The 576,716-nt window shown below is 41.2% G+C and overlaps 2 protein-coding genes across 2 annotated transcripts; both read right to left on the bottom strand.

Annotated features, from left to right (window-relative positions):
• Window positions 1–110,063: 110,063 nt before the first annotated feature.
• ENH1 (rubredoxin family protein) lies at window positions 110,064–113,667 on the bottom strand. The gene is made up of 7 exons (XM_087686555.1): window positions 113,429–113,667; window positions 112,827–112,925; window positions 112,602–112,706; window positions 112,033–112,199; window positions 111,760–111,841; window positions 110,671–110,739; window positions 110,064–110,591 (listed from the first exon to the last, which is right to left on the bottom strand). Exons 1-7 carry the CDS (start codon window positions 113,540–113,542, stop codon window positions 110,421–110,423), a joined length of 807 nt encoding a protein of 268 aa, XP_087542681.1. The 5' UTR covers window positions 113,543–113,667; the 3' UTR covers window positions 110,064–110,420.
• A 107,454-nt stretch (window positions 113,668–221,121) lies between these two features.
• LOC148030256 (uncharacterized) lies at window positions 221,122–224,232 on the bottom strand. Its single transcript, XM_087686554.1, has 2 exons — window positions 222,554–224,232; window positions 221,122–221,779 (listed from the first exon to the last, which is right to left on the bottom strand). Exons 1-2 carry the CDS (start codon window positions 223,782–223,784, stop codon window positions 221,700–221,702), a joined length of 1,311 nt encoding a protein of 436 aa, XP_087542680.1. The 5' UTR covers window positions 223,785–224,232; the 3' UTR covers window positions 221,122–221,699.
• Between the last annotated feature and the right edge of the window lie 352,484 nt (window positions 224,233–576,716).

Below are 576,716 nucleotides of genomic sequence, written 5' to 3'. Positions count from 1 at the left end.
ACGGCAATGGCAAACAAGCAAACCAATCGAGGGACCAGCCAGGGTCAAAGAGGTGTGGGAAGGGGAGACACCCCGACCAGTCTTCATTGCCAATGACTTGGCTGAGAACGAGGAAGCGAATCTGGTTGCTCTCTTGCGAGAGTATGTGGACATGTTCGCATGGTCCTTGGAAGAGCTTAAAGGGGTAAATCCGAGTGTAGTGACTCATAATATACGCATGACACCAAATGCAATGCCGATGAAGCAGCGACCGTACCCAATGAATCCTAAGCACACTCATGCTGTCAAGGAAGAAATTGATAAGCTGATGAAAGCAGGATTCATTTACGAAATTGAGCACACGGACTGGGTATCACCCATAGTCATTGTGATGAAAAAAATGAAAAAATTAGAGTGTGGGTCAATTATAAAAAGGTGAACGATGCTATCAAAAGGGATAATTATCCATTGCCATACACCGAGCACATGCTCGAAAGAGTGGCAGGCAAGGAGGCCTACAGTTTTTTGGACGGCTTCTCGGGATACAACCAGGTGCAAGTGCATCCTGTTGACAAGCATAAGATTGCCTTCGCCACCGAGTGGGGCATCTTTGCGTACATAGTCATGCCTTTTGAGTTGACAAATGCCCCTGTCACCTTCCAACGTCTCATGTGCACCACCATATTTAAGGACATGCTTTGCAAGGAGTTAGAAGTCTTTGTCGATGACCTCTACGTTCATTCGACCTAGATGGAACACTTGAACAAACTCCAAGTAGTCTTTGACCGATGTCACCTATATCGTCTCTCCTTGAACCCCTTGAAATGCCAGTTTTGGGTAAAGCATGGGTGCATCCTCGGCCATGTTGTGTCAAAGAACGGAATTGCCACTAACTTCTCAAAGGTCAGGGCTATTGTCGACCTTCCACCCCCAACCAACTACAAGGGAGTTCAATGCTTCTTAGGCCATATGGGATACTATCGACAGTTTGTATTGAATTATGCATTGATAGCAAGACCTTTATACAAGCTGCTGATTGTCTTCGAATGGACTGAAGCATGCCAACACACATATGAAGAGTTGAAGAGGGCTCTAACCACAGCGCCAATTCTACGAGCCCTGGATTGGACCATAACATTCCATGTGCATATCAATGCTTCTACAAATTGCGGTGGGGGCAGTGTTGTGCCAATGTGGCAAGCACAACCTAGATTATCCAGTGAGCTTTGCTAGTAGACAACTCACGAAGACGGAAATGAATTACTCAACAATGGAAAGAGAGGGCTTGGCCATGGTGTTTGCTGTAAAGAAGTTCCGGCATTATCTATTGGCTACATCCTTTACCTTCTTTGTAGACCATCAAGCCTTGCTATACCTAGTGAACAAACCTTGCACTACAGGATGCATAGCTCGGTGGCTCCTCCTACTTTTGGAGTTAGAATTCTCCGTGGTTGTACGAAAGGGAAAACAACACTACATGGCCGATCATATGTCACGCATCCCCACAGGGGAATCTGCTGGAGAAGGAATTACCGATGAATTACTAGATGCCCACCTCTTTAACCTCTCCAGCGGGAGGGATTTATTCAAGGCCAATCTAACACCATATTGGGCACATGACATAGTCCAACTGCTTGAGCACGGACTACCTAAACGACCAATAGAGAAGGCAAGACTGAGGCGACTTGTTCTCAAAATCCAACCCTACCAGTTGATAGCAGGCTAGCTATATCGCTTAGGGCAAGATGGATTGCTATGCAGATGCATGTGCAAACATGAGATGCATGACATGCTCTCGGAGGCACACAATGGGATTGCTGGTGGACACTTTTGCAGAGACACAATGGCCCGCAAGGTGTTGTAGTCTCAAATTTGGTGGCCAATGCTGTTTCATGATGCTGCACGATTTTTTAAGCATTGTGATGAATGTCAGTGGATGAAGGTTCCAACTCGCAAGGATCAGATGGAGTTGACCCCAATCATTGCATGACAACCCTTCGAAAAATGGGTGATTGACTTCATGGGACCTATCAGCCCTGCTGCAGAGTATTCTCAGGTCAAATACATCATTGTTGCCATAGACTACCTAACGAAGTGGGGAGAGGCGAGAGCAACCCGAAAGAACGACGCTCGAACAACTGCCAAGTTCTTGTGGGAGAAGGTGATCTCACCATTTGGATGCCCCATCGAACTAGTGAGTGACTAGGGGACACACTTCATCAATGAAGTGATAACTCATCTCCTATCCACCTCCCTAATTATCCATTGGAAATCCTCTCCATACTACCCTCAAGCAAATGGCCATGAAGAATCCACAAATAAGATTCTTGTCAACATCCTAACCAAGGTAGTCTTGGCCTCACGCAGCGACAGGGATAACAAGCTGATGGCGGCCTTGTGGGCTTACCATACAGCCTACAAAATGGTCGTCGGACACAGACCCCATTTAGGCTGACCTACGGAACCGAAGCAATTCTCCCCGTAGAATTCTTTGTGCCTAGCCTACGAATTGCGCTTCAGGAGTGATGGGAAGGAAAGGAAGCATGGACACAATGCCTAGTAGAGCTCGAACACCTCTCGGAGACTCGTCTTCTAGCCACCCATGCACTCATATGCAAGAAGGCACGATGCAAGAGCTAGTTTGACAAGCATGTCAAGCAATGCGACTTCGAGCAAGGCGACCTAGTGCTCCTATACTCAGTCAAGGGACACAAGCAAAAAATGAAGTTTCGGGGTCTTGGACCTTTCAGGGTCCGTGCGATCAGCCAAACGGGCAACGTCGAGCTCGAGACTCTAACTGACGAAGGAATAGGCTTCTTCAATGGCAGCCGAGTCAAGAAATACTATCCCCCCATGCATCCTTTACATGAACCACCAATGTTGGAACCACCAGTCAACGTCTCGAGTAGCCACCATCACCGAAATTGATGATGCGGATGGGAAAATCGTGGAACTTGCATACCTGCACATCACGGTCACTACCAAGCGAACATGCATCTTCAATGCCTTAATTGGCAAGGGAGTGGACTTCAACGTCTTGACTCATGATCATTGGAACCAACTTGGAAAACCGCCACTACAACCCACTAACTCTAGGTTAAATCCATATGGGGGCCACTCCTATGACTCCTCGGCAAGTGCAGGGACGCCATTTCTATCGAGACTGAAATTGTACCAATGATCTTCTATGCGCTGCCAAAGACCAAGGACGCAGGCACAGAGACGTTGCTAGGGCGAACCTTCAAGAAGCAAACTCATTGCCATGTCGATTATGAGTTGCAGTGCATTCACCTCGCCATAGGCAACATCCGCATGATACACCTTTCAGCAAGGGTTGCACAATGGAACAGTTTGCACAACCACTGATAGAATTATTAGCATCCGAATCTAAGGAGAAGGGTAGTTCCCGGCCACCACCCACCACCTCTCAAGAACCACTACTCGTGGTAACAAAAGCTAAGGCTCAACAGCCTAGTTTCCAATGGAGGTCTAAACCCTCACCAAGTACCTGGAAAAATTCGCACAAGAACCCAACCACAAAAAGTGTGTAGAATTTCTCAGGTCTTGCGACCCCGACAACGAGTGTGACACCTTCACAATAGGAAGGGGACAAAATGCCAAATAGGTGTGCAGGTTCGCTTAACCCCCACCTTGGTGGAGAAGGCGGGGGACTAGAGCCGAAAATAGAAAAGAAGTAGAAGAGAGATGTGTACGCCATGCTGAAGATGAGAAAGGAAAACGTGCTGACAAATGACAGCATCAGTATCCAGGATATCCCTGATGCGAAAACCAGATTGTAGGCAAAACTGGTACACGCGCTCTTCTCCACCCAGCTCTACAATGCATTGATGCACCGAATCAGTGTGCTTGTGCTGGAGAACGTAGCTGCTCATACCCTACATGAAGTCGATTGGAACAGCTATGTGTGCAAAACTATTGACCATGCGGCTAAAGCACTGGCCTTAGGAAGCACGCCTGCAGGAGGAGAGTCTCCATCTTCTAGGACCATAGAAAGAAAAAAGACCTCGTCCAAGGCCTCGTTCATCGCCTATGGAAGCATTTTAACTGAGCTTATCTAGGAGGCAGTGAAAGAGATGCAGGATGCAGAAGAAGGGGAAGGGGAAACGCCCGATAAGTCACTCCCCATCAGGACCAAGAGAGGTCCAGCGAGGACTGAGACTAATAAGGAAGGACAGGGGCAAGAAGAGCAATCAAACAAAAAGCAGGTCAAGGAACCCAAGAAGAAGATAGCGTAGAAGAAAAAGAAACTGGATGAAGGCCGCAAGAAGGAGAAAGAGGATTTGGAAAAAGCAAAATGACAGTCCCTTAATAAGGAGGCCGAGGAGAGGGAGAAGAAGAGGAAACAGGAAGAGAAAGAAACAACAAAACAAGTCAAGAGGGCTAAAAAGGCATCAAAACAGAAGGCTGAGAAGAGAAAAAGAGAAGAGCAGGAAGAAAAGGAGAAAGTGGAGGAAGAGTATAGGAAGGCCAAAAAAGAAAGGCAAAGAAGAGCTGCGGAGGAAGAAGAGGAATTAAGAAGGAAGGAGGAGGAGGACTTGGCCGAAGCCACACGCCGGTCCATTGAACAACAGTGCATGGCTGATGATCCAAGAGCTTGGAGCCAGCTGAGGGAAAGGCAAAGGCTCTAGCACGTAGGTACTAGAAGTTGTGCCGCCCACTATCCTGGAAGGCAAAGGCAAGGCCCTCCTCCATCCTATCCCCACCCTCATAGCACCCTCCATCGAACCAACTATCCTCACCCCTAGGAGCACAAATAGAAGACCAGCAGGGGGAGGAGGTTGACATTGAATTCGTCATAAGGAGAACCAGCGAAGAGATAATCCCACAACCCCCCTCGTCGCATGATCAAGAATAGCAACAGATTGACCCGCCCTCGAACAGATAAACCATGCTCAGGGAGCAAAGGAGAAAATTAGTTGAAGAAACCAGGAGGCAGTTAAGAGCCAAACCAGTCGTGCGGCCGTTTGCACCCCTCCCAACGTGCCCCAATGACCTCTCTGCGGGATTCCACGTGGAGCTGATGATTTGGAAACGGCAAGAAAACGAAAAGGACCTTTTCATCTTCAGCTTCCTCATGCCTAACAGCCTGAGGAGGGTCCTACCAATTAAGGTAATGGAGGAGGTGATCGCGACTGAAGGCCGACTAGGCCAAAAATGGCTGGAAGAAAGAGAAAAGACCCCCACTCTATGGGGCATGGAGGAAGTAGAGTTTTGGCAAGACAAGGTGTTCAAAATACCACATATTGTACAGGGCTACAACTGCCAACCTCTTTGGAGGAGGCGAGTGTGCGATATTAGCATGCTCACCTAGATGGCGTTTTGCAACACCCTACCCTATGAGAGGAATGACCCCACATTCATGGTGTATTCTCGTAGGGTAGGTGTGGATTTTGTTGCCACCCTCCATGGGCGGCATGATTTCCCCATCATCTACAACTCCAACGCCGCCTCCTTCGAGCATGCTCTCCTTTTTGAATTAGGAAGCCTAAATGATTCCATGATGCGCTTTCTCGCAGACTTCTCCTCCTGTCCCGATCGTGCCTTTATAACTACCTATAATTACCTTAGGCTACTTAAGCTATTACTAAAGTAGGACCCGACCCCACAAGAGCGTGGCTTGCCTCCCCTCTTTTTTGACCCCAATGCTATTGAGAGCTATACCATGGCACACCTAATGATGAGAGCTAGCCTTCTTCCCTCCTTTTTCCTAGCTCTCCTAGAAGATATGAACGACAGCTAGTTTACTAAGTGCAACCATCCCTTTCTCTCCACCACCTCCCTCCACGTCCACATGAACCTCAAAGGGTACATGCATGTCACAATGAATGACAACTAGACCATCTCCATGCACGTCCAAATCACCTAATAACTTTTGCACTCATACCACCTCACATGCTGCTATAGCAGCACCTCTATACTCAGCCTCTATACTCGATAAAACAACTATAGGTTGCTTTTTGTTGCTCCATGTAACTGCTGCACTACCAAGGGAAAACATGAATCCACTTGTAGATCTTCTATCTGACATGCTACCAGCCCAATCTGCATCTGTGTATCCAAAGACTTGTACGTCCTTACCTGCCTCATAAAAAATTCCATAATGTAAAATGGACTTCACATACCTCAATATACTTCTAACTACATCCAAATGAGGCTTTCTAGGCATCTACATAAACTGATTGACAAGGCCAATAGCATAGCTCAAGTCTGGCCTTGTGATAGTCATGTAAATCAAACTCCCTACTATCCTCTTGAACATAGTAGGGTCTTCTATTTCATCCCCAACATCAGCGCTCGACTTCACATTTTATTCCAATAGTACTGAAAGAGGCTTATATGCTGTCATACCATACTTGGATAACATATCCAAGCCATACTACCTTTGGGATAACCATATACCATCATCACATCTGATCACCTCAATACCAAGAAAGTATCTCAGCTCACCCAAATCTTTCATCTCAAACTTCTTCTTCAAGAAGTCCTTAACTTCAACAATCCCATTGTCACTGTCACCTGTAATAATCAAGTCATCCACATAGATGAATATGATGACCAACCCTGCATCTCCCTTTCTCACATAAAGTGAGTGATCAGCATCAGAAATACAAAATCCAATATTGACAAGATACTCTCCAATCTTGTCAGACCATGCACCTATATGTGAGATGCTCTAAATCCTCATAACCTGCTGACTGCTCCATGTACACTTCTTCTTGCAATGCACCATGAAAGAAGGAATTCTTAACATCCATTTGCTGCAAACTCCAACGTTTGGTTGCTGCCAAGGCAATCATACACCTAACAGTTGGCATCCTAGCAATTGGACTGAATGTCTCTTCATAATCTATGCCATATATTTGAGCATAGCCTTTTGCAACCAGCCTAGCCTTATACTTGCTAACTGAACCATCTGCATTATTTTTGACTTTGTAAATCCACTTACAACCAATAGCTTTCTTACCCTTAGGTAAGGGTACCAAATCCCAAGTCTTATTGGCTTCTAATGCAGCCATCTCCTCATCCTTTGCTGCATCCCAATGAGCATGACCAACAACATCCTCAAAACAAGTGGGCTCAACATCCTCAACTAGTTTCACCATATAAGCATAATGGTGAGCTGCATAACCTTCAAAACCAAATCTTTTAATAGGGTATCTGACTCTGCTAGATCTGCGTACCACCGGATCACTCAATGGAGTCTTTAATTACTATGAGCTCTCTGTACACCTGGTGTCTTGACTGAAGGAATACCAAGCTCATCATCCAAGCTCTCCGAACCACTAGAATCTCCATCCAATCCCAAATGATTGGTAGATGCATCATTACCATCCAGCACTTTCTTCTTTCCTTTGTCCTTCCCTGCAACACTTATAGATCCACCTGAAGATGTGGGGCTGCTCCTTAGTCTCCCAGACCAAGGGCTCAATGTAGGTGTAGTACCAGATGATAATTTTGGTCCACTAAGACTCCGTGATTCTTGTTTATCTTTTTGCACATAGCTGTCCTAATCATTATCATCATCCAAAACATCACCAGCATGTGTATGCCAATTTCCCATCTCATCAAAGATAACAACTCTGCTCACTCTAAACTCACCTGTGATAGGGTTATAATAGTGGTACCCTTTCTACTCTAAAGAGTATCCAATAAAAACACATTTTTCTACCTTTGGATCAAGCTTCTTCCATAGCTCATCTAGCACATGAACGTATGCAACACAGCCAAATACCTTCAAGTGCGATAGATCAGGCTTCTTGCCAGTAAAGCATTCTTCAGGAGTCATCCCATGAACTGCAGTTGTGGGAGTTATGTTCGTAATGTAAACAATAGTATGGACAGCCTCAGACCAAAAATCTTTGGGCATATTCTTTTCAGTCATTAATGCCCGTGCAACTTCTGCAATATGCTTGTTTTTCCTTTCTGTAACACCATTTTGCTGTGGGGTATACCTACAAGTAAATTGCCTCTTTATCCCATGAGTCCTCAAGAAGCCACTGAACTCATTAGAGAGGTACTCTCCCCCTCCATCTGATCTCAAGCACTTTACTTTTAAGCCTGTTTCTATTTCAACGGCTGCCTTAAAAGATTTGAAGTGCTCAAACACATCACTTTTTTCCTTCATGAAGTATACCCATAACTTCCTTGAACAGTCATCAACAAATGTGACAAAGTATTTGCTACACCAAGAGATACATTCTGTGTAGGCCCCCAAACATTTGTATGCACTACATCAAGTATTTTTCTACTCCTCTATCATGTGAGAAGGGTACTTGTCTTGCCTACTTACCAAACAGGCATGCTTCAAAGACTTTATGCAATTCTGCAACTCTAAAAGAAGGCAACCATGTAACCAATCCTCTGGACTGCATTAATTTCAGCCTTTGCACATTTGCATGTCCAATACGTTTATGCCATATTTCAATATCTGCAACTACTATTTTTCCTTTAGCATACATAGCAGCATCCATTGCAGGAATTCTAGCGTCTAAAGTGAACATTCGGCCAACTCTACTTCCTTTTGCGACCAACCTACACTTATCATTAAAGTCTTCTACAAAACAACCTTTTTCATTGAATCGAACGAGCTTCAGGAGATCTAACACTTGGAGATTGATTTTGAATAGTCTTAGATAAGGATTTTGTTTATCTTCTCAAGTTCTATCAACACATAGTACTTTGCTTCGTTGAGCTTTATCTTGTGTACGTCTTGTCTATTCTTTTTCTTCTCTTCCATCTCCTATTCTCTACTTCTTCTTTGATCCTTGGTGGATACAACCTTTCAACTAAAACCAATCTGACATTGGTGAACCTGACGTGAAAGGTTGTCAGAAGAAAAGAAAATGTGGGAGAACCTTCAAGCAAAATTTCTAGTGCTCTTTTGCAGCAGAGCTAGTGCAGAATATGAACATTGTTTATGTAGGCACAACAACAACAATAGGTGATACATGCTTCTATTCAAATGGAAATTGTTGTGATGAATGCCCTACAAGGTAGTAGAGCGTGAGATGAAGTTATTTAATGGCAGGAATGTTTTTGCATATTTGCATACCTATACTCAAAATATGGACTTCTTTAGGGTGGCTCAACTTGCATGGAGCCAATATTTTATATGGATTGATCTCCCAAAATTAGCTGAAAAGCCACTTACTTTTTTGCATGTCACTTTATTCTAGAAGTTTTCTACACCTTTTTAGAATATTTATAAAAACAATATCAAAAATATAAAAAATAGAATAAACTTGTCAAAAAATCTTCTATTTTGAAACTAACCATACTATGGATACTAACACTTTAATGATTAAGATGATATTGACTCTCTAGATTCATAAGAAAGTTGAATGATGATGCACTCTAGGTTTTTTCACAATGATTTTGCATAGTAGCAATAGGAAAATGGTGACTAAGGAGGGGGTAGGGTGTGCATAGGACAGGGTGAAGAGAAAGGGGCCAAGGGGGAAAGCAAGGTTGGGTAGGTGTCCAAGGTAGGTGACCAATGGAGAGGTGGTAGGTAATGGGGTAAAAAATGGGGGCTCAGAGGATAGAAGACAGGTAGGGGGTCAAAAATGGGGGGTGAGGGTTAGGACCAAAGGAGATGGGAGGGTAAGATGGGTGGGGGGGAGTCAAAAATTGGGGGTTGGAAGGGTAGGACCAAAGGGGGTGGAAGGGTAAGATGGGTGCGAGGAGTAGGGGAGCAAGGGGAGGAGTAGACAGGGGGAATAGGGGAGTGGGAAGGGTAGGCAGGGTGAGTAGGAGAGTAGGCGAGGTAGGTGGGGTAGGCGAGGGGAGCAGGTTTGCTAGGTGGGGAGAGTGGGCGAGGTAGGAGGCCATGAGGAGGGAGGCCCACTGCAATGGGGGGTGGCAATGGCATGGAGGAAGGGGAGGAGATGGTGGCCCCAGTGGGGGGGGAGGAAAGGAGAAGAGTGGGAGAAGAGAAGAGGGAAGAGAGAGGAAAGAGAAAGATGGAGAGAGGAAGAGCAGGAGGATGGCAGGAAGAGAGAGAGAAGGGGGAAGGAGAGAGAAGAAAGAGAGAAAATATAAGAAGAAGAGAGAGAGAGAAAGAGACAGAGAGAAAGAGAGAGAGAGAAAGAGAGAGAGAGAGAGAGAGAGAGAAGGGGGTGGGGGTGGTAATTGTTAAGGGAGGGTTTTTTTTGTTTTAAGATAATCATAAGAATAATAACCGCCCCCATCCTGTCGAGAGAGGTTTTTTTTGTTTTAAGATAATCATCAGAATAGTAACCACCCCCATCCCCCCATCCAACACACCATCTACAGTGGGAGTAAAAACTTTTGCCGTGAAGGGATCATGAGGCTAAAATAGCTCGAGTTGATCCAAGCAGGATGCCATCTCAATGAGAAAAAAGCACATTCACATTAAAAAATTAAAAAAAAACACGTAAAAATAAACCCGTAAACACGTAAAAATAAATAGTACCCAATCCATGCATTAGAAACACAAGTTGTAAAAAGAAAAGTATCCGAGAAGAAGGGAAGATCAGGGCTATCATGTCAAATTTTAGTTCCAATGTGAGAAAGACATGTTCGCATGGAAACATGTCCAATGCGTGAAATCCCAACCAATCTAGCATAGGTGCAAGCAGGCAGGCCAAGGAGCCTTGCACTGCAGTGCACAGACAAAGATGTGTAATGTGTTAATGGCAAAGGCCCATCCCATGTGTACATAGGGAAATGGAAACTTACCTAATGCTAGTGTTATAATGTCCCTTAAATCTCATCTCTCAGTAGTTGTTGATGAATGAAAAAATCGTTCAATCTCACCCCCCCTCTATCTTGCGCTTAATTAATAAAAATAGGAGGGCAACCCAATTCCTGATAGCCATTGATGTAATCCTCACTGCCACTTGTGTGAAGGTTGTATGCCTTGTGTACAATTTATGGTGGAATAGTGCACCCCGCCTTGTGCTAGCATATAGTGTAAGAAGGAAGGACAAAGAGTCTTATAGTATCGTACATAGAAACAAATCATGCTTTGTGCATTGAGAGACCCAACCCATGTGTGCAACGCTCCATTCACACATTGCACCTCTCATTTTAATTTAAAGGGCAAGGATTGGTCACTCACCCCACCCTCTATCTCACACTCGGTTGAGAGATTCAGAAGGTAGCCCATACTCACATCCCCATCCGGTTAGGATGAAAGCTCACATCACTCAATGAGTTGTTGATAAAGATCATCATTGGCTTGTTGATAATATCAAACAATGTTTGATGAGAATCGGGCATACCCATGAAGGTAGCCGACTATTTAAGAACTTGTTGTGACTATAGAAGGTTAAATCTGCACTGGAGGAAGGTGGCTTTGGAATTGGATCTTCAAAGTTCAATTGCGGAATTAGTTTATTTGGATTGCGGGGTATTACCACCTTTTCCACACCCAGTTTCTCCTCCAAGGGTGTTTGCCATCTTTTCTTGGAGGGAGGCTATTATGATAGGAAATTTCTTCCTTTTCTCCCATAAAAGTTTTTTTTTGTTTTCCTTATTTTGGTTTTTTTCTTTTTCCCTACTCTCAAGGGTCTTTTCACCTTTTCTCAAAGAGTAGGTCGGCATGGCAGGGACCAAAGTCCTTTTCTCCTATAATCTATTTTTCATTGTGTTTTTTTTCTTTTTTTGAAAGAAAAATGATAGAAGACCATAAATCAGGACCAACCTTACCACATCCATTGGATTGAATAGGAGGGTAATGACATAGGGGCGGGGAGGTGGAATTGAGGGGACAGAAGGCATCACCCACCTCAATAGTATCAAAATGAAGACTATCAATAATAATAGCATCAGAGGAGGCAAGAGTGAGTAACGTCCCGATGGGAGAATGAGTGCTAGCTATGACTCTTAAGATTCCAAGGGAGGAAAGTACTTCTTTAGTTGATAGACATTGATAGGAAGGGATCTTCAGAGATGCCCATAGCTTGCAGAGTTGGAAGAGCCATTAGGGTTGACTACTAGGACTTTGTAGGGGCATCCAGTGTTGTTGGACCTTTCCTAGAACTTGCCAAATCTTGAATCATAGGTGAGGACTAGGTCACCTCCCATGAATTCTTTGAGCCTGATGAAGCTGTCATAGAAAGCCTTTTGTTGAGCTTGTGTGGCTTCCAATAAGGCCATCCATTGTATTTCATCCTGACATTCCAAGTGTAGGACTTGGCATTTCAATGATTCATTATCTCCTAAGTGCTTAGTGATAGCCACATGCAAAGAGGGTATCTCTAACTTAACAAGGAAGAATGCTCATGTGCTCTACGCCAGCTAGAAAGGTGTGTGTCTTGTAGCAGTTTTATGAAAAGTTTTATATGCCTAGAGAGCCTTTGTAAGTCAATCATCCCAATCATGGTGATGTACAACAATTATCCTTGATAGGATTGAACAAAGGATGTGGTTGGTAACTTTAACTTGGTCGTTGGCTCTAGGATAGTAGGGTGTAGACTTGCGATGGCAGATCTTGTAAAGCTCGATCAACTCTTCCATAATCTTGTTCAAGAAGTGAGTGCCTCTATCATTGATCAGCTCTAAGGGATAGCCAAAGCAAGTGATGATATTCTCCTATAGAAACAGGGCCACGATGTTGCCATTATCTCATTTTGTTTGAGACTCGGATAAGTTACTCATGAATATATGTGTGCATCATGTGGATTCAAAATAAGGTATTTTTAAAATACCATTTTTATACATTTTTACATATAGAAGGGTGTAATATAAAAGGATTATTTACATATCGAATAGAAAAGGGTTATGTTTTATTCAGAAAAAACTCACAAATAAGGATATTTATAAATAGGCCTTGAATGCACATGATGCAAAGGATATACATATAGTAACTTCCTCGAGGTTTGAGAGCTTTGGCTTCACACCACTTTGTCACATAGTCCATACATACCAAGATGTATTAATTCTACTTTTTTCTTGTTAGTAGATCAATTGGGCCTACAAAATTGATATCCTACTTCTCAAACAACTTTAGGAAAAGGATGGGCTATTGCAATGGCATGGCATTGGATTTGGTAGGCTTTTCCATCCCCCTAGCAAGCATCACAACATTTGTAGTAGTCATAGGCATCTATATGCAATGTAGGCCACCAATATCCTGTGAATAGAGCCTTTTTGGCTATCACTCCTCTTGCAAAGTGTCCCCCACAAGGCTCATCATGACATACTTTTAACACGATCCCGATCTCATCTCTTGCAATACATCTCCGCAACACTTCATCTTTGCCTCTCTTATATAAAGTGCTACCTAGCAGAGTGTGGGGGATTGATTCCAACAAAAGCTTCCTCTTCTCTCTGCTAGAGATGCTAGGGGATACTATTGTCTCATATTTTGTGGCCAAGAGGTTGGTGATATCTACATACCATGGGTTTACTGTTTCAATCATAAATAAGGAAGCATCAAGGAGGTCCATATCATCCTATGTTGCTTCTTCATCTTGAGGGATTCATGATAGATGATCGGCCCATAAATGGGAGCAACATTCTTGGTAACCACTTCAAAGTCGAACTCTTGGAATAGAAGGAGCCACTTCATCATTCAGCCTTTCACATATGCCTTATTCATCATGAAGGATAGTGCCTCATGGTCCACATAAAATTTGAAGTGTATTGATAATAGGAGTATCAAAATTTCTCCAAGGCAAACACATTGTGAGACATTCTAACTCTATCACTCTCTAGTTCCTTTCTCGATCAGTTGCTTTTTGGCTTGCATATAGTAGATGGGTTGATGGAGCTTCCAGAAGCCTTTTTTACATAAAACTATGCCTAATCCTTCAATAGATGCACCAGTGTACACATGAAATTCCCTCGTCCAATTAGGAGGTTACAAGATGGGTGCTTCAATTAGACACTACTTTAAGGTATTGAAAGCTTCTTCACAATTCATGGTCTAAATAAACTCTACATAATTTTTTAGGAGCTTTTGCAAAGGGGTGTCCTTTGTTGCAAAGTGTACAATAAACCACATATAGTAGCCCACGTGCCAAGAAATCCCCTCAACTGTTTGAGGTTGTGTGGCACAATTGAGCTGCAATCTTCTCAATCTTGGCACGGTCTGTTGCTATCCCTTGTGCAGAGACAATGTGGCCCCAGAAGAACTCCAGAAGGAGACTCCAAAGATGCATTTTTCGGGATTGAGGAAGATCCCATACTCCCCAAAGCACTACTCCAAGTGTCCCCAATGCTCACAAATTAGGCTATAGATACAAAAATCACCTAGGTATACCTCAATGAAATCATGCAAGTGATTTTGAAATGTAGCCATCATCACTCTTTGAAAGATAGTAGGGCATTCCAAAGCCCAAACAGCATCACCCTATAAGTATAGGTCCCTTATTCTAAAGGTTGTTTTGGATTGATCTTCTTTAAATGCTATCTGGACTTAGTTGTATCCACTGAATCCATCCAATAAGGAATAGAGTTCATGTCCTGCCACTATATTTAACAATTGGTTTGTGAAAGGAATAGGAAAATTATCATTCTTTGTCTTGGAATTCAGCTTTTGGAAGCCCACACATATTCGCAAATTCCCATTCTTCTTGGGTACTACCATAATGGGTGAAACCCATTCACTATTGGCCACTAGATAGATGAGCTCAACTTCAAGGAGCTTCAGCAACTCGGCTTTCACCAAGACTTAGTAATTTGGATTCATGCACCTCTATCTTTGCCTCACCAACTCAACATTAGGCTTGAGACTGAGGCTTGAGACCGATGTGATGCTGACACATCGTGGGATCAATCCCTTTTAGATCCTTATACAACCATGCAAACATGTCCAAGTTCTCTTTTAGTAGGTCATGCAGGACCAATAGCTCCTCTTCTAGAAGATTGGTACCCACCTTCAAGTGATGTTCAATACCATCTATATCCACAAAAGTTAATTTCTTTTCACCTTCCACCTCGTGGATGAAGGTCATGTGGATTGCTTATGGGTATATATCCAAGTCCTTCAAGGAAGTGGGCTCCTAATATGATGCTCCACTGGAAGTGACTTCATATTTCCATGGGGACTCAACTAGCTCTTTGGGATGCTAAAATGGTATCATTGTTGTTTTCAATTTTGCAAGAGAGTTGATTACCTCTTGATTTGATGACTCGTCTTCTAAAGATGCCTCCAAGAACGTCACATAATAAGAACCATCTGAGTTTTGTTTGGGCTACCATAGACTGGTGTTTATTGGCAAGGTCCATCATCATCATCCTTTCTTGAGAAGGGTAAATTAGGACAAAAAGAACCACTTCTAAAGGAGAGCTTATTCTGCTTAGTCCGTTTTCTATGGAGTTTTTTCATATGATGGGACCCATTGACCAGTTTAAAGGATACTAAAGTCATTCTGTCCAATAGCATGGAATCTTCGGCTTCAACCACATCTAGGACTTCATCCTCATTTATATCTTCTTCTAGTTGTATAGCTTCCTCCATGACGCTTTCATCATCTTCATCTTGACTTTTATCGTCATCTTCTTTAGACTCTAGTTTCACCTCTGTAGGGCTCTCTAGGAGAAAACAAACTCTCTGTTATATCTTTTGCTTCTGCTTTTGCCTTTTTCTTTGCTTCTGACTCTGGCTCCTGATTCTAGCTCTTCTATGGCCATGTACCAAGGAGAACAATACATCCATGCCTCTATCTTACTATCAGAAGTAGTTTTGAAAGTCATTCCTGGTTCATAGCTAGTAGGTATTCACCCTTTGACAAGATGTTTGCTTCTTTTGGGAGTTGGCTTACATTCCCTATTGTAAGAGGTTGTGCCTCTATTTTCTTGGGAAAGATCTTTTTGATAGCTTTTTCATTTGCTAATGTACCATCTGTAACTTCATTGTAGGAGTCTGTTAAGTCTTCAATGGAGGTGGATCCATTACCTTTTTGTGAGCCATACAACTTCACTACTACCTTGTTTGGTCTTTTGCCTAGGGTCAGGGTTCCCTTGAACCAATCCATTCGTGCTCTTGCTTCAAAGAGCCATGATCTTCCCAACAATAGAGGATATGAAGTCCCATAGGAATTTGGTTTTACCACCAGATAGGTCGGCCAATTGTCTCATCCTATTAGAGTTGTCTTCAAATATGGGAGAATGTCCAAGGCTTAATTCTACTTTGGTTTGCCAATCTAATAAGCCACTATGTAGGCAGCATGCCTTTAAACCCTAGATCCTTTATTATCACATCTGTCATTATATTCACTAATGAGCCACCACCAATGAATGCAGCTGCAATAAAACATCCTTCAATCCAAACACCAATCTCTGGGGTACTAGGATCTAGGAAGGCATTAGCCACATCCACTTCATTTACAAGCTTTGAGGCTTTATTGAACTTAGTGGAAACTGTGAAGTAATCCTTAGGCACATCTTCTTATCAGTATACTTTTAAATTTATTTTGGTAGTTGGGGGATAGCATTAGTAACTATCAAAATGTTAGATTTGGTTTGAAGGTGTCTAGGTCTTTGACCAAGTCATACTCTTTGATAAGACCCATGGGCTTCTCCAACCGGCTAGGGAATGGAACAACACCCACTTTTATCATTTTTCTTTCTTCTAGAAGCAGCAATATTTACACTTTTTCAATTATTAGGGGTACTTCTACCTTCTCTATCTCTTGGACTTTTGGTCCTACTTCTGTAATTGTCTATGTATCCTTCTATGACATTGGACTACTCCATACTACACTATTCTATTCTGTACTATTCTGTTTCTCCTTTGGCAGATTGAACTTCACAGTTTTGATAGAGGGAATGTTCTCTTTTGGAATTGTGGAGTCCCTCATCTTGGCACTATTATTGTAGCAACTTCCAATTCCACCAAGTTGGAGGCAAGTTTTTGGGTCTTCTATTGGTTATTAATAGTGCTGGCTTTCACCAGAGCTAGATTGGGACACTCTTTTGTAGTGTGGCCTTCTCCTTTACATCGACTACTTAAGGGCTTGTAGTCCATGGATCTTCTAGGGTTTTGACAATTTGGTGAGATATGTCCCTTTTCTCCACATCTGTACACTCCACTTCTGATCTCTAGCCATCACCAAATTGTGTCCTCTTCTATAACTTTAAGAGGGGATCCTCCTTGGATCGAAATTAGAACCAAACTCTCTAGGCTTGGATCCAATGTCTGGGTTATTATCTTGGATTCCAACAAGTTGAATCTTGCCTCTTCATCTTTCTTTCTTCTTTCACGCATCTCTTTTAGAGAGAGAATATATTTTATGTGTGGTTCTTCCTTAAATAGTACAAACAAAAGGCTCCATGGATAGTTAGTTTTTGGGTACATTTAGTGGCTAAATGTATTTCTTGATGGCACTTTTCGCACCATGTATTTGATTACATCACATCTCTTCCACCTATTACAGTATTGCCCCCTTAAAAGAGAAAAATCCATTTGGTAGGAAGTGTAAACAAACAAAAGTGATCTAGTTTTTTTGGAACTTAGGCTTAAGCTTGTTTAGGCTTTTAGGAATGAAGAGACACATGAAAAAAGCGTTGTTTTTTCGACGCCCCTTCCATGATTAAAATAATCCATTTTCTGATCAGCAACCTCATGAGGATTGCTTCTGGCTGTGATCTCCATCATTTCTTCGCTCTTCATCACTTTAGAAATGATTGAATTTGGTGCATTATTCAGCAAGATCTCATTCTAGTCTTTCTCTCTCCTCTCTTCTCTTTCCCCCTTGTGGACTCTTCTTATGGATCAATGTAAAAGAGAGGGAGATGGGATGAGGGTCAAATGATGAAGCAGGAGTGAAAGGACACGTGAATCAGAGTTGGACAAATCGTCAACGGCCGTGGAAGAGAGTTAGCGGGCCTCCAACATCGAAAAGCACGTGTCATAATGAGCAGTTTTATGAAAAAAATGTAGATTTTACCGTTTTATGATGGAAATGGTTAGTAATGCTTGGATTTAATTGCCAATTCTCTATTTGATTAGTCATCTTGAAATAATCATGAAAAAATCAGTCGTATAATAATTGTATGCAAAACACACACAACCCGAGACTAGACATTTTTAGGGAAAATATGTAGTTTTTGGATTTTGGTGTGCATTTGTCGTTCCCATGGAATATAATATGCTAAAATTTTTATTTTCTATAAGAGTATTGAGTCTACATTTGAAAATCAATAATTATATGTAATTTTCTATAAATAAATAGAAAAAATAAAGAAAAATAAGAAAATTTAGGTCTTTTGTGTTATAAAAATAAGAAAAATAAGATTAATATGTGTGAATATGATGGAGCTAGAGCATGAGTCTTAGCCTAAGTTCAGCTTCATTTCTATGTTAGAGGGAGTTTTTACCACTTTCAATTTAAGAAAATACATTAAAGACTATGCCTACACCTATCAACACATGCAAAATCTTAAAAGGTAGGGGGTTGTTGAGGGTTGAAGTGCGTTAAATTCTAATTTTTGATGCTGCATATCATATAGAGTTTGTGGTTATTTAAAATTTAAAGAAACTAGTAGCATGAGGAAACTCAGTGCTAACCCTAAGCAACGATCACTCACGTAGAAAAGAAAATCATGAAAATAATTGTCTTCGCACTTTCATGTTGCTGATTTTCAATGAATATTTATTTGAGCACGATGGTCATATTCACTTTTGCATTGATGCACCTCATGGTATCATATCCTGGATGCATAGCACATGTTTTGTGTTGAGTAATGACCTGATGTTGAGAGTGTGAAGTATCTAAGCCATAGGGCTAGATATTCAGTTCCTTGGGAGTTATTTGGTGAGGTTTATATATCATCTCCTAGATCGATTTATCAAAAGAGTGGACTTTGTTTCAAAAGTTTTTTTTGTTCATGGCGCATCTTGGGACCAATCCCGGAGGTGTAGGAGAGCCGTAATGGAGCTGTGGTAATCAACCGAGGGGTACTCCTTGTGTGTATGATATGTGGTGTATAACATCAGTGTGCTTAGGGACTCCCTTTGAGGAGTGGGGAGAAGAGTTATTCATTGGACTAAGAAAAACGTACAATTGCAAAGTCTTAGACACTCCTAGCCGCAAGGCCGTGTGGGGTGGTTTTAGGTGAGTAGTGAGCCACGGCTGGTGCCTTAGAGCTAGTGTGGGGCCAGTTTTAGGTCCTGAGACAGGTGGTGCATTTGTTAGGAGCCGTTAATAAGTGGCAGTTTTGCGAATCTTGATCAATAGGGACCAATTTATTAGTGTATGCCAAAAGGCAGTGAGTTAGATTCAAAAGACCATCAAGCCAAACTTCAAAAGCAAGAAAGAGCTAAAACAGTTAGACGGCGGACCGAAATTATTAGAAGATATTCTCAGCAAAGGAGTGGTCAGATATCCTTACAAGGGTGGGGTCTTAGTAATCCTAGCTCGATGTATAGTCTCTTAAGAAGGAGGAATTCTAGTACTTTCCCCCTTCCAATCAGTCCGTCCACTTTGAGTGAAGTAATAGTTCCTATCATTCAAACTCCTTTAGTGAATCTGATTATTACCATGGTGCCAGCCATTGCAATCCCCGCAGGAGCGTTTAACTTGTCAGCCTTAAGGTTTCCTCTACCCATTTTCAATGGGTTAGCAGAGGAAGATACAAAACTTCTTATTAACTTTTGTCATCATTAGTGGGATATTATCAAAGATTTATCAATGCACTAACAGAAAGAGAGTTGCCATTGATGAACCTTCTATCTTTTAACTATCTATTTGAGTGGAATGAAGTTTGTCAAGTATCCTTTAAGAATGTGAAACATGAACTAGTGAAAGAGCCAATGCTTAAAGCACCTAGAGAAGGTGAAGTTTTTTATATCCTCTCAGCAGCCACAATGCATAGTATCAACTGCTGTTTAGCCCAAATTTGGAAGAAAAAATGGTATCATCCAATTGTCTTTGCTAGTGGAAAATGTGGGATATCTAAAGTTAAGTATACTTACATGTTGTGCCTTGGAATGGTCTTTGTGGCAAAGAGATTTAGGCATTATATTCTCTATGAGAAGGTAGTATTTTTTACGAAGGCGAAAGGCCTTAGATTGTTGCTGAACAAGTTGTAGCCGCCTAATCGTTTAGCAAAGTGGTTAATCACTTTGCAAGAGTTCAATTATGAGACTGGGAGTAAGCCACCGAAGTTGCAGTGTATGGTGGAATGTCTTGTGGATTTCAGGGAGCCAAAGGAAATTCTAGCTAAAGGAAGTGGTTAAAGGGTTATTTAAGATTGATACAACTTTCATCCCTTCTTGGTATGTATCTATAACTCATTATTTATCTACGAGAGGATTTGGGGCTACTTTATCGAAGTCTGAAAAGAGGAAGATCAAGCAACAAGCATTACACTTTTCGATTATAGTGGGTGTTTTGTATTATAGGAGAGGAGTAGATGTAATCTGTCACCATGTGTAGTACCTCATGAGGTACCGTTCATTCTTGAGGAGTGCTATGATTTAGTATATGTGGGTGTTGGGACCTAAAACGGCCTCGACACTAGCTAAAGGCACTAGCCAGGCCTCTCTAACACTCACAAGACAACCCCCCATGGCCTCACGACCAGGAGTGTCCAAGGGACACACTGCCCTAATCACTACTATATATATTGTGTTTGTAGTGGAACAATAAAGGAGGCACCCCTCCGGCTAGATGCTATGGCCCCATTGTAGCTCTCCTACACCTTGGGGATTGGCCCCAAGATGCACTGCTCTAACGTAAAGCATATACAAACACACTCTGCTCTTATATATTTCTAACGTTCTAGGATAGAAAATTTCCTCACTTGACAATTTTCCAAAGATTCGATCATCTAGCCTACAGCTTGGGTTTTCTCACAACTCAGCAATAGGTCATGTGTTTGGCAATCAATTGCTATGCATCCAGGAGTTACCATGTGATATGCATAATGAAATTGTGGATGACACACCTCGTGCTCAAGCATTTTATGATTAAAAAAACCAACCACGTGAGGTGCAAAAAAAATCCTTTAATGATTTCCAAGCTACTCATAATTGCAGCGTTGCTAGAGACTAGCACCGAGTTTCCTCGTGCTACTAGTCTCTCTTAAATTTAAACAGTGATTGGTCTATATGCTATGCATGATCAAATAAATCAGAATTTAAAATATTATAAGCAACCACTCACTTTTACAACCCCTCTTCCCTCCTACTGTTTAGGTTTTAAATTTGTTAGATAGGTGTAACGTTCATTTTTATGTAGTTTTTCATGTAAAAATTGATAAAAACCATACTCTAACATAGAAACAAGGCTAACATGAGGCTTATCCCTCATGCTCCAGCCTTTTGTACGTTCACGAATATAAAATATATTTTTTTCCTAAATTTTTAGTTGCAAAAACTACTTTTTTCCTTATTTTTTCTCATTTATTTGTTCATAAAAATGTGGTATTTTCTTATTTATGTGTCTTGGCTGATCATATTGACTAAACACCAGTTTTTGTTAGTTTTTTATCCCATATAAACCTTATTCCCCAACTCTAAATGGAAGAAACTCTCATTTACGATGCATTTCAGGTTTTAAATTATTAATTACGACTATGTACAACTATGGGTTCTGCATTTTATCATGTAAAGCCCTCAAACATACTTCAAATATAATTCATACAAATTTCCTTTCCATGCGCATATCATTAAAGCCATGAAACATCAAAATAATAAAATTTTCTTTGTAAAAATTGAGCACACCGCTTATTTGCATGTTGCGTGGTTTTTTAAATGGTTTTGGGGCAGCCATCAGACCCATCCTCAATTCCCCAACAATGCTGGACATTGCCTCTCAGCATCCCTTTGATCTTGGAGAAATTGTCAGACAAGCATTCTTCATCCCCCTTCCTTCTTAATTCTCTGCGTGTGATCATACTCTTAGAGGAGGGAGGAGGAGGAGAGAGAAAGACTGATTTCTATTCTTTGCGACTGGGCAAACATTGCACGAACTAAGACGGGCGTCAAGAGGCAAAAAATTACTGAAGCTCATCGATGATCTCTGTCGAGGGGTTCTTCACAAGCCTATCATGGCCCTTTTCAAGAATTCGTCGCCTTGAGGGGGGGGAGGGGGGAAGGGGGCACATTTTTTCTAGCACCGATTTGAAACGGCACCCTCACCCCCCCTCCCCCTTAAACACATTTTTTAAAAATTTAGCTAGGGGGCCCCAAGGCCCCCCCCCCCCCCCCAAAAAGCCCATGCCCAAAGTTTTAAAACTTTGGCCCTTTTTCCCCTTCTTCTTTCTGGCTTGCGCATCTTCACTGTTCGGCCTCCATTTCAAGTTGTGAAAAATCTTGCCAGTTCGTCTTGAGGTCTCGAACTATCAATCACTTGCTCTAGCTTAATCTGGCATCTTTAAAAATTATGAAAAATGGCAACCTCAGCTCTTCAAAATCGCTTTCAAATCCCGTCTTCCGTGGCTTGTAAAAACTGCCAAATCCATCTTTACTATTTCCAACGAGGTTCAATTCCCGCCTGCGAATTAGCTCGTCGAATCCCATAAACTGATCTACACAAACATAACCATAAAGAGATTTAAGCTAATACAAAAAATATATAGCAAAACACTCCACAACTCTCACCCTACCCCCTAACAGAATCAAGGCATGAGAATCCACAATGGATAGGCTTAGCATAATCTGATAGAAATCCAGAGCGAGTGGCAAACCAATTGCTCTAACATGGACTGGCCAAAAAGCCTATCAAAGAGGTCATCCTGGTAGTGGCCGAAACTACCTACCTAACTTAGGACAATTAGACTAGGACCTCCTACTAGGCAAGGACTCCCATAGCCTGATCATTAGATTTTTCTTGTAGCACATTTCCTTGTAAGGTTTCCATACTCGAGCATGTAAAAAGGAGGGAGTTAAGTGTAGAGTGACCCAAGGAGAATAGGGCATCGGCCTCAGGTCCTGACTCGATACGCAAGAACCTACCAAGTGCTCGTAAGGTGACACTTAATCCGTTTCTTTCACTCACTTTTATTTTCACTCCAGCCTTCCTTTTCTTATCTTTTTGGCTAGCTGCTACCCTTAGGAAGACAAGGCATTGACTTGGTACCCACCAAGAACCTACCAAGTGCTCCGCAAGGCAATAAGCAACTATTTGTAGGAATTTTCTTCCTTTTTTTTTCTTATTGAGGGGTTAGAACCCCTTTTTACACACCTTTGTAATTTTCTCCTAGAGATACATTTAGAACTTGATTTTTCTTTGATATTTTGGTAGGCTTCTCTAATTGCCTCACTACTAACAGGTACTCCTAGAAGAGCTGCCTAGCAAAAGCATGATAGGGTCACAAGGACTACCCTCTATCATAGGTCTTTGTCGCCTGACAATGTCCTAACAGGAGGTAGACAACTACTCAAATCTCCCTCAGATATACATAACCAAACCCTAGGACTTCATGCCTTGATTGCGGATCCCCAACAACCAAAAAGAAAATAACCCCCACATTCACATTGAACATTCTTGGCGTAAGGAAAAAACTTGGAAAGGGGGATGATACCACCTGGAATGGCCACAAGAAGCTCCTCCGCAACAAAGGCTCCCTCCATGCACTTCCTACAACCTGTGTGATGCAACCACTAAAACAGAAAACTATTAAATGTGCCTACACGAAACATACATATGGCCCTCTTGGCTTAAAGAAATATAGCATTTCATAACCAACAAAATCGGCCCTCTTGGCCTAAAGAAATATAATGTTTCACAACCAACAAAATTGGCCCTCTTGGCCTAAAGAAATATAACATTTCACAACCAACAAAATTGGGCCTCTTTGCCTAAAGAAATATAGCATTTCTCCTCATATACAAGCCTCCTTGGAGGAACACTTATATACAACCAGAGGCTCCATTCCAAGGAGAAATTAGGGCTCCAAGCCCTATTTTAAATGCATTAAATTGTGACCCATACCTCATACATATATAGCAAGTGGTGTATGCATAACGTGTCGTTTGACCAGCCTATGGGTCCAAGATAACAAAGGCAAATGGGTCTTAGCTACTTTTTACATTACCCATACTAACCATCTCCTACCATATAGGGCATGTTCTAATAAAAGCCCCCACAATCGACCGGGTCCTATCTCATCATTAATAGAGATATCCAAACTGGGACCACAATTGAAGAAAATGTCTTATGAGTCCGCAAACCGATTCCAAGAACGTGGAACCAACTGAAGAGACACTCTGTCAAACCCATCAAGCAGGGTCATAGCAGTGCAATAATACATAGAAAGAATGGGATTTCATACTATGCATGTCCCATTTAGTTGGGTCAATGAGGGCAACAGACGATTGCAGCACCAACAAAAACAACAAAGCGAATGGAAATGCCACCAAAAGTGAACGGAAATGGCAATATGAGCCAATAGAAGTCCAACATAACTTATGCATAAGAATAGGTGGAATTAGAATGGGTATGGTTAGAAATTATTAGAACAATTATTAATTGAATTTAAGATTAAAAACATAAAGCAAAGCTTATAATATTGATGTGTATAAACATACAATATTTGGTTGGCATATGGCAAAGGGAGGAGGGCAGTAGATTTGGCCATACATGGAGAAGGGGGGAGGGTAGTAGATGGCAACAGATGGTGGAGCTACAACAAATGGTGGGAAGAATCATGCAAGAAAACCCCTAGTTTTGTAAGTGGTTTTGGTCAGATGCTTCGAATGGCTTCTCCTCTACATAGTGAATCATTTGAGGACACATCCTCATTGTCCTCCTCCACTCGTGTTGCAACTAGGATAATGAGCATTTTCTTGTGTTGGTGAGCCATTTTATGACAAGGAATGCATCTATTGCATGCCACACGACACAAAAAGTACATCATGCTGAGTTTTTCATAACTCATGTGCGCGCTATATGAGGATTTCATAATGAATCTTATTAGAATCTTGCTCAAGTATGTTGCTGAGACATCAAAATCATTAGACTTCACTCCACGAATGAGATATAGCTTGTTAGAGCTGCAAAACAATGTTCCACATGCAACATATATGTGTACCAACAAGTAGCACCTCAATCAATAGGATGACTACATTGGAAATGCATCGTTAAGAGTTCAAGTTGTGGATTGAGTAGTCCAGCAAGTGCCTTATCCTTGAGGTATAAAGATACCAATTTACAACCATCTAGTCTTCTTGTGCACATTGTATATGTTGTTGAACTAGGAGATCTACTTAACCTTGTGCAAACTAGAAGTCCCTCAAAATATCTCTCTTTAAGACCCAATCTATATATAGGTTAGAGTGTTAATAATAAATGGGTGCATGTGCTTACATAGGTTATTGCACAGATAGAAAATAAATTGTCTCATAACTTTTGTAAAGGTTGTCATAGAAGTAAAGGGTTAGTAAAAGTTTTCAATGCCGAAGCAAAAAAAATCATGAAGAATATTTTAAGAAGACAAAAGGGTGGATAGGCAAATATGTAAGTTCAATTTAAGTGATAGATGAATTGTGAGTCTCCATTGTAACCCAATCATTAGTTCAAATGGCAGTTGGTGAATGAGAATCGTCTTGTTATAAAATGCATTTCCCATCTTGCTATTGAAAGGTGCATCCTTGCTAGTAGATTGGGTGATTGGAGTTGCAGGGAAAGGAAATGTACAAGTGTCTCAAAGGGTCAAGTCTAACACTCAACAAGAAATATATTGTTAGGTATGTCTTGCCCTAAGAATGTGTGGGATTAGAGAATGGGACCAAGAGATTAGAGATGTAGTCAAATAATTGGCACTATTAGGCATCTCTAACATAAGAAACCCTACATGTCATGTAATAAGCATGAAATTTCTTTACATTTCCTTTTTGTCCTTCCTTTTTTCTTTAATAGTATCGTATGACATCATTACATCAAATTTCATCCCTATTTATATGGGATTTATAACATAAACACTAATCAAGGGTTAGGTATTTTTCCTTTCATATGAATTTGATGCTTATGAGTGCATACAAAGAAATTTCTTTTAATAGGATTGTATAACATCATTATATCGGCCTTTAGCCCTATTTATGTCAGCTTTTAGCAATGTTTACATGAAAATTGTAGTACAAAGGATGCTTAGGGATACATATCTTGATACTCATTTAAATAACATGCTCATGAGTGCATACAAGTAAATTTCTTTTGGCTGTATTGTACAACATCATTACATCATCCACTTTTAACATTGCTTACATGGGATTTGTAGTATAAAGACTGATGAGGGTTATGTTGGCTCTCATCTCAATTACATACTTGTTACAACCTTAAGCCTATGTAGAATGCATAATAGGATTCCATTACTACTTTAGATATTGTAGCAAATCTATAGTATTGCTTTAGGGAATAAGAGCATAGGTCAAGAATACCATCACAACACATAAGAAAGAGACTACATACCATTTATGACAACATACAATAGAATGAATATAAGAAATACTCCAGAAAAGAACACAAAAACAAGGTGTAGTATGTCATATTCTTGATTTCAACATAGAACTCTCATCCTCATATAGTCATGGTGGGTAAGAAGATAAAGAGAATCATACCCTCTTTTTAATTAGGCCACACTTGTTGTAACCACACAAACTACTTGTCCCATGACATTTTGGTCTCATTTACATAACAACATTTATGAACCATAGAAGACTAAGACTAATGAATATTACTAATAATCATATCCAAGGATCATGTCCAAAGCCTAGGTTTAACACCTGGTACAACCCCATGGTTAACTAACCTTAGCCAAGATCCAAACCCTTACTTGAAGTTAAATGCCTTATCCAAAAATAGACAAGTATAGAGAGCAATAGATATACTCCGTATGAAGGATTCCACCTCAAAATTAGCCATAAAGAGAAATCATGACCATAGCCTCTCTAGGATGTTCATAACCCACTAATGTGGATGTATAACCCACTCTAAAGACCGTCACAAAACAAAAAGGCATAGACACATCATGATGAGAGTAAAAGAAAAATGAAAGTAAGACCCATTCATGAGCTAGAGTTCTCATATGAGAACCTAAGATAGTACATGTTTGAGGCTGCTCCTTATACTCTATCTCAATGGTAGTCAAAGGTGCATATCAATATCATGTATTTTTTATGGAGTCAACTATCTAATATTTACCTATTGGTTTATATTATATAAAATCTCACCAATATTTATCTTTAAGGCACAGTGATAGTTGGAGTGCCATTTAGTTGGTATGGAAACTTTTCCTTCATACAAAGAGAAGGCACACTAAGGTGGTGTCACTTTATTAGGGAGGTTCTTTCAGATAAGCGCATTGAGCTTGTCAAGATCCATATATATGATAACCCTAAAAATCATGTTCACAAAGGGTTTACCTTTTGAGTACTTTGCACACTACAAACTGCTTTTAGGCATTGGATGGTATCTTCACTTTCTTCTTATACTCCCATAAATTCACATTGGGATTTAACTAGGAGGATATTGGGATAAAGGCCAATGGCACATATAATTGTCTAGGTATCCCTTATATATGTACACATTGTATAGTCATCTATAGGAGAATGTACCAATGAGTAAGGAGTGACTAGGAAATTGGATACATTGGAAGAAAACATGAGGGCATGGTTGCTTTGACATAGACTCCTCTCCTATAATGCCCAAAGACAATGTTCTGTGCCAACTGAATGGCATTTTGACTATCACAGAGAGCAATGTAGATTCCTCTCTTGTAATGCTAAAGTCTCCCACTAGACATGTATCTTCCTTGCTTGCCTTAGTGGATGTATGCAATATAATCTACCTCGGTGATAGATAGAGCCATACATGGGTATACTCAAGAGACACAAAGAGATTGCACCACTTGTGAAAGTGAAGCCAAGTGGATCTCCTAGAGTCTGCACTCCTTGCAAAATCACCACCTATGAAAGTGAGGAAAAGGAGACCTTCTAGAGTCTTAAACTCCTTGCAAAATAGCATCTACATATCCAAGAATATATACATCCTTCCTTTCAAAGAATGTGTGTATAGATTTCTAGTGCAATTCAAGTATCTCATGATACTGTTTATTTTCTCCTAATGCTTCTTGTCAGGATTTTCCATATACCTACTAACAACTCCCAATACATAGGCAATGTTTGGACATGTAGCAACCATGGCGCATACATCAAGCTATCAATTGCAAATGCATAAGAAATCTTGGCCATTTTAGCCTTCTACTCATCTCACTTGGAGTTATTCTCTTGGCTAAATTTGTAATATGGAGGCGATAGAAATGTGATAGTATTCCCCCTCTACATATTGACATGCTTTATGTATTCCTTCTGAGAAAAATTGAGTATCTTTTTGTCTCAATCTCACATAATTCACATACTAAGAATGTGATCAAATCCTTCATGTCAAAATGTCAATTGCATGAAACCTTTGACATGAAACTTTCCTAATATATAAGTAGTAGTTGCTCTCACTTGTGCTATATCTTGAGACTACATAGGGGCATTGAGCTCATGACACATGGGAATATGTCTTAAACCATATAAGCTCTTTTGCATCTACACACAATTTATTATTTCCTTTCACGATAAGCCGCTTGGGTTGCTTCATGTAAATATCATCATACAAGGCCCCATGTAAGAAAGTAATATTTGTATCCATCTCCACCCACTCCATATCTTCTCTTGTAACCAAAATAATAATTTTACAAAAAATTACGCATCTTGACTATTGGTGAGAAGGTCTCATCAAAGTCAATCCCCCTTCTTCTGCTTAAATCTTTTGGTGCCACCAATCTTTCTTTGTACTTTGATAATGCATCAAATGCATATACCTTCAACTTATAGACCCACTTACATCATAGTGCATATTTTCCCTTATGTAAAGGAACTAACTTCCAATTACTAGCATTCTTTTCCAAAGAATCTATCTCCAACTAATAGCCTTCTACCACTTATGACTACCATCACATGGCATCAACATTACAAAAAGGCTCATCACAATCCATGACCATGACATAATCTAGAGATGGATTATATCTATTTGGTAGTCTAGAAACCCTTATAGACTTATATCAATAGAAGGCTCTAGCTATCCCACATCCCTATCCTATAAAACACGAGATTGTCCATGATCTCCCAGCACTTCAAGCTTAGCATTAGCATACTATCCAAGCCTTGTATCATGTGTAGTAGGATGTACAATCTACTCATATTCTAGCTATCCATCCTTTTGAAAAAACTCTCTACAAATCTCAACTATTTTGATCGATTTCTTATGCATCTTATACTCATTAAAATCCTCATTGAAGATGTATTGAGGACTATATTGACTTGTTTTTTGAGCTGATTTTTGTTGTTTTGCGAGCTAAATGGTTAATTTTGAGGGTTTATTAATTGATTTTTGGTTGATTTGTCTTTTATTTCCTCTCGGGCACTTTTCTATTGCAAAAATAGACTTTAAAATCCTGTAATATTTCCACTTAAAAATATTACTAGACCAACTTCTCGCACACCACGTGAAACTCATGCAAAGGTTAATTTCAGTATTGGAATTGCCGGCAGTGTAACCTGTAAACCGCATGCGAGGAATCAAGGCCTTCGCATTGGCAACCCGAGACTGGGGTTCAAAACCCCATAAACCGCGGGGAAACTCCCTCTTGGGAGGAGGTTAAGAGGATAAGGTGCAAATAATTCCAAATTCTTTTACTAATTTTCCCCCAGTTGATGCGTGGCTGAGAGAAGGGGATGGTTAGGTGGGAGAGGTGGTAACAAGGGGCAGTCTTGGGCTGCATGCACAACCCACGTGGGGGAGGTCCCCTCTCCCCCACTTGGCCTATAAAAACCCATCCCCTTAGTGGGTGGAAGGGAGGAAGGAGATAGGCTGCAGGAGACGTACGTGAAGGAGGAAGGCTAGAAGTGCTACGTGGGAGGAGAGGGAAGCTGAGCCACCGCCACGCTACAGAAGGAGCTGCCGCCAATCGTGAAGGGCCGCCGCCTGTGGCTTGACAGCTCCGCCGTCATTCCTCTTCCATGTTTGGGCCTCCCTCTTTCCATGTGGTGTTCTGCACACCTTAGAAGCTTCATAGAAGCTTCTTTAGGAAGCTTCTAAGGGGGCTTTCCTAAGCCCCCTTCCCACCAATCAACCACAAGCCCATCCCTACCCCGGGACTTTGAAGAGGAAGCTTATAAAGCCCCCTTCCCACTAATCCCCCATAAGGCTGGCCCTAGGATTTTAAGAGAAGAAGAGGAAGAACTCTCAAAGCCTCCATTGCTGCAAGGCCGTTCACAAAAGCCCTTTCCACGAGCCCCCTCCTCTCCGGCAAAAAGGCCCAAGCTCCAAACCCTAAGGCCTTCCATAAGCCAAAACCCGCAAGCCGGTACTTCTCAAGGATCTGTACTTCAAAGGGGATCTCCGCATACGAAGGAGACGGGCAAAGATCTTAAGGCTGCGAACTAAGGCGAGTAAGTTCGTAAACCGCGAAGGCAAACAAAAGTCAAAATCACATCTACGATGGCCCCTAAAAAGTCACAAGGCATGCCTACAGGAGGATCATCTCCTAGTATTCATGTGGATATTTCCCTGAGCCCACAAGTCCAGCTTTTCTTCCTATTTTTTAATTCACGTAGAAGTGTTGCAATTATGCATGGTTATTTCATGGACTAGGATGCACTTATGTTTGTCAAATCCACCTAGCTAAATGCGATTGAAATAAATTGGCTATTTAGAATTTACTAGAATTAACTCATGATTCAAAATTGGTCAATGGTACTTTCAATGGAATGAACGAGAAAAACATAAGGTGTCTATGCATTTTAGGACCTTATTAGCAAGTTGCCTTTTGTGCATTTCAAAGTGACAGTCTAGAATGCCTATTGCCTATCTTTACAAGGTCGAAATTATTAAAGTGCACCTTTTACTAGGCATGGAAAGATTAATGGCATGTCTCATTATTAAATAAATCTTCTTAGTAATGATTCATTAAGGAAGTTGTTATCACCCGTAGGAAATAGTAAAGCATGGAAAAGATTCTAAGGGTTGCATGAAATAGGTTAACTCTAGCTTCAATTGGCATGAATCGCATTTAACCACATAGTAGTTAGGAAAAGGTTGCATTTTGCACATTCACCTACGAAGAATTTCATTCATCAAGAGATGTAGTTAGGGAAAGGCTGCATGGTTCATTTAAGCATAAAATCTTAAAAGCTTACTGCCATGAATCGTGAATGCATGTCCTAGTAGGATCAATGGAAGTTATGCCGAAATTTAACATGTGTTTTGGTCTTAACAAGAAAAGTTAGGGATTGTGAATCTGGTCGTACGTAGAGGCAATGAATCGCATGCTTACGTGAATTATGACGTAATGCAACTAGTTTTTCCTCTTTTAGATCAAGTTAACATCTCTAGGAATGGTTCGTCCTTGTCGCAAGACAAGTAAACTGGATTACCTAAATCACCTAAACTGCAAAGGATTCGCATAGTATGGTTCAATCAATACAATAAATACTCCAAGTGCTAACTAGGGTTTAGCACGTTAAGGACTTGACCTAGTTTTGCACTTGTTGCCAAGTCGAAACCCTCATACCCAAAGGTCCTACCCACATTCACAGAATGTAGGGAACAATTGGACGCTCTTGCGAGAAACGATCTAGGGTTTCTACCCTAAGGATCACTCGTTTAAATGATGAAACTCGGATTGAGTTGGAATCTCTAGGACCGAACGTTGTCGGCCTAGTGCAATTAGGAATGGGTTCGGTAAGATGACACCCTAAACCCTGTTTCTTATCTAATCACAATTCCTTGACCAGAAAACACCGTTCGATATGGGTGAAATGACCCCATGGAATAGATGCGATACTTGTGCAACAAGTTGCAACGTCGCATGATCTTGTGGTTTGATCACAAGAGAGTTGCCAATTCCTTAGAATGAGATTGGCAGATTCTTGCGCAAGTTTTAACTTGCAAGAGGATGAGTAGCCGTCCTGCTATAGCACCTTTCTTGGGGAAAATTTGCCAAGATAAAGGATCGGTCAACAATCTGGAGCGACATGGTCACCAGGATTTATTGTTAATGTATGAAACCTAAGGTATTGGTTAAGTTGGGTTAACAAGGTATGGCCCTAACCCAAGGACAAAAGGGTTAACAAACTTTGCCAAGTCGCAATTGATCCCGGATTGAATGCTGGGTGCATTCGGAGAGAAGGATTCACTCCTTAGCAGTTGGCCAAATAAACAATCACTGGAAATGATTGTGCTTGAAATAGTTTATGAGCACTATTTGCATTGTTTACTCAAGGAACTAAAGGATGGAAATATATTTAACGCTTCAAGGTGAAGGCCTGAAGGGAGAGGCAGCTTCAGTTACCCCCGACTGTCTGCCTAACCCTAACCAAGTGGGTTGTTAGCCGCGCCGGGAACGTGGACCGAACCCGCCGCGTGAGGTCTCTCCATTGAGTGCTACTTGGAGCAGGAGGACGCTTGGGTGCCAGGGGGGGCTCTGGCTGTAAATCCCTTGCCTTCCGGGCCCTACACAAGAGACCAACGTGACTCAGGATTGGATCTCGAGGCCCGCATACTAGTCTACGGGCGGAATCTTGGATTAGTAATCCCTGTGGATTGCTGGATAGCCTTCGGGTGGATTATGGATTAGCCTGCGGACTGGACTTTATGAATGTATTCCAAAAATAAATATGATAACATGTTGAAAAGGAACTTGTTTCACATTGTTTTTCTATGTCAAGTGCTAAGATTACGTGAAGGAACCAGTGTCTAACGAGCTAATTAAGGAAGCTACTTGATGCATGTTCAACTAAATGTGGTAGGTAATTAGACAACTAAAGCAACCTTGAGGAAAGTGCAGTGGATGTGGCCATGGGTCCGTCCTACGGATGGGTGGTCCTGGTTGGCCGGGAACTTTTCTCAATTGTAATGGACAGCAAGGAGATCTTCTCAAAGGAAATGAACAGCAAGGGTGCTGACCTAGAGTCTAAGTTACAAAAATCCCGATTTATGTTGTTTTAGGGGAACGGAATGGGACTATGCCTTATGGCAGAGAGGTCGAGCCTTGCATCCCTCTCGTTTCCCATTCTCCTTGAACCAAGTGCAGCGTGAATCCGCTTCGGCCTTGGCGTTTTGCGTAAAGTAGTTCGCTTGGGGTTCGATGCTAGTTGCCGTTTAGGAAAATGACCATTAGGGAAAACTATGATTCAGGTCGGTCCTAAGTGGAAACGGTCGGAATACTTCCGCTACGTGGCAGACGTGGAAGGTCTTAGATCACAAACCCCGTAACATTCCATGGGAGTGCCGGGCGGAGCTTTCTAAACTCTCTTTCCAAAGGACTACTAAGACGTGTTCTGAAAGGGAATAGGTGGACACATTACAGTTGGTATTAGGGCGAACCAACGAAGGATTTGTTTTTATAGGAAATATTAATAAGAAGAAGTAAAGCAAATGTTGCTATTAAGAACATTTCCTTACTTTTGATGCTGTCTTGCAGAATTATGAAGCATAGAACAGATTCTTAGTGTTCTGAGTCATGTTTATGAATGCAATGCATTCCTCAGATTATCGACAAAGGATCGATATGATGAACATCCTAGACCGTATTTATAATCCATCTCCTTTGTACATGGAACGGAGGTGGATGGGTGACTCAGGAATCTACTACATAGCTGTCCACCAGTTTGCGTACCTTCGAACCAACCTAAAGAGGATCGAGTGGTTGGAGGACCTGAAGATCGTGAAGCTATTCATTTTTTTGGAGGCTCACGTAAACTCAACTTTACATATCGAAGGTCGAAGGGTTGAGCTGAACTCATATGTATATGAGGAAGTGACCCGCATACTCCTCACCGATAGGATCAAGGTGTTGGGACGCTACGAGAAGAATGGGTACCAAAGGAAAGGATACCCTAATCTTCCGATGACTTATCGATTCCTGAAGATCCATGGCCCGAAACCATAATATTATCCAGTTTTCGTGGCTAAATGTAACACAGCATTATTCTCCCCGAACTAATGTAACAGTTGCTCTATAATCCCAAGAAATATTGTACTCCGAGAGGGCTATGCCCATATAAATGAAATAAGACTTCTTTTTATCAATGTTGTCTTGTCTATGAGAATTGATAAAAAGTTAAGTGGCTAGGTTCTTGGCTGAAAGATGAATTGGATATGAAATATAACTATAACGATTAGCAAGTTGTAACGTTAAAAATCCTCTATCCAGGCACAACCCCAGGTACAGGTTCCCAGTCCGTCCCCTACATCAAGTACGACTGTGACTAAGGAGAAGAAGTTTCTCCTCAAGCAGATCAAGCCACCAGAATTTGATGGAAAAGGAAGGACTGTCCAAGCGGATGCTGAAATTTGGATAGAGTCTATGGAAGATTACTTTGAAGCGGCCGGTACTGCACCCGCCAATCAGGCTATGCTCACCAAGCTGAAGCTCACTTGCGAAGCTAGGCTTTGGTGGAAGCAATGGTGCAGAGATCAAGGAATCTCGAAAGGATCCGTTACCTGGGAAAAGCTGAAGAAAGCTGTGCAAGGAAGATACTTACCACCTGCGTTTCGCACGCAGAAAATGAATGAGTTCTATGAGCTGAAACAACTGGGTCTAACTCTTGACGCATACTACTCAAAGTTTGTCTCACTTCTGAAGTATGCGCCACAGATGGATATGACACAGCAAGTCTTGAAATTTTGTGCCGATTTAAACCCACCTGTGAATACTCGCCTTGAATCTATGCGCCCAACAGATCTACAGGACGCACTCATTCGAGCTGCGCCCATAATTCAGGAGGTGCAGGCTAGGCCAAGAAGTAACAAAACTTGGTCTTATAATGATTAGAACAAAGAAGCATATAGGCCCCAAGCAAAGAGAGTTCAAGGTCAAAATCGGGGACAAAGAAAGAAAGCAAGGACTAATAATGTCAATAACTTTGTCTCTACCCAAAGCAATGGCCAAAATCTTCGTTGTTTCCACTGCAACGAGCTCGATCATTTCAAAAGGCAATGTCCCAAGCTCGACGGAGGACAACGTCAGGAGTCGCCACTCGAGGCAGAGGGAGAACCGCCTATATTGCCAATAGGGAAATAGGCGAAAAAGAAGACCCGACCATGGAAGCAGAGTTTGAAAGGGCGACAGTCCATACCGCTCTTCACAAGAAAGGCCTGAATCACCAGTTTTCGGTGATTCAAACACCATCGGACTATCAAGGTAAAGACTTCAAAACCTTGATTGATTGTGGCAGTACACATTTCTTTATCTCACCAGCTTGTGCAAGAAGATTAGGAATAGCCACAGTAGAAACACCTACCTTTCTTGTGGAATTAGCGAATGGTCGTGAGGTCACTTGTACCAGGTAAACTACTAAGGTGGAATTCTTTCTGGGAGGGAAGACGACTTCGGTCAAATTCACGGTCATGAACCTAGATATCCATGAGTGTTTACTCGGAATGGATTGGCTTAAACCTAAGGATGCCCACATTCATTGTGAAAAGGGCCAAGTTTCCTTTCGAAACTCTGAAGGGGAATTGGTCACAACTCAAGGAGAGTATAGAAAGCCGAAAATTCAATTGGCTAAAGCATCTCGGATTATAAAGGGAGTTAGAAAGGGACTACCTGTCTACTTGATTAAGCTTAATAAGCTAGATTAGAAGCAGGAGTCTAGTGAAGGACCTTCATGGCTAAACGAGTACGCATACGTATTTCCTGAAGAGCTGACAAAACTCCCGCCTCAAAGAGAAGTGGATCATGAGATCAAGATAGTTCCAGGAGCTGCGCCAATTGCAAAGAGGACTTATAGAATGTCCAATCCAGAAGCAATTGAGCTAAAGGAGCAACTCAAGCAAATGTTGGATCAGGGCTACATCCGTCCCAGCAGTTCACCATGGGGAGCTCCAGTGCTGTTCTAGAAGATGAAAGATGGAACGCTTCCACTGTGTATTGATTACAGAGGGTTGAATCAATCAAGTGTTAAGAACAAGTACCCTATTCCTAGAATAGATGAGCTTCTTGATCATCTTCAGGGTGCAAAGATCTTCTCCAAGATTGATCTCAGGTCTGGTTACTATCAGATAAGGATCAAGGAAGAAGATATCCCAAAGATGGCCTTCAACACAAGATATGGACACTTTTGAGTTCCTAGTTATGTCATTCGGGCTTACGAATGCACCTGCCACCTTCAACAGATTAATGTAGGATATCTTTAGGCCATATCTTGATGAATTCGTACTCGTCTTCTTCGACGATACCCTAGTCTATTCCAAATAGGAAGAAGATCATGAACCCCAGCTTCGGATTGTCCTTGAGACAATGAGGGCACACAAACTTTATGCTAAGATAAAGAAGTGTGCATTCTTCAAATGTCAGATTGAATATCTGGGATTCATCGTATCAGCGGAAGAAATCTCAGTGGATTCGGCCAAAGTCACAGATGTTCTAGAATGGCCAATACCAACAATTGTCAAAGAAATACACAGTTTTCTTGGATTGACAGGATCGTATTGGGTCTTTATCAAAAACTATGCTTTGATTGCAGTACCTTTGATGGATCTACTAAAGAAGCAACATTCATTGTATGGTCAACTGCTGAACAAACCAGCTTTGATAGATTAAAGCAAAGTTTGGTATCAGCACCTATACTGAAACTTGCGGACCTCAGTAAGGAGTTTGAAGTAGTAACTAATGCTAGCACGCTTGCCTTAGGATGTGTGTTCATGCAAGAAGGTCACCTTGTAGCTTACTCTTCAAGAAAACTGAAGAGCCATGAGAAGAATTATGCTACCCATGATCTAGAACTGTTAGCTGTCATCCATGCTCTAAAGCTTTGGAGACACTACCTGTTGGGTAACAAGTTTCCTCTAGTCACGGATCATAAAAGTCTCAAGTGGATCTTTACCCAGAACGAGCTCAACATGAGGCAACGTCGGTGGATTGAAGTGCTGGAGGAGTATGATTTTGAAATCAAATATCGGCCTAGAAAAGAGAATGTAGTTGCCGATGCACTCAGTCTCGCAAGGCATTCCTAAATTCTCTAATCTTGCAAAATCCATCAACAGCTAGATCTCTAGCCACAAAGGTATCCATGCCAAACAACCCAATACTTGAGCTAGCTAGAGAAGAAGCATGCCATGATCCAGCCTATCAAAAGATGCTAAGGGAGATCCCTATCAAGGATCAGGACCATAAGCTACAGGCTAAGTATCATGAGTTCTCTATCAGTAGTGGACTTGTCTACTATAGAATGAGACTATGTATACCAGCAAGCCAGTCACTCAAGCAGAAGATACTGTGGGAAGCTCATGATTCCCATTTCTTAGGACATCTTGGCTATGCCAAGACTCTCAATGCAGTTAGGAAGAGCTACTATTGGGAGAGGCTTAAAGGTGATGTTTTCAAATATGTCACTGAGTGTTTGTCTTGTCAACTATTAAAGCCGAACATGTCAAAATGCCAGGAAAGTTGCAACCACTTGACATTCCCCAAATGAAATGGAAATTCATCAGTATGGACTTTGTTATTGGCCTACCCCAAGTTCAGGGAGGATACGACTCCATCATGGTTGTGGTTGACATGCTTACTAAGGTTGCACACCTTATTCCAGTTAAGAAAAACTATAAAGCCTCAGACATTGCAAGGTTGTTTATCAAGGAGATATTCAAGCTACATGGGTTGCCCAGAAGAATCATTAGTGATCACGATTCTCTCTTCACATCACACTTCTGAAGAGCTATCTTTGAAGCTATTGGGACTCAAATCTATTTTAGTACAACTTACCATCCCCAAATTGATGGTCAAATGGAGCGAGTCAATCAAGTCATTGAGGATATGCTAAGGGCACACTGTTGTCGTGAACCAAAAAGATGGATTTAATACTTGCCCTTGGTTGAATTTTCCTACAATACTTCTTACCAATAAAACATTCAGATGACCCCTTTTCAAGCATTGTATGGGCATGATTGTCGAAGTCCCCTAAACTTCTCAGATCCAACCTTGAGGGTTGAAGCTTCAAGGCAGATGCTGGAAGAGATGGATGACCAAATGAAGTCAATTAGACAGGACATCCAAGCTGCCAAGGATAGACAGAAGGCATACGCGGATTTGAAGCGTCAAGATAGAACCTTCAAGGAAAGAGACATGGTCTTCATTCGCGTATGGCCAAAGAAGAGTTCCCTATCCTTAGGAGATTGCAAGAAGCTAAGTCCAAGGTATTGTGGGCCATACAAGATCCTCAAGTGCCTAGGACCCAATGCTTATAGACTGCAACTCCCTGAGAACCTAAAGGTTCATAATGTATTCCATATCAGCCTACCAAAGAAATATGTACCTAATCCTAGCCATGTACTTGATGACCAACAAGTTGTAATGCCTAGCCAAGGAGTCCTTGAGCTACGGCTTGACAGGATCTTAGATGTTAGGGAGAGACAACTGAGATCCAGAACCTTGAGAGAATGCCTCATCCAGTGGAAAGATTATCCCGAGGAGGATGCCACTTGGATGGATGAAAGTACTCTCAACCAACAATATCCCTAGTTCATCTCGAGATGAGACATCTCGATTCCTCCAAGGGGGAAAGAATGTGATATTTCCACTTAAAAATATTCCTAGACCAACTTCCCGCGCACCGCGTGAAACTCATGCAAAGGTTAACTTCAGTATTGGAATTGCCGGCAATGTAACCTGTAAACCGTACACGAGGAATCAAGGCCTCTGCATTGGCAACCGAGACCGGGGTTCAAAACTGCATAAACCATAGGGAAACTCCCTCTTGGGAGGAGGTTAAGAGGATAAGGTGCAAATCATTGCAAATTCTTTTACTAATTTTCCCCCAACCGATGCGTGGCTGAGGGAAGGGGATGGTTAGGTGGGAGAGGTGGTAACAAGGGGGAGTCGTGGACTGCATGCATAGCCCACATGGGGAAGGTCCCCTCTCCCCCCCTTGGCCTATAAAAACCCACCCCCTTAGTGGATGGAAGGGAGGAAGGAGATAGGCTGCAGGAGTCGTACGTGAAGGAGGAAGGCTAGAAGTGCTATGTGGGAGGAGAGGGAAGCTGAGCTGCCGCCACGCTGCAAAAGGAGCCGGTGCCAATTGTCGTGAAGGGCCGCCGCCTGTGGCTTGACAGCCACCATCATTCCTCTTCCACGTTTGGGCCTCCCTCTTTCCACGTGGTGTTCTGCACACCTTAGAACCTTCTTTAGGAAGCTTCTAAGGGGACTTTCCTAAGCCCCCTTCCCACCAATCAACCACAAGCCCATCCCTACCTCGAGACTTTGAAGAGGAAGCTTATAAAGCCCCCTTTCCACTAATCCCCCATAATGCTGGCCCTAGGATTTTAAGAGAAGAAGAGGAAGAATTCTCAAAGCCTCCATTGATGCCAGGAGACATATTTCACGGTGGATTCCGTGCCACGGTGGATTCCGTGAGGTTTTACGGTGGATTCCGTAAACTTTGATGACCAAGGCTCATACACAAAGTGGATTCTTTGTGCGAGAAGTTGATGGGGACGCCTATCCTTTTCGGGCGTTTCATTAATTTAGTGTGTACATGGGTGATTCCATAGCGGGTGATTCTGCAAAATTCATATTAAATTAATAAAAGTTTATGAGTTTAGAGTGCGCACTCGTAATAAATTAAGGTTAGGATTGATTTCTAACCAGTTGATTTATTTATGTAGCTGAAGACTGCTAGGTATTCACTTTTGTCGGTTTAATTGTATTATTTTACTAACAATTGTGAATGCTTCAGTTGATGTGTAGAGATAGTAGCAGTGGCGGAGGAAAGCATTGGAGGATAGCGAGTATTCGATTTATCACTTATATTTTGATGGGCACATACCTTAGGCATGGCGCCTATATTTTGTCGCGCCTATTTATTGAGGCGTTGGATATTTATTTATTATTTTGTATGCGCATGGGCGCACGATTATGTTATTTATACTTGGACATTGTATTGGGTACGCCTGACTCTTTGGGCACCGCCCATTAGCTTTATTTCTATTTTGTGCTAAAGCAAACTCAAAAGCTAAAAGCTTGCTATTTTGTAATTTGGGCTATTATTTGAGCTTGAAGATGATTAATACATAAAATACATGCTTTGTGGAGCGCTCACACAAGGCATGGGGGGAGATTGCACCCAATTGGTCTCTTGTTCATGTCGTGAGTGCTTTTTACCTTGAGTTTTGTGCAAAAAGTAGAGTTCTTTTGTTCTTGGGGACCTTCTGGCATTCACTACGCAAGCGTATAGCATCCGATCTGCGCACCATCCATTGCCGCAAGGCCATTCACAAAAGCCCTTTCCGTGAACCCCCTCCTCTCCCGCAAAAAGGCCCAAGCTCCAAACCCTAAGGCCTTCCATAAGTCAAAACCCACAAGTCGGTACTTCTCAAGGATCCGTACTTCAAAGGGGATCTCCGCATACGAGGGAGACTGGAAAAGATCTTAAGGCTGCGAACTAAGGCGAGTAAGTTCGTAAACCGCGAAGGCAAACCGAAAGTCGAAATCACATCTACGATGGCCCCTAAAAAGTCACAAGGCGCGCCTGCAAGAGGATCATCTCCTAGTATTCATGTGGATATTTCCCCGAGCCCACAAGTCTAGGTTTTCTTCCTATTTTTGAATTCACGTAGAAGTATTGCAATTATGCATGGATATTTCATGGACTAGGATGCACTTATGCTTGTCAAATCCACCTAGCTAAATGCGATTGAAATAAATTGGCTATTTAGAATTTACTAGAATTAATTCATGATTCGAAATTGGTCATTGGTACTTTCAATGGAATGAATGAAAAAAACATAAGGTGTCTATGCATTTTAGGACCTTATTAGCAAGTTGCCTTTTGTGCATTTCAAAGTGACGGTCTAGAACGCCTATTGCCTATCTTTACAAGGTCGAAATTATTAAAGTGCACCTTTTACTAGGCATGGAAAGATTAATGGCATGTCTCATTATTAGATAAATCTTCTTGGTAATGATTCATTAAGGAAGTCATTATCACCCGTAGGAAATAGTAAAGCATGGAAAAGATTCTAAGGGTTGTATGAAATAGGTTAACTCTAGCTTCAATTGGCATGAATCTCATTTAACTACGTAGTAGTTAGGAAAAGGTTGCATTTTGCACATTCATCGTATGAAGAATTTCATTCATCAAGAGATGTAGTTAGGGAAAGGCTGCATGGTTCATATAAGCATAAAATCTTAAAAGCTTACTGCCATGAATTGTGAATGCATGTCCCAGTAGGATCAATGGAAGTTATGCCGAAATTTAACATGCGTTTTGGTCTTAACAAGAAAAGTTAGGGATTGTGAATCTGGTCGTACGTAGAGGCACTGAATCGTGTGCTTACGTGAATTATGACGTAATGCAACTAGTTTTCCCTCTTTTAGATCAAGTTAACATCTCTAGGAATGGTTCGTCCTTGTCACAAGACAAGTAAACTGGATTACCTAAATCACCTAAATTGCAAAGGATTCGCATAGTATGGTTCAATCAATACAATAAATACTCCAAGTGCTAACCAGGGTTTAGCACGTTAAGGACTTGACCTAGTTTCGCACTTGTTGCCAAGTCGAAACCCTCATACCCAAAGGTCCTACCCACATTCACGGAATGTAGGGACAATTGGACGCTCTTGCGAGAAACGATCTAGGGTTTCTACCCTAAGGATCACTCGTTTAAATGATGAAACTCGGATTGAGTTGGAATCTCTAGGACCGAACGTTGTCGGCCTAGTGCAATTAGGAATGGGTTCGGTAAGATGACACCCTAAACCCTGTTTCTTATCTAATCACAATTCCTTGACCAGAAAACACCGTTCGATATGGGTGAAATGACCCCATGGAATAGATGCGATACTTGTGCAACAAGTTGCAACGTCGCATGATCTTGTGGTTTGATCACAAGAGAGTTGCCAATTCCTTAGAATGAGATTGGCAGATTCTTGCGCAAGTTTTAACTTGCAAGAGGATGAGTAGCCGTCCTGCTATAGCACCTTTCTTGGGGAAAAATTGCCAAGATAAGGTAAATTAGGTATTTGCTTGGAAGCAAAGGATCAGTCAACAATCTGGAGCAACATGGTCGCCAGGATTTATTGTTAATGTATGAAACCTAAGGTATTGGTTAAGTTGGGTTAACAGGGTATGGCCCTAACCCAAGGACAAAAGGGTTAACAAACAAACCCTTGGGGATCTTGCCAAGTCGCAATTGATCCCGGATCGAATGCTGGCTGCATTTGGAGAGAAGGATTCACTCCTTAACAGTTGGCCAAATAAACGACCACTGGAAATGATTGTGCTTATAATAGTTCAGGAGCCCTGTTTGCATTGTTTGCTCAAGGAACTAAAGGATGGAAATATATTTAATGCTTCAGGTTAAAGGCCTGAAGGGAGAGGCAGCTTCAATTACCCCTGACTGTCTGCCTTACCCTAACAAAGGGGGTTGTTAGCCGCGCCGGGAACGTGGACCGAACCCGCCGTGTGAGGTCTCTGTCAAGATTGTGGGAGAGAAGGAAGGAGTCTCACTTGTAGCTTTCTTGCTTGCACAATGGGGGAATACACACAGAGGTGGAGGCTGAAAACGGTTTTTCTCTTCTTAGTTGTGTAAGCCAAAAAGAACTCAAGTACATAGAAATAGAAGAACCCTATATATGGGTCTCAAACCAAACTCAACTAACTAAGGTGGCATACTAACTGAGCCACGAACTAGAATAGATAAGGATAGCTATCATGTATCTATTATTCATGGGCGGTGTACCAACCGCATCTGCAACTAACACGTCGGTGACATAAATGCACAACGGTCACCCTGGCATATCATGAGTGGAGCTCGATATCTCAACACTCCCCCTCGAGCTCAATCCCAATTCCTGCACACCAAGCAGGTCTCTGAACTTGCGCAACTTCTCTGCGCCCAATGCCTTCGTAAATATGTCAGCTACCTGATCCTCTGTGCTGACATAAACTAGATCAATAAGACCTAGTAAAATCCTCTCCCGCACATAGTGATAATGCACCTCAATGTGCTTTGTTCTAGCATGATAGACTGGGTTATTTGCCAAGTGTATACTACTCATGTTGTCACAATAAATGAAAACTGGCCCATCTGTAGGCTGATGCATATCATAAAGTAGCTTATGCAACCAAGCTACCTCACATGCAGCCATTGCTGCACCCCTGTACTCAGCCTCTGTGCTCGACAAGGCAACTGTAGGTTGTTTCTTGCTGCTCCAAGTGACTGCAGCACTCCCAAAAGAGAACACATATCCACTGGTAGAACGTCTATCAGAAATGCTACCAGCCCAATCAGCATCAGTGTATCCATGCAACTGTATTTGAACCCCAGTCTCATAAAATAGTCCATACTGCCAATGTGGACTTCACATACCTGAGTATGCGTCTAGCCGCATCCAAATGCGGTTTCCTTGGAGCCTGCATAAACTGACTTACCAATCCAACAGCATAGCTCAAATCTGGCCTGGTAATAGTCATATAAATCAAGCTTCCTACTATGCGTCTGCACATAGTAGGGTCTTCCAAAAGCTCACCTGCATCTGCGCTCAGCTTCACATTCTGCTCCAAAGGAACTGAAATAGGCTTACAGCCTATCATCCCATATTTGGACAGCATGTCCAATCCATACTGCCTCTGCAAGAGCTGTATCCCACTTGGTGATCTAATCACCTCAATGCCCAAGAAATAACGCAGCTCTCCCAAATCCTTCATCTCAAACTTCTGCTTCAATAGCATTTTCACATGAAGGATATCTTCATCACTGTCACCTGTCATAATCAAATCATCAACATAAATGACAAGTAGCATAATACATTTCTCTGTTTTTCTCACATAAAGTGAGAAATCTGCCTTGGAAATCTGAAAGCCAATAGTGACAAGATACTGTCCTATCTTGTCAGACCATGCTCTAGGTGCTTGCTTCAAGCCATACAAGGCTTTCTTCAACCTGCAAACAAACTCAGGATGAACAGCATGCACATAACCTGGTGGCTGCTCCATATAGACCTCTTCTTGCAAATCACCATGCAAGAAGGCATTCTTTACATCCATCTGATGTAAAGACCATCCCTTTGATGCAGCCATAGCAATGACTGCTCTTACGGTTTCCATCCTTGCAACCGGACTAAATGTTTCTTCATAGTCAATGCCATATGTTTGTGCATACCCCTTGACTACTAATCTTGCCTTGTATCTGTTCACAGAACCATCTGCATTGTGCTTCACCTTATAAACCCACTTACAGCCAATTGCATTCTTACCTTTAGGCAAAGGTACCAATTCCCATGTAGCATTTGCTTCCAAGACATCCATTTCTTCATCCATGGCTTTCTCCTATTTTTCTTTTCCCATGGCTTGCTCAAAAGAAGTGGGTTCTGGTTCCTGTATCACTTTGACCATATATGCATAGTGAATGGCTGTAAATCCATCATATTTCAGCCTATCCACAGGATACCTAGCTCTCGTAGACCTGCGCAAAATAGGTTCACTCCCAGGTGCTCTCAAAACATCCCTAGTCTTCCTTACTCCAGGTGTAACAATAGAATGAATACCCAACTCATCATCAATGCTTTGTTCTGAGCCACTGGATTCACCATCCACATAAGAGTAACCTGCATTCACATCAAACATGGGCTGATCAACCTTCTCTTTTCCTTTTCATGATACTTGCATACCACTATCTGCATTGCTTTGAGAAGATTCTCCTGATCTCAATCTGCCTGTCCATGGCGAAGAATGTGAGCCACTGCTAGAGGACGCTCCAGGTCCACTAATATTTTGTGACTGCTGCTGTGAATTCTGTGCAGCATTACCATTTTGTGCATCTACATCATCAATCACATTTACTGGTTTATACCAGCTACTCATCTCATCAAAAACAACATCTCTGCTCACTGTAAACTTAGGAGTAGAAGGGTTATAGCATCTATACCCTTTTTGCTACAGAGAGTAACCAATAAAGATACACTTCTCAGCTTTTGGATCCAACTTGGATCTCAACTAATCTGGCACATGTACATAGGCAATGCAGCCAAAAATTTTCAAATGAGAAATATCTGGTTTCCTACCAGTATACCTCTCCTCTGGAGTCATTCCATGTATTGCTGCAGTGGGAGTCCTGTTCATTATGTAGACTGCTGTAGCAACTGCTTCAGCCCAATAAAAATCTGGCAGGTCTTTTTCATTAAGCATGGCACGAGATACCTCTCCAATATGCCTGTTTTTTCTTTCTGCAATTCCATTTTGCTGTGGGGTATGATTGCATGAATATTGCTGCTTTATGCCATGCTCCTGCAAGAACGTTGCAAACTCATTTGAGAGGTACTCTCCCCCTCCATCTGATCGTAGACATTTTATTTGCACACCTGTTTCTTTTTCAACCATAGCTTTAAGAGTTTTGAAATGCCCAAAAACTTCACTTTTCTTTTTCATAAAATACACCCAAACTTTTCTGCTATAGTCATCAATAAAAGTGACACAATAATGACAGCCTCCAAGAGATGCAGCTTTAGTAGTCCACACATCAAAGTGGATTAATTCCAATGGCTTTTTACTCTCTTGAACATGTCTAGGAAATGGTTTCCTTGCCTGTTTTCCAAATTGACAGGCTTCACATATCTTATGCATTTCTGCAACCTTAAATTTTGGCAATCCTTCAACAATATTTTAGGCCTGCATTGATTTAAGTCGCTGTACATTAACACGACCAATATGTCAGATATCAATATCTGCAACTACACCGGTCCCATGTGCAAACATTGCTGCACTCAATTCAGACATGTCTGCATCCAATGTAAACATTCTGCCCTTCTTCTTTCCTTTTGCTATCAAGCGACCTTTATTTTTCATATCCTCAACAAAGCATCCATGAGGATTAAATCTGACCTGCAAGCCCTGTTCAACCATTTGACCAACAGAAACCAGATTCTTGGTGATATTCGGGACATGAAATACATCTGACAGGTATTTCTTTTTCCCATCCTGCATAGACAAATGAATTTTTCCAATATGCACAATAGGATGTGCAGTATCATCACCAGTCTCCACAAATCCTAGTTTTTCCATTTTCCTTGCATCCTCCATCCATTCTGCATGACCTGTCATGTGGTTTGATGCACCTGAGTCAACATACCATACATCATTGCTTTCTTCTGCACTTGTCATAGAATTGTTCATGTGCTGCACTATAAACAAATGCTCAATTCTGTCATCACCCTGTCTACTAGAAGATGCATAATTCTCTTGTTGCAGTTTTTCATTCATGATGTCGTTCTGCTTTTTATAGCAGTCTTTAGCCATATGACCCATTTTACCACAGTAGTAGCATTCAACATTACTATTTGCATTTTGGCCTCTTTGCCATCCACCACGACCTCTTTGGCTCCCCCTGCCTCTTGAGTTACCACGTCCTCCTCCATAGGACTGGTTTTCTTGAGTTTGCTGCATATTCTGATTTCTACCACGGCCTCCAAATTGGCCTCCTCTACCTCTGCCTCTACCTCTTCCAGCATTTGAGTAGAAGACAGTTTCTTTTGAAGTTCCTCCTGAAGAGGATGCACCACCATTTCTCTGCTCGTCAGAAATTAGAAGAGCAATCAACTCCTCAAAATCAGGAAATCTTTCACGAACTGAAATGGATGTCCGAAACTGTGCATAATCCTTTCCTAGACCATTCAAGGTCACAGAAACTAAATCATCATCTTCTACTGGCGACCCAATGGAAGCAAGTGCATCTGCAATCTTCTTCACCTTCATGTGGTAGTCATTGATGCTCATATTTTCTCTTTGCACATTATGCAACTCTTGCTTGAGCTGCATTTTCCTGGCTTGAGTATTTGTGCTGTACATTTTTGACAAAGTATCCCATGCCTCCTTTGGCGTACTTGCATCCTGAATATGCACAATCATAGAGTCTGAAATACTGATAGACAGCCAGTACATAACTTTCCTGGCTCTCTCATGCCATGCTTTGAATGCCTGCATTTGCTGTTGATTGGGAACATAAGGAAGAACTGGTTCTTCTTCATTTCCTGCAAAAAATTCCCAATATAATTTTCCCATAAGGAAATTCGTCATTCTAAACTTCCATGCTTGGAAGTTGTTCTTATCAAGCTTTTCAGTTACAATATGTGAAAGAGAATCAGACGCCATTACAGAATCCTGCAAAAAATTCTGTCACTGCAAAAAACACAGCTTCACCCTCACAAGGGCAAATCTGCAAAACTGGCGAAAGTGGTATTTGACCACAGAGTCACTTCCTAGTGACGATTTTGCATAAACAGGAACCAATGATGATTCTGTAACTCCCAATGTCTCTGCACATAAGCATACAATGCATAAAGCAGGGCTTTTTCCTGAGTGCGTGCAGAAAACTTCCGCCTCCAAAACAGGCCCCGAAATGGCCTCAAATAAAAAAAACAGGGTTGCCAAGAGCTAAAGCCCTTTCCCACAGCATATATTGCCCTCTTGCTTTACCGCGAAGGGCGCCTCAACCTGAGACAATGCACTCTCGCAATTTTCGGCTATGCTACCTGCAAAGATCTGCTCCTCTTACCAGAAAACCGCGAGCTTGGCTTGCTTTCTTGAGCTCCTTACCATGAACAAGGCTCTGATACCATGTCAAGATTGTGGGAGAGAAGGAAGGAGTCTCACTTGTAGCTTTCTTGCTTGCACAATGGGGGAATACACACAGAGGTGGAGGCTGAAAACAGTTTTCCTCTTCTTAGTTGTGTAAGCCAAAAAGAACTCAGGTACATAGAAATAGAAGAACCCTATATATGGGTCTCAAACCAAACTCAACTAACAAAGGTGGCATACTAACTGAGCCACGAACTAGAATAGATAAGGATAGCTATCATGTAGCTATTATTCATGGGCGGTGTACCAACCGCATCTGCAACTAACATGTCGGTGATATAAATGCACAACGGTCACCCTGGCATATCACGAGTGGAGCTCGATATCTCAACAGTCTCTTCGTTGAGCGCTACTTGGAGCAGGAGGACGCTTGGGTGCCGGGGGGGCTTTGGCCATAAATCCCTTTCCTTCCGGGCCCTGCACAAGAGGCCAACGTGACACGGGATTGGGGTGACACCATGCAACACTGCACAGTGAGGAAGATGCACCCCCAAGTAGTGCACTTCCTTTTTCTTTTTTCAAGTATACTCAACAATGGTGATCAACCACCACTGACATTGAAGACCCCCACAATCTCGGCTCCGCAATCTAATCTCAGTGTCAGTGAGCTTAGTTATGCTACATCATGTTATCAAAATCACAAATGATGTCTCAAGAAGACTTCAAGTATACTTCTCCTCAACAAAGGAAAAATTTTCCATCCCATTGAACCCTTGCTTCATCCACTCATTGTTGGTTATTCTCAGTCATTTGAAGCTGATTTCCATCATGGGAATGACCAAAATCAAGTCTTTTATGAAGATACTTCTCATGAAGAGTAACATTACTCTTGTTGCTCAATTCAACTACGTGAAAGACTATTTATTCCGCTTGTAGGGATAAATGGATTTACTTGTTTTGAAGAGCAATCGATGAATTTATTTAAATATTTTGAAGACATTTATGCTCCCTCAAAGACAATGATACCTTTGCTTGAGGGGGACATGGACATAAAGACTGATGCAACTATTGCAAGCAAAGTCAATGAAGAAGCACATCAAGAGGACCAAAAGAACAAGAATAAGAAGAAGAAGCTGAAAAATCATGAAGACTTTGAAGTGGCAAACAAAGTGAAGTACAAGTACAGAAAGCTAGACAAGAAGAATTGCAATGAATCGAAGATCTATGTCAAAAGAAATGCTAAAAACTACAAGGGCCTCACGGTCCTTGATCCTAGTTTTTACTGACTTTTTTAGTCTTATAATGTCTAGCCCAAATGTCTTTATCATAAGCTTGTAAAACTCCTCATGTAGCCTTGTACTATACCCTCTAAGGCCCCTGCTATAGCCTTTGGATGTCCATCATGTTTGTGGTATCCACACTTAGCCTTCTCTGTGATAGTCTCTGGTGTTTTGCCACGTTTATGGTGTGCCCACACTTTGCAGGTGTTACTTTCACTAAAGCCTCTACACACTTTGTACAATCTGGTTGTGATTGAGGAGGGGTGCTGCACCTAATGTAGCCTCTTTGTATGAGGCAGTTTGGGATGAAGACATGCAGGCTGCAGTAATCCCATATGCACAGCAAGGGAAAACTATACCCATCCAACAACTATAAAGCATTGTACTTGACTATCACTTTTGATAGATGAATGAATACATGATGATGCTTTTCTTTATTAGTTAGTGTCAGTCTTATACTTGTTAGTCTTACACAAGATTGTGTTTATGAGTCCAAGATTCCATCTTGGAACCTAATTCACTTGTGTAACATTTGTGGTCTTTAGTCAATGTCATCATGAGTTTAGTCTATGCTTACAAGCTACCATAGCCATGCTCTAGATCCCACGTATTTTAACAAGAAGCTCCCATTAGCTTGTAGGAAAAACTTCCCGCGAGATCACCCATCCCAGCTGTGTCGTCACCCAAGTGCACTTAACTGCCAAGTGACTATTCACTAGGCTAGTTCTTTTTGTTATGCTATACTACAACATAGTTTTAATAAGCTTGCCTTGGGAGGGTTTTCCAAGCCTTCCTTCCATGAATTGGCATACCTCATCAATTATCTTTGTAGGAGCTTTCACTCAACTGCCAAGACCCACGGATCGCTTATTGTTTCAAGCGTTCCAAGCAAGCTCTAATGGCTACCTCTCACATAGCCGATGCGCCCTCGATCCTAAGAGTGTAGTGAGCTTACCTTGATGTCGATATGAGATGCCTCCTCCCTTCCACACTCCGGTAGCTCCATGATCCTAGATGCTAGCTCAAGCATGCTCAAGCCTCCTCCTTCTCCAAGCTCCAACCGCCATAGCTGTGCGCGCAAAGGAAGGGAAGGGAAGAGAAGAGAAGAGAAGATGATGAAGAGCTTCACCCCCTTGATCCCTCACTCCCACTCACTCCCTCCCTCACTCTCACCCTCACTCCCTCTCTTAAGAGCACACACAAGCAAGGAGAGGAGAAGAAGAGGAGAAGAGAAGAGCTCTTGTTGGGCACACACCAAAGAATGAGCTTCCATTCACTTTTTGAACTTTATATATACAAACCCTAAAACCCCATGGGCACCCATCCTTTTTACATGACCGGCCATTGTGGCAAGGTCCCTTTTTCTAATTCTCTCTTTTTGCTTTGTGCCCTAGGCCTATATTTGGCTATTCTTTTACAGGTGGCACAGGAGGGAGCTTGGCGCTCTTTTACAAAAGTTTTTTGGAGTTTTTGAGGTGCCTTTTATTTAAAACTACGATTTTGGCCCCGGCTTAGCTTTGGAGCCCGCATGCGTGTTCTTGCTCCTTTTCCATCTTCTTTCTGCTTTTTCATTTGTCTTTTCACCTTCTTGGCTTGGGGTTAACATTACCCCCCTCTGAGACGGGTGGCAGTCCTATGGCACTCTTATCGACTATTGGTGGTTGAAGAGGCAGTCGACGGAGCAGTGATGTGAGGGCAGGGCAGCATGTAGAGACGGGTGCTCATGGAAGCATGGGAGGAAGATTGGGTGGAGAAGTAACAGATATTGACGGGGGCCTCCGAAGTCGGTGGGTGGGCAAGGTGGTGGTGCTTGGAAGAATAGGGGATGGTGCTCCAATTAAGGAGGGGGATGTTTATCTTAGTGTGCAATGCGAGTGGCTCAGGGCGATAGGTCTAACCATAGGCGAGTGACCTCATTAGGTATGTCCTGCCCTTAATGGACCCTAAGCGTGCAGTGGGGGGTAGAAAAGGGCTAGGGGGTTAGGAGTGGAGCCGGCCGACTGAAGCCACAGGGCACGCCTAACTTAAGGACCCCTAGGTGTGGTGATTGTGATTTATGAGGTGCTCAGTGGTTGTGGGAGTGAGTTGTTTGGTTTATTCCATGCGTAGTGATGCACAGGTATTCCATGTGTAAGGAGTTTTTTTTTTGTGCTACTAGGAGGACGACAGCCATACCTAATCCTCCTTGTCTGATGGAGGCGGAGAAGGGGGTCGGATGGATTTGCTAAAAAATCGATGGCTTTGCATGTACCCTTTGAGGTTCATGCGGACGTGGAGAGAGGTGGTAGAAAGGAAGGGGTGGTTGCACCTAGTAAACTGGCTATCGTTCATATCTTCTAGGAGAGCTAGGCAAAAGGAGGAAAGAAGGCTAGCTCTCATCATTACGCATGCCATAGCGCAGCTATCGATAGCATTGGGGTCAAAAAAGAGGAGTGCAAGCCACTCTCTTGTGGTGTGGGGTCTTGCTTGAGTAATAACCTAAGAAGCCTAAGGTAATTACATGTAGTGATAAAGGCGGGATCTGGACAGGAGGAGAAATCTATGAGAAAGCGCATATGGAGTCACTTAGGCTTCCTAAATCAAAAAGGAGGGCATGCTTGAAGGAGGCGGCGTTGGAGTTGTAGATGATGGGGAAGTCATGCCGCCCATGGAGGGTGGCAACAAAATCCATGCCTACCCTACGAGGATACGCCATGAATGTGGGGTCATTCCTCTTGTAGGGTAGGGTGTTGCAAAATGCCATCCAAGCGAGTATGTTAATATCGCATACTCGCCTTCTCCAAAGAGGTTGGCAATTGTAGCCCCTTACAGTGTGTGGTACCTTGAACACCTTGTCTTGCCAAAGCTCTACTTCCTCCGTGCCCCACAGAGTGGGGGTCTTTATCCTGTCTTCCAGCCATTTTTGGCCCAGCCGACTGCCAGTCGCAATCACCTCTTCCATTACCTTAATTGGTAAGATCCTTTCTTAGGCTCTTAGGCATGAGGAAACTAAAAGTAAAAGGGTCCTTTTCATATTCTTGCTGTTCCCAAATCACCAGCTCCGCATTGAATTGCGTCGGGAGGTCATCGAGGCATGGTGGGAGGGGTGCGGATGGCCGCATGGCTGGTTTAGCTCTCAACTGCCTCCTGGTTTCTTTAACTAATTTCTTCTGTCACTCCCTGAGCACGGTTTGTTTGTCCGAGGGCGGGTCGAGTTGTTGCTGTTCCTGCTCATGAGGCGAGGGGGGTTGTGGGATTATTTCTTTGATGTTTCTCCTTATGGAAAATTTAACTTCAGCCTCCTCCCTCTACCGGTCGTCTAGTTGCGCTCCTTCCTCAAAGCCGAGTGCGTCCAAATCCTGGGGGGTTAGGCCGGCCAATAGTAGGTACTTTCGTTGTTCTTCTAAGCCCAGCCTAACCTCTGCAGGTTGGGGTGGCATCTGTAGCCCCGCATGTAGGGCTCTGCGTGCAATGCTCAATTTCTTCTGCACCACCTCCAAGGACTCCTTTCCCTCCAGCCGGGTTGTGTCCAGTAATGTGTTGAGGAAGGCCTGTTACTGGGTAGTGAAGGCTGTCTAGGGGGCGTCCGCTTTGCTTTCTGCCAAGATTTTTTCTTTTTCCGCCAAAGCGAGGCATTGCGGCAGTGCCTTCACTTGTTTCTCATTCTGCGTGGCCCATTCCTCGGCTCTTTTGTTCATTCCTTCCATGCTCTTCCCCTGCTTTTGTGCTAGGGTTACGAGCTTTTGCTCTTGGGCTCTGAGTTCTTTGCTCATACTCTTGTGCTCTTTCCTTTTGAGGTGTAGTTGATCGGTCATGGAATCGATCTCTTTTCGATGTTGCTCCCTCTCTTGTCTTCTCTCCTCTTCTTTGGCGTTTAGTTCCTCCATCATCTACTCAATGTTGGTGGTTGTCGCCTCCAGTTCCCCATGTTGCATCAGGAGGAGCTTGTATTCTCGCTGCATCTGCACAAGTTCTTGATTTTCGTTCTCAAGCTGTTGCTTGTAGCTTTCTTCCATGTCTTCTTTTGCTTTCAATTCTTGCTTGAGGTTGAATATTTGATGTTGTTTCATGGCTATGATGCGGGTTTTCTCTAGTTGGAAGACGGCCACTAACTCTTTTTCTGCCACCAACTCAGCCACCGCCATTCTCTTTTCCTCCTTCACCCTCTCCAATTGGGAAAGCAGCTCGACGACGTATTCATCGTAACTGGATGGTGGCATCATTGTTGCGTGGGTGGGGGTGGTTGAGGCCTCCACACGTGGGCGCTTCTGGTCCTGCCTTGATTCTGCATCCCGGCTGGCCTTTTTTGCCCTGTGCCCATGGTTTCTGTACTCTTCGCTTGGGCCATTTCTTTACTAATGAAGTATTGCATCCAAGCCACAAAGTTTGAAACCTCCATGATGGTGGGGTTGTTAGGGGTGAGCATAGTGGGTTTAATGGAGGGTGCCATGAGGGTGGGGATAGGATGGAGGGGTGCTTTGCCTTTGCCTTCCGGGACTGCGGGTAGCGCGGTTTCTAGTGCTTGCATGCTAGGAGCTAGGCCTTTCTTCCCTCGGTTGGCTCCAGGCTCCTGGATCATCCGATCTGCATTGTTGCTCGATGGACCGGCGTGTGGCCTCGGCCAAGTCCTCCTCTTCCTTTCTTCTTAATTCCTCTTCTTCCTCTACAGCTCTTCTTTGCCTTTCTTTTTTGGTCTTTTTCCGTATTCTTCCTCCAGTTTCTCCTTTTCTTCATGCTCCTCTCTTTTTCTCTTTTCAGCCTCCTGCTTCGATGCCTTTTTAGCCTGCTTGATTTGCTCTGTTGTTTCTTCTTCTTCCTGCTTTCTCTTCTTCTCCCTCTCCTTGGCCTCCCTGAGGGATTGTCTTTTTGCTTTTTCCAAATCTTCCTTCCCCTTCCTGTGGCCTTCATCAGGTTTCTTTTTCTTTTGCACTGTCTTCTTCTTGGTTTCCTTGACCTACTTTTTGCTTGATTGCTCTTCTTGCCCCTGTCCTTCCTTATCGGTCTCAGTCCTGTTGCTGGACCTCTCCTAGTACTGATGAGGGGGTGAATTGTCGGGGGCATTTCCCCTTCCCCCTCTTCTGTATCCTGCGTCTCTTTCACGGCCTCCTGGATGATCACTGTTAAGATGCTTCCATAGGCGATGAACGAGGCCTTGGACGAGGCTTTTTTTCTTTCTGCGGCCTTAGACGCCGGAGACTCTCCTCCTGCGGGTATGCTTCCTAACGCCAGCGCCTTAGCCCCCTGGTCGATAGTTTTATGCACATAGCCGTTCCAATCGACTTAACAGTTTACAAAGCTTTCTTATCTAAGCGTCCAGCCAGCAATGTGACTAGTATGTTGGATTTCTAATTCTTGATGATATGTTGGATTTCTAATTCTTGATGATATGGTGTACTGCTCGTGTTTGATGATATGCTGAATTGCTCTCTCGCTTTTTAATGCTCTGGTTTTATACCACTTGCATGATATGTTGGACCTCTACTTCTTGATGGTATGCTGCTGAACTGTGCATGTTTGCAGTAGTCCCCAACATCTGGTAAAGAAGTTTCCAATTCCTAAGAAAGAGCAGAGCTGGATTACATTCACCCTGCCATTCACCCGTCATAGCTTTGATTCCCATCTTGGCTGGTGGCAACGATCTCTGCATCCCCCGCATCTACTTCATGACCTCTTGAAAAGCTGGTAATCTTTGATTCTAACATGCACATATTATTTAGGTTCCAGTTTTCCAATTCCCATCATTAGTGTGTGCAATACTGTCATTCTTTATTTATCTCTTCAAGTAAGCCTATTTGTGACTTCTGAGGGGTGTACCTATGGTTGAAGCTTGGCTCACCCAATGGTTCATGAAAGATTGGGTGGTTCAAGCAGTTAGGGTGTTCTTTTGTAATCCTCTCAAAGTCATGTCAATTTTGTCTTTTATGGATTGGAGAATATACTAGAAATAAAAAGATCGGATGGGTCTAGCAGACCTATTCTCAAGGAAATATTCTCTCCTTAAGTGCAGCTACTATTGTCCATCTATTCTTTGTCCCATTCTATTAGATGGGATGGCTATAATATACCTCTGCATGTGGTTCCAATTTTGACAACTACGCTCTTTTCTTTTTGTTTTCAGTTGTTTCCCACTTCAAAAGGGCATATGGTAGTGGTGGATCCTCATAGACATCTCTCAATTTTGTAGGTCTTACAAAGGCTGGTGCAATTGAGGCTATTAATACTTTTTTAACCCTTTATTCTTCCCAACTCCACCATCTAGTTGTATTTTGATACTCGTCGTTGATTCTTCAAGCAAGAGTTCAATTGCATATCTAACACGTGTATTTTTTTGCATATTCATTGGGCATTTTGCTTTCTCAATCTAGAAACTCATTGAACACTTCTCTTCATAGTTAGGGACTTCTCTTCATCGGGTCTGGCAATCCACTCTTGCGTAGTACCAAAGATCTTGTAATGTAAATTATACAGGGAGGGGGGGAGAAATGCATAAGCTTAAAATTTTAAAATTACAGGAGGGTTATTATAATATACCACAAAGATAACAGGAGGTATATATTAAATAGGGCAAAAAAGGTTACAGAGGGGTTTTAAAATATGCCTTTGCATGCACGTGATATCCATGATTTTGTAAGGTGGACCCCCCGGGAACAAATCAAAAGAGCATATGTTTATCGTGGTGTTATGGGAGCACTAGATTGTGCTCAAGAGACTGGACTAGATGCAAGATCAATTACAAGAATTTTGATTACAAGATAATCCCACGTGGGGACACAAAGTACAATGATAGCTTAACAAGATACAGAAAATCCCACAACCTGAGACTGTAGGTATAGACAATAGAACTCGATAGGATATGAAGGATCCCACAACCTAGGACCATAAGCATAGATACAAGATATCATAATTATAAGATCTCCCTTGATGGGAATGAACAAGATACAAGATAATACTAGAAAGATCTTGTACTACAAGATTACAAGGTGACAAGACAACAAGAGTATAATAGAAGACAAGACAAGACTAAACACCATGACTAGACAAGAACTAGAATTGAAACTCGAAGTTACTTACTTGGTGGTCTCAACTCCTTCCCAAGATTGGCATTGGCAAGACTGAAGAGCTTTATGGCGAGCCCCTCCTTTTATAGGTGTTAGAGGGTGGTTAAAGATTTTCTAGAATGTTGCATGATGACATCATCGATGATGGAAGTGATGACATGGTATATCTTCTAGAAGGTTCCGATGACATTGCAAGGGTGGATTCCCATGGTTTTCTCAAGGGTATTCTGTTAAGGGTGTGTTCGCATGGGGTGTGGATTCATATGGCATGAGCAATAATTAATCCATACACTTCATCATGGCATGTCCATGACATATGAAGGCTCGATAGGTTCCTGTATGAGTCACTGACCTAGGGTCACGATGCCTTATCCTTCCTAGGGGTAACCTCTAGCCAAAAGAAAATAAGGATGGTTGGAGTGAAAATAAGAATGAGTGAAAAAACAAGGATTAATGTTGAGATGGCAAGCTCAACACATGCGGACATTGATGGTGGACCACCTGGCTAGATAAGTCCGCACGTCTACACTTGTTGGTGGTCATTATGATACTCACATGGCCACTTACTTATCACTTATTATATTTAGTTTGTTACACCTATCTACAGCTGGCAAAGATATAATGCCAGTCGATTAGTGTAGTCGGTTATGCACTGTTTGACTTAGGAGGCCGCTTTCCTTTATGTTGTATCTTATCTATACTTTGTGTACATTGTATAGTGTGTGAAAGAAAAAGAAGAAATCAGCAAGAAAATGTTTTGGCCTCCATCTCTCTTCTTGTGTTCTTGAGTGAGCTTCCTCTTGTGTATACAGTGTGTGTTCGACGCAGCAGCTCAAGCAAATCCCCCCATCACGCGATTCTTGACATGGTATCAGAGCCGCACCACTGAGAGAGACTAATTTTGAAGGCTGAAGTGAAGGAAAAGAAGCAAGGTTCGAGCAAGTAAGCAACGGGTAAGAAGCTCTCCCATTCTTCCACTCTCTCTCTTGGATAGTGCCTGTGGAGGCACCGGAAGTAGGGTCGAGCAAAAATCTCAGATTGCTATGAGATTTGGTGTGCGAGCAGAGCACTCTCTCTCTCTCAGTTGTTTTGGGCGTCTGAGGCCATTTCAGGCCCCATTTTAGAGCCGCAAGGTTGCAGACAACAATTTCACGGTACACTGTGATTTCAACTGTTTTGACCGAAAGTGGATGCACATGTTATTGATTTAGAATCTGTAATTTTTTGAGGTGTTTGCAGGAAGAAAATATAAGGTTTATTTGCAAACAGGTTGTAGATTACATGTACTATTGAGCAATCAGTGAAAAAGGTTGCTTGGTGTATTGTTGTGCACGTGTTGTGAAAGATTGCATAAGACTAGCTTGCTGTGTTGTATCCTTGTTTGTGATAATGGCAAAGAACAGTGAAAATCCCATTATTGAGAAGCTCAACAAGAACAACTACCCTTCATGGAAGTTCCGTGTGACGAACTTCCTCATTGGAAAGGGCCTTTATGAGTTTGTTTCAAGTGAAGAAAAGGAGCCAGAGCTGGGTATCCCTCCGACTATAGATGAATTAAAAGCATGGAATGCGAAAGATAAAAAGGTGATGTATTGGTTATCTGCAATCATTGATAATACGATGTTGGGACATATCAGGAATGCATAAACTTCACATGCAGCTTGGATAATTTTTTAGAACATGTTTTCAGTAAATACAAAGGCACGAAAGATTCAACTCAAGAAAGAGTTGAATGCCTTGAAGAAAGGGAAAATGTATGTCAATGAGTATGTGTTAAAGGTGAGGAGCATTGTAGATGCTTTAGTAGTGATTGATACAATGCTTGATGATGATGATTTGGTTTCATCCACTTTGAGTGGCCTTAACAATGAGAAGACATGGAAATCATTTATTACTTCAATATATATACGAAAGCCATTTCCAGATTTTGATGAGTTAATCTCTCTCATGATTACTGAAGAGATCAATATGCAGGGTGACTCATCTGAAAAAAATGGTGAACAGGTTCAAGAATTTTACTCAAGTTCAGGAAGGGGATGTGGTAGATCCTCTTTGAGAGGCCATGGTATGGGAAGTGCTGGTGATAACCAGCAAAATAGGTTCAATCAGCAATTTGGTGAAATACAGGTTTCAGGAGGCCAAAGAAACTTTACAAGCAGGGGGGATTTAGAGGAAGAGGTGGATGGTAGATTAGAGATTCTGGAAATACTGCTATTGTTTGCCATTATTGTGGCAAAATAGGCCATATTGTAGCCCATTGCTATGCTAAGAAGGATGATATTCGCAGTAGTAAATTGCAGCAAGGAAACTATGCATCTTCTTCACAACAAAATGAAGACAAAAATGAGCGTCTGTTTGTTATATGCAGCATATGATGAATGTAGTTATAGGAAAGGGAATACATGATGATGTATGGTATGTTGATTCAGGTGCATCTAATCAGATGACCAGTCATGTTGAATGGTTTAGAGAGATGCAAGACTTAGAAAATCTAGGTTATGTGCAAACGGGTGATGATTCATGCCACCCAATTGTTGAGATATTTGCAATCACACCTACTTTAGTCCCTTTGTATGGAATAGTTAGGCTAGGAAGATGCAATCCATTCTAGGAAGAGAGATAGATCCCATATGCACAGTGGATGTTAAGTGCTACCAAAGAACTCTATATAATGATGTACTTGAACTATCACTTACACATGATGATAATGCAATAGTACTTGTCTCTTTCTGTCAAATGTCTGTGTCATTGTTGTCCATACACAAGATTGTGTTTATGAGTTCAAGTCTCAATCTTGAAACCTAATTCACTTGTGTAATAGTTGTCTACATTGTCATATCAACATGAGTTATGTCTTTATCTTCCATCCTCCATAGCTTCTGCCTTTTCCATGCTCTAGATCCCACATCTTTGACATGGTATCAGAGCCCAGTCAGGCATGGCATAACTCCCTTCTCTTCTCTATCAGTCCCTCTTAACCTCAAGTCAGCTCAAGTCCAGCTCATGGTTCCATTTATCACCTCCATCTCTACTTGAATTTATCACCTCCATCTCTACTTGACCTTCCTTGGCAGCCATGGCTAGCAGCACCCTATCAACTTGAAGCTCCTGGATCTCTCTCCACAGGTCATATCTGAACCTGCTCTCTTCTGGACATTTGTTCCTTGACTCCCAAGGCTTCTCTATATCACTTAAGAGATTGACATTGGCCACTCCATAGCTTAGCATTGTGAGTCTACACAGTTGCTGCCCTATGTGTCTGCCATAGCCAGATAGACCCTGCCAACTTTGAGGAGCTGGATCTTGCAACAGAGGGCATAACTCTTCATGCTATCTTCTACAAAGTTGTTACCCAACTTCATGCGTATCATCATGGCACAACACAGCTCGACATTGGCCATTGTATACATCAGCATTGACGAAATTGCAAAAATCTGTCTGGACTGTGTCTGTTGATGTTCGAGCTGCTGCCGCCATCGCTACAGGCTGCAATCTAGATGAGGAGGATAGGGCTTTGGTAGAGCATCACATAAGCTACATTTTCATAAAAAAAGTTTTGAAAATGATCCACCATAGCTCCTACAATGTTAGAAAAACCAGGCCCATGTCATGAAACCCTAAAATCCACCATAGCCAATTTTTCACTCAAGCCCAAAAAATCTCATTATTTTCTCTCTCCTGCCACCTGGAGCAACACACTGCCACTCTGATCTATTGTCCCAGCATCAAATCAAGGAGGGGAAGGACCTGGAAATATTGAAGAAGGATCGACGACCCCGAACAAAGAAGATTCGAGCTCAACATCAACACAGACATAGTCTTCGCATAGTGTGTTTTCACACTGTCATTACTTGTGTCTCTTGACACATTGTTATCTGCTCTTCCACTGATAAATCTCAAAATTTTGAAATTGATTTGGTACTCTTCCTATAAGTCTAACATGGGCAAAGACTCTCCAACTACTCACTTCAAAGGAGTCGGGTTTCACACTTGGCAGACCCGCATCAAATTCATCCTGATGAAGAAGGGCCTCTAGGCCAATACCACTGGAAAAGAAAAGAAGCCTCATGATGCGGATCTTGCTATAACTTGGCAAAAGAACGATGATAAGGCCTAGGACATTATCAAATTGGAGCTAGACGACAGCTATATCCACCATGTGGATAACTGTGAGACCTCACATGATACATGGAAGAGACTTGGCACCTTGTTCGGTGCACAATCTAAATCATCAAAGTATGGTCTCCTGATTGATTTTTTCAAGCTTGAAATGAAATCCAACACATCACTTGCCACACATCTAAATTAGATGCAATAGTACTTGTCTCTTTCTGTCAAGTGTCTGTGTCATTATTGTCCATACACAAGATTGTGTTTATGAGTTCAAGTCTCAATCTTGAAACCTAATTCACTTGTGTAACAGTTGTCTACATTGTCATGTCAACATGAGTTGTGTCTTTATCTTCCATCCTCCATAGCTTCTGCCTTTGCCATGCTCTAGATCCTGCATCTTTGACACCAATTTTACACATTGGAAAGGTTCCCTTGTCCTTGTATGATGGTCAGACAAAGAGTCTGACAGATGTATTACATGTGCCATCAATTACAAAGAATCTAGTGTCTATTGGCCAAATGGTAGAGCAGGGGCTGCAGGTCCGATTCAATGCAAAAGGTTGTTTTGTAGAAGACTTTAATGATAAGTGCAGGTTGGTCGCAAAAGGAAGTAGAGTTGGCCGAATGTTCACTTTAGATGTTGGAATTCCTACAATGGATGTTGCTATGTATACTAAAGGAAAAGAAGTAGTTGCAGATATTGAAATATGGCATAAACGTATTGGACATGCAAATGTGCAAAGGCTGAAATTAATGCAGTCCAGAGGATTGGTTATAGGGTTGCCTTGATTTAGAGTTGCAGAATTGCATAAAGTCTGTGAAGCATGCCAGTTTGGTAAGCAGGCAAGACAACCCTTCTCGCATGACAGAGAAGTGAGTAAAAAAATATTTGATGTAGTGCATACATATGTTTGGGGGCCTACACAAAATGAATCTCTTGGTGGCAGCAAATACTTTGTCACATTTATTGATGATTGTTCAAGGAAGTTATGGGCATACTTCATGAAGGAAAAGAGTGATGTGTTTGAGCACTTCAAATCTTTTAAAGCAATTGTTGAAACGGAAATAGGCTTAAAAGTGAAGTGCTTGAGATTAGATGGAGGGGGAGAGTACCTCTCTAGTGACTTTACTGGCTTCTTGAGGACTCATGGAATAAAGAGGCAATTCACTTGCAGGTATACCCCATAGCAAAATGGGGTTGCAGAAAGAAAAAATAGGCATATTGCAAAAGTTGCATGGGCATTAATGGCTAAAAAGAATATGCCTAAAGATTTTTGGTTTGAGGTTGTCCATACTGCTATCTACATTATGAATAGAACTCCCACAGCTGCAGTTCATGGGATGACTCCTGAAGAATGCTTTATTGGCAAGAAGCCCGATGTATTGCACTTGAAGGTATTTGGATGTGTTGCATATGTTCATGTGCCAGATGAGCTACGGAAGAAGCTTGAACCAAAGGTAGAAAAATATATTTTTATTGGATACTCTTTAGAGAAAAAAGGGTATCGCTATTATAACCCTGCCACAAGTGAGTTCAGAGTGAGCAAGGATGTTATCTTTGATGAGATGGGCAATTGGTATGCACTTGATGGTGATGTATTAGATGATGATAATGATCAAGAAAGCTATGTGCAGAAAGAAAAACAAGAATCACTGAGTCTTAGTGGACCAGAAACATCATTTGGTACTATACCTATAGTGAGCCCTTGGTCTGGGAGACTAAGGAGTAGCCCCACATCTTCAGGTGGATCTATAAGTTTTGCAGGGAAGGACAAAGGAAAGAAGAAAGTGCTGGATGGTAATGATGCATCTACCAGTCATTTGGGATTTGATGGAGATTCTAGTGATTCAAAGAGTTTGGATGATGAGCTTGGTATTCCTTCAATCAGGACACCAGGTGTATAGAGAGCTCATAGTAATGTAAAGGCTCCATTGAGTGATTCGGTGGTATGCAGATCTAGTAGGGTCAAATACCCTGTTAAAAGATTTGGCTTTGAAGGTTATGCAGCTCACCATTATGCTTATATGGTGAAACTAGCTGAGGATGTTGAGCCCACTTGTTTTGAGAATGGTGTTGATCATGCTCATTGGGATGCAGCAATGGATGAGGAGATGGTTACATTAGAAGCCAATAAGACTTGGGATTTGGTATCCTTACCTAAGGATAAGAAAGCTATTGGCTATAAGTGGGTTTACAAAGTAAAGCATAATGTAGATAGTTTAGTTAGTAGATATAAGGCTAGGCTGGTTGCAAAAGACTATGCTCAAACATATGGCATAGATTATGAAGAGACATTCAGTCCAGTTGCTAGGATGGCAACTGTTAGGTGTGTGATTGCCTTGGCAACACCCTAAGGTTGGAGTTTGCAGAAAATGGATGTTAAGAATGCTTTCTTGCATGGTGAATTGCAAGAAGAATTGTATATGGAGCAACCAGTAGGTAATGAGGATTTAGAGCATCCCACATATGTGTGCAAGTTAAAGAAGGTGCTCTACGGGCTAAAGCAATCACCTAGAGCATGGTCTAACAAGATTGGAGAGTATCTTGTCAATATTGGATTTTGTATTTCTGATGTTGATCACTCACTTTATGTGAGAAAGGGAGATGCAGGTTTGGTCATCATAGTCATCTATGTGGATGACTTGATTATTACAAGTGACAGTGACAATGGGATTGCTAAAATTAAGGACTTCTTGAAGAAGAAGTTTGAGATGAAAGATTTGGGTGAGCTGAGATATTCTCTGTATTGAGGTGATTAGATGTGATGATGGTATATGGCTATCCCAAAGGCAGTATGACTTGGATATGTTATCCAAGTATGGTATGACAGCATGTAAGCCTCTTTCAGTGCCATTGGAGCAAAATGTGAAGTTGAGTGCTAATGTTGGGGATGAGATAGAAGACCCTACTATGTTCAGGAGGATAGTAGGGAGTTTGATTTACATGACTATCACAAGGCTAAACTTGAGCTATGTTGTTGGCCTTGTTAGTCAGTTTATGCAGATGCCTAAAAAGCCTCATTTGGATGCAGTTAGACGTATACTGAGGTATGTGAAGTCCACTTTACATTATACCTAAAAATGTGAATCAAATACTAGCTTCTACTCTGCTACTCAGATGGCAAATCTAATGGTTTTGTTGGCTCTGAAAGGGAGGTAAATTTTCAAGGCACCCAACCAAAATTCTCTCAAATCGCGTCTTCTCCCCTCTTCCCATCCGGAGTGCTATTTACTGCCTAAAAACTGCGATTGTACATGATGTGAGTTTGAGAGCCCTTATTTTTTTATAAGATTTTCCAAAACTAATTGAAAATAACTTGTTTTCTGTATGTCACCTTATTCTAGAAGTTTCTATATCTTTTTAGGATATTTACAATAAGTAATATAAAAATTTAAAAAACAAGCTAAACTTATGCAAAAATCTCATTATTCTAAATCATCCATAATATAAATCCTAACACTAAGGACTAATATGACATTAACTATTAGATTAATAAGAAAGCCACATGATGATGCATTCCAAAAATTTTCACACTTGACTCCGCGTACTAGCATGGCAACATAGGGTGATATTTTAGGAGGAACCTCCTATTACTGTACAATCAGCTACACAACATGCAATAATGCATCATGCTCTAGTGTCCCAGGTCCTTGATGCTCTATAAGATGTACAGGCCCCATAACCTATTTTGAGGCAATCTGCTAGAGATAGATGATAGCTTGAGTATTTTGTGTCCTCTATGGACTATGTTATGGTTACACATACCAATAAGCCTCTTACCTATGATAAAGTCATGCATAGAGGTGATAGCCGCTCTTGAGAGAGGGCTATGCAGTCAAATTATGACTAACTACAAAAAAATTATACATGGGATTTGGTTCCTTTGCTTAATGAAAAGTTCGCTTTGCCATGCAAGTGGGTATATAAGTTGAAACGTACCCTCGGATTCCCCAAGCTAGCAAACAAGGCCAAACTAGTTGCAAAGGATTTCAAGCAAGAGCATTGTGTGGACTTTAATGAAGTCTTTTCTCGTATTGTAAAGATGCCTATGTTATGCTTGGTATTGGCTTTGATTGCTCAGCTTGACTTGGATCTTTATCAGATGGATATCAAGACAACTTTTCTTCATAGGGAGTTGTATGATGAGATCTACATGGAGAAGCCTAAGGGCTTTGTAGAACCTAGCAGGGAATACCTAGCGTGTAGATTGAGAAAGAGTATTTTTAGCCTTAAGCACCAAGGGAATGGTACCACAAGTTTAATACTTTTACGCATTCACAAGGAATTCCCATAGTGATATGGATCCATGTTTATACAAGAAGAAGGCTCATGATGGTGGCCTTATGATTTTGGTGCTCTATATGGATGATATGCTGATTTTTGGATGTACTCATTATGCGCTAGCTACCTTGAAAGGTCAGATCAAGAAGAGCTTTGAGATTAAGGACATGGGATAGGACTCACATGTTCTTTGGATGTGCATTAAGAGTGATCGCTCTAACGGGCTCCTTGTCATAGTAGGAGTATATTCGAAAGGTCCTTGAGAGGTTCCATATGCATAATATTAAGCCTATTGGTTTTTCTTTACCTTTGCATGTGAAGGTTAGTCAAGCCAATTGTCTGCAGTTTAATGAGCAAAAGGTCAAGATGGCCAAGATCCCTTATGCATCCGTAGTGGATAGTTTGATGTATACCTGACAGCCACTCATTGTGGCATAACATTTGTACTGGGAATTGTGATACACTATATAGCTTCACTTGGCAAATGGCATTGGGATGCCATTCAAGAGTATCATGAGGCCTGAAGGACACAACAACTATGTGCATAACTTATGGTATCTAGGATACATGAGCCATGGGGTACACTAATCCTGATTATGTAGGACATGTAGATAGTAGGAGAAAAATATATGAATTTATGTGGATCAAGCTATAAGAGTACTCACCTAGCAAAAATTTCTTGGTATAGTTGTCCTAGGTTACATAGGTGGGTCAGACCACCACTTAGGATGACCTCTTTGATAGCTCTTTTACCCACCAGTCTATGTTGGACCAGTGAGTTAGTAACTAGCTCTTGATTTCTTTGTCAGAATAATGATTGGACTATCCCTTGTGGAATTCATGCCTTGATCTTTGTTAGGGGACAGGGTTAGAATTGTATTCTATGTTATGAAGATCCTTACTGGGTTTGATGCTCTCGGCTTATGCTACATGTATCTTGGATGTCTGGATGTTATTCACTTAATGTATTGAGCTTGTTGCTAAGTTGTCATTCGATTTTCCTTCCAATGGGGAGATGATTTTGTCAAGAATCGTGTGATGGGGGGATGTGCTTGAGCTGATGCGCCAAACACACACTATATACACAAGAGGAATCTCACTCAAGTGAAGGGGATGCAATGGCAGTGGAGAAGGAGAAGTGGAAGACACAGGAGAGAAGAGCACACACAATGTAGGTGCTATCCAATTGAACTGACAGCCTTATTGCACTATCATATTATATATGAATAAAGAATGGGCGGTCACAGTATACACAGGTAGGCCCAGAGGCCTTTTACCACCCCAACAACCTCCCACTAAAAGGCCAATGTGGCTAGGGAGTGAAAACAAAGAAAAGAAAAAAAAAGACAAGGTGAGGAATCATAACATCTCACCCAACACCCAATCGAAAAGCGATCTATGCAAGAAGTGTCAAAAACTTCTGCAGAAAAAGAGTCAAGCATCCCTGAGTCCATGACATCCAGGAGATAAGCGATCCCGCAGCTCCATACAACGGAGCAATCCAAGAATGCTTATCATGAAGCAAGCACAACTCATTATGCACGGTTGTAAAGCATCAGAGTCACGCATAGCATCAGCGTGGCACATATAAGATAGCGGAGAGCAGTCAAACTCTCCAGAGTCAATCACTGAAAGAGGGCCAATATCCCGAATACTCGTCCAACGGGGTCTCAAGACTACATGTGGCCTCTGCGAAGCGGAAGACTGACATATGGCTAGCTGTCTAGCCTACAAAACTACAAGAAAACGGCTCTCATGAGCCTGCAAGGGGTCTAGCAACTGACCACCAACATCCTGACCCTGACTGCTATGCATAGCTACGTCATCTGGGCCAATAAGTACCTCATTTTCAGCATAAACAGCTTGTTGTAATGGCACTGTAGCTGCTGTAAAATCAGCCACATAAAGCGTACTGAATGCTCATCAAGAGGGCTAAGAGGTGTCTACATCTCATAAAAGACAGCATGACGACTACGTATGACCTGCTGGGCATCCAAATCCCATAATCTGTAGGCCTTAAAGTCACCATCTCCATAACCAAGGAATATATATCTATGTGACATAGGCTCATGTGGCATACGTAGAGATGCTTGGCAGCCAAACATCCTCAAGTAATCATAGGAGGGTTGCATGCCACTCCATGCCTCATGGGGTGTAATACCATCCAAGGTCAAGCACGGCATCTTGTTAACCAAATAGACTGCTGTCATAAGGGCCTCAGCTCAAAAGCCATACGACAACCCAGTTGTGGTAAGCATAGAAGCAACCTTTGCCTGTAAGGTCAGACACATGCCATGAGCAATCCCATAATACCGTGGGCACAAGAAATCAATGCCATACTGCTGACAAGAGGTCCGAAAGCTGGGAGAGAGAGCATGACTCTCATAATCCATCTACAAGAACCTAGGCCTACTACCAGTAGAATCCATAAACCTGTCAAGCATAACTGCAACATCCTCAATCTGCACCAAGGGAAAAGCCCAAACACGATGGGTAGCATGATCAACAAAGGTCACAAAGTACGATGCTCCACCAAGTGACTGGAAAGGCATAGGTCCATATACTACAAAATTGACAAGATTCAGAGGAGCATGCCTCATACAATCACCATAAGCCAAGGGGGCTCTGCAAGGACCAAGAGTACAATCAAGGCAAGCATCAAGATCTTTAAGTGACATATGAGGCAGCAATGAGTCTGAACGAGACAAGATCACCATCTCTTTGTGGTGCATATGGCCTAGGTGATAATGCCATAACAATGCATGTGGTATCCGGATAACTGCAACCATAGAATCTCCCACATGAGAGACATGCACTGGGTAATGAGAACCAACTCGAGAACCTCTGGCCAAAACCAAGAAACCATGACAGATCTTTCATGACCTATCCTGAAGAGAAACAGAGTAACCTGCATCATGCAACTGACTGATAGAAATCAAGCTCTTACTGAGTATGGGAACATGTAGAACATCTTTGAGCATAAGAGAAGTCCCATTAGGCAAAGCTAGGTGTATGTTCCCTGTACCAACAATAGCATAAGTCTGCTCAAGGCCCATATCAATACATCCATCAACATCCCTGTAAGAAGAGAACCATGCTTTATGAGGGTTAACATGACGAGATGCCAAACAATCCAAAAGCCAAGCATAGGCATAGGCTTGATCACTAAGCAAGTAAGATGTAGGGAAACTAGATGACAGGAGTACATGCTCAGCTGCATCATCATGGGTAACATGTACCTCACTACTAGTAGCAGTGGTATCACCTACTGCATCTGTTGTATTTCTGACTCTCTGATCATGTCGAGTCTGTCTCTGTCTCTGCTGCTCTCTAATCCATCTGAAACATTTCCTTTTAACATGCCCAAGCTTCCCACAATGGAAGCATACATCTGTAGAAGAAGAAGATGATGAAGCATACATCTATGGAAGAAGATGAAGATGAAGCAACTGAAGCCTCATTAGTAGGACTATCCGAAGCATCTGAAGAGCTCAAGGAGTGTAGGGATACCCCAATAGAGGGAACGTCCTCATCAAGACAACCATCTGCAAGTGCATCAGTGGTAGAAGCATGCTGCTGCAAGGACTCATCCATCCATAACGGAAAAGGGAACATAGAGGCATCAAGCAAAGATGCAGAAGCTCCCACATGAACAAGCTTTGTAGGTAACTGCATGACATAGCTGACCACAACAGTGTAAAAGCCAAGACATCGATCATAAGAGCATATCGATTTCAGCCAGGAAATCAGCCCATAACTATATGTGTAAGCATGACTCTGCAGTAGAACAAACCACATAGTAGTGTCCAAGTCAATGCAAGACCGATAAGTGGCATAAGATCCTACAATGGTCAAGCTCCAAGAGAAGCCCAAGTACCTGTACAACAACATCCATATAAGCAGCTTTGTAAGGTATATGACAATAGACCATGTGCATAGACGGGCAAGCATACATAGCATCTGCTCCCTGATCTGCATGGGCAAAAGCAACCCAACTAGCATAGAGGCTAGGCAATAGAGAAGCATAAAAGCCATAATGACTGCAAAGCCCAAGCACTGTCAATAAGTCCACTAGTCAACCAAAGAACCCGCAAAAAATCCAAACACCAGGGAGCAATCAAAGCTCAAGTATCCAACTGCAAAAGAGTAGAGCAATCACTTCTCATACATAAGTCTGCATCACCCAAATATCAGGATCCATACATCAAAGCACCAAGGCTAGATAGCATCAAAACTGCATACGGAATAAGCCAACCAAATGTCAAACTATTGGAATACTCGATGAAAGTCAAGATGAAGCCAGAACATATGCCATCCTGCAGCCAAACCCAAAAGTATCCACTACAGACATCATTCCCTAATGGGTCGTACAAGCATCACTCAAGTGATAGGTACTAGTGAACTGTCTCAAGTGACTGCCATCTGCAAATAAAAAATGACAATGAAACCATAAATTGATCTCTAAATCTTAGCTCAAAGTGATTTTGGAGCATAAAAGATCAATGCGGCATCATCCAAATACATGAATACATCATCCCAAGTAGCCGGGAGCACCCATAGACCAATAGGCATAGCCAAGTATAGCATTAAATAGCTTCAGCCCTGCTCATAATAGCAACAAAATGACTGCTAAACAGAGGTAATCTAGGGCCAAACTCAGCACCAAAACCAATTCATAACATGGGCACAACATTCCCAAGCATGGGGGATACCAACCGGGCATACATAGGCATCCAATGACCATCAACCATAAGCAACTGTGCTTCAGCCCTGTTCATAATAGCAGCATATAACCTGTGAAAACTGAGCAAAACAGTGCTCAATCGAAGCTCAAACCCAAGTCAAACCATAGGCACATCATCTCCAAGTATCTGGGCACCAAATGGGACCATCCAGGCATCAAATGCCAATGCCACTAAGCCCAAGCAACAAATGCCAATGTTACACTGATGTGTAATGTCTATGAGATACTGTAAAGAATCCTGGGACTGTGCAAATCAGACCCAAAACATCACCCAAGTCAAATGCAAGTGTCAATGCTCAATGCCAAGTGCTGGAGGGCTCCAAATGAGCCAAAATTAAGTGCCAAAGGAGGGGGAGAGCTGCTGTTGTGACTGTCAATGCTGAAGACACATATGGGAGGGGTGCGTGATTGTGCCAACTGTAAATGCTGGTCCTGGGGCTACAAAAAGTGGTGGCCAAGCTTCAGAGGGGTCCGATTAAAGCCAAGGAAGGCCTTAAACAAGCCAAAGGTAGGGGGGAGCAGCCAAGCTTCAAGGTGAAGCTCCAATGGCGGCCACACTTCAAGAAACCCTACTGTGCCTGTGAATGCCTAAGAATACCTATGAAGGAAGATCTTGAAGCTCATGTGCACCGCTGAGAAGTTCTCTAGAGATCTTGCTCTGATACCAGTTGAAGGGGTGACAGCGGAATTTTGGTGCCGAGAAGTGCTTAAAAATAACTAAAAATTATGAATATCAAGGGAAAAATATTCAACGTCGAAGGCGGCGGCTCGATCTAGGACGATTTTAAGCGCCAAAGTGCTTTAAAGGCGCCCGAGCGACACTTGTTGATTTTTTATAATTTTTCAGACAGTCGTGCAGGTTGACACAAGTAACTGGCTAATGCGGGATGCCAAGCCGGACGCCCAGGATTTTTCAGAGCTCGATTCCGAGTCCGGACGGGGAAATGGCCAACAAATGGTCAAGATGCGAAGAGGTGGGCATTAGAGTGGCCAAAGTGGGCATGACTTTTGGGAGCCCCCAACATTTTATGCAACATGACAAATCGTGGAGAGAGAGAGGATGAAGCAACGTGAGGAACAGGCGCCGATTTTTGCGCCCAAATGTTGATCATGCTCCTCCCTGCCTGCAAATAACCCACATCAATGATCATGGGGCTTCAATCCCCCCTGGATGCTGACTCTATCGCCGTGCTTCGCTCCTCCATTGGTGGTCTCTGTGAAGAATTCTGATTTCAGTCTTTCTCTCTCCTCCCTTTCTCTCCCCTAAAGGCAGATTCATGTGGTGAAGAAGAAGAAGAAGAATGGATGATGGATGCTTGTCCAATGAAGACCGGATTGCTCCGTGGTGTAAGAGGAAGGAAGATTGCTGATTGTAGACTGTCATGAGCATTAATGGTGGCTGGAAATCAGACCCGAGATATGGCAAATAAAAACCCGCAACCCGCAAAGAATGGTAATCTCATTTTTACAAAGGAAATTGATGTTTTATGCAAGTTGCTTCATGAATACTTGTTCCCATGGGATGATTATGCACTATAATGTTGTTTGCAATATCTTCCAACTATTTATGATCAGAAAATTAGAAAATCATAAGTGTTGTGGATGAAATTAGTAGTATAAAACCTGTAAAATACGCAAAATATGGGAAAATTGGGTGTTTTTGAGATATAAATGGAAAATATACTAAGACACACCAACTAAATTTGTGATTTTGCTGCAAATGAACCTAAGGGCCACAACCCATAACTCATTTTGAATTTTCAGTCATTTAATATTGCAAAAAAATACAAGAAAAATAGGGAAAATGGAGGAAAATAGGGAAAAAATGGATTTTGAGTGCCGAAAATTAAGGAAAAATAAGATTCATGTTTGTGGATGTATGGGGGGTCTGAAGTATGAGGTTTTAGCCTCAGTTCAGCCCTATCTTTATGTTTTAGTGAGTTTTTATTGCTTTTTATACAATAAAAATGTGGGAAATGAACCCTAAACCTATGCACCATGCACAACCTAAACGGGTGAGGGGGTAGAGTGTATAAAAGGTGTTTAAATGCTGAATGAAATGATGAAAAGCTTGCTGGTTTTTATGCATACCATTTAGGTTGGCCGATAATTAAAAATTAAGAACCTAGTAGCACGAGGGTTTCTCGGTGCTAGGTTCATGCAACGCTGCATACGAGCGATAGTTGAAATCATTGAAAGAAATGTTTTCCACATGTGCACCAATGTTGATTTTCTTAATTGTTTGAGCACGTGGACATTTACAATTTGCATGAAGCATGAAATTTAAAAAGTATCAAACAATACGTCCTGGATGCATGGCAATTGCTTTCTAGAGGAACATGACCAACGTTGAGTGAGTAAGGTTGTCCCAAGCGGTAGGCTAGGCGTTGGGTCTAGGGAAAAGAAAGTGAGGAAAATGGTACATTCCTGGATACGATCAATTGGTACCTTGAGAGAAAATGTGTGCGATAATGTGCTATATATGTTTAGCGATGCATTGAGGGGCCAATCCCCAAGGTGTAGGAGAGTCGCAGTGAGGTAGCGGCAGTCAGCCGTGGGAGGACCTCCTATGTTTGTACTTCGTGCTATTTGGCAATGTACTAGGGACTCCCTCTGAGGAGTGTTAATTGGGTTAGAGTTGGACTATGAGACGTGATATAAACGTAAGATATCTAGGAAGATGATGTATGTGTCATCCACGCTCTTGGCCGCGAGGCCGTGGGGTTATTGAGCACATGATAGAGGTCCAGCTAGTGCATGAGCCAGTGCCGGCCCGTTTTAGGTCCCATCAAGGGGATGCAATGGCAATGGAGAAGGAGAAGTGGAAGACGTGTGACAGAAGAGCACATACAATGGAGGTGCTATCTAACTAAATTGACAACCTTATTGCACTACCATATTATATATGAATAAAAAATGGGCGGTCACAGTATACACGGATAGGCCCAGAGGCCTTTTACCCCAACATCAAGAACACAAGAAGAGAGATGGAGGCCAAAACGTTTTCTTGCTGGTTTCTTCTTCTTCTTCCGCACACTATACAATGTACACAAAGTATAGATAAGATACAGCATAAAGGAAAGTGGCGTTCTAAGTCAAACAATGCATAACCGACTACACTAATCGATTGGCATTATATCTTTGCCAGCTGTAGGTAGGTATAATAAACTAAATATAATAAGTGATAAGTCAGTGGCCATGTGAGTATCATAATGACCACCAGCGTGCTAAGTGTAGACGTGCAGACTCATCTAGCCAGGCGGTCCATCATCAATGTCCGCACGTGTTGAGCTTGCCATCTCAACAGATTTCATGATAGTTGGACATTACATAGAGAATTTGGGTTTATGAAGTTGATCTTGAGCTTAGCTCATTAAGACCATGGGATACTTACTTCATGCTTATGCTCTTTGGATGCTATATGGATGCAACTCTTGCCTAGTCAACAGATTTGATATTTGCTTCATGCTAGTACCTACCTCTATCAGTGTGTTGTCAATGATGTATTCATCTTGCTTGGCTATGTATTGAGCTTTCACTACATTTTCTCAGTCAATCACATATATGGCAATTCTCTTTTGTTATCTATGAGACCTATTGTATTCATGATAGTTATGCTAATGGGACGTATCTCTATCTGACACATTGAGGTTGACAGGTTTTGGTACCCATTGCATGTTTCATGACTTCTAATTGATCATACATACCTGCATTCTGCAGGATATCCCTGGTAGTTACACTTTGCTATTGATGATAGCTCATACTTGGCTTTGATTTCTTACTATTGTACTCTATTTACAACATGCTATAATTGCAGTTCTCTACACTATTATTATGAGAATAGTTACCTTATCTTAACAATTATTGACTATAGTGTAAAAATTACACAACGCAGCGAACAGAATCTGAGAAAGAGATAGAGAGTACACAATAGATAAGAGGAGAATCAGTAAATTCTTTAGCTCCAAACAATTGATACAAAGATGGCTTTGTCCACCCATGCGTTTCCATTGTGTGAAGCTTAGATGGCGATCTAGACAGAAGATAGATGAAGAGCTTAAGGCTAGCTGGAACAACAACTCCTACCATATGAGCCTCCACTAGTCGGCCAGGGAATATTCCCTTTACCATCGGGCCGGGGGCGCTGCCCCCGGACCGCCGCCCGGACCCCACAATAAGGGCCCCTTTTAACTTCCTTACCCTGCAACTCGATGCAATGTGCCTCGAGTTGCTACCAGCTTAACCACTCCGTCTAACCCAAAGATTAGACCCACAATGGTCACCTTTTTGCCATGCGGTCACATAGACCTCATCTGATATACAAGTCAAGACTCAACCAATGTCCGGGCTCACATTTGGCTTCACCTCATAATGGGGGCCTTACAACTTTGAGCACCATGGATCATTGGTAGCACCTAATGAGGGTGGGGCATTGATCATATCTAACATATAGTTTGTGGAAAACTCATTATATTGTTAGTACCTCTTGTTTTGAGCTTGATTTGGCAATGGATTTGGGGACAATTTCTATAGGGTATTACAACAACCTATTTTGCCCTTCTATGCACTTGCTTGGTCTCAATTTGGCTGGTGGTTCTCTCAAAAGTGCTATCTTTAATATTGAGAAGCTAGATGGGACCAACTACATATTTTAGTAAAGAAATTACAGGTTAGACCACTCAAAAATGAGGGTGCCAAACCCAAAAACATTGTCATTGAGGATTGGGATGAATTGGATGAGCTATGTAAGCTCACAATCATTTTATCACTTTCTAAGTAGGTTTACTACAATATTGTAACTCAAAATTAGATTGCAAACGAGATTTAGACATAGATTAAGAATCTTTATGACAAGTAGAGTCTTGCATCTCAAATGTATTGGCTAAAACAATTGATGGACCTTCGCATGAAGTAAGGGACCTCTATGTCTACACATTTGAATGAGTTTGACTTCATCATTAGCCATTTAGCTTTGCACGAGATTGAGTTCAAAGATCCTTTGCATCCTTTATTTTTTCTTGGTACTCTATCCAATTCATGGGATACTTTTTCTATAGCTCTATGTGCTAAGGATGGTGGGCTGAAATCATAGGATATTAAGAGTGGCCTCTTGATAGAAGACTTGAACAAAAAGAATGTAGATGCTTCCTATACAGCACATACATTGACTATGAGAGGCTGGCAAGATGGAAATGTCCCTGATAGAGACTCTCAAAGGTCTCAATCTCAGACACATGGATAGTCTCGCAGCAAGTCTCATGGTCACAAGTCCAGTCTTTCTTGTCATTATTGTGGGAAAGTAGGTTATATTCAACCATAGTGGCATAAAATGCACAAGGAAAAGGGAAAGGGTAAAGTGTTGGATAAGAATGATAATCATAACATTGTGCATAGCAAGTCTATCATCAAGATTGGGAAGATTAATGTGGTGCAACCTGATGTATTTGATGATCTTATGTTGGCATCCTCTTCTTTGGATGCTTCACAATGATTGATGCTTTGTCATGATATAGTCATTGTTGATTAATAGCTTTTGAGGATTTCTTTCATGTGATTCTCCTATCATAGTATGGCTGGCTCGTTCATTTGGGTAATGACTTGGCATTAGAGATATTTAGTATTAGTAATGTCTAACTATGGTTTGTTTTAGACAATATATTCACTCTTTATGATGTACATCATATATTGGTTCTCACAAAGCCTTATCTCTACTGCTAGCACCTTGGATTATGTAGGTTATGTTGTCTCTTTTGGTGATTCCTCATGGAAGATTACCCATGATAATCTTATTATTGCATGTGGTGCTAAATTTAGTACCCTCTATCCCTTGCTTGTATCTGGGTCAGTTGTTGTGGCTATAGTTCCACATATATCTCTTTGGTATCATCACCTTGGGTACATGTCTTTAAAATGAATGAAAATGCTTACCAAGTTATCGCATACTTTGTCCCTAGACTATAAGTATTTTGAGCCTTATGATCATTGTTTATGTGGTGGTCAGACACGTTGTCGTACTGCTGCGCATCCGAGGTGTGGAATCCACCAAAAATTTGTGTGTGTGACATTTGTTACTTTGTACACACAGTCGTTGTGTTTGCATTTTGTTTTGCGTGGGCAGTATAGTGGAGAGGGGGTTGGAGCAAGAGGAACTTATCTGTAATGCTCTAGTTGGCATGTATGCCAAGTATGGAAACCTACCAGATGTGCATGTTATTTTTTATATACTACCCAATCGAGATGTTGTGACATGGAGCTCTTTGATTGGAGGATATACCCAACAAGAACACATTCAGGAGGCTTTGCAACTATTTGATCGCATGAGTGATCTAGGTTGTGAGCCTGCTAGCTTCACGTACAATTGTGTTATTGACTTTCTCATCAAGGCACAAAGATTTGATGATGCATTACAAATGTACAACAGAATGCAAAAAGTAGAAATGCATCCAGATAGTCTCACTGTGGGTATGGTTACTCTTGGACTATGTAAAGCCAATAAAGTAGATGATGCTATAAAGTTGGTTATTGACATAGTTGGAAAGGCAGACATTGTTAATGCTCATGTGATACCAGGCCCGGTATTGTGCATGGGCTAAAGCTCAAGGGTCTACCACGCCATCATGGATTACTTCTTTTGGCAAAAATGAGTTCCAATGGAACATTAGCTAAGGGTGATTATACAGCAACTACAACAAAGATAGCTGCAGATCATCCTAATTTTGTTATTGGTTTTATTTCAATAAATCCTGCAGCATGGCCTATGAGGCCATGGAATTCTCCTATTATAAGGGGCCGCTTTTCTGTATGAAAAGCGGCGTGTTGATGCAGAAGAGCCATATTGGGGGGGAGATGTTTTTTTTTAGTGGATGAGGTTGCTTTCAACCTGCTGGGTGGATTCCTGGTGGGAGGGGAGCGATCAATCAGGAGATGGTTTTGGGAGCTCAAATGGGGGGAAAGGGCGCAGGTTTGCTTTGATCACCCAATCATTGCAGTTTCAAATTTCGCGATCGCCCTCCTCCACCAACTCCATTCGGCATAGCTAAATTGGCTACCCAGCATTGATTCGAACCAACAATCGCAATGAGTATTGCATGCTTTGTCTCTTGTACACACGCATATGTCTACATATCAAAGTCGAGACTGCTCTGGAAGACGCCATTAACTTATTCATCAAGCTTCTTAGTATGATTCGCCATCACCCTATCTGTCAAACCTTCAATACATATGGTGGTAGACTGCCAAATGTCAACGCTGATCGAGATAACTGTTTCATGTGGCATGAGCTTAAAACCTGCTGAGGGATGACATCGTGCCATCTTCTTCAACCTCTACTTCTCTTCATAATCAAGGCCGACTGATACCTTCAAAAAGATGCGAATATGAACATCAAGACGAGGTCGCATTAAAGAGAACGGCATATTCTGATTGGAAAAGAAGGAAACAAGGCACCTTTACTCTCTTACAGAATAGGCATTTTACTTCATTTCGGAGGAGATCTGCGCAGATTTTTTATGGTCATCCGGGCATCCTTATGAACATTTGGGTACTGCTCTGCTCTTGGGCTTCAATCGCAATTGAGCTTTGGAATTCCTATCTTCCATAAAGGCTGTCACTTAGATCTTCTTTTGTGCCTACAATAAGGCATCTAGGCACACCAGAAAAACTCGGCTTGGAGAAACATAACATAGGGGAACTCAAAGATTACAAATGCATTGAAACGGCTCTTGTTGAAGAAGAAAGAGTTGGTTTGGTTATACTGAACATGCCTGAAGTGTTGAATGCACTCTCTGAAGAACTAATGCATGAAGTTGTTGATGCTCTTCAAAATTTGGATGCACTACCTGACGTTGGTGCCATTGTAATTACAGGGAAGGGTAAACCCTTTGCAGCTGGTGCAGATATCAAGAAGATGAAGGATAAAAATCCTGTTGACATCTATATGTCCTCCTTTCCTTCAAGGTGGAATGATGTAACTAATATACAAAAGCCACTTATTGTTGCAGTGAATGGCTTTATTTGGAGCAACGTTTGGATTGAATGAACAGAAGGAAGGCATGGCTGCTTTTGTTGAAAAGAGATCTCCTCAGTTTAAGAACAATTGACATGGGCTCTGACTGACGAGTAACTTGGTTGTAGGTTCAAAGAGGAGGTGCTCTCTTGAAAGTGGCTATAAACTATTATGTTTTACTGCAAATGACTCTGTTTACATGAGCTCAAAGCTAGAATTTAATTGGCCATTCTGTTCTAAGTCAGCCTACCAAAGTATAGATTCCAAAAAAGTGCTTGAACAACAGAAAAAAGCAGGCTTATTGAGCAGGCTTCTGTTTGTTCATTACATCACTTTGACATTATGTATATGCGTGGTTTTGGACACACCTAAGCATCTTCTTAGTAGGACTCATTGTTCAAAGCTTTAATTGAGACTAAGCTACACTGTGCAGACTAGAATTGGTCTTCTTCTTTTGGGAAATCTCTCAGATGCATGTTAAATCAACAATCTTTGCATTCAATATGAAGAGTCTGGAGTTTATTGTTGCATAGCATGATCTCGCTTGATTGATCTTCTATCTTGGAATTTCTCAAGAACCTCTGTGGTCGTGACTTTGCTTTCGAAAATCCTTCGACATCTTTGGTGAACCTGACGTGAAAGCGTCGCATTTAAAAAAATTTCAGGATGGGAGATACTTCAGCATCAATTTCAGCCTCTTCTATGATTCCTGCTTTGTCCTCTACTTCAATTCCATCATCGACTTCTGCTTCAAGTACTTCTACCGATGATTTAAAGCAGATTTTGCAGAATATGTCTATGTATATGCAACTTCAAAATGAGCAGAAAATTGTATATGTAGGAGCAGCAGCAATTACATCAACAACAGTTGTCTCAACAAAGGCAACAATATTCGGAGCAAGAGAATGCAATCAGTGCGACTAAGGCGATTGAAGCAGTTGAAAATGAAAAGAAGTTATTTGATGGCCATAATGTATTAGCTTATTTGAAGATGTATGAGTTTAAGATGGGATTTTTTGGAGTACTGAGAGCGGAATTTAGGTGACGGGAAGTGCTTAAAAATAGCTAAAAATTATGAATATCAAGGGAAAAATATTCACTGTCAAAGGCGGCGGCTCGATCTAGGACGATTTTAAGCACCAAAGTGCTTTAAAGGTGCCCGAGCGACACTTGTTGATTTTTCATAATTTTTCAGACAGTCGTGCGGGTTGACACGAGCTACTGGCCAATGCGGGATGCTAAGCCGGACGCCCAAGATTTTTCAGAGCTCAATTCCGAGTCCAGACGGGGAAATGGCCAAGAAAGTGGGCAAGATTTGAAATGGTGGACCAAAGTTTGGCCAAAGTGGGCATGACCTTTGGGAGCCCAAGAAATTTAAATGTCACATGAAAATTTTGATGTAAGAGATGAGAAAAAACGTGGAGAGAGGAGGTGCCAGGATGCGCCCGAAAAATGCGCCTCCTCCTCCTTCATCATGGCATGGAGGTTGCATACAACCTATCAGGCAGATCATTGGCCCTCATTTCCCTCTGGATGCTGACTCTATCGCCACCCTTCGCTCGCGCAATGATGCTCTCTTTGAAGATCTCTGATTTCAGTCTTTCTCTCTCCTCCCTCTCTCTCTTCTAAAGGCAAGTTCATGTGGGAAGAAGAAGGAAGAAGAAAGAATGATGGAGGCTTGTCCCCGGCATGGATCGGATTGCTCCACGGGCTGGAAATGGTGATTGGTGATTGTGCTGGACATGAAGTGCTGCTGATTTCCAAATTTGTAGCCATGGACATGAAACCCGAAACACGCAAATAAGCGGTAATTTAAAATTTTCAAAGGAAATTTGAGCTTTTATGGCTTTTGTTTGATGAAATGTTGTTCATGTGGGATAAAAATTGTTCATGTGCTGTTTTCTATGAGTTCTTGTTGGTCATAATCAAAAAATCAGAAAAATATGCATCTTGTGGTTCAAAATAATACATTAAAACGCGTAAAACATGAAAAATCAAGGGGAAATGATGGTTTTTGGTATAAAAATGGGAAAGTAAATAGGAACATCAACTAAACTTTCATTTTTCTGCAAGAAGGAACTAAGGGCCACAGCCCATAACCTGTTTTGAATTTTCAGTAATTAAATAATGCAGGAAAATAAGGGAAAATACAAGAAAAGGGTGGAAAAACCCTTAAAAATAGGGAGAAAATGCATTTTGGGTTTCGAAAAATAAGGATAAATAAGAACAATGTTTGTGAATGTTTGTGGGGACTGAAGCATGACGATTTGCCTCAGTTCAACCCCACCTTCTTGTTCTAGTGTGTCTTTTTCCGGTTTTTTCACATAAAATGATGATAAAATGCCTCATAAACCTATCCAACGATGCAATATTTAAACGGGGAAGGGTAGAGGAGTTGAAATATGTCTAAATGCCGTGTGAAATGATGGGAAAGTTTCTGATTTCTATGCATAGCATTTAGGATGGATAATAATTAAAATTAAGAGCTTAGTAGCACGAGGATCACCTCGATGCTAGGCCCATGCAACGAAGCACGAACGGTAGTTGGAAACCATTAAAAGAATATTTTTGCACTTGTGCACGATACTGTTTTACTAAATGTTTGAGCACTAGGTATCCACCAAATGCATAGAGCATGAAAAAGAATTTAAAAGTATCAGTGATCAGCTCCTGGACATGCATTGCAATTGGTTTATTAGAACATGACCTACGATGACAGGCAGTGAGGTACCCATGCTGTAGGTAGACGCGGGTCCCAAAGGGGAAAGAGAAGTAAGGACAATGGTACATTCCTGGACACGCTTATTTGGTACCTTGAGCGACTTTTGTGCGAAATGTTTAGATGTTGAGCGATGCATCGAGGGGCCAATCCCCAAGGTGTAGGAGAGTCGCAGAGGGTCGACGGCATTCAGCCGTAGGAGGAACCCCATGTGTATGTGATTCGAGCCTTTTGGCTATGTGAAAGGGACTCCCTCTGAGGAGTAATATTGGGTTAGGATCAGTTGGACTACAACGTATTACAAACGCAATGTTTAGGAAGGCAGAGATTTTGATAGACGCTCCTGGCCGCGAGGCCGAGGGGTTGTCTTGTGCGTAGTGACGAGGTCCGGCTAGTGCATGAGCCAGTGCCGGCCCGTTTTTAGGTCCATCAAGTACCAACAGGACTTATGAGTAAATATTTTATTCGCCTTGTCACACCCGCCTTGAGGGTAAAAGTGACTGATCTTTTCCTTCAAAATTCACATTGGCAAGATTTTAAGAAGGCCCTGAAAGAGGAGTATTTTCTTGAGGACTTTGGGATGGCTACTCGGCAGTCATTCCGAGAGTGGGTCTACATGCCAAAAAAAGGTCTAGCTACTTCAGAATTGATACGAGAATTTGAAGAGAGGTATAGTCAGCTTGATGCCATTGAACAAAGAGCATTGGATGTTGAGAAAATTGAGATTTTCTTGCAAGCTACAGATCTTGCTCTTCAGGAAGAATTAGGAGGGCTTCTTGAGGATCGCACGAAGCCTATGGGTCTTAAAACAGATTGGCAAGATGCCCAAGATGTGGTCTCGACTTTGACCAAGATGCGGATATGGAAGACCTGCCTACAGAATGGATCCATGACATCGACGTCGTCTTCTGCTCCTATGTCTGCTTCTACCCCTATCATTTCTTCTCTTCCTCAGCCAGTTACTTGGCCTATGCCAGTGCCTGCTATTTCTAATCCTCCTATTCCTCCTGTTCCAAGACCGATGCTGGCTCCTTCTGCTCCAAAATCATCCACTCCTTTGGTTCCTTCCTCTCTTGATGACATAATCAAAGGCATAAAAGATTTGACACTAGAGTCAGTTAAAGAAGAATTGGTGGGAAAATTGAAAGAGCAGTTTGCTTCGATCGTGCCTACTATTTCTTCTAGTGCTCCTAGCGCACCTAGGAGTGCTCCTAGTGCACCTAGGAGAGATCGAAGATGTATTTGGTGCGATAGTACGGACCATCAGCATTGTAGGGATTGTGAATCTTTTCAAGATGCAAGGAGGAAGAATTTGGTATTTTGGGGACAAGATGGCAAGATCTGGTTGACTGAAACAGGAGCTCCGCTTGCTACCAATTTTGGGAAAGCCAGAATGAAGAAATTAGTAGATGACATGGCTACGTGTACTTCTTATGTGGCAGCTAGAGGAGATGCTTCTGCATATGGAGTCCAGATTGAGAAAGGTTCAGAGAGTCAGTCAGATTATGGACTTATGCTATGGAGACGGCAAACAAAGGGAAAATTCAGCAGACTGTTTTGACTAGTGCAGGTTCTAGCATCAGATCTGAGACAGGTTGGGATTCGCCTGTTGACAGGTACACTATTTATGCCTACTTGGCTAAGTCTCAGGGAGTAGATGTACTTGTTGAGGAGAAACGTAAGAGAGATGAAGAGAATCCAAATGCAGCTAAAAAGACTAGAGGGGGTGAGTTTGTTACTCCACCTATTGCAGGGCCGTCTTCGAGACCAAGGCCAGAACGACAAATGGAAGATGCTCAAAAGAAAGAAAAGAGGCAGGAGCCTAAACAGAGAAAGCAACCAGGATTTAGATTAATGTCCAATATTGAGACATCTATGGACATGAAGAAAATCTTTAATGATAAGATACTTGGCAGTGAGGTGACTTTTACTATTTCTGAGGTTTTGGACATCTCGAAAAGAGAGTTTCAAGATAAGTTCTAAGAAATCCTGAAGTGGAAAAGACATACATTGCCTACTACTGATACACAGGGAGTTTTGATTGGGGAGTTGGAAGAGGATGAGGATGAGGTTATGGTTGATAATGCTTCTGTTTTTCCGCAAACAGAGAAGAGGGTTCAGCCTATGCATTTTGCTAAAACTGATGAGCCTATCTTGGTACCGCGCAGTCATTTTTCACAAAGTCATTGGGCTAGGGCAACTACAGAAACAATGGTAAAAATTGAAGAGATACAGGTGCCTTATGTTGCTTTGGTGGATCATGGTTCAGAGATTAATCTCATAGTTTGTGGAGTTTATGAAAATAATAGATGGCCTATGGATGCAGAGCATGGGTGGCATATGAGAGTCGCCAACAACACTGCAGGTGATTTGTATACTGCCTGTCCCAGTGTTAGGATTTCTATTGGAGATGTAGAGGATGATTTCCATTTCTTTGTGCAGAATTCATGCTCTTACCCCATAATCCTAGGACAGCCATTCATCACAGAGATGCGCATGGAAACGAAAGTAATGGATGATGGATCTGCTTATGCACGGATTCGTAGTAAAGATTGTATGAGAGCAGTCCAGTTTATGACTGTGTGTGTAAATCATGCTAGAAACAGGGATACTCTTCGAGATGCACCTTTGCCCACTGTGAGGGATTCGGGTTTTCATTAGGTACCGCTGTTTCGCGAGACGACGGTGGTACAGAGCAGAGGAGATTGGGGTTCTCGCCTCCTGGCAGCAGTGTTTTCTCCTCCAATTTTGTTGGAATTTCAGCAAACAGTTCAATGAGTTATCAAAAGATTTCTAAGTTGCCTAGAGCTGCCAGACAGTACATATGCAGGAAGGAGAAAGATTTGAAAAATGGAGGTATTTTAGAGGATGATGAGCATATAGATGGGATGTATGATAGTATGGTTTATGCAGATACGATGACAGAGATGGAAAATATGCTGAAAACTGATATGCAGAGTTGTTACAGTAATGTATCAGTGCAGTCCCTGGACATGTTTCATGAAATTTCAAATTTTGTGTCACAGATAGAGTCAAAGGCTGAGGTGACTCAGCAAAAAGTATTGAGTGCTGAAGAAGCAAACAGAGTTTCCAATTGATTATGATCAGCCTACAGAGACATAGAGGGCTGAAAACTTTCAGCCAACAGAGTTTACTGCTGAAATATTTCAGCATCCAGAGTTTAGGGCTGTTCCTATGCAGTCCATAGAGCAGAGGGCTGAGGATATTCAGCCCCACCAAAGGGCAGAATTGCTGATTTACAGCATGATTTGAGTAGTGCAGAGGATCATAATGAAGCCAGGGTTGACACGAAATATAAGACTGTGGATAAGAAGGTGAAGCCGGTAGCTGTACCGCTTCCACCTGACAGTGATCAACAAATAGAGAGGGCTGCCAAGCAGCCAATTTTGAGGAATCCAGAGCATATAGGCCATAAATTTTCAACAGAGACTCTTGCTGAATTAAAAATTGGAAATGGTGATTTCTTGCTACCTTCAAAGAAGCAATGCTTTCAGGATATGCTTGAGCGACATGGAAGGGGATTTGCTTTCTTTTCACATGAGATTGGATGTGTGAATCTAGATATTGTTGCCCCTATGGTGATCTTTACTATTCCTCATATTCCATGGAACCTTCGACCTATTCCAGTGCCTAGGGCACACCTGCCAAAGCTAATTGACTTGTTGAATGAGAAAATCGGGATGGGAATCCTAGAGCCATCATCTGCACCATACTCAAATAGATGGTTTACGGTTCCAAAGAATAATGGTACTCTTCGATTTATACAGGACATGCAGCCAGTAAACAGAGTTACTATCAGGAATGTTGGTATAGGTCCCATTTGTTGGACGTGCCATCTATTCGTTAGGTGACTTGTATTCGGGATATGATCAGTTTCAGCTGGCCTTGGAAAGCAAGGACATAACCACTATGAGAACTCCTATTGGGCTTGTCAAGATGTGTACCTTGCCTCAAGGTGCCACTAATTCTGTTGCGCATATGATGAATGCCATGCATAAGGTCCTTCATGAGTATATACCTCAGCTTACCATGCCTTTCTTAGATTATGTGCCCATTAAGGGGTGTGCAGAAGAAGAGAAGAATGAGAGTCTAAATGAGCAGGGATGCAAATACTTTGTGGCTGATCGTATTTCAACTTGTGAAAAGATTTTGGCCAGGTTAGAAGAAGTGAACTTGACATATCAGGGCAAAAATCTATTTTTGGAGTAAATGAGGTTGTCATTATTGGACATATGTGTGGGTATTATGGCAGGAAACCTTCACCTGCGAAGGTGGATGCTATAGGAAAGATTATGGAGTATTGTTCTACCACTTCAGAGGTACGGAGATTCATTGGAGCTTGTGTGTTTTACATGATTTGGATACCCCATTTTGCATGCATAGCAGATTGTTTATATCAGCTGCTTCAAAAGGGGTAGAAATTTTATCGGGATGAGAGCCACACTAGAGCCATGCGGAAATTGAAGAAGTTATTGCAGATTGCTCCTACTCTCAAGAAAGCGGATTATAATTGTGGAAGGCCTATTGTATTGTGTGTCACACTAGTCCAATTGGGATAGGTTGGGATGTGGGTCAAGATGATGCAGATGGAAACAGGTACGCTATTCGGTTTGGGGCGAAAGTCCTAAACGAGAGACAGAGGAGGTATCTACAAATCAAGAGGGAATTACTGGGAATTGTTACGGCTCTCAAATGTGACAAGGAGTACTTTATTGGAGCCCCAGTTGTGATAGAGACAGATTGCTTGCCATTGATAGGTATGATTACGAGTTGCTCTACTCCGGATATAGCTATGCTGAGATGGATTGCATACATCAAGTCATTAAATCCAAAATTTAAACACATAGTAGGGAAGGATAATCCAGTGGCAGATGTGCTATCTAGAGCCAGATATGATGATGAGGAGACACTACTTGCAGAAGAGGATGATGCAGAAATTTCAGCCGTATGGTTGATCATGTTTGCCATGTCTATGATATTGTGGCTTTCATAGAAGAAATCTATGTTGGAGATTGGTTGCAAATTGGCAAGTACCTTAGTACACTAAGCAAAAGATATGAATGGACAGATGAAGAGTTCAAGAATATCAGAAGAAAAGCCTATGGTTATTTTCTCAAGGACGGATTTATTTGGAAGCACCCGAAGAAAAGAGGTGGATTATCCTTGCGGGTTGTCTGCAATAAAGAGACCCAATTACAGGTGATGAGAGAGTTTCATGAGAGTCCTTGGGCTGGTCATGGAGGAGCGTGGGCTACTTATGAGAAAATCAAGGAAAAATATTGGTGGAAAGGCATGTACAGAGATGTTTCTTGCTTTGTAGAGACTTGCAGAGACTGTCAAATGTATTCCGTGGTGCGTCATTGAGATGAGCTTCATCCGACCTATCTGCTATGCATTCATTATAAGTGGGTAGTTGACTTGGTTACTATACCTATGGGTCTATGGCAGATGAGATATATTGTTTTGGCTAGAGAGGATCTTACCAATCATGTTGAGGGCAGACCTTTGAGAACGAAGACCACTAGTGTAGTGTGTAAGTTCTTATTGGAAGAAATTTTCTGCAGGTATGGCTGTGTGGTTTTACTGGAGATCGCGGTGAATTGGATGCAGATGAAGCTAGGGAGTTTTTCTCTCAACTAGGAATCAAGTTGGCTCTAACGACAGCATACAATCCAGAGGGAAATGGAAAGAGTGAAAGAGGGCATCCGCCGATAGTGAAAGCATTAGCCAAAGCATGTAGAGGACAAATTGGAGAATGGCTGAGACTTCTACCATTTGCTTTGTGGGCTGATCGTACGACTCATAGTGTTACCACAGGATATATGCCCGTAGAGTTGATGTATGGTCAGAAACCGGTTATGTCGACTGAGACTTGTGCTTTGACTTGGTCAGTTTTACCTTGGCAGGAGGATTTAACGAGAGAGGAGCTCTTAGCTCTTCGGATCCGGCAGTTGGAGAGAAGACCAGAGGATCTTCAGCTAGCTATTGACAGGTTGAAGATTGCTAGACTTAGAAATAAGGACAGGTTTGATAGCAGGCATCGCTTACGGCCTAAAGTAATAGAAGAGGGAGACTGGGTATTAGCCTTTGATAGTAGCCTTGAAAATCAGCATACTGCACTTCGGAAGATGGTGAAAAGATGTTTTGGGCCGTACATAGTCAGACATGTCTTTGACAATGCAACATATGAGCTGACTGAATTGGATGGGACAGTGCTTAGAGTGCCCATTGCAAGAAAAAGAATCAAGATTTTCAAGAAAATAGATGATGAGGATTATGCATTGGAAGAATTTGCAAGAGAAGAGCAATGAGAAGAAACTCCAATAGAAGAGACAGATGATATGACAGATAATCTTGCTGATATACCGAAAATACATGATGAAGATATTGATCTGTTCGTGGATCTTGACGATAATGATCACGGGTAGTTGGCCCATCCGGAGGATGCGTAGGATCAAAGGGGGTGGATGTCATACTGCTGCGTATCCAAGGTGTGGAATCCACCAAAAAGTTGTGTGTGTGACATTTGTTACTTTGTACATACTTAGTTGTTGTGTTTGCATTTTGTTATGCGTGGGCAGTATAGTGGAGAGGGGTTTGGAGCAAGAGGAACTTATCTGTAATGCTCTAGTTGGCATGTATGCCAAGTATGGAAACCTACCAGATGCGCATGTTATTTTTTATATACTACCCAATCGAGATGTTGTGACATGGAGCTCTTTGATTGGAGGATATACCCAACAAGAACACATTCAGGAGGCTTTGCAACTGTTTGATCGCATGAGTGATCTAGGTTGTGAGCCTGCTAGCTTCATGCACAATTGTGTTATTGACTTTCTCATCAAGGCACAAAGATTTGATGATGCATTGGAAATGTACAACAGAATGCAAAAAGTAGAAATGCATCCAGATAGTCTCACTGTGGGTATGGTTACTCTTGGAATATGTAAAGCCAATAAAGTAGATAATGCTATAAAGTTGGTTGTTGACATAGTTGGAAAGGCAGACATTGTTAATGCTCATGTGATACCAGGCCCAGTATTGTGGATGGGCTAAAGCTCAAGGGTCTACCACGCCATCGTGGATTACTTCTTTTGGCAGAAATGAGTTCCAGTGGAACATTAGCTAAGGGTGATTATACAGCAACTACAGCAAAGATAGCTGCAGATCATCCTGATTTTGTTATTGGTTTTATTTCAATAAATCCTGCAGCATGGCCTATGGGGCCATGGAATTCTCCTATTGTGAGGGGCCACTTTTCTGTATGAAAAGCGGTGTGTTGATGCAGAAGAGCCATATTGGGGGGGAGATGTTTTTTTTTAGTGGATGAGGTTGCTTTCGACCTGCTAGGGGGATTCCTGGTGGGAGGGGAGCGATCAATCAGGAGATGGTTTTTGGGAGCTCGAATGGGGGGAAAGGACGCAAGTTTGCTTTGATCGCCCAATCATTGCAGTTTCAAATTTCGCGATCGCCCTCCTCCACCAACTCCATTCGGCATAGCTAAATCGGCTACCCAACATTGATTCGAACCAACAATTGCAATGAGGATTGCATGCTTTGTCTCTTGTACACACGCATATGTCTATATATCAGAGTTGAGACTGCTCTGGAAGACGCCATTACCTTATTCATCAAGCTTCTTAGTATGATTCGCCATCACCCTATCTGTCAAACCTTCAATACATATGGTGGTAGACTGCCAAATGTCAACGCTGATCAAGATAACTGTTTCATGTGGCGTTAGCTTGAAACGTGTTGAGGGATGACATCGTGCCATCTTCTTCAACCTCTACTCCTCTTCATAATCAAGGCTGACTGATACCTTCAAAAAGATGCGAATAGGAACATCAAGACGAGGTCGCATTAAAGAGAACGGCATATTCCGATTGGAAAAGAAGGAAACATGGCACCTTTACTCTCTTAGAAAATAGGCATTTTACTTCATTTCGAAGGAGATCTGCGGCGCAGATTTTTTATGGTCATCCGAGCATCCTTATGAACATTTCGGCACTGTTGTGCTCTTGGGCTTTAGTCACAATTGAGCTTTGGAATTCCTATCTTCCATACAGGTTGTCACTTAGATCTTCTTTTGTGCCTGCAATAAGGCATCTGGAATAAGGAAGAGTTGGCCATAAAAAATCTGCGCCGCAGATCTCCTTCGAAATGAAGTAAAATCCTGTTGACATCTATATGTCCTCCTTCGAAATGAAGTAAAATCCTGTTGACATCTATATGTCCTCCTTTCCTTCAAGGTGGAATGATGTAGCTAATATACGAAAGCCACTTATTGCTGCAGTGAATGGTTTTATTTGGAGCAACATTTGGATTGAATGAACAGAAGGAAGGCATGGCTGCTTTTGTTGAAAAGAGATCTCCTCAGTTTAAGAACAATTGACATGGGCACTGACTGACGAGTAACTTGGTTGTAGGTTCAAAGAGGAGGTGCTCTCTTGAAAGTGGCTATAAACTATTCTGTTTTACTGCAAATGACTCTGTTTACATGAGCTCAAAGCTAGAATTTAATTGGCCATTCTGTTCTAAGTCAGCCTACCAAAGTATAGATTCCGAAAAAGTGCTTGAACAATAGAAAAAAGCAGGCTTATTGAACAGGCTTCTGTTTGTTCATTACATCACTTTGACATTATGTATATGCGTGGTTTTGGACACACCTAAGCATCTTCTTAGCAGGACTCATTGTTCAAAGCTTTAATTGAGGCTAAGCTACACTGCGCAGACTAGAATTGGTCTTCTTCTTTTGGGAAATCTCTCAGATGCATGTTAAATCAACAATCTTTGCATTCAATATGAAGAGTCTGGAGTTTACTGTTGCATAGCCTGATCTCGCTTGATTGATCTTCTATCTTGGAATTTCTCAAGAACCTCTGTGGTCGCGACTTTACTTTCGAAAATCCTTTGACAATGTAGTATGCATAAGAAGTCTGGCATGAAGCGCATGGGTAAGCCTTTGGCTCTTTTTCATTTGGATGTTTGTATTCCCATGCCTTGTCAATCGCTAGGTGATGCAAAGTACTTTGTCACATTCATTGATGATTACTCACATAAGGTCTAGGCTTACCCTATTAAGTAGAAATCAAATGTCTTGTCTACCTTTAAGTGTTGGCTTGCTCTTTAGTGTTCCTTATATATCCATGTTTATACACAAAGAAGGCTCATGATGGTATACTTGTGATTTTGGTATTATATGTGGATGATATGCTTATTGTTGGGATCACTCATGATGAGCTAGATGCCCTCAAAACTACTTACTTAGATGCTTAATACATCCTTAGTGAGACATGCTTTATTGGATACTTAGTGTACCTAATTAACTCCTAGTGTACACACTTAGATGCTTAGATACTTAGTACATACTTAAATACTTAGATAATTAGATACTTAGTGAGACATACTGTGTTGGATACTTAGTGTACGTACTTTGTTAGTGTGCATACTTAGATGCTTAGCTAGATACTTAGTAGATACTCAGTACTTAGATACTTGGATACTTAGTAATTGGATGCTTAGTTAGATCCTTTAGGTTCTTAGTTACTTCGTGTACATACTTAGTTAGGTGCTGACTTAGTGTATATACTTAGATAGTTAGCTAAAGGCTTAGTTCCTTGTTTGCTATTCATACTTAGCTAGATAGTTAGTTATATATACTTAGTTAGATGCTTAGTACATACTTAGTGAGACATAATTTGTTGGATACTTAGTGTACATACATAGATGCTTAGTCAAATACTTATTGTACATACTTAGTTCTTTAGTGTACATACTTAGATACTTAGATACTTAGTCCTTAGTAGATACTTACTAGTTAGATGCTTAGGTAGATACTTAGTTAGGTGATTACCAATGTTTGCTCAATACCCAAGAACCCCCCCCCCCGAATTCCTGATTGATTTTTGAAGAAATCTCTACAATAATCATGTCCTAGACATGTATTGAAGGTGATAGTGCCTGTCCGGGCAAAAGCCCCTTCCCCAGAAGTGAATCTCCATTGAAAAATAATTTTAAAAAAACTTGTATCTTTGATTCTGAGCTGATAGGCAACAACTGGAGGTCAATGTGGAGGCATGTGGTGGTGGCGACAGCTTGTGCTGGAGGCGAGGGCCTGTGCAGGAGGTTGGTGGCATAGGAGACAGGCAACACTAGTGGCGGGAGCTCACCTGGCAGGCGGGCTGTCGAGTTGTAAAAAATCTTGCATGTTTGTCTTGAGGTCCTAAAGTCCTAAACTACCAAGCACTTGCTCTAGCCCGATCATCCGGCATATGAAAAAATTATGAAAAATGGCAACCGCATCTCTTCAAACCTGCTTTCAAATCCCGTCTTCTGCAGCTTGTAAAATTGCCAAATCCGTCTCTATTGCTTCCAAAAGATTCAATTCCCACCTTGAATTTACACCTAGCTATTGGTGGCCATCAATTTTCCAAGATTCTTTCAGTTATGTTAAGTGATGTGATGACTGTCAAAGACATGATGCAAGGGAGAATCATAAGTGACCTCTAAACCCTATTTTGGTTATGTTACCCTTTGAAAAATGGGGTATTGATTTTGTGGGACCAATATACCCTTCATCGGCTACACACAAGTGATATATTATTGTAGCGACGGACTACTTTACAAAGTGGTCTGAAGCTCAAGCAATGATGAAGGATAACGCTATGGAGACTGCCAGTTTCATCATGGAGAAAATTGTTTGCTTTTTTGGTCCACCAAAGGATATAGTGTCTAATCAAGGGACACACTTCTTAAACAAAGTTATCGTAGCCTTAACTGAGGCATTGAAGATTAAGCACAACAAGACTACCATGTATAATCCTCAAGCAAAGGGTCAAGTTGAGAGCAAAAATAAATAGTTTGCGGGAATCTTATCCAAGGATAGTATTGAAAAGTAAGCACGATTGGGATAAGAAATTATATGTGTCAGTGTGGGCTTACAACACAACATTCAAGAGAGCTACAAGCCACACCCCATTCAAGCTAGTGTATGGGGAAGAGTGCATTTTGCCATTGGAAATAGAGTTTCCCACTGTGCATTTCACTCTCAATCGTTCATTGGGAGAGGCAGAGGCGCTACAAGAATGATATACTTCTCTTGCACATCTTGATAAGATTCATTTGTAGGCTCTACTACATCGAGGTAGGGAAGTGAAGAATGAAAGTCCTTCATGACCTTTGGACTAAGAAGTACAAATTTGTGAAAGGTCACTTGGTGTTCTATTATGATGTTCATCATGAGCTATTCCCAGGTAAATTAGAACCTAAGTAGGATGGACCATACAAGATTTTTCATTTAGGGAAGAACAGCTCTACAGCCCTTCTAGCAAATTTGCAGGGGGTAGAGTTTAAGACTAAAGTTAATTTTAAGAAGTTGAAGCCTTACTATGTGTAAGGGTTGACATTGGGCTTGGTGCCTGTGTAAGTCCTTCAAGATTCAGCTTTAATTTTTAGTAGGTACCAAGATGAGTGGATGGGACAAATCATTCCATATTTGGAGCATCTGTATCTTGAGCAACGTTACCACCGAGGTCGAGTGATCTAGTGGAATAAAGGGTATCAAGTTATTGAGTGGTGAGATGGATCTTGTATGTGGGAGATTAAGGTCTATTGCCACCATTGTCAATGAATTCGGATTAGCATTCCTATTGAGTTCATCAAGGAAGAAGAGATTGTACATGTTATACATCCTCTCTCTCGGCTTGATTTTGATTATAATAAGTACAAGTGAGCTTATTAGAATGGTGTGGCCTATCACTGAAGACTGGGTCTATACTTTGTATTTTGACAGAGCTTTGACATGGCTCGCTAAACATGCAAGCATTGGTGTGGTCATTAAAGATCCCCGACGTAGATTTGTTATCATGAAGATGGGAATCTATTTAGGATCTTCTTTCACTAATAATATAGCCAATTAGGATCTATGAATATATAGCCTGATGTAGTGGTATCTGCCGATTACTTGTTAAAGGTGACTCGTAGTAGTAATCAATGAGATGAATGGGACCTATAGTATGTGCAGAATCCCATCTTACATATGTACCATCATGAAGCCTTAGATATGTTGCATATTTTTGAGACGGTGACTAGTGAGTTAGTTCCTCTACAGTGGAATCACTTTGCGGATTCCCTAGCTAACTATGCTTTTGTTGAAGATGTTTTTTTCAATTGTGGTCTAGGGGAGCCCTTATAATTACCTCTTAACATTATCCCAGGACTACTTTGGGGTCTTCTTGCTGACATGTCATATTTCTATCACCAATGCTTAGTTTGGGTAATGAGTCAGGTAGCAAGTGAGCACCTTCCTATTCTATCATGGATGCATAGGATTGTGTATCGTCATATTCATCGGATACCCCTTGAGGACCAATTTGTTGGCTGAGAACTGTTATATTCCTTTAGGCCAAGAGGGCCATATATCTATTTGGTGCATGTACATTTAATGGTTTTTTGTTTTATTGATTACGTCAAACATGTTTAACAAAGTGCGTTTGGAGGGAGCCTTTGCTATGAGAGCTTCTTGTGGCCATTCCAAGTGGTGTCGCCACCTTTCTATTGGGGGTAAAGGCACCTCTACCTGGCCACCCATGTATTACTACACTGACAGTACCCCCTGCACACTACATGTGGTGGGCACCTATCACTATCACTTCATTCTTTATTCTTTCAGTAACATTTGAATAAAGGGAAGGCCGATCACACATTGTGACTATTGGAGTTCCCACATTGTGTGTGTATCTCTCCCTCTTGCTCTCGCTCCTTCCACCATAGCTCTTTCTCCCACTCATGCTTCCACTTCAGGGCTCACCTCCCTTCAACTAGTATCAGAGATTTCTTCTTCATGAGCTTGATCTTGGTTCATGAGCTTGATCCAGCACACTCTCAACTTCTATTCAAATACCTACAACAGTCATCTCTTTGTTGGCAGCCATAGCCACTGTTCGAGCTTCCTATCAGTTGCATTCTTCTTGGGCACTCTTTGAGCCTTCTCGAGTAAGTTGGAGAAGACCCCATAGCCCTTACCTTGCCGGTGTAGAATCATGTTGTGTGAAACATGCCCTTTTTTAGCAGCAGCTCATGTTTTTCATCTCCTACAGTATATCTTCTTCATTGGGCAGCTATACAAGCACTTATACACTTGGTTTTGATGCTTGGCATTGATCCTTTGACTCTTCGCATTCCATTTGAGCACTAAAATTCACATTTGGACTATTATAATAGTCCACAAACTATCATAAAATAGGGTAGCGCTTATCTTTGATGTCTACACTCATTGCCATTGGTTGGATGATGGTCAGCTTTGTTGATCTTATGATGCCCGGTTATGCTAAAGTGATGTTTACATGTATGGGAATGCTATGCCCGTGCTATGGGTTGGACTTGGAGTTGATTTTGATTCTGAAATAGCTTGGTTTGATAGTGTATTCACTGCTATTTATAGTAGGGTTAACCTCTTCTAACAGGGATTTTATATGCATATTGCTTCTAGCTATAATTCGGGTGTTCTATATGCACTCCTGATGTGTACCATTGATGCTAGTACATTGGTATATCATATGCCCATGATTGGAGGTGGCTTTGAGCTTCATTTGAGGACTGATTTACTCAATTTTGATAGTGAATTTATTAATGTAATAACCAAGGCCAAAGCCTATTTGGTCAGTGTATGCTCTACCCATTAGTCATGGGTGCTTCTCGCATGACTCATATGACTACACGGATATATACAGAGGTTAGCATGTCTAGTATTGCTCCGGAATGCCTTTTGAGCTTTGATCAAGCTCCGTCTTGGTTGGCATTTGATTGACTTTGGTCTACAATGGCATGCTTTGTGACAATCATTATGCATATGGTCTATGCTTGACCCTTCAGTACATGCTTTGATGCATATGTCAAAAATGCATGCTCTTTACATTGTCTGTGTTTGATTGTCACTTGGAGCTTTAGTTCGGTGCTCATTTGCATATTTTGGAGCTCTTGGATGATTATTTGGGTTGTTGGAGATTTTACATTGAATGTTACATGATGTACTAGATATTACAGGTGATGCTTGATCGATCCCTTTCTCTCGATGCTCCATTGATATAGGGTCTTGGCTCCATGATGCCTTATGCATTCACATGCTATCTTTGAGCTTGGTTGCTCAATTGACATAGATATTTTTGCTAGTGGGAGATTCATGCTATCTTTGGATATTTCATAGCTTGTGGTTTATGTAGTTGAGCTTCTTGAGTAGATGAAAATGGGATCTCTTACATGTCTATGCTCTTGATAGATACTTGTCTACATTGGATGCTTTTGGGCTGATTTGATCCGCCTTCTCTTTGAGCATGCACCAACCTTTGTCAAGTATTTGGGTGTTTGACTCATGGTTCTTGACTGCTAGACTGCTTGTTACATGCTTGCTTCATGCAGGATCTGACCTAGTAGTCATAATTGACTTTGGATCACTGTTAACACATTATTTGCTCTCTTTTTCTCACTGTTGTGATTTAATACAACAAGCTATTTTTTGCGGACTGTGATGTATTTACTGAGCTTAATCATGTCATTTTGATGTACTTTTGGTACTATTTGGTGGATAGCTGGTCATTTTAGCACTTTCTTTTATTTTCAGCTTGTTTTGAAAATGGTTTTTGCATATTTATTGCTAATTACAGTAGGTTGTTTTTTGCATAGTCTGCCTCTGTTTGACTCATTATGGTTGGTCATCTCAAAGATACGGCTTTGTTAAACATTGCCAAGTTGGATGGCACCAACTATGGCTACTGGAAATCTCAAATATGGCGAGTTTTGGTGCAAATATTACATATTAATCCACTAAGAAACAAATGTATTAAACCCGAGAATATAGATGATGATGATTGGGCTGATTTAGAAGCACTATGCAAGTCCACTATCATTTTATCACTCTCTAAAGTGGTCCATAATAATGTTGTTGAATATGAAGATCAGAGTGCATGGAATCTATGGAAAAATATTCAAGAACTTTATGCAAAGTAGAGCCCTGCTTCACAGATGTACTGGCTTAAACAATTGATGGATCTCTACATGAAGGAGGGGACCCCATTCTTTGCTCACTTTAGCCAATTTCATTCTATCATGAAGAATCTGCTTCAACAAGGTATTGAGTTTCTTGATAATCTGCATCCTTTGTTTCTTTTTGGCACTTTACCTGAGTCTTGGGATGTATTTTGCACTGTGATCTGTACTAACAAACTTGATGGGCTAAAATTGAAAGATATAGAGAGTGCTCTTTTGACTAAAGAAATTAACAGAAAAAACAATTATGCTTCCCTTGACTTTTCGAAATTTTTCCTTAAGTTAATAATGTTATATGTGTGTGGGGGGGTTATTTTCTTTTGGTTTGTGGGGACCAACAACTCGGGGGCTTACTATATATATATCCTCTATATAACGTGCGTTCATGTCCTATTTTTAAATATCCTAATCTGTGAAGTTTTCTTGAATAAAACACAACCCTTTTTTAATCAATCTGTAATCTATTTATATAACACCCTTTTGTATGTAAATAATGTATAAAATTTGTATTTTAAAAGCCCCTTAATTGTAACTCACGTTATACATACATATATTCATGAGTGACCCCCCCTAAGATCGACAATCAAGGCATGAAGTCCTAGGGTTTGGTTAGGTATATTTGGGGGAGATTCAAGTAATTGTCAAGAAATTGTCAAGCATTAAAGACCTATTTTAGAAGGCATTCGTAGTGACCCTATTCATCTAGCATGCTAGGCTGCTGTAGGAGTCCTTGCTAGGGTGACAGTTAGAGAAGTCTACCAAAATACAAAAGAAGAAAGAGTTATGAATATATCTAAAGATAACATTATAGGGGTGCATAAAAGGGATTCTAACCCCTTAAAAAGGAAAAAAAAATCCTAAAATCAATTGATTATCGCCTTGTGGAGGCCTGATAGGTTCATGGGGATGAGTCATCGATAGGTTGGTGCAAAAATAAAAGTGAGCGGAAAAGAAAAGGATTATGTGCTGCCTCATGAGAGCTTGGTGGGGTCTTGGGTACTACGTCAGAATGACCTGAGGCTAATGCCCTATTCTCCTTGGGTAACTCTACATTCAGTTCTCCCCCTTTTACACACCCAAGTAGGAAACTTTGGAAGATGAGTATGTTAAAAGGAACTATTTGATGATCGCGGGCTATAGGAGTCCTCACCTAATAGGAGTTCCTAGTCCACTTATCCTAGTTAGGTAGGTAGTTCAGGCCACCACTAGGATGACCTCCTTGATGGTTCTTTTAGCCAATCCGTGTTGGAGCAATTGGTTAGCAACTCACTCTTAATGTCTATCAGATTATACTAGGCCGATCCCTTACGGATTTTCATGCCTTGGTTTTTTTAGGGGGTTGGGTGAGAGTTGTTCTTATGCTTTTTTCAGTGTATTTTTTGTGGCAGCTTAATGCTTTCTATGATTGTTGTTTATGCAGCTTACTTCTTGGGATTTAATGGGCTAAGTCACCCTATCCTGTGGTCGGCAATGAGAGCAGGTTTTAAAGTCTATTTTTAAAGCGGAAAAGAGCCTAGGAGATTGTAAAAGACCACATCTTCATGCAAAATGAAACAATTGTGGATCGATGAGCTGGAGTTTTCCTAGATGGAGTTCGATGCTAGGAACCCAATGCAAGTCTCGGTTCGTTGATCGGAGTTCCTTTGACCCTCCATTTAATCCACGCAATGTTTCATATTATGAAGCAGCTACATGATCTAAGAGCCGAAAAGTGCGATACAATGGCCAGATTTATAGATTTCAAGGTCATGAAGCTAGCTGTCTAGATGGATATCAATTCTAAGCGTGTTTGCCCGTTTAAAAGTGAAAAACCCACTTGGTAGAAAGTGTGAACATGTAAAAGTGATCTAGTTTTTTTGGAACTTAGGCTTAAGCTTGTTTAGGCTTTTAGGAATAAGGTGACACTTGAAAAACAAATGTGGGGGGGAGGGGAAGGGGGGAGGGGAGCCATTTTTTTCGGTGCCCCTTCCATGATTAAAATAATCCATTTTCTAATCATCAACCTCATGAGGATTGCTCCTGGTTGTGATCTCCACCATTTTTTCACTATTCATCGCTTTAGGAATGATTGGATCTGGTGCATTATTTAGCAAGATCTCATTCTAGTGTTTCTCTCTCCTCTCTCCCCTGTGGACTCTTCTTATGGATCAATGTAAAAGAGAGGAAAATGGACTAAGATGGACGTTTTTGGTCAAACGATGAAGCATGAGTGAACAGACACATGAATCGGAGTTGGAAGAATCGTCAACAGCCGTGGAAGAGTATTAGCGGGTCTTTCAACGTCAAAAAACGTGCGTCATAATGAGCGATTTTATGAGAAAAAAGTAGATTTTATCGTTTTAAGATGGATGCTTATTTGAAATGATTATAGTAATGCTTGAATTTGATTGCCGATTCTTTGTTTGAACAGTCATGCTGAAATAATCATTAAGAAATCAGTCAAATAATAATTGTATGTAAAACACGCAAAACCCGATACTATGCAGTTTAGGAAAAATATGTGATTTTTGGGTTTTGGTGTGCATTTGCCATTCCCAAGGAATAAAATTTCCTAAGAAAATAATTTTATATAAGAGTAATGATTCTACATCTGAAAATCAATAATTATATGTAATTATCTATAAATTTATAGGAAAATTTAAAGAAAAATAAGAAAATTTCGATTTTTATGTCATAAAAATTAAAAAAATAATATTAATGTGTGTGAACATATGATGGAGCTGGAGCATGAGACTTAGACTCAATTCAAACTCATTTCTTTGTTAGAGTGATTTTTTACATCTTTCAATAAAGAAAAATACATTAAAAACCATGCCTACACCTATCAATGTATGCAAAATCTTAAATGGTAGGGGATAACAGGGGGTTGTTGAGGGTTGAAGTGCATTAAATCCTAATGTTTGATGTTGCATATCATATAGAGTTTGCAGTTGTTTAAAACTTAAAGGAACTAGTAGCACGAAGAAACTCAGTGCTAGCCCTAAAAGCAACGAAGCACTCGCATAGAAAAGGAAATTGTAAAAAGAATTATCTTCGTACTTTCACATTGCTAATTTTCAATGAATATTTGGTCATATTCACTTTTTCATTGATGCACCTCATGGTATCGTATCCTGGATGCATAGCACCTATTTGTATGAGTGATGACTCGACACTGAGAGTGTGAGTTATCCCAAGCCGTAGGGCTAGATATTTGGTTCCTTGGGAGTTATTTGGTGAGGTTTATATATTATCTCTTAGAGATCGATCTATCAAAAGATTAGGCTTTGTTTCGAAAGTATTTTATGTTTACGTCACATCTTGGGGCCAATGGCTGAGGTGTAAAAGAGCCATAGTTGAGCTACGGTGATCAACCGAGGGATGCTCCTTGTGTGTGTGCTATGTGATGTATAACACCAGCATGTTTAGGGACTCCCTTTGAGGAGTGGGGCAAAGAGTTATTTGTTGGACTACAAAAAATGTACAAATGCAAAGTCTTAGACGCTCTTGGCCGTGAGGCCATGTGGGGTGGTTTTAGGTGAGTAGTGAGGTCCAGCTAGTGCCTTAGAGCCAATGTCAGTTTTAGGTCCCGACAGGTGGTGCATTGTTGCAAGCCACTAATAAGTGGCGGTTTTCGAATCTCAATCAATAGGGACCGATTTATTAGTGTATGCCAAAAGACACTGAGTTAGATTTAAAAGACCGTCAAGCCGAACTTCAGAAGCAAGGAGAGTTGAAAGTGGTAGGCCAAAATTATTAGAAGATATTCTCCGCAAAAGGAGTGGTCCGATATCCTTACAAGGGTGGGGTATTAGTAACCCTAGCTCAATGTATAGTCCATTAGGAGGAGGACGTTCTAGTACTTCCCCCCTTCCAGTCAGTCCATCAACTTCATTTGGAGTAATAGTTCCTATTGTCCAAACTCCTTTAGTGAATCCGGTTGTTATCATGGTGCAACCCATTGCAATCCCAACAGGAACATCAAACTTGCCAACATTAGGGTTTTCTCTATCCATTTTTAATGGGTTAGTAGAGGAAGATGCGAAACTTCATTATTAATGAATTCCAAAAGTTAATGTTTAACTGTCGGATTCAAGATGAAGGACACTTGATGGTGTTCTTTAATATGACTTTGAAAGAACGAGCTATAGTATGGTATCATAGTCTAGAAGCTAGAACCATAACTACGATTGACTTTTTCTTTGCGACCTTTTGAAGAGAGTTTGCCCCTGAAAGGGGAGGTCAGTATTGGCTACATCTCCTTAATGTAACACGTCAAGAACCTCATGAGAATGTTTGTGGATATGCCAAGAAATTGAAGGAAGTATTCCGTAAGTTGCAAACCTATATTCCTATTATAGTTGCTACTCAGTTGCAATACTTTTTGAATGGGTTAGACTTTAACATTCAAGTGCAGTTGAGTAGTGTTGCTCTTGCCGACATTGATATGACTATTACAAGAGCAAAAGAGGTAGAATCACGATAACAACCAGCTTATACCTCTAGGGCAAACTGGAATCTGAGTTTAGGTGTTGGAAATACTTTGGCACTAACAAATGGTGGTCAAGGGATACCTCCTAATGGGAGAGGAAGCATGATCCAAAATTTGCCTATGTTGCCATCTCCTCCTAGTGTGACCATGCCTATGTCTAGTGAGATGGCTCCACCAAATGTTGGAAGCCAAACGATAAATCCTACCGTTGTTCCAAGGAATTAATAGCCAATTCCCAACCAAGTTTTCAGGCCAATGGAATAACAAGTAGATGAGTAGAATAATATTTATGCTAGCATGCTACGGTTGGAGGACATTCCATTTCCACCCTTGTCTAATATCAATATTGTGCAAGGTGTTATCTATCAAAGAAAAATATTGGTAGGTTGGAGGACATTTCATTTCCACCCTTGTCTAATATCAAGATCACTTTTTCCAAAATACATCATTTAAGAATGTAATGTCAAAATGACAATAGATGTTTAGGTGGCTAAGAAAGCCTCCATAAGTTTAAAGGACTTATAGTATTTAAGCTAGTTTATTCCCTTTGCGTTGTTTGCACATCTCTTTGCTTCATGTAAAGTTGTAAATAATCACATATAGAAATTTGGATGGTGTGTCACACATTTGGAATGGTAGAAGTCTCATAAAGGATCCAACATTATTGAATCCAAGAAAAAATCAAATGGTACTTTCAAGCTCTTCTTTGTGAGACAAAATTTGTGCACTTACCACAAAAATATAGAAGGTGGCAACTTGTAAACGAAAAAATGATTGAGCATGGATAAAGATACTCAAGATTGATACATTTCATCACTAGTGACATTTTTATTCATGAGCAAAGCCATGGCCTAGTAATTCTCGATGTGGGGAGCTAACCAATCAGTATCCTTCGATGAGATTTGATAGATGTGTAATGATCCCCCTTGAACTTCTACTTCAGGTTAGACAATTAAAAGGATGAACCTAGAAATGGAAGTTGTAAGAATTGTCAACATTGTAAAGAGCCATATATCCTTGAGATTGTTTTGAATGATGTAAGACAACTTCAGTTAACTTTAGCCGTTTACTAGGTGGTCGAGGTCTTCATGCTTCTCGGCAATGTGCAAATGCCCTATCTAGTGTGACTCCTTGGCAAGGGATGGATGTTGTTTAGCAAGATGACTCTATGCCTACCAAACCATTAGTACCTATGGAACCTAATATGTGAAACAAATATGTCTCACTCCTCTCTACCTGGGTTCCTCTAGGTGAGTTGCTCCTCTATCTCACTGTATTGTTTTGGGGCACCTCTAGAGCTCTAGGAGGAAAAACCCTACAGATATTTGGTCCTCGTAATCCATGACATGGTGGAGAGTCCCAAAGCCCTCATGAAAGAGGCAATGATACCTCCCTCATATATCATAGTACACAATATATTTGCATATGTATTGCTCCTCTATAGCGAGCTATATGCCATCATAGAACTGGCATAATTTCTCCTCTGCTAAGATATCCATCCATTTGTCTATCTCTACCCTCAACTAGTGGGAGGAGGTGCATATTTATCCAATAGCAGATCACATACCATGGGAGAGGTGTGTGTCAGTATGTTGTGGTCAGGATATCTATGGTGATGCAAGAGTCCCCCATTTCCTACGTAAGAGAATCACTTCTCTAAAGAGGGCCACCACAACCACAGTTTTTGCCCCTTACTCTTCTTTGTCAATAGGGTGTGGAGTGGAGGGCTTACTCTAGATCATGTGTCATATCATCATCATTAGTGGTTTCTCTATGTAGCCCTAACCATCATAATGGTCTCTCTAGGCCTGTTTGGTTAGTGCACAACTCAATTGGCTATGACATAGGCAGCAACCCCAAACTTTAGCTCCACATAGAAGGGTAAGTGTGACTAGAGTGTCACACCAAGCTATAAAGGGATTATTTTATTTTATAATCAAATAACCATAGCTAATGTGAAGTTCTTGAAACCAACCAACCATACATACATACATACATATGAAAGGGAAGTGGAACCCAGGAGGAAGAAGCTTGGTGGTGAGAGCTATGGTGGTTGGAGAGCAAGAGCCAAGAGAGAGAGAGACTCAAAAGTGGGAACTCCAACAACCACAATGTGTGGCCGGGCCTTCCTTTATTCAAACTGTCACTAAAAGAATAAAGAATAAGTGACTATGTGTTCTCCCACCACCTGCAATGTGCAGTGGCGAGCACTGTCAATGTAGTAATACACGGGCAACTAGGCGGAGGCCCCTTTACCCCCAACAACCTCCCCCTTAAAGGCGGCGTTGCCCGAGTGAGAGAGAGAAAAAAGAAAAGGCAGTACAACATGTACACATGTACAACAGGATGAGAAAAAAGACGTCATCTCATCCAATGCCCATCAATCTCCTGAGGAAGGCAAAGCGCTCAGTAGTGAGGCTCTTCATGAGCAAGTCTGCAGGATTCTGCTCAATCAGAATCTTGACAAGGTCAACAGACCTGTCCCCAACGACCTCGCGAATGAAGTGATATCTCACCTCAATATGTTTTGTCTTCGCATGAAAGACCGGATTCTTGGCAACCTAAATGGCACTCATAGAATCCGAATGAAATGTAGGCATAGCATCTATCATACCAACGTCTACAATCAAACGACCTAACTAGATATCCTCCTTGCAAGGCTTTGTGACTGCAATATACTCGGCCTTTGTAGTAGAAAGGGCCATACATTTCTGCGCCCTCGACATCCAAGAGATCGCCCCTCCAGCATAGGTGAACACATAGCCAGAAGTGGACATCCTACTATCTGCATGTCCTGCATAATCAGAGTCAATGTACCCCACAACTTCTATATCATGGTTGCTATAACAAAGACACATATCTACTGTTCCCTTCAGGTGCCTCATGATACCCTTCACGGCATCCCAATGTTTCTTGCCAAGTGTAGCCATATAACGTGCCACAACCCCAACTGCAAAAGCTATATCTGGACGGGTGGCTATCATGGCATACATAAGACTGCCCACGACTGATGCATAGGGAATCTTGGCCATCTCGGCCCTCTGCTCATCTGTCTGCGGACAATCGGCCTGTGAAACCTTCACATGAGAAGGTAATGGACAACCAATAGGCTTAACATCCTGCATGCGGAAGCGCTCAAGTACTTTATGAATGTACTCCCTCTGTGTGACAGATAGAGTAGTCCCTGAGATCGATCGCGCATAATGCGCATACCAAGTATATGAGAGGCCTATCCCAGATCTTTCATCTCAAAGCTCTTCTTGAGTTGAGCCTTAAGAGCATCTAGCTCCTCATGAGCTGTCACTACTAAAAGCATGTCATCCACATAGAGTACCAAAATCAGTAAAGAACCATCATGGGCTTTCTTCGTGTACAAGTACGAATCCATAGCACTGCGGCTCTAGCCATGTGACTACATGAATGCATTAAACTTATGGTACCATTCCCTAGGTGCCTGCTTCAAGCCATATAGAATCTTCTTTAGCTTGCACACTAGGTGTTCCCTGCTAGGGTCTGCAAAGCCCTTAGACTACTCCATGTAAATCTCATCATGCAAGTCCCCATGTAAAAAGACTATATTGACATCCATCTGGTACAAGTCCAGGTCAAGCTATGCAACCAAGGCTAGGACTAAGCATAGGGTGGTCATCTTGACCACAGGAGAAAAGACTTCATCAAAGTCAACACCATGCTCCTGCTTAAAATCCTTAGCAACCAATCGAGCCTTGTATGCCGGCTTGGGGTGTCCAGGGGTACTTTTCACCCTATACACCCACTTGCATGGCAAAGCCTTCTTACCCTGAGGCAAGAAAACCAAATCCCAAGTCTGATTCTTATGCAATGAGTCAAGCTCAAACTGCATAGCCCTCTCCCAAGAGTGACAATCACCCCTGTGCATAGCCTCATCATAAGTGAGAGGCTCTCTTGCATCTGTAACCAATACATAATCTATAGAGGGTGCAAAATGGTTAAGAGGTCATCTATCTCTAGTAGAATGCCTCAACCGAGGCTCTACTGCCTAATCGACATCATGTCTAACATCAGCATGTCTAACATCTATGCCATGAGTATCAGGTGATGCTGCACGCTATTTAGCTGGCCATGGAGCGGGCTGAACGAGAGCAGGTGGCCCCTCTTGAAAGATAACTCTATGTACCTCAACCACTTTCTCGAGCTACATATGCATTTTGTCCTCATGAAAGATGACATCATGGCTGCGGATCACTTTCCATGCCTGCGGATCCCATAAATGGTAACCCATCACTCCTGCATCTCCATAGCCAATGAAAATGCATTTGACACGTTTAGGATCCATCTTATTGCGTTTGTCCTTGGGCACATCGTAGAATGCCTCACATCCAAAGACATGCAAATGATCATAAGAGGGGGGCTTTCTTGCCCATACCTCCTCTGCAACATGAAAGTCAATGCCACTGCTAGACGACCTATTAATGAGATGCACTGCAGTAGTAACTGCCTCAGCCCAAAAATGCTACAGTAAGCCAGCCTAGCTAAGCATGCTACGGACCCTTTCTTGAATGGTCCTATTCATGCATTCCGCCATACCATTCTAGAGTGGGGTGTAAGGGACGGTCAGATGATGCTTAATATCCCGCTCATCACAAAACTGCTCAAAAGCATGTGATACATAGTCACCCCCATTATCTGACCTTAGGCATTTGAGCCTTTTCCCAGACTAGTTCTCTGCCAATGCAAGCCAACGCTAAAATGCGTCTAAGACATCAGATTTTCTCTTTATGGGATAAGCCCAAACCTTACATGAGTAATCATCTATGAAAGTAACAAAGTACTTTGCCCCACCAAGTGACTAACAGGGCATGCGCCCACATACATCTGAGTGCACAAGAGCCAAGGGCTCACCCATGCGTTTCTTACCAAACTTTTTATGCGTATTTCTAGTCTGCCTACCATACAAACAATGATCACAAGAATCAAAATGCGAAGATTCAAAAGGCATGAGATACTGCAAAGCACGGAGCATTTTCATTCATTTAAGAGGCATATGTCCCAAACGAGCATGCCAAAGGGATACATGGGAAATAGAACCCACAGAAAAAACATGATTCAATGTAGCTCCAGATACAAGTAAGGGATAGAGGCTGCTAGACTTGGCACCTCTTGCAAGTACAAGCCTGCCACAAGTAATCTTCCATGCAGAGTCTCTAAAAGACACAAAATACCCTGCATCATCAAGCTGTCCAGCTGACATAAGGCTGCGAGTCAGCGCAGGTACATGTGGCATACGTCATGCAAAACAAAAGAACTGTCAGAAGGAAACTGCAGCCTAACACCTCCAATGCCCACAATGTCAAGAGACGTCATCACCAAGACGCACAGTACCAGACATGGTACAATAGGTATGAGACCAATCTCTACAGGGTGTCACATGAAACGACGCACCCGAATCCAAGAGCCAGTGCTGCGCATACATAGAATGTATCTCAAAAGTCTGTAAGGCATTGCATGAAGAAGCTACAAGTATATAATTATCATCTGAATCAGTGGTGTGCATGACATTAACCTCCTCTATCTTCACACTAGACTTTGCAGGTACAATACTGCACTCAGAAGAGTTCTCCTGCACTTTTTTTTTCTCTTTTCCTTGCGCTTATCATTGCGCATTTTATGGCACTATGGCCTAATATGTCCTTCTTTTCCACAATAATGACAGGTAAAATCAGATTTCCATCCACAGGACTTATTGCGACCATGTGACTTGGACCTGAACTTCTGAGAGTCCCTGCCCTTATGATCATTATCATGCCTGCCATTTCTACCACCTCTAACGGTCAATGCATGTGAAGAATAGGAAGCATCATTGTTTCTCATATTGATTTTCTTAGTCAATAAAGCACTCTCAACATCTTTGATTTTCAGCCCATCAAGCTTGTTCATGCATATGGCAGTATGGAAGACATCCCATGATTCAAGCAAGGTGCCAAGCAGAAACAATGGGTGCAAGTTGTCTTTGAACTCGATACCATGTGACAACAGACTCTTCATGATAGCATGAAACTGACTGAAATGAGATGATAGGAAGGTCCCCTCCTTCATGCAAAGGTCCATTAACTGTCTCAACCAATACATCTGTGATGCAGGACTCTGCTGCGCATAGAGCTCCTAAATCTTCTCCCATAAATCCCATGCACTCTGATTCTCATCTTCAGTAACATTATGATGGACCTCTTTTGAGAGTGACAAAATAATGGTAGACTTGCATAGCTCATCAACTTCCATCCAAACATCATCCATCATCATCCATATCCTCAGGTTTGACACCCTTGAAACGCAAGGGTTTAAGCTGCAACTTCTGCACCAAAACCTGCCATATTTGGGACTTCCAATATCCATAGTTGGTACCATCCAACTTGGCAATGTTAAAGAGAGCTATATCTTTCAAATGACCAGCCATACTCTCCCAAATCAAAGCAAAAAAGCAAAATTGCACGTTGTTGTAATTAGCAGAAAATGCACTAAAACCACTACTAAAATTGGCTGAAAGAGTGGATTTTACCAAGAGAAGCACCTGTCCACCAAATATGACCAAGATAACATCAAATAGTAAGCATTACCCTCATAGAAGTGCTCAAAATTTGCAAATTTTAACTTGCTATAATAAATGACATCAATATGTAAAATTGTCCCAAAATGACATCAATAAATGACATCAATATGTAAAATTGTCCCAAAATGAAGCAATCACTGATACATATGTCACTGCAACTGCCAGGTAGCAAGAAATATCCAACAATGAGTTTCCAAGGGCAAGAAGGTACCAAGAACTGTCAAGCTAATAACCTGTCAGGCAAGAGACATCTCATAGGTCCAGAAGTCATGCATGTAATGGGTCTTAGGGTAAGAGAAGAGACCAAGCACAAGCATAACTGCAAGAAGCTCAATACATAACCATCCAAGATGCATACAAAACTAGCAAACCTGTGACAAAGATAGGTGCTGCCCCAATAGGTGTATCAAATCAGCCCACTACAAACAACTGCAGACATAAAGCTCTCAAGAGAGCAAATGCATATAGCTGTCCCACAAGCTCAAGCTCATCTGTAAATAAGACTCTGTGTACATCCGAATATACTAAGAGGCTCCCACTGGATGTGAAGTCAGATGCAAAGAGAGCAAGCAACGCTCTAATACATCAAATACATAGCATCAGACATGCCAAATCCTAGTAGGGTACATTCCGGAGCATAAATCCCAAGCTATCTGAGACCTGTAAAGCATAAGCCTGAAAGCATTCAAAGAGCATGTAACTGACAACCAAATGTAATGCCCAGTAGATCCAAAATGCTCAAATATATCTGAAGAGGAAGCTCCAAGTAACTATCAAGCATGGGCAAACCAAGTGGCATCCATAGCTAATCAAAGCATAAATGCAAGAAGCCTAAATGTCAAGCAGTGACAATAGACATAGACCAGTCCAAAGCATACCAACTGAAGCCAAATGCCAGTGAAGAACAACCAAGTCGGAGCTTAATCCAAGCTCAAAAGCATTCCGAAACCAAGAAGTATTTGACAACCTCCAAATACATTGGTATGATCATTCAAATCTCTAGGGAGCACCCCGTATCCATGAACCAATGCATACACCAAGTAAATGAGCTTCAGTCCACTGTATTACAGCAAGTAATTTACTGTTATATGAAGCTCAAATGATGCTCAAATCTGCTCTAAATCAGTACCAAAGCATAAACATAGCATCCCATAACATTCGAACATCACCGTGCATCAATAGGCATCAAACAGGCAATGCCAAGAAGCATTAAACACTAAATGTCAAGTACTGCCCTATTTTGACAGTCTTGGGACTGTGTATACAGCAAAGGGCTGAAGGGGGAAGCACTCGACTCGATCACCGGCAGTCAAGCACCAATGTCGGGGAGTCAAGCAATGCTCGGGAAGGTTGCCAAGAGTGCCAGGAAGCCGATGAGGAGCAGGAAAATGCCGGGGAGCAGATCAGCCCAGCCCCCTAAAAATGCGACGACAATTGCACTTGTTGTTCCTAGGGGCTGGGAGATCTACAACAGCCCTCGAGGGCACTTGGCAAGGTCAAGGGGACTCAATGCAGCGCGGGAAGAAGCCGATGAAGGTTAGAAGCTTGGGGAGGAGACGGGAGATCAAAACGTACCTGCAAATGAAGGTGCCATGGCTGCCATTAAAGCTCGGGTTGAAACTCTTCAAATCCAGGCTGAAGAGAATGTCGGGCAAGCTCCAATGCCTTTGCTTTGATACCAGTTGAAAGGGAAATGGAACCCAGGAGGAAGAAGCTTAGCGGTGAGAGCTATGGCAGTTGGAGAGCAAGAGCCCAGAGAGAGAGAGACTCAAAAGTGGGAACTCCAACAACCACAATGTGTGGCCGGGCCTTCCTTTATTCAAACTGTCACTAAAAGAATAAAGAATAAGTGATTGTGACAGGCACCCGCCACCTACAGTGTGCAATGGCGAGTACTATCAATATAGTAATACAGGGGCAGCTAGGCGGAGACACCTTTACCCCCAACAATATATATATATATATATATATATATATAAAATAAAGAGATTACGATTCAACATATTGAAGACTGTTGAGTTATATCTGATCTTGGCATGCTTGCTTGCAAGTTTTCTACAAGAGTAGAGCAAAAATTGGTATAACAATGTGTGCAATAGATACTATTATGGCCTTATGCAACATGTTGAAAATTGGCTATAGATCGTGTGCCTATGTGTATGCGTGTGCACAAGGGGGAGGAGACACGTATATATATGTGCACATGTACATGCATACATGTGCATGTGCACATATATGTACATGTATATTAAATTTGAGATTATTTATAGGAGTGTGCCAATGCACAAAGTCTACTATACAATGGATATTTTGCAACAAAAATAACCAGATTAGCACAAACCAAAACCAATTGCTTGCTTCTTCATACATGGGCTCCAATATGTGATGTTGACATTTACCATAGATGATTTGTGTCATGATTAACACATGCCCACAAGTGCACTCGTGTACAATCAACATCCACATAGACACATATTGCACAATACAACTCATATGTGCCACAAAAATCCACATGGATATACATGCATATACATACAAGCCTCTATACCATTAGCTATAGCCACTCATGTATGACCCTAGAGATGGGCCATGGGTAAAGAAGTATGGAATAAGCAACACACTAATCCACATGATTATACACTTATACGTATATATCTAGAACCATTGGAGTCTTTTCCTCCAAAATCTAAACTATACCGTACAAGGGTTTTTTCTTTCAACTACCACTTGGTAGATGCCCAAAATTAAGCATATCTTTATTCCCACCCAAATATAAACGACGATCTCTTCAATAAATCAAACTAATGTTTCATACGCGCAAAACGCTAGGCCGCTTCGTAACAACTTCACTACCCCGACATGATAAGTGAAGTTGTCATGTGAGCAATCCATTTCTCCTCTTTCTCTCTCCTCTTTTCCCTTTGTTTCTAATTTTTTTCTTCACCCTCTCTCTCTCAATTTCCTATGTCTAATTTTCTCTCTTTTCCAACCTTCTATTTTAGTTTATTTTTTCTTATCTTCCGATTCTCTCTCTCTCTCTCATTTTCCCCTCTCTCATCTCTTTTCCTTCTCTTCCTCTCCTCTTTTTTCCTTTTTTTTTCTTCCTCCTCTTCACTCTTTTTAATTTTTTTCTTCCCTTTTAAATTTTATATTTCCTCTATTATTCTCTCTTGAAGTATATATATTTCATATTTTCCCTACATATAAATCTCTCTTTATGTTCATATTCTCTCTTTTCTCTCACTCCACCTATTTCTTCTCTATCTCTATTTAAGTCAAAAACTATATTAAAAATATGAATTTAAAAACAACTACTTTCTTTCTTCTTTCCCCCCTCCCCATCTTTTTGTCTTTCTTCTTTTCTTCTTCTTCTTCTCTCTCTCCTATCTTCCTTTCAAAGTGTGTGGCACACTATGTCCAAAAATCTTTAAATTGAAAAAAAAAAATAAAATGGTTGAATTAAAAGGAAAGTTTAAATTAAAAAGTCTAAACTATCTTTTCGTGTATGTGTGTGTGTGAAACTTTTGATTTAAAAAGAATATTGATTTTATTAAAGGGGAGATATATATATATAGCTTTTAAAAAGGTTGAATTAAAATTAAAGTTTAAATTAAAAAGTTTAATCTAACTTTGTATGTGTGTGAGTGTGTGTGAAACTTTTGATTTAGAAAGAAGATTGATTTTATTAAAGGGGTATATATATATATATATATATATATAACCTAGGCCCTACACATGAGAGAGGGAGGGAGAAGGAATTTAATTAAAAAGAGAGGGAGAGATTATACATGACGGAGGGAAGAGGGTTTTAATTTTTAAAAAGGAGAGAGAGAGAGAGAGAGAGAGAGAGAGACTAGGTAGGCCCTACAATTTTTTTTTTTGGGGGGGGGGGGGGGGGGGGGGGGGGGTTTGCGGCGGCAGGCTTTAAATTAAAAAAGGAAGGGGGAGGAGAAAAGGAGAGATTACACGTGGAGGGGAAGGGAGAGGGTTTTAATTGAAAAAGTCAGATTTGGAAAACATGGGTTCAAGAAGCCCTCTAGAGGTTCGGGGTATTTCAAACCAACCAAAATAATGTAGTAGTAAGATAAGATATAGTCATGCACTCTTAGTGACTTTTCGATAATATGTTTTGCACTTGTGGTATGCAGTTATAGTTGAGCATCAACATATTAAGCTATCACTAAGCCATTGAATTTGTTTCACAACGTTGTTGACAATATCAATTGTGCTATCTTCTAGTATTTCTGATAATTCATTTCTTAGAAGAATTCGGAACACATTGAAACCATAGAGATACAAAGCCTTTGTGGCAGTTCACTATTAATTTACAAAATTTTCCAGATATGTGGTACACAGAAAGACCCACGATCCAAACCAGCTTTTGGTGGGAAATGAGACTTGCCAACACAAGCTAAGAATAATTGAGTAACAGGAATTGCATCTCTGCTTGCTCAAGTTGAAAAGGAGCTATCAGGACAGGAAGTCTAGTTTCCTTAGCTTAACCTGTCGTTTACTTTTGAGCTGTTTCAATGAATGGACTGGTCTGTCCAACCATGGTGCATCTAGACCAATAGTCATCAGAGAAAGAGGTCCACTTGCATTTACCGGAGACTCTGTCTGGTAGTGAGAAGATACCTCACTGTAAACCATAAAAGACTAAGGCTCCAACTGCAGCAGCACCTAGTAGCACACCCAGGATCACAGTAATGGGTGCAGCATTCCCACCCAATGCTCGCCCTGTTTCTGGATCATATGGAGCAAACCTCTTCTTGGGAGCAGCACATTGAGGGCACTTAAATCCCTCAGGCTGCTCTCCAAGCACTAGAGTTTTAGAACACAATGAACACAATTCATAATCAGAGAGAAGTAAATTTGAGACACCACACCTGCTCATCAAAAGGCTTGGTCAAAGTGTATATATAACCACAATCCAGACAGATGTGAGTAGCTCTTTCCTGCAAGCCAAGCAAGAATAAAACAAGGTAAGCATGGAACCCATGTACTTGTATTTCATTAGTAACAGTTGAGATCGAATGAAAAGTACTGATAGTATGAAGCTTTTTGTTTCTGGATGCATAAGAGATCAGATGAGATTGCCATAAACTACTCATTAGCTTGAAGCTATTTGCTTCGGCATGCATGCATAAGAACAATTTTCTATGCTTAGAGTTGGTTCCACGCAAATGTTTCTTTGAAATTCCTACCGAAACTGATTCCTATCCAACTGGCACACCATGTATTAGGGCAGCAGAATCAGGCAGTTCCAAGTTGTCAAAATTGTCATCTTTCTAGGGAGGAGCAAGGGTTTTTAACTTCATGGGGCATTGACGGATGGCTTATGAAAGTCAATGTTTCTGTGCAATAAAGCAATGATGGCCATCTTGCACGGGAGAGGGGCCCCACCTTGTCCAGGCTTGGCTCCTCTCTTTGTGAATGAAGTGACCCACAGAATGTAGCGTAAGCTGCATGCTATCAACTGGGAATTGGTTCCTAGGTTGTCGAGAAAGTTCTGATTGGCATGCCATCAGAGAGACAGGTCAATTCATGTAGGACACATCCTGTGCCCCCCATCAGGTGACTTAATCATTGGTGACATTGCAGAAGTAAACTGAGCCTGTGGAAGGGCTGGGATCAAAACTCCGAGGTTATCCTTGATGGCAGTAGATAGCCACTGTGGCATGCAACTACTGAACAACAAAAATGTCCGTGCATGTGTGCCTCTGTGTGTGTGTGCACGTGCGAGCATGTGTGTGAGTGATAGTTATTCTTGCCAGTTCCATCAGGAAATTGTACTTTCTGATGGACCAGGTTTGATCTCACAAGTTACTTAGACAGTTTCCTACACCGAAAAATGCAAAATAACAAAAGAAAACAGAAAATAGGGAAACAAAAAACAACAAAAGCCTGCACACATCTAAGAAATCTACAATACAAAAAATGCAGAGATGTGCATAGTCTACAAAGATAGAGAAGACCTTCTGAGCCTCTGTTAGCTTTCTGCCAAATCGAGGTGGTGCAGGCCTTTTGGGCAATTTCTTCACATCTACTTCTGCCCCTCTACAAACAAGAACAGGAAATATTCAGTTGGAATATATTTCTCGCACCCATTAGGATTGCTAGATGCAAAGGCTCATCATTTATTAAAGTGATTCAGAAGCAAGATGGTATGCTGTCACAGCTGCACTATTGATAATTTTCTCAAAACTGAATTTCTGAAGAATTTAGTGCAAGCAGGCTGGCCATCTCACCTGCTTACAACAAAATAAACTGAATCAGGCTTCGCTTGTATTGCTGTTTTGGTAAAGCCTAGTTTGTCAGCAGGCCACAACTCATCTCCAAAGAAACTGCTGGTGTAAATGACTTGATCACCGGCCTTCAGGCCAGCCTTTGCTGCATTACCACCACCTTCAACTGCCTGGAATGTAATTTATGTCACTTTGAAGGAATAACATTAATGTCTAGAAAGTAACGGATGCCACTCAGTTCTGAGTGAATGCTGAACTGCTGCACATATGGTGCACTACAAAATTTCCATTCCAGATTCTGAATTAAACTTCACACCCATAAAAGGACTTGGCAGTATAAACACTTCAAAAATGCAGAGTGGGCCTTATGTAGATCGTGCTATCAAAACATGCTATCAGAGAGATTACGTCCAAAGCAACATTGCCTGAGTGGGATGCGTATAGACTAACATGGAGACAGGACTTTCTACATAGATTATGAACTAGGGTTGATAGAAATCTCATGCTGTTTATGTTAAACTCCAAACAAAAGGAAGGACTGTCCAGCCAATGCAGGATGTGTGATCACTTACTGTGATGATTACTCCACCACCCGACTTCTGTCCAAGGGTGAGGCCGAGGGGCTTGTCCACTTCAACCTCAATGGTTTTGCTGGCACCTGCGGTTCTAGCTCTAATCTGAAGCCCGCCATTCCCAGAATACCAGTTCAAGATGAGAAGTGCAAAAGGCATGCCGTGAGAAAACTAACATAATGTTGAGAGTTAAGATTATTCCAGACAAAGAAGTGAACACCCCACTGGAGGAAGACGAACTGATGAGGCTCCTCTGGAAGAAGAATCGCAGAAGGTTCTAGATACGACTCCCGTTTCAGGAAGAGATGAACCAAAGAACGAGCTCTGATGATCAGAAGCAAGAAAACTGAGTGACCTATAAGAAGAGAAAGATGATCCAACACAAGAAGTTTTACACATTTTCCCATGTGAGAAAAGGGGCTCTTTTCCCTTTTTATTCCCTATGGTGTTCAACATTACGAGACATAATGAGCTCCTCCAATGCAGGCACCGCATACCCAGCAAGGTGCAGTCGGAGGCAGCAGTTGCGGGCCCAGGGTTAGAGTGTTCAACATCATGAGCTTCTGCAAAGGAGGGACCGCATGCCTAGCTAGGTGCGATTGGGGGCAGGCCGCTGCATCTACCTAGGTATTCGGTGCCACCGCATATCTAGCTAGGCGCGGTTGGGGACAGGCCACTATCGGCCCCTCACACCTAGCTAGGTATGCGAAGCCTCAGTCGCTCGCAGAAGCTGATAATGTAGTCGTGATTCACAATGTGAGCATTACGGTGGGAATTTGTCTAAAACTTCTTGAGCAAGATTAAGCTTCAACCGAAACATGCCCTACCTGGGGTTTGACAGGTGGTGAGATGGAGGGGGCAACACCAGGCGATTTCGAAAGGAGAGTGGAGGAAGAGGAGGAAGCGTGCGTGCCGGCGTGGAGCACAGAGAAAGAAGCCATGGCTGACGTCGTCTTCTTATTGTCTTCCTGTTTTTCTTGTCTGCTTCTTCGTCTTCTGATGATGCTTCTAAGTTCTTCGTTAAGGTTGCGATGTCTCAGAGACACACAAAGAGAAAGAAAGAGAGGACATACGAACTTCAGCTTTGGCTGGCAACAGAGAGCAACATGAGCTTAGCAACGCGCCACGTGTCCTGGCGCGTGTGTGGCGCACAGCCCTCTACCTCAACCTCTCTTTGTTTTCCCACGTTTTCTTTCTTTTTTTGAAACGAATAAATATTTTTAATTATACCTTTTTGGGATGTGCTGCACAGGGTTTGAACTTACACACCCCTAACTCAACCCACACCCAAACCGCTTTCTTTCTTTCTTTTTATTCCATCGTGATTCCTAAATGCTTCATGAATCATAGTACATACACTCCCCATATGATACCTCATGGACATGACTCATGTCATGTGCACATCATGTGCATGAGGGCGTAACTGATCACAACAAAAAGTAGTGACAACTTAGAGGAGGCGCACATAGTCACACATCTGGCAATCAAAAGTCTATCCCACTTGGTTTTGAAACCTAAAATGCAAGCCTCGAATTGCCTCCTTAAGAGGTAGCTCATCCTCTTGTCCAGGTACCAAGACTTGGATCTCACACTCCTCCTCGACCTCCCCTAGCATATGCCCTTGCTTGCAATCCTCATCCTCCTCCTTCGCCTTCCCCAACAAGCACCCTTGCCTGCAATCCTTCTCCTCTCCCTCCCCCCCCCGCCCCAAGCAATTGCCCTTCTCCTCTTGCTACAAGCAAGGGCAAACTAGACTCGTTGCCCATTTCATTTAGCTCTCCCATTTACCTTTTCTCTGTTAACAACTTCAAGCATTCCTTGAGAGTGAATTTGTAACGTGTCTACATGTTCCCTTTCAGGACACGTCTTAGCAGTCCATCGGAAAGAGAGTCTAGAAAGCTCCACTCGGCACTCCCATGGAATGTTACGGGGTTTACAATCTTGGACCTTCCGCATCTGCCACGTAGCGGAAGTATTCCGGCCGTTCTCACTTAGGACCAACCTGAATCAGGGTTTCCCCTAATGGTCATTTTCCTAAATGGCAACTAGCGTCGAACCCCAAGCGAACTACTTTACGTAGAAATGCCAGGGCCGAAGCGAATTCACGCTGCACTTGGTTCAAGGAGAATGGGAAACGAGAGGGATGCAAGGCTCGACCTCTCTGCCATAAGGCATAGTCCCATTCCATTCCCCTAAAACAACATAAATCGGGATTTTTGTAACTTAGACTCTAGGTCAGCACCCTTGCTGTTCATTTCCTTTGAGAAGATCTCCTTGCTGTCCATTACGATTGAGAAGAGTTCCCAGCCAACCGGGACCACCCATCTATAGAACGGACCCATGGCCATCCGCCGCACTTTCCTCAAGGTTACTTTAGTTGTCTAATTACCTACCACATTTAGTTGGACATGCATCATTCAGCTTCCTTAATTAGCCCGTTAGACACTGGTTCCTTCACGTAATCTTAGCACTTGACATAGAAAAACAATGGCAAACAAGTTCCTTTTCAACAGGTTGTCATATTTATCTTTGGAATACATTCATAAAGTCCAGTCCGCAGGCTAATCCATAATCCACCCGAAGGCTATCCAGCAATCCACAGGGATGTCAAAAGACACAAGCAATGGCAGTGAAGTATCAAAAGATACTAGTTTGAAATTTGATGTTTGTTACTTGAGTTTGACTTGATGATCTTCAAAAAAAAAATTATAGCTTCCACTCCTTGCTAATTTTATGGTTGAATAATTACTGAAAACTTCATATTAGAGTGACCTTGGCTTGGTTTAAGTGGCAGGAGAGAGAAAATGAAGGAAAAATGAGCTTGAAGGTAAGTGGCTATGGCTGTCCTGTCAAAATAGGGACCAACGCTGGTAAATGAGCTCCCACGAGCTCCACAAATTGAATTTGCTCAAACCCTTTAAGATGAAGGACCTTCACTAATGGGACTAACTCTCCCTAAGAGGATTTGTACTCATTTTGCCTGCATTGAGAGATCTAAGTCTTCAAATTAGTCATTATCAAAATTGCATCCAGATTTGGAAAAATGCAAATTTTGGGCATGATGTGCATCAATCTCCTTGATTTTTATACCAACAAGTTGCGCCTTGACCTAAAGAACAACTCTCAAGAAGAAAGCTTTAAGAGATATGGCCTAATTGATGCGATATGGCTGCTCCACCAGAGGTAGGTAGGTGCTGTCCACAAACACATTTATGGCAGTGACTTTGAAAAGAGGCAATGGTAAAGCTATAGTCTCCCAATATCAATGATTGAGATACCAAGGAGAAGCTTTAGAAATAGAGAAACACTTCTCTAGAAGAAAGTTCAGAGAGATTTGGCCTGTGAAGAGAGATATGAAAGCTTCAAGCTAACAGAGTGCTGCTGGCTATGGCTGCCATGGAAGCTTCATTGAAGGTTGGAATGCAAATGAAGTTGGAGATAGGGTCCAGTACTCAAACTGAGCTGGTCAGAGATGGAAAGGAGCTGAGAGGAGTGAAAGGAGTTGGGCCATGCTCAGCTGAGCTCTGACACCATGTTAAAATATGCGGGATCTAGAGCATGGCTATGGCAGCTTGTTAGCATAGACTAAACTCATGATGACATTGACTAAAGACCACAACTATTACACAAGTGAATTTAATAGGTTCCAAGATGGAAGCTTGGACTCATAAACACAATCTTGTGTAAGACTTACAAGTACAAGACTGACACTAACTAATAAAGAAAAGCATCATCATGTATTCATTCATCTATCAAAAGTGGTAGTCAAGTACAATGCTTTATAGTTGTTGGATGGGTACAGTTTTTCCTTTCTGTGCATATGGGATTCCTGCAGCCTGCATGTCTTCATCCCAAACTACCTCATACAAATAGGCTACATTAGGTGTGATTGCTAATATCTCAACACTTCTCATGCACAGGCAACGGTGCCAACGAAGCCTTCGTAGCCATTCCCAAGTATGCAAAGGCCAAGATGTTAAGGTCTATGCATTGGTCGCTACCTTAGTCGTGAGCCTTGGAGTGATACCCACTCAATGACGTGACGCGACGTGCTTGATGGGACCTAAAATGGGCGGGCACTGGCTATGGCACTAGCCGGACCTCATGCATACGACAGACAACCCCGCCACATGGCCTCGCGGGCCAGGAGTGTCTAAGACTCACTTTGCACTAAATGCTTATGACGATTTTGTGTTTGTATCCAATATGTAGTCCAACATTCACCTTCCCTTCTCCTCACAGAGGGAGATCCCATAACATATAGGCATAATGCCTCATAATACATACATAGGGAAGCACCTCCTTGGTTGATTGTCGCGGCTCCACTGCGACTCTCTGACACCTCGGGGTTTGACCACAAGATGCGTCGCTAACACATATAACATTCGCACAAACTCCACTCTTTAATAATTCAGTGTTCCAGGAGATTTTGATTTGCCTCACAAAACTTTTCCCAATGGAAGCACCCGTCTAACCTACAGCTTGGGTTTCCTGTCCTCTCAGTGTTGGTCAAAGTTTATAAATCAATTGCAATGCATTCCAGGAGATACCATGTGGCATGCTTGATGCAAGGTGTATGACAATTGTGCACAACCATTTTATGATTTAAAAAATAGCCATGTGAGGTGCAAAAAACAGCCCTTTCATAAATTTTAACTAAGTGTTACGTGCTACGCTGCTTTAGGGACTAGCAATGGAACTTCCGTTCTACTAGTTGCCTATATTTAATTATGGAACGATCCCTAAATGCTATGCCAAAAGAGGAAAATCAGAATTTGTATCTTTTCAGCAATCAGATCATCGCATAAACTTCATCCCCCCCCCCCCCCCCCACCGTTTAGGTGTTGCTGCGTTGCATAGGTGTAAATGGTTGTTTTATATCATTGTTGTATGTAAAAAGCAATAAAAATGTACTATAACACAAAGGATGAGGCCAAAATGAGGCTCAACCTCATGCTTTAACCTCGCCAAACATTCATGCACATAATCCATATTTTTTTGAGCGCGAAAATCCCAATTTCCTCTATTTTTGCTATTTTTCTCTATTTATTATTCATAAAAATAGGTATTTTCTTATTTATTTATATTGGCTTATTAATTTGACTGAAACTTAACATTTTCTCTGATTTTGTTCCATTTCCACACCTTTTTCCCAACTCAAAATCGAAAAAACCACTCATTTCCATTGAAAAATGCAATTTTGCAGGTTTTAAGAAATTAATAACGACTCTAAATCATTACAGGTTCTGCATTTTTGTAGTTACAGCACTCAAAGATGATGCAAACAAGGTTCAAACAAAAATTCATCGCATATGAACAATGTTTGGACCATGAAACAACAAAAACAATCAAATTTATTTGTAAAATTGGAGTATACCGCGTGCCTTGCGTGTTGCAAGTTTTTTAATAATTATTCTGGGCAGCCCACAGACTGACCAGCAACCATTCTTCAATGCTGAACCTCTTTCCTCAGCCTCCTCTTCATCTTGAAGCAATCCGATCACAGTCGGACAAGCATTCTTCAGCCCCTCTTCTTCTTGATTTCTTGCACATAAATTGCCTATATGCAGCAAGAGAGAGAGAGGAGAGAGAAAGACTAATTTTTTATCTCCATAACTAGGCAGCCAATTGACGTGCAGTCTGGATTGATGGAGAGCGAAGATAGGAAGAAGAACAACCATGAGATCAGTTGGGGGGGTTGCTTTCAGGCTCTCCAACCCCCCTTCTCATCAAACGTGGATATGGCGCCTCCAGCCCTGCAGTCGGCGAAAAAAACACAAAATCCCCCCCCCTATGTTTTTGGATTTTGGGCTTTCCAAAGGGATCCCCAAAGGGTCACACACTTTGGGCTCTCCTAAAGTCCATTTTCACTTGGCATTTTGGCCTTTGGCCTTCCGGGCACTCCCTTTTCCAAGTCCGGTGTCCGATTCTTGGTCTAAAAAATCCTGGGCATCCATCTTGAAGTCCTCCACTATCAATCATCTCCCAGGGTCTTGTCTATCATGCCAAAAAATTATGAAAATTCTCCGATCGCCGTCCAGTGGCTCTTTTAAGTACTTTTCAGGTATTGCCGCTTAAAATTGTACTGATTGCCACCGCCGCCTTTGACGAAGTCTATTTTTCCCCTGAAATTCGTAATTTTTGGCTATTTTTAACCACTTCTTGACGTAAAAAATCCATTTGTGATTGGCGACCATGGGATAGGGCGACTCAGCCCGTCAAATCCCATGAATAGATCTGGACATAAACAACAGAAAGGAGCATCAAGCTGATACAAAAATACACATCACAGCTCATACCCTACCCCCTGACAAAACCAAGGCATGAAATCCACGAGGAGTAGACCTAGCATAATCTGATAGAAGGCCCAAAGCTAGTCACTAACCAACTGCTGCAACATAGCCAAGCAAAAAAGAACAAGCAAAGAGGTCATCCTAAGTGGTGGTTTGAACTACCTAACTAACTAAGGACAACTCAACTAGGAGCTCTTACTAGGCGAGGACTCCTATAGCCTGATCAAGAAATATTTTCTTTTAGCACATTGCTCTTTTAGGCTTTTTATTTTTCCATACTCGGGTGAGTAAAAAGGAGGGAGCTGAGCGTAATGACCCAAGGAGTACAAGGCATCGGCCTTAGGTCCTATCTCGGTACCCAAGAACCTACCAAGCCCTCGCAAGGCGACACTTAATCCTTTTCTAACGCTCACTTTTATTTTTACTCCAACCTTCTTTTATTTTCTTTATTTTATGGCAAGATGTCACCCCAAGGAAGGGCAAGGCATCGGCCCCGGATCTTGGCTCATCCCCAGGAACCTACCAAGCCTTCGCAAGGCGATAAACAACAGCTCAAGGATTTTTCTTTCTTTCCTTTTCTATTTTTATAGGGGTCAAACCTCTTTTTACACGCCTTTGTATATTCATATGTTGTCTTTCAGATCTTTAGGGTTTTGTCTCTTTCCATCATTATTTTAGTAGGCTTCCCTAACTGCCTCACAACTAACAGGAACTCCTAGAACGGCCGCCTAGCACGTCAGCAGAATAGGGTCACTAGAACTCCCATCTAAAACAGGCCTTTCAATGCCTGGCAATGTCTTTACAGAAGCCAACAACTACTCAGACCTCCCTCAAACATACCTAACCTAAACTTGGGACTTCATGCCTTGATTGCCGATCCCCAACAAGAAAGAAAACCCCCTTCAAGTACACAGATACATATAACGTGAAAGAACAGGTACTCGTAAAGAAGAGATATCACATGGATAAGGCCATGAGAAGCTTCCATGCGACAAAGGCTCCTTCCAAGCTCTTCTTTGAACTTGTCTAGCACAGGACTAAAACAAGAAACCACTAGCTGCACCCGTACTAAACAAACAACTGGCCCTCTTGGCCTAATGAAATAGCACATTTCACTGCAAACTAATTGGCCCTCTTGGCCTAATGAAATAGCACATTTCACTGCAAACTAACTGGCCCTCTTGGCCTAAAGAAATAGCTTATTAAAACCTGAAAACAAAGGGCCCTCTTGGCCTAAAGAAATCAGACATTAACTACTTAAAGCCACTGGCCCTCTTGGCCTAACGGAATCAAACAAAATAGCTCATAGAGATCCCTCCTTGGAAGAAGGCAGATATACGCAAATACGCTCCATTCCAAGGGGAAAAATAGGGCTCTTAGCCCTAAACTAAATGCATCAAATTATGGCCCATATCTCCTGCATATATAGCAAGAGGCATGCGCATAACATGTTGTCGGATCAACCTATGAGTCCAAGATAATAGTGGTAGATGGGTCTCAGCTACTCTTTATCAACCATCGCATGCCATATAACGCGTGGTCTGATAACATTCCCCACAAGCGACCATGTCCTGTCTCATTATCAATAGCAACATCCAGACTAGGACCACAGTTAAAAAAGAGGTCCTCTTCATAAGAAAAATTAGCTAAGGAATCCGCAAACTGATTCCAATAATGTGGAATCAGCTGAAGAGATATGCTGTCAAATTCATCAAGTAGGGTTATAGCAGTTCGATGATACATACGAAGGAGAGGATTCCAGACTGTATATGTCCCATCGAGTTGATTTAAGATCAGTTGGGCATCCCCTTTTATTAACAACCGCCTAATGCCACCTTTCTTAGCAATATTCAATCACATAATTAGGACTTTATACTCAGCCATGTTGCTAGTAAATCCTACCCTGAGATAAGCAACTAATTTCATTGTAACTCTACGTCGGGGATCTCGAATAACTACTCCAACACTTCCTTTTCTATTAGGGCCCCTGGACGCTCCATCAAAGTATAATGTATACATCCATAATGCGTTTACATAGCCAGCCATCAAGAACTCCCCTATTCGTAATTGTGATAGTCAAAGTTCAACATATTTAGAGGATGAATTGACGGCTCCATCGCACCTTCTTCATTAAACTCAACAGGGATGCTTGACAAGATTTGTAAGCAGTGATGGCAAAAAACTTTAATTTCCCACACAAAGGTACTGTCTTCTTGCTCAATCACTTTATATCCCTTGCTCCACCAAATAAGCCACCCCTGATGATATCTTTGCTCGAGATATGGGTGCTCCAAATAAGGGATTAACCATCCCATCAACCAATTTAAGCTCTCCTGCAGGTCTCTAATCAGCCCCAGCATGGACCTGCAATGCATTTTTCTGTGTTAGCATGCTTAGAAATAATAATTTTTAATCTTATTAAGATTAACCTTATTCTTAAATTCTACCCCTTGTAGATCAGCTAATAGAACTGTGGACTTATTTTTACCTATCCGAACTATCTTGTAAGGGCCATCCCATCGAGGTTCCATCTTTCTTGGAAATAGCTCCCTACGCACATCGTAATATAAAACTAACTGCCCCTTTTTAAAAGTATATTTCTTCACTTTCAGATCATGCAACTGTTTCATCCGACGTTTAGCTACCTCTTGGTTCAACAAACTCTACAATTTGAGCTCGTCCAAGTGGGGTATAGTCGTAAACCGCTCAAATAGGGCATCTTCATCACCTAGAGAATGATTGATTGCGAATCTAATGGTCGGCAACTCAATTTCTAAGGGCAATACACACTCCTCCCCGTAAACTAATTTAAATGGGGTGTGGCTAGTGGCTTGTTTAAACGTCGTATTATACGCCCAAACCGTCACATATAATTTTGTATCCCAGTCCCGCTTCTTTTCGGAGACTATCCTGGATAGGATACCCACAAGCTGCTTATTGGTACTTTCGACTTGTCCATTTTCTTGCGGATTATAGGGGGTCATCTTGTTATGCTTGATTTTCCAAGCCTCAGTCAAACTTTTAACCACTTTATTTAAAAAGTGAGTTCCACGATCCGGTACTATTTCTTTTGGCGGACCAAATTGGCAGATGATTTGCTCAAGTTGGAAACTGGTAGTCTCTTTTGCATTGTCCTACCTCATCGCCCATGCTTCTGACCATTTTGTAAAATAATCAGTAGCTACTATAATGTATCTCTTCTGAGTAGTAGACGATGGGGTAATATGATCCACAAAGTCAATGCCCCACTTCTCAAATGGAAGGATAGCCATAATCGGCATAAGTGAACGCTTACTATTCTCTTGACTATCATGTCTTTGACATGTATCACATCTCTTGACATACTCAAATGAATCCTGGATGATGGACGGCCATCAATATCCAGCTCTTAAAGCTTTCTGTGCCGTTAACTGCCTAGCAAAGTGCCCTCCACAAGCGGAGTCATGGTACTCTTCCAAAATAAAAGGAACCTCATCAGGCATCACACATCGGCGATGGATATCATCAACACCCTTCTGATATAATGTGTCTGTGATCAAGGAAAATTTCAATGATTGCTATTTAATTTTCCTATTCTCCAATTTTGATAAAGTAGCTCCAGTCTCTCCTGTAGAAAGATAGTGTGTTATAGCAGCATACCAAGAGGGAATAGATGCCTTATCAATCTTGAACAAAGTCTCCATGTCACTTCCTTCAACCAAGATCTCTTTTGGCTCTCCGAAATCCACAAGACACTCTACAATGCCCTGAAGCTTCGGCGGCTTGCTCTTAATCTCATAATCAAATTCCTGCAAAGTGATTAACCACTTTGCTAAACGGTCAGGCGGTTGTAACTTATTCAACAACAATCGAAGCCCTTCCGCCTTGGTATAAAAAACCACCCTCTCATAAACAATGTAGTGCCTCAACTTTTTGGTCGCAAATACCATCTCAAGGCACAACTTCTCCATATAGGTGTAGTTAATTTCTGATATGCCCAACTTTCGACTAGCAAAAGCTATCGGATGGTACCACTTTTCCTCCCAAATTTGGGCCAACAGCAGCTGATACTATACATAGTTGCTGCTGCAAATATATAGAAAATTTCGTCCCTTTTTTGTGCTTTTAAAATAGGTGCTTTGGCAAGCTCTATATGCAATAATTTTTCCAATGCATACATACCTGCAAATAACATCCTCCAAGAGAAACTTTCAAACCACTAAAGTAGACTTCATCCTCCATGCTCTTCCTTCCACTTGATTTGCGAGATCTTCACGTGCCAAAAAAATATAATACATTTGTCATAATCCAATAGGCATAGTAATCAAATCAAGAACCCACTTGTAATGAATATATAGCAGGTAGGTAGTAGGATGAAGCTCATCTCTATGCCTCATTAAAGAAAACAAGTGACAATCAGTGTGAAAGGTGAGAAGGATCGAAGCTTGCACGCGAGCTATGGCGGGAGAGCAAGAGCAAGAAAGAGAGAGACAAGAAATGGGAACTCCAACAGTCACAATGTGTGACCGGGCCTTCCTTTATTCAAACTGTCACTAAAAGAATAAAGAATAAAGTGACGTGACGGGCGCCCGCCACCTGCAGTGTGCAGTGGCGGGTACTGTCAGTGTAGTAATACACGGGGCGGCACGGCGGAGGCGCCTTTACCCCCAACAACCTCCCACTTAAAGGCGAATCTGCCCTAGTGAGAGAGAAAAGAAAAAAAAAGACAGTACAAATGTACATAGGTGAGGAAAGGTGACATCTCATCCAACGCCCATCAACCTCCTGAGGAAGGCAAAGCGCTCAGTAGTGAGGCTCTTCGTGAGCAGATCTGCAGGATTCTCGTCAGTGGAGATCTTGACAAGATCAACAGACTTGTCCTCCACGACACCACGTATGAAGTGATACCTCACCTCAATGTGTTTCGTCTTCGCATGGAAGACCGGATTCTTAGCCAACTGAATGGCACTCATAGAATCCGAATGCAGTGTAGGTGTAGCATCAATCCCAAGGTCAGCAACTAGACGGCCTAACCATATGGCCTCCTTACAAGCCTCAGTGGCTGCAACATACTCGGCCTCAGTGGTAGACAAAGCCGTACACTTCTGAACCCTGGACATCCAAGAGACAGCCCCTCCAGCATAGGTGAATACATAGCCAGAAGTGGACTTCCTACTATCTGCATGTCCTGCATAATCGGAGTCAGTGTACCCCACGACCCCTGTATCCTGGCTGCCATAGCAAATAAACATATCTGCTGTGCCCTTCAGGTACCTCATGATACCCTTCACGGCATCCCAATGTCTGTTGCCAGGTGTAGCCATATAGCGTGCCACAACACCAACTGCATGGGCAATATCTGGACGAGTGGCTATCATGGCATACATCAAACTGCCCACGGCTGAAGCATAAGGGATCTTGGCCATCTCGGCCCTCTGCTCATCTGTCTGCGGACAATCGGCCTGTGATACCTTCACATAAGAAGGTAATGGACAGCCAATAGGCTTTACGTCCTGCATGCGGAAGCGTTCAAGGACTTTATGAATGTACTCCCGCTGTGAGAGATACAAAAGCCCCTGATGCCTATCGCGCTTAATGCGCATCCCAAGTATATGTGAGGCCTGTCCCAAATCCTTCATCTCAAAGCTCTTCTTCAGCTGAGATTTAAGAGCATCTAGCTCATCATGAGCTTTCCCTGCTATCAGCATATCATCAACATAGAGTACCAAGATAAGCAAATTGCCATCACGGGCTTTCTTCGTGTAAAGACACGGATCCATAGCACTCCTGCTGTAGCCCTGTGACTGCATAAAGGCATCAAACTTATGATACCATTCCCTAGGTGCCTGCTTCAAGCCATACAAGCTCTTCTTCAACTTGCACACTAGGTGCTCCCTGCCAGGTTCTGCAAAGCCCTTAGGCTGATCCATATAGATCTCATCATGCAAGTCCCCATGTAGAAAAGCCGTCTTGACATCCATCTGATATAGATCTAAGTCAAGCTGTGCAACCAAAGCCAAGACTAAGCGCAGGGTGGTCATCTTAACCACAGGAGAGAAGACCTCATCAAAGTCCACACCATGTTCCTGCTTAAAACCCTTTGCTACCAATCTAGCCTTGTATGCCGGCTTGGGGTGTCCAGGGGTACTTTTCAGCTTGTACACCCACTTGCATGGCAAAGCCTTCTTGCCCTTAGGCAAGGCAACCAAATCCCAAGTCTCATTCTTATGCAGGGAGTCTATCTCAGACTGCATAGCCCTCTCCCAGGAGTGACTGTCACCCCTGCGCATAGCCTCATCATAAGTGAAAGGCTCTCCTGCATCTGTAACCAAAACATAATGCATAGAGGGCTGAAATCTGTCAGGTGGACGTCTATCTCTAGCAGACCGTCTCACCGCAGGCTCTGCTGCCTGTCTAACTACCTGTCCAACATCTTGGCCCTGTGGAGGAACTGCTGCAGGCTGTACTACTGGCTGTGCTGGAGCTTTAGGCTCCTCCTGAAAGATCACTCTGCGGATCTCAACCACCTTCTCAGGCTGCCTGTGCATCTTGTCTTCATGGAAGACGACATCATGGCTGCGTACTATTTTCCGCGCCTGCGGATCCCATAGGCGATAGCCCATCTCTCCTGACTCACCATAGCCAAGGAATATGCATTTAATGCTCTTTGGATCCAATTTACTCCTCTTGTCCTTGGGCACATGGCAGAATGCCTCACATCCAAAGACACGGAGATGCGCATAAGAGGGTGGCTTACCAGCCCAAACTTCCTCTGCAACCTGGAAATTCAATCCACTGGAAGGCGATCGGTTTATGACATGCACTGACGTACTAACTGCCTCAGCCCAAAAACTCGGGGGTAGGCCTGCATGGCTAAGCATAGAGCGCACACGCTCCTGAATAGTCCTGTTCATGCGCTCAGCCAAACCATTCTGGGGTGGGGTGTAAGGGGCGGTCAACTGACGCTTAATACCCCTGTCATCACAAAACTGCTCAAAAGCATGCGAGACATATTCTCCCCCATTATCTGTCCTAAGGCATTTCAGCCTATACCCAGTCTGGTTCTCAACAAGAGCAAGCCATCTCTGAAAAACTGCCAAGACATCGGACTTCTGCTTTATGGGATAAGCCCACACTTTCCTAGAAAAATCATCAATGAAGGTAACGAAGTACTTCGCGCCACCCATAGACATGCAAGGCATAGGCCCACAAACATCGGAATGCACCAATCCCAAGGGCTCACTCATGCGTGGCCTACCCGATTTCTTATGCGTAGACCTATTCTGCTTACCATAAAGACAATGATCACACGAGTCAAAACATGCATAATCCAAAGGCGGAAGATACTGCAAACCAGATAACATTTTCATTCCTTTCAAAGACATATGCCCCAAATGGGCATGCCAAAGTGATACATGTGGGATAGAGCCCACTGCCAAAACATGGTCTACAGAAGACCCAGATACAACAAGAGGATAGAGGCTGCCAGCCTTGGCGCCTCTAGCAAGCACAAGTCTGCCTTTGGTAATCTTCCAGGCAGAATCCCCAAAACAGACATGAAATCCTGCATCATCCAACTGTCCTGCAGACATAAGACTACGCGTAAGCGCAGGTACATGACGTACATCCCTGAGCAAAAAGGAACTGCCAGTGGAAAACTACAACTGAATATCTCCACAGCCCACAATATCAAGAGACCTGTCATCTCCAAGTCTGACTGATCCAGATACAGTACGGTAAGAGTGAAACCACTCACGGTAAGGCGTCACATGGAAGGACGCACCTGAATCCAATAACCAGCACTGTGCATACATACTAGGTGTCTCAGTCAAGTGTGAAGCATCAGAAGAACTAGCTGCAAGTATAAACTCATCACCACCATCGGACTCTTCAGTCTGCGTGACATTAATTTCCTCAATCTTGACGTTGGACTTCGTAGGTACTATGCTGCGATCAGAGGACTTCTCCTGCACTTTATCTTTCCCCTTATCCTTGCGCTTCTCATTGCGCAACTCATGACACTGTGGTCTAATATGGCCCTTTTTCCCACAATGATGACAAATGACATTTGCATTGCGTCCACGCGACTTACTACGCGACTTGCCACCACGAGATTTAGACCGACCCTTCTGCGAGTCACGGCCTCGGCCATTACCACGGTCATACCTGTCATTCCTGCCTCTAACTGTCAAAGCATGACTACCACGAGAGGCATCCAAGTTTTTGCGATTCACCTCTTCCTGAAGAAGAGCACTCTCAACATCTGCCAATTTTAGAGTAGCACTAGAGGCACAAAGAGCAGTGCGGAATACATCCCATGACTCATTCAGAGTTCCAAGCAAGAAAAGAGGAGTTACTTCCTCTCCAAAGGTGATATCCTGCGAAGTCAAGTTCTTCAGTATAGCATGGAACTGGCTCAAGTGAGCAGACATAGTCGCATTATCCTTCATGCGCAGATCCATAAGCTGCTTCAACCAGTACATCTGACTCGCCGGACTTTTCTTATCATAAAGATTCTTGATCTTATTCCATAGATCCCATGCACTCTGTGCTTCCTCAAATACATTATAATGTACCTGTTCAGTGAGAGACAATACAATCGTGGACTTGCATAGCTCATCAAGTTCAAGCCAGTCGTCAATGTCCATAGTTTCAGGCTGCTCCCCACTCAACCGAAGTGGCTTAATCTGAGATTTCTGCACCAAAACCTGCCATATTTGACTCTTCCAGTAAGAGTAGTTGGTACCATCCAACTTTGTAATGTTAAAGATGGCACTATCATGCGAAGATGACGCCATTATGCAGGCTGGAAATGCCCAAACAGTCCAAAACTGCTTGCTGTTTTACTGTAGAAACTGCCCAAAAATGACCAAAACGGGGTCCAAAGGGTGAGCAAAGTGTGCCAAAAGTTGCTGCCCACTTAGTACTAGGTGCGGTACACCAAATCAGGATATTTCAGCATGAAAAGTACACCTCAGTCCACCAATAACTGCTTGCTGTAATAAATTGCAGGTATGCAGTCTAGAGAGCAAACTGTCCCAAAATAGGATCCAATGTCAAGCAAACAATGCTAGGTCCAAAGCCGGCATGAAACGGACATAAGCAAGGCCAATGACAGTGAAAAGAACATGAGCTCAACACCAAGCATGTCAAAATAACATCTACCAGTGAAAGGCACACCCCCAGACACTCTAGGCAAAGTGTTCCTGTAACTGCCAAAACCTGACACAAATAGGTGTCTGCTCAAAGAGAAAGATCCAAATATGAGACTCGGCTCATAAGCATCCTGTGAACCAAGAGTACATCAATGCATATCCATAAAGATCGGAGTATGATCCCAAAGTCTCAATGTGTATGTAGCTGCTCAAGATATAAACTGCTCCAAATACATGTAAGTGCTCCAATAGCATGCAACTGTCAAAGGTCAAGAAAGCATGTAAAATGCTCCCACTGGCACAAAAGGCGTACAAAGCGAGCTCAGAAGCTCAAACAACCCAAGAGAAAACACCAGTGATAAGTGACCCTGTCAATGCATCAAGCGCATCCGAGAGAGCATGACATACATGAAGCACCGGTCGTATTAACCATGAAGCAATACATAAGCCCAAATAAGCTCTCGGTCAACTCAATGACATCCAAATAGCAACCAAGATCAGTGATCAAGTAAGCCGGGAATGCTCAAATACATCCAAATCCAAGCTCCAAATGTCGGTATGGCATACACGAACCAAATAGCATATGTCACGAACCAAAGCATGTAATGCAAAAGCCTAACTGTCAAGCAGAGACATGAGGCATAGGCGGTCCATGAGCATGCCAAGTCGGTCCAAATGCCAGTGAAGATGGAGCTAATGCGAAGCTCAAAAGCATCCCATAATGTCATACATATGCTCCAAGTCGTCCCCAAATGTCAGAGACATCATGCCAAAGCTCAAAGCATACATCCGGTATCGGTAGGTAAGTGCCAAAGCATGTAAAGTACCTTCAGCCCACTGTTATTCCAGCATGTATTTACTGTTCTAAACAGTAGATTTCAGCCCCGAATTCAAGCCAAAATCATGGTCAAACCAAATGCATACATCCCCAATACATCCGAGTAGGAAATAGACCGCATATGGGCATCAAACAAGGTAACCGGAGTAGGGTATAAGCATCAAATGCCAATGTCAAGTGTGGCTGCCCTGTTTCCAGCACTGTATAACAGTAAATAACAGTCCCAAATCAGCCAATATTTCAAGCCAAAATCATGGCATAATCATGTGCATACATTCCCAAGGCACTAGGCATCATGTAGACCGCATACGGGCATCAAATAGCACAACCGGAATGGAGTATAAGCAACAAATGCTAATGCCAATGGTGCTGCCCTGTTTTCAGCCTGTTATGACAGTTTATGACAGTCCCAAATCTGAAGAAATCAGCCCCGAATGATCAAGACCAATGCCCAAATCTTGAATGACATCAAACATGAAGTCTATAGCCCTCTTGATCAAGGTAGAGAGCAAGAAGCAATGGCCAAGTGTGGAGCTGAAGTAGATGAGTGCTCACAGCCTGGAAAAAAATGATGCAATCTGCCTTGTTGGTGCTGAACTTGCTGCTGCTCCACATGGGCTGAAAAGGGGGTAATGGGGGGCTCAAGAAGGGCCTATCAAAGGCCTATGACAAGCCTCTTTGAGCCTTGATAGGTGTAAGGCACAATATGAGGGGAATAAGCTTCAAGAGTTTGAAGCCATGGCTGCCCTTGCTGTTTGCAACCTGTAGACTGAAATAAAACTGTGAAAGAATGATCAAATACCTCAGTATCAATGCCTTGAAGGTGCCTCAATAGGCTGGGAAGGTGCTCGGGAAGCCGGGGAGTGACGGGAGCTCGGGGAGATCGGATATGGCTGCCGGGATGGAGACCCAATGCGTGAAGCGAGTCGATGCGAAGGTCGGGAAGCACCGAGTCGAGCTCGAGCAAGAGAATGCCAAGCTCTGATACCAGTTGAAAGGTGAGAAGGATCGAAGCTTGCACGCGAGCTATGGCGGGAGAGCAAGAGCAAGAAAGAGAGAGACAAGAAATGGGAACTCCAACAGTCACAATGTGTGACCGGGCCTTCCTTTATTCAAACTGTCACTAAAAGAATAAAGAATAAAGTGACGTGACGGGCGCCCGCCACCTGCAGTGTGCAGTGGCGGGTACTGTCAGTGTAGTAATACACGGGGCGGCACGGCGGAGGCGCCTTTACCCCCAACACAGTGCATGTCTCAACAAACTGTGATGTTGGGGGTAAAGGCACCTCCGCCTAGCCGCCCGTATATTACTACACTGACAGTACCTCCACTGCACACTGTAGGTGGCGGGCACCCGTCACAGTCACTTATTCTTTATTCTTTTAGTGGCAGTTTGAATAAAGGAAGGCCGGGCCACACATTGTGGTTGTTGGAGTTCCCACCTTTGAGTTTCACTCTCTCTCTAGCTCTTGCTCTCCATCCGCCATAGCTTGCACCGCCAAGCTTCTTCCTCCTAGGTTCCACTTTCCTTTCATGTGAGATATCTCTATACATGCTTTTCCACCAATAGCACTCTTTAGTCTTCTCATAGGTCGCCCAAACAACTCTATGTCTAGCCCAAAGACTTTCATGAAACTCTTTCATAATTCGCACATGTGAAGCTCTGTCACGTAAACTCTCAATGGTTGTCCTCCTTGCTGCTGTGGATGCTTTCAAAAAGTAGCCCACTTGATAAGAAGAAACCATGAGCTTTTCTCCTGATCTTGTTGAAGTTTGTATTATTCCATCCATCATTTCTAGGCATGGTACTCAAATAACAACCAATCTATAAATACTATCCTGTATACAAAGACTCATCAAATCTTTCCAAAGCAGTTACATGGCAAATATGATCAGCATGCATGGCTGAAAGATCAGCCCCATCATCAACATCATCAATGCAAGAAAAATCCATGACATCATATCTCGCTCATGAAAGCATATCGGCCTACTGGGTTGTCTTTACCTGCTATGTGCTTGAACTCAGGATTCATGGATTTTATGTATCCAATCAACCTAAGCATGGCAATAAATAGAGTAGAACAACTCATAATCATACCTAGAAGAGGCAAGCAATCAGTCTCGACCACTAAAGCCGCACCAATGAAGTACTCTTTATCATTCTTGAGGGCCGTGACAACTCCCAAGAGCTCTCTCTTAATCTATGGAGCCCATCCAATGCTGATAGGACTAGTATCAACAGTAAAAACAATAGGTCTCTCACACTTATAATCTGCTTTGCGAAGAGTCAGAGCAGCTCTCAACAATCTCTTCAGCTTCTACATAGCTTTAGTATGTCTCATCTCCCAAGAAAAATGCTACCATTTCCTCAAGATCTAGTAGAGATAATCTACAATATAAGAAAAATGAGGAATCCAAATGAGATAAACACACAAGCTCCAAGAAACCTACGAACCTCCGAAGTAGAAGAGCAAGTCTTTGCAATCTTCTCTATGGCATCAACCTTCGCAGGGGAAGGCTTACTGTCATAATATCCACACAAATTTCCAACAATCAAAACCTCTCTAGCACCAAAAATAGACTTCAACCCTGACAATGTCAAATTCAGTTCCTCTAGCCTACAAAGAATCCTCTCAACATCTCTGATATGTGTGGCCACAAAGAACCTGCATCCATGATCATCTAAAGTCTGATCCTTCTCTTTTTCCAAACAACCTTTAATAGGAAGATCATCAATGAAAGTCATGGTAAGATTTGGAACAAAATCCCGTAAGATCTTGTTCATCCCATTCATCATATGAGCAACCGAATTGTTAGCTCCTTGCAGAAGCATACACATTTAGACAAGGCCTAAAGGTTCCTTCATCGTATCAAATCTCTACTCTCAAGGGCAAGTTGGAACTAGTCATAACCGGAATAAAGATCTCCAGGTGAATAGATAGCACATCCAACAAAAGCCTCTACAAATTCATCCACAATAGGTCACGTACCAACATTTCAAATAGTGACTATGTTTACTAGCTCTAAGTCCTGTATGAATCTAAGTGTCCCATTCTTATTAGAAACTGTGAACCATCTATTAGAATATGGACCTAAAGATGGTTCTAGAATTCCCATATTGATCCACTCATTCAAAAGCTCCATCAATTTAGGAAAGTGAGCCCTAGGTACAGCAATAGGCCATAGATTCCAAGGAACATGCCGAATGGTAAAAATAACCATAGGCATCACAACCCTAGGATCAACACATCCAATCTCACATGGAAAAAAAGTAAAAAATTTCTCATGTCTCCACAACATCTCTTCAAAACATCTCACCTCTTTTGAAAGAAAAAAATCTTCAATCCCAATCTTCATCTCTTTCAATGTCTCAGTTGAAAACTTGTGTCCAATACCTACAGGATCCCATAAAGGAGGCTGCATAGTAGCTCTCCTAATCATCTTTGAGACTGGAAAAAGACTGAATTTTTTACTGATTTTTGTTGTTTTTGAGGACTGAATAGTTGATTTTGATGGATTTTGAGTGATGATTAGTTATTTTGGAAGTGTTTGAAAGTGTTTTGGATGATATTTATTATTTTTTGGAAGCTCATGATAATTCTTAGTAGAAATATGAAGCTTTGTGATGTTTTGATATGTTTTGTTAAGGTTCTGATTGGTTTTGATACCTTCTATTTAGCTTCTGTTTTGTTTTGATTTTCTTCTGTATGAAGCATGGATTGATGATTGATGAAGGTTGAAATCTTTTGAAAGCTTATTGAATATTTTTTGATAGTTTGGAATGGTTTTATTATGAGTTATGAGGATCTGTTGCTCTCTGTTGACCTTCTGTAACCCTCTGATGAGCTTCTGTAGAGCCTCTGTCTCTGCTCTGTTTCTATTATGTTCTATCCTGTAGATCTTCTGTAAGTGTTCTATGGAATGGGGGTGTGACTTTGGAAAAGTTTTCTATCTTTTGGAAAGGATGAATCAAAGTTCAAAAGAGCTAAAACAAATGGAAGAAGCAGCTGCTGAAGACTAAAGAGAAGATGAAGTAATAAAGACAGAAGTGAGCTATGAAGAGACACTGTAGTGCCTCTGGTGCCCTTTCATACCTCCCATGCCTCTTGGGAGGTGCATCCATGACCTAAGAAGGATTATTGAGAGTGATTATTGAGTATTGTAGTGAGGATATGATGTACTATTGATAGAGAGAGAGAGAGAGAGAGAGAGAGAGAGAGAGAGAGAGAGAGTTAGAGATAGCTAATTCTATCACAACAATGTATCAATCTATGAGAGATTGAGAGAGAGAACTATGAAGACAATGAAGATGAACACTATGTGATTATTTCCATTCAAAAGTGGTATATTCTTTTGTGTTTCTTGTTCTATTGATGGATTCTATGAAGATGCTGAAGATTATGATTGATTCTATCAAATAATCCGTGGTAGAAATATACTATGATGCTACGTGAAGATTTGTTATTTTCCTTGTTGTGGTTCTCTAAAGGATGAAATAAAAGTTTTTTAATGTTACAAGATAGATTTTCTTGTAGTAGAAACCCCTTTTTGTTAACCCAAACACAAAGAAAGCAAAAAGAAGTGGAAAAGACGCAGGGCAAAGGCGGAAAAAAGGTAGCCCAACTGAAGAAAGAAAAGGAGAAAAGGCCAAAAGCGCAAGGGCGACCTTAAAAGTCCAAGGCAAAGGCAAAAGGGGAAAGGCGCATTTTAAAATAAAAAGGCACACCCTGAAATCTTGTAAAAGAGCGTCGGGCTCTCACTCGTGCAATTTGTAAATGTAGACGGGCGGTGGACAGGAAGCTAGGAAGATAGAAGGACAATGGGAAAAAGGGCCTAGTCTATGGCCGGCCATGTAAAAAGGGGAAAAGGGGATGACCACCCAAAAGGGATTTAGGGTTTTGTATATAAAGTTGAAAAGTGAATAAGAAGCTCATTCTTGTGTGTGGCCAAAAGTAGCTCTCCTCTTCTTCTTCTTCTTCTTCTTCTTCTTCTTGCTTGTTTGAGCTTGTGCTTGAGAGAGGGAGTGTGAGAGTGTGAGGGAGTGAGTGTGTGAGCGTGAGGGACCGAGGAGGAGAAGCTCTCCATCTTCTCCTCTCTTCTTCTCTTCTCTTCTCTTCTCTTCTCTTGCTCGTGGCAATGGAGCTTGGAGCGTGGAGCTTGAGGATGGAGCTTGCTTGAAGCTTGCACTTGGATTGTGGAGCTACCGGAGTGTGCGGGAGAGGAGGTAACTCGAACGGCACGGAGGTAAGCTCACTACACTTGTAGGTATGGATGGTGCGTCGGCTATGTGAGAGGTATCCATTAGTGCTCGGCTTGGAACGCTTGAATCAATAAGCAGTCCGTGGGTCTTGGCGGTTGAGTGAAAGCTCCCACATTTTGGTTCCATTGCCGGGACCAACGGATTCAAGCCTTGAGCGCTTGCGCACTCCGAATCGGGCATTGGAGTAGGGTTTTCCCGAACCGGTGCTTGAGGTAGATAGGTAGGAAGCGAGGGGATTGAAGAGGGTATTTAATCTCCTTGGCAAGTAGGTTATTTGCTTTCTTGAGATTTATGTTGTGGAATGGAGTAGTGTAGGTATTTAGTTTGTGATTTGGATGCATTTAGGATAGGAAAAAACAAAGAAAAAAACAAGCAAACAGTAGGGTTCCCTGTTGCTGTATAACAGGCAAAAACAGGGAAACAGGGGACCAGATTCAAGTTTCTGGGTGAGACAGGGACAGGGAACTAGCTGTAAGGGTCTGTAGTGCTGGGAAAGGACCTTAAGAGGCCTGGGAGGCCAGGACAGACCTCAGTTCCTTGGTTTGCCTTGTGTGTGTGTGTGTGAGAGAGAGAGAGAACTTCTGGTTCACAGGACGAGGGAGCGCTACCATGATTTCTAGGCGCCGGCGATTCGTGCTGCTCCAGGTGAGTCTGGCGTTTTCCAACAAGTGCTCTAGTCAGATCTAGAAAGTTTGTGGTGATTGTGTGTAGCAGACAGTAAGGAGGGGTCAAACGCGTGGGAATCGCGCCCGCCGCCGACGCAGTCGGACCAACTTGCAGTGGTCCGATTCCCAGAATCGGACCACCCAAGTTCTGGAGTCGAACCGTCCGATTTTTAGAATCGGACCGTCCGACTGAGAGTGAGTCGAACCAGTCTGGTCCGATTCCCAGAATCGGACTAGCCTGATCGGACTTGCCACGTGGCACTCGGACCACTCAGACTCGGACCAACCCGTCCGACTCGGACACTCGGACCACTCGGACTGGGACCACTCGAACCAACCCGTCTGATTTTGAGAATCGGACGCTCGGACCAACCTGTCTAACTCGGAAACTCGGACACTCGAACCAATCCATAATCAGACCACTCAAAATCAGACCTGCCAAAATCGGATCACCCTGTCCGATCCGATTCCCAGAATCGGACCACCTTGAAAATCAAACCACTTTTTGATCCGACTCCCAGAATTGGATGTGACCAAAATTGGACCACTAGGCCGATCGGACCAACCCAAAATCGAACGTCCAATCCTGAAAATCGAACATCTGAGAATCGGACAAAAAAGTGTCAAAATCGGACAGGTATCTAGAACACAAATTTTGACACATCTACACCCCGAGATTGACCCCAAAGGCTACCTAAAACTAAAGGCACATGATAGATCCATCACTAGGCTAAAATTTAGAGCACTTAGTTCAAAATTTGGCTATAAACGGTCCTCCAAATTATGCACGGCTTTTACTGTAACGGCCCTGCGGGCCGGGGGGGACTACCCCCCCGAACCCTCGCAAAGGGGGCTCTGCCCCCTCTGCACCTCCCCCAAGTAGGTTGGAGAGAAAACGCGCGCCGTGACAGGTCCTCCAAATTGAACCCTAGTGGAGTAATGGCTCTACACGAGCATGTATCCTCACTCGCAAAAGAGCAGCCAAAAGCCCATACCCGAACAAAGAGAAACAGAGACCCTAGAACATCAATGCGCCAAACTAGCCATCAAGGGCAAAAAGGCCACGCCATGAGAACACAAAGACATTGTGTTCAGACCGTGTCTAGTCAGAGCAAAATGCAACTTCAGCAAGCTACAAATGCGAATATGACTAGACATGACACTCTTGACGAGAGATGTACCTTGAATAGCATTGCACTGACAATCCAAGACAGCAGTGGAGAATCCACATCTGATCGTGCAGATGAGAACTCAAGGGCATCTATCAGAAGGCTTAAATTTACAAGCCAAGACCCGAAAGAGGAAGACATAATATCACCTGCTTATCTTAGGGTCAAACTCACCGCGAAAAGAGAGCATATTATCGATGCTCTAATTGATGAAGGAGCAGATTTTAACATCTTGACCTATGAATCATGGACCCTACTAGGCTAACCAGAGCTCACACTGACTAGTGCAACTCTTAGCCCTTATGGGGGACACCCACAAGCACTCATAGGGAAGTGCAAAATCCTTGCGACAATTGAAACAGAAAGCTTGCCTATCCTATTTCATGTTCCTCCAAATAGTGCTAGCTACGGGAAAGAAACCCTCCTAGGAAGACCCTTCAAAAGGGCGACCAAGTGTGAGGCTGACTATGTAGCACAAAGGTTACACCTAACACTACCGGGTGTGAGGATAGTCACGACCTTTAGCAAGGGTGACCTCATCAAACCTCGAGGGGAAGGCAAGGAAGGTGCTGACGTAACAGTCAAGCCCATTAACGAGAGCAAGGACTTGTTGGAAGAGTTAATACAAGCACAGGTCGAACAACGAGAGCCAGTGAGTGAGGCCATGCTTGAACCAAGAAGGTCAATAGACAATGCCAAGGACAGACTTTGGACTTACAAATATCGTAGAAGACCCCAAAAGAAGCCCAAGCCTTATAGACGCAAGCATCGATGGAGAGCTAGGACAATGCCACGATGGATATCCAAGGCGTTGCTTCGTGCTCAAGGTTATTATGCAGGCAATCATTGGATTTGGGTGCCCAAACTCCCTGCTAGGCCACCTCTATCAGAAGCCCAAATTATGTCCAAAGTAAAGAGGCATAGGAGGAAAACTAAACGAAAGGCCAAGTTTCGAACCAAAAATATTGGAGTGATTGAGCCTCTCACTACTGAAATCAAGAAACCAAACATGGCCTATCAAAAAGTAGATCCTCAGCGTAGTGTGCTTGACAAGCGGACATCAGATGCAGCCATTGAGCAGGCACAAAAATCGTTAGTGCCCAAGGAGCCTTTGATTCCCCAAGGGGAGAACAAGCATCATAGGCACAACATTGCTCAAGGCAAGGCTGATCGCTCAACAAAGCAAATGGCACAATCGTCTAATAACCTCGAGCAAATCATTCAACGAGTGCCAAGTCCACCTATGAGTCCTAGATCTCTTATGCCCTCTTCTCCCAAACAGACACAGGAAGCACTACAGTAGTTGTCAAGGGCGACTGCTCAATTCCAATCTCTATCTCCATCTAAGCTTCCAACCGTCAAAGAGGTGGGACATGATGCCATCTGTAGCTCTCGACCCAAGGATATGCCTAAGCCACCTAATGCGACTAGATCAGCTCATGTTTGATCTACACAAATGAGTGCTCAAAGGCCAACGAAAGACACAACCACTTCTGATCGCCCTAGGGACTTGACACCGCAATCCACCAAGGGTAGCCAGCCCACTGAACTAGTTGCTACTACTTCCAATCAGGGATCACAGCAGTCACAACCCTTGGCCGTGACAATGCCCCTTGTGGAACGTGTCCTTAGTAGTTTACCTATGGAGGAGGTGTCGCAACCAAATCCCTCGACAACTCTAGCACTTTCAAAGGGCCTAAAGCCTAGGATGGGGCAGTTAAATGCAGGGGAGTTGGTTGAAAAGCTAGACTCTCCGAAAAGAGCGGCAGTTGTGCCCTCACAACCGGGCAAGGCTATTCAGCAAACCACGACTATGTCCCATAAGGACACACTAGAAAAGGGGAATGGTGAGGCCCGACCAAGCACATCAACGGTCGATATAGCCCAGGGTCATGAGTCGTTGAGAGAGGCACCCTCATTGACCAAGAAAAAGAGGAGAAAGCAGAGAAAACAGCAACAATTGCAGGTGGTTGTGGACCCCAAGAACATTGAGACAAAGGGCACGGGAGAGCTGATGAATAAAGCATCGAGTCCATCCACCAATGAACCCACTCATACCTCTCCTAATAGCGGTGAAGCCTCAGACACATCTGTGTGCTCTGACAAACCAAAGCAACAGTTGCCATCAACAGTTGCTTGCAACACTCTATCCACTAACGTAGAACTCACATTGATCAATCAAGAGTGGATACAACGCTATCACAACAGGGTGACAAATCTATACAGTCACATCCAAGAAGAACCATGACAAAATAGCAGCAAAACCTCAGGAGAAACGTGAGAACCCCAAGAGCATAAGAAATCCTAGCATTGACCAATCTTGCTCATCTAGGCCTGAGCCCCCAACCATGCTAAAGCCTAAGGAAACTCTTAGAACTTTGCATGAGATAGCAACCGAGCAAGCCCTCGTTGAACATGGAAGTGTCGCAGAATGATTAACTGAGTTGGAGGCTAAGCTCAAAGTGGTCGCACATGTCTACGTCCTTGCGGACATGGGCACGATCCCCAAGGAGCAGCTTGGAGATTACTTGACCTTTCCTCTATCGTGGGAAGAACAAGAACATCTTAACGGGTACTACGACAGGATCATGCATGAACATATGCGACTCATCCGTGACGAGGAGGCTGACGAACTGCACTTAACCGTCACGTTCAATGAAGTGCTCTGCCGACCGAATCTCGCAGAGCTAGAGCTACTAAAGCGACTGTCAGCAGGCCAGAGTCAATTTGAGCAGCGTTGGTGCGAAGGCTGCGTTGTAATGGCCGAACTAGGGGCTCAGATCATGACGGTCTCAGAAGAGCGATTGGCCAAATGGCGGTCTCAAAGAGACCCAACCTACGTGGCACCAACTTCCCTTCGAGTGCTCACTGACATTTGGGGTACGGACTTGGCTAGGACTAGGCTACAGGGCCCTTTGATTGATAAGGTTCTCACTGAGGAGGAGTTACATATTGTCAGTAGACTCGATCAAGGTTCCATGCTACTCGACATGGCAAAATATCTATCAGTATTAAGTCAGCTGCCACGAATATTAGATACGTGTGCCACGCTCCGGTACAACCCCGAGTTCTACACTTGGTTCTTATCCTCATGAAGTGACATGGATTCATAAATATGTATATAAATAAACACTGCTTTTTGTGTCACCGTGTATAAACTACATCAACACACGCAAGCAATGATAGCTAGGCACAGGGAGAAGAGTGGGGTCAGATAAACTAAGCTCCTCAAGTCCTCCTCTCATCACGCATTTAAAAGTGTGTGACTAGTCCCACCTCCAGGTGAGAGCATGCAACCCACATTGCCCCCATAGGAAGCCTTGACCAATAACTCTGATGGTGTAGGCAGGGTGTAGTCCTTTCCAATACACCTGCTTCCCTTGTTGGTCTATTCTTTCAGGGATGTGCCCTGTCCCACTCCACGACAACCAGTCCACGCGACTTAGCATAAACTAATGTCCGCTAATGACTGGAGGCCACGCGAACATCAGCATGGGGGCCATTCCTCTACAACAAACACCGCATGCCTCACCCCTCCCCTTCTTGTCATATGCGCTTCATAAACCACACTAAAATCCCTTCCATGCAAGCAGTTGTATCCTGTATCAAGGTCTAACCCTTGGAGTGCGTCTTGCAGGTTTCCTTTTGCGGTGGAATGCATGGAGAATCATGGAGATCTAGCATGCAAAGACGCTCTTCGCAGAAGGCGAGAGCATGTGGCACGCGCCCCTCCACCGGAGCGCTATGTGCCCACCATCAAGAGGTATGCCAAGAAGCGAGGCCCTAAGCGACACTGCCCAGGGCGAAGGCCGAAGAATCCTCGAGTTAGGAAAGTCAAGACTCGAAACGTGCAACAGGTGGCAGCACTAGTGGCACGAACTCCCAGCTCCCGCTCGGGCCCCAAATGCTCAAAGGCAGAAAGGGCAACTCGGGAAAGAGAAGAATTTAATGAATTATTTAAAGACATTCTGGAGACGGTAGCAGGCCGGGATTACACCATTCATGTCCCGGCCAACATGTTCCTTGCTCACCCCCACGGGAGCCCCACACCAGTAGAGCCCCAATCACCCGGCCACCCAGACTCGCCCCGCCTCATACAAATCGAGTAGCCCATGATGCATAAAGGACTTATCAAATGATAACTGGCCATAACTTTTTGTTTTTAAATGGTTAAGTGTTCCCGACTTGTTAAGTGTTGACATGTTCCCGACTTGTATGAACTTTTCATATATGAGTTTAATATATTTTACGCCTTTAGCCAAAGAAAAAGCTAATCAAGCGCAGGTGATAAATGTCTAAGTCAACACCATAGAATTCAGATCAGTGATGTCTCCTTGCATTGCACTGGCTTATTATAGTTGTGGCATCTGCCATGCTTGTACTCTCATGAAGCGACAAGTGGATACAGGATAGGACAGATCTTTCGGCGAAAGTGTTCAATGCTCGATCACCGCAAGACCATTGACCCCCCAAGAAGCCGCGCGGCAAAGCCACCCTTCCGAAATCACAAATCACCCTTGCCAACCGTCCACATTGCATGGCCCAAAACAAATTCCTGGGCCACGCCCCCTTTTTGGATCAAGCTCTATAGTTGGCTCACGGCAGTCGTTACCTCAATTGTACCCACATCCCATGTGCCGCAAGGAGGGTTGCAATATCTCAAGTGTACCCCCCCTTTTGCCAACTGCTTCTCTAACAATGAGGCTAGGGCACAATCATCATTGTACTATCCATTTTCTGAGCCTTCGAAGCTTGACATTTTCCAACCCATTGAAAGGCTGATAGCCTCAACATATTGTAATGGTTGTACTTAGACAAAAAAAAAGAAAAAAAGAAAGTGGAAAGATAAGAAGCACCCATGATCACAGCACAGCACCTAGGGGTCCTCAAATTAGGTACGTTTGGTGACCTTGGTCGACCGGCTTCGTCCCTAGTCCCCTAGCCCTTTACAATCACCCACAATTGTTCAAGGCACATCAAGGGCAGGACATACCTGGGGAGCTTGTCTCGCCTAAGGTTAGACCTGTCACCCTGACCCACTTACACCATTTTCTTTTGCACTCTGCCTTAGTACCATTGCAATTAGTGGTGATAAACACCGCACGATTGGCCATGAAAAGTACACCGTACTCATCAAGCAAGTCCAATAGTTTCCAGCTACTGAAAGTGCGGTGTCCTTGTATTCAATTATGCTACATGGTGCAGTCACAATGCAAAGGATGTCTCATATACCCTCACCTGTACTCCTTCTCCACATGGACAACTTTGCTTCATCCACGCATTGTTATGAGGAACTAGCCCACAGTCTTCTAACTATGTAATATCTAAGTATGCACGAGCACTCACATAATATCTGCACCAAAGTATATCCACAGTTTGGGTCCTCAAGTGCAGGACAATACTCTAGGCTTGCTTAGAGTTCGACCTGTCTCCCAAATTAATCAAAATATGTCTTGTTCACGATGAGAAGCCTGGCACTACCCCTTAAGGAGAGACCACATGTGAGGTTTTCCAATTGCAGGTATAAGGTGTTGTTCGCTCTTCATCAACACTCAACTTTGGATGCTTGTTCCTTACCATCCGACCAGCCCGCAAAGACTCGTCATGTATAGAATCCCCAACAAACCAACACTTGTGCTAGCCATCAATGCAATCCCCAACACGGCATAGCCCTACCACCAACTCCAACAACCTTCCACCAGCCACCTTGGCCACCAACAAGCCCCCAGGACCTTCTGCCACACCACCACCAACACTCCTCCACGAAGACCACAGACGTCCTTGTCACCCACGTCTTCGGTGCATGCTACAGCCTACTACCTACGACGGTGAGTGCCATGGGACTGGCACTCATCTAGGAGGGGGGTAATGTTAACCCCAACACGAAGAAAGCAAAAAGAAGTGGAAAAGACGCAGGGCAAAGGCGGAAAAAAGGTAGCCCAACTGAAGAAAGAAAAGGAGAAAAGGCCAAAAGCGCAAGGGCGACCTTAAAAGTCCAAGGCAAAGGCAAAAGGGAAAAGGCGCATTTTAAAATAAAAAGGCGCACCCTGAAATCTTGTAAAAGAGTGCCGGGCTCTCACTCGTGCAATTTGTAAATGTAGACGGGCGGTGGACAGGAAGCTAGGAAGATAGAAGGACAATGGGAAAAAGGGCCTAGGCTATGGCCGGCCATGTAAAAAGGGGAAAAGGGGATGACCGCCCAAAAGGGATTTAGGGTTTTGTATATAAAGTTGAAAAGTGAATAAGAAGCTCATTCTTGTGTGTGGCCAAAAGTAGCTCTCCTCTTCTTCTTCTTCTTCTTCTTCTTGCTTGTTTGAGCTTGTGCTTGAGAGAGGGAGTGTGAGAGTGTGAGGGAGTGAGTGTGTGAGGGTGAGGGACCGAGGAGGAGAAGCTCTCCATCTTCTCCTCTCTTCTTCTCTTCTCTTTTCTTCTCTTCTCTTCTCTTCTCTTCTCTTCTCTTGTCTTGTCTTGTCTTGCTCACGGCAATGGAGCTTGGAGCGTGGAGCTTGAGGATGGAGCTTGCTTGAAGCTTGCACTTGGATCATGGAGCTACCGGAGTGTGCGGGAGAGGAGGTAACTCGAACGGCACGGAGGTAAGCTCACTACACCCGTAGGTATGGATGGTGCGTCGGCTATGTGAGATGTAGCCATTAGTGCTCGGCTTGGAATGCTTGAATCAATAAGCGGTCCGTGGGTCTTGGCGGTTGAGTGAAAGCTCCTACACTTTTCCTTGGTGTTCCTCTGCAAGTTCGTGGAATTAAGAAGATCAGTCAATCTGCAAGCTGCAGTGGAAGATGCAAGATTGTATGATGAAGTTGAAGCAAGGTTGTCAATGACTCTAGGAAGAGGAGTTTTACCTCCTCCCATGCCAGGAATAGTATATCCATCAAATGCAGTCCAGGAACAGCTCCTTACCCCTATTCCTAGATGCAAACAGTGCCACAGTACAATGCACTAAATCCACAGTGGCCATAGACAACAAAAAACTCAAATGATGATTCAACCACAACAACAGTGGCCTCAAACATTTCCTCCAATGGTGACTCAACAACAGTGGAACCCTACAAATTGGAATCAACAACCCCAAGTCTGAACATGAGATCTGAATCAGAACCAAAATAGAGGACCCTCTAGATCAACCCAACTAGTGTATGTAGTAATAACAGAAGCTTCTCAAAACTCAAAACTCTACTACAAGTACTCCAGGATGTGAAAATTTGAAGGACTACTTATCCAACTCAATCGCTAGTATTAAGAAATAGCTTATGGATGTGATTATAGAGAAACTACAGACACTGAAGGTGAATACCACCAATATATCCACTCCTATGGGAGGTGGGAGAGATGTGATGCATTCAAATACATGGTGCAGAAAGTGCCATCAAGCGGGACATTTAGCCACTGAATGTACCCGAAAACCAACCATTCATGGAGCCTTCTGTTCATACTATTTGAGGAAGAACCATACATAGGATATCTGCTCTCTGAAAGAGATGCATGAACAAAGACAGAAATATGAAAATGCAAGATTCCACTTGCTAGAATCCAAAATGACAACACAGGACATTGGACCAAAGCCTAGGGAGTTTGGTCCTAATTTTGGTCCAAGGAGGTAATGCTCTCAAAGTTACAGAGAGGTTACAGAGGACGACAGTCTGCTGGCAGTGGTAAGAGATCAGAGGTGGAATTTTACAGATATGGAGAAAAGGGTCATTCTCCCCGAATTGTCCAAAGCCTAGAAGATCTATGGATTACAAGCCCTTATGCAACCGATCCAAAGGAGAAGGCCATACTACAAAAGTTTGTCCAAGTCCAGCCCCTCTAAAATCTACTTTTGATACCCAACAGAAGACCCAAGAACCTACTTCCGATTCGGTGGAATTGGAAGTGACCGCAATAACACGAGCAAAGAAAAAAGAACCCATAGTTCCAAAAGAGAGCGTTGCTTCATTCAAGACTGTGAAGTTCAACCTCCCTCGGGAAAAACAGATCAATGCAATCCAGAATAAGGAAGTACAGAACACTACAAAGTCACAGAGAGCTACAGAGACAGACGTACAAACAGGACCAGAGGCTGAGGAAATAGAGGATGTGGAAGTCCCTCCTCATGAAGACAAAGCGCATATGTTGCCACTCCGGGAAGAAAAGGGGAAGATAAAAGTGGGTGTTGCCCCATTTCCTAGTCGATTGAAAAAGCATGTGGATCCTATCAAAGAGTATGATTTGGTCAAAGACCTATACATCTTTAAACCAAACCTAACATTCCGACAATTACCGATGCTATCTCCTAGTTGTCAAAAGAGCTTTAGAAGCATACTGACAAGAAGACACGGCCTAAGGATTGCTCCCCCAACAACAACAAAGTCCAACAAAGCCTCAAAACCTGCGAAGGAAGTGGATGTGGCTAAAGCCTTCGTATATCCTGGAACCCCAGAGACTAGTGTATGGATAGAAGGATGCTTTATTTTAGATGCATTGATTGATGGAGGCTCATCAGTAAACATAATGATGGATACCATTGGGCATCCTCCCATAAATAAAAACAACCCTTCCAGGAAAAGACTATTGGCTAACATATTTGGTGGTCAAACCAAATTCTTATGGGACCTCATATCCTCTGCTCTTGGGAAGACCTTGGCTTTTTGAAGCAAGAGCCAGGATGGACTTGTTCAAAGGCACCCTAACCCTAGGCAGAGGACCCAATAAAGTGGTGTTGAAATTGTATGGATCGCAAAAAGGCAATGGATCCACATCCATTGAAGTCATAATAGACTCCTCCACCACTGAAGTAATAGATGGTACATTAGCAGACGAAGAGGCTGTTAAACATATCTTTCCTAAGAAAACAGAGATGCAGTCCCTAGTAGTGGGCACTGTAAGCCAACTACAGAGAGAAGCAAAGTCTTTTTCCATGGGAGAATACCTCTGGCCTCAACTCGAATTGACATCTGAAATCACCTCTGATAGTGAGATAAAATCATGGATGTATTATTCTCGCTGTTACATGGCACTCACAGAGACAGAAGTAGAGTCAGAGACAGGGACAGAGCCAGAGACAGAGCCAGAAGCAGAAGTAGATACAAAGACAGAGGACCTCTTCTTCTCCTACAGAGCCTCTACAAAAGCAGAGACAGAGCCTCCAAAGGAAGAGGACGAAAATGATGAGGAAGAAAATGAAGCAGGTTATGAAAATATAGATAAAGAAGTTCCTCTGGTAGCGGACAATCTTGTTGATGTCCCATAAGTAATGGATTTGGGTTGACTTATGGACCACAAAGTATGCAGAATCTGCATAAGTAATGGACCATGGTTCCTCTGGTAGCGGACCATGGTTCCATTTGGGTTGACCCATGGACCACAAAGTATGCAAAATCTGCATAAGTAATGGATCAAAGGTATAATAATTAAGTTTGCCTTGCTCCTATCGCCCTGACCATTCATTTTGGAGAAAAGATGATGATGATGCGCCTTGTCAACAAAAGCCAGAGAGCCGTTAAAGCCATGGCTTATAGAAGGTTCGTGCTATGTGACATTCCTAGATGCATCCTCTGAAGATGAATCCCTAAGTATAGAAGAAATCACCACTAACATAGAAACAAACAAAGCTCTGATACCCTTCCAGAAATCTCACCAGACAAATGAGTCAATTGTTCAGAAGGAGGACACTAGTTCTAGTGGAGCATCAGACAATGACACTACTCCCTTGAAAGAGTCAGACCTCTATCTGGAAGCAAACTGTGGGACATTTATCCACAAAGTGGAAGTTGAAAGGCAAGTGACATTCATGGATACTGACAGTACTGAACGTCACCTAAAAGTGGGTCTCAATCTTCCAGAAGAAGAACTAGTGGTCCTGCGAGACCTATGAAAGGAGAACTTAGACATGTTTGCTTGGTCGTACAAAGACCTAAAGGGGATTGACCCTACAGTTTGTTAGCACCATATCGATCTAGAGCCTAATGCCAAACCTATGAGGCAGAGACAAAGGTGTATGAATCCTAATTATTTAGCTCTGGTAAAGGCTGAATTATTGAAGCTTCTTGAAGCTGAGTTCATTTATCCCGTGGCTAACAGTGAATGGGTTTCACCCATTGTGGTTGTAGCCAAGAAGAATGGGAAACTTCAAATATGTGTGGACTTTCGAAAGATGAACTCGAAGACGAAGAAGGATCACTTCCCCATCCCTTTCAACGACCAACTGTTGGACATAGTGGCAGGCCATGAGCTCTATTCCCTCTTGGATGGATTCAACAGATATAACCAAGTCCAAATCGCAAAAGAGGACCAATCCAAAACAACCTTCACAGCAGAATGGGGAACCTATGCTTACAGAGTGATGCTGTTTGGGCTCTATAATGCTCCTGCCACCTTTGAAAAAGTAATGATGGCTGCCTTCTACAATCATATGCATGATTTCATTGAGGTGTATCTCGATGACTTCTGTGTCTTTAGCTTAATCCGTGAGCATTGGGGACACCTAGAGCAATGTTTTGACAAATACCGAGAGTATGGGATCTCTCTCAACCCGAGCTCAAACCCGACAAATGTGTTTTTCACATCTCATTAGGAGTTCTTCTCGGCCATATTGTCTCTGCACAAGGAATTGCAATAGACTCAGCAAAGTTTGAGAAGATTGCCTCCTTGACAACACAAACAAACCTCAAGCAATTGAGAGAATTTCTTGGCCATGTGGGCTACTACAGAAGATTTATTGCACATTTTGCAACCAAGGCAGCCCCTTTGCACAAGCTTCTAAGGAAAGATGTGGATTTCCTTTGGACTGATGATTGCGAAGAAGCCTTTAATACCCTAAAATAGTGCCTTATCAGAGCACCCATCCTGCAATCTCATGATTGGACAAAGGAGTTCCATGTGCACACAGATGCATCAGTTGAAGGGCTAGGTGCTGTTTTATGTCATGGGCCCCTCTAAATTAGATCAACCAATCTATTATACAAGTCAAAAAGTTTCGTGAAAAGCTTCAACAACATTGAATGGGTCCCTATAAGGTACTTTGTGTCAATCCTAATGGCTCTGTCCAAGTGCAGGCAGTTGATGCCTCTAATGACCCCTTTCTGATCAATGGCTATCACCTAAAGAAGTACTTCCATCCCTGGGGATCCTAACAATCACAATTGATACCCCCTTTCCCTTGTGGGTGTTGCACTGTCCTTCTCCTTGTGCTTCTAATAGCCCTTATGATCTTCCTCATGAGGCAGTCTCATTCTGCTAGCCCCTCCTAGATACCTCCCATTCTTACTATGTTCTCCTCTCGTCTGATCCAGCAATGGTAATGTGGATGGTCTTGTCACATGGTATTTCTACCATATTCTTTATTAAAAGAAAAAATAATAAGAAAAAGTTAAAAAAAAACAAACAAACAAACTGTTATGGGAGAAAAGAAAGTGATTCCCTGTCATAGCAGGCCTCGTTTCCAGAAAAGGGGGCAAACACCCTTGGGCGGGAAACTGGCTTTGGAAAAGGTGGTAACACCCAACAGTCCAAAAATTTGATCAATCAATTGACATCTCCAGGACCCAGTTCTGAAGCCGCCTCCCTTGGTATGCTGTGTCATGTGCCTCTCTGCAGAGCGTCTAACGAAGCAGACGACATGTTTTATATCCAATACACAGTTTCGATTTATTGGCTACCTCCTGGGTACGCCTCTTCATCAACAAACGAAGCGATCTTCATCGACAACCCCCTAAATGATGTGAGTTTTCATCCTAACCGAATGGGGATGTGAGTATGGTCTACCCTCTATATCTATCAGTGAATGTGAGACAGAGGGTGGGGTGAGTGGCCAGTCCTTCCTCTTCAATTCCATTGAGAGGTACGATGTGTGAATGGAGTGTTGGTGCACCTATGCCTGATGGGTGGAACGTATGCATGCACCATCAATTGTGCACACACTGGCATACTCCCTCCCAATCACTTTCCCCTTGTTTAGTTCTACACCAGCCGTGAGTTATGGGATTTCATGCTTATTCATTGAGTGATGTGCGTCATGGGGTGACCGATTGTTCTATCATCGTCTTGAGTGCCCATGAGCTGAGAGTTCTATTCTTCATCATCAATACTTGACTTGGGGGACTTTATCAACAAAGCTACCTTCTTGGGCATTGTTGCATGGTCCTTGCCATGCTGGACGTGTTCTATAGCGTGCCCTGGTCCCTCCTACCGCCCGACGACGGCTTCAATCTTCCTGCATCAACAATGACAGTTCCCTTCAATCCTCTACGAAATGGGCCAAGTGTCCCTAACCCTACTTTTCTGTTTGCAAGTGCATGTTATGTCTTAAGTGTGGAGATTCCAACGTCCAATCGGTTGACAAGTCTGCAGCCATGTCGATCAATCTACCCTAACCAGTAAGGTCTTAAGTGTGGGGACGCATCTCTGCACGTCTGATGTGCATACCCCTTGCATATGTCATTACCCAATCGTGTATTTCTACCACGTACTAGTTCTGCCCTGATGGGGTCCCTTCCTAACCCACCCACCCTCATACCCCCTGTTGTCGAGGCCGTTTCCCTTGTAGTTTCTTTTACTTGCGCTTTTTTTTTCCTTTTCTATGTGAACATACGCTACATTCACAAAACTCCCAATCCAACATTATAGCCATGTTCGTCCCTTCGAATAACACACTTTTTATTTTTACATCCCCCTCTTTCGACTTACCATTGTTGCGTTATTTTGAAGCTTTTCTCGCACAATTGGATGTATTTCCATGCAAACGTACCCTTATCATTTCGCAATAGTGATTTGACATACCAGCCCTCTCCTACGCCTTCCCCTGGACATTTTTCCTTTTACACACCTATTATTCCAACGTACGGTTTGTCCATAATTAATTTTTGTGTGGTTTCATGTCTTTTTCGTGTGTATTTTTTACCTTTTTTCATGTGAACCTACCCTATTCTCCTCAAAATTCAATTTTGACTAGATAGCCTTGTTTGGTCACCCTTCTTGCACAATTCTCCTTTTCCCTCTACCATGTTTTGCCTTCTGGATTTTTTGTTATTAATTTTTATTAGTGTTTTCGAGCTTCATTTTCTTGTTTTTTCCATGTGAACGCCTCCTAACCCCATCCAAACTGCGATTTGATATGACAGCCCTGAATATTCTATATGTGCAAATGTTTTTTATTTTTACTGCCGCTCATTCTGGTGCACGGATCCTTTGTGGGAGGTGGGAGAGATGTGATGCGTTCAAATACATGGTGCAGAAAGTGCCATCAAGCGGGACATTTAGCCACTGAATGTACCCAAAAACCAACCATTCGTGGAGCCTTCTGTTCATACTATTTGAGGAAGAACCATACAGAGGATATCTGCTCTCTGAAAGAGATGCACGAACAAAGACAGAAATATGAAAACGCAAGATTCCACTTGCTAGAATCCAAAATGACAACACAGGACATTGGACCAAAGCCTAGGGAGTTTGGTCCTAATTTCGGTCCAAGGAGGTTTCCCTCTCAAAGTTACAGAGAGATTACAGAGAACGACATTCTGCTAGCAATGGTCAGAGATCAAAGATGGAATGTTACAGATGTGGAGAAAAGAGTCATATCTCCCCGAATTATCCAAACCCTAAAAGATCCGTGGATTACAAGCCCTTATGCAGCCGATGCAAAGGTGAAGGCCATACTGCAAAAGATTGTCCAAGTTTAGCCCCTTTGAAATCTACTTCTGATACCCAACAGAAGACCCAAGAACCTACTTCCAATTTGGTGGAATTGGAAGTGACCGCAAAGAAAAAAGAACCCATAGTTCCAAAAGAGAATGTTCCTTCTGTCAAGACTATGAAGTTCAACCTCCCTCGGGAAAAACAGATCAATGCAATCTAGAATAAGGAAGTACAGAACACTACAGAGCCATAGAGAGCTACAGAGACAGAAGCAGAGACACGACCAGAGGCCCAGGAAATAGAGGACGCGGAAGTTCCTCCTCATGAAGATGATGCATATGTTGCCGCTCCTCAAACAAAAAGGGAAGATAAAAGTGGGTGTTACCCCATTTCCCAGTCGATTGTAAAAGCACATGGATCCTATCAACGAGTATGATTTGGTCAAAGACCTAACCAAACCTAACATTCCGACAGTTACTGATGATGTCTCCTAGTTGTCGAAAGAGATTTAAAACCATCTTGACAAGAATACACGACCTAAGAATTACTCCCCCAACAACAACAAAGTCCAACAAAGCCTCAAAACCTGCGAAGGAAATGGATGTGGCTAATGCCTTCCTAGATCCTGGAACCTTTCCTAGACCATTCAAGGTCACAGAAACTAAATCATCATCTTCCACTGGCGACCCAATGGAAGCAAGTGCATCTGCAATCTTCTTCACCTTCATGTGGTAGTCATTGATGCTCATACTTTCTCTTTGCACATTGTGCAACTCTTGCTTGAGCTGCATTTTCCTGGCTTGCGTATTTATGCTATACATTTTTGACAAAGTATCCCATGCCTCCTTTGGCGTACTTGCATCCTGAATATGCACAATCATAGAGTCTGAAATACTGATAGACAGCCAGTACATAACTTTTCTGGCTCTCTCATGCCATCCTTTAAATGCCTGCATTTGCTGTTGATTGGGAACATTAGGAAGATCTGGTTCTTCTTCATTTCCTGCAACAAATTCCCAATATCCTTTTTCCATAAGGAAATTCGTCATTCTAAACTTCCATGCTTGGAAGTTATTCTTAACAAGCTTTTCAGTGACAATCTGTGAAAGAGAATCAGACGCCATTACAGAACACTGCAAAAAATTCTGTCACTGTAAAAACCACAACTTCAGCCTCACAAAGGCAAATCTGCAAAACTGATGAAAGTGGTATTTGACCAGACTTCACTTCCTAGTGACGATTTTCCATCAATAGGAAACAAGGATGATTCTGTAACTCCCAGTGTCTCTGCGCACAGGCATACGATGCAATTTCTACAGTAATTGTTCACCAACCTGTAGAACAGTGGTCGCACAGCATAAATAGGGCCTTTTCTTGAGTGCGTGCGGAAAACTTCCGCCTCCAAAATAGGCCCCGAAATGGCCTCGAATCAAAAAAATAGGGCAACCAAGGGCCAAAGCCCTTTCCCGCAAGATATACTGCCCTCTTGCTACACCGCGAAGGGGGTCTCAGTCTGAGACAATGCACTCTTGCACTTTCCGGCTGTGCTACCTGCAGAGACTTGCTCCCAAAACAGAAAAATGAAAGCAACACTGGTCCTCTTACAAGAACATTGCGAACTTGGTTTGCTTTCTTGAGCTCCTTACCACGAACAAGGCTTTGATACCATGTCAAGATTGTGGGAGAGAAGAAAGGAGTCTCACTTGTAGCTTTCTCACTTACACAATGGGGGAATACACACAAAGGTGGAGGTTGAAAAAAATTTTCCTCTTCTTAGTTGTGTAAGCCAAAAGAACTCTCATACAAAGAAATAAAAGAACCCTATATATGGGTCTCAAACCAAACTCAACTAACTAAGGTGGCATACTAACTGAACCACGAACTAGAGTAGATAAGGATAGCTATCATCTAGCTATTATTCATGGGCGGTGTACCAACCGCATCTGCAACTAACAAGTCAGTGACATAAATGCACAACGGTCACCCTGGCATATCACGAGTGGAGCTCAATATCTCAACACTGACTTTGGCTCTATCCCTATCTCTAACTCTGCTTCTGTCTCTGCGAGTGCCATGTAATAGGGACAACAATACATCCATGCTTCTATCTCGTTGTCAGAGATGATTTTAGAGTCAATTTGAGTTGAGGCAGGAGGTATTCTCCCGTTTAGCAGCCTCTTCGTCTCCTGATGTACCATCTATTACTTCAGTGGAGGAGTCTGTTATGACTTCGATGGATGTGGATCCATTGCCTTTTTGCAATCCATATAATTTCAACACCACTTTATTGGGTCCTCTGTCTAGGGTTAGGTTGCCTTTGAACAAGTCCGTCCTAGCTCTTGCTTCAAAAAGCCAAGGTCTTCCCAAGAGCAGAGGATATGAGGTCCCATAAGAATTTGGTTTGACCACCAAATATGTCAGCCAATAGTCTCTTCCTCGAAGGGTTGTTTTTACGTTCTTCTAATTTCTAAGGAGCTGAGAAATGGTGGTGCATCTTCTTCAAGAGGAACTTCAAAAGAAATTGTCTTCTACTCAAATGCTAGAAGAGGTAGAGACAGAGGTAGAGGAGGCCGATCTGGAGGCCGTGGTAGAAATCAGAATATGCAGCAAACTCAAGAAAACCAGTCCTATGAGGAGGGTCTGGTAACTCTAGAGGCAGGGGGATCCAAAGAGATCGTGGTGGATGGCAAAGAGGCCAAAATGCAAACAGCAATGTTGAATGCTACTACTGTGGTAAAATGGGTCATATGGCTAAAGACTTCTATAAAAAGCAGAATGACATCATGAATGGAAAATTGCAATAAGAAAATTATGCATCTTCTAGTAGACAGGGTGATGACAGAAATGAGCATTTGTTTATGGTGCAACACTCTGTGACAAGTGCATAAGAAAGCAGCGATGTGTGGTATGTTGACTCAGGTGCATCAAACCACATGACAGGTCATGCAAAATGGATGCAAGATGCAAGGAAAATGGAAAAACCAGGATTTGTGGAAACTGGTGATGATACTGCACATCCTATTGTGCAGATTGGAAAAATTTCTTTGTCTATGTAGGATGGGAAAAAGAAATACCTGTCAGATGTATTTAATGTCCCGAATATCACCAAGAATCTGGTTTCTGTTGGTCAAATGGTTGAGCAGGGCTTGCAGGTCAGATTTAATCCTCATGGATGCTTTGTTGAGGATATGAAAAATAAAGGTCACTTGATAGCAAAAGGAAAGAAGAAGGGCAGAATGTTTACATTGGATGCAGACATGTCTGAATTGAGTGCAGCAATGTTTGCACATGGGACCGGTGTAGTTGCAGATATTGATATCTGGCATAAACGCATTGGTCATGTTAATGTACAACGACTTAAATCAATGCAGGCCCAAAATATTGTTGCAGGATTGCCTAAATTCAAGTTTGCAAAAATGCATAAGGTATGTGAAGCCTGTCAATTTGGAAAATAGGCAAGGAAACCATTTCCTAGATATGTTCAAGAGAGTAAGAAGCCATTGGAATTAATCCAGTCTGATGTGTGGACTATAAACATGCATCTATTGGAGGCTGTCATTATTTTGTCACTTTTATTGATGACTATAGCAGAAAAGTTTGGGTGTATTTTATGAAAAAGAAAAGCGAAGTTTTTGGGCATTTCAAAACTCTTAAAGCTATGGTTGAAAAAGAAACAGGCCTGCAAATAAAATTCCTAAGGTCAGATGGGAGGGGGAGAGTACCTCTCAAATGAGTTTGCAAAGTTCTTGCAGGAGCATGGCATAAAGCAACAATATTCATGTAGTCATACCCCACACCAAATGGAATTGCAGAAAGAAAAAACAAGCATATTGGAGAGGTATCTCGTGCCATGCTCAATGAAAAAGACCTGCCAGATTTTTACTAGGCTGAGGCAGTTGCTACATCAGTCTACATAATGAACACGGCTCCCACTGCAGCAATACATGGCATGACTCCAGAGGAGAGGTATACTGGTAGCAAACCAGATATTTCTCATTTGAAAATTTTTGGTTGCATTGCCTATGTTCATGTGCCAGATGAGTTGAGATCCAAGTTGGATCCAAAAGCTGAGAAGTGCATCTTTATTGGTTACTCTCTGCAGAAGCAGAAAGGGTATAAATGCTATAACCCTTCTACTCGTAAGTTTACAGTGAGCAGAGATGTTGTTTTTGATGTGATAAGTAGCTGGTATAAACCAGTAAATGTGATTGATAATGTAGATGCACAAAATGGTAATGCTGCACATAATTCACAACAGCAGTCACAAGATATTAGTGGACCTGGAGTGTCCTCTAGCAGTGGTTCACATTCTTCGCCATGGACAGGCAGATTGAGATCAGGAGAATCTTCTCAAAGCAATGTAGATAGTGGTATGCAGGTATCACGAAAAGGAAAAGAGAAGGTAGATCAGCCCATGTTTGATGTGAATGCAGGTTACTCTTATGTGGATGGTGAATCCAGTGGCTTAGAACAGAGCATTGATGATGAGTTGGGTATTCCTTCTGTTGTTACACCTAGAGTAAGGAAGACCAGGGATGTTTTGAGAGCACCTGGAAGTGAGCCTACTTTGCGCAGGTCTACCAGAGCTAGGTATCCTGTGGATAGGCAGGCTAAAATATGATGGATTTACAGCCATTCACTATGCCTATATAGTCAAAGTGATACAGGAACCAGAACCCACTTCTTTTGAGCAAGCCATGGGAAAGAAAAATGGGAGAAAGCCATGGATGAAGAAATGGATGCCTTGGAAGCAAATACTACATGGGAATTGGTACCTTTTCCTAAAGATAAGAATGCAATTGGTTGTAAGTGGGTTTATAAGGTGAAGCACAATGCAGATGGTTCTGTGAACATATACAAGGCTAGATTAGTAGTCAAGGGGTATGCACAAACATATGGAATTGATTATGAAAAAACATTTAGTCCGGTTGCAAGGATGGCAACCGTAAGAGCAGTCATTGCTATGGCTGCATCAAAGGGATGGTCTTTACATCAGATGGATATAAAGAATGCCTTCTTGCATGGTGATTTGCAAGAAGAGGTCTATATGGAGCAACCACCAGGTTATGTGCATGCTGTTCATCCTGAGTTTGTTTGTAGGTTGAAGAAAGCCTTGTATGGCTTGAAGCAAGCACCTAGAGCATGGTCTGACAAGATAGGATAGTATCTGGTCACTATTGGCTTTCAGATTTCCAAGGTAGATTTCTCACTTTATGTGAGAAAAAAAGAGAAAGATATTATGATGCTTGTCATTTATGTTGATGATTTAATTATCATAGGTTATAGTGATGAAGATATCCTTCATGTGAAAATGCTATTGAAGCAGAAGTTTGAGATGAAGGATTTGGGAGAGCTGCGTTATTTCTTGGGCATTGAGGTGATAAGATCACCAAGTGGGATATGGCTCTTACAGAGGTAGTATGGATTGGACATGCTCTCCAAATATGGGATGACAGGCTGTAAGGCTATTTCAGTTTCTTTGGAGCAGAATGTGAAGTTGAGCGCAGATGCAGGTGAGCTTCTCGAAGACCCTACTATGTACAGACGCATAGTAGGAAGTTTGATTTATATGACTATTACCAGGCCACATTTGAGCTATGATGTTGGATTGGTAAGTCAGTTTATGTAGGCTCCAAGGAAACCGCATTTGGATGCGGCTAGACGCATACTCAGGTATGTGAAGTCCACATTGCAGTATGGACTACTTTATGAGACTGAGGTTCAGATACAGTTGCATGGATACACTGATGCTGATTGGGCTGGTAGTATTTTTGATAGACGATCTACCAGTGGATATGTGTTCTCTTTTGGGAGTGCTGCAGTCACTTGGAGCAGCGAGAAACATCCTACAGTTGCCTTATCGAGCACAGAGGCTGCATGAGAGGTAGCTTGGTTGCATAAGCTACTTTATGATATGCATCAGCCTACAGATGGGCCAATTGTCATTTATTGTGACAACATGAGTAGTATAAACTTGGCAAATAACCCAGTATATCATGCTAGAACAAAGCACATTGAGGTGTATTATCACTATGTGTGGGAGAGGGTTTTACTAGGTCTTATTGATCTAGTTTATGTTAGCACAGAGGATTAGGTAGCTGACATTTTTACGAAGGCATTGGGCACAGAGAAGCTACACAAGTTCAGAGACCTGCTTGGTGTGCAGGAATTGGGATTGAGCTCGAGGGGGAGTGTTGAGATATCGAGCTCCACTCGTGATATGCCAAGGTGACCGTTGTGCATTTATGTCACCAACTTATTAGTTGCAGATGCGGTTGGTACACCGCCCATGAATAATAGCTAGATGACAGCTATTCTTATCTACTCTACTTCGTGGTTCAGTTAGTATGCCACCTTAGTTAGTTGAGTTTGGTTTGAGACCCATATATAGGGTTCTTCTATTTCTTTGTATGAGAGTTCTTTTGGCTTACACAACTAAGAAGAGGAAAATTGTTTTCAGCCTCCATCTTTGTGTGTATTCCCCCATTGTGTAAGTGAGAAAGCTACAAGTGAGACTCCTTCCTTCTCTCCCACAATCTTGATAGTCAGAGGCAGAAGCAAAAGTAGAAACAGAGGTGGAGGACCTGTTCTTCTCCTATAGAGCATCTACAGAAGTAGAGACAGAGCCTCCAAAGAAAGAGGATGAAAATGATGAGCAAGAAAACGAAGCAGGTTATGAAAGTGCAGATAAAGAAGTTCCTCTGGTAGCGGACGATCTTGTTGATGTCCCTACAGAGACCTCAGAGGCCGAAGATCTCGGGGTGTCTAATGGAATGACCATGGTTCTATTTAAGTTGACCCATGGACCACAAAGTATGCAAAATCTGCATAAGCAATGGATCAAATGTATAATAATTAAGTTCACCAATGGCTCCTATCACCCTGACCATTCATTTTGGAGAAATGATGATGATGATGCCTCTTGTCACAACAGAAGCTAGAGAGCCATCAGAGCCACGGCTTATAGAAGGTTCGTGCTATGTGACATTCCTAGACGCATTCTCTGAAGATGAATCCCTAAGTCCAGAAGAAATCACCACTCACACAGAAACAAACAAAGATCTGATACCCTTCCAGCAATCTCACCAGACAAATGAGTCAATTGTTCAGAAGGAGGACACTCGATCTAGTGGAACATCAGACGATGACACTACTCCCCTGAAAGAGTTAGACCTCTATCCAGAAGCAATCCATGGGACATTTATCCGCAAAGTGGAAGGTGAAAGGCAAGTGACGTTCCTTGATACTGACAGTACTGAACGTCACCTGAAAGTGGGTCTCAATCTTCGAGAAGAAGAACTAGTGGTCCTGCGAGACCTACGAAAGGAGAACTTAGACGTGTTTGCTTGGTCGTATAAAGAACTAAAGGGGATTGACCCTACAATTTTTAAGCACCATATCGATCTAGAGCGTGATGTCAAACCTGTGAGGCAAAGACAAAGGTGTATGAATCCTAATTATTTAGCTCTGGTAAAGGCTAAATTATTGAAGCTTCTTGAAGCTAAGTTCATTTATCCCGTGGCTAACAGTGAATGGGTTTCGCCCATTGTGGTTGTACCCAAGAAGAACGGGAAACTTCGAATATGTGTGGACTTTCAAAAGCTGAACTCAAAGACGAAGAATAATCACTTTCCCATCCCTTTCACAGACCAACTGTTGGACACAGTAGCAGGCCATGAGCTCTATTCCCTCTTGGATGGATTCAGTGGATATAACCAAGTTCAAATCGCAGAGAAGAGGACCGATCCAAAACAACCTTCATAGGAGAATGGGGAACCTATACTTATAGAGTGATGCCATTTGGGCTGTGTAATGCTTCTTCCACCTTCCAACAAGTAATGATGGCTGCCTTCCAGAATCATCTGCATGATCTCATTGAGGTGTATCTCGACTTCTGTGTCTATAGCTTAATCTGTGAGCATTGGGGACACCTAGAGCAATGATTTGACAGATGCCGAGAATATGGGATCTCTCTCAACCCCGACAAATATATCTTTGGCATCTCATCAGGAGTTCTTCTGGGCCATATTGTGTGTGCACAAGGAATTTCAACAGACCCGATGAAGATTGAGAAGATTGCTGCCTTGACAACACCAACATACCTTAAGCAATTGAGAGGATTTCTTGGCCATGTGGGCTACTGCAGATGATTTATTGCACATTTTGCAACCAAGGAAGCCCCTCTGCACAAGCTTCTAAGGAAAGATGTGGATTTCCTTTGGACTAATGATTGCGAAGAAGCCTTTAATACCCTAAAACAGTGCCTTATCAGAGCACCCATCCTGCAGCCTCGTGATTGGACAAAGGAGTTCCATGTGCACACAAATGCATCGGTTGAAGGGCTAGGTGCTGTTTTATGTCAAAAAGACCTCGAAACAATTACTCCTTGGTATGCACACATAGCCAACCTCTTGGAAACTCAATAATATCCTCTTGGCATCTCAAGCCGTGAGAAGAAGAAGCTTCTGTTAGAATCGGCTCCCTACACCTTGCTAGGCAGTGCACTGTACAAAAAAGGCAAAGATGAAGTGTTGCGAAGATGTGTTGCAGGAGACGAGATCGGGATTATTCTTAAGGCTTGTCATGACAAGCCATGTGGTGGACATTTCGTAGGATAAGCAATAGCCAAGAAGGCTCTGTTAGCGGGATAATAGTGGTCGACCCTCCACAAGGATGCATCTGACTACTGCAAGAGTTGCGATGCTTGTTAGCGAATGGGAAAACCCACCAAAACAAGGCCATGCCACTACAACCTATCCTTCGCCTAAAGCCATTCGAGAAGTGGGGGATTGATTTCATGGGTCCCATTGATTCACCTACCAGATGGAAGTAGAACAAATACATCCTGGTATGTATGGATTATGTCACAAGGTGATGTGAAGCTAAAGCTTTGAATAGGGGCGATGGTAACAGTGTAGCCATGTTCATGTATGAGAATATTATCGCCTATTTTGGCAGTCCCCTTGAGCTGGTCAGTGATGACAGAGGTACTCATTTCCTTAACAAGATCATGGAAGAATTGACGGAACTATATAAGATCCGCCATCGCAAGTCCCTTCCCTATTACCCCAAAGCCAACGGCCAAGTTGAAGTCACCAATCACATCCTCTTCTCGATCTTGACAAGGACGATTGCCGCACATCGCCACGATTTGGATGATCGACTTACAGAGGCCCTCTGGGCATACACAACCTCTTATAAGGTAGCTACAAGACAAACTCCTTTCCAATTGGTGTATGGCATAGATGTTGTCTTCCCTATTGAGCTGGAGTTGCCCTCACGTTTCCCTCTTTGCGAGTGGCAGTTAAACAATGCCTCGGAGATGATCAGTCCCTCCAGCGCCACCTGCTACATTTGAAATGCTTGGATGAGATTCGGCAGATGGCCCTATAGTGCATAGAAACCACTCAAGCACGACGCAAGGCCTATCATGACAGCTTCATTAAGCACAAGGAATTCAAAGAAGGTGATCTTGTCCTGGCCTATGATTCGCGATTTGGGAAGTTTCCTAGCAAGCTTCAAAAACATTAAATGGGTCCTTATAAGGTACTTGTTGTCAATCCCAATGGCTCTGTCCAAGTGTAGGCCATTGATGCCTCTGATGATCCCTTTCTGATCAATGGCTATTACCTAAAGAAGTACTTCCCTCCCTGGGGATCCTAACAATCACAGTCAATGCCCCCTTTCCCTTCTGGGCGTCGCACTGTCCTTCTCCTTGTGCTTCTAATATCCCTTATGATCTTTCTCATGAGGCAGTCTCATTCTGCTAGCCTCTCCCAGACATCTCCCATCCTTACTATGTTCTCCTCTTGTCTGATCCAACAGTGGTAATGTGGATGGTCCTATCACATGATGTTTCTACCATACTCTTTATTTAAAGAAAAAAATAAGAAAAAATTAAGAAAAAAAACAAATAAACTGTTATGGGAGAAAAGGAAGTGATTCCCTATCATAGCAGGCCTCGTTTCCAGAAAAGGGGGCAAACGCCCTTGGGCGTGAAGCTGGCTGTGGAAAAGGTGGTAACACCCAGTAGTCCAGAAAGTTGATCAATCAATTGACATCTCTAGGACCCAGTTCCGAAGCCACCTCCCATGGTACGCTGTGTCATGTGCCTCTCTACAGAGCATCTAACGGAGCAGACCACATGTTCTATATTCGATACACAGTTCCAATCTGTTGGCTACCTCTTGGGTATGCCTCTTAATCAACAAACAAAGAGATCTTCATCGAAAATCCCCTAAGTGATGTGAGTTTTCATCCTAACCGGATGGGGATGTGAGTATGGTCTACCCTCTATATCTATTAGTGAACGTGAGACAGAGGGTGGGGTGAGTGACCAGTACTTTCCCTTCAATTCCATTTGAGAGGTGCGATGTGTGAATGGAGTGTTGCACGCACAGGTTGGGCCTCTCACTGCACAAAGCACAATCTATTCCTATGCACTACATGATAAGGCTCCCTGGCCTTCTTGCTTGCACCTATGCGCCTGATGGATGGAACGCACGCATGCACCATCAATTGTGCACACACTGGCATACTCCCTCCCAATCACTTTCCCCTTGTTCAGTTCTGCACCGCCGGCCGTGAGTTATGGGATTTCATGCTTATTCATTGAGCGATGTGCGTCATGGGTGAGCGATTGTTCTATCATCGTCTTGAGTGCCCATGAGCTAAGAGTTCTATTCTTCATTATCGACACTTGACTTGACAGACTTTATCAACAAAGCTACCTCCTTAGGTGTTGTTGCATGGTCCTTGCCATGCTGGACGTGTTCTGTGGCATGCCCTGGTCCCCCCTATCGCCCGACAACAGCTTCAATCTTCATGCATCAACAACGACGGTTTCCTTCAATTCTCTACGAAATGGACCAAGTGTATCTAACCCTACCTTTTTGTTTGCAAGTGCATGTTATGTCTTAAGTGCAAGTGTCCGTAATTAATTTTTGTGCAGTTTTGTGTCTTTTTCGTGCGTATTTTTTATATTTTTTTATATGAACCTGCATTATTCTCCTCAAAATTCAATTCTGACTAGATAGCCTTGTTTGGCCACCCTTCCTACACAATTCTCCTTTTTCCTCTACCCTGTTTCGCCCTCTGGATTTTTTGTTATTAATTTTTATTAGTGTTTTCGAGCTCCATTTTCTTGTTTTTTCCATGTGAATGCCTCCTAAACCCATCCAAACTGCGATTTGATGTGACAGACCTAAATATTCTATATGTGCGGATATTTTTTCTTTTTACTACCCTTCATTCTAGTGCACGGATCCTTCGTTATTAATTTTTGAATCCCGTTTCGGATACGATTTTTGGTTTTTTTCCATGCCAACGGGGTTTTCATTGCTCGACAGTGTGTTCCGATGAGATAGGATTGTCGGGCACAAGTTTCTGCACATTTTTCCTTCTTCCCTCACTTCGTTTCGGCTAATGGATTTTTCGATATTAATTCCTGTATGTGTTTTCGAGTTCAATTTTCACAGTTTTCGCATGCGAATCCGTCCTTATTCCCTTGGCTATGCATTTTATTGTGCTCGCCTTGTGAATCGCCTTTTCAGTGACATTGTTCCTTTTTGCTACCCTTCGTTCTGGTGCCCAGATCTTTTTATATTAATTTTTGTTTCCCGTTTCAGGGTTGATTTTTTTGTTTTTCCCATGTGAATGGGTCTTCTCTCGGTCAGAACTGTGTTCTAACATGATAGGCCTGTTCGGCATGCCCTTTCTCACAACTTTTCTTTTTCCCGCGTTTCAATTCGGTAAACTGATTTTTCAATATTAATTATCTATGCGTTTTCAGGCCTGATTTTTGTATTTTTCCCATGTGAACGCCATGATTTGATCCCAGACACCCCGTTATCCTTTACCGTAGTCTCCCCCTTGCCTTTATCCAGAGTTTTTCTTTTACCACATTGTGTTTCGGCTCACGGTTTGCATGTTATTAAATTTTGTTTGTTTTGTCGTGTCCCTGCGCGCCTCGCTTTACGCGTGAACGCACGAGTTTCTATTTTTACGCACCTCGTCGACACCCCCATGGCATCCACACCTTCCCCGTCGTTGTCCTGGCCCCTGCTGCTTCCCACCACTGCAACTTTTTTTACCTCGCCCCGCGACTAAGCACGGGACCAGGGGGTTCTTTTAATTATTTTTCTCTTTAGTTATTTATTATTATTTTTTCATTAAAAAATTACAATAAAAAACCAAAGTTCAAACTACCCTCCCTGCTTCGCTTCTCCTCTCTCTCTCCTTTTCTTTCTCTCTTTCTTCTTCTTCTCTCTCCCGACCCCTCCCTCTCTCTCCCCTCTCTCCCTGCTTCTTCTTATTCTTCTCTTATCCTCTTCTCCCTCCCTTCTCTCTCTTCTTCCTCCTCATCCTCCTCCTTCTCCCTCTTCTTCTTCTTCTTCTACCCTCTCCACCTTCTCTTCCTTCTTCTTCCCTCCCCTCCTTCTCCTTCGCCACCCTCCCCTCCTTCCTCTCTTTTGCCACCTCCTGCCCTTCACCACCCTTCGCCACCCTCCCCTCATTCCTCTCCTTCGCCACCTCCCACCCTTCACCACCTCCCCCTCCTTCTCCTTCGCCACCTCCCCCCGTCCTGTCGTACTTTTCCCCCTCCCTCGCGCTATACTTCTCCCCCCGCCCAGCACTGTACTTCTCCTCCTCCCTCCACCCTGCGTTGTACTTCTCCTCCTCCCCCCGCGTTGTACTTCCCCTCCCTTTGCGCTATTGTATATCCCCCCCCTCAGCTGCTTCTTGTCACCCTCCCTCCCCCCATTAACATTCCTGCCCACCTGCCCGTTTGCCCCCCCTTCTATTTTGGGCCTCCCCCCTATTTTTAACCCCCCGCCCATTTGTCCCCCGCCCGCCGGTTTACCCCCCTACCCTGCCCATTACACACCCCCTTCTCACCCCCCCCCCCCCCCCCCCCCCCGGGGCGGAAATCTTAAACCCCCCCCCCCCCCCCCCCCCCCCCCCCCGTAGCCCCCATTCCCCCCCACCCCTTCCCCTTTCCTCCCTTACCTACGCCCCCCTTCCCACTCACTCTCCCACTCTGCAGCAACCCCGTCACCGGCGGTTCCCCTTCGTCCCCTCCTCTTTCGTTTCCTTCTCACGCGTTCATGGGCGTTTACGGGTCTTCGTGCCACGTTTGCAGGAGTTCCTACATGTCGGGGCATTGCTATGTTGTGTTGTCAATGAGCTACAAGCAGGTCTTCACGTGCGAGGACAAACGTCTCGCCTTGTCTGTGCGGTGGTCCGTGCCATCTGAGCACACACTGCTATTCACACGCAGCCAGGGTACCTTCTTTTATTTTTCAAAAACCCATTAACACTTGAAAAAAAACACCTAAACCCCTTTTAAAAATCATAAATAATTCATAAAAAATCCATTAAAAAACCAAAAATAGCTGAAATATTCCTTACTAAATTGGAAATTTTTTTGGTTTATCTTGCTGGTTATAATACAGAGAATTAATTGCAAAAAAATTAAATCCTTCAAAATTCATTGAAAATTAAGAAAAAATCAATAAAATTTAAAAAAATCAGAATTAAATTCAAGAAAATCACAAAAAATTCCATCAATGCATTTGACTACTTTTGGAATATTTTTAGAAGCTAAAAAAGTCTTGACACATGATCACCCTATTATTTTAAGACTAAAATGTTAAATTTTTACCTAAATTCATAGAAATTTCATTTTAAATTCCAAAAATATGCTAAAATTACTAAAAATTACAGATCCATTGTTGAAGCCTAATGATTCATTTCTCACTCAAGGTTGATTGCCGAAAGCTAGTTATTAAATTTGTTTTTTAAAAAAACATAATAAATCAAACCTACCCAAAAAAAACATAAACACAAACACAAACCATGAAAAAAACACATAAATAACAATAAAAATGATAATAACATCCAAATATTAATCTGAATTAACTAAACCAAATATGACCCAACTAACCTTGCCTTCATATATATATATAGTTTAAGAATAAGGTATTTCATTTTTTTCAGTAGTGGCTTTTGCTTTTTTGTTGGACTCATTGTATCTTGGGATCCATCTGTGCACCCTCGATCTCTTGCATACACACCCCTACCAGGTATTTATATTTCCTGCTTTTTTTTTTGTCACCCCTTAACCACAATTAATGGTTAAAATGAATTTAAATCAACAACTTTTCCACGCACACTCATGCCAAACACACATTTTTCTAAACAAATAAAATGAAGCATCCATTCTCTTAGCACGTGCTTCGTGCGCTACAGACACATCTAAGTTTATTAAAAATGAACCTGTCATCACAAATGCATGCATTACACAAAAAGTGCTAAACACATACTTAATTTTTAATTAATGAATCTGCATTTAGAGACCCAGTCTGGGTATCGAAGTTCGAGATTCGTTAAAAGCACCATTTCACCGTAATAATTTGTAATTAATATTGTAAGAAGGAACCGCAGTTTTCTTATTAAGGTTTACAACCTAATAAAAATTCACCCATTTTTTTATAATTTATTACAATGAACCCTTCACTAAAATCATTCCCCTCACTTCACTTTTTTTCCTTTTTAATAAATGTGCTTTGTGGGATGGGCACATGCAGTCTTTCAGGTTGTTATTGCTTACAGAAGTTCTGGTTATGTCCTGAGAGGGTTATTGAGGTATTATGGTTTGATTGTATGATACGATTACAGGTGCGGTCTGTAGTTTTCTTTTCTGCCTGATATGGGGTCTCGGGTGTAGGTTTATTGCATAGCATGAAGCTTTCGGTCGCATATGTATAGAGGTCATGCCGAATTTTTTCTAGGATGTGGATTGTTTGGGGTGGTCAGTCGGTTACTCACGTCTATGTGTACTTATTCTGGTCAATTTCTTTTTAATGGATATTCTGTTGATTTGCAAGCATTCACTGTGATTATCTATGTGTGTGGTGTGTGTGTAATCTATCTGAATGGTGCCTCAAGCTCCTCCTCTAGTCCAGTACGTCCCATTGGTCTCTCACGATTATTCTTTATTGCTAGAGTCTGAACTTATTGGCAAAGGAGGCTTAACAAAGTTCGTAGCACTCTCATTACCACTCATCCCAGAGGATACTGATACTTGTGATCAGTTTCTAGCCTCTTACAGTAAGAGGTCTGGTCCTATCAGAGGAACAGTTATCCAATTGATGCCTAAAAGTTTGGACAAGACTCTGTCTCGTTACCCCATCGGGGAGACTCTTTCCCTTAAACTATTGCAAAAGCAAACACAGGGTGTGTTGGATCCCAAGAAGGTTCTTACCACTTCTGGCATCAATGTCTCCATGATCTCCAATCCTGTGTGGAAGCAGCTATGCTAGTTCCTTCAGGACAGGTTTATGCCTGCCAAGACACCCTCTAATTACCTTTCAAAGGAGTTGTTTATGGCTTCTAGAATAGTGCTAAAAGACATAACAATTGATTGGAGTTCCTACCTTCTGTCCAAAATGGATCAACACTTTGTCAGAGCTACTAGGGATAATGTCACTAATGTTATCCTATCTTTTTGTCTTTTTGACATATGTTGCCCCTTCGAAGGAAGTTTCTACCTTGATAGCTGATCCACCAGATGCTCCTCCCCCTGTTAAACACTTTGATGTCGTCATTGAGGATCTTGATCGTATCCCTCCTCTGGTAGTTCAGCGGAAACACTTAAAATGAGTGGCTGAATCAACTCCAGCTCCTCCTCCAGTCTCCATTCTTGATCAATCTAGTTGTCACCTCCCAGTTTTCCTCACAACATTTTTGTGATCTTTGTACCCAAATGGAGCTAGCTTCTGCTCATGAACGTTTTTTTAATCTTTGTACCCAAATGGAGCATCAGACTAAGATCATTGATGCTCAGAAAATGGAAATTTCTAGTTTGCACACTCAGTTGGTTGACACTAACACTCAAGTGGTTAATGTAACTAAGGAATGAGATAGATTGTTGAAAGAATCTTACGAGCTTCAGCCTTTGCTAGTCGCCTAGACAAAGGAGCTTAAAATAGAAAATACCACCTTAGACCAGAGCCGAAACCGAATTCAACACCTTAACCAGCAACTAATCTAGTCACGTTCTTCTTCACAGAGCCCTATTGTGCAACCAATTCATTCTTTAACCCCTGCAGACTTGGCAGTTCTCCAAAGACAGGCCACATTATGTCTGTTGTTTCAAGCTAAAGTGGAAAGATTGCAGTCCAGGATGGATTTATTATGGTCTACATTTGAGCAATTTCAGGAGTATGTTCCTCCCGACCATTCCTTTTTTGTCCACTATCAGCTACAAAAGTTGGCTTTCTATATCAAGATCTCAGTGATGGATCTACCTCTTCCAGACTGGAGCCTAGTCTCTTGATTTGCTGACAGAAGTTGTCCGTATGGTCTTTAAAGATTCTGTGACTTTGGATACCATGCTGCTATCTTATATGTATCTATGAGGTGATCTGTTAATTCCAAATGATGTAGATCTAGCTCGGTATGTAGGGGATGTGGTCTTACAGGTTGCCTTATATGTTAACCATTTGGAGTTGAGGATAGATGAAATGTTCCAATGCTATTCTTCTAAAGTGGCTATTTTCCCTGACACTTTATGGCATTCAATAATTGATTCTATAGTCCTAAACCAACAACAGAATATAGTCTCTACTCATGTGTAGAACACCAACCAACTGAGGGTGGATCTTTTAGCTTATCTTTCCAAGAGCCATCCGTTTGATTCATCCTTCTTTGATGCCTACCATCGATGATCTATTTTAGGTCCCTCTATTCCTAGCTTATTTTATTATCAACAAATTGCCTATCGCTATCATGCTTATTTTTCCCTTTATCAATCCAACTCAATATCCATCTTACCTCTCCTTTTCCAACCTCAGGGTGCTCCTCAAATTCCAATCTTTACCTACTGTTCTTTCATTGAAGATCGAGTATTTTTCCCTTCTCCGCCTTGTACTTTCCCATCTATCCAAATACCTTCTACTTTTCTTGCTTATCAATATACACCTTTCTTAATTGTTTCGCCTAAATTTTCAGCTAATCCTTCTTTAGCGTATTCCTTATTTTATGATTTTTATTACCCATCTCTTCATCCTCTTTTACTCATTCCTCTTCCATCTCCTACCACTTCTATTTCTCAACCCCCTCAGTTGGTTAGTGGGTAGGAAGGATTTGATCAGCAGATTCCAAGAAGAAGAGGATGGAGCTCAACTGATTCTCTGACGGGACCACAAATTAATTTTCCATTAATTCCAGGGGATTGGACAATTGCTAGAAGCATACCAAAATTATCTCCATTTTTCCCAACAATATTCACAATCTCTAGATCCTTCGGTGAGATTGACAGTCCATTTTGCTTGGTACCTAGCATATATGCATAGGCATTCCCATAACGATCAAAAGGCCATTCCAAAGCTTTGTATGAATGTCAATGTGAACATTGATTCCCAACAATTGGATGTCCTATATTTTCATGCCCTTTGTCTACCTAGCAGATACCTTGTCTTGCTAGAAAGGATGTGCTACCTTCAATTATTTCAGAATCCTCCAAAATCTTTTGTAGATGAATCCTTATCCATGGATCGTTTTCATAATCATCAAGCTTTCAAGAGGGATCATCTTCACTGATACTCCTGGCTGTATCTTTTATGCTTCTTAATGCTATATCTCTCTTTTGGAGGTGCCATTCAGATGGTTGTTTTGTGTTTGTGATGTATTAATTTTTATATGATGAGTTTATGCTCGCTGAATAATTTGTTCGAGAGTTGTCTTTTCGACTATTGACATTGATGGTCATGGTGGATGAAAAGCCTATGATGAAAATCTAAAGAACTTCTTATATCCTTTACAAAATTTTCCTAACTTTCTATTATTTATAAGACGTGGTAATGTGTAACGGTGTTTTCCTTTAGTTGTATTCTTTCTTAGGTACAAATGATATGTTGGGGTCATGGTTACGGTGATTATTAAAGATTTTAAAAACGATCCAATTGAGTTATTTATTGAACTTATATTCTTCTTTTCCTTAGGTCTCAAGGACACTTCCTTTCAAAGTGTGGGGATATGTTGAGAGTGAAAAAAGACTGAATTTTTGACTGATTTTTGTTGTTTTTGAGGCCTAAATAGTTGATTTTGATGGATTTTGAGTGATGATTAGTTGTTTTGGAAGTTTTCGAAAGTGTTTTGGATGACATTTATTATGTTTTTGGAAGCTCATGATGATTCTCAGTAGAAATATGAAGCTTTGTGATGTTCTAATATGTTTTGTTGAGGTTCTGATTGGTTCTAATACCTTCTGTTTAGCTTATGTTTTATTCTGATTTTCTTCTGTATGAAGCATGGATTGATGATTGATGAAGGTTGAAATATTTTGATATATTATTGAATAGTTTTTAATAGTTTGGAATGGTTTTAGTATGAGTTATAAGGATCTGTTGTTCTCTGTTGACCTTCTGTAACCCTCTGATGAGCTTTTTTAGAGCCTATGTTTTTGTTCTGTAGATCTTCTGTAAGTGTTCTGTGGAATGAGGGTGTGACTTTCGAAAAGTTTTCTAACTTTTTGAAAGGATGAATCTAAGTTCAAAAGAGCTAAAACAAATGGAAGAAGCAGCTGCTGAAGAGATTGAAGAGAAGTCTGAAGTGACAGAGACACAAGTGAGCTATGAAGATACACTATAGTGGCTCTGGTGCCCTTTCATACCTCCCATGCCTCTTGTGAGGTGCATCCATGACTTAATAAGGATTATTGAGATTGATTATTGAGTATGGTAATGAGGAGATTATGTACTATTGATAGAGAGAGAGAGTCCGAGATAGCTAATCCTATCAAAACAATGTATCTATCTATGAGAGATTGAGAGAGAGAACTATGAAGACAATGAAGATGAATACTATGTGATTATTTCCATTCAAAAGTGGTATATTCTTTTGTGTTTTTTGTTTTATTGATGGATTCTTTGAAGATGCTGAAGATTATGATTGATTCTATCAAATCCGTGGGAGAAATCTACTATGATGCTACGTGAAGATTTGTTATTTTTCTTGTTCTGGTTCTCTAAAGGATGAAATAAAAGCTTGTTGATGTTACAAGATAGATTTTCTTGCAATAGAAACCCCTTTTCCTTGGTGTTCGTCTTGGGACTCCATCATCTCATCAGTGTCCAAATGTAGCGGTCCTGCAACTTGTGTAACCTTCTTGTCAACTGTCTTATATTTTTTCTGAACTTTGGCTTCTTTGCTACAACTTGCAAATTTCAGTCCTTGTTGTAAATACCCTGGCAAACACAAATTTTGTTGTGTACAAACAGTAGCATCCAACACATTTTGCTGAAATATTTTAGCAAAGAACTCTTTTTGCTAAGATTTCTCTACACCCAAATTTTCTTGAAGCATGAAATCAGGAATTTTGCCATGCATCACCAGAGAATGGACTTTTAAGACATATGAAAACTCTTGATTTTTAGTTTTCAATAATGTTGAAAGATCTTCCATAGTATCTGAGCATGAAAACCCATCATAGAGACCATCTACCCTGTCTTCTTGCTGTAAAACACATACAAACTTCAATTATTTCTCTTTTCTCTTCACATATTACCTAGCAGCTCTAGGCATATCAAAAATATGTTGAAAACACAAAGTACTTTTAGTAGATACACCATAAACACATGAGGAAAAACTGTTGTTGCCAAGAGGTGAGAGATTTTCCTATCTCATACCACCATCATCTTCTTGCAAGACAGTGGTATCTACTAACAAAAATCCGGCTCTCCTACTAGAAGAAGGGAATCCCTCAAGGAATCCTTATTCCGCTGATGGTTGACATAAACTTTCATAAATTGGACAACCCTCTTTCCATCTTTACTTCGGATCTATGCATAGGCAGACCCGTCGTCCAAAACCTTAGTCTCCATCCAAGACTTAGCAATAAATGGCTGCCCCAAAATAATAGGATAGGAATAAGAATTTTTCACAAAGAACTGATAAGACTCATCAACATCTCCAATAGAAATCTTCAAGTTTGGACAAGCATCATACAAATCTCCTACAACAGTGTTGTTGGCCGCACGTATGCACCACCATGATCCACATCAACTGACCATCTACCAGTATCATATAATCCACACACTATGGCATTAATCTTAGAGCCATGATCCAAAAGAGAAACACAAGGGATCTCTATCTCACTAAGCTTGACTACAGTCTCCGTAGTCACACAAGCCCAATGACTACGAGAAAAATGGCTACGAGACACCAATCTAGACACGTCATCACTCTCCGCATACCGTATGGGCTGAAGTAAAGGCTAAATAGTCTTCTTGGACTGCATACATAAAGCTCCATCTGTAGACTCCTCAATAATCTCCTCATCAGAATCAATCTCCTTAATTTGCAATCCATAGATAATAGCCTCAGCAACAACTACTAAAGCCTCTCGATGGATCCTATCCTATGTCGGCTCTTCAATAACCTGTAATTTTCTTTTAATGATGTCGATGATAACATCATGAAATTCTCTTTTGGCGAGATCCAAGACTTCTCCAAGAGTGAATTCAATTTTGCAGTTAAGAATCCGATCCTCAAGTACCTTTTTGAAATCCTTATTCGTCTCAATGTCAAAAAGCAACTTGAATTCAGGTTTCTTTTTCGGCTTCAAATCCTTTGTCTTTGGGGCTTTCTAATCTTCTTGTACCTTTGGCTTTTGAACATCAGCCATACTATGCTCCTTTTGATGGTGCAACAGAAGAAGTAGGAGAAGACATCGCTGATGGTGATTGCATCCGTTTCCTCAGGGGGTTCACTATATATATATTCTCTATATAACGTGCGTTCATGGCCTATTTATAAATATCCTAATCTATGAATTTTTCATGAATAAAACACAACCCTTTTCTATTCAATCTGTAAGTAACCCCTTTATATGACACCCTTGTGTATGTAAAAAATGTATAAAATTGGTGTTTTAAAAACCCCTTATTTTGAACTCACGTTATATATACATATATTCATGAGTGACCCCCGTGAGTCCGTTCTACAAGCGAGCCTTCCATGTCCGCCTCTTTGTCAGTGTAGCAACCACATTGACAACATCTTGCCAATCCATCTTCAATCCCATAGGCTACGTATTGTCTTCAAGAATCTCTCCCAACTCATCCTGAAGTGCAAGATCAACCTCTTGCAAGAATAACTCCACCTTCTCTGAGTTTAGAGCTCTTTGCTCTAGTGCATCTAACTGATTGTATCGCTCTTCAAACTCCCGTAACAACTCAGAAGCAACAAGACCATTGTTGGGCTGATAGACCCACTCTCTGAATGTCTTTTGCATAGCAATACCATAATCCTCCAGAAAATATTCATCTTTGAGAACTTTCGTGAAAACATTCCAGTTAGAGTCTTGCACAAACAAATCTATCGCTCTAACACACAAAGAAGGTGTGACAAGCCATGAGAAATAGTTGCTCCAGTTGGTCGGAACTCCAAAGAAGCGCATCTGGTTTTTTCAAAGGCTTTAATATAGACTGATACATTCCGACCATCAAATAAATTTTGCTCGCTAACCACAGCCTCGATCACCTTGGTCACACCATGCATATGATCCTATTCTTGATGCAACAGTCGTTGTTGATCCAATTGCTACTGATGTAACTATTGTTGATGTTCCATAGATAATTGCATTTGCTAATTCTGCATCATAATGGTGGTTGAAGAAAGAGTTTGTTATAATGTCCTCATCTCAGTAGTCAAAAAGGAAGAAGCAATCAATGAAGTGGGTTGATTAGTCAAAGAGTCTTCCATCTCAATGCTCAGAACCGATGCTTTCACGTCGAGTTCACCAAATGTCGCACAGGATTTACACGGGGGTTTGTGAAAGTCGCTTGCCATAGGGACGCATTGTGATGGGAGAACTCAATGAAATAAACTTATCTAGAAGAATTTAAATTCAAGTCAATTTAAAAATAAATAAATTATTGAATAAAGATATACACAAGATACAGGTTCAAAAGACTTTCGAATTTGATCACAAGAGTTTTTGGGAAAGACAAGGTTGAGTTCTCAAACTGAGAGAGAAAAGAAGAAAATGGAATATCAAAATTTATGGTAAAAATTTCAAGGAAGGTGAGGAGCATCAAGCTCAAACTCAAGCCACTCTTGTTTTGATGATGAGAATTTCGAAGAGGGCAAGGAGATCATAGCTCGCGACTCAAAAGCCACGCCACGAATCTTGATGACGACCTTCAAAGTAGGAGAGAAGCTTAAAGCTCAACTCAAACCCATCTTCATAAATGACTCATGACGAAAACTTCAATGTAAGCAAGGGGCTTAAAGCTCGACCTCAAGCCTTCACTCCTGAATTTGATGGAAAACTTCGAAGAAGGCGAGGGATACAAGCTCCACCTCTAGCCTCTCTCACTTGATTTGATGGGCCCTCCAAGCTCTCCTAGTCCTCCTTTTATAGTTTTTCCTCCACTTCTTATCATGTCGTGCTTTAAGATTTTTCGTAAAAAGCCTAAGGCTTTTAATGCCTTAGCTTTTTGTTAAGGCTAAAACTCAAGCATTAAAGGCCATAATCAAATACCCATGATTTATGGAGCTGGCTCTCATCATTGGCTCTCGTCATCCCAGCCCTTAATCAGCACCATGCACAATTTCTTTGGACACACAAATCAAACATCTTAGTCATCGAAAGCTTTTTTTTTAGTATCTCTGCAATGGCAGCACTGATAGTCTTGTTAATTGCCCCACCAATTCCACCTATGGATATTAGCTCTCCATATGCTATTAACTCTTCACTACCTCCAAAAGACATGGGAATGCCCCCTCTAAGTAGCATCATCACATATTGCTCTGGCTTGCCAATGGTTTTGGTTGGCTATGGTTTTGTTGCAAATCCTTGAGGATGTCAGAGGTGGAGACTCCATCTAGCGGAACGTTGGTGCTTATGTTCAGTGTCAGCATGGCGATCTTCTTCACTACATAGCTCAGCACATCATCGGAGCTAGTTTTGAATTTGATTCGTGTTAATCAACTTCAAGAGCTATCAAGTGAGGTTCACAAGTCATTGGGTGAACCAATCCCTCCACAAAACAATCCCACCACCTTCAGTGTTGCCTTGCTACAATAATGAAGCCCTGCATCTTCTCTTCATCAAAAGCTTAATTATTAAGCTTTTTCCCCACCCCCTGCATGGTTAGCCATCATGTGCTATTTTGAAGGTGTGGCCATCATTACTTTAGGTCTCGAAGACGATTGGCAAGCCACTTGGGTGATGACGGAGAGCGACCTTCCATATCAGGAGCTCAATACCATGGGTATGAACAAACCACAGGTAAAGATGGTGTGGATAATAAGCTAGATGAACTTGGCAATCCACTGCAACTCGAAAGTACAATTAGGAAGAAGAACCGTATTGACCTGTCCTGCTCTCTCATTAGGTCTTTCCATTTTGGGACTCTACACAGACAATCGAGGCGCAAATGTGCCTGTGTGAGGTCCTGGGGTTCACGGCATGAGTGCGAGCAATTGATTAAATCCTTTCCACCTATTGAAAGCTCATCTTGATATGGCACCCTATCAAAGAGATATGAAAATAGGGAAAGCAATGGCATCCCTTATACTGGCACTATCATTCCTACTATAGGAGGCATGCCATATTCCAAAGCTGTCAAAAAATCATCATCTAATTCAACTTGATATGCATCATCCTCATCTGCCTTGGCAGTAGTGTCACTGGCTTCCTTTTTCTCTATAGCTACAGCCACGGCCTCATTGTGGATCCTAGCATACTATTCCAGCCATTGTCTCTGATCCATTGGATCTGTCAACTCTGGGAAAGCATTTGCTAGCTCTCGTCCATAAATGAAAAGTTCAAATCTCTCTGTAAAACCTAAAACTTTAATAGGATAATTAGTGATGAAAGAAGGCTGATTCAATGTTCTTTCAACTAGCACCTAAAAGATCTCATTCAGAACTTGACCAATAGATGTGCATTTCATAATGATATGTCCAAACTCGTAAGGAGTATACTAAATAGAAACTAAGGGCATGGCAACTCTCTTTGCAGCATTCACATCCCCCATCATTTTACTAAAATCAACACTTCATGTGCTACTTGAAGGCTAGGACACTTGTCATACATGTCTAACTCACGACCTTTTCCTTTGATCCTTGAGTCTTCAAAACGTATTCCTTCATATGAACCTGATCTTCCATGCAATGTCCCCTCGCAAAAATATGCTTTGGAAAAGAACTTCGTGCTCATCCACTCATGATTCAAGATCAAATGCAATGTCAAATCCATGATATGCAACCAATCAAACGGTGTCCACACAAAATTAATGAATGCACTGAAGAGAATGTGCCTAGCCTAACTACATCTGCTCATGTGTCATGCAAAATGCAAACAAAAAGACACACACAACAAAAATAAATTCCTAATGATGCTGACTAATCTGTTCAAATTCCTAGCGAAAAACTCCACCCTCAAGTTTGCAGTGGTAGACTGAGAGCGGAGTTTTGAGCTCGGGATGTGCCTAAAAATTGCCAAAAAATCTGAAATTTAGGAGAAAAATATTTAACATCGAAGGCGGTGGCTCCAACTAGGACGATTTTAAGCACCAAGTGAAATACGACTTTTAAAAGGCGCCCGAGTGACACTTGTGGATTTTTGATAATTTTTCAGACTACCGTGCGGGTTGTCAAGAGTTGCCAGTCAATGCGGGATGTCAAGCCGGACGTGCATAAATTTGTTGAGAATCAGCAATCACACTCAAACAGCCTCTTTGTATGGAGTCTCAGGGTCAAGGACATACAGGCTAACTTATCCCATATGCACAATGGTGCCTACTGCAGTTTCCTACTTTCCTATAAAGCATTGTACTAGCTTCTTTTCTTAATGCAAATGATAGTACTCTTTTCATTTCAGTAAAGTGTCAATGTCATTGTCCACATACACAAGATTGTGTTTATGAGTCCAAGTCTCAATCTTGGAACCTAATTCACTTGTGTAACAAACAGTGTCCTTTCCATCATGAGTCTACACTTATTTCTTCATCCTCCATAGCTTCCGTTTTTGCCATGCTCTAGATCCCGCATTTCTCACATGGTATCAGAGCCCAGTTGGGCATGGCACTGCTTGTCTAGCCTCTCTTGATTCCTTTCAACCTCAGTCTAGCTCAATGTCAGCTCATGACTTCATCTCCCAACTCTACTCTCACTGAAGCTTCCATGGCAGCCATAGCCAGCAGCACCCTGTCAGATTGAACTGCTTATATCTCACTCCACAGGTCAAATCTCTTGGAGCTTCCTTCTGGAAAAGTATTCCCCAACTCATAAAGCTTCCCTGTATCACATCAATCCAGGACATTGGACCATCTGGAGCTCAGCATTGTGAAAATCCCCAATCTCTGCTCTGTGTCTGCCATAGCCAAACAGGACCTACCTTGCTTGGAGCTTCCATAACTCTTCAACCAGGCCATTTCAGCCCACGATTTCTTCTGGAGAGTTGTTCCTCTGCTCAAGGCGCTTCATCCTGGCACAACAAACAACCACATTGGCAAGCTACAGCTCTAGCATTGCACAAATTCGACCTCGCTGCCCCAGACTGCACCGATTCTGTTCGCGGCTCCTGCGTGCTGCATACTGACCACGATTTTGATCATCATGATAGGGCTTTTGTAGCCCATGAAATCAGCTTCCTAGGAATATAAAAATTTTTGAAAATGATCCACTGTAGCTCCTGCAATCAGCAAAAAACCAGGCCCCTGTCTCAGAAACCCTAATTCCACCATAGCCAAAAGCTTCAAAATCTTGACATTTTTCACTGTTTCTCTCACTGAAGTTATCAACAGTGATTTTTAATCACTGAGCAATACTCTCTGAAGTTCATTAAAATACTGTCACTCAGATCTGAAGGCATCAGCATCAAATCAAGAAGGGGAAGATCACTTGGAGTAAAAGACTTTTGCAGATTTGGTATTCATTGACAACACCTAAAAACATGCCATTTATTGCAACAATTTTTTGGCAAAATTGTATACAATTGACACCTTATTACTAAATTTTTACATGAATTCAATGCAGATGCGGTGTTCGTTGTTGCTGTCTTTGGAGGCCGTGTCTTTGCAGTCTGGCCAGGGAATGTAGGTACAAAATTTAATCTTTTGGCCTGTCTACAACCACAAGAAACTCCTATATCTCATTTGTAAGGCATAGGCTATTGAGACCAAGACTTAGAGACTGTAGGACTTTGGAAAAATGAAGTCCTTTGAGCTTATGCAATCCATATTCTTAGAGCCACTAGAAATCATGTTATTCATGGCAGATTATGTAGTTTTAGGTTATGGTTCAGATCATGGAGGGCACAGTTTATTTCAACTGAAGATGAGTGCCACTGCATCAATGCAATTAAGGAGTAGTGCATAAGAAAATGCAATAGAGAGCTGAAAGTTCCAATCAGCTATAATGAATCCAATGCCAACATGAAATCATTACAAACTTAATTATGTGTGCACTATCCCTCGGCTTTGCAATTGACCTGAATTGAAAAGATTTCAATGTTGGTCTTATCGTAAATGAACTCCTACTCCAAGCCACAACTGGGAGGAGTCGTTTATTTGCAAAAGAAGATGGATGGGGTCTTGACTTTGCCTTAGGGGTGGTGTATGTTGAAGGAAGGAAGGTGATTGGAGGTGGTGAGACGCTTTCAGAAGGATTTTACATAGTGGAATGCATTAAGAAGAAGCGAGTGCATAAGGGTCAGGTGCAATATTTAGTTAAATAGGAAGAAATCTTAATAGGAAGAAACCTTAATAGAAGGAATTTTTAACGAAAAAGAAGAAAAAATGAATGTCATGGGAGAGGGAAGCCGTTGCAATTTGTATCATGGGGATTGGGAGAGGTGTCTTCTTGGCTGTGAGAGGGGGATGGAGGGGGAGAGAGGACAAAAAGGTGATCGAAGGCGAAGGTGATTGGAGGCGGTGTGATGAAAGGGAAGGGAGGTTCTTCTTGGCCGAATAGAGATGAAGGAAGGGAGGAGATCTTCGAATTGTTGGGGCAAGAGAGGAAGGCGCCATTGTGAGCATCAATCAGCTTCTTCATCTCCTCTTGTCAATCCTCGTCCTCTTCATCATGCTTCCTAAGGAGAAGAGGAGAAGTAAGAAATTGTTATTTTCCATGCCCTCGAGAGGTCATCGCCTTCATCATTGCCTCCTTGTGGTCCATCAACGACGTGTAATACCTGTCCATAACAAGCAATATACCACTACTCTATTGCAAGGACTCGACTGGTGCTGTGATACGTCGTCGTTTCCTTTCCTCCTCTCATGTCCATGGAATAATCTTATTTCCCTTTAAAGTGATTGAGGCGGGATTAATCGACACAATTCCAAGACATGGGGGCTCCAATAAACGACATCATGGCGGCCATAATTCAGAAGGATAGCATAGTAGGCGCAAAGGGTTATCAATCGTTGCTATCGTCATTATCAAATATCGTAAAATTAACATAACAATTTGCAAAACAGAGAGAATCCTTTTAAGGGAGAGAGAATCTTCTCAAGGAGAGAGAAAGGATGAAAGGCGCCATCTTCTCCAAGCGACACCTTTGAAGGAGAGAAAGAGATGGAGTAGCACCATCGTTTGCCATTCCTTTGGTGTAATTGAAGGGGAAATGAGATCCACGACAGCATAAAGAAGTCAATTCCACTCAATTGATCCTCTAAAATCATGTCAATTATAGTTCTTCTCCTACATCGCCATGATCTCTCCCTTATGGTCAATCTGGAGCCTCAATGTACTGAGGCAAACTGAGATTGCAGGCATCAAGAAGAATATTCTAGCTTCAAATCGCTCTACTTCACACACAGTTTGGTGGATAGATTGTCAAGATATCATATTAGTCTCCTCCCCCTTCATTTGTCACCACGTTTGATGAGAAGAAGCCATAGCCATTAAGCTTTTAATTAAGGCTTAATCTTCAAGCTCATATAAAAACCATTCCTATTGCAATAAAACAATTGGCAAGTTGGAAATCTCAGGAGAGGGGAAGTAGAAAGCTTGTGTTCGAGACGATTGGGTGGACTACATTCCTTAGCACTACGGGATGTGCACCTCCAAAGACAGAATCACGACCCGCGGGTTTTCCAAGTAAGTGTCTAACTGGTTTATCTAAAATAAATGATATGGCATGATAATTTCTTTAGTTTAATATTTTTAAAATATGTCTTTTAATATGTTTTCTCATGCTACATGGTTGTTTGCATTTATCTGAACTGGTTTTTATTTATTAAAAATAAAAAACTGTCGAAAACACTAAAAAATGACTCAAAATTATCATAAATAAAATTTTATAAAATTACTGACTGAAAATTTATAAGTTCTGATATTTTTCCTATAAAGCTTATGAGTCAGGGAATTTACTGATTTTCTATCAAGATTTTTAAAGATGTTTTGTTATATTTAAAAATTAGAAAAGAGTTATATTTAGGGAAAAAGCATAGTTTTCCTTTACGTAAAATGTGTTATTTATTGATATAAACTATGGATTCTTAGTGAAATATTGGAAACAAAATCTTTGATTTGTTAGTGCATTTTTGTTGTAAGGGTTAAAGAAAAGAAATAATGATTTAATAATATTTTACTAAAAATGCTCGTATAAAGATATGGTGTTTTGGTTTTGAAAGGAGAGATTATATGCGGTGTGAACATTTAGGAAACATGGGAAATTACAAATAAAAAGTTTGAAAACACTTTATAATGATTAATAATGTTAGGTTGCAGTTATAAAATTTAGTCTAAATTAAAACCAAAATAAAATCAAACAATTTAATGATTGGATGGCATGGGGGAAAAAAGCCTCAGCATCTATATTAAATTTTTATATGTTATTCATTTTACAACCAATTTCTTAAATACACGGAGTGGAGGGCTACTAGGACTCATTGATAAATTAAAGGGTGCTATGGGAATTTAAAATAAATTATGAATGTGGACATGTGAGAGTATGGAAGAACTTGTTTTATTCTGGTTGATGTTTAATAATAGAAAAGAAGGAAAGGACGTTATATTCGCAAAATGAATTAAGTACTTAAAAACTAATAAGCAACGACGAAATTTATATATGGAGTGGTGAACGTTTACCAAGGGAGATTAAAATTTAGGGGTTTATGGTACGCCAGAAAATTTGATTTGAATGATTGTTTAAAATTAAACAAATAAAAAGAACTAATTTTAATCAGGTGGAGAAAAACATAAAAATGAATTTTAAATGGAGATATACAAATAGATCTAAGAGATCTATATCCCTGAAACAACCTTTCCAAAGTCAAACATTAAAAACATTTCCTGGATAAACCGCCACTAGCATGGCAGGAGAACATTATGAGGAGCTGCCTCTGAGAGATGGGGAGAAACCATAGTTATCTTAGGTTTAGCAATTTAGTGCCCAGTAAAATTTACTGAAGTTTAGAATCTTTGTAGTTGGACTACTACAAACAACGTTGTAGATATTAGGGAAGGCTAAGTCGAGTCAAATTAAAACAATTAGTGCAATAATCACTTGTTTAGTGCAACAACTCTTAGGAGTTGGCTTGTTAACCTGGGTAAAAGTGGCTTGGTCTTTGGCCAGTCATTCATTGACACTCAGTTAGTGCTTTTTAGCACTTGTGTCTCTCAATCAATTCTTCTGTTGCTCAAATCTAATAAAGTCTGAAGTTGATTTGCTACTGTTCCCGTAAATCTAACATGGGCAAAGACTCTCCAAATGCTCGATTCAAAGGAGTCGGATTCCACACTTGGCAAACCCGCATCAAGCTCATCCTGATGAAGAAGGGTCTCTGGGCCATCACAAATGGCAAAGAGAAGAAACCTCGGGACGTGGACCTTGCAACTACTTGGCAAAAGAATGATGACAGAGCCCAGGCCATTATCAAATTGGAGCTAGACGACAGTTATATCCATCATGTGGATAACTGTGAGACCTCACAGGATACATGGAAAAGACTTGACACCCTGTTCGGTGCTCAATCTAAATCATCAAAGTATGGTCTCCTGATTGAGTTCTTCAGGCTTGAAATGAAGTCCAGCACATCACTTGCCACACATCTTAATTACATGGAAGGACTCCTAACCCAACTTGCAGGAATCAACATTAAAATGGATGAAGATGTTTGCATCGGTGTTCTACTTAAGAGCTTGCCTCCTGAATATAATAATGTATCAACAACTTTAATCAACATGCCAAATCCTGAACTTGTTGATATCCAGGCATCACTATTAGAAGAAGAAAAGAAGCTAAAAACCAAAGAAGAACCAAGTACCTCTAGAGATGAGCATGCATTATATGTTGGCAACAGGTACAAAGGCAAGAAGGATCAGCTCTTTTGTGACTTCTGCAAAAGGACCGGACACACCGAGAAGTTCTGCCACGCAAGAAAGAGATCCCAAAAGGCCTATCTAGTCGCAGTCAAAGAAGAAGAAGAAAATGGAGCAAAGGAAGAAGATGATGAAGATGAAGACCACCAGGATCGGAAGGACAAGACTCATCAGTCCTTGTACTCTCATAATTCTGATAGACTATTTTAATAGCCTTGTATTTTCCTTGCCCTAATGCTTCCTGCCATAAGCTTTGTAAACTCATGTAACTTGACATTACAGTCCCTGTACACTTTGTGAGGCCCCTGTTACAGCCTCTGGATGTCCACCATGTTTATGGTACCCACACTTAGCTTTTTCTGCGACAGCCTCTGGTGTTTTTGCCATGTCTGTGGTATGCCCACACTTTGCAGGTGGTTCTCATTACAGCCTCTACACACTTTGTGCCTTTCCTAGTTGTGATTGAGGAGGGGTGTTGAGAATCAGCAATCACACTCAAACAGCCTCTTTGTGTGGAGTCTCAGGGTCAAGGACATACAGGCTAACTTATCCCGTATGCACAATGGTGCCTACTGCAGTTTCCTACTTTTCTATAAAGCATTGTACTTGCTTCTTTTCTTAATGCAAATGATAGTACTCTTTTCATTTCAGTAAAGTGTCAATGTCATTGTCCACATACACAAGATTGTGTTTATGAGTCCAAGTCTCAATCTTGGAACCTAATTCACTTGTGTAACAAACAGTGTCTTTTCCATCATGAGTCTACACTTATTTCTTCATCCTCCATAGCTTCCGTTTTTGCCATGCTCTAGATCCCGCATTTCTCACAAAATTTACAGCACTCAAATCGAAGCTCGGACGGGGAAATGGCCAAGAAACCGGTCAAGATATCAAGAGGTGGACAAAATTTGGGCCAAATGACTAGTGACCTTTGGGAGCCCAAAAATTTTATGCAACATGAAACTTAGCAACAAAATGTAGAGAGAGAATGAAGAGGGATGGCGTGAGGAAGAGGGCGCCATATTTGCACCGAAATTTGCGCCCCTATGGAGATGGATCATGATTCCAGCCTGCAAGTAACCCATCCAATCGACATTACCCCTGATCTTTCCTCTCTCTGCTAATCATATCGCCTGTCTTCGCCCATCCAATGGTGGCCTAAATGAGAAGAGCCAATTCTAGTCTTTCTCTCTCCTCCTTCTCTCTCCCCTAAGGGGTTGTTCTTGTGTGCAAGAGGGAAATGAAGAATAGTGAAGGAAAGCTTGTCGTCCGGATGAGACCGGATTGCTTCTAGATCGATGTAGACATGAAGATTGCTAATTGTGAAGATGTTGGACATTGAATGAGGGCTGACCCGTAGTCCCGTAGCAAAACTGAGATCCCGAGACATGAAGCCTAAGCGGTAATTCAATTTTTATGAAGGAAAAATGGGTTTTTATGCTATTTGCTTGATGAAACATTGTTCCCATGGGCTGAATATGCATTGCGTTGTTGTTTTCTATGAGTTTAAATAGTTTATAATCTGAAAATCAGAAAATCATAAGTGATATGGCTGGAATTAGTGTTATAAAACCCGTAAAACACGTGTGTAAGGGGTAAAATGGGATTTTTTGCAAAATAAATGGGAAATATGAGATATAATACCTACAAAACCCTGAAACTTTGCTGGCAAGGAACCTAAGGGCCATAGCCCACAATCAATCTTAATTTCTAGTCATTTTTTATTGAAGAAAATAGAGGAAAAATACCAAAAAATGGTGAAAATGGATTTTAAATGGGGAAAATTTAGAAAACGGTAAAAGGAAAATTCCAAAAAATTACATGTGTGTTTGTGCAATGTATAATGAAGGTAGAGCACGAGGTTGGCCTTGGTTTACCCTCGTTTCTATGTTTCTGTTCATGTTTATTGCTTTCTCTATAAAGAAATACACATAAAATGACTCTTTCACCTATCAACGATTGCAAAACATTAAGCGGTAGGGTGAGAGGGGAGGTTGAGCATCAAAATATAAACTAAAATCTGATTTATGTGTTGCATCATGCCTATAGGACGTTGTTTTAAAATAAAGGGAAAGGCAGCATGAGCGTAAGGCCCGGTGTCTCTCCTCGTTTCAATACATAAACGCTAGTATGGAAATCATGGAAAGATTGGCTTTGCACGATGCACAATGCTGATTTTCTTTTGTTTGTGCACCAAACCATTCGCATTATGCACTATGCATAGTTTATGGTATCAACGGAAAAGCTCTTGGACTGTATAGCAATTGTTTGCTTAGGAATTTGACCCACGATTGAGAGTATGAGGTTATCCCTTGCCGTAGGATAGAGGGGCGGTTTCCTAAGGGACTGTTAAGTGAGGACACATGGTATATCTCTTGGAAATACGAGAAATATAAAGAGAGGAGTTTGTGTTCGACTGTGCTATATGTTGAGTAGTGCATCAAGGGGCTAATCCCTGCGATGTAGGAGAGGTGCAGTGGGGCCGCAATGTTTCTACCGAGAGGTTGCCTCCATGTATATGTTCGTGGCATTGCCAATGTGTATGGGTTCTCCCTCTGAGGAGCTTATGGAAAAGGGAAATGTTGGACTATAAACTATAAATGCATAAATTAGACTTTAGGGTAGTTTGTCCTTTAGCATTAGATTGACGCTCTTGGTCCGCGAGGCCGTGAGGGTGTTTGTCTGTCATGAGTATGAGGTCCGGCTAGTGCCATAGCCAGTGCCAACCCATTTCAGGTCCCATCAGTGGTGCATCTGCCGGGAGCTACCAATAAGTGGTGGTTCTCAAATCTAGGGTTTCTGGGGACCAAAAGAAAGTTGGTTTATGTCCTCTGACAAGGACCGTCAAGCCAAAATACAAAAAGCAGAACGTGCTGAGAGGGCTAGATGGCGGTTGGAGATCGTGAGTCGTTATTCTCTCCAAAGAAGTAGCCTGATACGCATAAGAGGTAGTAGTCTTAGTAACCCAACTGCTGCACATAGTTCTCTAGGTGCAGGAGGAAGCGCAAGTTCTACCTCTCTTCCACCAAGTCAACCCACTTCAAGTGGGGGTGTGATTCCGTCAGTTAAAGCTTCCATTGCTAATCCGATTGTCGCCATGGCACAACCCACTGCAATTCCTGCAGGGATGCCGAATTTGCCAGTTTTAGGAGTTCCTTTGCCTATTTTTAATGGGTTGGCTGAAGAAGATGCGAAGTTTCACATTTGTGAATTCCAAAGACTAATGTTTAATTATCGCATCCAAGATGAGGGACATCTTATGATGTTCTTTAATATGACGTTAAAAGGAAGGGCTGCGGTATGGTATCACAGCATAGAGTCTAGAACCATAACCACAATCGACCAATTTTATGTAGCTTTCCGAGGAGAATATGCCCCTGAAAGAGGTGGCCAATACTAGTTGTGTGTTTTAAATGTAATGCGCCAAGATCCCCATGAGAATGTGAAAGCCTATGCCAAGAAGTTTAAGGAAGTGTTTCGTAAGTTACAAACTTACATTCCCATTCCGCTGGCTGCCCAATTGCAATACTTCTTGCATGGATTGGATTTCAATATTCAGGTACAATTGAGCAGTGTGGCTTTGGCTGATATAGACACCGCCATTGCACGGGCAGAAGAAGTAGAAGCACGATTACAAACAGCCTACTCCTCTCAAATAAACCTTAATGCTGGTTTAGTACCTAGAGGCAATCTACCATTGACGAATGGAAGTCAAGGGATGCCTATGAATAACCCTAATGGGAGAGGAAGCATGGTTCAAAATGTACCTTTACTACCAACTCCTCCCATTGTGACTATGCCTATGGCTAGTCAGTTGGCTCCGCCGAATCTTGGAGGCCAAGTTTTGAACCCTAATATTGTTCCTGTGAGTTAACAACCAATGCCCAATCAAATTGTTAGGCCAATGGAACGATGGGTAGATAATCAAGGCTATGAGTCGAGTGCCTCTAATGTCCTTGGCAAAGTTAAGGATATGATGAAGCATTATACTGATATGATTTCTGAACAATATCGGCAAATAGCTGTTGACGTCAATTTCTTGAAGAAGCAGCAGAATCTGATAGGGAGTCGACGCCCTGAAGAGGGTGGACCCTCAAGATTCAGCTGTAAGTGGTGTGGCGGACAACATTTCCCTAGAAACTGTCCAAATGTTAAATGTGATATTTGTGGAAAGTCGGGCCACTTAGCCGCTACCTATTGGAGTAAGATTAGTTCTCTCCAACAAGGGAGTAAATAGCCAGGTCCAGTTAATCATAGAGTGCAAGGTAATAACCTGGAGCAAAATGATATACCAAGACAAATATTGCAAAGGGGAAAGACCACTATAGAAGAGTTGCCACAAGGCAATGGAGTCAGCCTTATTGAGGCTGTACGCGTCAATGACGCTGAAACCTCTAACCTAAGAGCCATGACAAGAGGCCGAAAGGCTAAAGAGGGTGATAAAGATAAGGAAAAACCGGTCGAGGGAAACCCTAAGCAAGGGGATAAGGGGACGCAAGTCCAAAATCCTAGCATGGAAGGTGGACCTCTAAGGCCTATTGATAAAAAAGTCGATCCTAAGAAGGATGAGGAAGTGCCAAGAAAGAATGCAAGAGCTAAAAAAGAAGCACCAAAGCCAGTCCCGAGACCAAAAGAGAGGATGGTGTGGCAAGAAAAGAGAGCTTTATCTACCTATCATGATTTTGATTTAGCAAGTTCTCTTTGCGAAGTCAAACCAGATGTAAACCTCTTACAGTTGATTAAATTATCTCCAAGAGTACGCAAGGAATTCAAGAATATCCTGTGTATTGGGTATATCGTAGAACCTTTGGGCATAGCACGAGTAGGGGAAGATTGGTTTGATCATGCTGAAAAGAATTGCCCTAGGGTTCCAACATATGTGGATGGAATATTAGTGGAGCATGCTATTGTAGACATTGGGTCCTCCGTCAATATCATGAGTTCAGAGTTGATAGAGAGATTGGGTCTAGGCATCCAAAAAGATAGCTCCACCCTTCTTAGAATGGCTAATGATAGTTTGAGACAACCAAAAGGTTGTGTTACCAAAGTTCATGTTACAGTTGCAAGTGTGGAATGCTTCTTGGACTTTAGGGTGATAAGATTTGCAGGACGTCCTAGCTATCGAGTATTGCTAGGCAGGCCTTGGATCTTACGAACAGACTGTCAAGTCGACACACCCGCCGGTCGAAGTGGTTCTGGGTAGAGGTGCTAATCGAGTAATAGTCGATGCTTACCCTGAGTCTCCTCAAAGTGAGAGAGCTCCTTTGCCTTCTACGGAATTAGAGAGAGCAGATGATCCATCTGGTAATGAGACATCATCCAGTGATGAATCTAAAGAGGGGTCCACTATAGAGGATATTTATCAGATAACTCTAAATGAGCCGATAGAGCTGCAAGATAGGATAAGAGACGTAGATGTGATTGAGTTGGACCTTGGCACGCCGAATGATTCGCACCCAATTAAATTAGGCTCCATGCTCAGTTCAGCAGAAAGGGAGGACTATGTGTCCTTGATCCAAGAATTCCGCGATATCTTTGCTTGGAGTTATGACGAGCTGAGAGGCATTCCTCCCAGCCTGGCTGTTCATACTATTCCTGTAAAAGAAGGCAGTCGTCCGGTGCGTCAAAAGGTAAGGCATATGCCTTTTGAATTGAGGGACGGGCTGTTTGAGGAGTTACAGAAGTTAAGGAAAGCTGGGTTAATCTTCCCTGTACAACACACAAAATGGTGTTCGCCAGTTGTTATCAAGAAAAAGAAAAACAACCAGATCCGATTATGTGTAGATTTTAGAGAGTTGAATAAGCAGACGGTTAAGGATTACTACCCATTGCCATTTATGGACCAGATTTTGGATCAATTAGTGGGTAGGGAAATATATTCGTTTATGGATTGCTTCGTGGGATACAACCAGATGGCAATTGCAGAAGAGGACAAGTTGAAAATAACTTTTACTACTGTCTTTGGTACTTTTGCGTACCATGTGATGGCCTTTGGTTTGTGCAATGCACCTGGATCATGGCAACGAACAGCAGATAAGACCTTTGGTGACATCTCCCCAGATGAGTTGAAAGTGTTTATCGATGACCTGGGGGCAACCACTGTAAGGGAAAGGATGTTGATTATTTTAAGAAAGTGCTTCAAGCGCTGCAGACAATTTTGTATCGCTCTTAACCCATAGAAGTGTGTCTTTGGAGTGCCTTATGGGCTATTGCTAGGCCATGTGGTCAGTTCAGTAGGAATCGCAACTGACCCTGAAAAGATCAAGGTCATAGTCGCTATGAGTCCATCACGCACTCCAAAAGAGGTTTCTTAGCTTTCTTTCATCGATAGGGTACTATCGGAGGTTTATAAATGCCCTGGCAGAAAGGACGTTGCCATTAACGAATTGATTATCCTTTAGCTGTCTATTTGAATGGAACGACCCTTGTAAGGTAGCTTTTGACGATGTGAAACAAGAGCTACTAAAAGCACCCATTTTAAAAGCACCTAAAAGAGGCGAGATGTTTTACATATTTTCAGCAGCTACCATGCATAGTATCAGCTACTGTTTAGCCCAAATCTGGGAGGAAAAGTGGTATCATCCGATAGTTTTTGCTAGTCAAAAATTGGGCATTTCAGAGATCAACTACACCTATATGGAGAAGTTGTGTCTTGCGATGGTCTTTGGGACTAAGAAATTCAAGCACTACATCCTCTATGAGAAGGTAGTTTTCTATATGAAGACAGAACGGCTCATATTGCTTATGAACAAGCTACAACTGCCTGATCACTTGGCAAAGTGGTTAATCACTTTGCAGGAGTTCGATTATGAGATTAAGAGTAAGCCACCGAGGTTGCAAGGGATTGTGGAATGCCTTGTGGATTTCAGGAAGCCGAAAGAAACTTTGGTCGAAGGGAGTGATATTGAAGAAATGTTTAAAATTGATACAGCTTCTATCCCATCTTGATATGCTGCTATTACACATTATCTATCAACAGGAGAGACTGGAGCTGGTTTATCAAAATCAGAAAATAGGAAAATCAAGCAACAGGCTTTGAAGTTTTCCTTGATCGCAGGAACACTATATTGCCAGGGTGTTGATGATATCTACCGCCGATGTGTGATGCCTGATGAGGTTCCTTTTATCTTGGAAGAGTGCCATGACTCTACATGTGGAGGGCACTTCGCTGGACAGTTGATGGCGCAGAAAGCTTTAAGAGATGGATATTGGGAGCCGTCCATCTTCCAAGATTCCTTTGAGTATGTTAAGAGATGTGATACCTATCAAAGACATGACATCAGAGAGAATAGGAAACGCCCACTTACGCCTATCATGGCTATCCTTCCATTTGAGAAATGGGGCGTTGACTTTGTGGGTCCTATTACCCCGTCGTCTACTACTCAGAAGAGGTACATTATAGTAGCAACTGATTATTTTACAAAATGGTCAGAAGCGCGGGCGACGAGGCAGGACAATGCAAAAGAGACTGCTAGTTTTCTTTTAGAACAGATTATCTACCGTTTCGGTCCACCGAAGGAACTAGTATCGGACCGTGGAACCCATTTTTTGAATAAGGTGATCAAAAGCTTGACAGAAGCTTGGCAAATCAAGCACAACAAAACAACCCCTTATAATCCGCAAGCAAATGGACAAGTCGAAAGTACTAATAAGCAGCTTGTGGGTATCTTGTCTAAAATAGTCTCTGAGAAGAAACGAGATTGGGACAGGAAGTTGTATGTGGCAGTATGGGCGTATAATACAATGTTCAAGTGAGCTACTGGCCATACTCCATTTAAATTAGTTTACGGGGAAGAGTGTGTGTTACCCCTTGAAATCAAGTTGCCAACCATACAGTTTGCAATTAACCACTCTTTGGGAGATGAGGATTCCCTCTTTGAACATTTCACGACCATAGCCCATCTGGATGAGCTGAAGTTACAGAGCTTATTACACCAGGAGGTAGCTAAATGTCGGATAAAGCAGTTGCATGACCTTAAAGCAAAGAAGTATACCTTTAAAAAAGGGCAATTAGTTCTATACTATGATGCACGTAGAGAGCTGTTTCTAGGGAAGTTGGAACCTAGATGGGATGGCTCCTACAAGATTGTAAGGATAGGGAAAAACAAGTCTACGGCTCTACTAGCTGATCTGCAGGGAGTAGAGTTTAAAAATAAGGTTAATCTTAATAAGATTAAACCTTATTATTTCTGAATATGTTAATACAGATAAATGCATTGCAGGTCCATGATGGGGCTGATTTGAGACCTGCAAAAGAGCTTAAAGCTAGTCGATGGGGCGGTTAATTCCTTATTTGGAGCACCCATATCTAGAGCAGAGATACCATCAGGGGAAACTCATCTGGTGGAGCAAAGGATACAAAGTGATTGAGCAAGAAGACGGAACCTTTGTGTGGGAGATCAAAGTCATCTGCCATCACTGCTTACGACTGTTGATAAGTATCCCTATTGAGTTCAATAAAGAAGGTGGGATGGAGCTGTCAATTCACCCTCTAAATATGCTAAACTTTGATTATCATAATTACGAATAGAGAAGTTCGTGATGGTAGGCTGTGTAAACCCATTGTGGACGTACACATTATATTTTGACGGAGCATCCAGGGGCCCTAATAAAAAAGGAAGTGTTGCGGTAGTAATCCGAGATCCCCGATGTAGAGTTGCCATGAAGTTAGCCGCTTATCTCGAGGTAGGATTTACTAACAATATGGCGGAGTATAAAGCCTTGATTATGGGACTGCATATTGCCAAGCAAGGTGGTATTCGGATTCCTAGTTGATCTTGAATCAGCTAGATGGGACATACACAGTGCGGAATCCCATTCTTTGTATGTATTATCGAACTGCGATGACCCTACTTGAGGAGTTTGAGAGAGTGTCTTTTCAGCTAATTCCACGTTACTGGAATCAATTTGCGGATTCACTAGCAAATCTTGCTTATGAAGAAGACATTTTCTTCAACTGTGGTCCTAGTTGGATATTGTGATCAATGATGAAATAGGACCCGGTCGCTTGTGGGGAATATTATCAGAGCATGCAATATATGGCAGACGATGGTTGATATGGGTGATGCAACGAGTAGCCGAGAGCAATCTACTGTTATTATCCTGGACCCATAGGCTGATTAGACAACATGTTATGCGTACGCCTCTTGCTATATATGCAGGAGGGATGGGTCGTAACCTTATGCATTTAGTTTAGGGCTGCGAGCCCTATTTATCCTCCTTGGAAAGGAGCCTATTATTGTATATCTATACTATTTCAGGGAGGGATGTGTAGGTGCTCTTTGTTTGATTTCGTTAGGCCAAGAGGGCCAGTTTTGCTAGGTTTTAAATGTTTTGTTTCATTAGGCCAAGAGGGCCGATCCGTTTTTGTAGTGAAATGCTTTATTTCATTAGGCCAAGAGGGCCAATTGTCTGTTTAGTACAGGTGTGTTTGATGGTTTCTTGTTTTAGTTCTGTGCTAGACAGGTTTGAAGAAGAGCTTGGAAGGAGCCTTTTGTTGCATGGGAGTTTCTCGTGACCCTCTCCAGGTGATATTTCTCCTTTATGAGTACCTTGTTTTTATGCTATATGTGTCTGGTTACTTGTAAGGGATTTTCTTTTCTTGTTGGGGACCGGTGACCAAGGCATGAAGTCCCAGGTTTAGGTTAGGTATGTCCGAGGGAGGTTTGAGTAGTTGTTGCCTCCTATAAAGACATTGCCAAGCATCGGAAGACCTGTTTTAGAAAGTAGTCCTGGTGACCATGTTCTACTAGCCTGCTAGGTAGCCGTTCTAGGAGTTCTTGTTAGTTGTGAGGCAGTTTTTAGAGAAGCCTGCCAGAGGAAAAATGATGATGATGATAGAGAGAAACAAAACCCTGAATATCTAAAGACAATAAATATATACAAAGGTGTGTAAAAAGGGGTTCTAACCCCCTATAAAAATAGAAAAGAAAAGAAAGGAAAATTTATAAGCAGTTGATTATCGCCTTGCGAAGGCCTGGTAGGTTCCTGGGGACGAGTCAGACCCCGAGGCCGATGCCTCGTCTTCCTAGGGATGGCATCTTGTTGGAAAAGAAGAAATTAAGGAAGGTTGGAGCGAAAATAAAAGTGAGAGTCAGAAAAGGATTAAGTGTCGCCTCGCGAGGGCTTGGTAGGTTCTTGGGTACCGAGACAGGACCTGAGGCCCAATGCCCTATTCTCCTTGGGTCACTACGCTCAGCTCCCTCCTTTTTACATGCTCGAGTATGGAATAATAAAAACCTAAAAGAAGAAATGTGCTAAAAGAAAATACTTCTTGATCAGGCTATAGGAGTCCTCACCTAGTAGGAGCTCCAGGTTGTGTTTTCCTTAGCTAGGTAGATAGTTCAGACCACCACTTAGGGCGACCTCTTTGATAGTTCTTTTTAGTTTGGCCGTGTTGGAACAGTCGGTTAGCGACTAGCTTCGGACCTTCTATCAGATTATGCTAGGCCTAATCCTTGTGGATTTCATGCCTTGGTTTTGTCAGGGGGTAGGGTGAGCATTGTGCAGTGGTTTAGTTTGTATCTATTTTGTATCAGCTTGATGCTTCCTTTGGTTGTTTTGTGCAGATTTGTTGTGGGATTCGATGGGATGAGTCACCCTATCCCGTGGTCACCAATGAGAGTGGAGTTTTGAGCTTGGGATGTGCCTAAATATTGCCAAAAAATCCAGAATTTAGGAGAAAAATATTTAACATCGAACGCGGCGGCTCCAGCTAGGACGATTTTAAGCACCAAGTGAAATACGACTTTTAAAAGGTGCCCGAGCAACACTTGTGGATTTTTTATCATTTTTCAGACTGCCGTGTGGGTTGTCAAGAGTTGCAATCAATGCAGGATGTCAAGTCGGATGCGCAGAAATTTACAGTACTCAAATCGGAGCCCGGACGGGGAAATGGCCAAGAAACTGGTCAAGATATCAAGAGGTGGACAAAATTTGGGCCAAATGACTAGTGACCTTTGGGAGCCCAAAAATTTTATGCAACATGAAACTTAGCAACAAAACGTGGAGAGAGAATGAAGAGGGATGGCATGAGGAAGAGGGTGCCATATTTGTGCCGAAATTTGCGCCCTATGGAGATGGATCATGATTCCAGCTTGCAAGTAACCCACCCAATCGACATTACCCCCAATCTTCCTTCCCTCTCTCTGCTGATCATATCGCCTGTCTTCGCCCATCCAATGGTGGCCTAAATGAGAAGAGCCAATTCTAGTCTTTCTCTCTCCTCCTTCTCTCTCCCCTAAGGGGTTGTTCTTGTGTGCAAGAGGGAAATGAAGAATAGTGAAGGAAAGCTTGTCGTCCGGATGAGACCGGATTGCTTCTAGATCGATGTAGACATGAAGATTGCTAATTGTGAAGATGTTGGACATTGAATGAGGGCTGACCCGTAGTCCCGTAGCAAAACTGAGATCCCGAGACATGAAGCCTAAGCGGTAATTCAATTTTTATGAAGGAAAAATGGGTTTTTATGCTATTTGCTTGATGAAACATTGTTCCCATGGGCTGAATATGCATTGTGTTGTTGTTTTCTATGAGTTTCAATAGTTTATAATCTGAAAATCAGAAAATCATAAGTGATATGGCTGGAATTAGTGTTATAAAACCCGTAAAACACGTGTGTAAGGGGTAAAATGGGATTTTTTGCAAAATAAATGGGAAATATGAGATATAATACCTACAAAACCCTGAAATTTTGCTGGCAAGGAACCTAAGGGCCATAGCCCACAATCAATCTTAATTTCTAGTCATTTTTTTATTGAAGAAAATAGAGGAAAAATACCAAAAAATGGTGAAAATGGATTTTAAATGGGAAAAAATTAGAAAATGGTAAAAGGAAAATTCCAAAAAATTACATGTGTGTTTGTGCAATGTATAATGAAGGTAGAGCACGAGGTTGGCCTTGGTTTACCCTCGTTTCTATGTTTCTGTTCATGTTTATTGCTTTCTCTATAAAGAAATACACATAAAATGACTCTTTCACCTATCAACGATTGCAAAACATTAAACGGTAGGGTGAGAGGGGAGGTTGAGCATCAAAATATAAACTAAAACCTGATTTATGTGTTGCATCATGCTTATAGGACATTGTTTTAAAATAAAGGGAAAGGCAGCATGAGCATAAGGCTCGGTGTCTCTCCTCGTTTCAATACATAAACGCTAGTATGGAAATCATGGAAAGATTGGCTTTGCACGATGCACAATGCTGATTTTCTTTTGTTTGTGTACTAAACCATTCGCATTATGCACTATGCATAGTTCATGGTATCAACGAAAAAGCTCCTGGACTACATAGCAATTGTTTGCTTAGGAATTTGACCCACGATTGAGAGTGTGAGGTTATCCCTTGCCGTAGGGTAGAGGGGCAGTTTCCTAAGGGACTGTTAAGTGAGGACACATGGTATATCTCCTGGAAATACGAGAAATATAAAAGAGAGGAGTTTGTGTTTGACTGTGCTATATGTTGAGCAGTGCATCAAGGGGCTAATCCCTGCGATGTAGGAGAGCTGCAGTGGGGCCGCAGTGTTTCTACTGAGAGGTTGCCTCCATGTATGTGTTTGTGGCATTGCCAATGTGTATGGGTTCTCCCTCTGAGGATCTTATGGAAAAGGAAAACATTGGACTATAAACTATAAACGCATAAATTAGACTTTAGGGCAGTTTGTCCTTTAGCATTAGATTGACACTCCCGGTCTGCGAGGCCGTGAGGGTGTTTGTCTGTCATGAGTATGAGGTCCGGCTAGTGCCATAGCTAGTGCCAGCCCATTTCAGGTTCCATCATAGACACACAACGTCACGACAACGAGTGTGTGGTATATTCCAAAACCTATGATAGTTCCCCATCCTCAATCTCATTACCACTTGCACACTTATTCCTACTGACATCTCAAATATCATCTCCCTTGCAATAGAATTTTTCAATTACTTTGCAATAGTAAAAGGATTCAATTTAGCTTTTGAGATTACTCTCTCCTCAACTCATTCTACATTTAGCTAGTATTCACCCATTCATATGGATTATTGTGACTACATAGATGAAGGATGCACCTAGTTGTTGTTTCATGATCTTTGAGCATGCAATATTAATAATAGCAAGGCGTGTGGACACATATTTCCCACAATTCCTGCACACCAATAAGCCTTGCCTCTACCCAATAAAACCAACCAAACATGATCGTTTTAACCTTTCCCTCCCCATTGGGTTTCGTTATGGTAATGCATTCTTGCATCAAATGAGCAATCCATATTTACACATCTCAGATATCAATTTCATCTTCTAAACCGAACCATACCATCAAATAGATCAGAGTTAGAGGTCATATATTCTCTCGGGGATATACCTATAATAAATCATCTATATAATGTACATTCAAAGGGTATTAAGAAATACCCTTTCTTTACATAATACAAGGCCATAAAATGACCCATCTTATTTTACTAAACTTACAAAATTTCTTTCAAATTGTAATTAGAAAACCCTTTTCTAAATATAAACTTGTATCTTTTACTAAATAAAATGTCATTTCTTTTGAACTCGAGTAGTATCTTACATGTTCTATAAGATGCAACCCTAGGATATTCTATCTATGAATGACAATCATTTCATTGCTTTACTCCATATATATTTCTCACCCAAGGCCAAAAGGGGCCAACTCAATGGAAATGTAACCATCATATTAAGTCGATAGTTCCTTCACTTGCTTGAAGGTATTTTGTTTTGGAATGTAGCATACAATCTACTATGTATAGAAAAGAATTTGATGAGATTAAAGACACTTTAGTATCCTATGGAAGAATAAAGATTGTTCTAGTTTCTCTTTTGCAATCCCCCTTATTATGAGCATGAGGCACTACTTAAACTCACCTAGTAGAATTGATATAAAGGTCATCTTCCCCTCCAATAATAGTTGAGGGTTTAAATTTCACAGAGTCTGCATTCAAGCCCAATGGGGTTAAAGACAAAGAGTGTCTGTGAAGGTCAAAAATATCTCTCAAAGTTGAGAGCTTCAATGGCACCACTTTCTCTTATACACACAAAGCTTGCATATTTGGTGTTTTTTAAGATAGGATTTTTCTATTGAAGATTCAAAGATTTGGTTTCTTTTTAAAATAAACTGCCACAATAGTTGCTAGCACATACAAAATTTATTCTCTATTCTATGGTATTAAACCCATTATTCATTACCAAACCACAGAATCCGACTAAAAAAGAAAATACAAACGCAATCATCATTACTTGGATTCTTATTTTGTTATCCTCTAATTTTGTTTGCAGTCACAATGCTATCAAAAATAAATTAACAACGCTCCCATTTCAAGAATTCATTTTATATTTGTATCTCAAGTTATTTGAATTAAAGAAAATATATTTTACACACATTGCATATATTGTTCCTCCTTGAGTAGTTATGCTATCTAAGCAGCTATTTAAGTGTGTGTGTGTGTGTGTGTGTGTGTGTGTGTGGAGATGCTCATGCATGGGTTTCCAATATGAAACATTTTTGTAAAGAGTTTTACATTTCCAGAAGCTTTGACTCCTCTTCATCTGTCTTGGTGGTGGTCTCCTCTTCCTTCTATGAGTAGGGTGAGTGCCTTGACTCTCCTTGTGTCACAAGTGTGCCTACAATTCTCTACTCTTAAACATGTTTGTTTTTAGGGTTTCATCATTTTGGTTCATGCTTTATCTTTGCCATGGCTTTTAGATCCACCATGGCTTTCACATCCACCTTCACTTGTTGTGATCTAGTTTGTGTATACCGCACTAGCATTGAGTGATTGTGAATGGATTTCTTTGTCATTGGCTATGGGATGACTAGATGCTTCCTGTACCCCCCTTGTGTACTTCATGCAGACATGGAATGAAGGGGGAGTTCTTGCACCTGAGGAAGCAACCATCTAGTTGGATCTTAAGGCCAATGGCATTTGGGTAGCTATCAAGGGATGCTTGGATGGTGATGCATCCAATGGCTACACCTTAGCATCCATCATCATTACAACTATTTTGATGTTAGTGTTGGACAATGCTGCCAAAATGGCATGATTTTCATAATAATTGTTCACATGGAAAATACCTAATCTACTCTATCAAGTTGCATACCCACTCTACCAATCTGCACCGGCACAAGTGAATTGGTGGGATCTATCTTCACTCCTGTGAACTCATTAGGTCTGCCCCCATCTCTTTCTCTCCCTCTTCCATGATTGGCCACTTGTTGGCCAGCACCAATGTCAAGGACCTTGGAGGTTTGAATATCAAGACATAAAATTTCAAGACTTGTGGTTTAAGGGATCCCCAAACCTTAATTAAGTAGCATGGCACCTTAAACATAAATCAAGATCAATTGATTGATCAAGTATTATAGTCACATGGAAATCATGATTTGTTGACTCCTTTTAGACTCCTCTATTAAATGGGAAATAATTTGTAGTAATTCAATGTCAAGACATGCATCAACACTTGTACATCCATCACCATTATAGGTAAGCACACCCTACTCTACCAATCTGCACTGGCATGGAGTGTTTTGATGGGGTCTATCCCCTCAATGTCATTTAGTGTGAGGTCTTGCATCACGCCACTGGCTCTAGTTTGCATGGCCATAGCACCCATTCCTAAGTGTGCGAAAATTAGACACATATAAATTATCTCCATCCACGTCAACATATGCACCATCAGATTGGATTGAGTAGAATAACACAACTTTTTAAGATCACCTATCATTGTAATATTATGCAATGTACGTATTAAATGCTTGTACCCACATTCACCAATGCATGTATATAGTATCTCATTTTGCATTTTGACAGACTGTAACATGCTACCTATCAGTTTTCATGGCACATTTTTAGTGGTCCATCGAGAGACCAATCTAAGCGACACCGCTCGGCACTCCCATGGAATATTACGGGGTTTGTCGCCTAGGGTCTCTCAAGTAAGCCTTGCAACGGAACATTTGTGGCTGAACCCACCAGGATCAACCTAAAACTTGAGTCCCTACTAGTCAAGGTATCCTAACAGATTCTAGCATTGAGTCTTGGACATCCTACTTTACCCAGAGATACCCAAGCCAAGGCACATCCATATTGCACTTGGTTCAAAGAGAATGGGAAATGAGAGAGATGCATTGGTCAACCTCTCTACTCGGTAGGGCATAGTCCCATTCCAGTCCCCTAAAACAGCATGAATCAGGGTTCTAAAGGGGTCGACATCAGCAAAACCTTGTGAGGATCCTGCCAGCTCTTTGAGACCACCCTGCTGTAGAACAAACCCGTCAGGGGTTCCACCCACCTACTTCCCTCACTAGGCATTCTTTAGTTATCTAATTAGGTCACATTTATGTGTGATATTTAAAAAAATCTTCCTTAATTAAGCCTTTTAAGGAACAAGGTTTGTTCACATTATTTATAGAAATGTCACAAAAACAGAGCAAACGGTCCTTTTGACAAACAATTTACTTAGCTAATTTTCCAGTTAATTTTTGTCTCCTGCCCATACAGGAGAAATTATGTATCCCTTCTTCCCAGCAGAAGTACCCGATCCAATTCACATGGCACCATAAATTCCATCCTTTATCTAGAATAGGATATTTCAATGCCTCAGACTTTGGGCTCACGATAGTCTTCACCTCCGTTCCAGACTAGGCAAGGGTGTCCACACCCCAAGTGGCCTAGGAGTGTAACATGATTTCCATGGTTCGCCTTTTGGCCACTCGACCTTCGGCTCATGAATTGAGCAGTGCCCTCTCGGGTTAATCCACAATGCAATCTTGGAGATGATCCACCCGTGCAAAATATCCTTTCCTTAATTAATCCATTTAGGAATCAAGCACAAACAAGGCATTCAGCCCTAATATCATTATCCAAGAAAACATTCATTTATTCCCATGGCAACTTGTCATCACAAAGCTCTGGCATGCATTTGCCATCAAACACGAGCACTTCAAATAATCATCCAAATCACATCCCAACAATCAGTTTAATGCAAAAATCATTTAGGACGATGTTAGATCAGTCAACAAAACAATGATATCCTTTTCCAACATTGCAAGAATAGTCACAATAACCTTCCCATTGTGTATTCACACTCCCTCTTGGGATTAGGAGCGGTTCTATGTAAATTTACTCAACACACCCTTCTTTTGTCTAAGGCATATGTTAAGGTTTCAAACATTGTACAAAAGACATAAGTTCTATTAAACACTTACATTGATCAATAACCTAGCCTTCTTCTCAACAAGTACAAAAGCATCAGTCTTTCCTTTCACTTAGGGTTTCCTAATCCCTAGAGCTCTCCACTTGCCTTTGAAGCTTGGAATTTTAGTTTGTACCTAGCCCAATCCCCGAGTTGGGTTCATGAAGGTAGTAGTTGCAAGACAAACTCCAAGGCATCTTAGCTTTAGCCCTTATGATTGTTGTTTGTGCTAACTATGCATAACATCAGGATTCCAATCTACCAAACATGAGCTATTAGTGTGTGTTGTTAGCAAGAGCTTGGGCAAAGCCTAGAGTTTTTGGGATGAATTTCCTTTAGGCTAGATCGCTTACCATGCCATCCGTCAAGTGTGCAAGTTGTAGCAAATACCTTAAAGGTGATGAAAACCCCCCCTTCTATTGCGAGGACGGGGAGTCGACAATGCTTGAAGCCTTATATGTTGTTTATGAATTTATCCCATAACATCTAAATGCAATTAACTTCTCTTGAAACAAGCATTTGGGAAACTCAATCCTTCAAATAGTCGAGAGGAAGTTTACATTTTTCAACGAACTATTCTCACGTGGTAAAGTTTGGAACCTAACATTTTGCATGCGGGAAATTAAGAAAGCATCTATCAAATTGGGAATACATTACTTACGACTGATGGTGCAATTGGATTGGTAGATGCCCTCATCCAAGGCTATGTTGCTCATTGTGGGGTTGCCATCTACGCGTGACACTTGCACACGACTTGCACAAGACTTCAACAGCCACTTGCTCGAGAAGAGGTCCAATTGGGAAAAAGTTCAACTTGTGGGATGGAGAACAATCTCGCGAGAGGTACGAGGAATAGATTCATAGGCAAAGGGGGAGAAAGATGCGTGTGGCCACCCTCTTACTAGGGGAAGAGAAGGAGTCTCTCTCTCTCTCTCTCTCTCTCTCTCTCTCTCTCTCTCTCTCTCTCTCTCTCTCTCTCTCTCTCTCTCTCTCTCTCTCTCTCTCTCTCTTGCTAGAAGCATGCTGTTTTTTTCCCTTGTGATGGGCGAGAGGGAAGAAGTCCCGATTCGCAGCCCCAAGGGGGGGGAGGGGGGGTTATACGTGTTGGGGGGTATTATTGGGGGAGGAGGCATGTGGAAGAGGTGGAGTGGTGGTGGTCATTCCCCACCCACCATTTGTCATAAGGCATGGCAGATTGGTTGAGAGGGGGGGGGACGTAGAAGGCCCATGGCCTCCCTCCAACATCGTCATCATCACATTCTTTCTCCCCACCTCGGCATCGTCAACATCCCCCTTTCCCTCACCACTTATTCAGCTGTGTCAAGGGGGTGGAAAAAAAATTTAAACTAATTTTATTATAATTGTGGGGGGGATTTCATATGCAGGGATATTACATCCTCTCCTCCTTAGAGAACTCGAGATGTCCTCATCTCGGAAGAACTAGGGATTTTGTTTTGGAACCTGTGGGGTAGGACCCATAACGCATTCATTGCGACACTTTGATTACTCATAAGCATACGGTCTTTTAAAACAACCACTTATTGTATTACATATATCCGAGTCTTGATTACAAAAGAAAATTTTATTATAGTTACATCTCATGAATATCTTCTAGGTTTTCCTTTAGTATCTTGTAAATTCTGGATCACTAGAGCTTGTACAATCTCATTCCTTGTAAGTTCAAGTTCTCTTTGAGTTCTATTGGGACAATTGATGTGGATATGTCCAATGTTGTGGCACTCGGAGCATTGTTGTTTAGGGTGCTTTGGACATTCCCTTTTGAAATGACCTAACTCCCTACAATAAAAACAGTGCGGAGCTTTATCGATTGTGGTCACAAGATTCCTAGTTTTCCTTGGCAGGATTTTCTTCTTTAGAACAAATTGCCCTAGGATCCTTTTAGTGTATTGAAGTGGTCCTTTATCTCGGAAACTCTATTCCTAGATATTTATCTCCTTAGTTTGAAACTGAGCTCCATGGACAATCGGCTTTGCTTATAATACTAAAGAATACTTCCAAGCTTCGACATTCTAGTAAGACCCAATCTATATTAGTTAAGATGAAACAACTTAAGAGAAATTCATTGCAAGTTGTAACTTTCATTTCTTGCTAAAGTATCTCTAATCATTTGCAAGTTTTAGGCCCCAAATAGATGCAACTCACTTGGGCTAACTGTAGTTACAAGAGTAAGGCTTATTCCATTTAGGGTATGTCTACGAACCATACATTAATCAGTCACGCACCATTACAAAGTTTCGCTCTGATATCAACTGTAATGTGCCTACCTATCCGTTTCCAGGCACGTTTTTAGTGGTCCATCGAGAGACGAATCTAAGTGATACTGCTCGGTACTCCCATGGAATGTTACGAGATTTGTCACCTAGGCTTTCTTGAGTCCGCCTTGCAATAAAACATTCGTGGCCGAACCCACTATGATCGACCTAGAACTTGAGTCCCTAGTTGTCAAGGTGTTCTGACAGCTTCTAATGTCGAGTCCTAAGCATCCTACTTTACGTAGAGATACCCAAGCCGAAGCACATCCATGCTGTACCTAGTTCAAAGAGAATGGGAAATGAGAGGGATGTGTTGGTCAACCTCTCTATCCATAGGGCATCCCATTCCAATCCCCTAAAACAGCATGAATTGGGGTTCTAACCTTACAATCTTTGGGGATCAACATTGGCAAAATCTTGTGAGAAGCCTCCCAGTTCTCTGGGACCACTCTCCCTTAGGACAGACCTGTCGAGGGTTCCACACACCGCTTACCTCAATAGGAGTTATTTAGTTATCTAATTAGGTCCTATCACATTTATGTGTGACATTTAAAAACCACCTTCCTTGATTAAGACTTTTAAGGAATAGGGTTCGTTCACATAAGTTATAGCACTCTCACGAAAACAGACCAAATGTTCCATTTGATAAACAAGTTCTTTATTTTCCAATTAATCTTTGTCTGCTGCCCATACAAGAGAAATTATGTATCCCTTCTGCCTAGCACTCGGTCCAAATCACATGGCACCATAAATTCCAACCTTTATCTACAATAGGATCTTCCAACACCTCAAACTTTGAACTCACGGCAGTCTTCGCCTCCGTTCCTGAGTAGGCAATAGGTGTCCAGACCCCAAGCGGCCTAGGAGTGCAACACAATTTCCATGGTTCGCCTTTTCACCACTCGACCTTCGGCCTGTGAATCGAGAAGTGTCCTCTCGGGTTAATCCAGGTGTGATCTTGGAGATGATCCACCCATGCAAAATATCCTTTCCTTAATTAATCCATTTAGGAATCAAGTACACAAGGCATTCAGGCCTAATATCATTGTCCAAGGAAACATTCATTTATTCCCATGGTAACTTGTCATCACAGAGCCCTGCCATGCATTTACCATCAAACACAAGACTTGGAATAATCATCCAAATCACATCCCAACAATCACTTTAATGCAAAAAACATTTAGGACGATGTTAGATCAATCAACAAAACAATGATATCCTTTTCCAACATTGCAAGAATAGTCACGATAACCTTTCCATCATGTATTTGCTCTCCCCCTTGGGATTAGGAGCTCTGTGTAAATTTTACTTAGTACACCCTTCTTTTGGCTAAAGCATATGTTAAGGTTTCAAACATTGTACAAGACATAAGTTCTATTAATCACTTACAATGATTGATAACCTAGCCTTCTTCCCAACAAGTACAAAAGCATTGGTCTTTCCTTTCACTTAGGGTTTCCTAATCTCTAGAACTCTCCACTGTTGAGATATGGAGCTCCACTCATGATATGCCAGGGTGATCGTTGTGCATTTATGTCACCAACTTGTTAGCTATAGATGCGGTTGGTACACCGCCCATGAATAATAGCTAGATGATAGCTATCCTTATCTACTCTAGTTCGAGGCTCAGTTAGTATGCCACCTTAGTTAGTTGAGTTTGGTTTGAGACCCATATATAGGGTTCTTCTATTTCTATGTACTTGAGTTCTTTTTGGCTTACATAACTAAGAAGAGGAAAATTGTTTTTCAGCCTCCACCTGTGTGTGTATTCCCCCATTGTGCAAGCAAGAAAGCTACAAGTGAGACTCCTTCCTTCTCTCCCACAATCTTGACATGGTATCAGAGCCTTGTTCGTGGTAAGGAGCTCAAGAAAGCAAGCCAAGTTCACGGTGTTCTGGTAAGAGGACCAGTGTTGCTTTAATTTTTCTGTTTTGGGAGCAAGTCTTTGCAGGTAGCACAGCCGGAAAGTGCAAGAGTTCATTGTCTCAGATTGAGATGCCCTTCGCGGTGTAGCAAGAGGGCAGTATATGCTGTGGGCAAGGGCTTTAGCCCTTGGTTGCTCTGTTTTTTTGATTTGAGGCCATTTCGGGGCCTGTTTTGGAGGCGGAAGTTTTCTGCACGCACTCAGAAAAAGGCTCTGTTTTATGCTATGCGACCACTGTTCTACAGGTCGGTGAAAAGTTACCGTAGAAATTGCATTATATGCCTGTGCCATTGGGAGTTACAGAATCATCCTTGTTGTCTGTTGATGCAAAATCGTCACTAGGAAGTGACTGTGTGGTCAAATACCACTTTCGTCAGTTTTGCAGATTTGCCCTTGTGAGGCTGAAGCTGTGCTTTTACAGTGACAGAATTTTTTGCAGTGTTCTGTAATGGCGTCTAATTCTCTTTCAAAGATTGTCACTGAAAAGCTTGACGAGAACAACTTCCAAGCATGGAAGTTTAGAATGACGAATTTCCTTATGGGAAAAGGGTATTGGGAATTCGCTGCAGGAAATGAAGAAGAACCAGTTCTTCCTGATGTTCCCAATCAACAGCAAATGCAGGCATTTAAAGCATGGCATGAGAGAGCCAGGAAAGTTATGTACTGGCTCTCTATCAGCATTTCAGACTCTATGATTGTGCATATTCAAGATGCAAGTACGCCAAAGGAGGCATGGGATACTTTGTCAAAAATGTATAGCACAAATACGCAAGCCAGGAAAATGCAGCTCAAGCAAGAGTTGCACAATGTGCAAAGAGAAAGTATGAGCATCAATCACTACCACATGAATGTGAAGAAGATTGCAGATGCACTTGCTTCCATTGGGTCGCCAGTGGAAGATGATGATTTAGTTTCTGTGACCTTGAATGGTCTAGGAAAGGATTATGCACAGTTCTGAACATCCATTTCCGTCCGTGAAAGATTTCCTGATTTTGAGGAGTTGATTGCTCTTCTAATGTCTGAGGAGCAGAGAAATGGTGGTGCATCTTCTGCAGGAGGAACTTCAAAAGAAGCTGTCTTCTACTCAAATGCTGGAAGAGGTAGAGGCAGAGGTAGAGGAGGCTGATTTGGAGGCCGTGATAGAAATTAGAGTATGCAGCAAACTCAAGAAAACCAGTCCTATGGAGGAGGACGTGGTAACTCTAGAGGCAGGGGGAGCCAAAGAGGTCGTGGTGGATGGCAAAGAGGCCAAAATGCAAACAGCAATGTTGAATGCTACTACTGTGGTAAAATGGGTCATATGGCTAAAGACTGCTATAAAAAGCAGAATGACATCATGAATGGAAAATTGCAACAAGGGAATTATGCATCTTCTAGTAGACAGGGTGATGACAGAAATGAGCATTTGTTTATGGTGCAGCACATGACCAATTCTGTGACAAGTGCAGAAGAAAGAAACGATGTGTGGTATGTTGACTCAGGTGCATCAAACCACATGACAGGTCATGTAGAATGGATGTAGGATGCAAGGAAAATGGAAAAACCAGGATTTGTGGAGACTGGTGATGATACTGCACATCCTATTGTGCAGATTGGAAAAATTCCTTTGTCTATGCAGGATGGGAAAAAGAAATACCTGTCGGATGTATTTCATGTCCCGAATATCACCAAGAACCTAGTTTCTGTTGGTCAAATGGTTGAGCAGGGCTTGCATATCAGATTTAATTCTCATGGATGCTTTGCTGAGAATATGAAAAATAAAGGTCGCTTGATAGCAAAAGGAAAGAAGAAGGGCAGAATGTTTACGTTGGAAGCAGACATACCTGAATTGAGTGCAGCAATGTTTGCACATGGGACCGGTGTAGTTGCAGATATTGATATCTCGCATAAATGCATTGGTCATGTTAATGTACAGCAACTTAAATCAATGCAAGCCCAAAATATTGTTGCAGGATTGCCTAAATTCAAGGTTGCAGAAATACATAACGTATGTGAAGCCTATCAGTTTGGAAAACAGGCAAGGAAACCATTTCCTAGACATGTTCAAGAGAGTAAGAAGCCATTGGAATTAATCCACTCTGATGTGTGGACTACTAAAGCTGCATCTCTTGGAGGCTGTCATTATTTTGTCACTTTTATTGATGACTATAGCAAAAAAGTTTGGGTGTATTTTATAAAAAAGAAATGCGAAGTTTTTGGGCATTTCAAAACTCTTAAAGCTATGGTTGAAAAAGAAACAGGCCTGCAAATAAAATGCCTAAGGTCAGATGGAGGGGGAGAGTACCTCTCAAATGAGTTTGCAAAGTTCCTGTAGGAGCATGGCATAAAGCAGCAATATTCATACAGTCATACCCCACAACAAAATGGAATTGCAGAAAGGAAAAACAGGCATATTGGAGAGGTATCTCGTGCCATGCTCAACGAAAAAGACTTGCCAGATTGATACTGGGCTGAGGCAGTTGCTACAGCAGTCTACATAATGAACAGGACTCCCACTGCAGCAATACATGGCATGACTCCAGAGGAGAGGTATACTGGTAGGAAACCAGATATTTCTCATTTGAAAATTTTTGGTTGCATTGCCTATGTTCATGTGCCAAATGAGTTGAGATCCAAGTTGGATCCAAAAGCTGAGAAGTGCATCTTTATTGGTTATTCTCTGCAGCAAAAAGGGTATAGATGCTATAACCCTTCTACTCGTAAGTTTACAGTGAGCAGAGATGTTGTTTTTTATGAGATGAGTAGCTGGTATAAACCAGTAAATGTGATTGATAATGTAGATGCACAAAATGGTAATGCTGCACAAAATTCACAGCAGCAGTCACAAGATATTAGTGGACTTGGAGCGTCCTCTAGCAGTGGTTCACATTCTTCGCCATGGACAGGAAAATTGAGATCAGGAGAATCTTCTCAAAGTAATGCAGATAGTGGTATGCAGGTATCACGAAAAGGAAAAGAGAAGGTAGATCAGCCCATGTTTGATGTGAATGCAGGTCACTCTTATGTGGATGGTGAATCCAGTGGCTCAGAACAGAGCATTGATGATGAGTTGGGTATTCCTTCTATTGTTACACCTGGAGTAAGGAAGACCAGGGATGTTTTGAGAGCACTTGGGAGTGAACCTACTTTGCGCAGGTCTACCAGAGCTAGGTATCCTGTGGATAGGCTGAAATATGATGGATTTACAGCCATTCACTATGCATATATGGTCAAAGTGATACAGGAACCAGAACCCACTTCTTTTGAGCAAGCCATGGGAAAAGAAAAATGGGAGAAATCCATGGATGAAGAAATGGATGCCTTGGAAGCAAATGCTACATGGGAATTGGTACCTTTGCCTAAAGATAAGAATGCAATTGGTTGTAAGTGGGTTTATAAGGTGAAACACAATGCAGATGGTTCTGTGAATAGATACAAGGCAAGATTAGTAGTCAAGGGGTATGCACAAACATATGGCATTGATTATGAAGAAACATTCAGTCCGGTTGCAAGGATGGCAACCGTGAGAGCAGTCATTGCTATTTCTGCATCAAAGGGATGGTCTTTACATCAGATGGATGTAAAGAATGCCTTCTTGCATGGTGATTTGCAAGAAGAGGTCTATATGGAGCAGCCACCAGGTTATGTGCATGCTGTTCATCCTGAGTTTGTTTGCAGGTTGAAGAAAGCCTTGTATGGCTTGAAGCAAGCACCTAGAGCATGGTCTGACAAGATAGGACAGTATCTTGTCACTATTGGCTTTCAAATTTCCAAGGCAGATTTCTCACTTTATGTGAGAAAAACAGAGAAAGATATTATGCTACTTGTCATTTATGTTGATGATTTGATTATGACAGGTGACAGTGATGAAGATATCCTTCATGTGAAAATGCTATTGAAGCAGAAGTTTGAGATGAAGGATTTGGGAGAGCTGGGTTATTTCTTGGGCATTGAGGTGATTAGATCACCAAGTGGGATACGGCTCTTGTAGAGGCAGTATGGATTGGACATGCTGTCCAAATATGGGATGACAGGCTGTAAGCCTATTTCAGTTCCTTTGGAGTAGAATGTGAAGCTAAGTGCAGATACACGTAAGCTTCTCGAAGACCCTACTATGTAAAGACACATAGTAGGAAGTTTGATTTATATGACTATTACCAGGCTAGATTTGAGCTATGTTGTTGGATTGGTAAGTCAGTTTATGCAGGCTCCAAGGAAACCGCATTTGGATGCAGCTAGACGCATACTCAGGTATGTGAAGTCCACATTGCAGTATGGACTACTTTATGAGACTGGGGTTCAGATACAGTTGCATGGATACATTGATGCTGATTGGGCTGGTAGTATTTCTGATAGACGATCTACCAGTGGATATTTGTTCTCTTTTGGGAGTGCTGCAGTCACTTGGAGCAGCAAGAGACAGCCTACAGTTGCCTTGTCGAGCACAGAGGCTGAGTACGGGGGTGTAGCAATGGCTGCATGTGAGGTAGCTTGGTTGCATAAGCTACTTTATGATATGCATCGGCCTACAGATGGGCCACTTGTCATTTATTGTGACAACATGAGTAGTATACACTTGGCAAATAACCCAGTCTATCATCCTAGAACAAAGCACATTGAGGTGCATTATCACTATGTGCGGGAGAGGGTTTTACTAGGTCTTATTGATCTAGTTTATGTCAGCACAGAGGATCAGATAGCTGACATATTCACGAAGGCATTGGGTGCAGAGAAGCTGCGCAAGTTTAGAGACCTGCTTGGTGTGCAGGAATTGGGATTGAGCTCGAGGGGGAGTGTTGAGATATCAAGCTCCACTCGTGATATGCCAGGGTGACCGTTGTGCATTTATGTCACCGACTTGTTAGCTATAGATGTGGTTGGTACACCGCCCATGAATAATAGCTAGATGACAGCTATCCTTATCTACTCTAGTTCGTGGCTCAGTTAGTATGCCACCTTAGTTAGTTGAGTTTGGTTTGAGACCCATATATAGGGTTCTTCTATTTCTATGTACTTGAGTTCTTTTTGGCTTACACAACTAAGAAGAGGAAAATTGTTTTTCAGCCTCCACCTGTGTGCGTATTTCCCCATTGTGCAAGCAAGAAAGCTACAAGTGAGACTCCTTCCTTCTCTCCCACAATCTTGACATCCACTTGCCTTTGAAGCTTGGAATTGTAATTTGTACCTAGCCCAATCCCCGAGTTTGGTTGATGAAGGTAGTAGTTGCCAAATAGACCCCAAGTCATCTTAGTTTTAGCCCTTATGATTGTTGTTTGCACTAACTATGCATAACATCACGATTCCAATTTTTCAAACATGATTTATTACTTTGTGTTGTTGGCAATAGCTTGGGCAAAGCCTAGAGTTTCTGGGATGAATTTCCTTTAGGCTAGATCACTTACCATGCCATCCGTCAAGCGTGCAAGTTGTAGCAAATACCTTAAAGGCGATGAAAACACCCCTACTATTGCGAGGCGGACGGGGAGTCGACAATGCTTAAAACCTTATATGTTTTTTATGAATTTATCCCATAACATCTAAATACAATTAACTTCTCTTGAAATAAACATTTGGGAAACCCGATCCTTCAAATAGTCGAGATGAAGTTTACCTTTTTCAACGAACTATTCTCACGTGGTAAAGTTTGTAACCTAACGTATCGCATGAGGGAAATTAAGCAAGCATCTATCAAACTGGGAATACATTACTTATGACTAGTGCCGCAGTTGGATTAGCAATGATGCCCTCGTCCGAGGCTACATTGCTCATTGTGGGGTTGCCATCTATGCATGAAACTTTTTGCTTGGGGGCCATCCTTGGTCTTCTCCTTTTTTAGATGCAACTTGTGCAAGACTTCAATAGCCACTTGCTCGATAAGAGGGCCAATTGGAAAAAATTTCAGCATGTAGGATGAATTACAATATCATGAGAGGTACATGGAATAGATTCGCGGGCAAAGGGAAAGAAAGATGTGTTTGGCCACCCTCTTAGGAGGGGAAGAGAAAGAGTTTCTCTCTCTCTCTCTCTCTCTCTCTCTCTCTCTCTCTCTCTCTCTCTCTCTCTCTGTGCCAGCGTGCTGTTTTTTCCCTTGTGATGGGGGAGGGGGAAGAAGTCCCGATTCACAACCCCAAAGGGGGGGGGGGGTGTTTTATACGTGTTGGAGGGTATTATCAGGGGGGAGCGGGGGCATGTGGAAGAGTTGGAGTGGTAGTGGTCTTTTCCCACCCACCACCTGTCATAAGGCATGGCCAAGTGGTCGAGAGGGGGTAGGGTAGTAGGCCTGTGGCCTCCCTCCTTCATCATCATCATCATCACCTTCTTTCTCACCCCCTTGGCATCGTCGACATCCCCCTTCCCCTCGCCACCTATTCGGTGACAACAGGGGTGGAAAATAAATTTTAAACTAATTTTGTTATAATTGTGGGGGGGGATGTCATATACAGGGATATTATATCCTCTCCCCTTGAGAGAACTCGAGATGTCATCATCTCAGAAGAACTAGGGATTTCGTTATGGAACCTATGGGGTAGGACCCATCACGCATTCGTTGCGATACTGTGATTACTCATAAGCATACTATCTTTTAAAACAACCACTTATTGTATTACATATATCGGAGTCTCAATTACAGGAGAAAAGTTTATTATAGTTACATCTCATGAATATCTTCTAGGTTTTTCCTAAGTATCTTGTATATTCTAGATCACTAGAGCTTGTACAATTTCATTTCTTGTAAGTTCAAGTTCTCATTGAGTTCTGTTGGGAAAATTGACGTGGATATGTCCAATGTTGTGGAACTCGATGGATCGTTGTTTAAGGTGCTTTGGACATTCCCTTTTGAAATGGCCTAACTCCCTGCAATAAAAATAGTGCGAAGATTTATCACTTGTGGTCACGAGATTCTTAGTTGTCCTTGTGGCAGGATTTTCTTTCTTAGACCAGATTTCCCTAGAATCCTTTTAGTGTATCGAAGTGGTCCTTTATCTCGAAAACTCTATTCCTAGATATTCATCTCCTTAGTTTGGAACTGAGCTCCATGGACAATCAGCTTTGCTTGTAATACTAAAGAATACTTCCAAGCTTTGACATTCTAGTAAGACCCAATCTATATTAGTTAAGAAGAAACAAGTTAAGAGAAATTCATTGCAAGTTATAGCTGTCATTTGCTAAAGTATCTCTAATCATTTGCAAGTTCTAGGCCCCAAATAGATGCAACTCATATTACTCAGGTTAACTATAGTTACAAGAGTAAGGTTTATTCCATTTAGGATATGACTATGAACCATACATTAATCAATCATGCACCATTACAAAGTTTCACTCTCATACCAATTGTAACATGCCTACGTATCCGTTTCCAGTTACGTTTTTAGTGGTCCATCGAGAGACGAATCTAAGCAACGTCGCCCGGCACTCCCATGCAATGTTACGGGTTTTGTCGCCTCGGGTTTTTTGAATCTGCCTCACAACGAAACATTCACAATCGAAACCCACTAGGATTAACCTAAAACTTGAGTCCCTAGTGGTCAAGGTCTCCTGACAGCTTCTAGCATCGAGTCCTAGACATCCTACCTTACGCAGAGATACCCAAGCCAAAGTAGATCCATGCCGCACATGGTTCAAAGAGAATGGGAAATGAGAGGGATGTGCTGGTCAACCTCTCTACGCGTAGGGCATAGCCATCCCCGAAAATGGCATGAAATGAGGTTCTAGCCTAACAATTTCTTAGGGGGGTCAATGTCGGCAAAACCTTGTGAGAAGCCTCCCAGTTCTCTGAGACCACCTTGCCGTAGGATAGCCGATCAGGGGGTCCACCCACCTGCTTCCCTCAGTAGACTTTCTTTAGTTATCTAATTAGATCCTATCACATTTATGTGTGACATTTAAAAACCAGCTTCCTTAATTAATCCTTTTAAGAAACAGGGTTCATTCGCATAACTTATAGCACTATCACGAAAACAAAGCAAACGTTCCTTTTGACAAACAAGTTTCTTAACTTATTTTCCAGTTAATCTTTGTTGGAGCTTTATCACTTGTGGTCACAAGATTCCTAGTTTTCCTTGGCAGGATTTTCTTGTTTAGAACAAATTGCCCTAGGATCCTTGTAGTGTTTCGAAGTGGTCCTTTATCTCGGAAACTCTATTCCTAGATATTCCTCTCCTTAGTTTGGAACTGAGCTCCATGGACAATCGACTTTGCTTGTAATACTAAAGAATACTTCCAAGCTTCGACATTCTAGTAAGACCCAATCTATATTAGTTGAGAGGAAAAAGCTTAAGCAAAATTCATTGCAAGTTATAATTATCATTACTCGCTAAAGTATCTCTAATCAGTTGCAAGTTCTAGGCCCCAAATAGATTACTCGAGTTAACTGTAGTTACAAGAGTAAGGTTTATTCCATTTAGGAAATGTCTACGAACCATACATTAATCAATCACACACCATTACGAAGTTTCGCTCTGATACCAAGTATAGCGTGCCTTCCTATCCATTTCCATGCACATTTCTAGTGGTCCATCGAGAGATGAATCTAAGCGACGCCGCCCGGCACTCCCATGGAATGTTACGTGGTTTGTTTCCTAGGGTTTCTTCAATCTGCCTACCAACGGAACATTCACGGCCAAACCCACTAGGATCTAACTAAAACATGAGCCTCTAGTGGTCAAGGTCTCCTGACAGCTTCTAGTGTCAAGTCTTGGACATCCTACTTTATGCAAAGATACCCAAACCGAAGCAGATCCATGCCACACTTGGTTCAAAGAGAATGGGAAACGAGAGGGATGTGCTAGTCAACCTCTCTGCCTGTAGGGCATTCCATTTCGATCCCCTAAAATAGCATGAATTGGGGTTCTAACCTAAGAATTTATGGGGGTCGACATCGACAAAACCTTGTGAGAAGCCTCCAGTTCTCTTGGACCACCCTCCCTAGGACAGACCCGTCGGGGGTTCCACCCACCTGCTTACTTCAATAGGCGTTCTTTAGTTATCTAATTAGGTCCTATCACATTTATATGTGACATTTAAAAACCATCTTCCTTGATTAAGCATTTTAAGGAACAGGGTTCATTCACATAAGTTATAGCACTATCACAAAAACAGAGCAAACGTTCCTTTTGATAAACAAGTTCCTTAACTTATTTTCCAATTAATCTTTGTCTCCTGCCCATACAGGACAAATTATGTATCCCTTTTGCCCAGCAGAAGTACTTGGTCCAATTCACATGGCACCATAAATTCCATCCTTTATCTAGAATCAGATCTTTCAACACCTCAGACTTTGGGCTCATGACAGTCTTCACCTCCGTTCCGGGCTAGGCAAGGGGTGTCCAGACCCCAAGCGGCCTAGGAGTGCAACACAATTTCTATGGTTCGCCTTTTCACCACTCGACCTTCAGCCCATGAATCAAGTAGTGCCCTCTCGGGTTAATCCGTAGTGAGATCTTGGAGATGATCCACCCGTGCAAAATATCATTTCCTTAATTAATCCATTTAGGAATCAAGCACAAACAAGGCATTTATCCCTAATATCATTGTCCAAGAAAACATTCCTTTATTTCCATGACGACTTGTCATCACAGAGCCCTACCATGCATTTACCATCAAACATAACCACTTAGAATAATCATCTAAATCACATCCCAACAAGCAGTTTAATGCAAAAAGCATTTAGGATGGTGTTAGATCAATCAACAAAACAATGATATCCTTTTCCAACATTGCAAGAATAGCCACGATAACCTTTCGATCGCATAGTTGCTCTCCTCCTTGGGATTAGGAGCGGTTCTATGTAAATTTTACTTAACACACCCTTATTTTGTCTAAGGCTTAGTTTAAGGCTTCAAACACTATACAAGACATAAGTTCTATTAATCACTTACATTGATCGATAACCTAGCCTTCTTCCTAACAAGTACAAAAGCATCGGTCTTTCCTTTCACTTAGGATTTTCTAATCCCTAGAGCTCTCCACTTGCCTTTGAAGCTTGGAATTGTAGTTTGTACCTAGCCCAATCTCCGAGTTGGGTTCATGAAGGTAATAGTTGCCAAACAAACCCCAAGGCATCTTAGTTTTAGCCCTTATGATTGTTGTTTGTGCTAACTATGCATAACATTAGGATTCCAATCTACCAAACATGAGCTATTACTTCGTGTTGTTTGCAACAGCTTGGGCAAAGCCTAGAGTTTCTGGGAAGAAGTTCCTTTCGGCTAGATCGCTTACGTGCAAGTTGCAGCAAATACCTTAAAGGCCATGAAAATTCCCCTACTATTGTGAGGAGGGGAGTCGACAATGCTTGAAGCCTTATATGTTGTTTATGAATTCATCCCATAGCATCTAAATGCAATTAACTTCTCTTGAAACAAGAATTTGGGAAACTCCATCCTTCAAATAGTCAAGATGAAGAACCTAACATATCACATGTGGGAATTAAGCAAGCATCTATCAAACTGGGAATACACTACTTACGACTGGTGCTGCAATTGGATTGGCAGTGATGACCTCGTCCGAGGCTACGTTGCTCATTGTGGGGTTGCCATCTGCACGTGACACTTCCTACTTGGTGGCCATCCTTGGTCTTCTCCTCTTTTAGATGCGACTTGTGCAAGACTTCAATAGCCACTTGCTCAAGAAGATGGCCAATTGGAAAAAAGTTCAACTTGCAGGATGGAGGACAATCTTGTGAAGGGAATAGATTCGCGGGCAAAGGGGAAGAAAGATGTGTGTGGTCACCCTCTTAGGAGGGAAAGAGAAAGACTCTCTCTCTCTCTCTCTCTCTCTCTCTCTCTCTCTCTCTCTCTCTCTCTCTCTCTCTCTCTCTCTCTCTCTCTCTCTCTCTCTCTCTCTCTCTCTCTCTCTGCCAGGGTTGTCGTGCCGCTACGCACACACCGTGTAAAAAAATCTAAAGTGTGGCTTCCTTTTAGATTTAGAGAGCCAATGCCACTTTAGGCATTAGTGTTAGTGTCCATGGTTTAAAATATTAGATTTTTTTGGACAAGTTTTTAAGCCAATTTTTTATATTCTAGATATTATCTCTTGTAAAAATCCATAAAACTATAGATAACTTCTAGATTAGGATGACATGTAAGAGAAAGCATGTAGCTTTTAGCCAATTTGAGAGGATTTTATATAAAAAGAGAGATGAGTATTTAACCCCCCTTTCGGAGCCAATGGAAGCATCAGATTGGTGATCTGAGCAGCATAGAGAAAGGTATTATTGTATACATGTTTTTGTCTATTAGAGTTATATCTTCTCATAATGCTGAAAGAAATTGATAGGCTTCATCTCTATTAGTATTCTTCTACATTTTCTAATTCTTCTTTTGAGTATTCTTCTACGTCTTCAATTTCTTCGAACCCCTTCTCTTCCATCTACTCCTCTCCCTAAATCTACATTCACCCTGCTATCTCTTATCTTCAAGAACTTGGCTTGAAACCTTCAACCCTTCTCTTATCTCTATCATCTCTGGAGTCTAAGCTCTTTAACCCCCATACATTCTTCTCTTGCCAAACCCCTGTGGTGACCTTCAACCCTACACGTTGCGACAACGTGCTGTTTTTTTCCCTTGCGATGGGGGATGGGAAAAAAGTCCTGATTCGCAGGGGGTGGTTTATACGTGTTGCGGGATATTATTGGGGGGGGTGTGTGGAAGAGGTGGAGTGGTCGTGGTCTTTCCCCACCCACCACTTGTCATAAGGCATGGCGGACTGGTCATCATCACCTTCTTTCTCCCCGCCTCGGCATCGTCGACATCCCCCTTTCCCTCACCACCTATTTGACGGCAATAGGGGGTGGGAAAAAAGTTTTAAAATAATTTTAAAATAATTGTGTGTGTGTGTGTGTGGGGGGGGGGGGGGGGGGGGGGGGGGGGAGTTTGTATGCGAGGATATTATATCCTCTCCCCTTAGAGAACTCGAGATGTCCTCATCTCGAAAGAATTAGGGATTTCGTTCTAGAACCTATGGGGTAGGACCATCACGCATTTTTTTGTGACACTCTGATTACTCATAAGCATGCCGTCTTTTAAAACAACCACTTATTGTATTAGATATATCCGAGTCTCAATTACAAGAGAAAAGTTTATTATAGTTACATCTCATGAATATCTTCTAGGTTTTTCCTAAGTATCTTGTATATTCTTGATCACTGGAGCTTGTACAATTTCATTCCTTGTAAGTTCAAGTTCTCTTTGAGTTCTGTTGGGACAATTAACGTGGATATGTCCAATGTTGTGGCACTTGAAGCATCATTGTCTAGGGTGCTTTGGACATTCCCTTTTTTGAAATGACCTAACTCCCTGCAATGAAAACAATGCGAAGCTTTATCACTTGTGGTCACAAGATTCCTAGTGGTCTTTGGCAGGATTTTCTTCTTTAGACCAAATTGCCCTAGGATCCTTTTAGCGTATCAAAGTGGTCCTTTATCTCAGAAACTCTGTTCCCAAATATTCATCTCCTTAGTTCGGAACTGAGCTCATGGACAATCGGCTTTGCTTGTAATACTAAAGAATACTTCCAAGCTTTGACATTCTAGTAAGACCCAATCTATATTAGTTAAGAAGAAACAAGTTAAGAGAAATTCATTGCAAGTTATAGCTGTCATTTGCTAAAGTATCTCTAATCATTTGCAAGTTCTAGGCCCCAAATAGATGCAACTCATATTACTCGTGTTAACTATAGTTACAAGAGTAAGGTTTATTCCATTTAGGATATATTTACAAACCATACATTAATCAATCACGCACCATTACAAAGTTTCACTCTAATACCAACTGTAATATTCTCGTTTATCGATTTCTAGGCACGTTCTTAGCGGTCCATTGAGAGAGGAATCTAAGCGGCGACGCCTGGCACTCCCATGGAATGCTACAAGGTTTGTCACATAGGGTTTCTTGAGTCTACCGCGCAACAAAACGTTCACGGCTGAACCCACTAGGATCGACCTGTAACTTGAGTCCCTAGTGGTCAAGGTCTCCTATTAGCTTCTAACGTCAAGTCTTGGACATCCTACTTTACGCAGAGATACCCGAGTCGAAGTAGATCCATGCCGCACATGGTTCACAGAGAATGGAAAATGAGAGGGATGTGCTGGTCAACCTCTCTACACGTAGGGCATAGTCCCATTCCGGTCCCCTAAAATGGCATGAATCAGGGTTCTAACCTAACAATTTTCGGGGGTCAACGTTTGCAAAACCTTGTGAGAAGCCTCCTAGTTCTCTGGGACCACCCTGCCATAGGATACACTTGTCAGGGGATCTGCCCACCCGCTTCGCTCAGTAGGCATTCTTTAGTTATCTAATTAGATCCTATCACATTTATGTGTGACATTTAAAAACCAGCTTCCTTAATTAAGCCTTTTAAGGAACAGGGTTTGTTCTCATAAGTTATAGCATTGTCACGAAAACAGAGAAAACGGTCCTTTTGACAAACAAGCAGATAGGGAGGACCAATACCAACAAGAACTTGACTCCTCAATTCATGTATGTTCCTTTAAATCACTCTAGGGCCTTGCTTGAGGAAGGGAAGTCAAAACATCACATTACAGGTCGTTGATACATTTTAATTATCACACACTATAATATCACTCCAAATTTACCAACATTACACTTTTCCAATGCTTCCTTAATCATGCCTAATCATTCTTCATCATTGCAATCCCACATAGATGATAGAGATAGATGTGCACTCAAGCATCTTCCATGCCCCCTTTTGATCTACTCCTCTAGATTTCCCTCTTAAAGTAGATCTAGCCCAAACCTGCAAGTTGAGAGAGAAAGGGACTGAGGGAACATGAGAGAGAGAGAGAGAGAGAGAGAGAGAGAGAGAGAGAGAGAGAGAGAGAGAGAGAGAGAGAGAGAGAGAGAGAGAGAGAGAGAGAGAGAGAGAGAGAGAGAGAGAGAGAGATTGTAAATAGGATGGAATCCTCCTCCCCTATATTGTGCCTTGGATTAAAAGTCATGATTTCCTATTGTAGCTAATTGTGAGAATCTTTATTGCTTCCGATTGGAAATGGTTAGGTAGACTTAGGCATTCATCAAGACGTGTAATTGCATCAATTTTTACAAAATATAATTTGAGTTTGTGCTATATCACAATATAAAGGAGACTGCAAGGGACCTACAGAGATGACTTATCCCAAAATTATGTATAAAAAGGATGAAATAGTTTGCACACCACTGGCAATAATGCAAAATGAAGGCTAAAATAAACCCAAATAAAAAATCTAATGACTCTGAGCCTTTAGAAGCCCATCCAAAGTATTTATCAACTTGTGAATGCTCGTCAAATCTCAACCCAATATGAGAAAATTAGACAGAGGGTGTTGGTGACTCTACCCCCAAGAGGTCAAAAACCACTCTAATACCAATTGTGGGATTTATGACTATAGGAATGCAAATACACAGTTTGGAAAAGAGAAAACTTGAGATAATACAACTCAAAAGTGTATTGAGAGATGTTGATAGAGAACAGTTACACGACTAAGTACGCCCTAAAAGTGGATAGGCATATATACAAGGCCTTTTTTTTGGATTGGGGGGGTGGCATTGGGAGTGCTCTAGCACTCCTAAGTGTTTTCACACACATTGCTACTAAAATATAATAACAACAATAAAAAAGACATAGAGACAGGTGATTTTGGTTTTATTATTTTGTATGGAAACATGAGATGGAGAGGGGGTACATTTTGCACTTAGATCTCCAAGCTATGTATAAGAATGTTATAAGGAGGCTAAAAAGAGAAAAACAAATAAACTTAGTTATCCAAAGGATATCAATGTATAAGGACCTAAGGTATTCATACACACAGACACACACGCACACACACACACATGTTAGAAGTGGTCATATCACACATTGACAAGTTCCCATGGCTGAATTTATGGGTACTTTGTTTATTCTTTATTTGGTAATTAGCCAACCTATTTTGTGGTAACTTGACTACTCCTTTATTTTTGTCTATAAAAGGAAGGAGTGCGGCCATAATCCACAATATACTTGTAGATTCTTGGTGTGGAAAGAGAGAGCTTATGGAGTGTGCGAAGTGACACTCACCCATTGTATGCTTGTCATAATGGATCCCTATTCCTGATATGCATCAGAAACATTGTATCAAGTTTCATTAATCTTGTGTCTTTCATTATTTCGCTCTATATTTTGTTTTTGTGATAATGTCATGGTATTAGATAGTTTGAGGTTTCTTGTGTGAGACTGTTTGGGATGAGATCTATGGTAATTCCCACGGTTGAGTCTCTCTCAATGATGCGTTGACTATGTTTGACTAGGCTAGTTGCTTATAAGAAGCGTCCTTATTGCGGGCGAGCATGGTTAGCATTGCTGTCTGTCGCCTGCTGTTCGATTACAAACGTGTGGCTGCGTGTGTGGGTTGGAAATAGCTTGCGCCGGCTGTCTGTGACATCTGGGGTTCAGAACCCTGGGTGGCGATATTGGGACGCATGACTGATTCACCTCGGCTAAGTGTTGCTCTACCCTGCTTCTGACGTGTAGCTGCGTGTTCGTGACGTGCGCTGCCTGCCGACGGACCCATGAAGAAGTCTTCTAGTGATATTGCACGCCCTCGCATGCTTCTAGCGAAAGGGGCAAGTGCAAGGGTGGAGAGAGACCATGCTAATGCTCTTTCATTATTGGTGGATTTGATGTGTGTCATCAAGTTCACGTCTTCTAGCGGTCCAAACCTTGGACTAGTGTGTCCAGTGCTAGCACCAGCACCAAGTTCATGCTAGGATAAGTGTTATGATGTGTTCGTGTGGTCTCTCGCATGAGAGGACCCAAAGGGCATGCATATGCTCTAGTGGAGGAATTTTTATGTCACTGTAAGCTATCCATGGAGCTTGTGTGACTACAAGATGTGCAAGGTGGCTAGCTTGACTACTTTTCTTTCAAAGAGTAATTACACTATTTTAACTTTTTTAATTAAGGTCCTTTCTTATCAATGTGCATCTAGTGGACTGCACGCTGCTAGAGTATCTATGGTGCATCTTGGGCATTCTTGTTCATTACTTGTTCACCTGTGCTCTAAGAGAGGGTGTTACAAGTGGTCATATCATGGGTTTACAAGCACCCAAAGCCTAATTTATGGGCAGTCTTTTTATTCTTTATTTGGTAATTGGCCAACCTATTTTGTGGTAGGACAACTCCTTTATTTTTGTTTATAAAAGGAGGGAGTGTGGCCATAGTCCACAATGTACTTGTGCTTGTAGATTCTTGGTATGGAGAGAGGGAGATTGTGGAGTGTGTGAGCTAGCACTCGATCATTGTAGTCTTGTCATAGTGGATTTTTATTCTCACTTTACATCTTATGCATTGTCTCTTTCATTGATCTTGTATCTTACATTATTATGCTATGTGTTTTGCTCTTCAAATATGTGTGTGTGTATGTGTGTGATTGAGAGCTATAATCGATATTGATCTAAGGAGGAGAATAAACCTAAAGGCTAATTATATAAACTAAAAAAGAGAGTGGTTTATTAGCCTAGTCTTGAGCACAAGAGCAACTCATTTAAACAAGGAAAATGTGAAAGGTAAGCAATATAGTGATTTCATTACCAAGAAGTATAAAAGCTAAGTTAATGGAATATTTTCTAGATGGTGTTATTGCTCAGCTAAGGTAGGTTCTAGGTGTCAAAGTCATAATCCCTAAGATCCTTAGTCTTTTTTCTTTTTCTTTGGCTTGGTTGGGGTGTTTCACTCCTCATAGAAAATTCCATTCATCATTGAGAAGTTCTATTTTGTTAAACTCAAGGAAGAGATTCATGGAAGCTGGATATGGGGAAAACCTCATTGTCCACTCATGAGCATAGAACAACAGAAAGAGGATAGCATTGTGAGATTGCTTCTCCAAGGTGAGGAGTCTTTATAATCATCAAAGAAGTACAATCAACTAGCATATTGGTAAGATGCGGCCTTGTCTATAGATTACCACTGTGGAATTGGTGCATTCCATTCATGTTTGAACATTGTCCTTTGACTTTGTAATAGAAGTTGTCTAATGAGTTTGTTTTTGTGTTTCTCGTATCTCATAAATAATTAGTTTCACCTCTTTTTGACAATCTCTTAGTCATCTTTAATGTAGTCATGCAAGTCTTTGTAAGGTTTGCATGCACCATCATTTGATGTGCTAAAAGGAAGATTCTTCAAGAGAGACTGGTTGACACATCGAACATCTAGAGTACAATATTCAATACCTAGTACAAGTTTGCCTATTTCTATCCCATTGAGATTGCTGATCGACCCAAAAAATTTAGTTCAAACAAAAATTATTTTCTAAATCATTAAGGTGATAAATGTACTGCAAATTGGATTATGTATTAGATCCTCCAAAGGACAAAAAAAACTAATGTCATGCAATACAATCGCTAAATCTCACATTGCAAGGCTTGTCCTTGAAGATGTACCATGTATCATCGCATGCTTGAAGACAATGCAACCAACAAATACCGTAAGACATGCATCTATTGGATCCTAGGCATACCAATCTATTCATTTTACTAGCCTTGGGTTGTGAAACTATATTCAAGTCCAATATTCCAAGGAAAATGCCTCAATCAATTAGCATGTTTATATTTTGGATTTACATAATGTGATTCACCATAGTTAGACCAGCTTCCCAATCTTTTCCTACACAAGATGCTATCATTTATGCATGAATAAACACACTCGTAAAATTTAACCTAAAGAATGTGGCAATATTTCTAACATGCTAGCATATTTGTGAGTGTGTTCAAGGGCAATAACATGTGTAAAAAATAGCATTGAAAGAGGTCTAAGAAACAAATCCTCAATCAAAATAACAATCTTCATGCATAATTCTTTTGTGAGTATGCAAACCATAACATGTTACTCTAATCATGTTGTACCTAGATGTTGAGTAACACCAAGCTTGCGAACATTTTCAAATATTTACAACCCTAAGAAGCATGTTCTTGCAACACCTCATGGAGCATTGAAGAATAGCCATCATTTAAAAAGTCTTCTATAACTTCGTCTTCATAATCATATCAAGGATCATGATCTTGGCATTTTCCTCATAAAGGATTTCAAAACTAAAAGGCAACAAAGAACACACACATCGCCCCCTTACAAAGTCTACCACGTGCATCCAAAATACTTTACAAATGTTCCTTAGAAAGACCCAAAAATCAAAAATTAAGCTCTTAAAAGTGTTGGAAAAAACTTTGGAGCAAATCTTTTTCTCATCTCTTGGACACATTACACATGAGACATTTTGGCGGTTTTGGCCAAAGGTGAGGAATCCATGGTCACATGTTCAAAGGCATTTTTGACAAGATAGTCTTGTATGGTACTACGAGACATTGTTGACAAACATTGAGATCTATTATGGCTCTTCTCTATGTTCAAGAGCTAGTATGATCAATCTTAATCTCATGTTCTTTCCAAGCCACCTTGGTAGTGGCCTGATCACCCACTACTTGGGTATTCATAGTTCTACTCTGGTGGTTCTTTGTTGTTTATGTTTATCATTGTATCCTTGTATTGTATCAAATCACCCGTAATCTAAGAGAGGGTGTTACCAGTCTAGTTAGCTCATGTGTGAGTCTGGGCTATGCTTGATATTACTGGGTAATTTAGGCATTTTATAGTGGTCATTTTAGTGATTATTTAGTCATTTATTGCTAGCTGACCAACTACCATATTCACCATATTTTGGGCCTATTTATTCAATGGCTCCTCCTCTCATTCAGTTATCATATCGTTTTTCAAGTGGTATTCATGTTTGAGAGAGGAACTAGTACTGGTGCCCATGCAGCCAGTGACTCACTGTAGTACGCATCATTCTCGTGTTTGGTATATGAATTCCATTTCCTGAGTACATCTCTGAGTTCTCTTCCTTTGCAGTGTTCTTTTAATCTTTTGTCTTGTGTTCAGCAGTTTATTTCTGCACTTGTCTATGCTTCCATTGATGCATCGCTTCTAACATAACTGTGGGTGCAACTGGGCCCTTAGAATCCCACCAAAGCATAATCAGTGTACATGCTAGCATGAACTTAGGAGTGGAGGGAAGGCCACATTTTTTCTTATTCAAACACAAAGCCTCCAACTTCCCACAAGCCTCCCTCAGGTACATGAATGTTTCTGTTTCCCTTGAGCAGGGAGTTCAATAGGGCTATTTAGGGACATTGCAATGGACCATTCCATCACATTCAAGGAACCGTATCCCATGCGCTGTGATATACTTTACTTCCATATTCATAAATCATGCAGAAGCAATTTGCAATTGTAGCTGACTAGAAAAATGTAGCTACTGCTAAAAAGCAGCCATCCACCCTCCAAGCGGGGCATGGCCATGCACAAATCCAATCAATATCTAGTTCCTGCATCATCAGAAACCCTTGAACACCCATGTATTCATGTGCACCCATTGCGCAATAATGGCACTGATCCTCCAGAAAGTTACAACTGTGGAAATGTGAAACTAGCGCTCTAGTGTCAGAACATCAACATGCTAGATTTTCAACATGCTTCAATCAAGGTAGCTGAGATAAAACAACCCTCCCCCTCTAAAGCAACACTCTCTAGTCAAAGTCCATAACCTTGTGCTTCGGAGTAATACAGTGTACTGCACCATTAAAAAGCCTGATGTACAATTCATTTAGCTTTCCAAGAAACAGTAGAGCTGAAACTCGGGATGGATGTAGTAGCAGATACATATAAGCTTTAGTGGCAGGGCACACATCAACACAAAATGATCACAGCCCAAAATGGTAGATTATTCACTGGTGTTCACAACACTCTGAATAATCCGACAAATTTCATGGAAATCACATGTAAGAACACTGCACAGAGAAATGTGGACCAATTTCTTCAAGCTTGAAAATGAATCTATAGCATATAATTTTACATTTCACTGCAAGAGAGCACTCTCAACAGGCCTGACTCTAGAAAAGCAGTCATATATGTAGCTTAGAACAGGTCCTTACATCATACAAATACGTCTACATCAGTTATGAGGCTCACTGACCTCTCAGTTGAGCATTGATTGTCAGCTGTATATTACAAAAGATGGAAAGGAAAATGCTAAAGTACACCTAATCTTTGTATTCCCATCAGCAAAGCATCATGGTTAACATCAGTTTAAGGTCAAGATTTCCAAGCCAAGAATGGCTTAGCACCTGATCCTGTTTCTTGGACCAAGGCTCATGTTTTCTTCAACCTGGTCCCAACAAGTCTCTGCAATTAAACTTCCAGTACGATCTATACCTGATGCAAACAAAATCCATCCTGGGCAACTACCTCAGTTTCTTAAAACCACACAACTGTTAACATAGTACAAAGCCTTTGAAAGCTAAATTCTTAGACGTTATCAGAAAAAGGTGCTCTATGTGGAACTGCCCCTCAGCCTTGGTATATGAAGCTTTCAACCCTGAACAATAGATCAACTCGACTGTCTCAAACTGCAAGCCACAGCTTGTGCCCAATGTCGCAGTCTAGTCTTCACTTGCTGTGGCTGGTCACCTTCATGTAAAATCAAAACAAGCCAAATTATGGGTGTAAAAGCAGATTTCTAGAAAACATCAAAGATTTAATTGAATTGATCATGCCAGAGAATTTTGCTGAAGGAAAGCATTGTCTTCCACACAATGCCTGTCGACTTTCCAATAGGTAATACCTCCTACAATACATGTGTGCCCACCATGCATGGGCGCTGCACTCATCCCTCATCACCCACCCAACCCCAAAAACCCAGACACCAAAAAGAAAAACAAAGAAAAAAAAAAGGGACAAAACCCCAAAATGCATGCATGCATGCTCACAGCGAGAGAGAGAGAGAGAGAGAGAGAGAGAGAGAGAGAGAGAGTCCTTGTTTACGAAAAAAAAAGAGAGAGAGTCCTTGATTTACGAAAAATAAAAAAAAGAGAGTCCTTGGGCTTCTGGCAACTTTGGTAAACATAGAACACTCTGATGCCTCCCAATAAGGTAAAAGATTATGAACAGAAACTATTCACCAAGACATAGAAATTGTCATTTTCTCTCGGGGACACACAATCTATTGCCTTCGCCAGTGACAGGGCAAGACACTCATGAAATCCTATACTAGTACAACTAAGGCAGTAAACAGAAACTTGGAACCAAGGAGCTTCAAGTTTATCATGTAAATTCATGAAACAGCAGATTTCTATGCCAAAAATAGTCACAAGTGAATACAACAGGCAAATTATGAAAGAGATAACAAAAGAAAACTCCCATCCAGTTATCCAACTGAACAGTATGTTCAAAAACACATTTTACCAGGGCTGGCAATTTTCCAAGGGCTGATTGTAGGGCTGCCTGGAGACACAGATGCCGAATCCTCGCAGTTCGAGCCTGGAGAGATGGCACCTTGAGCAATGGCATAACAGACTTCTAGTGCTGGAAGTGTTTCACGAAGGTCTGGGATGTCATCCTGTGTGAACACAAAGCCCAAATCTATGCAACCTTTCAACTCTGTAAAATCATTGTCTGTAACGCTCCTTGTTCTTGGCCTGCTCCTACTGTTAGTAGTACTTTTTCTCAGTGGACTCTTGCAATCAGGCAAAGAACCCACTGTGATTCTTGCATTCTCCTCAAGCTGGAGATTGAATTTCGTTGTCCGTACATTTACTATGTCAATGGGCTTGGTGTTAGAGCTTGTCTTAGCACTAGTTTCACCATCTGGGTTCTCCTGATGTCCCACAAGGGAAACTCTAATCTCTGTGTCAGGGTACACTGTCTCTCTCAATTCTTGAATCTCCCTCGCAAGTGTGGCACTTAGACCACCTCCTGCAGTAGGAATTGCAGTACTTTGGTCTGCAATTACATTAATTTTACCACACAATGCATCAGAAATTGCTGTGATTCGGTCTTCGACAGCACTGATTGCATCACTTTCACCTGTTTGTGCACAGCTTCCGGCTATTTTCTGAGGCATTGGAATGCTTTGCGAACTGATAGCATCTACTTTAGCAGGAACAGTACCAGTTGAGCTGTTTTGACAAGTTTTTGACTGATCCCCAGTGTGTGAAGCATCACTCGGAGGACTTGAAGCAGTGGGTTGAACTGGCTGGGTGTTGATCCTGGGAGCCTTGACAATGGTGGCAATACCCTTGCTTTCTTCCACAGGAGAGCGCATTTCGACCTCTGTCAGCATGCGGGTACCGATGTAGAACCGCCCTTCGAACATGTCCTCATCGTCATCGTCTTGCTCTGAATCCTGCGCATCCAGGCGGCCACCTCTGGGAGACTCCCAAGCGAAGGCTTCCAATGCAGAAACGCTGTCCCGCTCCATCCCCTTTCTTACTGTCTTCACCCTCAGATCTGCTCTTCTGGTTTTGCCTCCAAGAGAGGACTTCAATTTCCCTTCTGTTAGCTGGCCATGGGGTCGTTTGAAGTGAACCACCCGCCCGAAACAACCAGAACAGAGGATTTTGATCCAGGCTAGGAAAGAGAGAAATGTTTGTGAATCAAAGGACTTCTTGAGCCGGCTTCTGTTGCTTGACACCATAACAGAAGGAGAGGGTTATGGGAAAATACAGAACAAAGGAGAAAATTTCAGGATACTGCACTATTTAGGAAGCCATTGGATCGATACAGAGCCAGCTAGAAGAGGGAGGAGAAGCTTCTATTACACTAATGTGGCACAAGGCTATGGACGTCTCCTTGGAAAGAAACATCAAAGGTAAAGCAAGAGCCTGAAATAGCAAATTGGGCAGAATCAAGCAATAAGGTAGATGGACTATATAACGATAGGAGCTACAAAGGGAGATAACAAACTAATTGCATGAAGGAATTCTGGGGAGCAAGAAGTACACTACTAGTCTACTAAACCCTGAAAGCAAAAGCCCAAATTCTCAAGACTTCTTATCTTGGACAGTGTTCATTCTGATAAATCTGAATGTTCTCTGTGCAGTATATGCTACTTGAATGAATAGGAAAGGATGGTGGGGGGGGAGAGGGAGAGAGAGAGAGAGAGAGAGAAAGAGGGCCCTCAGAGGGGTACACATGGAGAGGAAAGGCAGAAAAAGCTGACGGTGAGGTGAAAGACACAACATCACACCAATGAGCTACCGATTTGACAGGTTTTAAAATACCCAGATGTTGTGTTGCTTGGCTCCACGTAGCGAAGACAAATTCTACGTATTACCTTATACTATATAGTCTATAGATTTTTGTTGTTTGTACTTATACCACATCTTCAAGTATCTTCAAGTAGTTATTAACGGACTATAATTATCTTTGGAAATTTTTCTTTTTTAATGCTTCAACTTTTGAATTGTTTGATTGGGCGTCATTCCCACCTCCACCCCCTTGAGGTAAAGGCATTGCAAAGCAGCCCAATCACAAGATTTTAACCCTTAACATTTCATTTCTCACACTGATACCGCCTGACTAAGCTAAGCTCCTGCTCATTGGTATTATCTTTGGAAAGCTAGGTATTTAATTTCTTCATAACATCACCAAAATGCCTCCTAAATGTGTGGAAATTTACAAAAATACCACCTTGCCAAATTAACTTTTACATATTTACTGCCAACCCGGTTTGACATTGGCCTGCTTATTATCTATTACATATACTATTTAGAGCTCTCCTTGGGGGATCCTACTCCCAAGCTTGTGTGACACAAGGAGGAGAAGTTTGGTATTCGAGAAATAAAGAGGCATTTTTCTTAAAGGGTGAGTGGGGGTTATACTTATATATTCTCTCTCTCTCTCTCTCTCTCTCTCTCTCTCTTAATGGAAACACAAATATTCTCTTTTTATTGACACGCACACACTCTCTCTCTTTAGCTTTTTTAATTAAACATAGGATATGATCATGGAGAGAGAGAGAGAGAGAGAGAGAGAGAGATCAATTTCTTTTTGAACTAGATGCCTGCATGTAATGTATATATTCTCTAAAAATGTCCACAAATGCACATAGACTATAAAAATACATGAACAATATATATACACATACACATATATGCGCGTATACATGTGCAAACACATATGCACATGTATGCATATATACACACACATATGAATATACATACATGGTCATATATATGTAATATATATAAATGAATGTGGGATGAGATAATAATTTCAATGATTGAACATATTCATGCAATGAATACATATTGTTAAACCACACAAATGCACATAGACTATAAAAACACATGAACAATACATACACACATACATATGTACATGTGCACATATATGCAAACACATATGCACATGTATGCATATATTCATACCTACACACATACATATCTACATGCACACATATATACAAATACATATGCACATGTATACATATATACACACACATGTATACATATATTCATACATGCTCATGCACACATAATGATATATGAGTAAGGAAAATTTTGAAGAGAGAGAGAGAGAGAGAGAGAGAGAGAGAGAGAGCAAGGAGAGAGAATGGATGCATACTTATAAAACACAATATACATATATGTATGTATGCAATGCATATACACATGTGCATACACGTATATATGCATACATACACATGCATGCATATGAAGACATAGGACCATGCAGAGTTCCATAAGGAGAGATGGTAAAAGGAACAACTGTTGAAGGAACTGCAAGAGGCTAGGGCACAAAAAAGTGAGGTGTCAACTAAAAGGCTACTAGAGGTAGAAAATGTCAAGATTGTGGGAGAGAAGGAAGGAGTCTCACTTGTAGCTTTCTTGCTTGCACAATGGGGGAATACACACAAGGGTGGAGGCTGAAAACAATTTTCCTCTTCTTAGTTGTGTAAGCCAAAAAGAACTCTCTTACAAAGAAATAGAAGAACCCTATATATGGGTCTCAAACCAAACTCAACTAACTAAGGTGGCATACTAAGTGAGCCACGAACTAGAGTAGATAAGGATAGCTATCATGTAGCTATTATTCATGGGCGGTGTACCAACCGCATCTGCAAACTGACACGTCGGTGACATAAATGCACAACGATCACCCTGGTATATCACGAGTGGAGCTCGATATCTCAACACTCCCCCTCGAGCTCAATCCCAATTCCTGCACACCAAGCAGGTCTCTGAACTTGCGCAGCTTCTCTGCACCCAATGCCTTCGTAAATATGTCAGCTACCTGATCCTCTGTGCTGACATAAACTAGATCAATAAGACCTAGTAAAACCCTCTCCCGCACATAGTGATAATGCACCTCAATGTGCTTTGTTCTAGCATGATAGACTGGGTTATTTGCCAAGTGTATACTACTCATGTTGTCACAATAAATGACAACTGGCCCATCTGTAGACTGATGCATATCATAAAGTAGCTTATGCAACCAAGCTACCTCACATGCAGCCATTGCTGTACCCCTGTACTCAGCCTCTGTGCTCGACAAGGCAACTGTAGGTTGTTTCTTGCTGCACCAAGTGACTGCAGCACTCCCAAAAGAGAACACATATCCACTGGTAGAACGTCTATCAGAAATGCTACCAGCCCAATCAGCATCAGTGTATCCATGCAACTGTATCTGAACCCCAGTCTCATAAAATAGTCCATACTGCAATGTGGACTTCACATACCTGAGTATGCGTCTAGCCGCATCCAAATGCGGTTTCCTTGGAGCCTGCATAAACTGACTTACCAATCCAACAGCATAGCTCAAATCTGGCCTGGTAATAGTCATATAAATCAAGCTTCCTACTATGCGTCTGTACATAGTAGGGTCTTCCAGAAGCTCACCTGCATCTGCGCTCAGCTTCACATTCTGCTCCAAAGGAACTGAAATAGGCTTACAGCCTATCATCCCATATTTGGACAGCATGTCCAATCCATACTGCCTCTGCAAGAGCTGTATCCCACTTGGTGATCTAATCACCTCAATGCCCAAGAAATAACGCAGCTCTCCCAAATCCTTCATCTCAAACTTCTGCTTCAATAGCATTTTCACATGAAGGATATCTTCATCACTGTCACCTGTCATAATCAAATCATCAACATAAATGACAAGTAGCATAATACCTTTCTCTGTTTTTCTCACATAAAGTGAGAAATCTGCCTTGGAAATCTGAAAGCCAATAGTGACAAGATACTGTCCTATCTTGTTAGACCATGCTCTAGGTGCTTGCTTCAAGCCATACAAAGCTTTCTTCAACCTGTAAACAAACTCAGGATGAACAGCATGCATATAACCTGGTGGCTGCTCCATATATACCTCTTCTTGCAAATCACCATGCAAGAAGGCATTCTTTACATCCATCTGATGTAAAGACCATTCCTTTGATGCAGCCATAGTAATGACTGCTCTTACGGTTGCCATCCTTGCAACCGGGCTAAATGTTTCTTCATAGTCAATGCCATATGTTTGTGCATACCCCTTGACTACAAGTCTTGCTTTGTATCTGTTCACAGAACCATCTGCATTGTGCTTCACCTTATAAACCCACTTACAGCCAATTGCATTCTTACCTTTAGGCAAAGGTACTAACTCCCATGTAGCATTTGCTTCCAAGGCATCCATTTCTTCATCCATGGCTTTCTCCCATTTTTCTTTTCCCATGGCTTGCTCAAAAGAAGTGGGTTCTGGTTCCTGTATCACTTAGACCATATATGCATAGTGAATGGCTGTAAATCCATCATATTTCAGCCTATCCACAGGATACCTAACTCTGGTTGACCTGTGCAAAGTAGGCTCACTCCCAGGTGCTCTCAAAACATCCCTGGTCTTCCTTACTCCAGGTGTAACAATAGAAGGAATACCCAACTCATCATCAATGCTCTGTTCTGAGCCACTGGATTCACCATCCACATAAGAGTGACCTGCATTCACATCAAACATGGGCTGATCAACCTTCTCTTTTCCTTTTCATGATACCTGCATACCACTATCTGCATTACTTTGAGAAGATTCTCCTGATCTCAATCTGCCTGTCCATGGCGAAGAATGTGAACCACTGCTAGAGGACGCTCCAGGTCCATTAATATTTTGTGACTGCTGCTGTGAATTCTGTGCAGCATTACCATTTTGTGCGTCTACATCATCAATCACATTTACTGGTTTATACCAGTTACTCATCTCATCAAAAACAACATCTCTGCTCACTGTAAACTTACGAGTAGAAGGGTTATAGCATCTATATCCTTTTTGCTGCAGAGAGTAACCAATAAAGATGCACTTCTCAGCTTTTGGATCCAACTTGGATCTCAACTCATCTGGCACATGTACATAGGCAATGCAACAAAAAAATTTCAAATGAGAAATATCTGGTTTCCTACCAGTATACCTCTCCTCTGGAGTCATTCCATGTATTGCTGCAGTGGGAGTCCTGTTCATTATGTAGACTGCTGTAGCAACTTCTTCAGCCCAATAAAAATCTGGCAAGTCTTTTTCATTGAGCATGGCACGAGATACCTCTCCAATATGCATGTTTTTCCTTTCTGCAATTCCATTTTGTTGTGGGATATGACTGCATGAATATTGCTGCTTTATGCCATGCTCCTGTAGGAACCTTGCAAACTCATTTGAGAGGTACTCTCCCCCTCCATCTGACCTTAGGCATTTTATCTGCATGCCTGTTTCTTTTTCAACCATAGCTTTAAGAGTTTTGAAGTGCCCAAAAACTTCACTTTTCTTTTTCATAAAATACACCCAAACTTTTCTGCTATAGTCATCAATAAAACTGACAAAATAATGACAGCCTCCAAGAGATGCAGCTTTAGTAGTCCACACATCAGAGTGGATTAATTCCAATGGCTTCTTGCTCTCTTGAACATGTCTAGGAAATGGTTTTCTTGCCTGTTTTCCAAACTGACAGGCTTCACATACCTTATGCATTTCTGCAATCTTGAATCTAGGCAATCCTGCAACAATATTTTGGGCCTGCATTGATTTAAGTCGCTGTACATTAACATAACCAATGCGTTTATGCCAGATATCAATATCTGCAACTACACCGGTCCCATGTGCAAACATTGCTGCACTCAATTCAGACATGTCTGCATCCAACGTAAACATTCTGCCCCTCTTCTTTCCTTTTGCTATCAAGCGACCTTTATTTTTCATATCCTTAACAAAGCATCCATGAGGATTAAATCTAACCTGCAAGCCCTGTTCAACCATTTGACCAATAGAAACCAGATTCTTGGTGATATTTGGGACATGAAATACATCGCACAGGTATTTCTTTTTCCCATCCTGCATAGACAAGGGAATTATTCCAATCTGCACAATAGGATGTGGAGTATCATCACCAGTCTCCACAAATCCTGGTTTTTCTATTTTCCTTGCATCCTCCATCCAATTCTGCATGACCTGTCATGTGGTTTGATGCACCTGAGTCTACATACCATACATCGTTGCTTTCTTCTGCACTTGTCACAGAATTGTTCATGTGTTGCACCATAAACAAATGCTCATTTCTGTCATCACCCTGTCTACTAGAAGATGCATAATTCCCTTGTTGCAGTTTTCCATTCATGATGTCATTCTGCTTTTTATAGCAGTCTTTAGCCATATGACCCATTTTGCCATAGTAGTAGCATTCAACATTACTGTTTGCATTTTGGCCTCTTTGCCATCCACCACGACCTCTTTGGCTCCCCCTGCCTCTAGAGTTACCACGTCCTCCTCCATAGGACTGGTTTTCTTGAGTTTGCTGCATATTCTGATTTCTACCACGGCCTCCAAATCAGCCTCCTCTACCTCTACCTCTACCTCTTCCAGCATTTGAGTAGAAGACAGCTTCTTTTGAAGTTCCTCCTGAAGAAGATGCACCACCATTTCTCTGCTCCTCAGAAATTAGAAGAGCAATCAACTCCTCAAAATCAGGAAATCTTTCACGAACGGAAATGGATGTTCGGAACTGTGCATAATCCTTTCCTAGACCATTCAAGGTCACAGAAACTAAATCATCATCTTCCACTGGCGACCCAATGGAAGCAAGTGCATCTGCAATCTTCTTCACCTTCATGTGGTAGTCATTGATGCTCATACTTTCTCTTTGCACATTATGCAACTCTTGCTTGAGCTGCATTTTCCTGGCTTGCGTATTTGTGCTATACATTTTTGACAAAGTATCCCATGCCTCCTTTGGCGTACTTGCATCCTGAATATGCACAATCATAGAGTCTGAAATACTGATAGACAGCCAGTACATAACTTTCTTGGCTCTCTCATGCCATGCTTTGAATGCCTGCATTTGCTCTTGATTGGGAACATCAGGAAGAACTGGTTCTTCTTCATTTCCTGCAACAAATTCCCAATATCCTTTTCCCATAAGGAAATTCGTCATTCTAAACTTCCATGCCTGGAAGTTGTTCTTGTCAAGCTTTTCAGTGACAATCTGTGAAAGAGAATCAGACGCCATTACAGAATACTGCAAAAACTTCTGTCACTGCAAAAAACACAGCTTCACCCTCACAAGGGCAAATCTGCAAAACTGGCGAAAGTGGTATTTGACCACACAGCTGTCAAGATTGTGGGAGAGAAGAAAGGAGTCTCGCTTGAAGCTTTCTTGCTTGCACAATGGGGGAAGACACACAAGGGTGGAGGCTGAAAACAGTTTTCCTCTTCTTAGTTGTGTAAGCCAAAAGAACTCAATTACAAAGAAATAGAAGAACCCTATATATGGGTTTCAAACCAAACTCAACTAACTAAGGTGGCATACTAACCAAGCCACAAACTAGAGTAGATAAGGATAGCTGTCATCTAGCTATTATTCATGGGCGGTGTACCAACCGCGTCTGCAACTGACAAGTCGGTGACATAAATACACAACGGTCACCCTCGCGTATCACGAGTGGAGCTCGATATCTCAACACTCCCCCTCGAGCTCAATCCCAATTCCTGCATACCAAGCAGGTCTCTGAACTTGCACAGCTTCTCTGCGCCCAATGCCTTCGTGAATATATTAGCTACCTGATCCTCTATGCTGACATAAACTAGATCAATAAGACCTAGTAAAACCCTCTCTCGCACATAGTGATAATGCACCTCAATGTGCTTTGTTCTAGCATGATAGACTGGGTTATTTGCCAAGTGTATACTACTCATGTTGTCACAATAAATGACAACTGGCCCATCTGTAGACTGATGCATATCATAAAGTAGCTTATTGAACCAAGCTACCTCACATGCAGCCATTGCTGCACCCCTGTACTCAGCCTCTATGCTCGACAAGGCAACTGTAGGCTGTTTCTTGCTGCTTCAAGTGACTGCAGCACTCCCAAAAGAGAACACATATCCACTGGTAGATCGTCTATCAAAAATACTACCAGCCCAATCAGCATCAGTGTATCCATGCAGCTGTATCTGAATCCCAGTCTCATAAAATAGTCCATATTGCAATGTGGACTTCACATACCTGAGTATGCGTCTAGCCGCATCCAAATGTGGTTTCCTTGGAGCCTGCATAAACTGACTTACCAATCCAACAGCATAGCTCAAATCTGGCCTGGTAATAGTCATATAAATCAATCTTCCTACTATGCGTCTGTACATAGTAGGGTCTTCTAGAAGCTCACCTGTATCTGTGCTCAGCTTCACATTCTGCTCCAAAGGAACTGAAATAGGCTTACAGCCTGTCATCCCATATTTGGACAGCATGTCCAATCCATACTGCCTCTGCAAGAGCTGTATCCCACTTGGTGATCTAATCACCTCAATGCCCAAGAAATATCGCAGCTCTCCCAAATCCTTCATCTCAAACTTCTGCTTCAATAGCATTTTCACATGAAGGATATCTTCATCACTGTCACCTGTCATAATCAAATCATCAACATAAATGACAAGTAGCATAATACATTTCTCTGTTTTTCTCACATAAAGTGAGAAATCTGCCTTGGAAATCTGAAAGCCAATAGTGACAAGATACTGTCCTATCTTGTCAGACCATGCTCTAGGTGCTTGCTTCAAGCCATACAAGGCTTTCTTCAACCTGCAAACAAACTCAGGATGAACAGCATGCACATAACCTGGTGGCTGCTCCATATAGACCTCTTCTTGCAAATCACCATGCAAGAAGGCATTCTTTACATCCATCTGATGTAAAGACCATCCCTTTGATGCAGCCATAGCAATGACTGCTCTTACGGTTGCCATCATTGCAACCGGACTGAATGTTTCTTCATAGTCAATACCATATGTTTGTGCATACCCCTTGACTACTAATCTTGCCTTGTATCTATTCACAGAACCATCTGCATTGTGCTTTACCTTATAAACCCACTTACAGCCAATTGCATTTTTACCTTTAGGCAAAGGTACCAATTCCCATGTAGCATTTGCTTCCAAGGCATCCATTTCTTCATCCATGGCTTTCTCCCATTTTTCTTTTCCCATGGCTTCCTCAAAAGAAGTGGGTTTTGGTTCCTGTATCACTTTAACCATATATGCATAGTGAATGGCTGTAAATCCATCATATTTCAGCCTATCCACAGGATACCTAGCTCTCGTAGACCTGCGCAAAGTAGGTTCACTCCCAGGTGCTCTCAAAACATCCCTGGTCTTCCTTACTCTAGGTGTAACAATAGAAGGAATACCCAACTCATCATCAATGCTCTGTTCTGAGCCACTGGATTCACCATCCACATAAGAGTGACCTGCATTCACATCAAACATGGGCTGATCAACCTTCTCTTTTCCTTTTCGTGATACCTGCATACCACTATCTGTATTGCTTTGAGAAGATTCTCCTGATCTCAATCTGCCTGTCCATGGCGAAGAATATGAACCACTGCTAGAGGATGCTCCAGGTCCACTAATATTTTGTGACTGCTGCTGTGAATTTTGTGCAGCATTACCATTTTGTGCATCTACATCATCAATCACATTTACTGGTTTATACCAGCTACTCATCTCATCAAAAACAACATCTCTCCTCATTGTAAACTTACGAGTAGAAGGGTTATAGCATCTATACCCTTTTTGCTGCAGAGAGTAACCAATAAAGATGCACTTCTCAGCTTTTGGATCCAACTTGGATCTCAACTCATCTGGCACATGTACATAGGCAATGCAACCAAAAATTTTCAAATGAGAGATATCTGGTTTCCTACCAGTATACCTCTCCTCTGGAGTCATTCCATGTACTGCTGCAGTGGGAGTCCTGTTCATTATGTAGACTGTTGTAGCAACTGCTTCAGGCCAATAAAAATCTGGCAAGTTTTTTTCATTGAGCATGGCACGAGATACCTCTCCAATATGCCTGTTTTTTCTTTCTGCAATTCCATTTTGTTGTGGGGTATGACTGCATGAATATTGCTGCTTTATGCCATGCTCCTGTAGGAACCTTGCAAACTCATTTGAGAGGTACTCTCCCCCTCCATCTGACCTTAGGCATTTTATCTACAAGCCTGTTTCTTTTTCAACCATAGCTTTAAGAGTTTTGAAATGCCCAAAAACTTCACTTTTCTTTTTCATAAAATACACCCAAACTTTTCTGCTATAGTCATCAATAAAACTGACAAAATAATGACAGCCTCCAAGAGATGCAGCTTTAGTTGTCCACACATCAGAGTGGATTAATTCCAATGGCTTCTTACTCTCTTGAACATGTCTAGGAAATGGTTTCCTTGCCTGTTTTCCAAACTGACAGGCTTCACATACCTTATGCATTTCTGCAACCTTGAATTTGGGCAATCCTGCAACAATATTTTGGGCCTGCATTGATTTAAGTCACTGTATATTAACATGACCAATGCGTTTATGCCAGATATCAATATCTGCAACTACACCGGTCCCATGTGCAAACATTGCTGCACTCAATTGAGACATGTCTACATCCAATGTAAACATTCTGTCCTTCTTCTTTCCTTTTGCTATCAAGCGACCTTTATTTTTCATATCCTCAACAAAGCATCCATGAGGATTAAATCTGACCTGCAAGCCCTGCTCAACCATTTGACCGACAGAAACCAGATTCTTGGTGATATTCGGGACATGAAATACATCGGACATGTATTTCTTTTTCCCATCCTGCATAGACAAGGGAATTTTTCCAATCTGCACAATAGGATGTGCAGTATCATCACCAGTCTCCACAAATCCTGGTTTTTCCATTTTCCTTGCATCCTCCATCCATTCTGCATGACCTGTCATGTGGTTTGATGCACCTGAGTCAACATACCATACATCGTTGCTTTCTTCTGCACTTGTCACAGAATTGTTCATGTGCTGCACCATAAACAGATGCTCATTTCTGTCATCACCCTGTCTACTAGAGGATGCATAATTTCCTTGTTGCAGTTTTCCATTCATGATGTCATTCTACTTTTTATAGCAGTCTTTAGCCATATGACCCATTTTACCACAATAGTAGCATTCAACATTACTGTTTGCATTTTGGCCTCTTTGCCATTGATGGACCTAAAAACGGGCCGGCACTGGCTCATGCACTAGCCGGACCTCGTCACTATGCACAAGACAACCCCTCGGCCTCGCGGCCAGGAGCGTCTATCAAAATCTCTGCCCTCCTAAACATTGCGTTTGTAATACGTTGTAGTCCAACTGATCCTAACCCAATATTGCTCCTCAAAGGGAGTCCCTTTCACATAGCCAAAAGGCTCGAATCACATACACATGGGGTTCCTCCTACGGCTGAATGCCGTCAACCCTCTGCGACTCTCCTACACCTTGGGGATTGGCCCCTCGATGCGCCGCTCAACATTTAGACATTTCGCACAAACGTCACTCAAGGTACCAAATAAACGTATCCAGGAATGTACCATTGTCCTTACTTAATTTCCCCTTTATGATCCCACGACTAGCCTACAGCATAGGAACCTCACACTCTCAACGTAGGTCATATCCCAAAAACAATTGCAATGCATATCCAGGAGCTAACTCTGATACTTTTAATTTCCTCTAAATGATCATGCAAAGAGGTGGATGCCTAGTGCTCAAACATCTTAAAAATCAGCAGCGTGCAAGTGCAAATCATCTCTTTCATGCTTTTCTTTCTAACCGCTTTGTGCTTCGTTGCAACACCTAGCACCGAAGTGATCTTCGTGCTACTAGGTTTTAATTCTTATCATTATTATTCCGTCCTAGATGCAATGCATATAAAATCAGCAAATTATTCCTCATGCTCAACGGCATTTAACCATTTTTCCACAACTCTACCCTTCCCCGTTGATAGTGCATCATTATATTCATTTCTTTTAGGGTTTCCTTGTCATTTTATGTGGAGAAAGGAATGAAACACGCACCAAAACATATAAACAAGGCTGAACTGAAGCATAACTTCATGCCCCAACCTTGCTATACATCAACAAACATAAATCCTATTTTTCTATATTTTTCGTAGCCCCAAATGTATTTTTCCCCTATTTTTTCATGGTGTTTTTATCATTTTTCCCCATTTTCTTCATTTTCTTGTATTTTTTAAATTGCTGAAAATTGAAACCAGTTTGTGGGCTGTGGCCCTTAGTTCATTTGCAACAAAATTGAAAGATTAGTTGATGTGTATCGACGGTTTTCCCCATTTATATGCCCAAAACCCTTGTTTTTCCCCATTTTTCATGGTGTTTCGTGTCTCGGTTCCCTATTTTCTGCTATCCCACACATGTTTTCCAGATTTTTAAATGATGAACAGCTAGAAACCAACTCAAAGCACGACATACTCAAAACTCAATCCATATGAACACATTTTTATCAACCAAATTTGCATCAAAAGACCATTTTCCTTGAAAAAACAATTATTACCGTGTCTTGCGGGTTTTTCCATTAAATTTGGCACGTCCCACGATTGATTTCCAGCCATGAATTCTGCTTGGAATCAGCAATCTACAATGGTTTTGCATTGCTCTTTCATCCCGTCAAGAATCGGCATCCATCCGGCCGTCCATCTTCATCCTATTCCTTCAAGCACGAACGGGGGCTAAGAGGAGAGAGAGAGAGGAGAGAGAAAGACTGGTTTTCTCTCTCTTCAACCAGTCCACCATTGCGGGAGCGGAGACCGGCGAATTGATCGGCACATCATCTTCATCAGGCCTGGAGGTCCATAACCATGGCTTCTTTGTGAGCCAGCAATCGATTGTGGGGGGGGGGGTCGCGTTTTTTCGGCGGCTGTTTTCAGCCGCCGCCCCCCCTCCATATCCACGATTTTTTGAGGGGGGGGTGCCAAAGGTCACCCCCCCTCCTTCACACCTTTTCAAATTTCCATTTTGGACCCCCTCTTGGGCACCCCGGCCGGTTTCGGGCCATCTTCCGCACCCGGACTCGGAACTTCGATCTGAAAATTCCTATGAGCTCGTCTCAACATCCCGGACAGGCCTGCAGCTTCACTGACTGGCACAGGCGCACGGAAAAATTATGAAAATTCACGGAGTGTCGCACGGGCGCCCGTCAAGCACTTAATGCTTAAAATCGTCCTAGGTCGAGCTGCCGCCTTCGTGGTTGAGCATTTTCCCCCGCATTTCCATATTTTTCCCCTATTTTTAGGCATGTTCCGGGGCCTAAAATCCATCCTTCATTGGCGACCACGGGATAGGACGACTCAGTCCGTCGAACCCACGAACATATCTGCACATAAACAACCAAAGAAGCATCAAACTGATACAAAACAATTATCACCATAAAACTCAGCACAATGCTCCCCCTACCCCTGACAGAACCAAGGCATAACATCCACAAGGAGTAGGCCTAGCATCATCTAATAGAAGATCCGAAGTGAGTCACGAACCAGCTGCTCCAACACAGCCAAACTAAAAAGAACTGTCAAAGAGGTTGCCCTAAATGGTAGTCTGAACTACTTACCAACTAAAGACAACGCAACTAGGAGCTCCTACAAGGCGAGGACTCCTATAGCCTGAGCAAAGGATATTTTCTTTCAGTATATCTCTTCTTTGAGGGTTTTGATTGGATGAACATACTTGGCATGTAAAAAGGAGGGAGCTGAGCGTAGTGACCCAAGGAGAACAGGGCATCGGTCTCAGGACCTGTCTCGGCACCCAAGAACCTACCAAGCCCTCGCAAGGCGACACTTAATCCTTTTCTAACGCTCACTTTTATTTTCGCTCCAACCTTCCTTGTTTTGATATTATTTTTCCAGCAAGAAGCCACCCCTAGGAAGACAAGGTATCGGCCCCGGGTCTGACTCGTCCCCAGGAACCTACCAGGCCTTCGCAAGGCGATGATCAACTGCTTATATATTTTTATTTCTTTGCTTTTCTGTGATAGGGGTTAGAACCCCTTTTTACACACCTTCGTATTGATATTCATCTTTTGGGATGTTCAGGATTTCTTGGCATCATTATTATTATCTTCTAGCAGGCTTCTCTAACTGCCTCACTACTAACAAGAACGCCTAGAACGGCTGCCTAGCAGGCTGGCAGAACAGGGTCACTAGGACTTCTTTCTCAAACAGGTCTTTTAATGTCTAACAATGTCTTTACAGGAGGTAATGACTACTCCAACCTCCCTCAAACATACTTAGCCTAAACTTGGGACTTTATGCCTTGGTCGCCGGTCCCCAACAAAAAGTATCCCCTCAACAAGTACAAATACACATATAACAGGAAAGAAAGGTACTTGTAAAGGAGAAATATCACCTGGAGTGGCCACAAGAAGCTTCCATCGCAGCAAAGGCTCCTCCAGGCTCCACCAAATTCCACGAACCACGAAACCTGTCCAGCACAACACTCAACAAAAACCCAATTAAACGCACCCGCACTAGACAGGAAAATGGCCCTCTTGGCCTAATGAAATCAGACATGACTTTGCTACAAAACTGAATCGGCCCTCTTGGCCTAATGAAATAAACCAATATTATGCAGAACATCCACCTGGAAACAACCATGATAGACATCAAAGCATACCATTCCCAGGGAAACAAAGGCTCGTAGCCCTAAACTAGGTGCATTAAATTATGACCTATCCCTCCTGCGTATATCGCAAGAGGTGTTCGCATCACATGGCGTCGAATCAGTCTATGGGTCCCCGATAATAAAGGTAGATGAGTCTCGCTTACCCTCTGCATCACCCAAATCAACCATCGTCTGCCAAAGAGGGCATGTTCAGAAAGCATACCCCACAAACGACCAGGTCCTGTCTCACCATCAATAGATATATCGGGACAAGGGCCACAATTAAAGAAGAGGTCCTCTTCATACGCAAGATTAGCCAATGAATCGGCAAACTGATTCCAATTCCGTGGAATCAGCTGAAAAGACACTCTATCGAATTCGTCTAGCAGGGCTATGGCAGTATGATGGTACATACAAAGGATGGGGTTCCGTACCATGTACGTCCCATTGAGTTGATTTAAAACCAACTGAGAGTCCCCTTTCACCAACAACTGGCGGATACCACCCTTCTTTGCAATATTCAAACCCATAATCAGGGCTTTGTATTCTGCCATATTATTGGTAAAATTCGCCCCGAGATAAGCAGCTAACTTCATGACAATGCGTCGTCGGGGGTCTCGGATGACAACTCCTACACTTCCTTTTTTGCATGCACCCCTGGACGCCCCATCAAAGTACAAGGTGTATGTCCATAAAGCGTTTACATATCCCGCCATCCAGAACTCTACTCGTAATTATGGTAATCGAAATTCAGCATTTTCAACGGGTGGACTGTAGGCTCCATCCCTCCATCATCATTGAATTCAACAGGGATGCTCGTCAAAAGTTGTAGGCAGTGATGGCAGAAGACCTTGATTTCCCAAATGAATGTCCCGCCTTCTTGCTCAATCACCTTGTATCCTTTGCTCCACCAAATGAGCTTTCCCTGATGATATCTTTGTTCCAAATATGGGTGTTCTAAATAAGGGATCAGACGACCCATCAACCTCTATCACGATTTCCTTGCAGATGTTTGATCGATCTTGCCTAGACCTGCAAGGCAGTCATAGCATTAGTGTAATCAGAAGTAATAAGGTTTAATCTTATTAAGATTAACCTTATTTTTAAATTCTATCCCCTCAAGGTCAGCTAACAATACTGTAGATTTATTCTTTCCTATCCTAACGATCCTATAGGGCCCATCCCATTTGGGCTCTAACTTGCCTGGGAATAATTCACGTCGTGCGTCATAATACAGAACAAGCTGTCCTTTCTTGAAGGTGTATTTCTTGGCTTTGAGGTCGTGTAGCTGCTTCATTCGGCGCTTCGCCACTTCTTGGTGCAATAAGCTCTGCAACTTAAGCTCATCTAAATGTGCCAGTGTCGTCAAGCGCTCAAAAAGAGCGTCTTCATCGCTCAAAGAATGATTGATGGCAAACCGAATAGTCGGCAGCTCAATTTCTAAAGGCAAGACACACTCCTCCCCATATACTAACTTGAACGGGGTATGGCCAGTGGCTCGTTTGAAAGTCGTATTATAGGCCCACACTGCCACGTATAACTTTTTATCCCAATCCCGTTTCTTTTCTGAAACAATTTTGGACAGGATGCCCACAAGCTGCTTGTTGGTGCTTTCAACCTGACCATTGGCTTGCGGATTATATGGGGTTGTCTTGTTATGCTTGATGTTCCACAACTCTGTCAAACCTTTGATCACCTTATTCAGGAAATGAGTTCCGCGGTCCGACACTAATTCTTTCGGTGGACCAAACCGGCATATTATCTGCTCTAAAAGGAAACTAGCAGTTTCTTTAGCATCATCTTTCCTTGTTGCACGTGCTTCTGACCACTTTGTGAAGTAGTCAGTTGCTACAATGATGTACCGTTTTTGCGTAGTCGATGACGGAGTAATAGGACCCACAAAGTCTATTCCCCACTTCTCAAATGGAAGTATCGCCATAATAGGGGTGAGTGGTCGTTTCCTATTCTCTCGACTATCATGTCGTTGGCAAATATCGCATCGCTTAACATACGCAAACGAATCCTGGAAGATGGCAGGCCACCAATAACCTGCTCTTAAAGCCTTTTGTGCTGTAAGCCGTCCAGCAAAATGGCCACCGCAAGCAGAATCATGGCACTCTTCCAAAATGAATGGCACCTCGTCAGGCGTCACACATCGGCGATAGATGTCATCAACCCCTTGCCGATATAATGTACCTGCGATCAAGGCAAACTTTAATGCTTGCTGCTTAATTTTCCTTTTCTCAGCCTTAGATAATTCGGATCCCGCCTCTCCTGTTGATAAATAATGCGTTATTGCAGCATACCAGGAGGGAATAGATGCCGTATCTATTTTAAATATCATCTCCATGTCACTACCTTCAGCCACAAATTCTTTCGGCTCCCCAAAGTCCACTAGACATTCCACGATGCCTTGCAACCTTGGTGGCTTACTCTTGATTTCATAATCAAATTCCTGCAAAGTGATCAACCACTTCGCTAAACGATCAGGCGGCTGTAACTTATTCATCAATAGTCGAAGTCCCTCCGCCTTCGTATAAAGTACAACTTTCTCATAGAGAATGTAATGCCTGAACTTCTTGGCCCCAAAGACCATCGCTAGACACAGCTTCTCCATGTAGGTGTAATTGATTTCGGATACCCCCAGCTTCCGACTAGCAAAAGCAATCGGGTGGTACCACTTCTCTTCCCAAATTTGGGCTAAACAGCAGCTGATACTATACATGGTGGCTGCTGAGAATATATAGAACACCTCACCTCTTTTAGGTGCTTTTAAAACGGGCGCTCTTGCTAGCTCTTGTTTCACGTCCTCAAATGCTACCTTACAAGGGTCACCCCATACAAACGAACAGCTAAAGGACAATAAATTTGTAAGTGGCAACGTTCTTTCTGCTAAGGCGTTAATGAATCTACGGTAGTAACCAACCGAAGACAGAAAGCTATGAACTTCTTTCGGAGTGCGTGGTGGACCCATGGCAATTATAACTTTGACCTTTTCGGGGTCTGTCGCAATTCCTACCGAACTAACCACATGACCCAACAATAGCCCATAAGGTACTCCAAAAACGCACTTCCGTGGGTTTAGGGCGATGCAAAATTGTCTACAGCGCTCAAAGCATTTTCTCAAAATGATCAACTGCCTTTCTCTCACGGTGGCGGCCCCTAAGTCATCAATAAACACCCTCAACTCTTCAGGGGATATGTCACCGAATGTCTTATCGGCTGTTCGTTGCCACGAACCAGGCGCATTGCATAAACCAAAAGCCATCACGTGGTAAGCAAAAGTGCCAAATACAGTGATAAAAGTTGTTTTCAACTTGTCCTCTTCTGCAATTGCCATTTGGTTGTATCCTGCAAAGCAATCCATAAACGAATATATCTCCCTACCCGCTAATTGATCCAAAATCTGGTCAATAAATGGTAATGGGTAGTAGTCCTTAACTGTCTGCTTATTCAGCTCCCTAAAGTCTACACATAAACGGATCTGATTATTCTTCTTCTTTCTAATCACAACTGGCGAACACCATTCCGTGTGTTGTACAGGGAAAATCAAACCCGCTTTTCGAAGCTTCTGTAACTCTTCAAACAACCCGTCCCTTAATTCGAAAGGCATACGCCTGACTTTCTGCCGTACAGGACGACTACCCTCTTTCAACGGAATTGTATGAACAGCAAGACTGGGAGGGATGCCTCTCAACTCATCATAACTCCAGGCAAAGATATCACGGAATTCCTGGATCAAGGCCACATAGTCCTCCCTTTCTGCTGAGCTGAGCATAGAGCCTAATTTGATTGGCCGCGAATCATCAAGCGTACCAAGGTCTAGCTCGATAACATCTGCATCTCTTATACGATCTTGGGCCTCTATCGGCTCGTTCAAAGTGATCTGATAGATGTCCTCCGTGGTGGATCCCTCTTTGGACTCATCACTCGATGATGTCTCACTAGCAGATAAATCTTCTAATGTCTCCAATTCTGTAGAAGATAGAGGAGCTCTCTCACTCTGCGGGGACTCAGGATAAGCATCAACCACCACACGCTGGGCACCTCTGCCGAATAACAATCGACCGGCGGGTATATCCACTTGGCAATCCGCTTGCAAGATCCAAGGTCGTCCAAGTAATACTTGGTAACTTGGCCGCCCTGCAAAACGAATCACCCTAAAGTCCAACAGGCATTCTACATTTGCAACAGTGACATGGACCTTAGTAATGCAGCCTTCCGGCTGTCTCAAACTGTCATCTGCCATTCTGAGAATTGTGGAAGTATCTTTCTGAATCGCAAGACCCAACCTTTCCATCAGTTCAGAACTCATAATGTTAACAGATGATCCCGTGTCGACAATGGCATAATCTACTAATATCCCATCGACATAGGCTGCAACCCTTGGGCAATGCTTCTCAGCATGCTCGAACCAGTCATCACCAACTCGCGCAATACCCAAAGGTTCTACAATATACCCGGTACGTAGGATCTTTCTAAATTCCTTACGTACTCCTGGGGAAAGCTTAATAAGCTGCAAAAGGTTCACATCCGGCTTGACTTCGCAAAGAGAGCCCGCCAAATCGAATTCATGATAGTTCGATAGGGCTCGCTTTTCACGCCAAACCATCCGCTCTTTAGGTCGCTGAACTGGCTTCATTGCCTCTTTCTTAACTTTCACCTTCTTCTTTGGTGCTTCCTTATCGGCTTTACTCTCTACGGGCTTCAAAGGTCCCCCTTCTAGGGCAGGATCCAAAACTTGCGTTCCTTTGTCGCCTTGTTTAGGGTTTCCGTCGACAGGCTTATCCATGTCGGCTTCTCTACCCTTTTTACCTCTTGTAAGGACAGCTCGTAGATTAGAGGTTTCAGTATCATTAACGCGTACAGCCTCAATCAAACTAACCCCACTTCCACTTGGTAGCTCTTCCACTGTAGTCTTTGGTCGTTGAAGTATTTGTTTAGGCCCATCCTCTCGCTGGGAATCATTTCCTTGGGCACGATGATTAACAGGCCCTGGTTGCCGACTACCCCGCTGGAGGGAACTGATCTTACTCCAGCAAGTAGCTGCTAGATGGCCGGATTTTCCACAAATGTCGCACTTAACATTTGGGCAATTTCTTGGATAGTGCTGCCCGCCACACCATTTGCAACTAAACCTCGACGGTGCACCCTCCTCCGGGTATCTACTTCCTATCAAATTTTGTTGTTTTTTAAGGAAGTTGACATCAACAGCTATTTGTCGATACTGCTCCGTAATCATGTCGGTATAATGCTTCATCATGTCCTTAACCTCGCCAAGAACATTGGAAGAACTCGACTCATAGCCTTGGTCATTTCCATGTCGTTCAATCGGCCTAACAATTCGATTAGGCACTGGTTGTTGAGCCACAGGCATGGTATTAGAATTGACCGCCTGGCCTCCACCACTTGGAGCCATTTGACTGCCCGTAGGCATCGACATGCTAGGGGGAGCTGGTAATAAAGGCACATTCTGCATCATGTTCCCTCTCCCATTAGGGTTAGCCATCGCTATCCCTTGGCCACTACTGCCATTGGCTATTGCCATATTGTTTCCCAATACTAAACCCATGTTCGAATTGCCTCTAGAAGCATAGGCTGCTTGTAGTCGGGATTCCACCTCTTGTGCTCGTGTAATGGCAGTATCTATATCCCCCAAGGGAACACTACTCAACTGCAATTGGATATTAAAGTCCAAACCATGTAGGAAATATTGCAATTGGGCAGCTGCGGGGATAGGAATAGAGGTGTCCAACTTACGGAAGACCTCTTTTATCTTCTTCGCATAAGCACGAATATCCTCGTGTGGATCTTGGCGGGTCACGTTGAGTACACGCAACCAATATTGCCCACCCCTTTCAGGGGCAAACTCCCTTCGAAAAGCTCCATAAAATGCATCAATGTTCAATATGGTTCCGGCTTCTAAACCATGATACCATATAGCGGCTCTTCCTTTGAGAGTCATGTTGAAGAACATCATTAAATGCCCTTCTTCTTGAATGCGACAGTTAAACATCAGCTTTTGAAACTCCCTAATGTGGAGTTCCGCATCTTCCTCAACTAGCCCATTAAAAATGGGCAGCGGGTAACCTAGAGCCGGCAAATCTGTCGTTCCTGCTGGAATTGCAATAGGCTGCGCCATGACGAGGATTGGATTTGCACTAGGAATAGGGAACGGTGGGGTTACACCTCCCGCAATTGACGTGGACTGGCTTATGGAAGGAAGGGGAGTACTAGAGCTTCCACCTTCTCCTAACTTACTGCTTGTGGTCCTAAGACCACTAGATCCACTCCCTCGTAAGGGTTCAGCACCGCTACGCTTAGGGGAATATCTCCTAAAAATTTCAGCACGTCGCCTAGCTCTTTCGTCTCTTTCTTGCTTTTGGATTTCTGCTAGACGATGCTTATCAATAAATAACGGATCAATCTCAGTATCCTTTGGCATAAACTGCTAGTTGGTCCTTAAACAACCAGGATTCGAGAACCGCCACTTTTAAGCAGCTCCCGGCAGACGCACCACTGATGGACCTAAAAACGGGCCGGCACTGGCTCATGCACTAGCCGGACCTCGTCACTATGCACAAGACAACCCCTCGGCCTCGCGGCCAGGAGCGTCTATCAAAATCTCTGCCCTCCTAAACATTGCGTTTGTAATACGTTGTAGTCCAACTGATCCTAACCCAATATTGCTCCTCAAAGGGAGTCCCTTTCACATAGCCAAAAGGCTCGAATCACATACACATGGGGTTCCTCCTACGGCTGAATGCCGTCAACCCTCTGCGACTCTCCTACACCTTGGGGATTGGCCCCTCGATGCGCCGCTCAACATTTAGACATTTCGCACAAACGTCACTCAAGGTACCAAATAAACGTATCCAGGAATGTACCATTGTCCTTACTTAATTTCCCCTTTATGATCCCACGACTAGCCTACAGCATAGGAACCTCACACTCTCAACGTAGGTCATATCCCAAAAACAATTGCAATGCATATCCAGGAGCTAACTCTGATACTTTTAATTTCCTCTAAATGATCATGCAAAGAGGTGGATGCCTAGTGCTCAAACATCTTAAAAATCAGCAGCGTGCAAGTGCAAATCATCTCTTTCATGCTTTTCTTTCTAACCGCTTTGTGCTTCGTTGCAACACCTAGCACCGAAGTGATCTTCGTGCTACTAGGTTTTAATTCTTATCATTATTATTCCGTCCTAGATGCAATGCATATAAAATCAGCAAATTATTCCTCATGCTCAACGGCATTTAACCATTTTTCCACAACTCTACCCTTCCCCGTTGATAGTGCATCATTATATTCATTTCTTTTAGGGTTTCCTTGTCATTTTATGTGGAGAAAGGAATGAAACACGCACCAAAACATATAAACAAGGCTGAACTGAAGCATAACTTCATGCCCCAACCTTGCTATACATCAACAAACATAAATCCTATTTTTCTATATTTTTCGTAGCCCCAAATGTATTTTTCCCCTATTTTTTCATGGTGTTTTTATCATTTTTCCCCATTTTCTTCATTTTCTTGTATTTTTTAAATTGCTGAAAATTGAAACCAGTTTGTGGGCTGTGGCCCTTAGTTCATTTGCAACAAAATTGAAAGATTAGTTGATGTGTATCGACGGTTTTCCCCATTTATATGCCCAAAACCCTTGTTTTTCCCCATTTTTCATGGTGTTTCGTGTCTCGGTTCCCTATTTTCTGCTATCCCACACATGTTTTCCAGATTTTTAAATGATGAACAGCTAGAAACCAACTCAAAGCACGACATACTCAAAACTCAATCCATATGAACACATTTTTATCAACCAAATTTGCATCAAAAGACCATTTTCCTTGAAAAAACAATTATTACCGTGTCTTGCGGGTTTTTCCATTAAATTTGGCACGTCCCACGATTGATTTCCAGCCATGAATTCTGCTTGGAATCAGCAATCTACAATGGTTTTGCATTGCTCTTTCATCCCGTCAAGAATCGGCATCCATCCGGCCGTCCATCTTCATCCTATTCCTTCAAGCACGAACGGGGGCTAAGAGGAGAGAGAGAGAGGAGAGAGAAAGACTGGTTTTCTCTCTCTTCAACCAGTCCACCATTGCGGGAGCGGAGACCGGCGAATTGATCGGCACATCATCTTCATCAGGCCTGGAGGTCCATAACCATGGCTTCTTTGTGAGCCAGCAATCGATTGTGGGGGGGGGGGGTCGCGTTTTTTTCGGCGGCTGTTTTCAGCCGCCGCCCCCCCTCCATATCCACGATTTTTTGAGGGGGGGGTGCCAAAGGTCACCCCCCCTCCTTCACACCTTTTCAAATTTCCATTTTGGACCCCCTCTTGGGCACCCCGGCCGGTTTCGGGCCATCTTCCGCACCCGGACTCGGAACTTCGATCTGAAAATTCCTATGAGCTCGTCTCAACATCCCGGACAGGCCTGCAGCTTCACTGACTGGCACAGGCGCACGGAAAAATTATGAAAATTCACGGAGTGTCGCACGGGCGCCCGTCAAGCACTTAATGCTTAAAATCGTCCTAGGTCGAGCTGCCGCCTTCGTGGTTGAGCATTTTCCCCCGCATTTCCATATTTTTCCCCTATTTTTAGGCATGTTCCGGGGCCTAAAATCCATCCTTCAGCCATCCACCACGACCTCTTTGGCTCCCCCTGCCTCTAGAGTTACCACGTCCTCCTCCATAGGACTGGTTTTCTTGAGTTTGCTGCATATTCTGATTTCTGCCACGGCCTGCAAATCGGCCTCCTCTACCTCTGCCTCTACCTCTTCTAGCATTTGAGTAGAAGACAGCTTCTTTTGAAGTTCCTCCTGAAGAAGATGCACCACCATTTCTCTGTTCCTCAGAGTTTGCTGCATATTCTGATTTCTGCCACGGCTTGCAAATCGGCCTCCTCTACCTCTGCCTCTACCTCTTCTAGCATTTGAGTAGAAGACAGCTTCTTTTGAAGTTCCTCCTGAAGAAGATGCACCACCATTTCTCTGTTCCTCAGAAATTAGAAGAGCAATCAACTCCTCAAAATCAGGAAATCTTTCACGAACTGAAATGGATGTCCGAAACTGTGCATAATCCTTTCCTAGACCATTCAAAGTCATAGAAACTAAATCATCATCTTCCACTGGTGACCCAATGGAAGCAAGTGCATCTGCAATCTTCTTCACCTTCATGTGGTAGTCGTTGATGCTCATATTTTCTCTTTGCACATTATGCAACTCTTGCTTGAGCTGCATTTTCCTGGCTTGTGTATTTGTGCTATACATTTTTGACAAAGTATCCCATGCCTCCTTTGGCGTACTTGCATCCTGAATATGCACAATCATAGAGTCTGAAATACTAATAGACAGCCAGTACATAACTTTCCTGGCTCTCTCATGCCATGTTTTAAATGCTTGCATTTGCTGTTGATTGGGAACATCAGGAAGAACTGGTTCTTCTTCATTTCCTGTAACAAATTCCCAATATCCTTTTCCCATAAGGAAATTCGTCATTCTAAACTTCCATGCTTGGAAGTTGTTCTTGTCAAGCTTTTTAGTTACAATCTGTGAAAGAGAATCAGACGCCATTACAGAATACTGCGAAAAATTCTGTCACTGCAAAAACTCAGCTTCACCCTCACAAGGGCAAATCTGCAAAACTGGCGAAAGTGGTATTTGACTACACAATCACTTCCTAGTGACGATTTTGCATAAACAGGAACCAAGGATGATTCTGAAACTCCCAATGTCTCTGCGCACAAGCATACGATGCAATTTCTACAGTAACTTTTCACCGACCTGTAGAACAGTGGCTGAACAGCATAAAACTGAGCCTTTTCCTGAGTGCGTGCAGAAAACTTTCGCCTCCAAAACAGGCCCCGAAATGGCCTCAAATCAAAAAAACAGGGTCGCCGAGAGCTAAAGCTTTCTCCCGCTACATATACTGCCCTCTTGCTTCACCGCGAAGGGCGTCTCAACCTGAGACAATGCACTCCTGCACTTTCCGACTGTGCTACCTGCAGAGATCTGCTCCCAAAACAGAAAATGAAAGCAACACTGCTCCTCTTACCAGAACACCGCGAGCTTGGCTTGCTTTCTTGAGCTCCTTACCACGAACAAGGCTCTGATACCATGTCAAGATTGTGGGAGAGAAGAAAGGAGTCTCGCTTGAAGCTTTCTTGCTTGCACAATGGGGGAAGACACACAAGGGTGGAGGTTGAAAACAGTTTTCCTCTTCTTAGTTGTGTAAGCCAAAAGAACTCAATTACAAAGAAATAGAAGAACCCTATATATGGGTTTCAAACCAAACTCAACTAACTAAGGTGGCATACTAACCAAGCCACGAACTAGAGTAGATAAGGATAGCTGTCATCTAGCTATTATTCATGGGCGGTGTACCAACCGCGTCTGCAACTGACATGTCGGTGACATAAATACACAACGGTCACCTTGGCGTATCACGAGTGGAGCTCGATATCTCAATAACAGTCACTTCCTAGTGACGATTTTGCATAAACAGGAACCAAGGATGATTCTGAAACTCCTAATCTCTCTGCGCACAAGCATACGATGCAATTTCTACAGTAACTTTTCACCGACCTGTAGAACATTGGCTGCACAGCATAAAACTGAGCCTTTTCCTGAGTGCGTGCAGAAAACTTTCGTCTGCAAAACAGGCCCCGAAATGGCCTCAAATAAAAAAAACAAGGTCGCCAAGGGCTAAAGCCCACTCCCGCAGCATATACTGCCCTCTTGCTTCACCTCGAAGGGTGTCTCAACCTGAGACAATGCACTCTTGCAATTTTCAGCTGTGCTACTTGCAGAGATCTGCTCCCAAAATAGAAAATGAAAGCAACACTGCTCCTCTTACCAAAACACCGCGAGCTTGGCTTGCTTTCTTGAGCTCCTTACCACGAACAAGGCTCTGATACCATGTCAAGATTGTGGGAGAGAAGGAAGGAGTCTCACTTGTAGCTTTCTTGCTTGCACAATGGGGGAATACACACAAGGGTGGAGGCTGAAAACAGTTTTCCTCTTCTTAGTTGTGTAAGCCAAAAAGAACTCTCTTACAAAGAAATAGAAGAACCCTATATATGGGTCTCAAACCAAACTCAACTAACTAAGGTGGCATACTAACTGAGCCACAAACTAGAGTAGATAAGGATAGCTATCATGTAGCTATTATTCATGGGCGTTGTACCAACCGCATCTGCAAACTGACACGTCGGTGACATAAATGCACAACGGTCACGCTGGTATATCACGAGTGGAGCTCGATATCTCAACAGAAAACTGACTCCTTGAGACCGTCCAAGAGTAGGAACGGCTAAGAGATGAGTTGAACCATCACAAACAAGACAAGGAGAAGATGTTGGCAACCTAGAGAGAACAAGAGAAAGTGGTGACAATGTTATCACAAGAGTTGAGCCAGAGTCGAGGAAAGATGGAGGAGCAGGCCAAGGCCTAGGAAGGGAGGAATCTTGGAAGGGTCAAAGACCTAGCCAAATGCCTTGCCCTAGTCGAGAGTAGGAGAATCATGGCACAAAAGCAAGGGCCCAAGTAGTGGAGGCAAGGCTAGAAGTCTAGCAACACGCCTTCCTGAACACACTGCTTCATGTAACTCGGGCTAGAGATGAGGACTCCATGGAAGGGCTAAATAGGAAGCTGGAGATCTCAAGGAGAGCCATAAGGTATTGGCTCCAAGAGCACACCCCTAGAACCAACACTAGCCCAAGCTTGATGCAACAAGGCAACTTCTAAAACAAGCAGGGCTCTCGATGGAAGAGTTAGAGTAGCTTGGAATTGGAGAGCAAGAGTACCAAGAGAAGCCAACCATAGTGGCCCAAGGAGAACCACCAAGGGAAGAAGGGCCTGATTTTGAGCAACTTGATGACACCAAGGGACAGTCCCATGAACAGAGTCTGCCCCCACCTCCATCAACAAAAGAGAAAGCCAAGAAGAAGAAGATTATGCCAACACCATAGAAATAATGATCAAGGCCAAAAGGAAACATAGGGAGTTGGCTGAACTCACAAGGAGGAAGTTTAATGCCAGACCACAAGAAGTGCCCGATGTCAAGATGCTGCAAATTGAGGAAGAATTGCCTATCAATTGGGCACGGGAATTGAACCGTTGGGAGTAGTGGGAGAATAGGTGTAGGCCATTTGAATCTGAATTCTTCTACCCTTCTGACTGAATCAAGTGCTGCCTCCATAAGTGGTTGAAGAAGCCATCCAGCTCTCAAAGAGGCTAGGGAAGTAGTGGCTAAAGCGAGAGGGTTAAAAATCCCACATTATGGAGAAGAGAGCTTGCAAAATACTGGGAGGATAAGGTTATGTAAGAGCCAAAAAAAGTCAAAGGCTATGAATCCCAACCTAAATTGGTGCACAGATCGAATGCTGTATGCTCGTGTAGTGAGCGCCGGAAGGTCCCCGAGAACAAAAGAACTCTACTTTTTGCACAAAACTCAAGGTAAAAAGCATGCACGACATGAACAACAGACCAATTGGGTGCAATCTTCCCCCATGCCTTGTGTGAGCGCTCCACAAAGCATGTATTTTATGTATTAATCATCTTCAAGCTCAAATAATAGCCCAAATTACAAAATAGCATGCTTTTGGCTTTTGAGTTTGCTTTAGCACAAAATAGAAATAAAGCTAATGGGCGGGCGCCCAAAGAGTCAGGCATACCCAATACAATGTCCAAATACAAATATCATAATCGTGCGTCCATGCGCATACAAAATAATAAATAAATATCCAACGCCTTAATAAATAGGCGCGATAAAATATAGGTGCCATGTCTAAGGTATGCGCCCATCAAAATATAAGTGATAACTCGAATACACGCTATCCTCCAATGCTTTCCTCCGCCACTGTTGCTATCTCTACACATCAACTGAAGCATTCACAATCGTTAGTAAAATAATATAATTAAACTGACAAAAGTGAATGCCTAGCGGTCTTCAGCTACATAAATAAATCAACTGGTTAGAAATCAATCCTAACCTTAATTTATCACGAGTGCACACTCTAAACTCATAAAAGTTTATTAATTTAATATGTATTTTGCGGAATCACCAACTATGGAATCACCCATGTACACACTAAATTAATGAAACGCCCGAAAAGGATAGGCATCCCCATCAACTTCTCGCACAAAGAATCCACTTTATGTATGAGCCCCGGTCAACAAAGTTTACGGAATCCACCGTGGCACGGAATCCACCGTGGCACGGAATCCACCGTGAAATATGCCTCTTGGCATCATAAATGGCATTAAAAGATTTGGGATAATTATTTTGAGGCATGGATGGATTTTTGTAATATACTACCATACGAAAGGGATGACCCCACCTACATGACTTACTGAGGTGCCATGGTATGGATTTTGACTGGGAAAAGCATGGCAGGTATGGCTTCCCTTTGATCTACAATGTCAATGCCACCGACCCTGAAGAATACCTGACCTTTGGGGCACAGGACCTTCGATCCTCCATCACTCACTTCTTGGATGAGTTCATGGCATGTCCCAACTCCCTTTCCTTACCACTTGTAATTACCTCTGCCTCTTGTAAATCCTACTAAAACAAAAACCTATAGCCCAAGAAGAGTGCCTACTATCCCTTAATTTTGATATCAATGCAAGGATAGACAGATGTGCAATGACCCGCTTGATGTTAAGGACTGCTATCTTACCAACTTTTTGAATGAGCCTTTTGAAATATATGAGTGATAACACGTTCTCAAAGTGTAATCACCATTTCCTCTCTACTACTCCTCTCAATGTAAGAATTAACCAAAAGAGCTACATGCAAAGCCATGCATTCCTTAACAAATCTCCTAGGCCCCCTCAAAATGTAGCTACTTAAGAGCATCAGGATGATATCTAGTGTGGCTCCTCCCAATGTATCTAAAAAAAAAAGAGAGAAAACAAAGAAAAGAACCGTGCAAAGCAAAAGAAAAGGAATAAAGAACTTTCTCATGTAACATGAGAGTGCCACAAACATTGCACCCATGGGTTCTCAAGTTAGGTGCATCCGGTAGCCTCGGTCGGCTGGCTCCATGCCTAACCCCCTAGCCCTCCATGTTCCCCTAGTTCACACTTAGGGCACATCCATGGCATGATACACCTAGGGAGTATACACTCACCTACGATTATAGACATGTCTCCCTAACTCAAACCCACAGCACCTCCCCTTGTACACAAACTGGGTCCTCAAGTGTGGGACAACAACACATGCTTCCATGAGGTTCGCGACCCAACTCCCAATTTCACTAGCACAGCCATCCCACACTACACAATGAGGTAGGCACACCCCCTAGGTAGTGCACTTCCTTTTCCTTTTAGGTACACTCGATAATCAATGACCAACCACCAACTTTGAAGGTCCCTGTCACCCACGTAATATACTCTCAACCTCCACAACCTCACATCCATTTTGTGATGCTTCTTCTTCACATCCAATCTCCACAAAGCCCCATCATTGACCAACATGGCAACCCTTCAACCACCCGAGTCCTCATCAACAAGTGCTAACAAGTGCCATGGGACTGGCACTCTGGTAGGAGGGGGTAATGTTAATCCCAGTGCAAAGAAATAAAAAATAAAATTAAAAAGGCACAAGGCAAAGCGAAAAAATTTGTGGGACTGAAGAAATGGGAGGAAAAAAGGCCAAAAGCACAAGGACAACCTTAAAAATTCAGGGCAAGTGCAAAATAGGAAAGACGCATTTTAAATATAAAGACACACCCTAAATTTTATAAGAGAGCACTAGGCTCTCTCCTGTGCAATTTGTATATGCAGACTGGCATAAGTAGAGTTTATTAGGGCTTGTATAAATGCAAAAAGTGAATGAAGAAGCTCATTCTTGTGTGTGGCCAAAACGAGCTATCCTCTTCTTCTCCTTCTTGTTCTTGCTTGCTTGTGCTTGTGCATAAGAGAGGGAGTGCGATGGAGTGTGTGTGTGAGGGTGAGGGACTATGGTGGAGAAGCTCTCCATCTTCTCCTCTCTTCTTCATCTCTTCTCTTGTCTCACGTGCGGCAATGGAGCATAGAGCTTGAGGATCGAGCTTTCTTGAGCTTGCACCTTGGATCGTGGAGCTACTAGAGTGAGGGAGGAGGCAACTAGGTCGAGCATGAAGGTAAGTTCACTACATTTATAGGTGTGAGAGTATGCACATCTATGTGAGAGGTAGCCATTGCACTTGGCTTGAAACGCTTGAAACAATAAGCAATCCATGAGCATGAGCTCCCACAATATTTAATGAAAGAATGAGAAGATACATGTAGATAAAGAGAGAGTTGTGGAGAATTGTGACGCCCTGAAGTGTGAGTAAGAATATTTCATTGGAGCACCAGTGTTAGTGGTGCCAAATTTCTTATTTGTATTAGGGACGATTACCAATTATTTGACTCCAAACATAGCTATGTTGAGATGGATTGCATATATCAAATTAGTGAATCTGGAGTTTTAACATATTGCAAGAAAGGAGAATCCAATGATAGACATATTATCCAAACCTAGGTATAAGAATGAACAAAGTTTGTTAGCAAATGATGATGAGGCTGAAATTTCAACCACTTCAGTTGATCATAGTGTCATGTATCTTCAACACATTAGGACCAAAAATGTTTCAAAAAATATACTTTTATTAATCAAACCACATATTCAAGATTTTAGGAATTTTTATAAAGTTTGGAAATTCCTAATGTGATTAATATTTGGACACATAATCAAATCTTATCCCCTTAGTTGAAGGTCAAATTTTTCCTAGATACTATATAAGCAATCCCTCCAAGTCCCACTCTCAAAAATGGGGTTAAGATTTAGCCACTTGGTCAAATCTTTACTCCTTATTTGAAAGTGAAACTTGGGAGATTCCCAAATTCTCTAATATGGTATTATTATGAGGTTAAGAAAAGAGCCAAAGAGAATTTGTCACATGTGCAAAAATATGGTATTCTTATCTCCTCCTTTTTGGAGATAGTAGAGTCCACTTTGTGATTCTCTCCTTTTTAGCCATAATCTCCAAAGTCTGATATGTTTTGGTAGTCCCAAAGTCCTTATTTACTTATAAAATCTAACAAATGACATGATAAAGATGCTATGAAGTTAGTAATGACTTTTAAAAATCAAGAGCTTTTTGGCATCCAATATATTTTCATTAGTATTTTTTATATTCACTTTTAGTTCATTCACATTTATATGTGAGCTTCTTTCTCTACGAATTCAATCTAAATATGGCATCTAGAATATGCCATTCTCGTTTAGTAAACTCCTACACTGTCTATAGCCAAGGAGCTGATGAAAACCGGGAGTCAAAAATCTTTTGCATAAACGATTGGGTTACCATACTTCCCTCTTGTAAGGGCTCTCACAAGGTAAAAAGAAGAAAACAAGAGGATATTAAACATCACTGGAAGGGACGTATTGTTACTTTCAAAATTATGCATGAAGGGTTGGTTTGTCAAAGTGCAACATGTTTACATGGCCAAGTATATGCGCTTGTCTTAAAAAAAAAAGTGTTTCCCAGCAAACACATTGTAAGTCTTGAGTTGATAACATATGTAATATTTTTTTCATTTAAGCAAGTACTAATAATGAATTCTTGGTTGTAGATATATTTTCGTCAACAAGTACTAAATGGCAATATATGGAGAGCTTAAGTGGAACCTTCCATGCAATTAATAAGGTGTTTGTAGACATTATCTATGCTAATCAGACAATGGGTTCTTTTAGTGAGAGAAGGATTTTAATATATTATGCGTAATATGTGGTTTTCTCTAGAGAAGGTACATATTGATATATCGAGGCTTTGTCATTTCCAAGTCTTTCATCTCTAAATTGGGAGATTCTTAATAAGGCAATAATGCACAATTTTAAATTTTAAATATATCAAGATATTCAAAAGTCCATGATGGCTGGAGGGATCTCAAGAAGAATATGCTTGTCATGGTTTATACCCTTGCATATCTTTGTGGCATCCTTTAAAATAGCAAATTTAGAAATGACAAAGGTATCTTGGCTAAGTAGAAATTTTGCAAAAGAGGAACTGGACAACATTACAGGAAGGCTTTGGAAATCTAGAGAGTATGACCATAAAGGCGATACCATGAGGTGTATTGTATGTCCCCCAATTCGTGTCTTTGTGTTATAACATCACAAGGCAAACTCTTACTTTGGGCTTCGATTATAGGAAATACAAACTTAAACTAGCCATTTGGATTCCCTTGGATTCTGATACAAATTGCATTTCTTTCAAACTTAAGCTGCAAGTTATAGCACATGAAGAAGAAAAGGAGGTAAATGTCACTTCCAATTGGAGCCTAAAGGATGCCTTGCAGCTACTAGATAGTGCATTCCCTGGATATAAGTTCAAAGTCGATGGTAAAATAATTGGGAAAAGAGCTGAACACTCTTTCTCTAGTATGAGCTGTTTGCCTCCCAAAATTGTAAGTTTTGAGCCATACATATGAAAATATTTATTACATTTATATAGAATAAAAATATTTTCATTAAGTCAAAAGTTACAAAATTGAAGTGAAAATATACAAGGATGCAAAATAACAAAGGAGATTCCTCCAAGTTTTTGTTTGCATCTATTTATCTTCTTTTGGCATTGTAACTTCTTCATCGCTTTTTGCAAATATCTCTAGTCTCCTTATAGTGGTTTTTTTCTTTAGTTTACTGAAAATTTTTGACTTTGACAGGGACTCTCTTCTCTTTAGACTAAAGAAGAGATGGATGAGACTCCATAGGAGAAAGTGTTGGCATTCCTTTCTTTTTGGAGTTCACCTTACTAGTTTTTCTAGATGACTTGCCATTTCCCTTGCTCTTACTCTTAGTTGAATATTTTTGTGGAAGAGAGTCGGGATTGAATGGTGTGATTGCCCTATCCAAAATCAAGTCAATACATCACTCCCTTATCCACCACATATATGAATCAGGGTAATCTTGGCACTGCAAGAAAAAATGTAACAAGTTGGTAAAATCAAACAAGGGTTCCTAAAAAAACAAACAATATGAAAGAGACTTATATTCACCCCATCTATCTTGAGTATCTTTGAATCTATTGCTTGCAAACATTTGAAATCACTATTCATTCTCAAGTATGTGTATCACTTTGCAAGAGTACTTCTTGTTGGAGAAAGTTATATGGTTTTTCAGGATCAACAATATCCTCATATGTGGTGTCCAAGAAGGTAGTCACAAGCTTCCCAGCACTGCAAATGGAAACATGTAACTAAAATAGATAATGAAATAAAATAAACAATTAACCAAAAAGCAAGTATTATTCCATTCAATGCACATTTTTTCTTGGCCATGGATATCACTTAGAGAGTTCATGAGGATCATTTCTCTGGTGAATATATCAATTTGAAAAATTGTATATCTTTCGACGTAAGAAAAAAAAAGGTAGTTTGTGATGAAATCAAATGTTTTGAAAAATATTTCTATGTTTCAACCAATTCTCGAAAACAATTCCATTGATAATAGTGGATCAACAATAAATATACTTTTAGATATTTCTTAGTTGAGAGAAGTAATCAATCCCCTAAAACCGATAGGAAAAACAAAGGAGTGTTATTTGCAATGAATAGCACCATCATTCTATACTAAAAATTTTGAGAGTCAAAATGCCTGACCTAATGCAACAATAGACTACAGAATGTGACAATTGAATATCTTTTTTAATTAGCATGGAGTTGTCCTTAGGAGATATGCTAAGATAGTCCTCTTCCTCAGAAGTACAAGAAACATTGACAACCATTTGTCCATACACCTCACTCATTCTCTTATAATTGACATGTCCAAAGCATATCGATTTGGCAACCTTATTGAGTTCTCGATATTAGATTAGTTGGACTACTATAAAAAAGTGTCGTAAATATTGAGGAAGGCTAGGATAAATCATATAAATTAGTTACCAATATCACCTATTTAGTGCAACAACTCCTAGGAGTTGGCTTGACAACCTGATTAAAAGTGGCTTGGTCTTTGGCTGGTCATTTTTTGGTACGTTTGCTAAGAGCCAAGTGCACTCGAACGGGTGATAAATCTCCCTAGGATATTAAAATCCCTAGGATATTAAAGTGATTTATGCAGCCTTATAGTAGCTGATATTATTGCAAAATCCCTAGAAAAGTTGGAGGAAATCATGGGTGCAATGCAAGCACCTTTGAAAGAAATTTATTTGATAACAACACAGTCTTCTAGTGCACAACAATCCTCGAGTAGCTCAACTCCAAACCTACCTAGATCCAATATATGGTGTGGTAAGTGTCATGGGTATGGCCATGTGGCTATAGAGTGTTCGACTTTTTCAAGACTAATGCCTGACCATCCACCGTTTTGCACCTTTTGCCTTAAGACAGGGCATCTAGATACAAACTGTTGGCATAAGATAGGTCAAGAGCAACAACAAGCTCATTTAATGCAACCGAATTACAATTACATGGATCGTAATAATACGACTTATGTGATTGGACCACCTAATCAACCCTTTAGGCCGAGAGGATTGCCAACCCAAGGTAGACCCCCAGTACCCCGAAATAATTACAATAATGATAGAAACAGAGAAAGAGATTCTCCTTTTTGGAGAATAATAGCCCTTTTCGTAATCCAATGGGGCAAGGGGGACCATAAGGGCCTAGGGGACCGGTAATTTGTTATCGATGCCAATAGGAAGGTCATATAGCTACATATTGTCCAAATGCATGTACAAATTAGGACTATATTCCTCTATGCAGGAGGTGTAGTGACGAAGGACATCACGAAGAGGATTGCCCAAGCGAGAAAATAACCAACCAAATGATAAGGGTAAGCAAATTTTTAATGAACCCTCAACCTCTTCTGCAAATTTAGTTGAATTAGAAATAACAAGGCAAGGGAATGGAGTTAGGTCTAAGTTCATACCCTGTAGGATGACCTTTAAGACTGACCCCATGATTGGTGTGGTTACTAGAGTGCAAAAGCAGCAACAACGAGAGAAGCAAGGTTTGGAGGAAGAAAATTTGCAATTAAAACAAGTAGCGAAGGATAAATCTAAGGATATAGATCCTAATGTAGAGCTACTTGAGTCAGATTCTCCACAACATTCCTTTGACCATATTACCTGTGCCTTTAGCAAATCGTAAGATTCAAGTGGGGGTAGTTCCTTTTCCCAAAAGACTAATATCTCCTAAGGAAGGAAGTAAAGAGCAGGTAGAAGCAGTAAATAAGACTTATGATCTTTGGGCCATATTAGAGCAAGTATCTTTGACCATTATCCTTCGGTAATTGCTAGAAATAGAACCTACATGTCGAAAGTAACTTTATCATAAATTAGTTCAGCATCGAAGGAAGAGGATTGAAACTAATGTTCCTAAAGTAACCGTAAATTCTTCCAAAAGAAAAGCAATTAAGGATGTGAAAATAGTAGATTTGTTTGTGGATCTAGGAGCTCCAGTTATAGATACTACTATTAATGGCCACTTGCTGAATGAAGTGTAGTTAGATGGTGGCTTAGCAGTCAATTTAATGGCAGAACAAACAATGCACGAATTAGGGTTGAAGAATCTAGAACCTACCAATATCGTTTTACGTGTGGCTGATCAAAGGAAAGTGTTTCCTTTGGGGTTACTTCGAAATGTGAAATCTGTAATTGCTGGCTTAGAATTTCATGTGAATTACTTAGTAGTTTGCTCATTGTCAAATATCTCTTCAAATTTTGCGTTGTTGGGTTGACCTTAGTTATATCAAGCAAAGTGCACTCAGGACCAGTATAAAGGTTCAATTGTGATTGGTCCTCGAAATGATTGAGTTAAAATACAAGTTATTTTGAAAGGATTTTTGAAAGAGTCAGGAGATGATATGGTTGGTGAAGTGGATGAGAAATCCAATAGTGAGTTTTATGATTCAGAAATGGAGAGGACCGATAGTGAAGGACCTTATGCCTGGTTATTTAGAACACAACACCTAGCAAGAGCAAAGAAAGTGGAGGTAAATATGGTACATCAGCCTCATAAGGTAGAACATATGGGTATTGGTGAATATGCTGTAACATTTTCATCAGACAATGATTCGAATAGTGAGATTACTCATTGGTTGTCTACAACTGAAGATACAACCCTAGATTGCTTAATGCTCTCTATAGGGAAAGCGGAATACTTTGATGATTCACTTGAAATACATTCCCGATTATCCATGGATCATGAGGAAAATGATCAAGAAGATGTGTTTTTTATGTATAGCAGGGAAAAGGCAATTTCTATGGATGAATTAGAAGAGGAAGAGATGCCTAAGTTAGTAACATTTAATGTAGATGACATCTCAACAACCTCTTTGGAGAATATGGATGAATTTGATGTTACTGAGAGTAATAATGGCATGTGTGAGAGTCTGATTTTTACTATTTCCCCTTATGAGGAAAACGCTCTACCCTTTGGATTTGAACATTTGCCAGATATAGCTAGAAGAACTTATTATTACCAGCTAGAAAGAAAGGAAAGAGAAATGAGTAGGAATAGGTGCAAACCATTACAAAGACCAATATCGCAGGATGATGAGGATGACTTAGCTTCAGCCTTGCATAGATTTGCATAAACATCTAGTGAACATTCTAGTAATTATGATAGGATTATTAGAGAATTAAATGAGGCTTTGAAAGTAGAACGTGAGGTAGCAGTGATTGCTGTAAATGAAGCAATGAAGAAAATTAGTGAGTTACAAAAAGAAAAGGCAGAATTTCAATTTAGAGAAAGGCAATATCTAGATGAAATTTCACTTTTAGAGTTGTGTTAAGAGGAATGGAGGTCAAAATTTAGTAGTGGGGAGTTACAAATGGAACAAGCTTTATATATAGATAAGAACTATTGGGACGAATATGAAAAGACTAATCGGTTTTGGGAAAAAGATAAGTCTAAGTGTCTTTTTGAAATAGAAACTCGAGGGAAAAACCCTACTAGTGCTCCTTGGTTGTATCATCCCTTTACGCACTTCAATGGAACTACACAAAAGATTTATCATTGTTCTAAGGGACCACTAGTTGGTTATCAATGAGTCCAATCTAAATCTACTAAGATCAACATGCAAAATATGCCAGAGGTTGTATTACCTCATCCCAAAGAAAGGGTGATGGATTTTACTATCTATGGGGATGGAAAGGAACCACAACTTAGATGGTTTGAACTTGTGACACCTAGGGATTTTGCAGAACTTAAACAAGTCACACATTATCTGGGTTGTTGAATTCAAGGTAAGGAAAATGAGGATCTACATTCATTTATTCTTAAGCTTAAGGGTAACCAATGGTCTTGGAGTTTAGATGATCAAGAATGTTTAGAAAAGAACAATAAAGTCTTACGTCAATACCGTTGTAAGTTACATGATCAATATCCATGTGATCAAGAGCAGATTTTTTAGATGATAGGTTCTACAAATATCATGTTCATGACAAAGTATAATATAAATTTGAAGCCTATTTTGCATGGATGGAGTAAAGGACAAGGAAGTCATACCGGTAAGCTATTTCCACATCTATTGGATGTCCACATGATAGAAATGACTGAGGGTATTCAGAATGATCTCGCTATTGTTCCTTATACGGCTGTACCCTTGATACATTCTGTGAATGCGAGGGAAGAAGAACCAGAATCGAGTGCCAGGAATAGTTTTCTTGAAAATGTATCAATGGAGATATTTGAGGATGTACCTACAATCAACCCTCGAAAAATAGCCTCTTTGTTTCTTGAAGAGCATGAAGTGAAAGTAGTTAAAATAGAAATGGCAAAATGGAAATATTTGAATCTCGAGGCTCAATTGGAATCCCAAGATTGAAAAAGGTTTGAGGAGGTATTAACAGCAATTTTCTTGGTCTTATACTGACCTTAAAAATCAAAACTAAAATTACTAAACTTTTAGATGTGGGATTCATTTATCATATTGCATATAGTGAATGGGTTTCTCCTATTGTGGTAGTACCCAAGAAGAACAGTAAGAAGATTCGCATTTGTGTTGATTATAGAAAGCTGAATAGTAAAACACGTAAAGATCATTTTTCTTTGCCATTTACAAATCAGGTACTTCATAAAGTTGTAGGCCATGAGCTATATTCTTTCATGGATGGGTTTAGTGGCTACAATCGAGTGTTGATTCATCCTAAAGATCAATCCAAAACTACTTTTACTACTGAATGGGGCACATTCGCTTATGAAGTAGTGCCTTTTGGTTTGTGCAATGCACCTGCAACATTTCAAAGAGTTATGATTTCAGCCTATCAAGATTTTCTTCGACAATGGATGGAAGTTTTTCTAGATGATTTTTGTGTCTATGGGATGACAAAAGAAATGTCAGATCAATTGGCACAAGTGTTTGAATGTAGTGACGAAGTAGGTATCTCATTGAACCCTAAAAAATGTGTTTTTGGAGTGCCAAAAGGAACATTGTTGGGCTAAAGAAGGGATTGCTATGGATCCGGTTAAAATTTCTAAGATTTTTGCACTTCCACCTCCAACAAACCTTAAGCAATTGCATGGATTTTCGGGGCATCTAAATTATTATCGACGATTCATTTTTGATTTCGCAAAAGTGGCCTCACCTTTGACAAAGTTGCTACGAAAGGATACTCTTTTTAATTGGGTTGCTGCTTGTTAAGAAGCATTTGAATTTCTTAAGCAAAAGTTAATTGAAAGACCAGTATTGGCACCCTCGGATTGGATGAAAGACTTCCATATTCATGCTGATGCATCTATGTATGCTGTAGGAGTAGTTTTATGCCAAGCTGATGATGATAAGGTGGATCATTCAATTTATTACGCAAGCCGTAATTTGAGTGATGCGAAAAGAAATTATACTACCACTGAGAAAGAATGCTTATCAATGGTATTTGCAGTGGAAAAATTTCGTCATTATGTATTAGGGAATAAATTTACCATTTATGTGGATCATGAGGCATTAAAGTATTTTCTTAATAAAGCAGAACTTTCGAGATCTGTAATTTGTTGGATGTTGTTATTTCAGGAGTTTTATTTTCAAATAGTTACTCGTCCTGGTAGAGCTCATGTTCTAGCAGATCATCTTTCACAATTATTAACATCTGATAAGGAAGAAGGTATGGAGGATGATTTACCAGATGCATCACTTTTTACTATGGAGACACAAGTTCCGTGGTATGCTGATATTGCAAATTTTCTTAGTACCGCTCATTATCCACCTAGTGCTGATAAATGATAAAAATGACAAATTTTAATGCAAGCACGCTCCTATGGATTATTAGGGGGTTACCTTTATAAATTCTTTCCACGTGAGGGTATTTGTCGACAATGTGTAAGGGAATATGAAGTTCCAATGGTTCTTAAGGCATTACATGATGAGCTGTGTGGTGGCCATTTTGCCGGTGAATTAACTACAAGGAAAGTTCTATTAGTTGGTTATTGGTGGCCTACTCTATTTAAAGATGCTTATTATTATTGTCGATTTAAATGTGATGTCTATCAAAGGACTAGTCGTCCTTCCAAGAGTTTTGCTACACCTTTGACACCTATATTGGCATTAGCACATTTTGAGAAGTGGGGAATTGATTTTGTGGGCCCAATTGATCCAGCTACCAGATATCGATCTAATTGTTATATCTTGGTTTGTACTAACTATATTACCAAGTGGGTAGAAGTGAAAGTGCTTAAGACATATAAAGCCATTGATGTGGATAAGTTTATGTATGAGAATATCATTATCCGTTTTGGGTGCCCACTAATTAGTAAGTGATAGAGGTTCCCATTTCTTGAATGGTATTATTAGCGAGTAAATGGAAATATATAAAATTAAGCATCACAAATCAACGCATTATTATCCCCAAGCTAACGGTCAAGTTGAAGTAACCAATAGCATTATTTGTGGGATTTCAACTAAAACGGTTGCTTCTCACTGGAGAGATTGGGATGAGCATTTATATGAGGCATTATGGGCCTATAGAATCACTTATAAAGTGGCATTGCAAAATACACCTTTCAACTTAGTTTATGGAACTAATGCTATTTTTCCAATTGAGAAAGAGCTGCCTACTCTAGGGATCGCCCTCTCGTTACGATTAGGAGAGGCTAAATCGTTGAAGCAAAGAATTTTACAATTGGTGAGGTTAGATGAGGAAAGGTTGCTAGCTTTACAGAGCTTAGAAGCAATGCAGAAACGTAGTAAAGCTTGGCATGATCAGAATATCAAAATATGAGAATTTAAAGAAGATGATTTAGTTTTATTATATGATAGTCGCTATAACAAATTTCCTGGGAAGCTAAAAATTTGTTGGTTAGGACCCTTTATGGTTGTTAAAGTTTATGATAATGGTTCTCTTGATGTGCAGGATATGAATGCTGAAAATGAGATTTTTAGAGTTAATGGCCTCCACCTTAAACATTTTGTGACTTAGTTTAGTTAGGTATAGTTAGGTAAGTCGTTAGAATGACCCCTTAACCAATCTATATTTGGATTTCTTTTCTCTTTTGGGGGTTCTTAATGGGATGTAGGTATGGCTTTTCTGTGGATAGATGTGCTTTATCCTCGTCTTGAAGCTGATAGTTCTGATCCTATTCATGTTGGGCCTTATAGTATTTCGCGTTTTCAGATACATGACAGGTTCTTATATGCATCGAGAGTAGAGGCCTATTGCGACTCTTCTTTTGTGATGATTTTTTGTTTGCAATACCATCCACCATTTGGTTGTAGATAGTGTTAGTGGCATCTTTTCATGCATGCTCAGCTCTTGTGTTGGCAGTGTCACACATACTTTCGACGTTATGGTACCACTACCATGTAGGATGCTATAGGCTACACTTATCAGTGCCATGATTATGATAGTGTATTCTCGCCTGAGCGTGGTGTTGCTCAATCCAGGGTGGGTAGAGAGCAGAAAGAATTTTTCTGATATCAAGCTGTTGTTTACCGTCTTACTCCATCATATCCCGATGATCAAGTGAATTGTCCATGCTGGGATTATATCTTTTGGTATATGGATGCAACTAAGGGCTACTCTCTAGGATTTTTACCATTGGCACCTATGCCCCATTATGACAATGTAGCTGTGGCTGCGCTCCATGATGCGATGGAGGTTTTTAGCGATGCACCTGATAGCCAGTCTATGACATCTGATGTGTCTACATTGGAGGCTATTTATGAGCATGGTTTTGTTGATAGGCTTGACTTAAATAGTGTGGATGATTTTGGATGATGATTATTGTTTGTAGTATAAGATCTTAGGGAGTTTGAAGATTTTAGTTTAGATATTTTTCTTCCTTAGAGTCTTTTGGGGTTTTTACTTTATTCTACATATTTGAAATAATCCTTTGGAAAAAAAGAACAAAGCTTTTGGTTTGGTTGATACCTTTACATTTTAGGTTTTAGCACACTTTAGTTTAGTTATTCTTCACATGGTTAGATAGTTAGTTGCACGCACGATTGGGATACTCCTTCAGTCCTAGAAGCTCATTACAAGGCAGTTTTACTAGATAACCGATTTTGAAAGGAGTTTCACTCTTTATTGATCTAACATATTAATGGTTTAGTGGTTAGTGGTTGAGTTCTGTGTAGGTTTGATGATTGTTGCAATTTGCGATCCACTACATGCTTGTCTTCGCAATTATCTTGGAGTTGCAATATCCATATACATAATAGGTTGTTTCCTATCTAATTTATCTCTTTATATTCATTTGAAATATGGGAATGTTAAAAATATAACTTGATTGAAATCATTTAGAGTTTTCCAAACCACCTCTACAGAAGAAACACAAACCTCAATTTTTAAAATATACATACACCAAAAGCTATATAACCAATTTAGTCTATATGAGAGTCCACTCATATAGACTAAATTTAGTCTATATGAGAGTCCACTCAATTTTTAAAACATACATACACCAAAAGCTATATAACCAATTTAGTCTATATGAGAGTCCACTCACATGGGATGGGGCTTTAGCACCAGGGAGTGACTGAAAGGGGGGATGTGTGTGCATGACATAGTGAATTTCATTGTATGGAAGTGTAATTGGGAATCCAATAGAGTTTTTCCCTATCTTTTTGTCACTTTTCTAGCAATATGTGGGGGTAGCTGAATAACAAGGTTCTCTCCACAAAATTTTGACTAGGAGTAGCATGGATGAGAGATACTAATGAACTGATGAGTATCTTTGCTTATCATTTTCCCAGTTAGAGTGACTAGTATTATGTGCTAGGCTAGATTCCTCGAGCGAAGTTGTTGAGTTGAAATGTTTGACCGTTCAATTAAGTGATGCATTCGTAGCCTTCTAGTTGATCCTTTATAAAAACAAAACTTAAATTCCAATCCAAATAATAAAAGTTCAAAAGAGTCTATATATTTATTCTTCGGAAGGCAAGATAGACAAAAGAAAAAAAGAGAGAGAAAAAAAATGCCCTGAGACTGCAGGGTTAAAGAAAAAAAACACACCAAAAGAAGATAACCACCACCTCTAAGGTTCTGGTAGGCTGTAGGGATTTCCTTGATGGGTGTCCTATGTCCGATGCCTTGCATCTCTTTGGGGTGGGACCTTTTGGAAAGGAGAATCAATGTATATACTCTTTTGGCATTGGAAGAAAACCACTACCATTTAAAAAACAAATAAACAAGAACTATGGACAGTTGGAAGTTAGGGATCATTGACTAGTTGTTCTACTAGAATGTGGAGGGTTAGCAACTACACCATAGAAGTCCTATTTGATGTCGTAATGTTAGCTTGCTTTTGTTTGAGTTCTTTGTTAGGCATGGACCTTATCCATTTCGGAGGCAATATTCCTAGTAGGATAGTAGTATGGCATTTTCTTGCCTAGAGGGATTATTGTTGTTTAGTGGCTCTAGAAAGCTTCCTAGTTGGTATATTCTATGCATTGGATGAAGCTATGTTATGCACTTAACTGGGGAGAGTGAGTAAGGGAATGTTAGTATGCACAAGTTTTTCTATACCTTAACTAAATTATTTGTTTCATATGACACCCGTAAATATTTTCCTCTCTTTTCAGTGTCTACTAGTTTTCTATGTGTGGTTTTGTAGTTCTTATAGATGTGCTCGCGAGGACGCTTTGCAATTAAGTGCAGGAGAGTATATTTTCCTTTTAAGGTTGCGTCGCAGTGCTCATGGTAGATGTGTTTGTGATGCTGGATGTTCGTGATGTAGATGTGTTCGTGAGGACACTTTGCAATTAAGTGGGGGAGAAATGACAACACCTAGAACCAATGCCTAACATTGCAAAATTTTTTAGCAACATTGTACACAATTGGCACATTGTTACCAACTTTTTACATTAATTTAATGTAGATGTGGTCAATATTTCGTCTTTGGAGGATGTGTCTCTACAATCCAACAAGTGGAAACTCTTGGTTCGAAGGAGTTTTGTGCTAGAGGGTGGACTTAGGAAAATACAAGGTAGAATTTGATAGTTTTATCTAATCAGAAGGGATTAGAATTTTGGCTTGGATGATCATTTGATCTTTCTTCCCATAAAGAATATATTGAAAAATCCAAATGAATTGTTTTTGGAAGGTTAGAGATGGTTGAGTGTATAGTCGAGTACAACTTAGCAAAAGCAAAAGACATGAATTTGATAGCAGAGATTGGACAAGTGGTCTTGGTCGTTGATGATGATCATAGATAGCAGTAGTAGAATTGGCAAATTTTTCACCACATCATACATAGGATAGACATTGGAATATGGTAGGGAGAGAGTTGTATTTCCAAGATGATCACATTAAAGATTAAAGGAGGGGAGGGACAAGTTAAAGAACAAAGGCAATGCTAGTGTGGACAAGGAGAGTCACTACTCATATTTGAGTTAATGTGATAAGATACTAACATGGTTACTTATCCGTGAAGAAATAAATGCAAATCAATATTGAGTTGTAGTGATCATTCATGCACTTGCCACCAATTTGATGTGCAACTTAGAGATTGGAATATGGAGAAAAAGGGTCACTTGCATTATTGTTTATAAATGTATCTACAACAAAAACATGTAATAAAAAGGTCAATTGTTGGTGGAAGAGGATTAAAAAGGGGAGAGGAAGCCCAAAGGGGGCAACTGGAAAAGAAGAAGGGGAGGAGTTAGTGGGAAATTGGAGATCGTAAGGAAGAAGGGAGGGCACCATCCTATGGGGGAAGAGAGAGAAAACGAATAGAGGAAAGAAGATGGTGCCATTACCCTAGGGGGGCACCATCAATTGGAGAAGAAAAGAGAGTTAAGAGGCTTTTGAAGCCATCCAAGCAAGGGGATTTTCAAGGAAATTGTAGTTGGAGAGGGAAAGAGGAGAGAATTGAAGACAATGCCTCTCCCATAGCCATCGCCATGTCTTCTTTTCCCACTTTGAGTTTTGGAGCTTCAATGTACCCCTCCTTTCAAAGTGATAGAGTAGGAGAATTCTCTGTTGCCTTCCAATCGCTCTACTTCGCTCCTGATTCCGTGGAAAGATGATGGAGATATTGCATTACTCTTCTCTCCTTTCTTAGTCGTTAACATAAAACCATGGAGACTAAGCTCTTAAGCTTGAAATTAATCAAGATTAAGTCTTAAAAGAGTTAAAAGTGGATATTCCCATGGCAACAATGCAATTGGCCAATGGATCTCTTGGGAGAGGGAAAATGATGAGCTCACCATTGGGAATGATTGGATAGACTCCCCTTGGCTAGACTGCAAAGGACACGGCTCCCAAAGACACAAATACGATTCTCGGACTTTACGTAAGTGCCTTAATTCGTTTAATAGAAAAAAGTAATTGCGCGTAAATATTTCTTTGGTTTATAATTTTTATAAAATATCTTTGAACCTCAATTTTAACTTTGGATAGTTTCAGGAATTTATGTAGGTTTGATTTTATATTTTAAAATAAAAAACAATTAAAAGCACCTATAATGACTTAAAACGGTATAGATAATTTTTTATAAAATATCTGGTTAAACAATTATGAGATGTGATATTATTCCAATGAAGTATGTATTGCTGAAAGTATTGTGAAATTTTTGTAAAATTTTTGGAAGATTTGTACTATGTCTGAAAAATTAAAAATAGTTATTTTGGATAAAAATTACAGTATTTTTTATAAAAATAAATTTTAATAAAAAAATTAGATCTCCTATAGAAAATATAAGAATATAGTTTTGAATGTTTTATGAAATGTTCTTGGGATAAGAGATAAATAAAATTTATTTGATGTTATCTTTGAATATTATTAATATAAAATATGATGTGTCTAACTTTATGCAAATTAAAAGTGTTGACGAGGTATTAAGTTATACAATATTGGACAAGGGAAATGTTTTTAAAAGAAAATTATAATTTATGAGTTTGAGGAATGTTAGTTGGTTTGATAATAAAAGGAATTAGATAGAACTATTGGATTTATGCTCTGAAGTTAATTCCCGAAGGGATAAAAATCCTAGGTTAGGATTTTAGTATCCAGTACAGAGATAGAGACGAATTGCGAGAATTTGCAAGCTTATTGATTTCTCAAATTTAGATAGTTGGACTACTATGAACGAGTGTCGTAAATATTGAGGAAGGCTAGGATAAATCATATAAATTAGTTACCAATATCACCTATTTAGTGCAACAACTCCTAAGAGCTGGCTTGACAACCTGGTTGAAAGTGGCTCAGGTTAGTTGTCTTTAGGGTCAAGGGGTTCTGGTTGTGCTGCCTATTCTCTTGAAATTTCCACTACTTTTGCTCCTTGCTCAGCAACAAGTGTGGGAATGTCTAAGAAATCTCCAAGCAAAGGTATGTCACCACTGAGGGTTCTTGGAGTGTCTCAAATCATAGAGGTTTCTCCCTCAAAAAGGCTCCTTAACTTTCTTATTCACAATGGCATGGAGTTATTTTACTATGGAATTGCAAAGGATATTTTCAACCCTAATTGGGATATTGACTATGTCTTGAATTCTTACAAAAAGAATTTTGTGGAGAGGGATGCTAAATTTAAAAGTCTTGCATTGCATGTGGTTGACAAGGATACAAAGGAACATGTTCATATACATATTAGGAGCTCACCTTTAGAGAAGTCACTATTCAAAAGGAAGTGTGGATCTCATTCTCTCGACAGGTTTTGTGCCCCACATGTGCTTTGTTCTACTCATTATAGGAAATGCAGGCTTATGTCAAAAGCAGTTGCATTCATTATGTATAGTCTTGTTAAATATCCTGTCAAATTTGATGAACAACAATTGGAGGAGCCAAAATGTTCTAGCTTCTACGTTTTGGATGAGACACAAATGAGAAGGATGCAGAGGAATGTTTGAACCCTTAGCAAGAAACATATATTGTTGACAAACTAGATGTTGCCCAATTCAAAGCTAATACCATAACTAAAGAAAGCCATGTAAATGTAGACATTGTATGTGACTCCTCTTATTTCTATATTATTCCTTCTCTTCCAACTTTCCCTACTAAAAACAAGGGATACATACTACTATAAGACATCTAAAGGCTCTTCAATATCAGGGATGATTATTATTTAGCAACCATTGCAAAGACTTTCTGATGCTATAAATGGCATAGTTGATGTCAAAAAATGAATCAAAAGAAGAGTTCCTTAAAATTGACACTAAAATTACAGATGACAAGTTTATTAATGCAAGGGATGCTCTTTTTCTTTGTTTAACAAGGCAAAGGATGCTAAGAAAGAGTTGGGATTACTAATGAGAAGCTCAATTGCCTTAAAGATGGACTTGGAATTTCCAATTTTGAAAGAGAGGAGTCAGAGTATGTTAAAGAATTGCAAGATACCAATGATGCACAATCATCAATTAATATATGGAATCCAACTAAGCCAGAGAATGATAAAAATCAATAGGTACTATTATCTCTAATTTTGTAAGATACATTAACATGTTTGATTTCAAATTTCATTTGACCTTGATCCTTTTTGCATTTGACATTCATATTTTTTACAGTTGGAGATTGAAGATTTTGATAACTTCTTGGGACAGGGGAAAGAGTCGAGAGGAGCTAATGCTAGTACATTTAAAGATGTTGCACTTGGCCATTACTTGGCAAGGAATTATTCCCATGTTTTATTAGTACTCCATAATATCTTCTCAAAGGAAGCAACATGACCTATACTATGTATTAAGGCACTTACAAGGCTACTTGGTTTCTGTAGGTTATAGTATAATGTGCACAAGGTGATGATTTTGGAGAAGACAGTAGCAATTAAGATTTTTGGTTATGGTCTTAGTTTCTTTGCTTCTAGAACAGAATACTTTTTAGCCCTCTCATCTTATGCTTTGGCAGCAAATTGAATCGATATAAAATCCATAGTTGGCTACAAGAGAAGAAAAATTCTACATTATAGAGGAAAGATCCATGAGGAGGAGATATATATAAAGGATCTTGAGAGCTAGCTTTGTACTTTTCTATCTTGAAAAATACTATGAATTCTCAAGTTCCATTGTCATCTTTAGTATTCATTCTTTGAAGTTGTCATTGAGAAAACCAATTGAATAGCTCCTCAAGAGAATTGATTTTTGTAACTCCTCTATATCTTGTGCTTTAAAATTTTTTTGTATGTGCTTGATAGTGAGATTTTTCCATCCCTTGGCCACTATAAGTTGCTAGGCGGCCTTGTTCCTCCACAAAGTAAGGCCCATGGATATGAAGGATATGCTACAAATACAAGAGAGTAATAATCATTTTACACCATTGAAAATTTTATCAAAGAAAACTTGGACTAAATATTCTCTCTTACAAAATAAAATGTGATATCCTTTTCTCCATATGCCTCCTTTATTACTTGAATAATATTTGTAATCTAACATTTGAACTCTTCTGGATATGTGTGTGTTGTCTTTTTTTGCTTGAGGAGCTTTAGAAAGACATCAAGGTGTCTCCAAAACTCCATCCTTAGAAATGCAAGTCCCGGTGTGCTTGCAATGCTTGTTGTTATCCCACATAACTCTCTCCAATACTCCCAAGTAATGCTCACTTGTTTTCCTATATGGTTTGCTAAAAAGCGTTTGGCATCAACCATAAGACATCTTTTATTTTCCTCCTTGAAAGTGTTGGATCTTTTCTTAAGTGAACTTGACTTCCATGAAAACCCATTTTGGAGAGTAATGCCTCACATTTGTCAATACACTCATTTGATAAAGATAATGGCTTAATCAAGTATGCATAGTGGAGATGCAGCCTGAGAAGTTTGTCAATTATTCTAATCTCTGTATACAAAGTACATATATGAACATTTCTAAGAGGAAGTGAAAGAATGGAATCCCATAAGTTTTCTTTGTTTTTAAATTTACCCAAATCTATAGAGTCTCTAGTTGTTTGGGGCTCTTCTTACAGGGCACAAGTTGCTCCAATCTTTAGACCCAACACTTTGCATGCAATAAATACAAGGATAATTTGCATGTGCCCCATTACATATTCCAAGCATACATTTGATAGTTTTTAAGTCAGCACTCATATACCATTCCACATTAAAATTACCAAACCCATCAACCACCAATACTTCTCCTTCACTTTGAGACTTAATAATGTTTGGAATATCTGTATAAGTGAACAACCATTTCGATGTTTGATGATTCTCAATTGGCACCTGAGTTGCACTGACCCACCAAATCTCCATCTCAAACTAGAACTTATGCATTGGTGCTTGACCCCCACCATTGTTGTAGTCCAATACCTTGTTCATGATACAAATACTAACTCTTTTTATCTTTGTTTTTTTTAAATCTTGCTTCATCTAACTTCAAGGTAAACTTCAAAACATCATGACATTTCTCTACTATGAGTCTACACATGTGAACCATTGCAATCTACACTCTTTTTAGATCAACCCATATTTTGTTAAACACATTGCATTCAAAACTAGGTTTTCTTTTCGTCTTTTCATATGGCATAGATGCTTTAATATGAATGTATTCTTGAAAAACGTGTCAAATCTTATGATTCATAGTAGTCCTTGTAATTGATACTGTAAGGGCTTGAGAAAATTGTAATGTAGTTGTTCTATTACATTTAAGATTGTTAAGCCATAATCTAGAGATAGCACAATAAACTTTTCGACTAATACCCATAGTATCACATATCTCTACAATTTCATTTGGTTTTATTATGTCCTTTAAGTCATTTACCAATTCTTTGAGAGTTGGACCTCTCAAATCCACATTCTGAGGTGACTTAAGAATCCTCAAAATATCATTATTATTCATGGTCTCTTTTAAAAGATTGATTCTCTCACTCTCTCGAATATTACTGCCCGATATGTTAGAGACATATTTCTTTGCAAAATTTAGTCTTCTTTTCTTCCCTCTCTCATACAAGCTAGTTATATTTTTTAATGGTCTCTTCCTCTCTCTGAATCCTATTGGAGTTTACTTCAAGTGTGCTAGCTTGTTTTGTAATGACTTATTAGCATTTTCCAACACGTCAATCTTATTTGTAAGCTCATAAATGCTTGTTTGTCAAATCAATATTGATTTTCTCATTTCGTGCATTTGAGCCATGTATGTGCAAGATGCAAAGCATAACCTTGTACAATAGCCAAGCATCCTATTATAACCTTCCCCAACATATATTATGTAGTCATGAATATTTTAAAAATTAGGAGGTTTACTTGTGGAAGGATCCTCAGGATAAATATTTCTGTCCACCCACAAATCTATATATTTCTTCCCTTGTGTCCACATTCTGTTAGCATCCATCTCATCTGTTAGTACTTGAAGATGTATACTTCTCCAAGATGTATAAATTGGATCTAGTTGTATGGTAAGTTTGTACTTGCATGTGATCGCATCTATATTACTTGAAGAGGTATTGCTAAATATTTTAGCAGATCAATCACAAATGAATCTCACAGTGATAAGAAAGTGAGCATAAAGAAGAGAATGGTGAAAGAGTGGTTAGTGTGTGAAAAGAAGATGAAGAAGCGTATGAATACGATTTTGGTGGACATATGTGGAAAATACAAATCCTCCCAAGTTTCAAGATAAAAATTATTGAAAAGGTGACCCTGACATAAATTAAAGAATGATGGAAATTAATGGCTAACCCCTTCAATGAATAAAAGACTCTCTCATTAATCACATCTTAGCAACCAAATTTGGTGGTTTCACTCTTCCATAATATCAACTAATTAGGAACTTAATCATTTTCTTATAAGTGCCTTTTTTGAAGTGTTTTTAGCCCTAATGGGAGACCTTTATAGAAGAACTATATATAGGTGAATGATTACAAATTGGTGAGTATTTGAAAACTTCAATTGAAAGAGATAATTAGATAGATGCAAATTTTAAAAGAATCAAAAGGAAATCATATGGTTACTTCTTGGAGGTTGGTTTTTTGTGGAAGCATTCGAAGAAGAAGAGGAGAGGTTCCCCACTATAGATAGTTTGTGACAAGACTACACAACTATGGGTTATGCATGACTCTCATGAAAAGTTATGGGTTGGTCATTGGGGTGTATGGATAACTTTTGAGAAGATAAGGGAGCATTATTGGTGGATGGCTATGTACAAGGCCTATGTATCCTCTTTCCATTCATTATAAGTGGGTTTTGATATTGTGATTATGCATGTAGGTTTCTAGTAGATGAGATACATAATGCTCACACAAGAGGACCTAACTAGCCAAGTTGAAGGTCAAGATTTGAGAATAAAAGCCACCAACATAGTTTGTAAGCTTTTTCTAGAGGATGTATTTTGTAGGTATGGATGTGTTGGGAAAGTCACTATAGATAGAGGAAAGATTGATGCTGATGAATCTAGAGACTTATTCTCTAGATTGGGGATTAAATCGGCATTGACATTAGCATATAATCTAGAAGGAAACACTAAAAGTGAAAGAGTGCATCCCCCCATTCTTAAAGATTTGGCAAAGGTATGTGGAGGTAGGGTACGAGAGTGGCCGCATTTAGTTAATTATGCTTTATGGGCTAATTGGGCTACATACAATGCTAATATATGATGCATGCTAGTAGAGCTTATGTATGGACAAAAGCCGATTATGCCTACAAAGATAATGGCTACTACTACATGGAGTGTTTTTCCATGGGAGGAAGGAATGAGCAAGGATGAGCTCTTAGCTCTTGGAATCCACTAGTTAGAAAGAAGACATGAAGACATAAAGTTTGTAGTGCAAAGAGAGATTGAAAGAGGCTAGACTTTGTAATAAAGAGAGGTTTGATAGAAGACACATGTTGAGACTGAGAGCCATTGAGAAAGGTAATTGGGTAGTACTAGTGTATGATAACTGTCTTGATAGTCGACACATTATCATCAAAAAGGTTTCTAAAAGATGGTTTAGACCATATTTGTGAAGCATACTTATAATGATGCCATATATACTTTGTGTGATTTAGATGGGATAGATTTGAAGATACATGTTACAGAGAAGAGGATTAAGTTGTTCAAGAGAAGAGAGTTAGACATCTATGAGGAGCTAGAAGAAAAATCTAGAAAGCATTGAAGAGGATGAGGATGTTGATCTGTTGTTGGAAGATGAGAAAGACCTTGAACCTATAGAAGAGTAACCTAGGGTGGCACACGCTAGAGGATATGCAAGGTTAGAGGGAGTGGATGTCATGAAACTTTATGCCTATGGGTTGAAACCTTACATGATCTCTATTCCTTCCAAGATTTCATGTCTATGTTTGTGGGATATGTTTGCCAATGTTTATAAGAGTTTTAATTGATTTGCTAGTATATGTAAGGAGTTTGAAAGTCATTTCACATGTTAATTAGAATCGAATATGTTGTGTACCCCTTGCTAGACATTTGAGAGGCCATTTTAATTTTCAAGACCCCAGTTTAAGTGAAGTATGATGTATCCAAAGTCTCCAAATCTATCCCAAAATTTGCGATACAAATTTTGGTCTATTTTTGGCACCTACTAATAGGGGAAAGAGACTTAGCGAAACTCCACATTGACACATGCTTTTTGTGGGAACTAAAACTCAAGAAAGTCAAGGGATAGGAGGGGCAAACATAGGAAAGACCTTCAATATATGTGTGGATGCATGTATGCTACATATCTAGGAGAGATTTGTGACTATTTTACTACTATTATAATAGATTTATGGGGTTGAAGTGTTGTGATTAGTGTTTGTAGAGGATATTGCCTTGATTCAAGTGCTATCACTTGCATGTTGAATACTTGAAAAGAGGGTTTATGTATTGACATGTGAAATGATTTTAAAAATCATGATATATATTGACACACACATCTCGTAGACATAAACATGAGATATTAGAAGGAATAGAGATCCTATAAGGTTTCAACTGGTAGGCATGGAGTGTCACAACAACATCCCCTTCCTAAACTTGAGTAAAATGCTTGGACTTGTTTACCATTTCTTTTTTAAATGATTCACCATTATGAGGTCAACTCATCAAAATTTAGAAATGGCTTGTATACATGGAAAGAAGTAATAAAAGATTTCTAGCCCTCTCATGATTAAGAACATCCACAATAGGCAAGACCAAATCATCATAATCAAGTATTGTACCAATAGCTATAAGGCATCAACAGTGCTCCTAACCTTCAAAACTTGTTCATTTACAAACATCTTTCCTTTCTTCAAAGTGTTCAACTCTTGCTCAAGTTGAATATTTTATACCTTTGCATTTAGTGAAAACAGAGTTTCAAAGGATGTCCAATCTATATGTGAATTCTCTACATTTCTAATATATCCCATCATAGTTTATCAATGACTATAGACAACTAGTACATAGCTTTTGTCTTTTGCATTCCATTCTTTCCATGCCTTTAATTCTTGTGTAGTCATAGGATCACTTAGCTTTGGTCCCTTTTTTTCCTAAAACACACTCATAGATAAGATGTTGGGAATAAAGGGCCACCGTGTACACACCCACACTGGGTGTGAATGTACCCTTCAGGGTTGTACCATATTCATATTCCTATATGAAAAACCTAAGCGGTACATTATCATTGTACCCACATAGAGTGTCTATCTGTTTCTCTCTCTCTCTCTCTCTTACTCTACCTGCATTGACATTGACAACTCCATTGAAGTTATGTAGATCTGTACACTTTAAATTAGTATCAAAGCTTGACTACGAGCTCCATTTTTCCCCAACTTGATGCTTTGTAGGACTTCCTTTAGCTTGTGTTGAGATAAGGATAGTGATCGTTCAGCTGTGTCTATAGGCCAGTTTCACCTCAATCTACACATAAAGACTTGCAGGGCTTGCTCCAAACTTGGTTTAGCCCTCCTATAGCCTTGATTGAGGCCTTACACGCCATTGCTTGTTGCTACTACCCAAACCCCATGAACAACAAATGCAAATTCATGCCAGCCACCTAGATCCTTTCTCTGTCAGATCAATCCTCTCTTGCTTTTACACCCTTGGTTAGTGGCAATGAGCCTCAACATCGATTATTAACACTTGGTATTGAGATTGATCACCATATATTTAGTTTTGGACTATGAAGAACAACATACAAGCTATGGAAAACTGGGAAGTCCCTTGTCTTGATACTTCATGCTCCTTGGTTATGCTCATTTAATGCCCAAATGGCTATGATTGCTATTGGATACTTTGGGGATATTATGCCCATGATGTGACATGTCTTTGGGTTGATTCAAGCACTTCATTTTTCTCAATTTTGACAGAGATTTATGTGGTGTAATACACATGACTGAATGCACTTGACAGAGGTTAAGATGAGAGACTTGAGAAATAAGAAAAGATAGAAAATAAAAATGATGAGAGGGGGAGAGAGGACACACATGTGCAAGACCACATAAATAGACACACACATTTAAACATTGTATATACATATGTATGTGTATACACACACATACACATATATATGTGCATGCACGTATACACACAAAGCATAAGAGAAAAAACAAGAGGCAAAAAGGAAAAAATGTGTGCGTGTATCAATCACATACATACATACATGCATGCATACATATATAATGTATAACATAATATAAGATTAAATCTAATATTATATAATGTAATTAATATAATACTATGATATATTATATTAATATATCATATATATAATATAATATAATTACATTATTTATTATAACTTTACTTAACATAAGACATTATATCTATTTATTTACATCTATAATTGATATAAAATAATATTTTTAATTTATAATTTAATTTAAAATAATCATTATAATGTTTAAATGTGATGTAATTATTATGATGAATAATGTAGGGCATATATTGCATATGTATACTCATATATAATGTAATTGTATACATAATTCTTATTACAATATAATGTAATTATATTATCCTAATGTTATATTATATAAGATAACTTTATAATGTAAGTATATAATTACCTATAATTATTATAATATATATATACCAAATCTTCTCTCCTTCTTCCTCCTCACCTCTCTTGGCATGCGGATTAGAAGTATTTCTGTTCTTTCCTCCCTTGGGCTATGGGTGGGAGACACACACACACACACACACACACACACACACACACACACACACACTCTCTCTCTCTCTCTCTCTCTCTCTCTCTCTCTCTCTCTCTCATAAAGGAGGTGGTGGGGATGAATAGGGATGATGAGATTCTACTACCTCTCTCCCCCAACCCCATCTCACATGATAAAGGTGGCATAATGAAGCACTCTTATCACTTATATAACTACAAGGGAAGGGGGGAATAGTGATGCTGAGTTCCAACGCAAATTAGTGGTGTCACTATTTGCATCGCAAATGCGACGCAAATAGTGATGCAAATAGCGATGGTACTCAAATGAAAAAAATGGAACACGGAATTTTGCGAAAGAGAGAGTGAAAGAGGGGGGGAGAGGGAGAGAAAAAGAGAAAGAGAATGAAGGAGATCTTCTCCTTGCCACCGCTGCCGCCACTGCGCTACCATTTGCGAAGAAAAGGGTGAAGAGGAGCCATCGCGAAGAGGAGACGAAGAATCCATCTTCGAGCCTTTGTGGTGAGTACATTGCTCCCTCTTGGTTTGTTCTTGTTCTTTATCATTTTCTTTTGTTTGTTTTTGTCAAGAATGAGGTGCATGGAGGGAGAAAGATAGGAAATGAGAGAGAGAGAGAAGAAGAAAGGAAAAGGAAGAAAGAATGAGAGAGAGAGGGAATAAACATGAAACATAATAAAGAAAGAGAGAAAGAGAGAGAGAGGGGGAGGGAGGGAGGGAGGGAGGGAGGGAGAGAGGAGAATGAATGAGAAAACATGAGGGGGTAGAGAAAAACAAAGAGAGATCCCAATCATGCAAGAGGACATTTCATGGTTAAAAGCTTGGTGAAAGAAACTCCCTACACCTTGACACGTCACAAGGGCCATATTGAATCGCATTGATTGTGGAAAACAAAAACCTAGTTGTGCATGGTGCACCTACATACACTTGCAAGTTAGTAAAATTACAAATTTCTAACAAAGGAACACAAGATGCATGAATAAATAAATAAAAAAACACTACATCAAAAAGGCTCCATAGACGCGCTTGTAGATGCAATATTTGAATTATGTTTAAAAATGTCGGGCGTGTTTATTAACGCATCTACTAGCGTGTCTAAAATTTCGCGTCTACAAGCGCGCTTATAGTGAAAACTACATGCGCATTTAGACGCGAAAATAGACACAAATATAGACACGCCTATTGACGCGCTTCGTAAATATATAATCATATTGATAAAAAAGTAGATATATTTATATTCTGCGTCTATAGGGGTGTGTAACTGTGCATCTAAAAAGGCGTGTACTCTGCAATTTTTTGACGATTATAGACATGCATTTCCCCCCATCAAATTGTATGCTTAGGGAAAACAGAGAAAGATTATTATACTGAAAGCAAAAGAATGTGGAGAGCCAAATTCCATATATTGATAATAACACATGATGAGCATATTGTGCTGAAACATTTGTACATATTTCGAAGATTTTTGTACTGAAAACAAAACAATGTAGAATACAAAATTTCATATATAAAGATGAAATGCTTTTACATGACGAGTTTTAGTGCTTGTGACCTCAAGCATGGTAATGGTCGCAAGCACTAGCTGAAGTAATACATATAAAAAATAAAAACTACAAGGCCAAGGGGAGGCATGCATGTATGGGGCTCCTCTACATCTCCTCAGAAGAGGCATCATCGTCGGCACTGGCAGCGGGGGGAGGCATGCATGCACGGGGCTCCTCAACATCTCCTCAGAAGAGGCATCATCATCGCTACCACCACCAGTGCCGGTGCCGCCACCGCTACTGCTAGTCTCCCCTTCGCTATCCTCGACTGCATCAGGGTTCGCCTACACAAAGGATTAAGGTATATAAATACCATTACAAACATTAAATTAGAGTTACCTATACTTTTCATGTAAAAAATAAAACATACCTCTTTTGGCAGTGGAATCCTCATGGCACTATTATATTGCTCCTTCGTGATCAGTTCCTCCTCGTAGAAATGCTGCGAAGTGGACGCTTGGTTATGACCTCGATTGTAGCCTACCTCTCTAGGAGTAGGCATCCTACCAATGATATGATACTACAAAACAATTTTAACATACAATGTATTAGAACACACTACATAATGAATTGAAACAAATTACAAAAATTAATTAAAAAAAGAAATCAAATAATACTTACAAACTCAGCCTTCCATGACTCCCTGCCACCCGATCCATAATGCGACGATCCCATGGTTGCCATCTGGATACGTCGTGCCTCTGCATGCTGGCGACTTGTCCTTTTCTCTACTGCTCTCTTCTTGGCCTCTTTCCACTCCCTGGCGTGGCAATTGGGTGGTTGGCCATATCTAGGGCGCCCCTGCTCTTGTCTCCGCAGTGACTCCTTGCGCACGTCATAAGGTGAGACCTCTTGTTATGAAGCTCGTCTCTCAACCTTTGACCATCCCCAATCATCTGAGAATCGTGAATTCTTGGGATTAGGGTACCTTCTATGTACTGCCTACAGCACCTCTTGCCACAAACCACTTTTTTGGTGCTTGTAGAGAATCATACAATCTTTGTGTGTGGCATGCACGACACTCCTCAAGTAGGCTATCAGTTCCCTCCCCTGAGGGTTATGCAAGATACCACCAACATCTGTGACAGAGTAGTACATTTGTGGAGGCTCACCTCTCTCATTTCCCAGTGAGGGTGATTGAGAGCCACCTCCTAGGAAACCCCCACAAAGCCCTCGACCTCCTCATCCTCCTGCATGACTCTCCCTCCTCCCTCGACGAGCACTACCCTCTACCTCACTCGATGCACGTGCTTCTGCATATGCACGTGCTTCGGTCGATCCATGTACTTCAGCTGATCCCTGTGCATCAACTGATATGTGTGTATGCATAGTGCGTGGAGTACCTGTTAGTAGAGGTGTACCAAGGTTTGATGTGCCAAGGTTTGGTGTTTGTGTGGCAGTGCTAGGAAAAGATGTGATAGGTGTCCCAGACATGACACTAAAAACCTCCTCTACAGTGGGAGGGTGACCAAGATACCTGGCCATCTCCCCCATGAATTGCTTCTTGTTCGAAAAACCTTTAAAAAAACTACTAACACCTCTAGAAAACTCCACTAATGTGTTATTCATGCATTCCAACTCAAGATTAGTGCTGGAAGATCCAGGATTCCACATCTACATAAGCAAAAATCCATTACTATAAAACATATTACAAGTTGCATCTGTACCCATGTCTATACTCGCGTCTGTTAGCATGTCTATATATGCGTCTAAAAACATGTCTAGACTGTTAGCTGGATGCGCCTACAGACGCACAAAGTCGGACCATATTTTCCAAAACTATTATAAAAAACATGCAAAAAACCTCCATAGATTGTCTGAAGCATGTAAAGAGAGAGAGAGAGAGAGAGAGAGAGAGAGACAAACAGACAAAGAGAAAGCAAAGAAGATTGAGAGAGAGAAGAAGAACTCACCTTCTTTACTTGTTCTGAAGGGTGGCGGCTAGGTTGCAAGCTCCTTGTCCTCCTTCTCCCTTCCCTTGGTAGGTTGCTTGATTCTTCTTCTCTTCTTGTTGTTTGGCTCTTGTTCTTTACTCTCTTGCTCTTCCTTTCTCCTCCTTTTACTCTTATTTCCTTCCCTCATTGTCTTCATGAAGTGATAGATAGACATGATTAGTGACATCGAGCTTGAAAGTATCAAAATATTTAGAGAATATGACATATATACCAAATGAAGTCATATATGTCCTTATGATTCAGATGTAATTATGTTTAAGTGTGAATCTATTGTGAGACTCATGTTATGGCATGCTAGTCACCATTCAAGTGATGGAAAGTGGAGAATTCATTCAGACACACCAGCTTGGCAACACATAGACAATTTGTGGCCTACTTTCAAAGAAGAGCCCAAAAATTTGAGATTTGGTCTAGGATTAGATGGAATAAATCCATTTGGCATCAAAAGCACCTCATATAGTGTATGGCCAGTGGTATTGGTGAACTATAATATCCCTCCGGCCATGGCAATAAAAAATGACATGTAATGTTGTCCCTTTTGATTCTTGGAAAACACAAAGTAAAAAACATGGACGTTTACTTAGAGCCTTTGATCAAGGAGCTAAAAATGCTATGGAGAGGTATTGAGGTGCAAGATGTGAGTGCATCATTGTCCTCTAGAGATTTCACTTTAAATGGCATGTTGTTTTGGACCATGCATGACTTTCCAAGCTATGGAGAGTGTTCAGATAGTTGCGTAATCTATTTTATTCATTCTTACCCTTAATCAAATATATGTCATCATTAACCCACTTGTTTCTACAGGTTTAACTACATCAGGATATCATGCATGTCCAATTTGTGGTCCCTCTCTGATTTCTAGACCGACACGCTTGAAGAAGGTTATCTATGACAATCATCATCGTTTTTTTTCTATTGACCACCCCAAATATGCACCCCCTACTAATGGAAGAACTCCACAATCTCTGACCATTCAAGATTGGAAGGACACTTGGACACACGCCAATGATCATCCTCCACTCGGCATGAGTCGGTAACTAGTTTACTTCTTTTTTTTGTCTTTAAAGTACACTCCATTATGAGAATGAGAAATAATATATTGTTTGTGCCTTAGATTCTCTATATTTTTTCGTCTCCCATATTGGACTGAACTCAAGATCAATCACCTGTTAGACCCCATGCATATATTTAAGAATGTTGCCTCTACATTATGGGATCACTTAATCAGGGCTCGTGATTCTGTCAATGTAAGGGAGGATTTATGTAGCATTGGACGTATGAGACGAGCTTGGCCATGCATCACACCCAGAGGAAAGATTGAGTTACCGCGTGCACCTTGGATGTTGTAGAAGACCGAAGAAAAGATGGTGAAGCAATAGATATGTAGCTTTCGAACTCCCACATGATATATGAGATGCCTCAAGGGAGCCTTCATAAAGAAAAAGAAAAGAGGTGTGGAGCAACTATCCGGTTTGAAGTCTCACGATTGGCACAAAATGATTCAGGTAAGGATTTTCATAGCCATAAATATATTAATTAGTGGAGTAACTATGTAGACTAATTAACAATGTATGAATATTTACATACAGTTCATCCTTCCTACTAGCATATTCCATTGTGTTTCGAAAGATGTGCGTGATATAATTTACAAGATGGGTGAGCTTGCGAGGTATATATACATTATACTTATTTTTTAGTTTACATATTACGTACATCACGTGGTAAACCTGCTTGAATTTATGGACAAAACTAATCATCGTTCTCAATTTCATGTTGGTAGATTTGTGAGTTTGAAGGAAATCGATCCAAATACGTTGCAACAGGCTCGAGTATTGTCCATTGAGGTGGTTTGTTTGGTGGAGGAAACTTTTCCTCGCTCCATTTTGACTACTCAAGTACACTTACTCGTACATCTGATTGTTGAGATCGCAATTTGTGGGGTAGTTCATGCAAGGTGGATGTTTGTTCTAGAGCACTTTATGAAAATCCTAAAAGATTTTGTAAGGAAAAATGCACGGCCCGAGGGAAGCATAGCTAAGGGTTGGCTAGTGCAATCATCCCTTGTACAAATCTCTGAATATCTTACTAAAGTGGACCCCTCTTTATCATGACTATGGAAAGATGATGAAGATTTGAGGATGACCTCTATAATACCTCAAGAAAAATGAAGGAGCAAAGTGATAAAAGAGGAACTTCGTAAGTTAAATGTTTTTTGTGTGCTTAACAGCGAAGTAATGAGCAAATGGGTGACACTATATAAAGAAGTAAGGGCAAGAAGAGTAAAAGCAAAAGGCAAGCATTTCGTGCTAGACATGGATGTAATGTCCCATATCCAGAACATTTAAGTGCGCTTCCATGTCATATTGATATAGATTGATTACATGAAGAAATGGAGAAGATGGAAAAAGAGGAGGCGATGGATATATCCCAAGAGGAGTGGGAACACGTACAAGGTTGCTTATCAAAGGTGAGACATACTTATAATTAAATTATCTTTAGTTATATATGATATAATAATTTTACATGTTTCATCTTTAACTAAATCATTAATATGATCTCAACAATGTACTACTAGTGCACATTGTTCAATGCTATTTGGTGTGAAGGCATAAACTCAACATATAGATGATAAGAGAAATACCCAGGATTGTGGCATCCTTGCAAACTTCCAGGATACCAATGGCACCATGGAAGGTTATTGTGACTTGATCCAAGATATTTTGAAGCTTGACTTTAGGCGATTTTTTATATATGTATTAGATGTGAAGTGGTTCAAAGAAGTAGTAACAACAGGTGAGCATTGCACAATTAGACGTCATTCGAGTAGTTTTGTAGTGATTGACTCTACAAAATTTCACAAAGGCAAGAATAACACATTCGCACTACCTCAACAATGCAAGCATGTATATTAGAAGCTATTTATTTTCATATATATTACTTCTTGATACATTCTCAAAATACAATAAATATCTAAGTTGCTTACTTTTTTTAAAAAAAATGCAGGTTGTGTATCACCCAATGGTAGACCATAACCGATGGTGGCACGTCATCCCCATATCTAATCATTCAAAACCAATATATGGCAATGCTACCAACATAGAGATAGTTGATGACAATCCAACAATCAATGATGATGTACATGATGATACCATGATTGATGATATACATGATGCAGTGCAAGATGATCCCCATGAGGATGTTCAAGGAAGCGTAGAAGAGGATAACAATATGGTTCTAGATGATGATGAAGAAATTGAGCATAGCAATACATCTGACATTGGGATAGACTTATTTGTTTTATTACCTATTGGTAACATAGACCTAGATGTAGATAGTCTAGCAAGGGCCAATCTCATTAAAGATGAGATTGATCATTCATTATAGCATATAATTAGCTTTGAATGATTGGATGTATATTTGTAATACTCAAAAAGAAGTAAAGTTGGTAATGTATTCTAAAAAATACTAGTTGTTAAGATGTTTGATCATATTTAGGAAATTTATGAGAAATGAAAAATTTGTGCGTTTATTTTCGCATCTATAAGCGCGTTTAAAAACGCGGGTATATAGACGCATTTTTCGCATCTATATACTAGCGCCAATAGAGGCACTGATAAATGCGCCTGCTATTTCGTGTGTACAGTGCACGTCTATAGGGCCTTTCTCTTGTAGTGAAAAGAAATCACAAAATACATAAATAAATTTGAGAAATAGAGAGACCAAATATTGACTGTGACTCTAGAAACCCCTATAATCATAGCTTAGACAGAAAATATGTGGTGAAAAATGGACCTTATCATAAAAAATATTCTAAAGATTACACACCATGCAATAGAGACCACATCACTAAATGAGCCTTACTAGCCAACAATAACAAATTAGGCAACAAGCTTTTTAGCACCTAGCATATGATACATCGAATATATGACAAATTTGGAGAGCGAGAGGTGTCTTCCTCGAAAGCCACCACTTCCTTGCCTAAACTAATCACTTATTAAGACCGTAGTCATGCAAGAGGGGGTAGAGAAAAACAAAGAGAGGGGGAGAGAGGGAGGGAGAGAGGAGAATGAGTGAGAAAACATAAGGGAATGGATAGAAACAAAGAGAGAGGCAACAAAGAAAGAGAGAGAGAAAGTATAAGAAAGATAGGAAATGAGAGAGGGAGAAGAAGAAAGGAAAAGGAAGAGAGAACGAGAGAGAGAGAATAAACTTGAAAGACAATAAAGAAATGGGGAAGGAGACAGAGAGAGAGGGAGGGAGAGAGGAGAATGAGTGAGAAAACATAAGGGGGTGGAGAGAAACAAAGAGAGGGGAAACAAAGAAGGAGAGAGAGAGAGAAAGAAAGAGAAATGGGAGAGAACATAAAATAAAGAGCGCAAAGAAAGGTACAAAGAAAGGGGGAGAATCAAAGAAACAGGGAGAAAACCAAGATGATAGTTGACGTTACTTTTGTTGAGTTACAAGAGAAGAAAACCCTTCTCAAATAAATTTAGAAAGAAAAAGAGAATGAGAACAAAAACAAATTGTTTGTCGTAATGTAGAAAAAATGGAAAACGATGAAGGTCATGATGTTCAAGATCACGAGACGTATCTTAATCAGTGTATCCCGTGTCCTTGCTCTCAATGCAAGCTGGCAATCAGACGAAAGTGTCACTTGTCTATAGAACACGTACGATGCTTCGGCGAGTTTCAATTAAAGATCATTGATCACAAAATCTCAGACTTTGAGCATACAGTAAGAAAAGTGTGTGCATTATATTCGCAAACTAATTGAATATCATATATAACAACATTGGATGTGACCATAAAATTTATACAGGGAGGTGAAGTCTCATCCCAAGGAGGAGTGCACCTATTGCGGCCAGTTAGAAGATTTCATGGGCATGCGATGGATGAAGTGCGTAAGCCAATCCATCACTTGGAAGGTACTACCCAGTCTATACTGTCAATACCAGAGGAGATAGATAGCCTTTCAGACTTTCCTACAATCTTGGAGCCTAAGATGGAGGCAATGATCGATGCATTGATGCTCATGATACCGAGACATATAATTTGCTTAGAGAGGAAGCCTCCATACCATTATATGATGGGTGCTAAGTATCTCACTTGAAGATGCTATTTGCACTCCTAAGTGTGCAAGCAAAATATAGGTGGAGAGATGCGACTGTGACTGAGTTGTTCAGGTACCTTCTACATATGCTTCATTGATTTCTTTTCAGCACCATTATAAAAAACAATTGTGATTTTTCAAATTGTTTTATGATTTCTTTTCAGGTTGCTAAAGTATCATATATTATCACTTGAAAATACCATGCCTGAGTCTCATGATGATGCATGACATGTTTTACGAAAGCTTGTCATGGACTACAATAGCATCCATGCATGTGTCAACGATTGCGTGTTGTTTTGAGGAGAGTATGAGACTATGGAGACATGTCCAAAGTGTGGTTCTCACAGGTATCAATAGGACTTGCAAGGGCAAACATCCCTCAGAAAGTTCTCAGACACTTTTCACTTATCCCCTGTATACTTCACATGTTTCATACATCGAGCATGGCGAGCTTGACAATGTCCTTCTTTAGATCCATCGCTCGATGACATCTCACTACCAAATGGATCATCTACTGTTTCTAGTTTAGTAGAGGATAAAGGAGCTCTCTCACTTTGAGGAAACTCAGGGCAAGCATCCACTATTATATGATTGGCACCTCTCCCTAGAATCACTTGATCAGCGGCGGCGGGTATATCGACTTGACAGTCTGTTCGTAAAATCCATGGCCTACCTAGCAAAACTTGATAGCTAGGATGTCTTGTAAAAATTATCACCCTAAAGTCCAAATAGCATTTTATGCTTGCAACAGTAACATCAACTTTAGTGATGCAACCTTTTGGTTGTCTTAGACTATCATCTGCCATCCTATGAAGTGTGGAGCCATATTTTTGAATATCGAGACCTAGCCTCTCCATCAAGTCTGAACTCATGATATTGACAAAGGATCCAGTGTCCAAAATAGCATGCTCCACCAATATTCCATCCACATATGTTGGAACCCTAGGGCAATGCTTTTCAGCATGATCGAACCATCTTCTCCCACTCGTGCTATCCCCAAAGGTTCTACAATATACACAATATGCAGGATTTTGTTGATCTTCCCTTTTTCTTCTAGGAGTGGCAAGATCTGTGCTTCTTCTCCTAGATGAGGTACTTCGGCATCCTCTATCTCCTTGACCTTTGATTCTATTGCTGCAACTATCTTTGTAGCTCTCAATGGCTCTGTAGTGCTTTGTACTACACTATTATGTGGTGCACTGTTCTGTTTCTCCCTAGGAAGTTTGAACTTCATGGTCTTGCAAGAGGGAACATTCTCTTTTAGAATTGTGGATTCTCCTTTCATTGCATGTGTTATTGCAACAACTTCAAATTCCAAAAAATTGGAAGCATGTTCTTGGATGTTCTATTGAGTCTCAGAGGTAGCCTTCACAGGCGCTAGTAGACTTGGATAGTCTTTTGCAATGTGGCTTTCTCTTTTGCATTGATGATTGCATAATGGCTTGTAGTCCATAGACCTTTTAGGGTTTCAACAATTCGGTGAGATATGACCCTTTTCTCCACATTTGTAACACTCCACCTCTGATCTCTGGCCATCGCCACACTATCATCTTCTCTAACTTTGAGAGGGAAATCTCCTTGGACCGAAGTTAGGACCGAGCTCCCTAGGCTTTGGTGCGATATCCTGGGTGGTCATCTTGGATTCTAGCAAGTTGAACCTTGCTTCTTCATCTTTCTTTCTTCTATCGTGCATCTCCTTTAGAGTGTATATATCCTCTGTATGGTTCTTCCTCAAACACTATGAACAAAAGACTCCAGGAATGGTTGGTTTTTGGATACATTTAGTGGCTAAATGACCTTCTTGATGACACTTTCCACACCATGTATTAGACGGCATCGCATCTCTCCCACCTCCCGCAAGAGTGGATATTTTGGCGATATTCACCTTCAGCAGTTGTAGCTATTTTGTAATTACATCCATAAGCTCCTTCTTTATGATTGCAGCTGAATTGGACTAGTCCTTCAGATTTTTACCTCCTAGAGTACTTGTAGGAGGGTTTTGGAAAGCTTTTGTAATTACTGCATACAATGGTTGGGAGGGTCCTCTATTTTGGTTCTGATTCAAAGCTCTTGTTGAGACTGGGGGTTGTTGGTTCTAGTTGGTAGGATTTCGCTGTTGTTGAGTCACCATTGCGAAAATTGTTTGACGCCACTATTGTTGTGGTTGAACCATCATTTGAGAAAATGTCGTCTTCTCTGTGGTCATTGTGGATTTGGTGCACTGTACTGTGGCACTATTTGCATATGGGGGTAGGGGTAGGGAACTATCCCCGGCATTGCATTTGGTGGGTATATCATTCCTGGCATGGGAGGAGGTAGGACTCCTCTTCCTAAGGTCATTGACAGCCTTGCTTCAAATTCATCATGCAGTTGTGCACCTTCCATTGCCAAATTGCCAATTGAATGGTCTTCTCAATTCCACAAACTTGCGAACTTCTAATTGTAGGCCTCTAAGGAAAACTACCTTTTGGATGCCTTCATCCAAATGATGGTTGGTCCATCTCTTCAGTATGGATTCCATTCATGAGATACAAGCTTCTACTTGTTCACCATAGGACTAGGTTAATGAACTCCTTTCACATCTGCTCTTCAAAACCTTCACACTTGAATTTAGTGAGGAAGGCCAAGTCCCATGTGCCAAAAGTTCTTGCTGCTTATCTCTCATACCAACGAAACACCGCACCTTTGAAAGTGGTAGGGAATATTGCTAACCAATTCTCGGGGGTTATGGCATCATTAGCCACACATACTACCATAAACTCTACTACATGAAGATCAAGGTCTTCATTGTATTCTCCCTTAAAAATGGGCAATGGGATTACATTCGCTAGCTTGTCATCAATATTTCCAGGATGGATCTAACTAGGAAGGGGACCTTGAGTCGCCATGGGAACTTCTATAAAGAGTGCTATTAGGGCATCAAAGGAAGCTTCTGTTGCTAGCTTGTTCTCAACTTTGATTCTTGCCTTCTCTCTTCTCACATACCTCTAAAATCATTCTAGTACTTGCCTCTTGATTGTGTCATTCATTAGGGAGTTGGCTCCACCCAGTTGGTTTATACTCAACAAAATAGAATCAAAGAGGGCTTTAGTCTCTAGAGGACTCTCTTGCCAACATCTCTTCTACTTCCTTCTTTTCTATGTCTCTAAATTTAGCTTTCAGTCCGCTACAAAGAGGAATATATTTTTTGTTCTAAAGGCGTCAATACTCATTCTTCGCTTAGCATCGTTGTAGTGCCATCATCATAGTAATGCCAGATCATGATGGTTTCAATAGTGTATATTGTGAAGAACACTCTGTCTACCAACTTCTACTGGGTTGCTAATTGGACATTGTCAGTGCACCATGCATCCCACGTATCCCATTGTTGAGCGTCTCTAAATTTAGCTTTTAGTCCGTACAGAGGGGAATATATTTTTTGTTCTAAAGGTGTCAATACTCATTCTTCTTTTAGCATCGTTGTAGTGTCATCATCATAGTAATGCCAGATCCTGATGGTTTCAACAATATATTCCTAATTGGACATTGTCAGTGCACCATGCATCCCATGTATCCTGTTGTTGAGCATCCACAAAAAAATTCCAACTCTTTTCTTTCTTGTTTTCGTGAACCTCCACTGACTACCACGATTCCTGAAGCATCTTCATGATCTCCCACTTGATGATGTTTGGAAACTTTTCAATGAATGCCAAATCTCCCATGGATGATCATTCTCTCTGCTTTTGCACTTTAGTTTGTTCCCAAATAGTTTGTTACTAAGATGCACGTCTTTGTTGCTTCAGCAAGGAGAGGAAATAGTCCACCATATAGAGCCTGCATCATGATGGTAATATGTTTCCACCATTGTGGAATGAACTTCTTGTAGAAAGTGGATTTGGAAATGAGAATCTCCAATTCTTCAGTGGTAGAAGGAAGTTTGTGTGACGTGTCTGCTTGTCTGCTTGTGGGACATGTCTTAGTAGCCCATCGGGAAGAGTGTCTAGAAGGCTCTGCCTGGCACTCCTATGGAATGACACATGGTTTGCGATCTAGGTCTTCCTGAGTCTGCCCCGAGCGGAAGTGTCCAGCCGTTCCCACTTGGGATCGACCTGAGGTTAGGCTTCCTTTCCTATTGGCAAAGTCTCTGGGAAGAAGCTATCGTCGAGCTCCATATGTACCACCTTGCGTAGGAACAACAGAGTCAAAGCTCATTCATGCTGTACTTGGTTCATGGAAAAAGGAAAATGAGAGGGATGCAAAGATCAACCTCTTTGCCATATGGCATAGTCCCATTCCTTTCCCCTAAAATAGAATAAACAAGAAATTCTACATCTACTGACACTAGGTCATCATTGTCTTATTATCTCATCATTTGAGAAAAGTTTCCAGCTAACCGGGACCACCCTTCCATAGCACGGACCTAAGTCACGTCCACCGCACTTTCCTCAATTTGCTTTAGTTATCTAATTACCTAACACATTACGTATTGACATGCAAAATCAGCTTCCTTAATTAAACAAACTAATCACGGGTTCCTTCACGTAACTTAGGCATTGGTACAAAAACAATACCAAGCAAGTTCTTTTTTCTCTAATAACTGCTCTTTATTTATAAAAATCATGGAGTACATCCAATATCACACCCGAAGGCTATCCCAACAATTTGCAGGATTGCTGCTCCAAGTTCCGCCCGTTGACTAGTACACGGGCTAGATCCCATCTCGAGTAACATCGGCCTCTTGTGTGGGACTCAGAGGCAAGGGATTTATAGCCAGAGCATCCCCTGGCACCCAAGTGTCCTCCTGCTCCAAGCAGCACCCACGGAGAGACCTCTCACGGCGGGTTAGGTCCATATACCCGGTGTGGCTAACAACCCCCTTGGATAGGGCTAGCCAGACAGTCGGAGGTAACTGTTCATGCCTCTCCCTCCAGGCTTTCAACCTAAATTTGGGCGCCTACGCTTCCCACGACTTTCTTCTTGGGAGCCATTTTCCTCATCGAGATTGGGCAGTCCAGACCTTAACGGGTTTCGGGTTGACAGGTTCGGTAAGAAAGACCGCTGGATGGGGTCCTTCGTCGAGGGAGTGGTTTGGGTGACTTGTTGCGGTTACCTACCAACTCCCACTCCCTCTCCTTCTTTCTTTCTCTCTCTCTCTCTTCTTCTTCTTTTTCTCCTATTCTCCTTCTTTTCCTCTCGCCTTCTCCTTCTCTCTCTCTTCTTCTCTTCACTCTTCCACTCCTTCTTTCCCTCTCTCCTTCTCCTTCTCTCCCTCTTCCACTTCTTTCTCCTTCTTCTCCTTCCCTCTCTTTCTCTTTCTCTTCTCTTCTTTTCTCCTTCTACTCTTCTTCTTCTTCTTCTTCTTCTTCTTCTACTTCTCTCCTCTTTCCTTCTACCTCTTCCTCTTCTTCCTCTACCTCTCTCCTTCTCTCTCCCTCTCCCTCCTCTTCTCTCTCTCCCTCCTTCTTTCTCTTCTCTCCTCTCCCTATTCACCCACTCCTTTTCTCTCCTTCACCTTCTCTCCCTCTTCACCCACTCCTTCTTTTCTCTCCTTCTCCCTCCCTTCTCTCCTTCTCCTTCTCCTCTTTCCCTTCTCTCCTTCTTCTTCTCTTCTCTCTCCCACTCCTTCTTTTTCTATTCCTCTTCTTCCCTTCTCTTTCCCACTCCTTCTTCTCTCTCCTCACTCCTTCTCTCCTCACGGCCGGAACTGGATGGCAATCAGGGGGGAGGCGGCTTTGTTTAGAGGGCCCAGGGAGGGTCCCGTAGCATTTAGTCAACAGGGGGTGGCTATGAGCTCCAATTGGAAGTCCCAGGGGGGGTATGCAGTGACACCAATTTGAGGAGGGGAAAAACCTTCAGTTAGAGGCCCAAAGGGCCCTATGCAACTGCTCACGGGGGGGGGGGGGTGGGGTGACAAAAGGAAGGGAGGCCGTAGTCCCTGTCTGCCGCCAGCTTATCATGGGGGGAAAAGTGGGCTGACGGGGGAGGGGTGTTGGAAGGAAGGGGGCCGTAGCCCCTGTCTGTTGCCAGCTATCACAGGGGGGAAAGTGGGCTGAGTCATTAGCCTGGGTGGCGGAGTAGCACGTCGGACCAAAGGCTACCGTTGCAACAGGTTGCAGGGGGGGAGACTTGGTTCAGGGGGGTGGTGCAGCACTTGTCGTCCCAATGGTGGGGGGTGGCTTCAACCGAGAGCCCCAGGGGGGAAGAGAACTCCAGTCGGAGGCCTGGGGGCCCTATGCAACAGCTAAAGGGGGGGAGGTTGGCGATGTATCGAAGGGGTCATAGCCTCTATGTCTCTTGCCGGGGGAGGGGAGAAGCCTCCCCTTATATAGGGGAGGGGAGGAGGTAGGTGGCATGGCCACCCCTCCCACCTGGGGGGCTGCATGCCCCCCTGCACCATCACTCCCTCTCTCTCTCTCCCCGACGTGCTCTCGGCGGGGAGAGAGGGGGGAGTAAAAAAATTTGAACAGCAGACAATAACAATTTCTCTCTTTTTAAAATTAAGAAGGAGGGGTTCCTATGGCGTGTTACATGCTCTCCCCCTTAGAGGAATTGAGATGTCCTCATCTCGAGAGGACGTGGGGATATTGTTGGTTTAGAGTATCTTCGGTCCATCCAGGTGGCATCCTCTTGGGGATAATCTTTCCACTGGACGAGGTATTCTCTCAAGGCCCTTCACCTCAAAGGTCTCTCCTTGACATCTAGGACTCTATAAGGCCGTAGCTCAAGGACTCCTTGGCTAGGCATTACAATTTTCTGATCATCAAGTACATGATTCAGATTAGGTAGATACTTTTTCAATAGGCTAATGTGGAATACATTATGAACCTTTAGGGTTGCGGGCAGATGTAGTCTGTAAGCATTAGGTCCTCCTAGGCACTTAGTGATCTGATAAGGTCCACAATACCTTGGACTTAGCTTCTTGTACTCTCCCAAGGATAGTGAACTCTTTTTAGGGCGTACGCGGGTGAAGACCATATCACCTTCAATGAAGGATCTGTCTTGCCATTTCAAGTCTGCGTAAGCCTTCTCTCTATCCTTGGCAGCTTGGATGTCATGTCTTATTGACTTGATTTGATCATCCATGTCTTCCAACATCTGCCTTGAAGCTTCTACCCTCAAAGTTGGATCCGAGAAGCTCAAAGGAGTACAACAATCATGCCCATACAATGCTTGAAAAGGGATCATCTTAATACTTTGTTGGTAAGAAGCATTGTAGGCAAACTCAACGAGTGGAAAATATTGAATCCAATTTTTGGGCTCATGACAGCACTATGCCCTAAGCATATCTTCAATGAATTGGTTGACTCATTCCGTTTGACCATCAGTTTGGGGATGGTAAGCTGTACTGAAACATAGTTGAGTCCTAATAGCCTCGAAGATAGCCCTCCAGAAGTGTGATGTGAAGAGAGAGTCATGATCACTAATGATTCTTTTGGGTAACCCATGCAGTTTGAATATTTCCTTGATGAATAATCTTGCAATGTCTGAGGCTTTATAATTTGTCTTGACAGGGATGAGATGTGCAACCTTGGTGAGCATATCTACTACAACCATAATAGAGTTGTATCCTCCCTGAACTTGGGGTAGGCCAACAACAAAGTCCATACTAATGAATTCCCATTTCATTTGGGGAATGTCAAGTGGTTGTATTTTCCTCGGTATTTTGACATGTCTTGCCTTAATGCATTGTCAAGACAAACATTCCGTGACGTATTTGAGAACGTCACCCTTGATCCTATCTCAATAATAGCTCTTCTTGACCGCATTAAGGGTCTTGGCATAGCCAGTATGTCCTGAGAAAGGGGAGTCATGGGCTTCCCAAAGTATCTTCTACTTGAGAGATTGACTTGTAAGGATACATAATCTTGTCTTAAAGTAGACAAGTCCACTACTGACAGAGAATTGTTGATACTTCTTCTTTAGCTTCAGGTCTTGATCCTTGACGGGGATCTCCCTTAGCAATTTCTGATAGACTGGGTCATGACATGCCTCTTCTCTAGCTAGCTCAAGAATTGGGTTGTTTGGCATTGATACCTTTGTGGCTAGTGACCTTGCTGTTGATGGATCTTGCAAAATAAGAGAGTTTAGAAATGCCTTGTGATTGAGTGCATCGGCAATTACATTTTCTTTTCCAGGCCTGTATTTGATTTCAAAGTCATAATCTTCCAGCACTTTGATTCATCGACGTTGCCTCATGTTGAGCTCATTCTGGGTGAAGATCCATTTAAGACTCTTGTGGTCCCGTCATTAAGGAAAATTTGTCACCTAGCAGATAATGTCTCCAAAGTTTGAGGGCATGGATGATAGGCAACAGCTCCAGATCGTGGGTAGCATAATTCCTTTCATGGCTCTTCAATTCCCTTGAAGAATACGCTACCGAATGACCTTCTTGCATAAGCACACATCTTAAAGCAAGTGCCTAGCATCAGTTACCACTTCAAACTCCTTACTAAGATCAGGAAGTTTCAGGATAGGTGCTGATACTAAGCTTTGCTTTAGCTTGTCAAAGCTGGTCTGTTCGGCAGGTGACCATACAATTGCTACTTGCTTCTTTAGTAAATTAGTCAGAGGCACTACAATCAAAGCATAATCTTTGCTGAAGATCCTGTACCATCCTGTCAAACCAAGAAAGCTACGTATTTCTTTGACAAAAGTTGGTGTTGGCCATTCCAGAACATCTCTGGCCTTGGCTGGATCTACTGAAATTCCTTCCGCTGATACAATGAATCCCAGATATTCAATCTATCGCTTGAAAAATGCGCACTTCTTCTTCTTGGCATAAAGCTTGTGTGCTCTCATTGTTTCAAGAACAATGCGAAGCTGGGCTTCATGATAATTTTTCCTGTTTAGAGTAGACTAGGGTATCGTCAAAGAAGACGAGTACAAAGTCATTAAGATAGGGCCTAAAGATATCCTGCATTAACCTGTTGAAGGTAGGAGGAGCATTCGTCAGCCCGAATGACATCACTAGGAATTCAAAGTGTCCATACCTTGTGTTGAATGCGGTCTTCAAGATATCTTCTTCCTTGATCCTTATCTGATAATATGTAGGTCTGAGATCTATCTTAGAGAAGATCTTTGCACCTTGAAGACGGCGGTCAAGTAATTCATCTATTCTTGGAATGGGGTATTTATTTTTGATGGTTGATTGATTCAACCCTCTGTAGTCAATGCATAGCTGAAGCGTTCCATCTTTCTTTTTCTGGAACAATACCGGAGCTCCCCATGGTGAACTACTAGGACGGATGTAGCCTTGGTCTAATAGTTGCTTGAGTTGCTCTTTTATTTCAATAGCTTCCGGGATGGACATCCTATATGGCCTCTTTGCGACTGGTGCAGCTCCTGGCGCCAGCTTGATTTTGTGGTCGACTTCCCTTTGAGGAGGAAGTTCTGTCAGCTCTTCAAGAAATATGTCCACGTATTCCCTTAACCATGAAGGTTCTTCGCCAGATTCCTGATTCTGATCTAGCTTATTCAGTTTAATCAGATAGACAGGTAGGCCCTTTTTAACTCCTTTTATTATCCGTGTTGCTTTTGCCAGCTGTATTTTTGGCTTACCAGCCTCTCCATGAGTTGTAACTAGTTCCCCTTTAGAATTTCGGAAGGAGACTTGGCCCTTTCCAAAGTGGATGTGGACATCATTGGGTATTAGCCAATCCATTCCAAGTAAACATTCGTGGACACCTAGGTTCATTACCGTGAATCTCACCGAAGTTGACTTCCCACCCAGTAGGAATTTCACCTTAGCAGTTTGCCTAGTACAAGAGACCTCACGACCATTTGCCAATTCCACAAATAAAGTAGGTGCATCTATTGTGGCTATCCCTAGCCTTTTTGCACAGATCGGTGAAATGAAGGAATGTGTACTGGCACAATCAATTAGGGTTTTGAAGCTTTTACCTTCATAATTTGATGGAGTTTGGATCATCGAGAATTGGCGATTCTGTCCCTTCTTGTGAAGAGCGGCGTGAATCATTGCCCTCTCAATGTCAGCGTCCATGGATGGATCTTCTTCATCGCCCAGCTCCTTGTTGGAAACATTGGAGGTTCTCCCTCTGGCCTTGACGGTGGCTCCTTGGCCATGGGCGGTTACTTGGAATGGCCCTTGGCGATGTCCTCTGCTGAGCTTGGGACACTGCCTCTTGAAGTGTCCAGGCTCGTTGCAATGGAAGCAGTGTAGGTTGTGGTCATTACCTTGTGTAGGAACAAAGTTGTTGACAACGTTGGTCCTAGCTTTCTTCCTTTGTCCCTGATTCTGACCCTGCGCTATCTTAGTCTGAGTCCTATACATTCCCTTATTCTGATCCCTATAGGGCCAAGTCCTGTTGTTCCTTGGCTTGGTCTGCACCTCCTGTATTATTGGTGCAGCTCAAATGAGTGCATCTTGTAGGTCCGTTGGGTGCATTGATTCCAAGCGGGTGTTTATGGGTGGATTTAACCCAGCACAAAACTTTGACACCTATTGTGTCATATCCATTTGAGGCACGTACTTTAAGAGAGAGATGAACTTTGAATAATATGCATCAAGGGATAGTCCAAGCTACTTCAATTCATAGAATTTGTTCATCTTCTGTGTGCAGTAGGCAGGTGGCAGATACCTCCCTCGCACAGCTTCCTTAAGCTTCTCCCAAGTGACTGTCCCTTCCGAGATCGCTTGGTCTCTGCACCATTGTTTCCACCAAAGTCTTGCTTTGCCTGTAAGCTTAAGTTTGGCAAGCATAGCTTGGTTAGCAGGTGCAGTTCCTACTGCCTCAAAGTAGTCCTCCATGGACTCGATCCAGATCTCAGCGTTAGCTTGAACAATCCTTCCCTTGCTGTCGAACTCAGGTGGCTTGATTTATTTGAGAAGAAACTTCTTCTCTTGAATCACAACTGTACTTAGTGCGGGAGTCAGACTTGGAACCTGCACTTGGGGTTGCGTTTGGACAATAAGATTCTTTATGTTAACAACTTATCACTCGTTCCCCATATCACATTATTATAACTTGCATAGCTTTTAGCCAAGTGACTTAATCACTTAACACCTTTGCCAGCATTTATAATCAGGATAGAAAATAGTAAAAATCTTGTTCATTCATGAGGGCATAGTACATTTATTTTGGGAAAGTAGAACAAACTGATTGGTACATCAGTTTAGGGCAAATAAGATTGTGTTACAATCGGCTACAGGGACTGAGTAATAATATGGAGTGGTCATGGATTTTCAGGAAACGTTAAGTCATAGAAAGCTTGGGGTATCCCTTCCTTTGATACCCGTTCTTCTCATAGCACCCTAGCACTTTGATTCTGTTGGCAGGGATCACCCGAGTCACTTCTTCGTACACATACTTGTTCTGCTTGACTTGCCGACCGCCAACATGCAAGGTTGCGTTTGCGTGAGCTTCGACAAAGATGAACACCTTCACGATCTTTAAATCCTCCATCCACTTGATTCTCTTCAAGTTGGTCTGAAGGTACATAAGTCGGTGGGCTGCTATGTAGTATATTCCTGATTCTCCCGTCCATCTCCGTTCTGCATACAAGGGTGAAGGATTATAGATGCGGTCCAGAATATTCATCATGCCTAGCCTCTGACGATAATCTGAAGCACGCATTGCAATCATGAATATGACCTGGAACACCAAGAACTTTCCTCCATTAAGTTCCTTTGTAAATCTTAGATCCCGTTGTTTCGCTCTGATACCAACTTGTCCGCTTGTGGGACATGTCTTAGCAGCCCATCGGGAGGAGTATCTAGAAGGCTCCGCCTAGCACTCGCAAGGAATGACACAGGGTTTGCGATCTAGGTCTTCCCGAGTCTGCCCCGAGCGAAAGTGTCCAGCCGTTCCCACTTGGGATCGACCTGAGGTCAGGCTTCCTTTCCTATCAGCAAAGTCTCTAGGAAGAAGCTAGCGTTGAGCTCTAGATGTACCACCTTGTGTAGGAACAACAGAATCGAAGCTGATTCATGTTGCACTTGGTTCATGGAGAAAGGGAAACAAGAGGGATGTGAAGGTCAACCTCTCAACCATACGGTATAGTCCCATTCCTTTCCCCTAAAACAGAATAAACCAAAAATTCTACATCTACTGACACTAGGTCATCATTGTCTTATTATCTCATCATTTGAGAAAAGTTCCTAGCTAATTGGGACCACCCTTCCATAGGATGGATCTAAGTCACGTCCACCACACTTTCCTCAGTTTGCTTTAGTTATCTAATCACCTAACACATTATGTATTGACATGCAAAATCAGCTTCCTTAATTAAACACATTAATCACGGGTTCCTTCACGTAACTTAGGCATTGACACAAAAACAATGCCAAGCAAGTTCTTTTTTCTCCAATAATTGCTCTTTATTTATAAAAATCCTGGAGTACATCCATATCATGCCCAAAGGCTATCCTAACAATCTACAGGATTTTTGCTTCAAGTTCCACCTGTTGACTAGTACACGGGCCTCGAGATCCCATCCCGAGTCACGTCAGCCTCTTGTGCGGGACCCGGAGGCAAGGGATTTACAGCCAGAGCCTCCCTTGGCACCCAAGCGTCCTCCCACTCCAAGAAACACCCATGGAGAGACCTCTCCTGGCTGGTTAGGTCCATATACCCGATGCGGCTAACAACCCCCTTGGATCGGGCCAGTTAGACAGTTGGAGGTAACTATTCCTGCCTCTCCCTCCAGGCTTTCAACTTGAAGCATTAAGTGGTTTCCTTGAATTAGTTCCTTGAGCAAAGAGATCAAATAATGTACCTAAGTACAAGCACGAACATTTCGGAGGTCGTTTGCACAACCGACTGCTAAGGTGTGACTCCTTTTTTCCCCGGATGCTCCAACATCCGATCTTGGGTCTTTTCGCGACTTGGCGAGAACCCAATAATTTCAAACAAGATTACGCAAGCACATGGTCTTGGTAAGTTGACTTATACTTGCCCTTTTTCCTTGGGTTTTACCTTAGGGTATCTTAGTTTCTCACTCAAGGTCAATTAAGATAACGGACATGCCTTATTCGCAACCCAACCAAGGGTCTTTGAATCTCTAATTCCAACCAAGCTCAGTTAACATACATGGAAATACATGATTCTTCATTTAGACCTTCAAGATGCAGTCTACATGCATGTGATCCTTCCAATTCTCTTAGTGCAGTTCTATGCAGGATTTCCCAATCAACCTTAACCATCATGCACATTGTGCGTTTTAGTCTAGTTGTACCTCCTAAACGACTTTTATCTCTCTTTATTCCTGGCGACTAGTACTTATTTCTAATGCACCGGATCACATGTGACATGCGTACATGAAAGTCTAGGGTTTTGTCTAATGATGCAAGTGCATCTCATGAACAGAAATTAACATTTCACGTGTTTCTTTTAACCATGATTGCGAAACGTGAATTCTAAATGACTATTCATGCACTGAATTGGTTAAAAAGCTATCATTTTATGTGAAGTAAGGCGATAACCTTATCATTTTATGTGAGTAAAAGCTATCATTTTATGTGAAGTAAGGCGATAACCTGATCATTTTATGTGAGTAAAAGCTATCATTTCATGCATAAAATCTTATGCAAATTCCAAACTCTACCGTTTCATGCAGCAACTTAGTACTTAGAGTAAACAGAACCCTAAGACTCGTTCTTGTTCCATGCATGTCACCAATCCTTTAATCTCTTCCACGAGAAATAATACCTAATTAATTTTTAAAGCATAGAGCCTGGGCTTGATTCATGTGTGCTACGTTGGTCGCTCCGCTCGCCTCTCCAACATTACCGGTAGCTTGGGTGCCTACACTTTCCGCAGCTTTCTTCTTGGGAGCCATTCACCTCACCGAGATTGGGCAGTCCGGACCTTAACGGGTTTCGGGTTGACAGGTTCTGTAGGAAAGACCATTTGATGGGGTCCTTCGCCGAGGGAGTGGTTTGGGTGACTTGTTGTGGTTACCTACCAACTGCCACTCCCTCTCCTTCTTTCTTTCTCTCTCTCTCTCTCTTCTTCTTCTTTTCTCCTCTTCTTCTTCTTTTCCTCTCTCCTTCTCCTTCTCTCCCTCTTCTTCTCTTCACTCTCCCACTCCTTCTTTCCCTCTCTCCTTCTCCTTCTCTCCCTCTTCCACTTCTTTCTCCTTCTTCTCCTTCCCTCTCATTCTCTTCCTCTTTTCTTCTTTTCTCCTTCTACTCTTCTTCTTCTTCTTCTTCTACTTCTCTCCTCTTTCCTTCTACCACTTCCTCTTCTTCCTCTACCTCTCTCCTTCTCTCTCCCTCTTCCTCCTCTTCTCTCTCTCCCTCCTTCTTTCTCTTCTCTCCTTCACCTTCTCTCCCTCTTCACCCACTCCTTCTTTTCTCTCCTTCTCCCTCCCTTCTCTCCTTCTCCTTCTCCTCTTCCCCTTCTCTCCTTCTTCTTCTCTTCTCTCTCCCATTCCTTTTTCTCTCCCTCTTCTTCCCTTCTCTTTCCCACTCCTTCTTCTCTCTCCTCACTCCTTCTCTCCTCACAGCCGGAACTAGATAGCAATCAGGGGGGGAGGTGGCTTTGTTTAGAGGGCCCAGGGAGGGTCTCGCAGTGTTTAGTCAACAGGGGGTTGGCTATGAGCTCCAATTGGAAGTCCCAGGGGGGTGTGCATCGCCGCCAATTCGAGGAGGGGAAAAACCTTCAGCCAGAGGCCCAAAGGGCCCTACGCAATTGCTGATAGAGGGGGGGGGGTTGACGTAAGGAAGGGGGGCCGTAGCCCCTGTCTGCCACTAGCTATCAGTGGGGGGGGAAGTGGGTTGAGTCGTCAGCCTGGGTGGCAGAGTAGCACGTCGGACCAGAGGCTGTCGTTGTAGTAGGTTGCAGGGGGGAGACTTCATTCGGAAGACCCCCAGGGGGGTGGTGCAGTGCCTGTCGTCCCGGTGGTGGGGGGTGGCTTCGACTGAGAGCCCCAAGGGGGGAGAGAACTCCAGTCCGAGGCCCGGGGGCCCTGCGCAGCAACTGACAGGGGGAGGTTGGCGACGTATCGAAGGGGGCATAGCCTCTATGTCTCCCGCCGGGGGAGGGGAGAAGCCCCCCCCTTATATAGGGGAGGGGAGGAGGTAGGTGGCATGGCCACCCCTCCCACTTGGGGGGCTGCATGCCCCCCCAACACCATCACTCCCTCTCTCTCTCCCCCCAACGTGCTGTTGGCGGGGAGAGAGGGGGGAGTAAAAAAATTTGAACTGCAGACAATAATAATTTCTCTCTTTTTGAAAGTAAGAAGGAGGGGTTCCTATGGCATGTTACAGTTTGCAAGCATCCATTGAAATCTTCTCTTCTTGGCAATTCCATTTCCTTCATTTTCAACCTCTTTTGATGCTTGTTGCAACTAAAACCAATCAAAACCATTAAAAACCATTCAATGATCTTTCAAGCAACCTCAAACTTTATCAATCATTACTCCATGCTTGCATACAGAAGAAAAATAAAATAAAACAGAAGAAAAACAAAGGCTATCAGATCCAAACAGAACCTCAACAGAACCTAACAAAACATCATGTCTCTACTGAAAAACATCATGAGCTTATCAAAACCATTCCACCCTATCCAAAACACTTCCAAACACTTTCAAACCATTCATTCATAATGTAAAACCAACCATTTAGCCCTCAAAAAAACAAAAATCAACCAAAAAACGCAGGTCATTTTAGCATTCTTCTTTTGTTGTAGTCATTTGCAAAAGTTTGAGTTTATGATAGATACCTTCAAGGTTATAGAAAAAAGTTGAACCATAACAAAGTAAAAAATAATAGAATGTGAGCATGATGTAAATGCTATAGAAACTTATTGATTGCAAGTTCATTTCATTGAAATGAGAGTGATTTGAATGTATGTCATAGTAATGAAGACATTCTAAGCAAAAATGGTTTCATTAGAAACGTATTCTTTCAATGTATCTTTTGTTTTTAAAGGCACATTCATCCACTAATTATTAGAACTACCTAAACATGTAAATTTGAACGAAAGGGTCCTTATAGCCTTTCCTATAACTTATCCACTTTTCTTATAAACAAAGTTTCAAATTATAAGTATGAGGCCTTGAAAAATGAGGATTCAATAATTCAATTTTACATGGGTAACACAAAATGCAGAGCTTCAAAGTAAAGTATAAGTATGAGAAATTGAAGAATGACTATCCAATCATTAGATTTTGCACATGTGCACAAATATATAGATACAAAATGGACATCACTATTGTCCTATTGACTAATTTCTCATATGCCTCAGGCCTTAAGATTTGGCAATTTTAAGGAAAATTGCGAAAGTCATGGTTAAGAAATTTTTCATTTTGATTTTCCACACACACATACACATACACAGAGAGAGAGAGAGAGAGAGAGAGAGAGAGAGAGAGAGAGAGAGAGAGAGAGAGAGAGAGAGAGAGAGAGAGAGAGAGAGAGAGAGAGAGAGAGAGAGAGAGAGAGAGAGAGAGAGAGAGAGAGAGAGAGAGAGAGAGAGAGCTAAAGTCAGCATCAACAAAGTGAAACCATGTTACAAGTGTCAAAGTGCCTACCCTTACACCCCTCAGCTTGCAAGGATAAAAAAATCTAACACGTATTACCAAAAATATATGCAATGTTAACTTTATTCCAAACATTTAAATTCTATAAGAGTATTATAACGTAAATGTTTGTAGTTTAGGAATTTGTGTCTTAGTCAAGTAACATGTGCTCTCAGTAACATCAAGACACATTGCATTTTAGTAATCTTGAATGACAACACTTTTGGACTTGGAAGCTAAATTAAATCCCATGTTTTAGCTAGCACTTTTTGTGCATGATAGTTATCTGAGGATTTTCGTACTTGATTTGAGGAAAGAAAAAGTTCAAACTTTAAGTATTATTGCCTTAGTCAAAATAAGCATATACCAATTCTCTATGCATTAGTATTACATGTTAGTCAAAATAAGAATATATTGATTCCATGGACCCAAGTTATTTGGTTTGCCATTACAAAAATTTCAACTCATTTTCCTATATCAAAAGCTCAATGGGGTTCTTTATCGATTAAGAAGTTATTGACCTTCTAAGGATTAGTCCAAAAAGCTAGGGATCAAAGGAAAAAAGCCTTGTTGCAATCATGTTCTTCACAAAAGTGGTGGACTTCCATCACTTGTTCACTTTAAACATCCATCACAAAAACTACGTGCATCCTAGTAGATATTTATTATTGGATCTCAAGAGGCCCACCTTGAGGGTAGAAAATTTCTCAATTAGAAACATCTTGTATGAAAAAGGAAAATAAAGCAAGTTTTGCATGAACAATATGCATGTTAGGATTTCTATAACTTATTCACTTGTAATTCAATTAATCAAAAGGACTTGTAATCCCTAGATATGAAGTATCCATTTATCTTCTCCATGTATATACTTAACTCATGAAAGAAATATTACCATAAAAGAAAAATAGTAAATTCCCAAGCACTTCCAAGTAACAATAATAACACTCTCAAGTTGCCAAACCTACCATTGGATGATAAATTTGAGTTAGCTATTGACAAATACTTAACTCACATGGTATAATCACTTTAAGTACAAGCATGTAGTAGTTATGCAAGTATTGTTTATTTTTCCCTTATATTAACATTTCAAAATATTTGTCTTATTTTTTAGAGAGAAGCACTCAATAGCAACCCTTTTACTTGAACATTCTAAAAAATTTCAATGTTATCCTTCTTAATCAAAGCCCCATCGAATATGTAATACAATATTATGCTTCTATTGTTAAGGCAAGCATGTTCCATTTTGTCCATCCATTCATTCTCCCAAGAGTACAATCTTTCAAGTGCATAACTAATGGCTAATATAAACATGAAAATATTAAGGCAACTAAAAAACAAACCTTACAAAAGAAATGGAATATGTTACAATAATCTAGCGTCCATAGGTTAGAGTCCTTTTGTAAATTATGGGTTATTTCACATGGCTCTTAGAAATAGTTATGTGCCTTCACTTTCAAGTAAAGTCCCTTTCCAAAAGATCTTAATTATCTTGGAATTTTTACCTCAACAAATATCTATACATGTGAGTGATTGGCTTTGTTAGATATTCAAGTAATTGCACATGTAGGCAAAGGCCTTTTGAAAACTTCACCCTTAATATTTCTTGCATACACCCTCCTTCTTCATTGTGAATCAAAATAATATCAAATTCACCCCCACTATTTTAGGATTATGCCATTTCAAACATTTCTATTTAAGATAAAGTAAACAATCTCCTTTAAATCATGCACATGCATAAAGTATGCCTTTAAGGCATATATGCATGCTCACCATTTAAACATTCATGTATCTTGTTAGTGCTTCATAAACTTCCAGCATTGCTAAATTCCTCTTGGCTAGATTGCTCTATCTTAGTCTCATTTTGTTCCTCAATGTAACAAACCAATGTAGTGGAGATAGAGCTTGGCTTTGCCTCCTAACCCAAACCTACACAACTTGAGAACTTTTAGCCTTCCTTCTAGATATCTCTACATCCTCTTAACTTCACTAATAAGAGAGTGTAGATGTTTCATTCTATGAGCCCATAGATGTGAGATTCTCTCTTATAAAATCACATAGAATTCACCAACATCAAAATCCACATTATCACCTTGGGAATGAATAAGTTGGTACTTTCGATTATGATGTATCATAAAGTAAAAGTCAAGAGGAAAAAAATTTAAGTATGCATGGAATTCCACTCAAAACACTGGCTATAAAATAAATGAGAATAAATAGATCAAATAAATGGAAACTAACTTGAAGAAACCCAAAAAAATCTTCATTATTGACCCAAAAATCTTTGGTGACAATGAACCCACACTCACTTGATAGAGACTATGTATGAGACATGTGATAGATCTATTTAACATATTAGGATTTTAAATCATTATAGGAGATTGTGTACAATTTGTCATGATTAAGATATGCACACTCAACCTTCTAGCTTTGTTGGATTATTGTATAACTAAAAAGAAAATTTTCTAATTTTAGGCTATTCATATTGTATTATTCCTTAAATACATTAAAATTACCAAATTATGTAGTTCGATGTTGAAGTGGGTGGAAGAACAACAATGATATAAATAAAATTTTCATAGGAACTACCTAGTATATTCATGGTCTTTTAACATGTTGAAATAAATACATTTTTCATAGGACCTAACTAGTGTATTCATGATCTTTCAACACGATGACACAAATACATTTCAAACTAATGTTTGCTACATATATCTCTAAGTTAGGCCAAAGAAATGTTCATGGATATCTTTGAAGTACCCAGATTATGCTCTATGGCTAGTTTGATTCATACCTCTATCAAACAAGTTGTATAATTGGTGTTTCATAAACAAGTGACACAAAATGCTAAAATGAATGTGCTAGTAACACAAGATGGAAATGGAGAGTAGATAAGCCAAAGAACAAAGATATGGATTGCAAAATTACTTTCCTCTTCTTGAGAGAAATAAAATGTGAGCATAAAAGACAATATGAAATGCGATATTTCAAAATTGAAGTTTTGTGAGCATAAAAGACAATATTAAAGGTGGCATTTCGAAATTGAAGTTCTAAGTTTGAAAAAAAATTGAAGTTCTAAGTTTATATTCCAACAAGTAACCTTTTGACCTTTTAAAATTTTTCTACTCTCACCCAAGGCTTATATTCCAAGTGACCTCTTGACCCTTCAAATTTTTTCTACTGTTGTCTAAGGCTTTTGTAACTAGGATGATTTTGATAGAAAATTTTCTAATTTTCCTATTTTTCAAAAAATCTAATTTAGGATTTGAAAGTTGGCTCAGATCTATTCAATAATTTTGAAGGAAGATTCATTTTTTATAAACTCTGAGAGATTGACACATAATCAAGCACAAGTTCTATCCAAAGTATATAAAGTATTTGAGTATATTTTGATAAGACATATCCTACAATTTCTCTATGCCTTGATAAGTTTTCCATAGGAACTCTATGTTCAAATCATCTTAGAATGTCAAAATCATATGTTCATTATAAAAATTATCAATTATCTAATCCTTTTCCTAACATAAACCAAGCACTTTCTAGAACCTTTGTCCTCACAAAGTGATAGTACATCTAGTTGCATGAAAGAATAAGCTCTATGTTAGCCTTATGTTGCTAATATTTTTAGCAAAATGATAGTATGATATGCCCATCTTTTCACTAATATCATCTAATATTTTTGCAACTAGATCATCTCCCAAGTGGCCATAGCACTATCTTTCTATAGTTCCCTTTTCCTATGTGATAGCAGTGTTCCCAAGTGATAAGAGAAGATCAACAATAGAGAGTTGATCCAAAATACATTTCCTAGTTAATAGTGGATGTTGAACACTTTTACCTAATCATCACTTGTATAACCATGAAACTCTGCATGCTATCCAGCTTCATAGAAAAAATTGGAAAGTAGATTTCACATACTTCAAAATGCAATTGCATTTGAAGATGAATCCAAACATAATTTTCTTAGTCCATGCATAAATTGACTGGCTACTCCCTTATTCTAGCTCCATTCTATCCTAGTGATTCTCATGTGAACCAAAATCCCTAATATTTGTCTTTAAATAGTTAGCTCTTTCAAGAAATCTCATCTTATAAACACTCGACCTTGCATTTTTCTCAAAAGGCATTGGTATTGGTCTAAACATCATCATTCCATATTCCTGGTATATTCAAGTAATCAAGGATTGTACATAACCTCAGAGTGAGTTTCTCTCTAAATAACAATTTCATTATTACAAATAACAACAATAAATTAGTTAGCATAGAGGACTATAACCAACGGTATAAAATTATCATATATAACAACCATTATAGTCATCAACATATACATGATTATAACCAACAATCAATTATACACTCAATTATATTCTTCCTTTCATCTATATTTCAACCTAGGGTCTTTTATGGGATTATTGCATGGTTCTAGGGTCAACCCTTTGGCATGCCCGTTTGGGCCATATGTCTTTGAAGGGAATGAAAATGCTTTCTGGTTTGCAGTACTTACCACCCCTTGATTATGCATGTTTTGATTCATGTGAGCATTGTCTTTATGGCAGACAGACTAGGTCTACGCATAAGAAGTCTGGTAGGCCATGCATGAGTGAGCCCTTGGCATTGGTACATTCGGATGTCTGTGGCCCCATGCCTTGTCAGTTTATGGGTGGTGCAAAGTATTTTGTTACGTTCATAGATGATTTTTCACGAAAAGTTTGGGCTTATCCCATTAAGCTGAAATCCGATGTCTTGGCTGTGTTTTAGAGATGGCTTGCATTGGTTGAGAACCAGTCTGGGTATAGGCTGTCCCTGGGCACATGACAAAATGCCTCATATCCAAAGACACGGAGATGCGCATAAGAGGGAGGTTTTCCAGTCCATACCTCCTCTGCAACCTGGAAATCCAAACCACTAGAAGGTGATCTGTTTATGACATGCACAGCTGTACTAACTCCCTCAACCCAAAAGCTTTATGGTAGTCCTGCATGGCTAAGCATAGAAGTAAGCTGGATCCTAAAAGTGTAAAATGCATTTTCCTTGGTTATGGGGATGCAGGCGAGATGGGTTACCGTCTCTGGGATCCGCAGGTGCCGAAAGTCATCCGCAGTCATGATGTAGTCTTCCATGAAGACAAGATGCATCGGCAGCCTGAGAGAGTTGTTGAGAAACCTTAGCCCTTAGGCATATTCATGCTAGGTGTAAAGTATCCTAATGACCCATGTAATTCAACAAAAAAGGTGATTGTTCCTATGTGATCAATCACAATGTATGCCTTTTTTAATTCTCAAATAATGAAGTGTTTTAGGATGGAACCTATTCTTGGCTATCTATGATGCAATCTAAATTTTTGTATCATTTTCCTAAATATTAAATGTTATTTTCTATTGCTTTCTTATTTAGGAAATATGTAGGTTGAAATATGAACCTTTTTATACATTCAAGTCGTATCTTTGTGTTGGTAATTATTTTGGTCTACAATGTTTGGTAGAATAGGCCAATGCATGTATCTGTCTTGATTTAAAAAGACATCATGGATGTGTACTACCTTCTTAGACCCAAGATCCCATAAGTGGAATAGCCCATTTCTCCTAGATCTCCATATATATACTTCTTGGACTTAGAATCAAGCTTTCTTTGCTTGTCATTAGATACATGCACAAACACTTTATAGTGAGAGATACATAAGTGTTTAGGACTAGGAGGCCTCTTTCCCAACCAATCATAACTCCTCTAGAATTCTACTATCCAATGGCTTGTAAAGAGGCCTCTTGATGAAATGCACCGTTATCTTTATAGCTTTAGCCCAAAATCTACATACGATTTTTTGAATAGTCATATTCATCTTTTAATTTGCACCATTTTGAGTACTATTTTTAAGAGCTATTAACTCTCTTTTGATAACATGACTTTCAAAAAAGCTTTTAAATGCATGAAAAGTGCATTTACCACCATTGTGAGTTCTTAAGCACTTAAGTTTTGTTCCTGATTGATTCTCTATAAATGCCAATAACATTGGAATGCATCTAGCCTCCATTTAGCACATCATTCTTCTTATCAAGAGGGTAAGCCCAAATCTTCAATGGCATTATCTATGAAGTGAAAATTTATGAAGCTTGCCTATTGAGATGGTTGGATATAGAAGTCCCCTCCTCCATGCATGGGTGAATGATTTTCTTCAGCCATAACTTTAAAGCAACACTTTCTTTCTCATACAAATCACACAATCTCTTCCATACACCATTGCATCACCTACCATGTCTTTACCATGAAAAAAATGTACTTTGAGAGTATAAAAATGATTAAAAAATGTGATAACTCATCCATATCTTCCCATACATTCTAAATACATATTCTCAAGTTTAGCACCATTACATTTGATTTCCTTTATGTTGAGATAGTAAGCTCAAAACATGCAGATATTGATGATGGACCGTTTGGCTAGATGGGTCCTCACGTCTACACTTAGCACGTTGGTGGTCATTATGATACTCACATGGCCAATAACGTATCACTTATTATATTTAGTTTGTTACACCTACCTACAACTGGCAAAGATATAGTGCTAGTCGATTAATGTAGTCTGTTATGCACTGTTTGATTTAGTAGGCCATTTTTGTTTATGTTGTATCTTATCTATACTTTGTGTACATTGTATAGTGTGTGGAAGAAGAAGAAGAAATTAGTAAGAAAACTTTTTGGCCTCCATCTCTCTTCTTGTGTTCTTGAGTAATCTTCCTCTTGTGCATACAGTGTGTGTTTAGCACAACAACTCAAGCAAGTCTCCCCACCACGCAATGCTTGACATGGTATCAGAGCCGCACCACTAAGAGAGGCTAATTTTGAAGGCTGAAGTGAAGGAAAAGAAGCAAGGTTTGAGCAAGAAAACAACGTGTAAGAAACTCTCTCATTCTTCCACTCTTTCTCTTGGATAGTGCTTATGGAGGCACCGAAAGCAAGGTAGAGTGAAAATCTCAGATTATGTGAGATTTGGTATGTGAGCAGAGCATTATATATTTTGCAGACTAGCCCTTCAGGGCTTATCCACAGTTTAATTTGGGCATTTGAGGCTGTTTCAAGCCCTGTTTTAGAGTCGCAAGGTTGCGGACGTAGATGTTCAGGGTACACTGTGATTTCGACTGTATTGACGGAAAGTGGGTGCACCGGTTACAGATTTTGAATCTGTAACTTTTGAGGTGTTTTCCAGGAAGAAAACATAAGGTTTATCTACAAACATGCTGCAAATTACATGTACTATTGAGCAATCAGTGAAAAAGGTTGCTTGGTATATTGCTGTGCACTTATTGTGAAAGGCTGCAGAAGACTAGCTTGATGTTTTGTATCCTTTTTTGTGATAATGATAGAGAATAGTGGAAATCCCATTATTGAGAAGCTAAAAAAGAACAACTACCCTTCACATGGAAGTTTCGTGTGATAAACTTCCTCATTGGAAAGGGCCTTTATGAGTTTGTTTCACGTGAAGAAAAGGAGCCAGAGCTGGATATCCCTCCGGCTGCAGATGAATTAAAGGCATGGAAAGAGTGGAATGAAAAAGACAAAAAGGTGATGTACTGGCTATCTGTAGTCATTGATAATACTATGCTGGGACTTATCAGGAATGCAAAAACTTCACATGCAGCTTGGACAATTTTTGAGAATATTTTTTCTGTAAATACAAAGGCACGAAAGATTCAACTCAAGCAAGAGTTAAATACATTGAAGAAAGGGAAAATGTCTGTCAATATGTGTTGAAGGTGAGGAGCATTGTAGATGCTTTAGCAGTGATTGGTGCAATGCCTGATGATGATGATTTGTTTTCATCCACTTTGAGTAGACTCAATAATGAGAAGGCATGGAAATCATTTATTACTTCAGTATACGTACCGAAGTCATTTCCATATTTTGATGAGTTAGTCTCTCTCATGATTACCGAAGAGATCAATATACAAGGTGACTCATCTGAAAGAAATGGTGAATAGGTCTAAGAATTTTACTCAAGTTCAAGAAGGGGACATGGTAGATCCTCTTTGAGAGGCCGTGGTATGGGACATGCTGGCGATAACCAGTAAAATAGATCCAACCACCAATTTGGTGAAATGTAGGTTCCAGGAGGCCTAGGAAACTTTAGAGGTAGGGGGAGATCTAGAGAAAGGGGTGGATGGCAGAACAAAGGTTCTGGAAATTCTACTATTGTTTGCCATTATTGTGGCAAAACAGGTCATATTTCAACCCATTGTTATGCTAAGAAGGATGATATTTGCAGTGGTAAATTGTAGCAAGCAAACTATGCATCATCTTCACAACAGAATGAAGACAAAAATGAGCATCTGTTTGTTATGCAACACATAATGAATGTAGTTACAGGAAAGGGGACACATGATGATGTATGATATGTGGATTCAAGTGCATCTAATCATATGACCAGTCATGCTAAATGATTTGGAGAGATGCAAGACTTAAAAATCCAGGTTATGTGTAGATAGGTAATGATTCATGCCACCCAATTTCACATATTGGAAAGGTCCCTTGTCCTTGCATGATGGCTTGACAAAGAGTCTGATAAATGTATTACATGTGCCTTCAATAAGGAAGAATCTAGTGTTTGTTGGCCAAATAGTAGAGCAAGGGTTGCAAGGCCGATTCAATGCAAAAGGTTGTTTTGTAGAAGACTTAAATTATAAGTGTAGGTTGGTTGCAAAAGGAAGTAGAGTTGGCCGCATATTCACTTTAGATGCTGGAATTCCTGCAATGGATGCTGCTATGTATGCTAAAGGAAAAGGAGTGGTTGCAGACATTGAAATATGGCATAAACGTATTGGACATGTAAATGTGCAAATGCTAAAATTAATGCAATCCAGAGGATTGGTTACAGGGTTTTCTTCCTTTAGAGTTGCATAATTTCATAAAGTTTGTGAAGCATGTCAGTTTGGTAAGCAGGCAAGGCAACCCTTCTCACATGATAGAGAAGTGAGTAGAAAAATACTTGATGTCGTGCATACTTATGTTTGGGGCCCTACATAGAATGTACCTCTTGGTGGTAGCAAATACTTTGTCACATTTATTGATGACTATTCAAGGAAGCTATGGGTATATTTCATGAAGGAAAAGACTGATGTATTTGAGCACTTCAAATCTTTCAATGCAGTTGTTGAAACAGTAACAAGCTTCAAAGTGAAGTGCTTGATATCAGATGGAGGGGGAGAGTACCTCTCTAATGAGTTTAGTGGCTTCTTGAGGACTCATGGGATAAAGAGCAATTTACTTGCAGGTATATCCACAACAAAATGGGATTGTAGAAAGAAAAAATAGGCATATTGCAAAAGTTGCATGGTTGTTAATGGTTGAAAAGAATATGCCAAAACATTTTTGCTCTGAAGCTATTCATACTGCTGTCTATATTATGAATAGAACCCCTAGAGTTGTAGTTCATGGGATGACTCCCAAAGAATTCTTTACTGGCAAGAAGTACGATGTATCACACTTGAAGGTATTTGGTTATGTTACATATGTTCATGTGCTAGATGAGCTACGGAAGAATCTTGATCCAAAGACTGAAAAATGTATTTTTATTGATATTCTTTAGACTAAAAAGGGTATCGTTATTATAACCCTATCACAGGTGAGTTTAGAGAGCATGGATGCTATTTTTTATGAGATGAGCAGTTGGTATGCACTTGCTGGTGATGTATTAGATGATGATAATGATCATGATCGCTATGTGTAAAAAGAAAAGCAAGAATCACAGATTCTTAGTGGACCAGAAACATTATTAAGGGGTAGCCCCACATCTTCAGGTCGATCTATAAGTGTTGCAGGCAAAGACAAAGGAAAGAAGAAAGCTTTGGATGGTAATGATGCATCTACTAGTCATTTGGGATCTGATGGAGATTTTAATGGTTTAGAGATTTTGGATGATGAGCTTGGTACTCCTTCAGTCACGACACCAGATGTACAGAGAGCTCATAGTAATGTAAAGGCTCCATTGAGTGATCTAGTGGTATGCAAGCCTAGGAGGGTTAGATACCCTATTAAAAGATTTGGCTTTGAAGGTTACGCAAATCATCATTAGGCTTATACGGTGAAACTAGTTAAGGATGTTGAGCCCACTTGTTTTGAGGATGCTATTGGTCATGCTCATTGGGATGTAGCAATGGATGAGGAGGTGGTTGCATTAGAAGCCAATAAGACTTGGGATTTGGTACCCTTGCCTAAGGGTAAGAAAGCTATTGGCTGTAAGTGGGTTTGCAAAGTCAAGCATAATGCAGATGGCTCTGTTAGCAGGTATAAGGCTAGGCTTATTGCAAAGGGCTATGCTCAAACATATGGCATAGATTATGAAGAGACATTCAATTTAGTTTCTAGGATGGCAACTACTAGATGTGTGATGGCCTTGGCAGCAGCCAAAGGTTGGAATTTGCAACAAATGAATGTTAAGAATGCCTTCTTGCATGGTGAATTGCAAGAAGAAGTGTATATGGAGCAGCCAACAGGTTATGAGGATTTAGAGCATCCCACATATGTGTGCAAGTTAAAGAAGGTGCTCTATGGGCCTGAAGCAAGTACCTAGAGCATGGTTTGTCAAGATTGGAGAGTATCTTGTCAATATTGAAATTTGTATTTTTGATGCTAATCACTCACTTTATGTGAGAAAGGGAGATGCAGGTGTCAAGCGTTTTCTTGAAACTGAAAACCCCTAGTCTAACTGTAGTTAGGATTGATTTTTACTAGCTTAGTTATTTGCGTGACAGTTTGTTTTGTTATTTCGTAGTTGGATTTCTTGTGTTTGTCTAGCTTAGGATTTGTTTCTGTCATTTTGTTTAATTTGTTGAGTGTGAAACTTGATAGCCTTGGTCGAGCTTGGTATTTTTTTGAACAGGATGAAGCTTGTGTTTGCTAATAGCTATCGAACATTGAGGAACAAGATTCATATCCAACGAATATTCATTTTGAAGAATCAAGGATCAAAGGAAAAAGGTCGTACTTTTTACATCATTAGCGAGTATTTCTTGAAGAAAAAGAGGACATGTGTGCTAAAAGTGTATGCAATCACAAGAACAATAGGCCAAGGAATGGAATAAGTCATCCAAGATAAAAGATGGAGAAAAAATGATGCGATTTATGTCAAGCGTTTTTGTGAAAACTGAAAACCCCTATTCAAATTGTAGTTAGGTTTGATTTTTGCTAGCTTAGTTGTTTGTGTGACAGTTTGTTTTGTTATTTCGTAGTTGGATTTCTTGTGTTTGTTTAGCCTAGGATTTGTTTATGTCGTTTTTTTTAATTTGTTGAGTGTGAAACTTGATAGCCTTGGTCGAGCTTGGTATTTTTTTGAACAGGATGAAGCTTGTGTTTGACAATATCTACAGAACATTGTGGAGCTAGGTATGTTTTCTTGTCGAGACTTTTACACATCACAAGGATTATGGGTTCACGAGCACTTCACATTGCACTTGTTGATGCACTACACTCGGGGGTCGTCTCCTGCTCTTATCAATTACTTCCATGCCATGGGTTGGGATTATGCACGTTTTACACCATCATTGAGCATTAGCACAGCATGAGGTCCACTGCAGCTATATGCAGTAAGTTTTAGATGCACGCACACATGAGAGAGAACTTGTCATTGAGCACGCACATTTCTTGCACACACCATTTGGGATGTTCATCACAAAGTTAGGAACCTCTGGTTGAGAGTGTAAAGTGGTTGGGTGAGTTCGAGGGTTGTGAAGGACGCCACCAATTGTGAGAAGGGTTGTTCGTATTTGGTCAACATCTTGAGGACCATCAAATTCTTGAGTGATTGTGAGATTTTGGATGGGTGGAGTGGAGTATATCATATCTTTTTTATGAGAGTTGAGAGGTGAGGATAAGGAATTTTAAATTAATCAAGAAATTTTGTTTGCATTTTGCATGACGCACGATCACATCTAGATATACTAGTCACAATTCTTCAAATGCATACATTATTTTTGTGTGTAGCATCGATTGATTGGTTGCATATCATGGATCCAACATTGCATATTTTTCCAAATCATGAATTATTGGGCATAGAGTTCTCTTTCGTAGCATATTCCTACTAGGACATACTGCATTAAAAACAGGTTCATATCCAGAGAATATTTATTTTGAAGACTCAAGGATCAAAGGAAAAGATTGTACGTTTTACATCGTCAACGAGTATTTCTTGAAGAATAAGAGGACATGTGTGGTGAAAGTGTGTGCAATTACAAGAACAATAGGCCAAGGAAGGGAATAAGTCGTCCAAGATAAAAGATGGAGAAAAGTGATGCAATTTACAAATGTCGGTATTTTTGTCCATTTTTGATGGATTTTCGTAATTCTGCTTGCATTGGCTTGTTGACCAGATGTGTTTTGATCGTTTTGATCGTTTTGAGTACCCAAATGACTATATTCGGAGTTCAAATGACGAAGTTATGATCCAAACAAGTTGCAAACATGCATAGGACAGAAAAAACGAAAATAGTGAAAAGCAATAAAAAAGCAAAAGCCAAAAGCTGAAAGTAAAAAGCCTAATGTGTGTGAGTGTGGATAGAAAACTATATAAGGAGATGAGAATGAAGAGTTAAGGGCCTTCCCCCTTGATTATAATTGTATTTTATGAGAGAGGAGAGAGGAGGGTCACATGCTAGAGTGAGCTCTTATCATGCTAATTTGAAAGTCGGAGCCTTTGAATGTCAAAGCGCCGAGCGTCGGATCATGGTTGTTAAGGTACAAGAATATTTTTCACTTGGTTTTTTTTCAAATTGTTGGATTTTTTAAATTGAGTTGTGGTTATGTGATGCTCTACTCGAATTTGGGTTTTAGTTGTTTGAGCTACAAGAGGCATCGTTTATTGTTTTGTTTTTCGTGCGTGGTTCGTATGGTGTTTGTCAAAACATTAAAATTTTGTATTGCATTGTGTATCTAACAAAGTCAATTACCCCAACCGGCACTCCTTAACATCTCGTTATCAGGTTGCGAGTGAGGCTTGCTCTCGATCACCGCTCGTGTAACATCTCTTTTTTGGTGCCTCTGCTGAGGAGTGCCCAAATTGACATTGTTGTTGTTTTGAATGTGAGTTTTTTTTAATTACATCTCTTTTTTGGTGCCCCCATTGAGGAGTGCCGAAATTGACATTGTTGTTGTTTTGAATGTGAGTTTGTTTTGATTTCTTGTGATTGTTGAAAATGGTTGATAATTTTCATGAGTTCCATGGTAATCATACTGAAGATCCCGAAATATTTTTAGGAAAAATAGAGTTGTGTTGTTTGATAGGGAGAGTGACCAATCCTGAGGCTAAACTCCAGATTCTTAGGTATCAATTGTAGGGAGAAGCACGAAATTGGTTGCTTGACTTTGAGAGAAGACTGAAATTTAAGAGACAGAAATTGGACTATGAGACTATTAAAAATGCTTTTCTATCTAGGTTAAAAAAAGTGAAAGTCAAAGTGAGATTTGGGTGGAAATAGAAACTTGTGTTCAAAAAGATGATTAGTGTGTTGAGGATTTTGCTAGGGAGTTTGAAAGATTGTGGAATCGATGGAGTTTAACATTGTTAGAAGGTGAGATAGCCCCAGTTATGTTGAAGATAATGTATTTTGTAAATGGGTTGAAATTAGAAGATTGGAGAGTGAAATTAGAGGTAAAAAACCCTAAGAATTTTGAGGAAGCAGTGAAGATAGCTCAATATCAAGATAGAAAGACCAAAAGAAAAAAAGAGTTAGGGTTTGATGAACCAAGGGAAAGGTCGAGTTCAAGGTGAGTTGAGAGAAAAGTTTTTGAGGAGAAAAAAGTTAGTTATGCCAATCCTGAGAGAGGTATACTATATTCTCTATTTAGGAGAGATGAGTTGACTTGCGAGAAATCAATTGAATTATGTAAGGAGAAACTCCCTAGGGTGGTTGAGGAGAAAAATACTTGTTTGACTGATTGGAGTGAAGAGCTTAGGAGTGTGAATTCATACCCATTGACCACGGATACTTCTAGTTCAGTGATTAGTGATTTAACTAAATAAGAGGGATCGACTGATGATACTTTGGAGCTTGAGGACTATAGAGATGAGCTAGATATGGATCTGAGTTGTAAAGAAGAAAATGAGAGACCATATTGTTTTAAGGACGAAGAGTTTTCATGTTCTTTGGAAGAGGATGAGAATCAAGAAAGTTTTGATATTTTTGATGAGGGAAGGTGTGATGAAAATTCTGATAGTCATGACAGTGTTGAAGAGAGTAAAGACAATTTAGAGAGTGAGCTTGTTTGCCTTGGTGAAAGTATAGATGGATCTGATTGCTTGAAAGATGAAGAGACAATAGAGGATGATTTTTTGAGTCTTTTGGAAAACTATGAGGGGGGAGGGCTTAGAAACTGTAAAATTTCAAGATGAAGTTAAGGGTTCAAATTTGTTGCCTAATGAGTTTGTGGAGATTTGTTGTGAGTTTGGTTATGAGTTTTTTGATCAAGAGAGTATGGAGGTTTTAGGTGCTGACTCATGTTGTGATTTTGGTGTTGGTGTTGTTGACTCAATTGAGTCTTGTGAGTTGGTTGGTGATGTTTTGAGTACCCCTGGAGAGGCTTTTGTTTGTGGTGTTGATGATGTGGTTTTGAGTAGACCTAATCTCTTACTCCTTGATAGTTGTGTAGATAATTGTTTGGTTGATTTAGGCAACAATGACGAAGAGAAAACTTCATTTGATAGTCTTGTGGTTTCCTTGAGTTCTCCTGAAGTTTGTGATGATGTTTGTGATGATTCTGATTGGGGTTTTGAGGATCTTGAGAGTGACATTGATGAGGATGTGAGAGAGAATTTAAGTAAGACTTTACAAAGGATTGAGAATTTGAGGAAAGAGCGGTTTAAAATCAAGAAAATAGAGTTGCAAGAGGTTTGTGAGAAGGTAGTAGGGAATTTGGTAGTTGAGTCTTTAGTTGAGGTTTTAGACCCAAATTTGCTGTATAGTGAAGATGTTATTCGTGATGATGTAGATGTGAAAGTTTCTTCAATTTCTTATGAGGTTTCTTGTAAGGATACTATGAAAGGTGTTTACCACTCTTTGTGTGTGAAAGACTCAATGAAGTCTTGTATTGTTGATGATGAAGTGACCCCATTTGTGGATGTTCATGGTTCTTGTGGTGTTATGAGTCCAGAGTTGACTCCTTTTCATGTTGTGTTTCATTTGGATATTGAGTTGGAAGATCCTTGCATAGTATCTTTAGGAGAAGTTGTAGATGAATCAGTGGATGAATTTGAGATTGGCAACAAAGAAAGGGTCAAAACTTTATTTAGAGACTCTAGAAGTAACATGGTGTTGAGATGACAAGCTCAACACATGCGGACATTGATGATGGACCGCCTCGTTAGATGGATCCACAAGTCTACACTTAGCACGTCGGTGGCCAGTGACTCATTACTTATTATATTCAGGTTGTTACACCTATTTACAGCTTGCATAGTTATAGCACCACTTGACTAGTGCAGTCAATTATTTATTGTTTGACTTAGTAAGCCACCTTCCTTTATATTGTATCTTATCTATATTTTGTGTACATTGTAAAGTGTGTGGAAGAAGAAGAAGAAACCAGCAAGAAAACGTTTTGGCCTCCATCTCTCTTCTTGTCTCTTGAGTGAGCTTCTCCTTGTGCATTCTATGTGTGTTCGACGCAACATCTTGAGCAAGTTCCCCCACCACGCGATTCTTGACATGGTATCAGAGCCGCGCCACTGAGAGAGGCTAATTTTGAAGGCTGAAGCAAAGGAGAAGAAGCAAGGTTCAAGAAAGCAAGCCACGAGTAAGCAGCTCTCCCATTCTTTAACTCTCTCTCTTGGATAGTGCCTATGGAGGCATCAAAAGCAAGGTCGAGCAAAAATCTCAGATTGCAGTGAGATTTTTGTGTGCGCGAAGAGCACCATGTATTTTGTAGATAAGCCCTTTAGGCTTTCCCGCAGTTATTTTGGGCATCTGAGGCCGTTTCAGGCCCCGTTTTAGAGCCGCAAGGTTGCGGACATTAGTTTCAGGGCACATTGTGACTTCGACTGTATTGACCGAAAGTGGGTGCACAGGTTACAGATTTTAGATCTGTAAGTTCAAAGGTGTTTACCAACGAGTAAACACAAGGTTTATCCGCAAACTGGTTGGCAGATTGCATGTATTGTTGAGCAGACAGTGAAAAAGGCTGTCTAGTGTATTGCTATGCACTACAGGTCGAGAGTTGCAGAAGATTTGCTTGCTGTTGGTATTAATTTTTGTGATAATGGTAGAGAATAGTGGAAGCCCCATAATTGAGAAGCTTGACAAGAACAACTACCCTTCATGGAAGTTCCGTGTCACGAACTTCCTTATTGGAAAAGGCCTCTACAAGTTTGTTTCAGGTGAAGAAAAGGAGCCGGAGGTGAGTGATCCTCCAACTGCAGAAGAGACAGAGGCACGGAAGGAATGAAATGCAAAAGACAAGAAGGTCATGTATTGGTTGTCTGCAGTAATTGACAATAATATGCTGGGACACATTAGAAATGCAGAGAATTCATATGCAGCTTGGACCATACTTGAAAGTATGTTTTCTATAAATACAAAGGCATGAAAGATTCAACTCAAGCAAGAGTTGAATACATTGCTTTTTTCTACCCCATTTCCAACCACCATATCTCCGGTTAGTCTATCATTGTCCTTCAGTGACCATAGCATACTGTTGTCTAAATCCACCGTTGGCAGCCATTTTAAAATATGCACTAGTGCCTCAGATACCAGCCAACCTTCAGCCATGCTACCTTTTGGCCGAGCTTGCTGTCACACAAAGAATTTTAGGGTTTTCATGAAGCACTCCAAGAAGAACATCCATTGCGTATAGACAGGTCCAAAAATCTCCACTTCATCTACAAGATGCACAAGAAGGTGGATTTGTATCATGAGCATGTTGGTAGGCAGGTGTTTCTCAAAGAGACAGACTATCTCCACTGCTCCCCATCGCGGATTCAATAGAAGAGGTCTTAATCTCCTTTTGTGAGATCCATTGCACTAAAGTTGACAACTTGTAAATCACCCTGCGTATTTTTGGAGTAAGGCATCCTGCGATCGCGATCGGGAGTACAAACTGCCACAAACGAGGAAACATTATGAACAACGACTACACTCCAAATAGCAAAATACGTAGGCCACTTACAATCCATTCGTAGTACAAACCTGATATATCTTATGCCAATCATGGGATTTTAGCCCTGATAATTGATCGTCTTTAGAAAACATGGACTTGAGAGAACGCATCATACCTATCGAAGTGCGGATAGACTTAACTATTTGCTTCACAGTGCGCTCTTATTTAATGGAAAAAACCCAAGGATCGTGAGGTAGCTGCAAGTGACCATCAGCACTCAATTGCGACCAAAGCACCTCCATCTTTCCTACCTCCTTAAAATCCATTCGTGCCCCTACAATGTCTCTCTTTCCTGTGATGTGGTCCCATAGCAAGCTGCCCATGTTCTTGAAAATATGTATGGGATCCAACAAGTGGTTGATCTGTAAGTGGGTCCAATATGGAAAATTATAGAAAACTGAGAACCGTCACATTCCGTTTGGATGTGACTCCGTGTGGACCATTTTCACCTCGTACCAGCTTTGGGCATTCATACGTGCTGGAGGTTATCCAAGAAAACCTTCCCTGAGTTCATGACCCTCTAGAAAGAAAGCAACGCGTCCTTGATATGCCATTTCTTTCATAGTTCGTGACCTTCAGGAGTCTTACTGTGGCCCACACAATGGACATGCATGATAACCTGAGATAACCAGACCTATCCCAACACCTCTATCCAGTGAATATAAACTTGAATGAGCTATGATAGATATTACCAACAAGAACGGAAGCCTACTTACCTGAGCACTCTCCAAATCCTGGAACGTCATGCATGGTCCATATGAGAATGGCTTGAATATTGGCAGACCGTCGACCATCACGCTTGCTCATATCTTCCACGGTGACCCTCTCCTCCCACAAAATCTTAAGCTCATCGACTAATGGATGAAGATGCACGTCCATATTTTTGACTTTGTAGCGGCCGGGAACGAGCAAGCTAAGGATGAGATGTCCTTTCTTTGTAGAATACCATGGAGGGATATTGTAGTTAACAAGGGCTATAGGCCACACACTGTAAGAAGTTGAGCACAGACCGAATGGGTTCACGCCATCCATAGCAAGACCAAGCCGAAGATTCCTTGGCTCTCGAGCAAGGCTTGGGAAGGTAGAGTCAATGTGGCTCCATGAGCGTGAATCCACTAATATTCGTTGAACTCTATTTGTGGACCTATTCCACGTATGCCACATTGTCAAGCCCGCCATGCCAGATGTATGAAACATGTGGTTTATGCGGGGGATAAGCGAAAAGTGTCCAAGAACTTTTTGAGGGATGGTTTGCTCTTCCAAGTCCTGTCGATACCTATGAGCACCACACTTTGGACATGTCTCCATAGTCTCGTATTCTCCTCAAAACAGTATGCAATCATTGATACATGCATGAATGCTGTTGTAGTCCATGCCAAGCTTTTGTAAAACATGTCACACATCATCACGAGACTCATGCATGGTATTTGCAAGTGTGGTAATATATGATACTTTAGTAACCTAAAAAAAGATCATAAACCACCTTGAAAAAGCACAAATGTTTTTAATGATAGTGTCGAAAAGAAATCAACAAAGCGTACGCACAAGGTACCTGAACAAATCGGTCACACTCACATCGCTCCACCCATATTTTGCTTGCACACTTAGGAGTGCAAGCAGTGTCTTCAGGCGAGATACTTGGCACCCATCATATAATGGTATGGATGCTTCCTCTCTAAGCGGATCAGAAGCCTTGACATCCATGGGCATCAATGCATCGATCATTGCCTCTAGCTCAGGCTCCAAGATTGTAGGTAAGTCTGGAAGGCTGCCTGTCTTCTCTGGTATTGATGGTATAGATTGGGTAGTACCTTCCAAGTGGTGGATTGGCTCAAGCACTCCATCCGTCGCACACCCACAAACTCTTCTAACTGGATGCAAAGGGTGCACTCCTCCTTGGGACGAGACATCACCTCCTTGGATAGAAAATTTTCCAGCCATACCCAATGTTTTTGTATATGGTATTCAATTAGCTTGCGAATACAATGCATGATTGATATACACTTTTCTTACTGTTTGCTCAAAAACTGAGATTGCCTGATCAATGATCTCAGATTCAAACTCGCTGAAGCGTCGTACATGTTCTATAGACAATCGACGTTTTCATCTAATTGCCAGCTTACATTGAGGGCAAGGACATGAGACACGCTGATTAAGATACATCTCGCGATCTTGAACATCACGACCTTCATCATTTTCCATTTGGTCTATGTTACGTCAAACAAGTTGTTTTTGTTATAATTCTTCTTTTCTTTCTTAAATTGTTTGAGAAGGGAATTCTTCTCTTGTAACTCAACAAAATTAACGTATGTAAAGTCTCGACCCACCCACAAATCAACGTATGTCAGAGTGTTTCCCGTCTCCTGGTATTGTATTGGACCTCGCCACCACTCTCTCTTTGTTTTTTTTCTATTCATTATCTTCTCTCCTTCCATCTCTCTCTCTTTTTCTCTTTCTTTATTATGTTGTATGTTTATTCCCTCTCTCTTGTTCCTTCTTCCTTTTTCTCTTCCTCTCCCTCTCTCATTTCCTTTAACAAAACATCTCTCTCTCTACCACTACCACTACCACTACCACTACCATAAACAAGAAAAGAAGAAAAAACAACAACAACAACAACAACAACTACTACTACTACAAAAACAACAACAACAAACAAGAAAAGAAGAAAAAACTACTACTACTACCACTACTGCAACAACAATAACAAACAAGAAAACTAAACAATAATAAACAAGAAAAGCAAAGAAAAGGAAAAAGAAAACAACAACAACAACAAAAAACAAGAAAACCACTACTGCTACTGCTACTGCTACTACTACTCTCTCTTTCTCTCTACCACTACCACTACCACTGCCATTGCCACTACCACTACCACTACCACTACCACTACCACTACCACTACCACTACAATAAATAAGAAAAGAAGAAAAAACAACAACAACAACTACTACTACTACAAAAACAACAACAACAAACAAGAAAGAAGAAAAAACTACTACTACTACCACTACTGCAACAACAATAACAAACAAGAAAACTAAACAATAATAAACAAGAAAAGAAAAGAAAAAAAACAACAACAACAAAAAACAAGAAAACCACTACTACTACTACTACTACTACTACTACTACTACTACTACTACTACTACTACTACTACTACTACTACTACTACTACTACTACTACTACTACTACTACTACTACTACTACTACTACTACTACTACTACTACTACTACTACTACTACTACTACTACTACTACTACTACTACTACTACTACTACTACTACTACTACTACTACTACTACTACTACTACTACTACCACTACTACTATCACTACCACTACCGCTACCGCTACCACTACAACAACAACAACAAACCACTACCACTGCCACTGCCACTGCCACTGCCACTGCCACTACCACTACAATAAACAAGAAAAGAAGAAAAAACAACAACAACAATAACAACTACCACTACTACTATAATAACAACAAACAAGAAAAGAAGAAAAAACTACTACTACTACTACAACAACAATAACAACAACAACAACAACAACAAACAAGAAAACTAAACAACATTAAACAAGAAAAGAAAAAAAAACTACTACTACTACAACAACAATAACAACAACAACAACAACAAACAAGAAAACTAATATTACTACTACTAGTACTACTACTACAATCATGACTACGGTGACTACGACCATGATTACGACTACCACAACAACAACAAACAAGCCAATAATAAATTAAACAACAACTACTACTACTATCACTACCACTACCACTACTACTACTATGACTACCACAACAACAAAAAATAAGAAAATAAGAAATTAAACAACAACAACTACCACTGCTGCCATGACTACGGTGACTATGACCATGATTACGACTACCACAACAACAACAAACAAGAAAATAATAAATTAAACAATAACTACTACTACTATCACTACCACTACCACTACTACTACTATCACTACCACAACAACAACAAATAAGAAAATAAGAAATTAAACAACAATAACTACCACTGCTGCCACTGCCACTACCACTACCACTACCACTACCACTACCACTACCACTACCACTACCACAACAACAACAATAACAACAACCTCTCCCTCCCTCCCTCTCTCCCTCCCTTCCTCCCTCTCCCTCTCTTTCTCTCTTTCCCTATTATATTTAATGTTTTCTCCCTCTCTCTCGTTCCTTCTTTACTTTTCTCTCTTCCTCTCCCTCTCTCATTTTCTCTCTTTCTCTCTCAATACACATGTTTTTTAACAAAAACAAGTAAAAGAAAAGGAGAAAACAAAAACAAAGCAAGAAGGAACAATGCACTCACCATGAAGGCCCGAGGATGGATTCGGCGGCTCCTTTTCACCCTCCGTATACTTGCTCCTCTTCTTCGCAAACAGAAGCAGTGGCAGTGAGAAGCTTCCCTTCTCTCTCATTCTCTCATTCTCTCATTCTCTCACTCTCCCTCTCAAATACAAGATGGAGTTCGCTCTCCCTTTCGCTCTCTCTTTTGTTCATTCACGCAAAATAACGCGCTCGGGTTTCGGCCCGCATTTTCTCGTCTAAGCACCGTTGCTATTTGCATCGCAAATAGCGACACCGCTATTTTGCGTTGGAAAGCGCCCTTGCTATGCCTCCATACCCTTGTAGTGTTACTCCTTGCTACTTTTATTGTTCCTAATGGTGGCAACCATTTATTATCAAGTGAGGATATTGTTGCTCTTCTTTATAAGAAGACTTCTATCCCATTGGTAGCTAGCAAAGTTATTATTAGTTCAGGGGTATCAATGGCTAGTATCTCTTGTCCTATATGCAAGTAGTTCTTCATAACTTAATAAACCACAAGAAGAAAAAGAATACTAAGAACAACCAATCTTTACGTAATACCATATAGTAAATCTCCTATGGATTTTTTGTAACAAATCTTCAATATATTCTTCACATTCTTTATAAAAAACCATCAAAGAATCAAAAGAACACCAAGAAATAATCAAATTTAAATAGAATTCATCACATTGTATTCACATTTCATCATCTTCATAGTCCTCATAGTCTTTCTCTCAATCTCTATCATGTGGATATAGTGTTTCTTCATAGAAATCGGCTCTCTCTCATACACTATCTCTCTCACATATATTATCTCTTAGTATTACATGAAAATAACAAATAATGACACTCAATAATCCTCTCTTGGTTGTGGATATCCCTTCCAAGAGGTATTTTTTATATGAAGGGTCACCAAAGATACTATAGTGACCTTTGGGAGCTCACTACTATCACTCTTACTTCAATCTTCACTTCAAGTCTTCATCAACTACTTTTTTTAACTTCTTCAAGCTATTAAGAGCTTCCATTGATTTCTTTCTAAGATTAGGAAACATCCCCAAGCTAAACATAAAAATAAAATAAAATAACTAGAAGTAGAGAGAGAAAGTAGAGAGAGAAAGGCAAGAAGAGGAGAGAGAAATGGCTGGCAGCAATGGAAGGACAGGGAAGAAGGTGAAGAAGGTGAAAGGACAAATGTATATTCATCAAATGGTACATATGTAGTGTCCCTTACACCTTTTATACTTAGGTCAACTTGACCTAAGTATTTCCCCTCCATTACAATCCATCCCCACTCAAAATGAAGTTTTTGTCCTAAAAAACAAAGATCGGACTTATTGGTATAGCCAAGTAGTGGGCTGCAGAGTACTACTCTGTACAACATTACAAGTGGAAAAAGATAGTGGGGGGAGGGGGGTTCCTGGCATAGACCCAGTAAAAGATTGCCTAATATTCAAGAGTAGTACTAGTCTATGCAGTGGGGGGGGTTCTTGGCATAGACCCAGTAAAAGATTGCCTAATATTCAAGAGTAGTACTAGTCTATGCAGAGGGTTAAGGTCAGCCTGTAGCCACCTGGATCAAAAGGGGAAGTGGTATCGCTGCCATGCATTGGATTAGCTTGCATAAGGTCAAAGTCAAGTACAGCTGGAAGCATGATCGGCATGGTGGTATTCTCTAGCTCTTCCATAAGCCTCTCAGGCATCACCATGCTCTGTATGACTGAAGCATATGAGGCTGAAGTTACCATTGCATGGACTGCATTAGCCCGTAAGTGCTGCATATTCATGGACCCTGCATTCTTAGTGATGTCCAAGCATTTAAACTGCAGGTCTGTGGACTGAAGGGGCTCTCGCATGGGGTCATGATCATCCAAATCCACATGCTGCCCATGATCTTCTTTCTTGAACTGAAGTTTTTGTTGTGGGCCCATACCAAAATGGTCTTCAACAAGATCTTCTCCATCCTTTGCATCATAATACTCTAATACCAAGAGTATTTTGGCAGTCTTTGCCCTGCATGTGGCTTGATGATTACAAGATATTGGCTTAGCACATCGATAGCATAAGCCCACAACATGCAATTCCCGTATTGTATCACTAGTAAGGTGTCTAATGCATTTAGCCTTAGATAGAAATTTACACACCTGCTCATCACCATTGGTCAGCTCAGTAATAGTTCTGACATGTTGCTCATAGTCATCTTGCTGCTCATGTACAACAGATGGCTGTCCATGCTCATGACCATAATGCTCATGCTGTCCATATGGATGGTCATACCAATGTGGCTACTACTCATAATGATATTCATGCTGTCCATACTGCATATGGTGATAATAGCCCTGCTGCGCATCACATGCATAATCTTCATAAGCATGCTGCCTTTGATCATTGATCCCACAGCATTGGTCATGCTGTCCATAATCTCTATGAGAATGCATGTCACGAAAATGTTCATGCTGCTGCCCAAATACATCTATTTGTTGTTGCCTACTACCAAAACACCTTGGCCATATTGTTGCCCATAAACATGATGCCCAAGATTGCATGAAGACTATCCAACATGACTACAATAGTGTACTTGCATCCTAGGCTGACCATAAGTATGATGATTGGCAAGTCCATGAGCATAGGTATCGGCATGATGTCGGTCATAATCACTTGCTTGCCACTCTTGCATTCTAGGTGGCTATCCACACTCACTCCTACACAATTCGATTAATGATTGCATAGAGTCCCCTTGAACTTCTGCATCAGTCATAACAATCAGATCAATCAGCATGTTCTTGTGTTATACGTGATCTAGGCCTTCTCGCAAAACAATATTGCCATAGAGGTTTACAAGAGCCTCCACGATACATTGTTGTACCAACTCAGGGGTATTAAGTGTTAATTGTTGTGCAAGTACCCGCTCAACCAGAACAACATCTACTATTTTTGCAGCCATCATTGTATCATCAAATATCATGAGCGCATGTGCCAATGCACTGTTGCCCATGAGAGTAAGCATGAACATCATACATATAGGCATGGTGCTACCCGAAACCAGATGATGGCTACTGTTCATGCATGGATTGAAGCCCATATGGGGGCTCTGTGCTCTTTGCATGCATTCCATACAATCCAAAATTACTAGCAATAGGTGATGCATGGTTGTCATTCACACCTGACATAACCATATTGCTGTAACAAGGTGCTTCTAGAGCATTGTAATAGCCATAATGGTCTAGATACCTTGCATGCATTCCCAATCCATCTGGCAGCATATTGCTACCTATATATGAGATTCCTTTCTGCACAAAAGTAGGCTGGCTATTACAGCCGCTACTCCAACATACGTGCTTCTGCCCATGATTCTCCATATCCTGTATCTACTCCACCATTAAGCCAAGTTGGTCATGGGGTGCTTCCCTTCACAGTGTGATCTAATCCCCGAATGTTGATGGGGAAACCTTTGGAATTGAGGAGAAGGATGGAAGCTTAAAATAGTCAACAAGATGCCCACCTGATTATCTTGATCATGGAGTTGAAGCATCCAAGGTGGAGCTACTCAGGGCAATGGATGTGCGTCTGCTTGTATTTCGACAAGAACAGAATTTAGCATTTGGTCGGGCTGCAGATTTAAAGACAGAGGAGTTGCAGGACAAACACAGTTGCTTGCAAAAAGGGAGATATGATCTTAGCAGTGACAAGACTGTGGTTGTAGTTGATAGTGGCAGCGGTGGGCATGCAGTCTTTAGAAGATATGTCTGATGAAGTTTTGTTGAACGATTCCCCTTCAAATATTCTCTAGAACAAAATCAAAGCCGATAGAGCTATACCATGTGTTTAGCACTGTGTCATTATGGCCAATCTGCAGGTAGACCTATGGTAGAACCAGTTAACCACTCCTCAATAGACCAGGATCCCCTTGCTATTGCATCTCGATGCCATGGTTCCTCTTGCATCATCCGCTTCATCTTCATCATCATTTACTCTAGCATATAAAGAAAGACAACACATCAGAGTAATAAAAAAAACTCAATACCAAGACATGAGCTACCTCATTGGCATCACTGATGTTATAGTCATCATTGCCATTTGCTTGCACATGCAGATTTGATGCATGATGAGACACATCAAGCAGCTTGGTGCAACATATGATCCAAATACAATTGCTATGTTGCCAACAGTCCCCCCAGTCAAAATGGCAATATCATCAAGATATTGACTTTTCCTCTCACCAAATCTAGGAGCTTTCAGAACAACAACCTTCAAAACACCTCTTTTTCAGCCAGCTATGCTTCCAAGAGTGCCTTGTTGAGTTGAATCCTGTAGTCCTATAGTCTGCTACCTTGCTCTATATGCAGTCTATAAGAGAGCACTAATGCTCGCTACTATTGAAAGTTCTCTGACAGTTGCTTCTGCTATATGATTCTACCAAAGGTGATGCTTCTGCCAAATGGAAAATCCTTATGTTGACAAGGCACATTATCTAATGAGGCATTAAATATCATTTTTGGCCTTTGCAGTATAACCAAATAATTTCTTGTTTATAGCCAAGGATGATAATGCACAAGTGAAGGCCAGTGACTTGGGCTATCTCTATTCCAGCCACTGCACACCACGGCTGCCTCATTGCTACCTCTTTCTATTGCAAAACAATGGCTTCCTCTTTCTCTGGAATGGAACCTCAAGCATATTTGAAGAGCAGCAACTAGCTACAAAATTTGCAGAATTTTTGAAGCCTGGGGCAGCTCCAAAAATTCTAAAAGAAGGCTCAGAACCTGCAACCTTTTGCAATCCTTTAGGGGGAAAGAAGAGCCATCCAGGCCAACGTGAAACTGAAGAGCCCAGTAAAGACCCACATCTGTTTGCGCTTTCAACCCAGCTATCTCATGGAATTGTACTGATCACTCTAGTCCTGCACTGGGGCCAAGCCTTGCCAACAAGCTTATTGCCGATAGAAGGTCTGTTGAAAGAAGGGCAAGAGAAAATCCAACTTACCATGCCGCTTTAATAGGGATCGCCCCCTGTACCCGAATCACGCAACTTGGGCAGGCGGAATGTAATTGAAGGCCTGGTTTGGGCTCCTATTCGAAATTCATCAAGTCCAAATGTTGTTGTTCATGAACAGAGTAGGAAAGAGGAAGAGGCTTGGTTTGGAAAAACTAGGAAAACAGTTGATGCTGAATCATGTTCAAAGCAACTTCCAACACAGTCTGCTGAAATCAGGTTTCAAGAGCTTCTAGAGAAGGGACAATTTCGCACTCCATCAATGAACATGTATCAAGTGCATGTTTGGAAAATGCAGCCCCATTCTGCAATTAGCTGTCAGCAAGGGCAAGGTGAAGCCCTGGTTTGTTTTTGCATCTCCCACCCGAGACTACTCAGTCCACAGCTCACTCTTCTTGGATAGAGAAGGGCTTCTAAGTGAGCCATCCAGTGTGAAGGGCAGCCGTGATGTGAGAAAATCATACCAGAGAAGTATCACACTCCCAACTGCTCCAGCTGAGGCCCAATCCAAGTATAGGCAAGCTTCTCATGTTATTAAAAGGGCTGTTAGTGTTACCAAGGTAAGTCAAAGGTCAAATGTACCCCTTGCCCCCATTCTTCTGATCCCGCAAGAAGCAGCAATGGCACACGTTGCAGGAGCGAAAGAGCTAGTTGAGCATCAGAACGACATGGAGTTGGAAGAGCTCGCCAAATTTGCCGTAGATGAGCATAACAACAAACAAAATTCCGACCTCAAATTTGTGAGGCCTATCAAAGCAGACTGACAAGTTGTTGCAGGGATCATGCATCATTTGCATTTGGAGGTTGTATCTGGAGGGAAAATCAGTGTATATGAAGCGAAGGTGTGGGTAAAAGCCTGGGAGAATTTCAAATCCTTGGTGGACTTCAAACGGAGTGGAGATATGGCAACAACAACTGACTTGGGTGTACCTTCCTCCATTTTGCTCCTTTGAATCCTTTTGATTACCTGGATGGCACTGTCCCAGGGCGTGACAAATGTGATACTGGGAGACAACCTTTTGTGTGAGATGAGGCTCAGATTGTACGAATTGAGCCCGTCACTCTACCAGAGAGGCAGGGCCTTTCTGACCAATGCAAGAAATAAAAACTGCCTCCCATCTGGAGGTCTACTTTGATGGGATGTGTCATCTCCCCAGCACTGAACATTGAAAGCTGCTATTAAGCCACAAGCATGGTGTGTTCCTGCATAGATGGAGATGAAAGACACATTCGGGATGTTGAATGATGCTGACAATCCCCAGCACTTCACCAACCTATCAGAAGCCTTCAAATTGCACACAAAATTGGCTCCACTTGACAACATGAGGAAAGGTTGAGAAGGTGGGACGCCTGCACTGATAGTGCCATTGGTCAGCAAAGCGCAGACATGAGAGTCCCCGGCCACCACGATGTCTGAGAAGGCATCATTCTTGAGGCGCTTGGGCAAGGAGAGGTTGCTGGAATCCCAGCAAAGTGGTCGGAGGGTGTTGTCCCGTATTCCACAGAGAAAGCCTCTCAACTTGCCATTGCGGATGCTACATTCCAGAATCTGGACTCTTCAGAGATATCACTCACAGATGTGAGCCATTACTTTGACTTAGACCCAACAAAACTAGTGCAAGGGTTGAGGAAGGAGGAGAGAGAAAGGAAGGATCAATGCTGCCTGTCTTCTTCTTGGGAATGCCCACTGGTCACTCCAGTGTTCCCTCTAAGTGCTGCAGTGTTCTCCTCCACTAAAACCCTAGAATTTTTACCTCAATGTTGAAAAACGACCTGCCATTTTTGTCTTTCTGCCTCCATTTTTTTCGGTCCAAGCTCCATTTAAGACTCCAAGAAAGGCTGCCATCTCTGCTTGCAGTACTTCTTGTGTACCTGTGTGTCTGAGTAACTAGGGTTTTTGACTAAAAGGAGACTAGTTTTGAAAATGAGGAGAGAGAAAAGAAAGGATCTAAAAACTAAGCTCTAATACCAACTGTAATGAAGGAGACCTAGGAGAGAAGAAGACAAGGGAGAGATTGTAGAGAGGAGAGAGAAAGAGGAAGAAGATGAGAGAAAGAGGGTGACGAGGAGAGAGAAATACTAGAAGTAGAGAGAGAAAGGCAAGAAGAGGAGAGAGAAATGGCTGGCAGCCATGGAAGGACAGGGAAGAAGGTGAAGAAGGTGAAAGGACAGATGTATATTCATCAAATGGTACCTATGTAGTGTCCCTTACACCTTTTATACTTAGGTCAACTTGACCTAAGTAATTCCCCTCCATTACATCCATCCACTCTCAATCAACCTCTAAATCATTCATCCATGATCTCAATATCTCAAACATAAATAATATAAACCAAAACAGAGACCAAACAATAGTCCTATTAGAACCAAACAAACATACTATAAAACCAATTAGCACACCATAACTTAACTAAATACCATCATGAGCTTCTCAAACCTACTCAATCCATTCCACAAACTTCTAAACCATCTAAAATCAATCAATTACCCATAAAATCAAACAAAAATCACCTGAAAATCTAACAAAAATTAGCTAAAAATACAATTGTTTCAGTAGTCAACATATCTCCACACTTAATTAAGGAGCGTTCTTGCAACCTTAGAAAAAAGAGAGAGTATAAAAAGCTCTAAAATAGCTATCTTCAATCAGCAACTCCAGCTCAAACAAATCCATGACCTAAAAATATTTTCTATAGATAAACTTGGATCTAACAATATATATGAACGGAAAACTGTAACCATTATGAACCATTCCTTCAATAATTAAATCAATACATCCAAAACATTAAAGATATAAGAGTTTTCCCTGCATCTCAACACATATTATTTCAAAAGATCTTGAACTTCAACCACCATCCAACTTTGGTCATCTTCAACTTCAACTTCATCTCCACATGGCAATGATAAAATACACATATACCTCACATGGACATCATAGAATATGGAATGCACATATACACTACAGTGACGTAGCCTAAATGGCACATGCTCCCAAAAAATGGAGAAAAAAAAGGGAGATATTTCACTAAAAAGAAAGATATAACCAAAAACTACTTCACTACTATGTAGAATAAATATATTTCTTCTTAAACTTAATGCTAAGCTTGAGACATTCCAAGGCTTTGCTCTCATCTAAAAAATATATAGGCATGTTTTGGAGAAGCAAAAGAAAACACATTCTTTCCAATAAGGTAATAAATCTAGTAGAAAAGGCTTGTTCAAAGTAGTACTACACATCCATCTGAGCCACTCTTACATTCTCATTAGCATTAATTTGCAAACTAGGTATTGTCTTTTGGGTATTTAGATTGGACTATTGATGCATGAAGACAAGATACCAAACAAAATTAGTTGCAAGATGAATAGAGGTATTCGTAAACTGAGCATGCACTTGAGCAAATTGAAGATCTAAGCTTGAACATGCTGAAGGACTCTCCCAAGACCTAGGAATGAGAGGCAAATTACATACATGTCCTATCAAAGAATCATGTAACGTCCACTTCCATTGATGGAGGATATCACTATCATATCCAAAAGTATCCATCACAAATTTCGAAGGAAGTTTAATATATTCAATAGATGGAGATACTAGAATAATAGGGGAATAATGAAGAGGTGGGTAAGATAAATCATAAAAGATTGATAATTGAAGGGACAATGAGGATGGCAAAGAAGGGAAAGATAATAAGAACTTTTAAAGGGATCTACTAGAAGAAAGACATAGGGAATAGGTGGAACAATAGGAAGAGGTTGAGAAGGGGTAGGAGAAGATGTACGATCTACGATGAATGGACAACTAGTAAAAATAGGAATTTGAAGGGAGTTTGCAGGAGTGAAAGATAAGATAGGAATGGTATTTGGATTAGAATTGATAATGAAAATATACAAAGTGTCGAGACCAAACATGGACCCAACACTTGCTCTAAGGCTCTACCCGATGGACCTCTATGCTCAACCAGAACACCCCCATGCCTCGCATCCCTAGGAGCATATGGACAATGCACTCTCTAATCTAACTTATACACGTGTTTGTACCGTTTATAGTTCAATGAATCCCTTTCCAACTTCTCACAAGGAGTACCCAAACATAATGGTACCTACCACCTCGTAGCATACCACAGGGAGCACCCCTCATCTGATTGTTGTGGGCCCACTATGGCTCTCCTACACCTTGGGGATTGGCCCCAAGATGCACCATCCAAACATAAAGCACATACAGTACATAGTCCTCTCTATATCAAAATCATTCTAAGAGATGATTCAACCCTTACCAAATAAGACCCCAAATAGAATGAACGTTGTCGTGCCGCTATGCGCACACCATGTAAAAAAAATCTAGAGTGCGGCTTCCTTTTAGATTTAGAGACCCAATGCCACTTTAGGAATTAGTGTTAGTGTCCATGGTTCAAAATATTAGATTTTTTTGGAACAAGTTTTTAGCCAATTTTTTATATTCTAGATATTATCTCTTGTAAAAATCCATAAAACTATAGACAACCTCTAGATTAGGATGACATGTAAAAGAAAACATGTAGCTTTCAACCAAATTGAGAGGATTTTATATAAAAAGAGAGATTAGTGAAATCGCACAACGTATGATTGCTATTTCCAAGCAATGAACAGCACTCCAAAGTGGGAGATGAAGGAGTGATCTGGCAGAATTTTGGCCAGATGTCTTGGTATTTAACCCCCCTTTCAGAGCCAATGGAATCATCAAATTGGCGATCTGAGCAACGAAGAGCAAGGTATTATTTTGTACACATTTTTGTCTATTAGAGTTATATTTTCTCGTAATGCTGAAAGAAACTGACAGGTTTCATCTCTGTTTGTATTCTTCTATATTTTCTAATTCTTTTTGGGAGTATTCTTCTACATCTTCAATCCCTTCCAACCCCTTCTCTTATCTTCAAGAACTTGGCTTGAAACCTTTAACCCTTCTCTTATCTCTACCATCTCTGGTGTAAAAGCTCTTGAACCCCCATACATTCCTCTCTTGCCAAACCCCTGTGATGACCTTCAACCCTACGTGCTGCGATATTGGTGAACTCGACGTGAAGGTCGGTGTAAGAGAACTCCAAGATGGGGGATTCTTCAGGAGATACTATGCAACAATTGGTGCGCATACTGCAACAGACTTAGCAACAACAAATCCAAATGTTACAACAACAACAACAAAGGGGAGATAAAGAGAAGATTGATTCCACAACTATCAAGGCCCTAGAGGACGTTGGGCATGAATTAAAACAATTTAATGGTCAAAATTTCTATATTTTCATTCATTTGTATGTTGAGAAAATGCTCTTCTTTGGTGTACCGCAACATGCATGGAGCCGTTATTTTGCCAAACTAGCTAAGCATGGTCTTCAAGGAAGAACCCATGGTCTTTTCCAACAAGATGCGGATTGGGCTGCATTCAAAAAATCCCTACGCAAAGAATTCTTCTTAGAAGACTCTAGCCTAATGACGAAGAAAAGTTTCACTAAATGGGTTGAAAAACCTAACAAAGGTTTAGCTTCAACAACTCTATACCATGAGTTTGAAAGTAAATTTGGACAACTTGATGTTGAAGATCAACAAAGTATGGAAGGTCAGAAGATTGAATTATTCCTTAAGGTTGCAGATCCCATTCTACAAGAAAAGCTTGTTGATTGCCTAGAAGATGCTACCTCCGAATCAGGAGTCAAGACTGCATGCACAGACGTTATTGATGCAATTAACATGATTGCTTGAAGAGAGCAGATGCGACTAAGATTGGGTTCTACTTCAACATCAACAACTCCATTGATGGAGCTTGTTCCACCTTCAAAATTTCCTATTCCTTTGACTAATCAACCAACTCTTTCTTCTTCTGTTCCTTCTGAAAATGATGTAATGAATGAACTCATTAAAAGCATGCTTGACCTTCATCTAAATCTTACAGAAATTAGTTCCAAGGTGGAGAAGCTGGATGTCAAAGTTGAAGAACAAGGACGATCATCAACTCAAAGACCCATGAGAGAAGGATTTAAGAGGCGTTGTATTTGGTGCGACAGCCAACAACATGACAAGAGGGAGTGTCCAATCTTCCGTGAGGTTGAAGCACAGAAGCTCGTCTTTTGGAAAGACGGAAAAATTCATGTAGCTGAAACTGGTCTTCCACTGGAGCCAAATTTTAGCAATGGTGGAATGAAGAAAAGATTAGAAGATTTAGTTGTAATGAATGCCTACACAGCAACTGATGCAACTACCTATGGGCTGCAAATTGAGCCAATTAAATCAAGTTTGAAAGCATGTAAAGCTAATGTGAAACCTAAAGTATGGATGCAGGCAGTAGATCAAATGGAATGTGATAAAGCAGCCAAAGAAGATTTGGCTAATGCTAGTCAGTGCATTCGAGGAATAACTGGTTGGAAAGAACCGATAGATTCTTTTTCCGCCTTTGCACATTTGGCTGACCTCAATCATAAATAAGTCTTAATTGAAGAAAAGAGAAGAAGAGAAGATGAACCAGGGCCTTGCTCTTCTAGCCCTCCAAAACGGGTAACTAGAAGAACCCCTGAACAACCAAAGCTTGCTGAAAATATAACCCTAGATCAAGAGATGGAAGAATGCACCACAAACAAAGAAGACCGAAGGAAAGAAGAAAGGCAAGCAGCCACGCTACAAATTGCAATCTGACATAGAATCTGCCACTGATCTCAAACGAGTCCTAAAAGAACCAATTCTAGGAAGCAAAATTGAATTCACCTTAGGCAAAATTCTTGGAATTTCCAAACGTGAATTCCATGATGTAATTATTAATGTAATCAAAAGAAAAAGACAATATATTGGTGATGAAGTTGAAGAAATAGTGTATGATTTTTTGCAAGTTCTTCGAGTTTTTGTGCAGGATGAAGAGAATCTGACTTCACAAGGAATTCATCTTGAAGAAATTAAAGAATTAATTGCAACAATTGAAGTTGAAGATAAAGAAAGCATGAATGCAAAAATTAAACAAGTGAAAGTTGTAATGGTTGGTTGTTCCAAACTAGTTGGACAGCCCACCTCTAAAAAAGAAGGCCGTCTATAGCACATGCATGAGGAGGAAGAGGCTCGGTTCATTCCAAGCAGTCACTACTCCCGTACGCATTGGGCAAGAGCGATAACGGAGACAGTCATCAAAATTGAAGAAAAAAAAACACCATGTATTGCACTCTTAGACCATGGCTCGGAGATAAACGTCATGGCAAGGAGTCTCTATGAAAGTGTCGAATGGCCCATAGATGGTGATCCAGGTTGGCAAATGAGAGCTGCAAACAAATCTTCTAGAGAGTTATATGTTGCATGTCCTAATGTGCAGGTAACTATTGGAGACATAAAAGACCATTTTCACCTTTTTGTTCAAGACTCTTGTAGTTACCCTATCATTCTTGGGCAACCTTACATTTAGCAAGCCTGCTTGGAAACAAAAGCTCTTGATGATGATTCTTCCTATGCTCAAATCCAAAGCAAGGATAATGAACGAGCTGTCCAATTTCTTATTGTGTGTGTTAACCATCATCGAAACAGAGATCGACTACGTGATTATCGTGTGCCTCCTAATGCCCGAGAATTCAAGGGTTTTTGGGCTACACTACTATAAAAGGAGGCTATGGTAGTGCATCATGTAAAAATATTGAACCTCCTTATGCTATAGAAACTGTGTTTCTAGAAAATGTGTACGTATGTACAGCCAATAGTATGGGTTGTTATAAGTCTCTTGCGGCCATGACTAAAACTGAAAGAAAATATTTATGTCATGTAAAAAGGGAGCTGAAAACTATGACATGATGGCTGAAAATGAAGATATTCTCGACTTTTTTTTTTGGAGTGATTACTACTGACACATTGGTTGAAATATATGCAGCTGCTCATGTATAAAATCAAGCTAAAAATCAATCCATAGAAGTATGTACGTCGGATTTTTATCAAACAATTCAAGAATTTGTTGAGCAGGAAGAACAAAAGAAGATTTGATAAGAGACATCGACTTTAGCCAAGAGCAATTCAAGAAAATGACTGGGTGCTTGTCTATGACAGCAGCCTAGACAATCAATACAGTGCTTCTAGGAAGATGGTAAAGTGTTGGTTTGCCCCGTATGTGGTAAAGGTCATTCATGACAATGCCACATATTCATTGGGGCTGAATTGGATGGGACCAGCATAAAGATACCCATAGTAGCTGGAAAAAGAATCAAGCTCTTTAAACGAAGAGAAAGTTCAACATATGAATTAGAAGAATTGAATATAATTCAAGAGCATGAAGACATAGAGGAAGAAGAAGAAGTAGAAGATGAAGACATTGGCATGGCAGAAGATACTTCTTCTCACACTGCAAATCCATAAGACTTTGACACATGCTAGAGGATGTGCAGGTTAGGAGGGGGTGGATGTCGCACACTGTGTAAAAAAATCTAGAGTGTGGCTTCCTTTTAGATTTAAAGAGCCAATGCCACTTTAGGCATTAATGTTAGTGCCCATGGTTCAAAATATTAGATTTTTTTGAAAAAAAAATAGTCAATTTTTTATATTCTAGATATTATCTCTTGTAAAAATCCATAAAACTATAGACAACTTCCATATTAGGATGACATGTAAAAGAAAGCATGTAGCTTTCAGCCAAATTGAGAGGATTTTATATAAAAAGAGAGATTAGCAAAATCGCATGACGCGCACTCGTTGTTTTCAAGCAGTGAACAACACTCCAAAGTGGGAGATGAAGAAGGAGTGATCTGGCAGAATTCTGGCCAGGTGTTCTACTATTTAACTCCCCTTTTGGAGCCAATGGAAGAATCAAATTGGGGATTTGAGCAACATAGAGAAATGCATTCTTTTATACACGTATTTATCTATTAGAGTTATATTTTCTCATAATACTAAAAGATACTGATAGGCTTCATCTCTGTTAGTATTCTTCTATATTTTCTAATTCTTTTTGGGAGTATTTTTCACATCTTCAATCTCTTCGAACCCCTTCTCTTCTGTCTCCTCCTCTCCCTAAATCTACCTTCACCTTGGCGTCTCTTATCTTCAAAAACTTGGCTTGAAACCTTCAACCCTTCTCTTATCTCTACCATCTTCGGAGTAAAAGATCTTGAACCCCCATACGTTCTTCTCTTGCTAAACCCCTGTGGTGACCTTCAACCCTACGCGTTGCGACAACATACTATCCTACAGTGGTGGACTTCTCACACTCTCAATGTGAGTCAACATTTATGAAACCAAGTGCTATACAATCAAGGAGTTGATACTCGTTTGATACTATATACATGGAATACAATGTAAAGCTAAATGCCCATGAGTGCACAAATAATTTATTTAATCAAACTAGCAATGTGGACATGCACAACCAATTCTTTTATGATTTTCATACTACTGGCATATTTGCTTTGTTGCAATAGGGGACAACAATGTGCATACTTGTGCTAGTGAACCCTTTAATACTTAAACCAAATCAATCCTATATGCAAAATGTAATGAATAAATCAACTTTAAAACCAAACCATCACTCGTAAATCCCTCTCTCTCCCTACCGTTTAATGTTATGCTTATGGTGGTAGGTGTGGAGAATTTCATGTCATTTTCTCACCTAAAAAGTAATAAATCACACATTATGACATAGAAATGGGACTAAGCTGAGGCTAAACCTCATGCCTTAGACCCACCATACATCCACAAACACATTTATAAATTTATGTAATATTTTGGTGCATAAAATCTATTTTTAAAAATTATCTTGATTTAGTTTAAATAAATTATTATAATTCTCTAATTATTTCGATTTAACAAATTAAATCACACTCTAATCCATCTTAACATTCAAATTTACCCCACATGAACACAATTTGATTGCCCCCAAAATGATGAAAATATCATTTTTTCTTCAAGAATACACTTTTCAGGTTTTTGAAAATTAATAACTCATGATTACATGCATAGATTCTGAATTTTATGACAACAGACCTCAAAAATGTTGCAACCAAGCATCAAACAAATTTACGTTTCACATGAATGAGAATTGCATCATAAATTGTCAAAAAAGATTCGAATTTTCATTAAAAATAACTTACAGCCTTTTCTCATGTTTCGAGAATTAATACTTGCATTTCGGGTAGCCACCAAACCCGCCATTGATCCTCAAACCATGCTAGCCATCTTTCCTCAGCATCAATATGATTGCATCAAACAATCCTGTTCAAGCCAAACAACCGCTCCTCATTTCAATCTCTTCCCATTTACTTGTGCATGGACCACCTTCAAGAGGAGAGAGAAATATTGAAATCAAAGATTTTCATTCCTCACATCATATCGTGCATGCATATAATCAAATTGAATCCCTCAATGCATAGATTAGGGATATGCTTTCCATCTCTAATCAATCGGTCTTGTTGAAAAGCCATAATCATCCAAATTGAGGGGGCATTAAAAAAAGTGCGCTCCCCCTCCATGCTGAAATAATTTTTTTAAATAAAACCCTTAGCTCTATTCTTAACTTTAGAAATTAACCAGTTCAAAACATTTTTTAATAAAGCCCTTAGCCTTATTCTTAATTTTAGAAATTAACCGGTTCACTTTTTGCATGTTCACACTATCTGAAAGTGGTTCCGATCCTAGATGGAGAGCCAAATGAGCTTCGAATCGTGAGAAGAACTAAAAAACTAGCTTTGTAGCATTGAAATCTATCAAGTTGGCCTCCATCAATCACTTTTGGCTCTTGAATCTAGTAGTTGCTTTATAACACGAGACCTTGCGGGGATTAAATGGGGGGTCAAACAGACTCCGATCGGCGACAAACGGTGACTTGTGTTGGGTTCTTGGTGTCGAAATCTATTTAGGAAAACTCTAGCTCATCAATCCATGCTCATTTCATTTTCTATGAAAAATTGCTATTTTATGCCTCTCAGGCTATCTTTTCACTCAAAAAATGGGCCCCAAAATCCAGCTCTCACAAAGGTAGATGATAGGAAATGCAGGAAAAAGAAAGGTAGACGATATCTCCCAACTTTGGAACCACAATTTCAAATTGGCAATTGACGATCTACTTAAATCGGGAATTGGTCGAAACCTTAATTTCCTTATTTCAGCATAGTGTGCCCTAATTGGTAGGACAATAGAATTGAGAAGAACTTCTATTGATCCTTTAAGAGAATATGTAAAAAGCAGGATGTAATAACCTATTCCTTTCCGTGCATTGAGTCTGACAAAATTTACGACTTTCATCAATGCAACCTTCCTTGAGCTTATTATTATTATTATCATTTTAATCAATGCAATCTACTCTTGCAACTAATATTTTTACATATTAAAGGTGGATTACGAAGTCAAATTACGAGCTTAAATTCAGCGAGAAGATATGAGTCTGGGACATGGTTCCCATCGCTTGAGATCCCATTAGTGGCGACCACCCCGTCTTGATCGGACTTACTCGCATGGTTGCCGCACGCGTGCCTCTTAGGTGCCATACTTTGCATGAAAATTAGCGGCCATACACGAGGAAAATTTCACTTAGGCTTCGCAGAAAATTTTCTCCAAAAGCTCCCGTAGCCTGCAGCACCTTCGGCAATCCAAATTGCGAATCCCAGGAAGGAGGGGCAAACTCCCTTTAAGATAGGGATGCTTGGAAGGTTCCTAGAACCTTCCAAAGCTCTCTCTCTCTCTCCCTCTTCTTCTTCTTCTCTTCTTCTCCTCTCTCCCTCTTCTTCTCCTTCTTCTCCTCCTTCTCCTTCTCGTTCTCACTCTCCTTCTTCTTCTTTCTCTTCTCCTCTTCTTCTCCTTCTTCTTCTTTCTCTTCTCCCTCCTCTTCTCTCCTTCTCCTCTGTCTCTCCCTCTTCTTCTTCCCCTTCTCCTCCTTCTTCTTCTCCTTCTCCTTCTCACTCTCCCTCTTCTTCTTCCTGTTCTCCTCTTCTTCTCCTTCTTGTTCTTCCTCTTCTCCCTCATTTTCTCTCCTTCTCCTCTCTCTCTCCCTCTTCTTCTTCCCCTCTTCTTCTTCCTCCTCCTCTTCTTCTTCCTCCTCCTCTTCTTCTTCCTCTCCTCTTCTTCTTCCTCTTCTCCCTCCTCTCCTCTCCTTCTCCTCTCTCTCTCCCTTTTCTTCTTCCTCTTCTTCTCTTCTTCTCCTTCTTCTTCTTCCTCTTCTTCTGCTCCTTCACGGCCAGGGGGTGGCTCCTGCTGGAGGCCACGAAGGGGGGTGTTTTCGAGCCGGGGGAGGGGGGAGGAGGCTGCGTTATTAGACAGAATGGGGGGTGTCCAAGATGACGGGGGGGCCGTGCTGCAGTCCGAGGGGGAGGAGCCACCCTTTGGACCACAAGGGGGGGCACTGCTAGAAGGTGGGGGGGAAAGTGGCTTATAGGGGGGGAGGACGGTGCCTCCTGCCATTTGGGGGGCTACATGCCCCCCATCACACACTTCACTACCTCTCTCTCTCTCTCCCCGACGTGCTGTCAGCGGGGAGAGAGAGAGGGATAAAAAAATTTGGGATCGAAAAATTCTCTTGTTCTTCTAGGAAGGGGAGACTTACACACTAGGGTAAGGACGTCTAGTGGACTCAATGCGCAACAACATTTAGGAGTTAGATAGGTAAACTATCTAGGGAAAAATTACTATGAAGACCTAGTCGATGCTAGGGTCGTTGTAAAGGGCGGCTCACCAGTCCATAACTCAAAAAGCACGAGCTGAATTGGCATTCGATTATGTAGATTCTTGTTCCTTACAAGCAAAGGCAAACTTAGGGGAAACCCCAATTCCCAAGGTATTGGATCGTGCAGGTTGCAATTGACCTTAGGAAGAATGCTAAGGGTATTCAGGAAAGGAACTTCACCTTAACAGCAATGTTGTACAAACCACCAAACTTGTCTATGTTTGAAATAATAGTGCAATGTTATAACGCCTTGATCAAATCAGGATCAAGGGGAAGAACACTTAGATCATTTAAAGGATCTAGAAGGATTTCTACCTCAGAAAAGGTTTTAAATTCCTTGAGCAAGTGTTTTGATACATTCAAGTTAAATTCTGGTTGTGCATGCAATGGGATTGCAATGCCTTGAAGCAAGAGGTTGTGCATTCAACTATTTTTTAATGTGGTTTTGGATGTTAATCCAAGTGGGGTGTGATTGATGATTTCATGGCCGGGTCTGTGATGATTGATTGCCATGGGAAAAAAAAGGATGTTTTCCTAGTTAAAGGATGTTAGGCTAGTTGTTTCAGCTTGATTGTTCCCGAAAGGATACTTAAGGATTGGCTGTGGTTTTGGATGAATATCCAAGTGATTATATTTTCATGGTGGGAACTGTAAGGATAAATTGCCATGGGAACAAAAGGGATGTTTTCCCTAGTAAATGTTATTAGGCTGGTTGCTTCAACTGTGGATGACTTCATAAAGGGATAATTAATGAAGGATGGCGTTAGCTACCCTCGCGAACCGCCAAACCCTAACCAAGGGGGTTATGAATCCGTGTTGGGAATGTGGATCGAACCCACTGTGAGAGGTCTCTCCATGGAAATTACTTGGCGTAGGAGGACGCTTGGGTGCCAGGGGGACTCTGGCCGTAGATCCCAATGCCTGCGGACCCTACACAAGTGTTCTACGTGACTCGAGATGGGATCTTGAGGCCTTGATACTAGTTGCAAGGCAAAATCTTGGTAGGATAAACCTTCGGTATTTTATTGCCGGGAGACGGAAGGATTTTTCTACAGATGTAGAAAGGGACACTTAATTATCCTGTATGGGCGGGAGACAAACATTAATCTAAAGGTAAGTTAAGGAAGTGTTTGATCTTGTTATCTTGTCTTCGTGTCTGTGTCCTAAATTACGTAAAGAAACCTGTGATTAACGGGTTAATTAAGGAAGTTGCTTTTATGTGTCAAACATAATGTGGTAGGTAATTAGATAACTAAAACAACCCCCGAGAGAAACATGGTGGATGTGACCGTCGAGTCCATCCTACGACAGGGTGGTCTTGGTGAGCCGAGAGCTTTCCTCAATGGAATTTATTTGATGCGAATGTTAGATAGACAAGACCTTAGAAATTGTAAGTTAAAAACTTGATTCATACAGTTTTAGAGGACCAGAATGGGACTATGCCCTATGGGCAAAGAAGTCGAGTGATGCATCCGTCTCGTTTCCTATTCTCTTTGAACCAAGTGCGATCTGAGTCTAATTTGGCCGAGTTGTTTCTGCACAAAGTGGAGTAGTTGTAGACCGACGCTAGAAGGCTGTTAGGAAGACCCGATTATAAGGAACCCGGACTTCAGGTCGATCCTAGTGGAAACGACCAAATAAGTTTCGTTGCGGGGCAGACTCGAGAGACTCTAGTTGGCAAACCCCGTGTCATTCCTTGGGAGTGCTGGGCGGCATCTTCTAGATATATCTGTCGTCGATGGACTACTAAGACATGTCCCGTGATTTGAGGAGCGGGCACGTTAGAGTTGGTATCAAAGCAAAACTTCATAATGATACATGATTGGTTAATGTTCGGTTCATAGACATATCCTAAACAGAAATAACCTAAGTGGTATGGCTTGATTGTCAGGCACCTTCTGCACCCACAAATGCTGACATGCAAGAGAAGAAGTTCCTTCTCAAACAAATTAAGCCACCTAAGTTTGATGGTAAGGGAAGGACTATTCAAGCCGACACCGAGATCTGGATTGAGTCCATGGAGGATTATTTTGAGGCAGCAGGAACTGCACCTGCTAATCAAACAATGCTTGCCAAACTTAAGCTTACAGGTAAAGCGAGACTTTGGTGGAAACAGTGGTGCAAAGACCAAGCAATCTCGGAGGGGACAGTCACTTGGGATAAGCTTAAGGAAGTTGTGTGAGGGAGGTATCTACTGCCTGCCTACCACACACAAAAGATGAATGAGTTCTATGACTTGAAGTAGCTAGGATTATCCCTTGAAGCATATTATTTGAAGTTTGTTTCACTCCTAAAGTATGCACCCCCAATGGATATGACACAACAGGTGTCAAAATTCTGTGTTGGTTTGAATCCACCCATTAACACTCGATTGGAATCAATGCGCCCAACGGACTTGCAAGACGCATTACTCCGAGAAAATCCAATTGTCCAAGAACTCAAATCGGAAAATTGTAGCAAAGATGACTATGGAGATCAGGATAAGAGATACCATACGTGCGGAGAGATAGGGCACATCCGTAGGAGAACCCTACCATCAATGCTTCCATTGTAATGAGCTAGGACACATCCAAGTAGACTACCTTGATCTAAGTCTAGAAGACATTGAGCCTCCAAGAAAATGAAGCTACACAGGTGCAGTCTATGGATATAGAGATGAATCAGATGAAGACGAAGATCTAGAGCCCACTAAACCTTATTAGGAGGACTAAAATTCTTGGAAGCTTAATCGACATGTAACACGGTTGAGAATAAATCCTACTCTTGTACCTATGGTTAATTCGAATAATATGAGTGCACTACTTGACACATTAAGAGTAGCACATCGAATGCATGGTGGGTCTTAACCCATAGGTCATAAGCCCCATTAGTGCTTGTCTTTCCCAATTTCTCTTGAGATGAGGACATCTCGATTCCTCTAAGGAGGAGAGGATGTAATATCTCCCCCCCGTGATCCCCGTGGTTTCCCCCATGTGAACCCCCCCTTAGAGTTTTTTTTAAAAAAATTACACAAATTTTTTTATCCCTCTCTCTCTCCCCATCGACAGCACGTCAGGGAGAGAGAGAGAGAGGGAGTGAAGTGTGTGATGGGGGACATGCAGCCCCCAAGATGGCGGGATGCGCCATCCTCCCCCTAAGCCACCTCCCCCCCTCCACCTTATAATAGTGCCCCCCTTGGTGGTCTAAACGGTGGCTCCTCCCCCTGGGACTGCAGCACGACTCCCCCGTCATCCTGGACACCCCCCTTCGTCTGACAGCGCAGCCTCCTCCCCCCTCTCCCAGCTCGAAAACAGTCCCCCCCCGGGTGGCCTCCAGCAGGCACTGCCCCCAGCCGTGAAGGAGCAGAAGAAGAGGAAGAAGAAGTAGGAGAAGAAGAGGAGAATAGAAAGAAGAAGAGGGAGAGAGAGAGGAGAAGGAGAGGAGAAGGAGAGAAGAGGAGGGAAAAGAGAAAGAAGAAGAAGGAGAAGGAGAAGGAGAAGAGGAAGAAGAAGAGGAAGAGAGAGAGGAGAAGGAGAGAAGAGGAGGGAGAAGAGGAAGAAGAAGAAGGAGAAGAAGAGGAGAAGAGGAAGAAGAAGAGGGAGAGTGTGAAGGAGAAGAAGAAGAAGAAGGAGGAGGAGAAGGGGAAGAAGAAGAGGGAGAGAGAGAGGAGAAGGAGAGAAGAGGATGGAGAAGAGAAAGAAGAAGAAGGAGAAGAAGAGGAGAAGAGGAAGAAGAAGAGAGAGTGTGAGAAGGAGAAGGAGAAGAAGGAGGAGGAGAAGAAGGAGAAAAAGAGGGAGAGAGGAGAAGAAGAGAAGAAGAAGAAGAAGAGGGAGAGAGAGAGAGAGAGAGAGCTTTGGAAGGTTCTAGAAACCTTCCAAGCATCCCTATCTTAGAGGGAGTTTTCCCCTCCTTCTCGAGATTCACAATTTGGATTGCCGAAGGTGCTGCAGGCCGCGGGAGCTTTTGGAGAAAATTTTCTGCAAAGCCCAAGAAAATTTTACCTCGTGTACGGCCGTTAATTTCCTACGAAGTATGGTACCTAAGAGGCGCGTGTCCGGCAACCATGCAAGTAAGTCCGATCAAGACGTGGCCGTCGCCACTAATGGGATCTCAACCAATGGGAACCAAGTCCCAGACTCATATCTTCTCATTGAATTTAAGCTCGTAATTTGACTTCGTAATCCGCCTTTAACATGTAAAAATATTAGTTGCAAGAGTAGATTGCATTGATTAAAATGATAATAATAATAATAAGCTCAAGGAAGGTTGCATTGATGAAAGTCATAAATTTTGTCATACTCAATGCAAGGAAAGGAATAGGTTATTGCATCCTGCTTTTTACATATTCTCTTGAAGGATCAATAGAAGTTCTTCTCAATTCTATTGTCCTACCAATTAGAGCACACTATGCTGAAATAAGGAAATTAAGGTTTCGACCAATTCCCGATTTAAGTAGATCGTCAATTGCCAATTTGCAATTGTGGTTCCAAAGTTGTGCAACACAACTTGGGATGGAAAAATTCTCTTGTTCTTCTAGGAAGGGGAGAATTACACACTAGGGTAAGGACGTCCTAGTGGACTCAATACACAACAACATTTAGGAGTTAGATAGGTAAACCATCTAGGGAAAAATTACTATGAAGACCTAGTCGATGCTAGGGTCGTTGGAAAGGACGGATCACCAGTCCATAACTCAAAAAGCACGAGTTGAATTGGCATTCGATTATGTAGATTCTTGTTCCTTACAAGCAAAGGAAAACTTAGGGGAAACCCCAATTCCCAAGGTATCAGATCTTGCAGGTTGCAATTGACCTAAGGAAGAATGCTAAGGGTACTCAGGAAAGGAACTTCACCTTAACAGCAATGTTGTACAAACCACCAAACTTGTCTATGTTTGAAATAATAGTGCAATGCTATAATGCCTTGATCAAATCAGGATCAAGGGGAAGAACACTTAGATCATTTAAAGGATCTAGAAGGATTTCTACCTCAGAAAAGGTTGTAAATTCCTTGAGCAAGTGTTTTGATACATCCAAGTTAAATTTTGGTTGTGCATGCAATGGGATTGTAATGCCTTGAAGCAAGAGGTTTTGCATTCAACTGTTTTTAATGTGGTTTTGGATGTTAATCCAAGTGGGGTGTGATTGATGATTTCATGGCCGGGTCTGTGATGATTGATTGCCATGGGAACAAAAAGGATGTTTTCCTAGTTAAAGGATGTTAGGTTGGTTGTTTCAGCTTGATTGTTCCCGAAAGGATACTTAAGGATTGGCTGTGGTTTTGGATGAATATCCAAGTGATTATATTTTCATGGTGGGAACTGTAAGGATAAATTGCCATGGGAACAAAAGGGATGTTTTCCCTAGTAAATGTTATTAGGCTGGTTGCTTCAGCTGTGGATGATTTCCTAAAGGGATAATTAAGGAAGGATGGCATTAGCTACCCCCACGAATCGCCAAACCCTAACCAAGGGGGTTATGAATCCGTGTCGAGAATGTGAATCGAACCCGCCGCGAGAGGTCTCTCCATGGAAATTACTTGGCGTAGGAGGACGCTTAGGTGCCAGGGGGGGCTCTCTCCATAAATCCCAATGCCTCCAGAACCTACACAAGTGTTCTAGGTGACTGGAGATGGGATCTCGAGGCCTTGATACTAGTTACAAGGCAGTATCTTGGTAGGATAAACCTTTGGTATTTTATTGCCGGGAGATGAAAGGATTTTTCTGCGGAGGCAGAAAGGGAAACTTAATTATCCTGTATGGGCGAGAGAAAAGTTAATCTAAAGGTAAGTTAAGGAAGTGTTTGATCTTGTTATCTTGTCTTCGTGTCTCTGCCCTAAATTATGTAAAGGAACCTATGATTAACGGGTTAATTAAGGAAGCTTCTTTTATGTATCAAACATAATATGGTAGGTAATTAGATAACTAAAACAACCCCCGAGGGAAGCATGGTGGATGTGACCGTCGAGTCCATCCTACGGCAGGGTGGTCTTGGTTAGCCAAGAGCTTTCCTCAATGGATTTTATTTGATGCAAACGTTGGATAGACAAGGACCTTAGAACTTGTAAGTTTAAAACCTGATTCATACCGTTTTAGGGGACCGGAATGGGACTATGCCCTATGGGCAGAGAGGTCGAGCGATGCATCCGTCTCGTTTCCCATTCTGTTTGAACCAAGTGCAGTATGAGTCTGCTTTGGCCCAGTTGTGTCTGCGCAAAGTGGAGCAGTTGTAGACCGATGCTAAAACGCTGTTAGGAAGACCCCATTACAAGGAACCTAGACTTCAGGTTGATCCTAGTGGGAACGGCCGAATAAGTTCCATTGTGGGGCAGACTCGAGAGACCCTAGTTGGCAAACCTCGTGTCATTTCATGGGAGAGATGTTGCTAGTCCCAATTCCTAAATACATGGTCGCTATCAGACAACTCTCAAGGCATCGTAATTTTAATCTTAATTGATTGTTTTTTGTACTAGTTACCCACAACTTCAAGTTCCCAATGAATTTATAGTTCGTGACATTAGGGAGACTTTAATGCAAGGCCAATTTGTGTACCACCGATGCATGTTTCATATAATCTTTCCCGTGCATGCATCGTCTATGTGCATAACCCTTAAGTAACCTTATATGTTCTTTATGCCACATACAACTTTGTCGCGTAGAGTTGGGATACAAGATATTTTGAGTACACGTGATTGTGCAAAACTCAATGTGCCATATGCATAAATCTATGTGAGTTTATCTAAGGTTGCGGAAAGAATTAACCTACGATCCCCTATGAGTTCCTTAACCATCGAAAAATAAATTCAAGCTACTTGTTGAAATGAATTTATGCGCATACCTATGCCTCAATGAATAGCAGAGATGGCAATTTTTATATGGATATTCAGATATGAATTATCCATACCCGACGTTGTATTCATATTTGCAAAAACACCTTGGCCGATGGCTCCATTGTTGGATGGGGGATTATTGCTGATGTGTGTCTCTCTTCATTTGGGGGCCATACTTTCGGCTTATAAATCACTCTTTTCTCTCGTCGAGGAGATGGTGTGCAAAGGTGATTTTCCTCAAAAGGATTAGACTCGCAGGGAGACGATTTTAAACTTGCCGAAAAATGAAGAGAAAAACAACGCATGTGGTCACCCTCAAAGGAGGGGAAGGGGGGAAATCTCCAAGAACCTTCTCTCTCTCTCTCTCTCTCTCTCTTCCTCTTATTATTATTATTATTATTATTATTATTCTTCTTCTTCTTCTTATTCTCCCTCTCTCTTCTTCTCCATCTCTCTCTCCCTCTTCTTCTTCTTCTTCTTCTCCTCCTCCTCCTCTCTCTCTCCCTCTCTCTTCTTCTTCCTCTCTCTCTCTCCCTTCTTCTTCTTCTTCTTCTTCTTCTTCTTCTTCTTCTTCTTCTTCTTCTTCTTCTTCTTCTTCTTCTTCTTCTCCTCTCTCCCTCCCTCTTTCTTCTTCTTCTTCTCCTCTCTCCCTCCCTCTTTCTTCTTCTTCTCCTCTCTCTCTCCCTCTCTCCTCTTCTCCCTCTTCTCTTCTTCTTCTCCTCTCTCTCTCTCCCTCTCTCTCAGTGGCAGTATGGGGGTAAGGAGGTGGTATCTTCCTCCTTTGCTTAACAGGGGGTATTTTATAAGGGGGAGGGAGAGGTTATCAGTGGGGGTATAAAAAACGATAGTGGGGGTCATGGAAGAGATGTGGTGGTGGTGGTCCTTTCCTACCCACCACCTATCGCTTTGCATGGCGGCAAGCTACGAACTCGTCGAGGAGGTTAAGGAGGGGTGGTAGGCCCGCGGCCTCCCCCTCCATCAACATCATCACTTGAATCATCTCTCCCTCAATCATCACTTGGTCCTCTCCCTTTCCTATCATCCCATTCCCCGACTCCACTCCCTCTTTCTATCAGTGACGATAGGGGAGGGGTGGTAATGAAATAAAATTTTCAATTAATTATATTAATAAAGGGGGGCCTCCTACGTCTGTGGCGAGACATTACACTAGTGTAGTAACATCTACCATGCTTGATCAATGACCCTTTATACATCAACAATTACCCTTGAGTTGATTAGATAACCCTTGTAATGTCTATACTAGAGTAGTACTTTGGTCTACTCCTACCTTGTCTTTTTGTAATAAGTGCCCACTTGTTTTTGAGGGCCAAAACCTTTGGGTGGGGATAGAATATAAGAGAGGAAAAATAAAATAATGGAGATATAGTATCAACGACATTGGCTAGCATAAAAGGTACAAGGGACTTGATTTTTGGATCATCATTATCATAATACAGGTCTCCTTCATATTCTCTCTCTCTCTCTCTCTCTCTCTCTCTCTCTTAGATGTCATGGCTACCTTCTCTCTCTTTGTATCTTCCTCTCTCCTTTTCTAGTCTTTCTCTCTCTTCAGCACTCTCTTTCTCTCTCTTTTGCATCTCTTCTTCTCTATGTTCTACAATATTCTCTCTCCTCTTTCTTTCTCTCCAGTCCTCTCCTTGACAAAAGTAAGCATTTTCTTTAGTTGTGTAAAGCTACAGTCAACAATAGCATCCCAAAAGAATGATTTTTTTTTAAATTGCTCAGTCAAAGCTATTGCAATGGTGGCATAATGCTTAATAAAGCATCTATAAAATGAAGAGAGACTAAGGAAACCATGTAATCAACCTGTATGCCATTTTCGCTAACAATGTGTCCCAAGTACTCCACTGGTGTCTACACGAATGCATATGGTGTTTGCATGGGATGGAATGTGATTAAAAAATGATTCTCAGTAAGCTTAATCACTTCATACTAGTAAATCGGAAAATAGTGATATTTATCAGTAAATAAATAGAGAAAATTATGAAAAAGAAAAAATATATTTTTTTGCGTCTAAAAAATAGGGATCAATCACAATTGTGTTTGTGAATGTACGATAAGGTAAAGGCATGAGAGTGAGCCTCACTTCAGACCTATTGTTATGTTAAAGTGGGTATTTACTATTTTTATGAAGAGAAAATACATAAAAATACTTTCTAAACCTACCCACGTGAATGCACTACCTTAAGCAGTGGGGAGAAAGGGGGTGTTAAGGGCTGAAAATATGCTAAATTCCAATTTTTTTTCTAATGCATGGCATATGGGGCATGTGATTTTGAAAAATAAGAGGGTCCAGTAGTAGCAGAGCATGCTCAATGATGGCCCTATACAACATAGCAATCTCATTTAGAGCAAAGGCATAAAAAGAAATGTTTTTATACCTTCACAATGCTTCTTGTTGATGAAAAAAACGTTTGAGTACTATGAATCATAAACAATTGCATTGTATGCGACTCATGGTATCATCTTGGATGCACATCACTTGTTTTCATAAGCAATGACCAACGTTGAGAAGGTGTATCCTAAGTTGTAGGGTTAGTGGTTCTTTTCCTTTGGGGAGTGTGCAAGAATATATTACATCTCCTAGAATGACTAATTTAAAGAGTGGAGCATGTATCAAATGTGTTCTATGTATGAGTGGCATATCTTGGGGCCAATCCTTGAGGTGTAGGAGAGCCATAGTGGGTGGGCTATAGAAATCAGCTAAGGAGCACTCCCTTTGTATGTGCTTATGTGGTGTCTTACACTTATATGTGTAGTAACTCCCTCTGAGGAGTGTGGGAAGGGTTATCCATTGGATTACAATCCATACAAACGCGAAGTTCTACATTAGAGGTTAGGGTAGTATACCCCTTAGATGCTCCTAGCCACGAGGGAAAGGGGTGGTTTGGGTGAGTAGTAGAAGCCTGGCTAGTGCCATAAAGCTAGTTTTGGGCCCATTTTGGGTCCTGACCGGTGGTGAATTTGCCAAAGCGACTAATAAGTGGCAGTCTCTGAATCTTACTTGATAGGGACCAGTTTATTAGTGTATGCCAAAAGGTAGTGAAATAGATTGAAAAGACCATTAAGCTAAGCTTGAGAAGCAAGAAAGAGTTGAACAGGCTCAATGGTGGGCTAAAATTATTAGGAGATATTCTCCTCAATGGAGTGGTCCAATATCCCTATAAGGGAGGGGCCTTAATAACCCTAGCCCTATGCGTAGTCTATTAGGAGGAGGAGAAAGTTCTAGTACTTCCCCTCTCCCAATTAGTTAGCCCACTTTAGGTGGGGCAGTAGTGCCATGCGTTCAAACTCCTTTAGCAAATTTGGTCATAATGGCACAACCCATTGCAATCCTAGTAGGAACGCCAAGGACGACTTGTCAGCCGCCTCAAGATTTCCTGTACCCATTTTTAATGGGTTAGTAGAGGAAGATGTGAAACTTCATATTAATGAATTCCAAAATTTAATGTTTAACTGTCGAATCCAAGATGAAGGACACTTGATGATGTTCTTTAATATGACTCTAAAAGGAGGAGCTGCAATATGATATCACAGAGCCTAGAGGCTAAAACCATAACTTTGATTGATCAATTTTTGTAGTCTTTGGAAGAGAGTTTTCTCCTAAAAGTGGAGATCAGTATTGGCTACGTGTTCTCAATATAACACATCAAGAACCTCACGAGAGTGTTCAAGAATATACCAAGAAATTGAAGGAGGTATTTTGTAAGTTGCAAACCTATATTCCCATTCCAACTGTGCTACTCGGCTACAATACCTTTTGCATGGGCTAGACTTTAACATTCAAGTGCAGTTGAGCAATGTTGCTCTTGCTGACATTGATGTGGCTACTAGTACATGAGCAAATGAGATAGAGTCACAATTACAGGTAGCCTATATCTCTAGGGAAAACTAGAATCTGAGTCTAGGTGTTGGAAATACTTTAGCATTGATGAATGGAGGTCAAGGGACACCCATGAATACTTCTAATGGAAGAGGAAGCATGATTTAGAATGTGCCCCTATTGCCAGCTCCTCCTAGTGTGACCATACTTATGGCTAGTCAAATGGCTCCACCAAGTGTTGGAGGCCAAACAATAAATCCTAACGTTATTCCGGAGAATCAATGACAACCAATTCCTACTCAAGTGGTTAGGCCAATGGAACAACAGGTAGATGATCTTGGCTATGAGTCAGCTGCCTCGAATGTCCTTGGTGAAGTCAAGGATATGATGAAGCACTATATTGACATGATCACCGAACAATATAGGAAAATAGATGTTGATGTCAAATTTCTTAAGAAGCAGCAAAATTTGATAGGGAGTCGACATCCTAAAGAGGGTGCCCCCTCAAGATTTAGCTACTATAAGTGGTATGGTGGCCAACACTTCCCTAGGAATTGTCCAAATGTTAAATGTGACATATGCGAAAAATCCAACCACTTAGCTAGTACCTCTTGGAGCAAGATTAGCTTTCTCTAGCAAGGAAGTAAACAATGAGATCTAATAAACCATCAATCATAATAATCTTCAGCAAGATGAGGGACTAAAACAAATAGTGCAAAGAGGGAAAGCTATTGTAGAGGAGTTGCCTACTAGTAGTGGAGTCAGCCTTATTGAAGTTATTTGTATCAATGACACTAAAGCTTCTAATTTATGAGTCATTACAAGAGGTCAAAAGGGTAAAGATAGTGACAACGGTAAGTTGAAACCTGTTGAGGGAAATCCTAAGAAAGATGATAAGGGGATGCAAGTCCTTAATCTCGATATGGAAGGCGTACCTCTAAAAGCCATTGGTGGTAAAGCTAACACCAAGAAGGATATGGAATTTCCAAAGAAGAAGGCAAAAGCTAAGAAAGAGGCACCAAAGCTTGTTCAAAGACCAAAGGAGAGAATGGTCTATGGGGGAGAAGAGAGCTATTGCTAACTATCATGAATTTGATTTAGCGAGTTTTCTTTGTGAAGAAGTTAACCTCGATTTAAGCATCCTATAGTTGATTAAGTTGTCTCTAGGATTGTGTAAGGAATTTAAAAATATTTTGCACACGAGGTATATTGTGGAGCCCTTGGGAATAGCACAGAAGATGATTGGTTTGAGCATACTGAAAAGCATTATCTAAGGGTAGTAGCATATCTCGATGGAATATTAGTGAAACGTGCTATTGTAGATATGGGAACCTCCGTCAACATTATGAGTTTGAAATTGATGGAGAGGGTCGGGTTAGAAATCCAAAAAGATGCATCCACGATTCTTTGAATGGCTGATGATAGTTTAAGACAATGTGAAGGGTACATCACTTAAATCCACATGATTGCCACTAATGTGGAATGCATTTTGGACTTTAGGGTTATTAGGTTTGTAGGGCAGCCTAGCTATCAAGTATTTCTAAGAAGGCCATGGATCTTACAAATGGACTGCTAGGTTGATATACCCACTGCTCGATTGATCTTTGGCAAAGGTGCTAGATGTGCAGTAGTAGATGCCTACCCTGAATCTCTTCAAAGTGAGAGTTCCTTTATCCTCTACAAAGATAGATACATGGGAGAATGCAACTAGTAGTGTGACATCATCAAGTGATGAATCTAACAAGGGGTCCACTATATAGGATATCTATCAAAGTAACTTTGAATGAGCCAATAGAGGCACATGAGAGGATAAGAGATGCAAACGTAATTGAGTTGGACTTGGATATGTTGAATGATTCACGACCAATTAAATTAGGGTCCATGCTCAGTTTGGAAGAAAGGAAGGACTGTGTGTCCTTAATTAAAAAAATTTGTGATATATTTTCCTTGGAGTTATGACAAGCTAAGAGGTATTCCTCTCAGCTTGATTGTTCATACCATTCCCCTAAACGAAGGTAGCTACCCTGTATGACAAAAAGCAAGGCATATACCTTTCAAAGCAAGAGATGGGCTATTCAAAAAATTGACAAAACTATGGAAAAATTGACCTAATATTTTCAATACAACACATAGAGTGGTGTTCATCAGTTGTTATCAAGAAGACAAATAATAATCAGATTCAGCTTTGCATAGATTTCAGAGAGCTTAATAAGTAGACGGTTAAGGATCACTATCCATTACCATTTATTGATCATATTTTAGACCAAATAGCAGGTAGAGAGATCTATTCATTTATAGATTGCTTTGTTGGATATAACCAAATGGCTATTTGTAGAGGAAGATAAGCTGAAAACAATGTTTGTCATTATTTTTGGTACATTTGCATATCATGTGATGGCCTTTGGGTTATGCAATGCACCTAGGTCTTGGCAATATACAGCAGATAAGACTTTTAGTGACATTTCCCCATAGGAGTTAAAAGTTTTCATTGGTGATCTAGGGGTAGTCACCACAAGGGAAAGACAACTGATTATTTTAAGGAAATGTTTTGAGCATTGCAAATAGATTTGCATTGCTCTTAATCCATGAAAGTGTGTCTTTAGGATGCCTTATGGATTGTTACTGGGTGGACCATGTGGTTAGCTCTGGCTAGTATCATGATTGACCCTGAAAAGATAAAGGTTATAGTCACTATGAGGCTGCCACACACTCCAAAAGAGGTATACATGTTTTTGTCATCAATGGGGTATTGTCAGAGATTTATCAATGATTTGGCACAAAGAATGTTGCCATTTCTAGGTATCTTTTGAGAATGTGAAGCACAAACTAGTGAAAGCACCAATCCTAAAAGCACCCAAAAGAGGTGAGGTCTTTTATATATTTTCAATAACCACAATGCATAGTATCAGCTATTATTTAGCCCAATTTTGGGAGAAGTGGTATAATCCAATAGCCTTTGCTAGCAGGACATTGAAGACATCTATAATTAATTATACTTACGTGGATAAATTGTGCCTTGGAATGGTTTTTGCGACAAAGAAATTGAGGCACTATATTCTCTATGAGAAGGTTGTATTTTTTATGGAGGAAAGACTTAGACAGTTGATAAAAAAGTTGCAATTACCTGAAAATTTAGCAAAGTGGTTATTTACTTTGCAGAAGTTCAATTATGAAATTAGGAGTAAGCCACCAAAGTTGAAGGGTATTGTGGAATGTCTTGTGGATTTTATGGAGCCAAAGGAAATTCTGGTTGAAGAAAGTGAAATCGAAGGTCTATTCAAGATTGATATAGCTTCCATCCCTTCCTGATATGCAATTATAAAGCATTATCTATCTACATGAGAGATTGGAGCTGCTCTATCAAAGTCAAAGAAGAGAAAGATTATGCAGCAAGCACTAGGCTTTTCAATTATAGCGGGTGTCTTGTATTGGAAAGATGTGGATGAGATTTATCACCGATGCATAGTACCTAATTAGGTACCATTTATTCTTGAGGAATGCCATGATTCAGCATATGGGGCACATTTTGCTAGATGGCTCACTGCCCAAAAAGCTCTTGGGTGTGGTGCTAGATATTGGTGGCCATCCATTTTTCAATTATGTTAAGTGATGTGATGTCTGCTAAAGACACGATGCCATGGAGAATCGTAAGTGGCCACTAAACCCTATTTTAGTTATGTTACCCTTCAAAAAATGGGGTATCAATTTTGTTGGACAAATATATATCCTTCATCGACTACACAAAATTGTTATACCATGTAACATGCCCGTATTGACTGTCCAAGCACGTTTTAGTAGTCCATCAAGAAAAAAATCTAAGTGTCGATGCCTGGCACTCCCATGGAATGTTACTACGGGGTTTGTCACTTAGGGTTTCTCGAGTCCACCTCACAATGGAACGTTCACATCTGAACCCACTAGGATCAACTTGAAATATGGGTCCCTAGTGGTCAAGGTCTCCTAACAACATTCTAGCATCGGGTCCCAAACATTCTACTTTACACATAGATGCCCAAGCTGAAGCAGATCCATGCTGCACTTGGTTCAAAGAGAATGGAAAACTAGAGGGATGTGCCAGTCAACCTCTCTACCCATAGGGCATAGTCCCATTCCAGTCCCCTAAAACGACATGAGTCGGGTTCTAACCTAACCATACCTAAAGGTCAAATGATGGTAAAACCTTGTGAGAAGCCTCCCAATTCTCTGGGACCACCCTGCTATAGGACAAACCATCGAGGTTCTTCCCACCTGCTTCCCTTGATAGTTTTAGTTTTCTAATTAGGTCCTATCACATTTATGTATGACATTCACAATTACCTTCCTTAATTAGGTCTTTTAGGGAACAGGATTCGTTTGCATAATTTACAGCACTGACACAAAAACAAAACACGCAATCCTTTTGACAAACAAGTTCCTTAACTTATCTTTAAGTTAATCTTTGTCTCTTGCCCATACATGAGAAATTATGTATCCCTTTTTTCCAATAGAAGTACCCAGTCCAATTCACATGGCACCATAATTTCTATCCGTTATCTAGAATAGGATCTTCCAACAGCCTAGACATTGGGCTCACAGCAGTCTACAAATCTGTTCCGGTCTAGGCAAGGGGTGTCCAGAGCTCAATTGACCCCAAGCAACCTAGGAGTGAGACATAACATCCGCGGTTGGCCTTTTCACCACTTGACCTTTGGCCCGTGAATCGAGCAATGCCCTCTTGGGGTAATCTGTAGTGCGATCTTGGAGATGATCCACCCATGAAAAATATCATTCCTTAACTAACCCAATTAAAAATCAAGTATAATCAAGGAAATTAGTCCTAATATCATCGTCCAGGAAACATTCATTTATTCCCATGGCAACTTGTCCTTATTACAGACTCCTGCCATGCATTCACCATCAAACACAAGCACTTGGAATAATCATCCAAACCACAATCCAACAATTAGTTGATTGTAAAAGCATTTAGTGTGTTGTTTGATTAACCAACAAAACAATAGTATTCTTTTCCAAGCATTGCAAGAATAGACATGATAACATTTCCATTGCACATTTGCTCTCCCTCTTGGGACCAAAGAGTAAATTTACTTAATATTCCCTTCTTTTGACTAAGGCATATGATAAAGGTTCAAATACTATATATGACGTAAGTCCTATCATTCCAATGCAAATTAATCAATCTAGCAAGAACATTTATGTCTCTTCTCTAAGTGACATTTATCTTTTAGCCTTTCCCTACTATGCAACATTTTATCTTGGCTTTATCTTCCTTTCTCCTAAGGCAAGGAGTCACGTGTCATTGATGTAAAGTTCACATAATGTCTCCCATGTATGTACCGTCTATGTGCATTTGCGAACCTTAAACAATATTGTCCTAGGTAAAGATTAATTGAAGACTTATCGATGCTCAACACTTTAGAGTCCCATATGCTGCTTATGCTATGCATGGATTCATCACATAGCAACTAGGTGCAATTTAACTCCCCTTGATACAAGCACTTCGCAAACTTCATCTTTGAATATTTGAGATGCAATTTATTCTTTTCAATGACCTATTCTAGCACAACAACGTATGGAGCCTAATGTAACTCATGCGAGAATCAAAGCAAGCATCTATCAATTTGGAAATACGTTACTTACAACCAGTATCGTAGTTAGATTGACATTGATGCCTTTGCTGAAAGCTTCGTTGCTGGTTGTGGGATTACCATCCGCATGTGACATTATTTGCTTGGGGGCCATTGTCTACAAGTAGATCTGAGAGATAAGAAAGAAATGGATTTTGAGATGGAAGAGCATAAGAGAAAATGGGGAAGATCCGGATAGGAGGAATTGAGCTAACTCTCCCCCTTGCGGCCTCTCGAAGTCTCCTCTCTATCTCTCTCTCTCTCTCTCTCTCTCTCTCTCTCTCTCTCTCTCTCTCTCTCTCTCTCTCTCTCTCTCTCTCTCTCTCAAGCTCCTTCTCGCAATCTCTTGGAGGAGTATCCTTCTACCTCTCTCTCACAACCTCTTGGGGTCTCCTTGTCCTTCATTGTACCTCCCCATGCCTCATATTTATAATGAATTTGAGAAGAGGGGATGTGCCTGAGAACAAGAGTTCTTGGTGGAGGGGATCTTGGAAAAATCAGTGATCTGATGCTCAGATCATCAATTTGATGGTTCCATTGGCTCCAAAAGGATGGTAATGCCCTAAGACACTTTCCAAGACACTTGGTTAGAAATATTTTAGATCACTCCTTCTTTTTCTCCCTATTGGAAGTGCTATCTATTGCCTGTAAACTGCGGTGCACGCAATTTCACAAATCCCTCTACATCCAGTTCAAGAAATTTCCATATCTCTTTAGGATATTTATAATGAATTAGAGAAGAGGGGATGTGGTTGAGAATAAGAGTTCTTGGTGGAGGGGATCTTGGAAAAATCAATGATTTGATGCTTAGATCATAAATCTGATGGTTCCATTGGCTCCAAAAGGGGGGTAAAACCTCAAGACATGGGTAAAACTCCAAGAAAATTGGTTAGAAATCCTTCAGATCACTCTTTCTTTCTCTCCCTATTCGAAGTGTTGTCTACTGCCTATAAATTGCGATCGCAACGTATGCGATTTCACAAATCCCTCTTCTTTTGTATTAAATCTAAAAAAATCACTTGCTTTTCTTTACATGACATCTAGTTCTAGAAATTTTCATATCTCTTTAGGATATTTACAATAAGTAATATCTAAAATATGCTAGTTTTTTCCCACAAATCTAATATTTTTGGACCATCCATACTATGCATATTAACACTAGTGATTAATATGGCTCATAACTCTCGTTCACATTGTAACTTCCGTGAAGGGTGGCTATGGTCCTTGTTAATCCGAGAAAAATATCAGATTTACGACTCTCAATTTTTTAAATAAAATATTTTTAATTAAATAAAAATGGATAGTTATTAATGTTAGTTAGTTTTTACCTTAGTTAGTAACCTTACTAACTTATTAATTGACTAACTAACTTTTGAACTAACCAACTAACTTTTAATTGAGTGAAAATATTACATCCTCCTCCTCTTAGAGAAATCGAGATGTCCTCATCTTGAGAGAAACCAGGGGTATCATTTTGGAACCTATAGGTTATTGGACCACAACACTTTTGCTGCACTACTCTAATCACTCATAGGCATGCGGTCTTTTGAAATAATGACCTATTGTATTTGATATATTTGAGTCTTGATTACAAGAGAAAATTTATTATAGTTACATCTCATGAATATCTTCTAGGTTTTTCCTAAGTATCCTGGTATATTCTAGATCACTGGAGCTTCTACACTTTGATTCCTTGTAAGTTCTTGAGTTCTATTGGGGTTGTTGTAGTTATGTCCAATGTTGTGGCACTCAGAGCATTGGTGTTTAGGGTGCTTTGGAAATTCCCTTTTGAAATGGCCTAACTCACTGCAATAAAAACAACGCGGAGATTTATCACTTGGGGTCACAAGATTCTTGGTTATCCTTGGCAGGATTTTCTTCTTTAGACCAAATTGCCCTAGGATCCTTTTAGCAGATCGAAGTGGTCCTTTATCTTGGAAACTATGTTCCCAGATTGTTCTCTTCTTAGTTGAGGACTGAGCTCCATGGACAATCGTCTTTGCTTGTAATACTAAAGAATACTTCCAAGCTTCGACATTCTAGTAAGACTAAATCTATATTGGTCGAGAAGAAAGAAATTAAGAGAATTCATTTGCAAGTTATAATTGTCATTCCTTGCCAGAGTATCTCTAATCATTTACAAGTTCTAGGCTCAAAATAAATACAACTCATATTCCTCAAGTTTACTATAGTTACAAGAGTAAAGTTTATTCCAATACAAGTTGTATTTCATGTCAACAAAATTTTTAGGATTTCTAGTTATCCTGAAGAGGTGTTGTAGGTTCTAGGTCTTTGTCTTCATCTAATTCCTCTATATATCCGAAGACTATACTTGTGTAGCTTTGTTTCCTTGGAGACTCCATATCTTCTAGACTTAAGTCAGGGCAGTTTGCTTGGACGTGCCCTAGCTCATTGCAGTGGAAACATCGACGGTTGGGACATCTCCTATGGATGTGCCCTAACTCTCTGTACAAGTGGCATATCTTGTCCTTATCTCAGGAATCGTCTTTGCTACTATTGTCCAATTTAGGTTCTTGTATGATTGGATTTGCTCAAAGTAATGTATCTTGCAAGTCTGTTGGATGTATTGCTTCAAGACAGTGGTTGAGAGGAGTGTTCAAGCTATGGCAAAACTTGGATAGTTGCTGGGCAATACCATAGGTGGTGCGTATTTTAGTAGGGCTACAAACTTTGAGTAGTAGGCTTCTAAGGTTAATTCCAGCTATTTTAGCTTGAAAATTTCATTCATCCTCAAAGTTTGGTAGGTTGGCAAAAGGTATTGTCTATGTACAACATCTTTCAGCTGAACCCATGTGACAATGCCTTCAAAAATACCTTGATCCTTGCACCATTGCTTCCACCATAACCGAGTGTAGCCAACTAGCTTAAGTTTTCCTATCCTTTCTTGATTGGTAGCAGCAGTTCCTAAAGCAAAGAAATAATCATCCATCAACACAATCCATATCCCCGCCTCTACTGTGATGTCTATTCCTTCTCCATCAAACTTGGGTGCCTTAATTTTCCTGAGAAGGAATTTCTTCTCTTGCATGTGAGCATTCATGGGTGCAGAAGGTGCCTGACAAATCATCATACCACTTAGGTCGTTTTGTTTAGGATATGTCTACAAACCATACATTAATGAAATGCATATCATTATGAAGTTTTGCTTTGATACCAACTCTAACGTGCCTGTATCGGATGTCCAAGTACGTTTTAGTGGTCAATCAAGAAACAAATCTAATCATCACTGCCCAGCAATCGTATGAAATGTTATGGGTTCGTCGCTTAGGGTTTTCGAGTTCACCTTGCAACGGAACATTCGTGGTTGAAATCACTAGGATTGACCTGAAATCTAGGTCCCTGGTAGTCAAGGTTTCTAATAACATTCTAACGTTAGGTCCCAGACAATCTACTTTATGCAAAGATGCCCAAGCTGAAGCAGATCCATGCCGCACTTGGTTCAAAGAGAATGGGAAATGAGAGGGATGAGCCGCTTAACCTCTTTGCCCATAGGGTATAGTCCCATTCTGGTCCCCTAAAACGACATGAATCGGGTTCTAACCTAACCATACCTAAAGGTCAAATGACAGTAAAACCTTGTGAGAAGCCTCCCAATTCTCAAGGACCACCCTACCGTATGACATACCGTTGGGTTCTGCCCAATATCTTCTTCCCTTGATAGCTTTAGTTTTCTAAATAGGTTTTATCACATTTGTGTATGACATTTACAATCAGCTTCCTTAGTTATGCCTTTTAGGGAACAAGATTTGTTTGTGAAATTTACAGCACTAACACGAAAACAAAAGAAGCAATCCTTTTGACAAACAAGTTCCTTAACTTATCTTCAAGTTAATCTTTGTCTCCTACCCATACATGAGAAATTATGTGTCCCTTCTGTCCAACAGAAGTACCTGGCAGTCCAATTCACATGGCACCATAATTTCTATCCATTATCTAGAATAGGATCTTCCAACACCCTAGACATTGGCAGTCTACAAATTCATTCCAGTATAGGAAAGGGGTGTCTAGAGCTCCACTGACCCCAAGCGACCTAGGAGTGAGACACAACTTCCATGGTTGAACTTTTCACCACTCGACCTTCAGCATGTGAATCGAGCAGTGCTCTCTCGAGGTAATCCGGGGTGCGATCTTGGAGATGATCCACCCTGCAAAATATCCTTCATTAATTAATCAAATTAAAAATCAATCATAATCAAGGCAATCAATCCTAACATCACCTTCTAGGAAAAAATTCATTTATTCCCATGGAAACTTGTCGTTACAGACCCCTGCCATGCATTCACCATCAAATACAAGCACTTGGAATAATCATCCAAACCACAATCCAACAATCAATTGATTGTAAAAGCATTTAGCCTGTTGTTTGATTAACCAACAAAACAATGGTATTCTCTTCCAAGCATTGCAAGAATAGATGTGATAACATTTCCATTGCACATTTGCTCTCCCCCTTGGAACCAAAGAGTAAAATTTACTTAACATTCCCTTCTTTCGGTTAAGGCATATGCTAAAGGCTTAAATACTATATATGACGTAAGTCCTATCATCCCAAGGCAATTAATCAATCTAGTAAGAACATTTATGCCTCTTCTCTAAGTGACATTTATCTTTTAGCATTTCCCTACTATGCAGCATTTTTTTCTTGGCTTTATCTTCTTTTCTCATAAGGCAAGGAGTCATGTGTCATTGATGTAAAGTTCACACAATACCTCCAGTGTATGTACCATCTATGTGCATTTGTGAACCTTAAACAATATTGTCCTAGGTAAAGATTAATCAAAGACTCATCGATGCTCAACACTTTAGAGTCCCATATGTTGCTTATGCTATCCATTGATTCGTCACATAGCAACTAGGTGCAATTTAACTCTCCTTGATACAAGCACTTTGCAAACTTCATCTTTGAATATTTGAGATGCAATTTATCATTTTCAATGACATATTCTAGCACGACAAATTACGGAGCCTAACGTATCTCATGCGAGAATCAAAGCAAGCATATATCAATTTGGAAATATGTTACTGACGTCCGGTACCATAGTTGGATTAAGACTGATACCTTCTCCCAAAGCTTCGTTGTTGGTTGTGGGATTACCATCCACACGCAGCATTCTTCTCTTGGGGGCCATCGTCCACAAGTAGATCCGAGAGATAAGGAAGGAATGGATTTTGAGATGGAAAAGTTTAAGAAAAGATGGCAAAGATCTAGATGGGGGGAATTAAACTAACTCTCCCCCTTGTAGCCTCTCGGGGTCTCCTCTCTCTCTCTCTCTCTCTCTCTCTCTCTCTCTCTCTCTCTCTCTCTCTCTCTCTCTCTCTCTCTCTCGTAATCTCTTGGAGGGATATCCTTCTACCTCTCTCTCGTAATCTCTTGGAGGGATATCCTTCTACCTCTCTCTCCAGCCTCTCGGGGTCTCCTTGTCCTTCCTTGTACCTTCCCATGCCTCATATTTATAATGAATTAGAGAAGAGGGGATGTGACTGAGAACAAAAGTTCTTAGTGGAGGGGATCTTGGAGAAATGAGTGATCTGATGCTCAGATCATAAATCTGATGGTTCCATTGGCTCCAAAAGGGGGGTAAAGCCCAAAGGCACTTGGATAAAACTCCAAGACACTTGATTAGAAATCTTTCAGATCACTCCTTTCTCTCCCTATTTGACATATGATTTTTTATGCCGAGAACTGCTTAAAAATAGCCAAAATTTTCAAATTTCAGGGGAAAAATAAACTTCATCGAAGGCAGCGGTGGCAATCATTATGATTTTAAGCGGCAATGCCCGGACAATGCTTAAAAGACCCACTAGATGACATTTGGTGAATTTTAATAAATTTTTCACATATCAAACATGACCCTGGGAGATGCCCGGGCAGTGGAGGACTTCAAGACGGATGCCCAAAATTTCTCAGACTTAAAATCGGGTACCTAATGATGAAATGGGGATGCCCGGGAAGCCATGGCCAAGGCCAAGTGTGAAAGGACTTTAAGGGAGCCAAAAAGCATGACCTTTGGGGGCCCCAACCAAAAAAACAAATCATGATGAAGGGGGGGGCACTTTTTTTTCCACGATGTGCAGAAAGAAGGTGCCATCATTTTGATGAAGAGGAGGGGCTATGGGGGCTGTAAACAACCCCCTCCCCCAAACTGATTACGTGCCCAATCTTCACTCTATCTTCGCTCCCTATCACTCCAAATCACATGTCAAATGGTTGCCTGGTTGTGGAGATCAATAACCAGTCTTTCTCTCTCCTCCCTCTCTCTCCTACATAGAGGCACTTCATGTGGCAAGAATCAAGAAGAGAATCGGGAGATGGATGCTTTTCTGGGAGGAACCGAATTGTTCCAAGAGGCTAAGGAGGCTGAAGGCTGAAGATCTATGCTGAAATCCATGGCTAGTGGGTTGATACACAGTCCCAATTAATTATTCAAAAAACCCGAAACACGCAAAAAGGCGGTATGCTCTATTTTATGAAAGAATTTTGCTTGTTTTTTATCATTCATGGTCTAAATGGTGTGCACATGGGCTGAAATATAATTTGAATGTTCCTTGCATGATGTTTGAGGGCTGCAATCACTATTATGTAGAACCCGTATTGATTTACAGCAATTATAAATTTTTAAAACCCGAAAAAGCACTAATTTTGATGGAAATTGATATTTTTTAAATTTTTAGTAAGGAAAAATGAGTGGACATGGGATAAAATAAGAAAAATTGCCGAGTTTCAGTTCAAATGATCAATCATTAGAAAAAAACTAGAAAATACCTATTTTCTATTAAAAATAACTAGAAAAAAAGAAAAAAGTAAGTTTCTTGCATTCGAAAAAAATAAATAAATAATATCTATGTATGTGAATGTCTGATGGGGCTGAAGTATGAGGTTAAGCCTCATTTTGGCCTTGTCCTTTGTGTTAAAGTGTGTATTTATTGCTTTTACATTTAAAAAATGACATTAAAAATCCTTTACACCTATGCACCGCAGCAAAATTTAAACGGTGAGGGGGAGAATGATGTTATACAATAGTTTAAGCGCTCAAATAATAAAAAGTCTGATTTTTCTCTTTATGCATAACATTTAGGACGCGGTTTAATTAGAAATAATGGATCTAGCAGCACGAGATTAATGATGTGTCAATGATGCCTTATGGAGGCCGTATGTGCCAATGATGCTGAAACTTCTAATCTACAAGCCGTAATAAGAGGTCAAAAGATCAAAGAGGGTGACAAAGGAATTGCAAACCTGTCAAGGGAAGCCCTAAGCAAGATGCTAGGGAAAAACGAGTCCTGAATCCTGATATGGAAGGTGGACCTTTAAGACCTGTTGGTAGTAAAGTTGATCTCAAGAAGGATAAAGGATTGGCAAGAAAGAAGGTAAAGGCTAAAAAAGAGGCACCAAAGCCAATTGAAAGACCAAAGGATAGAATGGTTTGGTGCGAGAAGAGAACTTTGGCTAACTACCACGACTTTGACCTAGCAAGTTTTCTTTGCAAAGTTAAACTAGATGTAAATCTCCTACAATTGATTAAACTTTCTCCAGGAGTATGCAAGGAATTCAAGAAAATCCTATGTATAGGGTATATTGTAGAATCTTTGGGTATAGCTAGAGTGGGAGAAGATTGGTTTGATCATGCTGAAAAGCATTGCCCTAAGGTTCCAGCATATGTGGATGGAATATTAGTGGAGTACGCTATCATGGACACTAGATTCTCCTCAATATCATGAGTTTAGATTTGATGGAGAGGTTAGGTCTAGAGATCCAAAAAGACGGCTCCACACTTCTTAGGATGGTTGATGATAGTCTAAGAGAATCGGAAGGTTGCATCACTAAAGTCCACGTTACAGTTGCGAGCATGGAATGCTATCCGGACTTTAGGGTGATAAGGTTTGCAGGATATCCTAGCTATTGAGTTTTGCTAAGCAAGCCATGGATTCTATAGACAAAATGTCAAGTCGATATACCCACTAGTCGAGTGATTCTAGGTTGAGCTGTCCATCATGTAATAGTGGATGCTTACCCTGAGTCTCCTTAGGGTGAGAGAGCTCCATTATCCTCCATTGAACTAGAAATAGTAGATGATCCATCTGGTAGTGAGACGTTATCGAGTGATGGATCTAAAGAAGGGTCCACTACACAGAGGATATTTATTAGATAACCTTGAATGAGCCGATAGAGCCTCTAGATCGAATAAGAGATAAAGACGTTATTGAGTTGGACCTTGGCGGCATGCCTAATGATTTGCGGCCAAATAAATTAGGCTCCGTGCTCAATTCGGAAGAGAGAGAGGACTATGTGTCCCTGAGGCGACATCTTTGCTTGGAGCTATGACGAACTTAGGGGTATTCCTCCCAATGTGGCTGTGCATACCATTCCTGTAAAGGAAGGTACCCGCCTTGTGTTAGAATATCAAGCTCATTTAGTGTGTGTTGACCGACATGAGCTGGACACAGCTAGTCTAGCCATAGTAGTTAGATACATTAAATAAGTCGGTGCCTTTGGTGTGAATGGTCTTATGACCGTAGGTTGTATCTTTCACTATTGAGTGTGGTATAAATAATAGAGTGTGAGAGAGGAAGCTAGTTGCTTCACTCTGTCTGTCATCTATCTGCCTCTTTGAATCTGAACATGGTATCAGAGCCATGAATGGGCTCACTAATGGAATGCACTCAATAAGAAGACTTGAAGAGTGAACAGAAGAGCTGGAAAAAGAAGAGGACTGACTGCCATTTCCATCAAAGGTCACACTAGAGGTATGTACAGTGAAGCATTGGAGTCTTCTGGCTTGAAGAAGGGTTGTTGCTTGCTGAGAGGTCCTCCAAGGACTGATTGAGCATCAGTGAGTGTATCATTGTCATGGTAATGAGCAAGATGTGCAGCAGCACAGATCTGTTCAGCCAGCGTGTTTGCGCCTGTTTCCAGGCTGAACTCCATGGCTGAGATTCAGCACATGGACTGCTTACCAAGGCTCTATTGAGCATTACCAGGAGTGTAGCTTGTCTGGAGATTCACCAAAGCTCCGTTGAGCATCAACAAGTGGGCAAATCTGATCTGAATGTACTCTGAACAGTCTGTGTGGACTGTGCCTATGAACAGGCTGCTCTCATTGGCTGAGATTCAAGGAGTATAATACTTGTCAGGTGGCATAGAGCTTGGATGCATACCAAGGAAGGTTCTTGAAGGGTCTATCCTACTATTGCTCTTGTGGGAGCTCATGTGGGAGCTGTAATAGAGATGTACAGATCTGAATACACAGGGCTGAACTGTCAGTGAACTTATAGTGACATTGTACACTTGGGAAGCCTGCATATTTGGATGCTCTTTGGCATGTACATTGAACTTGGATGTAGCACTTGATGCTTGGTAGAAGACATGTCATACTTCTTGGGTATTTTTGACATAAGCTTGGAGCTTGAAGTGGCCTGATCTGAGAGCCTGTGATAGGCTGAAAATTTGAAAAAAATTTGCAGACATAAAGCACAAATTGGTTATTTCTGAAGAACTAGTTGGCTGGGTTTGTTCCACAGGTACTTGAAGACTCGGTCTATGACTATTGAATGCTTGAGCATTGGAAACAGAAGTAATGCAAATGGTTTATGGATATTTGGGACTGAAATTAATCTAGGTTGCCAGTGCATTGGCTGTTTGAAATCTGGGAATTTATTTACAATGTTCATATATGCTGGTTATATACTGTTTTGAGGTTCTATGCCTATGCATGGCTTGACACATGTACTAGCAGTAATCTATGGAAGTTTGGGACATGTATGACATGTATACTACTCAGTTTTGGGTTTGAGATCACTGCTGGTCACTCACAGAAGTACAGTTTTCAGACTGCATATATGTACCTTGGCAGTGAGGTTGCAGGAGTTCAAACCGAAGTGGATACATAGTATTTGCATTGACTGCTTTACTCACAGGTTAAGCCACTTGGTGTGAGCTATTTTGGACTGTTAGTGGGCTGAAATACCTTGGTTTTTTACTGCAATTAATTGCAAAAAACTGTCATAAACAGTTTCGGGCTAAAGTTGAACTGTTAAGAAAATCTTGGTTTGCAGGTAGTCAGGCAAGGTCTGCAACATGGCAAATGCTGATAGAACTGATAATGTAACCCAGATTGTGGGAGAAAAGCTTGATAGCAACAATTATGCAATATGGAAGTTCCGCATGGAGAACTTTCTGATAAGCAAAGGATACTGGGACTTAGTGACAGGTGTTGAGGCTGAACCTGAAGTTCCAGATAGGAATCCTACAGCTGATCAAAGACGAGCACATCGAGCTTGGACGGAAAGAGCTCGCAGAGTTTTACATTGGCTGTCATTATGTATCTCGGATGCTATGGTGATGCAGATCATGAACTGTAAATCCCCAGCAGATGCATGGAACATATTGGTCAGGTACTATGGCACAACTACGAGTGCCAGGAAGATACAACTGAAGCAAAAATTCAACAACATAGAGAGGAAGAACAGATCCATACAGGACTATGTCACAGAGATTAAAACCTTAGCAGATCAGCTCGCATCTGTTGGCTCACAGGTAGAAGATGAGGATATGGTTGCAGTGACCTTAAATGGCTTGGGTCCGGAGTATAAGTCTTTTGACACTTCAGTATCTGTGCGGGCTGAGATGCCTGATTTTAATGAGCTGGTTGCATTATTGATTCATGAAGAGGTGAAGCTTGGCTTAGCTACAGGGTCAAGCAGCTCTAAGAATAAGGATGCCGTTTTTTATTCGAATCAGCGTGGTCGTGGTAGCCGTGGTAGAGGCTATGGATCTGGCAAAGGAGGCCAGCAGAATGCATCCTATAGTAATAGCAATCAGCAGTCATCAAATGCAAGAGGTAGTGGCAACTTTCGAGGCAGGGGGAGATCGAACTCCCGTGGCAGAGGCTCATGGCAGCAGCAGCGTCAGTCAGACAATCCAAATAAGGACAAGGATTGTCACTACTGCGGAAAGTATGGGCATATTGCAAAGGATTGCTGGAAGAAGCAGGGAAATCAGAAGGGCAAGCAGCATGGACATTATGCTACGTCCAGTCAGGCAGATGACTTTGGTGATAGACTGTTTGCCATGCAATATGTTAAAGATAAGGCTGCTCAAAAATCATCTGATGATGTAGTGTGGTACATTGACTCGGGGGCGTCGAATCACATGACCCCTCATGGTGATTGGTTCACGGATATGGTGGCTGAAAAGGATGGCTATGTATGCACAGGTGATGACACGCAACATAGCATTGAGCATAAAGGCAAAGTGCCTCTGGTTGTACATGATGGCAGGAAGAAGAATCTTCATGATGTTTTGCATGTTCCTTCGATTACGAAGAACCTATTGTCTGTGGGTCAAATGACAGAGCAGAACTTGCAGGTTCGCTTCAATAAGCATGGCTGCTTTATTGAAGAGTTTGGCAATGGATGCAAGTTGATCGCGAAAGGCCACAAAAATGGAAGAATGTTCACTCTTGATGCTACACTGCCAGAGCTGAATTCTGCTATGTTTGCTCAGGGTTTTGGCACTATCAGGGACTTAGAGATTTGGCACAAGAGAGTGGGGCATGTCAATTTGCAGAGGCTGCAGACCATGCAGAAGAAGCAGCTGGTAACATGGCTACCTAGATTCCAATATTCAAATATTGGTCATGTCTGCGAGGCTTGCCAGTTTGGTAAGCAGTCACGATTGCCATTTGTCAGGCATGTAAGACAGAGTACACGACCACTGCAGTTAGTGCACTCTGATGTTTGGGGACCAGCTCATAATGCATCTATGGGGGGTTCCAGATACTATGTATCCTTCATTGATGACTACAGTCGATATACCTGGCTTTACATATTGAAAACAAAAGATGAGGTCTTTGCTGTTTTTCAGAAATTTAAGGCACAGGTTGAGAAGGAATTTGAGTGTTACATCTCTTGCTTGAGATCTGATAGCGGTGGGAAGTATGTCTCCAATGAATTTGCTGATTTTTTGGCTGAAAATGGCATTCGTAGGTAGCTAACCTGCAGCTACACTCCGCAGCAAAACGGAGTAGCTGAAAGGAAGAACAGGGTTCTAATGGAAGCTGCCAGGGCCATGATGAATGAGAAGCATATGCCGCTTTACTATTGGGCAGAGGCTGTTGTGACAGCCGCATATATTCTGAATAGGACTCCCACTACAGGCATTCATGACATGACACCGTTTGAGAGGCTCTATGGCTATAAGCTGGATGTAAGACACATGAAGGTCTTTGGCTGTCTTGCTTATGTGCACATTCCAGATGAGAAGAGGAAAAAGATGGATCCCAAAGCGCATAAGAGTGTGTTCATTGGATACTCGCAGGAGAAGAAGGCATACAAATGTTATGATCCCTCTACCAGGGAGACTTTGGTAAGCAGGGATGTCATCTTTGATGAGCTGGGCTCTTGGTATGTCTCACCAGTCGCAGTGCCATCCGATCTGCCTTCAACTCATGTCTCTACAGTTGATATGCAGTAGAGCACTGCTATGACAGGACCTATCAGTCAGACAGTATCCCCATGGACAGGGAGATTGAGGAGCTCACCGTCCACTGACACGGGTATGTCAGTGAGGGGGAGACATGATGTCTTGGACAGCAAAGGAAAAGAGAAAGTTAGTGAGGATGGTATGATGACACCTGGTAGAATGACTTTGGGCTATGAGTCTAGTGATACTTTAGACAGTGAACTTGGTATTCCGACTGTCTATACGCCTGGCACGAGGCAGAACAGGTACATTCCGCCTCATGAAAGAGGTGAATCGAGTAGTGCACCACAGCCTAGACGATCGCAGAGGGTCAGATACCCTGTTGACAAGTTGACGTACTCTGGTTATTCTGCAAAGCATTATGCATACATGACAAAAGTGATGGAGATCAAAGAACCAGGTACTTATGCTGAAGCAGCAAAGGATGAAAACTGGTGCATGGCTATGGACGAAGAGATGAAAGCCTTGGCTGAAAATCAGACTTGGGATTTGGTACCACTGCCTGAAGGGAAAAAGCCTGTTGGCTGCAAATGGGTTTATAAAATCAAATGTAAGTCTGATGGCAGTGTAGAAAGGTACAAAGCAAGGCTGGTCGCTAAAGGATATGCTTAGCAGTATGGCTTGGATTATGATGAAATATTCAGCCCGGTTGCAAAAATGGCAACCATACGAACTATTATTGCCTTGGCTGCTGCAAAAGGCTGGAAATTGCAGCAGATGGATGTTAAGAATGCATTCCTCAATGGTGATTTAACAGAGGATGTATACATGGTTCAGCCGGAAGGGTATGAGCACCCTGATTTTCAGCATTATGTGTGCAGGCTGAAACAGGCACTGTATGGGCTGAAGCAGGCTCCGAGAGCCTGGCATGCTAGGATCAGCAGTTACTTGCAGAGTCTTGGATTTGTTGTTGGCAGGGCTGATCACAGCCTGTTTACAAAGAAGACTGACAGTGGCTTGATAGTGCTGGTCATATATGTTGATGACCTGATAATCACTGGAAATGATGACATGGGAATTCAGCATGCTATGAAGATGCTGAAATCTGAATTTGACATGAAAGATCTGGGAGATCTGAAGTATTTCTTGGGTATTGAGGTCGTACCAGCTGAAAATGGCTTATGGCTGATGCAGAAGCACTATGCCATGGAAATGCTTAAGAAGTATGGCATGGCTGAATGCAAACCACTGGATACACCTCTGGACCAGAATGTAAAGCTAGACATGAACACTGGGGCTGAAGTAGAAGATGTGACTATGTACAGGCAGATGGTCGGCAGTCTGATTTACTTGACCATCACTAGGCCTGACTTGAGCTATGCAGTAGGGCTGATAAGCCAGTTTATGCAAAAGCCGAGAAAGCCGCACTTGGATGCAGTTAGACGCATCATGAGGTATGTTAAGTCCACTGTAGACTATGGGCTGTTCTATGTCAGAGATAAGCCCTTGATACTGATTGGATACACAAATGCAGATTGGGCAGGATGCTCAACTGACAGACGATCTACGAGTGGCTATGCCTTTGGCTTTGGTAGCGGCATGATCAGTTGGAGCAGCAAGAAGCAGCCTACGGTTGCTTTATCTAGTACTGAGGCAGAGTACAGGGGGGCTGCATTGGCAGCATGTGAGACTGCTTGGCTGCTCAAGCTTATGGTTGACTTGGATATTCAGGTTGATGCTCCAGTGAAACTGTTATGTGATAATTTGAGTAGTGTACTCCTGGCCATGAATCGAGTTTACCATGCCAGGACAAAACACATAGAGGTACACTACCACTTTATTCGTGAGATGGTCCTTGCAGGAAAGGTTGATCTTATGCATGTGAGGACTGATGAGCAGGTAGCAGATATCTTTACCAAGTCTCTGGGTAAAGATAAGTTCTGTGGTTTTAGACAGCTACTTGGAGTACATATGCTGTCTTGAGCTTGAGGGGGAGTGTTAGAATATCAAGCTCATTTAGTGTGTGTTGACCGACATGAGCTGGACACAGCTAGTCTAGCCATAGTAGTTAGATACATTAAATAAGTCGGTGCCTTTGGTGTGAATGGTCTTATGACCGTAGGTTGTATCTTTCACTATTGAGTGTGGTATAAATAATAGAGTGTGAGAGAGGAAGCTAGTTGCTTCACTCTGTCTGTCATCTATCTGTCTCTTTGAATCTGAACACCTTGTACGTCAGAAAGTAAGGCGTATGTCTTTTGAACTAAGGGACGGGCTGTTTGAAGAGCTTCAAAAGTTGCAGAAGGCGGGTTTGATCTTCCTAGTTCAACATACTGAATGGTGTTCCCCAGTTGTGATTAGAAAGAATAAGAATAATCAATCTATCTTTGTGTAGACTTTAGAGAGCTAAATAAACAAACAGTTAAAGATTACTACTCGTTGCTGTTTATTGACCAAATTTTGGATCAATTGGCGGGTAGAGAAAAATATTCGTTCATGGATTGATTTGCAAGGTGTAACCAAATGGCAATTATTGAGCAAGATAAGTAGAAAATGACATTTATCACTGTCTTCAGTACCTTTGTGTACCATGTGATGGCATTTGGGTTATGTAATGCACCTAGTTTGTGGCAAAGAACAGCTGATAAGACCTTTGGTGACATCTCCCCAAAGGAGTTGAAAGTATTCATTGATGACATGGGGGCAGCCACCGTAAGAGAAAGGCAGTTGTTTATTTTGTGGAAGTGTTTCAAGCATTGCAGACAATTTTGCATAGCTATCAACCCGCGGAAGTGCGTCTTTGGAGTGCCTATATGGGCTATTGTTAGGCCATGTGGTTAGTTCCGTAGGGATTGCGACTGACCTTGAAAAAATCAAGGTCATAGTCGCCATGAGGATTCCGCGTACTCCAAAGGAAGTGCATAGCTTTCTATCATCGGTAGGGTATTATCTGAGGTTTATCAATGCCTTGGTAGAAAGAACATTGCCAGTGACAAAGCTATTATCCTTTAATTGTCCGTTTGCATGGAATGATGCTTGCAAAGTATCTTTTGACGATATGAAGCAGGAGCTTGCCAAAGCACCTATTTTAAAAGCACCTAAAAGGGGCAAAATGTTCTATATATTTTCAGCAACAACCATGTATAGTATCAGTTGCTGCTTATCCCAAATTTCGGAGGAGAAGTGGTACCATCCGATAGCTTTTGCTAGTGTCGAAAGTTGGGTATATCAGAAATTAACTACACCTATATGGAGAAATTATGCATTGTGAAGGTATTTGCGCCCAAAAAGTTCAGGCACTACATTCTTTATGAGAAGGTGGTTTTTATACGAAGGCGGAATGGCTTCGATTATTGTTAAATAAGTTACAGCTGCCTGACCGTTTAGCAAAGTGGTTAATCACTTTGCAGGAATTCGATAACGAGATTAAGAGCAAGCCGCCGAAGCTGTAGGGCATTATAGAGTGTCTTGTGGATTTCAAAGAGCCAAAAGAGGTCTCAGCTGGAAGTGATATGGAAACTTTGTTCAAGATTGATACGCCGTCTATTCCCTCCTATTATGCTGCTATAACGTACTATCTTTCTACGAGAGAGACTAGAGTTACCTTATCAAAATTGGAGAAGAGGAAAATTAAACAGCAGACATTGAAAATTTCCTTGATCGCAGGAACACTATATCAGCAGGGTGTTGATGATATCTATCACCGATGTGTGATGCCTGATGAGGTTCCATTTATACTGGAAGAGTGCCATGACTTCGCTTGTGGAGGGCACTTTGCTGGGCGATTAGTGGCATAGAAGGCTTTAAGAGCTGGATATTGGTGGCTGTCCAAGATTCATTTGACTATGTCAAGAGATGTGATACATGTCAAAGACATGACAGTAGAGAGAATAGGAAGCGTCCACTTACGTCGATTATGGCTACCCTTCCATTTGAGAAGTGGAGCATCGATTTTGTGGGACCTATTATCCCGTCATCTATTACTCAGAAAAGATACATTATAATAGCAACTGATTACTTTACAAAGTGGTTAGAAGCACGGGTGATGAGGTAGGACAATGCAAGAGACTGCCAATTTCCTATTTGAGTAGATTATCTGCCATTTTGGTCTGCAAGGAAATAGTATCGAATAGTGGAACCCATTTTTTGAACAGATTATCTGCCGTTATGGTCCGCCAAAGGAAATAGTATCAGAGAGTGAAACCCATTTTTTGAACAAGGTAATTAAAAGCCTAACTGAAGCATGGAAAATTAAGCATAACAAGACGACCCCCTATAATTCGCAAGCCAATGGACAAGTTGAAAGTACTAATAAGAAGCTTATGGGTATCCTATCCAAAATAGTCTCCGAAAAGAAGCGGGACTGGGATACAAAATTATATGTGGCGGTTTGGACGTATAAAACGACGTTTAAGCAAGCCACACCCCATTCAAATTAGTTTATGGGGAGGAGTGTGTCTTGCCCTTAGAAATTGAGTTATTGACCATAAGATTCGCAATCAATCATTCTTTGGGTGATAAAGATGCCCTATTTGAGCGGTTTACGACTATAGCCCACTTGGATAAACTTAAATTGCAGAGTCTGTTGCACCAGGAGGTGGCTAAACATCAGATGAAGCGATTGCATGATCTAAAAGTGAAGAAATATACCTTTAAGAAAGGGCAGTTAGTTCTATACTATGATGCACGTAGGGAGCTATTTCCAAGAAAGTTGGAACCTAGATGGGATGGCCCTTACAAGATAGTTCGGTTAGGTAAAAATAAGTCCACGACTTTATTAGCTGATCTACAAGGAGTGGAATTTAAGAATAAGGTTAATCTTAATAAGATTAAACCTTATTATTTTTGAATATGCTAACGTGCTAAATGCATTGCAGGTCTATGCTGGGGTTGATTTGAGACCTGCAGGAGAGCTTAAACTAGTTGATGGGACGGTTAATCCCTTATTTGGAGCACCCATATCTCGAGCAAAGATATCATCAAGGGAAGCTTATCTGGTGGAGCAAGGGATACAAAGTGATTGAGCAAGAATATGGGACCTTTGTGTGGGAAATCAAAGTTTTTTGCCATCACTATTTACAAATTTTGACAAGCATCCCTATTGAATTTAATGAAGGTGGAATGGAGCCGTTAGTTCATCCTCTAAATATGTTGAATTTTGACTATAATAATTACAAATAGGGGAGTTATTGGTGGCTGGCTGTGTAAACACATTATGGACGTATACGCTATACTTTGATGGAGCATCTCGGGGGCCTAATAAAAAAGGGAGTGTTGGAATAGTTATCCGAGATCCCCGACGTAGAGTTGCAATGAAATTAGTTGTTTATCTCAGGGTAGGATTTATTAACAACATGGCAGAGTATAAAGCCTTGATTATGGGATTGAATATTGCCAAGAAAGGTGGTATTCAGCAGTTTTTGGTAAAGGGGGATTTCCAACTGATCTTAAATCAACTCAATGGGACATATGTAGTTTGGAATCCCATCCTTCGTATGTATCATCGCACTGCTATAACCCTATTTGATGAATTTGAGAGCATATCTCTTTAGCTCATTCCACGTTATTGGAATCAGTTTGCTTATGAAGAGGACCTCTTCTTCAACTGTGGTCCTAGTCCAGATGTCTCTCTTGATAACAAGACGGGACCTGGTCACTTGTGGGGAATGTTATCACACCACGCGTTATATGGCAGGCAATGGTTGATATGGATAATGCGAAGAGTGGCCGTGGCCGAGACCCATCTACCACTATTATCTTGGACCCATAGGTTGATCAAATGGCATGTTATGCATATGCCTCTTGCTATATATTCAGGAGGTATGGGTCACAACTTGATGAATTTAGTTTAGGGTTGAGAGCCAATGGAGCATATTTTTGTATATCTGCATTCTTCCCAAGAGGGATCTATATGAGTTGGTTTGCTTGATTTCTTTAGGCCAAGAGGGCCAGTTGTTTTAAGGTTTTAATGATCTATTTCCTTAGGCCAGGAGGGCCAGTTGGTTTTATCGTGTCATTTTTGATTTCTTTAGGCCAAGAGGGCCAGCTAGTTTGCAGTGAAATGTGCCATTTCTTTAGGCCAAGAGGGCCCCATGTCTGTTTGGTGTAGGTATAGTTAATGTTTTTTTGTTGTAGTGATTGCATCATACAGGTTGACAAAGTGGCTGGAGGGAGCCTTTGCTGTGAAGGAGCTTCTTGTGGCCATTCTAGGTGGTTTCGTCCCCTTTCCGAGTCTTTTTCCTTAAACAATTAATGATATATGTGCGTGTAAGGGTTACTTTCTTTTGTTTGTTGGGGACTGGCACTCGAGGCATGAAGTCCCAAGTTTAGGCTCTGTATGTCTGGGGGAGGTCTGAGTAGTCATTGCCTCCTGCAAAGGCATTGTCAGGCATTGAAAGACCTGTTTAGAAGGCAATTCTAGTGACCCTATTCTATTGACCTGCTAGGCGGCCGTTTTAGGAGTTCCTGTTAGTTGTGAGGCAGTTAGAGAAACCTACTAAAATAATGATGGAAAGAGACAAAACCCTAAATATTTGAAATACAATATATGAATATATGAAGGAGTGTAAAAAGGGGTTCTAATCCCTATAAAAATTGAAAAGGAAAGAAATAAAAATCCTTGAGCTATTGTTTATCACCTTGCAAAGGCTTGGTAGGTTCTTGGGGATGAGACAAGACCTGAGGCCGATGCCTTGTCTTCCGAGGGGTGGCATCTAAGAATACAAGAAGGTTGGAGCGAAAATAAAAGTGAGCATTACAAAAGGATTCAGTGTCGCCTTGCAAGGGCTTGGTAGGTTCTTGGGTACCGAGACAGGAGACCTAAGGCTGATGCCTTGTTCTCCTTGGGTCACTAGCTCAGCTCCCTCCTTTTTACACGCTCGAGTATGGAAAATAAGAGGCTAAAGGAGCAATGTGCTAAAAGAAACTATTTCTTGATTAGGCTATAGGAGTTCTCGCCTAGTAGAAGGTCCCAGTTGAGTTGTCCTTAGGTAGGTAGTTCAAACCACCACTTAGGATGACCTCTTTGATAGTTCTTTTTTGCTTGGCTATGTTGGAGTAGTTGGTTAGCAACTAGCTTGGGTTTTCTGCCAGATTATGCCAGGCCTACTCCTCATGGATTTCATGCCTTGGTTTTGATAGGGGGTAGGGTGAGAGTCGTGATGTGTTTTATTGTGTATCTATTTTGTATTAGCTTGATGCTCTTTGTGGCTGTGTTTATGTGCAGATTTGTTATTGGGATTAGACGGGCTGAGTCACCCTATCTCATGGTCACCAATGACAGATAATTTTTGATACCGAGAAAAATTCATGGAAAAAATAGACTTCGTTGAAGGCGGCGGTGGCAATCAGTACGTTTTGAATTTTCAAGGGAAAATTAGACTTCGTCGAAGGCAACGGTGGCAATCAATACGTTCCAAATTTCAGGGGAAAATTAGACTTCGTCAAAGGTGATGGTGGCAATCAGTACGATTTTAAGCGGCAATGCCTGAAAAATGCTTAAAAGACCCACTAGATGACAGTTGGTGAATTTTCATAAATTTTTGGCGTGTCAGATGACACCCTAGGAGATGCCCGACAGTGGAGGACTTTCTCAGACTTAAATTCGGGTACTGAATGATAAAATGGGAATGTCCGGGAGATCAAGGCCAAGGCCAAGTGTGAAAGGACTTTAAGGGAGCCAAAGGGCATGACAAATTGTGATGAAGGGGGGGTTCCATGCCATGTAGAAAGAAGACACCATCATTTTGATGAAGAGGAGGGGCTATGGGGGCTGTAAACAACCCCCCAACTAATTACATGCCCGGTCTATACTCTATCTTCACTCCCTATCACTCCAGACCCCACATCAAATGGCTGCATGGTTGTGGAGATAAAAAACCAGTCTTTCTCTCTCCTCTCTCTCTCTCCTGCATAGAGGCACTTCCTGTGGCAAGAATCAAGAAGAGAATTGAGAGATGGATGCTTGTCCGGGAGGCATCTAATTGTTCCAAGAGGTTAAGGAGGCTAACAGCTGAAGATCTATGTTGAAATCCATGGCTAGTGGGTCGATACATAATCCCAATTAATTATTCAAAAAACCCGAAACACACAAAAAGGCGGTATGCTCTATTTTATGAAAGAATTTTACTTGTTTTTTATTATTCATGGTCTAAATGGTGTGCGCATGGGCTGAAATATAATTTAAATATTCCTTGCATTATGTTTGAGGGTTGCAATCACTATTATGCAGAACCCGTATTGATTTACAGCAAGTATAAAATTTTAAAACCCGAAAAAGCACTAATTTTGATGGAAATTGATAGTTTTTTTAATTTTTAGTAGGAAAAAATGAGTGGACATGGGATAAAATAAGGGAAAATACAGAGTTTTAGTTCAAATGATTTATCATCAGAAAAAAACCAAAAAATACATATTTTCTATTAAAAATAAATAGAAAAAATAGGGAAAAATAAAAAAAATGAGTTTCTTACATTTGAAGAAAATGTAAAAATAAGATCTATATATGTGAATGTCTGATGAGACTAAAGCATGAGGTTAAGCCTTAGTTTGGCCTTGTCCTTTGTGTTAAAGTGCGTATTTATTGCTTTTACATACAAAAAATGACATTAAAAACCAATTACACCTATGCACCGCAGCAAAATTTAAACGATGAGGGGGAGGATGATGTTATACAATAGTTTAAGCACTAAAATAATAAAAGTCTAGTTGTTCTCTTTATGCATAACATTTAAGATGCGGTTTAATTAGAAATAATGGATCTAACAGCGCGAGGTTAGCCTTGGTGCAAGGTTCCTACAATGTAGCATTGCGTATTAGCAACAATTCATTAAAAGGGTTGTTTTTGCATGACACATAAGCTAATATTAAACCATAATTTTTTGTGCACAAAATAAGGTATTCACTTTTGCATGAATCATATACACATGGTATCTATTTCTAGTATGCATAACACTTGGTTGAATGATAAATGACCCACACTAGAGAGAGTAAGGCACCCAAGCTGTAGGTCTAGACGGTGGGTCCAAGGGGACAAGTGAGGACTGGTACATTCCTGGAATGATATAATATTGGTATCAAGATTGGAGTCTGTTTCATATATGTTATATGTGTTAGCGATGCATCAAGGGGTCAATCCCCAAGGTGTAGGAGAGTCGCATTGGGGTCGTGGCAATTAGCCGAGGGGTGCCTCCTATGTTGTTCTACGTGGTGAATTATACCAAAATGTGTAGGGTCTCCCTTTGAGGAGTCTGAGCAGGTTAAGGGCTGGACTACAAAATAGGATACAAACACACAATGTACGTATGATGGCAGGGCAATGTGTCCTATAGACGCTCCTAACCGTGAGGCCATGGGGTTGTCTTGTGCATGTTAGAGGTCTGGCTAGTGCTATAGCCAGTGCCAGCCCATTTTAGGTCCCATCACTATTTGAAGTGCTATCTATGGCTTGTAAACTGCGATCGTGGTGCATGCGATTTCGCAAATCCCTCTTCTTTTGTATTAAATCTTAAAAAATCACTTACTTTTCTTTGCATGACATCCAGTTCTAGAAATTTTCATATCTCTTTAGGATATTTACAATAAGTAATATCTAAAATATCCAAAATATGCTAGTTTTTACCCAAAAATCTAATAATTTTGGACGATCCATACTATATATATTAACACTAGTGATTAATATGGCTCATAACTCTCGTTCACATTGTTCCGTGAAGGGACTATGGTGCTTGTTAATCCGATAAAAATATCATATTTAGGATTATTATTTTTTAAATAAAATATTTTTAATTAAATAAAAATTATTAGTTATTAATGTTAGTTAGTTTTTACCTTAATTAGTCTTTAGTTAGTAACCTTACTAACTTATTAATTGACTAACTAACTTTTGAACTAACCAACTAACTTTTAATTGTGTGGAAATATTCCATATCGTCATAGCAATAGACTAATTTACAAAGTGGTCTGAAGAGCCTGAGCAACAATGAAGGATAAGGCTAAGAAGATGGCCAGTTTTATTGTGGAGCAGATTGTTTGTCGTTTTGGTCCATCTAAGGAGATAGTGTTTGATCATGGGAAACACTTCTTACATCAATTACTCTATCAAGTTATAGCTCAAGGACTCCTTGGCTAGGTATTACAACTTGTTGGAATGATTAAGAGTAAATTACACTGAGGGTAGCTCTATTTCCAAGGGTAAGACCCACTTTTTCCCATATACTAGCTTGAACGGGGTGTGGCCTATAGCTCTCTTAATTTTTGTATTATTCTAAGTCCAAACCGCCACACATACAATTTCTTGTCCCAATCTCGCTTACTTTCCAACACTATTTTGGATAAGATCCCTACAAGTTGTTTATTCATACTCTCAACTTGACCATTTGCTAGTGGATTATATGGGGTAGTTGCTGTAAGTGGGTTTATAAGGTGAAGCACAACGCAGATGGTTCTGTGAACAGATACAAGGCAAGATTAGTAGTCAAGGGGTATGCACAAACATATGGCATTGACTATGAAGAAACATTCAGTCCGGTTGCAAGGATGGCAACCGTAAGAGCAGTCATTGCTTTGGTTGCATCAAAGGGATGGTCTTTACATCAGATGGATGTAAAGAATGCCTTCTTGCATGGTGATTTGCAAGAAGAGGTCTATATGGAGCAGCCACCAGGTTATGTGCATGCTGTTCATCCTGAGTTTGTTTGCAGGTTGAAGAAAGCATTGTTTGGCTTGAAGCAAGCACCTAGAGCATGGTCTGACAAGATAGGACAATATCTTGTCACTATTGGCTTTCAGATTTCCAAGGCAGACTTCTCACTTTATGTGAGAAAAACAGAGAAAGGTATTATGCCACTTGTCATTTATGTTGATGATTTGATTATGACAGGTGACAGTGATGAAGATATCCTTCATGTGAAAATGCTATTGAAGCAGAAGTTTGAGATGAAGGATTTGGGAGAGCTGCGTTATTTCTTGGGCATTGAGGTGATTAGATCACCAAGTGGGATACAGCTCTTGCAAAGGCAGTATGGATTGGACATGCTGTCCAAATATGGAATGACAGGCTGTAAGCCTATTTCAGTTCCTTTGGAGCAGAATGTGAAGCTGAGCGCAGATGCAGGTGAGCTTCTGGAAGACCCTACTATGTACAGACGCATAGTAGGAAGCTTGATTTATATGACTATTACCAGGCCAGATTTGAGCTATGCTGTCGGACTGGTAAGTCAGTTTATGCAGGCTCCAAGGAAACTGCATTTGGATGCAGCTAGATGCATACTCAGGTATGTGAAGTCCACATTGCAGTATGGACTATTTTATGAGACTGGGGTTCAGATACAGTTGCATGGATACACTGATGCTGATTGGGCTGGTAGTATTTCTGATAGACGATCTACCAGTGGATATGTGTTCTCTTTTGGGAGTGCTGCAGTCACTTGGAGCAGCAAGAAACAACCTACAGCTGCCTTGTCGAGCACAGAGGCTGAGTACAGGGGTGCAGCAATGGCTGCATGTGAGGTAGCTTGGTTGCATAAGCTACTTTATGATATGCATCAGCCTACAGATGGGCCAGTTGTCATTTATTGTGACAACATGAGTAGTATACACTTGGCAAATAACCCAGTCTATCATGCTAGAACAAAGCACATTGAGGTGCATTATCACTATGTGTGGGAGAGGGTTTTACTAGGTCTTATTGATCTAGTTTATGTCAGCACAGAGGATCAAGTAGCTGACATATTCACGAATGCATTGGGCGCAGAGAAGCTGCGCAAGTTCAGAGACCTGCTTGGTGTGCAGGAATTGGGATTGAGCTCGAGGGGGAGTGTTGAGATATCGAGCTCCACTTGTGATATGCCAGGGTGACCGTTGTGCATTTATGTCACTGACTTGTCAGTTGCAGATGCGGTTGGTACACCGCCCATGAATAATAGCTACATGACAGCTATCCTTATCTACTCTAGTTCGTGGCTCAGTTAGTATGCCACCTTAGTTAGTTGAGTTTGGTTTGAGACCCATATATAGGGTTCTTCTATTTCTTTGTAGTAGAGTTCTTTTGGCTTACATACTAAGCCTTCCTTCTCTCCCACAATCTTGACAACACCTAGATAGAATAGTAGCTCTCTCACAAAAGTTAAGGTTTGGGGATGGTGATGCCAATACATTTAAAGAGAAAAATGCTAAATTTCACAAGTCTATGGTGGAGGCATGGACTTTAAACAACATAACACACTACATGGTTAGTATTGTCACCATTACAAAAATATATCATCATTGCAAATTAGTTTGTGTTTCTAAAATCTCTTTCTTACATAACATATGCTTGAGGCATATGGTCTATACTTTGTAGATCAGGGGAGTTAGTAGTATGGTCAACTCAAGGCATGGAACGATCTCACTAGCAAGCTTGTTGTGCTTTTCAAAAGGCAACTCATCATGGAGGTGGCATCAATGATTCCAATTCTATGCCGCAATTATTCCAATGGTGGTATAAGGAGATTAGAGATATGATACGAGGAAAAGAAGAAGAAGTCCAAAACCTCTCAAATAGAATCTATAAGTAGGTCAATATATAAAGTGAGGAAAGTAAGATGTGAAAATAGCACAGCTAGACAAGACCATGTAGAATAGTTGGTAACCCAAGAGAGAAATGGCAACAAAAGGAGACCTCGATAAAGAGTACAATTTTGATGCATTTAGAGTCAAAGAGAGAGTATAGGTACTAAGGATATGACTCATCAATACTCCTATCTTAACATGAGATGTCTTTAACACTCTTATCTTAAGCTTTAGATCATTTGTCTATTTGAATTTGGCTAAAAGAGCATTTTGTAAACTTTGTTTTAAATTTCAAAGGTTCGAACTATTTTTTTCAAAGTTTTGATATCAATTGCTCTATCTTTTGGATCTATTAATCTTAAACCACAATTCTTGGGAGAAGGGACAATGTAACAATGCCCATCTTAGAGAGTGAAGTTTAAGGTTATCGCTGCTTGAGTCCTTTATTTGACTATAGATACAAGATATTGTTAGAACTTTAAAAAAATTGAATTTAAATTATGAAAAGTCAAATTTGAAATCCTATGACAAAGATTTGAAAATTCCAAACCTTGGAAGATTTGAAAAGTATGAGAGAGAGGGGCATGAGGGGGGATGGTAGGAGATAGAGAGAGGGAGGGATGAGGTGGAGAGAGAGAGAGAGAGAGAGAGAGAGAGAGAGAGAGAGAGAGAAAGAGAGAGAGAGAGAGGTTTATTTATGCTATAGTAAGTTGGAAATTTTATTCATACTAAAGTTATTTTAAAGTTCATTTATACTACGTTTAAAAGTTTCGTATTTAAGTCAAATCTCTCCTTTCGTTTTTTCCCATTACTCTTCACTCTACCCTCCACTTTTCTATCCTATGTCATCACAACCATGGCACGTTCCAAGATTCCTATTAAGAAGATGCATGCAAGACCAAGAGCTCAACACTCTTCTGAATCTAGTGAGCGTATTGTGAGTGATATTAGCCCCCTACTAGCCGACAATGGTGTCCCCACTATAACTTTTAATAATGGTGGTGCTATTGTGACCAACAATGGTGGCCCACCTATCAAGAATAATGGTCACCATTGTCCAAAAATGGTGGTCCACATACTCAAGTTGCCGCAGCTCCCACTACTACTCCTACTGGTAATACATGTCCTCCAATACATAAGAAGTGAAGATGGAGACCAGAAACAACTATTCTATGTGAGGTAAGGAAATTCTAGAAGACTACCAACTTAATTATTCCTAAGGTACCATTCTCTAGGTTGGTGCAAGAAATACTATAAGATGTGTAGTCAGGGCATCATCACAAGTTCTTTTCAAGGAACCATACAAGAAATGTGGGGCGATGGTCAAGCCAAGCCTTGCTTGCTCTCCAAGAGGCAGTTGAAAGCTACTTCATTGATCTCATGAGTGATGGTCAACTTCTAGCCACTCATGCCCGACATATCACTCTTAAGCCCATAGATTTGATTTTTGTTCGTAGGATTCACAACAACAAGGATGCATTTAATCTTAATGTCAACAACATGCTTTGAGAAGCTACCTTGTAAATGGATCTATGTTTAGCTCAAGTTTGGTTGTATATTTTATGGAGCTTAGTTTCTGGTTATCCTTCCGGGAGACCTTCAAGTATTTAATTGCAATGGCCTTCAAAACGGGGCTAAATTTTGCCCAGCTCTAGTTGTACTTGGTGCGATGTACTATCTATCGTGTATTTTGTGGTTTCGTAATGTTGTATCTGATGTATGATATTCTACTTTTCCCATGACTTGCATTATGTGAGTTTTTAAGTTTCTAATTTTGTAAGTAGTTTCATTGAGGATAAATTTTATATGCAATCACTCACACATCAGTGAACAATTGTACTTGAACCGATGCACTGTATCTTTACTATATTTTATGGTTTGTTAAGACTATATATAATATATGATATTATATTTTACCTATGATTTATATTTTTTGAATTTTTAAGTTTCCAATGTCGAACGTAGTTTAGCTGACAATACATTTAATATGCAAGTAAGAACACTAGGTGATTTTTTTTTGTTCTCAATGAAGTATAATCCACTTAATGAATTTTCCAAAAAAAGATTCAATCTTCAATTTTATAGATCGGAACCTAGTGAAACTTCACCCATGTTCTGGGCATCATAAGAACTTATGAAAACTAAAAAATTGGCCCCATCAGAAGCCTCTCAATCACTTGGCTAGAGGCTCACATATGGAGCCCTGCTTTCCCAGATTCAGGGTCCCACATGCGAGCCTCTAGTCAAGTGTCCTAAATGCTTCTAATGGGGTCTTTTTTTTGGGTGGTTGATGTGTCCTAGAAGAGTCCATAGGTAAAATTTCAAGTCAATGTGATCATTGGTCATATTTTTTCTGAAATCTAGATACATTAATTCAAGTTTATGGATTTTTAAAAGTTTGGTTATTAGTTGAAAGTTTCACCTCATTTTACCCATTTGAGTTATGTGTTTCAAGTTCTCACTCTTGGAAGACATGGCACGCACCAAGCAAGCAGCTCAGAGATTCCCTCCAAGAATTCCCACGCAGAGGCAACCTCCCCTTGCTCCACCACCACCACCACCACCACCACCACCACCACGCCACCATCGCAAGTGTTGATGGAAGCCAGGCACAGTGGCCCTCCAAGAGATCCGCCATTATCATAAGACCACACACCTCTTAATATCAAATACTACATTCCAAAAGGTGGTGTGAGAGACAATGTAGAACATATTGATTAGAAATAGCAAGAGGCACTTCCCCGATAGTTCAAGTGTGGATCAACCTGATTGGTGGATTGCCCAAGCTCTCCTTGCACTACAAGAAGCTACTGAAGCCTTCCTAATTAACATGTTTGAAGACTAGGTCTATGTAGTAGTGCATGCAAGGAGGGTCACCATCTCACACTGATAGGGATCTACGAATAGTGAGATTCTTTCAATGATGGAAGGACAGACTTGGCAAAGAGCAGCAAAAATAGGGGTCTACATATATGGAAGCTACCTTCTGAAACGATTTTGTAAAACCCTGTTTATATCAGATCCTTTGTAAATTGTTATGAATATGAATATAATTTTTTGGTGCATATTTTTTTTAATCACTATTTATTTTATTTTATTTATTTATTTAAGTTATCCTCAAATTCGATAAAGTATTGTGTATTAAATTTAAATGGCAAATCGTGTTGCATATAAATCTGACAAATAAACATTATATTTAAATAGAAATAATAATAAATGACACGTATCACAAACTACATTGCATGCAAATCCAACAACATGGATTTTTATTAATACAAGAGAAGATTACAAAGTGTGTTGCATTACAAAAGAGACATCATTCTGTAGTAAGTACATCTAATCTATCCTAGGCTTCTTGGAGCTAGACTCCCCATGGTCAGAGCTGCTCTTTATTATAGGCAACAATACATTTTGCCCAAGAAGTTCCTACCTAATGGCACGGGTCTTCAACTCCAGCAACCATACCACGAGCCACCATGGAGAAAAGTGGGCCAAACCTAGTACTTGTGAAAAAGTAGAGTAGCTTTGAATGTTAAAAAACAACACTACTTTCTCCAAGCTTGAGTTGGTCAAGATGGTCTTGAAGAAGAGGCCAAACTTTGTCAGTGCTCTCAGCTTTAGAAATTTCTTAGTGAAAGTAGGAGAACATGTCTTATGAAATACTAATATGTCGCTAACAAGTTGGCAAATGTACTCTTTCAATGTAGAGTCATGTATGTTGAGATGACAAGCTCAACACATGCAGACATTGATGATGGACCGCCTCGTTAGATGGGTCCACACATCTACACTTAGCACATCGGTGGTCATTATGACTCTCACATGGCCAGTGACTCATTACTTATTATATTCAGGTTGTTACACCTATTTACAGCTAGCATAGTTATAGTGCCAGTCGACTAATGTAGTCGGTTATGCATTGTTTGACTTAGTAGGCCACTTTCCTTTATGTTGTATCTTATCTATACTTTGTGTACATTGTAAAAAGTGTGGAAGAAGAAGAAGAAACCAACAAGAAAACGTTTTGGCCTCCATCTCTCTTCTTGTCTCTTGAGTGAGCTTCTCCTTGTGCATTCTGTGTGTGTTCGGCGTAGCATCTTGAGCAAGTCCCCCCACCACGCGATTCTTGACATGGTATTAGAGCCACGCCACTGAGAGAGCCTGATTTCAAAGGCTGAAGTGAAGGAGAAGAAGCAAGGTTCGAGCAAGCAAGCCAGGGGTAAGAAGCTCTCCCATCCTTCCACTCTTTCTCTTGGATAGTGCTTGTGGAGGCACCGGAAACAGGGCAGAGCAAAAATCTCATATTGCAGTGAGATTTGGTGTGCAGGAAGAGCAATTATTTTGAGCATCTGAGGCCGTTTCAGGCCTTGTTTTAGAGCTGCAAGGTTGCAGACAACAGTTTCAGGGTACACTATGATTTCGGCTGTTTTGACCGAAAGTGGGTGCACAGGTTACAGATTGCGAATCTTAATTCTTGAGGTGTTTGCAGGAAGCAAACATAAGGTTTATCTGCAAACAGTTGCAGATTGCATGTATTGTTGAGCTAACAGTGAAAAAGGCTATCTAGTGTATTGCTGTGCACTACAAGTCGAGGGTTGCAGAAGATTTGCTTGCTGTTTGGTATCAGTTTTGTGATAATGGCAGAGAATAGTGGAAGCCCCATCATTGAGAAGCTCAACAAGAATAACTACCCTTCATGGAAGTTCCGTGTCACGAACTTCCTTATTGGAAAAGGCCTCTACGAGTTTGTTTTAGGTGAAGAAAAGGAGCCGGAGGTGAGTGATCCTCCAACTGCAAAAGAGACAAAGGCACGAAAGGAATGGAATGCAAACGACAAGAAGGTCATGTATTGGTTGTCTACAGTAATTGACAATAATATGCTGGGACATATTAAAAATGCAGAGAATTCATATGCAACTTGGACCATACTTGAAAGTATGTTTTCCATAAATACAAAGGCACGAAAGATTCAACTCAAGCAAGAGTTGAATACATTGAAGAAAGGGAAGATTTCTATCAATGAGTATGCACTAAAGGTAAGGAGCATTGCAGATGCATTGGCAGCGATTGATACAATGCCCGATGATGATGATTTGGTATCGTCTACCTTGGGTGGACTTAACAATAAAAAGGCTTGGAAGTCTTTTGTAACTTCCGTATATGTCAGAAAGCCATTTCCAGATTTCGATAAGTTGGTCTCTCTTATGATCACTGAAGAGATCAACATGCAGAGTGAGACATCTGAAAGAAGTAGTGAACAGGTCCAAGCTTTCTACTCCAGTTCAGGAAGGGGACGTGGCAGATTCTCTTCAAGAGGCCGTGGTACAGGACGTGGTAGTGACAACCAGCAAAACAGATTGAATCAGCAATATGGTGATATGCAGGTTTCAGGAGGTCGTAGAAGAGAGGCTCTAACAACTTTGGTATTGTGTGTCACTACTGTGGCAAAATAGGTTATATTGCAGCCTAATGTTATGCTAAGAAAGATGATATTCGCAGTGGCAAGTTGCAGCAAGGAAACTATGCATCGTCTTCACGACATAATGAAGACAAAAATGAACATTTGTTTGTTATGCAGCATATGCTATTACAGGAAAGGAAACACATGATGATGTTTGGTATGTTGATTTAGGTGCATCCAATCATATGACCAGCCATGCAGAATGGTTTGGAGAGATGCAAGATTTGCAAAATGTAGGTTATGTGCAGATAGGTGGTGATTCATGCCACCCAATTTCACACATTGGAAAAGTTCCCTTGTCCTTGCATGATGATAAGCCAAAGAGTCTTTCAGATGTATTGCATGTACCATCTATTACAAAGAACTTGTCAGATGGTAGAACAAGGGCTGCAAGTCAGATTTAATGCAAAGGGCTGCTTTGTAGAAGACTTCAATGACAAGTGCAGGTTGGTAGCAAAGGAAAACAGAGTTGGACGTATGTTTACTTTGGATGCTGGAATTCCTACTATAAATGCTACTATGTATGCTAAAGAAAAAGGTGTTGTTGCAGATATTGAAATTTGGCACAAACGTATTGGACATGCAAATGTACAAAGGCTGAAATTAATGCAGTCCAAAGGGTTGGTTACAGGTTTGCCTACATTTAGAGTTGTAGAATTTCATAAGGTATGCAAAGCATGTCAGTTTGGTAAGCAGGCAAGACAACCCTTTTCACATGACAGAGATGTAAGCAGAAATATCCTTGATGTTGTGTATACTGACATTTGGGGGCCTATACAAAATGTATCTCTTGGAGGCAGTTCATACTTTGTCACATTCATTGATGATTGTTCTAGAAAGTTGTGGGTATATTTTATGAAGGAAAAGAGTGAAGTGTTTGAGCACTTTAGAACTTTCAAGGCTGCAGTTGAAAGAGAAACATGCTTGAAAGTAAAGTTCTTGAGGTCAGATGGAGGGGGAGAGTACCTCTCGAATGAGTTCAGTGATTTTCTGAGGTCTCATGGGATAAAGAGACAGTTCACATGCAGATATATCCCACAGCAAAATGGGATTGCAGAAAGGAAAAATAGGCATATTGCAGAAGTTGCACGCGCCTTGATGGCTGAAAAGAATATGCCTAAGCATTTTTGGTCTGAGGCTGTTCATACTACTGTTTATATTATGAACAGAACTCCCACGGCTGCAATTCATGGGATGACTCCTAAAGAATGCTTTACTGGCAAGAAGCCTGATGTATCGCACTTGAAGGTATTCGGTTGTGTTGCATACGTTCATGTGCTAGATAAGCTACGGAAGAAGCTTGATCCAAAGGCAGAAAAATGTGTTTTTATTGGATAATCTTTAGAGCAGAAAGGGTATCGTTGTTATAACCCTGTCACATGTAAGTTCAGAGTGAGCAGGGATGTCATCTTTGATGAAATGAGCAGTTGGTATGCATCTAGTGGTGATGCATTGGATGATGATGATGATCATGACACTCATGTGCAGGCTGAAAAGCAAGAATCACGGACTCTTAGTGGACCCGAGACATCATCTAGTAGTCCTTGGTCTGGGAGACTAAGGAGTAGCTCTACATCTTCAGGTGCATCTAGTAGCACTACAGGTAAAGACAAAGGAAAGAAGAAAGTGTCAGATGGCATTGATGCAGTTCTTGATAGAGACTCTAGTGGCTCAGAGAGCTTGGATGATGAGCTTGGTATTCCTTCTGACAGGACACCAGGTGTACAGAGAGCTCATAGCAATGTAAGGGCTCCATTGAGAGATCCGATGGTACGCAGATCTAGCAGGGTCAGATACCTTGTTAAAAGATTTGGTTTTGAAGGTTATGCAGCTCACTATTATGCTTATATGGTGAAACTAGTTGAGGATGTTGAGCCCACATGTTTTGAGGAGGCTATTGGTCATGCTCATTGGGATACAGCAATGGATGAGGAGATGGCTGCATTAGAGGCCAATAAGACTTGGGATCTAGTATCATTTCTGAAGGGCAAGAAAGCTATTGGATGTAAGTGGGTTTATAAGATTAAGCACAATGCAGGTGGTTCTATTAGTAGGTACAAAGCTAGGCTAGTTGCAAAAGGCTATGCCTAGACATATGGCATAGATTATGAAGAAACCTTCAGTCTAGTTGCTAGGATGGCAACTGTCAAATGTGTGATTGCTTTGGTAGTAGCCAAAGGTTAGAGGTTGCAGCAAATGGATGTGAAGAATGCCTTCTTGCATGGTGATTTGCAGGAAGAAGTGTATATGGATCAACCAGCAGATTATGAAGATTTAGAGCATCCCACGTATGTGTGCAAGTTGAAAAAGGCTCTCTATGGGCTCAAGAAAGCACCTAGAGCATGGTCTGACAAGATCAGAGAGTATCTTGTCAATATTGGCTTTTATGTTTCTGATGCTGATCACTCACTTTATGTGAGAAAGGGAGATGCAGGTTTGGTCATCATAGTCATCTATGTGGATGACTTGATTATTACAAGTGATACTGATAGTGGGATTGCTAAAGTCAAGGATTTTTTGAAGAAGAAGTTTGAGATGAAGGATTTAGGTGAGCTAAGGTACTTCCTTGGCATTGAGGTGATCAGATGTGATGATGGTATATGGCTGTCCCAAAGACAGTATGGCTTGGATATTTTGTCCAAGTATGGTATGATAGCATGCAAACCACTTTCAATCCCGTTGGAGCAGAATGTAAAGTTGAGTGCTGATGTTGGGGATGAGATAGAAGACCCTACTATGTTTAGGAGGATAGTGGGGAGTTTGATCTACATGACCATTACAAGGCCAGACTTGAGCTACGTTGTTGGTCTTGTGAGTCAGTTTATGCAAGTACCTAGAAAGCCACATTTGGATGCAGTCAGACGCATATTGAGATATGTGAAGTCCACATTACATTATGGACTTTTCTATGAGGCAAGTACAGATGTATAGGTGTTTGGATACACAGATGCAGATTGGGCTGGTAGTATGTCTGATAGAAGATCTACTAGTGGATACATGTTCTCTCTTGGTAGTGCAACAGTTGCTTGGAGCAGCAAAAAGCAATCTATAGTTGCTTTGTCGAGTACAGAGGCTGAGTATAGAGGTGATGCTGTTGCAGCATGTGAGGTAGTATGGCTACAAAAGTTAATGGTTGATTTGGATGTGGACGTGGAAGGTCCAGTTTTCATTTATTGTGACAACATGAGCAGTATACAGTTGGCTAGGAACCCTGTGTTCCATGCCAGGACAAACCATATTGAGATACACTACCACTTTGTGAGAGAGAAGGTACTGGCAGGTGAGATTGACTTGGTGTATGTTAGCACACAAGATCAGATAGTTGACATCTTCATGAAGGCATTGGGTACAGAGAAGCTTCAAAAGTTTCGAAGCTTACTTGGAGTTGTAGAGATGCAGTTGAGCTTGAGGGAGAGTGTTGAGATGATAAGCTCAACACATGTGGACATTGATGATGGACCGCCTCGTTAGATGGGTCCACATGTCTACACTTAGCACGTCAGTGGTCATTATGACTCTCACATGGCCATTGACTCATTACTTATTATATTCAGGTTGTTACACCTATTTACAACTGGCATAGTTATAGCACCAATCGACTACTGTGGTCGGTTATGCATTGTTTGACTTAGTAGGCCACTTTCCTTTATGTTGTATCTTATCTATACTTTGTGTACATTGTAAAGAGTGTGGAAGAAGAAGAAGAAACCAGCAAGAAAACTTTTTGGCCTCCATCTCTCTTCTTGTCTCTTGAGTGAGCTTCTCCTTGTGCATTCTGTGTGTGTTCGGCGCAGCATCTTGAGCAAGTCTCCCCACCACACGATTCTTGACAATGTACCCTTCCTTGGCCACCAAATTGGCCACCTTACTGAGATGAAAACTCATCTATATAGATAATGTCTTGCATCACATAATTTTAGTATCAAACTAACTATTCATGGATTATTAAAGATATATACTTCAATTTTGCATGCAACTACACCTAGATGCAAGCCCCTAGATGTGAGCCTATGGACAGGGCTCCTGTAGGGGTCCGACGAATTTCATAATGCGGGTCCTTATGCCCTCTAGGAATTATGGGTGAAGTTGCGCTAAAATTGAAAACAATACCTTCTCTGCATCATCTATCTTACATTGTAATGGAGCATTGAGGTCTACTCTTACAATTGGGTCGCCCTTATCTCTCTCCTGGAAAGATATCATGTAGTCAGGTCGAGGACCAAAAAGTCTTTCCTATAAGCGCTCAAAATATTGGTCGAAGATGTCATACTCTGGCACTGCATCCTTAATTTTCTTTTGGATGCTCACAATGGCAAAGATGTCATTGATACTTGTGCCATCATATTGAGCTACCTCATCCACATATGCTGGTGCATCCTATACATCAAAATCTATAAAACCATCTGGTGCATCACACACCATGATACAATATAGTTCTTCTTCTCTTATCTCCAAAACCTCCAACACATCTTGCATGAATAGGTATTCAACCCCCTCAATAGTAACAACATGGAGAGAAGCAAGGGGTGGCTCATTTCTCAACAACTTAGTAGGGAAGGGAGGTGGGTGTGCAATAGCTAAGCTCTATGCTACCTCCTCACTTAGAACGAGAGCAACTTCCTTGAGCTCCCTCTAAAAATACTGTAGCTATGACAACTGAGAGCATGCATCAATATCTTCCTCATTGTCCTCTTGCACATTAGTGCACAAAACATAGATGGCAACGACTGCATCATGCTTGATGAGATCCATCATGATTTGGTCTTGGGATGAGATGGGTACAACTTTAGCACAAAGTTGTTGCCCCACATGCACCAGAGCTTGGTTTATTACCTTTGCATGACTCGATCAAGCACATAGACTATACAATAAATCTATCGGAATCCACTTAAGAGTAGAGTTTGGAATGGAGCAAGTGAGAGGGTTTGCCTCTTCACAAAATGATGCCAATATGCTAGAGCTAGGATCTACCATGGAAAGTGAGCTCTCTAAATTCAAGGTCATGCAAAACCTCAGGTAAATCCAGTCTCCTATAAGGACGTAGCTTGTGGAGCTAATCCATGCGGCGAAGGCAAGAGTAGCAGCCATGGCATAGAGAAAGAGAGAACGAAGGAGAGCACAAGTATACAGAAGTAGAGAATGAAAGTGAAAATGAGTTTGGACATCTAACTTTTATGTATAAAGGGTTTTAAATAAATATTCTTATAAAAACTTTAAACTTAAAGTTTCAAATTAAAACCCTAACCATAGATACTTTGTTTCAATAATTGAAAGCCACCATCCAAAATTCTCTCAAGCATCCTCAAGCCTCTTCCTCACTCCATCCTCCATAACCACGCGCGAGATGAGAGAAGAGAAGAGAAGAACAAGAGATGAGATGGAGGAGGGCTTCACCTCCAAGATCCCTCACCCTCACACACTCACTCCCTCACTCACTCTCACTCCCTCCCTCAAGCACTCACAAGTAAGCAATAAAAGAGAAGAAGAAGAGTTCACTTTGCCACACACCAAAGAATGAGCTCTCATTGACTTTTTGAACTTTATATATATGCCCTCTTTCCTTTGGGCAGTCATCCCCTTTTTACATGGCCGGCTAGGCTCTTTTGTCCTCTCAAATAGACGAACACTTTATTATAGTTCATTATATCCTCAAATATGTTTGGATCACTGAGTATGTTTAAGTCTAACTAGAGAAAATATTGGATTTTTAAAAGAAAAAATCTAAAAGACCTTCAAACACAACTGGAAATCTAATTACTTTCAACACTTATTTTGGTTCCTTTCAACAACAAAGTGAGTGCTCAAAAAATGAGTAGAAGAGATGAGCTACAATATATCGTTATGCAAAGACAATATTCCAAAGGCTATAAAACTCTAATCTACAATTTAATTGTGATTTTAACCAGCGCGATTGACTAATTGCAACATATATACTCACATGCTTGGATCATAGTAAACCAAAATTATCAAAAGTAAAAGTACACAGAAGTTTAAAAAAAGTTTGTATTCGCTCTTTATAAGAATTTTTACAAGGATTCCACTATGTCAACGATATGTAGAGAAGCACATTGCTTACATGTCAAAGATTGTTAACTACGAGTCCTGGCCTTTCTATTATCTAACTTGAAATAGAAGTTGCATAGGGGCTCATTGGACATTAATTGGATTTCTTATCTCAAAAAAGAAATGGGACAATGACTCTCTACACTGACTACAAAAGGATTATGACCATTCCACAAGATAACCACATCTAGGAGAGTTGTATGTGTCTCATCTTGAGCATCTTGATCCAAGTTGATCCACTCCCCTCGCAAAAGTCACCATCTTCTATATCCAAAGTGAATGCATAGACTGTCACCATGACTCGCCCAATAGTTGACTCATTCATTCCTTAGACGGAGGACACTTGCATTAATAAGTAATCTTCATTTTCTTCAAAACCTCACATGAACCAAACAAATGTGCAAACAATGAAAATGAAATAAACCAACTAAGATGCACAACTTTGGAGCATGTGGTAGGTTTCATAGCATTATTGATGTCAGATTTTATCTTCGACTTACATACTCCTGAAAAGTCCAAGCTACCAATCAACCATTCACAACTAGATAATGGCAGCAATGGGACATGTTGCAATCTCTGACTTTCTACTACATACAATGAATTATTGAAAAATGATATTTTGAGTTGCAAGTTGACTTGCAGAGTTATTATCATAGATCAAAGAATCTATGTCTTCATGCCAAACATGTACATTGCTACTCAAACATTCCACATTCTGCCACTTATGCAGAGTCGATGGATATAGAGCTATTAGTAAAACACATTGGAATTAGAACATTGCAAAGATTATACAAAACAACTCTGATGCAAAAGATTTGTTTATATTTTTCAATGCAGTTCTTGTCATGCACACAAATTTGTTTATGCACAGAAACATGTTGGATCAATACTTCTTTTATTGTACTTGTTCCATTAAATACTTTTTCCAACTCTAAAATTCTACCTTTCCAGCTTATAGTATTTATTACCAATCCAATTACTGCTACTATCTTTCATGTTGAAGACCTCCATTGCAAGTATGTTACTGATGTTTTTCCTTCGTGAAGACATCTATATTAACAAAATTCAAAGTTACCTATCATCAGAAAGTTTTTATCTTTTTTTATTATTACATGTAAGTGAATTTGTCCATATATATAATCATTAGTATAATAATATTTTCACGCACAATCATTCCTTTATCATTTCACATATACAATTCTAATATTATGAAATGCTATGAGACTGTAGCATTGATGCTATCTCATGCTATTCCATGGTTTTAGAATCTAAATAAAATTATCCCAATAAGATAAAAAACTAAAAAAATCTTTTCTTATTTATAACATTTTAATTTTGGACTTCTAAATAATAAAATCATTAACATTGTAAACTTAATGTTCAAATCTATACTAGATATTTTTCCCATCGATCCTAACTAGATGTCAACAATAATAATTCATAAAAACTACTTACAATTGAAACAAAATTTTACATTTAATCACTGTAGAGAGCAACACGCTTGAGAAACTTTATAGCCCTCAATCCTAAGGTTGTTAAAAAAGAAGTCGATTTTTGGACCATAGGTGTATCTCACTGAGATGGAGGCATAGGATACAATAGCAGATGGTAGTTTAACTCAGAATATGCATACTTTGCAAATGTTTTCTCCAAATGCAATGATATTTAACCATGAAGCAGTTTTTAAAAAAGGACATTGTACCTGTAATTATTTTCACAAAGAAGCCTAGAGATGTTGAGCAAGAAGTTGAGTTATTACAAGATCATTGTCTCTTCACTACTGTGAGATTCTTGGAGTACAAAAGCAAAAGAAATATCAAGTCAAAGCATGCATATAACTTACACATAAGCTTTGTCCAAATGAGTTGAAATTTAACCATGCAGGAAAAAAAACTTGACAATATACGTGCGGGTCTCTTTGCAAGATGTTGAAGAAGTTAAGTTTTTAGAAAATCATTATTCTTCACTATGGGAGATTCTTGGAATACAAAAGCAAAGAAAAGATTAGTATGCATATAATTGCATAGATTTTTTCCAAATGAGATGAAATTTAACTATGGAGCAATAAAAAAACAAGACAACATACATGTAACCTTGTTTATAGAGAAACCCAAAGATGTTAAAGAAGAAGTTGAGTATTTAAAATATCATTGTTGTTGACTGTGAGAGACTCCTAGAGTACAAAAAAAAAAAGTTCATGTCAAAGCGTACACATAACTTACACAGGTGTTTTCCAAATGAGATAAAACTTTACCGTAGAACATCCATGGAAGAGAATAATATACCTGTAAATTTTTGTTAAGAAAATCTCAAGGCTTTTATAGAATAAGCTCCACTCTCATAAAACATGAGAAACTCACTCTGTGTTTGTGTAGAGGTAATGAAATTTCACAAGGCTATAGACATGATAAGCAATCATGAGGCTATAAAATTTCACCAGGAAAGAAGAAGTGGAGAAAGAGAAATAATAAATTTGAGTTCCACCTAAGAAAGAGGGGGAAATTGAAAAGGGGAGATATGAAAAGTCAAACATAAAAGTTTGAGAAAAGGAAAATTCGAGTCACTAACTTGTAGGAAGTGACATCCTTGTATTACCCACATTTCTCCTTATTTTATTTTTTGAGGAAAGATTTGGGCCAAGATATGGCTAAAAGATTCATGCTACATGAATCTGGAATCCTAGCTCTCTCATTGGTTAGATCTATTTTTGTTTATTCACTCCTTAAGGGGCAAAAAAGAGAGTGCATATTTCTCATAATGATTAAACATACTAGGAACCCTGACACCATTAACCAGAGACTAAATACAAATAACAGCAGACTCGCAACATGATCATAGACCACCGACAAACAGAATAGACACGGACTAGTAAGACAAACCTTAACCAAGAACCCGATCATTGTAAACACATTTTGTTAGCCTATGGTGTGTGGGACATGACACCACCTGTAGTTCTCGACCCAAGGGTATGCCTGTGCAATCCACCATGGCTAGCTCAATTGATGCTCAATCTACACAAATGAATGCTCAAAGGGCAACAAGAGATGCGACCACTTCTAATCGGCCTAAGGACTTGACACCGCAATCCACCAATAGTAGCCAGTCCACTAAATTAGGTGCTACTACTTCCAATCAAGAATCACAACAATCACAACCCTTGTCCGTGACAATGCCCCTTGTGGAACGTGTCCTTAGCAATTCACCTATGGAGGAGGTGTCACAACCAACATCCTTGACAACTCTAGCACTTCCAAAGCACCTAAAGCCTAGGCTTGAGGAGCTAAACAGAGAGGAATTAGCTGAAGAGCTAGACTCTCCAAAAAGAGAGGCAGTTGTACCCTCACAACCAAGGCTATCCAGTAGGCCGCAACCATGTCCCATAAGGACACACTAGAGAAAGAGAATGCTGAGGCCCAACCAAACACATCAACGATTGACCTAATTTAGGGTCCTAAGTCCTTAAAGGAGACACCGCAATTGCCCAAGAAAAAGAGGACAAAATAATGGAAACAACATCAATTGCAAGTGGTGGCAGACGCCAATAAGATCAAGACCAAGAGCACTGAAGAGCTAAGGAATAAAATGACAAGCCCATCCACCAATGAACCCATTGCCATATCTCCTAATAGCGGTGAAACTTCAAACACATCCATGTGTTCTGATAAGTCAGAGCAACCATTACCGTCAATGGTTGCTTGCAACACTCAATCCATCGACAAAAAAACTCGCATTGACCAATCAAGAGTGCATACAACACTGATCATGAGTTCAGAGTTGATGGAGAGGTTGGGTCTAGGCATCCAAAAAGATAGCTCCACCCTTCTTAGAATGGCTGATGATAGTCTAAGGCAACCAGAAGGTCCATGTAACAGTTGCAAGTGTAGAATGCTTCTTGGACTTTAGGGTGATAAGATTTGTAGGACATCCTAGCTATCGAGTCTTGCTAGGTAGGCCTTGGATCTTATGAACACACTGTCAAGTCGATATACCCGCTGGTTGAGTGGTTCTAGGTAGAGGTGCTAAGAGTAATAGTCGATGCTTACCCTGAGTTGCCTCAGAGTGAGAGAGCTCCTTTATCCTCCACTGAATTAGAGATAGCAAATGATCCATCTGGTAGTGAGACATCATCCAACAATGAATCTAAAGAGGGGTCCACTACAGAGGATATTTATCAGATAACTCTAAATGAGCCGATAGAGCCGCAAGATAGGATAAGAGATGCGGATGTGATTGAGTTGGACCTTAGCACGCCGAATGATTTGCGGCCAATTAAATTAGGTTCCACACTCAGTTCACCAGAAAGGGAGGACTATGTGTCCTTGATTCAGGAATTCCATGACATCTTTGCCTGGAGTTATGACGAGTTGAGAGGCATTCCCTCCAGTCTGGCTATTCATACTATTCCTGTAAAAGAAGGCAGTCGTCCTGTGCACCAGAAGGTAAGGTGTATGCCTTTTGAATTGAGGGACAGGCTGTTTGAGGAGTTACAGAAGTTACGGAAAGCTGGTTTAGTCTTCCCTGTACAGCACACAGAATGGTGTTCACCAGTTGTCATCAGGAAGAAGAAAAACAACCAGATCCGACTATGTGTAGATTTTAGAGGGTTGAATAAACAAACGGTTAAGGATTACTACCCGTTGCCATTTATTGACCAAATTTTGGATCAATTAGCGGGTGGGGAAATATATTATTTTATGGATTGACTAGATGGAAATTGCAGAAGAGGACAAGTTGAAAACGACTTTCATTACTATCTTTGGTACTTTTGCGTACCATGTGATGGCCTTTGGTTTGTGCAATGCACCTGGATCATGGCAACGAACAGCAGACAAGACCTTTGCGTACCATGTGATGACCTGGGGGAAGCCATTGTAAGGGAAAGGATGTTGATTATCTTAAGAAAGTGCTTTGAGCATTGCAAACAATTTTGTATCGCGCTTAACCCACGGAAGTATGTCTTTGGAGTGCCTTATGGGCTATTGCTAGGCCATGTGGTCAATTCAGTAGGGATTGCAACTAACCCTAAAAAGATCAAGGTTATAGTTGCTATGAGTCCCCCACACACTCCGAAAGAGGTACATAGCTTTCTGTCATCGATAGGGTACTATCGGAGGTTTATAAATGCCTTGGTAGAAAGGACGTTGCCATTAACGAACTTATTATCCTTCAGCTGTTTATTTGTATGGAGCACCCTTGTAAGGTAGCTTTGGAGGATGTGAAATAGGAGCTAGTGAAAGCACCAATTTTAAAAGCACCTAAAAGAGGCGAGGTATTTTACATATTTTTAGCAGCCACCATGCATAGTATCAGCTGCTGTTTAGCCCAAATCTGGGAGGAAAAGTGGTATCATCCGATAGCTTTTGCTAGTCGAAAATTGGGCATATCAAAAATCAACTCTACTTACATGGAGAAGTTGTACCTTGCGATGGTCTTTGCAACTAAAAAATTGAGGCACTACATCCTCTATGAGATGGTAGTTTTCTATACGAAGGTGGAAGGGCTTAGATTGCTTATGAACAAGCTACAACCGCATGATCATCTAGCAAAGTGGTTAATCACTTTGCAAGAGTTTGATTATGAGATTAAGAGTAAGCCACCGAGGTTGCAAGGTATTGTGGAATGCCTTGTGGATTTTAGGGAGCCGAAAGAGACTCTGGCTGAAGGAAGTGATATCGAAGAAATGTTTAAAATTGATACAGCTTCTATCCCATCTTAGTATGTTGCTATCACGCATTATCTATCAACAAGAGAGACTGGAGCTGGTTTATCAAAATCAGAAAAGAGGAAAATCAAACAACAGGCTTTGAAGTTTTCCTTGATCGCAGGAACACTATATCGGTAGGGTGTTGATGATATCTATCGCTGATGTGTGACGCATGACAAGGTTCCTTTCATCTTGGAAGAGTGCCATGACTCTACATGTGGAGGGCACTTCACTGGACGGTTGACGGCACAAAAAGCTTTAAGAGCTGGATATTGGTGGCCATCCATCTTCCAAGATTCCTTTGAGTATGTTAAGAGATGTGATACCTGTCAAAGACATGACACCAGAGAGAATAGAAAATGACCACTTACGCCTATCATGGCTATCCTTCCATTTGAGAAGTGGGGCATTGACTTTGTGGGTCCTATCACCTCGTCGTCTACTACTTAGAAGAGGTACATTATAGTAGCAACTGATTATTTTACAAAATGGTCAGAAGCATGAGCGATGAGGTAGGACAATGCAAAAGAGACTGCAAGTTTCCTTTTAGAGCAGATTATATGTCGTTTTGGTCCACCGAAGGAACTAGTGTCGGACCATGGAACCCACCTTTTGAATAAAGTGATCAAAAGACTGACTGAAGCTTGGCAAATCAAGCACAACAAAACGACCCCCTATAATCCGCAAGCCAACAGGCAAGTTGAAAGTACTAATAAGCGGCTTGTGGGTATCTTGTCTAAAATAGTCTCTAAGAAGAAACGAGATTGGGACAGGAAGTTGTATGTGGCTGTATGGGCATACAATACAACGTTCAAGCGAGCTACTAGCCATACTCCATTTAAATTAGTTTATGGGGAAGAGTGTGTGTTACCCCTCGAAATTGAGTTGCCAACCATATGGTTTGCAATTAACCACTCTTTGGGAGATGAGGATGCACTCTTTGAACGGTTCACGACCATAGCCCGCCTGGATGAGCTGAAATTGTAGAGCTTATTACACCAGGAGGTAGCTAAACGTCGGATGAATCAGTTGCATGACCTTAAAACAAAGAATTATACCTTTAAAAAAGGGCAATTAGTTCTGTACTATGATGCGCGTAGGGAGCCGTTTCCAGGGTAGCTGGAACCTAGATGGGATGGCCTCCACAAGAAGGCTCCGCATAACATAGGCTCCTTCCAAGCTCTTCTTTGAACCTATCTAGCACAGGACTACAACAAGAAACCATTAACTACACCCGTACTAAACAAACGATTGGCCCTCTTAGCCTAATGAAATAAATCATTTAAAATCTCGCAAAACTAGCCCTCTTGGCCTAATGAAATAAAACAGTATAGCACCTACACATCCCTCCCCGAAATAGCATAGATATAAAATAATATGCTCCTTTCCAAGGAAGAAAAATAGGGCTCGCAGCCCTAAACTAAATGCATAAGGTTATGACCCATCCCTCCTGCATATATAGCAAGAGGCGTACGCATAACATGTTGTCTAATCAGCCTATGGGTCTAGGATAACAACGGTAGATGGATCTCGGCTACTCTTCGCATCACCCATATCAACCATCGCCTGCCATATATTGCATGCTCTGATAACATTCCCCACAAGTGACCGGGTTCTGTCTCATTATTGATAGCAATATCCAAACTAGGACCACAGTTGAAGAAAAGTTCTTCTTCATAATAAGCAAGATTTGCTAGTGAATCTGCAAACTGATTCTAGTAACGTGGAATCAGCTGAAGAGACACTCTCTCAAACTCCTTAAGTAGGGTCATGGTAGTTCGATGATACATACAAAGGATGGGATTCCACACTGTGTATGTCCCATCTAGCTTATTCAAAATCAACTGGGAATCCCCCTTTACTAACAACTGTCGAATACCACCTTGCTTGGCAATATGCAGTCCCATAATCAAGGCTTTATACTCCGCCATGTTGTTAGTGAATCCTAACCCGAGATAAGCAGCTAACTTCATCGTAACTCTTCGGGGGGATCTCGGATTACTACTCCAACACTCCCTTTTTTATTAGGGCCCCTGGACGCTCCGTCAAAATATAATGTGTATGTCCACAATGGGTTTACATAGCCTGCCATCACGAACTCCTCTATTCGTAATTATAATAGTCAAAATTTAGCATGTTTAGAGGATGAACTGACGGCTCCATCCCACAACCTTCATTTAACTCAAGAGGGATACTTGTCAACACTCATAAGCAGTGATGGCAGAAGACTTTGATCTCCCACACAAAGGTTCCGTCTTCTTGCTCAACTACTTTTGTATCCTTTGCTCCACTAGATAAGTTTTCCCTGATGGTATCTCTGCTCCAGATATGGGTGCTCCAAATAAGGAATTAGCTGCCCCCATCAACCAGCTTTAAGCTCTTTTGCAGGTCTCTAATCAGCCCCAGCATGGACCTGCAATGCATTTTTCCGTGTTAGCATACTTAGAAATAATAAGGTTTAATCTTATTAAGATTAACCTTATTTTTAAATTCTACTCCCTATAAATTAGCTAGTAGAGCTATAGACCGTGATATCTCTCCTTTACGAGTACTGTGTTTTTATGCTATATGTGTTTGTGTATTTGTAGGGGATTTTCTTTTCTTGTTGGGGACCGGCATCCAAGGCATGAAGTCCCAGGTTTAGGTTCGGTATGTTTGAGGGAGGTCTGAGTAGTTTTCATCCTGGTCGCTAATGAAAGAGGAGTTTTCATCCTGGGATGTGCCTAAAATTTGCCAAAAAATTCAGAATTTAGGGGAAAAATATTCGACATCGAAGGCGGCGGCTGCAGCTAGGACGATTTTAAGCACCAAGTGAAAGACGGCTTTTAAAAGGCAACTGAGCAAAACTTGTGGATTTTTGATAATTTTTTTGACTACTGTGCGGGATGTCGGGAGTTGCCAGTCAGTGCGGGATGCCGAGACAGACGCGCAGGATTTTTTAGAGGCCAAAACAGAGCCCAGATGCAAAAGAGGCCAAAAATGGGCCAAATTTGAAAAGGTGGACAAAACTTAGGCCAAAGGGGAGTGCCCTTTGGGACCTTAACCCCCCCCCTTTCAATTTTCACATGGCGTGGACATGGCGGCAGCACGCTGATTAGGAAAACGGCACAAAAATCGCCATCCCCCCCCCCCCCCCCAAAATCGAATTTTGGGCTGCAACAAGCAACCTATCTAACAGACATTGCCCGGCAAATGCTCCTTCTTCCTTGAACCTATCGCTGGTCTTCGCGCAAGATATGGCTAGCTAAATGAAGAGATCAGAATCTAGTCTTTCTCTCTCCTCCCTCTCTCTCCTCTCTATGGGCTGTTCATGTGCACTATCTTGAAGGAGGAATCGGGAGGGAGATTGAAGAAAATGGTGATGGAGATTGATGGAGATGCTGAAGATTGATGTGCAGCATTGGATTGAGAGCAATGGAGGCTCCTTCCACTGGTCATGTAGTCATTTAATGCATCTCAGGTTTCGTCAAAACACGGTATGACCATTTTTATGAAGAAAATGAAGGGTTTTTGGTATTTTATGATGGTAATGATGTTCTTATTGGATGAAAATTTGTTTAAGTGCTGGTTGCATCATGATTAATTATTTTTTATAGGAAAATTTTGATTTTTCAATGATTTACATGCGCTATTTAATTCCCATAGAACCAGAAATGCGGTTTTTAAGCGGTAAAATGATAGTTTTGTCGTTTCGGGTGGGTGAAATGTGTTCATATGGAGAGAAAATGGAAAATAAATTGAATGTTAGTATGCTGAAGTGATTGGAACAAGAAAAATCAGAAAATAGCATATTTTATTGCCAAATAAATCAAGAAATTTGAGAAAATAATGGGAAAAATAGAAATACGCTTCAAAAAAATAAGAAAAAATATAATGATCGTTTATGGATGTATGGTAGTGGTAAAGCATGAGGTTTAGCCTCAGTTTTCCCTATATCCTTGTCAAAGTTTGTGATTTATTACTTTTCATACATCAAAATATGACAAAATGAACCTCTACACCTATGCAACGAAAGCAATACCTAAACATAGGGGGTTAGGATGTTTGAATGGTGCGATTTGCGTGCTCATTGTTGCTGATTTTCTAATGCATATCATGACATAAAGTTTGTTGTATTTTAATTAAGAGGGTAGTAGTACGAGTGTTGTCTTGGTGCTATCCTTACATCGCCGCAATGAGTTAGTGAATGAGCATTGGAAAGCCTGGTTGTGCACCACACGTTTCTGATTGAAAATTTTGTTTGAGCACTTTAGGATCATCCACTTTTGCATGTGCATGTCAACGATGGTATCAGAATACAAAGAATTGGATGCATAGCACCTATTTTCGATTATGATGACCCACGCTTGAGTGTGGAAAGGCAACCTAAGCTGTAGGATAGATGTTCGTTTCTTGGGGAATTATTTGGTAAGGACACATGATATCTCTTGAAATACGTTCAAAATGAAAGAGTGGAGTTTGTTCATTTGTTCTATAGGTTGAGCAATGCATTAAGGGGCAAATCCTGCGATGTAGGAGAGCTACAGTGAGGCCACGGTGATTCCACCGAGTGGTTGCCTTCCATGTATGTGATTATCATGGCATTTATTGCCAGTGTGTATGGGTTCTCCCTCTGTGGAGTTTATAGAAAGGGAAATGTTGGACTATAAAACTATGAACGCATAGATTAGGCTTTAGGACAGTTCGCCTTTAGCAGCAAATAGACGCTCTTGGCCCGTGAGGCATGTGGGTGTGTTTGTCTGTCATGAGCATGAGGTCCGCCCGGCTAGTGCCATAGCCAGTGCCGGCCGATTTGAGGTCCCATCAGTTTTAGCTTATGGTTTCCATCCCAAATCAAGAACTTATTTCCCCTAAGATCTTGCAATTCTCCCCCAAGAGCCATCTCAAACTCCTCATTTCTTTGATGCCAAATCGGACCCCAGTCATCTAGATTTGTTATGGCCTACCAAGACCACAACAGAAAATGCAAGAAATATCAAACTGCCTAAAACAACTAGGTTACTGCAAGAAACTTCCTGACATGATTTATAGCCATTCCACACATTCATTCTTTAGGAACACTATGCAAACACGACCTACATATTACATTCATTAGCGCAGAATTACTGTCCTGAAAACTATCACAAAGTTCTTTATCATCAAGACCACTCCTGATCAAATAACTTGAAATAGACAGCATAAAAATTCAAGAAATGGGTACACAGTGATAGAACCAGACATGAGCGACCAAAATTTGGCACTCTCTTGAAGGACATCACATTCCTAATCACACAATATCTCAAAAGATACAATTTCTTGAACGCCAGGAAAACTCCTGAATGTCAGCTAAAAACTTCATATGACATTTTGAGTCACTTTACATATGTTGGTTCTGCATCTATACTAGTACTAAGGTATAAAAGTACTAATAGGAAGTGCAATTCAAGCCTCAACACTTGGCACAACCCGGTGGATGACTGGGACCCTAACCCACAAGCATGCAGCTAACGACAAAAAAGATAAACAATTGACTATGATGAAGACTAACTTAAAGAACACAATTATACCCTACCAGAGGCCTTGCACCTCTTAACAAGCCACAATGAGCTACCATGAGTAGAGCCCCTCTAGGATACTCATAGCCCTCTTGTGCAGTTGCATAATTGGTCCTAAGTATTAGTGAAATTAAAATAGTAGCCAAGTAAACATGCCAAGTCTAAGAACTCATTAAATACAATGACATCCATACTACATCATAGAGAATAAAGATATAGAACCGTGACTGAATCAGTAAATCACTACTCCAATAGTAAAGAGTAGAAACAATAAACAAGAAACATGTCGATGATGCTCCAGCATCTACATCATAATTAAAGTATGGCAATGGAAACTGCATCTCCAAAGAAATAAGCAAGATAATCCAATAAAACTTGTAAAAGAAAACAAAAGAGAATTGCATCTACATCTGCATCATACTCATTCATAGCTTCAACTTGCACCATATCATCTGAACAATATTTCTTTGCATTAATCCTAACTGATATAGCATATATCTTCTGACTTTCAAGTAGATTTTCAAGTTTATGGAAAAGTTGAATGTTTTCCAGCTTGCTCGAACACTTCTTGCTGCATTTTCTGCTTTTTAGGTTGCTACTGTTCAAAGATGGGAGAGAGATAGGGAAAACTACAAGCTCTCATTATGTTTTCTTCATTATTCAAGAACTAACTGAGAAGTACACAATACAGTGTAAAAGTAAACTAGACTAGGTGTAGACCTAACTGACTAACTCTAGTCAGGTCACTAACTAACACATACCCGACTTATTCAATGTAATCACATGGAGACAGCTGTACACACACACTAGCTTCACAGATGTCGGCCACTCATAAAGTCGGACTAAAGTGAGCTTGACTTCTAACACTCCCCCTCAAGCTCAAAACAAAACTCAAATCATCTACATCACTCCAAGTAGCTCTCTAAAGTGAATGAACTTATCTTTACCAAGTGATTTGGGAAAGATATCTTCTACTTGGTCTTCAGTCTTCACATGCTCCAAGTTAATTTGATCTGCTAAAACCATTTCCCTGATGAAATGGTAGTGAATCTCAATGTGTTTCGATCTTGCATGATAAACAAGATTGCTTGCTAATATGACACTACTTAAATTGTCACACTACAGCCTTACTTTGCTGTCCAAGTATACTCCCAAGTCATTCAGCAACTTTTGTAACCACATAGCTTCATAGGCCGCTAAGGCCGCACCACGATACTCTGCTTCCGTACTGGATAGTGCAACTGTAGGCTATTTCTTACTCTTCCAACTAATCAAGCTACTATCCAATCCAAATTCATAACCGCTGGTTGACCTCCTGTCATAAGTGCAACCAGCCCAATCAGCATCAGTATACCCCATCAAGTCAAGAGGTTTCCAATATTCATAAAACAGCCCATGATCTGTGGTATTCTTTACATATCTCAGAATTCTCCTAATTGCATCCAAGTGTGGTTTGCGAGGCTTCTGCATGAGCTGACTGATCAGCCCCACAGCATAACTCAAGTCAGGTCTAGTGATTGTGAGATACATCAAGCTGCCTACCATCTGTCTGTACATGGTAACATTCTCAATCTCTGTCCCAACATCAATATGCAGCTTGACATTCTGCTCTAAAGGCATATCCATAGGCTTGCAATCAGCCATACCATATTTCTGTAACATGTCCTGAGCATACTGCTTCTGTAGCAGCCATATGCCTTGAGGTGTAGAGACAACCTCAATCCCCAAAAAATATTTCAGCTCTCCTAGGTCCTTGACCTTAAACTCAGCCTGTAAACATGTCTTTACTTCAGCAATCCCGCTTTCATCATCTCCTGTAATGATCAAGTCATCCTCACCGACATATCCGTGTTAGTGGATGTAGTAGTGTGACTACGCAATCGTCCTGTCCAAGGACTCATTGTAGATGATACATCACCTGTTTGGCCACTCATGGAAGTACTCTCTGCAGGAGTATTTTCAGCACGACTCATACTGGGTGAGCCATCAATAGGCACTGCAACAGGATTCCCATACCAGGATGCTAACTCATCAAATATCACATCTCTGCATATGAGTGTCTCATGTGTAGAAGGTACATAACACTTATAAACTTTCCGTTCTTGTGCATATCCCACAAACACACTCTTCATTGCCTTAGGGTCCAGTTTCTTCCTCTTCTCATCCGGTATATGCACATATGCAATGCTGCCAAATACCTTCAAGTGCGAAATATCAGGTTTATGACTATACAGCCTCTCATATGGAGTGACATCATGAATCCTTGCTGTAGGGGTTCGATTCAGCACATAGAGCAGTCATCACTGCTTCAACCCAATAACCATTTGGCAAACATTTCTAATTCAGCATAGCTCTAGCTAATTCCATCAGGACCTTGTTTTTCCTCTCTGCAACACCATTTTGCTGCAGTGTGTAGCTACATGTGAGTTGTCTTCTGATCCCATATTTAGCAAGATACCTGTCAAAGTAATTAGAGACATATTCACCTCCTCCATCTGATCTCAAACAGGATATGTAGTAGCCCACCTCATTTTTTGCATGCTCCTTGAAGTCTTTGAATGCATCAAACACATCATCTTTATGCTTCAAAATATAAAGCCAAGTGCACCTCCAAAAGAAGCATTATGTGAAGGACCCCAGATATCAGAGTGCACCAACTGTAAAGGCCTAGTGCTATTTTTTACATGTCTCGTGAAAGGAAATCGTGCCTGCTTCCCAAACTGACATGCAGGGCATACATGACCAAAGTCATTATACTTGAATTTGGGTAATCCAAGTACTACTTCCTTCTGTTGCATAGATTTCAGCTTTTGTACATTGACATGTCCAATCCACTTGTGCCAAATCTCTACATCTCGAATGGCACTCTCATCATGAGCAAACATGGCTACCTTAAGTCCCAGAATGGTCGCATCCAATGAAATATCCTACCATCCCTTCTGCCCTTGGCAATTAACTTGTAGCCATTTCCATACTCCTCAATGAAACATCCATCTTTGTTAAATCTCACTTGCAGATTCTGTTCTGCCATTTGACCCACAGACAAAAGATTCTTTGTTATGGTCGGTACATGTAATACATCATGCAGGCCTTTCTTCTTGCCATCAGGCATCATGAGAGGAACAATCCCTTTATGCTTTATGTCATGTTGGGTGTCATCCCCAGTACATATATGACCATGTGTACCTGCAACCATCTCATCAAACCACTCTCCATGTGGTGTCATGTGGTTTGACGCTCCAGATTCAATGTACCATCTATCATCTCTATTATGGCTTGATGCATTTTTGGATACATGCTGCATGGCAAAGTGTCTATCAACTTGCTCCTCATGAGCACCATTGGAAGATGCATAGTGCCCATGCTGTCTGCCCTTTGCCTTCATATCTCCCTGCTTCTTGTAACAGTCTTTTGCAATGTGCCCATACCTGCCGCAATAATGGCAATCCTTGTCCCTGTTGGACTGATCAGATGACTGCCATGAACCAGATCCACCACCTCTACTGCGGGGTGATCTCCCCCTGCCTCTAAACCTACCAGATCCACGCTGGCCTTGTGTATTTGCACCATGCCAATTACCCTGCTACTGCTGCTGTCCATAAGCATTACGAGTGTCACCACGACCTCAAAATGAACCACGACCTCTAAATCCTTTGCCACACTGGCTAGAGTATAACACAATGTTTCTACTCTGAGATGCACTGGAACCTGTATTCAAACCAAGTTTGACCTCCTCATGCAGCAACAAAGCAACTAGCTCTTCCCACATAGGAGGCTCTTCTCTAACAAAAATAGATGTGTCAAAAGCTTTGTACTCTTTCCCTAATCCATTCAAGGCAACAACAATCATATCATCTTCTGATACACTTGAGCCAATGGTAGCAAGTTGATCAGCTATGGTCTTAATCTCTGTGGTATACACCTGGATGCTCCTGCCATTCCTAGACATGTTGTTGAACTACTGTTTCAACTGGATCTTTCGTGCATGTGTCATGGTTCCATAAATTTTCATCAATATGTCCCAAGCATCCTTCGGAGTCTCACATCCAATGATTTGAATTACCATAGTATCAGATATACATAGAGAAAACCAATGCAGCACCTTGCATGCTCTCTCATTCCATAGCCTATGAGCTCTTTTATGTTCATTAGTTGGATTCGTTGCAGGCAACTCAGGAGCAGCCTCATCTCCTATACATAGATCCCAATAACCCCTGCCAACTAGAAATTTCTTCATTCTGAATTTCCATAATGCAAAGTTCTTGTTGTCTAACTTCTCTCCAACTATCTGAGTGATATTATCAGTCCCATGTGCATTAGCCATGATGCAATAGACTGTCTGTCAGATGTTTAACTACTTGCAAACCAATAAGTATGACTGACCAAGTTCAGTCCACAACAGTTTATGACAGTTTTTTGCAACTAATTGCAGTAAAAAACCAGGGCATTTTAGCAGACTAATAACCCAAAATAGTCCCAAAACAAATGGTCTAACCCATAGGTAAAATAGTTAATACATATGCTATGTATTTGCTTCTGTTTAAACTCATGCAACCTCATTGCCAAGGACCAAAGATGCATTCTAAAAACTGTAGACTGTGTATAACCAGCAAGAAACTCAAGTCCAAAAACAACATGCATACATGTCATACATGTCCCAGAATTTCCTAGATAGCTGCTAGTACATATGTCAGTCCAAATATGTCTTTATAAGCACAAAGCAGTGCATAAACAGCAAGTACAAGTGTCAACTAATTTGGTTGCAGGTTGCAGTCAACCAAAAATCAGCATAACAAGCTTTAAGCAGCTCCAAAATGTCTTCAAATCATGTCATACATTTGCTCCAGTGTGATAGAGTCAATACATGACTATGCGGATAACTTTAGGCTTCTTGCCTTCAATGAGCCAAGTCATACATTGCATTTACAGTCTATATTCAGCCAAGAAGATGAAATTGCATTTTCTTCAGCTCCAAAACTTCAGCATTCAGTAATATCCAAAGCTCTCTTTGATCCTATAAGAACTCAGCATACATATGTCACCTCATGTAGATGACGGGTGCCCAAGGTAGCATGTAATGCTTCAGTGGAAGGTGATGCTTGTTGTCCACTATTTAATGACAGTTTTCAGCCATTAAAACATGCCAGATTTGAATTATTTTTTGTGCCAAACTTCAGCCCATAAGCATGAGAGATGATACATAAGCCTTCCGAGACATATCAATGCTTTAATAGAAGCCAAAATACATTTCATGTAGCTTTAGTGTATCAAACAAGACCTCATACATACTTTCCTGTCACAGATTCCAGCATGTCTGCTTCAGATTCAGATCTGTGTATCACTCCATCACCTCATAACAGAGTTCACAGTCACGTATTAGGCTTCAAAGTCATCAACAGCTCTTGCAAAGTGTGTATCTAAGCTGCCTATCAACTGTAGTATGCACTATACCCTGCATCCCAGCCATGGAGGGCCTTTATGGCAGCAAGCGCAACCACGCAAACCTATCCAAAACTTGTTGCAGTACGTCTTGATGATTATGTTGATGATGGCGCACTAATTAGTTCTCAATACTCCCTTCTCAAGACTCTAAGCAAGCCACATATAGTAGCTTGAACCATAGAATGAGCAATCACACAATGCCTACCTTTCCCATTGACAATGGCAGCCTACCTGTTTTGAAAAGACCTAAGGCTTCAGCTTCTGTAGGTCATCTTCATTGCCTCCTGCACCAAGAATTCCACCAAGTCTTGCTCTGATACCATGTTCAAAGATGGGAGAGAGAGACAGGAAATACTACATATCCATGAGCCTTCATCCTCTCATTATGTTTTCTTCATTATTCAAGAACTAACTGAGAAGTACACAATACAGTGTAAAAGTAAACTAGACTAGGTATAGACCTAACTAACTAACTCTAGTTAGGTCACTGACTAACAGACACATACCCGACTTATTCAATGTAATCACATGGAGATAGCTGTACACACACACTAGTTGTCATAGATGTCGGTCACTCATAAAGACGGACTGAAGTGAGCTTGACTTCTAACAGCTACCATACCATTTCTTGCTGTAGGAAATTAGGTTGCTGGTGTAGGAACTCAAGTTCCAAGAATTCGGTTTGTAGGGATTCAAGTTGCTGCAATCCATATTGTAATTTTGACATTACCAGCAAACATGAATACTCGTGAAATGGTAAAATTTGTTGAAAACTTGAAAATTCCAACAAACCTAAAAAATCATCTTGCAGGTAAAGAACTTGAACACTTCTTGATAGAGATAATTGCAATATAATTCTGGAAATGTCATCCAACTCATCAAGAATCATCACTGCTATGCTCAAAAATGGCTTATCCTAAACAATATCAATCATTCCTGCCAAAACATCAACTGCATAGATATCCACTATTGTAGGTACTTGGATGATTCTACTCACTTCAACGTCATCTCCGAACTAATTATAATACTCAAAAACTTCAAAAATATCAGATTGAATTGAGATATCAACAACCTGATCATTATCCTGACCATTCACATCCACATTGTTCACTATAGACTGAGATGCTTCCATATCTTGATCTAGAGATTTTGCTTGTTGCTCAGGATAAAGTTGTATAGATCCAAAATTTTGAAATAGTTTATCCAATTCAGTCCCTAAACTTCCCTGAAATTCAAACAACTTGTGCTCAACCAAAAAGTCTTCAGGATGTTGTCCTGAATCATCATAAATTGTAGAAAGAGCAATTTGTTGTGTAGGAACTTCATTTTCAGCCATGTTGGGTTGCTCCTAATACCTCTGAATCATGATATCCACATCCATTCCAAACATTGGCACTATGGATAAATTTTCCTGAAGAAAAAAATCCTTACTCATTGTAATAGGCTTGCCTTCTTCCTACTCATTTAGGTTAACCTTCCAAACTTCATCTTCAACTACTCTTATTACAGATCCTCTCATAGTGTGCTCATACCTCTACTCAACTTGAAGAATAACCTTCTGTCCTTCCTCTTCCTGCATATCAAAGTTATCCATTTGCTTAGAATATGTAGAATGCTAATTTTTAGGTTTCCTATTGAGTTTATTTTCAGGATAACTTGTTATGGAGTCCTGAATTAATTTATTTTGCTCATTCCCTAGCCTATCTTGAAATCTAGGCTGCTCCTAATCTTCAGGAAAATTTCCTAATTGATGTTCCTGATCATCATGAAAACTACCTGACTGTTGCTCTTAATCTATAGGAGAATTGCATGCATGTTGTCCTAACAGGTTTTGGACTGCAGAATTAACACTTTGCTGTTCCAAAACTGCATTTCCTTCAATTATTGGGAAACCCAGATTCTCTTGAATGATGCCCTCAACATCTCTCTCCAAAATAGGGACTACAGAAAGATTTTCTTGCATCCATAATTCTTCCTCATCTTCTTCCACTTCATCAATCATATTAACTGTTTATGGATATAGATCCTCAAGAATAACATCTTGACTCGGAATACGAGAATAAGCCAACTGAGTATGCAAGGTAGCAATTTCATTATCTTTCAACAAAACAACTTTCTCAAGAGCATCAATAACCTCTTAACAATGAGAAATGTGGAAATACATTGCATTTTTGACATGAGAAACCTCTTGTTGAAGCAATGCTTTCGCTACCTGAAACTGATGAATAACAGACAAAGCTTCAACTGCTGCAATTTGCTGCATTCCTCTCCTTTTCCAACTCAGAAGAAAGACATTGAATCATCTCAGTTGAAGATTGAGTCATAGGACATAACTCATGCAAATCTTCACAAAAACTACATGCGTGGACTGATTTCTGAATTCTTGACTTTCAGCTTGTTGTTGTAAGCCTGGACATTGCTGAAAACTATTCATTTACTATCCTAAAGCTTGCTGAAAACTGATCGCTTGTTGTTCTAAAGCTTACTGTCCTGAAAGTTGCTCATACAAGCAATTAACTTGAGAGTTTACAGCAGTAGTAACTTGCTGAATTTCTTTAGGTTGAATAGTGATATGACTTGGAATAGTATTCAGCATGCTGTGAATATATGTATCCTGTAAAAATACATTCAAAAATGATGAATTTTGCACTACAAGTAGTAGTGGCATTTCAAGTGCTTGTAAATCCTCTTCAGTGAAATTTGACTCCCTTGCTACATAATCTTCCTCAAAACCAATAAGAGAACCATGAAAATCATCCATAATAGCATCCTCATTGAGAAAAACATTAGCCTCATGCTTGTCATCCATGACAGAATCATCTCCTTGAATATGCAACTGATCTTCTTGATTAGTAGAGTGATCAACTTCCTTAATGATAACTTCATCAGTTCTTTTTTCTTTAGGAAAGCTACTTCAAGATTGATTATGGTAGTATGCTAAAGACCAAAATATGGAAAATACCTTCAAGTTGTCAATGCAAGGTGTGTGATGCTCCACTCTCCCATTGGTAAGCTCTTCTGTTGGGTTTGGGGCATTGGAGGATGCGTGGTTGCTTTGGCTCTTGTCCTCTCTGACTCCCTCAGCCTCAATCTCTGGCAAAACCATAGGTAAAGGATAGCAATCATCATTGTCACTTGAACTTGAATCTTGATCCAAATCCAAAACATCATAATATTTCTCCTTAAGCTTCTCAACTGCTCTAAGCAATCTCTGAACCTGCTTCAAACTTGAGCAAGACTTAACCTTTTGGCCTTCATGGTCATAATGCCATTCATAAGCATCATCAAGGACATTCTCAAAAGAAGTCAACTTTTCCCATGCTCTATCTAGACTTGAACCTGAACCTTTCTTTATTGGTGAAGAGAACTTCTTGCAGATACCATTGAACTATTGACATAGATCAAACATACAGAAATATTTGTAGGACTTCCCACTTTCATAGGACTCATGGACATATGGACAACATTTGCAACTATGCCCATGCTCAAAGCAGACTTTGCATCTCTTTTCCTTCTTCTTGGATTTACTCATAATGAGGCATTTCTATAGTTTGAAAAAGAATTTTCTTTGCTTTGATCCAACCTCCTTCTACAATGATGGAGTAGTAGGTCTTCAACCTATAATACTCAGGGTACTTCTACAATTCTAGCAGTTCAGGCTGCCTGAAATACTCCTTTATAGGTACTTCTTGAAAATTCATGAAAACTCTTTGATTGGCCAGACTTCTTAGTTTTATCAATCTTTCTCCCATCTTTCCTGCAATTCAAGTTATGCCTATCATTTCCATCCTGCAATAATTCAAGTAAGAGTACATGAAATTCCTGCAGTAGTTCACGTAACTACCTCAAATTCCTACAGTTTAGGTGACTACTTGAAATTCCTGTAGTTTAGGTAACTACTTGAAACTCCTGCATCTCAAGTTATACCCAAAAATTCAAGACATCTCAATATTTCTCCATTCTTGCACGAGCAAGTCTAAGTTTGAGGACTCTTGATACCTCAAATGCATAGCATTGAGAACTTTTGAAGAGATTGAATTCTTCAAGAACAAGAACTTCAAGATATCCTCCTTCAAACAATTTGACTGCAATGTATTTTTTATGCAGGGATATTCTAATACCTGCAACTTGTAGAAGTGCACAAAAATGACTGAGAATGCAAAAACACCTTGAATTCTTGAAAGAACTTGAAACTTTTGTTATGAAAAAATTGGTTCCAAGCCTGATGCCTAAATCATGAGAACTTTGCCGATGAAACCAACAGGATCGTCAAAGTGTTATGGCCTACCAAGACCATAACAGAAAATGCAGGAAATATCAAACCACCTGAAACAACTAGGTTACTGCAGGAAACTTCCTGACATGATTTATAGCCATTCCACACATTCATTCTTCAAGAACACTATGCAAACACGACCTACATATTACATTCATCAACGTAGAATTACTTTCCTAAAAACTATCACACAGTTCTTTATCATCAAGATCACTCCTGATCAAATAACTTGCAATAGACACCGTAAAAAGTCAGGAAATGGGTACATAGTGATAGAACTAGACATGAGCGACCAAAATCTGGTGTTGTCCTAAAGCACATCACATTTTTGATCGCGTAGGATCTCAAAAGATACAATTTCTTGAACGTCAGGAAAACTCCTAAATGTTAGGTAAAAACTTCATATGACATTTTGAGTCACTTTACATATGCTGGTTCTGCATGTATACTAGTACTAAGGTATAAAAGTACTAATAGCAAGTGCAATTCAAGCCTCAACAAGATTGTTGGCTGTCACAGGTATGGTCTCCCCTCTAGAACTTGCAACTGACACAAGGAAGTGTCTCATAGTCTCTAGATAACCAGTAGAATCAAAGGAAGGAATCAACCATTGAGCATCGTCTGTGGCAAATTTGATTGCCTCATGAGCCACCAATCTACAAAGAGGCACGGTAGGAGGCAATGTCCTCTTCTTGACATAAAGCTGGCTTAGTACATCCTTCATCAAACCTAGAGAGACTTGCTTGCCCAGGTGTCTTGAGTGCTTTTATTGTTTTCCATCCTCGGCCTCCCCTTGAGCATTATCACCACTCATCTTTTCATTATCATCTAGACCCTCATGGTGCACATTGGTCTCTACAAAAACAGATGTTAATAAACAATAATTAAAAACAATAGTAGCAAAGCAATTATATATATAACGATAAACAACAATGAGTAACAATAAGCAACAGTGACATATAAATGAAATGAACATATGAGTGACTACCTGTCTGCTCAGCAATCTCGTCAATGGTATTGGATTCCCCATCTACTTGTGGTTCATCATCAATGAACACATATTTTTTTGGACCACATCATTTATTCTTTGGAGGAGTGTCCAAAGGTCTCACACGTGATGATGCTTCTTGGTCTATGATTCACTGCCTAGGAGCACATCCCGAATGTAGCTTCATGCTAACTTGACGTTTACTATGATGTGAGACATATACCTTTCTCTTGCCAGGCACTCTTTTTGGTGCCATAATATGAAATTTGAGCATAAACCACAAAGATAATTAAAATTCATGATGCCATTATGTATTGCTTAATGTTCTTGACATCCTCTTTTAGCATATCACAAAGTGGCAACATATAAAAAATCACACAACAATTCCATATAGACATACACATACATTTTTCTCCACAAGATTACCAATACTAAGCGTATTGGAAAAATATTGTATTGTATTTATGTTCTAGGTTTCTCTCACACTTTGCTGGTGGCTCTAGCTGCTAATAGTGGAACAAACCTTGATGGTTGGTTCTAGCAAGAAGTCAAAGAAATCTTTTGAATCCCCTTAAAAAGGTCAAAAGTCTTAGGGCACTGACTTGGATTTGGATACAAATCCAAAAGATGATAGCAATAGTGAGACAAGGAGAATTTAGATGAGGATGATGGGAAGAACCCCTAAGATAAAGGATAACATCAATAAATCATTAAATGGTACTCTCAAATCTACTATGAAGACCTTATAGTATTCCAAGTGTAATAGTTTAAGCCACTTGACAATAGATTGTGGCCTTATAGCTTGTGTGTGTATGTATGATTGAAAAGTAAATTGTAGTTCTGGACTAGTTTTGAACCCACTTTCTCAATGACACAAATATAGAAGATAGAGGGATTGGTAGTAGCTGCCTAGACCTAGTCTAAGTCACCGACTTACCTTTTCAAATCTTGAGTGGAGATGCTTGTGAATCAAATTTTTACTATTTTTTGTTGAAAATTTATGATTCATATTTTGAAATTCACTAGAGTATCAAAGGGGGAAACTTATAGTTAGTATGGAATTGATCAAAGTAGCTAGACATGAAGGGCACTACACACACTATGGTTGCAATTTCTTGGACATCTAGTTGCCATCCCATCCGCTTGGAGACTTGAATGATCATTGTGCATCTTGAATCATACATTAGATCTCTCTTTGGGCCTCATAGTGATAGAGACCTCCAATTGTGTATAGTGCTTATACTTGCTCCACAAAGATAGAGGTCTCACTTTGAAAGTCTTGTGGTACATGCAATGGGAAAAACATAGGGAAAGAGGTCCTTTCTTTTGATAGGCTCTTTTTCACCTCTTAGACATGACTTTGATGAGCTCATTTTTGATCATGAATATCAAAACTATCTTGTGAGCATTGTTAAGTTCATCGTCTTCATTAACACTACCAATTTGACCCACATAGAGGGGGGACTACTAAGCCATTGTACTACTAGCATCTTCAATCTTCCAATAGGACCAATCTTCAAATCATCAAAGGCAAAGTTAGTACTTCACATGCTCTTGGGCCTAGAAGTCATCTTGAGACTTTGCAATTGCATAAGTAGGTAGAGCTATACACCACCACTTTTCTAGAAAATGACTTAACCCATCTTGAATTGTTTACTCACCATCACCTTGAAATTTGGATGATGTTCTACCTCAAATTTCTCTTGATGCCACCCCTGAGTTGTTACGCTAAAAACTTTCATGTGGAATTCAGCCAAATCTATGAAGAGGGTTTTTAGACCTTATTGTTCGTTGAGAGGTGGGAGAGACCTTTTCAAATAGGTCATGGCTAATGGGCTATCAAGACCTTTATAGGCATTCCGATGGTGTAGCCCATTCAAATGGCCTAATAAGGCCCATGTAGCCTACTTGGAATTGCCAACCTTTTTATCTTGTTGCCAACATTGTTTTTTCCTAAGCTTTTCAAAATGAACTCTTCTGCAAACTCTACCCATTTTTACAAATGAGCAACATATTTGCAAGACATTGGGGAAAGTGTCACGTGCCTACCTAATAATTCCCTGGTGTAGAGGTGAACTCACGCTCAAACACCAAGACCCAAGGACTGCTTATTGTTCAAGAATTTCAAGTGAGCACTAATGGCTACCTCTCACATAGCCGACAAGCTATCCCTCTGGATGAGTGCAGTGAGCTTACCTTAATGCCTGTTTGAGTTGCTTCCTCTCTCAAGCACTCCGATAGCTCCATGATCCATGATGCACACTCAAGAATCCTCAAGCCTCTTCCTTCAAGCTCCATCCTCCATAGCCATGCACAAGATGAGAGAAGAGAATAGAAGAAGAGAAGAAGAAGAAATGGTGGAGGACCTCACCTCCAAGATCTCTCACCCTCACACATACTCTCACTCCCTCCCTCAAGCACTCATAAACAATCAAGAGAAGAGAAGAGAAGAAGAGAAGAAGAAGAGTCCACTTTGCCACACACCAAAGAATGAGCTCTCATTCACAACTTTATATAGAAAACCCTCTTTCCCTTGGGCCGTCATCCCCTTTTTACATGGCCAGCCATGGCCTAGGCCCTTTTTTCCATTGTTCTCCTATCTTCCTAGCTTTCTTCCTACTGCCCATATACCTTTACAATTTTCATGGGTGGGTGAGAGCCTGGCGCTCTTTTATAGAGGTTTTGATTGCACCTTTATATTTAAAGGTATGCCTTCTTGCTTTTGGCTTCTAGGGGCTTCCCTGGTTGCATCTTGTACTCCTGGTGGTTGTTCCCATACTTTTAGATTTCTTCCAGGCCCACTCTTTTGTAGGGCACCTTTTTCTTTTTTCCACTTGCGCTTTTCCTCAAGATGCCTCATTTTTTGCTTCCTTAGCTTTGCAGTAAACATTACCCCCTCCTAGTTGAGTGCTAGTCCCATGGCACTACTGGGTGGTGAGTTGGAAGGTGTTACTGGGGTAGCCAAGTGGATTTTTGAGTGTGTATACGAGCCCTATTGGAAAGTGTGTTGGAGGGATTTATGGTTTTGGAAGGCCCTTGAGTTGGACATGAGCCCTGGTGCTAGAGGGATTTATAGACTTGAAGGCCCTTGAGTTGGACATGAGCCCTGGTGTTGGAGGGATTTATGGAACTGGAAGGCCCTTGTGTTTGGAACAAGCCCTAGCGTTGGAGGGATTTATGGAACTGAAAGGCCCTTGCGTTTGGAATAAGCCCTGGTGTTGGAGGGATTTATAGAACTGAAATACCTTTATATGAGCCCTAGTGGAAGGTGTGCTAGAGGGATTTATGCCTTTGAAATTGAATATAAAGTTGGAAAGATATGTCGTTTGGCCCTCCCTAGTTGCCTTCTCTTGTGTTGTTCCAAATGAGCTTCTTTATTCACTTTTTGACAAGGACTATTGCATCCACCCCTTGCTTTGTTGTGCCTACATGGTGACATGTTGCATAAGATGGGGAGTGCATTGCATGGATGATTGGGCCTCTGGAGCTAGTGGCCGGGGCCTTTTTTTGTACTTGGAAAGAAAAGAAAGATGCACTACCTAGGGGGCATTTCTGCCTTACCATGGAGTGCTTGATGTGTGTGCTTGTGGAGCTAAGAGATGGGTCTAAGAAGCCCTCGCTGGTGTCCCACTCTTGAGGACCCAATTTGTGCACAAGGGAGATGTGGTACAGGGGGCTTAGGGTGACATGTCTAACCCTAGGTACTTGCTGTAGAACTAAGAGTTTATACTCCCTTTGCATTCCACTAGCTCCTAGTTCTCTTCTTCGAGTCATTTTCTCCACTATTCTTCTTCATCTTCCTTGGCCCTCAATTTTGCTTTTAGCGCATGGATTTCTTTTTGTTGCAAGGCCACTTGGCAGATCTTTTCTAGCTCAAAGGCATTTGACATTTCCCTTTCCATTTCTACCTTTACCACTACTACTCTCTTCTTCTCCTTTGCCCTTTCCAATTGAGTGTAAAGCTCCCTAACATGCTCATCCTAGTCAACGGGCTATGGCTTCATGGTAGTAGTACATGTTCTTGGTTACTCAGGCCCCTATTGAGATTTGGCATCCCCAGTTGCCAGTCTTTTCATTCTTGTCATTGGGGTTCCCGCACTAGAGGTGGGCATTGGAGTATGTGCCTTATAAACCAAGAACTGCACCCATGCCATGAGGTTCCTAGTGTCAACTATGGTTGGGGTGCCCGACGTTGCTACGATGGTCACGTTATTTGGCAAGAGGGTAGGCGATGTTAGGTGGACTGCGGCCTTGCTCTTTCCTTATGGGGCGGGTGGAGGTAAGTATTTTGATGCTTTGGCCATTGGTTCCCAACCTATCTTGCCTTGGCAGGCTCATTGTTGCTAGTTTCTCCTGCCTGCACTACTCCTCTATGGACATGTGCATAGATTGTGCTAAGTCCTCCTCTTCTTTTCTTCTCAACTCCTCCTTCTGTTTGGCGGCTTTTCTCCTCCTCTCTTCCTTAGCTCTTTTTGACTCAACCTTGGCTTTTAGTAGGTCCACTTCCTCCTTTCTCTTCCTCTCTTCCTCCTACTTCTTCTCTGTCATCTTCTTTTTAGGCATCTTCACCTTCCTCTTGCTGGATTGAGCTTCTTGCTTTCCCTCTTCTTCACTAATCATCCTCTCACTTGATTGTTCTTTGTCACGATGAGGAGGTGGCCTCTCATGTGTTTCATCAATTCCCTCTTCTCCTTCTTGCACCTCTTTTATCACCTCTCGGATAAGGGTGGTCAAGACTCCTCCATACCCTATGAATGATGCCTTGGCTGAGGGCTTCTTCCTATTGGTTTCCTTCAATGCTGGGGATTCTCCACATACTGATCTGCTTCCAAGGGCTAGTTTCATGGTTGATTGATTTATGGTTTTCTTGACGTAGCTGTTCCAATCCACTTCATGCAGCGAATGAGTTACCACACTCTCCAGCATCATAGGAATTTTGATCCTATTCATGAGTGAATTATATCTTAGGCTGGAGAAGAGGGAGTGGATTACCTTGTCTCACAGCTTGACTTTTGCATTGGGGATATCTTGGATGCTTATAGCATCATTTGTCAAGACACTTTCCTTCCTCATCCACAACATGGAATAGACATCTCTTTATGCCTCTTCTCCACCTTTGGTTCCAATCCCAAATCCTTTTCCACTAAGGCCTTATTGAGCCGGGCTTGCACCTGCTTGATTCCTTCTTTACTTGCCAAGGACACTATCCCACTCTTCATATCAGGGTCGTACGTCATCACGAATTCCACACACTTAGTGTGGGCAGCTCTTGTTTGAACTTTTTGATGTACATTTCGAGGTTGCATTGGTCCACGATCCTCCTGATGGCTTCCTCGCTGGTCACTACCCCTTTGATGTTTTGGATGCTCCTAAACCTGAGTTGGTTGTACACCCCGTGTCGTGCCACTATAAGGACACATTGTGAAAAACTTTGAAATGCATCATCATCCAACTTCTTTATTGATGTAGAGAGTCAATGTGATCTAAGTCATTAGTGCTAGTGTCCTTGGCATAGATGGTCCAAAAATCCTAGATTTTTGGATAATTTTAGCATATTATTTATTGTAAATATCCAAAAAAGATAAGAAAACTTCTAGATTAGGATGGCATGAAAAAAGTAAGTTGGTTTTTTAGCCAGTAGGGGATTTTTCATAAAAAACATAGATGGGTAAAATCGTGCGGCATCGCGACGACTGTTGACAAGCTGAAAACTGCACTTTGAATTGGAAGAAGAAGAAGAAGTGATCTTGACTAGGTGTATCGGGTAGGTGTCCTATGGTTTTACCCCCCTTTCAAAGCCAATGGAGCCATCAGATTTGGGTTCCGAGTAGCAGAGAAGGAGCTATTTTTTGGATGCACATTTTTGGTCTACAAAAAAGGAGCTGCAGGAGATCTAATGCCTGGAGAGTGCTTTTGAGTAGTGCCAGACAAAGGATTTCAAGTTTTACCAATACATAATGATTCAATTCATTGTTCTTTGTCTTTGTTGTGTTTACCTCTTGTCTATTCTTTTTCTTCTCTTCCATCTTCAATCTCTACTTCCTTCTACCTTCGATCCCCGGTGGATTTGGCCTTTTGACAAAAACCCCTCCGACATTGGTGAGCCCAACATAAAAGGTCATCTAAATAAGGAAAGGAAAGATAGGAGAACCTTTGAACACAATCTCCAATTATGTTTTGCAATAGTTGGTGCAAAATATGAATATGTTTATGCAGGTACAACAACAACAACAAGTGATGCAAGCTTCAACTCAAACAGAAAGTTTTATGATGAATGCTTTGCAAGCAGTTAAGCGTGAGATGACTATTCAATGGTAGGAATGTATCTACATATGTACATACCTATGCTCAGAAGTTGGAACTCTTTGGGGTGGCTCAACTTGCATGTAGCCGGTATTTTATATATGTTACTATACATGAACTAAAAGCGCAAATGACTAAATTATATATGCAGGATGCTGGCTGGGTAGCTTTCAAGAAGACACTCAGGGAAGAATTTTACATTGCGGATACCAGTTTGATTATGTGCAAGACTTTTCAAGAGTGGGTTTTACAACCCAACAAGGGACTTGTGGCTACAAAATTGTTAAGAGAATTTGAAAGTCGATTTGAGTAGTTGGATCTTGCAGAACAACAAGATCTTGCAAGTGAAAAAATTGAATTGTTTCGATAGGCACTTGATCTTGAGTTTCAAGAGAGGCTTGATGATTTGCTGGAGGATCAGACTACAGAGACAGGTCTAAAAATAGAGTGGAGACATGCCAAGGAAGCTGTTACTGCACTTGTGAAAAAGCATACAAGAAGAGAAACATTGCATGTCTCTATCTTGCCCACAGTTACAGGCAAAAAAATTAAAGTATCTAGTAAGCCATTCACTTCTGTGCCTAACCCTATGACTGTACCTGCTATTGTTCCCTCTGTTAGGGAAGATGTCTTAGATGAATTGGTTAATGGGATGCAGGATCTTCAATTGAAGGTTGCAAAATTGGATGAAAAAGGACAAGAGGAAAGGGGACGAGCAACAGTGCCTAAGCTAGGAAAAACATGTATGTGGTGTGATAGTTTGTAGCATGAGAGAAAGGATTGTGTTGCCTATGAGGAGGCCTTGGCACGACAACTCATCTTTTGGAAAGAAGGCAAGATCCATGCACAAGAAGTGGGATTTCCTCTTGCTTTGAATTTTGGAAAGGGAGGTATACAGAAGTTGTTGAAAGACTTGGCTATTTGAAACACTTATGCGGCGGTACATGATGGGACCAAAAATGGGCCGGCACTGGCTATGGCACTAGCCGGACCTCATGCATACAATAGACACCTCCATCACCACCCAGCCTCATGGTCCAGGAGCATCTGTAATAGCTAAATGCACACTAGGTACTTCTAATATTGCATTTGTAGCTGGATAAAAGTCCAATGACACCTTCCCCAAAACCCCTAAAAGGGGGTATCCCACACATATTGGCAATAAGTGCCACGTATCACAAACAAAGGAGACACCCCATCGGCTAATTGCCGTTGTCGAAGGGTTTCGAAAGCAATGTCGCAACTTCAGAAGTTCTTGATAATTTCAGGCTGTTTTTGTTTCCAGCAAGCTCTTGCATGCAGGCACTTGTTTGGTTGTGATGGCATCTGACTAGGAGTTTGGGTTCTATCCAAGTTCTCTTTCTTCTCAGATTGAGTTAATACTTCTGCCCAAGAGAAACAATCTCTATTCAAAGCTTACTTGACACCTGTGGGGTAAATTTCTTGAATGAGCCACTGCAATGGCTGTTGCAGCTTTTGATGACTTATCTCGCTTCAGTTCAGCTGCTCAATAACACTGTGAGCAAAGGTTCATAGTGCTAGCATTCCATTAAAAAAAAAATCCCACAATTATTGGTGCATAATACAGGTCCTTGATGAGAATGACAATCTGATTCATCCTTTTCTATCTTCCATTCTTTTTATTCCATGATTAATGTACTATCACACTGTTATGTATAGCAACAATGGATGAAGCTGGAATGTGAATTGGCGTAAACATGGAAGCTTAGAGCAAGTCTTGCAATCCTGCATATTAGAGCTTAGCATCCACACTCAGAATCTATTATTAGTTTGACTCTAAGCAGTGGATCTATAATGCTGCATCATAATCATCACTGCGACACCATTATCAGGTTGCTCCCTCAACCCGCAGGAAGCTTGAAGATATTCCTTCTTACTTCGGCAACCTATGCAACACCTGGCCATGCCTGGGAAGTTGTGAAGTGCTTCTCTATCAAGTGCAGCAGGACTCTTCCAGGTATTTCTGAAGGGAGGGAGGATCTCTGACGTAATTTGCCGTGGCCAAACACATGCATCCTACTTCTCGAGATAGCTTGTGCTTCGATGACAAGGTTGCTCTCGAAGTTTCCAGGACTGTTTATTGATTGCTCCCGTCTCCTTCTGCTACCTTCTTTCATCCTCTTCATCATCTTGTCTCCTTCCGCTTCGATCTTCCATCCTCTGCATCATCTTGTCTCCTTCCGCTTCGATCTGTGCTGTTTTTCCCATCGCTCCAGGCATTATCCGAAAAGCTGTTCAATCACCGAGACGCCCTCCAGCGTTGAAACGTCAATTGTCATCTCAACGACAGCCATCCGGATGGAGCACAAGAAAATATCTGCAAATTTCAGTGACAGAGTAGCTGTGCTCGGTAAGGTCGATCACAGAGCTTCGATTTTTGATGCTTCAACTGTCTCCTCGAAGTCCCAGAAAACCAGTCGAGCAGTCACAGAGAAAACGAATTCAGCCGTCGCCGAGTACCTACAATATGCGGTCATAATCATCTCCTTCCGCCTTCTGATTCACCTTCAAAATGTCATATGCAAGATCAATAATCCTGGAAAAATCCCCCAAGCTCGATTCAAAAACAAAAGGTCCTCTGTTCTCCCCTCTGTCACAGTAATTCCCTCCTCCTCAATCACCAAAGATGTCACAAAAGCTGGAGAAGCCGATCTAAAGCAAGGCAGGATGGCAGGAAGCTGATCTACAGTGCCTCATTCAGACGAAGGAAGCGCAGAAGAGGTAAACCCATTGATGCAAAACAAAGGTGCGACCTGTAATACTCCTTCCCGATGATTCGATTCAGAGAAGATAACAGTAAAAAAAAAAACAAGCCGGCTGGATTGGATTGTACATATCCGTGAAACACAACCATGACCCCTCCTTTCAGCCCGCAGAGTACCGTCCATTTTCTTCCTCCCCCCTATTTCTTCCTCATTCGTCTATTTTCCCTCTTTCCCGATTCAAAAAAAGCTCTTCCTTTTTCCCCCTTAAAAAAACCTATTTTTTCCTTCCTTTTTGTTCCACACGCCTCATATTTAGCACAGCACCAATCAACAGACCACCTGCACTTCTCCCATGGATACATAACTTGTCCTTAGCACCAAAATTATGTGCCAATAGGTGTTTTGCTGCTGAGGCAATAAAGTCAGTAAATGTGTTCTTCTTTTTCAATAGCTTCCCGTCTTCATACCATTTTCTTCCCATCTCTCCCCCTCCGCGTATGTGTGCAACAGCATACACAAATCCTCTATCAATCAGCGCTAATCTATTTGATCGAAATTCTGGCTCAATTGGATACTCATATGATCCATATCCATACAACAGCATGAAATCTGTACCATCTAGTTTCACAAGATCCTTCGTGTAGAGAATAGAAATTGGTAGTTTTGTTCTATCAACTGCCGTCGCCCATTCACAAGTTGTCACATAATTCATACATGTCCACAAGCATGTCACCAACAACAGAGTCTCTTTGTAGGCCCCTTAGGATGATCTCAGCATGTATCTCTTGGCCCATTGGGAATGCTCCTATGCTGCCACAGCTTTCAAACGAACCCTTGGTCACAATCAAAGTGGTCCATGAGATTGCATCTCAAGTTACCAGTCTACCAAAATTCCTTATTCTTCTCCGTCTTCGGCATAGAATGAAAGAGCAAACATAACAACTAAATATGTACAAAGTATCAAATCACACACACGACTTTTGGGTGGTTTACACACCTCGAATGCGCAGAAATACGACATCCACCCCCTCTAATCCTGCGCATCCTCCGGATGGGCCAACTACCCATGATCATTATTATCAAGATCCACAATCAGATCAATCTCTTCATTATGCATTTCCAGTAGATCAACAAGATTATCTGTCATATCATCTATCTCTTCCATTGGAGTTTCTTGTCGTTGCTCTTCTCTTGAAAATTCTTCCAATGCATAATCCTCATCATCTCTTTTCTTGAAAATCTTGATTCTTTTTCCAGCAATAGGCACTCTAAGCACTGTTCCATCCAATTTTGTCAGCTCATATGTTGCATTATCAAAGACATGTCTGACTATGTACGGCCCAAACCATCTTTTCACCATCTTCCGAAGTGCAGTATGCTGATTTTCAAGGCTGCTATCAAAGACCAATACCCAATCTCCCTCTTCTATTGCTCTAGGCCGCAAGCGATGCCTGCTATCAAACCTGTCCTTATTTCTTAGTCTAGCAACCTTCAACCTATCAATAGCTAGCTGAATATCCTCTGATCTCCTCTCCAACTGTCGAATCCGAAGAGCTAAGAGCTCCTCTCTCGTCAAATCCTCCTGCCAAGGTAAAACTGACCAAGTCAAAGCACAAGTCTCAATCGGCATAACAGGTTTCTGACCACATCAACTCTGCAGGCATATATTCTGTGGTAACACTATGAGTCGTATGATCAGCCCACAAAGCAAATGGTAGAAGTCTTGGACATTCTCCAATCCATCCTCTGCATGCTTTGGCTAATGCTTTCACTATCGGCGGATGCCCTCTTTCACTCTTCCCATTTCCCTCTGGATTATATGCTGTGGTTAGAGCCAACTTGATTCCTAGCTGAGAGAAAAACTCCCTAGCTTCATCTGCATCCAATTCACCATGATCTGCAGTGATCTTACCCACACAACCATACCTGCAGAAAATTTCCTCCAATAAGAACTTACACACTGCACTAGTGGTCTTCGTTCTCAAAGATCTGCCCTCAACATGATTGGTAAGATCCTCTCTAGCCAAAACAATGTACCTCATCTGCCATAGACCCATAGGCATGGTAACCAAATCAACTACCCACTTATAATGAATGCATAGCGGATAGGTCGGATGAAGCTCATCTCTATGACGCACTACTGAATACATCTAACAGTCTCTGCAAGTCTCAACAAAGTGAGAAACATCTCTATACATGCCTTTCCACCAATATTTCTCCTTTATTTTCTCATAAGTAGCCCACACTCCTCTATGACCAGCCCAAGGACTCTCATGAAACTCCCTCATCACCTGTAACTGTGTCTCTCTATCGCAGACAACCCACAAAGGTAATCCGCCTCTTTTCTTCGGATGCTTCCAAAGAAATCCGTCCTTGAGAAAATAACCATAGGCTTTCCTTATGATCTTCTTGAACTCTTCATCTGTCTATTCATCTCTTTTGCTTAGTGTACTAAGGTACCTGCCAATCTGCAACCAATCTCCAACATAGAGTTCTTCTGTGAAAGCCACAATATCATAGACATGACAAACATGATCAACCATAGTGGCTGAAATTTCTGCATCATCCTCTTCTGCAAGTAGAGTCTCCTCATCATCATATGTGGCTCTAGACAACATATCTGCCACTGGATTATCTTTCCCTGCTATGTGTTTAAATTCTGGATTTAATGACTTGATGTATGCAATCCATCTCAACATGGCTATATCCGGAGTAGAGCAACTCGTGATCATGCCAATCAATGGCAAGCAATCTGTCTCTACCACAACTGAAGCTCCAATAAAGTACTCCTTGTCACATTTGAGAGCCGTGACAATCCCCAATAACTCCCTCTTGATTTGCGGATATCTCCTCTGTCTCTCGTTTAGGACTTTCGCCCCAAACCGAATAGCATACCTATTTCCATCTGCATCATCTTGACCCACAGCCCAACCTATGCCAATTGGACTAGTGTCAACTGTCAATACAATAGGCCTATCACAATTATAATCCGCTTTCCTGAGAGTAGGAGCATTCTGCAATAACTTCTTCAATTTCCGCATAGCTCTAGTGTGGCTCTCATCCCAATAAAATTTCTGCCCTTTTCGAAGTAGCTGATACAAACAATCTGCTATGTGTGCAAAATGAGGTATCCAAATCATATAAAACACACAAGCACCAATGAATCTCCGTACCTCCGAAGTGGTAGAACAATACTCTGCAATCTTGCCTATAGCATTCACCTTATCAGGTGAGGGTTTTATGCCATAATATCCACACATATGCCCAACAATGACAACCTCATTCACTCCAAAAACAGATTTTTGCCCTGAAAGTGTCAAGTTCACTTCTTCTAACCTGGCCAAAATCTTCTCACATGCTGAAATATGATCAGCCACAAAGTATCTGCATCCCTGCTCATTTAGGCTCTCATTCTTCTCTTCTTCTGCACACCCCTTAATGGGCACATCATCCAAGAAAGGCATGGTAAGCTGAGGTATGTAATCACGAAGGACCTTATGCATGGCATTCATCATATGCGCAACAGAATTAGTGGCACCTTGAGGCAAGGTACACATCCTGACAAGCCCAATAGGAGTTCTCATGGTGGTTATGTCCCTGCTTTCCAAAGCCAGCTGAAACTGATCATATCCTGAATACAAATCGCCCAAAGAATAGATGGCACGTCCAGCAAATGCCTCTGCAAACTCATCCACAACTGGACCTATACCAACATTCCTGATAGTAACTCTGTTCACTGGCTGCATGTCCTGAATAAATCGAAGTGTGCCATTCTTCTTTGGAACTGTAAACCACCTGTTTGAGTATGGTGCAGATGAAGGCTCAAGGATTCCCATCCTGATTTTCTCATTCAATAAATCAATTAGCTTTGGCAAGTGTGCTTTAGGCACTGAAATAGGTCGGAGATTCCATGGGATATGAGGAATAGTAAAAATGACCATAGGAGCAACAATATCAGGATTCACACATCCAATCTCATGTGGGAAAAAAGCAAATCCCCTTCCATGACGCTCAAGCATCTCCTAAAAGCATTGCTTCTCTATGGGTAACAAGAAATCACCATTTCCAATTTTCAATTCAGCAAGAGTCTCTGCAGAAAATTTATGACCAATATGCTCCGGATTCCTCAAAATTTACTGTTTAGCAGCCCTCTCTATTTGCTGATCACTGTCAGGTGGAAGCGGTACAGCAACCGGCTTCACCTTCTTATCCACAGTTTTGTATTTCGTGTCAACCCTGGCTTCATTATGCTCTTCTGCATTACATAAATCTTGCTGTAAATCAGCAATTCTGCACTCCAATGGCTGAATATCCTCAGCCCTCTGCTCTATGGACTGCATAGAAACAGCCCCAAACTCTGAATGCTGAAATATTTCAGCAGTAAACTCTGTTGGCTGAAAATTTTCAGCCCTCTGTCTCTCTGAAAGCTGATCATAACAAGCTGGAAACTCTGTTTGCTGAATTTCTTCAGCACTCAACACTCTTTGCTGAGTTACCTCAGCCTCTGACTCAATCTGTGACATAAAATCTGCAATTTCATGAAACATGTCCAGGGACTGCACTAATACATTACTGTGACAATTCAGCATATCTCCCATCTCTGTCATCGTATCTGCACAAATCACACTGTCATACATCCCATCTATGTGCTCATCATCCTCCAAAATTCCTGCATTTTTCAAATTTTTCTCCTTCCTGCATATATACTGCCTGGCAGCTCTAGGCAACCTAGAAGTCTTCTGATAACTCATCGAACTGTTTGCTGAAATCCCAACAAAACCAGAGGAGAAAACAATGCTGCCAGGAGGCGAGAACTCCAATCTCCTCTCCTCTGTACCACCGTCGTCTCACGAAACGGCGGTACCTAATGAAAACCCGAATCCCTCACAGTGGGCAAAGGTGCATCTCTGAGAGTATCCCTGTTTCTAACATGGTTCACACATACAGTCATAAACTGAACTGCTCTCATACCATCTTTACTGCGAATCCGTGCATAAGCAGATCCATCATCCATGACCTTTGTTTCCATGCGCATCTCTGTGATGAATGGCTGACCAAGAATTATGGGATAAGAGCATGAATCCTACACAAAGAAATGAAAATCCTCCTCTACATCACCAATAGAAACCCTGACACTAGGATAAGCAACATACAAATCACCTGCAGTGTTATTGGCGGCTCTCATACGCCACCCATGCTCTACATCCATAGGCCATCCGTTACTCTCATAAACTCCACGAACTATGAGATTAATCTCTGAACCATGATCAACCAATGCAACATAAGGCACATGTTTCTCTCCAATCTTTACCATCGTCTCTGTAGTTGCCCTAGCCCAATGGCTCCGCGAAAAGTGACTACGCGGTATCATGACAGGCTCATCAATTTCAGCATAATGCATAGGCTGAACCCTCTTCTCTACCTGCGGAAAAACAGAAGCATTATCAACCATAACCTCATCCTCATCCTCATCCAACTCTCCAATCAAAACTCCCTGTGTATCAGTAGTAGCCAATCTATGTCTTTTCCTCATTAGGACCTCCTGAAACTCTCTTTTTGAGATGCCCAAAATCTCAGAAATAGTGAAAGTCACCTCACTGCCAAGTATCTTATCATTAAAGATTTTCTTCATGTCTGTAGATGTCTCAATATCAGACATCAATCTGAATCCTGGCAGCTTTCTCTCTCTAGGCTCTTGCCTCTTTTCTCTCTTTTGAGCATCCTCCATCTGTCGATCTGGCCCTGGTCTTGAAGACGGTCCTGCAGTAGGTGGAGTAACAAACTCACCCCCTCTAGTCTTGTTAGCTGCACTTGGATTTTCTTCATCCCTCTTACACTTCTCCTCAACAAATACATCTGCACCATGAGATTTAGCCAAATAAGCATAAATAGAATACCTGTCAATAGGCGAGTCCCAACCTGTCTCTGATCTGATGCTAGAGCCTGCACTAGTTAAAACAGTTTGCTGAATTTTCCCCTTGTTTGCAGTCTCCATAGCATAAGTCCATAGCGCGGACTGAGTCTCTGATACCTTCTCAATCTGTACTCCATATGCAGAAGCATCACCTCTAGCTGTCACATAAGAAGTATGCGCAGCCATGTCCTCCACTAACTTCTTCATTCCACCTTTACCAAAGTTGGTAGCAAGTGGAGCTCCTGTCTCAGTCAACCAAATCTTACCATCTTGCCCCCAATAGACCAAATTCTTCCTCCTTGCATCCTGAAAAGACTCACAATCCCTGCAATGCTGATGGTCCGTACTATCACACCAAATACATCTCCGATCTCTCCTAGGTGCACTAGGAGCACTCCTAGGTGCAGTAGGAGCACTAGAAGAAGTAGTAGGCGCAGTTGAAGCAAACTGCTCCTTCAACTTTCCCACTAACTCCGCTTTGACTGACTCCAGTGTCAAATTTGTAATGCCTTTGATTATGTCATCAAGAGAAGTAGGCACCAATGGAGCGAATGGTTTTGGAGCAGAAGATGTAGGCATCGGTCGTGGAACAGGAGGAATAGGTGGAGTAGAAACAATAGGCACTGGCATAGGCCAAGAAACTGGCTGAGGAGGAGAAGAAATAACAGGGATAGAAGTAGGCATAGGAGCTGATGATGGTGTAGGTGTCATGGAACCATTCTGTAGGCGAGTCTTCCATATCCTCCTTTTGGTCAAAGTCGAGACTGCATCCTGAGCATCCTGCCAATCAGTTTTAAGACCCATAGTCTTCGTGCGATCTTCAAGAAGCTCACCCAATTCTTCTAGAAGAGCAGGATCTGCAGCTTGTAAGAAAAGCTCAACTTTTTCAACATCCAATGCTCTTTGTTCAATGGCATCAAGCTGACTATACCTCTCTTCGAATTCTCGAATCAACTCCGAAGTAGCGAGACCTTTGTTTGGCATGTAGACCCACTCTCGGAATGACCACCGAGTAGCCATACCAAAGTCCTCAAGGAAGTATTCTTCTTTTAGGGCCTTCTTAAAATCTTGCCAATGTGTATTTTGAATAAAAAGATCAGTCACTTTTGTCCTCAAAGCAGGTGTGACAAGACGAAGGAAGTACTTACTCATAAGTCCAGCAGGAACTCCAAAAAACCCCATCTTGATCTCATATGTCTTCAAATATGCTGAAACATTACGCTCGTCAAATAGCTTCTTCTCATTTTCAACTGCTTCAATAGCTTTAGTCGCACTGTTTGCATTCTCTTGCTCCGAATAGAGTTGCCTTTGCTGAGACAACTGCTGTTGATGCAACTGTTGTTGCTGCTGCATATACAATTGTGTTTGCTGATTTTGGAGCTGCATATACATGGACATACTCTACAAAATCTGCTTTAGATCCTCCGTTGAAGTACTTGATGCAGCAGTCATTGATGGAGCTGAAGTAGACGCAGCTGGAGTTGTAGAAGAAGCTGAAATAGAGGCTGAAGTATCTCCAATCCTGAAATTTCTGCGATGCTTTCACGTCGGGTTCACCAAAGATGTCGAAGGGTTTCGAAAGCAATGTCGCAACTTCAGAAGTTCTTGATAATTTCACGCTGTTTTTGTTTCCAGCAAGCTCTTGCATGCAGGCACTTGTTTGGTTGTGATGGCATCTGACTAGGAGTTTGGGTTCTAACCAAGTTCTCTTTCTTCTCAGATTGAGTTAATACTTCTGCCCAAGAGAAACAGTCTCTATTCGAAGCTTACGTGACACCTGTGGGGTAAATTGCTTGAATGAGCCACTGCAATGGCTGTTGTAGCTTCTGATGACTTATCTCGCTTCAGTTCAGCTACTCAATAACACTGTGAGCAAAGGTTCATAGTGCTAGCATTCCATTAAAAAAAAATCCCACAATTATTGGTGCATAATACAGGTCCTTGATGAGAATGACAACCTGATTCATCCTTTTCTATCTTCCATTCTTTTTATTCCATGATTAATGTACTATCACACTATTCTGTACAGCAACAATGGATGAAGCTGGAATGTGAATTGGCGTAAACATGGAAGCTTAGAGCAAGTCTTGCAATCCTGCATATTAGAGCTTAGCATCCACACTCAGAATCTATTATTAGTTCGACTCTAAGCAGTGGATCTATAATGCTGCATCATAATCATCACTGCGACACCATTATCAGGCTGCTCCCTCAACCCGCAGGAAGCTTGAAGATATTCCTTCTTACTTCGGCAACCTATGCAACACCTGGCCATGCCTGGGAAGTTGTGAAGTGCTTCTCTATCAAGTGCAGCAGGACTCTTCCAGGTATTTCTGAAGGGAGGGAGGATCTCTGACGTAATCTGCCTTGGCCAAACACATGCATCCTGCTTCTCGAGATAGCTTGTGATTCGATGAGAGGGTTGCTCTGGAAGTTTCCAGGACTGTTTATTGATTGCTCCTGTCTCCTTCCGCTACCTTCTTTCATCCTCTTCATCATATTGTCTCCTTCCGCTTCGATCTTCCATCCTCTGCATCATCTTGTCTCCTTCCGCTTCGATCTGTGCCGTTTTTCCCATCGCTCCAGGCATTATCCGAAAAGCTGTTCAATCACCGAAACGCCCTCCAGCGTTGAAACGTCAATTGTCATCTCAACGACAGCCATCGGGATGGAGCACAAGAAAATATCTGCAAATTTCAGTGACAGAGTAGCTGTGCTCGGTAAGGTCGATCACAGAGCTTCGATTTTTGATGCTTCAACTGTCTCCTCGAAGTCCCAGAAAACCAGTCCAGCAGTCACAGAGAAAACGAATTTAGCTGTCGTCGAGTACCTACAATATGCGGCCATAATCATCTCCTTCCGCCTTCTGACTCACCTTCAAAATGTCGTATGCAAGATCAATAATCCTGGAAAAATCCCCCAAGCTCGATTCAAAAACAAAAGCTCCTCTATTCTCCCCTCTGTCACAGTAATTCCCTCCTCCTCAATCACCAAAGATGTCACAAAATCTGGAGAAGCCGATCTAAAGCAAGGTAGGATGGCAGGAAGTTGATCTACAGCGCCTCATTCAGACGAAGAAAGCGTAGAAGAGGCAAACCCATTGATGCAAAACAAAGGTGCGACCTGTAATACTCCTTCCCGACGATTAGATTCAAAGAAGATAACAATAAAAAAAAAACAAGCCGGCTGGATTGGATTGTACATATCCGTGAAACACAACCATGACCCCTCCTTTCAGCCGCAGGGTACCGTCCATTTTCTTCCTCCCCCCTATTTCTTCCTCATTCGTCTATTTTCCCTCTTTCCCGATTCAAAAAAAGCTCTTCCTTTTTTCCCCTTTAAAAAACCTATTTTTTCCTTCCTTTTTGTTCCACACGCCTCATATTTAGCACAGCACCAATCAACAGACCACCTGCACTTCTCCCATGGATACATAACTTGTCCTTAGCACCAAAATTATGTGCCAATAGGTGTTCTGCTGCTGAGGCAATAAAGTCAGTAAACGTGTTCTTCTTTTTCAATAGCTTCCCGTCTTCATACCATTTTCTTCCCATCTCTCCCCCTCCGCGTATGTGTGCAACAGCATACACAAATTCTCTATCAATCAGTGCTAATCTATTTGATCGAAATTCTGGCTCAATTGGATACTCATATGATCCATATCCATACAACAGCATGAAATCTGTACCATCTAGTTTCACAAGATCCTTCCTGTAGAGAATAGAAATTGGTAGTTTTGTTCTATCAACTGCCGTCGCCCATTCACGAGTTGTCACATAATTCATACATGTCCACAAGCATGTCACCAACAACAGAGTCTCTTTCTAGGCCCCTTAGGATGATCTCAGCATGTATCTCTTGGCCCATTGGGAATGCTCCTATGCTGCCACAGCTTTCAAACGAACCCTTGGTCACAATCAAAGTGGTCCATGAGATTGCATCTCAAGTTACCAGTCTACCAAAATTCCTTATTCTTCTCCGTCTTCGGCATAGAATGAAAGAGCAAACATAACAACTAAATATGTACAAAGTATCAAATCACACACACAACTTTTGGGTGGTTTACACACCTCGAATGCGCAGCAATACGACACCGTGGCCCCACTTTAGCTCTCCTACATCTTGGGGATTGGCCCCTCGATGCACTGCTTTTACATAAAAACACATTCACACAAGACTCCCCTCTTTGTGAGCGAAATCCAGGAGATACCATGTTTTTCACCAATAATTTTTCCCAAGGAACGAATGGCTAACCTACGGCAAGGGGAATCTCACCCTCTCAAGCGTAGGTCAACTATAATTCAAACAATTGCAATGCATTTCTAGGAGTTGATATCACATGTATGATTAATGCAATAGTGGATGTCTCATTGTGCACAAAAATTTATGTTTCAAAATCAGTCTATGTGCTAGTACGCAAACAATCTTTCCATGAATTTCAACTAATACTCATATACTTCATTGCAAGAATCTAGCACCAAGGCGAACCTTGTGCTACTAGATCCCTAATTTCCAAATAGGTCATTTCCTAAATGCTATGCATAGAAAAACAATCAGAATTTGTATTATTTAAGCCCTCAAACTGTTGCACAAAATCCTACTCCCCCTCTCCGTTTAAGTTTGAGTGGATGATTCAAATATTGAGCGGTGGACATCCGAGTCGAGTGGGCCAAAGGCCAAATTTGTATGGGTCCGAGTCGAGTGAGCAGAGAGACATATTTCCACAGCTCCAAGTCGAGTGGCTAGATGGTCAAATACAAGAAGGTTGACAGATGATTCTAGGACTCGGCCCAAACATGATGCATTTTTCCTAAAGCGACGAAAAATTCATCACATCGAGCGATTGTGGGATTCCCACTAGCTGAGCACCTCCAGATCTTACCTATGCATGAAGAAGAAGGTGTGGGCATACCTGGAGTGGGGAAAAAACTTGTCGAGAATGTGATTGAAGCAGATCTGGGCAATGGCGCTGTCGTATTGCTGCGCATTCGAGATGTGAAAACCACCCAAAAGTTGTGTGTGCGATTTAATACTTTATGCACACTTAGTTGTTGTGATTACATTTATTCTCTGCGTATGAGTATAGTAGCGAGTATGAAGGGTTGCTTTCAGTCTATGTTGAACAGGATCAAGGAGACAAGACATTACAATTATTCAAACAAATGCATGAGGAGGATATCTCTTTGGATAGTATCACACTTGTCTGCACCTTAAAAGCTTGTGGCATGGCTGGAGCTATAAACAAGGGCCAATAAATACATGCTGAGATTGATAGGATAGGGCTATTGAGAACAAATGTGGATGTGGGCATTGCATTAGTTGATATGTATGCTAAATGTGGCTGGCTGGCAGAGGCACAAGCAGTGTTTGATATGCTTCCTTATCGAGATCTAGGCACATGGAATGTCCTAATTGCAGGATATATACAACATGAATGTGCTGAAGCAGCAATAAACAGCTTTGAGCAGATGCAACTTGACAGTGTTTCCCCAAACGCACTCACCTTTACATGCATCTTGAAAGCTTGTGGAATTTCAGGATCTGTAGACAGGGGCCAAGGATTACATTCTGATGTTGTTAGGGAAGGATTTCTGAAAAAGGATATTTATGTAGGTTCTGCGTTGATTGATATGTATATGAAATTCGGCTTGCTGACAAAAGCACAAGATGTGTTTGATGCACTTCCAGAGCAAGATGTAACCTGCTGGAGTGCCCTAATCACATGATATGCACAACTTGGAAAGGCTGAAGATGTATTTTATATATTCGACAAAATGAGGGCACAAGGCATAAAACCAAACTTGATAACATTCAGTAGTGTGCTTAAAGCATGCAGTCACACAGGTCAACTGGGTAAGGCACAAATCTACTTTGAAAGCATGAGCAAAGACTATGGCCTCATTCCAACGGTGGAGCACCTCACTTGCATGGTTGATCTCCTTGTTCGTGGCGGCCTATTAGGCGAGGCAGTAGCAGTTATAAAGAAGATGCCATATTCAGCTAACCTTGTGTTGTGGCTTACTGTTTTGGGTGCTTGTCAGAAGTGGGGCAATGTGGAACTCGGAAGGCAGGCCTTCGAACATGCATTGCAATTGAATAAGAAGGATCCAGTGGCTTATGTTTGTATGTCTAATATATACTCGGATGCTGATAAGGAAGAGGATGCAGACTATATTTAGGTGAGAAGGTTGAAAAATTATGGAAGGAGCCAGGTGACCATTTGTTCAAACATAAATGTGCATACCTTGTGTGCAAGAGTTTGTATGGAACAAAGCAGCAGGTTCTTGGAATTGACTCGCAACTGCTGTCTACACCACCTAAATGGTGTGCCATGTCATTTGTGCTGGTATGTGAGATTTTTTCTCAGGCATGCTAGCCTCTTTTGTGTTGTCTGTGGGGGATACCTCAAGCAACTTCAGCAGCTTACACTGTGGATAGGGGCTTTTTTCTGGAAAAGGGAAAAGGAGCCGTGCTTTGAGGGTAAAAAGAGAAGCTTTTGTGTATTTTGAAAAGTGCTTTGGGGGGGAAGTAAGGATGACGATACTCTGCGTTGAATAGAGGAGGAGCAACACCAGATGATGATCAAAATAGCACAAGGAGGAGCTGGAATAGCCTGGACGTGTGCGACGAAAAGGGATATATTAAGGATTGCTTGCTGCTGCACCATGGATCACAGACGAAGAATCCCTTGCAATAGTGTTGATGATGATGAGGAATCCCGTCAGGATCACTTGAAACCAGATCCCAGAACCAGAATCACCATAACTAGATTCTTAACCCGCTCGGTTCCCTGTTATCTTGCCGACATCCATCGCAGTCCAGCTCTCTCGCCCCTCTCATATATGCAGAGAAGCTTCTGATGCAGAGGGCAAATTCACAGGCAGAGAGAGAAACACGCAGGCAAACACAGGAGAAGCGAGAGGGAGGCCGTCATCATACTGCAGAAGAAGATCCAATCCCCAAAAGGAAAGGTCCATTTTCCTTTCCTCTGGACAGAAAGCATGGCTGCTATGACCATGTGAAAGCACGATGGCTTCTTAGAAAGAGCTCTGGTTATGTTGTTGCTACTTGCTTTCTCAGGTCCTAGTATGCATTCTCTATGTGCTACGAGCCTTGGAATCAACTATGGGAAGGTCGCTAACAACCTCCCTGCCCCTACAGAGGTAGTGAAGATCATCCAGTCCATATCTATTAAGAAGGCAAAGCTCTATGATGCAGATCCACTTGTCCTAAACACATTCCGCAACACAGACATCTCCTTCTTGGTGGAGTGGAATTGCTAGAGGCTGTAGGATTCTGCCTACAGACTGAAGGAGACGAGGTTTGGGCTATCAAAGAGGATGCCAGGATTAGTTTTATCTCTGCATATATAAACAAACCTGATTGCCTATAGTTTCTCTGTCAAAACGAGTGGTGCAGGTCACATTTGGAGCCTTCAAGACCAGCTATAATACTGATTCTAATAAACTTCAATGGTGTTTGTTGGGCCTCTACTAGTGATAAGAAAAATGGAACACTCATGCTAAACAGATGTTAGAAACTTAAACGCATCGAACAGAAGTGTTTTCTGTTGTTGTGATGTGGAAATATGGTATTTGCTGCAAATGAGGAACATCTGGTTTTTATCCATACCTGCAGAGGTTGACAAGACTGTGTATTGTAGATAAACTCCATGGTTTTCACCAAGGTTTGCCATTTGAATACTAGCAGTTACTCATTTTGGACAGCATGGAATGTTGAGGCTTTTCTAGACTTTAACTGAATACAATAAGCTTCTGGTTCTGCACATTCAAGTTGCTGTTAAACTAGACACGGTTTTTGTGCTTCTTGTAAGGACAGTCTCAGATTGGCTAGTTAAGAAAAGTCAAGTTAAAAGAACTAGCTATTTGAATACAGAGAATGGGATCTTTTCTTCTCTAAAAGACACCAACAAAGATAAGGCATTGAATAATAATGTGGAATGCGTATGCTGGAAATGCCCGTCCTCTTCGCATATTTGTTGAACTTCTATCTTGAAATTAGTCAAGGTCTTCTGTAGACACGACTTTTCTTTGCTTTCGAAACCCTTCGACATCTTTGGTGAACCCGACGTGAAAGCGTCGCAGAAATTTCAGGATGGGAGATACTTCAGCCTCTATTTCAGCTTCTTCTACAACTCCAGCTGTCTCTACTTCAGCTCCATCAATGACTGCTGCGTCAAGTACTTCAACGGAGGATCTAAAACAGATTTTGCAGAATATGTCCATGTATATGCAGCTCCAAAATCAGCAAACACAAATGTATATGCAGCAGCAACAACAATTACATCAACAGCAGTTGTCTCAACAAAGGCAACTCTATTCGGAGCAGGAGAATGCAAACAGCGCGACTAAGGCTATTGAAGCAGTTGAAAGTGAGAAGAAGCTATTTGACGGGCGTAATGTTTCAGCATATTTGAAGACATATGAGATCAAGATGGGGTTTTTTGGAGTTCCTGCTGGACTTATGAGTAAGTACTTCCTTCGTCTTGTCACACCTACTTTGAGGACAAAGGTGACTGATCTTTTTATTCAAAACACACATTGGCAAGATTTTAAGAAGGCTCTAAAAGAAGAATACTTCCTTGAGGACTTTGGTATGGCTACTCGGCGGTCATTCCGAGAATGGGTCTACATGCCAAACAAAGGTCTTGCTGCTTCGGAGTTGATTCAAGAATTTGAAGAGAGGTATAGTCAGCTTGATGCTATTGAACAAAGAGCATTGGATGTTGAAAAAGTTGAGCTTTTCTTGCAAGCCGCAGATCCTGCTCTTCAAGAAGAATTGGGTGAGCTTCTTGAAGATCGTACGAACTGATTGGTAGGATGCTCAGGATGCAGTTTCGACTTTGACCAAGAGGAGGATATGGAAGACTCGCCTACAGAATGGTTCCATGACACCTACATCATCATCTGCTCCTATGCCTACTTCTATCCCTGTTATTTCTTCTCCTCCTCAGCCAGTTTCTTGGCCTATGCTAGTGCCTACTATTTCCACTCCACCTATTCCTCTTGCTCCACGACCGATGCCTACACCTTCTGCTCCAAAACCATCCGCTCCATCGGTGCCTACCTCTATTGATGACATAATCAAAGGCATTACAGATTTGACACTTGAGTCAGTCAAAGCGGAGTTGGTGGGTAAGTTGAAGGAGCAGTTTGCTTCGACTGTGCCCACTACTTCTTCTAGTGCTCCTAGTGCACCTAGGAGAGATCGGAGATGTATTTGGTGTGATAGTACGGAGCATCAGCATTGCAGGGATTGTGACTCTTTCCAGGATGCAAGGAGGCAGAATTTGGTATATTGGGGGCAAGATGGTAAAATTTGGTTGACTGAGACAGGAGCTCCACTTGCTACCAACTTTGGTAAAGGTGGAATGAAGAAGTTAGTGGAGGACATGGCTGCGCGTACTTCTTATGTGGCGGCTAGAGGTGATGCTTCTGCATATGGAGTACAGATTGAGAAGGGATCAGAGGCTCAGTCCACACTATGGACTTATGCTATGGAGTCTGCAAACAAGGAGAAAATTCAGCAAACTGTTTTGACTAGTGCAGGCTCTAGCATCAGATCAGAGACAGGTTGGGACTCGCCTGTTGACAGGTATTCTATTTATGCTTATTTGGCTAAATCTCATGGTGCAGATGTATTTGTTGAGGAGAAGCGTAAGAGGGATGAAGAAAATCCAAGTGCAGCTAAGAAGACTAGAGGGGGTGAGTTTGTTACTCCACCTACTACAGGACCGTCTTCAAGACCAGGGCCAGATCGACAGATGGAGGATGCTCAAAAGAGAGAAAAGAGGCAAGAGCCTAGAGAGAGAAAGCAGCCAGGATTCAGATTGATGTCCGATATTGAGACATCTACAGACATGAGGAAAATCTTTAATGATAAGATACTTGGCAGTGAGGTGACTTTCACTATTTCTGAGATTTTGGGCATCTCAAAAAGAGAGTTTCAGGATCAATTTCAGGAGGTCCTGAAGAGGAAAAGACATGCATTGGCTACCACTGATACACAGGGAGTTTTGATTGGAGAGTTGGATGAGGATGATGATGAGGTTATGGTTGATAATGCTTCTGTTTTGCCGTAGGTAGAGAAGAGGGTTCAGCCTATGCATTATGCTGAAATTGATGAGCCTGTTTTGATACCGCGTAGTCACTTTTCGCGGAGCCATTGGGCTAGGGCAACTACAGAGACGATGGTAAAGATTGGAGAGAAACAGGTGCCTTATGTTGCATTGGTTGATCATGGTTCAGAGATTAATCTCATAGTTCGTGGAGTTTATGAGAGTAACAGATGGCCTATGGATGTAGAGCATGGGTGGCGTATGAGAGCCGCCAATAACACTGCAGGTGATTTATATGCTGCTTGCCCTAGTGTCAGGGTTTCTATTGGTGATGTAGAGGAGGATTTTCATTTCTTTGTGCAGGATTCATGCTCTTATCCCATAATTCTTGGTCAGCCATTCATTATAGAGATGCGCATGGAAACTAAGGTCATGGATGATGGATCTGCTTATGCACGGATTCACAGTAAAGATGGTATGAGAGCAGCTCAGTTTATGACTGTATGTGTGAACCATGTTAGAAACAGGGATACTCTCAGAGATGCACCCTTGCCCACTGTGAGGGATTCGGGTTTTCATTAGGTACCGCCGTTTCGCGAGACGACGGTGGTACAGAGGAGAGGGGATTGGAGTTCTCGCCTCCTGGCAGCAGTGTTTTCTCCTCCGGTTATGTTGGGATTTCAGCAAACAGTTCAATGAGTTATCAGAAGACTTCTAGGTTGCCTAGAGCTGCCAAGCAGTATATATGCAAGAAGGAGAAAAATTTGAAAAATGCAGGAATTTTGGAGGATGATGAGCACATAGATGGGATGTATGACAGTGTGATTTGTGCAGATACGATGACAGAAATGGGAGATATGCTGAAAACTGATATGCTGAATTGTCATGGTAATGTATTAGTGCAGTCCTTGGACATGTTTCATGAAATTGCAGATTTTATGTCACAGATTGAGTCAGAGGCTGAGGTAACTCAGCAAAGAGTATTGAGTGCTGAAGAAATTCAGCAAACAGAGTTTCCAGCTGGTTATAATCAGCTTTCAGAGAGACAGAGGGCTGAAAATTTTCAGCCAACAGAGTTTACTGCTGAAATATTTTAGCATTCAGAGTTTGGGGCTGTTTCTATGCAGTCCATAGAGCAGAGGGCTGAGAATATTCAGCCATTGGAGTGCAGAATTGCTGATTTACAGCAAGGTTTATGTAATGCAGAAGAGCATAATGAAGCCAGGGTTGACACGAAATACAAAACTGTGGATAAGAAGGTGAAGCCGGTTGCTGTACCGCTTCCACCTGACAGTGATCAGCAAATAGAGAGGGCTGCTAAACAGCAAATTTTGAGGAATCCGGAGCATATTGGTCATAAATTTTCAGCAGAGACACTTGCTGAATTGAAAATTGGAAATGGTGATTTCTTGTTACCTATAGAGAAGCAATGCTTTCAAGAGATGCTTGAGCGTCATGGAAGGGGATTTGCTTTTGTCCCACATGAGATTAGATGTGTGAATCCTGATATTGTTGCTCCTATGGTCATTTTTACTATTCCTCATATCCCATGGAATCTCCGACCTATTCCAGTGCCTAAAGCACACTTGCCAAAGCTGATTGATTTATTGAATGAGAAAATCAGGATGGGAATCCTTGAGCCTTCATCTGCACCATACTCAAACAGGTGGTTTACAGTTCCGAAGAAGAATGGTACTCTTCGATTTATTCAGGACATGCAGCCAGTGAACAGAGTTACTATCAGGAATGTTGGTATAGGTCCAGTTGTGGATGAGTTTGCAGAGGCATTTGCTGGACGTGCCATCTATTCTTTGGGTGATTTGTATTCAGGGTATGATCAGTTTCAGCTGGCTTTGGAAAGCAGGGACATAACCACCATGAGAACTCCTATTGGGCTTGTGAGGATGTGTACCTTGCCTCAAGGTGCTACTAATTCTGTTGCGCATATGATGAATGCCATGCATAGAGTCCTTCGTGATTACATACCTCAGCTTACTATGCCTTTCTTGGATGATGTGCCCATTAAGGGGTGTGTAGAAGAAGAGAAGAATGAGAGCCTAAATGAGCAGGGATGCAGATACTTTGTGGATGATCATATTTCAACATGTGAGAAGATTTTGGCTAGGTTAGAAGAAGTGAACTTGACACTTTCAGGGCAAAAATCTGTTTTTGGAGTGAATGAGGTTGTCATTGTTGGGCATATGTGTGGATATTATGGCAGGAAACCCTCACCTGATAAGGTGAATGCTATAGGCAAGATTGCAGAGTATTGTTCTACCACTTCATAGGTACGGAGATTCATTGGTGCTTATGTGTTTTATATGATTTGGATACCTCATTTTGCACACATAGCAGATTGTTTGTATCAGCTGCTTCGAAAGGGGCAGAAATTTTATTGGGATGAGAGTCACACTAGAGCCATGCGGAAATTGAAGAAGTTATTGCAGAATGCTCCTACTCTCAGAAAAGCGGATTATAATTGTGATAGACCTATTGTATTGACAGTTGACACTAGTCCAATTGGCATAGGTTGGGCTGTGGGTCAAGATGATGCAGATGGAAATAGGTATGCTATTCGGTTTGGGGCGAAAGTCCTAAACGAGAGATAGAGGAGATATCCGCAAATCAAGAGGGAGTTATTGGGGATTGTCATGGCTCTCAAATGTGACAAGGAGTACTTTATTGGAGCTTCAGTTGTGGTAGAGACAGATTGCTTGCCATTGATTGGTATGATCACGAGTTGCTCTACTCCGGATATAGCTATGTTGAGATGGATTGCATACATCAAGTCATTAAATCCGGAATTTAGACACATGGCAGGAAAGGATAACCCAGTGGCAAATATGTTGTCTAGAGCCAGATATGATGATGAGGAGACTCTACTTGCAGAAGAGGATGATGCAAAAATTTCAGCCACTATGGTTGATCATGTTTGTCATGTCTATGATATTGTGGCTTTCACAGAAGAGCTCTATGTTGGAGATTGGTTGCAGATTGGCAGGTACCTTAGTACACTAAGCAAAAGAGATGAATGGACAGATGAAGAGTTCAAGAAGATCATAAGGAAAGCCTATGGTTATTTTCTCAAGGACGGATTTCTTTGGAAGCATCCGAAGAAAAGAGGCGGATTACCTTTGGGGGTTGTCTGCGATAGAGAGACACAGTTACAGGTGATGAGGGAGTTTCATGAGAGTCCTTGGGCTGGTCATAGAGGAGTATGGGCTACTTATGAGAAAATCAGGGAGAAATATTGGTGGAAAGGCATGTACAGAGATGTTTCTCACTTTGTTGAGACTTGCAGAGACTGCCAGATGTATTCAGTAGTGCGTCATAGAGATGAGCTTCATCCGACCTATCCGCTATGCATTCATTATAAGTGGGTAGTTGATTTGGTTACCATGCCTATGGGTCTATGGCAGATGAGATACATTGTTTTGGCTAGAGAGGATCTTACTAATCATGTTGAGGGCAGATCTTTGAGAACGAAGACCACTAGTGCAGTGTGTAAGTTCTTATTGGAGGAAATTTTCTGCAGGTATGGTTGTGTGGGTAAGATCACTGCGGATTGTGATGAATTGGATGCAGATGAAGCTAGGGAGTTTTTCTCTCAGCTAGGAATCAAATTGGCTCTAACCACAGCATATAATCCAGAGGGAAATGGAAAGAGTGAAAGAGGGCATCCGTCGATAGTGAAAGCATTAGCCAAAGCATGCAGAGGACGGATTGGAGAATGGCCAAGACTTTTACCATTTGCTTTATGGGCTGATCGTACGACTCATAGTGTTACCACAGGATATATGCCTGCAGAGTTGATGTATGGTCAGAAACCTGTTATGCCGATTGAGACTTGTGCTGACCAGGAGGATTTGACGAGAGAGGAGCTCTTAGCTCTTCGGATTCGACAGTTGGAGAGGAGACCTGAGGATATTCAGCTAGCTATTGACAGGTTGAAAGTTGCTAGACTAAGGAATAAGGACAGGTTTGATAGCAGGCATCGCTTACGGCCTAGAGCAATAGAAGAGGGAGATTGGGTATTGGTCTTTGATAGCAGCCTTGAAAATCAGCATACTGCACTTCGGAAGATGGTGAAAAGATGGTTTGGGCCATACATAGTCAGACATGTCTTTGATAATGCAACATATGAGCTGACAGAATTGGATGGGACAGTGCTTAGAGTGCCTATTGCTGGAAAAAGAATCAAGATTCTCAAGAAAAGGGATGATGAGGACTATGCATTGGAAGAATTTTCAAGAGAAGAGCAATGACAAGAAACTCCAATGGAAGAGACAGATGATATGGCTGATAATCTTGTTGATCTACTGGAAATGCATAATGAAGAGATTGATTTGTTTGTGGATCTTGATGATAATGATCATGGGTAGTTGGCCCATCCGGAGGATGCGCAGGATTAGAGGGGGTGGATGTTGTATTGCTGCGCGTTCGAGATGTGAAAACCACTCGAAAGTTGTGTGTGCGATTTAATACTTTATGCACACTTAGTTGTTGTTATTACATTTATTCTCTGCGTATGAGTATAGTAGCGAGTATGAAGGGTTGCTTTCAGTCTATGTTGAACAGGATCAAGGAGACAAGACATTACAATTATTCAAACAAATGCATGAGGAGGATATCTCTTTGGATAGTATCGCACTTGTCTGCACCTTAAAAGCTTGTGGCATGGCTGGAGCTATAAACAAGGGCCAAGAAATACATGCTGAGATTGATAGGATAGGGCTATTGAAGACAAATGTGGATGTGGGCATTGCATTAGTTGATATGTATGCTAAATGTGGCTGGCTGGCAGAGGCACAAGCAGTGTTTGATATGCTTCCTTATCGAGATCTAGGCACATGGAATGTCCTAATTGCAGGATATATACAACATGAATGTGCTGAAGCAGCAATAAACAGCTTTGAGCAGATGCAACTTGACAGTGTTTCCCCAAACGCACTCACCTTTACATGCATCTTGAAAGCTTGTGGAATTTCAGGATCTGTAGACAGGGGCCAAGGATTACATTCTGATGTTGTTAGGGAAGGATTTCTGAAAAAGGATATTTATGTAGGTTCTGCGTTGATTGATATGTATATGAAATTAGGCTTGTTGACAAAAGCACAAGATGTGTTTGATGCACTTCCAGAGCAAGATGTAACCTGCTGGAGTGCCCTAATCACATGATATGCACAACTTGGAAAGGCTGAAGATGTATTTTATCTATTCGACAAAATGAGGGCACAAGGCATAAAACCAAACTTGATAACATTCAGTAGTGTGCTTAAAGCATGCAGTCACACAGGTCAACTGGGTAAGGCACAAATCTACTTTGAAAGCATGAGCAAAGACTATGGCCTCATTCCAACGGTGGAGCACCTCACTTGCATGGTTGATCTCCTTGTTCGTGGCAGGCCTATTAGGCGAGGCAGTAGCAGTTATAAAGAAGATGCCATATTCAGCTAACCTTGTGTTGTGGCTTACTGTTTTGGGTGCTTGTCAGAAGTGGGGCAATGTGGAACTCGGAAGGCAGGCCTTCGAACATGCATTGCAATTGAATAAGAAGGATCCAGTGGCTTATGTTTGTATGTCTAATATATACTCGGATGCTGATAAGGAAGAGGATGCAGACTATATTTAGGTGAGAAGGTTGAAAAATTATGGAAGGAGCCATGTGACCATTTGTTCAAACATAAATGTGCATACCTTGTGTGCAAGAGTTTGTATGGAACAAAGCAGCAGGTTCTTGGAATTGACTCGCAACTGCTGTCAACACCACCTAAATGGTGTGCCATGTCATTTGTGCTGGTATGTGAGATTTTTTCTCAGGCATGCTAGCCTCTTTTGTGTTGTCTGTGGGGGATACCTCAAGCAACTTCAGCAGCTTATACTGTGGATAGGGGCTTTTTCTGGAAAAGGGAAAAGGAGCCGTGCTTTGAGGGGAAAAAGAGAAGCTTTTGTGTATTTTGAAAAGTGCTTTGGGGGGGAAGTAAGGATGACGATACTCTGCGTTGAATAGAGGAGGAGCAACACCAGATGATGATCAAAATAGCACAAGGAGGAGCTGGAATAGCCTAGACGTGTGCGACGAAAAGGGATATATTAAGGATTGCTTGCTGCTGCACCATGGATCACAGACGAAGAATCCCTTGCAATAGTGTTGATGATGATGAGGAATCCCGTCAGGATCGCTGGAACCCAGATCCCAGAACCAGAATCACCATAACTAGATTCTTAACCCGCTCGGTTCCCTGTTATCTTGCCGACATCCATCGCAGTCCAGCTCTCTCGCCCCTCTCATATATGCAGAGAAGCTTCTGATGCAGAGGGCAAATTCACAGGCAGAGAGAGAAACACGCAGGCAAACACAGGAGAAGCGAGAGGGAGGCCGTCATCATACTGCAGAAGAAGATCCAATCCCCAAAAGGAAAGGTCCATTTTCCTTTCCTCTGGACAGAAAGCATGGCTGCTATGACCATGTGAAAGCACGATGGCTTCTTAGAAAGAGCTCTGGTTATGTTGCTGCTGCTTGCTTTCTCAGGTCCTAGTATGCATTCTCTATGTGCTACGAGCCTTGGAATCAACTATGGGAAGGTCGCTAACAACCTCCCTGCCCCTACAGAGGTAGTGAAGATCATCCAGTCCATATCTATTAAGAAGGCAAAGCTCTATGATGCAGATCCACTTGTCCTAAACACATTCCGCAACACAGACATCTCCTTCTTGGTGGAGTGGAATTGCTAGAGGCTGTAGGATTCTGCCTACAGACTGAAGGAGAAGAGGTTTGGGCTATCAGAGAGGATGCCAGGATCAGTTTTATCTCTGCATATATAAACAAACCTGATTGCTTATAGTTTCTCTGTCAAAACGAGTGGTGCAGGTCACATTTGGAGCCTTCAAGAGCAGCTGTAATACTGATTCTAATAAACTTCAATGGTGTTTGTTGGGCCTCTACTAGTGATAAGAAAAATGGAACACTCATGCTAAACAGATGTTAGAAACTTAAACGCATCGAACAGAAGTGTTTTCTGTTGTTGTGATGTGGAAATATGGTATTTGCTGCAAATGAGGAACATTTGGTTTTTATCCATACTTGCAGAGGTTGACAAGACTGTGTATTGTAGATAAACTCCATGGTTTTCACCAAGGTTTGCCATTTGAATACTAGCAGTTACTCATTTTGGACAGCATGGAATGTTGAGGCTTTTCTAGACTTTAACTTAATACAATAAGCTTCTGGTTCTGCACATTCAAGTTGCTGTTAAACTAGACACGGTTTTTGTGCTTCTTGTAAGGACAGTCTCAGATTGGCTAGTTAAGCAAAGTCAAGTTAAAAGAACTGGCTATTTGAATATAGAGAATGGGATCTTTTCTTCTCTAAAAGACACCAACAAAGATAAGGCATTGAATAATAATGTGGAATGCGTATGCTGGAAATGCCCATCCTCTTCGCATATTTGTTGAACTTCTATCTTGAAATTAGTCAAGGTCTTCTGTAGACACGACTTTTCTTTGCTTTCGAAACCCTTCGACAGCGCTCACTCACTCACTCACTCACACACACACTCTCTCTCACACAACCAGGGTTTCAAATGAGCTCCCCCTTGGTCTCCTGGCTATTAAACCCTTCTTTTGCAAGGTTCTTGCCACTCCTGCCCCCTTGCTTGTCAACCTCAACCCCCTTTGGCACTCCTTCCCATTTTTCCTAAATCTATGCCCTACTTCACCTATTTTACAGTAGCAAAACCTACGATTTTCCAACAATTCGCTTAACCTTAACCTACTCTAAATGCAACAAGAATCAAAAGAAAAGTACTGAACTGAGTTCTCCTACCCAACTGACCATGAAAAACCAAAAATACTTACTTTTAGCATGGATTAAAGACCCAAAACCTCCTATCTATCTCAAGCTCTAGTTCGAGGATGAAACCCTTACTTTGATGCTTGATTTGAAGGATGCAAGTGCTAAAGCTTGAATTCATTTGTCCCGGCAACGGAACCAAAATGTAGAGACACTCAACTGCTAAGACCCACGGATTGCTTATTGTTCAAGCATTTCAAGAGAGCACTAATGGCTACCTCTCACATAGCCAATGTGCTATCCCTCTCGATGACTATAGTGAGCTTACCTTAATGCCCGATTGAGTTGCTTCCTCTCTCAAGTACTCTGATAGCTCCACAATTCATGATGCATGCTCAAGCATCCTCAAGGCTCTTCCTTCAAGCTCCATCCTCCACAGCCATGTGGTGCAAGACGAGAGAAGAGAAGAAGAAGAGATGGTGGAGGGCTTCACCTCCAAGATCTCTCACCCTCACACACACTCTCCCTCACTCACACTCACTCCCTCCCTGAAGCACTCATAAAGAGAAGAAGAGGAGTCCATGAGGATCAACCTACAAGCTCGAGGTCCTAATTTGACAACTAAGGTCTTGATGCATCAACTAGCTCCATCGAAGGTGTCCACAAGGGCTTCTCGTATGATTGGAGCGATCATAGTTACCCTTGGTTCATGGAGTGCAATGCTTTTTTCCAATGACTGGTTAGAATTCAGGAAATCTTAACGGTTCTAGCACAGTCACTGCACCTTTTCCCTAAGATAAATACATATCAAGATTTTAAGACTTGACCCTAGGTAAGTCAACACTCTACTCTACCTAATTTTTCCTAATTAATGTTTTGTTCAATCTCTTAAGAGAAGCTCCCAACTTAACGTGACCACCCATCCATAGGACATATCTGTTAGGGACCTCGCCCACCCGCTTCCCACAAATGGTTTTCTTTAGTTTTTTAATTACCTATCACATTAAGTTATGATATATGAAAGCACCTTCACTAATTAACCCGTTATCGCAGGTTTCTTTGCATAATTTTAAAGCACAATACAAACATATAGAAAATAATATTTTAGCAAAACATATTTATTTATTATTTCGTAAAGTTATTTACAATGATTTTTCCCTTTGCCTATGTAGAAGATAAACCTTCGTTCACTGAAAAATCCCTTCTGTCTTAGACTTTAGACTTTGTATTGACAAATTCTTATCAATGTCCAACAAGTCCTACAGACTTCCAATATTTATTTAATTTCCTGATACTAATAGTTTCAAGGTTGTGTAGTATTTTATAGTTGTTTTTGCTTCAACATTCTCGATATTTTAGGTAAGGTTTTCTAGCTAATTCATATGTGGGTCAACTCATGATATTGACACTCTCACTAATATAATCATTAGTATTAACATTGTGTGTGTTTTGAGTAAGAAAATAAATTTTTAAATTCTAGTCATATTCTATGATTTAATCGACAATGTCTAACCATTTATCAAACTTTCAACGTTATCTAGAAAGAAAAATTTTCATTTAGTTATGTTCTAAGTGCAATGCTAATTGTTTTTCTGAAAACTTTATTCTGAGAAATGAAAAAATCATAAGTGCATTTTTTCTTTCATCTTTCATACATCGGATTATATTTTCACACACCTAATTTATGCGCATCTAGTATATATTCATTTATGTAATATCATACATTGATTATTTCATGATATTATCTAAATGATTTTCTATAAATTATTATAAAACTCATATGTGTCTGATTATCATTAGCAAAATGAAATAGAGATAGTAACTATCACGAGACAAGTATAAAATATTCCCTTTTCTAACCATCTAGTTTTTTTATGTTATTATAATCACATGCATTGTCGCAGCGCATAGGGTTGAAGGTCACCACAGGGGTTTGGCAAGAGAAGAATGTATGGGGGTTCAAGAGCTTTGACTTTGAAGATGGTAGAGATAAGAGAAGGGTTGAAGGTTTCAAGCCAAGTTCTTGAAGATAAGAGTCAGCAGGGTGTAGGTAGATTCAAGGAGAGGAGTAGACGGAAGAGAAGGGGTTCGAAGAGATTGAAGATGTAGAAGAATACTCCCAAAAAGAATTAGAAAATATAGAAGAATACTAACAGAGATGAAGCCAGTCAGTTTCTTTCAGCATTATGAGAAAATATAACTCTAATAGACAAAAACATGTACAAAACAATACCTTTCTCTATGCTGCTCAGATCGCCAATCTGATGCTTCCAATAGCTTCGAAAGGGGGGTTAAATACCAAGACACCTCGACAGAATCCTGCCAGATCACTCTTCATCTCCCACTTTCGGAGTGCTGTTCACTGCTTGAAAACAGCGATCGTGCGTCGCGCAATTTTGCTAGTCTCTTTTTTTACATAGAATCCTCTCAAATTTGCTGAAAGCTACATGCTTTCTTTTACATGTCCTCCTAATCTAGAAGTTATCTATAGCTTTATGGATTTTTACAAGAGATAATATCTAGAATATCAAAAATTGACTAAAAACTTGTCCAAAAAAATCTAATATTTTAAACCATGGACACTAATACTAATGCCTAAAGTGGCATTGGCTCTCTAAATCTAAAAGGAAGCCACACTCTAGATTTTTTTACACGGTGTGCACGTAGTGGCACGATATCCACCCCCTCCTAACCTGCACATCCTCTGGCATGTGCCAAAGTCTTACGGATTTGCAGTGTCAAAAGAAGTATCTTCTGCCATGTCAATGTCTTCATCTTCTGCCTCTTCTTCTTCCTCTATTTCTTCATGCTCTTGAATTATATTCAAGTCTTACAACTCATATGTTTAACTTTCTCTTTGTTTGAAGAGCTTGATTCTTTTTCCAGCTATGGGTATCTTCATGCTTGTTCCATCCAATTCAGCCAATGGATATGTGGCATTGTCATGAATGACATTTACCACATATGGACCAAACCAATGCTTTACCATCTTCCTAGAAGCACTGTATTGATTGTCTAGGCTCCTGTCATAGACAAGCACCCAATCATTTTCTTGAATTGCTCTTGGCCGAACCCGATGTCACTTATCAAATCTTCTTTTTTAGTCTTGTTGTCTTTAGCTTCTCAATAGCTACTTGAACATCTTTAGGCCTTCTTTCTAGCTGCCATATATGCGCAAAGTCTCAGCAACTCTTCTCTACTGATGCCTTCCTCCCAAGGTAGAAGACTCCATGTGAGAATAGATTCTTCAATTGGCATAATTGGTTGTTGTCCATACATAAGTTCAGCTGGCATATAACCAGGCTGAACTGCGAGTAGTCCGGTCAGCCCTTAATGCAAAAGGTAGCATTTTAGGCCATTCTTTGATCTTTCCTCTACAAGACTTTGCTAGAGCTTTGAGAATAGGTTGATGCCCTCTCTCACTCTTTCCATTGCCTTCAGGGTTGTAGGATGATGTTAAAGCCAACTTAATACCCAATTGAGCAAAGAAGTTGCGTGCCTCATCAGCATCCAACTCTCCTCTATTTGTAGTTACTTTACCCACACAACCATATCTACAAAACACTTCTTCAAGCAAAAAATGACAAATAGCTTGAGTGGATTTGGTTGTTAAGGCTTTGCCTTTAACTTGATTGGTTAGATCCTCTCTTGCAAGCACTAAATACCGCATATTCCATATTCCTGTAGGCATGGTTATAAGATCAATAACCCATCTATAATGTATAGACAAAGGATAAGTTGGTTGTAACCCATCTCGATGCTTGACCATAGAACACATTTGACACACATAACAGGTTTCAACAAAATGTGCTATGTCTCGATACATGTTTTTCCACCAATATTTTTCTTTGACTTTACTAAAGGTTCCCCATATGCCTCTATGGCCAGCCCACAGGCTTTCATGAAATTCCTTCATTACCTATTGTTGCAATCTTTTGTTACCTAAAACTCGGACATGCGCTCCTTTCTTCTTCTTTACATACTTCCATAGATGTCCTTCTTTAAGAAAAAATCCATAAGCTTTCCTCTTGATATGTTTGAACTCCTCATCAATCCAAGTCTCCTTCTTCTTCATTGTGCTCAAATATTGACCGATCTTTAGCCAATCTTCTTCAAGGAAATGAACTAGAACTTGAGCGAAGCAATGAGCATGCTGGCTTCTAGTTGACCATCCTGTTGTTTTCAGCTTTGGACCAGTATATGTAGTAACTGAAAAGGTATTTTTAGGCCATGGAATGGAATTCAGCAAGTATAGATTATTCAGCTTCATCTTCGTCCATCAGCTCTTCTTCATTGTCATATCTTGCATGTGATAGCATGTCAGCAACTAAATTCGCATTTCTTGCAATATGCTGTAACTCGGGGTTGAGAGACTTAATATATGCAATCCATCTTAGCATAGCAATGTCGGGTGTAGAGCAGTTGGCAATCATGCCCAAGAGTGGAAGACAATCAGTTTCTACCACTACGAAAGCACTTATAAAGTATTCACGATCACACTTTAATATTGCTACAACTCCCCACAATTCCCTTTTTACTTGTGCATACCTTCTTTGACATTCATTGAGAATTTTTGCTCCAAAACGAATTGCATACCTGTTACCTTTAAGATCATCTTAGCCAATAGCCCATCCTATCCCAATGGGACTTGTATCCACAGTAAGGATGATGGGTTGACCATTTGAATAGTCAGCCCTTTTGAGAGTGGGGGCTGAAATTAATAGCTTCTTTAATTTACGCATAGTGAGAGTATGCTCTTTATTCCAAGAGAATCTTTCGCCTTTTCTTAATAATTGATAAAGATTTTTGGCTACATGAGCAAAATGTGGTATCCATATGAGATAGAATACACATGCGCCAAGAAATATTCTCACCTCTGAAACATTTGTGCATTTTTATTGCATTCTGCTGATGGCATCTATCTTGATTGGAGAAGGTTTTTGTCCATAGGGGCCACATAGATGACCGACCACTAGGACTTCTTCTACTCCAAAAATCGACTTAGCTCCAGAAAGGGTAAGATGTACCTCTTCTAGCCTTGTCAAAATCCTGTCGCAATCATGAATATGGTTAACTACAAATGTCTTGCAACCATCTTTGTCAAGCTTCTCATTCTTTTCATTGGCTTCGCATCCCTTGATAGGTACATCATCAAGAAATGGAAGAGTAAGTTGTGGAATAAAGTCCCTTAAGACTTTGTGCATGGCATTCATCATATGGGCTACGGAGTTTGTTGTAGCTTGTGGTAGAGTGCACATGTAGACCAATCCAAGAGGTGTCTTCATTGTGGTAATGTCTCAACTTTCTAATGAAAGCTGAAATTGGTCATATCCTGAATATAGATTGCCCATAGAATAAATTGCTCTACCTGCAAAAGCTTCAGCAAACTCATCAACAATTGGACCCGAACCAACATTTCGGATTGTGACATGATTGACAGGCTGTACATCTTGAATGAATCATAAAGATCCATTTTTCTTAGGAACAGTAAACCATCGGTTTGAGTAAGGTGCTGAAGAAGGTTCTAAAATATTCATTCTGATCTTCTTATTTGGAAGTTCCAATAATTTGGGCCAATGCGCCCTTGGAACAGGAATGGGCTTGAGGTTCCAAGGCACATATGGGACCGTAAAAGTGACCATAGAAGCCACAATATTTGGATCCAGACAGCCTATTTCACATGGTTGAAATGCAAAAGCTTTTCCATGTTTCATTAGCATTTGCATAAAAGAGTGTTTTGAGCTGGCGAAAGGAAAGAATTTTCACCTATTTTGAGCTCTTTTATACTTTCAGATGTGAACTTGTGACCAATGTTGGAAGGATCACAAAGACTTGGCTGATTTGCTGCCCTATTAGTGAGCCCTTCACTTTCAGGAGGCAGTGGGACTACAGGTTTGACTTTCTTATTCACTGTCTTGTTTTTTGTCTCCACTTGTGCTTCAGCCTTGTTGAGTAAACCATTGTCTTCCTGTTCAACAAATTCTTGAATTGTTTGATAAAAATCTAATGTACATACTTCTATGGACTGATTTTTTGCTTGATTTTCTGCATGAGCAGTTGCATATATTTTAGCCAATATGTCAGTAGTAATCAGTTCAAAAAAAATGCCCAAAATATCTTCATTTTCAGCCATCGTATCATAAGTTTTTAGCTCCCTTTTTACATGACATAAATATTTTCTTTCAGCCTTAGTCATGGCTGGAAGAGACTTATAAAAACCCATATTATTGGCTGTACATACATATAAATTTGCTAGAGACACAGTTTCTGTTGCATGAGGAGGTTCAATATTTTTACATAATGCACTACCATAGCCTCCCTTTATAGTAGTGCAGCCCAAAAACCCTTGAATTCTCAGGCATTAGGAGGCACAGGATAATCACGCAGTCGATCTCTGTCTTGATGATGGTTAACACATAGAGTAAGAAATTGGATAGCTCATTCATTATCCTTGCTTTGAATTCGAGCATAGGAAGAAGCATCATCAAGAGCTTTTGTGTCCAAGTGAGCTTCAAAAATGTAAGGTTGCCCAAGAATGATAGGGTAACTACAAGAGTCTTGAACAAAAAAGTAAAGATTATCTTTTATGTCTCCAATAGTTACCTGCACATTAGGACATGCAGCATATAACTCTCCAAAAGATTTGTTTGCAGCTCTCATTTGCCAACCTAGATCAACATCTATGGGCCATCCATCACTTTCATAGAGACTCCTTGCCATGACGTTTATCTCCGAGCCATGGTCTAAGAGTGCAATACATGGTGTTTCTTTTTCTCCAATTTTGACGACTGTCTCCGTTGTTGCTCTTGCCCAATGCGTACGGGAGTAGTGACTACTTGGAATGAACTGAGCCTCTTCTTCCTCATGCATGTGCTATAGATGGCTTTCTTTTTGAGAGGTGGGCTGCCCAACTGGTTTGGACCAGCCGACCATTACATTTTTAGCTTTCACTTCTTTGATTTTTGCGTTCATTTTTTCTTTATCTTCAGCTTCAATTGTTGCAATTAATTCTTTAATTGCTTCAAGTTGAATTCCTTGTGAAGTCACTTCTCTTTATCTTGCACAAAAACTCGAAGAACTTGCAAAAAAGCATGCACTGTTTCTTCATCATCAACATATTGTATTTTCCTTTTGATTACATTAATAATTACATCATGGAATTCACATTTGGCAATTCCAAGAATTTTGCCTAGGGTGAATTCAAATTTTCTTCCTAGAATTCGTTCTTCTAGGGTTCGTTTGAGATCGGTTGCAGATTATATGTCAGACTACAATTTGTAGCTTGGCTGCTTGCCTTTCTTCTTTTCTTCGGTCTTCTTTGTTTGTGGCGCATCTTCCATCTCTTGAGCTAGGGTTATATTTTCAGCAAGCTTTGGTTGTTCAGGTTTTCTTCTAGTTACCCGTTTTGGAGGGCCAGAAGAGGAAGGCCCTGGTTCATCTTCTCTTCTTCTCTTTTCTTCAATCAAGACTTCTTTATGATTGACGTCAGCCAAATGTGCAAAGGCAGAAAAATAATCTACCGGTTCTTTCCAACTAGTTATTCCTCGAATATACTGACTGGCATTAGCCAAATCTTCTTTGGCTGCTTTACCACGTTCCATTTGATCTAGTGCCTGCATCCATACTTTAGATTGCACATTAGCTTTACATGCTTTCAAACTTGATTTAATTGGCTCAATTTGCAGTCCATAGGTGGCTGCATCAATTGCTGCATAGGCATCCTTTACAGCTAAATCTTTTAATCTTTTCTTCATTCCACCATTGCCAAAATTTGGCTCCAGTGGAAGACCAGTTTCAGCCGCATGATTTTTTCCATCTTTCCAAAAGATGAGCTTCTGTGCTTCAGCCTCATGGAAGGCAGAACACTCCCTCTTGTCATGTTGTTGGCTGTCACACCAAATACAGTGCCTCTTAAAGCCTTCTCTCATGGGTCTTTGACTTGATACTCATCCTCGATCTTTGACTTTGACATCCAGCTTCTCTACTTTGGAACTAATTTCTGTAAGATTCAGATGAAGGTCATGCATGCTTTTAATGAGCTCATCCATTACATCATTTTTAGAAGAAAGAGAAGAAGAAAGAGTTGGTTGATTAGTCAAAGGAATAGGGGATTTTGAAGGTGGAACAAGCTCCATTAATGGAGTTGTTGAAGTTGAAGTAGAGCCCAATCTTAGTTGCATCTGCTCTCTTTGAGCAATCATGTTAACTACATCAGTAACATCTGTCCATGCAGTCTTGAGTCCTGATTCAGAGGTAGTATCTTCTAGGCGATCACCAAGCTTCTCTTGCAGAATGGGACCTACAGTCTTAAGGAATAATTCTGCAATGAAAGAAGCTGAGGGGAGAGAGAAAGAGAGTTGAGGAGAGAGAAAGAGACCAAGAAGAAGAAGGAAGAAGACTAGAGGAGAGAGAAAGAGAGGAAAGAGGAGAGAAAGGAGAAGGAAGCCATGGAAGCTGGAGATGAAGGTGAAGAGTGTGATCTTGATAATAACTCGTTGCCCTAATGTGGGGCTCTTATATCTTAAATACCCCGGTCAGTGTGACGGGGTGTCTAAACCCTAGTTGGTGTGTATCTCGCTTGTTACAATCCTGTAACGTGTCCAATAGAATCATCCCGGACACGTCTTAGCAGTCCATCGGAAAGGTTGTCTAGAAAACTCCACGTGGCACTCCCATGGAATGTTGCGGGTTTTGCAATCTAGGACTTTCCGCGTCTGCCACGTAACGGAAGTGTCCTGGCCATTTCCCACTTAGGATCGATCGGAATTGTTTGGTCATTTACTAACAGCGACTAGCGTCAGACCTGATCGAACTACTTTACGCAGAAACGCCTGGTCTGAAGCAGATTCATGCTGCACTTGGTTCAAGGAGAATGGGAAACGAGAGGGATGCAAGGCTCGACCTCTCTGCCAAAAGGCATAGTCCCATTCCGTTCCCCTAAAACAGCGTGAATCGGGTAATCGGTAATTCCAAGTCATCGTTCTCATTACTTGTTTCGGTGATGTTGATCATCCTTCTGTCCGTCAAAGACTTTGAGAAAAGTTCCCGGCTAACCGGGACCACCCATCCGTAGGACGGACCCATGGTCCATCCTCCGCACTTTCCTCGGTTTGTTTTAGTTATGTAATTACCTACCACATTAGTTTGACATATACAAACAGCTTCTTTGAATTAACCCTCTTATGCACTGGTTCCTTCACGTAATCTTATCACAGGACATAAAGAAAACAATGCCAAACAACTTCTTTATTATCATTTTATCCTTTTATCTTTGAAATACAAGGAGTTCCCGCCTGTAGGCGTATTCATAATCCGCCCGAAGGCTATCCAGTAATCCACCAGGGATCACTAATCCAAGTTTCCGCCCGTAGACTAGTATGCGGGCCTCGAGATCCAATCCCGAGTCACGTTAGCCTCTTGTGCAGGGCCCGGAAGGCGAGGGATTTATGGCCAGAGCCCCCTCTGGCACCCAAGCGTCCTCCTGCTCCAAGTAGAACTCAACGGAGAGACCTCTCGCGGCGGGTTCGGTCCACGTTCCCGGCGCGGCTAACAACCCCCTTGGTTAGGGTCAGGCAGGCAGTCGGGGGTAACTGAAGCTGCCTCTCCCTTCAAGCTTCAACCTGAAGTATTTAGATATATTTTCGTCCTTTAGTTCATTGAGCAAACAATGCAAACAGTGCTTTCCAAACTGTTACAAGCACAATCAATTTCCAATGGTCGTTTAGCTGGCAAACTGTTAAGGAGTGACTCCTTTTCTCCGAATGCAACCCGCATTCGATCCGGAATCAATTGCAACTTGGCAAGATTCCTATCATTCTTGGGTTAGGGTCATACCCTACCAATACTTTAGGTCTTGTTGTGGTAGATTCCAGCGACCATGTCGCTTTAGTTTATTGTCTGGTCATTTGCTTCAAGGCAAATACCTAACTTTCCTTTTCTTTGGCAATTATTCCCCAAGAAAAGTGAGTAACAGGATGATTACTCATCCTCTTGTAAGTTAAATTCTTTTAATAACTTGCCAACCTCATTTCGAGAGATGACAAAACTCTCTTGTGGACAAATCTCAAGTCTATACGATGTTGCAACCTTTTTGCACATGCGTTGCATCATTCCACGAGATCATTCCACCCATTGAATGGCGTCCTCCAGCCACGGAATTACCTCTAGCCGAGTAGCAGGGTTTAGGGTATCCTCCAACCCATTCCTAATTATGTTGGCCCATGGTCCTAGAAATTTGCAACTCCGTCGGAGTCTCACCATTTGAACGAATGATCCTTAGGATAAAACCTTAGATCATTTTATGCATGAACATCCAATTGATTCGACATTTCGTAAACGTGTGTAAGATCTTTAGATTTGCGGGTTTAGACTTGGCAACAAGTGTAAAACTAGGTCGAATTCTTATTGCACTTGGCACTTGGGATACCTATCATATCGACTGAGCCATGCCCATATGAATCCCTGGTGTTTTAGGTTACTTAGTCAACTCAATAGACTTGTCTTGCGTCAAGGATGATCTTTCCTCAAGGTAATAAACTAAATCTAATGGAGAACAATGGTTACAACTACACCAATACACGTAAACATGCGATTTATTGCTTCTATGCATCACATGGTTCACGATAACTTTATCTTTCCTTGGTGCGTGATAATCTGGATACTAACTTTTCCTAGGACCTACTAGGTCTTACATCAATAATCATACCTACAACCTTGTTATCTACACTTTGGCATCTTATGCTTTGACTCCTAAATGCGGCTCTTAATGAATGACAACTACGCAATACACAACATTCTCCTAGCTACGAAGTAGTCAATGAAACTCATACAAGACTAGTGTTAACTTATTCCATCTTACATGCTATTTGCAGGTCCATAAGATCATTTTCATACTCTATTATTACTTTTCGGATAATATCTTATGGTGTTAACCTTGCCTCATGAAATCATTACGAGAAGGATGTTGCCTAACATGCGGCACACGCTTATTCCTACCATGTCTAGGACGAAAGAGAATGCACTTATAAATTCCATTTCTTTGCCCTAAGTTTAGACTCATTACTTTGATAATGTACCAAAGAAACTACATGCAACTAGTCTTCTAAGGTGGATAACTCGTTCAAATTTATGACATATTTCAATCTTGCCTAATGTTTCAAGAGATACTTTACCAAATGTATTTTTTTCCAATTTCCACATGCATTAAAATTAAGCGTAAAGATGCAATCTCCCTTATGAACTAAGCGCGCCTAATCATTTTCTTTATGCGAAAATAACTCGAAAGAACCTGGACTTGAGGGCTCGGGGAGATATCCACTTGTATACTCGGAGATGAACCTCCCGCGGTCGCACCTTGTGATCTTTTGGGGGCCATTGTAGGCGTAGATTCGGCTTCTGATTTGCCTTTGTGGTTTACGGATTGTCTTGCCTTGGCATGCAACCTTCCGACCTTTGCCTTTCCTCGTATGCGGAAGACTTCTTTGCGGGATGGCGCTTGCGGAAAAGGCTTTAGGAGTCTTTTAGGGAAAACCCCGGGTTGGCACGGAATTGATTCTTGGATGGCTTGCGGCTTTAAAGTCTTTTTGCGAAAGCCTTCTCGATGGGTCTTGTGGGGGTCTTTACGGCTTCCACCCTCTCCTCTTCAAGTTCCGGGGAGGGGTATGAATGGGTCTTTTGGGGAATGTGGTGGGAAGGGGCCTTAAGGAAGCCCCCTCCTTAGAAGCTTCTTAAGGAGCTTCTGGCTTCAGCAGCTACTTCGAGGGGGGGTATCGTAGTCCAGCGGCGGCGGACTGAGGGCCTGGCGGCTGGCGGACCGCAGCGGCAGCGTGGCGGCGACCTCCACCTCGATCAGCACGGCGACCTCCACCTCCCACGCTTTCCCTCTCTCTGCACGGCCCTCTCTCACTCTAGCCTCCCCCCCTCTAGCTAGGGGGTGTTTATATAGGCATGGGGGGAAAAAGAGGGCATCCACCACGGGGCCCCCTTGCATGGGTCCCCCCCCCATGCAGGCCACGTCTGCCATATCCCCATCCTCCCCACACTCCCCCTTCTCCAGCCATGCATCGGCTGGAGAAAAAGGGGAAAAAATAAAAAAATTTGCCTTGAATTACTCAAAATGCCCCTCCCAAGAGGGTGTTTTTGTGAGACTTGCGGTTTTGAACTCCCGGTTTTGATTTACCAATGCGGAGGATCCCATTTCACGCGTGCGGGTCACACATTACACTGCCAATAATTTCAATGCAAGAGATACCCTTTGCACAGGGTTTGCACGGCGTGTGGGAAGTTAATATTTACGGTACGCAGTGTGCGCAAAATATTACAAATCCATCCCCACTTGAAAGGTTTTTGCCCTAAAAAACAAGGAGAAACAAATAAAAAAATTTGCCTTGAATTACTCAAAATGCCCCTCCCAAGAGGGTGTTTTTGTGAGACTTGCGGTTTTGAACTCCCGGTTTTGATTTACCAATGCGGAGGATCCCATTTCACGCGTGCGGGTCACACATTACACTGCCAATAATTTCAATGCAAGAGATACCCTTTGCACAGGGTTTGCACGGCGTGTGGGAAGTTAATATTTACGGTACGAAGTGTGCGGAAATATTACAAATCCATCCCCACTTGAAAGGTTTTTTGCCCTCAAAAACAAGGAGAAACAAGGTTTTTGCCCTAAAAAACAAGGAGAAAAAATAAAAAAATTTGCCTTGAATTACTCAAAATGCCCCTCCCAAGAGGGTGTTTTTGTGAGACTTGCGGTTTTGAACTCCCGGTTTTGATTTACCAATGCGGAGGATCCCATTTCACGCGTGCGGGTCACACATTACACTGCCAATAATTTCAATGCAAGAGATACCCTTTGCACAGGGTTTGCACGGCGTGTGGGAAGTTAATATTTACGGTACGCAGTGTGCGGAAATATTACAAATCCATCCCCACTTGAAAGGTTTTTGCCCTCAAAAACAAGGAAATATTTACGGTACGCAGTATGCGGAAGACTTCTTTGCGGGATGGCGCTTGTGGAAAAGGCTTTAGGAGTCTTTTAGGGAAAACCCCGGGTTGGCACGGAATTGATTCTTGGATGGCTTGCGGCTTTAAAGTCTTTTTGCGAAAGCCTTCTCGATGGGTCTTGTGGGGGTCTTTACGGCTTCCACCCTCTCCTCTTCAAGTTCCGGGGAGGGGTATGAATGGGTCTTTTGGGGAATGTGGTGGGAAGGGGCCTTAAGGAAGCCCCCTCCTTAGAAGCTTCTTAAGAAGCTTCTTAAGGAGCTTCTGGCTTCAGCAGCTACGTCGAGGGGGGGTATCGTAGTCCAGCGGCGGCGGACTGAGGGCCTGGCGGCTGGCGGACCGCAGCGGCAGCGTGGCGGCGACCTCCACCTCGATCAGCACGGCGACCTCCACCTCGATCAGCACGGCGACCTCCACCTCCCACGCTTTCCCTCTCTCTGCACGGCCCTCTCTCACTCTAGCCTCCCCCCCTCTAGCTAGGGGGGTGTTTATATAGGCATGGGGGGAAAAAGAGGGCATCCACCACGGGGCCCCCTTGCATGGGTCCCCCCCCCCCATGCAGGCCACGTCTGCCATATCCCCATCCTCCCCACACTCCCCCTTCTCCAGCCATGCATCGGCTGGAGAAAAAGGGGAAAAAATAAAAAAATTTGCCTTGAATTACTCAAAATGCCCCTCCCAAGAGGATGTTTTTGTGAGACTTGCGGTTTTGAACTCCCGGTTTTGATTTACCAATGCGGAGGATCCCATTTCACGCGTGCGGGTCACACATTACACTGCCAATAATTTCAATGCAAGAGATACCCTTTGCATAGGGTTTGCACGGCGTGTGGGAAGTTAATATTTACGGTACGCAGTGTGCGGAAATATTACATTCTCTCCCCCTTAGAAGAATCGAGATGTCCTCATCTCGAGATAAACTGGGGATATTGAAGATTGAGAGAGCTTTCATCCATCCAGGTAGCATCCTCTTCGGGATAATCTTTCCACTGGACGAGGCATTCTCTCAAGGTTCTAGATCTCAACTGTCTCTCCCTGACATCTAAAATCTTTTTCGGTCTTAGTTCAAGGACTCCTTGACTAGGCATTACAATTTGTTGGTCATCAAGTACATGATTTGGGTTGGGTACATATTTTTTTAAGAGACTAACATGGAACACATTGTGAACCTTTAGGTTATCAGGAAGTTGCAATTTATAAGCATTGGGTCCTAGGCATTTGAGGATTTTATATGGTCCACAATACCTTGGACTTAGCTTCTTGCATTTACCTAGAGATAAAGAACTCTTTTTCGGCCGTACACGAATGAAGACCATGTCTCCTTCTTCGAGGATCCTCTCTTGGCGCTTCAAATCCGCATATGCCTTTTGTCTATCTTTGGCTGCTTGTATGTCTTGTCTTATTGACCTTATTTGGTCATCCATGTCCTCCAACATTTGTCTTGAAGCTTCCACCCTTAGGGTAGGATCAGAAAAATTTAGGGGACTTCGACAATCATGACCATACAATGCCTGAAAAGGCGTCATTTGAATGCTCTACTGGTAAGAAGCATTGTAGGCAAATTCTACTAACGGCAAGTATTGAATCCATCTCTTTGGCTCTCGACAGCAGTAAGCCCTAAGCATATCCTCAATGATTTGATTTACTCGCTCTGTTTGTCCATCTGTTTGGGGATGGTAGGCAGTGCTAAAACAGAGTTGGGTTCCAATAGCTTCAAAGATAGCTCTCCAGAAGTGTGAAGTGAAAAGAGAATCTCGATCGCTAATGATCCTTCTAGGTAACCCATGTAGCTTGAATATTTCTTTAATAAACACTCTAGTAATGTCGGAGGCTTTATAGTTTGTCTTTACTGGAATCAGGTGTGCAACCTTAGTAAGCATGTCAACTACAACCATAATGGAGTTGTATCCTCCTTGGACTTGGGGTAAGCCCACCACAAAATCCATACTGATGAATTCCCATTTCATTTGGGGAATGTCAAGTGGTTGTAATTTCCCTGGCATCATGACATGTTCAGCCTTGATACGTTGGCAAGACAAACATTCAGTGACATATTTGAGGACGTCACCTTTGAGCCTCTCCCAATGATAGCTCTTCCTGACTGTATTGAGAGTTTTTGCATAGCCAGGATGTCCTGCGAAAGGGGAGTCATGAGCTTCCCACAATATCTTCTGCTTAAGTGACTGGCTTGCTGGTATACATAGCCTTGTTCTGTAATAAACAAGTCCATTGTCAATAGAAAATTCATGATACTTGGCCTGTAACTTCGGCTTCTGATCCTTGGTAGATATTTCTTTTATCATTGCTTGGTAGGCCAAGTCATGGCATGCTTCCTCTCTAGCCAATTCGAGTATAGGGTTGCTTGGCATAGATACCTTTGTAGCCAGAGATCTGGCCGTTGATGGATTCTGCAAGATTAGGGAGTTTAGGAATGCCTTGCGACTGAGTGCATCGGCAACTACATTCTCTTTCCCTGGTCGATACTTGATTTCAAAATCATATTCCTCCAATACTTCAATCCATCGACGTTGCCTCATGTTGAGCTCGTTCTGGGTAAAAATCCATTTGAGACTCTTATGATCTGTTACTAGAGTAAACTTGTTACCCAACAGGTAGTGTCTCCAAAGCTTTAGAGCATGGATGACAGCTAATAACTCCAGATCGTGCGTGGCATAATTCTTTTCATGACTCTTCAATTTCCTTGAAGAATATGCTATGGGATGACCTTCCTGCATAAGAACACACCCCAAGGCAAGAATGCTGGCATCAGTTACTACCTCGAACTCCTTATTGAGGTCAGGAAGTTTCAGAATAGGTGCTGATACCAAACATTGCTTCAATTGGTCGAAGCTATTTTGCTCGGGAGTTGACCATGTAATGGAAGTCTGCTTCTTTAGTAAGTCGGTAAGAGGTGCTGCAATCAAAGCATAGTTTTTGATAAAGACCCTATACCATCCTGTCAAGCCAAGAAAACTGCGTATCTCTTTGACGGATAATGGTATTGGCCATTCAAGCACATCTCTGACTTTGGCTGGATCTATTGATATTCCTTCTGATGATACTATGAATCCTAGATATTCAATCTGACGCTTGAAGAATGCACACTTCTTCATTTTTGCATACAGCTTATGAGACCTCATTGTCTCCAAAACAATCCGTAGTTGAGGTTCATGATCTTCTTCCTGTTTAGAATAGACTAAAATGTCGTCGAAGAAGACAAGCACGAAGTCATCAAGATATGGTCTAAAAATATCCTGCATTAATCTATTGAAGGTGGCAGGTGCATTTGTAAGGCCGAATGACATAACCAAGAATTCAAAGTGCCCATATCTTGTATTGAAGGCCGTTTTTGGAATGTCCTCATCCTTGATCCTGATTTGATAGTAGCCTGACCTGAGATCAATTTTGGAGAAGATCTTTGCACCTTGAAGGCGGTCAAGAAGCTCATCTATTCTAGGAATAGGATACTTGTTCTTGACTGTTGATTGATTCAACCCACGGTAATCAATACATAGTCGAAGTGTCCCATCTTTCTTTTTCTGGAATAGGACTGGAGCTCCCCATGGTGAATTGCTAGGCCGGATGTAGCCCTGATCTAACAGTTGCTTGAGTTGTTCCTTCAACTCAATAGATTCCGGAATAGACATTCTATAAGGTCTCTTTGCAATTGGCGCAGCTCCAGGTATTAGCCTTATTTCATGATCAACTTCTCTTGGAGGTGGAAGTTCAGTTAATTCCTCAGGGAATACGTCAGCATATTCTTTTAGCCAAGAGGGTCCCTCATGAGACTCTTGCTTTTGATCTAACTTGTTGAGTTTGATCAAGTAAACAGGTAATCCTTTCCTAACCCCTTTTATGATCCGCGATAACTTGGCTAGCTGGATTCTCGGCACTCCTGCCTCACCTTGAGTCGTAACAAACTCTCTGTCAGAGTTTCGAAAGGAAACTTGACCCTTTCCACAGTGGATGTGGGCGTCATTGGGCTTAAGCCAATCCATCCCGAGTAGACACTCATGGATGCCTAAGTTCATGACTCTGAATTTGACTGAGGTTTTCTTTCCTCCCAGATAGAACTCCTCCTTAGCAGTTTGCCTAGCACAAGTTACCTCACGACCGTTTGCCAATTCCACAAGTAGGGTAGGTGCTTCTACTGTGGCTATTCCTAATCTCTTAGCACATGCTGGTGAGATAAAGGAATGTGTACTGCCACAATCAATCAAGGTTTTGAAACCTTTACCTTGATAGTCCGACGGTGTTTGAATTACCGAGAACTGGCGATTCGGCCCCTTCTTGTGTAGAGCGGCATGGACCGTCGCTCTTTCGAAATCCGCTTCCATAGTCGGATCTTCCTCTTCCTCTGCTTCACATCTTTGCCTATTGGTAATGCAGGCAGCTCTTCCCCTTCCACGGGCGGTGGCTCCCTGACCGCGGCCAATACCTTGACGGTGTCCCTCGCTGAGCTTGGGGCATTGCTTTTTGAAGTGACCGAGTTCATTGCAGTGGAAACATCGGATGTTTCGGCCATTACCGTGAGTAGGAACAAAGTTGTTGACGTTATTTGTCCTTGCTTTCTTTCTTTGTCCCTGATTGTGGCCTTGAACTCTCTTAACCTGGGGTCTGAATGCTCCTCTGCTTGGGTCGCTATAAGACCAATTCTTAATACTCCTTGGTTTAGCTTGTACTTCCTGAATTATAGGTGCCGCTCGAATGAGTGCATCCTGAAGATCTGATGGACGCATAGATTCGAGACGGGTATTTACAGGTGGATTTAGGCCTGCGCAAAATTTGGACACCTGTTGTGTCGTGTCCATTTGTGGCGCATACTTTAACAGTGAGACAAACTTAGAGTAGTATGCGTCAAGGGTGAGTCCTAACTGTTTTAGCTCATAGAACTCATTCATTTTCTGTGTACGATATGCAGGCGGCAAATATCTCCCTTGCACGGCTTGCTTTAACTTCTCCCAGGTAACGGACCCCTCTGAAATCCCTTGATCCCTACACCATTGTTTCCACCATAGTCTGGCTTCACCGGTGAGTTTTAATTTGGCGAGCATGGCCTGATTGGTTGGTGCAGTGCCAGCGGCTTCGAAGTAGTCCTCCATAGATTCAATCCAAATCTCAGCATCCGACTGGACGAATCTGCCTCTCCCGTCAAACTCGGGTGGCTTTATTTGCTTGAGGAGGAACTTCTTCTCCTGGATCACAGTAGTACTTGATGTAGGGGGCGAATTTGGAACCTGTACCTGGGGTTGTGCCTGGCGTAAAAGTTTTCTTAACATTATTATATGATAATTGACATTAGCTTATCTTTAGTTCAGCTAATTCGTAACTCATGAAGCATCTTAACTTTTTTTGCAACAACCCTGATGCACAATCAGATAGTGGTAAAAGAAATCCTTATTTATATTTATATGGCGTAGCCTCATACAACATCTCGAGTGATGATAATCCAATCATTACATTTAGTTTGGGGAGAACAACATTGTATTGGATTTGTCTACAGGAACTGTGTAATAGTAGGGTTTTGGGTCATGAATCTTTAAGAATCGATAATTCATCGGAAGTTCAGGATATCCTTTCCGCTGGAATCCATACTTCCCATGGCGGCCCAATACCTTAATTCTATCAGCTGGAATTACACGGGTTACTTCCTCATATACATATGAGTTTAATTCAACTCTACGACCTCGAATATGCAAAGTCGATTTCACGTGAGCTTCCACAAAAATGAACAGCTTCACGACTTTCAAATCTTCCAACCACTTGATCCTCTTCAGGTTGGTTTGTAGATAAGCGAACCGGTGGGCAGCTATGTAATAGATTCCTGAAGACCCAATCCATCTTCGCTCTATATATAGCGGTGATGGATTATAAATTTGCTCCAAGATGTTCATCATTTCAATTCTCTGCCTATAATGCGGAGAATGCATTGCAGTCATGAACATGATCCGGAATACCAAAAACTTGTTCCACGCCTCGTAATTCTGCAAGACAGTATTCAAGATGAGAAAATGTTTGGACAGGAACAATTTCTTTACTTCATCTTTCAATGAAATTTTTATGAAAACAATTCCATTGTAACTCGGCTCCGATACCAACTGTAACGTGTCCAATAGAATCATCCCGGACACGTCTTAGCAGTCCATCGGAAAGGTTGTCTAGAAAACTCCACCCGGCACTCTCATGGAATGTTGCGGGTTTTGCAATCTAGGACTTTCCGCGTCTGCCACGTAACGGAAGTGTCCTGGCCGTTTCCCACTTAGGATCGACCGGAATTGTTTGGTCATTTACTAACAGCGACTAGCGTCAGACCTGATCGAACTACTTTACGCAGAAACGCCTGGTCTGAAGCAGATTCATGCTGCACTTGGTTCAAGGAGAATGGGAAACAAGAGGGATGCAAGGCTCGACCTCTCTGCCAAAAGGCATAGTTCCATTCTGTTCCCCTAAAACAGCGTGAATCGGGTAATCGGTAATTCCAAGTCATCGTTCTCATTACTTGTTTCGGTGATGTTGATCATCCTTCTGTCCGTCGAAGACTTTGAGAAAAGTTCCCGGCTAACCGGGACCACCCATCCGTAGGACGGACCCATGGTCCATCCTCCGCACTTTCCTCGGTTTGTTTTAGTTATGTAATTACCTACCACATTAGTTTGACATATACAAACAGCTTCTTTGAATTAACCCTCTTATGCACTGGTTCCTTCACGTAATCTTATCACAGGACATAAAGAAAACAATGCCAAACAACTTCTTTATTATCATTTTATCCTTTTATCTTTGAAATACAAGGAGTTCCCGCCTGTAGGTGTATTCATAATCCGCCCGAAGGCTATCCAGTAATCCACCAGGGATCACTAATCCAAGTTTCCGCCCGTAGACTAGTATGCGGGCCTCGAGATCCGATCCCGAGTCACGTTAGCCTCTTGTGCAGGGCCCGGAAGGCGAGGGATTTATGGCCAGAGCCCCCTCTGGCACCCAAGCGTCCTCCTGCTCCAAGTAGAACTCAACGGAGAGACCTCTCGCGGCGGGTTCGGTCCACGTTCCCGGCGCGGCTAACAACCCCCTTGGTTAGGGTCAGGCAGGCAGTCGGGGGTAACTGAAGCTGCCTCTCCCTTCAGGCTTCAACCTGAAGTATTTAGATATATTTTCGTCCTTTAGTTCATTGAGCAAACAATGCAAACAGTGCTTTCCAAACTGTTACAAGCACAATCAATTTCCAATGGTCGTTTAGCTGGCAAACTGTTAAGGAGTGACTCCTTTTCTCCGAATGCAACCCGCATTCGATCCGGAATCAATTGCAACTTGGCAAGATTCCTATCATTCTTGGGTTAGGGTCATACCCTACCAATACTTTAGGTCTTGTTGTGGTAGATTCCAGCGACCATGTCGCTTTAGTTTATTGTCTGGTCATTTGCTTCAAGGCAAATACCTAACTTTCCTTTTCTTTGGCAATTATTCCCCAAGAAAAGTGAGTAACAGGATGATTACTCATCCTCTTGTAAGTTAAATTCTTTTAATAACTTGCCAACCTCATTTCGAGAGATGACAAAACTCTCTTGTGGACAAATCTCAAGTCTATACGATGTTGCAACCTTTTTGCACATGCGTTGCATCATTCCACGAGATCATTCCACCCATTGAATGGCGTCCTCCAGCCACGGAATTACCTCTAGCCGAGTAGCAGGGTTTAGGGTATCCTCCAACCCATTCCTAATTATGTTGGCCCATGGTCCTAGAAATTTGCAACTCCGTCGGAGTCTCACCATTTGAACGAATGATCCTTAGGATAAAACCTTAGATCATTTTATGCATGAACATCCAATTGATTCGACATTTCGTAAACGTGTGTAAGATCTTTAGATTTGCGGGTTTAGACTTGGCAACAAGTGTAAAACTAGGTCGAATTCTTATTGCACTTGGCACTTGGGATACCTATCATATCGACTGAGCCATGCCCATATGAATCCCTGGTGTTTTAGGTTACTTAGTCAACTCAATAGACTTGTCTTGCGTCAAGGATGATCTTTCCTCAAGGTAATAAACTAAATCTAATGGAGAACAATGGTTACAACTACACCAATACACGTAAACATGTGATTTATTGCTTCTATGCATCACATGGTTCACGATAACTTTATCTTTCCTTGGTGCGTGATAATCTGGATACTAACTTTTCCTAGGACCTACTAGGTCTTACATCAATAATCATACCTACAACCTTGTTATCTACACTTTGGCATCTTATGCTTTGACTCCTAAATGCGGCTCTTAATGAATGACAACTACGCAATACACAACATTCTCCTAGCTACGAAGTAGTCAATGAAACTCATACAAGACTAGTGTTAACTTATTCCATCTTACATGCTATTTGCAAGTCCATAAGATCATTTTCATACTCTATTATTACTTTTCAGATAATATCTTATGGTGTTAACCTTGCCTCATGAAATCATTACGAGAAGGATGTTGCCTAACATGCGGCACACGCTTATTCCTACCATGTCTAGGACGAAAGAGAATGCACTTATAAATTCCATTTCTTTGCCCTAAGTTTAGACTCATTACTTTGATAATGTACCAAAGAAACTACATGCAACTAGTCTTCTAAGGTGGATAACTCGTTCAAATTTATGACATATTTCAATCTTGCCTAATGTTTCAAGAGATACTTTACCAAATGTATTTTTTTCCAATTTCCACATGCATTAAAATTAAGCGTAAAGATGCAATCTCCCTTATGAACTAAGCGCGCCTAATCATTTTCTTTATGCGAAAATAACTCGAAAGAACCTGGACTTGAGGGCTCGGGGAGATATCCACTTGTATACTCAGAGATGAACCTCCTGCGGTCGCACCTTGTGATCTTTTGGGGGCCATTGTAGGCGTAGATTCGGCTTCTGATTTGCCTTTGTGGTTTACGGATTGTCTTGCCTTGGCATGCAACCTTCCGACCTTTGCCTTTCCTCGTATGCGGAAGACTTCTTTGCGGGATGGCGCTTGCGGAAAAGGCTTTAGGAGTCTTTTAGGGAAAACCCCGGGTTGGCACGGAATTGATCCTTGGATGGCTTGCGGCTTTAAAGTCTTTTTGCGAAAGCCTTCTCGATGGGTCTTGTGGGGGTCTTTACGGCTTCCACCCTCTCCTCTTCAAGTTCCGGGGAGGGGTATGAATGGGTCTTTTGGGGAATGTGGTGGGAAGGGGCCTTAAGGAAGCCCCCTCCTTAGAAGCTTCTTAAGGAGCTTCTGGCTTCAGCAGCTACGTCGAGGGGGGGTATCGTAGTCCAGCGGCGGCGGACTGAGGGCCTGGCGGCTGGCGGACCGCAGCGGCAGCGTGGCGGCGACCTCCACCTCGATCAGCACGGCGACCTCCACCTCCCACGCTTTCCCTCTCTCTGCACGGCCCTCTCTCACTCTAGCCTCCCCCCCTCTAGCTAGGGGGGTGTTGATATAGGCATGGGGGGAAAAAGAGGGCATCCACCACGGGGCCCCCTTGCATGGGTCCCCCCCCCCCCATGCAGGCCACGTCTGCCATATCCCCATCCTCCCCACACTCCCCCTTCTCCAGCCATGCATCGGCTGGAGAAAAAGGGGAAAAAATAAAAAAATTTGCCTTGAATTACTCAAAATGCCCCTCCCAAGAGGGTGTTTTTGTGAGACTTGCGGTTTTGAACTCCCGGTTTTGATTTACCAATGCGGAGGATCCCATTTCACGCGTGCGGGTCACACATTACACTGCCAATAATTTCAATGCAAGAGATACCCTTTGCACAGGGTTTGCACGGCGTGTGGGAAGTTAATATTTACGGTACGCAGTGTGCGGAAATATTACAAATCCATCCCCACTTGAAAGGTTTTTGCCCTCAAAAACAAGGAGAAACGAAGGGGAGTGATGGGTAGACTAAGGGAGGGTTGCATAGTACTGCTCAGAGCCCTTTGACAATGAAGATTAGGTGTGGAGAGACTAGGGACGGCATGCAGTCTTGGACCGGTCAACTGCAGTAAATTGGTCATAACTTTTGATAGGTAGCTCCAAATGGGGCATACTATATGTCGAAACAAAGCTTATGATGAGTACTTTCAGGCTATGTAGAATGCACATGCATTGGATTTGAGCAAGTAAAAAACTATTCCAAAATAGTGTGCAGTCTGCAAGCGGGAAGTGGGCAAGTTGGGTCATGACCGGCTAGTCTTCTAGCCATTGGGGTTCATAGAGGTAGGGAAATTCATCAAGGATGGTTGCTGGGTGCCAAGAGGATTCTTCCAAGGGTAGGCCTTGCCATTTGATAAGGTATTCTTTGATGGATCGCAATCATAAGTGCTTATCTTGCTGTCTAATGATTGCTTCAGGAACATATTGAGTGATGCCCTTTTCATCGATGGGGGGAAGTTCTTCCACATAGTCCACTGAGGAGCCTACAAAGGGTTTCAGCTGTCTGACATGAAACACATTGTGGATTTTGGTGGTAGGGGGAAGTTTTAAGCGGTAGGCCAAGTCGCCAACTCTCTTCAGGATGCGGTATGGGCCATAGAAGCGGTGGGCTAGCTTGTTACTGCTGCCCTCTTTGAGAGTGGAGTAGCGGGACTTAGGAACTTTCAAAAGGACCAATTCCCCTTCTTGGAATTCCAAATGCCTATGTCTTTCATCAGCATAGAGTTTCATGTGTGTTTGGGCCTTCTAAAGATTCATTTTGCATTGCTGAAGTAAAGCTTGCATGCGATCCAATTCAGCTTGACTCTGAGGATAGATCTTATCAGTAAACAAGACTGTAGGAAGGGGAACCTTATATCCATACAAGGCCTCAAAAGGGGAAACTCCAATACTAGAGTGTGTGGAGTTATTATATGCAAACTCAGCCAAGTGAAGCCACGTATCCCAATTGTGCTGTACATCATGGAAAAAGGGCCTCAAGTATGTCTCAAGCCATTTTTTCACTCTCTCAGTTTGGCCATTAGTCTCAGGGTGGTATGCAGTGGGATGGAGCAAGCTTGGTCCCCATGGAGGTGAAAATTGTATGCCAAAAGTTGCTCATAAACTTTGCATCCCGATCATGTACTATGACTTGTGGTAAGCCATGCAACTTGAAGACATTTTCCATGATTTGAGTGGCCACCTAAGAGGCAGTATATTGGACCTTAGTGGGGATAAAGTGTGCAGCTTTGATGAGGCGATCAACTACCAAATAGATACTATTCCACCCTTTCTTAGTCATGGGAAGGCCGGTGATAAATTCCATTGTGATGTGAGTGCATTTTCCGTCAGGGATGTGGAGAGGCTGCAAGAGGCTAGTGGGCCTGAGCGTTGTCGAAGAGTTCGTGCAAGAGCTGCAGAACACGGGGTTCAAGGTACAGCAAGAAATGAGGCTAACAAGAAGAACTCAAATGTTGGATGTCAAAGTTCACTATATTCCTTGTCATAATCATAGAGTTACAACAAAGAAACTGATCAAACCCATGTTCTTGATATGCTGTCATGAACAGTTTTGGTATTTCAACAAGTGATCCTCTCTTTGGTAACCAAAGATCCTTTTATTTTATTTCAATTTCCACTCTTCCTTAGGTTTTAAAACAGTTTAGAATGATCTGTAACCACAATGTCAGATGTTTCATAATCTGAGCTACTATCTGAACTATCCTCTGAATCTGAGCTTTTTCACTCCAGTCTGAATCAGACTACCAAAGCAATCAATGCCATCACAATGAAGTTCCGTGGGCATCCTGATGCTTCTTCCTTATCTCCTATTGACATCTTGCAAAATTACGTCTACACACTCATCAAGTTCCAACTCTGTCATTTCAGGTTCAGGCCTAGAAGGTAAGATTCCCTCCATACACAGCACAGTTCTGGGGTAAGTAAACCAGTTTCAGGAAAGTCTACAGAGAAATGAATGTAAAGCTTTCCCTTCATCTCTCTGGCATGCCCAATACATGTACAGCTAAGCAGAGCTCGCAAAATGGTATGTGGCTGATGATACTTGATGCCTTCAAAACAATGCCACCTGTCCTATCACATTTATGACCCCCATACATGTACCAATAGGCAAGAGTGCGTGGCGTCAACCACCTAATAATAATCCCGGTAATTTCTCTCGGTGCTCCATTGTAAGTTTCATCTTTTCCTTTTCTGACATAAGTTTATTTACACCAATCATGGATTGTATGTGGACCTTGACATTAGAATCCACAAGGCATCCTCTTGCTAGCCAACCACATTTAGCATACATATCAATTAATGCAATGCCCACATCCACATTTGTCTTCAATAGCCCTATCTTACCAATCTCAGCATGTATTCCTTAGCCCTTGTTTATAGCTCCAGCCATGCCACAAGCTTTTAAGGTGCAGACAATTGTGATACTATCCAAAGAGATATCCTCCTCATGCATTTGTTTGAATAATTGTAATGTCTTGTCTCCTTGATCCTGCCTGAAGCAACCCTTCATGCTCGCCACTATACTCATACGCAGAAAATAAATGTAATCACAACAACTAAATATGTACAAAGTACCAAATCCCATGCACAACTTTTGGGTGGTTTACACACCTCGAATGCGCAGCAATACGACATCCACCCCCTCTAAACCTGCGCATCCTCCGGATGTGCCAACTATCCAGGATCATTCAATTCCACAAACAGGTCAAGTCCATCTTCTGATTCTAGTAAACTTGTTTCTCCATCAGCTTCATCATCCCAATGAAATTTCTGCCCCTTTCGAAACAGCTGATAGAGAACATCTGCAATATGAGCAAAATGAGGAATCCAAATCATGTAAAATACACAAGCTCCCACAAATCTCCGCACCTCTGAAGTAGTCGAGCAATACTCTACAATCCTGTTTATGGCATCCACCTTTGCAGGAGAAGGCTTTCTGCCATAATATCCAACCATATGCCCAACTATGATGACTTCATTAACAGCAAAGACAGATTTCAGCCCTGAAAACTTATGTCCAATATTTGCAGGATCCCTCAACATAGGCTGCTTCATAGCTTTTTCAATCTGTTCATCACTATCAGAAGGAAGCGGGCCTGCAACCGGCTTAACCTTCTTATCAACTGTTTTATATTTTGTGTCAACCTTGGCATCATTCAAGCACTCTTTTCTTTGCTGCAATTTCTGCAAATTTTCAGCATCTTTCAACTTTGTTGGCTGAAAAATTTCAGCCTTTAGCTCTATGGACTGCATGGGTGCAGCCTGAAACTCTGTATGCAGAAATTTTTCTGCATTCAACTCTGTTGGCTGAATAAATTCAGCCCTCGGCTCAATGGACTGCATTGATGCATCCTGAAACTCTGTATGCAGAAATTTTTCTGCATTCAACTCTGTTGGCTGAATGAATTCAGCCCTCTGCAATTCTATTAGCTGATCAAGATCAGCCATAAATTCAGTTTGCTGAGTTTTCTCAGCCTCTAACTCTGTTTGCAGCATAAAACCAGAAATTTCCTGAAACATATCCAAGGTTTGCACAGGTATGATCTTTGAACCCTTGCATACATCAGTTTTCAGCATTGCTCTCATCTCAAACAATGTATCTGCATAAGACATCCCTTCATACAATCCATCCACATGCTCTTCTGCTTGTAAAATACCTGCATTCTTCAACTCTTTCTCCTTACGACCAATGTACTGCCTGGCAGCTCTAGGCAAATCTGAAATTTTCTGATAACTTACCGAACTATCTGAAGTAAACCCAACAAAGTTATTGGAGAAAGACTGGCTGCCAGGAGGCGAGATCTCCTCTTTTCTCCGCTCCGTACCACTGGCGTCTCGCAAGACAGCGGTACCTAATGAAAATCCAACTCCTTCGCAGGTAGTGGTGCCTCACGCAAGGAGTCCCTGTTTCTTGGATGATTTACCCCAACAGTCATAAACTGAACAGCTCGCATACCATCTTTACTGCGTATCCGCGCATAAGCTGATCCGTCATCCATCACTTTTGTTTCCATTCTTGCTTCTGTAATGAAAGGCTGTCCAAGAATAATCGGATAAGAGCATGAATCCTGAACAAAGCAATGATAATCCTCTTCAACATTACCAATAGAAATTCTGATACTCGGACAAGCAGCATACATATCACCAGAAGTATTGTTAGCGGCTCTCATGCGCCAGCCATGCTCTGCATCCATAGGCCACTTGCCACTCTCATAAACACCTCGAGCAATAAGATTAATTTCAGAACCATGATCAACTAAAGCAATCAAGGGAATTTGTTTCTCTCCAATCCTTACCACTATCTCAGTGGTTGCTCTAGCCCAATGACTTCGTGAAAAATGGCTGCGAGGAATGAGAATAGGGGTCTCATCATCTTCATACTGCATAGGCTGCACTATTTTCTCCAATTGCGGATTAGCAGAAGCATTCTCAACCATCACTGCATCATCATGCACTTCCCCAAGAGTTCCATGCCACAATCCCTGTAAAGCAAGTCCTTCCATCGCATGTCATTTCCTCCGCAAAAGATCCTGCATCTGATCCTGTATTTCTCTTCTAGCAATCCCAAGAGCCTCTCCAACAGTAAAAGTGACTTCACTATTCAAAATTCTTTCATGAAAAATCTTACTCATATCCGTTTGCATATCAAGGTCCGACAAGAGCTTGAATCCTGGCTCTTTTCTTGGTTGCCTCTTTTCTTTCTGCTTGTCTCCCATTGGTTGATCAGAACCTGTTTGAGCTAGAGAATTTGACATAGGTGGAGCTGTAACAGGTGGTGAAACAAAGTCACCCCCTCTAGTCTTTTTGGAGGAGCTAGGACCCTCCTCATCTCTTCTTCTCTTTTCCTCAACCATGGCATCTAAACCCTGCGTTTTAGCAATATAAGCAAAAATAGAATACCTGTCAACAGGAGAATCCCATCCTGTTTCTCCTCGGATGCTAGAGCCCACACAAGTCATAGTAGAAGTTTGAACTTTCCCTCTTCTCGCTATCTCCAAGGCAGAAGACCATAAAGCAGAGTCTCCATCAGATTTTTGCACAAGCTGGACTCCAAAAGCTGAAGCATCTCCTCTAACACTCACATAAGCTGATCGCGCAGCCATATCATCAACAAGCTTCTTCATACCTCCCTTACCAAAGTTCGTGTCAAGAGGAGCGCCAGTCTCTGTCAGCCATATCTTCCCATCTTGTCCCCAGAACACTACATTCTTCTTTCGTGCTTCCTGAAAAGCATCACAATCTCTGCAGTGTTGGTGCTCTGTACTATCACACCAAATACATCGTCGCCCTTTTCTTTGACCAGCTGGAAAAGCAGTCACTGGAGCAGGTGCTACAGCAGGTACTGACATAAGTTGCTCCTTTAACTTACCAACTTCAGCTTTGACAGCTTCAATCGTCAAATCCGCCAAGCCTTTAATAACATCATCTACAGATAAGGGCACTGGAGCAGCAGGAACTGGTGGATTCACAGCAGGAAGAGTAGGCTTAGGCAAAGAAGCAGCAGGGGTAGAAGAAGAAGTCTCCAAGGATTTTTCAGGAACTGATCCTGTGTTTCGATGCAATCTGACTCTCCTGCGCTGCTTCTTGACAAGAGCATTCACAGCACCAATGACATGTCTCCACTCAGTCTTTAAACCTGAATCAGTAGCTTGATCTTCCAAAAGATCATCCAACTTTTCCTGTAAATCAGCATCTGCAGCTTGCAAAAATAACTCCACTTTCTGCATCTCCAAAGCTTGCTGTTCAGTCCCATCCAACTGATCATAACGGCTTTCAAACTCTCGTAAAAGAGCGGTAACAGAAAGTCCCTTATTAGGCATAGAAACCCATGCTAAAAAATTCCTGCGATTCATAAGGCCTGTATCCTCCAGGAAATATTCATCTTTTAATGCCTTTTTAAATTCAGCCCAACCTGCATGTGCCTCTTGAATTTCTGCAATTCGACCTTCAAGAGCGCGCACCACGATCCGCAAGAAGTAGCGGCTCCAAACATCTTGAGAAACTCCAAAAAACTTCATCTTTTCTTCATACAAATGCAGGTAAGTTGACACTTGCTGGCCATTAAACTGCTTCATCTCCTGTTGGACAGCTTTCAAGGCATCCATAGCATCACTGTCTCGTTTTGCATGCACTTGCTGCTGCATATACATGGTAAATGACTGAAACAGGTTCTTCATGACATTATCATCTGTCATCTCTTCTTGCGAGTCTCCCATCTTGCTGATGATGCAGCACTTTCACGTCGGGTTCACCAGAAATGTCAAAGAGATCGTGCAAGAGCTGCAGAACACGGGGTTCAAGGTACAGCAAGAAATGAGGCTAACAAGAAGAACTCAAATGTTGGATGTCAAAGTTCACTATATTCCTTGTCATAATCATAGAGTTACAACAAAGAAACTGATCAAACCCATGTTCTTGATATGCTGTCATGAACAGTTTTGGTATTTCAACAAGTGATCCTCTCTTTGGTAACCAAAGATCCTTTTATTTTATTTCAATTTCCACTCTTCCTTAGGTTTTAAAACAGTTTAGAATGATCTGTAACCACAATGTCAGATGTTTCATAATCTGAGCTACTATCTGAACTATCCTCTGAATCTGAGCTTTTTCACTCCAGTCTGAATCAGACTACCAAAGCAATCAATGCCATCACAATGAAGTTCCGTGGGCATCCTGATGCTTCTTCCTTATCTCCTATTGACATCTTGCAAAATTACGTCTACACACTCATCAAGTTCCAACTCTGTCATTTCAGGTTCAGGCCTAGAAGGTAAGATTCCCTCCATACACAGCACAGTTCTGGGGTAAGTAAACCAGTTTCAGGAAAGTCTACAGAGAAATGAATGTAAAGCTTTCCCTTCATCTCTCTGGCATGCCCAATACATGTACAGCTAAGCAGAGCTCGCAAAATGGTATGTGGCTGATGATACTTGATGCCTTCAAAACAATGCCACCTGTCCTATCACATTTATGACCCCCATACATGTACCAATAGGCAAGAGTGCGTGGCGTCAACCACCTAATAATAATCCCGGTAATTTCTCTCGGTGCTCCATTGTAAGTTTCATCTTTTCCTTTTCTGACATAAGTTTATTTACACCAATCATGGATTGTATGTGGACCTTGACATTAGAATCCACAAGGCATCCTCTTGCTAGCCAACCACATTTAGCATACATATCAATTAATGCAATGCCCACATCCACATTTGTCTTCAATAGCCCTATCTTACCAATCTCAGCATGTATTCCTTAGCCCTTGTTTATAGCTCCAGCCATGCCACAAGCTTTTAAGGTGCAGACAATTGTGATACTATCCAAAGAGATATCCTCCTCATGCATTTGTTTGAATAATTGTAATGTCTTGTCTCCTTGATCCTGCCTGAAGCAACCCTTCATGCTCGCCACTATACTCATACGCAGAAAATAAATGTAATCACAACAACTAAATATGTACAAAGTACCAAATCCCATGCACAACTTTTGGGTGGTTTACACACCTCGAATGCGCAGCAATACGACAGCGTACTATCCTTGTTGTGTTGGGCATGGAACACATTTGGTCACAAAGTCCTTAACCTCCCTCCATAAGCCTTTCCAATGAAAGCTCTTGGCAATCCTGTCATATGTTTTAAAAATACCCAAGTGACCAACAATGGGGCAAGAATGCATTTCTTCCATGATCTTCTGCGTGAAGGGGGAAGTGTGTGGGATGACAATCTTGCCATGGGACCAAATAAGCCAAGCTTGAGCTGATATTGGGAGTTTTCAGCCATAACCCCATGCTGTAATTTCTAAAATATGTGTCTAAAATGGTCATCTAGCAAGTAAGCCTCCTGGAGCTCTCCAACCCAATCACTGTGCAATTCTGAGATAGATGACACTCTGCATGCCCACATTCGAGAGAGAGAATTAGCCACAATATTATCCTTGCCCCTCATGTGTGAAATGTCAAAGTCATAGTTCTGTAAGGTTGCTACCCATCACCATTGCTTAGGAGTCAAAGTAGACTGAATCAAGAAGTATTGGAGGACTTGCTGATCGCTTTTCACTTGGAAGTGGCTGCCATACAAATAGTGGTGCCATTTCTTGATGGCATGGAGGATGGCCAACATCTCTTGGTCGTATACATTCATTTGCATCTCCTTCTCATCAAGCTTACGGCTTTCAAATGCGATCACACCATGCTCTTGCAACAATATTGCACCAATACCCCGGCCAGTGGCATTGCAATGAATGGTAAAGAGCTTAGAGAAGTCAGGGCAAACAAGGATGGGGGCTGAAGTAAGCGCGTCCTCTAACTGTTTGAAGCTATGATCTGCAGTGGCATCCCAAAATAATGACTCTTTTTTCAAGTGATCACTCAAAGGTGCTGCAATGGTGGCATAGTGCTTGATGAAGTGTCTTGTAGAATGAAGAGAGACCAAGAAAGCCACGCAAGGAGGTGGTGGTGGAAGGAGTGGGACAATCCTTAATACATTGCACCTTTTTGGGGTCAGCATGTATACCATTTTTGCTAACAATGTGTCCCAAGTACTCCACAGATGTCTGCATGAATATACATTTTTTCTCCTTAGCAAAGAGTCGATGCTCTCTCAATATGTCAAACTCCCTACGAACGTGTGTCAAGTGCTCCATAGATGACTTGCTGTAAATGAGGATGTCATCAAAGAAAACAAGCACAAACTTGAACAAAAAGGGCTGTAGGATTTTGTTCATGAGGCTTTGAAAGGTGGCAGTGGCGTTAGTCAACCCAAAAGGCATCACAAGAAAATGGTAAAGTCCACGATCAGTCTGGAAGGCCGTTTTGACCTCATCTCCTGCCCGCATACAAATCTGATGGTAGCCAGAGCGCAAGTCAATCTTAGTGAAAAAGCATGCCCCTTTTAACTCATCTAGCAAATCATCAATCCGTGGGATGGGGTAGCAGTTCTTCACTATAATCTTGTTCAAATCTCTGTAGTCAATACAGATGTGGAAGGAGCCATCTTTCTTTTTGACTAAGAGGACAGGGGATGCATAGGGGGAAGAAATCAGTTCGATGAAACCCATCTCCAGCAACTCCTTGATTTGCTTTGCAACCTCTTCACACTCACACTTGGTAGGGGGGTTTGTTCACTGGCTTGGAATGGGGCTCTAGGTCAAGTGGGTGGTCCACTTGTCTCTTGGGAGGAAGGGATGTAGGCATCTGAAATAAGTCATTGTATTCCTCAAGTAAGGCTTGCAAGGCAGAGTCATATGATACTGTGGAGGGTTGATCAGAATTGTTCTTATTTAATTGCAAAACAAAGATATGTGAGCATTTCTTAAACTCCCGTTTGAGTTGCTTTGCTATAATGAGCTGAAAATCAGCATGGTCTCGAACTCCCTCTAGGTGGATAGGCTGTCCATGCATCATAAACTCCATGTAAAGCTGAGAGAAGTCCATAGCAATTTTTCCCAATTGTTTCAGCCAATCACAGCCCAAGACAACATCAATGGGGCCCATATCCAGGGCAATCAAATCAACCAATGCCACATAATTTTTAGCCAAGCATAAGGGAACTACAGGACATACATGTGTGCTGATTTCTTCTTCTCTGTTTGCTACTTGGACCTTCAAGGGGTGGTGTAATGCCATAGGAATACATTTCAACCGATCAATGGCTGATTTATTGACAAAACTGTGGGTGCTTCCACTATCCACAAGGATAAACACATGCTTCCCATTGATACTTCCTTGAATGAGAAGGGTACTGAGGCTATGCAAACCTGTCCAAGCATCCAAGGAGATCGAGCAAAGGGAACTGGGAGGTGGGTGGGATGTTAAATCAAGTATCTGTGAGGGCGCACCGCCCGGGTCAAAGGAAAACCCATCCTCTAGGTCATAGAACTGCTCATGATCAACATCCTCCGTGGGCTCAGTCTGGTCAATGGCCAGGTCATCCTCCTCATTTTGCCAATCTTCCATGACATACATGCTATGAACTTTGAACTTAGCTGACTTGTATGGGCATTTGGAGGCATGATCAGCAGTGTACTTATCTCCATATTTAAAGCATAGGCCCTTTTCTTTCCATTCTTTGACAACATCTGGGGAGATGAACCGTTGACTACTAGATCCATGGGAAGGTGATGCAGTGGACTATTTATTTTTAGCATACCGATTTTCAGCCATAGAGCCCAATGCTGTCCCAAAAGTGCCCATTTTTCTTTCAGCATGGAAGGCGGGGTAAGTGGGTACTTTGGGGCTGTTATTAGGCATAGAAGAGCCTCGAAAACCACCTCCGTATGGGGCTGATCGTGACGGGATGTGGGGAGGTCCAACACCTTGCTGAAAATGCTCATTCTAACGGTACTTTCTTGCATATCTCTCAGCCAATTTGATTGCATCAAACAGTGTAGTGGGTTTTTAGGCCATGACATCAGCTGATAGACTTGTTTCCAACCCATAGATGTACTTGTGCAATTTAGCATCGTCTCACTGATGCTTTCCACATACATGGTCAAGTTCATGAATTGATTGGTATAGTCACATATAGTGAGGTTACGTTGGTCAAGAGTGTACCATCTTCTTGCCAACCGTTCTTTGTCCACAAGGGACACAAAAATTTGGACCATATGCATTTTGAAATCTTCCCAATCAATGAACTACTGATTCTCCCGATTGATATAGCGCCACCAAGTGTGGGAAAAACCTTCCAAGTGGAGAGAAGCAAAAAGTATTTTCTGCTCATCAGTGCAGGGGTAGATGTTGAAGTAGGACTCCAACTTGGACGTCCATTCTTCCATGTTAGATGGTGAGGGAGATTGCCCATTATACTTTGTGAGAATGACCTTGTCACACAAATCATAGGGGCCATGCTGCCCATGAAATCCTTGTTGTCCATGCATCCCGTGGTGGCCATACATGCCCTGCTATCCATACATCCCTTGTGGTGTATTTATCCCATGTTGTCCATTATAGCCATGCTGTCCATGATTGCCAGGCTGGCCATCTGTACCATATTGTCCTTGATGGGGCTGATTCATTGTGGTGCATGAGGGCTCCTAAGTAGAGCAGGTGAAATTGGACCCAAGGTAGGGGAAGGCCTCAAATGAATGTTGTCGGCATGGTGGACAGAGGAATTCAATAGGGGCTTATCATGCATGTGAGAGGGTTCCCCAACCTCATAAGTAGAAGGGGAAATTCCCTTAGCGCCAAGTATACCCTATGGTCCATGCGACGGTTCGTGATGTGGAGGGCGTCTAGACTCATGTCTAGAGTCATTGGTCTTCTCTTGGGATGAAGTGGTCGCTAACTGAGCAACAAGAGCAGTGAGCTGTTCCAAGGTGTGTTGGGTCTTTGAGTTTAAGATGGCCATGTGCTCATTCATTTCATCAAACTTAGACATCATCTGGCGATGGTTGGTGACCATATCATTGTGGTGTTCCATATGATGGAGCTCATGTTGACAGAGGATGTGATTAAGAAGGGTATACGGGTCCATTTCACGCATGTCCTCCTATATATCACCATGGTAATATTGCGCTGAGCTTGGTTCCTCATTCATGGAGGTTTGGGAGTCTCTAATCTCCCTCTAGAGTTCCTCTTGGGCCTTGCTTTTTCCTTTTTGGCCATCCATCTGGATGCAGTCCAAAAGAACCGGTTGTCAGTAAAAAGGGCGTAACTCTTAGTAGGAAACTCCGATTGCTAAGGTTTTGGGCTCAAGTCAGAAGGGACAACGGCCTCTTCAAGATGATATATTAACCTTTATGACTGAAAATGATCAGAATTTTTTGTAGGGTTTTACAGTGGCTATCCCGGAGCGGTCTGCAACTTGTCCACAGTGACCCTAATGCACAAAAATGGGCATAAATTTCACACCGTAACTCCAATTGGGGAGATTTTTGATTCAAACCGGAGGGGACAAAGCCCTCTTCGAGATGAGATATGGGTTTACCCCCAAATTTAGGACATAATTTTCAGCAATTGGATCTTTGTGATAGTCCTCAAGACTGTGACCAAAAACACTGTCTATCCCTTAGTGCCAATGTCTGACATGGATAGAGCATAGATCAAGGGGCCTGATCTAACATCTCAATAGCATCTTGAGCATAATGAACATAATCCTAAACATCATTGCATACCGATTCAACTCTGTCATTCATGCATAAGTACATTCATTGCCATACATCTCCATTGACTACATGTACCTCAAGTGGCATACATGGGTGCCATTATCATTGCGGTCTATTCAAGAGGGATCATTGAGGTAGGGAAGTGTGGCTTATGGAAGTACCTACACCTGCAAACGAGTGTTGGGCTCCGGATCACCGAGAGGTGGGCAAAGTATCCCCCGGGCCAGGTTGTGCACCCCTTCAGGGTCTTAAGTGGTAACGGAGGGTCACCTCTCTTTTGTCTTACCACCTCGCTTGGCATCAGCCTTTTTCCTCATCCGGAGTATACATGGCACACATTTTTAATTAGCAATCAGCATGAGATGCATTGGAAAGAAGATGTTGGGCCTTTTCATGAGATGCAAGGAATGATGAGGGTTGGGGTAGGGGTTACCTTTGGTAGTCCAATGACTCACTGGCTACTACTTACCCAATTTACAATGGCTAATATTCTTCCAAGATCATAAGAAAAAGTAGGGGTTAATGTCAACCATTACAATGAAATCCTGGAAAGAGGTATGATGCTTGTATGCAATCTTGAATCTCTCCAATAGTGGATTAAGCTCAGCAAGTGGCTAAATTGAAAGATTAAGATCAGAGTGGCATACCTCTTTAATGCTTGTGATTACCGTTGAAGCCCGAATTGTCATGATGCCGCTTGCTCCATTGATGAAGTCCAGTTCTTGGTTGGGCATCTGTGGAAGAGTGCTTCAGCCTTCAAGTGCTCTTGCTCATGAAGAAGGCTCCCAAGCTTATCCTCGAGCTTGAGCTTCAAGGATGGGAAGCTTCAAGTGAAGCTTTCATGGCTGCCCGCAAAGCTCCCATGCATGCTCAGCTCAATGGCTTCATCCGGAAAAGAGGAATCCTTCTTGGGCTGAAGGGGTTGTGGGATTGAGCTCTCCAGGTCAGAGGAAGATTCAGTTAGGAGAATCCGTGGCTGCCCCAAATTGTTTAAAACAATCCCCAGGTGCTGTCCACCATGGAAGATGGTTCCCACATCAAGATGCCAAGGGGAAGAGGAAGGAGTATGATGGATCAGTGCCCAGGAGTGCTGGGGAGGTGGAAAAGCAAGAGGAGAAGGTGCACAGGGGTGCTGGGGGAGGCAGGAAACTCAGCGCAAAATGCGCCGTATTTTGCGGGCTGCTGCGTGCTGTCCCTATGGACTAAGGGTAGGCACCAGGGTGCTTGCCTAGTAGGAAATGGCCCTGGGGAGCTTGTGGGAGGCCTAGATGTTGAGGTTGAGGCCTAGGAGTAGCAAGAAGAAGGGATTTAGGGGCAGTCCACCATGGGAGCTTGAGGGAACAGCTTGATGGGGAAGAGAGAGAAGTTTGGAATAAAAATTAACTATGGTTTTTTCCTTCTCTAAACTATTGAACCCCCAACTTGCCCTAGGACTCCTAAAATTTGCATGAAAAGAAGTGAAGACCTGCTACTTTAACCGTTTTTCCTCCAGATATGTCTGAGTCTCCATCCATAGCTCCTTCTTGCTCCAAAAAGCTGGAGTTAGCTGGAGTCCTTCTTACTGTACCTGTACCTGTAAGCTGAGTAACTAGGGTTTTTGGGATTTGAAAAGGAAGAAAGCGGAAAAAGGAAAAGGACCAAATCCTGAAGCTCTAATACCACTTGTAGTGAAAGAAGCTGACGGGAGAGAGAAAGAGAGCTGAGGAGAGAAAAAGAGAACAAGAAGAAGAAGGAAGAAGACTAGAAGAGGAGAGAGAAAGAGAGGAAAGAGGAGAGAAAGGAGAAGGAAGCCATGGAAGGTGGAGATGAAGGTGAAGAGTGTGATCTTGATAATAACTTGTTGCCCTAATCTGGGGCTCTTACACCTTAAATACCCTAGTCAATGTGACGGGGTGTCTAAACCCTAGTCGGTGTGTATCCCGCTTATTACAAATTCAATCTTTTGACCTTCCATACTTTGTTGGTCTTCAGCGTCAAGTTGTCCAAATTTACTTTCAAACTCATGGTATAAAGCTGTTGCAGCTAAACCTCAGTTGGGTTTTTCAACCCATTCAATAAAACTTTTATTCGTCATTAGGCCAGAGTCTTCTAAGAAGAATTCTTCACGTAGGGATTTTTTGAATGCAGCCCAATCCATATCTTGTTGAAAAAAACCATGGATTCTTTCTTGAAGACCATGCTTGGCTAGTCTAGCAAAATAACGGCTCCATGCATGTTGTGGTACACCAAAGAAGAGCATTTTTTCAACATATAAGCGAATAAAAACAGAGACATTTTGACCATTAAATTGTTTTAATTCATGCCCAACTTCCTCTAGGGCCTTGATAGCTGTGGAATCAATCTTCTCTTCATCTTGCCTTTGTTGTTGTTATTGTAACATTTGGATTTGTTGTTGTTGAGTCTTCTGCAGTATGCGCACCAATTGTTGTAGAGTATCTCTTGAAGAATCCCCCATCTTGGAGTTCTCTTACATCAACCTTCACGTCCGGTTCACCAATGTCGCAGCGCGTAGGGTTGAAGGTCACCACAGGGGTTTGGCAAGAGAAGAATGTATGGGGGTTCAAGAGCTTTGACTTTGAAGATGATAGAGATAAGAGAAGGGTTGAAGGTTTCAAGCCAAGTTCTTGAAGATAAGAGACAGTAGGGTGTAGGTAGATTCAAGGAGAGGAGTAGACAAAAGAGAAGGGGTTCAAAGAGATTGAAGATGTAGAAGAATACTCCCAAAAAGAATTAGAAAATATATAAGAATATGAAGCCTATCAGTTTCTTTCAGCATTATGAGAAAATATAACTCTAATAGACAAAAATGTGTACAAAATAATACCTTCCTCTATGCTGCTCAGATCACTAATCTGATGCTTCCAATAGCTTTGAAAGGGGGATTAAATACCAGGACACCTGTCCAAAATCCTACCAGATCACTCCTGCTTCATCTCCCCGTTTCAAAGTGTTGTTCACTGCCTGAAAACAACGATCACGCATCGCGCGATTTTGCTAATCTCTTTTTTTTACACAGAATCCTCTCAAATTGGCTGAAAGCTACATGCTTTCTTTTACGTGTCCTTCTAATCTAGAAGTTATCTATAGCTTTATGGATTTTTACAAGAGATAATATCTACAATATCAAAAATTGACTAAAAACTTGTTCAAAAAAATCTAATATTTTGAACCATGGACACTAATACTAATGCCTAAAGTGGCATTGGCTCTCTAAATCTAAAAGGAAGCCACACTCTAGAGTTTTTTACACAGAATCCTCTCAAATTGGCTGAAAGCTACATGCTTTCTTTTACGTGTCCTTCTAATCTAGAAGTTATCTATAGCTTTATGGATTTTTACAAGAGATAATATCTACAATATCAAAAATTGACTAAAAACTTGTTCAAAAAAATCTAATATTTTGAACCATGGACACTAATACTAATGCCTAAAGTGGCATTGGCTCTCTAAATCTAAAAGGAAGCCACACTCTAGAGTTTTTTACACGGTGTGCGTGTATAGCGGCACGACAGCGTCATTAATGAAATAACAATGAATATCACGAAAGAAACCATAGTTACGATATTTTCTTAATGATAGGCATATAATTTTTTTCCAAGTGAAAGAGTCTTTTCATTGAATAGTTAGTTATTATATTACTTAGGCTATTTTCCTAAGCGGAAGTTCATATGCATTTTCTTGAGAAAGCATTTATAGTCGTTTAAAGCCAAATATAGCTATAAGCTTATAAAATATTATTTTTTTCCAAACTGACGAGATGTTACCTCTCTCAGGTTTGCTGTAATGGGGGTTTCACCAATTCCTACCGTGTCATTTTCTCCATCGGCCCCATTCTTTGCTTCCCTTGCTTCAAATGGGCTTTTTGAAATTCTACGACCTCATGGAGCCATGGATGTCAAGCAAAATTGACATGGTAGTTGAGGCAAAGTTGGTAGTCGTCCAAAAGAAAGTTGCTAGTGTTTTGCTTAGCAATATGGTTGTATGGAAGGAAGCCAAAACAAGGGATAGAGAAAATGAAAATGAGGTAGAAGAGGGGTATTTTCCTCCTTCAAGGCTCAAGCTAGAATGGATAAGAGAAGTAGAGAAAAATTTTCATCATCAAGAGATCTTCCTTCTTGCTTTCTTTGTGAAGGAGAGGGGAGTGTATTTATAGGCATGAGGAGGAGCATGCAGTCGACCCATTCTTTTGGCTACTTGTAAGAGCCAAGTGAGCTTTATTAAAAATGCATTTTGATTGCCTACCTATTGGATGGTGGCATGGGGATGATTTTAAAATTCTTTCTCTCCCTCCAAGAGTCAAAAAGGTCATGATTTTTTGTCTATTTTTTCAAAAACGTCTTTTTTACTTCAAAACGACTTCGTTTGGTGGTTTTTGCCCAAGTTACCTCATGACTTATCTAGTTTATAAAGTCATGCCATACTATTTGATACTTAACTTACTCAATATCATGCTCCTTCTTGCACATTCTTTGTCTAGCAATTAAGGCTTTTTCAATTTGTCTTGCGGTTACGAAATCAATGCGATCTTTGACGCATTAAATGGAATCATGAATACTAAATTAAATATAATACAAGAAAAATTATGATCAAGCCATTGTAATATTATTTACAGGACGTCTTTCCTTCTTGTTGGCTTGGAACATTGAGGCATCTTCTCGTGTCGGATTGCGGAATTGATTTAACGCAAGACTCAAAATTCAAAAAAATTGTGTGTGGTCACTTATGTGACAACTCGATGAGTAATTTTTAAAATATTTCAAGCCTGAATTTGTTTCCTGATATGAAGTGTTATGGCGGGAATATTACAGAAAGAGAGTGCAATGGGTAAGCTATTTATTGAAAGGAATTAGCCCAAAACCTAAGTGGATGGGCCCTTACACAAATAAAATCATCTAATAGTGCCCGGCCATCACATATAGCTTTACCTAGTTTTGAGCAACCCTCATAATATAGATATGTAATCATGGAGTCATTGATAAATTTGATGACCATAAGTCCGAGATTTTGAGCAGTGAGCGAGGGAAAGCGGATTTTAGAACCACTGCTACTCTTCTTCCTCATTTGAATATGCTAAGACAAGCCACACATGGCCTCTTGGTATGCCGAATTGTTGTATGCAATGTGGATGGGATTTGCACACTCTGCCCCCTCATCTGCATGCTACTGCTACTACTTTCCTTCCACCCACTACTACCCTTCTTCCTCCCTGCCCACTCCTCCTCCCCTTGTTGGGCCTTTTCGAACTTGTGGGCCTTTTCAAACGTGGACACACTGATTGCTACTTCTTAGAGGAATTTGGACGACTGATCTGGCCTTTTCCATCTAGCAATTAATCTGGCCTTTGTAACAAATTGGTGGTTTCGTACCAGATCATTAAGCAGTTTCGTATTGGATTAGTGGTCTCCCTCTTTGGCTTGATAAGAAACCTCGACATTCACTCAGCCTTCTCTCTCTCTCTCTCTCTCTCTCTCTCTCTCTCTCTCTCTCTCTCTCTCTCTCTCTCTCTCTCTCTCACTCACTCTCTCTCTCTCTCTCAACTCTCACACTCCTACTCAAGCCCCTCCCGCTACCAAGACGCACGAGCTCACATCTGAGCCAATTCAAGGGAAGATTAAACCCTTCAATGAGGATCGAATCAATGGGTAGTTTGAGCCATAAGGCTTAAAGGGAAAGAATGTGAGCCACTTAATCGACATCACTTGAACTAGGTGCCCTGACAACTTGATGGTGCCTGTTTTAACGTGCCTATTGTAGCGTCATAGCCTATTGTAATGTGCCCTGACAGATCTATGGTGCGTTGAAAGCTGTATTTGCAATGAAAGATTACTTGATGAGAGGAAGGAGCTGAGCTCACTTTTGGTTTGCGTCCGCAGAGACGATTTGGCTACTCTTGTGGCCAATTGAAGATGAACCTAGACCTCCTTCTCCATGTTCTCTAACAAGAATGAGATAATGAAAAGCCCTTGCCTTTCAAAAGTTGGCCCACCAAGTAATAAGGCCTTAGGGCCTACCCACACTTATGAGGACATTTGTGTCACAAGACCCATTAAGGTTTCATTACTACAATCAACTGTGTGCCTTTTTCTTCCAAATTCATTTGATTGTCCATGGTGCTAGAGAATTTCTTGATTGTCCATCATAAAGGGCATCAAGGCCATTAAATTTGGCAATTCTCCAAATGCAATTTTTCAATTAGAATTCACCCAAATTTGTCTAATTGAAAATTCATCTAGTTAAAGATCTCTAGATTCACCTAAGTGTGATTCACATTGATTGATTCTAGTTAAAGATCTCTAGATTTAAATTTGATTGATTAATATTGTGGTCAATTTATGTAGGTCAAAATTCATTCAATTGACGACACGTCTTGAAATTCATCAAATTTGCAACGTCCAAATTCATTTGGTCATCTGATTTGACAATTCCTAAAAGCAATGATTTGGTTTTTCTTACCCTTAACCATTAAATGACCAAGTAGGGACCGAAGGATTAGGAAATACACATTTGTCCCAGACTACTCAAGTTCATGCATAGCAACAAAATGAAGGGTCTTTCAATAAGAGATATTATAATCCAAACCTTCATATAACCATTTTTTATAGAAAGGTAAAACTAATAACTACCTTCAACAATTATTTTTTATAGAAAGCTAATGCTACCTTGAGCTTCCTTTAAACAAGAGTCTATCCTTGTTTTACAATGGAGTCTATCCTCCGTAGCAAAACATGTCTACTCACACATGCACACACATACTCTCTCTCGTATCCTGGCCTATGTGCCTGTCTCACCTAAAATGGTTATATGATCATAATGTGCAAAAAAACGGAGGTTGGCAACCCCCCATCCTCTACATGCACGCAAATGATGGTAGAAAGCATATGCAAAGGACAATATCCTTAGTGAGTTCACCTGTACACCTACCTTGTGATGTGCATGTGCAGGTTGTTGTGCCACTACGCGGGCACAATGTGAAAAACTCTAGAGTTCAACTTTCTTATTGATGTAGAGAGTCAATGTGATTTGAGTCATTAGTGCTAGTGTCACTGGGATGGATAGTCCAAAAACACTATATTTTTATATAATTTTAGTTAATTTTTTATATTATTTATTGTTAAAATCCTAAAAAGTTAGAAAAGCTTCTAGATTAGGATGGCATGTAAAAAGCAAGTGGCTTTTTTAGCCAGTTTTGGGATTTTTCATAAAGAAGAAAGATGGGAAAAGTCATACACATCGCAATCGCAGTTGATAGGTTGAAAACAACACTTTGAACTGGAAGAAGAAGAAAAAGTGAAATGAGAGATTCAGGACCAACTATCTTAGGGTTTTACCCCCCCTTTTGAAGGCAAGGGAGCCATCAAATTTGGGTTCCGAGCAGCAAAGAGGAAGTTGTTGCTTTGATGCACATTTTTTTGGTCAACGAGGGAGCTCTAGGAGATCTAATGCTTGGAGATTGCTTCTGAGTATAAGGGATTCTAGGTTCTATTAGTACATATTGATTCGATTCATTGTGCTTTGTGTTTATCGGCTTTACCTCTTGTCTATTCTTTTTCTTGTCTTCCATCTCATATCTCTACTTCCTTCTATCTCTAATCCCCAGTGGATATGACCTTTCAACAAAAACCCCTCCAAGAGTGGTCGACCAGACTGCTTTGCAATCCTGAGGATGATGACTTGCTCGATGACCCAATGCTTCATGATCTTTAGTGAGAGAGAAATACACACACAGAGGTTGAGAGAGAGAGAGAGACAGAGAAAGAGAGATAGAGAGAGGTGGGGAGAGTGCCTCTTGGCTTGAATTAGGCAAGGTTTGAGAGAGAGAAAGAGGGGGGAGACACAAAGCTTTGTGAGAGCAAGAGTGAGAATAAAACATTGAAAAATCAAGAGTTCATGTTGAAAGACATCTTCTTTGTCAAGGCAACATTCTTAAGTAGGATTATACTGAGCTCTTGCTACCAAGGTAGCTGGCGGTGACTTTGGAGATTATATAACTAGGCTTGGAGGGTCGTACTAATTGCGTGTGTAAAATGTCCTAGCAAATAGCCCAAATGCCCTTCTGTGCTGTGTTTATTACATCTCTCATGCAAGTCTCTCACTCACTCTAATGATGTTTTAGAGTTATTGAGGCATCAATACTAAACATTCTCTATGATGTGTCATAAATGGATAGTCCTTCTACGGCTCTTAAAATTTGATGATTCTACTAATTCATTAACTAGTCTTCTCGAGTTACAATGATGGCCACCCACTACAACTTTTATGTTATTCAAACCCTCTCAAGACTTCCTCTATGATGCCCTTTTTCCTTTGCACTTTCCTTAATTTGAGAGTTGTTGCCTTCTCTTTAAAAATTCCACATTGTAAGCTCAATATAGAGTTGTCTTATTTTTCATCAATTTCCAACCCAAGAGAGAGCACAACATGTTAAGTTTTGCCATTTTCTCATGGGGATTAGCTAGTGATTAGAGCACAGGGTTTCATTAAGAAATGGAGAGCTGTTTTGAGTGAGAACTACCTTAAGAATCTATTGCCTCCAACAAAAAAAATGGTTGTCTTGCTTGCTTACCAAACTAACATGCTTCGCATACCTTATGAAATTTTGCAACTCTAAATGTAGGCAAACCTGTAACCAACCCTTTTGACTGCATTAATTTCAACCTTTGTACATTTGCATGTCCAATGCATTCGTGCCAAATTTCAATATCTGCAACAACACCTTTTCCTTTAGCATACATAGCAGCATTCATAGTAGGAATTCCAGCATCCAGAGTAAACATACGTCCAACTCTACTTCCCTTTGCAACTAACTTGCACTTGTCATTGAAGTCTTCTACAAAGCAACCCTTTGCATTAAATCTAACTTGCAGCCCTTGCTCTACCATTTGCCCGACTTACACCAAGTTCTTTGTAATAGATGGCACATGTAATACATCTGAAAGAATCTTTGTCTTACCATCATGCAAGGACAAGGGAACTTTTTCAATGTGTGAAATTGGGTGGCACGAATCATCACTCGTCTGTGCATAACCTGCATTTTGCAAATGCTGCATCTCTCCAAACCATTCTATATGGTTGGTCATATGATTGGATGCACCTGAATCAACATACCAAACATCATCATGTGTTTCCTTTCCTGTAACAGCATTCAGCATATGCTGCATAACAAATAGACGTTCATTTTTATCTTCATTCTGTCGTGAAGACGATGCATAGTTTCCTTGCTACAACTTACCACTTCGAATATCATCTTTCTTAGCATAACATTGGGCTGCAATATGACCTGTTTTGCCACAGTAGTGACACACAATACCAGAGTTGTTAGAACCTCTGTTTTTCCATCCACCTCTTCCTCTAAAGCTCCCCCTGCCTCTAAAGTTACCACGACCTCCTGAAACCTGCATATCGCCAAATTGTTGATTCAATCTGTTTTGCTGGTTGTCACTACCACGTCCTGTACCACGGCCTATTGAAGAGAACTTGCCACGTCCCCTTCCTGAACTCGAGTAGAAAGCTTGGACCTGTTCACCACTTTTTTCAGATGTCTCACTTCGCATGTTGATCTCTTCAGTGATCATAAGAGAGACTAACTCATCGAAATCTGGAAATGGCTTTCTGACATATACAGAAGTTACAAAAGACTCCCAAGCCTTTTCATTGTTAAGTCCACCCAAGGTAGATGACACCAAATCATGATCATCGGGCATTGCATCAATCGCTGCCAAGGCATCTGTAATGCTCCTTACCTTCAATGCATACTCATTGATAGACATCTTTCATTTCTTCAATGTATTCAACTCTTGCTTGAGTTGAATCTTTCATGCCTTTGTATTTATGGAAAACATACTTTCAAGTATGGTCCAAGCTGCATATGAATTCCCTGTATTTCTAATATGTCCCAGCATATTATTGTCAATTACTGCAAACAGCCAATACATGACCTTCTTGTCTTTTGCATTCCATTCCTTTCGTGCCTTTGTCTCTTCTACAGTTGGAGGATCACTCACCTCCAGCTCCTTTTCTTCACCTAAAACAAACTCGTAGAGGCCTTTTCCAATAAGGAAGTTCGTGACACGGAACTTCCATGAAGGATAGTTGTTCTTGTCGAGCTTCTCAATGATGGGGCTTCCACTGTTCTTTGCCATTATCATAAAACTAATACCAAATAGCAAGCAAATCTTCTGCAACCCTCGATCTATAGTGCACAGCAATACACCAAACAACCTTTTTCACTATCTGCTTAACAATACATGCAATCTGCAACCTGTTTGCAGATAAACCTTATGTTTGCTTTCTGCAAACACATCAAGAATTACAGATTCGCAATCTATAACCTGCGCAACCACTTTCGGTCAAAACAACCAAAATCAATGTACCCTGAAACTTCTGTCCGCAACCTTGCAGCTCTAAAACGGGGCGTGAAATGGCCTGAAACCTTGTGCACACCAAATCTCACTGCAATCTGAGATTTTTGCTCTGCCTACTTCCGGTGCCTCCACAGGCACTATCCAAGAGAGAGAGTGGAAGAATGGGAGAGCTTCTTAGCCATTTCTTGCTTGCTTGAACCTTGCTTCTTCTCATTCACTTCAGCCTTCAAAATCAGCCTCTCTCAGTGGTGCGGCTCTGATACCATGTCAAGAATCGCGTGGTGGGGGGACTTGCTCAAGATGCTACGCCAAACACACACAGAATGCACAAGGAGAAGCTCACTCAAGAGACAAGAAGAGAGATGGAGGCCAAAACGCTTTCTTGCTGGTTTCTTCTTCTTCTTCCACACACTTTACAATGTACATAAAGTATAGATAAGATACAACATAAAGGAAAGTGGCCTATTAAGTCAAACAATGCATAACCGACTACACTAGTCGACTGACGTTATAACTATGCCAACTGTAAATAGGTGTAACAACCTGAATATAATAAGTAATGAGCAGTGGCCATGTGAGAGTCATAATGACCACCGACGTGCTAAGTGTAGACGTGTGGACTGTTGAGAATCAGCAATCACACTCAAACAGCCTCTTTGTATGGAATCTCAGGGTCAAGGATATGCAGGCTAACTTATCCCATATGCACAATAGTGCCTACTGCAGTTTCCTACTTTCCTATAAAGCATTGTACTTGCTTTCTTTCTTAATGGAATGATAGTACTCTTTTCATTTAAGTAAAGTGTCAATGTCATTGTCCACATACACAAGATTGTGTTTATGAGTCCAAGTCTCAATCTTGGAACCTAATTCACTTGTGTAACAAACAGTGTCCATTCCATCATGAGTCTACACTTCTCCTTCCATCCTCCATAGCTTCCGGTTATGTCATGCTCTAGATCCCGCATTTCTAACATGGTATCAGAGCCCAGTTGGGCATGGCATTGCTTCTCCAGCCTCTCTTGATTCTTCTGAACCTCCATCCAGCTCAGTGTCAGTGTATGACTTCTTTTCTCAACTCTACTCTCACTGAAGCTTCCATGGCAGCCATAGCCAGCAGCACCCTGTCAGATTGAACTGCTTATATCTCACTCCACAGGTCAAATCTCTTGGAGCTTCCTTCTGGAAAAGTATTCCCCAACTCATAAAGCTTCCCTGTATCACATCAATCCAGGACATTGAACCATCTGGAGCTCAGCATTGTGAAAATCCCCAATCTCTGTTCTGTGTCTGCCATAGCCAGACAGGACCTACCTTGCGTGGAGCTTCCATAACTCTTCAACCAAGCCATTTCAGCCCACGATTTCTTCTGGAGAGTTGTTCCTCTGCTCAAGGCGTTTCATCTTGGCACAATAATCAATGACATTGATGCTCCCTGGCTCCAGCATTGCAGAAATTCGACCTCGCTGTCCAGATCTGCGCCGATTCTGTTCGCGGCACCTGCGCGCTGCATACTGACCACGATCTGCACAATCTCTATGGGGTTTTGGTAGCCCATGACATAAGCTTCCTAGATATGTAAAAAGTTTTGAAAATGATGCACTGTAGCTCCTGCAATAAGCAAAAAAACCAGGCCCCTGTCTCAGAAACCCTAATTCCACCATAGCCAAAAGCTTCAAAATCTTGACATTTTTCACTATTTCTCTCACTGAAGTTATCAACAGTGATTTTAATCACTGAGCAATACTCTCTGAAGTTCGTTAAAGTACTGTCACTCAGATCTGAAGACATCAGCATCAAATCAAGAAGGGGAAGATCACTTGGAGTAAAAGACTTTTGTAGATTTGGTACTCATTGACACTCAGTTAGTGCTTTTTAGCACTTGTGTCTCTCAATCAATTCTTCTGTTGCTCAAATCTAATAAAATCTGAAGTTGATTTGCTACTGTTCCCGTAAATCCAACATGGGCAAAGACTCGCCAAATGCTCGATTCAAAGGAGTCGGATTCCACACTTGGCAAACCCGCATCAAGCTCATCCTGATGAAGAAGGGTCTCTGGGCCATCACAAATGGCAAAGAGAAGAAACCGCGGGACGCGGACCTTGCAACTACTTGGCAAAAGAATGATGACAGAGCCCAGGCCATTATCAAATTGGAGCTAGACGACAGTTATATCCATCATGTGGATAACTGTGAGACCTCACAGGATACATGGAAAAGACTTGACACCCTGTTCGGTGCACAATCTAAATCATCAAAGTATGGTCTCCTAATTGAATTCTTCAGGCTTGAAATGAAGTCCAGCACATCACTTGCCACACATCTTAATTACATGGAAGGACTCCTAACCCAACTTGCAGGAATCAACATTAAAATGGATGAAGATGTTTGCATCGGTGTTCTACTTAAGAGCTTGCCTCCTGAATATAATAAGGTATCAACAACTTTAATCAACATGCCAAATCCTGAACTTGTTGATATCCAGGCATCACTGTTAGAAGAAGAAAAGAAGCTAAAAACTAAAGAAGAACCAAGTACCTCTAGAGATGAGCATGCATTATATGTTGGCAACAGGTACAAAGGCAAGAAAGATCAGCTCTTTTGTGACTTCTGCAAAAGGACCGGACACACCGAGAAGTTCTGCCACGCAAGAAAGAGATCCCAAAAGGCCTATCTAGTCGCAGTCAAAGAAGAAGAAGAAAATGAAGCAAAGGAAGAAGAAGATGAAGATCACCAGGATCGGAAGGACAAGACTCATCAGTCCTTGTACTCTCATAATTCTGATAGACTGTTTTAATGGCCTTGTATTTTTCCTTGCCCTAATGCTTCCTGCCATAAGCTATGTAAACTCCTTATGTAACTTGGCATTACAGTCCCTGTACACTTTGTGAGGCCCCTGTTACAGCCTCTGGATGTCCACCATGTTTATGGTACCCACACTTAGCTTTTTCTGCAACAGCCTCTGGTGTTTTGCCATGTCTGTGGTATACCCACACTTTGCAGGTGGTTCTCATTACAGCCTCTACACACTTTGTGCCTTTCCTAGTTGTGATTGAGGAGGGGTGTTGAGAATCAGCAATCACACTCAAACAGCCTCTTTGTATGGAATCTCAGGGTCAAGGATATGCAGGCTAACTTATCCCATATGCACAATAGTGCCTACTGCAGTTTCCTACTTTCCTATAAAGCATTGTACTTGCTTTCTTTCTTAATGGAATGATAGTACTCTTTTCATTTAAGTAAAGTGTCAATGTCATTGTCCACATACACAAGATTGTGTTTATGAGTCCAAGTCTCAATCTTGGAACCTAATTCACTTGTGTAACAAACAGTGTCCATTCCATCATGAGTCTACACTTCTCCTTCCATCCTCCATAGCTTCCGGTTATGTCATGCTCTAGATCCCGCATTTCTAACATGGACCCATCTAATCAAGTGGCCCATCATTAATGTCCGCATGTGTTGAGCTTGACATCTCAACAACTCTCATTGGCAACCATGGGATAGGGTGACTCAGCGTGTCAAATCCACAAACCGATCTACACATAAATAAACCATAAAGAGCATCAAGCTGCTTCAAAGAAAGTTCTTAACAAAACATAAAGAGAGCTCTCACCCTACTCCCTGATAAAATCAAGGCCACATGAAGATCCATGAGGGATAGGCTAAGCATAATTTGATAAGAAGTCTAGAGTCAGTTTGCTTACCAACTACTCCAATAATAGACCGGCTAAAAAGAACTATCAAAGTAGTCATCCCAAGTAGTTATCTGACATGCCTACTTGTGACCGAGGACAACTGGACCAGGAACTCCTACTAGGTGAGGACTCCTATAGCCTTGTCTTATATTTTAGATACTTTTGATTGAGCACTCTCTTTTTTAAATACTTCAAGACTTGATACTTGGGTGTGTAAAAAGGAGGGAGTTGTGACCCAAGGAGAACATGGCATTGGTCTCAGGTCTTGTCTCACTACCCATGAATCTACCAAGCTCTCACGAGGTGACATTAAATTATTTTCCTTTCGCTCACTTTTATTTTTTATCCAACCATCCTTATTTATTTTTTGGCTAAATGTCACCCCTAGAAAGAGAAGGCATTGGCCCTGGGTGGCCTTGGGTCTGATGACTCATCCCACAAATATACCAAGCCTTCATAAGGCAATGATTATCTACTCTTGGAATTTTTCTTTGCTTTCTTTTATTTTTGTATAGGTGACTGTTAGATGCGACTTCTGGAGACACTTCACAGTGCGGGACTTTGAGATGGATGCCCAAGAATATTCAGATAGTAATTCGGATGCCGGACGTGGAAATGGGGATGCCCGGGAGGGCCAAGATCAAATGGCCAAGTGGAAATGGACTTTGGAAGGGCCAAAGGGTGTGACCCTTAGGGGATCCCGTTGGGGGGGCCCCAAAATTTGATTTTTTTTGGGGGGGATGCAGGTGGTGTGTTTTTCGCCGCCTACAAACTGACGCCATGGAGGGGGCAACGTTTTGATGAGGAGGGGTGGAGAGGGCAAATGCTACCTCAATGTACCCCTGTAAACTGATCATGCCAGGTAGATGCACTCTTTCTTCGCTCCATATCGCTGATCTCCGCTCCTCCAATGGCTGCTTGAAGATGAAGAACAAAAACCAATCTTTCTCTCTCCTCCCTCTCTCTCTTCCAAGAGGCAATTCATGTGGTAAGAATCAAGAAGAGAACCGGTTGAAGGATGCTTGTCCGGCATGGTACCGGATCACTTCCGAATTGATGGAGGGCTAGAATTGGCTATCCAGAGGTGGGCTGAGCCTTGAATGAGGGCTGATCTGCAATCCCACATTAGATTTTAGAATCCACAAAGAAGGAAAAAAATGGTAATTCTATTATACAAAGGAAATTTGCTTCTTTTTTATATTTGATTGAGCCAATGTTATTCTTATGGAGTGAAAATTCGTAGATATGTTATTTACTATTTTTCCTATGCTCACATATTGAAAAAATTAGAAAACATAAAGTCAAAATGTTGGAAATGATTTTTAGAAACCCATAAAATACGGTTTTTATGAGAAAAAAATGGGGTTTTTGGTGTTTTCAGGTTGGATAAACCAATACACATGGGATAAAATGCCAATAAAATCTATATTTCTGCTATTCTAAGAATCAAGAGCCACAGCTCTCAAAATATATCAATACTTTTATTCAAAAAATAGAGAAAAATGGGAGAAAATAAGTGAAAAATAGGAATATGCCTTAAGGTCACGGCTAGTGCAATAGCCAGTGCTAGCCCAATTTTTGTCCCATTAGTGGTGCATTTGCCGGGAGCCCCCTCAAAGTGGTGGTTTCCGAATCTAGGGTCTCTTGGGACCTACTTGTTAGTTGATGTTCTTTGAAGAGATTCGTCGAGCCAAACTCCAAAAACACGAGAGAGTCGAGAGGGCTAGACAGAGGGCTGAAATCAATAGGCGTTATTCTCCTAAAAGGAGTCGTCCAGAACCTATTCAAGGGCTAGGTCTTAGTAACCTTAGCCTGAATCAAAGTCCGTCAGGAGTTGGAAGTTCTATTACTTCCCCCCTCCCAATTAATCTGCCCACTTCGAGTGGTGTGACAATTTTGCCTATCCCAATTCCATTAGAAAATCCAATCATTTCCATGGTGCAACCTATTGCAATCCTTGCGGGAACAACGTATTTGCTAGCCTTAGGTTTCCTGCTACCCATTTTTAATGGGTTAGTGGAAGAGGATGTGGAGCTTTATATAAGGGAGTTCCAAAAGCTGACGTTTAATTGCCGCATCAAAGAGAAAGGACATCTAATGATGTTCTTCAACATGGCCCTCAAGGGAAGGGCAGTTATATGGTATCACGACCTTGAGGTTGAAACCATAACCACTGTAGACTTATTTTATGAAGCCTTACAAAGGGAGTTCACCCATGAGAGGGGTGGCCAACTGTTGCGAGCAATGGATGTGTGGTTTGCGCATAGCGAATGGAAGAAGCCTCTCTTTTACTCATAAAATTGCATACGACTCATGAGAAATTGAAAATAGACTAAAAGAGAAGGTAAAGTAAGATGAAGCAACTCAAGATTGGGTTCAATCTCCCCCGACATGAAGTGGGCATCTCCCTTCATGCTGTATTTATAATAATATTATGAAATCTTCTTTGCCCAAGATTTAGGCCCTTTACAATTACTCTTTGCATAAAGAGTTTGAGTGAACTGAAAAAGAGATAGAGTAATCCGAATTAATGGATACTAGTAGTTGTGCATCCCACAACTCTCTAGAACCATTAATATTTTATTGGACATATCTTCTAAAAACCTATTTTGCTAATAAATTTATAAGAAATAGTGGTACGTCTAATACAATAATCCAATAATTGCCAATAAATTCTTGAGGAAATAATCTTTAGAATTCTTGCGCATGGCTCGCCTTTCAAATTCTCCTTGCTCTACACATCAGTTGCCAAAAATTCAAAAAATCATGTTAGAATAATAGCCAATTGAATAATTGCAGCTAGCCACATAAATCAATTAATTTGAAATTCCATACAATAATTAGTTCACGAAGACATTAATACTCGTGTGGATAAAATGGTACTACCCACGTTCACACTTGTATCGATGCCCGAAAAGGATAGATGTCCCCATCGACCTTCCATCTAAGACAATTCTTAGGAACGTGCCTCGCATTGACGGAGAATCATTTAATGTGCTCATCTTGCCAACATACACACAAAGGAGAACCATTTAAGAGGCGCTCATCCCTTTGCGTAGGTGCCACCTGGCAACATACCCCTAGGGTGGAAGAGCAATTGTCCTCAATTGACATTGGCTGGATGTGGAGACAATAAATTGGAAAAAGGTCATAAAGCATGAGCATACATCCATTGAGCTTCCTCAACAGAGTGATTGTGGAATTTGACAAGATAACAAGGATAAGTATTTCGACTTCTAGTGGTCATATAGTCAACATCAATAATTGTTTCACGGATTAGGATTTCATGGTCATCTGCAATCAAGGGTGGTGATTCATAAACAGGGTGAATAGGAAGAGAACCTTTGAAGGGACGTAAAAGACTAATGTGAAAAGTGTTGTGGATTTTCCAATGATGAGATAACTCTAATTTGTAAGCATTAAGATTAATACAATGGAGAATTTCAAAAGGTCCATAGAAACGAGGAGCTAATTTTACATTCGGGTTCTTTTCTACACTATGGAGTCTACGTTTTTCAACACGTAACCAAACATAATCTCCTTCTTTATAAATCATAGCTTGCCTCTTTTTATTTTCTTGTTTCACATATGATTGTTGGGCCTTTGATAGTGTTTGTTTAACTTGCTAATAAATACTTGAATGATTTTGAATCCAATTGTCAATAGAAGGTATTTTTTGAGTTAGACGAAATGTGGGAGTTGGCAATTTGTGACCATAAACAGTTTCAAAAGGTGCCTTTTGTGTAGCAATGTGAGTGGCATTATTGAAGGCAAACTATAAAAGGTGCAAATGATTATCCCATGTGCCTGGAGAAGAAATTGTGTAAGCACGGATTAAATCCAAACTTGTGCTATTTGTGGCCTCTGTTTCACCGTTAGTCTCTGGATGAAATGCAGAGCTAAAATCAATCTTAGTTCCTAAGTTAGTAAATAAGGTAATCCAAAAATTATTACAGAATCGAGGATCTTGGTCGGACACAATAATTTTTCGCAATCCATGGTGCACAAAAATATGCTTGAGAAATAAGTTAGCGGTTTCTACAGCACTTAAGGTCTTTTTACAAGCAATGAAGTAAGCTTGTTTACTAAATCTATCAACTATGGTCCATATCATATCATTTTGTGAAGAATTTTGTGGTAAACATGTAATGAAGTCCATAGAAATCTACTCCCAAGGTGAATTAGGGATAGGTAATGGAAGTAATAAACCATATGACTTACCATGATGTCTTTTTATGCATTGACATACAATACAATTAGAAACAAAATTAGAGACATCACATTGCATATTTGGCTAGAAAAAATCTTCATGTAAAGTTCTAAGTGTGGAGATAATACCACGATGTCCCATATAAGGAGGCTTGTGTACTTCTTGCATAGTGAAATGATGAAAAGGATTAGTAATATATAACCGTTTTTCATAAAATAGAAAACCATCGGAAATAGAAAAGTTATTAGTAGGGATCCATTGATTGTTAGATAAATTTACCCAAACATCATGAAAATCGGAATCTTAAAGATAAGTATTTTTCATTGTGTCTAATGAAGAAGTAGAAATGAAAAAAATATTGTTTAATGATGGCCTACGGCTAAGTGCATCAGCTACTACATTTTCCTTACCTGGTTGATATTGAATGAGTAGATGAAAGGATTGAATAAATGATGCCCACTGTATGTGTCTATCAGATATTTGTGGTTGTGACAATAAATGTTTAATACTCTACTGATAGGCTTTAATCATAAACTCTGAACCCATTAAATAATGCTTCCATATGCACAATGCATGAACTACGGCTAATAATTATTTGTCACATGTACTATATTTAACTTCAAAAGGTTTCAGTTTACAACTAGAGTATGCTATAGGGTGATTGTCTTGCATCAATACTGCACAGATGCCAGAACCACTTGCATCAACCACAAGAAAGAATGTTCTATTGAAATCAGGTAACTGCAAAACTGGTGCGTGTGTGAGTGCATGATGAAGTATTTCAAATGATCGTGTTGGCTGTTGCCCCAACGATAAACAAGACCTTTCTTTAACAAAAGAGTTAATGGTAAAGCAAGCAATGAAAAGTTTCTAACAAATTTTTGATAAAAGCTAGCTAGTCCTAGAAATGAACAAACTTCATGTACATTTTTAGGTGTTGGCCAAGACTTAATTGCTTCAATTTTACGTGGATCTACATGTATGCCTTTGGTAGACACGATATGACCTAAATATTCTATTTCAGATTGAAAGAAAGAACTCTTGTCAGGGTTAGCATATAGATGGTTTTGTTTTAATAAACTAAACACTAAAGATAAATGTTCTTCGTGTTCCTTTTCAATTTTTCTAAAAACAAGAATGCCATAAAAAAAGACTATTACACAATGCTGAAAATGCAAAAATGTTCTATTCATCATTCTGCTAAATGTAGCTGCTGCATTGGTAAGTCCAAAGGGAATTACCAAGAATTCATAATGTCCAAATTGTGTACGAAAAGCTATCTTAAACATGTCAGAAGTAGACATACAAACTTCATGATATCCTGATTTTAAATCAATTTTACTAAACACTGTTGTTCCTTGTAATTGATCTAGAAGGTTGTCTATTCTAGGTATTGGATACCTATTTTTAACTGTTATTTTATTAAGTGCTCTATAATCTATACACATGCGGTAAGTTTGATTTTTCTTTTTAACTAATAATACAAGAGCTCCAAAAGGCAAACTACTTGGACGAATTAATTTTCTACTTAGAAGTTCTTCAATTTGCTTCTGAATCTCTTTATGTTCTAATTGGTTATGGCAATAGGGATCTTTGCAAAGTGGTTAACTACCAGGAAGTAAATCAATTTAGTGGTCTTCGGGTCGTGATGGAGGAAGTTGTAAAGGTAAATCATTAGAAAAGCAATCAGAAAATTTAGCAATAAAATGTTGTTGCTTTGGAGTTAGTTCAGTTTTTGTAACATCAACTTCATTAATCCATACCAAGAAAGCTTTTGATTGTTTACACAAAGCTCACTTTTCCTGTGTATGACTAATAATTGGAAATAAATAAGTTTTTGTTAACCCTTCGAGTAAAATTTTTTAACCTTTGTGCTCAATGTGCATTGAGTGTGTGTTGTAATCTATATTGGGGTTGAATTGGTGACGCCATGTCATTCCTAGAATTACGTCAACAAATTGCAAAGGTGCTACTAAAAAATTTCGCTTTTCCTTATAAGATCCAATACAAATTTCTAAATTATGAACTTCTTTAGTACCATTATATCGTTGTCCTAGAAATGCAGCCTTAGTTTTATAGGTAGATGGAATAGTTTTAAGTTGTAAGTTTCTAGCTACTTTTTTTGACACAAAATCATGAGTATTACCATCGTCGTGCAAGACAGTCATATCATTATTATTGATTTTACATCGCATCTTTAATAAGGCATGCATAGAAATTTTACGAGCAAGGTCTTTAGGTTTGTTAGAATTTTCGCTGATAAGTGTAACCTCATCGAAGTCGGGCATTACTTCAAGGTATTCATTAGATTCTCTAGCTCCAAGAAAATTTAGATGCGCCATGGGTTTCTTCCAATCACGGGTGTTGCCTATGGGACAATGACTCGCAATATGACTAGGACGCTTACAATTATAACAAATTACATTTTTGGAAATGGCATTGGAGACATTTGGGTTAACATTTTTAGATTCACCAGATTTAGGAAAATTTGAAGGTAGATTGGGAGGTTTAGAATTGGAAATTGATTGAACATTTCGCATCCGTGGCCATCGGTTAAAACGATTCTTTCCATATTGAGAATTGAAGTTACGGAAAGAATTAAAATGAAAGTTGTTATTCATGTTATTACCCTTGGATGCCGAAAATTGCCTTCGGTCTTTAGACTGCTTCTTTTCAGCATCGTGAGCTAGGAATATGGCTTTGTCTAGGTTATTGGGCTTGAACATGTTGACTTCAGCTTGGATGGATGGAATTAAGCTAGACATATACTTTCTCTTGAAGGTAGATTTGGCCACTGGCTCCATCATTTGGAGCTGCAAGAGAGTGCTCCAAAATCTTTTGTGTATTGAGGGATAGACTCACGTTCCCGTTGCATGAATAGGTCCCATTGTTGTTGCATGTGGAGCTCAAATTGTGCAAGGAGAAAATTTGCAAGAACCTTCTTGCGAAAGTCATTCCATGTGAGAGGACGATCAATGCTTTTATACGTGACATCCCACCATAATGCAGCTTTCTCAATAAAATAATGAGATGCACATTTAATTTTATCACTTTTTGAGTATTTCTCATTGTCAAAATAAGCTTCGAACTAACTTAACCATGACAGAATTTTGCGACAATCCTTAAGACCATCAGAAGAATTGAATTTGAATGTATGCTTGCTTATCCTGAACTCCTTTCGACTAGTGTGGACATCCAAAGTAGCGTTGATGGTGCGAACTAGGTTGTCGTCGTTGGTAGAAATTTCAATGGCAAGACGCTTGAGGGACTTTAGTTCTTGCTCCAGTTGTATGTGGTGTTGACGCTCTTCTTCAAATTTCATGGATATTAAATCCATACACTGCTCCAGGGTTGGCTCAGGAAGTGGTGATGTAGAGTCAAAATTGACCATGATTGCTTGATGGAGAAATCCGAAGATTTAGGACGCCTTGCAAATGAAAAGACGCTTTGCTTGTTGTTGAAGAATTTTGGCGTGTAAGACCAAAATTTTAAACAGTCTTTGGACAAGAAATTATGGATGGAAGTAGGTAAGAAAGGCAGAAAAATTTTATGAAAATTTTGTGAAATTTATGAAGCTGGAAAGAACTGCGCGAGAACTGTCTCTATGGGAGAGATAGTCAGTTGTGACTTGTGAAGATTTGCAGAGTCTATGTATGACACGGAGTAAGAGAGGTTGAAGTTGATCAAGTAAGTTAGTAATGTAACTTGCTTAATAAGGCTTTTAAGCCTAAAAAACTTAACGTTTTTTGACAAGAGGACATCGTGGATGCTGTTGTGGCGTAAAAAAAACTGGCCCCTCCCCCCCACGAAATCAAAATAGAGCTTAAGCTCTTGGTTAAGCTTAAGCTAGGCTTTTATTTAAGCTTTAATTAATCTTACTAATCACCTGAAAGCTCCAATTCCTCACGAAATATGGCGCCATGATGTGGAAGGTAGTCTTCTTCAATGTCTAGGAAAATAACAAAATTTCTTGACTGTGATAGAGGGGTTTGGGGTTTTGAAGGCCTAGGAATCCAGTCGTGTAGTCAATTCACGATGAGACGGACCGTAGAGCCCATTTGCAGCATAGGGCTCACCTTCACACTAGAGGGTAGGCGATTGGAAGCCCAAGAGGTAGGTTGGGCTCTAATACCATTGTTGCGAGCAACGGATGAGTGGTTTGCACGTAGCGAATGGAAGAAGCTCCCTCTTTCTCTCTTTTACTCATAAAATTGCATATGACTCATGAGAAATTGAAAATAGACTAAAAGAAAAGGTAAAGTAAGATGAAGTGACTCAAGATTGGGTTCCGACATGAAGTGGGCAGCTCCCTTCATTCCGTATTTATAATAATATTATGAAATCTTCTTTGCCCAAGATTTAGGCCCTTTACAATCACTCTTTGCATAAAGAGTTTGAGTAAACTGAAAAAGAGATAGAGTAATCTGAATTAATGGATGCTAATAGTTGTGCATTACACAACTCTCTAGAACCATTAATATTTTATTGGACATATCTTCTAAAAATCTATTTTGCTAATAATTATTTACATAGAGGCTATGGGCATGCTTTATCAGAAATAGCGGTGCATCTTATACAATAATCCAATAATTGCCAAATAAATTCTTGAGGAAATAGTCTTTAGAATGCTTGCGCATGGCGGACCTTTCCAATTCTCCTTGTTCTATACATCAACTGCCAAAAATTCAAAAAAACGTGTTAGAATAATAACCAATTGAATAATTGCAGCTAGCCACATAAATCAATTAATTTGGAATTCCATACAATAATTAGTTCACGAAGACGTTAATACTCGTGTGGATAAAATGGTACCACCCACGTTCACACTTGCATCGATTCCCGAAAAGGATAGGCATCCCCATCGACCTTCCACCTAAGACAATTCTTAGGAACGTGCCTCGCATTGATGGAGAACCATTTAAGGCGCTCATCCGGCCAACTACACACAAAGGGGAACCATTTAAGGCACTCATCCCTTTGCGTAGGTGCCACCTAGCAACACCAATATTGGTTGCACGTGTTGAATTTGACACACCAAGAATCCCATGAAGATATACTAGCATATGCCAAGATCAAAGAGGTTTTCTGTAAATTGGATGCCTCTATCCCTATCCCACCTGCTGCCCAGTTACAATACTTCTTGCATAGTCTTGATTTTAACATCTATGTGCAATTGAGCAGTGTCACCTTGGCAGATATAGACACTACCATTAGACGAGCACAAGAAATAAAATCCCTACTACAAGGGGCCTATGCTTTTCGAACAAATCCCAATATGGGTCTAGCATTGGGAAATAATTTGCAACTGATCAATGGCATTGGAAGCCAAGGAAAATGGATGGCCAACCCTAATGGGAGTGGAAACGTGGTGGTAAATGTGCCTTTATTGCCAGCTTTGCCTAATGTGACTATGCCTATGGCTAGTCAGATGCCTCCAAATGCGGGAGGCCAAGCAGTGAACCCTAAAGTCATTCTTATGGGTCAGCAACCAATGCAACCAATGCCTAATCAAATTGTGTGGCCAAGGGACTAATGTGTAGATGATTAGGGCTATGAGTTCAGTTCATCAAATGTCCTTAGTGAAGTCAAGGACATGATGAAGCACTACACGGATATGATCTCTGAACAATATCGTCAAATAGCCGTTGACATTAATTTTGTAAAGAAACAAAAAAATCTGATAGGGAGTCAACGTCCCGAAGAGGGTGCACCCTCTAGATTCAGCTAAAAATGGTGTGGTGGATAACATTATCCACGTAATTGCCCAAATATCAAGTGCGACATTTGGGGGAAGTTCGGCCATTTAACAGCCACCTGTTGGAGCAAGATCAGTTCCCTCCAACAAGGTAGTCGACAACCAGGCCTGTTAATAATCATGCACAAGGAAACAATTTTCAGCAGGATGATGGGCCGAAACAAATACTCCAAAGGGATAAGTCTAATGTCAAAGAACTACCATGTGATAGTGGGGTGAGCCTCATCGAGGTTTTGTAGGTTAATGGCACTTAAGCTTCTAGCCTGCGTGCCGTAACAAGAGGCCAAAAACATAGAGAAGGTGACAAAGATAATGTAAAACCTATTGACGGAAACCCTAGGCAGGATGATAAATGAACACAAGTTCTAAATTCTGACGAGGAAGGGGGACCTCTGAAGCCCGTAGAGAGTAAGGATGATGCCAAGAGAGATAAAGATGTGTCGAGGAAGAAGGTGGAAATTAAAAAAGAGGCAATAATGCCGATGCAGCGTCCTAAGAGCGAATGGTTTGGTGTGAGAAGCGAGATTTAGCGAATTATCACGAATTTGATTTAGCTAGCTCCCTTTGCGATGTTAAACCAAACGTGAATCTCTTGCAACTAATCAAGCTATCTCCAAGAGTACACAAAGAATTTCAAAAGATCTTACATACGGGTTACATCGTAGAACCCTTGGAAATAGTGCGGGTAGGGATGACTAGTTTGAGCATATCGAAAAGCACTGCCCAAGGATTGCAACCTATGTTGATGGGATTCTAGTGGATAATGCTATCGTTGACACAAGATCCTCGGTTAATATCATGAGTTATAGTTAGGCCGTTTGATTGCAAACCTTGGTATGACAGATGCTATGCCTACACTGCATTTGGATTCTATGAATGTCATTCAATTGGCCAAGAATTCGATCTTCCATGCGAAGACAAAACTTATTGAGGTGAGATATCACTTCATTTGCGAGGTCGTTGAGGACAGGTTTGTTGACCTTGTCAAGATTCCGACTGAGTAGAATCGTGCAGACTTGCTCAGAAGAGCCTCACTACCGAGCGCTTTGCCTTCCTCAAGATATTGATGGACATTGGATGAGATGATGTCTTTTTCCTCATCTTGTTGAACACGTGTACATGTTCTACTGTCTTTTCTTTTTCTCTCTCACTGGAGAAGATTCACCTATAAGTGGGAGGTTGTTGGGGGTAAAGGTGCCTCCACCTAGCCGCCCGTGTATTACTACATTGTTAATACCTGCCACTGCACACTGCAAGTGGTAGGTTCCCATCACAGTCACTTATTCTTTATTCTTTTAGTGACAGTTTGAATAAAGGAAGGCTCGACCACACATTGTGGTGGTTGGAGTTCCAACTTTGAGTTCCACTCTCTCTCTTGCTCTTGCTCTCCATCCACCATAGCTCTCACTGCCAAGCTTCTTCCTCCTGAGTTCCACTTCCCTTTCACTACAAAGTGATTAACCACTTTACCAAACGGTCGTGCACTTGTAGCTTATTCATCAACAGTCGTAGCCCTTCCGACTTCGTATAAAGGACAACCTTCTAATAAAGGATGTAGCGCCTGAACTTTTTAGTCGTAAAGACCATCACAAGGCACAAATTTTCCATATAAGTATAATTAATTTCAAATACACCCAGCTTCTAACTGGAAAAAGCAATCGGGTGATACTACTTCTCTTCCCACATCTACGCTAAACAACAACTAATGCTATGCATGATAACTACTGAAAAGATTTAAGAAAATTTGCCCCTCTTCGGTGCTTTCAGCACACGTGCTCTTGCGAGTTCCTGCTTTACATCCTCGAAAGCCACCTTACAAGGGTCACTCCACATAAACAAATAGTTGAAGGATAATAGATTTGTCAATGGCAACATTCTTTCTACCAAAGCATTTATGAACCGTCGACAATATCCAATTGATGACATAAAGTTGTGGACTTCTTTGGGGGTGCGCGGTGGACTCATGGCAACTATAGCTTTGATCTTTTCAAGATCCGTCACAATCCCTGCCGAGCTAACTACATGGCTTAGTAGGAGCCCATAAGGTATACTAAGATCGCACTTCCTCTGATTGAGAGCTATGTAAAATTGTCTGCATAGCTCAAAAGATTTTTGTAAAATAATCAATTGCCTTTCTGTCATGATGGCTGTCCCTAAATCATTAATTAATACCTTTAGCTCCTCATGGAAAATGTCACCAAAGGTCTTATCAGGAGTTTGTTGCTAAGAACCAGGCGCATTGCATAGACCAAATGTGATCACATGATACGCAAAGGTCCCGAAGACTGTTATGAACGTCATTTTGAGCTTATCCTCTTTTACAATTGCCATCTAATTATAGCATATAAAATAGTCCGTGAATGAATATATCTCCCTACCCGCCAACTGATCTGGAATCTGGTCGATAAAGGGTAGTGGGTAGTAATCCTTAACTATTTTCTTGTTCAACTCTCGAAAGTCCACACATAGCCGGATTTGATTATTTTTCTTATTCCTGATCACAATTGGTGAACACCATTTAGTGTGCTACACAAGGAAGATCAAACCCACTTTCTGTAATTTTTGTAACTCCTCGAACAGCCCATCTCGCAACTCAACGGCATACGCCTGACTTTCTATCGCACGGGATGGCTTCTTTCCTTGAATGAAATTGTATGGACAGTGAGGTAGCGAGGCTGGGAGGAATGACTCTAAGTTCATCGTAACTCCAAGTGAAAATATCGTGGAACTCTTGGATCAGAGTGACATAATCCTCCCGTTCCTCTGCACTAAGCATGGACCCTAGCTTTATTGGCCTGGCATACCAAGGTCTAGCTTGATAACATCTGTGTCCCTTATTCTATCTTGAGCTTCTTGTTGAGATGACAAGCTCAACACATGTTGACATTGATGATGGATCGCCTGGTTAGATGGGTCCACACGTCTACACTTAGCACGTTGGTGGTCATTATGACTCTCACATGGCCACTGACTCATTACTTATTATATTCAGGTTGTTACACCTATTTACACTTGGCATAGTTATAGCACCAGTCGACTAGTGTAGTCGGTTATGCATTGTTTGACTTAGTAGGCCACTTTTCTTTATGTTGTATCTTATCTATACTTTGTGTACATTGTAAAGTATGTGGAAGAAGAAGAAGAAATCAGCAAGAAAACGTTTTGGCCTCCATCTCTCTTCTTGTCTCTTGAGTGAGCTTCTCCTTGTGCATTCTGTGTGTGTTCGGCACAACATCTTGAGCAAGTCCCCCCACCATGCGATTCTTGACATGGTATTAGAGCCGTGCCACTGAGAGATGCTGATTTCAAAGGTTGAAGCGAAGGAGAAGAAGCAAGGTTCGAGCAAGCAAGCCATGGGTAAGAAGCTCTCCCATTCTTCCACTCTCTCTCTTGGATAGTGCCTGTGGAGGCATCGGAAGCAGGGTCGAGCAAAAATCTCAGATTGCAGTGAGATTTGGTGTGCGTGAAGGGCGCTGTGTACTTCATAGATAAGCCCTTTAGGGCTAATCCGCAGTTATTTTGGGCATGTGAGGCCGTTTTAGGCCCTGTTTTAGAGCTGCAAGGTTGCGAACATCAGTTTCAGGATACACTATGACTTCGACTGTATTGACCGAAAGTGGGTGTGCAGGTTACAGATTTCAGATCTGTAAGTTCAAAGGTGTTTACCAGCGAGTAAACACAAGGTTTATCTACAAACTGGTTGCAGATTGCATGTATTGTTGAGCAAACAATGAAAAAGGCTGTCTAGTGTATTGGTGTGCACTACAAGTCGATGGTTGCAGAAGATTTGCTTGCTGTTTGGTATTATTTTTGTGATAATGGTAGAGAATAGTGGAAGCCCCATCATTGAGAAGCTCGACAAGAACAATTACCCTTCATGGAAGTTCCATGACACGAACTTCCTTATTGGAGAAGGCCTCTATGAGTTGTTAGATATGATCAATGCCCCCACCCTCATTAGGTGCTACCAATGATCCATGGTGCTCAAAGTTGTAAGGCCCCCATTATGAGGAGAAGCCAAATGTGAGCCCGGACATTGGTTGAGTCTTGACTTGTATATCAGATGAGGTCTATGTGACCAGATGGCAAAAAGGTGACTGTTGTGGGTCTAATCTTTGGGTTAGACAGAGTGGTTAAGCTGGTAGCAACTCGAGGCACATTGCATTGAGTTGCGTGGTAAGGGAGTTAAAAGGGGCCCCTATTGTGGGGTCCGGGGGCCGCGGAAGCGGCCCCTGGCTGGGGGGTCCCAGGGGGGCCAGCGGCCCCCCTGGCGGGGATCCGGGGGCAACGCCCCCGGCCCGATGGTAAAGGGAATATTCCCTGGCCGACTAGTGGAGGCTCATATGGTAGGTCGGTCAATAGGCCGACCTAACGACCTTCGCGGGCTATAAAAGCTAAACCCCTTCGCAGCCATCATACACTAATCTTTCACCCAGTCAGAGTTGTTGTTCCAGCTAGCCTTAAACTCTTCACCTATCTTCTGTCTAGATCGCCATCTAAGCTTCACTCAGTGGAAGCCCACGGGTGGACAGAGCCATCTTTGTATCAGTTGTTTGAAGTTAAAGAATTTACTGATTCTCCTCTTATCTGTTGTGTACTCTCTATCTCTTTCTCAGATTCTGTTCGCTGCACCGTGTAATATTTTGCATGGTATCAGAGCCCAGGGGCTCTAGAGATCGGAGAGCGTGCAAGAGGCAAAGGCTTCAACAGCAAAGAGAATCGATGTCGACTCAGGGAAGCAGTTCTGGCGCATCAGGAAGCGGTGCAGGAGGTGGTGCTGTTGTACCGGCTATTCAAACACTGAGGATTCGTCCACCAACCTTCAGCGAAGGCAAGTTAGATGGTACAAACTACACCTTGTGGAAGTTCAAAATTACAACTATCCTTGATTCTTATGAGCTTCTGGAGACTGTGCTGGGGACTGACGCAGAACCACAGCCTACCCCCGACCCATCAAATCCTAGTGTGATGATTCCTCCGAATGCAGATCTTCTACGAGCTTGGAAACGAAGGAATGCAGATGCATTGTGTGCCTTAGTTACAAGCTGTTCTGACAGTGTTTTGACTCTGATTCAGTATACAACCAAAGCGTCAGAGGCTTGGAATGTACTAAGGAGTCAGTATGAAACACGAAACCAAACAAGGATTCAAAACTTGGAGAATCAACTAGCAGCGGAGAAGTTTGCTGAAGGAGAGACGGTTGAAGCATTCATCACTCGGATTAAGAATCTGCGCGACCAGATGGCTGGCGCTGGGATACAAAAGACTAGCGAAGAGCTAGCTCGGAGGTGTCTTCGGATTTGTCCACAAAAGTTTGATGGACTAGTAACTGCCCTTAATACTCAGGTGAGACCTCAAGCTTTGACTTTTGAGGAGTTTTGTGCATTATTAATGGAGGAGGAGTTGAGGCTGAAAGCCCGAGAAGGAAGCAACAATGGAGATGCTGCATTCTCTGCCAATGCAAAAGGCAAAGGTGTTTCCTCCACCAAAAATGATGGTGACAAAAAGAAGAAGGGCGGCAAGAAGAAGTTTCAAGGAGAGTGCTTCTACTGTAAGAAGAAAGGACATGCAATTGCAGATTGTCATGTCAAGAAGGCCGATGAAAAGAATGGTACCCTTAAAACTAAAGGGAAAGAGACAGCCAATACGGCTGAAGCAGAGTTGGAATTATTCATGGCGACCATTGAGGAAGTGTGCTCCTCGGCGCAAGAAGAATCTACCACTGACTCTTGGGTGTTGGATAGTGGGGCCTCCCGTCACATGACCAACAAGAAAGGTCTATACAGTTCTATGCAGCCTCTACAAGAATCCATCACTGTGACGGTTGGAAATGATGCTAAATGCCCTGCTGCGGGCACAGGTACTATTTCTTTTGTTGCTGCAAATGGTGAAGTCAAAAAGCTTTCAAATGTGTTGTATGTTCCCAAAATCAGGAGAAATCTCTTATCAGTTGCTGCCATAACTGATCTTGGTCATAAAGTGAGGTTCAAGAAGACAGGTGCAGAAATTATTGATAGTGCTGGCACAATTGTTGGCAAAGGAGAAAGAAGGAACAACCTGTATGAGCTAAGTGCTCTTACAGCCACCGCTGGAGTGGGCACAAGTAAGCTTTGGCATGAAAGGTTTGGACACATCGGATTTGCAGTATTGAAGGAGATGCAAAAGCAAGGTATGGTTGCTCACCTACCTACAATAACTGAATTGAAGGAACCATGTGAAGCTTGTATGATGGGCAAGCAACAGAGAAAGGCATTTCCACAAGAAAGCAAGAATAGAGCACATGCTCCTCTAGAGTTGGTGCATGCTGACTTGTGTGGTAAGATGCCTACACAGGCCTTGGGGGGATCTTCTTATTTTATGTTGATTGTCGACGACTACAGTAGGAAGATGTGGGTGTACTTCCTTCGTGATAAGGCTCAAGCTTTTGGTAAGTTTAAAGAATGGCTAATACTTGTTGAGAATGAAACAGGGAAAAGTGTGAAGAAATTTAGAACAGATGGTCATGGTGAGTTCAACTCAAAGGAGTTTGAAGGCTTTTGCAAGAGCAAAGGGATCAAGCGTCAATTGATGACGCCTCACACACCTCAGCAGAATGGTGTTGTGGAACGCAGGAATCGTACCATTGTGGAGATGGCAAGATGCATGCTAAAGGGCAAGGGATTGCCTAACCATTTTTGGGCTGAAGTTGTTAATACTGCTGTCTACATTCTAAATCGGAGCTATACAAAGGCTCTCAAGGGAAAAACACCTCATGAGGCTTACACTGGTAAGAAACCATCTGTTTCACATTTCAGAATTTTTGGATGTGAATGTTATGCACATGTTCCAGATGAGAAGAGAAACAAGTTGCAACCAAAAAGCAGAAAATGTATCTTCTTGGGTTATAGTGATGAGCAGAAGGCTTACAAGTTATATGACCAAGAGGCAAAGAAGATCATCGCGAGTCGTGATGTGGTGTTCAAGGAGGAGCTGCATATAGTGGAGGAGGAGAAGGCAAGTTCTTCCACTTTATCATCAAGCGAAGAAGTAGTCCATTATAAACATGTCTCGAGAGCTATCTCTATCCTTAAGGAGGAGGAAGCATCATCTTCAGATGATGAGGAAAAAGTTCACCAACCTGACATCACCCCACCGGAAAAGCCATTGCCGCGCTGGGTGAAGCAGCTCTATGACCACAATAATCCTATGCCTGCATCTGTTGAGGAGAAGGCAGACGGACCAAGGAGGTCTCAGAGAATAGAGGAGCAAAGGAGGGCTTCTGCTCACATAGTCAATATGGCCTTGATGGTTGAGATTATGAGAGAAGTAAAGGAGCCAACTGACCTAGAAGAAGCACTTGCAGATCCATCATGGAAGGATGCTATGCAGGTGAAGTATGACAGCATAATGAAGAATGACACTTGGGTGCTAGTGGATCGACCAGCAAAGCGGAAGGTTATTGGCACCAAGTGGATCTGGAAGGTAAAGTACAAGGCTGATGGTACCTTAGAAAAGTACAAAGCTAGACTGGTTGCCCAAGGATTTTCACAAGTTGAAGGGTTTGATTTTCAAGAGTCATTTGCCCCAACTGCCAGAATGACCACTATTCGCACAGTACTTGCAGTGGCTGCCCATAAGAAGTGGCCAGCGTACCAAATGGATGTTAAGTCAGCGTTCTTAAATGGTGACCTCAAGGAGGAGGTGTACGTGGCTCAGCCACCAGGGTTTGAGGCCCCCCATTCTGAGAACAAAGTGTGTAAACTGAAGAAGGCATTGTATGGGCTGAAACAAGCCCCCAGAGCATGGTACCAGCGAATAGATAGGTTCTTTTTAAACCTAAACTTCAAAAGATGTGCCTCAGATGCTAACTTGTATGTTTACAGGGATGGTAAAAAGTCTGTAGTGATTGTCCTATATGTGGACGACCTTCTTATTACAGGTGACTATGAAGATATGATCAACCAAAATCGAAAGGCTTTGAGTTCTGAGTTTGAAATGACAGACTTGGGCTTGCTGCACTATTGTTTGGGGATTGAAGTCTGGCAAGAGCCAGGAAAGATCTTCATCTCTCAGAAGAAGTATGCATGGGAGATCTTGAAGGCATTTGGCATGACCGAGTGCAAGGAGATAGCTACACCTATGGAGGTGAATGCAAAGTTATCCGTCGAGGATACATCAGCATTAGCAGACATTGGGAGGTATAGGAGGTTGGTCGGCAGTCTGATCTACTTGTGTAACACCAGACCAGATATCAGTTTTGCTGTTGGTGTTTTGAGCAGGTTCTCAAACAAACCTCATGAGAGTCATTGGAAGGCTGGGATGCGGGTGCTCAGATACTTGAAGAGAACTCTTGACTATGGTATCACATACAGTTTCGGAACTTCTCTTGTGGGGAACTGTGACTCAGATTGGGCAGGAGACATTGATTCGAGGAAGTCAGTTTCTGGTTATTGTTTCTCTTTGGGTTCAGGAATTTTCTCTTGGATTAGTAAGAAGCAACCAACAGTGGCATTGTCTTCTACCGAAGCAGAGTACAAGGCAGCTTGTTTTGCTGCATGTGAGGCTGTATGGTTGAGAAGGATTCTATGGCATATGGGAGTGCAGGATGAAGAACCAACTGTGCTGAGATGTGACAATCAGAGTTGCATTGCCATCGCCAAAAATCCAGTGTTTCATGCACGCACCAAACATATAGAGATCCAGTATCACTATGTGCGTGATTTGATGGAGGATGGGATAGTGGAACTGGTCTACTGTCCAACAGAGGAGAATGGAGCAGATATCTTCACCAAAGCACTTACGAAGGATCTGCTTCAAGTTCATCTTCAGAGACTCGGCATTGGGCCGAGGAGATAGTTCACCTATGGGTGGACATTGAGGGGGGGTGTTAGATATGATCAATGCCCCCACCCTCATTAGGTGCTACCAATGATCCATGGTGCTCAAAGTTGTAAGGCCCCCATTATGAGGAGAAGCCAAATGTGAGCCCGGACATTGGTTGAGTCCTGACTTGTATATCAGATGAGGTCTATGTGACCGGATGGCAAAAAGGTGACTGTTGTGGGTCTAATCTTTGGGTTAGACAGAGTGGTTAAGCTGGTAGCAACTCGAGGCACATTGCATTGAGTTGCGTGGTAAGGGAGTTAAAAGGGGCCCCTATTGTGGGGTCCGGGGGCCACAGAAGCGGCCCCTAGCTGGGGGGTCCCAGGGGGGCCAGCGGCCCCCCTGGCGGGGGTCCGGGGGCAGCGCCCCCGGCCCGATGGTAAAGGGAATATTCCCTGGCCGACTAGTGGAGGCTCATATGGTAGGTTGGTCAATAGGCCGACCTAACGACCTTCGCGGGCTATAAAAGCTAAACCCCTTCGTAGCCATCATACACTAATCTTTCACCCAGTCAGAGTTGTTGTTCCAGCTAGCCTTAAACTCTTCACCTATCTTCTGTCTAGATCGCCATCTAAGCTTCAGTCAGTGGAAGCGCACGGGTGGACAGAGCCATCTTTGTATCAGTTGTTTGAAGTTAAAGAATTTACTGATTCTCCTCTTATCTGTTGTGTACTCTCTATCTCTTTCTCAGATTCTGTTCGCTGCGCCGTGTAATATTTTACATGAGTTTGTTTCAGGTGAGGAAAAGGAGCCGGAGGTGAGTGATCCTCCTGCAGAAGAGACAAAGGCATGGAAGGAATGGAATGCAAAAGATAAAAAGGTCATGTATTGGTTGTCTGCAGTAATTGACAATAATATGCTGGGACACATTAGAAATGCAGAGAATTCATATGCAGCTTGGACCATACTTGAAAGTATGTTTTTTGTAAATACAAAGGCACGAAAGATTCAACTCAAGCATGAGTTGAATACATTGAAGAAAGGGAAGATGTCTATCAATGAGTATGCACTGAAGGTAAGGAGCATTGCAGATGCCTTGGCAGCGATTGATGCAATGCCCGATGATGATGATTTGGTGTCATCTACCTTGGGTGGACTTAACAATGAAAAGGCTTGGAAGTCTTTTATAACTTCCGTATATGTTAGAAAGCCATTTCCAGATTTCGATGAGTTGGTCTCCCTTATGATCACTGAAGAGATCAACATACAGAGTGAGACATCTGAAAGAAGTGGTGAACAGGTCCAAGCTTTCTACTCCAGTTCAGGAAGGGGACGTGGTAGGTTCTCTTCAAGAGGCCATGGTACAGGACGTGGTAGTGACAACCAGCAAAACAGATTGAATCAGCAATTTGGCGATATGCAGGTTTCAGGAGGTCGTGGTGACTTTAGAGGCAGGGGGATCTTTAGAGAAAGAGGTGGATGGCGGAATAGAGGTTCTAACAACTCTGGTATTGTGTGCCACTACTGTGGCAAAACAGGTCATATCGCAGCCCAATGTTATGCTAAGAAAGTTGATATCTGCAGTGGTAAGTTGCAGCAAGGAAACTATGCATCGTCTTCACGACAGAATAAATATAAAAATGAACGTATGTTTGTTATGCAGCATATGCTGAATGCTGTTACAGGAAAGGGAACACATGATGATGTTTGGTATGTTGATTCAGGTGCATCCAATCATATGACTAGCCATGCAGAATGGTTTGGAGAGATGCAGGATTTGCAAAATGCAGGTTATATGCAGACATGTGATGATTCATGCCACCCAATTTCACATATTAGAAAAGTTCCCTTGTCTTTGTATGATGGTAAGACAAAGAGTCTTTCAAATGTATTACATGTGCCATCTATTACAAAGAACTTGGTGTCAGTCGGTCAAATGGTAGAGCAAGGGCTGCAAGTCAGATTTAATGCAAAGGGTTGCTTTGTAGAAGACTTCTATGACAAGTGCAGGTTAGTTGCAAAGGGAAGTAGAGTTGGACATATGTTTACTCTGGATGCTGGAATTCCTACTATGAATGCTGCTATGTATGCTAAAGGAAAAGGTGTTGTTGTAGACATTGAAATTTGGCACAAACGCATTGGACATGCAAATGTACAAAGGCTGAAATTAATGCAGTCCAAAGGGTTGGTTACAGGTTTGCCTACATTTAGAGTTGCAAAATTTCAGAAGGTATGCGAAGCATGTTAGTTTGGTAAGCAGGCAAGACAACCCTTTTCACATGACAGAGATGTAAGTAGAAATATCCTTGATGTTGTGCATACAAACATTTGGGGGCCTACACAAAATGTATCTCTTGGAGGCAGTTCATACTTTGTCACATTCATTGATGATTGTTCTAGAAAGCTATGGGTATATTTTATGAAGGAAAAGAGTGAAGCTTTTGAGCACTTTAGAACTTTCAAGATTGCAGTTGAAAGAGAAACAGGCTTGAAAGTAAAGTGCTTGAGGTCAGATGGAGGGGAAGAGTACCTCTCGAATGAGTTCAGTGATTTTGTGAGGTCTCATGGGATAAAGAGAAAGTTCACATGTAGATATACCCCAAAGCAAAATGGGGTTACAGAAAGGAAAAACTAGCATATTGCAAAAGTTGTACGCGCCTTGATGGTGGCTGAAAAGAATATGCCTAAGCATTTTTGGTCTGAGGCTGTTCATACCGCTGTTTATATTATGAACAGAACTCCCACAACTGCAGTCCATGGGATGACTCCCGAAGAATGTTTTACAGGTAAGAAGCCTGATGTCTCACACTTGAAAGCTTTTGGATGCATTGCATATGTTCATGTGCCAGATGAGTTGCGGAAGAAACTGGATCCAAAGGCTGAAAAGTGTGTCTTTATTGGATACTCTTTAGAGCAGAAAGGGTATCGCTGTTACAACTCTATCACATGTAAGTTCAGAGTGAGCAGGGATGTCATTTTTGATGAAATGAGCAGTTGGTATGCATCTAGTGGTGATGCATTGGATGATGATGATGATCATGACACTCATGTGCAGGCTGAAAAGCAAGAATCACGGACTCTTAGTGGACCAGAGACATCATCTGGTAGTCCTTGGTCTGGGAGACTAAGGAGTACCTCTACATCTTCAAGTGCATCTAGTAGCACTACAGGTAAAGACAAAGGAAAGAATAAAGTGTCAGAAGGCATTGATGCAGTTCTTGATGGAGACTCCAGTGGCTCAGAGAGCTTGTATGATGAGCTTGGAATTCCTTCAGTGAGGACTCCAGGTGTGCAGAGATCACGTGTTAATGTAAAGACTCCATTGAGTGATCCAGTGGTACGCAGGTCTAGCAGGGTGAGATACCTTGTTAAAAGATTTGGTTTTGAAGGTTATGCAATTCACCATTATGCTTATATGGTGAAACTAGTTGAGGATTTTGAGACCACATGTTTTGAGGAGGCTGTTGGTCATGCTCATTGGGATGCAGCAATGTATGAGGAGATGGCTGCATTAGAGGCCAATAAGACTTGCGATCTAGTATCATTGCCAAAGGGCAAGAAAGATATTGGATGTAAGTGGATTTATAAGATTAAGCACAATGCAGATGGTTCTATTAGTAGATACAAAGCTAGGCTGGTTGCAAAAGGATATGCTCAGACATATGGCATAGATTATGATGAAACCTTCAATCCAGTTGCTAGGATGTCAACTGTCAAATGTGTGATTGCTTTGGCAGCAGCCAAAGGTTGGAGGTTGCAGCAAATGGATGTGAAGAATGCCTTCTTGCATGGTGATTTGCAGGAAGAAGTGTATATGGATCAAGCAAGCACCTAGAGCATGGTTTGACAAGCTTAGAGAGTATCTTGTCAATATTGGCTTTTATGTTTTAGATGTTGATTACTCACTTTATGTGAGAAAGGGAGATGCAGGTTCGGTCATCATAGTCATCTATGTGGATGACTTGATTATTACAGGTGATAGTGATAGTGGGATTGCTAAAGTCAAGGACTTCTTGAAGAAGAAGTTTGAGATGAAGGATTTGTCAAGATTGTGGGAGAGAAGGAAGGAGTCTCACTTGTAGCTTTCTTGCTTGCACAATAGGGGAATACACACAAAGGTGGAGGCTGAAAACAGTTTTCCTCTTCTTAGTTGTGTAAGCCAAAAAGAAAGTCTCATACAAAGAAATAGAAGAACCCTATATATGGGTCTCAAACCAAAGACGACTAACTAAGGTGGCATACTAACTGAGCCACGAACTAGAGTAGATAAGGATAGCTGTCATCTAGCTATTATTCATGGGCGGTGTACCAACCGCATCTACAACTGACAAGTCGGTGACATAAATACACAACGGTCACCCTGGCATATCACGAGTGGAGCTCGATATCTCAACACTCCCCCTCGAGCTCAATCCCAATTCTTGCACACCAAGCAGGTCTCTGAACTTTCACAGCTTCTCTGCGCCCAATGCCTTCGTAAATATGTCAGCTACCTGATCCTCTGTGCTGACATAAACTAGATCAATAAGACCTAGTAAAACCCTCTCCCGCACATAGTGATAATGCACCTCAATGTGCTTTGTTCTAGCATGATAGACTGGGTTATTTGCCAAGTGTATACTGCTCATGTTGTCACAATAAATGACAACTGGCCCATCTGTAGGCTGATGCATATCATAAAGTAGCTTATGCAACCAAGCTACCTCACATGCAGCCATTGTTGCACCCCTGTACTCGGCCTCTGTGCTCGACAAGGCAATTGTAGGCTGTTTCTTGCTGCTCCAAGTGACTACAGCACTCCCAAAAGAGAACACATATCCACTAGTAGATCGTCTATCAGAAATACTACCAGCCCAATCAGCATCAGTGTATCCATGCAACTGTATCTGAACCCCAGTCTCATAAAATAGTCCATACTGCAATGTAGACTTCACATACCTGAGTATGCGTCTAGCCGCATCCAAATGCGGTTTCCTTGGAGCCTGCATAAACTGACTTACCAATCCAACAACTTAGCTCAAATGTGGCCTGGTAATAGTCATATAAATCAAACTTCCTACTATGCGTCTGTACATAGTAGGGTCTTCCAAAAGCTCACCTGCGTCTGTGCTCAGCTTCACATTCTGCTTCAAAGGAACTGAAATAGGCTTACAGCCTGTCATCCCATATTTGGACAGCATGTCCAATCCATACTGCCTCTGCAAGAGCTGTATCCCACTTGGTGATCTAATCACCTCAATGTCCAAGAAATAACGCAGCTCTCCCAAATCCTTCATCTCAAACTTCTGCTTCAATAGCATTTTCACATGAAGGATATCTTCATCACTGTCACCTGTCATAATCAAATCATCAACATAAATGACAAGTAGCATAATACCTTTCTTTGTTTTTCTCACATAAAGTGAGAAATCTTCCTTGGAAATCTGAAAGCCAATAGTGACAAGATACTGTCCTATCTTGTCAGACCATGCTCTAGGTGCTTGCTTCAAGCCATACAATGCTTTCTTCAACCTGCAAACAAACTCAGGATGAACAGCATGCACATAACCTGGTGGCTGCTCCATATATACCTCTTCTTCCAAATCACCATGCAAGAAGGCATTCTTTACATCCATCTGATGTAAAGACCATTCCTTTGATGCAACCATAGCAATGACTGCTCTTACGGTTGCCATCCTTGCAACCGGACTGAATGTTTCTTCATAGTCAATGCCATATGTTTGTGCATACCCCTTGACTACTAATCTTGCCTTGTATCTGTTCACAGAACCATCTGCATTGTGCTTCACCTTATAAACCCACTTACAACCAATTTCATTCTTACCTTTAGGCAAAGGTACCAATTCCCATGTAGCATTTGCTTCCAAGGCATCCATTTCTTCATCCATGGCTTTCTCCCATTTTTCTTTTCCCATGGCTTGCTCAAAAGAAGTGGGTTCTGGTTCCTGTATCACTTTGACCATATATGCATAGTCAATGGCTGTAAATCCATCATATTTCAGCCTACCCACAGGATACCTAACTCTGGTTGACCTACACAAAGTAGGTTCACTCCCAGGTGCTCTCAAAACATCCCTGGTCTTCCTTACTCCAGGTGTAACAATAGAAGGAATACCCAACTCATCATCAATGCTCTATTCTGAGCCACTGGATTCACCATCCACATAAGAGTGACCTGCATTCACATCAAACATGGGCTAATCTACCTTCTCTTTTCCTTTTCGTGATACCTGCATACCACTATTTGCACTGCCTTGAGAAGATTCTCCTGATCTCAATCTGCTTGTCCATGGCGAAGAATGTGAACCACTGCTAGAGGACGCTCCAGGTCCACTAATATTTTGTGACTGCTGCTGCGAATTCTGTGCAGCATTACCGTTTTGTACATCTACATCATCAATCACATTTACTGGTTTATACCAGCTACTCATCTCATCAAAAATAACATCTCTGCTCACTGTAAACTTACGAGTAGAAGGGTTATAGCATCTATACCCTTTTTGCTGCAGAGAGTAACCAATAAAGATGCACTTCTCAGCTTTTGGATCCAACTTGGATCTCAACTCATCTGGCACATGTACATAGGCAATGCAACCAAAAATTTTCAAATGAGAAATATCTGGTTTCCTACCAGTATACCTCTCCTCTGGAGTCATCCCATGTATTACTGCAGTGGGAGTCCTGATCATTATATAGACTACTGTAGCAACTGCTTCAGCCCAGTAAAAATCTGGCAAGTCTTTTTTGTTGAGCATGGCACGAGATACCTCTCTAATATGCCTGTTTTTTCTTTCTGCAATTCCATTTTGCTGTGGGGTATGACTGCATGAATATTGCTGCTTTATGCCATGCTCCTGCAAGAACCTTGCAAACTCATTTGAGAGGTGCTCTCCCCCTCCATCTGACCTTAGGCATTTTATTTGCAGGCATGTTTCTTTTTCAACCATAGCTTTAAGAGTTTTGAAATGCCCAAAAACTTTACTTTTCTTTTTCATAAAATACACCCAAACTTTTCTGCTATAGTCATCAATAAAAGTGACAAAATAATGACAGCCTCCAAGAGATGCAGCTTTAGTAGTCCACACATAAGAGTGGATTAATTCCAATGGCTTCTTACTCTCTTGAGCATGTCTAGGAAATGGTTTCCTTGCCTGTTTTCCAAACTGACAGGCTTCACATACCTTATGCATTTCTGCAACCTTGAATTTAGGCAATCCTACAACAATATTTTGGGCCTGCATTGATTTAAGTCGTTGTACATTAACATGACCAATGCGTTTATGCCAGATATCAATATTTGCAACTACACCGGTCCCATGTGCAAACATTGCTGCATTCAATTTAGACATGTCTGCATCCAATGTAAACATTCTGCCCTTCTTCTTTCCTTTTGCTATCAAGCGACCTTTATTTTTCATATCCTCAACAAAGCATCCATGAGGATTAAATCTGACCTGCAAGCCCTGCTCAACCATTTGACCAACAGAAACCACATCCTTGGTGATATTCGGGACATGAAATACATCGGACATGTATTTCTTTTTCCCATCTTGCATAGATAAAGGAATTTTTCCAATCTGCACAATAGGATGTGCAGTATCATCACCAGTCTCCACAAATCCTCGTTTTTCCATTTTCCTTGCATCCTCCATCCATTCTGCATGACCTGTCATGTGGTTTGATGCACCTGAGTCAACATACCACACATCATTGCTTTCTTCTGCACTTGTCACAGAATTGTTCATGTGCTGCACCATAAACAAATGCTCATTTCTGTCATCACCCTGTCTACTAGAAGATGCATAATTCCCTTATTGCAATTTTCCATTCATGATGTCATTCTGCTTTTTATAGCAGTCTTTAGCCATATGACCCATTTTACCACAGTAGTAGCATTCAACATTGCTGTTTGCATTTTGGCCTCTTTGCCATCCACCACGACCTCTTTGGCTCCCCCTGCCTCTAGAGTTACCACGTCCTCCTCCATAGGACTGGTTTTCTTGAGTTTGCTGCATATTCTGATTTCTACCACGGCCTCCAGATCGGCCTCCTCTACCTCTGTCTCTACCTCTTCCAGCATTTGAGTAGAAGGTAGCTTCTTTTGAAGTTCCTCCTGAAGAAGATGCACCACCATTTCTCTGCTCCTCAAAAATTAGAAGAGCAATCAACTCCTCAAAATCAGGAAATCTTTCACGAATTGAAATGGATGTCCGAAACTGTGCATAATCCTTTCCTAGACCATTCAAGGTCACAGAAACTAAATCATCATCTTCCACTGGTGACCCAATGGAAGCAAGTGCATCTGCAATCTTCTTCACCTTCATGTAGTAGTCATTGATGCTCATACTTTCTCTTTGCACATTATGCAACTCTTGCTTGAGCTGCATTTTCCTGGCTTGCGTATTTGTGCTATACATTTTTGACAAAGTATCCCATGCCTCCTTTGGCGTACTTGCATCCTGAATATGCACAATCATAGAGTCTGAAATACTGATAGACAGTCAGTACATAACTTTCCTGGCTCTCTCATGCCATGCTTTAAATGCCTGCATTTGCTGTTGATTGGGAACATCAGGAAGAACTGGTTCTTCTTCATTTCCTGCAACAAATTCCCAATATCCTTTTCCCATAAGGAAATTTGTCATTCTAAACTTCCATGCTTGGAAGTTGTTCTTGTCAAGCTTTTCAGTGACAATCTGTGAGAGAGAATCAAACGCCATTACAGAACACTGCAAAAAGTTCTGTCACTGCAAAGAACACAGCTTCAGCCTCACAAGGGCTAATCTACAAAACTGACGAAAGTGGTATTTGACCACACAGTCACTTCCTAGTGACGATTTTGCATCAACAGGCAACAAGGATGATTCTGTAACTCCCAATGTATCTGCACACAAGCATACGATGCAATTTCTACAGTAACTTTTCACCGACCTGTAGAACAGTGGTCGCACAGCATAAGACTGGGCCTTTTCCTGAGTGCGTGTAGAAAACTTCCGCCTCCAAAACAGGCCCCGAAATGGCCTCAAATTAAAAAAACAGGGTCGCCGTGGGCTAAAGCCCTCACCCGCAGCATATACTGCCCTCTTGCTTCACCGTGAAGGGCGTCTCAACCTGAGACAATGAACTCTTGCAATTTTCGGTTGTGCTACCTGTAGAGATCTGCTCCCAAAACAGAAAATGAAAGCAACACTGCTCCTCTTACCAGAACACCGCGAGCTTGGCTTGCTTTCTTGAGCTCCTTAGCACGAACAAGGCTCTGATACCATGTCAAGATTGTGGGAGAGAAGGAAGGAGTCTCACTTATAGCTTTCTTGCTTGCACAATGGGGGAATACATACAAAGGTGGAGGCTGAAAACAGTTTTCCTCTTCTTAGTTGTGTAAGCCAAAAAGAAAGTCTCATACAAAGAAATAGAAGAACCCTATATATGGATCTCAAACCAAAGATGACTAACTAAGGTGGCATACTAACTGAGCCACGAACTAGAGTAGATAAGGATAGCTGTCATCTAGCTATTATTCATGGGCGGTGTACCAACCGCATCTACAACTGACAAGTCGGTGACATAAATGCACAACGGTCACCCTGGCATATCAGGAGTGGAGCTCGATATCTCAACATGATTTAGGTGAGCTAAGATACTTCCTTGGCATTGAGGTGATCAGATGTGATGATGGTATATGGCTGTCCCAAAGACAGCATGGCTTGGATATGTTGTCCAAGTATGGTATGACTGCATGCAAACCACTTTCAGTCCCGTTGGAGCAGAATGTAAAGTTGAGTGCTGATGTTGGGGATGAGATAGAAGACCCTACTATGTTCAGGAGGATAGTGGGGAGTTTGATCTACATGACCATTACAAGGCCAGACTTGAGCTATGCTGTTGGTCTTGTGAGTCAGTTTATGCAAGTACCTAGAAAGCCACATTTGGATGCAGTTAGTCGCATATTGAGATATGTGAAGTCCACATTACATTATGGACTTTCCTATGAGGCAGGTATAGATGTATAGGTGTTTGGATACACAAATGCAGATTGGGCTGGTAGTATGTCTGATAGAAGATCTACCAGCGGATACATGTTCTCTCTTGGTAGTGCAGCAGTTTCTTGGAGCAGCAAAAAGCAATCTACAGTTGCTTTGTCGAGTACAGAGGCTGAGTATAGAGGTGCTGCTGTTGCAGCATGTGAGCTAGTATGGCTACAAAAGTTAATGGCTGATTTGGATGTGCAGGTGGAAGGTCTAATTGTCATTTATTGTGACAATATGAGCAGTATACTGTTGGCTAGGAACCCTGTGTTCCATGCCAGGACAAAACATATTGAGGTACACTACCACTTTGTGAGAGAGAAGGTACTAGCAGGTGAGATGGACTTGGTGTATGTTAGCACACAGGATCAGATAGCTAACATCTTCACGAAGGCATTATGTACAGAGAAGCTTCAAAAGTTTCGAAGCTTACTTGGAGTTGCAGAGATGCAGTTGAGCTTAAGGGGGAGTGTTGAGATGACAAGCTCAACACATGTGGACATTGATGATGGACCGCCTGGTTAGATGGGTCCACATGTATACACTTAGCACGTCAGTGGTCATTATGACTCTCACATGGCCACTGACTCATTACTTATTATATTCAGGTTGTTACACCTATTTACAGTTGGCATAGTTATAGCGCCAGTCGACTAGTGTAGTCAGTTATGCATTGTTTGACTTAGTAGGCCACTTTCCTTTATGTTGTATCTTATCTATACTTTGTGTACCTTGTAAAGTGTGTGGAAGAAGAATAATAAATCAGCAAGAAAACGTTTTGGCTATGTTCGGCACAGTATCTTGAGCAAGTCCCCCCACCACGCGATTCTTGACACTTCTAATGGCTCATTCAATGTTACTTGATAGATGTATTCTGTGGTTGATCCCTCTTTGGATTCATCAGTCGATGACGTCTCACTTGCAGACACATCTTCCATTGTCTCTAACTCTATAGAAGACAAGGGAGCTCACTCACTTTGAGGTGATTCAGGATATGCATCGACTACCACACGTCTAGCACCTCTACCAAATATCAATCTACCAGCAGGTATATATACTTGACACTCTGCTTGAAAAATCTAGACACCCTGTAAATCAGATTATCCTAAAGTCCAACAGGCATTCTATGTTGGAAAGTGTCACATGGACTTTAGTAATGCAACCCTCAGGCTGTCTCAGACTATCGTCATCCATTCTAAGGATTGTGGAGGCATCTTTCTGAATCGCAAGACCCAACCTCCTTGCAAGCCTCTGTGACTGCAATATACTCAGCCTCTATAGTAGAAAGAGCTGTACACTTCTGCACCCTAGACATCCAAGAGATAGCCCCTCCAGCATAAGTGAACACATAGCCAAAAGTGGACTTCCTACTATCTGCATGTCCTGCATAATCAGAGTCAGTGTACCCCATGACTTCTATATCCTGGCTGCCATAGCAAAGGCACATATCTTATGTGCCCTTCAGGTACCTCATGATACCCTTTGTGGCATCCCAATGTTTCTTGCCATGAGTAGCCATATAGTGTGCCACAACTCCAACTGCAAAAGCTATATCTGGACGGCTGGCTATCATGGCATACATAAGACTGCCCACGACTGCTGCATAGGGAATCTTGGCCATCTCAACCCTCCGCTCATCTTTCTGTGGACAATTGACTTGTGAAACCTTCACATGAGAAGGTAATGGATAGCCAATAGGTTTAACATCCTGCATACGAAAGCACTCAAGGACTTTATGAATGTACTCCACAGATAGAGTAGTCCCTGAGATCTATCGTGCGTAATGCACATACCAAGTATATGAGAGGCCTATCCTAGATCTTTCATCTCAAAGATCTTCTTGAGCTAAGCCTTAAGAACATCTAGCTCCTCATGATCTGTCCCTGCTAAAAGCATGTCATCCACATAGAGTACCAAAATCATTAAAGAACAGTCATAAGATTTCTTCATGTACAAGCACAGATCCATAGCACTGTGGCTGTAGCCTTGTGACTACATGGATGCATCGAACTTATGATACCATTCCCTAGGTACATGTTTCAAGCCATATAGACTCTTCTTTAGGTTGCACACTAGGTGTTCCCTACCAGGGTCTACAAAGCCCTTAGGTTGCTCCATGTAAATCTCATCACGCAAGGCCCCATGTAGAAAGGCCATCTTGACATCCATTTGGTACAAGTCTAGGTCAAGCTGTGCAACCAAGGCCAAGACTAAGTGTAGGGTGGTCATCTTGGCCACAGAAAAAAAAACTTCATTAAAGTCAACACCATGCTCCTGCTTAAAACCCTTAGCAACCAATCGAGCATTGTATGCCGTCTTGGGGTGTCCAGGGGTACTTTTTAGCTTGTACACCCACTTGCATGGCAAAGCCTTCTTACCTTGAGGCAAGGAAACCAAATCCCAAGTCTGATTCTTATGGAATGAGTCAATCTTAGACTGCATAGCCCTCTCCCAAGAGTGACAATCACCCCTATGCATAGCCTCATCATAAGTGAGAGGCTCTCCTGTATCTGTAACCAATACATAATCCATAGAGGGTGCAAAATGGTCAAGAGTTCGTCTATCTCTAGTAGAATGCCTCAACCTAGGCTTTGCTGCCTGACCGACATCCTGTCTAATATCAGCATGTCTAACATGTCGGCCATGAGCATCAGGTGATGCTGCACGTTGTCTAGCTAGTCGTGGAGCAGGCTGAATAGGAGCAGGTGGCTCCTCTTGAAAGATAACTCTGCATACCTCAACCACTTTCTTAGGCTGCATATGCATTTTGGGAATTAGGTGATAATGATGGTTTCTTGTGATGCAAAATAGCAACATCGCTATTACATTGCTAATTTGCATTTATGATGCTAATAGCAACCCTATTAGCAATGTAAATAGCAACACCACTTGCATCACTGATTGTGATGCCAATATCAACATTACTCTGAGAAAAAAAGTGCCAAAAATCTAAGTGCAACATTTTCCAAAAATGTTTGTGAGAGAGAACAAAAAGAGAGCAAGAGAGCTCAAAGTTGTGTGTGTGTGTGTGTGAGAGAGAGAGAGAGAGAGAGAGAGAGAGAGAGAGAGAGAGAGAGAGAGAGAGAGAGAGAGAGAGCTCATCACCACTATGTGTGCCACCACCATATGTGAAGAAGAAGGAGAAGGGTGCAAGGGAGAAGAGAGGGAAATCACAAAGAGGAGGCACAAAAGGTTTCATCTTTGAGCCTCTGAGGTAGGTACAATGCCTCTTTTTGCTTTGTTTTTGTGTTTTCTTATTTTCTTCATTTTTTTGTTTGTAGAGATATTTATTGAAAGAGAGTGGGAGAGGGAAGGGGGGAACAAGAAGGAAAGGAGAGGAAGAGAGAAAGAGGGAGAGAAAGGGGAGAAAGGAAACAAAGAGGAAAGAGGAGAGAAATGAGAGACGAAGGGAGGGTGAGTGAGAGAAACAATGAGGGAGAGAGAGGGGATGAAGAAACAAAGAGAGAGAAAATAAAGAAAGGAAAAGAGAGAGAGAAAAAGAGGGATGGGGAGAGAAATAAAGATAAAGGAGAGACAAAAATAGATAAGAGAGAGAAAATGAAGGGAGAGAGAGGGAATGAAGAAAATAGAGGGAGAGAGAATGAAGGAAGAGAGAGGGAGGAGATATTAGAAAAGAAGGGAAAAATAAAGAGAGGAATATGAATGAAAAAAAAAGAGAGAGAGAAATAGAAAGAGAGATGTAAGGAGAGAGAAAAAAAAATAGAAGGAAAAAATAGAGTCAGAGAGAGGGAGAGAGAATGACGGAAACAATGAGAGAATGAGAGAGAGGGGAAAGAGAGAAAATTAGAGGGAGAGGGGGGAGAGAAAGATATAGAGAACGGGGAGACATTGCTTTCCGTTTCTTTATTTTTTAAGTTACTTATTTTCTCTCTTTAAATTTTTTTGTAAGGATGTGCATTGAGTGAGAGTGGGGAGGGAAGGAGAGAGACAAATAGAGAGAAGAAGGGAGGGAGAGGAAGAGATAGGAGCTTCATAAAAAGTAGAAAGATGGAGAGAAAAAGAGAGAGGGATGGAAAGAGAGAAATAGAGAGATGGGGGGAGGGAGAGAAACAATGAGTGAGAGAGGGAGAGAGAAAAAAAAGAGATGAAGGGAGGCAAATAATGAAATGGAAAGAGAGAGAGAAAGAGGGGCAGGGAGAGAAATAGAGAGGGGGATAGATAAAAAAGAAAGGGGGAGAGAAAAGGAATGGGGAGAAATAGAGATTTAGAGGGTGGGAATAGAGAGAGAGGATATATAAAAATAGGGAGGGAAGGAAAAGAGAGATGGAGGGAAAAAATAGAGAGTGAGAGAGAGGGAGACAGAAATAGGGAAACAATGAGAGAATGAGAGAGAGGGAAAAGATGGAATGCTTCGGCTATGCATTGACTATAGAGGGTTGAATCAATCGACCATTAAAAACAAATACCCCATCCCAAGAATAGATGAACTTCTTGATCATCTTCAAGATGCGAAGATCTTCTCTAACATAGATCTCAGGTCTGGATATTATCAGATAAGGATCAAGGAAGAAGATATCCCAAAGACGGTATTCATCACAAGGTATGGACACTTTGAGTTCCTAGTCATGTCATTCGGGATGACAAATGCACCTGCTACCTTCAATAGGTTAATGCAAGATATCTTTAGGCCCTATCTTGATGACTTCGTACTCGTCTTCTTTGATGATACTCTAGTCTACTCCAAGTAGAAAAAAGATCATGAACCCCAGCTTCGCATTGTTCTTGAAACAATGAGAGTGCACAAGCTTTATGCCAAGAAGAAGAAGTGTGCATTTTTCAAGCAACAGATTGAATATCTAGGATTCATTGTAGCAGCGGAAGGAATTTCAGTAGATCTGGCCAAGGTTAGAGACGTTCTGGAGTGGCCAACACCAACTTCTGTCAAAGAAATACGTAGTTTTCTTGGATTGACAGGATGGTATAGGGTCTTTATCAAAAACTATGCTTTGATTGCAACACCTCTGACTGATCTACTAAAGAAGCAAGTATCAATTGTATGGTCACCTGCTGAACAAACCAACTTTGACAAACTAAAGTAAAGCTTGGTATCAGCACCCATCCTGAAACTTCCATATCTTAGTAAGAATTTTGAAGTGATAACTGATGCTAGCACACTTGCCTTAGGATGTGTGCTTATGCAAGAAGGTCACCCCGTAGCATACTCTTCAAGGAAATTGAAGAGCGATGAAAGGAACTATGCTACCCACAATCTGGAGCTGTCGGCCGTCATCCATGCTCCTCAAACTTTGGAGGCACTACTTGTTGGGTAACAATGTTACCCTAGTGACGGACCACAAGAGTCTTAAATGGATTTTCACCCAGAATGAGCTCAATATGAGGCAACGTCGATGGATTGAAGTGCTGGAAGAATATGATTTTGAAATCAAATACCAGCCTGGAAAGGAGAATGTAGTTGTTGATGCACTCAGTCGCAAGGCATTTCTGAATTCTCTGATTTTGCAAGATCCATCAACAACAAGATCTCTAGCCACAAAGGTATCCATGCCAAACAACCCAATTCTTGAGCTAGCTAGAGAAGAGGCATGCCATGACCCAACCTATCAGATTGCTAAGGGAGATCCCCATCAAGGATCGAGACCCGAAGCTACAAGCAAAGTATTAGGAATTCTCTATCAATAGTGGACTTGTCTACTTTAGGACAAGATTATGTATCCTAGTAAGCCAATCACTCAAGCAGAAGATACTTTGGGAAGCCCATGACTCCCCTTTCTCAGGACATCCTGGCTATGCCAAGACCCTTAATGCGGTCAGAAAGAGCTATTATTGGGATAGGCTCAAAGGTGAGAACCTCAAATATGTCATGGAATGTTTGTCTTGTCAACGCATTAATGCTGGACATGTCAAAATGCCAGGGAAATTTCAACCACTTGACATTCCCCAAATGAAATGGGAATTCATTAGTATGGACTTTGTTGTTGGCCTGCCCCAAGTTCAGGGAGGATAGAACTCCATTCTGGTTGTGGTAGATATGCTCACCAAGGTTGCACATCTTATCCCTGTTAAGGCAAACTATAAAGCCTCAGACATCGCAAGGTTATTTGTCAAGGAAATATTCAAATTACATGGGTTACCCAGAAGAATCATTGGTGATCGTGACTCTCTCTTCACATCACACTTCTGGAGGACTATTTTCAAGGCCATTGGGACTCAACTCTGTTTAGTACAGCTTACCATCCCCAAACTGATGGTCAAACGAAATGAGTCAACCAAATTATTGAGGATATGCTTAGGGCACACTGCTGTCGCGAACCCAAAAAGTGCATTCAATATTTGCCACTGGTTGAGTTTTCCTACAATGCTTCTTACCAACAAAGCATTCAAATGACCCCTTTTCAAGCATTGTATGGGCATGATTGTTGTACTCCTTTAAGCTTTTCGGATCCAACCTTGAAGGTTGAAGCTTCAAAGAAGATGCTGGAAGACATGGATGACCAAATCAAGTCAATAAGACAGGACATCCAAGCCGCCAAGGACAAACAGAAGGCTTACATGGACCTAAAACGTCAAGACAGATCCTTCGTTGAAGGTGATATGGTCTTCATTCACGTACGTCCAAAGAAGAGTTCCCTATCCTTGGGTGAATGCAAAAAGCTAAGTCCAATGTATTGTGGACCCTACAAAATCCTCAAGTGTCTAGGGTCTAATGCTTACAGATTGAAACTCCCCAAAAACCTAAAAGTTTATAATGTATTCCATATTAGCCTATTGAAAAAGTATGTGCCTAACCCTAGTCACGTGCTTGATGATCAACAAGTTGTAATGCCTAGCCAAGGAGTCCTTGTGCTATGGCTAGATAGGATCTTAGATGTTAGGGAGAGGCATTTGAGATCTAGGACCTTGAGAGAATACCTCATCCAGTGGAAAGATTACCCCGAAGAGGATGCCACTTGGATGGATGAAAGTACTCTCAACCAACAATACCCCCAGATCTTCTCGAGATGAGGACATCTCGATTCCTCTAAGGGGGAGAGAATGTAATATTTCCGCTATGAAATATTCAAGATCCTAAATCTCGTGCAAAAGCAATTCAAAGCAACTTCCTACAACAAAAAGTGCTCCACCCTCGTGCAATAGCAAAATCTAGCTCCGTTTCGCATGTAGGAAGCCGTGGCTTGAAAACTGCGAGCCATCGTAGGCCTACATGGGAACACCCCTTCAAGGGGAAAAAAGAGATAGTGGATAAATTTTTGAAATTTTTTTAATTAGAACTCCCCTCCCCTTCAGTCATTGTATGGTGGGGAGAGGGAGAGTGAGTATGAGAAGGAGTTAAGTGGAGGAGGAGCATGGGGAGGGGAACATGCTGCCTGCTACATGTGTGGCTACCCCTCCCCCTTTCTACTATATATGAACCCCCCCTCCCCAAGCTTGAGGGGAGGAGGGAGAGGGAATCATGCTACCCGTTGCTGCCAGAGAACGCTGCCACGCTGCCTGGGAGCCTGCCGCCATTGCCATGCTGTTGCCACCTCCACCTTCCCCATCATCATCAACATCATCATTAGCATCGTCATCATCATCTTCATCTCCCTCAACGTCGTTTTCATCCTCCCAATCATTTTCTCTCTCCACGTCATCTGCGACAGAAGCTAGGAAGCTTCTAATTAGAAGCTTCCATTAAGGCTTCCATAGGTCCTGTTCTCCCGTGCCTTCCCCAGCTTTTTAAAAAAACCATGTCTTGTAAGACCAGTTTCTGCACAGGGGAGAAATCTTGGCCTAGTAGGCAGTTTTGGAAATCGGAAAAAGGGCAAGGAGAGTTTGTGAAATCCAAGTCCACTACGCCAATGGCTCCTAAGCAAAAGGCAAGAGGAGCACACGCGGGAGCTTCCACCCCGAGTACGCGAGTGGACAACGCCCCGATTCCTAATGCCCAGGTTCCTAAAATTAATTCCACATGAAAAGGATGCACTAGGCATGTTTAATGCTCGTAGGCAAGTTTAAACACATTGGGAAATTTATTTGCTCATTCGAACTACAAAATTTAGCTGCATGTATTTGCAATAGCAAGCTTGCACTTCCATGGTTAAGGGTAGATGAGATTCTTAACGTATGATGCATAAATTAAAAGATGGAATTGTGCAAAGGCATCTTGTTGCATCGCGAAAAAGGTTAGGGCATAAAAACATAATGCACTTATGTAGTAATTTCCTAGTTGTGATTCGTGTATAAGATAAATCATAGATGGCCATTAAATGATGCCCGAATAGTTGCAATGCATGTCTGACTATCACAATGGAGAACAAGTAACTCTGTAATGCCAAGCTCTCCCACCAGATGTGAAAGCCATAAAGTCTCCTTGCATGCCTTAGTGGCAGCCACATACTCTGCCTCTGCAGTAGACAATGCAACACACTTTTGTAGCTTGGAGATCCAAGAGACTGCTCCTCCTGTGAAGGTAAACACATACTGAGAAGTGGACTTTTTGCAGTCCGCATGACCAGTATAGTCTGCATCCGTAAAGCCAACGACAAATGCCTTTTGCTTTTCAAAGCAGATTCACAAATCCTTTGTGCCTTTGAGGTATCTCATAATACCTTTCACTTCTTCCCAATGCTTTTTACCGGGGTTTACCATGTATCTGCTAACCACTCCCACTGCAAAGTCAATGTCAGGAGGTGTAGTAACCATAGCATACATCAAATTGCCAACATCTAAAGCATATGGTATCTTGGCCATTTCAACCTTCTCATCATAGGATTTATGTACTTTGCAATTTGCATGCGATGATAATTATATTTTAGGTTGGATTAAGTGCTAAAGGAAGGATTAAGTCAAAGATGGACTCATGGCATTTGCTCATGCATGGTGTTCTCTTATCAAAGTTTGAATGCATCTTCATTAAAAATATTAAAGCTTTGATCTCATTGCATCAATGTAGGGTTTATAAGAGTTAGCTCTAAATTGTGAATCATTATAGTTTAGGGCAAAGAAAAGTAACAATCATTGTAGATCTTATAGCTGCATTGAAGGAAAACGTCTATGATCTTGAAATCGCATATTTGCATGAAATGTTATATCTTGCAGTTATTTACATCTTTTAGGGAAAGTATTTGTATTTCTAAGGAAAGATCACCTCTTGTTGTAAGACAATTAGATCAATTAGGTAAATCACTTGTAATTGTGTAGCTCACATGGGATTCATAAAAGCGTAAATAGTTAGTACGATGAACACCTCAATGTGCTAGATAGGGTTAAGCTATGTTAAAATTCTGCCTAGTATCGCACTAAGGATGCCAACCTAATATTTCTGATCCTAAAGGTCCTACCCTCATTCATGGAATGTTAGGGTTAGCTAAACGCCCATGCAAGAATGATCTAGGGTTCTCACCCTAAGGATCAATTGACCAAATACTAGACTTCCATATGAATTTAGGAACCCTACATCTTGACCAAAGGTATTCTTGACCAAGGAATACTGTGTGATGGGAGAAATAATCCCACAAGTTAGGCGCGACACCTATCTCGTGCAACAAGTTGCAACGTCGCATGGTTTTGTGTCTAAATCACAAAATAGTATTGCCACTCCTTAGAACAAGTTTGGCGAGTTCTAAGTACAAGTCTAATTTTCTAGAGGATGAATAATCATCCTGCTACATCACCCTTCCTTGGGGCGGATTTTCCAAGTTAGGGGAGATACGAATTTGCCAAGAAAGTAGTTAACCAACCAAGTTAGGGTGATGAGGTTGCCCAGGATTTATTTTCTATAGTTTAAGGAAGCCTAAGGTGGAAACAATTTGGGTCAAAATGGTATAAACCCTAACCCAAGGGAAAAAGGGTAAACAAGCAACTCAACTTACAAAACCCTTGGGATCTTGGCAAGTCACGATTGATCCCGGATCGAATGTTGGATGTATTCGGAGAGAAGGATTCACACCTTAGCAGTTGGCCGTATAAATAACCACTTGAATGCTTATAATTGTACACTTAGGAACATTGTTTGTACTTCTTTGCTCAAGGAACTAATGCCAAAAAAATAACTAATGCTTCAGGTTGAAAGCCTGGAGGGAGAGGTAGTATCAGTTACCTCCGACTGTCTGCTTCAACCTATCCAGGGGGTTGTTAGCCGCATCGGGTACATGAACTGAACCTGACGCGAGAGGTCTCTCCATGGGTGCTACTTGGAGCAGGAGGACGCCTGGGTGCCAGGAGAGGCTCTGGCCGTAAATCCCTTGCCTCCGGATCTTGCACAAGAGGCCGACGTGACTCGAGATGGGATCTCGAGGCCCGCATTCTAGTCTATGGATGGAACTTGGAATAGCGATCCCTGTGGATTGCTGGAATAGCCTTCGGGTGGATTATTTGATGTATTCCAAAGACTGATAAATAAAGATCAAGTGTTGAAAAGGAATTTGTTTGACATTTCTTTTCTATGCCAGTGCTTAAGTTACGTGAAGGAACCTGTGATTAATTGGTTAATTAAGGAAGCTGTTTTTGCTTGTCAAACTAAATGTGATAGGTAATTAGATAACTAAAGCAACCTGAGGAAAGTGCAGTGGATGTGACCCTGGGTCCGCCATCCTATAGAAGGGTGGTCTCGATTGGCCAGGAACTTTTCTCAAAGGATTTGACAACGAGGTAACAATGACCTAGAATCATTAGGCTAGAGTCCCGATTTATGTTGGTTTAGGGGAACGGAATGGGACTATGCCTTACGGGCAGAGAGGTCAAGCTTCGCATCCCTCTCGTTTTCCATTCTCCTTGAACCAAGTGCAGCATAAATCCGCTTCGACCCTAATGTTTCTGCGCAAAGTAGTTTTTCTGGGGCTCGACACTAGCTACCTTCTAGGAACTTGACCATTAGGAAAACCCTGATTCAGATCGGTCCTAAGTGGAAACGGCAAGAATGCTTCCGCTTCATGGTAGACTTGGAAAGACCTAGATTGCAAACCCTGTGACATTCCTTGGGAGTGCCGAGTAGCGCTTTCTAGATTCTCTTCCCAATGGGCTGCTAAGACGTGTCCTACAAGTGGACAGGGGGACACGTTACAAAGATGGTATGTCAGGGACATGCCACTTTCTTGCAGGAGGGTTATAAATTGAGAAAAGGTTTTCTTGGACAACCTATGGCATGAATGAATGCCCAAAGTTGATATAAGTTCAAAATCCTACACGAGGAGTCACTTCCAAGGGAAACATGATGGTTCTCAATTTTCTATGAGTTATCATATTGGACCCACTTTACAAATCAACCATTTGTTGGATCCCATGTACATTTTCAAGAATGTGGAAAGCTTATTGTGAGACAATATCATAGGAAAGAGAGATACTATAGGGACACAAATGGATTTGAAGGAGATAGGCAAGATGAAGGGACTTTGGTTGCAGTTGAGGCTTTGATGGTTTGTTGCAAAACTAGTCGTGCTCTTTGGGTCCTACCCACTAAAGAGGAGCACATGCTCAAGAAAATTACTAGGTCTATGTGGACCATGACAAATATGATGAGTTTCCTCATCAGGTTTGCTTTTTCTAAAGATGACCAACTAATAGGACCAAAATCCCATGATTGGCACAAGATATACTAGGTTTGTGTCCCAATCTTAATAGCAAGTAACCTCAGTATTTCACTATTTCGTGTTGGCCCAATGTTTGTAATGCTTTAAATTTATGGTAGTTTTACTACCAATCGCAATTGTAGGGTGTCTCACTCCAAAAATGCATTCGGTAATTTATAAGTTGTTGAATTCAATGCAATGGATCTTACAAAAGGAGATCAAGACATCCTCTATATTGAATCCATAAGATAGGGAGTAGTGGAGATGGTCTATCTATTTTTGAGAAGTATGTGTCCATGAGCATGCTCATTATACAAAATCACCTCCAGGTACATCTCTGGATAAAGTGGAGATTACAAACCCATTCATACATATCAGGACCAAAAATGGATCCAACATCACCTCTAGGGCTCTAGCTGAGCCTCCTATACTTAGCCATCTCCTACACCCCGGGGATTGGCCCTAGGATGCACTGTCTCAACATATAATACATACGCACAAAGTCCACTCTTCACAATATTCATTCCATGAGATAGTATATTCTTCACTAAATTAGTCCCCAAGGAAACGATTATACTAAACCTACAGTATAGGGAGCGTCACACTCATCATGGATCAATAGTTTGAAACCAAGTACTATGCATCCAGGAGATAGTTCTCTTTGTACTATGTCAATGCAATATAATGCAAAGTGGATGAATTTGAGTGCACAAATATTTTACTTAAATGAAATCAACATTGTGAATATGCTCAAACATTCTTTCCATGATTTTTCTTCACACTAACGACTTTTTTGTTTATGATAAGGCAATGCCAGACTACCTGTCACTATACCTCTTAATATTCAAAATAAGATCTAAGCTTAGATGAAAAGTGTAGCATAAAAATCAAATTTTGAACCATATTCAACACATAAAATCCTCTCTCTCCCTACCATTTAGGGTTTTGCTTGTGATTGGTAGATTAAGATGTCTTTCCATATATGTTTCTTCATAATGTAAGCAATAAATATGCACTAAAATATACAAATGGGGGTAAACTAAGGTAAATACTCATGCCTTACCTCAATTATACTTGCACAAACACATCTCTAATTTTTTATCATTTTTCATGTGCGATATCTAAATTTTCCTTAAAAACCATTTTTATCTATTTTTCACAATTATTTGTAATTACTTTTTTCTTTATTTTCGGATATAAAACACTTAATAATACTGAGATTCATTTTTACTCCTCATTTTCCTCCATGAGAACACAATTTGCCATGATGGAACTCATAAAATTGACAATTTAGTATAAAACTACACTTTTACGTGTATTGAATAAAGTGTATAAACAATTAATGCTTGCTATTCATGTTAACATGTCTAATAGAATGAATCATTTTCAAACACTAGAAACCAATTTCGACCATAGGAAACCAATATGCATCATAAAACCAAGAGAAAGCCCATTTATATATAAATCACATACCCACATCTCATAATTTGAAAAGGGGAAGCCATTGATGCTTGTTTACACCCACAGACCCCTCCATATCCTTTGATCTATATTGCTCTATGCATTGAATTCATCATACATCTATGCGTCCACTATCACTTTGACTCTCTCTCTCTCTCTCTCTCTCTCTCTCTCTCTCTCTCTCTCTCTCTCTCTCTCTCTCTCTCTCTCTCTCTCTCTCTCTCTCTCTCTCTCTCTCTCTCTCTCTCTCTCTCTCATAGCCATGTGGACAAGAACAAAGAGGAGAGAGCGAGGAGAGAGAAATACTAGAATCAAAATTTTTTTTTTCAGGGCATCATATTTGTTGCTATTTGTGGTGAAAGAGAGTGAAGAATTGAAGAAACTTAGTCCCAAGAGAAGGAGGTTTGATGCTGCTGCATAGGTACACAATCTTCAGTTTTGAATTAAAAAATGAGCACAAAAAAGGTGCCCCTCCCTCCCCATCATGTGAAATTTTGAGGCTTTTTAAGCCTTAAGCTACATTAGCCCTCTTAACCATTAAAAAATTTGGGTTTCAAGCTTTTTGTCCACACATTAGTAAAGTGATTTTAGCCTAGATGAAGGGACAAACAAGCTCAGAATCATGATCCAACTAGATGGATGGCCTTCTAAGATTGAAATATATTAATTTGGCTTTCATCACATGCTTTTTGACTTCTAGATTTGGTAGCTTCTTTATAATGCCAAACCTTACGGCCTATAAATGGGGGTCAAACAGATTCTGATTGATGAACAAACATTGCATTAGATTCTTGACATCGAAATGCATCTAGGAAAGCTTCGACTGCCTGATTTGCAACCATTTAATTTTTCATGAAAATTTACTTTTATGCCACCCATGTACTTTTATGCTTTAAAGTCGGCTCCAAAAATTCACTCTTACTAGCGATTACGGGATAGGGTGACTCAACCTGTCAATTCCACAAAGAACAGATTTGCACATAAAGAAACCATAAAGAGTATCAAGTTGCTTCAAATAAAATTGACAACAAAACACAAAACATCTCTAATCCTATCCCCTCATAAAACCTCAAGTACACGAGGGATAGGCTAAGCATAATCTGACAGATTTCCAAATCTAGTTACTAACCAATTGCTCCAACACAGAGTGGCTAAAAAGAACTATTAGATAAGTCATCCTAAGTGGTGGTCTGACCTACCTACTAGACCTAGGACAACTAGTCCAGGAACTCTTACAAGGCAGGGACTCTTATAGCCTATCTTTTATTTTCAGATACTTTTCATTTATCACTTATTTATACTTCAGGACTTGATACTTGCGCATGTAAAAAGGAGGGAGCTGAGCGTGTTAGGACCCAATGAGAACATGGCATCGATTTCAAGTCTTATCTCAGTACCAAAGAACCTATCAATCTCTTGTGAGGCGACATTAAATTATTTTCTTATGTGGCTCTTATTTTTACTCCAACCATGCTTATTTATTTTTTTGGCTAAATGCCACCCCTAGGAAGATAAGGCATTTACCCAAGGTCTATGACTCATCCACAGGGATCTACCAAATCTTCGTAAGGCAATGACCATCTAATCTTGAAATTATCTCTTTTTTTTTTCTTATTCAAGGCTAGAACTCATTTTTACACATCTCCATATTTTAGATTTTTCAGATATATTTATCACGTTCTCTCTCTTTTATTTTGTAGGCTTCTCTATCTATCTCACAACTGACAAGGATTCCTAACAACAATAGCCTAGTAGGCTAGCATAATAGGGTCACTAAGGACTCTCTTAAAATAGATATTTAAATGTTTGACAATGCCTTTACAAGAGGTGAACAACTACTCAGACCTCCCTCAAACATATCAAACCAAATCCTGGGACTTCATGCCTTAACTTACTGGTCCCAAAAAAAAAGAAAAAAAATTTCCACAAATACATATATATTTACATTAAGGGATAAAAAGCTGAAAAGAAAGAATAACACTTGGACTTGGCCACAACAAGCTTTTTTACAGTAAGAGGCTCCCTCTAGTCACTTCTTCAGACCTGTTTGGTGCAATACTAAATGAGAAAACCATCAAACACACATGCACCAAACAGACACATGGCCCTCTTGGCCTTATGAAATACAACCATACAACACACCATTCAATAACCTATTGTTGAAAGCAAACCCTTGGTCCTCCCCACATTAACCCTACTAAAGCACAAAACTAGACTAAGGGATGGGCTGCGTAGGCCCTACACTAAATGATCAAATTATTAGCTAACCTCGTCCATAAATGGCAAGGGGTATCCTATGAATATGCCATTGAGCGATCTGATGTATCCATGAAAGAATAGGAAGATGGTCAATTGCTATCTAGCTCATCACCCATACTAACAGTTCCACAGCCAAAACAAGATATGTTAGTAACAATCCCCATAGTAGTCCTAGGCTAATAAGATCAGATAATTCTAATATCCCCTAGGGGCCACAATTGAGAAATACATCCTCAACAAAGGCATAATTTGCCAACAAATTTGCAAAGTGGTTCCAATCTAATGAGGAACTAGCTAACAAGTCATTGTCTCAAAAATCTCAAGCATATCCAAGCCTGCAAGATGATACATCGGTAGAATGGAATTCTTCACACTATAGGTCCCATTCAATTTGTTGATCACTAGTTGCGAGTTGCCTTTTTTCGATAAATCAAGGATACCACCATGTCATGCTATATTCAGCCCTATGCTTAAGACCTTGTATTCTACCATGTTATAGTAAAAGGGCTATCTAAATGAACTCCCATTTTCATGATAACTCTACATCAGGGGTCTTTTATAGCCATACCGATACTCACATGCTTATGGGAAGCTTTCTTCATAGGGATTGAGGTATTTACATTGTAGTTCAGAGGGAAGTCGTATCTACCATACACCTCCTAGTTGAAATCAATTCCAATCCTTCTTGGGTAGGGCATGTAGATAGGATCATCCCATTCATAGAGTAGGGTGCAAAAAGCAATCAAGGCCTCTAAGCTAGAGTCCTAGATGTTCTAACACCACCTTGGTTGTGCCTCATATACCTTCACCTTGCGGGGTACCTCCACCACTTTATCTTCCCAGTAGTTTGCAAGTTCCTCCTACCACCTTTGTGATGCTAGCTAGCCTTGTTAAAAGCTTAATGACGTCCTCAACCATCCTAACAGATAAAATTATGTCCAATGAGCAAGGGAGGTAAAGGAAAACTTGAAGGGGTTACTACAGTTTTCCCAATGCTCCCACACTCCAAGTTTCTGGCCCTAGTTGATAGGGTCACAATCCTAGCTTTGAGGGATGGCCACTTGTGAAACTTCAGTGTCTTGGCTTAAAACTTCTTGCAAGAGTGATCCACTTTCTCTCTGTGTTTGTGCCTCATCTCCACCATCCATTATAGTGGCCCAACTTTCTCTCTTACTCTTCTGGCTGCACTTGTGGCTGCAAAGGGGCCTTGGTTCCTACACTCATTCTTCCTCTTGTTGGTATGGTTCAAAGTCAGGCCCTTATTCTTGGATTGGCTCCAATGGTTCCTGTTGAGGTGGATGCATTTGTTGTTCTAGATCCCCAAGCCCTAGCAAGGTGAGTTCATGTGTAGTTAAGCCAGCTAAGATTATATGGATGCATTCCTCCTCTACTCCCAAGCTAGTGGTAGGCTTGGGTCCCTTGGCATGGAGGCCATGTTGCAGCATCCTCCTTGTTAGTTCTAGTTTTCTTCTTAGTTGTTCCGATTTCTCTTCTCCTCCTAATTGCATGGCATTTAATACTTTGCTAAAAAATGTGTGTTGTTGCTCCAGCATTCTTGTCTTGATAGTTGCAGCTTTGCTTTCTTCCAGGAGGCATATAAATACTCTTGGAATGGACCAGCTTTGTAAGAAGCTGGGAATACTTAGAATGTTAATAATATGCCATGTCACACTGACACTGGTATATAAGGAGAGAAGTTGTAATTTTTCACATCTTTTTGACATATCAATACAATTACAATCTTTCTCTCCCTTCTTGCTCCAAGCTTCCATGGCTTCTTCATCTTTCTTGTCTTTCTCTCTCCAATTCTAGTCTTTCTCTCTCCTCGTCACTCTATTTCTCTCTCTTCCTGCAGTCTTTCTCTCTCCTTTGCAGTCTTTCTCTCTCCTCTTTCTCTCTCCCTAGTTCTCTCTCTGACAAGTGGTATCAGAGCTTCAGTCTTTGATCCATTATTTTCTTCCATTTTCACTCCTATTTTCCTATTTCAAAACCAATTTCAGACAAAAATGGTACAAGACAGTGACTAGTGGAGTGCTGCAGGACAACTACAGTTAGCAATGACTACATCTGGAGTTATTCAAGGTCAGATATGGCGGGTAAAGGCTTAAATGGCTGGACGTCATCAAATTTTATGCAAAAATGGAGGTAACTAGGGTAAAGGATGGTTAACCGGGCTTAGTTTGAGAACAAACTGTGGTTACTTTCAAAAGAGGGGTTTCTCTTTCCCCTTTCCTGGAGTTTCCTGCAGGTTTCATGGAAGATCAGCCCTAAAGATCACTTCATCTCTCTCAAACCCCTGAGTTTCTTGGCCAACCATTACTTGGAATAGCTTCCCCAGATCAAGACCTTCAGAATGAGCACAAGGTTGCTCAGTGTTGCCTCAGCCATGGAGCAGGAAACAGCCCCGAAAATTGCGGCGCAATTTTCGGGCTGATTCCAGCCTGCATCCTGCTCAGGTTGCTTCCTCATCAGCCCTTGGCACTCTCCCTGATCCCTTGGCAAGTAAAATCTTCAGCAAACAAGGGAGGATTCAGCTCCCTTTCATGATTCTTCAGCATCTCTTGAACTTTACATGAACAGTCCATGGGCAGCCATGAAAGCTTCAGCCCAAGCTTCCATTTCTTGACAATTTCTTGAAGATTCTTCATCCTTTTGGCCCGTGGAATCATCTCAGCAAGGATTCTTCAACAAATTGCAAGGATTAAGCACGGGATGGCTTAAGATTGAAGATCAAGAGCTTCAATGGAGCAAAAATTTGGGGGAAACGGGTTTAATGCTTCAATTTCAAGCATTTGAAGCCTCAAGATTGGTCTCTACCATCAGATAAGCAAGCTTCTTGGATTATTTTGCTAACATTGGACAACCGGGAGCCCTATCAAGCATTTGGCAAGTTATTTTCAGCCATGTCAAGGTATTTCTCTTCAATTTTTAATCTCTCTCATTAATCCAATTGCTGAGCTTAAGCCATTTGACTGAGAGATTAAAGAATTGAACATTTTCATCAAATTCTCAGCCAACCTTTGCTTGAATTCATCTATTCATGAATGCAATGCTTGTCTAATGCATATTAGCTTCAATCAGTGAATGAAGGGCCTCAATCTGAGATTTCAGCATAACATTTGAATCCTATGGACTGAATACATTCATTGATTCCTTTGCTTACTCTAATCCAATTGATTGGTTGATTCTCTTTTGCCTAAATTGGAAAATTGTAAAGGGTAAGTACTAGCAATCAGTGAGTCACTGAATTGCATAGGTAAAACCCTTCTTCCATTTCAAGTTCTTTTATCTCAATCAATTGCATCTCATGAAAGGCTGAATGAATATTTTCCAAATGCATATCATGCTGATTGCTTAGTACACTAGCCTCTGCCATGTTGATATTCCCACCGAGGAAAAAGGTGGATGCCGGGGGAGATAGTGGGACAAAAGAGAGGTGACCCTCCCTCACTATCGAAGATCCCGAAGGGGTGCAACCAACCGACCCGGGGGGAACTTTGCCCACCTCCCGGTGATTCGGAGCCCGTGTAGGGAGCCCGTCCTGCCGTTTTATCCCTCACACAGGTACAGCGAGTGGAGAATTGAAGATTGAAGACTTTCCAACGACTCAAGTACCTATTGGAGTAAAACAGGGTAAAACAGGGCATTTTCAGGTTACCCACAGGGTATTTACAGGTGGATACAGGTACACCCTTTGATACTGAAGTACAGGTGCAGGCACTACAGGGTACTCACAGGTCCTATATACCCCTTTGCAGGGTTTGGTAGCCTTTGGAGGTTACTTTCTTGCATTACAGGGTCAAAACAGGGCTCTTACAGGTCTAAACAGGGTGCAGGACTGGACAGTTCAGACTCTGAAAGTCAGTTACAGAATTTTCTGTCCTAAACCTGTTATAGCGTGCTATAGCTCATCTCGAAGAGGGCATTGTAAGCTTCGATTCGCACAAAAAAGTTTTGCAATCGGAGTTTTCTAGCCAAAGTTATAGCCGTTTTACTGACAGGGGGTACTGCAGGACTGCACTAGTATGGCAGGGCATAAAGGCAAAAATAAGGTCCAGGAGGATTATGCACAGCAAATCAGGGATTCTATGATGGAAAGCACACTTCAAGAGAACCCTGAAGAGCCTCAACAAGGAGAGATTAGTATTCTCAATGACGCTTTGTGTGCCCATGAACTAAGACATAAGGAACGTCATGAAGCTATTTTGTCAGTAATGGAGCATATGGTTTTATCTCATGGACAAACGAAGTCTACGCTTGATAAGTTGATGGAATCAACTACCCAAACCAAGGCTTCCATTGATAAGTTGGTAGAATCTAATGCCCAACTTATAGCACAATTTTCTCAACTCATGCAGTCACAAAAGGGATCAAAAGAAGCAAATGAGAAGGCTTGTTCAAATAGTGACCCCTCAGTTCCACTTCAGCCATCCAACCAAAATGGTTATGGGGATGGGATAATAGGAAGAAGAGGCATACCCAATAGTCAATATGAAGTGGGAGAAGCTTCACAAAGGCATGATGACTATTTGGGCAGTTTGAACGGCGCCAATACTCAAGCTTTTGGACTGCATACTCAGCATTCTAGGGGTGCTTTACCAACAGGAAGATTACAGGGTAATTCTCAGCCACCTGTTGGAAGATTTCAATCTCATTTTGGGGGTTCTGTACTTAGAAATTCCGATCAGCCAGTTTTGGGACAGCAACCTTTCCATGATAGAGAATTCAAGGATAAAATTGTTTTATCCAAATTCAATGGCCAGTCATCTTCACCATCAGAATTAGAGGAATGGACTTCTAAGATGGAGTCTTATTTTGACATATTTCCTAAAACTGATGACATGAAGATACATTTTGCCTCCCTCCACTTAGAAGGATTTGCTCACACTTGGTGGAGGTATATCAAGAAAGAGAATGTACTTATTGAGAATTGGGAAGCTTTCAAGGCACTTATGGCTGAAGTCTTTGTTTCACCTCTTGAGAAAGAGAAGTTAGAACGAAGATGGTACAACTTGGAACAAAGGAGCCTAAGTGTAAGAGATTATACAAACCAATTCCTTAACTTGACCATGTATGTGGAAAACATCAGTGATGAGGCCAAGTTACACAAGTTCATGTATGGTTTGGAACCATCCTTGTCAGCTGATGTTATGGCGCAAAATCCTACTTCACTTTTCAAGGCTATTGAGCTTGCAGAGCGCTTTGGAAGGAAGTATAGGAAAGAATCTTCATTTCAGCCAAGTTATGGACAGCCAAGGACTGTTTTAAAGCAAGGGCAAGTTGGTAACAATTATGGCAGCAACCATATGCCTAGTGGGAGCTTACGGATACCAACTTATCCCCCATTTAATGCTTCTAGGCTTCAAGGCAATTTCAGGACAGCAAACAGTCCAAAGGTTGAATTTAAGCAAGGTGACAATAAGCCTAAGTCTACTTCAGCCAATACAAATTCTAGAAATATTCCCATGGATCTTTACAAGGAAAGAAAGGACAAAGGCTTATGCTTCAAGTGTGGAGAAAAGTATACTCCTGACCATGCTTCAAAGTGTGTATACAAAAATGCCAAGCCAAAAATTCAGAGTATGCTAGTTCTTGAGGATCTTGAAAATGACATAGATGAAGTTAATACAGTCCCAATCAATGCTGAAAATGAAGATTTCGAGGATGATGGTGGACATGAGTACTTCTATGATCCATCTGACTCTTTTCCTTTTGATCCGGGCGGTGATATCCCATTTGATCCTGGTGGATTTTGTAATGAGTTGCCTGCTGCCACTAATTGTTCTATCTCTATGGATGCTTGGACGGGATCTAAGAACCCTAATACACTTCGTATGAAGGGAAGCATATGTGGAAAGCCAGTGTTCATCCTGATAGATAGTGGCAGTACCCACAGTTTTGTCAATAAATCCATTTTGTACAAGTTGAATTGTGTTCCCACCGACTTACAGCAGCCCATTAGAGTACAAGTGGCTAATGGTGAAGAGGAAATCAGCACACAGATTTGTCCACAGGTTTCTTTGCAGATGGCTGAAAATTTTGAAGTCAAAGTAAACCTGATCACTTTGGAAATGGGGCCCATAGATATTGTACTTGGTTGTGACTGGTTGATGACCTTAGGCAGGATTACTATGGATTTCTCACAGTTATATATGGAGTTTTTCTCCAATGGACAGCTCATCCGTTTACAGGGGATCCCTAGTAGATCTGATTTTCAGCTTATCACCATTCAACAACTCAAGAAAGAGTACAAGAAGCGCTCACAGATATTTGTATTGCATTTGAACAAAGAAACACAGGATCAGCCCAAAAATTCAGCAAACCATCCAGCCTTGACAGCTCTTCTTGAGGAGTACAGAGATTTATTTGAAGTACCTACTTCATTGCCTCCTAAGAGAGCGGTGGATCACCCCATTGATTTGGAACCCAACTCAAAGACGATCAATAAGCCACCTTACAGATTATCAAAATGCGAACGAGAGGAAGTAGCCAAGCAAATCAAAGAGCTTCTTGAAATGGGATTTATTGAACCAAGTTCTTCACCGTATGCATCCCCAGTCCTGTTAGTCAAAAAGAAAGATGGATCTTTCAGAATGTGCATTGACTACAGGGATCTTAACAAGATAACAGTGAAGAACAGGTATCCTATACCCAGGATAGATGATTTGCTTGATGAGCTTAAGGGGGCTCGATTCTTCACGAAGATTGATTTGAGATCAGGGTATCATCAGATTCGCATGAGAGAGGGTGATGAGGTCAAAACTGCTTTTAGGACTGATCGTGGGCTTTACCATTTCTTGGTGATGCCATTCGGCCTTACAAACGCTCCAGCTACCTTTCAAAGCTTGATGAATAAGATTCTACAACCTTTCCTCTTTCAGTTTGTCTTGGTATTCTTCGACGACATTTTGATCTACAGCAAGACTTTTCAGGATCATTTGTCGCATATGAGGAGGGTTTTTGATGTGTTGAGACATCATAGGCTTTTTGCTAAGGAGAAGAAGTGTTCTTTCATGCAGACTGAAGTGGAATACTTGGGACATATAGTCAGTGAAAAAGGAATACAGGCTGATCCCAAGAAGGTGCAATGCATAAAAGATTGGCCAACGCCTACTACTACTACCTCTCTTAGAGGATTTCTTGGTCTATCTTCATTCTATCGCAGATTTATAAAGCATTATGCGGCAATTGCAGCCCCTTTAACTGACAGGTTGAAGAAAGAAGCTTTCTTTTGGGATTCTCTTGCAGATAGCAGCTTCAACCAGTTAAAGGAATTACTTACCTCCGCTCCTATTCTTGTATGCCCGGATTTCTCTAAAGAGTTTACTATACAATGTGATGCTAGTGGCCATGGCATTGGGGCTGTTTTGCTTCAGGAGCATGGAGTAATTGCATTTGAAAGCCGTAAGCTTACTGATAAGGAGATGGCCATGAATGTTTATGATCAGGAAATGTTGGCTATTCTGCATGCAATCAAGAAATGGCACCATTACTTATATGGCAGCCGATTCAGAGTGCATAGTGATCATCGCGTACTCAAGTATTTCCTTACTCAGTCAAATCTTACTCCAAAGCAACGACGATGGGTAGCAACATTACAAAATTATGACTTTGACATCACTCATACAAGGGGCAAAGATAACATAGTGGCTGATTCTCTCTCTCGTATGTGGGCCTGCAAAGTATCAGCCATGACGGAATTACATAGTGATTGGATTGAAGAGCTACAAGAGGCATATCTCTTAGATGAGGAATTCAGCCAAATCTTTCAGAAATTACAGCAAGGTCTCATGGAAGAAAACTCGCACTACCAGCTTAAAAATGGTCTTATTTGGTGGAAGGGCAAGATTGTTATTCCCTCTACTTCTTCCTTCAAGTGAAAAATTATGGAGGAGATGCATTCTTCGCCTTTAGCTAGACACTTGGGAGTTTTCAAGACTTATGACAGGATCAGCAAGAGCTTTTATTGGAAAGGACTGTGGAAAGATGTCAAGGACTTCGTTATGAAGTGTATGCCTTGTCAGCAAAATAAGGATAGCACCCATAAGCCAGGAGGTTTATTGCAGCCATTGCCTATTCCTACGGGTAAATGGACTCATATTACTATGGACTTTATCACTGGCTTACCTACTACCAAGAAGGGGTGGAATAGTATTTATGTGGTGGTTGACAGACTCACCAAAGCAGCTCATTTTATCCCAACAAAAATTCAGTTTACTGCTTCTCAGGTGGCCAACCAGTTTATGGAGCATATTTTCAGATTGCATGGATTACCGTAGGTGATTGTCCATGATAGGGACTCAAAGTTTATGAGTAACTTTTGGCAAGCGGTATTTACATCTATGGGTACCAAGTTGGCTCCATCTACGGCTTATCATCCCCAAACTGATGGACAGACAGAGAGAGTTAATAAATGGTTGGAGACTTATCTTCGCCATTTTTGCTATGATGTCCAAACCTCATGGGATTCTTGGTTACACCTGGCTGAGTTTGCTTATAATAATTCCACTCATGCGAGCATAGGAGTTTCACCCTTTGAGGCTTTGTATGGATACAAGGTGCCCCTACCCACAGTCATTTTTAACGAAAAGATCAACCCTCATGGGAAGGAAGAGTTGGATAGAATGCAGACCCTTCTTCAGCAATGCAAGGTGAATCTAAGGAAGGCTCAAGATCAGATGAAGATGTATGCTGATGAGAAGAGGAGGCCTTTAGAGTTCCAGGAAGGAGAGCTGGTTTTGTTGAAGGTGCCCAAATCCAAGTATTCTACATTGAAAGATGGATCCAGTAATAAGCTTGCCCACAGATTCTATGGCCCTTACAGGATCCTTAAGCGGATTGGAGATTTGGCTTACAGACTAGAGCTTCCCTCTTCTACAAAGATTCATAACGTCTTCCATGTTAGTCAGCTCAAGCCCTATTATGGTGATCCAGTGGATTTAGTTGATGAGCTGCCACCTATTGATGAAGATGGTATTGTTCAGTACATCCCAGAGGCTGTTATAGGTCAGCGTGAAAAGAAGCTTCGATCACGTTCTATTGTGGAATATTTGATTAAATGGAGAGGTTTACCCTCTGAAGAGGCTTCTTGGAGACCTGATTCAATATTGGATGAGTATCCATACTTGAAGGATACATTAGTGGCTGAAGCCTATTGCTTATGGAGCTAGTATTGGTGCAGACTGGTTCAGGACAGCACGCTGTTTTAGAACAGTTTTTGTCGTACTTCATTTTCAGAATTGAGCTATCTACATGAGCTTAAAGTACTCTTCAAGAGCTTCGTTTTGATATGTGGTACACTTCATTTGGACACTTCTATCAAAAGTTATGGCTGATTTGGTCCAGCAGGGACTGTTATTCCAGCAAGCTGTCTACTTTCTTCTGGAACTATTTGTTGAAGATTCTATGGCTCCAATGGCTTCTAAGGTTCTTCAAATCATGTATATAGCAGGGTCCACTTTTCGTACTTCAAATTCAGCCCTTGTAATGATAAATTCTTCACTCATTCCCTATTTGTTAAGCTGTAAAACAGAGTAGTACTCTGTTCTATCCATCTTTTCTTTAGCTCTTTCTAGTTTTGTTTTTGGGGACAAAAACTTTTGGGAAGGGATGGATTGTAAGAAGCTGGGAATACTTAGAATGTTAATAATATGCCATGTCACACTGACACTGGTATATAAGGAGAGAAGTTGTAATTTTTCACATCTTTTTGACATATCAATACAATTACAATCTTTCTCTCCCTTCTTGCTCCAAGCTTCCATGGCTTCTTCATCTTTCTTGTCTTTCTCTCTCCAATTCTAGTCTTTCTCTCTCCTCGTCACTCTATTTCTCTCTCTTCCTGCAGTCTTTCTCTCTCCTCTGCAGTCTTTCTCTCTCCTCTTTCTCTCTCCCTAGTTCTCTCTCTGACAAGCTTGTAGGCTAAGTCTTTGATTGTGTCTTCATTCCTGACTACCCATTCCTTTGCTTTCTTCTTCATCTACTCTAACCCTTGATTTTGGTACTAGACTAGGGTGGCAATCACCTACTCTTGCTTCTGCCATAATGTGTGCATTTGTTCTTGCTCTTGATTTTTACGTTCTACATGTTCCCTCATATATGGCCTGCTCGCGAAGAGTTGGCTGAATCTAGTTGTATAGCTCCATCAGCTTTGTTGTGGACTTTTTGATGCACATTTTTGGTCTACAAGGGAGCTCCATGAGATCTAATGCTTGGAGATTGCTTCTGAGTAGTGTCAGACAAGGAATTTCAGGTTCTATCAATACATAGTTCTTCGATTCATTGTGCTTTGTCTTTATTGTGTGTACCTCTTGTCTATTCCTTTTCTTCTCTTCTATCTCCTATTCTCTACTTCCTTCTATCTTTGATCCTTGGTGGATACGACCTTTCAACTAAAACCCCTTGGAAAGCCTAGGGTTTATTCACAAGATAAAGTAATGCTTGATGATCCACAAAGAAGATGAAGGGTGTCGCTAGAAGATAGTATCTAAACTTCTTTATGATGAGCACCATGGCTAAACCTTCCCTCTCCATTGTGAAGTAGTTTATTTCTATCTTGGTGAGCTGTAACCTCAGTCCAATAATAGAGTGGCATATTCTTCTCATTCATCATTGTACGACCAGCTTCCATCAATACCTTGTTCTTTCTTCAGTTACTCCATTCTGTTCTAGGGTTAGTTGCAAGTAAACTGCCTACGTATGCCATTTTTGGCCAAAAATTTGACAAACTCATGTGATACATACTCCCCACCACTGTCCCATCTCAAACAAGAGATGTAGCAATCAAATTCTTTCTTAGCTTGCTTCTTAAATTGCTTAAAAACAACTAGCACTTCATCTTTAGTTTTCAATATGTACACCCAAGTATAGCGGCTAAAGTCATCAATGAATGTCAGATAGTATTTGGAACCTCCCATAGATGCATTATGGGCTAGCCCCCACATATCAGAGTGAATCAACTACAATGGTCGCGTACTATTTCGTACATTCTTGACAAAAGGCAACCTTGACTGTTTACCAAATTGACAAGCATCACAAACATGACTAATATCAGTGTATGAAAACTTGGATAGACCTGTCACAAGTTGTTTCTTCTATATCATTTGTAGTCCGCTGAAGATTAACATGCCCCACTCTCTTATGCCATATTTCTAAGTCTCTAACTGTGCATGAGCCATGAGAAAACATGGTTGATTTCATCTATGGTAAAGTGGCATCCAAAATGAACATCCTACCTTGTCTATGACCACAAGCAATCAATTTGCATTACCAAACTCTTCAATGAAGCACCCATGCTTATTAAATCGAACCGCTGATTTTGCTTAGTCAACCGATCCACAGACATCAAATTGTTAGCAATAGATGGGACATGCAATACACCATGCAGATTCTTATTTTTTCCATCATAAATAACTAAAGGTACTCTGCCTTTATGCTCATTGCTATGATGCATGTCATCTCTTGTTTATACATAGCCATTCCTGCCAAGCACCATGTCAGTAAACTAGTCACCATGAGGCATCATATTATTTGATGCTCCCGAATCAATATACCAAACTGCATCCTCAGTAGACTTCTCAGTAGCCCTGTCTTTCACATATGTCATGGCAAACAATCTATCCCAAGATACATCTTCCATCTGAGTGGATGATGCATAATGTCCATGTTGTTTGCCCCTTTGATTGCCCTGCTTCTTCTAGCAGTCCTTGGCAATGTGACTGTACTTACCATAGTAGTGACAATCCTTATCCTTGTTAGGATTGTTAAAGATCCTTAGTGGTTGATAGGAACCTCTGCCTTTAGAGCAAGATCTCTCCCTGTCTCTGAAATTCCCACCTCTTGCACAGCCATAACCTCTACCATAGCTGCCATGGCCGCATTGATTTGAATAAAAAATGACATCCTTGATCTTAGAACCCGATAGCCAAGAATCTGTAGCCAATCGTAGTTTAACTTCCTCATGAATGAGCAATGCAACAAGCTCATTAAAATCTAGCATTTCAGCCTAAACAGATATGGAAGTATCAAACGATTTATATTCAGGCCCCAAGCCATTTAATGCTACTACAACCATGTCTGCAAGCTCCACCTATGCTTGTCCGGTGCAGTACCGGATCACTTTTGAACCGAAGGTGCGCTGAAGATGGTAGTGTGGAGGTAGGTTGAGCATCAAACGGGCCCTGGTTTGCAGGCCTGCAACAAGTTTTAAAACCCAGAAAAAATAAAAAAATACACGGTAATGGCATTTTTACAAAGAAATTTGCTCTTTTTCCGCATTTGATGGGGTTAATAGTGTTATTATGGGCTAAAAATTGATGGACATGTTGTTTGTTGCTGTTTTTAGTCTTTTAGAATAATAAACACAGAAAACACACATGTAAAGTGTGGGAAATGAATGGGAAAAACCTGAAAAGCATGGTTTTTATAGGAAAAATGGGGTATTTGGGCTTAAAATCGGAAAAGCATGAAACAAAACACCAATAAAATCTACATGTTTGCTATTTAAAGACTCAAGAGCCACAACTCTAAAATAATGCTAATTTCTTCCATTTTTATTGATCATAAATAAGAAAAAATTAGGAAAAATGGGAGAAATTGCTTTTTAAAAAGGAAAAAAATAGGGAACGGACGAGGAAAATTATGAAAAATTATGGATGTGTCTATGAGTGTATAATGAGGATAAAGCATGAGGGTTTGCCTCAGGTTATTCCCATTTATATATTTTTGTGAGTATTTTCTACTTATTTCGTGCGAAATACACATGAAATCGCCTCTTTACATGTACAGCGAGGCAAAACCTTAAATGATAGGGGAGGAGGGAAGTTTGAGTGCTGAAATATAATATAAAATATGATGCATTTGCTACATTATTCATATAGGATGATGTTAAGTTAAATAAATGGAAGTACAGCACGAGTGTAAGGCTCGATGTCTTCTCTCATTACAGCAATTACATGTTAGTGTATGGAAACATGAAAAGAATGGATTTGCACAATACACGAGGATGTTTTTCAATTGTTTGATTACTTAATCATATTCACATTTGCATCAAGCATCGTTAAACGGTATCAATTACAAGCTCCTTGATGCATAGCACGTGGTTTCTTTAGGACTTGACCCACATAGAGAGAGTGAGCAACCCGGCTGTAGGTCTAGATGGTGGGTCTAAGGGGATGGATAAGTGAGGATCAGTGCATTCCTGGAACGATAAATATATTGGCACTAAGAGGGGAGTTTGTTTTGAATGTGTCTATATGTGGAAGCAGCACATCGAGGGGCCAATCCCCAAGATATAGGAGAGCTGTAGTAGGGCCACCGCAATTAGCCGATGGGGTGCCTTGTGTCTGTGATACGTGGAATTTATTGCCGATATATGTATAATCTCCCTTTGAGGAGACAAAAAAGGGAACATTCGTTGGATTACAGACTATAAACGCGCAGTGATTGGTGTTTAGGATAGTGTATCCCTCGACAAACGCTCTTGGCCAGCGAGGCCGTGTGGTGGGGTTGTCTATTAAGTGTATGAGGTCCGGCTAGTGCCTTAGCCAGTGCCGGACTATTTTAGGTCCCATCAGTGGTGAGTTTTTCGGGAACCGCCAACAAGTGGTGGTTCTCGAATCTAGGGTTTCTAAGGACCAAATAGTTGGTTTATATCCTTTGACAAGGACCGTCAAGCCGTAATACAAAAAGCAGAACGTGCTGAGAGGGCTAGATGGTGGTTGGAGATTATAAGTCATTATTCTCCTCAAGGGAGCAGCCCATTGCACATAAGCGGCAGTGGTTCTAGTAACCTAAGTGTTACGAGTAGCTCTTCGAGTGCAAGTGAAAGTCTTAGTACTTCCCTACTTCCAGTTAATCAACCCACAACAAGTGGGGGTGTAGTTTTACCTACACAAACTCCTGTTGTCAATCCAGTTGTAGCCATGGCATAACCTATCGCAATTCCAGAGCAGGGACATCGGATTTTCCGGCATTAGGAGCATCGTTGCCCATTTTCCATGGGTTAGCAAAAGAAAATGGATAACTCCACATTAAGGAGTTTTTAACACTCATGTTCAATTATCGAATCCAAGATGGACACCTAATGATGTTCTTCAACATGACGTTAAAAGGAAGAGCAATAGTATGGTACTACGGTCTCGAAGCCAGAACCATAACTCGCAGTGTCCAATTCTTTACAGCTTTCCGTAGAGAGTTTTCCCCGGAGAAGGGTGGACAATATTAGTTGTGTGTCTTGAATGTCACACGCCAAGAGCCAAATGAGAATGTCCAGGCCTATTCCAAGAAATTAAAGCAAGTTCTTCATAAATTAAATACTTATATCCCCATTCCAGTGGCTTCCCAGTTACAATATTTCCTACATGGATTGGATTTAATATCCAGGTGCAGTTGAGTAGTGTTTCTTTAGCTGACATTGACATTGCTATTACCCAAGCACAAAGAGTAGAGTCACGCTTGCAAGTGGCTTATGCAGCAAGGATAAATTGGAATGGTAATAACTTGGCCTTGACTAATGGGAGTCAAGGGGATCCCATATCAAACACGAATGGGAGAGGAGGTATCATGCCAAATTTTCCTATGTTACCAGCTCCTCCGAGCATGACTATGCCCATGGCTAGTCACGCGGCCTCACTAAATAGTGGGGGCCACACAATGAATCCTAATGTTGTCCCAGTAGGTCAACGGTCAATCCCTAATCAAGTGGTTAGACCCATGGGACGACAAACTGACGATCGTGGCTATGAGTCGAGTGCCTCTATTATCCTTGGTGAAGTTAAGGACATGATGAAGCACTACACCGATATGATCTCTGAACAGTATCAACAAATAGCTGTGGATGTCAATTTCCTTAAGAAGTAACATAATTTGATAGGGAGTTGATGCCCTGAAGAGGGTGGCCCCTCAAGATTCAGTTGTAAGTGGTGTGGTGGCCAACATTTCCCTAAGAATTGCCCGAATGTCAAATGTGATATTTGTAGAAAGTTAGGCCACTTAGATGCTACCTGTTGGAGTAAGATCAATTCTCTCCAACAAGGAAGTAAACAACCTGGTCCAGTTAATCATCACGCACAAGGGAATAATCTCAAGCAAGATGAGGGACCAAGACAAATATTGCAACTCGAACAAAGGCTATTGTAGAGGAATTTCCTCATGGTAGTGGAGTTAGCCTTATTGAGACTATACGTTTCAATGATGTTGAAACTTCTAATCTATAAGCCACCCTAACAAGAGGGCAAAAGATTAAAGAGGGTGATAAAGGAACTATAAAACCTGTTGAGGGAAACCCTAAGCAGGATGCTAGGGAAAAGTGAGTCCTGAATCCGGATATGGAAGGTGGACCTCTAACGCCTATTGACAGTAAAGTGGATTCCGAGAAGGATAGAGAGGTGCCAAGAAAGAAGATAAAAGTCAAAAAAGAGGCACTAAAGCCGGTAGTCCAATGACTAAAGGAAAGAATGGTTTGGCGTGAGAAGAGAACTTTGGCTAACTACCATGACTTTGACCTAGCAAGTTCTCTTTGCAAAGTCAAACCAGATGTGAATCTCCTACAATTGATTAAACTTTCTCCAAAAGTATGCAAGGAATTCAAGAAAATCCTGCGTATTGGGTATATAGTAGAGCCTTTGGGCATAGCTAGAGTGGAAGAAGATGGTTATCATGCTAAAAAGCATTGCCCTAGGGTTCCAGCGTATGTGGATGGAATATTAGTGGAGCACGCTATCATGGACACTGGATCCTCCGTCAATATCATAAGTTCAGACTTGATGGAGCCGCTAAGTCTCGAAATTAAAAAAGACGGCTCCACACTTCTTAGGATGGCGGATGATAGTCTAAGACAACCGAAATGTTGCATCACTAAAGTCCACGTTACTATTGCAAGCATGGAATGCTATCTGGACTTTAGGGTGATAAGGTTTGCAAGATGTCCTAGCTATCGAGTTTTGCTAGGAAGGCCCTGGATTTTACGAACAGACTGTCAAGTTGACATACCCGCTGGTCGAGTGATTCTAGGTTGAGGTGCCCATCGTGTAATAGTGGATGCTTACCCTGAGTCTCCTCAGAGTGAGAGAGATCCTTTATCCCCCTCTGAACTAGAAATAGTAGATAATCCATCTAATAGTGAGACGTCATCGAACGATGGATCTAAGGAAGGGTCCACTACAAAAGATATTTATCAGATAACCTTGAATGAGCCGATAGAGCCTTATGATCGAATAAGAGATGCGGATGTTATTGAGCTAGACCTTGGTATGCCTAATGATTCGCTGCCAATCAAATTGGGTTCTATGCTCAGTTCGAAAGAGAGAGAAGACTATGTGTCCCTGAATTAGGAGTTCTGCAACATCTTTGCTTGGTCTTAGGGGTATTCCTCCCATTCTAGCTGTCCATACTATTCCTGTAATGGAAGGTACCCACCCTGTACGTCAGAAAGTAAGGCATATGCCTTTTGAATTAAGGGACGGATTGCTCGAGGAACTATAGAAGCTGCAAAAAACGGGTTTGATCTTCCTTGTTCAGCATACTCAATGGTGCTCACTAGTTGTGATCAAGAAGAAGAATAATAATCAAATCCGGCTTTGCGTAGATTTTAGAGAGTTGAATAAGTAAACTGTTAAAGATTACTACCCGTTGTCGTTTATTGAACAAATTCTGGATCAACTAGTAGGTAGGGAAATCTATTCATTTATGGAATGCTTTGTAGGGTATAACCAAATGGCGATTGCTGAGCAAGACAAGATAAAGATGATCTTTATTACTGTCTTTGGTACCTTTGTGGACCATGTGATGGCATTTGGATTATGTAATGCATCAGGTTCATGGCAGAGAATAGCCGACAAGACCATTGGTGACATTTCTTGTGAGAAATTGAAAGTATTCATTGACAATCTAGGGGCAGCCACCGTAAGGGATAGATAGTTAATTATCTTATGGAAGTGTTTTGAGCGTTGCGCACACAATTTTGCATAGCTCTCAACCCACAAAAGTGTGTCTTCAGAGTCCCTTTATGGGCTCTTGTTAGGCCATGTGGTCAGTTTTGTAGGGATTGCGACTGATCCTCAAAAGATCAAGGTCATAGTCGCCATGAGTCCACCGTGTACTCCAAAGGAAGTGCATAGACTTTTATCACCAGTACAGTATTATTAGAGGTTTATCAATGCCTTGGCATAAAGAACGTTGCTAGTAACAAACCTATTGTCCTTTAATTGTCAGTTTTCATGGAGTGATGCTTGCAAAGTATCTTTTGACAATGTAAAGCAGGAGCTTGCAAAAGCACCTATTTTAAAAGCACCAAAAAGGGGTGAAATGTTCTATATATTTTCAGCAGCAACTATATATAGTATTAACTGTTGTTTGGCCCAGATTTGGGAGGAAAAGTGGTACCATACAATAGATTTTGCTAGTCAGAAGTTGGGCATATCGGAAATTAACTACACTTATATGGAGAAGTTGTGCCTTGCGATGGTATTTGCGACCAAGAAGTTCAGCTACATTCTTTATGAGAGGGTGGTATTTTATATGAAGGTGGAAGGGCTTCGATTGTTGTTGAATAAGTTACAGCCGCCTGATCGTTTAGAAAAGTGATTAATCACTTTGCAAGAGTTTGATTACAAGATTAAGAGCAAGCCGCCGAAGATTGAGGGCATTGTCGAGTGTCTTGTGGATTTCGGAGAGCCAAAAGAGGTCATGGCTGAAGGAAGTGACATGGAAACATTGTTTAAGATTGATACGGTGTCTATTCCCTCCTGGTATGCTACTATAATGCACTATCTTTCTACGGGAGAGACTGGAGCTACTCTATCAAAGTCCAAGAAGAGGAAGATTAAACAGTAGGCATTGAAATTTTCCTCGATCGCAAGGTTATTATATCGGCAAGGTGTTGATGATATCTATCACTGATGTGTGATGCCTGATGAGGTTCCCTTTATTTTGGAAGAGTGCCATGACTCTACTTGTGGAGGGCACTTTGCTGGGTGGTTGATGACATAAAAGGCTTTACGAGCTGGTTATTGGTGGCTGTCCATCTTCCAGGATTCATTTGACTATGTTAAGAGATGTGATACATGTCAAAGACATGACAGTCGAGAGAATAGGAAGCGTCCAATTACGCCTATTATGGCTATCCTTCCATTTGAGAAGTGGGGCATCGATTTTGTGGGACCTATTACCCCATCGTCTACTACTCAGAAAAGATACATTATAGTAGCAACTGATTACTTTACAAAGTGGTCAGAGGCATGGGCGATGAGGCAGGACAATGCAAAAGAGACTGCTAGCTTCCTACTTGAGCAGATCATCTACTGTTTTGGTCCCCCAAAGGAAATACTATTGGATCATGGAACTCATTTTTTGAATAAGGTAATTGGAAGCTTGACTAAAGCATGGATCATTAAGCATAATAAGACGACCCCCTATAATCCACAAGCCAATGGATAGGTTGAAAGTATGAATAAGCAGCTTGTGGGTATCCTATCCAAGATCGTCTCTGAAAAGAAACGGGGCTGGGATACAAAATTATATGTGGCGGTTTGGGCATATAATACGACGTTTAAACGAGCCACTGGCCACACCCCATTCAAATTACTTTATGGGGAGGAGTGAGTCTTGCCCTTAGAAATTGAGTTGCCGACCATAAGATTCACAATCAATCATTCTTTGGGTGATGAAGATGTCTTATTTGAGCCGTTTACGACTATAGCCCACTTGGACGAGCTCAAATTGTAGAGTTTATTGCACCAGGAGGTAGCTAAATGTCAGATGGAGTGGTTGCATGATCTAAAAGAAAAGAAGTATACATTTAAAAAAGGGCAATTAGTTTTGTATTACGATGCGTGTAGGGAGCTATTTCTAGGAAAGTTGGAACCTAGATGGGATGGCCCTTACAAGATAGTTCGGATAGTAGGTAAAAATAAGTCCATGGTTTTATTAGCTGATCTACAAGGAGTGGAATTTAAGAATAAGTTTAATCTTAATAAGATTAAACCTTATTATTTCTAAATATGCTAGTGCACTAAATGCATTGCAGGTCCATGTTGGGGCTAATTTGAGACCTGTCGGAGAGCTTAAACTGGTTGTGGGGCGGTTAACCCCTTATTTGGAGCACCCATATCTAGAGCAAAGATATCATCAAGGGAGGCTTAGTGGTTGAGCAAGAAGACGCTACCTTTGTGCGGGAGTCTAAAGCTTTCTGCCACCATCACTGTTTACAAATCTTGACAAGCATCCCTGTTGAGTTTAATGAAGAAGGTGGGATGGAGCCGTCAGTTCATCCTCTAAAAATGTTGAATTTTTATTATCATAATTATGAATAGAGGAGTTCATGATGGTTGGTTGTGTAAACCCATTGTGGACATACACGTTATACTTTGATGGAGCATCCAGGGGGCCTAATAGAAAAGGGAGTGTTGGAGTAGTTATCTGAGATCCCCGACGTAGAGTTACAATGAAATTAGCTGCTTATCTCGGGGTGGGATTCATTAACAACATGGCGGAGTATAAAGCCCTGATAATGGGATTGAATATTGCCAAGAAAGGTGGCATTAGGCGGTTGTTAGTAAAAGGGGATTCCCAGCTGATCTTAAATCAACTTAATGGGACATATACAGTCCGCAATCCTATCCTTCGTATGTATCATTGAATTGATATAACCCTACTTGATGAATTTGAGAGCATATCTCTTCAGCTCAGTCCACGTTATTGGAATCAGTTTGTGGATTCATTAGCCAATGTTTTTTATGAGGAGGACCTCTTTCTTAATTGTGGTCCTAGTTCGGATGTTGTTATTGATAATGAGACGGGACATGGTCACTTGTGGGGAATGTTATCAGACCACGTGTTATATGGCAGGCGATGGTTGATATGGGTAATGAGAAGAGTAGCCAAGACCCATCTACCACTATTATCTTGGACCCATAGGTTGATTCGACGACATGTTATGCATACGCCTCTCTTGCTATATATGCAAGAGAGGTATGGGTCATAACTCGATGCATTTAGTTTAGGGCTGAGCGCCCTATCTTTCCCCTTGGAGTGGAGCGTGTGTTGTATATCTGCCTTCTTCCAAGGAGGGATCTATATGAGCAGGTTTGCTTGATTTCTTTAGGCCAAGAGAGCCAGTCGTTTTCAAGTTTTAATGATCTATTTCCTTAGGCCAAGAGGGCCAACTAGTTTGCAGTAAAATGTGTTGTTTCTTTAGGGTAAGAGGACCCTATGTCTGTTTGGTGCAGGTACAATTAATGGGGTTCTATTATAGTGATTTCATCATGCAGGTTAACGAAGTCACTAGAGGGAGCCTTTGCTGCAAAGGAGCTTCTTATGGCCATTCTAGGTGGTTTCGTCCCCTTTCCAAGTCTTTTCCCTTAAGCAATTAATGATATATGTGTGTGCAAGAGTTGCATTTTTTTGGGGACCGGCACTCAAGGCATGAAGTCCTAGGATTAGGCTATGTATATTTAGGGAGGTCTGAGTAGTCATTGCCTCCTGCAATGCATTGTCAAGCATTGTAAGACCTATTTTAGATGGGAATTCTAGGGACCCTATTCTGCTGACCTGATAGGCAGCTATTCTAGGAGTTCTTGTTAGTTGTGAGGCTATTAGAGAAGCTTGCTAAAAATCACCAAACAGAAACAAAACCTTCACTATCTAAAAGACAATATATTAATATACGGAGGTGTGTAAAAAGGGGTTCTAACCCCTATAAAAATAGAAATGGAACAAAAGTAAAATCCTTGAGCTATTGTTTATCGCTTTGCGAAGGGGCCTAGTAGATTCCAAGGGACAAGACAAGACCTTAGGCCGATGCCTTGTCTTCCTAGGGGTGGCTTCTAGCTGAAAAATAAGAATAAAAGAAGGTTGGAGCGAAAATAAAAGTGAGCGTTAGAAAAGGGTTAAGTGTCGCTTTGCATGGGCTTGGTAGGTTATTGGGTACCAAGACAGGACCTGAGGCCGATGCCTTGCTCTCCTTGGGCCACTACGCTCAGCTCCCTCCTTTTTACATGCCCGAGTATAGAAAATAAGAGGCTAAAGACCCAATGTGCTAAAAGATAATATTTATTGATTAGGCTATAGGAGTCCTCGCCTAGTAGGAGCTCCTAGTTGCGTTGTCCTTAGTTAGGTATGTAGTTCAGACCACCACTGAGGATGACCTCTTTGATAGATCTTTTTAGCTTGACTGTGTTGGAGCAGTTGGTTAGTGCCTAGCTTTCAACTTTCTATCATATTATGCTAGGCCTACTCCTCGTGGATTTCATATCTTGGTTTTGATAAGGGGGTAGGGTGAGAGCTGTGATGTGTTTCGTTGTGTATCTGTTCTGTATCAGCATGATGCTCTTTATGCTTGTGTTTATGTGTAGATTTGTTCTTGGGATTCGAGGCTGAGTTGCCCTATCCCGTGTGGTCGCCAATGAGAGATGATTTTTTGTGCTGAGAAGTGCTTAAAAATAGCCAAAATTTCCAAATTTCAGGGAAAAAATAGTCTTCATCAATGAAGGCGGCGGTGGCAATCAGTACGATTTTAAGCGGCAATGCCCAGAAAAGGCTTAAAAGACCCACTAGACAATAGTTGATGAATTTTCACAATTATTTGGCATGTCAGATGGGACCTTGGGAGATGCCCACCAGTGGAGGACTTCAAGACGGACGCCTAGGATTTTTCGGACTATGAATTGGGTACCGAACGTGGAAATGGGAGTGCCAAGGAGGCTAAGGACCAAAGGCAAGTGTGAATGGGACTTGATAAGTCCAAAAGTTATGACCTTTGGGGGCTCCCTTTGGAAGCCCCAACAAAAAAAAAAAGATTTTGTGGGGGGTTGGGGGGAGGGGGGGATGCCGATTTTTTTGCGCGGATATGCAAGGAAGGCACCATCATTCCAATCATTGAGGAGGGGCTATGAGGCATGTAAACAACCCCCCAGACTGATTGCATACATGATCTACACTTAATCTTCGCTTCTAATCTCCGGTCTCCACTCCTCCATTGGCTGCTTGGTTGTGAGATCAGATTTCAGTCTTTCTCTCTCCTCCCTCTCTCTCTTGCAAGAGGCAGTTCTTGCGTGTGAAGAAGAATGAAGCCCGGTTTGGTGAATGCTCGTCCGATGCGGTACCGAATCACTTCTGAACCGAAGGTGGGCTGAAGATGGCAATGTGGACACAGGCTAAGCATCAAACAATCCCTGGTTTGTAGACCCGCAAAAAGTTTCAAAACCAGAAATAATAAAAAAAATACACGGTAATGGCATTTTTACAAAGAAAATTGCTCTTTTTCCGCATTTGATGGGGTTAATAGTGTTTTTATGGACTGAAAATTGATGGACATGTTGTTTGCTCCTATTTTTAGTCTTTCAAAATAAAAAAATCAGAAAACACACACTTAAAGTGTGGAAAATAAATGGAAAAAACCCGAAAAGCATGGTTTTTAGAGGAAAAATAGGGTTTTTGGGCTTAAAATCGGAAAAGCATGAAACAAAACACCAGTAAAATCTACATGTTCGCTATTTAAATACTCAAGAGCCCCAACTATGAAATAATGCTAATTTTCTTCCATTTTTATTGATAATAAATAAGGAAAAATGGGGAAAATATATATATATATATATTTTAAAGGAAACGGACAAGGAAAATTATGAAAAATTATGGATGTGTCTATGAGTGTATAATGAGGATAAAGCATGAGGGTTTGCCTCAGGTTATCCCCATTTATATGTTTTTGTGAGTATTTTCTGCTTATTTCTTGTGAAATACACATGAAATCGCCCCTTTACCTATGCAATGAGGCAAAACCTTAAACGGTAGGGGAGGAGGAAATTTTGAGTGCTGAAATATAATATAAAATATGCTGCATTATTCATATAGGATGATGTTAAATAAAGGAAAGTATAGCACGAGTGTAAGACTCGGTGTCTTCTCTCATTACAGCAATTAGGTGTTAGTGTATGGAAACATGAAAAGAATGGATTTGCACAATACACGATGCTATTTTTCAATTGTTTAAGCACTTAATCATATACACATTTGCATCAAGCATCGTTAAATGGTATCAATTACAAGCTCCTAGATGCATAGCACTTGGTTTCTTTAGGACTTGACCCATGTAGAGAGAGTGAGCAACCCGGATATAGGTCTAGATAGTCGGATAAGTGAGGATCAGTGCATTCTTGGAACGATAGGTCTAGACGGTCCAAGGGGTCAGATAAGTGAGGATCAGTGCATTCCTGGAACGATAAATATATTGGCACTAAGAGGGGAGTTTTTTTCGAATGTGTCTATATGTGGAAGCAGCGTATCGAGGGGCCAATCCCCAAGATGTAGGAGAGCTACAGTAGGGACATGGCAATCAGCCGATGGGGTCCCTTGTGTCTGTGATACGTGGCATTTATTAATAATACATGTATAATCTCCCTCTTAGGAGATGGGAAAGGGAAAATTCGTTGGATTACAGACTATAAACGCGTAGTGATTAGTGTTTAGGATAGTGTATCCCTCGACAGATGCTCCTGGCCCGCGAGGCTGTGTGGTGGGGTTGTCTGTTAAGTGCATGAGGTCCGGCTAGTGCCTTAGCCGGGCTGGACCATTTTAGGTCCCATTACTCAAAGTCCATAGCTAAGCTCCTAGGCAAGCATTAGAGCTCCAAGGTCTTCAAAAACCTTCCAAGGTATGTTTGCAAGCATTTGATAGCTCAACCAATGCTTGTGTACCTTGATTTGCAGCCACCAAGGGAATCTCCTGCATCAGTAGGTGCAATTACGTTGGTAGCCTAGAGTGTGTTTCAATAGATCTCCATCACAATGATGATCAATACTCTCTCTAATGTAGTCAATGAAGCCTCCAAATGCAGGCACACTCTGTAAAAACATGGATCTAGAACATGGCTTGAGGCGAAAGCTATGGAGGTTGGAAGAGAAAGAGTGAGTTCATAAAGACACTCACATGACTGACTGTTACACAAGTGAATTAGGCTCCAAAATGGAAGCTTAGACTCATAGACACAATCTTGTGTATAGATTGACAATGATATAGAGACTTTACTGAAGGACAAAAGTACTATGACATTGCATTAGAAAAGAGAGCAAGTATAATGCTTTATAGGAAACTGGATGGTAGCACTCCTCCTACTGTGCTTATGGGATTCCAGTCCTGAGCCCTCAAGACTCCTTTCAAAGAGATTGAAGTAGCTGTGATTGCAAACATCTTAACACCCCTCCTCAATCACAACCAAAAGTAAAAAGTGTATAGAGGATTTAGTGAAAGCAACACCTGCAAAGTGTGGGCACACCATAGACATGGCAAAACACGAGAGGCTGCCATAGAAAAGGCTAAGTGTGGGTACCACAAACATGCTGGTCTTCTTCTTCCTTTGCTCCATGGTCTTCTTCTTCTTTAACTGCAGCAAGATAGGCCTTTTGAGACCTCTTTCTAGCATGGCAGAACTTCTCGATCTGTCCCGTCCTTTTGCAAAAGTCACAAAAAAGTTGGTCCTTCTTGCTTTTGTACCTGTTGTTGCCAACATATAATGCTTGTTCATCTCTAGAGATGCTTGGTTCTTCCTTAGTTTTTAGCTTCTTTTCCTCCTCTAACAGTGATGCCTAGATATCAACAAGATGAAGGTTTGGCGTATTGATTAGAGTTGTTGACACATTATTATATTCAGGAGGCAAACTTTTGAGCAGAACACCAATGCAAACATCTTCTTCCATTTTAATGTTGATTCCTGCAAGCTGGGTTAGAAGTCCTTCCATGTAATTTAGATGTTTGGAAAGTGATGTGCTGGACTTCATTTCAAGCCTAAAAAATTCAATCAAGAGACCATACTTTGATGACTTAGAGAGTGAACCAAACAAAGTGTCAAGTCTCTTCCATGTATCCTGTGAAGTATCACAGTTATCCACGTGGTGGATATAATTGTCATCTAGCTCTAGTTTGATAATGGCATGAGCCTTATCATCATTATTTTGTCAAGTGATTGTAAGGTCCGCATTACGAGGCTTCTTCTCTTTGCTAGTGGTGATGGTCCAAAGACCCTTCTTCGTTAGGATGAGCTTGATGTGGGTCTGCCAGGTGTGAAACCCGACCCCTTTGAAGCAAACTGTTGGAGAGTCCTTGCCCATGCTGGAGTTGGAGGATCAGTAGCAAATTAGTCTTCAAAATTCTCAGATTTCAGTAGAAAAAGACATGATCTTGAGTGTACTTGATAAGCACAAGTGCCAAAAGACACTAGATGAATAGTATCAAGAGATATTGATGCTTGTGGCTCAAATCTTGAGACCTTTAGAATCTCCCCTCCTTGATTTGATGCTGAAGAAAGTGATGGAAAACTTTAGATTCAGTGTATTAGAGTGGCAAAGGCTTGGTTTGAGTGTCAGAAGAGAGAAAATAATGGAAAGATGAAGCTTTGAGTTCTTGGCTATGGCAACCACAATTAGGGTTTGCAAAGGGCAGCTTGGTTTTTCATAGATTGCAGGAGCTGTAATGCATCATTTCCAAAAAAAATTAAATAGAAATGAAGCTTACTTCATGCGCTATCAATGCCCTATGATGGCAGTCAACATCGCATTGTTTGGAGAGAGATCAGGGCGTACGATCACCACGGGCGCAGTTCTAGACAGCATGACAAAATTTCAACAATGTTGAAGCATATGATGGCTAATGTTGCACTCTAAGATGCCAAGAACCAGCACCTTGACCAGAGAAGCAAGGCCCCATAAGGAGTCATGAGCTGATATGGGATGAATGTGGAGAGATAAGGGATCTAAGAAAGGCTGGTATTGCTTGGCTATGGCTGCCATGGAAGGTTGGTGAAGATAGAGTAAGGAAATGAACTCATTGGTTGTGAGCAGACTTGGAGAGAGGTTTATTGATCTGAACTTATGTATGCCATCCTCACCATGGCTGTGATACCATGTAAAAACATGGATTTGGAACATGTCTTGAGGCCGAAGCTATGGAGGTTGGAGGAGAAAGAGTGAGTTCATGAAGAGACTAACATGACTGACTCTTACACAAGTGAATTAGGTTCCAAGATGGAAGCTTGGACTCATAAACACAATCTTGTGTATAGTATGGCAATGACATAGAGACTTTACTAAAGGACAAAAGTACTTTGACATTGCATTAGAAAAGAGAGCAAGTACAATTTTTTATAGGAAATTGGATAGTAGCACTTCTCCTACTGTGCTTATGGGATTCTAGTCCTAAGCCCGCACTACTCCTTTCAAAGAGATTGAAGTAGGTGTGATTGCAAACATCTCAACACACTCCAATAGTAAAGAGAAACACAAATTACCTAACACTTACTCAACATGAACAATGGCACCTTGCTCCTCTTCACAGAGATCTTGTCTCTTCAATCTTCAGGTCTTCTTAACTTTATTAAGCTGCAGAGAGCCCATCCAAGATGAGTCTAATACTATGTTGAAAGTCAGAGAAGCGTTGAGGAAACATAGAGTAGTAGTGTGCTATCTCATCTCATTTTTCATTATTCCATATTCACACATAATTGAAGTGAATACAACACTTAGGTCTAACTGACCATCTACACTAACTGTGATTAAACCTAGAGTCACTGACTTATTCAATGTTCACATATGGAGACAACTAGACAACAACTAAGTATCGGGTACACACTAACCAAAGGTGAAAGAGCTTGAAGTCTTAACAAGGGCCACAGAGATATATGTTCTATTGGGTGCCAAAACATTTCATAGAGAGGATCTCTAAATCATGATAAGTTCAAAGTCATGGCATTCAAAATATACCTTCTTATATGGGAATGAATAATGAATTGAATGAGAAAAAATTTGTTATGAATTATAATTGCAATGCTAGAAATCACCAAAATCTAGAAAATCATGTGATTAATGAGTCGTGTGTTAATAGTGTTCCAACTTTTAGCCCCCAAAATTGAGGTTTTTTCTCCATTTTTCATACTTTACTTACAATGGATATTCATCTTGCAACTACAATAGTGCTATTTCAAGACCCAATTGTGTGTTCCTAGAAAGTTTGTTTGAGATATATGATCAGTGTTCAGTTAAATTACAAAGATGTAAGACTCAAGTGCGAGGATTAGTTTTTTTTGCAAACAATGTTATCAAAATGGAAAAGTAATATTGCCACCATTGCAATGTCCACTGCAACCATTGCATGATTTGTTGCATCCTCAGAGTAGAGTATTCAAAAATAATATATGGGTATATAATAGTGCTCTTACATTTGTGTTCCTTGGTACAAATGTTGATGAGTTTTTGTATGTTGTGTAGGGAATTCTTATACCTTTAGAGTGCATGGCTCCATTTATCATCATATAGGCTTTCTGTTTCCTAATGTGCAATGACAAGAAAGCCCTAGGTACACAAAACTTTATGTTTATGATACTAAGCATGAGTTAACTAATGAATTGGGGGTTATGTCTGATTTGTTACCAAATTTACTTGGGGAGCATTAGTCTATGATGTATCAACACAATGTATATGCATAAGCTTTTAGATCCATGGTTATGCAATTACAAAACAATCCCTTGCATGATTTAAGAATGAATGTTTTTGGAATTGGACAAAGTATAGACAATATTCGGCTCCATTGGCAGTTGCAGCTATCATGCCAAGACAAGGTGATGAGAATAATCTTGATCATCAAGACATACATGTTGAAAGTGGAGATGGACAATGTATTGCTATTTCAAAATTACATAGAGCATATATGCAAATGCTATATGTCCTTCTTTATCCAATGGGTGATGATGGTTGGCATGTAAAGGTACTTTATAATAATTTTTAATATTCCAATTAATATACTTGAATTGTCTAATAAGGACTATATTACTCACATGTAATTTTATGCATTTCGACTTCAAGTGCTTGAAGACACTAAGGTGTGCATGTTGCGTGGTGGTCAATTGTTGCAACAATGACATGTAATCCAAAGTGATCAAAGATAACTGATGCTTTGTTACTTGGACATACTACTTATGATCATCTTCATTTGATTACTCAAGTCTTTGGTAAATAAAATATTGATATGATGCATACATTGTTGAAAAAGAACATGTTTGGAAATGTTCTAGACTATGTTAATGTGTGTTGGGACCTAAAATGGGCCCAACATTGGCTCTCTAGCACTAGTCAGACCTCTAAGACACACAAGACACTCCACATGGCCTCGCGGCCAATAGGAGCGAGTAAGGGATATGCTATACTAAACTCTAATATCAATTTTGCATTTGTAATAGGACATAGTCCAGCGTTTGCCTTCCCCTACTCCTCAGAGGGAGATCCCATGCACATTGGTATAATATACCATGTATCACATACACAGGAGGCAACCTCTTGATTGAAACACCATGGCTCTCACCACAGCTCTCCTACACCTTGGGGATTGGCCCCTTGATGGGCTGCTCCAACATAAAGAACAAACGTACAAGCTCCACTCTTTTGTGTATTGAATGATCCAGGAGTTGATATTTCCTCACTAAACTTATCCCAAGGAACCACTCGTCTAACCTATAGCAAAGACTTCCTCACACACTCCATGTTGGTCATTTATTAGGCAATCAAGTGCTATGCATCCAGGTTTCCTCGTGCTACTAGCCTTTTTAGACTTAAGTTTTTTATCATCCTGTATGACATACACAAACAAAAGATTAGACTTCATTTTTAGCACTTAAACACTTCCACAATCCCTCTTTTCCCCCTACCGTTTATGTATTGCATCGTTGTATGGATGTAGGATTTTGGTTTTTTATAATTTTCAATGTATAAAGCAATAAAAATACACCAAAATATACAAAAAAGGATGAGCTGAGGCTATGCCTTATGTCTCAACCTTTCTAAACATCCAAAAACATTAATCATATTTTTTCTTAATTTTTAAAGCACGAAAATCCATGTTTATTTCCTATTTATTTATTTATAAAAATAGGTTATTTTCTAATCTATGATTATTAACTGATCATGACAGCTGAAAGATGGTTTTTATCAGAATTTTATTCCATGTGAATCTTTTTTTTCCCACCCGAAACCAACAAAATCTTCATTTTCCCTTAAAAAAGGCGCTTTTCGGGTTGTAATGTAATTATTATGACTATGTATCATTATACTTCTACATTTCTTTTATATGTAGCCCCCAATCATGATGCAAATAAGATTCAAACAAATTTTTGTTCCATATGAATTTCATTTTAACCATCAAACATAAAAAAGAAGTAAATTTCTTTCATAAAAATGAGGCATACCGATTATTTGCGTGTTGCAGGTTTGTTGATAATTAGTACCGACCACCAATGGACCAATCAGCAATCATTCTTCAATGTTGAACACCTTCCCTTAGCCTCCTCTTCATCTTGGAGTGATCCGGATAATCCTTCATTCCCTCTTCTTCTTGATCTTCTTTGTGTGAATCTCCATTTGGAAGAGAGAGAGAGGAGAGAGAAAGACTAGATCTAGATCTCAGTAACTGGGCAACCATCTCTCACAAGAGGCTAGGTGTTGGAGAGCAAAGAAACATAGAAAATCATTAGTGCAATTTCATTGGGGGGTTGTTTTTAGCCCCCCCCCCCCCCCATTGCCTCTCTATCATAATCATCACCCTATGCCCCTCCTCCCTTCTTCTTTTTTTCGTGCAATCAAAATAACAGTCGGCAATCAAGGCATGAAGTCCCAGGTTTAGGTTCGGTATGTCTGTGGTAGGCTTGAGCAGTTGTTGCCTCCTGCAAAGGCATTGTCAAGCACTAAAAGACCTATTTTAGAAGGTAGTTTTACTGACCCTGTTCTGCTGACCTGCTAGGCAACCATTCTAGGAGTTTCTGATAGTTGTGAGGTAGTTAGAAAAGTCTGCCAAAACAAATATATGCAAAGAAAGAAATCCTCAAAAGCTAAAGAATAAAAATATACAGAGGTGTGTAAAATGGGGTTCTTAACCCTCTAAAATAGGAAAACAAAAAGCAGAAGAGAAAGAAAAATCCTTGAGCAGTTGTGCATCGCCTTGCGAAGGCATGGTAGGTTCCTGAGGGACGAGACAAGACCCAGGGCCGATGGCTTCTCTTCCTAGGGGTGGCATCTAGTCAAATAAAATCAAAATAAGAAATGATTGGAGCGAAAATAAAAGTGTGCATCAGAAAAGGATTAAGTGTCGCCTTGCGAGGGCCTGGTAGGTTCTTGGCTACCGAGATAGAACCTAAGACCAATGCCATGTTCTCCTTGGGTCACTAAAATAAATCAATGGTAGTTATGGTTCTCGCCTCTAGGCCGTGATACCATATGGTAGCTCTTCCTTTGAGAGTCATATTAAAGAACATAATTAGATTTCCTTCATCCTCGATGTGACAATTGAACATAAACTTTTTGAACTCGTTAATATGTAGTTCCACATCCTCCTCCACTAACCCATTGAATATGGGTAGGGGGAAACCTAAAGCTAGCAAATCTGTCGTTCCAGTGGTATGGCAATAGGTTGTGCCGCCATGGTAATAATCGGATTCACTACTATTGCAGGGGTTTGGAACTAGAGGTCCACTCAAAGTGGAGCAACTAATTGGAGGAGGGGAAGAACTAGAGCTTCCTCCCCCTAATGGACTATGTGCCAAGCTAGGGATATTAAAACCCCGCCCTTGCAAATCTATTGGGCCTCTCCTTTGCGAAGAGTATCTTCTATTTATCTCAGCCTGCTATCTAGCTCGTTCATCCCTCTCTTGCTTTTGGAGCTCCGCTTGACAGTCTTGTGAGTCTAGCTCACTAATCTTTGGCATACACTATAGTATAGGTTCCAATCGACCAAGGCACAGAAACCACCACTTCTAGTATCTCTCGGCAAACACGCCACCTATCGGGACCTAAAATGGGCTCGACACTAGCTCTCTAGCACTAGCCGGACCTCTAAGACACACGACACCCCACATGGCCTTGCGGCCAATAGGAGCATCTAAGGGACACGCTATACTAAACTCTACTATCGATTTTGCATTTATAATAGGACACAATCCAATGTTTACCTTCCTCTACTCCTTAGAGGGAGATCCCATACACATTGATATAATATACCACGTATCACATACATAAGAGGCAACCTCTCAGCTGAAACACCATGGCCTCACCGCAACTCTCCTACATCTTGGGGATTGACCCCTTGATGTGCCTCTCCAACTTAAAGAACAAATGTACAAGCTCCACTCTTTTGTGTATTAAATGATCTAGGATTTGATATTTCCTCATTGAACTTATCCCAATGAACCGCTCGTCTAACCTACAGCAAGGACTTTCTCACACACTCCACGTTGGTTATTTATTATGCAATCAAGTGCTATGCATCCAAGTTTTTATGCCAAGTGGCATGCAAAATGAAAAAGTGTATGACCACTGCGCAAAACCATTTTATGATTAGAAATCAGCAACGTGGTGTGCAAAGACAATTCTTTAACTATTTTTTATCTATGTGTTATTGCCATGTTGCTAGAGACTAGCACTGAGTTTTCTTGTGCTGCTAGGCTCTTTAGACTTAAGTTTTTAATCATCCTATATGACGTGCACAAACAAAAGATCTGACTTTACTTCATTTTTAGCACTTAAACACTTCCACAACCCCTCTTTTTCCCCTATGTTTTATGTGTTGCATCGTTGCATAGGTGTAGAGTTTTGGTTTTTTATCATTTTCAATGTATAAAGCAATAAAAAAGCACTAAAATATACAAAAAATAATGATATGAGGCTATACCTCATGCCTCAACCTTGGTAAACATCCACAAACATTAATCATATTTTTCCTTAATTTTTAAAACACAAAAATCCATTTTATCTCATTTTTCCTATTTATTTATTCATAAAAATAGGGAATTTTTTGATCTATGATTATTGGATGATCATGATAGCTAAAAGATGGTTTTTATTGGAATTTTATTCCATGTGAATCTTTTTTCCCCCACCCAAAACCAACAAAATCTTCATTTTTCCTCAAAAAATGCACTTTTCGGGTTGTAATCTAATTATTATGACTATGTATCATTACAATTTTGCATTTATATAATATGCATCCCTCAATCATGATGCAAAAAAGATCCAAACAAAATTTTCATTCAATATGAATTTCATTTTAACCATCAAACATGAAAAAGAAGCAAATTTATTTCATAAAAATGAGGCATACCACTTATTTGCGTGTTGCGGGTTTTTGATAATTAGTATGAATTGCCAATGGACCATCTACCAATGGACCAACTAGCAATCATTCTTTAGTGCCAAACACCTTCCCTCAGCCTCCTCTTGATCTTGGAGTGATCTGATCATCGTTGGACAAGCATCCTTCAATCCCTCTTCTTCTTGATCTCCTTCGTGTGAATCCCCATTTGGAAGAGAGAGAGAGAGAGGAGAGAGAAAGACTAGATCTAGATCTCACCAACTGGGAAACCATCTCTCATGCAAGGCTAGGCATTAGAGAGTGAAGAAACACAAAAAATCATCAGTGTAATCGGATTGGGGGGTTGTTTTTAGCCCCCCCATTGCCTCTCTATCATAATCGTCACCCTACGCCCCTCCTCCCTTCTTTTTTTTCGTGTGATCAAAAAAATGCCCCCCCCCCCCCCTTCACACAAAAATTTGGGGCCCCAAGGGCTCCCAAGGGTCACATCCCCTCCTCCAAAAGTCCATTTACACTGATTGGTTTTTGGTCCTTCACATTGGGCAGTGCCATTTCACTGTCCAATGTCTAATTAGTAATCTGAAAAATGTTGGTTGACCGTCCGAGGTCCCCCACTATTGGCCACTTGTAGAATTCTAATCTAAAACCCTTTTTTTTGTAAATTCCACAATTGTTGCTTGGTGGGTCTTCAAAGCACTTTTGAAACTTGCTTGCTACTTAAAATTGACCTAATTGCACATGCTGCCTTCGGCGGGATTCAATTTTCTCTTGAAATTTGGATTTTTTGGAAAATTTTGAGCATGTTTCACGATCAAAAATCCACTGCTCAATGTGATTGAGTTTTAAAAATGAGGGCTACCATATTCTCATACTTTGATAATTTTGGAGCACCCTATTTAACCCTTTGAAGTGTGCCATTATGATAGATTTTTTTGTGCTAAGTTTCCTGATAAAGCAAACGTTTTCAACTTTGTATGGAATTGTCTCAAAATGGAATGTCCATGGTCCTTATGGTGCATTGAGTCCCAAGAGTCCTTATATGCATGATGGTCAATGTACTAAAAATTTCCCTTGAAGGTTTGTGAATATGACAACTATTGATAGCTCTCGCTCACTTACTCAGCATGAACAATGACAGCTTGCTCTTCTTCATAGAGATCCTGTAACTTCAATCTTCAGGTCTTCTTCACTTTGTTAGGCTGCAGAGAGCCCATCCAAGATGGCTTTGATACCATGTTGAAAGTCAAAGAAGGGTTGAGGCAACATAGACTAGCAGTGTGCTATCTCATCTCATTTTTGATTATTCCATAATCACACATAAGTGAAGTGAATACAACACTTAGGTCAAATTGACCATCTACACTAAATGTGATTCAACTTAGAGTCACTGACTTATTCAATGTTTGCATATGGAGACAACTGGACAACAGCGAAGTGTCGGGTACACACTAATCAAAGGTGAAAGAGCTTGAAGTCTTAACAAGGGCCACAGAGAGAGATGTTTTATTGTGTGCCAAAACATCTCATAGAGAGGAGCTCTAAATCATGATAGCTTGATTCATGTAGGAGTTCAAAGACATGGCATTCAAAATATACCTTCTTATGTGGGAATTTTAAATGGGAATGAATAATGAATCAAATGAGCAACAATTTGTTATGAATTATAATTGCAATGCTAGAATCACCAAAATCTAGAAAATCATGTGATAAATGAAACGTGTGTTAATAGTGTTCCAACTTTTAGCCCCCAAAATGGAGGTTTTGCTCCATTTTGCATACTTTACTTACAATGGATATTCATCTTGCAACTACAATAGTGCTATTTCAAGACCCAATTGTGTGTTCCATGGAAAGTCTTTTTGAGATATATGATCAATTGCTCATCTAAATTATGAAGATGTAAGGATGAAGTGCAAGTATTATTTTTTTTCGCAAACACTGTTATCAAAATGGAAAAGTAATATTGCCACAATTACAATGCCCACTGCAACCATTGCATGATTTGTGCATGGTGTGCATCCTCAAAGTAGAGTATTCAAAAATAATATATGGGTATATAATAATGCTCTTACATTTGTGTTCCTTGGCACTAATGTTGATGAGTTTTTGTCTGTTGTGCAGGGAATTCTTATACCTTTAGAGTGCATGGCTCAATTTATCATCATATATGCTTTTTGTTTCCTAATGTGCAATGACAAGAAAGCCCTAGGTACACAAAACTTTATGTTTATGATACTAAGCATGAGTTATCTAATCGATTGGGGGTTATGCCTGATTTGTTACC

The sequence above is a fragment of the Lygodium microphyllum genome, chromosome 10 (assembly GCF_053477565.2).
Source record: "Lygodium microphyllum isolate KBCC chromosome 10, Lygodium_microphyllum_v1.1.10, whole genome shotgun sequence".
Lineage (NCBI taxonomy): Eukaryota > Viridiplantae > Streptophyta > Polypodiopsida > Schizaeales > Lygodiaceae > Lygodium > Lygodium microphyllum.
This window is presented reverse-complemented; position numbering and strand designations above follow the sequence as displayed.

Excerpts from the sequence above, each read along its gene's own strand:
- ENH1 (XM_087686555.1), bottom strand. The coding sequence starts at position 113,542 with ATGGCTTCTTTCTCTGTGCTCCACGCCGGCACGCACGCTTCCTCCTCT. Across the intron at positions 110,740-111,759 it reads AGCTAACAGAGGCTCAGAAG|GAAAGAGCTACTCACATCTG; the intron begins GTCTTCTCTATC and ends CTTGGCTTGCAG. Across the intron at positions 110,592-110,670 it reads CCAAGCCTTTTGATGAGCAG|CCTGAGGGATTTAAGTGCCC; the intron begins GTGTGGTGTCTC and ends CTTGGAGAGCAG.
- LOC148030256 (XM_087686554.1), bottom strand. The coding sequence starts at position 223,784 with ATGGTGTCAAGCAACAGAAGCCGGCTCAAGAAGTCCTTTGATTCACAA. Across the intron at positions 221,780-222,553 it reads TTGGAAAATTGCCAGCCCTG|GTGACCAGCCACAGCAAGTG; the intron begins GTAAAATGTGTT and ends TTTTACATGAAG.